Below are 420,204 nucleotides of genomic sequence, written 5' to 3'. Positions count from 1 at the left end.
ATTTTCAGGAAGGACAGTGTCAGGAAGCTTTGTCTGACTTATTTTTATTTCTTTTTTTACTATTTGACTGCATGTAAGTATTCATGAGACTTATCTTGACAATATAAAATGTGCTAATCATGATATTAACATTTGTATCTGTTAGACACATACATTCTGACCCCAAATGTCTTTTACCACAGGTGGGAGAAAATTGGGTGAGTAATATGGTTTTCAATTGTTCAAGTTTGCCATTCATGGATATTTAAAAATGGAATAATGGCAACATGGATTTCCTAGAAATGCAAGAAAAATCATCCATAGACTGTCATAAAGCATGAACCATGAGTGATATACATGGGACAGAAGAAATAGTTACGACTTTTTTCTCCCTTTAGGCCTAACAGAGCTGAAGAAGAGAAAGCAAAAAAGAAAAGACAAGACAAAATAAAAGAAGAGACAGAGAGAAAGAATGAATGAAAGAAAGAAAGAGGGAGGGAGGAAGGAAGGAAGGAAAGAAGGAGGGTAGGAAGGAAGGAAGGAGAGAAAAGAAAGAAGGAAAGAAAGAAGAGAGAAGAAAGAGAAAAGGAAGGAAGGAAAAGAAAAGAAACTCAATACATGAGAAGGGTCATAGATTCATTGAGGTAGGCAGGATATCACTATATATATTTTAAACAGGTAATAAATAGCAGAGATATTGCTGAGGGCAGGCAGAAAGAGGATAAACCCATAGAAAACTAGACAACATGCAATACTCTAGGAGTTAGACCTCAAAATTAAATCCTTCCAGTAACATTGAGCAAGTGCTTTAATATGTGTATAACCAGAGACCTGCTAGAACAGAAGTTGTAATGACTCCTGGAGGAGTGCAGGGAAGCTTCAGAGAGGAAATAACTCTTGAGCGGGCTTTCACAGCAGTTGGATATTTCCTCCACCAAAATCTCCATAAGGCAATGAAGTAATCTATTGCATTGCTGAACAGAAAATTTATGAAGGGAAATAAAATACATCTGAGAATGGACAGCCACTTGAATTACCTCTAAAGTTCACACAACTCCAAGGTAACAGTAACAACCACAACAATTACTACTATTGCTATTACTGACATTTATTCTCAGTATTTTATTTTAAATTATAATTTGTTGAATACTAAGAATCTACAGCACTTTAAGTTACAGAACAGAATCCATAAGTGGAAGGAAGCAGTATCTCTCACTGATCAAAAACGACTGAGGACATACATTGAACAATGAGATACAGTTTAATAATACGTCTATGTGAACCTGCATAATACAGAAAAAAAATCTTGCTCTTTAAATCCATTGAACAATGACAGAGAAATTGGTGTCAGAAAACTTAGATATGAGTATTCAGCTATATTAAATAAAACAAAGATGAAAAGAGCTGGAATAATCCTAATTAGATATTTATTCCAGTCAATATCTGTATCTAGTGTATATCATTTTAGACAGTTGTCTTTACTTTCAAAATCTTTCAGCTAGAATGCCTATGCCACTGTCACCTCCACTGCAGCCTTCAAGACCAAAGTATCCAGTTATTATGTTGATCAAGGAGGCAAGTTCAAACAAACATAATCAACTGAGTTATGGTAAAAATGATAGTTGGTTAAATAGTTTCCTGGTTAAATAGTTTACTGGCTCAACTTAAGCACAAAGAAAGTCTAATTTTGCCAGAATATCACAAAAGAATCTTCATGAAGGGTATTGGGGCTGAGTCTACAAAAATTTAGCCACACTAGATTGGAAAGGAAACAAAAATTCCAAACAAAGAAACAAAAAACTGTGTGTTTGATCAGTCATTGCTTGCCAGTATCTCCTCCAGCCAGTAGAACCCCAGAAGCATTTTCCTCTGCTGATCCCACACCATCTTCTCAAATCACTCTTCTTAAGAGGCCCCAGTGAAAGTCAGTTCTACTAGGTGTGTGCTGACTCAGTCAGGACAGGCAAGAGTGATTGAGAGCTCACCTGAATGCAGGAGCCATGAGCCAGTCAGTTCACCTCTGAAGTGAGAGAAAGAACAGCTCACATCTTTGCTAATTAGATACTAGCAAACTAAATGAGTAGATTCATAGGAGTAGGCTATCATTTTACCACCTGAATGAGAAAAGGAGAGGTGGCACAGATATGATTCTTCAGCAAATTGGCTACAGCTGCCAAATTGCACATTCAGACAGCCCAAGACAGCAACTATTTAACAGATTATCTGTGCTGGGCCTAAAATTTTCCTAAGTCATGTTTTTATATATCTTATCATCAGGTGGGTCAAGGTACAGACTAAGAAGTACAGATGAGACACTGGCTTACCTTTCTAACTGCATTAAGTTAGTGAAAGTGTACAAAAAAGATGCATTCATTTAACACTCATGACTTTGATTTATTTTGCCTCAGTGCATTTATCTACAAAATGAGACAGACCAATATCTGTTTAAAGGCACCTCCTAGTATTGAGTTGAAAGTAATATAAATAAGAAATACGTTTTTAAAGTTAAAAATGCAAGTGTAATTTTTATAGTGGATGATTTTTCTCTTTAAGCTCCCGATTTTTTAAAAGTCTTTTCTTTGTATTTTGTTTCTACCTTTGTAGCATGAGAATAGAAATGCATTTTAAAAATTAAAAATGCAAGTATAATTTTTATAGTTGAAGATTTTTCTCTTTAAGCTGCTGAGTTTTTTAAAGTCTTATTTTCTTTGTATTTTGTTTCTCCCTTTGTAGCATGAGAATACTTTTTTTTTTTTTTTGAGATGGAATCTCACTCTGTCACTCAGGCTGGAGTGCAGTGGCACAATCTTGGCTCACTGCAACCTCCACCACCCAAGTTCAAGCAATTCTTGTGCCTCAGTCTCCCAAGTAGCTGGAATTACAGTCGTCCACCAGAGCTTGACTAATTTTTGTATTTTTAGTAGAGACGGAGTTTCACCATGTTAGCCAGGCTGGTCTCAAACTCCTGACCTCAGGTGATCCTGCCACCTTGGCCTCCCAAAGTGCTGGGATTACAGGTGTGAGCCACTGTGTTCAGCTAAGAATACTTAATACTTAGAAATACAACGGAAAATTATTCAAATCTAACAGTAATAACATAATTAGATATTAATCTGTCAAAGTGCTTAACTCTACTAGGTCAGTAAGATTCTAAATAACAACCTGAAGGAGAACATGTCATTAATGAACAAACTTTCAAAAAGTAAATTGTACTTAAAAATTTCTTGAGAGTAGACATGTTAAACATTTACCACAATATAATAAAAGAAAAAATAATTTAAGTAAATAATTTGCAATTTTCTTCAGTTTACTATTTGTAAATGTCTTTGTGCACTTCAGGGAAAGGGTGCTGCATATGAAATTATTATTTTACAAATCACATGTTGATTTTAGGCTCCACTAAAGAATATGATTAGAGTTTGGCTCACAAACTGTTGACAGAAAAATTGTTTTCAAACTGTACTTGGTGACTTTCACTGAATGAAAAGTTTATGAAGGTAGAAAGATTGATGGTTTTTTGTCTTTTATATTATATTCCTTCCCATTCTGTCCTTGTATATGTGCATTGTGGGAGGATAGGGAGGTGACAGGAAAGATTTATTAAAGGAGGACTGTTTATTTTCTGGCCAATTTCTAATCTAAATCTAAATTCCTAAGAAAAAAAGACAAGTCTTCCATAGAAATGCTACTTAGCAGACATCAATTTCTGCTGTCATTTCCAGAAAAGCACAATGATAATGATTTAGTGTGGGACTCTAACATCAGACTTTTGGGTTGAGATCTCTGCTCTGTCATGCACTAGCATGACACGGAGGGCAAATTATTCAGCTGTTTTATCTCTACATTCTCATGTGTAGAATTAGAATGGGAATAATATACAGTTATTAAGATTCAATAAGTTAATACACATAAAGTGCCCAGAACATAGTAAATGCTCAATAAGTACTTACTACTTCCAGATATGTTACACATTTTAAAAAACATTTTTTTTATAAAAATTAATCTGCTCTGCTGTTAGAAAATAAGAGATGCTTAAGGTGAAATGAAAGAAAGAAAAGTAAAGAAAGAAAATTCTATTAGTTTACAAGTTGTGAAAAAAATGATATTTTATATCTGACTTAGAATTGAAATGGAAGACCTCAAGAAGAGAAGACTCAGTCAAGCCAGAAGAAAAAATTGACCATGAAACTTGAACTATTGTTAGCAGAGGTCACCATGTGAAAGCAGGAGTCTGCAAGCATTGTTGAACAATCTTTTTGGAGGACAGCCCAGGGACATGGGTCAAAACTATGCAACTTTCATTCTCTATTACTCAGTGAACGCTTCTTGGGAATAGAAGAGCTAAAAAATTAGTCAAAAGGGGAATAAACTCTACCATGTTTATAAAAATGACTATTTCAATATTATGCATAATCTTGAAAAACTACAAAATTACCTATCTCATAGGGAAATATCTAGTTGATGAAAATATTGTATCATTATTAAAAGTCTACATATAAAAATTAGCAACATGGAAAACAAAGGATTGGAAAGTGTATGGAGCTTATTACTGCATCTTTATGGAAATACATTCATAAATATTTAATGAAATTATATGATAAAAGGCAATAAGGGAGCTGAGAAAAAAAAATTTGGGTTTTGTGAGTATAACTTCTTTGTACTGTTCTACATTGATACTAAAATAATAAATACAAAATTGAAACATAAACACATATCTAAAGTATAATGCTAAAATCAGTCAAGTAACTCATGTTGTAACAAACCAATAGCTTAAATAACTGTTCAATTTCATCAATTAGTAGAGGATTTATTTTAGCTTTCTGCTGGTATTGATACTGTTACTAAAGCAGTGTTCACTTTACATGTGTAATAGGAAACCTATGTGTCATGACTTAGCAAGTTTGAAGTGAAGAAACATCTTATTCATTTTTTTCCCATTTAAAAAATAAATTTAAAATAGTTCATCGTTCAGAATTATGATTTTAAAAAAAATAGGTGGCACAGTGAAAACCAACATTTACCGAAAACATATTACGTGATATGTAGTGTTTTTAGAAGCATATGATTTCTCCTTTCAAACACTACAAGAAAATTACGATTGATAATACCAGAGTAAATAAAAAATCAAATGTCATTGTGGTCAGGCACCATGTTTCCCTTGAGGAGTTTCATGAACCACAAATATAGACTGAAAGAATGTGTGTCAAAGAAGTAGACCATGAGTTCCCTTACTGCTGACTTCAGCTCAGAAACATGACCCCACAAAGCCCACTGGAGATGAACAAGTTGCACCCAAGGATTGAACCCGCCACCCACGGTGGAAACCAGTGAAAGACCACAGGAGACCAGGTGACTCCTCCTCCACCCAGGATCAAGAAGATCACAAGGACAGACACCACCTTGGGAAGAAGTAAGAATTGAAAGGAAGAAACCATTATAATAAGGACTTGAATTTGGAATTCCTGGAATATTTACCTCAAAGAGAAATCTCATATCAAAATGGACTGTTTAAATCAGAGGAGGCAAAGAAACCATTGGCTAACATTATTTTTCTTTTTCCTTGCTATCCAGAGGGGTAAGGTAGAGATGGGGAGAAGAGAGCTTGAGTTTAAGGAACATTATATAGAATGTAGAAAAAGAAGATAACTTTGTTTATCTAAGCAGTATACGAATACCTTTCTATATTTTGGGCTCTCTGAAAGAAGAAATCACATTTTATTCTTCTACTTATCCCCCTTTAAAAATTAGTTATACAAGAAATGGCACTGAATAAATAAATCACAAGACTTGAAGGGCTGAGAGAGGTTTTCTAATTCATCATCTTTATTTCAGGTAGATCTACATAATTCAGCACAGAAACCTTTTTTCTGAGGAGCTGGAGTATTTATTGTGGGTTTGTTCTTGGCCTGTGCAGTATGCAGGCGGAACAGTCACTCTCCACCAGCCCTACCTTTCCTTTCCTGTCCTTTCTTCCTTTCATTACAACTTTCAGACTATTTTTCTTCACTTGCTGATTGTTAATAACTTTCTGCCCTTCCTCTCCCCACCTCTCATATCAGCTTACTTTTCAAACTAAGAAAACACCAGTCTTGTTGAACCATCTATAACAAACACTAGAGCAGAATAACAAAGGGATTTCTTAAGGAAAAACTTGAGAAGAGGTTAAATTATTACTATCTTGATTAGGTGGGTTGTTCAAAAGAACTTTATTTTTTTTCTCCAACGAGAAATTCCTCCAGATAACCTGTGGAGTATTTGAGTCCTCTGAGTCCTCCTGAGGCACTAACACACTCAATTATTTATATTGATCATATTATAAAACACACCATACATGCAATTCGTTAGCTTGACTAAGTTTTGTTTTGCTTTTGTTTTTTTTTTGTTTTATTTGTTGTTTTCCTGTTTCCTTTTTTTTTTTTTTTTTAAGGAAACCTTCTCTAGTTGTATCTACTTTAGGGACATTTATTTGGAATAAAATAAAAGTGACTTGTAATTATAGTTTAATGCCTCAAAATGGAAAAATGTGCCAAATTGCTTAACCAAATACGTATTTGGTTGGGATTCCAGAATTACTCCTGAGTCAAGGCCCTGGAAAGTCTAAACCACTGCTTATCTTTAATTTATGGTTCTCTGCTAATGGCAGCACAGAACTGATTGTTCATAAGGTTAAAATTTTGGCTTAGGAAGGTTGTGCATCGCAGAATAGACATTAAGACAAACTTCTATTGCATTCTTTTTCTTAGTTATGGCATCTGTTTCCCTCAGTTTAAGACTCCCTCATGGAGGTATATCCAATCCTGATTAACAGAGCTGTGCATAAAATGGCCTAACATAAAGGCAGTGTTCAATGAGCTCTTCCTGAGATTCCTGAGATCTTTCATTTCCTTCTTTCTGATTTTTTGGCCTCATCAAATATTGTTTGTGGTATCTCATCAGAAATGATCTGCTACACTTCAGCATTCTAACATGCACAGTTTAAAAAAAATGCATGTTATCTCCAAGTTTAGAGTAAGAGTAAGATGGAGAACTGTGCTTTTCTCCAGTGTTTGCAAATTTTCAAACCTTTGGCATTGTAAGTTGAGATCCTTACAAAATGGAGTTTTCCCTGACATGTCTGGATATGCATGTACCTGAACCAACTGAACTCAGTCTTTCACGGAAGCAGAAGATGACCAAGGTGACTATGCGGGCAGTGAGGGCCCGGTGGCTTCATTCCTAAAGTTCAACACAGTACTCCTCCAGCTGTGCAGCTTGGTTGATGTGTCAACAGGATCCTGGCAAGAAACAGATGGCACACTCAAATTGGGTGCTTTGAAGAGAGATAGTAGGGGGATAATTTATTAAGGTGAAGGTAAAGGGAGGAAGCTACAAGTACTTTGAGGCTAGTGAAAGCATGACTGGGAGGAGGGATTGGTGGTACCCTAGGCCAGAAGGGGCAAAAGGAGGAAGTAGTTACCAGAACCTAGAGACAAATAATGGGCATGGAAAGAGGAATGTGGAGACAACTGTTGGCAAGAGCCTGGCTTCCAGTGGGGATGTAGCTGGCCTAAAGTAGTTGGACACAGCCAACCCAGAATGAACTTGTCCTTGATCTCCAAAACTGGGATCACAGAATAAGGGAGGCTGTTGATGCAGGTCAGACTCTTGAGAAATAACAGGGTGAATTCTGGATCTGAAAGTGCAAATAGAAGAGATACAAAAACCAGTGAGAATGATCCCTGAACTCCAAGGTCATGGCTGCTACTAATTCATAGGTACCTCTTTGTGAACTAGAAAATAAAATGTCCTTTTTGAGTGACACAGACCCATTAGTGCACAGGATTTTGTACTACTGAACTCTGATTAATCTGAGCCAATTGAAGTAATTCTATTCCCCTTGCCAGAGTTATTGTTTTGGTGATGGGTGCAGACCCTAGTCCAAACCAATCAGCACCCTGACTATCCCCTGGTAAAAGCCAGTGATTCAAGGGCAGGAATGTGTCTGACATTAGCCTGATGGGAGTGAAGTTCAGAACATTTGATCCATGATTGTTCAAGAAGTTCTTTCTTCCTTCCCCAAATGAATGAGGGAGCTTGTGATCCTGAGAGATTCTAGCATTTACTATAACAGATACCAGACTAAGAATGAGCCCAGTGTATAAAGGGCAACAAAATGAAGAAATCCTCTACAGCTCTTTTTATACAGACACATACACTTTTTGTATTCTGAGACTTTGCTGAAGTTGCTTTTCAGCTTAAGGAGACTTTGGGCTTAGACGATGGAGTTTTCTAAATATACAGTCAGGTCATCTGCAAACAGAGACAATTTGACTTCCTCTCTTCCTATTTGAATATCCTTTATTTCTTTCTCTTGCCTGATTGCCCTGGCAAATTTCCAGTATTATGCTGAATAGTAGTGGTGAGAGGGGGCATCCTTGTCTTGTGCTGGTTTTCAAAGGGAATGCTTCCAGCTTTTGCCCATTCAGTACGATATTGGCTGTGGGTTTTTCATAAATAGCTCTTATTATTTTGAGATATGTTCCGTCAGTACTTAGTTTATTGTAAGTTTTTAGTATGAAGGGGTGTTGAATTTTATCAAAGGTCTTTTCTGCATCTATTCAGATAATCATGTGGTTTCTGTCATTGGTTCTGTTTATGTGATGGATTATGTTTATTGATTTGCATATGTTGAACCAGCCTTCCATCCAGGGATAAAGCCAACTTGATCGTGGTGGATAAGCTTTTTGATGTGCTGCTAGATTCAGTTTGCCAGTATTTTATTGAGGATTTTTGCCTTGATGTTCATCAGTGATATTGGTCTGAAATTTTTTGTTGTTGTGTCTCTGCCAGGTTTTGGTATGCCAGGTTTTGGTATCACGATGATGCTGCCCTCATAAAATGAGTTAGGGAGGAGTCCCTCTTTTTCTATTGTTTGAAATAGTTCAAGAAGGAATGGTACCAGCTCCTTTTTGTCCATTCCACAGCTCTTACATCATGAGTATCCAAGTTAAATTATACATGAAGTCTGCCCTGTCTCTATATTTTTCAATCACATTAGTCAATACATTTCCTTTAGTTTCTAAGTCAGTCAGAGTTGAATTTTCTGTTGCTTGCCAACAGGGATTTGTAGTTCTTATTGACCTTTCCATTGTGGACAACTTAAAGCTTTTTAGCTTCTTCATTATTCGAACCATATAGGACCAGGAAAATTCTTTTAAATTGATTCAACCCAAACTACATTTTCAACTAAAACCAGATTGATTTCAATCATTTCTGTATGTCTATCTTTATTGATGTTCACTTAGAAGTACCTGCAAAATTATTTAACACACTTCAGGTCATGGTTTCTTTCTGACACTTTCCTTAGCTTAATTGCAATAAAAGTATATTTTATCATCTACTCAAACAATTGTATTTGCATTTGTCAAAAATGTTCCCTCTGAATGGACATCTGCCCAAGATATACATTTCATACCCACAGTTGGATTTTCTTTTGGTAATTGACATATTTTGTATTTAACTTCCTTGCTCACAAATATGCAGGTCTAACTTAACCTTAGAGAAATTGCTGTAAGAAGAAATTAAGAAATGCAAACTAAAGTTTACTAACTCAGGAATTTGGTTAGGTTTAACTATCAGGAACTAGAGTTCAAAAGTAGACTAAAGTGTGGCTGCCCTAATCTCTGTAGTGATCAGAGCTTGTCTGAGCTCTTCTTTGTATATTTAGTTTATTTCAAGCTGACGAATAGAGATTTTTATATATTTAAGGTGTGCAACATTTTATGTATTTAAGGTGTGCAACATAAAACAGTCTTTTAACCAGCTTCCCCATAGGAAGCTAATCTTGACCTCTTGAAAAATCTGCATTTGTCCTACCCCTAAGAAGTTGATGGTCACTCTCCTGATTGGGAAGGGAATGCCACATAATAAAGCCTCAATAGACTTTTGTATGGTTTCTTGCTTCAGAGAATTTTGTTCAGGCCCCTCAACAAGAAAGACAAAGTCCTCAGTGTCTTGTTTGGTTTCCAATCTGGTTTCCTCCCTTTCTCTTCCATGCTTTTAACTTTAACTTAACCAGCATCTCCACTACACAATTCTGTTTTCTAGCTGTGTCTTTGCTCCATCTCTCCACCTGAAACATCTTCTCAGGCTCCCCTCCACAAGCTTCCCAGGCTTAACTGACCAACTCCTACTCTTGCTTGCCCCAGTTGGCACCTTCTCCAGGGCTTCTCTTTTCACACTCTGGCAGCTGTGCTTCCTTTGTGGTCTCGTGTTAGTTCTGTCCCTGCAATTCTATTCTCAGTGTTTCTTAATGTGTGGACTCACCCACTAGACTGAGCTCCATAAGCAGAGACAATGTCTTACTTCTCTTTTTATGCCCACTGACCATGGAAAGGGAGTCCTATACTTAATTCCACATACAAATGAATATTTTTATCTCTTTATCCAGGTAGGAACTCTCTCAAAAAATTAGATTTCATATAACAAAACATATAGTTGAGTCAATTGAGAAAACAATTAGTTTGCATTCAAGTTAGACATTGAATTGAAACTCCTTTTGATCTGTGAGTGGTGAAGATAAATTTAAATTCAAATAAAATTTTAAGTTAACAAAACTGTAAGTGATATTTTGTTTTTCTAGATATCATCCTAAGTATTTTTCCAATAGCTTTCTAATCAGTTTCCAAATACTTTCAGCGACTGATGGGATGATACCTTCAAAAAACAGCAACAAAGACAAAAACGAAAACAACTATTGCAGAGCATTCTTTGCAAATCCGTCATCCATATTGTGTAATACGTATAGAGTTTCAGTTTTACAATATAAAAACAATTCTGGAGATGAATGGCAGTGGCGCTTGTACAACATTATGAATGTATTTTATTCCATTGAACTGTACATTTAAAAGTGATTCCGATGGTAAATTTTATGATATGTAGTTACCACAAAAAACTGGGGAAAAATGTGTCAAACAAAAATTGCGGGTGAAAAAATATTAATTCTAAATTTCTGAAGGGCTTTATTCCACCTGCTTGGCTCTCATTTATAACACCCAGATATTTCAAGGAAAGTTAGAAAGTAGAATTAAAAGGTAGTCTGAGCCGGGAGCGGTGGCTCACGCCTGTAATCACAGCACTTTGGGAGGCTGAGGCAGGTGGATCACCTGAGGTCAAGAGATCAAGACCATCCTGGTCAACATGGTGAAACTCCGTCTCTACTAAAAATACAAAAATTAGCTGGGCATGGTGGCGCATGCCTATAGTCCCAGCTACTCGGGAGGCTGAGGCAGGAGAACTGCTTGAACCCAGGAGGCCGAAGTTGCAGTGAGCCGAGATAGCGCCGTTGCACTCCAGCTTGGGTAGCAAGAGCGAAACTCTGTCTCAAAAAAAAAAAAAAAGGTAGTCTGGTTCTTCTTAGGATAGAGCCTTTCTAGTTGAAGTCTTCTAGGAAACTCTATCTTCCTTTTTGAAATCATGAAGTGATTTCAAAATCTACCTTACTTGTCCAAGGATTGTGAACCAGTAAGGAGGGAGACTTCTTATCACCACAGATGGTAAGGGATGGTGAAGCAGGCTGGCATGGGAGCAAGTGTCCACTGAGGGGCCTGGTAAGCCAGTGACCACAGTAAGGAGTCAAAGCAATGCAGAGGACAGCCACAGCTGATCAGCTAGTCAAGAGAGATATGCCCAGGTGGGCTACTGACTGTGCAAGCAGGGTGGGGCTCCCTTCCTGGACCATGAAGGGGACCTTTAACTGACCATAGAGGGCTATGAGTACATTAAGAGCTCAGTATCTGACTGAGAGAAAGTAGTGTAACAGTATTAATAGCTGTTACAGGGAATATTTTAGGAGTAAAGACAGTCAACTCTATTTTTAAAATAAATAATTGGATACTGGGGCAAAGAGAGGCAGCCCAGCTCTGCCCTGGCAGAGACCAGCTTGAGAGTCAATAGGAGAACACTGAAGGTTGGACTATGGATGCAAAAGAATGCAGGGACTAGGAACTAGGATGGCCTGTGCTCACCATCAGTCACAGGATTCAGGGCAGAGATATTGAAGAGTAACCACCATCACATTACTCTCTGCCCACGTTCTTACCACATGGGTACTCAGGATCACTAAAGAAAGCCTGCATATAATTGCCTAGAATGCCACTTTGATCCTTTTCAGTTAATTATCCTTTTATTTCAAAAACCTCATATTGAAAGTATTAGAAACTTAAGTGCTGCCTCTACCATATCTCAGTTTCTCTATAAGTGTGGATGTAATTCTAGGTCCTCTATTATATTTCATATTGTTATATTTATCTTTCTATTTGTCACCACCATTATTTTATGGCTGCGGCTCTAGAATAAGTCTTTTCTCTGGTAGAACAAGTGATCCCCACCTTGTTCTCCCACACCAACTTCCTAGATCATCTGAAATGCATTTCTGTTTTTTTCTTTTCTTTTTTTTTTGAGATGGAGTCTTGCTGTTATCACCCAGGCTGGAGTGCAGTGGCTCAAGTTGGACTAACTGCTACAACCTCTGCCTCCAGGGTTCCAGCAATTCTGCCTCAGCTTCCTGAGTAGCTGAGATTACAGGAGCCCACCACCACACCCAGCTAATTTTTGTATTTTTAGTAGAAATGGGATTGTACCACGTTGGCCAGGCTAGTCTCGAACTCCTGACCTCAGGTGATCCTCCCACCTCGGCCTCCCAAAGTGCAGGGATTACAAGCATGAGCCACCATGCCTGCCTGAAATGCCTTTCTTTATGTACTTGAATTCTTACAAATCTTGATCTCACTGCTGGTTTTCGGCCTCCAAAGCAGCTTCAGGCATAATCAACAGTAGCCCTGGAAGTTGCTTAAACGTGAAAAGGAAGGAATGTGCACCTTCCAGAAAAACAAGGAGAGATAAAGAGTGAGAGAGAGAAATGAGAAATGGAAGGAGAATTGGTATGATTTGGATTTGTGTCTCCACCCAAATCTCCTGTCGAATTGTAATCCCCAATATTGTATCTGGGTCCTGGTGAGAATGATTGGACTATGGGGATGGAATCTTCATGAATGGTTTGGCACCATCTTCTTGGTGATGTTCTTGTAATAGTGAGTGAGTTATCCTGAGATTTGTCTGTTTAAAAGTGTGTAGCACCTCCCCCATCTCTTTCTTCCTCCTGCTCCCACCACTTAAGACACTTGCTCTGGCTTTGCCTTCTACCATAAGTAAAAGCTCCCCAGAAGCAGATGCTGCCATGCATCCTGTTCAGCCTGTGAAACCATCAGCCAATTAAACCTCTTTTTTAAAAAAATAAAAATAAATTACCTAGTCTCTGGTGTTTCTTTATAGCAATCCAAGAGTGGACTAATACAAAAAAATCTACATAAAATACATGCTGTTAATAAAGATTTAAATGCAGTCAAAGCAGACAAATGAGAAGTAATTGCAAAAAATAAAAAGATATAAGAAGATATATGAATTGGATTGTGGTTCTCCAAACAGCTATGTTGAAGTCCTAATTCTCAGTATCTCACTCAGAAGGGTCTTATTTGGAAATAGAGTCATGCAGATATAATCAGCTTTCGTACGGCAGTAGGGTGGGCCTTTAATCCAATATAACTCGTGTCCTTATAAGGAAGGGGAAGATAGACACCTGAGGGAGAAGGCCATGTGGTGATGGAGGCAGAGACTAAAGTGCTGCAGCTTCAAGCCAAGGAGTGCCAAGGATTGCTGTGAACCACCAGAAGCAAAAAGGACGAAAAGGATTCTCTCCTACAGATTCTATAGAGAGAGAGTATGTACCTGCTGACACCTTGATTTTGAACTTTTAGACTCCAGACCTGTGAGATAATAAATTTCCATTGTTTTAAGCCACCCACTTTGTGGTACTTTGTTACACAGGCTTAGGAAACTAATACAGAAAAAATGTCACACCAAACTCATAAACTGACACACCATTGATTGCAAGATGCCCTGTTATTTTATGTACCTTGAAGAGATTTTTAAAAGCTGCCAATTCAATTATGGCACATTGTCGGTTGTAAGATGCAAACTAATTTAAAGATGTTAAAAAACAGTATCTTAGAATCTATAAAATATGGTAGTTGATTTCTATCAGCTCAGTTAGACAGTAATATTTAGGTGAGAGTTAATCTGATGCATCATCTAAGATGTCGGGTATCTTGAAAGTAGTCCCTACTTGGTATCTAAACAGACTTCAACCCAAACTGGACATCTCAGATAAGTAAGATATGTAAAATGATGCCAAAGAGGCATAATCCGTTTTAAGGTAAATATGGGATGGATCACGTGGTGTTAATCTTTACTTCTGGGGAATATCAAGCCTGGGAAAAAAATAAACATTGAATGAGCTGCTTCTTCCTCTTTCATCATTTCTGTGTTATTTGTTACCACTATCATAATCACGGCTTTCATTTCGCATCCTCTTAGAATCCCTGAATATCTAGGCTAGTGGTTCTCGACCTGACTGCACATCAGAATTAGCTTGAGAACATATTTTGAGAATTTATTCCTACAATTCAGAATTTTGGTAACACACTCTATTGAAAAGATTATGGAAAAAGAGTTTCTCATACATTGCCGGTAGTAATAAAAAAAAAAATCAGACAATACTCATGGAGGACACTTTGATAATATCTATCAAAATGCCTTTCTACCTAGAAATCCCACTTTTAGGAATTTGCTCCCAAGCAATACACTGCAATAAGTACAAAAAGAAAACAATTATAGGTAAAAAGGTTACTCACTGTGGCATTATTTTTCATAAAAAAAATTGGAAATTATCTATGTCTATCTACATGAGGCTAACTGAAAAAGTTCTACTATATCCACACAATGGAGTACGCTTTACACTAGAGCTATCCAAAAAAAAAAGAAGAAGAAAAGAAGAAGAAGACTTCTGAGAGTGAATAAGGAGAGAAAAAAAGCAAGACACTGAAGAGTATGCTGCCATTTGTATATATCTATCTTACATAAATATACAATTGTTTATTTTATCAAAAGAAAATAGGAAGGATATACCAGAATTAAATATAAATGGTTCATTCTTTGGGGTCAGAGGAGAGAAAATTGGCGGTAACACAAATTGGGAGGGATATAAGGCTTCTTGGAGTACAAATTGTTAACAGTTTTGAGGGGTTTAGGACGTATAAATATTTTACATTTTCAAAATAAAATTGTATCAGCAAGGATGGAAAACAAACCCTAAAATTTAACTCAAACAGAAACAAGTGGACTCAACTGTATATTAAAATAATAACAACCACACAAGAAAAAAAAAAAAGAATGATTCAGATAACTCTTGAACACATTTTTCTTAATGTACACCTTTAGTGACATATTTTCTCAGGATAAAAAGAACAACATGACTTAGTAAGTTTGTTGATTATTAAAACTATTTTGTCTATCATAATATAAAGCAAATGAGCAAATTTGCTTTATATTATGATAGACAAAATAGTTTTAATGTGGTCAGGATTCAGAGTTCACACTGTGGAAGAAGCAGTGTATAAATATTGAATGGAAAGGTAAGTAAAAACCCAGAGGTATTGGATCTGAAATGGAGTCATCAGCATGAACTCACAATTTCAAAAATGTATATATTTTCTGCCCCCTGAAGGAACCCAGAAACAATGTCACCTTGAGGCATTGAGCATACTACTATCAAGATCTTGGTTTCTAAATACTACTCACTACTGACAGCAGACAATGTTTCCTGGAGAGATGGCTAATTCTAGATTACAGACAGATAGTGTACAAGGCGAACCCTGAATATTCTGTATCACAAAGCTAAGGAATTGCCTAGAGAATGATAAATACAAATCAAAAGAACAAATCGCAAGGATGGAAGGCCAAATCTGGGATAATTTGGGAATTTTAAAAACTAACATGATGGATTGTAACACATTGCATTTTTTTAAATCCATGAGTCTGTAGTGACACTGGAGGAGGGAGTCTTTTATTTACACAAGAATGCCAGAAAATAAATGTAAAAGGAATAATAAAATTAGGAAATAACTATTTTTCAATCTCTAATGTGGTTCAGACAAAGGTCATCAGTACATGCTATTACTACTGGATGAAAGTGTATCGGAGAACACGATACTCACATAGTATCAAAATGTCATCCCACAGATTACTTATCATAAAGAAAAAGCATAACTTCAAAATGAAAAAAAAAAAACTCGGTGGACACAATCTTAACCATGTAACCAAACATCACACAAAACACACAGAGGCCCCTGATGTGAATGCACACAATAGCATCTGTGCAGTTTTTCTGCCAAAGATATTCATCTTGAATCCAGCCATGGAACACAATCAGACAGATTCAGAGAAACTCTATAAGACAAGCCTGAACTCTTCAAAAATGGCAAGTTAATCAAAGGCAAAATATAGGTGGGAAACTGCTTGGAACTTAAGAAAGACAGTACAACTAATGCAAGGTGTGGGATCCTTGATTAGAGTCTAGATTTTTTAAATCAGCTAAAAAATACACTACTAAACAAACACATAACCAAATAAATCATTTTGGGACAACTGAGATAGTTTAAACATTGACTTGTTACGTTGTTCGCTGTAGTGCAGAACTTTTTCTTAAACCCTGTTTCAATCAGATGAAATTATTCGTATGCAATGGGTGTCAAAGTTTTAATGGCCAAATGTTAATAATATAATAAATCTAAGCATATCATGAAATATTTTTAAGACGGTTAGAGTTTTTATGTCATAAGAATACTGTTTCAAATGTAGAGATTGTTTTATATTTGGTAAAGATGAAGCCTGTGGTTTTTATAATTCCCCTTTTCTCTCTCTGCCAATCAACTGAAAATAATTGCTATACAGCTAGTCAACTCCATGGATACCTACCACAGAAAGCAAATTGAAAAGTTACAACAAATAAACCAAAGAAAAAGTAAATTAAAATAATTCATGCATATGGACAGATACTTTAGCTTTTTCATCTGTTCTCCTCTTGTAATAATTAGCACATGGCCTTTTATATGATAGATGCTTGTCACTTCTCAAGACCCAGCCAGCTAACTAACAATTACTAAGATTGACTCAGAAACAGGGCACAGCATGAAAATAAACTTTTTAGAACTTGAACTAAGACAGAAAAATTGGTGATCATTGAGCCACAGGACCAGTGTTTCCAATGACAGATGCCACATCCCAAAGTGTGGTTAAATGGTGGGGATGGTAAATACCTCAGTGGTCATGCTGTCTTTCCTTTTTCTACACCCACAACAGACACTATATTCTCTTTCATTGGCTTGCACCTTTACCTCATCATTTTCTTCAACCAGGTACTCAATGTCACCACCAATAGTCAGTTGAAATGCATTTACTATGAAATAAGAACTATAATTTTGAAATTCTTGTTTCAGATTAGGCTATAGTAGAAAGAAGATGAGGGGCTATATCACCACAGCTTTGAGAGGAATCTTGCCAGCTAGCAGCCATGCAGAGATAACTAATGCTCAATAGCTGTTAAATTAGAAAGTGAACTAGAACAGGGAAGAACGGCAAAAATAATTTTCTTCTACATTGCAGCTTGTATCATGACCTCAATATCCTAAGTGCTTACCTGGTTGCAAACTGAGCAAAAGCAAAAAAGCTGCCCCACTTCACAAAGGCAAGTTGCTGATTGAGATATCAGAAAGCAAGTCTGAACCAGATGGCTACAAAGGTGTTATTTGAAAGTCTTCGCAGAGCTGCTAGTATCTGCTAACCTGGGGTGTTTGGAATAAATTCAAAGGAATTCTTATTGTGGTTTCTCTATCTGACTCTTTTATAAGTAACACCTATGCTTCCTCACTCTTTGAAATTCTACCATTATTAATTTTTTTAATACTAGGCTTTTAGGCACTAAATATGGTACACCATGAAGCAGTTTGAAATTTTTTTGAAAATGACATATTTTTGAAAAACGTTTATGCAGCATTTTTTATTTGCAAAATATTTTTGTTACAAGCATCCCAGCTAATTATCTATCCTAGTTATTCAGGGACTAGATCACCCTTACATTACATATATGAAAAATTAGAGAGGTAAGTTGAACTTAGTGAAGTCAACTTTGCTTGCCTCCTGGCCAATGAAGATCAAAATAATTTGCCCTACATTATACAGTAAACCAATCGCCTGGCCAGGATTAAAACCCTCAGTCTCAGAAGCTCCTGCTCCGTTCCCTGAATAATTCAACCCTTTATATAAGGATTTTGTTGTTTCATAATATATCGATTTTTCTTGAAATATTAGTCTCCTATAGTAAATGCATAGTAGTCAAAACTATAATTGTTGACTACTCAGGAAATAAAAATGCAATTTATTTATTTTATATCTTCCATTTCTCATATTCCCAGCATTGTCATTTCTTTCTCCATAGCTTGTAAACATGCCCAAGAATCTGTAATTTTATGAACTCTCTAGACCTTATATCCGCATTAATATACTATTTTGCTGCTGCTTCTTTTTTAACATTTTTTTTTTTTTTTTTTTTTTTTTGAGACAGTCTAATTCTGTCGCCAGGCGCCAGGCTGGAGTGCAGAGGCGCGATCTCGGCTCACTGCAACCTCCACCTCCCGGGTTCAAGCAATTCTCCTGCCTCAGCCTCCCAAGTAGCTGGGACTACAGGCGCATGCCACTACGCCCAGCTAATTTTTGTATTGTTTTTTAGTAGAGATGGGGTTTCACCATGTTGGTCAGGACAGTCTTGATCTTTTGACCTTGTAATCTGCCCGCCTCGGCCTTCCAAAGTGCTGGGATTACAGATGTGAGCCACCGCGCCCGGCTCTTTTTAAACTTTTTGACAAAATAACCTATATTCACTATCTTCATTCTGGAACTACCCAATCACTCCTTAGCTCACAGAAATTTACTTTCTGTTCCAACCAATTAATTGACAGTTTCTATCAAAGTGCATTCACTAACTCAATTATTCTCAAGTCCAAAGGACATTTTGAGATCTTATTTATTGTTCTTGAGCTGATTGATGTATTTATTTTTGTTGAGGTCTGTTTCTCAACTTTCTATATTTATCTCTGTCCAGTCCTTCTCTATCTCTTTCATGAGCTACTCCTGGTTTTTCTCTATCTTAAATGTTCAGTTTCTGAGTTCCATTCTTCGGCCACTGCTTTTTTCATGGTGAAGGTTCTCTTTGGACTGTCATCCACTTTCAGGACTTTAACTACTTCCCCTCCAGATTTCAACTCACATGTACAAATAAATATCTGTTGGACACTTCTAATCATATGAGATCCATACCCTCCATCCTGCCCTTCCCATATTCCCTACATCATTTTAATAAATAAATATCTACCAAGCCTTAAATCTAAGAGCTTTGCTAGTTTTCTCTTTGTTCTCCCTCTCCATGTTCAATAACATATTCTGTCCATTGTAGCTCCTAAATGTTTATTAAATTAATCCTCTCTGCTCTGCTTCTACTATCTCCCATGTAGTTTTAGTTTCATAAGTTTAATTATGTTCTAATTGAGTTTCTTGTTTGTATTCTTGACTTCTCCAAACTCATTCATTGCACAAAAGCCCCCTGGGGTAAAGCCAAATCTGATGGTTATTCCCCTTCTTACAGTCCTCAAAGCTTCCCTATAGCTTATAGAATAAAGTCCAAGTTTGTAAGAGTGGGTACAAGGGCCTTTATAAACTGGCTTTAGTCTCCTGCTGCCAAAGACGCCTGATACTCCCTGCCTCACTATTTAATATTACCAAAATATTTATAGTTTCCCAGGCACATGGAACTTTATCAAGCCTCAGCTGTTGACTGTGTCTGGAACACTCTTCAAATCTCGCCACTGTGGGACTTATTAATAGCGTTTTCACTATTTCCGGATACTCTTCAGGGTACATGGTAGGTTAGCACTCCCCACCCCCTTGAAGATGGGCATGACCATATGACTTGCTTTGGCCAATGTTAAGTAAGTAAACATGATGTAAATTGCATCCAAGCAGAAGAATTTAGGAGTGATGTATGATTTTTTTTTTTTTGTCTTCCTTCTTCCTGTCATGGCAAAACAACATTCCAGAGGCAGTTTAATTTTTTTAAAGCTAATGCTGTAATTTACTTAACCATTTGTCTTGAAACCAACATTAAACTGAAATTAATTCAAAATAATCATAGTCACTAGATCTGTCACCACATTAGTTGGGTGACTGGGCAATTTAGCATCTCTGTGCCTCAGTTTCTTCAACTCTAATATGTAGATAATAACACTATCCACCTCATAGGACTGTTGTGGGATTTTTGAAAAACTCAATTCATAAAAAAAAAAATTGCTTAAAATGGTAGACAGCTAGATGTTTGCTTTATAAAATGTGCCTGTTGATGTGGTGGTTACTAGCATAATATAATGATGTCAATTGCCTCATGACTATCTCTTTCCCATAGGTTTTGCTTGTGCCTAATTCTTTGTCCTTCAGTAAAAATCAAGCTAGACAATCCTCACTCCAGATAGCGCTCTTTATCAAAATGCCAGTAGCAGAATTGCTTGTTTAGAGACTGGAAATGTCCAGAATAAAAAAGGAAAGAGTGCAGACATGTGGTCAGGTTTCAGCTACACTAAGTGGTCAGGATATGTTTGCAAGATTAATCTCTATGAGCGTCAGTTTCTTCCATTTTAATACATAAATAGTAATATGTAGAACGCTTGGGGGGATTGAAGGAAATAATATGCATAGAGAGTCAAGCATCATATCTAGCACATAGTAATTTCACAATACGTGATTTTCATTCCTAGTTACTGTTATCATGTTTACTATCATGAATCCTGAGGAAAGGCTGTCATTCTGGGACCATAAATAGGCTTTAACTTTGCTTTGCCTCCACTACAATTCACAAAGCTAAGGCCAGACATACCATCACATTTTATTTATCCAGAATGCCAAATACAGTGCCCAGTAAATATTTATTGGATTCAACTGAATTTTTAATCAAGTGTTTTGGATAGCTCAAATCAATCTGATGAATCTCTATGTCGAAGACAGAGTTAGGGCTACATTTGGAGATGGCACAAACCCCCGTCCTCTCCCAGCCAGGAGACAACTGCCATTGGCATGCCATGCCTCTGGTCTTGGGAACTGCCTCTCTATCTGAACTGTTAGAATTGCCACCTACAATGTTGGTGATTGTTCACAAACAATAAGCCCACATCTGTAGCAGCTTCAGCACTGTGCAGGTGCAGTAACACACACAGACTGCCTGAAAATATTTGTTGCTCTCTACAGAAGGGCAACCACTGACAATAATAATACTATAAATTGAGGAATTCTATCACTCACTGTAGGAAATCTCATAGAAACAATTAGCATCAAAGTTCGAGAATTTGGGACTCTGGTTATAAAAGTATAATATATTTTTTTCTTTATCTCATACTTTGACCAACTTTCAGCAGAGAATGAAAAGTATGGAAGCTTTAAAACAATCTATAGAAATGTGATAACCTGCTGAATAACCACAACTAGGAGGGGGAAGAAAAGAAAACTTCTTTTCTGATGGAAATAGAAATCCATCAATAGATTCTGACAAACTAGTATTAAGCTAAGAAAATTCATGATTCTTCTTTCCAGTAACTTGGTTCAGATAAAGAAATCCTAGGACTAAGGTCACATAAATAGCATGACAGTCAATTGGGAAGCAATCAATGTATCCTTGACCTGACATCTGACATTTAGTTCTCCCTTTGTATGCTGAAATAATTGCATGTATGTCAAATGACTACAAGAAGTGAAAACCAAAACAATCCTTCATCCTGCACAGGGAATATGAGCCATTTGGTAAGACACCAGCCTCCCAGGCCACGCCAGCATTTGAGACCGAGGACCATCAGTGATGATGCCATCAGCAACGAATGGCATCACCCAATCCAGACAAGTCCATGTAATCTTCATGTTCTGCTTTCCCGTGCAAAGGCATCCATCTTTTACCTACCCGATCAAACACTGAAGTTCTAATGAAAGTAGCTTCTATGAAGTCTTTGGATCTTAGGGAAATATCTTCATCAGCCAGAATAAATACATTCATACAGTATTTTTAAGGTACATTATTATTTGTCTAGTTTGCATTTTGCTTATTTTGTCAGGCACAAGAAAAATGCTTTCTGGCCAAAAAGGAGAAGTATTCAAAAAGAAAACATGGAAGAAAAAGAAACAGTTGCTAGAACATTTTATTCAGACCTCTTCCTGAAACTTTATCTGGCAAGCCATTTCAGAAAACATAACACATAATCTGCTAAAAATTTTAAAGTGACTGGGAATTTTTATTATCAATCCCAATGTTCTGACCAAAACTTTCTCTTCTAGCTCTAAGAGCCAAATCTGCATTGACATATGCTTTTCTTCCCACAGCCTCTCTGGATTTCATGGTGGATAAAGTTATTCCAAGATTTTAGAAATTGGATGACTTTTTGGTTCATAATGATTTTGTGAGAAATTATATTACTCTGGGAAGAGAGAAGTGAAGTCAGGTCCAATTTTTCCTGTGACTTTTTTTCTGGCCCAGACAATTCATTAAATTTGGTTCACACCATAGAAACATTTGTTTATTACCTGCATTGCTTAGTGTGGCAGAATGGAAGGGAAACACGTTTGGCTTTGAAATTTGAAATTAAACTGGGAATTAGGAATTGACTTCTAATTCTACCTCCTACTTGCTGCATGAATGTTATATAACAATTCTGAAATGTTGTTTTTATTCCTTCTTTCTCTCCTTCCTTCCTCTCTTCATCCTTCCCTCCCTTCTTTCCTTCTCTTTATTTCACTGTTTCTCATCTATTTGATTATTCAATAATCAAAGGATTATTGGGAGGATTAAACATATGAAAAGCAGACATTGCCTGGAATGTAATAAGTCCTCCATAAGCATTAGATTCTGTTTATTTTATTGATTTTCCATATGAGCAATTCCTGTTTTGTTAATGTGCCAAACATCTAAGTAGGCTTCTCACACTTTGGCATGCATCAGAATCACCTAGAAGGCTGGATAAATGTAGACTCCTGGGCCCCACACCCCAAAATTCTGATACAGTAGGTCTATGGATAGGCCTGAGAACTTGTACTAACAAATACCCAGATCATGTTGATGCTGCTGGTCCAGCAACACACTTTGAGTGTCACTGATCATCATAACCAACAGCAAACAAATTTCATCACTTGGGCCAACTTTAATTATTGTGTGCTCTTTTGGGAAAAATTCTGAGGCTGTGTCAGGCTAGGGGTGAGATTGTATGTTTGTAGTGCTGAGTATTTAACATCTCTATCATCCCTGCAGAAACCTTTTCCCTTTTTCTTACCAGTTGCTCCTTCCCCAATCAAAATGCTAAATCAACTTCAAATTTCAGCAGCTTCAAATCATATGGCCAGTCCTCACACAGGAGCAGGAAGGTGCAGAATTGTTCCATCCACTTCCTGGTACCAGACCTCCTTTCAACCCCAAAGACACCTATAGAACAGTCAGAAACAGATGCCCATACATGTCCATCAACTACAGAAAACCCGTGACATACAGAAAAATAAATGATAGCAACAACAGTGTCAAACCTTAGCATGCATATGTATTTTTTAAATTTTATATTTTATTTTATTATTCCAACAATTTTATGATATACGTATTATTTTCCCCCAGCTTAGAAATGAAGAAATGATGTTTGGAGAGTTTTCTCAAGTAGTTTTCCTGAAGTCATTCAGAAAGTATGCAAAATAATTCTAATCCCAAAGGCTGTGTTCTTAATCTCTACAGAAATAAGATACACAAATACACAAACACTTTCTCCATTGTTTGAAAGCAAAACACTGTTGTCCTTTGGGGGCTAAGATTTGTTTTAGTTTTATTAAATAGATGCAATCCATCATTCTCACATGTCACATTCAAGGGAAGTATTGAACACATCCAGTAGCCCTCTCCATCTGCAACTCCGCTTTCTGAAGTTTTAGTTACTTGCAGTCAACCATGGTCCAAAAATATTAAATAAAAAATTTCAGAAAGAAACAATTCATAATTTTTTAATTGTGGCTTGTTCTGAGTAGCATGATGAAATATTGTGCTATCCTCCTTTATCTTGCCTGGGATGCACATCATCCCTTGGCCCAGCATATCCACACTGTACGTGCTTTCTGCCTGTTACTTCATGGCCATCTCAATTATCAGACTAAAAAGAAAAAAAAAAACATCGTATTGTATATGTAGGATTTGGTATTATCCATGTTTTCAGGCATCCACTGGGGGTCTTGCAACATAGCCCCTGCAGATATGGGAGGGTTGCTGTATGTAAATGGAGTTCTGTGCAATTATAGAGTAATCTCTTCGAAATATAGATTAGGCATACATGCTCTGGCTTAGTATTCTTCAATATTTTGTAATCAACTATTCTTACTACAGAAGTACCTCATGTAAAAAGCAATATATCTTAACTCAAGTCTGATGATTCTTATTTATCCAAGGTTTTAAATTTAATGCATATTCAATGCTTTGCTAGGCTCCAATATTAGATGTCTTTACTTTTTACTTGAAAGCCACTAGGGTCATATTTTATTACTGATTTCTTGCTTTCTCGTGTTCACTATCAAATTAATTTAATTTATGGGTATCCATGCATGATTCATTCCTTATTTCTAAGAAAAAGCATATTTCAAAGCAGGTCAGACATTGGTAAATTACATGTATGCTGCAATAATTTAATATGGCTGCTTAATAAAGAGAGGACTGCTATAAACGACATTCTCTCAAAGCTCTGAAGAATTTAGGTTAGTGGTAAAAGCAGAAGTTTTTCCTTCCAGGTGCTGGTATATTTACGAAAATGGATAATCAAAGCCATTTTGAAATGTTATTTATTCCTTTTGTGTTTGGGAAATTTCTTTTTTTAAATAACGTGTGTATTGACAGAAATTAATTTGGCACTCATGAAACGTGCTTCAAGGATAGTACTATGAGTTGTTTTTAAGCGTTCTTATTCTCTTGGACAACTCATATTGTCATGAGCACCACAGAGGGAAATAGCCTGGTATTTGTTTTTCTCTGTACCTTACAGAGCTGTCTTTGAGATCAAAGAGATTCCTGTGTGAGAGGGAGTCTCAGGGAGTACAGGGTGAACAGGCAGCTGATGCCAAACAGGCAGGGGAGTCTGATTGCAAAGACCAACTTCCAAGTAACCAAAAATATCAGCAGCTGACATAGGGAAACAAGAATTACAGGATTATAGAGTTTTGAAGTCCAATCTCAGTTAGAGAAAACCTAGCCTGACATTTGTATTTCACAACTGATTATACTGAAAAGGAGAGAGCATCCAAGACCTCAAAGTCAATTGCAGAAAAAGAAAAGTTTATTAAAATAATGGCAAATAATGCCACCAGAAACCCTTAAGTTCTGGTCTAAGCCAGAACAAAAATTAGGTGACATATTCACCAGCAAGCAGCCAATTATAGGTGGGAAAGGGCTTCAAGATGCTAAGTAGAGGAAAACAGCCAAGAGTCAAGGATCTTTTGAAAAAAATAAAAAGAAATGAGATTCATCATCATACTATTTTTTATTTATGACTGCAAGGATATTAAGAATGAATTAGAGAAACAATCTCTGAAAACTTATAAAAACTTTTCTATTAGGACGTATTTTATCCTATTTAGGAACAATTTTGACCAAAGTGTGTCTGGTCTCTCTGGTGACTTCCAGGAACTCAGATTCAGCAAGAAATCTATGAAAAGATGACTCAGGTGAAAAGAACCATTAAGATAGGATCCTTTATGAGCAGGACACAAAATATATTTGCCACCTTTACACTTTAGTTCATGGTATGATACCCAGTATTAACTCTGGTACCATTTCTAGCTTAACCACAACACTTACAAAGTTGAGACTATAATTCTAAAATAGACTATGATTCTAAAATAGACCTTATCCAAGCAAATCTATTATAAATTTGAAGCTACAAATTAGAATAAATACTGTATTGTAGTATAAAACTACAAGTTACACAGACACAAGCAAATAAAGTCCCCAGAGTTATCTCAAAATTCAACGGACGGAAACTTAAACTGCCATATTTACCAGAATGAAGGTAAATATTTGCCTCCATTGCTAGTTGGTGCAAGTATTTAAACAGTATAGGTACCTGTTTACTTATAAGGCTGGTATTGATCCCCTTGTTACTATGGGAGTTAAAGTTGATTTCATGCTCTAACCAAAAACATTCATATCTCTACTATTGGGAGGAGTGGACAAATTCTACTACTGAAAGCTAGGGTGTTCTCTATGTGATCAGGCCCCATCAGTGTTTGTCTGAATCATTGCTAACAATGTTAGTGGTTACTCTAGGTAACCGGAATTTTTTAAAAAATATTGTACACATTTACACTGGCACACGCACCAAAATTCAAGGGAGAAAACAATATAAAATTAGCAACCGGGTGCTTTGGTATGTGTCCTAAGTGGACTAGTCACTATTTCCTAGAAATTCATACTAGTTTACACTTACGTTAATTGCACACTCTGTTCTGGATCCTTAGAACACCCTTTCTTTTCCCAATAATGCATTCCTGTTTACCTCCTGAAGACTCAATTTCCTCTATCTTTCCTTCAGTATTAGAGAAAACTATATGTAGCCTATATATATGTTAAATGGCAAACTGTTTTTGTCATTTAACAACATGTGGAAATTATCTCATATCCTATCATACTATATTAACATATACAGATGTATTTTTAATGTACTAACAAGTTTTCCATTGGATTACATAAACAATCTATTCAACCAATCTCTTATTGAAAGATATTAGTAGTGTCTAGTTTGTGCAGTAATAAAAAAGGCTGCAAAAGATTGTAAACTGGTGTATCTTTGTGTGTGTGTTTGTCTTTGAACCCATAAAATTATAGCCAGAAATCGCTGTGTCAAAGAGCATATTTATTTTAAATTTTGGTACCAATTTCCAAATTGCTCTATCAAGTGCTTACAACAACAGAAATAGGATTTATGGATGTTTGTTTGCCCACACCAGAGCCAACACTCTACTATCAAACTTTGTTTATCTTTGTACATCTGACTAGTGAAAAGTAGCATATTATTCTTACTTTAACGTTTTAAAGATATGAGTCATTTAGATTCATTTTGTAGACTTTCTAAGGCTTTGTGTTCTATTTTGAACTACTTCAACCCATTTTTGATAGTTCATGTACAATTTGAGAATATGAACTTTTTAAATAATCTAATCTACAATCAGGATTTTTATTTTACTTTATTATTTTCTCTCTCATACACTGTCTACATCTTTTGTATTCATCTTTGTTAAAGCGTCTCCTGTTTGTTCCAGCCATTCTGCCAGCCTGTTTAGTGATGCCGTCATCCACTGCATTAATCCCCCTCCCAGACTTGTGCCTGCATCCTTCCGTAAGTGCTACTGTCATTTTCTTCATGCAGATTTCTGGTCACATGTGCAGTGGCCAGAGCCTATCCAGTTTAGATCGTGTGGCTCTCAACTGAGGCCTTGTCCATCCTGACAGAATATCCCACGTGGCCTCTTCTGCCCACCTCTGAGTTCTGAAACATGCTTGGGAGAAATCTCCTGCATAGGAACCATAAACGGAGATGTTTCTGTAGTATTTAAGTGAGTGTTGTTTATCCCCACCTCTCACTACTCATCGTGCCTTCTCCTGGTTGTTTTTGTCAGCTGTATAATCAATCCTGATGAATCATATCTTCACTACTGAGGGAAAGGGAATGGGAGAAAAGCTGAGAGAAACAGCTCACTGATTTGGTTTATAAATCCACTGACTAAATGAACAGACACTCTCGGTTTGTTTTTCCACCAACTCACACTTGAATGTTATGGAGTCATCTGATTTATCAAATACATTCATATTTTTTTCTTTCCTTTAAAGTGCTAGCTTTACTTAATAAAAAATAAAAACCGATCATCAAGTGAATAAACCTAATTCAACCCTCCTTGCCATTTTCTTCCTGACTTCTTATGGTCATCTTATTTTTATCTGCAGATGATTCAAACTTACTCTGATTCCTTCATATCTTTCCAAATTTTTTACCCAAATCTTTTTAACTGGGGAGTTCTATCTAGACACACCCAGAGAGCTGGGTCTCAGGGCCCAAGAGATGTCCAAATCCCCTCTCCAGAGGGCAAAAGTATAGGGTAGGCAGGAAATGATCCACTTCTTTAAAATCACAGCATGTCTAGACTCATGCCCAAATACATCGGTTCATAATAAAGTAGTAAGTAGGACTTTTGTGGAAAAATATATGGTAGAGAAAACAACACAGAAGCTTACATCCTTTGAAAATTGGACATTGCATAGGGTTCAGGAATTGTCTAGCCACAGGTTGTTTACATGTGGTCTGAGCATTTTCTTAATGTGATCCTGTACTTAAGTGTATATAGGTTCAGCCAGAAAAGAGAAAGATGAACATCAAAGTTGTTGCAATGCCAGAAGAAAATTATAGGGTGTTTCCATGTTTGAAAGATCACTAGTTTCCATCATTGGTTTGGAGCAATGAATTATCCATAAATAAAAACCTTAGAGACCTCTGACCGAAAACATATACTTTGTTTACGAAAAGTGCAAGTTCAATGAGTAGCCGCTCCTATCAAAAAGATTAAGTGTACTTATTTTGAAAAAAAAAAAAGAAAGTAAAAGCATTGAAGTAGCTTTGAAATTTTCTGCCAACACATTCTAGAGTTTCCTTTCCAATGCTGACATTTCTATAACCAAAAAAAAAAAAAAGAAGAAGAAATTTTGTTTTTGTTTTTGCTTTGTTTCATTTTGAAACAGGGTCTTGCTCTGTTGTAACTTCAGGTTCCTGGGATAAAGCAATCTTTCCACCTCAGCCTCCCAAATAGCAAGTACTACAAGTATATGCTACCACTCTGGGCTAATACTTTTTCTGATTTGTAGAAACGGGGCTCTCACTATGTTGCCTAGGCTGCTCCAACTCCTGGCCTCAAGAGAGCTTCCTATCTCAGCCTCCCAAAGAGCTTGGCTTACAGGCATGTGCCACCTTGCCTGGACAGAAAAAGCTTTTAATAACTAATCTATTTAGGAAAGTCTGTAAATAATAATGGCTTTCATTTATGATTGCTTACTCTGTGTAAGGCACTATACTAAGAAGTTTACATGCATCATCTCATATTCCTGTGCATTGATCAACACTGACCCCACTAATCTATGACAAATAAACCCAGAAATTCAACACGAATGACAACACAAAAGTTTATTTCTGGCACACTAAAGTTTATTCTGATCCAGTATGGGTCAGATAAATTTCCAGGGTAGTCATCCTCAGATTTCACATCACTGCAATACAAAACAGCTAAACATTGCACTGCAGCTTTCAAATTCTTTGGACTAGAAGTGGCACACATCACTTTTATTAACAGCCAACTGGCCAGAATTACTTGTATGTCTAAATGTAACTGCAAAGCAGCTGGGCAATGTGAGGAAGCACATGGATATTTACTGAGCAGTGTATTTTCTATATTCTAGAGAGTAGGCATTATCTCTATTTTATAAAGAAACTGAAGCGTACCTATAAATATACAGCTACGGAGAAGTGGATCTCTAATTCAAACATTAAACTGCATCAGCTGTTGAAATATTGGAACCATCTTTGTTTTGCTAATAGTGGTAAGGCTGCCTTACTCATCTTTGCATCTTATAGAATAAACTGCATAACTAGCTGAGACCAGCAAATGAATTTAATGTAGATATAATATGACTTTTTTATGAATTGAATAATGTGATTATTCCTTAGACCCTCAATTATAAAAGAATATCATACTTGTTGTCTCTATAATCCCAAACACAGATCTCATACTAAGTGCTTAATTAGTAAGTATGTGCTCATTGACTGAAACAATTGTCAGCTTCCCATTAATACTTTCCATTTGGACTAGTTATTTGTATTTTCACCTTCTAATATCAGAGGTAAAATATCCTACATAAAGGCAAAGACTTTTCTGGAAAAAGGAGAGAGCTATTTATTTTAATTTTTCTGGGTTTACCTGATGATTTTCAACTTGGGTAAAGAAAAAAGCATTTTAAAGGTATTGAAAGCTGACACATACCATAGAGTAGCAGAAAAGAAAACATTGCTACCAGCTAGTCATTATGATTTCATATGATTTGGTTATTGTCTTCTGTTTAACACATTGTTATTTTCAGTTGCCAGGACAGCCATAATTTTGCATGAGTTTGTACCAGATTTCTTTCTCTGCCTTTATGTATTTTTTAAACTTTCTATTCTTTTTAATATTCTTCTATCCTCTTATTTTGTTTTAAAAAGTTGCTTCATCTCTGTTCTGGTATGTTATTTATCTCTTAAAATAATGTCTAATGTACTGTTATATGCAGTTTTCTTGGGTTTTTGATGTGGCTGTCAACTGTCTCTTTCTTCTCTATTGTCCAGATGTTTTCACTTTACAACTTTAACTGGACCTCCTTTTACCTCTAATATCCCTGACACTGTTTTTACCATAAATGCTTAAGCATCAAGTAATGCTTAAGTGGACTTGTAGAGTGGTAGCATCGAGTCTTTTTACAACCTCAGTCCTAATTTATGTTTATTTTCTTTATTTTTTCTTAGTTCCATTTTAATGTTTTTTGTCCTTTATTATTTTCTTCCAAAAAGATCACACATTTTCTCTAAATTCCCATTCTTAATTATGTAATGCATTTAACACCTAGTTTGTGATATATCTTTATCCCTGTTTCTGTGTAACTTCCATATAATTGTGTGTTGATGAAAAAGATGTTTTTCATTTCTTTTTCAATTATGTATCTTTATATAAATTCATCTATTGATAATTAAGCACTTTGAATAGAATGACCAGGTAATTAAATCTGTTAAGCAAAAGCTGTTTTGTTATTATTGTTTTTATATTCAAGACCAATTAAAGTTGAAGATATTAGTTATATCAGGATTAGTTTCTTTTTATCCAATGGAGTACTCTCTTAAAAATTGTCAAACTAATTACTGGGAACTTCAGCATTGGCAAAATGATTGTTACAAAAATAAGTTTTGGTGGCTGGCAAGAAGGCCGAATAGGAACAGCTTTGGTCTGTAGTTCCCAGCGAGATCAACACAGAAGGTGGGTGATTTCTGCATTTCCAACTGAGGTACCCAGCTCATCTCACTGGGACTGATAAGACAGTGGGTAGAGCCCACTGAGGGCGAGCAGAAACAAGGTGGGCCATTGCCTCACCTGGGAAGTGCAAGGGGTTGGGGAACTCCCTCCCCTAGCCAAGGGAAACCTTGAGGGACTGTGCCTTGAGGAACTATGCATTCTGGCCCAGACACTACGCTTTCCCCATGGTCTTCACAACTGGCAGACCAGGGAATTCCCTCGGGTGCCTACAGTACGAGAGCCCTGGGTTTCAAGCACAAAACTGGGTGACCATTTGGACAGACACAGAGCTAGCAGCAGGATGTTTTTTCATACCCCAGTGGCACCTGGAATGCCAGCAAGACAGAACCATTAACTTCTCTGGAAAGGGGGCTGAAGCCAGTGAGAAAAGTGGTCTAGCTCAGCGGATCCCACCACCACAGAGCCCAGCAAGCTAAGATCCACTGATTTGAAATTTTCACTGCTAGAACAGCAGTCTGAAGTCGACCTGGGACTCTTGAGCTTGGTGGGGGAGGGGCATCTGCCATTGCTGAGGCTGGAGTAGGTGGTTTTTCACTCACAGTGTAAACAAAGCCACTGGGAAGTTCTAATTGGGTGGAGCCCAGTAGCTCAGCAAAGCTGCTGTAGCCAAACTGCCTCTCTATATTCCTCCTCTCTGGCTAGGGCATCTCTAAAGGAAAGGCAGCAGCCCCAGTCAGGGGTCAAACTCCCATCTCCCTGGGACATAAGGGGAAGCTATACATGCAGCTTCAGCAAACTTAAACATTCCTGCCTGCTGGCTCTGAAGAGAGCAGTGGATCTCCCAGCACAGCACTCATGCTATGCTAAGGGACAAACTGACTCCTCAAGTGGGTCCCTGACCTCCATGTCTCCTGACTGGGAGATACCTCCCAGCAGGTGTGAAGAGACACCTCATACAGGAGAGCTCTGGCTGGCATCTGGTGGGTGCCCCTCTGGGAAGAAGCTTCCAGAGCAAAGAACAAGCAGCAATCTTTGCTGCTCTGCAGGCTCCGCTGGTGATACCCAGGCAAACAGGGTCTGGAGTAGACCTCCAGCAAACTCCTGCAGATCTGCAGCAGAGAGGCCTGACTGTTAGAAGGAAATCTAACAAACAGAAAGAAAGAGCATCAACACCAACAAAAAGGATATCCACACAAAAACCCCATCTGAAGGTCACCAGCATCAAAGACCAAAGGTAGATAAATCCATGAAGATAAGAAAAAATCAGCTCAAACAGGCCAAAAATTTCAAAAACCAGAATGCCTCTTTTCCTGCAAAGGATCAAAACTCCTCACCAGCAAGGAAATAAAAGTGGATGGAGAATGAATGTGAGAATTGACAGAAGTAGGCTTCAAAAGGTGGGTAATAACAAATTCCCTTGAGCTAAAGGAGCATGTTCTAACCCAATGCAAGGAAGCTAAGAAACTTGAAAAAAGGTTAGAGGAATTGCTAACTAGAATAACCAATTTAAAGAAGAAGATAAATAACCTGATGGAGCGGAGAAACACAGCACAAGAACTTTGTGAACCATACACAGGTATCAATAGCCAAATCAATCAAGCAGAAGAAAGGATATCTGAGATTGAAGATCAACTTAATGAAATAAAGTGTGAAGACAAGATTAGAGGAAAAAAGAATGAAAATGACTGAACAAAGTCTCCAAGAAATATGAGATTATTTGAAAATACCACACCTACATTTGATTGGTGTACCTGAAAGTGACGAGCAGAATGGAACCAAGCTGGAAAACACTCTTCAGGATATGATCCAGGAGCACTTCCCCAACCCAGCAAGACAGGCCAACATTCAAATTCAGGAAATACAGAGAACATCACAAAAATACTCCTTTAGAAGAGCAACCCCAAGACACATAATCATCCAACTCATTAAGAATGAAATGAAGGAGAAAATGTTAAGGACAGTCAGAGAGAAAGATCGGGTTACCCACAAAGGGAAGCCCATCAGACTAACAGTGGATCTCTCTGCAGAAACCCTATAAGCCAAAAGAGTGTGGGGCCAATACTCAACATTCTTAAAGAAAAAAGAACTTTCAACCTAAAATTTCATATCCAGCCAAACTAAGCTTCATAAGTGAAGGAGAAATAAAATCTTTACAGACAAGCAAATGCTGAGTGATTCTGTCACCACCAGGCCTGTCTTACAAGAGTTCCTGAAGGGAGCACTAAGTATGGAAAGGAAAAAACATAGACTGTCAAATTGAATAGAGTCAAGACCCATCCATGTGCTGTATTTGGGAGACCCATTTCACATGCAAAGACACACATAGGCTCAAAATAAAGAGATGGAGGAATATTTACCAAGCAGATGAAAAGAAGAAAAAAAACAGGGGTTGCAATCCTAGACACTGATAAAACAGACTTTAAACCAACAAAGATCATAAAAGATAAAGAAGGGCATTATATAATGGTAAAGGGATCAACATAACAAGAAGAGCTAACTTTCCCGAATATATATGCGTCCAATACAGGAGTACCCAGATTCATAAAGCAAGTCCTTAGAGACCTACAAAGAGACTTAGACTCATATACAATAATAGTGGGATATTTTAACACTTCACTATCAATATTAGATCAACAAGACAGAAAATTAACAAGGATATTCAGGACTTGAACCCAGTTCTGGACTAAGCAGACCTACTAGACATCTACAGAACTCTCTACTCCAAATCAACAGAATATACATTCTTCTCAGCACTACATCACACTTATTCTAAAACTGACCACCTAGTTGGAAGTAAAACACTCTTCAACAAATGCAAAAGAATGGAAATCATAACAAACAGTCCCTTAGACCACAATGGAATCAAATTAAAACTCAGGATTAAGAAACTCACTGAAAGCAGCACAACTACATGGAAACTGAACAACCTGCTCCTGAATGACTACTGGGTTAATAACTAAATTAAGGCAGAAATAAACAAGTTATTTGAAACCAATGAGAACAAAGACACAACATACCAGGATCTCTGGGACACAGCTAAAGCAATGTTTAGAGGGAAATTTATAGCACTAAATGTCCACAGGATAAATCAGAAAAGATCTAAAATCAATACCCTAACATCACAATTAAAAGAACTAAGGAAGCAAGAGCAAACAAATTTAAAAGCTAGCAGAAGACAAGAAATAACTAAGATCAGAGCAGAACTGAAGGAGATAGAGACATGAAAAAACCCTTTGAAAAATCAATAAATCCAGGAGATAGTTTTTGAAAACATTAATAAAATACATAGACCGCTAGCCAGACTAATAAAGAAGAAAAGATAGAAAAATCAAATAGACACAATAAAAAAGATAAAGGGGAGCTCATCACTGATCCCACAGAAATACAAACCACTATCAGAGAAAACTATGAACACCTCTATGCAAATAAATTAGAAAATCTAGAAGAAATGGATAAATTCCTGGGTATATACACCCTCCCAAGACTAAACCAGTAAGAAGTCGAATTCATGAATACATAAATAAAAAGTTCTGAAGTTGAGGCAGTTAATAATACCCTACCAACCAAAAAAAGCCCAGGACCAGACAGATCCACAGCTGAATTCTACCAGAGGTACAAACAAGACCTGGTACCATTCCTTCTGAAACTGTTCCAAACAATAGAAAATGAGGGACTTCTCCTGAAGTCATTTTATGAGGCCATCATTATCCTGATTCCAAAACCTGGCAGAGAAACAACAAAAAGGAAAATTTGAGGCCAACATCCCTGATAAATACTGATGCAAAAAACCTCAGTAAAATGCTGGCAAACGAAATCCAGCAGCACATCAAAAATTTTGCCCACCATGATCAAGTTGGCTTCATCCCTGGAATGCAAGGCTGGTCAACATAAGCAAATCAATAAACGTAATTCATCACATAAATATAACCAATGACAAAAACCGCGATTACCTCAGTAGATGCAGAAAATTCAACACTCCTTCATGCTAAAAACTCTAATAAACTAGGTATTGATGAAACGTATCTCAAAATAATAAGAGCTATTTATAACAAACCCACAGCCAATATCATACTGAATGGGAAAAAACTGGAAGCATTCCCTTTGAAAACCAGCACAAGACAAGCATGACCTCTCTCACCACTTCTATTCAACATAACATTGGAAGTTTTCCAGGCCAAACAGACAAGAGGACAAAATAAAGGATATTTAAATAGGAAGTCAAATTTTCTCTGTTTGCAGATGACATGATTGGATATTTAGAAAACCCTATTGTCTCAACCCCAAATTTCCTTAAGCTGATAAGCAACTTCAGCAAAGTCTCACGATACAAAATCAATGTGCAAAAATCACAAGCATTCCTATACACTGATAATAGACAAACAGGGAGCCAAATGATGAGTGAACTCCCATTCACAATTGCTACAAAGATAATTAAATACCTAGGAATACCACTTTCAAGGAATGTGAAGGATCTCTTCAAGAACTACAAATCACTGCTCAAGAAAATAAGAGAGGACGCAAACAAATGGAAAAACATTCCATGCTGATGGATAGAAAGAATCAGCATCGTGAAAATTGCCTTACAGCCCAAAGTAATTTATAGATTCAATGCTATCCCCATTAAGCTACCATTGATTTTCTTAACAGAATTAGAAAAATCTACTTTAAATTCTTATGGAATCAGAAAAGAACCCATTTATTCAAGACAATCCTAAGCAAAAAGAACAAAGCTGGTGGCATCACACTACCTGACTTCAAACTATACTACAATGTTACAGTAACCAAAACAGCATGGTACCAGTACCAAAGCAGAGATATAGACTAATGGAACAGAACAAGAGGCCTCAGAAATAATGTCATACATTTTTTCTGGTCTCATGTATGTCTTCTTTTGTAAAGTGTCTGTTCATCTCCTTCACCCACTTTTGAATGGGCTTGTTTGGTTTTTTTCTTGTAAATCTGTTTTAGTTCTTCATAAATTCTGGATATCAGCCCTTTGTCAGATGGGTAAACTGCAAAAATTTTTTCCCATTCTGTTGGTTGCTGATTCACTCTAATGACTGTTTCTTTTGTCATGCAGAAGCTGTGGAGTTTTATTAGGTCCCATTTATCTATTTTGGCTTTTGTTGCCAATGCTTTTGGTGTTTTGGTCATGAAGTCCTTGCTTATGCCTATGTCCTGAATGGTTTTGCCTAGATTTTCTTCTATGGTTTTTATGGTGTTAGGTCTTAGGTTTAAGTCTTTAATCCACCTGGAGTTAATTTTAGTGTAAGGTGTCAGGAAGTGGTCCAGTTTCTGCTTTCTGCACATGGCTAGCCAGTTTTCCCAACACCATTTATTAAACAGGGAATCTTTTTTCCCATTGCTTGTTTTCATCAGGTTTGTCAAAGATTGCATGGTTGTAGATATGTTGTGTTGCCTCTGAGGCCTCTATTCTGTTCCATTGGTCTATATCTCTGTTTTGGTACGAGTACCATGCTGTTTTGATTACGGTAGCCTTGTAGTATAGTTTGAAGTCCGGTAGTGTGATGCCTCCCGCTTTGTTCATTTTGCTTAGAATTGACTTGGCTATGCAGGCATACATATGAAAAAATGCTTATGATCACTGGTCATTAGAGAAATGCAAATCAAAACTACATTGAGATACCATCTCATGCCAGTTAGAATGGCGATCATTAAAAAATTTGGAGACAACAGATGTTGGAGAGGATGTGGAGAAATAGGAACACTTTTACACTGCTGGTGGGAGTGTAAATTAGTTCAACCATTGTGGAAGACAGTGGGGCAATTCCTCAAGGACCTAGAAATAGAAATTCCATTTGACCCAGCAATCCCATTACTGGGTATATATCCAAAGGATTATAAATCATTCTAATATAAAGACAAATGCACACACATATGCATTGCAGCACTGTTTACAATAGCCAAGACTTGGAACCAACCAAAATGCTCATCAATGAGAGACTGGACAAGGAAAATGTGGCACATATACACCATGGAAAGTGATGCAGCCATAAAAATGATGAGTTTGTGTCCTTTGTAGGGACCTGGATGAACCTGGAAACCATCATTCTCAGCAAACTGACACAAGAACAGAAAATCAAACACTGCATGTTCTTGCTCATAGGCGGGTGTTGAACAATGAGAACACATGGACACAGGTAGGGTAGCATCACACACTGGGGTCTATTGGGGGAAATAAGGGAGGGACAGTGGGGGGTGGGGAGTTGGGGAGAGATATCATGGGGAGAAATGCCAGATATAGGTGATGGGGAGGAAGGCAGCAAATCACACTACCATGTTTGTATCTATGCAACAATCTTGCATGTTCTTCACATGTACCCCAAAACCTAAAATGCAATAAAAAGAAGAAAAAAAAAAAAAGAAATAATGCCATCTGATCTTTGACAAACCTGACAAATACAAGCAAAGGGGAAAGGATTCCCTATTTAATGAATGGTTTTGACAAAACTAGCTAGCCATATGCAGAAAACTGAAACTGGACCTCTTCCTTACACTTTATACAAAAATTAACTCAAGATGGATTAAAGACTTAAGCATAAGACTTAAAACCATAAGAACCCTAGAAGAAAACATAGGCAATACTATTCAGGACATAGTCATGGGCATAGACTTCATGATTAAAACACCAAAAGCAATGGCAACAAAAGCCAAAATTCACAAATGGGAAACAAACTAAAGAGCTTCTGCACAGCAAGAGAAAACTATCATCAGTGTGAATAGGCAACCTACAAAATGGGAGAAAATTTTTGCAATCTATTCATCTGACAGAGGGCTAATAACCAGAATCTACAAGGAACTTAAAAATTTTTTTTTAAATCAAAATTGGGAGAAAGATATGAACAGACACTTCTCAAAAGAAAACATTTATGTGGCAAACAAACATGAAAAAAAAAAGCTCATCATCACTGATCATTGGAGAATCACAAATCAAAACCACAATGAGATACCATATGATGCCAGTTGAAATGGCAATCATTAAAAAGTCAGGAAACAACAAATGCTAGAGAGGATGTGGGGAAATAGTAATGGTTTTACACCGTTAATGGGAGTGTAAATTAGTTTAACCATTGTGGAAGACAGTGTGGCAATTCCTCAAGGATCTAGAACCAGAAATACCATTTGACCCAGCAATCCATAACTGGGTATATACCCAAAGGATTATAAATCATTCTATTGTAAAGACACATGCACATGTATGTTTACTACAACACTGTTCACAATACCAAAGACTTGTAACCAACCCAAATGTCCATCAATGATAGACTGGATAAAGAAAATGTGGCACATATGTACCATGGAATACTATGCAGCCATAAAAAAGAATGAATTCATGTCCTTTGTAGGGACATGGATGAATCTGGAAACCATCATTCTCTGTGAACTAACAGGGAGGGGAACATCACACGCCAGGACCTGTCAGTGGGTGGAGGGTTAGGGGAAGGATAGCATTAGGACAAATACCTAATGTAGATGACAGGTTGATGGATGCAGCAAACCATCATGACACGTGAATACCTATGTAACAAACCTGCATGTTCTGCACATGTACCCCAGAACTTAAAGTAAAATAATAATTTAAAAATTATATAATATGTATAATTAGAAATATTTATTACAAAAGTATAATTTTTTAAATGAACACAATTCTATTTAGTGAAGAATTAACTTTATCCAAAGACAGGAGTGATTGACCTTTGCAAAGTAACCTGTAAATACTTAGAATTTTCCAAATGATGGAAATCTCTCCCCTGTAAACACAACTGAAAGTCTATGCTAATGAGATGAGCCAGGGTCAGGGCTGGTAGTGCCAGAAAGACTAACCCATTGGTTAGAGTTGGAATTTGAGCCTCATGAAATAGCTTCTAAGGAAGGAGAGGCTCTAAGGAGGGAGAGGCTGGAGATTGAGCTCAACCACATGTGTAATAACTGAATCAATACTGCCTACATAATGAAGCCTCAATCAATACTCTAGACATTGATGTCTGGTCAAGCTTCTGGAGTTGGCAATACTCTTTGCGTTTCTACAGATCAATACCAGAAGGGTAACACATTCCTAAAACACACCTGTGCATTTGGGAACCTGCCAGCCCTACCTTGAACTCTCTGCATCTCTTTTTTATTTTTCTGGTTCTGAATTTTTATCCTTTTCCTATAATAAAACTATAATTGTAAGTACAGCAAAAAAAAAAAGTTTTAAAACCATTTTTTAACAAGTACTTATTGGGTACCTACTAAACTTCAGGCATTATGTTGGATACTGAAGTCACATTAGAGAAAAACAGACAAAATGCAGACTCTCAAAGAGCTCACACTTTGGTCAGGAAGAAAGAAAATAAAAAGCAAAGTAAACAGAATTATAAAAGATTGTATGTTGCAAATAATAAGATTTTTTAAAAACACAACTTGAGACAGCTGTACTCTCAATAGCAGAGTCAGGAACTATTTCTTTGAGGCAGTCATATTTACACCGCTGTCTAGTGGACAAGAAGGTTCCTAAAGTGGGGAAGAGCAGGGGTCTGCAAAGGCCCTGATGGGGAACAATTCAGTGTGTGTGTGCAGTAGAGATGGCTGCTGTGATATAGGGCCAAAGCAGGGGGTCAGGGATTAACCAGGGAGGAGGCAGAATTATATCAACTGTGAAACGTAGGCAAAGGCCAGATAATCCACAGCCTTGTGGTTTAAATTTTATTATGTTGGATATGGAAAGCCTTTAAAGGGATTTAAGCAGGAAAGTAGCATGATTCTACTCACATTTGCAACAATATATATTTATTAAGTTCCTCCTGTGTGCCAGGCATGGTTTTAGACACTGCAGATATAGCAGTGAACAAAACAGACACAAATATCTGGTGGCATGGAAATTTCATTATAGTGTTTTAAGAATATCCTAGTGATTGCTGAGTGGAAAAAGTATCAGGGCAGCCAACATTATGAAATAACCGCCAAGAAATTTATCACCAGATTCTAACAGACAGACAATGAATGCAGGACTCCAGTTGAACAACTCACCTAGCCTGGGATGATTTTATGAATAAGATGATTTGAATACACATTCCCTGTCTTTTAAAATCAAACCAATACAAACTGATATACAACAAAGAATGTACAGTAATTACTAAATCGAGATACATTATACACAAATACAAATTCCAGATGGATTAAAAATCTTAACATAGACAAATAAAACCAAAAAGGATAGAGGAATTTTTTTTTAATTCTGAGGTGCAGAAAGCCTTTCTAAGCATGGCCTGAAACCCAGAAACTATAAAGGAAAAGAATGCAAAATTTGACTTCATAAAAATAAAAAAATCTGGCCAGGCACAGTGGCTCACTTCTTCAACCCAGCACTTTAGGAAATCAAGACAAGAGAACTGCTTGAGGTCAGGAGTTTAAGACCAGCCTGGGCCACATAGTGAGACAGTGTCTCTGTGAAAAAAATTTTAAAATGAGCGAGGTGTAGTGGTGCATGCCTATGGTCCTAGCTATTCAGGAGGCTGAGGCAGGAGGATCACTTGAGTCAAGAAGTTCGAGGTTACATAAGCTGTAATTGTGCCACTGAACTTCAGCCTGAGCAACAGAGCAAGACTCCATTTCTAAAAAAATAACAAAAATAAAAAACTCTGAAAGGCAAAAATGCCATAAATATAGTTTAAAACATAGCAAAAAAAAAAAAAAAAAAAAACTGGGGGATGGGGAGAAGCTGGCAAAATACATCTAAGGCATTAATAGATACTACAGAAAGACCTCCAAGAAATCAAAACAAAACATCTTTAGAAGTCCATTTTAATTTCTGTAAACATTAGCAAGACACCTAACTTGAATGCCCAGTACTCTGTTCATTCAAGACAGTTCACTAAATATCTTTCTCATGCCTAACATGTGCTAAGGGTTAGAGAGAGCAATATAAACACACAGATGTGTACCATTCTCTCAGGTAACTTACAGTTTGGATTTAATTTTTATATGATACAAGCATTCCATTATAATCATAGATGCTATAGGATCATCTTTCTGTTCCCCCAGTACTAATAATTAATTCCAATGCTTTTGTTTTTTCATTTCTCCATAGTTCTATAACGCTTTCCATTGTTCTTTGGAAATACTATAATTCTCACTCTACAGAGTCCCATAATGGGGTAATGTATTTTTTAAGGAATATTTTATTTCTTAATTCATCATGCTTTTAACCAATTTACTGGGCTCACATTCTGCACTAGGCTGTTATATATACTAGGACTATAAAGGTGAATAAAGGTGATTCTTGTTCTCAGGGAATTTACAGCCTAAGGAGAACAAAGACTAATTTATCAACAAGCACAGAATGGTGGATGCATGCTCTCATAAAGGAACATATGGGCCTGGATAGAAACAGAAAGGGGCCAACCAAATCAGACTCAGGGCTAGGAAAGGTCATGGAGGCTTCCGGGTTGATGACGGTAAACTTTCTTCAAATCTCTGGGTTTCAGCCAAGTGGAGAAGGGGAGGGGCCTCCTCAACAGAGGGACTAGAAAGTGCCAGGGCAGGAATGAACTAACATGATATGCCTGGAAAACTGCTAAGGAGTAAAGTGTTTATGACAATGAGGGGCAGTACATAAGGTTTGAAGGCAGACAAGAAAGCTCCACTGAGGATTTAAAAATTATTATGAAAGCTATGGTAGAGGCAATGAAAAAATTTAAACAGGGGTTTAAATTCCTTTAAATTTAATGATGACTACTCTGGAAACAATGTAGAAAAATTAATTAGGTGATAATTGCATAAATCCATCTTAAAAGTGATGAGAACTGAATGAAAGCAGGCTGGATCTCCTGTTATGAATCCAGCAGAAACTTAAAACCTAGTTGATGGCCTATTGGATAGGAGGGATGGAAGGATAAATGAAAGAGATGGGTTCAAAATGACTCCAAGTTTTCTAACCTGGATCCTGCAGTAAATAATGGTTCCATGCATGAAGATAAGGCATGTAACAAGAGCAAGTTTGGAGATAAAGAAGATAAATTCCAGCTGGTCATATTGGATTTGAGATGACTTAACTATCTAACTGAGTATGTCCAGGTAGCTATTGAGTATTTGGGTCTGGAACTCAAGAAAGATGACTGCACTGAACATTAAGGTTTGTTACTAGCTGGGTGTGGTGGCTCACCCCTGTAATCCCAGCACTTTAAGATGTTGAGGCAGGCAGATCACAAGGTCAAGAGATCGAGACCATCCTGGCCAACATGTGAAACCCTGTCTCTACTAAAAATATAAAAATTAGCTGGGAGTGGTGGTGTAAGCCTTTAGTCCCAGCTACTCGGGAGACTGAGGCAGAAGAATCGCTTAAACCCAGGAGGCAGAGGTTTCAGTGAGCCGAGATTGTGCCACTGCACTCCAGCCTGGCAACAGAGCAAGACTCTGTCTCAAAAATAAATAAATATATAAATATATATATAAAATATATATATATATATATATGTTACCAAACAAGTTGTAACAGAAACCATGGGTTAAATGAGATCACTCAGGGAGAAGATGCAGAACGCAAAGAATGGATATATTAAAACGTATCCCTAAGAAGCCAGTTGAGAGGAAGTGGAGGAGAAGAAAATATAAAAGAGGAGTCAGAGGGAAATGAGAAGAATCAAACCTGCAATGACACAAATCCAATGAAAGTTTCACGATACGTCGCTGATACATTATAAGGTAAAGCTAAAATATAAATTTGTCTCTGAGAAATGTCTTTTAGTTCCACAGATTTAAGTAGATAAGTAACCAAACAACTAGAATAGAATGCATTTTAGGTGAGGTCACAATGGGGTAAGGTACATACCTATGTGAGCCCACAGAAAGACTGGAAAGTTGTTAATGTTGTGTATTGCTATTGCTGTTTTCTAAAGAAACTGATGCCCAAAACAGAGTTAGAGGAAAAATTGGAGTTATTTTAGTGAGGTGTCGATGGAAGAGAGAAAAAGGTAATCCAAGAAGAGAAAATATAATGAAAGACCCCAAGACATGAAAGGATGTGATTAGAGCAGAGTGACAAGGACATTAGCAGAGGCTAGATTGTGCAGGGTCTTGTGAACTTAGGTAACATATTACTTGTGTGTAGATGATTCCTAAGTGGTTATTTTAACTCTTTTCTAAACCTCTGTTTTGTATTCCAATTACCTTCTAAAATTGTCCATCTTTTACTCTCAAAATATCTAAAAGCAAATTACGTTTTAGTAATAATTCTGTGACCCCATGAACGAGGCTACCTTTATTTAATCCCTGTTCTTTCACTTAACACTATATTGAACTTAGAGCAGTTACTTAGCCTTTCTATGTACTGACCCCTCATCTATTTAGTGGTGATAATGATAAGAACTACTTCATAGGATTTTAATGAAGACTAAATGAGTTAATACATGCAAAGTGACTAAAACAGTGTCTGGCAGAGATTGAGCCACAATAATTATGTATAAAACTAAATACATCAACATTTCTCTGAAACTTTCTATTTCCATGTTTACTCTCTGTATCAATGGCTCACTATCTACCAGTCACTCAGATTGCAATCTTGATGTCACCCACTAGAATGTAAGCTCCATGAGGGTTGGGAGTATGCCTACCTTCTTATTGGTACCATCTAGAGTGAGCCTCACACAGGAAGCTCAGTGAAAATTTGTGGAATAAATAAATGACTCTTGATGAATCTCTCTCACTTACTCTTAAAATTTCACTGTCAAAACCTATTGATTCTACTTCTATAAGATCATTCACTTGTATGTCTTCATCTTTGTCCCCTGCTCCACTTTCATTATTTGTTTGAGTACTATAAAGCCTCTAACTGGCCTCTGTGTATCCATTTACCTTTTCTACCCAGGCTCCCCATCCTTCACTCACACACACATCTCCATGGACTCATTGCCACTAGATTCACATTTTCAAAACAGTTTTGATTCAAATACAAACATGTTATCCTAGAATTCTAGGCCTTTTATGATATCACTCTAATCTATTTTCCCAGTATTGGGCTCTGAATTAGATCATAGAGCTAAAAGGGAAACAAATACATAACACATATCCATTGCAATGTATGCTCAATTACAAACAATATAGTAAAGATGATATGTGCTACTTTATGAGAGAAATTCCTGTAACTCTCCCATAAGATTAGTGTAACTTAGGAATGTTTATAATAAAAGATAGTATTAGATGAACCTTGAGAGAAATGTAGAACTCGTATGATCAGAACAGTAAGGAAAGGGTATTCTAGGAAGGCAGAATAAAGATGTAAATACAGACATGCCTAAGGCATGTACATGCACAGTAGGTAAATTTGAGATATTCAAGGAAGACAGATAAGGAAGCATGGGGTCTGAGCTATGACCGTAAAGTTCAGACAGGAGATAACTGAGGAACCAAATAATGTGACAGGAAGAATTTATGTATCTTAGTGGTTTATCTGTTATCAATAAAAGGGAGAAAGAGAAATCTAAGATGACTAAAAGTGTGATAGATATGGGTCCATGTTGAGAGAAAGCTGTATGGAGGGAAGAAAAGATAAACACAGATTAAGATCGATTAAGTTCCAGGAGAAGAAGGTCCCAATAGAGATATTCAATGAGAAAAGGTTTGAACTTAAGTTAGTATTATGGGTTGGACAAGATTTGGGAGTCATCCAAACAAAGAAGGTTGTTGTAATCATAACAAAGGGTGTGCCCATATTGAGGACATAAAAGATGAAAGGAATTCATTGTGGAAGACAGATTGGTAGCAAAGAGAAAACCAATAAAGGGCAGTTTCATCTACATCAATGGAGAAAAAGAAATATTAAAGGAACAATCAACCGTGTTAAAATTATGGGGTAGAGGTGGAAGAGAATAAGGATTGGATAGTTCATTGATTTAAAGCCTATTGACAATCTCAAAAAAAAAAAAAAAAGAGGATACTCACAAACTAAATTGCATACATTCATTTCATAAACAACTATTGAGTATCTACTAAGTGCCAGCCACTGAAGTGGATACTAAAAATATAATAGGGAACAAAATAGATGGGATCCTTGACTTCAGAAATCTTAAGACTGTGAAACAGATGACCAGATAGTTAGAACAGAATGTATTCTAGGTTAGCATTAAGCTGAGGGAGGTTGATAACTACAAAAGCCAACAGAAAGGCTGGAAAGTTGTTAACGTTGTGTGCTGCTATTGTTATTTTCTGAAGAAAGGGATGCCCAAGCCAGACTTGGAGAATAAATTGGAGTTATTTGAGTGAGGTGTTGATGGAAGAGAGAACAAAAGGATTCCAGGAACAGGACAATATGTTCAGGGACACCCAAGGCATGAAAGAAGGTGATTAGAACAAAGAGTGGAGAGACAGGATGTTAGTAGAGGTCAGATTGTGGAGGGCCTTGTGAACTGAGTGTATTAGGGTTCTCTAGAGGGGCAGAACTAATAGGATAGATGTATATATGAAAGGGGATTTATTAAAGAAAATTGATTCACACAATCACAAGATAAAGTCCCACCACAGGCTGTTTGTAGGTTGAGGGGCAAGGAAGCTAGTAGTGAATCAGTCTGAGTCCCAAAACCTCAAAAGTAGGGAATCTGACAGTGTAGCCTTCAGTCTGTGACAAGGCCTGAGAGTCCATGGAAAAACCACTGGTATAAGTCCAAGAGTCCAAAAGCCAAAGAACTTGGAGTCTGATATTCAAGGGCAGGGAGCATCTAGCACAGGAGAAAGATGAAGTCCGGAAGACTCAGCAAGCCTGCTAATTCTACCTTCTGCCTGTTTTTTTCAGCTGCACCAGCAGCCGAGGAAATGGTGCCCACCCAAATTAAGGATGAGTCTTCCCCTTGCAGTCCACTGACTCAATGTTAATCTCCTCTAGCAACACCCTGACAGACACACCCAGAAGCAATTCTTCGATTCAATCAATCCTTCTATCCAATCAAGTTGACATTTAATATTAACCATCACTTGAGTTCGCATCCTTTGTAGGGACATGGATGAACCTGGAAACCATCATTCTCAGCAAACTGACACAAGAACAGAAAATCAAACACCACATGTTCTCACTCATAGGTGGGTGTTGAACAATGAGAACACATGGACACAGGGAGGGGAGCACTATACACTGGGGTCTGTTGGGGGGGAGAGGGGGGGATAGAGGGGGGTGGGGAGTTGGGGAGGGATAGCATGGGGAGAAATGCCAGATATAGGTGAAGGGGAGGAAGGCAGCAAATCACACTGCCACAAATGTACCTATGCAACAACCTTGCATGTTTTTCACATGTACCCCAAAACCTAAAATGCAATTAAAAAAAAAAAAAAAAAAATATTAACCATCACAAGTCCATCCCTTATCAACTTAAACCCATATACATCTCCAAATACAGATAATAACAATGTCATAATTATGCCTAACATAATACAGCTATCCTTCATACAGCCAGAAGTGCACTAATCCTTTACCTAAAGGTTATTACGTAAAGTTAACAATACTTCAATGTTGATATAGAGTCAATAAATCTTATGTCACATGATAAAGGAAAAAGAAAGGAAATAAAATGAAGATACTTTCTTAGTACAAGTGTATATATGCACAAACATATTCTTTAAAAAATAAGGAGGAAAAATTCATGACAATTACAATCCTCATTTCTGCAACTCGTCATGTGGTCATAGCTGGTATTGATGACTACTACCCATTCTGCATTCCCATTGCCTTCAGCAAGCACCTCAGCAGATCATGGTTTTTTTTTCCTTGTGGAGTGACCCAAACCTTCATTCCCAAAGGGTCTAGGCCATTTGCAGTCCTGTGTGGATTGGGTTGTTGTAGTTTCCCATTGCCCTAAATCACAGGGCATGGTAATACTAAGAGACGCCCTAAATGATCTACTGCATTCCATATATACTCTTCCTTACCTCCATTGTGGGGTAGTAGACTGATTTTATCTTGATAGTCTAAGGTTAATCACCCAACCAACACTCTAACTCCCTTCTTAGCCTGTTAACTTAGAGCTAGGAGGAGCCCAAAGTGGCCAGGGAGAAATCATAACTTCCAGTTTAATGGAATCATTGTTGTATCTCCTGGTGGCAGCATTCCTCTCTCTGGAGTTAAGACCTCTAGGCCAGCAGAATGTAGTGGAAAAAGAAAGCAAGGGTTTTGCTAACGAGTCACTGGGGGTGATGGTGAGTGGTGCCACTTCCACTTCCACCCCTTCATTTCTGGACCCATGAATCCTGGCTATGGGAGAAACAACACCATATATTGGATGTTAATTCAGAGTATACACAGCCTTCTAGAGAACTTTTACTCAGTGCTGAAAAGCACTGTCACCTACTTGGCATTGTAATTGTGACTTCAAAAGGTCATTCTACCCTTCTATCAATCCAGCTGCTTCAGGATGATGAGGAACATGGTAAGACCAGTTACTTCCATGAGCATGAGCCCACTGCCGTACTTCTTTAGCTACAAAGTGAATGCCTTTGTCAGAGGCAATACTGTGTGGAATACCATGATGGTGGATAAGGCTTTCCATTGAGTCCAGAGATGGTAGTCTTGACAGAAGCATTGAGTGCAGGATAGGCAAACCCATATCATGAGTAAATGTTTATTCCAGTGAGAACAGACTGCTGCCCTTTTCTTAATGAAAGAGGTCCAATATAATCAACCTGCCACCAAGTAGCTGCCTGATCAACCTGAAGAATGGTGTCATGACAAGGGCTCACTCTTGGTCTCTGCTGCTGGCAAATTGGACAGTCAGCAATGGCCATAGCTAGGTCAGCCTCTGTAAGTGGAAGTCCATGTTGCTGAGCCCATGGGTAACCTCTATCCCTGCCACCATGGCCACTTTGTTAATGGCCCCTTTGGGCAATGACACAGGTGGCTGGGGAGAGACACTGAGCAGTGTTCACAGAATGAATCAACCAATCCACTTGATTATTAAAATCCTCCTCTGCTGAGGTCATCCTTTGGTTAGCCCTCACATGGGATACAAATATCTTCAGTTTTCAACCACTTAGAGAGGTCCATCCACGTACCTCTTCCCCAAATTTCTTTATCACCAATTTTCCAATCATGCTTCTTCCAAGTCCCTGACCATCTAGCGAAACCATTGGCTACAGCCTATGAATCAGTATATAATCACACATCTGGCCATTTCTCTTTCCAAGCAAAGTGCACTGCTCGAAGGTCTGCCCACTGGGAAGATTTTCCTTGGCCACTGTTCTTCTGCAGTTGTCCACTTTTGGGTGGTGCCTGCATATCATGCACAGCCATCTGTAAACCAGGCCCTCATCTTCTCTTCCTCTGTCAACAGATTATAGGAAACTCCCAGTGAGGCCATCAGTGCAGGCCAGGGAGACAGGGCAGGGTGGCAGGAGTGGAGTCTATGGGCATTTGAGCTACTTCATCATGTAACTTACTTAAGCCTTCGGGAGCTACTCAAGCCCAATCACATATATGTCACTTCCATTTGACGATGGAAAGCTGCTGTGCATGGCCCACTTTATGGCTGTTGGGTCAGAAAGCACCCGGTTCATGATAGGCAGTTCCAGTCACATGGTGACTGGATGACTTGTAGTCATTCAGTTTCTATTAAAGCCCAGTAACAGGCCAAGAGCTGTCTCTCAAAAAGGAGAGTAGTTGTCTGCAGAAGATAGCAGTGCCTTGCTCCAAAATCCCAGAGGCCTTTGCTGTTACCTATGGGGGCCTGCCAAAGGCTCCAAACAGCATCCCCATCTGCCACTGACACCTTAAGCACCATTGGATCTGCTGAGTCATATGGCCCAAGTGACAGAGCAGCTTGCATAACAGACAGGACCTTTGGCAGAGCCTTCTCTTGCTTTGGACCCCACTCAAAACTGACAGCCTTTCAGGTTACTAGATAAATGTGCTGGAGTAACACACCTAAATGAGGAATGTGTTGTCTCCAAAATTTGAATAGGCCCGCTAAGCATTGTGCTTCTTTCTTGGTTGTAGGAGGGGTCAAATGCAGCAACTTATTCTTCACTTCAGAAGGACTATCGCAACCAGCCCCACACCACTGGACCCCTAGAAATTTTACTGAGGTAGAAGGTCCATGAATTTTAGTTAGATTAATTTCCCATGCTGTGGCACCCATATGTCTCACCAATAAGTCAAGTGTGTTTGCTACTTCTTGCTCACTGGATCCAATCAGCACAATGTCATCAATGTAATTGACCAGTGTAATATACTATGGAAGGTAAAAACAATCAGGATCTCTGCGAACGAGATTATGACACAAAGACACAGAGAGTTGGTATACTTCTGAGGTAGGACAGTGAAATTACATTGCTGGCCTTGCCAGCTGAAGGCAGATTGCTTCTGGTGGGCCTTATGGACAGGAGTGGAGAAAAAGGCATTTGCCAAATCCATGGCAAATGGCTACATACCAGGTGCCAGGAGATGTGTTAATATGCTCCAGCAATAAAACCACATCTGTACAGCAGCTGCAATTGCAGTCTCCACTTGGTTAAGCTTAAGATAATGCACGGTCATTCTTCAAGATCCATCTGTCTTCCGCATAGGTCAAAAAGGAGACTTGGCCAGGGATGTAGTATGAATCACCACCCCTGCGTCTTTCAAGTTCTTGATGGTTGCACCAATTTCCGCAATCCCTCCAGGGATATGATATTGGTTTTGATTTACATTTTTCTAGGTAGAGGCAGCCCTAATGACTTCCATTTGGCCTTTCCGATCATAATAGCCCGCATCCTACCAATCAGGGATCCAATGTAGAGATTGCTAAGAATGTCTATGCCAATTATGCATTCTGGTAATGGGGAAATGACCACAGGATGAGTTCAGGGACCTACAGGACCCATTGTAAGTCAGATCTGAACTAAAACTCCATTAATTACCTGACCTCCATAAGTCCCTAATTTAACTGGATGTATTAGTCCATTTTCAAGCTGCTGATAAAGACATACTGAGACTGGATAATTTATAAAGAAAAAGAGGTTTAATAGGTTCACAGTACTACATGGCTGGGGAGGCCTCAAAATCATAGTGGAAGGCAGAAGGCATGTCTTACATGGTGGCAGGCAAGAGAGAATGAGAACCAAGCAAAAGGGGTTTCCCTTTATAAAGCCATCAGATCTCATGGGACTTACTAACAATATCAATAAATGCAGCTTAATCTAACTTCAAGTTTCTTCTACAATTATCCCACACTCTTAATATTCATTTCCATGTCTGTTCTCCAGATTTCTGCTTATATAAATTAGAAAACTAAAACAGTTCTTTTGGAGTATAGCACACCTCCTCATGTAAGGTTCATACTCTGAACCTTACCTCTAGGGGCCTGCTGGGATTTGAGTCTAGTTACAGGTCTAGAAGCAAACGAGGGTATTGGGGGTGGGTCTTGAGGAGAATCAGCATTGTCTTGCCTGGCAACTGCCTCATGGGAGGCCATTATTGTTGCCTCAGGCAGTGCATGTTAAATCTCCTCAGACAAAGGTGGAAAGGCTAAGGGAAGCCTGGGCTGGGGAGGCGATGCTGCCAAGACTGGGGGTGGGGATGCTGTTTCCTCTGGCAAAAAAAGGTTCATCAGAATTTACAAGCTCAGTATCCCCAGCTTCATCAGGATCCTCCCACATGTCCCCATTCCAAATTGCAGGGTTCCATTCTTTTTCAATCAATGCCCTTACTTTAGCAGTAGACACCTGGTAAGACTAAATGTGTACCTTTTATTTCAGGTCAGCCATTCACATGATAAGAGCTTGTGTCTGATTTTCTGAAATTTCAGCCCTTTGTCTACAGATTAGACTCTCAGGGCAATCTTTGAAGACTTGAAGCTTAGTATGTGTGTCTATAGCAGGGAGTTAGAATCCTTGGGCTCATCTTTTTCTTTCATCATTGTGTCCAGCAAACTTAGGAGCAACCAACTGACTTCATTATATTCCTTGGTTCTCCACATACAGTCAAATGTATTATGTACAGAGTCACTAAACTCCTTGCCTCTCACAAGCAGTAAATCAGGAGTATCAAATGCATTTATTTTACATAACTCTCTAAACAGTTCACACCAAGGACTATCAGTGTTCTCCATACTACTAGAAGCAGAGTCTTAGCATTTTGGGGTCTAATCATATTAAGCAGCCAACTCCAGAAACCCTGAAACCAACTAAAGAAATTCATCCTTAAAAGTCTCTTCCTCTAGAACCACTCCCAGTACCAAAATCTGTATTAGTCAGGGTTCTCTAGAGGGACAGAAGTAACAGGAAAGATATACATATGAAACAGAGTTTATTAAGGAGAATTGACTCACACAATCACAACGTAAAGTCCCACGACAGACCATCTGCAAGCTGAGGGGCAAGGAAGCCAGTAGTGGATCAGTCTGAGTCCCAAAACTTCAAAAGTAGAAGAGCCGACAGTGCAGCCTTCAGTCTGTGGCTGAAGGCCTGAGAGCTCCAGGAAAAAACACTGGTGTACATCCAAGAGTCCAAAAGCCAAATAACATGGAGTCTAATGTTCAAGGGCAGGAAGCATCCAGCATGGGAAAAAGGTAAATGCTGGAAGACCCAGCAAGTCTGCTAATTCTACTTTCTGCCTGTTTTTTCCAGCCACACTGGCAGCAGAGGGGATGGTGCCCACCCAGTTTAAGGGTGGGTTTGCCTCTCCCAGTCCACTGACTCAAATGTGAATCTCCTCTAGCAACACCCTTGAAGACACACCCAGAAACCATACTTGGCATTCTTCAGTCCAATCAAATTGACACTTAATATTAACCATCACACTGAGTTATGGATTTTCAACTCTTTATTATAACAGAGAGATTGCCACAACAGAACTTCAGGTTCAGAAACATTCCTCTGGATTCTTTGCGGCAACAGGTTTGCAAAACACTCAGATGGGAGGTAGGGAGTGAGAAATGGTTGAAAGAGAGATCACTAACTGAGGACAAACATCAGGGTTGAATTGACATTAGAATCACACATCCTAAGGACTGAACGTTTCAAGTAGTGATGGTTGGAGAGACCAGTATGTTGTCAACAAAGAGGAACATGGATTTTGCTCTGCTCAGTAAGGGCCCAACTAATTTTAGGGAACCTGAATGTGCAGTTGCTTAAGTTAACAAATGCTATAAAACTATCCAGCAATGCAAAGTGACCTGGGAAGATTAAGGTCTTAAGCATGTCCTGGGGCTGGAGATTAGACAGTCAGAATGAATGTTTATGAATCCTCATAAATAAATAATCACATTGGAGCTGCCCATCTTAAACTTCCTTCATCCAAAGATGAATTATATAATAGCTTGACCTGGAATAAAGGTCAAAAGCTGATTTTATGGGAAGAAGAAGCATGGCAGAGTAGAGAAAGACACATGAGAGATATAGGAAAGAAACAGAGGTAAACAAATATTTCAGAACACTGACCATCAGGGGTTGATCAAGTTTAGTCTTGAATGCATAGAAGATCCTATGACATAAATTGAAATACCTAGAAATATCACAAAAATATGAAATATGATAATGCTGGCAGAGTACTTTGTTTTATTCACAGTTCTATCTCTAGAGCAGTGGTAGCGCCCAGCAAATTTAAATAAATATTTATTTAATTAATGATTGAATTTATTTGTAACATTTGACAGACATGTCCAGATGAAGGAGCAAAATTACTATTTAAAAAATCCAGAAGAAAGAATTATTTCTTTAGCTTTAATTTTCAAAGGTAATGTTATGGAACTTGCTTCAAAATGAAGATCTAGTGCAGGGAATGGGTCCAAAAGGAGAAGACTTTCTGAAATAATAATACACAGAATGTAAAAAACATCACACAGCCCACAGTTTATTGACGCGTCTTCCCTGGTCTGTTACGTCAGTGCATGGTACTGAGTGTATTTGATTTGAAAGGCATAAAAGAAACCAGAATATCTTCCTCTACAGTATAATTATGTCACACAGACTTTGGCTTTAACCCTTAGCTTTGTTTTTGAGCATATGAGACCTGTTAGGAGACATTCGACCACACAGTCAAACAATACCTTAACTGTTTCAATACTATCTAAATAATAGGCTTATCAACATAATAATAACCTACATTTCTTTAACCCATTACATTTACAAATATTCTTCACATCTGTTAACTTATTTTCTGGTTGGAACAACTCACTCTATAAAGGCAAGACAGAGATACTTCACAGATGAGTAACTGAAACTCGGAAAGCTGACAGGATTTACTGTGACCACCTGATTAGAGGCAGAGCTGGAACGAAAATTTACTGTGCTCAACCCAAACCAGGATTCTTTCCAGTACTCCATACAGACACATCTCAAACCACAGTTGAGTCACATTTGAGAACATGGCTGCAGCCCATGGTACATAAGCTTTCAGTCTGGTGGTTTAAACACCACTTGGCTTCAATACAGAGCTTCAGCCTAGTGACCCAGTGCCGAGTTTCAGAACACATTGTGAAAATCTGGGTAAGAATCCTAAGACAAACGTTGCCCTCTTCCAGAACAGTAGGCACTGGCATCTCTCAGTGTGCATTTTGTTCAGGGAAAGTAATTGCTCTGAGGTCAAGACAGAGCATTTTAGCTGTAGATTTCTACCAGCTTTCCTTCATGGCACTGATTCTGGGTGAGATCATTGGGAGACACCAAGACACCAAGCAATTCACCCTTCAGAGGAACAACATTTAAAAAAATACAAGTAGCCACTCCAGAATCACTTTATAAAGAACTTTAAAAAATACTATAAAACAAAATAAATCCATTGCTCCGTCTTTCTGTTACGTATTTCAGAAAATAAATTTGATGTGATTTTATGAAGGAAAGCACACTTTACCTGACACCAGAAAGTTTTTTCAACCTTTTTTGCCAGCTGTGAGACTTTGATCAAGTTACTTGCTTCTCCCAAACTTCAATTTTCTTATCAATTAAAAAAATTTTTTTTCAATTCTATGATATTATCATTTGGATATTTTAAATAGCATTGAGTTTTGATTGAGATATATTTTAAAACTTGAACCCCAGAAATATCTAAAACATAAAAAATGACAAAGATTGAATCATGTTAATATCTGTCAAAACTGAGGGTTAGTAGAAATATATTTGGAGTTACGAATTTTCATATATTTTTTTGTTTCCACTCTGAGGTTTCTTGAGTCCTTATTCATTTGCCCAAGAAAGCTTAATTTAGAATTGGCCTGACTCCGAGTCTTTAGGATTGGTTAGGATACTCCTAAGTGCTACTTAAATGCCACCTTCTATTTCCTGGGCAAGAGTGCCTGGGCTGGCACAATTCCACAGCCCAGCAGGGCAGCAGTGGTTGTGGTAGGAACTGCAGAGGGGTTGCTGTTTCAGCCCCTGAAATTAGTGCCTAGAGAGCTAGAAATTCCGGTAGTCTCTGATCAGAAGGTCCAGAACTGGAAATGACAGGAGTGAGAGGTTCATAAAAGAGAAGGCTACAATCCCAAGGGAAATTTGCACAAGAGCCCACCACTGCACACCACTTTCAGCAGAAAAGAATTCAACTCCGTTCCTCCCTGGCTTTCTTCCTTCAGACCTGTCTTCTCCTGACTGATATTAGTATTAAACAACATGGCACCTGGGTCTAGATCTACTCAGTGAGAACAACAAGGTCCTCACCCAACCCTGCACGCTTCTCTTCAATCCTCCGTTTCTACTTCTTTAACTTCTTTCTGGTTTTTTGTCATCTCTTCTTCTGACTATAATTCCTCTGCTCTACCAACTGCTCACATGGTTTTTGAAATGCCAAGCAGGGCAACAACACAAACAACATGGTCACACTGCATCTTTAGTGTTCACGTTGCCAGAGTAGAGAATATGAATTTGTATAGCAGTTGTTAGTGCTCCATTCCCAAAGAAGACTCCAGATACACCTACACCTAAGCAGGCAGAGGAGCCAGGCAGAGAGGTTCAACCTCTTAAAAGCCCCATGAGACTTCTCTCCAGGCTCCAGCATCTCATTGAATCACAATTAAATGACTTTTAACAGTGTAATTTTCAAATAAAAAGAAGAGAATATACGACCCATGGTATCTAATACATGTTAGTACCAATAGTTTTTTAAATACCCTTTTTTTTGGAAGTCAGATAAATATAAATCTCTAAATTGATATTAAAAACTGACATACCACCAACTGTGACTGGAAACTAGCAACTAGTGATTCCTGATAATGAGGCCAGAAGATGATATCCATACAGCAATGTGAAAGTCACTGCAAGTCTGATTACTCAGTCACTTAACTAACGAATAAGAGGAAGACCTTGAGTTATCTACATCGGGATAAAGAGCTCGGGGAAAAGATTAACCAGAGTCAGTGCTTGAGAAAAGGAACATCAGTTAACTGAGCTTCTTAACTGTTTTGAGAGTGTTACTACCAAGCAAAAAACAGTGACAGTCACAGTAGATATGTCCATTCTTACCAATCTTCAAGCAGTGCCTCTACCTTCATAAAGGAGGATAATCTGTAATTATTTCAATGGCGAAAAGAAGCTAGTTAAATATTCTGGAGTCCCCAGTCATACATCTTATACTCCAGCCATATCAAATGTCTTACTTTCTTTAAACCAGCCAGACCTATTTATTACCACTAAGAGTTTGAATGCTCTGTTACTAAAATGTTTTCTCCTCTCCAAGGTATGGAGCACTGTTACCCAGTCTTCAAAACCAGCTCAAGTGTCTTTTATTCCCCCCGCTCCCCCGCCGCCGCAGATATCCCTTAGCTGAGTTGGGAATTTTTTCATGGAGGAGGAGGTGTCTCAGAAAATTGACGTCTTTCCTCTTAGAGAATTCATCACATTATATCATAACTAAGTGTGTACATGTCACTTCTCCCCATTCCCCACCCCCTATTTCCTCCTAGAATTTAACTGTGGGGCAGAAGCCATGTGTTAGTTCTCTCTTTGTCCCTAGAGTAGGTCTGAAATGTAGTAAGCTCTCAATAGGTATTGAAGAGTAAGCCGAGAATGCAGCAGAAGGCAGGTTAGAGATGGGGTTGGAGACAGCAGAGGCCCTGTCACTAAATTCACCCAAATTCCCAGAGCAGGAAGGCCCTGGGAAAGTTCTCATCTCTTCATAGTATATTAAGTGATACCTAAGATGTAAGCAAGCTGTATGTTTGTGCTGTGAAATTTTGAAGACTACTGTTTTTGGCTTAACAGAAAGAACTTTCTATAATTTCTTAGAAAAACGCAGGCAAGGAAACAATTCCTGAACAAAGTAAGGAAAAGAAACAAGTTTACTGTGTGAAGTCTCAAATAAGAATGAATCTCCATTAGTGGATTCTGGATGAATCGAAACTTCCATGTTTTCAACATTCAGGAATGAAATATTTAGAAAACAAAAAAAGTTATAACTATAAAATGAAGTATGATAAGTATCTCACAAACATAAAATAACTGCAATCTCTATTTTCTGTCTTTTTAAACAAAGTGCACATATGCCTCTATCCTGCATAATTAATATCATGATATGAAAAGCTACCACTTCTAACTTCTCGTAGTTGACAAGATAAGGAGGCATCCAGAGGGCTGGGAAAAGCTCACAGTTACCTCACAGATTCTGGGAACAGATCTTTCTAATCTGCATGACTTCACACGCATTGGCCGTCAGTCTGAAGGGAAGCCCAAGACAATTTCATAAGAGATGAAATTTCAAATTTTTTACAGCAGGGAAAGTAAAACATTCACATCTGGGCAAGAATGCTGAGGCAGATTCAGCACGTGTTTATGAACACAGGAATGATGCCTTACGCATGTTTGCAGAAGGAAGAAATATATTTCTTTTTCTTTGCAATCATCTCTATGTATTTTTGAGATACAGGACACATTTGAGAGCCCTGACACAGAAGTGCAAAAAAGAAAGACAAGACGAGATATCAAAAAAAGGCAAAACTACACCGTGTTCTCCTTGGAGGTGTAAGATGTGAGAATCTGAAGGTGAAGAGACCAGTGGGCTGAGTTATCCACTGGGAGGCATGGGCTTTGCACTCCGTCTGGTTTAGTCATTCTAACTAGTACTGAGGCAGACAGAACTGGAGAGGAAAGACGGCAGGCCTTATATTCAGAAATCCACTCTGTGAAGACAGCCGCAAAGCCTGCTGGTTCATCAGAGGACACAGTAGGAGCAGGTTTGGCAGAAGTGGCATTTGTGCTGCTGACAGTTCTGTTTTGCTCTGTGCTTTGCAAGGCTCTGAGGGACGCAGGACAAAAGGGCATTGATGATCTCTTGGCATGGTTTGAATGACAGACAGTTGTGTGTGGGGCCAACAGGCGGGTAGAATGAATGGCATCATTTAAAGCCAGAAGTCAAGCAGAAAGGATAGGGAAGGAACATTTTCATTTCTGCGTTCCATCTACACTGTCCCTAAAATTGTTCCCAACACGCTTGGGAACTCAGTCAATATTAGTTAGGAAGAAGGAAGAAGCATACTTAGAAGCATGAAGTATCATTGAAAATGACTGAACGTGGGCAGAAAGAGATGGAAAATCCTTGTGAAGGTATACTTATTTTGAAAGGTGGGGTCAAATACGTAAGTTTTCAACTCATTTGTGAAGCATAAGCTGAGATGCTTAAATAAATTCTCTGTTTTAGGATATTAAACAGACAGCATTGAGTCAGTGGCTTCAGCAAATAACCTATTTTCTTTGCTTGTTTGTTTTCTAATGGAAGAAAAGATAAGGTCCAGAACTTCAGACATTGCTGAAATTCTGTTATTAGTGAATCAGTGGCTTGAAAGGCAAGAAGCTCATTAGTGGCTTCTGTGGATAAGTCTGGGGCACTCCATGCTAGAAGGAAATGGAAAAGCTGCCAGTTAACAGCAGGAACATCTAAATCATCACACTTAGGAGGAGAACTGGAAAAACTAGACAGTATTTTACCTTCCACAGAAAAATAATAGTAAAAGAAAGACTTCATTGAGTATATATAAAAAATGTCTTAAGTCAGGCTTCTAAGTTAACAGCTGCTGTTGATGAAGGCAAGAAGATAAACAGGCATTCTTAATGGTCAGAGAGCATTGGCTGTGGGGTAGAGGACACTTGCCATTCCCAATCACCAAGTGAAACATACCTCAGGCAATACTGATTCAGAAACCAGCATCTGGTTGCCCCTCATTCTTTGGCAAATACTAGGTTTGGTCTATTACAGTATCCCATAGCTTGGTGGCCTGTGGCCTGGGTCCTATCAACCAACCAACTAATATTTTTAAACATTGACCATGTGCAAAGTAGTATTCTTATCATTTTGGGGAGTGTGGCTGGGGGTGGGGCTGGGAGGGGATCACTGACACATCCTTCCTTTTTTTTTTTTTTTTTTTTTTTGGAGACAGAGTCACTCTGTCACCCAGAATGGAGTGCAGTGGCTCACTGCATCCTCCACCTCCCGGGTTCAAGCAATTCTCTGCTTCAGCCTCCTGAGTAGCTGAGATTACAGGTGCCTACCACCCTGCCCAGCTAATCTTTGTATTTTTAGTAGAGATGGGGTTTCACCAACTTGGCCAGGCTGGTCTTAAACTCCTGACCTCATGATCCACTGCCTCGGCCTCCCAAAGTGCTGGGACTACAGGCGTGAGCCACTGCACCCCGACACATCCTTCCTTTTTAAGCATGTCCCATGTACTTTTAGAAACAGGATCTAAACACACACAAAAAAGGATAATAACCATTGCAGTTCACAGAATAGCATGGAACGGTCAAATGATAATAAATATTCCAGGGGCTGAAAGGACAGCAAGATTGCCAGGATATGAGGAGTTTAATTGGACTGTTCAGAGACCAAAGTACATTTAGGCTGAAAGAGTGTCAAGAAAGCAATGCAGTCCAAAACTTTTCAAAAATGAGAAAACTGAAGGTACCTGAGAAGTGTCCATGGTATTACAGTGACTAATAGTTCTTCAGAGAGATTTAGTATTTGAATCACAGTTGTACCATGTATTTCCGGAAAGTTATTTAACCTCTCTGCACTCAGTTAGCTCATGAATGAAAGAGGGATAATAATAATAATCAGCACAAACTATCGTCAGAATTGAATTCTGTCATTAGCCAACCATGACGTTGTTTCCCTCAGATCCAGACTGCACCTCAGATCCCTCTCAACACAGAGCCCCAGGCAGCCAGCCATTCCTAACTGAATAGAATTTCCAGTGAGATTCAACATATAAACAATATTTAAACATAGTTAAACAACAGTAAACAAACATTTATTTTTTCAATAAATCAAGGGGATTTTTACTGCTATTGATGACAAATTCTGTAGACAAATTAAAAACCACTACTTTCTAAGTTGTAATCTAACTTCTTTCATAAACCTAAATTATTTCTTGGTTGGATTTGCAACTTCCAGGTCTCACTAGGTCATCGCCATTAGTTGAAACCAATTACACAGGAGGTCTTCGCAGTGCCTGATTGTTCTGATGGAGTCTGCTTCAAAATAAAATGTATGTTTTCAGTTTTAGGTATGACAGGCAGCATTCTGGTTTAACATTGCGATGGGGCATGTCATGAGGTGGAAGGTCATTAACTCGCTTGAATTGAATGACTGGAAGCTGAGCTTTTCCCACTTCAGTCTTTCTTTCAGACGAGGAGGCTGAGATCGATTATAGCCCCCCACACACCCTCTTGATGTAGATGCTCCCCCCAATCATGTGGCTGTTTTTCATTTAATCAGCAGAGTAAATCTAACAGCCATCAAAAGTGAAATGTGAGAAGAGATCTTAGAGGTGATTTAGCTCACTCTCCCATCTAACATACAGTTAGTTCCCTGTCACTGAAGACCATCTGCTCAGGCAAGTTAGAAGTACCCCAGCACCTTTGTTCAGCAACACCAAATTAAAGGCATATTAGTCACATGAAGAAAAGTTGAAGCAGCTGGAGCAGTGGCACCTGGGAAGGAAAGAGAACCCACCTATTCTGTAATCTTCCGTAGCGAGGTAATCAACTGCTTGCTTAAGTCAGTGCAATATTATGTTTGTATTCAATATTGTAGAACTTGCAGAGGCAGAATTAAAGAAACCCTAATTCTGACAGATCAACAACGTCCTATGTAAAAGGAAGAAGAAATGTAAAAACAGTTGAGACTAAACATGCCTGCCTTACATAGTTCAAAGGGCATGTTTGTGGTGCAGGAACACCCAACTCCAGAAATGGGAAGCTGTTGGGATGAAAGCCAGCATGGAGATGGCTCTCTCCTGACTGTCTAATGGGAAGATTATGTGTTGTGTCCAGCTGCATAATGGAGGGAATCTAAGGGGCTTGCCAATGAAATTCTGATGGAAGTACTGGCCTGCACACCATTATTTACCTCCTTTGATTTGCTAAAGTATAAATAATCAAAATGATACATAAATTTAATTGCTGGTGTCATGTAGTTATTTTTGAGGAACAGCCACACATCTGAGATCTGGTATTTAACAAACTCAGGCTACCTACTCAGACTAAACACATAGTGTGTTTTCCAGGCTGTAATTTTATAAAAACAAAATGTCTTTAGAGAGAGAACAAGCTAGTACTATTACTTTAAAAATCACTTTAGGAAAAGTTTCCTTACTAAACTAAAATAAAACATAGACAATGTAATCCATTTTGCTGGCTGGCCCTGACCCGCCCTGTTATGCCATGTTATTACCATCATTTCATTGACATCCCACATGAACGTCTTCTTGCTGACAGGCTCAGGGAGCAGATCATCTCCTCTCTCCTTTGGTGGGGCTTTGTTTCCCTAAGAGCAGAAGTTTGCAGACATTTCATTTCTGGACCTTTTTACACCCTTAAGAATTATTCAGACCCTACAGATCTTTTGTTATGTGTATTTTGCCTGTTAATGTTTACTGCAGGGAAAATTAAACATTTTATAAAAATAATGTCACCAAAAACAAAATGTAGTAAGAAGGGTGACATTATGTCATATATTTGCACATCTCTTTATTGTCTAGGTTAACAGAAGAGAACTGGGTTCTCATATCAACATCTGCATTTCATCTGTTAGGATGTGCTGTTCTAGTTGAAGTACAGTATATAAAGAACAGCTAGCCTTACACAGATTTGTAGAAAGAAAAGGGAAAACTATTCTAATAGTCTTTCAGAGAATTATAGATATTCATTCTACCCAAACTCAACAAGTAGTAATTTCTTAAAGATTAGTTGCAATGAGGAATCTGAAACATTACCAACAAACGTTTTGTACTCTATTACACTAAAATCCATTGGTCTATCTTGTATTTTAAATGAGTCTTTTATCCATGAATGATTTTTATAAGATCATTTTATAAGGTCGTTGACACTTGTAATTATAAAACATCCAAAAATCACATAGATCTGTGAGATTACAGTCTCATAGGAAAGTCTTAAAGTATTAGGAAGCTTTCAAGCTTATGGCGGTGGACACAAGTGTATTTTTTCTGTGAGTATTTGGTGGCAAAGACTACAACTGACCACTTGTATAATTCGAAGCCAAATTTGCCTTGATTTGTGCTAAGGCAATGGGAGTTGCACTCACCATAGCTTTTGCCCTATTAGTGTAAATTAACAAAGGGAAAAATGCAAATAATGTCTTAGTATTGCTATGAAAACAGTTTTAATTTCAGAGACAGACAGAAAGTGTCTCAGGGACCCATAGGGGTCCAGGGAAAACAGAGGACTCCTGTCTTGGAATAGTTCAACAAATTTCACAAGCCAAAATGATTAAGTATTAAAAGGAAGAAATTCCAAATGCATAACAGCCATTAAATTTTTTTTCGTAAGTACTTTATAATAAAGTCAGTAAAAATATCAAAATATAGGAATGTTATGTTCTCAAACTAGAGACTTGCTCCCTTTGCCCCCATAATTTTTGTCCATAATTCTTGATTACTTGCATTTCTCTGGGCCTCAGATCTTGCAACTGTAAAATGGAAATGATAAAAGCACCCACACACATTTCTTTTTTTTTCCACAATTACAAACTCTTTATTGAGGACATCTATGACTCATGAGTGTGAAGTTATTTATGATAAAAATATAACTGCACTTTTCCTTCTTATATATTCTGACATCACAATGCCCTTTAATAGTTTCTTCCTGAAAGATTTTTAAAAATAATACTGACAAGCCAAAATTTGAAATGAAATGTGAAGATCCTTAAAATTAATGCCTGCTACATGTTTATCTATAGCGAAAAGGACAAGGATAGCACTTGTCCCTTGTACAATATGATTTACTAAATTAGAATGATGAAAGTTATGGTGAAAAGGTTGTGAGTTTATTATGCAGCTTAAGATTTTAATGACTGAATGACATAAAATATTACTTTTGATGTGTCTTGACATTTTCCTTTATTAGAAAATATTTTCAAATAGCTAAGTAACAGCACCATTAGCAACCATATTGAATTTTGCAGAATATTACTGAGTGTCGCCTGGCATGGGATGAGACACACTACTCAGTGTGAATTCCTAAGACTGAATGAGGGCTTTGAATTTAAATAAAGGTTTGCTAACTTCACAGAAATGTTTCCTTCCTTCTGGCATGAATTTTGAAAAATACCTCTGCCAGTGTTTACACAGTTTTAGGAGGGCTTCATGGTTTATGATCAGATTAGTCTATTTTCCCCTAGCACATGGCTCCCGATTCCACATGTGGAAATGTTTCTCTGAGAGCAGTAATAAGTGAAGCCTGGGCTTCCAGAGCTCCTGCAGTCAAGAATAATCAAAGTCTAATAAAGGCAGTCAGTTTGAGAGATACTAGGTTGCAAATGTGGTCTTATTTGAGCAAGTTAGACAATAGGGAGAAGGACTTGGATCCCTATACTGTAACAATGCTTGAAAATAAACCCTTCCCACCTCACTCACCTGAAACACATCTACATCAGTTTCAGGCTGTAACTGCCATATTAAAATGAAAGCTAGATACAGGATAAAAAAGGAGAGCATGCAAAAAGTGACCACATCACCTTCTATGTTTCTGCTGCATACTTCTGAGCTGCCATTGGCCTTGAAATGGAGCAAAACTGAGCAACGGAAAGAACCCCAGGGGCTGAGAAGCTGTATCCATGTGGCCAAAAACGGTCATTATGAGCATGGATGATGGTGTGTTATCTAACCAGTTTATGGGTATTGAGCCAGTAAAAGTACATGGGGTATAACTTGGGCAGAATAATATAATGAAGAGCTTTGCATCATGAATATCAATGGTTAGAAAACAATGGTGGGAATGCATCTGTCTAAACACAGCCAATCAAACAAAAAGTCTTAGTACTCACTTACTATGTGCCTACTGCTGTGTTATGCTCTGATCATTGGATGACAATGTTTATTTCAACAATGTTCTATGTAGACCATGAGGCTAAGGAGGAGTCACCACAAGGGGCAGGCAACATTTCCTAAAAAGAAAGAGAGACCAGTGGGCAGGATACCCTTGGTCTTTGTAGGAAAGGATACCCCTGGACTATAGGAAAGCAAGAATATGAAGCTCTGCCATCCACCTTAGCAGTAGCAATAGCACATCTTCAGACATATACAGAAAGACAAGTAAGTAGGTGGGGAGTAAATCGAAGAGCAGACAAAGAGATCAAAAGTAATCTCTCTGTAGAATACCCAGGCATCTTCTGCAACTCGCATCAGTACTTTAATGGATAATTCCCTTTCTTACTTAGTTTCTGCAGCCCCTTGAGTTCAATTTAATCCTTGTATAAAGTGACAGCTGGAAGTAGTATTTCACTTTAAAACTTTCAGAACATTTCTTGCAGTCAAGTATTTGGTTTTGCGCCCATGTTTGTTTTTGCACCTCCTTGTGCTACACAGCAACCCTGCGTTCTGCAAGCCAAGGCCAGACAGAGCCTAGGAGGCAAGTTCCAAATGTCTGACAGTGCCAGATTCCAGATATAAGAAGGCATCTCTCCTCTCCTGTGTCTCTCTTTCTTTTCCTGATGACAAGGAGAGTGATTTCTATGCAATGTGACATTTGAAATTATGCCTAGCTTTCACTGAAGATAAGCAAGCTGCCAACCCTGGAGGAATTGTGAGGACACAGGATTCAAGAGCACAGAAAGTATTGGGAGGCTTATTGCTCACCCTCTTGTATAGTCCTAGAAGAAAAGGTGATTTGTGAGGGGTTGCCTCTTCATTTCCAGGACCTCTAAACATTACAGTGAGGCAAAAAAAGAAAAGAAAAAAAAATTAGAAGTAAAAGACAACAGTTCAGGGTAGTTGACAGAATGAGAGAAGCAATTAGACTTTCCAGTAAAGAGAGTGAGAAAGAAAACCAAGGGCTTTTTAGATACAGGTTAAGTATATTAGACCTTTTCATAAATGTCAAAATTAAGGCAACATTAATATTTTAAAAAAAACAACTGTGAAATACTTTGTTAAGATTAAAATGTGAGGTTTAAATATTTAATTCTTCAAATACATTGCTTCTCTCCTGTAGAATTTATGAAGTATTTAATAACTCTGGTTCTAACACTTTATACTAACTTTAAACATATTAAGTTACAGTGAGGATTGTTAAAAAATAGAAGTCTGGGAAATCAGATGCTCTAATTCTTCAGCTCCTTATTTTCTCCTCATTCTTACCATCTCTGAGAAATTTTAAATGCCTTTTCTCTTTTGTTCTAATCACCCTCTACAGCTATCATTTGGGTATTATCACCTTAAATGTCTGTAACAGCTCCCTAAATTCTTCAATTAAAAGTAAAAATCATGATCATGGCTTTCTAGACCCATTAGCTGTGAATTCATTCATCAAACATTTATTGCATACTGACTGCATGTCAGAAATTTGCTAGGTGTGGGAAATACAGAGATGAAAGATGGACTCAGTGTTGAACAACACACAGTTTTGGAGGAGAAACTGATCCATACGTGACCTTCTACCAATCAGTGCTATAAGTGCTATGGGACCATGGAGACAAGACCCTTAAAATTCAGTGTTGAAGAATTTGGAAGGCTCTCAGGAAGAGGTGATGATTAGGTTGATTTTTAAATAAAAAGTAGACATAAGCCAGATGAGGGAAGTTTATGTCCAGGGAACAGCATGTACAAAGGTGTGGAGGTGAAGCAATTTATAAATAAAATGCTATTTCTATCAAATTACTAAGATCATTTTTCACAGAACCAGAGAAAAACTATTCTAAAATACATATGGAACCAAAAAAGTGCCCAAACAGCCAAAGCAATCCTAAGCATATACAAAAAAAGCTGAAGACATCACATTACCTGACTTCAAACTATACTACAAGACTACAATAACCAAAACAGCATGGTATTTGAGCAAAAATAGACACATAGAAAAATGGAACAGAATAGAGCCCAAAAGTAATGCTGCACACCTACAACCATCTGATATTTGACAAAGTCAACAAAAACAAGCAATGGGGAAAGGCCTCCCTATTCAATAAATTATGCTGGGGTAACTGGCTAGCCATATGTAGAAGATTGAAACTAGACCCTTTCCTTACACCATGTACATAAATCAACTGAAGATGGATTAAAAACTTAAGTGTAAAACCTAAAACTATAAAAACTTGGAAGATAACCTAGAAAATGCCATCCTAGACATAGGACATGGCAAAGATTTTATGACAAATATGCCAGAAACAATTGCAACAAACACAAAAATTGACAAGTAGAACCTAACTAAACTAAAGAGCTTCTGCACAGCCAAAGAAACTATCAACAGAGTAAACAGACAACCTACAGAATGGGAGAAAATATTTGCAACTATGCATCTGACAAAGGTCTAAAATTCAAAACCTATCAGGAACTTAAATTATCAAGCAAAAACCAACCCCATTCAAAAGTGGGCAAAGGATATGAACAGACACTTTTCAAAAGAAAACATACACATGGCTAAAAACCATATGGAAAAAAAAGTTCCACATCATTAATCATTAGGGAAATGCAAATCAAAATCACAATGAGATACCATCTCACACCAGTCAGAGTGGCTATAAAAACTCAAAAAACAGCAGATGCTGGTGAGATTGTGGAGAAAAGGGAACATTTATATGCTGCTGGTGAGAATGTAAATTAGTGCAGTCATTGTGGAAAGCAGTCTGGTGATTTCTCAAAGAACTTAAAACAGAATTATGACTCAAGTCAATAATCCTATTACAGAATATATACCCAAGGGAATATAAGCAGTTCTACCTTAAAGACACATGATATTTGTTCATCACAGTATTACCGACAATAGCAAAGATGTAGAAATCAACCTAAATGCAAAGACATGGAATCAATCATCAATGGTAAACTGGATAAAGACAATATGGTACTCATATACCATGGAATACTACACAGCCATAAAAAAGAACAAGATCACTTTCTTTGCAACAACATGGATGGAGCTGAAGGCCATTATCTTAAGCAAACTAACACAGGAACAGAAAACCAAATACTGTACGTTCTCACTTATAAGCGGGAGCTAAACATTGAGTACATATGGTGGACACAAAGAAGAAAACAACAGGCACCAGGACCTACATGAGTGTGGAGGGAGGGAGAATCAAAAAACTACCTATTTGGTACTATACTTATCACCTGGATATGAAATAATTTGAACATCAAACCCCTGTGGCACACAATTTAACTATATGACAAACCTGCACATGTATACCTGAACCTAAAATAAGAGTTTAAAAAAAAAAACACACTAAAACAAAAGCAGCATGGCTGGGGTGTAAGGCAGCATGGCAATGACACCAGACTGCTATGTAAGGGACAGCTTATTAAGAGCCCTGCAAAGAGTTTGGATTTTAACTCCAATGTAATAAGTCTATATCAAAGATTTTAAGAGGACAGAAACATGACAATTTCTGTATTTTAGAAAGATTTTTCCAAAAGTCCCATGCAGAATGGATTAACATAGGAAGACCAATACAGAGGATACTAGAGGAAGCTGGAAGATCAACAATGAGGAGTAGGATTGTATAGAGAGAGGAGTGTGGAAAGAAAGACGTGGGCAGATGAGATTGATAAACAGTGTTGTAGCTTCTGATCACATATGGCATTGGAGACCTCTCGCTGAGGGAGAGGAGAAATCAAATAAGATTCCCAGTTAAGGATTTTATTACTTTAAAGAATAGTCAGGCCTGAGAACAGAGATAATCTTAATTGTGGACATGTTGCTTTTGAATGACCTGTCTCTCTATGATTCTATGTTATATATATATAGCCTGTACTGGAGCAGGAAGTAACACATTTATTCACCAGCATATTAGTCACATATATATTAGTGGAGAGTAAATGAGGTTATTTGGATCTTACATCTGAAACACATGATTGATAATCTAAGAGGTAAAACCAAAGACCAAGGGAAAAAGGAGTTTTAAGAAAAAAGTGGTCAAACAATGTTAAATGCAGCGAAGACATCCTGTAAGATAAAGCCAGAAACCATCACTGTGTTTGGCAACTGTGACCTTTCCACAATAGTTTCATTAGAGTGTTAGGGATAGAAATCGGAGTGTAGGCAGTTGAGGAATGAATGAAAGGACAGGTATGTAGAAAAATGTGACAACAACATTTGTATCATCCAGGATAGACTAAGTTAGACTGAAGGAACAAGTCTCAGATTGTAGCGGCTGACCGCAACAAAGGCTTATTTTTCACTGTGCTACATGTCCAATGCAGGTCATCAGGAGCACTCTGCTTATGGTAGTCACACAGAGACCCAGGCCAGTGAACGTTCCACCTTAGCACATGCATCCACTATTGCTGTAACAAGAAGAGAGAATTGCTGTACCTCACCTCGGCAATTAAGCTTTCACCTGGAAGCAAGAGCTGCCACTTCATTCTTATTTCACTGGTCAAGACAAGCCACATGGCCACACGAGGCAAAGAAGTAGAATGCTACCGTGCATCCAGAAGGAAGAGAAGTTGGGTATTTGTCTACAGTCCTCAGGAGTAGGTTAGAGCACTAGCTACAACAGGGATGTAAGTTGGAAGAGAGATTTGTTTGTCTGGTTTTTAAGGTAAGATAGACAATGACAGTAGTAGAATACATTTCTCATCATGTCCCAAGCTTGCACTTTGTGCTGCTGTTATGCAATCCACCAGGTAAACACCATTCGTGTCTAATCCTGTCTTTTGGATATCCTTCCTCCTGTCCTGTATTGGGTACATCTTGCTCTACCTCCAAACTCCGTTTAAGAATCACTTCATGCATGAAGCTGTCCCTTGACAAAGCTACTGTGCTACTTGCGTCCAATTATATTTAGATAAGTGTATTTTCTCATGTTTCTATTGTTCACTTTTGTCTTTTTCATATACTTTAAAATTCTCTTCCCTAACCTTCTAAAAGGCAAGAATGTCCCCATTTGTTTATTTTCTTTCCATGTGGTAACTGGCTATAAGGTATGTGCTCAATCCACTATGTCGGCTAAACAATTGGTTTCTCCAAGACCAGAGAAGATCCTTCAGCAGTTTATGGGGTGTTACCACCCCTGAGCACACAGAGTCATTTATACAATGGTTTATGAAGAAAACTGTAGATTCTGGTTTTTTTCCATGGTTGAAGAGGCAGGAAATTGAGTAGCAGCGGCAGCCTAACTCTTATGGAAACTACAGCCCATGAACTGGCACCATGGTAATTTTGCTTAGCCTGCTTTCTGGGACTAGCCCAAACCTGTCAAGTTCTCACTTTGAAAATTCGCAGATGCATCCACCACGTATTTATGCACTTGCTTTCATATGCAAAGAAGTGGCTACTGAAAAGCGACATCTCATCAAGAAGGCTTACAACTGAGTTGTTTTGATGATGACAGATTTATTCAGATTCACCTTCTTTTCTCCATCTGGCCCTCTAATACCAGTACCATGGCTATGCATGCGCAGAGTACCTCTGGGTTCAGAGTTCAGTCTATTCTGCAGGACATGTGTACTAACTGGCACCTAAGCATCAAAACCATAACCCAGGTCTCATTAGCACCACCTGATCTTCTGAGATAAACAACCACAGATATGCAAGTTGAGGAAGACTTTGGAAATGAAACAGGTGCACATGCGTTTTGGTAAGGATTTCCACTTCACTCAGAGCTAAAAATTTAGATTCAGCCATTAAATTTTAGGGCCAGGAGGAGTCACAAAAAACCACCCACACACAAAATAAATAGGTCAATATGTAACCCAGACAGACCAGAAGAGGCTTTTTGAAGAAAAGGGAAAATTTGTCAAGAAGTGTGCTTAATGAGAGGATAGATTAGGCAGCAAAGACAGTGTATGATTAGGGAAAAACTCAGCCACAGCTATGTGAACGTATCCTGAGGACAAGTATCTATTGTGATCCATTGAAGCTACTAAATAATCTTTTTACACAGGTGAGAAAATGCAGTTTTGGGTGCTGCTAATTTTAATTCATGATACAAGGTAGCGACAATACCAAAGAAGCCTTACAGCCAAATTGCAATGACAAATAATTTTCCTCTCGAGTGAGTTGGCTCCAATTGGCACTTATCAACTTACAGGTCAGCATAAATGTTTTTATAATAAACCATAAAAGGGGAAAATATAATCTGCACTGGCACTCAGAAAGCCTGCTTTCTCGCAGCAAAATGACTGAGTCTGACTCTGGGCTATTGGCCAAAATTAATAATATCAGCTCCTTGACAGGTTAGGTGGGGGCAGTTTCTTACCTTTGAAATGGTGTAAAATGTTTTAACAACAGGCAACAGGTACTCCAGGGGTAGGTGGGCTGGGCCACCGAGTGGCTCCTAACACAATTACTGGTGCCTTCTTCCTATCCCAGCCTCTATTCACTAAGCCCATATTTTTTTATCCATTTCTGCCTACTTCTATTATTCTCATTCTGTTTTTTTTTTTTTCTCATTCGGTATGTTTTAGTCCTGCTATTGGCACCTAGAGCTCCCATACCCACAGCTAAGCTTTGTGGAAGGATTGAGGATGCAACTGCCTCACAGCTACAATGAAGATGCTGCTGAAATGGAAGCTTCATGAGGGCAGAATCATGGCCTTGAACATAGTAAGCATTCAATAAATGTAGACATAAAGTGTTTAACATATTTTCAGTAGCTGAAACACATTTCTCCTAAGCTTTCGTATGAAAATATTTATTAACACTGTCACGGTACCATGTCTCATTTATATTCCCCAAATATCCTAACACAAGGAGCAGAAATTTGTTTCTGGACTATCAAGTCTCTAAATATTTCCAGCCAGCCTCTCCAATCAGTGGCTCTATTTCAGTAAAATCAAGAGAATGGAAGTGGAAATAGAACCAGGAAATAGTTTTGTGTATCCCAAACTCATTTAGAACCAGACTCCACAGTATTTTGCAATTCATGTTGTCACTGCTATATTTCTAACATTTTCACAGCAGCTAAAAATCTCATAAAGAAGGCAGAGAGTGGATGACTACAATACAAAATCTGTAGGAAATCTGCAGGAATGTAAGCCTTTTATCGGAGACGCACTGGGTTACAGCTAGCAGACTTGCTGAAAGAGGGCTGTAACAGAAGGAAGCAGGAGATGTTCAGCACTTCTGGCCTACAAAAAATAGATGTTTTTCAGTTTTGCTCTTCTACTGCCTGATGTCCCGACATCTTACTCTAAATTCCATTGACTGGTAACCAGCACAGACCAGCTAACAACTATTTACTAAACACCACCGTGGCTAATAAAGTCCTCCAAACCATTATTCAATGTGTTTGTTCCATGATGTATTTTGACTTTACAGAATAAAATACTAAAATCATCTGCATAAACTCAGACTGTTATTTTAAACTTGAGACGATCTTTGCCAAAGCCAACAGGAATTTTAGAGTAAATCATCATCAAGGCAACCAGCACGACACACTCCAAATCACCGTTAGGAAACCAGCAGTCTACAACATTGCTGTTCTTTAAAAACAGGAGCACATACTACTTTTACCCAGTAGAGTCTTTGCAAATATGCACTACTTCAACGATTTAAATCTAAGGAGAAAGAAATTACTTACAAAGTAGAAAGAATTGTAAGAGAGTCTCATCAGATGTAACAGTCTCACTCCATTTACAAGTAGGATGACAAAATATTTTAGCTTAATATAACTAGCTTAATATAACTTACTTAATATAACTAGCTTAATATAACTTACTAAAACTTGATTTTGTGCCATACTTCTCTGACTACTACCTATTAACACAAGTAGTCAAAGGGTGCTTTTCCTACTTCCTACATTAACCCAAGAATGCCCCACCCTTAGGAAGGGAAATTATTATTTTCCAAAGAAAGAGAGCCCAATAAATGATGTTGTGATTACGTCACCCAATGCCAACATGTCCCGTTTATCTTCAACATTAGATAAACCTTTAAAATCTAGACGTGCAATGCTCATCTCATACCTTAGCATATTTAGGAATCCCTAAATCCCAAGAACCAAAATTACAAAGCAAAAAGTAATCATTAGTACAATGATTAAGAAAAATAAATTTTATTTATCTCCTTTCAGTCACTGTAACTTAAAAAAAAAGAACCTTGAAAAGTAATGAAATACTCAAATCCGCGGATAAAACATCACCTGAATTATTATAATTTTCATAAACATAAAATATGTCCTAAGCAATATAACTAAAAAACATAAATTAATTATTTCTTTTTGGCATTTACTCTGACAAATAATATGAAATAGCTACTTTCTATTTTTTAAAAAGTAAGCTCTCTTGTTTTGGCAACTTGGAAAATCCCAGCTTTTTCTCTCATGCCTTTGTTTATTCTTTTTGAAGATTAAAAATTTAACATTTTCATTATTCAAAACACTTCTTTATTATCATTTAGTAAATAAAGTTAATTTGGTTTGAGAATTTTCAGAAAGAATTATATCTAAGTGGTATTATTTTTAATGAAAGGAGGCAAAATTTAAAACACTCTCAACACTGTTTGCTGGTTAAAAATAACCCCATTGAATTTTTTTAATTCTAAAAAATCATGACACCAAATTATTAATCAAAGTTAATCAACTGCCCAAATGTGGTACATGGAAACATGCTGGTTACCCTAGACAATCTTGTGGTTTCAAAATAATAAACAGCAGGGATCCTATTTGATCATGGTGGATAAGCTTTTTGATGTGCTGTTGCAATTGGCTTGCCAGTATTTTATTGAAGATTTTTGCATCTATGTTCATCATGGATATTGGCCTGTAGTTTTCTTTTCTTGTTGAGTCTCTGCCGGGTTTTGGTATTAGGATGATGTTGGTCTCATAAAATGATTTGGGAAGGATTCCTTCTTTTTGGATTATTTGAAATAGTTTCAGTAGGAATGGTACCAGTTCCTCTTTATGTCTGGTAGAATTCGGCTGTGAACCCATCTGGACCTGGGCTTTTTTTGGGTGGTAGGCTCTTAATTGCTGCCTCGACTTCAGACCTTGTTATTGGTCTATTTAGGGTTTCGACTTCTTCCTGGTTTAGGCTTGGGAGGAGGCAACTGTCCAGGAATTTATCCATTTCATCCCGGGGATGCAAGGCTGGTTCCATATACGCAAGTCTATAAATGGAATTCACCACATAAACAGAACCAAAGACAAAAACCACATGATTATCTCAATTGATGCAGAGAAGGCCTTCGACAAAATTCAACAGCCCTTTATGCTAAAAACTCTCAATAAACTAGGTATCGACGGAACGTATCTCAAAATAATAAAAGCTATTTATGACAAACCAACAGCCAATATCATACTGAATGGGCAAAAACTGGAAGCATTCCCTTTGAAATCGGGCACTAGACAAGGATGCCCTCTCTCACCACTCCTATTCAATATAGTACTGGAAGTTCTAGCCAGAGCAATCAGACAAGAAAAAGAAATAAAGGGTATTCAATTAGGAAAGGAGGAAGTCAAATTGTCTCTATTTGCAGACGACATGATTGTATATCTAGAAGACCCTATCATCTCAGCCCAAAATCTCCTGAAACTGATAAGCAACTTTAGCAAAGTCTCAGGATACAAAATCAATGTGCAAAAATCACAAGCATTCCTATACACCAATAACAGACTTAAAGAGAGCCAAATCAAGAACGAACTGCCATTCACAATTGCTACAAAGAGAATAAAATACCTAGGAATACAACTAACAAGGAACGTAAAGGACCTCTTCAAGGAGAACTACAAACCACTGCTCAACGAAATAAGAGAGGACACAAACAGATGGAGAAACATTCCATGTTCATGGTTAGGAAGAATTAATATCGTGAAAATGGCCATACTGCCCAAAGTAATTTACAGATTCAACGCTATCCCCATCAAGCTACCAATGACCTTCTTCACAGAACTGGAAAAAACCACCTTAAACTTCATATGGAACCAAAAGAGAGCCCGCATAGCCAAGTCAATTCTAAGCAAAAAGAACAAAGCAGGAGGCATCACACTACCGGACTTCAAACTCTACTACAAGGCTACGGTAATCAAAACAGCATGGTACTGGTACCAAAACAGAGATATAGACCAATGGAACAGAACAGAGGCGTCGGAGGCGACACAACATATCTACAACCACCCGATCTTTGACAAACCTGATAAAAACAAGCAATGGGGAAAGGATTCCCTGTTCAATAAGTGGTGTTGGGAAAACTGGCTAACCATATGCAGAAAGCAGAAACTCGACCCCTTCCTGACACCTTACACTAAAATTGACTCCAGATGGATTAAAGACTTAAACATAAGGCCTAACACCATAAAAACACTAGAAGGAAACCTAGGCAAAACCATTCAGGACATAGGCGTAGGCAAGGACTTTATGACCAAAACACCAAAAGCATTGGCAACAAAAGCCAAAATAGACAAATGGGACCTAATCAAACTCCACAGCTTCTGCATGGCAAAAGAAACAGTCAATAGAGTGAATCGGCAACCAACAGAATGGGAAAAAATTTTTGCAGCCTACCCATCTGACAAAGGGCTGATATCCAGAATTTACAACGAGCTAAAAAAGATTTACAAGAAAAAAACAAACAAGCCCATTCAAAAATGGGCGAAGGATATGAACAGATACTTTACAAAAGAAGACATACAAGAGGCCAACAAACATATGAAAAAATGCTCATCATCACTGGTCATTAGAGAAATGCAAATCAAAACTACATTGAGATACCATCTCACGCCAGTTAGAATGGCGATCATTAAAAAATCTGGAGAAAATAGATGCTGGAGAGGATGTGGAGAAATAGGAACACTTTTACACTGTTGGTAGGAGTGTAAATTAGTTCAACCACTGTGGAAAACAGTGTGGCGATTCCTCAAGGACCTAGAAATAGAAATTCCATTTGACCCAGCAATCCCATTACTGGGCATATATCCAAAGGATTATAAATCGTTCTACTATAAGGACACATGCACACGAATGTTCATTGCAGCACAGTTTACAATAGCAAAGACCTGGAACCAACCCAAATGCCCATCGATGATAGACTGGATGGGGAAAATGTGGCACATATACACCATGGAATATTATGCAGCCATTAAAAATGAGGAGTTCGCGTCCTTTGTAGGGACATGGATGAACCTGGAAACCATCATTCTCAGCAAACTGACCCAAGAACACAAAACCAAACACCACATGTTCTCACTCATAGGAGGGTGTTGAACAAGGAGAACACATGGACACAGGGAGGGGAGCACTATACACGGGGGTCTGTTGCGGGGGAGTGGGGGGGACAGCGGGGGGGGAGTTGGGGAGGGATAGCATGGGGAGAAATGCCAGATATGGGTGAGGGGGAGGGAGGCAGCAAATCACACTGCCATGAATGCACCTATGCAACAACTTTGCATGTTTTTCACATGTACCCCAAAACCTAAAATGCAATAAAAAAAATAAATAAATAAATAAATAAACAAACAGCAGGGAATGAAAAAGACTGGAATTGTCATTGACCACATTGAACACCAAGGAACTTTCATTCAAGTTAAGAGAAGGCACACATGAGGTTGGTGAAAACATACGAAGAAAATTAAAAATAGTAGGTTTAATGTGAGCTAAGAACACATTGAAAAGGTATCTCATTTAATCCCAACAACAAACTTTAAAATATGTATTATTATCCCCTCGAAAGCAAAGAGGTAACCAAATCATAAAGAAATAAAATAATTCGCTCAAGATCTACTAGCGAGGGATCAGTGGGACCTTCAGGTATGTGCTCTGTGAACTGTACTATGCAGCTTCACCATTGTAGTTCTACTTCTGTGTTTCAAGATCTCACTGTATCTTTTAGTCCACCCTGCAGACACTGATGGCCCTGTTAGCAGTAGTGGCATGCTGCAGAAGAGCTGAGTGAGTTTAAATCCAGATCCTGAGGCTCAGATTTGCATATGAGAGTACAAAGCTGGTGAGAGGCAAAACTGTAGTTGGCAGACAGGATCTTTACTGCCTCCACCCTACTTTCCCCTGAGGCACCCTGATGTGTTGCAGATGCCTGGCAACTTCAGCTGGCCCAAGTCCTGAAATAGAGCAGCCCTTCTAGCTCATCTCCTTCTGCAACACTGCAGACTGCCTTGAATCATAAGTACCTGTGTGGCCTCCTCGCCATGATTCTCCATTAGATTGCAGACTCCTTAAGGACAGTTTCCCATCCCCCACCACCTTTTTTTTTTTTTTTGGAGACGGAGTTTCACTCTTGTCACCCAGGCTGGAGTGCAATGGCGCGATCTCGGCTCACTGCAACCTCCACCTCCTTGGTTCAAACTATTCTCCTGCCTCAGCCTCCTAAGTAGTTGGGATTACAGGCATGTGCCACCATGCCTGGCTAATTTTGTAGTTTTAGTAGAAATGGGTTTTCACCATGTTGGCCGCTGGTCTCGAACTCCTCATCTCAGGCAATCCACCCACCTCGGCCTCCCAAAGTGCTGAGATTACAGGCATGAGCCTCTGCGTCCGGCCCCATTTCCCTATTTTGCTTAGCTTAAAGTGGTTTCTCAGTGAATATCTGTAGTATGAATTCATGAATGTGTGACTGGAACTCCCTCCCAACCCTAATCAAAATATTCAGATCCTGTATTTTCACTCTCCAGTTCTCTGATCTTTGCTCCTTAAGGTGGTGAACAACTAATACATGCTGTTAACATATCAAGAAGTCACTGACTGCTTAACTCTCTCAGGTCTTATGTATCAGTATCACTGTACATATTTGTTTTTGTTTTGAAGACTAAATACTCAATATTTGCAGTATATCCACTGGCTATTTGAATCTTGAGAATTTGGACACAGGTCATTAGAGAGGGCGATATCACAGTAAGATTGAATGTGGAGCAATAAAAATGCCTAGGGGGCAGAGCCAGTGTGACAATGCCTAGAGTGGCCTGGCTAACAACAGCAAACAACAGCAGGCAGAAAGCAGAGTGCATGCTAATACCTCACACTTGACAGATGGCATCTCATTTCATCCTCACAACCTTTGAAGCAGGTTCCAATTTTATTGAAGGAAAAAAAAGTTAGTCCTAGAAACATCATGCATTATGCCAAGACCAGACAGGGAGTAACGGTAGAGAAAGGATTCAGTTTGGGCCTGCCAATAATTCTTTTAATATGCCTGAATCCCTCAGGCCCTCAAAGTTATTGTCCACGCAACAGCTAGAGGACTGAAGACTTAATCTATTACAAGGAGGGTTTAGCATGAGGACTAGGGCTGTTAACTTTCTTAATGTGACTGGAGAAAGAAATCTTGGGATAGAAAAGAAACAGAACTCATTTGAGGCAGAGTTTCCTAGCCTTGGCTAGGAAAGGCTGATAACCCCACCTGATACCCCACCAAAAGTGCCACTTCTCCTGCCACAGACGCCCTTGCCTACGGTGACCATAAGGCTGTTTCTGAACCTGCACCAGCCACAGAAATAAAGGCCTGGATAGTTTCTGCTGCAAAACCTCAGTAAAGAACTCATTTGATAGGAAATGAATTTCATATCCCCACAAGATATTTTGATTTTATCTAAGAGGCAGAACATAAACATTTGAAACAATCATGTAGTTGATTATATGGATATAGTGGAAAAAGCACAAGACCGAAAGACGGGAGATGGTTGTGAGAATTATATGAGATAATGTATACAAAGCACATAGTAGAGGTTCAAATGAATTATGGTCATTATTATTATGCTGGGGACCCCTATATATTAACAGAGATTGTTATTTAAAAAGAACTTTATGAATAAGGACAACCAGTTCTAAGCTAAAATGACCTCAGTTGTTTCCTGGTAACCAAAATAAAGTTGGATTCTGTGGGGAATTCCACAAACTCTCTCTTGATTATGCCTTGATTATCCTGCAAGCATGATTTGTGCAGTCGGGGTGGCTCATGGCTGTTTAAGCACCACACTAAAGGTTATCATGTATCAGTCGAACAGTCAGTTTCTAGTGCTTTGCCATGGCCCCGCTCAATTTTTACAAATGTATTATTTCTTCTATGACTACAAAGAATATAAATTCTCTCTTGAGAATTTGAAAAATCTTAAAAATTACAAGAAAAAAATGAAAATCATCCCAAATTCCAATGATAACAATGGGTTTATATCTTTCCAGGCTGTCTCTTTTTCTTCAATTTCAAAGTGCATGTTTATATATGTATATACAAATACAGGCACTACCACAAGTTGGTTTTGTATTATATACAAACTTTTTAACATGTCATTCACACAAAATATTTTATGACTACTTAACATTCCTCTGAAACATGGATTCTAATGGTTGCCTCATGTTGCATCTTATGAATTTATTATAATTTATTTAACCAAATTTTACTTTTGTCATTAATATTTTATAATTTTAAGTATCAGTGATTAACATCACTGTACACATTTGTATATATTTCTTGAACTCCTGACCTCAGGTGATCCACTTGGCCTCCCAAATGTTAGGATTATAGGCGTGAGCCACTGTGCCCAGCCTTATTTGTGTATATTTCTAAAATAATTTTGTTTTTTACAATAAATTTGTGAATTTTCCGGAGAAAACAGAATGTGCATATATCATGGCTCTTAATACATTATCCTTCAATGTATCCATTTTGCTTAGGAAACTATTCGTTTAACTTAAATCCACAAACTCCAGATATTATCATAAAGAAGCCTACCACTTTGATAAGTTAAAAATGCTTTGATTTATTCTTCCTTTCTGACCTGTGAGTTAGAGTATTTTAAAATATTTATTGAACACTTGTTTTTCTTTGTTAAAGGATTGTCTATTCATAAATTTTTCCCATAATTCAATTGGCCTTTATCTATAATTTCAAATTATTTGAAAGAGCTCCTAAAAGATTAAGAGTGTAAATCTGTTGCCAGTACATATATTGTAAATATTTTTCCCAATTGATCACTTGTTTTTTATTTTTGTAATGTTTTGATTTTTGACATAAAGATATTTTTTTGTTTAGTCAACCTTATGCACCATTTCAAAAGAAAAGAAATAACAAGACCTATAAAAAACAGGTAATCTAAAATGGTGGTGGAAATAAAACAAACGGACTTAAATTATGACAAAAAACGTAAATTGTTTAAACATTCTTATTAGAATTAATAACTTCGAATTGAGTCAAAAAATCTAAATCCAACTTTATGGAAGACAACCATCAAAATACAATCTATTTAAGGTGAGAGGATAGTTTAAAAAAAATAGCATTAGTGAAGGGCAAATACCATTTGGAATATTGGAGTAAGAAATACTAGAATTCAAGACAAAAATAATAATAAAAGCCATAAGAAGACAAAGAAGCACATTTTAAATCAATTAATGAGGGAGCAATCTACAGGAAATAAACAATAGGTATGAAACTATGAGTTGAACTTTAGAAATTCAAGGAGAAATCATCAGAAACATAATGTTATTGGAATAACAGAATTTACCACTCACTCCTTGACAGTTCAAAGAAGAAGACAAAAAACTAAAGATAGAGATCTGAAGGAGCTCATTAATAAATGTAAGTAGATAAATACATCAAACTCTGTAGCCAAAAAAGTACATCTTTCTTTAATAATTCATTGACAACTTATAAAAATATCATCCTACACACAAAGAAAACATAACTTCTAAAAAATAAGTTACACTGTATACAATGTGATCACAAAGCAATAACACTAGAAACTGTTAACAAAGTGTAAACAAATAGAATAAAATGGGTTGGAGTTTTTTAAGTACAGTTGTTCCTCAATATCCATGGGATATTGGCTTCAAGATCTCCCTCCCAAGACCAAAATCTCTAATGCTCAAGTCTCTGATATAAAAAGTTATCATATTTGCATATAACCTATGCACATTCTTTTAAGTCATAATCTAAAATATGGAAAAAACCTAATACAGGATAAATGCTATGTAAATAGCTACACTATATTGTTTAGGGAATGATGACAAGAAAAAAATCTGTACATTTTCAGTACAGACACAATATTTTTTTAATACTTAAGATCAATGCTTGATGGACTCGATGGATGAAGAACCCACAGATACAGAAGACTGTACACACATTTCATCAACTCATACTAAATAAAAAATTAAAACTTTATTTACCAATTAGATCCAAATTATTGCCAGAGATAAATCCAAGACTTAAAATGTTTTAATTATTAACAAGCCATATTAAGAAAAAAGACAAAATTTTAACCTGAATTAGTGCTTCAAATGGCAATTGATACAGGTATAGAAAGGGGGTTTTTCATGGCAACAGCTCAATAAGAACCTACATTGTAAAAGAGAAGGCCAAGAAATCAACATCATCTTGGACTATGTTAATAGGCATTAAATGCTTAGATGAATGCAAACCATGATCTCTAGTCTACTACATACAATGCCTGCTCCACTCTTCTTGAAAAACTCATCTCAGGAATGTGGGTCTAGGTGGGGAGGAATTAGGAAATGCTAAAAAGATTGTACAGAATAAAGCAATCTCACGTGTTCTTTTTTTTTGTTTGTTTTCTTTTTTAACCCACTGTCAGGGTCAGAACAGCATAAGACATAGTGGGATGAGACAAGGATGATAAGCATCTTGTCTGAAAGCATAAAAAGATGGCCAATGCTTTCTTCATCTCTTATTTTCATTTCTCAAAGGGATGGCACTATTACAGAGATAGGTATTTGGGGTTAAGATATTTTTTTTAGGAAGCATCATTGACTTTAGGTGGAGAGGACCATTGGGATGGAGCCCAGAGAGAGAATGCAAGGAGGAATTGGTTACCTGGGGAAACCTCCTGAACCTGTCTTTCACAGGTGAAATGGTGTGCTCAAGTTTTCTTCTAACTAGTTTCTCATAGTAGAAAAGTTAGGAAGGGATTCAGAGTAGAAGCATAACCGAAGAAGAAAGAAAGTTTATTTGGCTAAGATGAGTTCCTTTGACAGTGCAGTAGGTAGCAGATGGCAGACAGATGCAGACCATAACACCCAGGTCACTGGTCAGGCCACGTCTAAGAACCATATTCAGGGTCGGGTGCTACATTTTAATTAGAGAATATGATAAATCAGAAAAGCAGGACAAGGAAAGATAAAGGGTCTGAAAATCACATTCTACGAGGAAAGGTTGATGTCTAGCCTACAAAAAAGGTAAATTGAATCGGGAGCTTCATGTCTATAAACATATAAGAGACATCCACATCTCTATTCTTTTAAAGGGTAAACAAGAAGGAAAACGGTGCAAATTATGGAGTATTCAAATTTGCTCCAAATGAGGAACATTATAACAATTCTAAAATGAAAGAGTTGACTTGTGGAGTTATTGAGAGCCCTAATCTGGATGTGTCTAAGCAGAGATTGGTAAAAATTGTCTTATTTTTCTTTAAAAATCCATATAATTTCTTCTCTTATTTATTCAATCATTCATTTGGTCTTTTTACTGGATACCTACTTGGATCAAGCCTATACTAGGGGCTGAGGAGACCAAGAAGAATAAAACACAATCTCACAAACAAGGAGCTGTCATCTTCTGAAGAAGATTGGTACAACATAAAAAGGGTGATAGGAAGGGGGACCTACCCAAACTGTCAAGGCCTGACTTCAGAAGTAATTCTAGGAGGATGGGTATAGGAAAAATGCATCAGTCCTCAGAACCAGAATTAGTCCACCTCCCCTCCCTCCGTATGTGGCGATGGCACAGGCAGTCCCTGAGGGGCTAAAACCCTGCTAGAGGGCAAGTTCCCACGTCCAGGAGGGTATTTTTTAAAGTTTTCAGGCCTGGAATCTTAACTGAGATCTTCTCCTGAGTCCTGATATTATCTTCATATAAATAACCAACTTAGGTAATTAAATGCTAATGGTCTTATTAGACGTTGAAACTGAAACATACTGCTGTAAATGTAACCTACATTTACCACACTAGACACTACACTAGATACTCATACGGTGTATACTCACGCGAGAGGCTGACTACCATCCTAATAACAGCATTGGCACGGGTGCAAATGAGAAAACAAAGCCCAAATTGATGTTTTACCTTGTAGTAGCATAAGGGGAGTACCCTGACAAATTGTGCCAGCATAAGCCTCATAAAAATAACTGGGCATGTAGAAAAGAAAAGAAAAAAAGTCGGCAGAGTGATAAAGAAACATAATGTTAGGTACATATAACCAGCACCTACTTTGATTCAGTATGCTACACCACAGTTGTTTTCCATTATGTAACATTTTCTTGTCAAATATTATTCTCAGAGCAAGATGGTAAGATCAACAATGTGAGTAGACAGAGTTAAGCCTCACACAGTGACAACACTCCAACTGAGTTCTCACTCACCCTTTTCTATCTCTACTCCCGCTGTCTATCTCTGTCTCTCTCCCTTTCCTCAGCAGGTAAGTAGATAGATTGATCAGACAGACAGACAGGCAGGCAGGCAGGCAGGCAGACAGACAGACAGACAGAGACAGACAGACAGACAGACAGATAGATAGATAGATAGATAGATAGATAGATAGATAAACAGACAGATAGATATTGCTCAGAGTTTGCAGCCTCAAACCTTCATGTCACCCTTTGGTCATTATCAAAATGAAAATCCTTTGGAAAAACAACATTACTCTATCAGATGTTGATACTCTCTTGGGCTGGGAGTGCTAACAGGGTACCACTGCACTTCAAAGCTTGACTTGAAGAATGCTGACAAAATAGGATGTGAATCTATGTAAACTATTGAGCAGGGTCCTGGCCACATAGCAAGTACTCAGTGAAGGCCTGTTTCCTCCTTTCACAATCCTCCCTCTTAAACCTTGCTTCTCCCCTCAATAGTTTAAAGAATCACATTGCTAGAGTCTTGGTAATTCTCCAAGGAAGTGGCCCAGGCTTGGAGGTGATGACGAGCACAAACTCCTTAGATGCCCCTATTCTTTGCCATAACACATCATTGTGCCAACTGTGTACTACACCCTTCCTCTTGTCACATAGTAGGTCTTCAAAAAATGGGAATGCTCCCCTTTCTTATTCCTTCAGAAGGAAATGACATTAGTTTCTCTTCCACTTCACTTCATTAAATCCAACTCAACAAACATTTAATGTCTTCGAAATACTCCTTGTTATTTAGTCCTGTGATGAGTTCAGCTACCTAAGGTTGCAATATGCTCAACTGTGGAGTTGCTGGACAACTAATAATTCTGAGAGATTCAAGCCAGGCTAAGTGGGGTTAGTGGGGCGTAAAGGGAGGGTCCTTATAGATTGGTCTTGCTGCACTCCTCACTGTGACCTCACTTTGTCCAGGAAGGACACTATGAGCCAGCCCTCACTCCCTGTGAGATCGTAGATGCTCACAGTATTTTTTTGTTTGTTTTATTAAAATTCTAGGTAACAATGAAACACAATATTACTGCCTTTGTAGTCCATATTAACCCAGTTTGCTGAGGCCATGACTAAGTTTATCTGATATCAAGGATTTGGCAATGGGGACATTAAAAATTTAAGTACATCTTTTCTTGTAAGCACAGGGTGTGGCTAAAGTAATAATCCTGCTTTATTTTCAAATAATTTAAACATGACTAGAATTTTGACAAATTAGCCTATTGTTACAAAATTACCAGCTCAAGAAAATTTATTGCAATTCAGGCACCCCTTCCACTGCTATAAACTACTATCCCAGATATAGTTTGATTTGTGCATCACCACACATCTCTCATTTTGTAATGATTTAAAACAATGACGGTGGGATTACAAGAAAGAGAGGCAAGACCTATTTTATGATACTCCAAGAGTTTCAAAAACATAAAGATGTATGTACTCTAATTCAACCTTTGAAGAAGTTAAGAGGTGACAGGTACACAGGCAGATGGACTTGGTCCACAAGCGAGATCACAAGCTTCTCTCATGTCATGCAAGGTTTCCAGCCATTTATCCCTACAGGGCACTTTTCCAGGATGACAATACAACACGGATGCCCTATCCACACAGCAACATATCTGTCCTTGTGAGGGGAACACCATCTTAGTAATTCAAAGACTAACTCTCCCTAACATTTACTAAGCCTGTGCCGTGTGTGTCAATATGCTGAGCATTTTACATGAATTATTACACCTGAGCTAGATAATATTACAATGTCTAATTAACAGATGAAGAAATTGAGGTTTAGAAAGTTACTGAAGCAACATTACCAGTAAAAGGCAGAGCAGGAATTTGACCCAGGCGTCACTGAACCTAGAGCCACACTCTTACTTCCTGCACTGGGCTTCCATGAACAAAAGCAACTCTTTCAAGTTGGAAACAGCCAGGGCCACTATGATCCCCTGAACAACCAATTTCTCTTCTTGTTCTCTAGGCTGAATTGTTTGAATCAAGCAGAATATAGTATGTCCATACCCCCCAACACCCATTTTTCACAAAGAAAGTCTTCATGAAGAGACACAGAAAGTAAAGATATTTACCAACAGTAACATGTTTGAAAAAACATTTTACACCACCACATAGGGTTTGACTTAAATGTGAATTATAAGGTAACTGCAATTTCTCATAATTCTTAGAATTCTGGGAAGTTCTTTCTTCTCTGAAAATATCCCATCCTGATGATGGAAAACATATTGTCTGAGGTCCTCTCTTTGACTGAACATTGCTCTTTGTGTGGTACCCCTCTTTTAAAATGCAAATGTTACTGGAAGTATGACTTAGTAAGTCATGAACAACTTTATGTAAGTAGTTTTATTATAACCCTTAGTTCCCATGAGCTAAGAGGGCATTCAGGGTGCTTAGACACACAATGGGTCTCAGCTAAAAACCAAAACAACAACAAAAAAAAATCTAGTAGGCATCTAGGGTTTGTCTCAAAACTAGTGAGCAGCTTTACAGAATGACCAACACACAAGAGAAGATGGTATGTCTTCTATTGTAGGGGAGAGCTAGAGATCTCTGTTTTAGAACAGAGCAGTAACTTTCCTAACAAGATTTTAATATCTAAATATGTCCAAATGTTATTTGGGCCTCTGGGCATTTTTGAAAACAACATCTCAGATTCTGTGCATAATGACTAATGACTAAGTTGCTTATAATAAAATACTCCAGGATATTTTCTAAAGTTTCCTATTGAATAAAAAGATGGATCTGGACTGCTGTTCCTGGGAAGATGGAGTAGATATGCTTTTCCCTCTTCCTCTCACTAAGTACAACTAAAAACCGTTAAGTATTAGATAGAAAATGAACATGAGAAGACTCTGAAGAGTGGATTGAAGGAGGAAGACTGGCTATGGAAATGAAGACCCGAGGAACAGCACAGTAGTGAGATCACTGGATTTTCTTTTTGTTTCACATATATCCCAGACTAGAAGCTGAAAATATCAACAACCAAGAAATGCCAATGGGTGCAGGAGAAAAAAAAAAATGTTTGCTCTCTGTAGCCAGGGGACCAAAAAGTCAGCTTAGAAAGAAAGAAAACTTTTTTTTACACAATGTCTGTTCTACTCCAGTCATACATCAGAGAAAAAAAAATAGCACCACTCTACCTATGCCAGAAAGGCCAAGTGGTAGCCTAGACTTCCACCCTCCTGAGGCCATACCAAGGCACCCCAATATCTCCATCAGGATGGAGTCAGAGAGGGTTAAATATGGAACTGGGCTTTCATCCCAACCAGCATGTAATGAGCTCCCAAACCCACATAGCATCCATGGAGACCACGTGTAAAGCCCAGACTGCCACTCCCACCTGATAGTAATGAATTGGTCTTTTCCTAATTGAGATGTTGTCAGAGGAGGTATAAGTGGAGAGTCAGGCCTTTCATCATTGTCCAGTGCTAACAAGGCCACCAACCCTGTGGGGAGTGGCAACTCCCATCTCTATCTGGCAATAATGAGGACCCCAATGCCAACAGAGGATAAAAGCAAAGTCAGAACTTCTACCGCCACCTGACAGTAATGAAGCATGATCTCTCTGTTGGAACAGTGTCTGAATTAAAAAAAGGAAAAACAGCTAAAACAGAAGATGTATATAAGATTGAGAATCTTATAACTGAATTCTGAAAATGTCCAGATTTCAATAAAAAAATCACTCTACAAATAACCAAAAAGTTCTCAAACTAAAAAAGACAATCTGTAGATTCCGCCACCAAGAAGACAGAGATGTTAGAATTTCCTGACATAGATTTTTAAAGCGACTTTTATGAAAATGCTCCAATGATCAATTACAAATGCGTTTCAAACAAATGATACATTAGAAAGCCTAGGCAAAGAAACAGAAGAGGTAAAAAAAAAAAAAATCAAATGTAAAAAAACTAAAAAAATAACAACTGAAATAAAAACTAAGTGGAGGGGCTTCAAAACAGAATGGAGCTGATAGAGAAAAGAACAAGAGAACAAGATAAAGCAATATAAATCACCCACTATGAAATGCCAAAAAAATAAAATACACTCAAAAAATAAACAGAGTCTCAGGAGCTTGTGAGACTACAACATAATATCTATATTTGTGTCACTGGAATTATGGAGGGGGAGGAGAGGAAAGTGTTGCTGAAAAGTACTTGAAGTAATGATGACTGAAAAGTTCTCAAATTTGACAAGAGGCATAAACTTACAAATGGCAAAGCTTAGCAAGTCATAAACAGAGTAAAGTCAAAAATATATGCTCTAAGACACACAATAATTAAATTTTTGAAAACAAAAGATAAAGAAAAAATCTTGAAAACAGTCCGAAAAAAACAACATTTTACCTATGGAGAAAATAATTAAAATGACAATTTTTTATTGGAAGCCATAGAGGCAGCAAAGGTGGAACAACATATAAAAAGTGCTGAAAGAAAATTGTCGTTAGAATCCCATAATCAGCAAAAATATTGTTCAGGAATGAAGGGAAAAACAAAGCATTTTCAAGTAAAAAAACAGAGTTTGTTACCATCAGATCTACTGTAAAATTATAATTAAATAGTTGCTTAAACAGAAACACTAAAATAAAGAACCTTGGAATATAAATGAGTGTAGAGAAAATATTAATATTTAAGACAATTGTATTATAAATGGGGAAGGATAAAGGCATTTAAAAGGAGGTGAGATTTCTATACTTCACCCAAACTGGTAAAATGACAATATCAATAGATTGTGATGCTATGAGTATATGCATAATAAAATAGCTAGAGTTATAAGAAGAGTTTTTTGAAGTTATACCAAGAGATACATTCAAAAACACTATTAATAAATCAAAGTGAAATTATAAAAAGTTTTCAAGTAACCTGCAGAAAGGCAGGAAAAAGAAAACATAAATGAAAAGCAGAACAAACCGAAAACAAAACCAAAATGACATAGTTAAGTTGTAACATATCAATAATTATTTTAAATATAAATGTACCAGTTAAAGGACAAAGAAACTAAATTCATAATTTAAAAAGTTCCCCCCAGAATCTCTATGCACAGGTGTTTTTACTGGAGAATTCTACCAAACTTATGTACAAGAATTAAAACCAGTTTTACACAGTCTCTTCTAGAAAACAGAAAATGAAGGAACACTTCCCAGTTCATGTTATGAGGTTGAGGTTAGCGTTACCCCGATACCAAAAACCATTCAAAGAGACGATACACAAGTTTTTTCAAAAAGAGCAATATTGTTCATAAATATATATGCAAAAACACTTTACAAAATATTAGCAAAAAAATTCAGCAACATGTAAGAAGAAATACATACTTTGACCAAGTGGAATTTATTCCAGGGATGAAAGTCTAGCTAAATTCAAAAATCAATCACTCCATCATAATAGGCTAAGGAAAAACATTGCATAATTATACCAACTTGACAAAATTCCATGCCCATTTATAATAAAAAGTCTAGAAAAATTGGAACAGAGGGGAAGTTTCACCAGCTTAAGAGCATCTACAAAAAATCGATAGCTAATACTATACTTCATAGTAAAAGACTGAATGCTTTCCCCTACTATCAAGAAAAAGATGGATACTCTCACTACTCGTATTTCAATATAATGCCAGAAGTTTTAGTCAATGCAGTAAGAAAAAGAAATAAAAGTTATACATATGAAGAAGGAAGAAATAACACTGCCTTTATCTGAACATAACATGATGATCTATATTGAAAATCTCAAGGAACTGAAAAAAAAAAAAACTACAAGAACTAATACTGAGTCCAGTAAGGTCACAGGATACAATACAAGGTAAACATATACAAATCAATTGTATTTCTATGTACTAGCAAAGGACATACAGACATCTAATTAAACACACAGTAACATTTACAATTGCTCAGAAAAATGAAATAGGTATAAATCTAACAATACATGTACAGCATTGATATGCTAAAAACTACACAACAGTGATAAGAGAAATTAAAGAAGATTTAAATAAATGGAGAAGTATTCCATGCTCATAGATCAGAAAAGTGAACATAGTTGTCAATTCTCTCTGAAACTGATACATGGTTAATATCATTCCTTTCAAAAGCCCAGTAACATTTTTATAGATATGGACAAAAGAATTGTAGGATTTATGTGGAAAGACATTGGCACTAGCACAGCTAAAATAACTTTGAAAAATAAGAACAAAAAGGAGGAACCAGTCTATCTGATTTCAAGACTTAAGGCCACAGTAGTCAATCCTGTTGTATTTGTGTAGTGCTAGACACACGGATCATTAAAACAGAAACTAGAAACAGACCTATACAAATATTTCCAGCTGATATTTAATGAAGTTACAAAAACAATTCAAAACAGGAAAAAATAGCCTTTCCAATCAATGGTGTCAGACAATTGGGCATCCATAGACAACTAGAAGACAAGGAGTCAAGGAGGTGGAGAAAGAGGAGGAGGAAAGGGAAGAGGAGGAGATCAACTTAGACTTAAGTCTGACACCTTATATAAAAATTAAATAAAATTGGATGACAGTCTTCACTGCAAAACATAAAACTATAAAATGTTTAGAAAAAAATTATAAGCAAATTTTCAGGATCTAGTTCTGGGCAAATAATTATTAGACCTGAGATCAAAGGCATATAAAACAAAATTGCTAAACTGAACATCAAAATTTCACATTTTTGCTTCACGTAAGACTCTGTTAAGAGACTGAAAAGACAAGCTACAGACTGGAAAAATTAATTGCACATCATATATCTGACAAAGGACTAATATTCAAAAGATATACTAACTTAAAAAAAAAGCTGAAAACTCAGCAACAAAAAATCTTGTTATAAAATGGATGAAAGACATGAAAAGACATTCTATTGAGGAGGATGTATAACATGTGCAATTAAGCACATGAAAAAATGTTCAATATCAATAACCATTAGAGAAATACAAGTAAAAACCACAATGAGCCACCAGTGCACACCTATCAGTATGGCTTAAATAAAAAATGTGACACCACCAAATGCTGGCAAGGATACAGAGAAACTGGACAGATCAACTGCTGGGGATTTAAACTGCTATGGCTGCTCTAAAAAACATTTTGGCAGTTTCTTTAAAAATTAAACATGCAATTACCATGTGACCTAGAGATTGTACTCCTGGGCACATTTCCCCGCCCAGAGAAACAAAGAGTTATGTTCACACCAAAGTCCTGTACCCAAATTTTTATAGTGGCTTTATTCATAATAGCCCAAACCCGGGGAAAAACTCAGATACCCTTCAACAGGTGAATGATTAAACAAACTCCAGTACATCTATACCATAGAATATACTCAGCAATAAAAAATAAACAAGCATATTTTCCTTGCAGAAAAATATGGATGAATCTCCAGAGAATTAAGGCTGAGTGAAAAAATCCAGTCAGAAAAAGTTACATATTGCATGATTCCATTTTTATAACATTCTCGAAATGACAAAATTATAGAAATAGAGAACAGAATAGTCTTTGCCGGGGGTTAAAGAGGAGAGGGGGCCAGGTAGGAAAAACTTGTGGCTATAACCAGGAATGTAAGAGATCCCCAGAGTGATGGAAATGTTCTATTTCTTGACTCTGTCAATGTCAACAGCTTGGTGGTAAAATGTGCTCTAATGCTGCAAAATATTAACATTGTGGGACACTGGGAAATAAATACATGGGGTATCTCTCTACTCTGTATTACTTCTTCTTCCTTTTTTTTTTTTCTTTTTTTCAGTAGAGATGGTTGAGGTGGAGGGTCCCAGGCTGATCTGGAACTCCTGGCTTCAAAAGATCCTCCACCTCAGCCTCCCAAAGTGCTGAGCCACCGTGCCTGGCCTATGTCTTATCATTGCATGTGAATTTACAATTTTCTTAAAACAAAAAGTTGAATTAAAAGCTAATACTCAGAAGCTATCCAAAACAAAATAAATATAGATTATTAACATACACACACACACACACACACACACACACGTGGAGTTATATCTATATGCTATTTGACATCTTCCCCCAGAAGTTTAAAAACTGAGAAATTGATCATGGAGATTAAATAATTTATATTAATTTTTTTTAGATTAAAGAACTGGAAAAGGGATGGCAAACAGATTAAATCTGATACATTCTTAGATGGAAAAGCATGCTATCAGGTAAGAGGAATGTCTCTTATGGGCCCTGGATTGGGGGATGTCGTGGCTTGTGTACCACATAATTGCCATTCCTGCCTTGGAATTTTAACCTAAAGGTTTGTCAGTAGGATCTCTGATAGCTTGGGAATTCCTGAGACCAGAAGTTTCAAAAACAGCACCCATTATAGTTTCGCTCAAACGCAAGCATTCAAAAGCTGCTAAATCCCCTGGGCTGTCACTCTGGCTGTGCCATGCAAAATGGTTGGGCTACAAAGTTGGCTGTTTAGCTGATGTTCCACAATGATCATTTGCTGGCCCACAAACACATTATGCAGTTCATTGCTCAGGAAAATTTCTTCTTTGTTTGAGTTACAGGGATTAAAAGCATTACAGCTTAATCCCTTTGATGCATCCAGGCCATTTTAAAATTGAATGTTTTCTTATTAACTCTCCTACTGGGAACCAATTCACTGACACTGTAACCACAGAGCCAGGCAATCCTGATTAATTACAGAATTTTTGCCCTTCTGCCTCTATGAGTCCCTCTAAAATATCTAATAACAAAAGCACTTAAATAAATCTACGGGGTTAATCAATGTTTCATGTAATTTGGAATAAGAAACCTCAAAGCCTTTCAAATAAATAGTGAGAGAAAGATGAGAACTAGCATATTAAAGAAATCCGTGTTTAAGAATTCATATGTATTAAAGGCTCAAGCCATGTTAATCCTCAAACTAACCAAAAAACTAATTCATGTTAGAAAATCAGCACACACTTCATTTGTTACAATTCTTTAAATGGAGAACATGAGTTTATAAATTAAATTATACATTCAATTCAGAGGCTGTAATGCTGCTGTCAGTTTTATAGCCTCCAATTTACAGAGATCAAGGCATAATAAACTATCAGGGAAGAAGGCTGTCTCCTCATCAGATCTGCTTTACATAGATGGGTTAGACTGAACGTTCTTCATATGGTAACCACAGGGATGAACAAGGGCTTCTACTTTTGTTAGTGGTGCATGTGGAGAAAACTAGATCAGAAATACCTGTCTGATGTTGAAAAATGAATATTATACTTCACTTTATATGCTACAGAAAATGGAAGAGATCAGTCCAGGAGAAGATTTAAGCATCTCAGTTGTAGACTAACACATATTGAGAAATTAATCTGCCCACTGAACAATGCAAGAAAATGTTGTGACCTCAGAAGAATTAGCATCACAGGAAGATCGCAGGGTGAAATGTATTTCTATCTTGAAAAAAAAACAAAACTTGTGCAAACTTAAACTTCACAACCTACTTTAAGATATTATTTCTCGTCAGCAACCTTGTAACTATTTAGCATAAAATTTATTTCATACATCAATGAGGATCAGCTTCACTCATGAATTTTTTTATATTAACTGATTTTCTTACACTCTAAGATCGTATTTATTTCCTGAGGCCTAATATATAGGCTTATTCCAAAGAAGAACAACAATGCTGAGGAATTGTTCATAGTTGCTTAGGGGCAAAGCACTATGCTAAATAATGTGGAATTATTATATGGACAGAATCCCTGGAAATTAACTTAGGCAGGGAAGAATTGGTTTCACTTTCATGTGTGCAACGAGACAAGCCTTTTTGAAATTTGAACGATAAAATTCCTTTAGAAGATGCCACTTGTCAGCCTAATAAGGAAATCGTCTGTATGTTTTCCTACCTATTTTCCTCAATGTTGAACTTTTTTATCAAGGCCATGTGAGCACTGAAGTGTTGTAAAGCTCAGTTCTCTTACTTAGGAAAGTCTATTCATCTGGGATATCATACACTATTCACAGTTTATGCATTTTTATTTTTTAATAAATATTTTCTTCTTCTTTTCTATATATGCTGTTTGCATTTTTGTAATTTGAAGCTAATCATTGCACCACTACTGTGGGCTCCTATGTCTGCATATGGCATCGTGTAGGAGGCTGGAAGAGACACACAGTTGTGAGTCCTGGTTTCAGCCTTCGAGATGGCTTGCGTTCTAGTTAAAGAAATGGATCCACACACCAGACGCAAAAACGGAGCGTGACAGGGCCCTTGCTGCTCAAAGGGCGTTTCTCAGACCGCATGGCTCACTTTGAGTTTGTGAGAAGTACAGTCTAAGCCCCGCCCCAGTCCTATTGAGTTAGAAGCTGCATGTTGAGAATATCCCCAGAGGGTTCATATTCCCAGTACAATATGAGGACTGAGCCATGGGGTTGATGTGGAAAGGGAGCTGAGGATGGAAATAAGAAGCCTCAAAGTTCCACACGGTAGCACTGGCAGAACAATTTGGAGGACATGGTTCACAGTCATTTCCTAGGTGTAGTTATATCTGGATTTTGAACCTTACCTGGTCTGAGGATAGTTGAGCAAGGTATATGGATGGGGACCCATCTAAAATAAATAATTTAAAGGCTTGGAGAAATCTCTGAAATTAAAGGATGCTCATTTCTGTTTGTATTTTTGTACATCAGATATGTTTAATGTAATACAGAATTCTCCTGATTTCATTAGCTTGTAAGTAAAAATAAGATCAGATTTGCTTTAATATTCAACATAGGTTTCTAGTTCCCATATGATCAGAGCAGCAATAAATGCAGTTATTCACCAATCTAACGTCTAACACCTTCTTTAAAACTTTTTTATTGTGGTAAAATATAGATTTTACCTATACTAAATGGCATTAAGTACATTCATACTGTTTCCAACCATCACCACTGTCTATTTCAATAACTTCATCATCACAAACAGAATCTCTGTTACCCATTAAACAATAATTCCCTATTCCCTTCTGGCCCCGGTTCCAGGTAACCACCACTCTACTTTCTGTTCCTATGAATCTGACTACTCTAGGTATCTTATGTAAGTGGAATAATACAGTATTTGTTCTTTTGTGATAGCTCATTTCGCATATGTCCTTTTGGTTTGTTCATGCTCTAGCATGTATCAGAATTTTATTTCTTTTTAAGGCTGAATAATATTCCATTGTATGTACATATGACATTTTTAAAAACATTTATTTTAGGTTTATTTAGGTTCAAGGTATTAAATTTGTGTGAAGGTTTGTTACATAGGTAAACTCACGTCACAAAGGTTTGTTGTACAAATTATTTCATTTACCAGGCTTTAAGCCCAGTAGCACATACTTATCTTTTTTGCTCCTCTCCTTCCTCACACCCTCCACCCTAAAGTAAACCCCAGTGTCTGTTGTTCCCTTCTTTGTGTTCCTTAGTTCTCTTCCTTTGCCACATTTTTAAATCCATTAATCTGCTGATGGACATTTGAGCTGTCTCTAGCTTTTGGCTATTATGAATAGTGCTGCTGTAAAACCTTACCTTTTCATGTTACTGAGTGTAAAGCTATTGAGAGCTACCTATGCCTTGTTCGGAAGCTGAGCAGTCTTGGCACCTTTCACAGAAGCTATGATCGTGTGCATGATGAAGCTGTTGGAGGCAGTATGTCCTATTTCACTTCATTTTTGCTGAAGTGCAGTTTGACTGCCAAAACCAAGACACTCTAATGTAAGTTCTACTCACTAGTGTGTTGAAACCTTATTAACATACAGAATTCCTGTGGGAAGGAGGACATACCCTTCCCTAGCAGTAAACTTACACTCAAAATTGGCCCAGCTGCCAAGTGTGCAGTGCTGAGTGTTAGCCATTGCCTGTCACTCAGAAGCAGCCACCTCCTCCAAAGCATGTGGTGGCACCCTAGAGATGAGTTAGAGGAGATCCCAGTACCATCCTGAACATCCCAGAGCCAGTCCCCACTCCCACAGTCTATGTCCTGGGTGTAATCTACAAAGCCAGTATGGATCCATTTCCCTCCAGCTTCCCTGGACTATCGCTTGGTGACTAATTTCAGAGGAGCTCATTAGTCTTTTCTTGCCATCTGTCTTCAATAGAGTTTACTGCCAGTCCCTTGGATGTGCTTTTTTTTTTTTTTTTTTGGCTGGGTGTGATGGTGAATGCCTGTTATCTCAGCCACTTGGGAGACCGAAGAAGGAGAATCACCCGAACCTGGGAGGTGGAGGTTATAGTGAGCCAAGATCACAAGATCACACCACTGCACCCCAACCTGTGTGTCAGAAGTGAGACTCCATCTCAAAGAAAAAAAAAAAAAAGAAATCTGAAAACACTTTGCATTCTATCCCTCTTTTAAAACTTTTAAAACTGTGCTTTTAAAACTGAATCACAAAGTGGAAGAATGGAACCTGAAGGGTTTCCACCCCACAAGCCCCTGTGCAGCAAGTTCTTTTTCAGAATATGTATCTTGTCATCTCTAATCTCTTTAGAGCACTGAGTTTCACAGAGGGGTATGGGGACTCTATCAACCTACAGAGCTGGATCCAGGCCCAGCTCAATTAAGTCCCATTATATGCTCTCCCAGAACTGGAGTATTAACTTTGCATGCAATACATAGCTAAAAGATGTCATTCAAGTGGTTCTTCTCAGACTGAGGGAACCCACCCAAAAGAGAATGAACAACTAGCTCATCTTTGAGGCACCAGAAAGTAGAGCTTATTTTAAATGACCTTCCATCCTATAAGAATATTTAAATTTGATTTCTTCTAATTATTCTGTTATACATATGTGCACTTACATTTGAGTATTCTGTTGTACATGTGTGCACTTACTGCCCTGGTGAGAAAGGACAAATAGAACTCTAATTAAAGAGTAGCCTCTGAAGGAAAAACTCATCCTGGGGGAAAGGAGAATCAGGCAAATGAACTTGACCAGCTAAACTTCAGGTATCTGAGGATCACTCAGTTCTGAGTGCTGTGTGGTGTCTATCTCTCGGGTCTGACATCACACACAAACAGCTAGGTGCTAGGGAGCAGAGGTGTTTTGAGAAAACCTAGAAGGACTTTCACTCTGTAAAGCACTGGAGCTTAGGAAATGCTCTGGTGATGCCTGTGCCAGCTGGTGACACAAATGTGGTTGTGGGAGGTGGTGATTACTCCATTTCTTGAGGAAGACAGTACAGTTTTGGTACCTGGACGAGTTGAGCACATTTATGGCCAAACATACAGGCTGCAGTATCCAGAGGAAATGTGGGGGCAGAGGTAATGTGCCTGGCAGGGAAGTGGCACTAGTGTATCCTGGAGTGGTTTCAGCATCTGCATGGGTATTGATGTCCCAAAGAGATGTTGATGTCAGCTGACAGTCATTGCATGTAGAAAAGGAAGCTTATGGAGGGAACAGGAGGAGGCTATTTCATGCAGCTTTGTTGGACATGACCTTTGTTTAAGGGCCCTGGGACAGGAAAGTAGAAAGTGACATATGCTATGATGTGTCATATAGGATCTGTGTCTAAGTACTTTTGAGACACTCTGAGGGACTCCTAGGAAAACCTAAAGGGAGACTCTCAATGCGAGTGAGGTGAAATTCGTTTTTTGTTTTTTTTTTTTTGCATTGAAAGTTTTATTCAACAAAATTTTTTCACTACTGTCAACTAAGTATTTAAGTCCATGACTTAAGGAGAATACAAGCATATATTTAAATCATTTAAAATCAGAGCAGAAGGCAAGCTTAAACTCTTGGACATAATATTTAGCTTACACCTTCAGAAATAGCAAATAAAGGAAAAACCTTGTTCCACAACTGATCTTAAAATAAAATAATAATTTAGCATTACAAAGTACAGTATAGGGACATAAGAAAACATCTGGCATCTGACAATGCTGAGAAATCATTGCTTATTAACGTTTATAAATGAAAATGTGAGGTGAAATTCTAACTCACACTATCCGAAGGCTCCATTCCTTTTGCCATGGATTTCCATGGACTCGGAACACACAAAATCCCTTAAAATAATACACATATGTGCAAATTTGAGAATGCTTCTTTAGCATGAGCTAATGACTAGGTTTTCACTTCTTACCTCATTTCCTAAATAGGACTTGTTTTTAACTCTGCTGTTTGTTAGGTTTTTAAGACTGAGGAACATTTAACCATTCACTGCTTTGAAATATCTTTACTATATCTCCTTATGATATATAGTATGGGGTCACAACTTCAAGGACAATGGGGTGGATGGATAGGTAAATATGTGTGAACATATAATATGATGGTTACAAGCCAATAGAGAGTGGCTGGAGAGAGCACTGGCCCTGTCTAAAGGCGTGCCGCTTCACTGAAAACAAAACTAGAACCAAAACCCTTGGCCACACAAAACATGTCCACGGCCCACATTAAGCCAAGAGGCTACCTGGATTCTCATTCCATCATTGTTGTAACTCTCACCACATAGATAGTTGACTTCTACCTCAACGTGACTGAGATTAACCCTCTCTTTCATGGTTGACATGAATGAAAACCAACAGAAGCCTATCATAGTATCACTCCCATTATCCCTGGAGCTGGCCAAAAGCAGGAACCCTACTGCTTCATCTTTGAATTCTGTGTACCAGTTCAGGTGCAAAGAATCAGCATTGTAATCTCATGGAGAAACCATGTCAGATAAAAGAGAATGATAATACCAAACAACTATTGAGAGCTCATTTCTTGCGAGGTCCTGTACTAAGGATTTTCCTTATCCCATTTCATTTACTCTTCCTAACTAACCTATTGCATAATAATGATCATTATCACAATTTTATGGATGAGAGAACTGAGACCAGAATCACACAATGGGTGAAGCAGCAATTTGGTGACTTCAAAGTCCACGATTTTAACCAAAATGTATATACTTATGTAAAGCAAGTGTGAGTCAGTGGTTCAAGGATCATGCAACAGGTTAGAAGGAAAGGGATTGAATGTAGGTAATATTTAACAGGGAATTACTGTTTCCAACAATAGACCTGAGAAGCACAAACAAGAGGAAGAGCAGTGGATCCAGGAGAGCTTGGCCAGAGGCTCGGTGGTGGGAGACTGAGGTCTGTGGTTAGGGTTGAAGTGCGATCTGACAGGAGGGTGAGTAGAGACAGTGCTGAGGCTGAGCTGCTCCTCCCCCACAATTTCTCTCTCTCCATCCCATCTCTACCCTTTGTCTGTCCAGTTACACAAGTTCCAACTAAGAAGAGATCATTGAAACTTAGAAAAACACTGTATTTCATGTATTTGAAGCATATGTGATTTCTCTCTACATCTCTCACCCTCCCCTTGGGTGTCTGGCCTCTATTAAGTTAGGAAAACAGAAACATGTCAACTTGAGTGATGTGGAGAAAAGGACAGACTTTCCCCCTTCATACCGCACCACAGTTGTGCTCCAAGGACTGGGTTTGGTGTGTTCTGGATGTTTCTCTCTGAGGGAAGGGCCTGAAGAGATCCGAGACAATGAACTCCAACCCCTACAGAAGCCTTGAGAGACAGAGCAAAGTGCTTGCTGTTCTGTCCCATCTGGTCTCTGTACTCTGTTTAGGAGTGACTTCCGGTACTATTTGTGACAACAAACAGACTTTCCCCACACTTCCTGATGTCACCCTGTGATGGTTAATTTTTTTTCTTTTTTTTTTTTTTAAGATGGAGTCTCCTTCTGCCACCAGGCTGGAGTGCAGTGGCATGAGCTCGGCTCACCACAACCTCCACAACCTCCATCTCCCAGGTTCAAGAAATTCTCCTTCCTCAGCCTCCTGAGTAACTGGCGCTACAGGCATGCATCACCTTGCCCAGCCAATTTTGTATTTTTAGTAGAGAGGGGATTTCACCATGTTGGCCAGGATGGTCTCAATCTCATGATCCATCCACCTGAGACTCCCAAAGTACTGGGATTATACATGTGAGCCATTGAGCCTGGACACGATGGTTAATTTTATGTCAGCTTGGCTAGACACTATATGCAGATATTTGTTCAAACATTATTCTGGATGTTTCTATGAAGATATTTTTAGATGACATTAACCTTTAAATCAGTTGACTTTGAGTAAAACCGATTACTCGTCGTGATGTGGGTGGATCTCATCCAATCAGCTGAAAGCCTTAAAAGAAAAAGCCTGACCTCCTCAGAGGAAGAGGGAATTCTGCCAGGAGACTGCCTTTGGACTCAAATTACAGCTCTTCCCTGGGTCTCCAGCCTACCAAACTACTCTGCAGATTTTGGATTTGCCAACCTCAGTGGTTACATGGGCTATTTCCTTAAAATAAATCTTTCTTTCTATAGAAATGTTTTGTTGGAGAACTTTATTGAATCTACACCCTACTTCACCAATTCTAAGATGTATATTTTTTCACATTTCTCTAAAATCACAAGGTATTTTAAATTAACATTGTTTCCAGTGAAGTATGATCATTCCCAGTATTTGACAGTATTTGCTATTCCCTCAACTAGGTATTATTTTGGGAATGCATGCTAATAGTTTGCTACATTGAGCTGACTGACTGTAGTGTAACCACCATCCATTTGTATAGCCATGTAGTGACTTTTCTCCAAGGATTACAAAGTTCTATGCAGTTGTAAATAATTATTTTCCATAACCCTGTCATCTAATTGTCATCTGTAAGCGCTGGAAAATATATTTTTCCAGGGGATGCAAACTATGAACCCAATAAGGGAGACAGAGCTTCAAAGCAATGCTTTGAAAGTGAAGAACAGGAAAATGGAATGCAATGTATTTATCCTCAATTAAGCCTCATTGTACTACTTAAGCTCCACTTTCCTTTCCACACAAGTTTATAGCATTTTAACTACCAACTATACCTTCTTTATTCTGTTGAAAGTGGCAGTTTGTTTTTCTACCTGGTATATTTTCAAAAGAATTAGATAATTGGCCAATACTATAACAATTTTTTGATATATCACTGTCCTGCATAAAACTAAGACTAAAAGGTAACAGTACATCTTAGGTATGTGTGTATGTCAGCATCTTTGTACATAGCACGTGCACAAAGTAGACGTGGATAGTTGTCAGTACATGCATGTCATTGAATAAAGAGACAAAAATGTGAAATGTTAGCAAATGTCTTTTTTTTTTTTGAGACAGGTCTTGTTCTGTAGCCCAGGCTCAAGTGCGGTGATGCAACCAAGGCTCATTGCATCTCATCCTCCCAGGCACAAACAATACTCCCACCTTAGCTTCTCAAGTAGCTGAGACTACAGGCATGTACTACCATGTCTGGCTAATTTTTAATTTTTTTGTAGAGACAGGATCTCACTATGCTGCCCAGGCTGGTCTCAAACTCCTGAGTTCAAGTGAGCCTCCTGCCTTGGCCTCCCAAAGTAATAAGTGAGTATTTGTCTCCCTTTTATTTATTTAAATATTACATCCTCCCTTATATTCTAGGGGGAAAGAGAGAGAGAGAGAGAGAGAGAGAGAGAGAGTGTGTGTGTGTGTGTGTGTGTGTGTGTGTGATTGAGAAGTTGAGCAAATAAATAAGAGAGAGAGATTGTCTCTTCTGGATTGTGAATATTTTGAAGGTGGCTTGGTCAAAATACCATAGGCTTAGTGCCACTGTTTTGAATACTACTTCTGCCACATACAGGCTATATGACTTTGGAATACTTAACTTTTCTCGTTTTCAGTTTTTGTACTTGGAAAGTAAACATAATATCTGCATTGAAAAGTTTAGTGAGGCTTTAAAATAATTTCTGAAAGAAACAGGCACATAGAAATGGTAGCTGTCATCATCCTGTCTCCCTCTCCTGCTATAGCCCTAGGCACAGCACTTTGGACTTGGAAGGTACTGTCATGTTTGTTGAATGAATCACAAAGAAGTGTGTTGACAAAAAACACACACTATTTTTGGCTTTCTATACAACATGCACTAAATTTTATGGCCTGACTCTTTTGAGTAAAGTAAAGAACCATTCATAATGCGATCCCTTTTTACCCCAAATGCTTAATATTTCAACCAGAGTCATCAGCTCCAATGTATTACTTATCTTCTAGCCTTACTGTCCTATATAAATATGATCTTCATTTAGATGAAAACAACCATAAAACAAACAACACCGCAGATATTTCGGTTAACCATGGAACATACTTCAAGTTTATGGTATTGCTAGTTTGAATTTTCACAGAAGAAACCAAGATGCTCATTTCTAGTTTTTAAGAGATAAAGTCACAAAACAGACATCTTCATGTCGACATTATTTCCCCTTTTGTTATTTTCTTTCCTTTCTTTTTCCACTGTCTTCTCCCCTACCCACCATCTGTTTGTTTGGAAGATCAATGAATGAATCATCCAACAGGCAAGCAAACTCTGGATGACACATTAGTTTAAGCCACATCTGAAATGAATTGAAAGTTTAAAAGGCCACATGATAAAATCAATCGGTATGCGTGCCTTTCTTGCTGAAAAATAATCAGATGCCTGAAGGGCCCTTCGCAACACACTGTCCCAGAGAGCATCAATTCCAACATCCACACATAAGTTCCCTCTACGAAGCATTGGCAGCCATTTTGTGTTTACTGATCATGCCTCTATAATTCTTCTTGAGATGAAGGATTCACCAGATTGTAGTAGCACTTAGTCAGAGAGTCACAACAGCTAAAAGCAAGTATCAAAACCAAGTGAATGAGAGAGTCTCTTCCCACTATTCTAGGTGGTAATGGGAAGAGTAAATTCTAAATAGACTGGAAGCTGAAAACAGACAGATGGAAGGAAGGTATGAAGATAAGAGGGAAGAAAGAAAGTGTTGGTGGATGGATTTAGGGCCAGATTAGTTCAGAAGCCTGAAATTTCTGCTCTAAGTTGTAGAAACTGAGTGGAAGCTAGAATTCAAACAAGTACTTCATTTATTCAGTGGAACTATTTAACCAACACTCGATGTCAGGAAATGTTCTAGATACTGCAAATATGCTATTAAACAAAACAGAAATCTGTAAACTCCTAGAAATTATTTTCCAGTGGGGGAAGACAACAACAAAAAATTAACGTAATCATCAATAAATTAATTATAAAGTATATTGAAAGAGAAAAAGAAGTGCTGTAGAGAAATTAAAAATCAGGATAAGGAGAATTGCAAATGCCAGCATGGAGGCTTCAGTTTAAATGCTGTGGACTTAGCATCAGGATTACTTAAATATCAATAATTCACCAGAAAATGGCAGAGTCACAAAACTAAAAGGAAACCATTACGTAACATAACACAAAGAGGAATTTCATGACAGTATATAAAACGACTAGTCACATTTTTCATCTAATTTAAATAAAATATTTACTATGCATGTAAATCCAGAGAAGCTCTGAAAATATTTCAGAGATAGTTGCTTGTCCACATGCTTCTTTAATAAAACACCTTGCTGCGAAAAGAACACAGATATGTGGATTTCACTTACAGGCAAGGTCAAAGTCCTCTAAAAGCAGTTTCATCTCATCACTGTCCATGTGACTGATACTATTGTCCCTGATTTACAGGTGGAGACATTAGAATGATTATGACTAAGCAACGTGAGTCAGTGGTAGGGTTTATGGACAACGCATGTCCTAGGCAGCATGCAAATGACTTCATCTTATGTGGGTTTGGCCATGTAAGAAGTTAAATTATCTCAGCAATTTTGTGAACTTGGCTTTCTTCGTAATTATCCTTCTTCCTGTCTGCTGTCCCAAAAGACCTGGTTACTGAAGAAAGCTCTGTGAGAGCTAAGGATGAGTGTAAATGCCATGAAAACACCATAAAAGTATGCAGAAGGTACCATGCCACAGAGTTCTTCTAATGAAGGAATTCAGGAAAAGCTTAAGTACTGCCAGAGAGTTTAAGTTCCCAAGTACTTTTTTTTCCTCCTCTTAGAAAAGTGCCTTTTTGGCTGGCATTTCATAGGAAAATGACAAAGGCTTTACAGTAAGTCCCTTAACTCCTTTCACTTTTTCAATCTTTAGAACATGGTTAATACTACGTACTTGTGGTTCGACTAGCAAACTCACTGATTACACTTGGCAAGTGACAGCAATAGCAGCAACCCCACAAAACTTAGGCAATAATGATGGTTTCTTTAAATTGGAATTCAAGATAAAATTGGGAAATTCATCAAGAAGGGATAAAGCTCTTTACGTTGTCTTATCACAGAATTTGAAATTTGTGGCCAAGACAATGAAGTTAAATGTTTATTTTATACTACTTGATCATTCTGAAAGTTTTCCAAGTTATTGCAGACTGAACTTAAAGCAGGATATTGTCTTAATCAACTCTTAAATATTAATGTGGCTCTGCCAAACTAGCTTCCTTGAAATCTCTTTCATTTCTGTTACCCTACCATTTTCTCATGTAAGAGATAAATATGCAATGCTATTAACCCATTTTGCTACTTGGATTACTAGGTTCACACATAAACACATAGAGAGAGCACCTCACTATTCAGGGCAAAGGCCACTTTTGCCCAAGGCTACCTAATTTATCTACCTATTAGTCTTTTAGTGAACATTTTCTTTCCCTTGAAAAGTATCAGGATTGAAAACCCCAGGAATTCCAAAACAAACCACTCCTTCCTCTGTCATTCTTGTCCTGCTGCTTCTGATCTTGGCCCTCAAACCCAATCAATGTCCTTATCAGAGCAGATCAAGCTGACTTAGGTTGGGATTATTTTGATGAGAGCTTGAGTGTGTGATCAAGTGTATGGATTTTTGCCCTCTCCCAGAAATAGGCCAAACATGTGGCTGCAGCCCTAAGGGGTAGCCTGGTCTGGTTTGAAAGAAAATAAATTGGCTTCATAATGGCCACTGTGACCTTTGGCAGTCTAATTTCTCAGCTGGATTACAACTGGATGCCCTACATACAGCTATTCTCAATAACTACACAAGTCTATAAGAGAGAGAAACTTTTAACTGGTGAGAATGTTGGAGCTACAACTGTCCAGGAAACTGGTAACACGGTTACATCACTGGGCTCCAGAAGTTTTGAGAACTTCCATTTGGCTTGGGGAAACGATTCAAGGTGTGAATTCTGACTTATAAAGCTGTCTGTGTTTTGGATGCTGGTTACCTTAGAAATGGCTTTAAGGCTTTAGCTAAAGAGTTCCCAGATTTACACTTCAAACACCCAAAAGCAACACCCTTCCATAAAGAGACAAGATGGCTAGAATTAAGGGCTCCTTCACTATAACAGAAGACTGCTTTGTAAAAAATACAACTTTTCCTTTTTGGCTTCCTTTACTGAGTAGAAATATGAATGCAGAAAAAGTACCACTGTGAAAACTTTACCATTCGCAGCTTAATGTTCTTGAGTGTTAAAACATTTAAGGTCCAATCTTAAAAGATTATAACAAATTCCAGTGTATATTTAAATAATGTTCCTGTTTATAACCCAATCTATACCACATATTTAGTTGCATGGGATCATATATTTAAACTATTATCCTCTCACTGGAAAGCACATATTCCCATGAGCAACAAGATTTTAATAAATTTGGTGTCATCATCTATAAATACCTTGTTTTAAAATGTGCCTTTCATTTATACTAGGCCTTTAAAAGAACTTGGCAGATTTTTTTCCTTAACCTCTTCATGAGATTTACTTAACCTGCATACACTTGTACCATTTTCACTATATCCTAATTATTCAACCATTGTTTTATTTGTCAAAAAAAATCTGAACATGGTTTGAATAATCCAGACAGTGAAGACCTGAATCTGTCTTGGGATTTAGAATAAACTTTCTCTGGAACTAGCAGCATCAATGCTCAGTGCTCCTCCTTCTAATATTCTAGTGTTTTAGGATCATCTGAACATTCCTTTCACCTGCAGGTTGTCTTTGTAATTTTTTTTTCACAGAGGAAAAGAACAGAAGCAGAATGGATTAAGAGGCTTACCCAAGGCCATTCAACATATTACTGATAAAGGTAGGATTGGTGCATTATATCTCTTCGAAGAAAGCTTTTTCTTTTGCGCATTTCTCTGCCAACTAAATTAACCTGTATCCTATCAGCAGGTGATGTCAATCTCAGAAGACAAACTGTTGTTGCTGTTCCTGTTAAAATATGCATATGGAGCACATGTATGACAACACCATATAAAAGAACAAGAAATCAGTAAACGAGAGTCAATTCAAGATTTAAGTGCAGAGAAAAGTCCGTAACTGTTCAAAATTGGATGGCAGCCTCAAGTACTCTTGCACTGGTATCAAAAGCAGAGAATTGCTGTGCCAAGACGCTGGGACAGTTCCTCATTCCCTCTTATACACTCACAATTATAGTCACCAGCATAAAAAGTCAAGATTGTGAGCAATGCCTAACCACCTAATTGCCCAAGTAACCGTCTTTTCTTTTACAGGCCTCATTGTCTTGAGCATGAAGGAAGTGGCAAACCAGCGGGACTGTAATCTATTATCTGTTACCACTAAGAGCAGGGATGGGTTGTGACACCAAGAGGGAAAAAAAGGCCAGAGAGACAGGCACAGGGGAGACTCATCCGAGTACAGCTGTACTAGACATTTCCTTCATCTTTCCTTCAAAAGACTCATGTGTAACTGTAGGTACACTTGGGAGGGGAGCCAGGAAGGGAGAAGAAAAAGAAAGCGATTTGATAGAAGAGCTTGAATAGGTTGGGCAAGGGGTGATTTTACATACAGGGTAGTTTCCTGATTCTTGCTCTGGTCTACATGCCTATGAATCAATTACACACACACACACGCACGCACACGCACGTGCTCTCTCTCTTTCATGAATTAATTATTCCTACACATTCTTGAATGAAGCCCATGCACAATGTGGCAGAACATGTGATGAATCCACCTGCCAGGACCCTTGGATGGTGCCTGTGGTGGAAGTTGGGCAGCACTTATCAAAGGCACGGCTGTCTTGTTCTCACCAGAAAGCACGTGAATAAAAGCCAATGCAAAATGAGCTACAATTGTGACACTGTTTTACTAAAGCTAATCTGGCTGCCAAGTATGGTCCAAATAGCTTTTTGTTTAATTGTTTTAAGCCCTAGAGAACTTGTGGCTGTTGGCTTTTATAACTGAGACATCAATTTTGAGAAAATCCTTTAATTGTTATGCCTTTTAAAACCTTAATGCCCTGACAGCACTCTAAAGGTTTCCTTGCCTTCCTCTGTCTGATACTCTGGAAAATGTCAGCTCCACAGTTCTTCCATGATCCACTGCAAAGCTAACTAGAAAGGTCATAAAACAATATGGCCAGAAATGTTAAAGTAGCTGTTTCTTTTCTCGTAAACTAGATTCTAGTGTAAACTTGTATGAAGTATAAGCTTAAACTTTAAAGCTTCATAATTTTAGAATGTGACCATAAAAAATATGGGAGTAATGACAGTGAATAAATTATGTTTTGATAAATGTTGGGTTCTGCAGAAAAAATTTTAAAAACATTCTGTAATGAAATGTTTTAAGAAGCTAAATTACAAAAAAGAGAAAGGTATTAAATATGAAGCCTGGCTAAAATATTTTTCTATAAATTAGAAATTAAATATAGATAGATATTAAGTACCAGATTATTAGATATCAATTAGACCTAAGATGGTGTGCCGAGTAAATCAATATATTCTTATTAGATCCTAGAAGATCCATAGATGGAATTCAGGCAATTAGCATATCCTTCAAAATTGTATGAAAAACCGTATACCTTTGTGAAGATGTGTTCCACTGGAGTCTGAGTTGGGTTCACAACGTAAATAAGAAAGTTTCAAAACCACTGACACAAAAGACATGTCTTACACAACTCAAACCTTTTCAGTATTCAATAATGCTGTGTTCTTTTTGATAGTTTTTCTAACTTAAGGTTGTTATACTTACTCAACTAGTAAGGCATTATCTCAGACTTTTGTAATATTTGGTCTATGCAATCATTGCAAAATGCAAATTTCTTTTTATCATTTTTTTTTCTGTACAGAAAAAAGGAAAGAAGTCCCTAATATGATAAGGACTATGTTATAAGTAATAACAATAAAATTAAAACGTTGGTAAATTTATTTTAAAATCAAAACAAAAATGTATATAGACTGCCCTATTATCCATAAATCAAAAAGCAGTTTTATTCTGTTCATTATTTTTCAGAGAAAGGAAGAAAATTCCTTTTCCCTTCATTTTAAATGTATTCATAGGCACTACGAGTATCTTATAGAAGGTTATTAGGCAATATGCTTAATGATTTGGATACTCAATAGTTATCTTTAAACCGTACAGACTTTCTTTACTTAAACAAGCAATTTTTCATTTCAAGAAGAATCTCATAAAAAATTGAACAGTGCCTCTACTTTACTGTCTGGAAGAGATGAGCAAAGGCCAGAATATTTTCATTTATCCAAATGAATGTATTTTTCTTCTTCTCCAGACTTCTATTTATCAACAGCTTCCTGACTATGGGGGATAAAAAGAATTTTCACAAAACCAATAGATAAAGTTCTCTACACAATTGTAAAGTTATCAACACAATTAGGAATAAACATTCATTTCTTGTCAATATGCATCATGAGGATGAAAGGAAAGTGTGGTACTTTAACATTTTTTTCAAACTGTTAACTTTATATAAATACAATTCAAGAAATGTTTTGAAGAAGCAGTAGATTCCTGGTGTTGAAGCCTTATCTTCATGTATATTCTGATCAAGTATCATCAAGTTTTGAAAGCTGACTACTGACTTTTCTAACTTATAAAACATTATCTCAAACTTTTTGTAATATTTGGTCTGTGCTCCCATTATGTCCCTGTTAGCCATAATAAACTCCACAGTCGAAAGGGAAAAGTTATCATAGGAGGAAAGGAAAGGGCATTTAGACATTTCACTTTTTGATCGAATTTTTAAGGGTTTTATTATTGGTGTTCTACTTAATATGGCCCTGGGCCGGGCGCCATGACTCATGCCCAGCACTTTGGGAGGCCAAAGCAGGTGGATCACTTGAGGTCAGGACTTCGAGACCAGCCTGGCCAACATGGTGAAACCCTGTCTCTACTAAAAATACAAAAATTAGCCAGGTGTGGGATGCACCTGTAATCCCAGCTACACGGGAGGCTAAGGCAGTAGAATCACTTGAACCTGAGAGGTAGAAGTTGCAGTAAGCCAAGATTGCACCCCTGCACTCCAGCCTGGGCAAAAGAGTGAGACTTTGTATTAAATATATATATATATGGCCCTGAGTAACAACATTCTAACTCTTTTGCTTGATACTCAAATTTTTTATAATTTTATCCCCAAAATTCCCAGCAAATTGTTAACCTTTGTTTCCCAGCAAATTGTTAACCTTAGCAATGTGCTTCAGGTTATGGGCTTCAGGAGCAGTCAAACCAGAATTCAAGCCCTAGTTCCACCGTCTACCAACCAAGTAACCTTGGCTACGTGGTTAATGTTTCACTTATGAAACACGCATTGTCTCATTTACTATTCCCAGCAACCTGACTGATTAGATTTCAGTGATGACCAAATCAGCCACTCTATATAAAGCTATGTACAGTGTCTGGCACAGAGTAACTGTCCAGTGACTATCAGTCACGGTTATTAAAATATGCCTACACAAATGCTCTGCCTAGTTCTTTACTCATGATTTTCTAAAAAGTCTTCTGTCCCATCTCCATATTTTCTCAGATATTGCCATGTATCCATATGCCACTTATACATCAAGTCTCTCCAATATACCTCCTCATAAAGTGTTCTCTCAGAAATTTTTAAGCTTCCATATCATAATTATTGACTTCGCGTATCATTTGGTAGTTAATTCTCTATTATCTATCTGTTATGTATGTATATTTTCCTAAACTATACTGTTTCAATATTTGAATTTATGTTTAGTATCCCAAATGAAACAGTAATTTAAGGACAAACATTATCTTACATATTTTTCTATTATCCCACATATTTTTCTATTATCCCTAATATCTAGCAGAATGTGTTGTCTTTCTATGTGCTACATAGAGATTAATTTTTAAGCCTATAGAAGACAGACAAAGACTATCTAAAATTGTCTCAAATCTACTTACTTCTATAAAACCCAGGCCTAACTGGATTGAGAAGCATGAGAAGTTGTTAGTTGTTATAGCCAGTGTTGTGCTGGAGTCACATGGAACTACTGTATCTTGCAGGAGTCAATTGTGTATGTATTTCCCCCTACTCTGCATGCAATGATGTCTCACTGGTAGCTTGAAATAGGCCATGTTGTACTTACACCACGAGAATTGGCAAACACTATAAATCAGGGCTTTTTATTTCCCTCCTTGCCTTTCTCCCTCCCTTTCCTTCTTTCTCTCTCTCTCTCTTTCTTTCATTTTCTTTTTTTGGAAAGCTGATTGTTATACATTTATCAGCACACCACAAAAATCAGTTTAAAGCTATCCAAAGGATCTATGTAGATTTAATTTATCTTAAACACTGAGAAAACTCAGATATCTATGCTTCCCTACCAGAGTCAGAGGGCATACTATGCACATAGAAACAGCATATTCACATTAGTGCAGAGATTCTACATTCATTATTTAAACTGTAATTTTCTTTGAAAATGATCTAGATATTTGGCAGATAGTCCATGTATTTGTGTAGTGAAACTATGGCTTTATTTTTCAAGAACTGATGTATGTATAACTTGTTCTTCTAAACTGTGAGCTCCTCAGAGGACTTTGCTGGATTAAAGACATGTATCAAGCCGAGACTGTATTAATGACTGTACTAGGCTTAGAGCAGTTGCTCAGAAAAATAAAAAAAAGATCCGTTCACTGTTTCTCAAGATGAGAGGAAATTTAAAAGAAAGAGAATATGTTCCACACACTAAACAATTACCAAAGCACAAGTATATTCTCAGCCTTGGAGATTGTAAATAGAGATTGCAGCAGCTATTTTTTTCTATGTGTCTCTTTTTTTCATTTGTTCTGTAATTCAAACAGGTTTTTAAAAGATGCCATCGTCTGTGTTAGGTCAGCAGTATAATCCCGGAGAAACTTATATTTGGTTGTTGTTGTTGCTGTTGTTGTTTTTAACCATGAGTTTGATTGGTGTTTTCCTTAAAGCACTTCCAATTCAGACCCTGGGGTCAACCCTAAGCTTCCCTGTGCTGCATCCAGAAGCAGCATTCTTAGGTTATTATGAAGAAAGAGCAGGACAGATGAAGGGCACATTAGTGAAATCTTGGTTTGCATGTGATAGATTTTTCTGCCATGAAAAGATTTCTTCTGAAGGCAGATATAAAACACCACCAATGATAAAAACATCGTGATACACCAAAATCACATACTGAAAGTCCAGTGATACATCAAACACACTCAGGACACACTTTTTATTGTATGTGAACATAGATATTTGTCTCCTATTTCAGGAAAAACAGAAATGATCTCTTAGCACTGAGGCACAGCAATAAACCACCTTAACCGAGAAATTCAAAGGAGAGCTGAATCTCCAGCATGCAAATGGAACCACCATAGAGTTCTAACTCCTTTGTAACGAACTAAACTTAATAATCGGATTTCCTCATTTTCACAACTTCCCTATTTTGCCAATTCAGGATTTTAGTTCTGGAAGCTCTCTGTGCTCCCTGACAGAGGCTGTGTGCCTTGGATTCCCCACCTTCTGCTGTTAAAAGTGGAGACTAGCAGATATTAAAAACGTGTTAGTATTTAGATGAATGTCTCACCCAGATGTTAACAGAAGGCATTAAAGAATATTTTTGGACATAAATTGTGCCTCTCTGGAATAGATTTTGTGACAGGAACAAACATTTCAAGCATTGGCCTTTTGTCGGCTCACTAGAACCTACCCGCTCACATTCTAAATGAGGAGAGTATCCACTATGGGACGTCTAAATAGAGACCCAAGATTATGGTGCTTACTAGGGCAAAGCAGCAAGGAAAAACATCCAGACTAAAAAAGCAGTTTACTCTGTAAACAGTAATTTTAAATTGACATTTGATTTCAGATAAGTTGAAACATCTGAGCCTGAATCCCATGCCAAATTAAAACATACATAAAAACCATCCTTTGGGGTTGTGAAGCTTTCAAAGATGGAGCGGTAATGTAAGTATATTCTTTACACAGAGCTATTCCCAATTGTATCTCTTCTGTGTTCAAAACACTTCAGTTGTTCCCTGTTACACTGTAGGATGAAGTCCAATGCCTCAGTATGGCACGCAAAGTCCTTAATCATCCCACGTCTCCTGCCTCATAGTTCACTCCTAGTCCCCTCCCTGGATGTTCTCTACACCACTAATAACTGCATTTCTTCCCAATTTCTTGTTTCCAGTTATTCACACCAGCTGTTCTGTGCCTGAAGCGCTGGCTAATTCCCATATATCTTTGGGGTCTCTGCTTGGACGTTTCTCCTTTCCTTTGCTGACTCCTGAAGGCATGGTTAGTTTCCCCTCACGTTTTCTCCAGACCACAAGGTACTTCACTCATATGACACTTAAAACATGGTATTTTAAGAGCTTATGTCCTTGTCTCCACCCACTAATAGGTAGTCAGCTTCATAAAGGTAGAGGCTCTGATTATTTTGTTGGTGCTGAGTCCTCAGTATATCCTCTGCATAGCAGGTTGACAATAATCATTTGCCTATTACATGAATAAATTAAGCTCCTGTAACTCTATTAACATCAATGACCGGCTGGGTCCAGCAGCTCAGGCCTGTAATCCTAGCACTTTGGGAGGCCAAGGCGAGTGGATCACCTGAGGTCAGGGGTTTGAGACCAGCCTGACCAACATGGTGAAACCCTGTGCCTACTAAAAGTTAAAAAAAAATTAGCAGGGCATGATTGCAGACACCTATAATCCCAGCTACTCAGGCGGCTGAGGCAGGAGAATCACATGAACCTGGGAGGTGGAGGTTGCAGTGAGCTGAGGTAGCTCCATTACATTCTAGCCTGGGCAACAAGAGCAAAACTGCATCTCAGCAAGGAAAAAAAAAAAGAAACATCAATGACCACACAATTACCTGAGCAGTGTCACTGCAGGGAAATTCATGAAAGCAGAGAACTTGTCCTGTCTACCCTTGTATCCCCAGCAGTACCATTGTCTCTGGCACACAGTAAGTAGATGCTCAACAAACATTTATTGAATTAAAAAAAATGAAATACTGAGTATCATTTAAATTACAATATATTGTCTTTAACATAGTGGCTAACACAATTTCATATCGATAGCTCTAATAGGAATATTAAGCATTTTCAGGTTTTTTTAAGTCATAATAGCTCGGGGGGAAATTATTATTCTTATTACAGCAACCATTACTACTGTCAACCTTAATACCTTTGCCTATTACAGATCAAGAACTTTTTTCTTCTCAAGGATTATACTCAATAAGTGTTTCCTCGTCTACTGAGTAGTGTTTTCAGATTTGCATCTTTGAGTTTCAATAATATCTAGTCTTCTTGAAATATGTTATTTTCCAACTACACAAATGTCCTCCCTGACCCTCTCAATAGAAACACACTTGGACTTCTATATTTCTCAAAGAGAAAAACAATAGAAACCAATAAACCCTTTGCAGCCACACAACCTCACATAGGAAAAAATCAAAACATCTAACTAAAAGGATATTTGAGAAATGATCTGGCTCAGCAGCATGCTCATGACTGAATGATTTATTCTTCCTTTAAAAGGAAGAGGATGGCTACAATTACAGTATTTTATTGATCTGCTCCAAATAGTTAAATATTTTTCTTTAAAAATAACACTAGTCTACACACATACATCATTCACAGAGTCATTATCTTTATACATTATGGAAACAATTTTCATAACTGATATAAATGATAAACACTCTTACCAACAAATATAATCAAGGAGAACCAAGTGGAATTCATAGATTTATGATAATCACATTACATAAATACAAATAGTACTCCCACCACTCCCCACCCCTATATTCCTATCGTTTCAGTGAAAATCTTTTTACAGTTCTAGGTGAAGAAAATATTGCATCAGAATGAATATTGTGCTATAAATTTTGTTACTATGAAAATAAACCTCTATTTTTAGTAAGGAAAAAGAACAACAATAAAAACTGAGGAGTCCAGTTCCCCTCTAGAGAAATGATTCAAGGTTGAGTTTCCTATGTTAAGAAAAATGAGCAAATTATAAAGTCGACAGTTTTTGGTTTTGTATTTCTCATCTATCTTTCATAAGATTGTCCCACACCCCTATAGGGCCTCATTTGGGCCTGACTTTTGGCAACTTTATTTTTACTGTTTGAATTCAGTAATCAGCAGACAAAGCCAGTAACATCAGAAGTGTCCTTTAAGTGGCTCAAATTTGAAAGAACCCTATTGTAGACAAAGTGACAGAGGAGCTGCATCTGGAGGCTCTCACATGGTAGGACTTGAATATGGCCTTTCCGTTCACAATCCAGCAGCAAGGAGAAGCAAGGTGACAGAATGATAGCTGGACATCTTAAGCAGGTGGTTTAAAAAAAAGTTTCAAGAAAAGAAGGGGGAGTGACTGTCTTAGTCCATCTGGGCTGCTGTAACACAATTCCACAAACTGGATAGCTTTTAAGCTACAGAAATTTACTGCTCACAGTTCTAGAGTTTGGAAAGTCCAAGATCAAGACACTGGCAGATCCAATGTCTGGTGAGGACCCACTTTCTGGTTCATATGTAGCACCTTCTAGCTGCGTCCTCACATGTTAGAAGAAACCAATAAACTCTTTGGAGCTTCTTTTATAGAAGACTAATTCCATTCATAAAGGCAGAGCCCTCATGATCTAATCATCTTCCAAGAGTCCTTCCTTCTACATTTGATCTTAGCCAAAAAGCCAAGAAGCGATGAGCCCTTCCTTCTAATACCATCAAACTAGCAACCAAGATGTTACGAACCTAACACCTCATGGGTAGGTTTCAACATGTGAATTTGGGGGAAACACAAGCATTCAGACAATAGCAGTGATACTGGCTATCCAAGTAAATTATATATCAGGTGATACATCAGGAACGGGGACACACATTCAGACTCACGGATCCAGGATAAGAATGAGGGATACCACCAGAAAGATTTACTAGTGTAGAACCTTGAAAATAACAATCAAAGTAGAAGTAGGTTATTAAGCTGAGCCTGGTACAATATTGGGTGCCTATTGACACAATACCAAGCCACCAAGTGTTGGTCTATGTGGCTCATGAAGATCCTGGACAAGGGTGTGCTGGACCTTTAAGTAGGTTAAAAAACACCAGATTTGCAGAGAAGGGTGGGGAGAGATGCTGGATATTGACTTCTAGACCTTCCTCTAAGCTCTTGCTATCCATCAGAATTTCCTGCTCTGGCCTCTGGGCTTTCCTTCTACACAAATTAACACTTTCTGTTTATATAATCTTAAATAAAGGATGCCCCTTTGCAGGTTAAGGCTGTCCTTTTCCTTAGCTTCAGAATATTCTCACCAGTCAAGGAGAAAGGAAATGCTCACCAAAATTAGCCCGGTGAACAGAGGAAAATGTGGAAGCTGCTTGGCCTCTGCTTCTCACACTTTTGATCTCATACCGGATGGCAGCTCCAGATTAGAAAACTACACTCAGAGGGAAAACATACTGCATTGATAAAAGGTAAAGAAAGGCTGACTAAATGTGCTTAGGGCAGAAATAACCATAGCTGACCATGAGTCAGCTATGCATCACATAACTAAAAATAATCTATCCTACAAATTCCTTCTTTCTCTCATCTGCCATTATCCTTAATCAAATTGTTATAACTAAGTTGGTTTTTTAGAGCTCTTCCTTAGTCCACCCCATAGCAAATGCTATTCTCTGCTCCAATCCCATCTATATTCCGAGGTCACTATGATTTTTCTCACTCTTCTATCTTAGCTATATTTCAATTTCATGTATATTTCGACATCACCTCCCTGCCAAATTAAATTCACATTTTTTATTCTGACCTAAACATTTTTCTACCATTACCTTCTACTATCCAGTCTATATCAAAGCAACTGTAAATTTTTATTGTTCCTAGTTTTCTGAATACGTTTATCCTTTTCTCACTTCTGGATATTTATCCTCACTGTTCCTTTATGGGAATGTCCTGTCTTAATCTCTACCTGACAAAACTCGATCTATTCCTCTGAAATCTAGATGCTGCTTAAATGCCTAAGGTATTCCCTAGTCCTTTCAACCATAGGGAGTTCTCACCTCACTGATTTTCTGTAGCTCTATCTCTCATGATAACTGTACTCATCACATTAGATGCTGGATTAAGAATTTTCTGGGTCCACTGTCATAATATCTGCTGCTAGTGAACTTTTAATAAATGTTTGTTGAATTTAAAAGAAGCAAGCATGATTCTTGTGGGTGGATGGATGGAAGGACAGATAGATAGACAGATAGATAGATAGATTAGATTAGATAGATAGAGATACATGAGCTACATTTAAGTATCTTAAAATAGAATATGATATCTAATTAAGAAAATCAGTAATCAACAAAATTATAATGGCCACAAAATAAGGTCATGATGTAAAGTATGTTTCAGCTCTCTAAAGTTTGCTGTTAACCACCACCTTCTTAAAACCCCAGAATCTTTATGAAAACCATCAAGTAAACAAAATGACCTAAAGAGAATCAAGGTGAGCATTGTCATATAAAATTCACACTTTGGCTATTTAGTCATTCTGGGGAAATCTATTGAAGTTGAAGATAGCAGCTAGGAGCTTCTAGCTTTTTCAAATCATGTAGTTAATTCAGAGGGAAATCTTTAAAGCAAGATTTGTTTTCCTGGTAGTGGTTTCAAAAATATTAATAACTTAGAACACTGAACCAGTATAGTGGATGAATGTTAAAGTCCTATTAATTTAGAAACTCTGACCTCTAGCTTCTTGGTATCTAAGTAGTACTATTAAAAAATATATATATAACATATTCTACATGGCTTTGAAAGTAAAAAAGATCAATTCTCTTAAACTCAATCTTGGCATGGCTTTTAATTTTAAATGAAATCATTATAATCTTTTATTTTAAAAAAATCATCTATGCTCCTCCCCCCATCCCAAAAAAGACCAACAAAATTCATACCAAACAATGTCACAGTAAAATAAGGTTTTTTAATGAAAAAGATGAATTCAGAGAATGAGATTTGGATTCCAACCCTGGACATGAATACTTGAGTGGAACACCGTACCATTACAATAATTCATCTCCAGACTATAAAAAAAGGGAATATACTGGTGCCTTACCTATTTCATGGTAAGGACTGAAACAAGTAAATCAAGGGAAAGCACTCTGTGAACTGTAGGAAAAGCACCAAAAGCTCTGATGACAGGAATGTCAGTTCCTATTAGCCCTCCACTAACGTAGATCCAGAAGCTCTGCTTGAACCAGTTACCTTCTCATCCACCTCACATGCAGTCCTCCAGAAAGATTCTGTGGTTTTCAAGTTGACCATACTTTTAAGAACCTCAAGTTCCTCCTGCCCATCAGTATGAGTCTTGTAATTTTCTCAGACACTTTAACCCCCACGAAACTTTCATTCCTGATCTACCCACTAGGATCTTTGCTGTCACATTTCTTTTCATACTAATATTCTCAACCTCAAATATGGCAGTAGTTTACACCTTTATATAAACTGATGCATTACAGCTTGCAAATTTTGTTAAAACTATACAGGAAATTTATTTAAAAGTTCACTAGGAGCAAGATTTATGCTCTCTGTGTATGAATACTACATCATCTACCTCTTTTGTATCACTCCAAGTGCCTAGCTCAGGGCTGGCTAGCACACAGCTTCTTAAAAAGAATGAATTATGTATTTTCTAACTTCCTTTTCCCAAGTTCGTGACTGAAGGACACCATGACTGCCTCACCCTTGACATGTAACATCATTAAGTCTCTACTTTACCTTCAAAATAAACTCTCACATCTGCCCACTTCTTTCTATGTCATCTGCAGCACTTCAAAAGCTTCTTTACTGCAATTCCACTTCATCAATGGCTTTCAAGTAATCCATTCGATTCACTCAGAGAGAAAAGAATGTATTTTTAAAAACCCAATTATGCCCGCTTTCTTTTTAGAACCGATAAATGGCTTTTCATTTCAGTTTGTATAAAATCCCAATACTGGAGAGTGGCCTCCAAGGCCATGTATGATCTGGCCCCCACCAACTCTTTAATCTTAGCATAGGGCACTCTCCTTTCTCTTTCTAATCCTGCCACGTGGGCCTCCTTTGAGCTTCACTTAGTGGCCATGATCATTTGCCTCAAGGCCTTTGCACATGTTGGCCCCTTCCCTGAAAGGCTCTTCATCAGCACTTTACATAATCATTTCCATCTCTCCTTCCAGTATAGAAGCATCATGCTTGCTTTTCCTCCCATTCTTCTTTAGACAGGAATGCTTAAGCAGTTCTGTCACTGTGCACTTTATCTTACTGATAATGGGTAATTATTAGTTTTTTTCTGGTTTACTTTTAAATTATTTCTCCTTTCTCTAGATTATAACATCCATAAAGGTAGGGACCGTCTATGTTTGTTGTTTTTGCTTTTATTTTCATCATTGTGTACCCAGCATCAAGCACGATTACCTGGCACATAGAAAGCACTTAGAAATATTTGTCATATAAGAATCTATGAGATGACACTTGAGCATTTAGTATATGCCAGGTGCAAGAAAGACAAAGTAAAATAATTCCAGGCCTCTATCCTTAACTAATATTTCTTCCTAACTTCCTGTTCGGTGATATCATCTTAGCTTGAATTTGGCCATGGTAGAATATTCATACAAGTGAAATTACCAATTCTGGAAATCAGTGCTTCCCTCCCTGCATGACAGCCAGTTTATAAACATATCATTTTAAATAGGAAAATTTATAATTATACATATATGTAAAAAATATTAAGGGAGTTTTCAATATACGGTGCTAGGAAAACTGGATATCCACAAGCCAAAGAATGAAGTTGAACCTCTAACTTATACCATATATAAAAATTAACTCAAAACAAATCAAAGACATAAACATAAAAGATACAACCATATAACTTCTATAAGAAAACATGGGAACATCTTCATAATGTGAGATCTATTAATGATTTAGATACGACACCAGAAGTACAGTTAACAAAAGATAAATAAACTATATAAAAATTAAAAACTTTTGTGCATCAAAGTGTGGATCAACCAAATAAAAAGTCAACTCATGGAACTGGAGAAAAATATTTGCAAATTATATATATAAATAAATATGCAAATAGATATATGACAATAGCCAGAATATATGAAGAACGCCTACCACTCCACAAAAACGACAAAAAAAAAAAAAAACTAATTGAAACACAGGAAAAGGACTTAAACAGCCATTTCTCTAAAAAAGGCATTTTTCCAAAGAGCCAATGAACACATGAAAAGATGTTCAACATTGCTGTTAATTAGGGAAATACAAATCAACACTATGAGATACCACTTCCCGTCTATTAGGATGGCTATTGTGAAGAAGAAGAAAAAGGAGGAGGAAGAGGAAGAGGAGGAGAAAGAAGAAAAAGTAGTAGTAGTGGAGGAAGAGGAGGAGGGAAGAGGAGGAGGAGAAGGACGGGGAGGGAGAGGAGGAAAAGGAGGAAGAAAGAAGAAAGAAAATAAGTATTGGTGAAGATATAGAGAAATCACAGTCCTTGTTCCCTGCTGGTAAGAATGTAAAATGGTGCAGCTGCTATGTAACAGTATGGTAGTTCTTCCAAAAATTAATTATAGAATATGATCCAGCAGTTCAATTCCTGGCTGTATACCCACAACAACTGAAAGCAGAAACTTGAACAGAACTTGCATACTAATGTTCGTAGCAGCCTTATTCACAATAGCTAAAAGGTGGAAGCAATCAAGTATCCATCAATGAATGACTGCATAAACAACAGGTGATACAATCATACAATGAAATATTGTTCAGCCTTAAAAATGAAGGAAATTCTGATACATGCTAAACATGGATGAATCTTCAAGACATCAAGCTAAGTGAAATATCCCAGTTACAAAGGGACAATTAGTGGAATGATTCCACTAATACAAGATATCTTGAGTAGTGAAATTCATACAGACAGAGAGTATAGTGGTGGTTGTCTGGGGCTAAAAGGAAGAACTATGGGGAGTTATTGTTTAATGGGGTATTGTTTAATGGGGTTTCAGCTTGGGGAGATGAAAAGAGTGCTGGAGATGGATGGTGGTGGGTGTCGCGCAACAGTGTCAGTGTACTTAATGCCACTCAACTGTACACTTAAAAATTGATAAAATGGTAAATTTTATGTTACGTATATTTTACCACTATGGAAAAGTTGCCAAAAAAAATGTTATGGGAGTATAAAAGACCAAGTAATTTAAATGGGGAGAGATTCCTGTGAAGGAACTAAGGGCTTTACAGCGGGGGTGACATCTCAACAGAAAGAAGAGAAAAAGTATTTCTGGGCAAAAGGAAGAGAATGTACCAAGGAAAGGGGCATGAGAGAGAGGGATCTGTTCAAGGAAGGGATGGCTGCTTGGTGAAGGCTAGTCACAGAAGTAAACATGAGCTGTAACTACCCAAAGATCCCAACAGTCTGATGAGAAAATGTTACATAACTTTCTACTAACTTGCAACCTGACAGCTCAAATATGTTTTGTTTGGTTATTCAACAGAGTAAGTAATTACCCAAAATATCCATTTCTTATTCCCCCAGATTTCAGACAGCTTATTCAATTTAACAATGTACTTAAAAGTGAGAATTTTGACCAAAATTAGAGAACCATATTTTAAAGGCTGTAGGCAAAAGCGATGCATCCTCTTTACATCAAGTATGAATCCAGATTTCAACATCCAAAGGCTAGAACAAAAAGATTGGACGCCAGTGCACTCCACAGCCAACACATGCAGCCTAAGCCTGGTAAGAAGTCTTAATTCTCAGCTTAAGGGACATTCAAGAATTACTAGTTACTACACTTTTTTCTCTGTAATATAAAAAAAATGAAAATGTTCTTTTTTCAGTCTAAGGTTAATGCTTTCTATTACATGATTAATTGTAAAGGCCCATTATAAAGTAGACAATAAATCTCACTTGTTATCACATATTATTGACTGTAAAGAGTCGACCACAGCCGGGAGTGGTGGCTCACACCTATTATCCCAGCACTTTAGGAGGCCGAGGCGGGTGGATCACGAGGTCAAGAGATCGAGACCATCCTGGTCAACATGGTGAAACCCCATCTCTACTAAAAATACAAAAATTAGCTGGGCATGGTGGCGCTTGCCTGTAGTCCCAGCTACTCAGGAGGCTGAGGCAGGAGAATTGCTTGAACCCAGGAGGCGGAGGTTGCGGTGAGCCGAGACCACGCCATTGCACTCCAGCCTGGGTAACAAGAGCGAAACTCCGTCTCAAAAAAAGAAAGAAAGAAAAAAAAAAGAGTCAACCACAGTGAGGAGAAGTAAAAATCATAACATTGTGTCACTGAGCACAGTCATGTCAATATCATAAGAGTGTAAAACAGTTACTAACACCAAAAGACAATTGGGTATTGAGGTCTAGGAAAACCTGCTTCTATTCATCTGTGGATCAGGATGGTTTACACGTCACTGAGAGACCTGCCCTAAGGTTTGAAGGTACTCCCATATAGAAACTTACCAGGATAAGTCTCATACACCAGTGGTCCTGAATGAAGAAAGAGATTAATTATCTAAGGAATGAATTTTAAACTAAAAGGAGTTTAAGAGGGCAGAGTTTCATTTGTTTTACTGCAATTAATATGGGCTAAATACCTTCTGAGAAGCTAATATTCAGGCTGTGGAGTGAAAGTAAAGGTATTTCTTCTTTACAAGACATGTCAGATTTGATCACTTTTCTTCCTTCTTATGTCATGTCTCTCTACCCTGCTTTGTTCTTTTATTCTCTACTCCATTATCATCTGCATGAGAACCTCATTTAGTTAAAGATCCTCCACCCAATGCCTTAGGAGAATGGAGGTTGCTTCCGTCTTTTGGGTTTGGTTTTTCCCGTAAGCATGTTGTTAAAAACTATATTCTTCCTTCGTATCAAAGCCCATGCAGTTTCTTTCTAATTTTAGTTTCCCTCTGTGCATAGCAACCTGCAATCAAAATTTTGGCATATAAACATATTATAGGGCTTTTCATTTTATGAGTGCCGCTGTTGAACTTGGGCACATAATATGGAAGGTTTTGGAACATTTTTTATACCAACCATTAATCTCCTCATCCTCTTTACACCCATACTGTAACTCCACCTCTATTACTGTATATACCAATTTCAGTGTGTTCTGCATTATATCACATGTTCCTTAAGGATAAGGTGAAATTTAATTTATTCTTTCATGCAACAAACATTTACAGAGTAGCAGCTGTGAACCAAGCATAAAACTGTTGGTTGGCAATATAAAGAGAAATAAAGAGAGTCCCTCTCCTCAAGGAGTTCACTTTAGCTTCTGTTCTTATTACATGCACTATATGTTTGTTAAATTAAACTAAAACACTAGATAATGCTTTATTTTGAAGATGCTGAGAGTCTTTTCCTAGTAAAATAATCAAGTGTTTCCATGGTACCCTCACAAGACTCATGTACTTGTTTTCTCTTGAGTCTCCAATTGCAAAGATTATAGGAGCTGTGGTTGCAAAGATGGCAGAGAAAGGGAAAGGGAAAAGCCCACCCAGGCTGACCTGAAGGTGAAGGAAGAGCCCAGGAGGAGGTGGACAGATTCCTTGCCCAGGTTATTTCACATCTGTGTCTGTGGTAAAGGGCTACCATGTCAACCTTGAATGGTCCCCTTTCATAACAAATTTTTCAATGTTATGAACTTAAAAAAATTCAGAATCCAAAAGTAGCTAAAGTTTAACTCATAATTTGAATGTTTCACAAAATTTATGCAAATTGTCAACTAAAATGCTTCTTTAATGCAATGACCTATGAGCAGACATACCAGAGACAAAGGTAGTATCTAGACAGAGATGAAGAAATAAGACTGTCTGACAATGTGGAAAGACCACTCTGGCCAATTGATGTCACAACAAATAATCTATGGATAAGGAGACTTACAGGCCCAACATGCCCCTTAAAGTTTACTTATATTGGTTATGTTACAGATTAAACCAAGTTCACTTTTTCATGAATTTCTATTTAAGAAGCCCTTTACAGAGATTAATAATTTCCTTCATTCACACAACAATATTTGAGTGTCGTTCTGTGCCAGGCTATAGGTTGGGTGCTGCCGACAAAAAGGTGAATATGACATCCTCTCAAGAAACTTTCTATCTGAAGGAACAAACAAATAAATATGCGGGTGGGGACCACATCTTTAAACTGCATTCAACTCACAATCTCTCGAATCATCTATAGGAGAGTATTTGCTGACTTGATTGCTTAAGATTTTGAGAAGCAAAATTAGAAAAAATAGGAAGAAAGAAGAGATAGGAAAAGGTAATTAGAAGAAAGGATGAAGAGGCTAAATCAGGCTACCTAAAGAGGAATGAAGTAGTAAGGTACCAAAAAGAAGTCACTTGGCACTAAAGCTGAAGAAAGCATTTTAGAAGCTAGTACATAAGCAACTCTGGAACATAAGAGTTTGTAAGGTGGAGGGTAAGAAAGTAGAAGAGTGGAGAAAACGATTTTAATAAGAGTTGTTCTGAGACAGAAGTTGAATCCCTCTGTTGTTTTGTTGAGAGATAAAAGGAAAGTTAAAATATACCATAAAGTCACTTTTGGCCTGTCAGACCATGCTTCTTTGTATGTGATTCTAGAGACTGAGCCACGTGGGGCTCTAAGATTTAGGGTGTATGTTGGAAATGCAGGCTCTGTTAGTGGAGTGTATAAAGGTTACTCTGAGGTTCACAATATGTAAATGCCAGTATTATTTAGCTAAGCAGAACTTTACTCTAGCTGAAGAGTCCTAATTTACTATTTCAGTTTATCAGGATCTTTTAATGTCAGGGAAGACTCCAGGAAGGATGTGATACGTGAATTGTTGGGCTGTGTGTTTGTTTTAAGTGGAAGGTATATATTCAAACTTCCATTTAAAGATGGAAAGGGATAGGGAAAAGATGGTAAAGGGATGAGAAAGAAAGAGGAGAGTGGAAATTCAACTGCTGAATAAGGTTGGATGAGGCAAGGAAGAACACAACATGGGGATGGGGCTATAAGGTGATATCTATCATGCTTAACTCTACAATTAAATACTGCAATCCTGGTGACACCCAGTCAACCTCTTCCAAGACAGAATGCTCACAGTTTTATTTCCTATTCTGATGAAGACTAGGTGAGTTTTACACTATTACATTTAAAAAAAAAATGACTTGCCTTTTACTATCGGCATAGTGAATTTTATATACATTGTATCTGTCATATCAGGGTTATTGGGGTTTTTCTTTTCTTCCTTTAGGGAGTGTGATGAGTGTCACATCGGGGTCCCTGTTCAGGCACCAGCTGTGACGAGTGTCATGTCAGGGTCACCACCTGAGACATTGATCACCACCTGTGCAGATCTGTCCTGAGGATCCTGACTTAATGACAGAAGAATAAAATGCACTTGCACACACCAGAATACAGTGAATCTTAGGGGGCTAGGGATGGTCGTCAGCTGCTTTCAAAGGGCAAATGCAGCTAAGACCACGACTCCTTGTACCTCCTCACACTTATTCAGTATAGATTTTATGACAGAGGTTCTAAGTCAACATGCTTGTGGATAATTAACATGGTTAAAAGAATGATTTTATGAATGAGAAAAACTTTTGGTTCTGGGGGCCCAGAGTAAACACCATTAACGTGTAATTCCCCTTTGACCTCCCCCTGAGAGGACCATCTAACACAAAGTTTACATGAGCAAATGAATTAGAGTAGAGACAAAGGAATGTGGAGTAAACAGACTTAACTGGGGAAGCTTTTATTGTCTCTATCTATTACCCTATGACTTAAAGTTCTAATGTAATGAACTGGCTGCATTCAGCCCACTCCATTTAAACCTTTGGTCCTCTAACTTTCCCTAATCTTTCCCTAATATTTTGCCAGCCACCCCAAGTGAATCTCAACAAGGGAAGTTATGGGAACATGTTTTTGCTTCTACTCCTTCTCCGGTGATACAATATTCTAGACCAAAGATAGATCTACATGAAATATCACGGTATGTACAAGAAATTGCAAGTTATTTCTTGGGGCTCTAACAGGAGTTGAATAAACACTCTTGAACATTCATTACAGGCCAGACACTAGGCTGAATCCTTTATTTATATCATTTCATAGTCTTAATAACAACCCTAAAGTCAATGCTATTACAAGACTTAATTTAATAAAATCAAAGAAGTTAAATAACTTGCCCAAGATCACACAACTAGTAAAGAACAGAGTCAGGATTCAAACAAAAAAATTAAATTCCAGAGCCCAGTTTCCTAACTACTTGGCTACACTTTCTCCTCATGAATGTTATGCATCAAGATCTGAGCTATATCCTTTAGGTCTCTACTTCTCTACTTCTCCAACTATAGCATATGAGTCAGAAATATATGAAGCCAGAGAATGTATGTAGCCATTTGACGAGTAAACCAATGGGACTGAAAGACCTATGAGGGAAAATTTTACTCAGATAGGTGAGAAGATGTTAAACAGTAAGAATTTTGAAACATCTTATAGGAAAAAGAAATAAAGATACATTGTAGATTCATATGCAAAACTTTATAAATTATAAAGGTAAATAATGAAATTTTGAAAAAATGCCATGGTTGTTGTCGTCATTTTAACCTATGATCTCTTTCCTCCAAGCTTACTCAGCTCTTGTGTTACTGCATTTCAAATATATTTTTTGAAATACGGCTTTAGGCATGAGAGCCATGGAATGTTACAACAGGGGTGCATTGTGGTCAGGTTTACATTTTGGAAAGCTTTTAACAGGTGAGAGAGGAACACAAGGAAACAATCACACTGCCCTAGTAAAACGAACACTGATTTCACTTATAAGACAGCGTGAGTTTCAGGAGCCTGTGGATCCTCCAAGTGGCCAAGGCTATGAATAAAAGTATGTGTGGATCTGGAACTCAGAGGAGAGGTTTTTCACCAAAACCTTGTATCTTCTTTGGTACAAACAGCATTCAAGATTATGTTTCCACCTATTTCACAGAACAATGTTTGGTGCAGAGTTGGTACTCCAAAACCATTTGTTGAATGAATGAAATGAGAAATAGAGAGCATACACTAACATGATTAAGAGAATCATTAATGCTGCACTGCAAACAAATGTTCTGAATTAAAGGACCTTTTGTATCTTTATATGTGCACATGAATTTTAAACATTTTATAAGGTTCACAGGGTATAGTGATATTTATCTATCCAAGAAAATGGCTTTTGAAGAGTAGAATGTTTCCATGTAGTCCTACTGCATTTTTAAAAAGCTTTAGATTTTAACATGCCAATCACTTATTATTTCTATAATGTAGAGGCATTACTAAAGTTAAATGATTATAAAGAGCTTTTAAATAAATCCTTCTGTCTTAGGAAAAGTACTGTCTCTTCACTAATTTCTGAGAAGATTTTTGGCTGCCACTGCCATGTACTTCTGCCAAAATTGTATTTGCATGTATGTGAATATATGTATATACTTACATATGCATATATTATACATATGTGTATATATGTCTGCATATATTACAGAAGATATAGATAGATAGATAGATAGATAGATATCACAGAATATGGTCTCCTTTTTTCCAATATGACCTCTGTAATATAACAAATCATTTAAATGTTTATTTTGCCTCAGTAATTTCTCCCAGTAGCTTCATTACTTTTTCAATTTTTTAAGACTTTATAGCTACATTTCCTAAGAGACTCTTATTTCTGTGTTTCCTAGTTATAGCTTTATAGATTACTAGGAGTTCTGAGTCACTGTGGAACTATGTAAGATTGAGTCCCAACTTTATGACTCATTTTCTGGATATCACTTATCTGAAGTCACTGTCCATTTAATTTCATTGGCCATGATAATTTTGAAATAAATGTATATATGCCTATAGGTGATACTTTAGAAACTATTATTGGCTTAGGTTTTATATTGAATTCCATTTTAATGTCCAAATTGTGTTTTATACGATTTACTTCCTTTAAATGTTTTTATTTAGAAAATAAAATTTTATTTTGCATTAAACTTACCATTAAAAAAAAGCATGTAAGTATGGTATGACTGGACACTGCTACTATTAAATCTTAGAGGGCTTAGTTTGCCTTTGCTTCTTTAACTAGCTATGCATGGTTAGAGAACAATGAACTAGCCTGTCATGATTCCCCTTCTAAGCAACAAAATTAGAAGTGTGCATTATGACAGTGTTCTGTGACTTCCTTCTCCTGACCCCAACTTCTAACCATCTTCCCATTCCTAGCACTTTTATTATATTTCCTGGAGCCCTCAATCCCTAGCCTTGCCACTTAACTCACTCCACCTTCTGCCTTAATTAAAGCTTTTCTCTATCTGAGGACGCTGCTTCTCCAGCAGTCTCACCAAGTGAAAACTGTGGCTGTCAACTTCCTTTGCTATCTCAGAATAAAGAAGCAGAGTCCAGATTGTTTTCACCTTGTAGTGCTTCAAACCAATCCTAATCACCACCAATATTCATGCAAAATCCCTCCATACTTGGAGGTTCAGGTTATCCAGATATACTATATTCCACCCTCCCTTGTACCCAGAGTATCTGCTGATTCCATAGACAATTTCTCCATATTCACTAAACACTTCTGCACATAACTGTAGTTTTTCTCTCCATGCAACTTCCTACCATCATTCAGGATGACATCCTGTCCATGCAATACCCAAGTTTCGTAATTCTTGACCTTCTCATCTTCAGTAACTTCTCCATTTTATATCAACCACCATGGCATCACTCCTCCACCTCTGAAAACCTAAGCTCAGCCATCTTATTCTCTGACCATAACTTCCTATCATTTCCTACCATATCCCTTACTTAGTGATTCCTCAATACATTTTCTTCATATTCATTGAGTTCTCTAACCACCTGATAACTCTACTTTCTCCCTCTCTAAACCTACCTATATTCATTTTCTTTCCTATTCATCTAGGAATCCATAATTCATTACATTAATTTTTTTTGCCAATATTCTCATAGCACTAGCCCATTGCCCTTCAAATTGCTATCGACCAGCAAAACCCCAATCCTAGACAAGTCCACACATCTACCCTGTCTACATTCTAAGTCTTCAAAACCTGGCCAAAGAATATCATGAAAACACATCAATTTGAGGGGCAGAACCAAGATGGACAACTAGAAACAGTGGCATTTGGAGGCTCTCATCAAAAATAATAATAATTATAATAAACATGAATTCTTCACCAGCAATCAAAGTATCCAGCTTCTTTCATCAAAATTGACTAGAAGTCTGGTGTGACCCACAGAGAGAAGGAAGAGCAGTGTGGTGTGGCAGCCCACCTGAGAGCCACACGGGGAAGGGGAATTTCCTCCCCACAGCCAAGGGAGGCAGCGAGCAAGTGCGCTACCCAGCCGGGGAAACTGTGCTTTTTCCACGGGACTGTACAACCCATGGATCAGAAGATCCCAATCGTGAATGCACCCGGCTGGCCTTTGCGTCCTAACCCTGAGATTCTTACAGCCTCTCAGCTGGAATCTGCTTAAGCCTACTGAACTCCTGGGGGGGTTGGGCCAACCAGCACTGGCTGTGGACGTCTGCTGTCTAAGCTGTTTCAGCTCCTTGAGGGGAGGGGCAGAAGCCAGCCCTGGGACTCACAACTGTCTAACATGCTAAGCTTCCTGGGCAGGGGAAAAGTGGCACCAATTTCTATAGCTCCAGGCTGAGCTTTTCTCCTGCTGGAGCCAGGGAGGCTGGATTGTTTGGTCCCAAGACTTGTTCCCACAGCCCAACACACCAGCTGTGGCAGGCTGTGGACAAAGTGCCTCTTCAGGCCTATACCTGACCCATCCTTCTTTAGCGGGTAGGGCTTCCCTGCAGGATCCCCACTGAGTCCAGCCACAGGCTCAGGGACAGAATTCAAATCTCCCTGGGCCTGAGTCCCTAGGGGGAGGGGTGGCTGCAGACCAGCAGACTTAGCTTCTCCTCCTGGTAGTTCTTACAAATCCAGCCAGTCTGGATGAGTGAGTTCCTCCCCAGTGAAACACATCCTCTCCACCAAGGAACAAAATGCTTCATTAAACGGGTCCTACTCCCCATGCCACCCAACTGGGTGAGATCCTCCAACACAGGCTGTCAGACACCCTATACAGGAGCGATCCTGCTGACATCAGGTTGGTGCCTCTTGAGGTCAGAGGTGCCAGAAGGAGGAGGAGGCACCCATCTTTGCTGCTTTCCAGCCTCCTTGAGTGACATCTCCAGGCACAGGAGTGAATCAGATCAATAGGGCCTGAAGTGAACCCCTAGTAAACTGAAGCAGCCCTACAGAAGAGGAACCTGACTATGGAAAGCAAAACAAGCAGAAACCGATAACAGCATCAACAACAACAATAAAAAGGCCTCCACAAAAACCCCATCCAAGGGTCAGCAGCCTCAAAGACTGAAACTAGGCAAACACAAGAAGATGAGAAAGAATCAATGAAAAAATGTTGAAGACCCCAAAGCCCAGAGTGTCTCTTCTCCTCCAAATGACTGCAACATCTTTCCACCAAGGGCACAGAACTGGATGAAGGAGCAGATGAATGAACTGACAGAAGTAGGTTTCAGAAGATGGGTAATAAAAAACTACAATGAGCTAAAACAGCTTGTTCTAACCCAATGCAAAGAAGCTAAGAACATTGATAAAATGTTAGAGGAATTGCTAACTAGAAGAGCCAGTTTAGAGAGGAACCTAAGTGACTTGATGGAGCTGAAAAACATAGCACAAGAACTTTGTGAAGCATACAAATGCATCAACAGTCAAACTGATCAAGCAGAAGAAAGGATATCAGAGTTTGAAGACCAACTTACTGAAATAAGACATGCTGACAAAAATAGAGGAAAAAAATGAAAAGGAAAGAACAAGGCCTCCAAGAAATATGGAACCTCACAAAAAGACCAAACCTACAATTAATTGGAATATGAGAAGGAGATGGGGAGAATGGAAACAAGCTAGAAAACACACTTCAGGATATTACCCAGGAGAACTTCCTACAGATCAACCACAAAGAGAAGCCCATCAGACTAATAGAGGACCTCTCAGCAGAAACTCTACAAGCCAGAAGAGATTGGGGGCCAATTTTTGACATTCTTAAAGAAAAGAATTTTCAACCCAGAATTTCATATCCAGCCAAACTAAGCTTCGTAAGCAAAGAAAAAATAAAATCCTCTCCAGACAAGCAAATGCTGAGGGATTTCATTACCACCAGGCCTGCCCTGCAAGAGCTCCTAAAAGAAGCACTAAATGTGAAAGGAAAAACTGACAGCAGCCACTGCAAAAACACCAACATATAAAGACCAATGACACTATGAAGAAACTGCATCAACTAGTGTACAAAATAACCAAATAGTTGCATGATGACAGGATCAAATTCACACATAACAACACTAACCTTAAATGTAAATGGGCTAAATGCCAAATTAACAGACACAGACTGATAAATTGGATAAGGAATCAAGACCCATAAGTGTGCTGTGTTCAGGAGATCCATCTTATGTGCAAAGACACACACAGGCTCAAAATAAAGGGATAGAGGAAAACTTACCAAGCAAATGGAAAGAAATAAAAAGCAGGGGTTGCAATCCTAGTCTCTGATCAAACAGACTTTAAACAAAAAAAGACAGAGAAGAGCATTACATAATGGTAAAGGGAACAATTCAACAAAAAGAGCTAATTATTCTAAATATATATGCACCTAATATAGGAGCACCCAGATTCATAAAATAAGTTATTAGAGACCACAAAGAGACTTAGACTATCATACAATAATAATGGGAGACTTTAACACCCCACTGTCAGTATTAGACATATCAACGAGACAGAAAATTAACAAGGATATTTAGGACTTTAATTCAGCTCTGGATCAAGTAGACCTAGTAGACACCACATAACTCTCTACCCCCAAATCAACAGAATATACGTTCTTCTGAGTGCTACATGACACTTATTCTAAAATCGACCACATAATTCAAAGTAAAACACTCTTCAGCAAATGCAAAATAACTGAAATCTTAACAAACAGTCTCTCAGACTACACTGCAATCAAATTAGAACTCAAGATTAAGAAACTCACTCAAAACCTCACAATTTCATGGAAATTGAACAACCTACTTCTGAATGACTCCTGAGTAAATAATAAAACTGAATCAGAAATAAAAAAGTTATTAGAAACCAATGAGAACAAAGAGACAACATACCAGAATCTCTGGGACACAGCTAAAGCAGTGTTAAGAGGGAAATTTACAGCACTAAATGCCCACATCAGAAAGCTAGAAAGATCTCAAACTGACACCCTAACATCATAATTAAAAGAGCTACAGAGGCAAAAACAAACTAATCCAAAAGCTAGCAGAAGATAAGAAACAACTAAAATCAGAGAAGAATAGGAGATAGAGACATGAAAAACCATCCAAAAAAATCAAGGAATCCAGGAGCTGGCTTTTTGAAAAAAATAACAAAATAGACTTCTAGCTAAACTAATGAAGAAGAGAGAGGAGGATTAAATAGACATTAAAAATGATAAAGGGGGTATCACCACTGAGCCCACAGAAATACAAACTACCATCAGAGAATACTATAAACACACCTATGCAAATAAACTAGAAAATCTAGAAGAAATGGATACATACACCCTACCAAGACTAAACCAGGAAGAAGTTGAATCCCTGAATAGATCAATAACAAAATGCAAAACTGAGGCAATAATTAATAGCCTATCAACAAAAAAAGCCCAGGACCAGATGGATTCACAGCTAAATTCTATCAGAAATACAAAGAGGAGCTGGTACCCTTCCTTCTGAAACTATTCCAAACAATTGAAAAGAAAGGACTCTTCCCTAATTCATTTTATGAAGCCAGCATCATCCTGATACCAAAAGTGGGAAGAGACACAACAATAAAAGAAAACTTCAGGCCAATATCTCTAATAAATATTGATGAGAAAATCCTCAATAAAATACTGGCAAACCAAATGCAGAAGAACATCAAAAACACTTATCCACCACGACCAAGTTGGCTTCATCCCCGGGATGCAAGGCTAGTTCAACATGTGCAAATCAATAAATGTAATTCATCACATAAACAGAACCAATGGCAAAAACCACATGATTATCTCAATAGAAGCAGAAAGGCATTTGAAAAAAATCAACATTCCTTCATGATAAAAATTCAATAAACTAGGTATCGATGGAAAGTATCTCAAAATAATAAGAGCTATTTACGAGAAACCCACAGCCAATATCACACTGAATGGGCAAAAGCTGGAAGCATTCACTTTGAAAATCAGTACAAGACAAGACTGCCCTCTCTCACCACTCCTATTCAACATAGTATTGAAAGTTCTGGCCAGGGCAATCAGGTGAGAAAAAGAAATAATATGTATTCAAATAGGAAGAGAGGAAGTCAAGTTGTCTATTTGCAGATACTGTATTTTGAAAACTTCACCAACTCAGTCCAAAACCTTCTTGAAATGATAAGCAACCTCAACAAATTCTCAGGATACAAAATCAATGTGCGAAAATCACAAGCATTCCTTTATACCAACAATGGGTAAGCAGACCACCAAATCATGAGTGAACTTTCATTCACAATTGCTACAGAGATAATAAAATACCTAGGAATACAGCTAGCAAGGGATGTGAAGGACCTCTTCAAGGAGAACTATAAACCACTGCTCAAAGAAATAAGAGAGGACATAAACAAATGGTAAAACATTCCATTCTCACGGATAGGAAAAATCAATATCATGAAAATGGCCATACTGCCCAAAGTAATTTATAGATTCAATGCTATTCCCATCAAACTACCATTAATATTCTTCACAGAATTAGAAAAATCTATTTTAAATTTCGTATGGAATCAAAGAAGATCCCTTATAGCCAAGACAGTCCTAAACAAAAAGAACAAAGCTAGAGGCATCATGCTACCTTACTTCAAACTATACTACAAGGCTATAGTAACCAAACAGCATGGTACTGGTACCAAAACAAATATACAGACCAACGAGGTAGAACAGAGACCTCAGAAATAACACCACACATCTACAACCATCTGATCTTCAACAAACTTGATAAAAACAATCAATAGGGAAAGGATATACTATTCAGTAAATGGTGCTAGGAAAACTGGCTGGCCATATTCAGAAAACTGAAACTGGACCCCTTCCTTATGCCTTATGCAAAAATTAACTCAAGATGGATTAAAGACTTAAATGCAAAATCCAAAACCATAAAAACCCTAGAAGAAAATCTAGGCAATATCATCCAGGACATAGGCATGGGCAAAGACTTCATGACAAAAATGCCAAAAGCAATTGCAACAAAAGCCAAAACTGACAAATGGGATAAAATTAAACTAAAGAGCTTCTGCAGAGCAAAAAAACCTATCATCAGAGTGAACAGACAACTTACAAAATGGGAGAAAATTTTTGCAATCTACCTATCTGCCAAAAGTCAAATTTCCAGAATTTACAAAGAACTTCAACATATTTACAAGAAAAAAACAACCCTATCAAAAAGTGGGCAAAGGATATGAATAGACACTTCAAAAAGAAAACATTTATGTGGTCAACAAACATATGAAAAAAAGCTCAACATCACTGATCATCAGAGAAATCCAAATAAAAACCATAATGAGATACCATCTCATGCCAGTCAGAATGGCAATTATTTAAAAAGTCAGGAAAAATACATGTGGGTGAGGCCGTGGAGAAATAGGAACATTTTTACGCTCCTAGTGGAAATGTAAATTGGTTCAACCATTGTGAATGACAGTATGGCAATTCCTCAAGGATCTAGAACCAGAAATACCATTTGATTTAGCAATCCCATTACCGGGTATACACCCAAAGGAATATAAATCGTTCTACTATAAAGACACATGCACACATATATTTACTGCAGTATTATTTACAATAGCAAAGACATGGAACCAACCCAAATGTCCATCAATGATAGACTGGATAAGGAAAATGTGGTACATATACACCATGGAATACTGTACAGCCTTAAAAAGGAATGAGATCATGTTCTTTGCAGGGACATGAATGAAGCTGGAAGCCATCATCCTCAGCAAACTAACCTAGGATCAGAAAACTAAATACCACATGTTCTCACTCATAAGTGGAAGCTGAACATTGAGAACACATGGACACAGGGAGGGGAACAACACACACCAGGGCCTGTTGAGGGTAGGGGGGCCGGGGAAGGAACTTAGAGGATGAGTCAAGAAGTGCAGCACACCACCATGGCACACGTACATCTATGTAACAAACCTGTGCATTCTGCATGTGTATCTCATTTTTATTTTTTTAGGAAAAAAAAAAGGGGAAAGAAAACAAAACACCAATTGGTGTCAATACATATCAATGACCTTCAATCTGAGTAAGAGCCATGTATTGCCTGGCAATCCTTTTATGATACTCCAATCAAGTCTCTCTCCCATCTTCCATAATGGATTTCAAACCTTCTATGCTCTCCTAAAACCTTGTATCCTACCACATCATTCTTGTCATTCTTAGCACATCACTTCCTCTACTTCCTGGAGAAAACAGAAACCATCATTCAAAAAGTCTTTGAGCTTCCTGCACAAACCCTATATTTATTTGTGTGGTCTCTGTTTTTTCCATCTTTCTTCTTGCCTCAACAGAGGAGTGATATACTTTGGCCAGGAGGCTTGTGTTAGTGTTATGCTTCCGTACAGCCTGCAGAACCAGGAGCCAATTAAACCTTTTTTCTTATAAATTACCAAGTCTCAGGTATGTCTTTATAGCAATGCAAGAACAGCCTAATACAAAGAGTTATTTATTCTCCCATTTAAGGCTAATACATTCACTTAAATGCAGGTTCCCATCCTTCTCAGACCCTCAGAAACCTGCTCCATACATTATCCCGTTTCTCTTACATTTTAATTAACAAATATAATCAACTAGTTTCTACCCACCAAAATCCAACATACTAAGCCTCTAAAATTAATTTTTTAAAATTTATTCACCTCACATTCTCCTCCAATTTAATACTGGAGGATTCTTCACCTTTCCTCATTCTATATTTGTCTGGAGAACTCTGGTTTTCTACAATAACAGCAATAGACTTAATCATGAGCATTATCTTACAATACAGTCATATATCACTTAAGGAGAAATTAGCTGTTAAGTGATTTCATCACTGTGTGAATGTCATAGAGTGTACTTATACAAACCTAGAGGATATAGCCTAGTATACACCTATGCTATCTGGCATAGCGTATTGCTCCTGCACTACAAACCTGTGCAGCATCTTAGTGCATATGCTACTGAATACTGTAGGCAACTGTAACAGACTAAATAAATCTAACACAGAAAAGTACAGTAAAAATACAATCTAAAAGATTTTTAAATGGTATTTCTGTATAGGGCACTTGCTATGGATGGAGCTTACAGGACTAGAATTTTCTCTGGTTGAGTCAGTGAATCAGTAGTAAGTAAATGTGACTTTACAACCCCTGCACACTTCAGCTACATTAAATTTATTTTAAAATATTTTCTTTCTTCAATAATAAATTAACTTTAGCTTACTGTAACATTTTTACTTTGTAAACTTTAAAGTTTTTCAACTTTTTGATCCATTTGTAGTAACACTTAGCTTAAAATACACACATTATACAAAAATATTTTCTTTTTATATTCTTATTCTATAACATTTTTACTAATTTTTTTTTGTGTGTGTTAAAAACTAAGACAAAAACACTCACATTAGCCTAAGCCTTCACAGTATCAGGATCATCAATATCACAGTCTTCCACCTCTACATCTTGTTTGGCTAGAAGGTTTTCAGAAGCAATTACATGCATGGAGCTGTCATCTATGATAATAATGCTTTCTTCTGGAATGCCTCCTATTGGACTTGCTTGAAGCTGTTTTACTGTTAACTTTTTTCTTATAAGTAGAAGAAATATACTCTAAAATAATGATAAAAATTATAGTATGGGGAATACATAAACAAGTAACATAACTGTTTATTATTATTATCAAGTATTATGTATTGTACATAATCCTACATGCTATACTTTTATATGACTGAGAGCACAGACTTGTTTACACAAGCATCACCACAAACATGAGTAATGCATTGAACTGTGACATTATAGTAGCTATGACATCATCTGGCAATAGAAATATTTCAGCTCCATTATAATCTTAGGGGATGACCGTCCCATATGCACAATGTCTGACCAAAACATTGTTATGTGGCACATCACTGAATATACAAATACTTTTAGATTATTAGTCTCATCACCAAAAATAAACCTACCATGTGAAGATTAACATTTCCTTATAACTCTTTTTGTCTTTAGAATATATTTAATTTAAAGCATACAGTCAGAGTACTGTGTTCCAACTTACTTGAACCCATTATTGTCATATGTATAGTAGTAGTATCACTTTGACAAAAAGACTCATTTATTTCTACTTGTATTAAGTTTTAGAGTTTTTCTTCATTTAAAAAATTTTTTTTTATATTTACAAACTTTTACATGATTCAAATATATATATAGGTAAGCTCAAAAATATTCTACTCTCACCCTAACAATCCTGTCCCATTTGCACCCAACCCCAATATATAATCATTTGCATTGGGTTCTAGGGCATTCTTCTTGAATTTCTTTTTTGGAAAAACTACATATTCTTTTTCACCTATATTTCTTCACAATGCTACCATACCATATACTCTTCTTATACCTTGATTTTTTGACTGTCAGTGTATCTTGGCTCAAGTCAATTTTATGTTATATTTCCTGTGTATATAAGTAATATTTACTGTTTCTTTCTCTTGGTATTTAGGAAGGTTTTGCTCTTCTTCCAGTGATTACCTTTTTCTAATGTCGTTTGTAATGTCCTCAGTCCACTTTTGCCTTTCTGAGGCTTCTACTATTTGGTTTGTCAACTCTAATTGATATATCTGGACTGCACATACTACCTATAAAGCAATAAATTTATTCTTTCGACCTTCTTTCTCTTCACCTTTCTACTTAGCTTATTTCTACTTTTTCAGATTGGGGGCTTGGCTTATTTCTACTTTTTCAGATTGTATAATGCTCATACACTCTTTCTCCACTGTTTGTTTTAATGCTAGGTCTACACTGAAATATATTCAATGTATACTATCGGTTCATTAGTTTCTCTAATCTTATTTTGGTTGGATAAAGCTTACCTTCTAGTTCTATTTGTGAATATACCACTCCTTCAGTCTTCACCCTTTATCTTCAAAACTGTTTTCATTATAGACTTGGTGGTTTAACACTGACTTGTCTAGATATAAAAGCTTTGACTCATGCTTCGTGTTCTTGCTTTTAAAAATTTTTGTTTCAAAGTTGTTTTACTTTGTATCTTGCCATCGAGAACTCTCTTGTAAATTATATGGTCTTTTTGTCTGGAAACCCTGAGATTATTTTTTATTCATTAAAGTCTAAGAGTTTTATTAGCACATATTTCTGACTTGATCATTCTAAGTCACTTTTAGTCCCACATATGTAGATTCAGGTTTTTAAATTTATAATAAAAATAGGGCCGGGCGCGGTGGCTCACGCCTGTAATCCCAGCACTTTGAGAGGCCGAGGCGGGTGGATCACGAGGTCAAGAGATCAAGACCATCCTGGTCAACATGGTGAAACCCCGACTCTACTAAAAATACAAAAAATTAGCTGGGCATGGTGGTGCGTGCCTGTAATCCCAGCTACTCAGGAGGCTGAGGCAGGAGAATTGCCTGAACCCAGGAGGCAGAGGTTGCGGTGAGCCGAGATTGCGCCATTGCACTCCAGTCTGAGTAACAAGACCGAAACTCTGTCTCAAAAAAAACAAAAAAAAATTTATAATAAAAATAATAATTTTTAATAACATTTCTGTTATTCCATTGCTTTGTTTTTCTGATTTAAGGACTCCAGTTGTATGTATGTGAGATCATCTTTGCCTATCTTCTATAGCTATCACTTGTTGATTGTTTCTCTTTCATGTTATTTTCATCTCTTGGCTATTTTAATTCTCTTCTTCAATATCCATTGTTATATTTATCATGGATTCTTTTCTCTCTTGGTTACCCTGTAGCTTAGTTTTTATTCTTAAAATCATTTTTCTCCCATTTCTTTCTGGATTTAGTTTAATTCCCATATTCTTTCACCCCCTTCTTCTGAATATTTAAGTTTCAACTGGGGTGGGCTTTTTAACATAGGAAAATGTTTATTTAATATTATTTAAGTCAGTTTTATTACTCTTCATGGATTTTTCTTAGAATTTTCATCAATAGAAATGTTTTTATTCTTATTTTCCAACTTCTTTATTTAGTAACATTTATAGTTGTTGTTTACAGTAAATATTCTTGCATTTTCTGGATTAACAATAAAAAATAATTTTATGTTGACAGATGTGAGACATTTGGTGGCTTGCTAGTTTTTTTTTTTTAGTTCAAGAGCACCCTCTTCTGTTAATATAATAAAATGTAATTTTATTAAATGGCGCCATTCGTTAAGAGAAGAATTGGTTTGACTGGTTTGACTTTTTTCTTTTCTTTCTTTTTTTTTAGGTGAATTTTTGCTCTTTTTGCCCAGGGTGGCATGCAATGGTACAACCTTGGCTCACCACAACCAGGTTCAAGCTATTATCCTGCCTCAGCCTCCTGAGTAGCTGAGATCACAGGAACGCGCCACCACACCTGGCTAAATTTCATATTTTTAGTAGAGACAGGGTTTCCTTCTCCATGTTGGTCAGGTTGGTCTCAAACTCCCAACCTCAGGGGATCTGCCCACCTCAGCTTCCCAATGTGCTGGGATTACAGACATGAGCCACCACACCTGGCCGGTTTGACTTTTCATTAAGTAATCTTGTTTATTTGGATCCTATTTTCCACTGATTTTTTTCTCTTATTTTCTTCACCACTAAGTCCTTTCAATTCCCCACAAATAGGGCTCTTCCAAGATTTCCATCTTAGATACCCTGCATTTTGAGCCCCTTCCTTTTGAATTCCTGCAGCCAGCATTCTGACATACAAGGTGATTTTTTAAAAATTCATTATTTTATCACCACTAAACACCACTGCCTTCCTTTTACCATGAAGTCTCCATTTGATTTCCATTTTGATGTGTGCTCCAGAGTTGTTTTGCTGGTTTGTTTATTTCCCCACTTTTATATAATTGAAATTTTTGGTATCTTTTATCTCCTCGTTATTTGGGGGGCATGGTTCTGTAGAGTTTTACTTGCTCTCATCTGTATAGTTTTGGCAAGATGTTTAGTATTGGACTTTGGTAGCTGTCATTTTTCTTAAGTTGTAATGTTTCACAGGGGTCTTTTCTAGAACTCTCTTTTCACTTTTCACTAACTCTAAGTGACCTCAACCACTTCTATTCCTTTAAAGCTTACACACTGATGACTAACGAACTTTATTTTGTTTCTGGGCTCCACAGTTTTTGCTAATAACAAACAAGATATCTCAATAGGACATAGTACAGTTGCCCCCACCTCACATAAACAAAACTAACTTAGGTTTTACTCTTTACCCTATCCCACACCTGCTCCTCCTCCTGTGTTCCTCATCTTAATAAATTGTGTCATTTCAGCCTCCCCAACAAGTTTTGTCATGGCTACCTAAGACAGAAAGCTTTCTATCACTCTGGCCCCAGTCAGTCTGTAAGTACTAATTATTCTACCTCCAAAATATCTCAAAACTGTCCTCCACCCTTCTCCAAATTAACAGTTTATGGCAGCCTTCACTTCTTGACTGGATTACTATGACAGACTTCTAATTGAAATTCTTGCTTTCACTTTTGCCTCTTTCATTCCACAGTCCACATAATTTTGATAAACGATTCATTTAATTATGTCATTCCCCTTCCAAATGTTACACTACCTTCTAGATATAGTCTAACTCTGTGAGAATGATCTAAGTGACCATACATAACCTGATGACTGCTTACCTCTTTAGAATTCTCTTTCACCAACCTCTGCCCTCACCTCTTCCCTTCCACTATGAAACACACAGAAACAGAAATAGAATCATCTCCAAAAATTGCCACAACAATATTTTTAGTTCCATATACTGTTCTAGAAACTTGCCATTTCCCCTCAAGAGATGAAATCTAGTTTCATTCCCCTTGAACATGATCCAGCCTTAGTGACTCACTTCTAATGAATGAAATGCCATGATAGCGATGCTATATAGCTTCCAAATTCACTCAGTACACCTCTGGCCTGGTGCACCTCCTCCTCCCTCCCTCTCTCTCTCTTACCCTTTCGCTCTCCCTCTCCTTCTTTCTTTCTCTCTGCATGTTTATGCAATGTCTGGTGTATGATAGGTAATCCATAAATTATATTTACTATCATTCTCATGTTTCAAATTAAGAAAGTGAGACAAGTTAGAAAGTTCAGTAATTTTCCCAAGATCACATGGCTAGCAACAGACAAAGCAGAAATCCTATCTCAAATCTGTCTGCTCAGCCCATGTACCAGTATGGCCTGATTCTCTACTCATCATTGTCTTATTTTATTCTTGGGCATTTATCCATTATATTCCCTGTTCTAGCAATTCATACTTTCAGATGAAAGCTTATTTGAAATTTAAGGAGATAACTGAGCAAAAAAAAATCACTGAATGAGAGATTATAAATGAAATATTATGTTATTATAGTGTACCTATTGGGAAAGCAATAAACAATATTTGCATGTTATAATATTTAAACACTGAAATGATCTAACCAAAATTCTATTATTATGTAGAGGGGGAAGATAGGGCTAAGGGGAGTGAGAGGTGTTTAAGAAGGATAAGGCTTCATTTACTATGGAGGGAAGTCAATAGATAATGTCTAAAATTAATAAGCCAAAACAGCTGTATAGCCATATTATGTAGAACAACAGGACTTGGAGGCTAGAATAGAGGTGGAGTAAAAGACTAATATTTCCATTACAAACTTTTAAGAAATATTTGAGTTCATAAAAATGAATGTGTATTTGATTAAATATAATTAAGATAGATTATTTCCCCATCTGGAATTTATATTGTGAGTGGGGTGAGAGAGACATCTAAACATCATGGTTTTCCAACTGCCTGTCCAGTTGTTATCTAGGCCAATTTTAATTAGTTCTTTCTTGCTTCTCACATATTTGTAATTTGAAAGAACACCAATAAACATGAAAATGTGGTGTCATACACACACTCAGTTCTTCTTTCTTTTTTTAAGGACAATGTCATGCTCTTAGATAATTCATGCCTGAATTTCTTCAAGTCACACATGAAATGATCAGAGAGGTCACAAACATCAGGTGAAATATGAGAACTGGATCTTTAGAGGATTTAGGTGATAAACATGCTGAGAACATTTGCTTCACATGAATGTTGCCTGTGCCCCCAGCTGCCCTCTACTTAATATGAATTAAAAGTCTGACATTAAAATTCTGGCCAATGAGTACATGCAAAAGTGTTTTATTAGGTTGGGGCAAAAGTAATTTTATTGGTAATAAGACAAATAATAGAAACAAAAAATTAATTTTGTTTCTACTAGTTTGATGCAAAAGTACTTTTAGTGACAAAAACCTCAATTACTTTTGCACCAACCTAATACATCGTTAGTCGTTGAGTGAAAATGCAAATTAAACCCACAATGAGATACCAGTATACATACATCCACCAAAATGAATAAAATTTTAAAAGACCTATAGAGATAAATGTTGCTAAGCATTTGGAGAAACTGAAATTCTCATAAACTGATAGTGAGAAACTTTCCACCACACTGAAAAATTTGGGAGAAGTTTAATGAAGTTAAATGAACATCTACTCCTATAACCAGTAATTCCACTTCTAGGTATTTAGCAAAAATAAATAAAAATATACATTGGCAAAAAGATTCGTAGCATAATGTTTAAGTCACTTTCTTCACAATAACCAAAAATTGGATATAGCCCAGGTGTCTGTTAAAATAACATGTAAACTTGGATATATTCATACAATAAACTACTACTCAGCAATAAAAAGAACAAGCTACCAATAAAACGAACACAGATAAATCTAAAAAAAATTCGATGATTGAAATAAGATTTTATGTGCTAAATTGTGTTGACAGAAATTCATATGTTGAAGTCCTAAACCCCCAGGACTTCAGAATATGTCCATATTTAGTGATAGAGCCTTTAAGAGAGGTTGTTAGGAAAAATAAGGTCTCATGGATAGGCCCTAATCCAACATGCTGATGCCATTAGAAGAAGATATGAGGACACAGACAAAATAGAAACTAAGGGGTGAATCTGAGGTCACGGCAAGAAGGCAGCCATCTGCAAACCAAGACGAAAGGCCTCAGAAGACACCACGTTGTTCTCAAACTTCCAGCCTCCAGAACAGTCAGAAAATAAATTTCTGTTGTTTAAATCACTCAATCTATGGTATTTTGTTATGGCAGCCCAGAAAACTAATACAGAACCCTTACACAAAAGAGTACATACTGAATTATTCCAATGATATGAAGTTCTAGAACAGGTGAACTATTCCATGGTGAAAAAAAGTAGAAAAGTGGTTACCTCTGAGGAGTGTGTAGGAGTTTAATTGGGAAGGGGCATTCCAGAACGTTTTGGGATAGTGGTTAAAAAAAAAAAGTTTGGAGGAGACGGATCCAAGATGGCTGATTAGGAGCAGCTCAGGATTGCAGCTTCCAGCGAAAGCACAGAGGGTAAGTGGACACCGCATTTCCAGACAGATTTTTATTGCCCACAGACCAGGATGTTCCCAGGCAGAGGAGCCCCACGGGTTGCCATCATGGCTGTTTCAGCCTGACTGGCTGTTTTGGCCGGCGCCCGGTGGTTCTCCATATGAAATACATGAGTCCAGGCACCATTTTAGCTGGTGACTGGAGCTTCAGGAAGACAGAGTTGCCCATTCAACTGATAGAAAAGGGGACTGAAACAGAGAGCCAGGCCAGGAGATTCCCGGGCAAAAAAGCACCACAAATCTCAGTGTGGCTGTTTCAGCCAGCACAGGCGCAGTGAGTTGCGACACAGGAAATCACACAGATCCTGGTGCCTTTTCAACAGGCGACTGGAACACCTGGGAGACAGTCGACCGTTCAACGAAAAAAGAAAAAAAAGGCACTGAAGCAGGGAGCCAGGTGATCAGGCTCAGCTGGTCCCACCCCCACAGAAAAACAGCAATATGAAAAGCTCTGGATTGAGAGTTTCACAGCAAGCACAGCTGAACCCGGGATGGTCCAGCTCTGTGGGGGAGGGGCGTCTGCCATTACCAAGGCACTCCACCACTACAGAGGTAGTCCACCATTGCTGAGGCAGCCCGCCGTTGCCAACGCAGCCCGCCATTACAGATAGAGTCTGCCACTACAGAGGTGGGCCACCAATGCAGAGACAGTTCTAACTACACCCATATAAACAGGACTGCAGGGAAGTTCACATGGCAGCTAGGAGGAGCCCACAGCAGCTCAGCAAAGCCTCTGCTGGCAGCCAGTGACTAGGCTGCCTCCTTGATGGGCAGGGCAGCCCTGAAAAAAGGCAGCAGCACAACAGAAACTCATAAATAAAGCCCTAACTCCCCAGGATAGAGCACTTGGGGAAAAAAAAGTGGGGGTGGTTTATGAGTTCTGCTGCAGCAGACTTAAACATACCTGCCCAGCAGCTCTAAATGAACAACGGAGCTCATAGCTCAGCACTTGAGCTCCTATAAAGGACAGGCTGTCTCCTCAAGCAGCTCTCTGACCCCCGTATATGAAGAGTCACCTCATAAAGGAGAGATCAGACTGACATCAGGCAGGTATCCTTCAGGGACAAAGATAGGAGAAGAAAAACTGTCAGCAACCCTTACTGTTCTGCAGCCACTGCAGGTGATCCCCAGGCAAGCAGGGCCTGGAGTGGACCTCAGCAGTCCTACAGCAGAGGGGCCTGACTGGTAGAAGGAAAACCAAGAAACAGAAATAACTTCATCATCAACAAACAGGACATCCACTCAGAGACCCAATCTGAAAGTCAACAACTACAAAGACGACAGGTGGATAAGTATACAAAGATGGGAAGAAACCAGCAAAAAAGGATGAAAACACCCGAAACCAGAACACCTCTCCTCCTACAAGGGATCACAACTCCATCAGCAAGGGAACAAGGCTGGATGGAGAATAAGTGTGATGAAATGACAGAATCAAGATTCAGAAGGTGGGTAATAAAATTCTGTGAGCTAAAAGAACATGTTCTAACCCAATGCAAAGAAATTAAGAACATTGAAAAAAGATTTGATGAAATGCTAATGAGAATAAACAACTTAGAGAGGAATATAAGTGAATTGATGGAGCTGAAAAACACAACACGACAACTTCACGAGGCATACACAAGTTTCAACAGTCAAACTGACCAAACAGAAGGAAGGATATCAGAGATCGAAGATCAACTCAATGAAAAAAAATGACAAGGCAAGAATAGAGAAAAAAGGGTAAAAAGGAATGAACAAAGTCTCCAAGAAATATGAGACTAGTGAAAAGACCTAATCTACATTTGATAGGTGTACCTGAATGTGACGGAGAGAATACATCCAAGCTGGAAAATACTCTTCAGGATATTATCCAGGAAAATGTCCCCAACCTAGCAAGGCAGGCCAATATTCAACTCCAGGAAATACAGAGAATATCAGAAAGATATGCCTGAAGAAGAGCAAACCCAAGGCACATAATTGTCAGATTCACCAGGGTTGAAATGAAGGAGAAAATGCTAAGGGCAGCCAGAGAGAAAGGTCAGGTTACGCACAAAGGGAAGCCCATCAGACTCACAGCAGATCTCTCAGCAGAAACCCTATAAGCCAGAAGAGAGTGGGGGCCAATATTCAACATCCTTAAAGAAAAGAACTTTCAACCCAGAATTTCATATTCAGCCAAACTAAGCTTCATAAGTGAAGGAAAAATAAAATCTTTTATGAACAAGCAAGTACTCAGAGATTTCATTACCACCAGGCCTGCTTTACAAGAGCTCTTGAAAGAGGCACTACACATAGAAAAGAACAACCAGTACCAGCCACTCCAAAAACATACCAAATGGTAAAGAGCATCAACACAGTGAAGAAACTGCAGCAACTAACAGGCAAAACAGCCAGCTAGCATCAAAATGGCAGGATCCAATTCACACATAACAATATTAACCCTAAATGTAAATGGGCTAAATGCCCCAATCAAAAGACACAGACTGGCAAATTGGATAAAAAGCCAAAACCCATTGGTGTGCTGCATCCAGGAAACCCATCTCACATGCAAGGATACACAAAGGCTCAAAATAAAGGGATGGAGGAAGACGTACCAAGCAAATGGAGAACAAAAAAAAGCAGGAGTTGCAATTCTCATTTCAGATAAAATAGACTTTAAACCAACAAAGATCAGAAGAGATGAAGAAGGACATTACATAATGGTAAAAGGATCAATGCAACAAGAAGAGCTAACAATCCTAAATATATAAGCACCCAACACAGCAGAACCCAGATACATAAAGCAAGTTCTTAATGACTTACAGAGACTTAGACCCCAACACAATGATAGTGGAAGACTTTAACACCCCATTGTCAAGATTAGACAGATCAACGAGACAGAAAATTAACAAGGATATCCAGGACTTGAACTCAGATCTGGACCAAGCAAACCTAATAGACATCTGCAGAACTCTCCACCCCAAATACACAGAATATACATTCTTCTCAGCATCACATCACACCTACTCTAAAATTGACCACATAATTGGAAGTAAATCACTCCTCAGCAAATGCAAAGGAATGGAAATCATAACAAACAGTCTCTCAGACCACAGTGCAATCAAGTTAGAACTCACAATTCAGAAACTAACTCAGAACCGCACAGCTTCATGGAAACTGAACAACTGGATCTTGAATATTGACTGGATAAACAATGAAATGAAGGCAGAAATGAAGATGTTCTTCAAAACCAATGAGAATGAAGACACCACATACCAGAATCTCTGGGACACATTTAAAGCAGTGTCTAGAGGAAAATATATAGCAATAAACGCCCACATGAGAAGCAAGGACAGATCTAAAATTGACACCCGATCATCAAAATTGAAAGAGCTAGAGGAGCAAGACCAAAAAAACTCAAATCCTAGCAGAAGGCAAGAAATAACTAAGATCAGAGCAGAACTGAAGGTGATAGAGACACAAAATACCCCTCAAAAAATCAATAAATCCAGGAGCTGGTTTTTTGAAAAGATCAACAAAATAGACAGACTACTAGCATGATTAATAAAAAAGAAAAGAGAGAATAATCAAATAGATGCAATAAAAAACGATAAAGGGGATATAACCACAGATTCCACAGAAATTCAATCCATCATCAGAGATTATTACAAACAACTCTATGCACATAAACTAGAAAACCTGGAAGAAATGGATAAATTCCTGGACACTTGCATCCTCCCAAGCCTAAACCAGGAGAGAGTCAAAACCCTGAATAAACCAATAACAAGATCTGAAGCTGAGGCAGCAATTAAGAGCCTACCACCCAAAAAAAGCCCAGGTCCAGATGGGTTCACAGCTGAATTCTACCAGACATACAAAGAGGAGCTGGTACCACTCCTTCTGAAACTATTCCAAACAATCCAAAAAGAGGGAATCCTTCCCAAATCATTTTATGAGACCAACACCATCCTGATACCAAAACCTGGCAGAGACCCAACAAAAAAAGAAAACTTCAGGCCAGTATCCATGATGAACATAGATGCAAAAATCTTCAATAAAATACTGGCAAACTGATTGCAACAGCACCTCAAAAAGCTTATCCATCACGATCAAGTAGGCTTCATCCTGGGGACACAAGGCTGGTTCAACATACACAACTCTATAAACATAATTCACCACATAAACAGAACCAAAGACAGAAACCACATGATTATCTCAATTGATGCATAGAAGGCCTTTGACAAAATTCAACAGCACTTTATGCTAAAAACCCTCAATAAACTAGGTATGGACAGAACGTATCTCAAAATAATAAAAGCTATTTACGACAAACCAACAGCCAATATCATACTGAATGGGCAAAAACTGGAAGCATTCCCTTTGAAATCGGGCACTAGACAAGGATGCCCTCTCTCACCACTCCTATTCAATATAGTATTGGAAGTTCTAGCCAGAGAAATCAGGCAAGAAAAAGAAATAAAGGGTATTCAAATAGGAAAGGAGGAAGTCAAATTGTCTCTATTTGCAGACGACATGATTGTATATCCAGAAGACCCCATCGTCTCACCCCAAAATCTCCTGAAACTAATAAGCAACTTCAGCAAAGTCTCAGGATACAAAATCAATGTGCAAAAATCACAAGCATTCCTATACAACAATAACAGACTCAAAGAGAGCCAAATGAAGAATGAACTGCCATTCACAATTGTTACAAAGAGAATAAAATACCTAGGAATACAACTAACAAGGAACGTAAAGGACCTCTTCAAGGAGAACTACAAACCACTGCTCAACGAAATAAGAGAGTACACAAACAGTTGGAGAAACATTCCATGTTCATGGTTAGAAAGAAACAATATCATGAAAATGGTCACACTGCCCAAAGTAAATTACAGATTCAATGCTAACCCTATCAAGCTACCAATGACCTTCTTCACAGAACTGGAAAAAAACACCTTAAACTTCATAGGGAACCAAAAGAGAGCCTGCATGGTCAAGTCAATTCTAAGCAAAAAAAAAAACAAAGCGGGAGGCATCATGCTACCTGACTTCAAACTATACTACAAGGCTACAGTAATCAAAACAGCACTGTACTTGTGCCAAAACAGAGATATAGACCAATGGAACAGAACAGAGTCCTCGGAGGCAACACCACACATCTACAACCATCTGATCTTTGACAAACCTGACAAAAATAAGCAATGGGGAAAGGAGTCCCTGTTTAATAAATGATGTTGGGAAAACTGGCTAGCCATGTGCAGAAAGTAGAAAATGGACCCCTTCCTGACACCTTACACTAAAATTAACTCCAGATGGATTAAAGACTTAAACATAAGCCCTAACACCATAAAAACCCTAGAAGAAAACTTAGGCAAAACCATTCAGGACATAGGCGTAGGCAAGGACTTCATGACCAAAACACCAAAAGCATTGGCAACAAAAGCCAAAATAGACAAATGGGACCTAATCAAACTCCATAGCTTCTGCACAGAAAAAGAAACAGTCATTAGAGTGAATCAGCAACCAACAGAATGGGAAAAAATTTTTGCAATCTACCCATCGGACAAAGGGCTGATATCCAGAATCTACAAAGAACTAAAACAGATTTACAAGAAAAAAACAAACAAGCCCATTCAAAAGTGAGCAAAGGACATGAACAGATGCTTTACAAAAGAAAACATACATGAGGCCAACAAACATGAAAAAATGCTCATCATCACTGGTCATTAGAGAAATGAAAATCAAAACTACATTGAGATACCATCTCACACCAGTTAGAATGGCGATCATTAAAAAATCTGCAGACAACAGATGCTGGAGAGGATGTGGAGAAATAGGAACACTTTTACACTGTTGGTGGGAGTGTAAATTAGTTCAACCATTGTGGAAGACGGAGTGGTGATTCCTCAAGGACCTAGAAATAGAAATTCTATTTGACCTAGCAATCACATTACTGGGTATATATTCAAAGGATTATAAATCGTTCTACTATAAGGACACATGCACACGAATGTTCATTGCAGCCCTGTTTACAATAGCAAAGACCTGGAACCAACCCAAATGCCCACTGATGATAGACTGGACAGGGAAAATGTGGCACATATACACCATGGAATACTATGCAGCCATCAAAAACGATGAGTTCGTGTCCTTTGTAGGAACATGGATGAACCTGGAAACCATCATTCTCAGCAAACTCACACAACAGAAAATCAAACACTGAATGTTCTCACTCATAGGTGGGCGTTGAACAGTGAGAACACATGGACCCAGGGAGGGGAGCATTACACACTGGGGTCTGTCGGGGGGACATAGGGGAGGGACAGCAGGGGGTGGGGAGTTGGGGAGAGATAGCATGGGGAGAAATGCCAGATATAGGTGATGGGGAGGAAGGCAGCACATCACACTGCCATGTGTGTACCTAGGCAACAATCTTGCATGTTCTTCACATGTACCCCAAAACCTAAAATGCAATAAAAAAAAGTTTGGGTTACACAAATATATATGTTGATCAAAACTTCTGAATGTCTACTTAAGATTTGTGCATTTCATTGTACATAAATGTTGTATGAAAAGACAAAAACTAAAAAAAATAATGGGCCCCACTTCTGACATTAGATGCTGTATGGTTCTCATTTCTTCTCTTTTCACTACAATCGTAAACCCAAGCACCAGCTGTGCTATTGATATTTTGCATTTTTCATTTGGATGTCTGCTAAAACTCAGCAAGGTGAAATTCAGTGGCTGAAATGCCTGGGTTGTGCTCATTAGCCAAGAGAGGTAAGTTGAAGAATGAAGCTGAATTGAGAGGAAACATTAACCTTTCATTCCCAGAAGGAAAAAAGAAAGCCCAATTGTAACACCAGCCAAAAGCATTTGATCTTCATGTGAAATAAATTTAGTAGATCAAAAATCTCAGCATATAAATCTATAATATTCAGGGGCCTGAGTTGAAAATTATTAAACTTAAAGGAGCTAATTCTCAGAATTATTTGAAGAGCAAGGAAATAGAAATTTACAAGAGACCAAATCATAGCAGCAGGACCTGTTTATGTAAGTAGTCTTCCTTCCTACAGTTATAATATGAGAAAGACTTTGACTCTCTGGTTCAAAGTTCAGACACATTTTGGTATAAAGAGAAGAAAAATTCAAAGGTTCTATCTATGTCTTCCTTCCTATAAGTTATCTAGCTTGCATTCTAGACAACAATATTCTACTTTTTGAGAAATGCTATGCTTTGTATCTTTCAAGAGTTTCAGCATTAATTTCTCAAATTGCCTTAGGACATCTGCTACATAATCTCCTCGGCATTTCGACACTTTTTGGCCTATGTATCAAGTTTCACTTGTCTCTGAGTGAGTCCAGTCTTTTTTTGCATCACTAAGAATTCTTATTTTACCCAAAGGAAATGGGTGGGAAGCCATGGCTCAGGATGACCCTCGGATTTATCGCTCCACTAGTCTGATCATAGAAGAGGAAGACAAACAGTGGTTGTGAATCTATGAGATTTGGGATGAGGCACAATATAGCATCTTTAAGTTTATTACTAGAGTCCTTCTCACAATACTCAATTTCTGAATAAACCTGAAAAAATTTACCAAGCTTTCAAAAATTTGAAGAAAAAATTCTCTAGCTTTCAACTTGATAGCATTTCTGAAGAAATCTCTTACTGTCTGAACTCCTCACTTTTCTCCTCTTTATTCCTTTGTGAATGAAAAGATGTTGCCTTGAATGGGCTAGAAGCTCGGCATGGTCCTTAAAATGAAGGCTGCTAGAAATCTGTGAGATTACTCCAATCTCCATCTGAAAGAGTCCAGCGTCAGCTGTGACAACCAACACTTAGTTATAATTCAGAGACTTTATGAGGTCTTCTAAAGATGCAAATCCTTATTCTTCTATGTCCTATCTTTCTATATAGAATATTACAGAGGGGAATATTCTGAATCTCTTTTACATCCTTCTAAGATTAATAATACATTTTTTTAAACCCTTAAAAATTTTTAAAAACCTTACAAAACTGACCAACATGTAGAATCTAAGTCAAAGAGCTGGTATGAATTATATTATTATTGCTCCCTGAAGTTTCTGATCACTATAATATCCTGTCTATTTTTGCTTTGCTCACATGCTAGAGAAGAAATTTGTCTCCATTTGTGAACTTGAAAGTGACAGCACTTCAAGGACAACATGTTCCTCCATATTTTTTTTCAATCAAGATTCCTTCTGGCTGGCCTTTACATTTCTGGTAGGTAATACTTCACAGAGACTTTTTTTTCCTTCAACTTTTAAGTTTGAGGTACATGTGTAGGATGTGCAAGTTTGTTATATAGGTAAACGTGTGTTGCAGTGGTTTGCTGCACAGATCATCCCATCACCTGGGTATTAAGCCCAGCATCCATCAGCTATTCTTCCTGATGCTCTCCCTCCCGCAGCCCTACCTCTGACAGGCCCCAGTGTGTGTTGTCTCCACCTTTATATGTTCATATATTCTCATCATTCAGCTCCCATTTATAAATGAGAACATGAAGTGTTTGGTTTTCTATTCCTGTGTTGGTTTGCTGAGGATAATGACTTCTAAGTCCATCCATGTCCCTACAAAGGGCATGATCTTGTTTCCTTTTATGGCTGCATAATATTCCATGGTATATATGTACCACATTTCTTTACCCAGTCTATCGTTGTTGGGAATCATTGTTGATTCCATATATTTGCTATTGTGAATAATGCTGCAATGAACATACACATGCATATATCTTTATAATAGAATGATTTATATTCCTTTGGGGATATACCCAGTGAAGAGACTTTCATCAAACACCACTCTCCCCTAGGACAGACCTTAATGAATGCCTCAGCTAACTTCTTTCTAAATCCTCCTATACCTTAGATTCCACTTAGTTCCCTTAATAAACTTGAAATCTAAAGCCCCTTAACTCCCTTAATAAAGTAACTTGACTGTTATACTTCATCTCAATTCATCCCAACTGGACCTGGCAAGTGTCAGGATAGTAATGACACAATCAATAACCCAACAACTGTGGGACTTTATAATCCAAATCCCCCATAAAAATAAATGGATATTATTTGACCCAAATTGTGTTTTTAACCACAGTGACTAAATATTGTTTCTCAGAATACAGAAATATGGAAAGTGGTGTGATTTGGCTGTGTCTCTACCCAAATCTTATCTTGAATTCCCACAGCTTGTGGGAGGGACTTGGTGGGAGGTAGCTGAATCATGGGGCAAGTCTTTCCTCTGCTGTTCTTGCAGTGGTAAATGAGTCTCGTAGGATCTGATGATTGTAAAAGGGGGAGTTTCCCTGCACAAGCTCTCTTATCTTGTCTGCTGCCATGTAAGACATGCCCTTCACCCTCCACCATGATTATGAAGCCTCCCTGGCCACATGGAACTGTAAGTCCATTAAAAGTCTTTCTTTTGTAAATTGCCCAGCCTCAGGTATGTCTTCATCAGCAGCATGAAAATTGACTAATACAGAAAGTAAATGAAAATATTTAAGTCTCTGAAGTATTCATGAAAATGATTTTGACATGTCCAAACTCTCAGGCCCTTTTAAAACCCAAGCTAACAGAAAAAATAATAATTCACACCAAAGTTCAGCCAACATCACAAAGGGAGTCTTCAGACAATTGAATTGATATAAGAAGATCATATTTCTTAAATACTTTTCCAGTTTCCAGAAGACAGTAGTATGATGTCTTAATTTCTATCTATTGATTGACAAGATACACTTTTGTGTATGAAATCAATGTAATAAATAACTGAATATTATATCCTCCAAATATTCATTGGGCAATAGCACAATACTGGTAGGTAATATACTTTGTCTTAGACTGTTCATCCAAGTTTAAATCTAAATTTATTAGATTATTCTACACATATTTTTTCCAGATCTTTCTCTGCAAAGTGGATAAAAAATGGATCATAATTTCTTTTTTTTTTTTTTTTTTTGAGACGGAGTCTCGCTCTTGTTACCCAGGCTGGAGTGCAATGGCGCGATCTCGGCTCACCGCAACCTCCACCTCCTGGGTTCAGGCAATTCTCCTGCCTCAGCCTCCTGAGTAGCTGGGATTACAGGCACGCGCCACCATGCCCAGCTAATTTTTTTTTTTGTATTAATAGAGACGGGGTTTCACAATGTTGACCAGGATGGTCTCGATCTCTCGACCTCGTGATCCACCCGCCTCGGCCTCCCAAAGTGCTGGGATTACAGGCTTGAGCCACCGTGCCCGGCCGGATCATAATTTCTTAAGCACATTCATCTTCATAACTTCACCATATTAAATGCAATCTCTGTGATAAAGTGAAATGTAATTTCACATTTATTTTTAAGGGGTCAGTATTATTAAATATTTAAACTCAGTTCATTGTAATATCTTCACCTGGAAATGCTAAAATGTGAAATGATTTCCTAAAACTTAATATGAACTTCATTGACACTGCTGGAAATATGTTGCCACATACTTGTTAAAGCAAGCAATATTATAGGCCTAAGCCAACTAGGGTAGAATGACAATTTCTACTACTATGACTGGAGATTAATAATGATGAAAAGAATTGATAGCTCTTTATTCAAAATCATCTGTGGGAAAAACAAATTATTTTAAATATATATATAAGATAAAAGATAGGCTGAAACCAATCTTGACTGTATCTGTTCTTAGAGAATAAAGTTGGCTATCCTATGTCTTGATTTGACAATACCTGTAGAAAAAACAGTCTCCTTTCTCCCCTTGAGCAAACTCCCTCGAGCTATCAAATTCATTTTAACTTAAATTACTCAATGACTCATAAAGTTCTTTTCTGTTTCAAAAAGATAGGTCTGAAAGGAAGGCTCAATAACAAGTAACAACAATAAGTAAAAATATTTTGAAATTGTTGCCCATGGTAAGTTTTTTTTAAAGAAATGATAAAAACATAAATATCCACTTAAAACTAGATAACTTTTGGGATATTTCACCTGAGCATCAGTGTAACAAACATGCCAAGCACCAAGAAAGCCCCCCCAAAAAAAGTTCCCACATACTTTATTGTTATTTGCTGGGTTATAAACCTATATGACTTATGTATAAACAAATACATAGCAATAGAAATCTCCCATTACCTCAGGTATCCAAAGACTACTGTGAGAAATATGATAAGCTGGTAATTTTAAGCACTGAAAAAAATATGTTGGGTAATTCGAGTAAATAAAAGTATTAAGGGGCTCGCTAGCATTTTGATTGCTTCACAGTATAGAATGAGTCCTTCATATTTTGTAGATTCCAAAAAACCTCAGAGGTGAGAGGGAAAAATCTACAACTATAATATGTGATTAATTTTTAATGTCCTCAAGAAAAGATCTTTTGTTATAGACTTATTTAGCATCTAACCAAGATGTGTAAGTATTCCAAATCCAGTTTAAGCAACTAATCCTAAAAGAGACTGTTAAGTATAACTTCCTGCCTGACAAAAAAAGAGAACTCCTTTATCTTCTCAAATTTAAGAACAGTGAATCTGTGAACTTTACTTTGAAATCCAATACTATAACTTTAATTTCATCACCTAATATACATTAAAACACATAAAGTAGAAAACATACACAAGATAAACTCTAAGATTGATAGTTAACCTGTTAGTTTCATAGAGGAGAAATTTTTACTAAGTACAAAGACAATGGAGTTGGTTTCAGAAACAAGCGTTCATCTACCCATGTTTTACTTCATTAAACAAAATGAACCTGCCATCCAGGAAGTAGGCCAAAAAAAAGGACTCTAAAGCACACCATTACCTATCTCCCAACTCGGAAAAGCACATTCTCCATCAACCTGAGAAATGAGGAAGGCTTGTTTATCAGTATTCTGCCAAATTTCTGAACCAACCAAAATAAAACTCCCATCCATCCCCACACTCTCATTCAATGTTTACAAAACTACTGAGAAATTATGATATGTATCAGAGAACCAGACTGCAAAACAGAAGTTTTCATCTCATGTCTACAGAGCCTCATTAGATAACTGAATTTGGCTTAGGAATTCATGTTGTCCTGTAGCTAGAGATCTGAAAACCCACAGATCCCAGGTAGACAGTAAGTAGCACACACAGTCTATTTTGTCCAAAAAAAGAAGAGAGAAAGAGAGAGAAGAGAGATCTTAAAGCTCAAATAGAGGCAATATCATCCTCCCAAATCCTAAAAGAACAAATAAGCTTTGGAAACTGGTATGATAAAATCTAGGAAAAAAATTATAAAATTTATTAGATTCCGGGATTGATCCAAGATGGCCGCTTAGGAGGAACTCGGGAATGCAGCTCCGAGAGAAAGCACAGAGGGTGAGTGGACGCCGTATTTCCAGACTGATTTTTACTGCCCACAGAACAGGAGATTCACACGCAGAGAAGCCACACGGGTCGCCAGCGCCGCTGGCGCCGCTGGCTTGAACGGCGCAGCCGCTGGGCCGGCACCCTGAGGCAACGGCTCACTGTATAAAGTGAGAGAGTCTGAGTCCCCTATAAGCCAGCAAGGGGAGCTGAAACGGGGAGCCAGGCCAGCGCCACGAATCTCAGAGCCGCGGCTTTAGCCAACGCAGCGGCTCCGGAGGCAGATCGGATGAGACGGTGTCCCCTCTTACCCAGCAAGAAGACCTGAAACACAACTGAAACCGGGACGGTCCAGCTCTGTGGAGGAGGGGCGTTCTCCATAGGCACCCTGCTGTTCTGTACCAAGGCAATCCGCCACTACAGAGACTCCGTCACTACAGGGGCGGGCCAACATAGCGGAAGCAGTTCTAACTACACCCAGAAGTTCACACGGAAGCTGGGTGGAGCCCACAGCAGCTTAGCGAAGCCTCTGCAACCTGAGTGTGACTAGGCTGCCACCTTGTGGGCAGGGAAAACAGCAACCGCACAGGGGAACATCAGAAAACAGTAACTCCCTGGGACAGAACACCTCGGGGGAAGAGCAGGGGGTTTATGAGTTCTGCCACAGCAGACTTAAAATTACCAAAATCAGAAAGACAACAACTACAAAGTCAGCAGGTGGAAAAATCCACAAAGATGGGAAGAAACCAGTGCAAAAAGGATGAAAACACCCAAAACCAGAACACTTCTCCTCCTACAAGGGATCACAACTCCCCACCAGCAAGGGAACAAGACTGGATGGAGAATGAGTGTGATGAAATGACAGAATCAGCTTTCAGAAAGTGGATAATAAGAAACTTCCGTGAGCTAAAAGAACATGTTCTAACCCAATGCAAAGAAACTAAGAACCTTGAAAAAAGACTTGACGAAATGCTAACAAGAATGGACAACTTAGAGAGGAATATGAGCGAATTGATGGAGCTGAAAAACACAACACGAGAACTTCGTGAAGCATGCACAAGTTTCAACAGCCGAATTGACCAAGCAGAAGAAAGGATATCAGAGGTCGAAGATCAACTCAATGAAATAAAACGAGAAGGCAAGATTAGAGAAAACAGGGTAAAAAGGAATGAACAAAGTCAACAAGAAATATGGGACTATGTGAAAAGACCTAATCTACGTTTGATAGGTGTACCTGAATGTGACGAAGAGAATGCATCCAAGCTGGAAAATACTCTTCAGGATATTATCCAGGAAAACTTCCCCAACCTAACAAGGCAGGCCGAGATTCAAGTCCAGGAAATACAGAGAACACCACAAAGATACTCCTCTAGAAGAGCAACCCCAAGACACATAATCATCAGATTCACCAGGGTTGAAATGAAGGAGAAAATACTAAGGGCAGCCAGAGAGAAAGGTCGGGTTACCCACAAAGGGAAGCCCATCAGACTCACTGCAGATCTCTCAGCAGAAACCCTACAGGCCAGAAGAGAGTGGGGGCCGATATTCAACATCCTTAAGGAAAAGAACTTTCAACCCAGAATTTCGTATCCAGCCAAACTAAGCTTCATAAGTGAAGGAAAAATAAAATCCTTTGTGAACAAGCAAGAACTCAGAGAGTTCATCACCACCAGACCAGCTCTACAAGAGCTCCTGAAGGAGGCACTACACATAGAAAAGAACAACCAGTACCAGCCACTCCAAAAACACACGAAAAGGTAAAGAGCATCAACACAATGAAGAATCTGCATCAACCAAAGGGCAAAACAGCCACCTAGCACCAAAATGACAGGATTGAATTCACACATAACAATATTAACCCTAAATGTAAACGGACTAAATGCCCCAATCAAAAGACACAGACTGGCAAATTGGATAAAAAGCCAAAACCCATCAGTGTGCTGTATCCAGGAAACCCATCTCGCATGCAAGGATACACAAAGGCTCAAAATAAAGGGATGGAGGAAGATTTACCAAGCAAATGGAGAGCAAAAAAAAGCAGGAGTTGCAATTCTCATCTCTGATAAAATAGACTTTAAAGCAACAAAGATCAAAAGAGACAAAGAAGGACATTACATAATGGTAAAAGGATCAATGCAGCAAGAAGAGCTAACGATCCTAAATATATATGCACCTAATACAGGAGCACCCAGATACATAAGGCAAGTTCTTAAAGACTTACAAAGAGACTTAGACTCCCACACAATAATAGTGGGAGACTTCAACACACCACTGTCAATATTAGACAGATCAACGAGACAGAAAATTAACAAGGATATCCAGGACTTGAACTCAGACCTGGAACAAGCAAACCTAATAGACATTTACAGAACTCTCCACCCCAAATCCACAGAATATACATTCTTCTCAGCACCACATCACACCTACTCTAAAATTGACCACATAATTGGAAGTAAATCACTCCTCAGCAAATGCAAAAGAACGGAAACCATAACAAACAGTCTCTCAGACCACAGTGCAATCAAGTTAGAACTCAGAATTCAGAAACCAACCCAGAACCGCACAGCTTCATGGAAAATGAACAACTTTCTCCTGAATGTTGACTGGATAAACAATGAAATGAAGGCAGAAATAAAGACGTTCTTCGAAACCAACGAGAATGAAGACACCACATACCAGAATCTCTGGGACACATTTAAAGCAGTCTCTAGAGGAAAATATATAGCAATAAGTGCCCACATGAGAAGAAAGGAGAGATCTAAAATTGACACCCTATCGTCAAAATTGAAAGAGCTAGAGGAGCAAGATCAAAAAAACTCAAAACCTAGCAGAAGACAAGAAATAACTAAGATCAAAGCAGAATTGAAGGAGATAGAGACACGAAAAACCCTTCAAAAAATCAATAAATCCAGGAGCTGGTTTTTTGAGAAGATCAACAAAATAGACAGACCACTAGCCAGACTAATAAAAAAGAAAAGAGAGAATAACCAAATAGATGCAATAAAAAATGACAAAGGCGATATCACCACAGATTCCACAGAAATTCAAACCATCATCAGAGATTATTACAAACAACTCTATGCACATAAATTAGAAAACCTGGAGGAAATGGATAAATTCCTGGACAGCTGCCTCCTGCCAAGCCTAAACCAGGAAGAAGTTGAAACCCTGAATAGACCAATAACAAGGTCTGAAGTCGAGGCAGCAATTAAGAGCCTACCACCCAAAAAAAGCCCAGGCCCAGATGGGTTCACAGCCGAATTCTACCAGACATACAAAGAGGAACTGATACCATTCCTACTGAAACTATTCCAAATAATCCAAAAAGAGGGAATCCTTCCCAAATCATTTTATGAGACCAACATCATCCTAATACCAAAACCTGGCAGAGACTCAACAAGAAAAGAAAACTACAGGCCAATATCCATGATGAACATAGATGCAAAAATCTTCAATAAAATAATGGCAAGCCGATTACAACAGCACATCAAAAAGCTTATCCACCATGATCAAGTAGGATTCATCCCGGGGATGCAAGGCTGGTTCAATATACGCAAGTCTATAAATGTAATTCACCACATAAACAGAACCAAAGACAAAAACCACATGATTATCTCAATTGATGCAGAGAAGGCCTTCGACAAAATTCAACAGCCCTTTATGCTAAAAACCCTCAATAAACTAGGTATCGATGGAACGTATCTCAAAATAATAAAAGCTATTTACGACAAACCCACAGCCAATATCATACTGAACGGGCAAAAACTGGAAGCATTCCCTTTGAAATCTGGCACTAGACAAGGATGCCCTCTCTCACCACTCCTATTCAATATAGTACTGGAAGTTCTAGCCAGAGCAATCAGGCAAGAAAAAGAAATAAAGGGTATTCAATTAGGAAAGGAGGAAGTCAAATTGTCTCTATTTGCAGACGACATGATTGTATATCTAGAAGACCCTATCACCTCAGCCCAAAAGCTCCTGAAACTGATAAGCAACTTCAGCAAAGTCTCAGGATACAAAATCAATGTGCAAAAATCACAAGCGTTCCTATACACCAATAACAGACTTAAAGAGAGCCAAATCAAGAACGAACTGCCATTCACAATCGCTACAAAGAGAATAAAATACCTAGGAATACAACTAACAAGGAATGTAAAGGACCTCTTCAAGGAGAACTACAAATCACTGCTCAACGAAATAAGAGAGGACACAAACAGATGGAGAAACATTCCATGTTCATGGTTAGGAAGAATTAATATCATGAAAATGGCCATACTGCCCAAAGTAATATACAGATTCAATGCTATCCCCATCAAGCTACCAATGACCTTCTTCACAGAACTGGAAAAAACCACCTTAAACTTCATATGGAACCAAAAGAGAGCCCGCATAGCCAAGTCAATTCTAAGCAAAAAGAACAAAGCAGGAGGCATCACACTACCAGACATCAAACTCTACTACAAGGCTACAGTAATCAAAACAGCATGGTACTGGTACCAAAACAGAGATATAGACCAATGGAACAGAACAGAGGCATCGGAGGCAACACAACATATCTACAACCACCTGATCTTTGACAAACCTGATAAAAACAAGCAATGGGGAAAGGATTCCCTGTTCAATAAGTGGTGTTGGGAAAACTGGCTAGCCATATGCAGAAAGCAGAAAATGGACCCCTTCCTGACACCTTACACTAAAATTGACTCCAGATGGATTAAAGACTTAAACATAAGACCTAACACCATAAAAACACTAGAAGGAAACCTAGGCAAAACCATTCAGGACATAGGCGTAGGCAAGGACTTCATGACCAAAACACCAAAAGCATTGGCAACAAAAGCCAAAATAGACAAATGGGACCTAATCAAACTCCACAGCTTCTGCACAGCAAAAGAAACAGTCAATAGAGTGAATCGGCAACCAACAGAATGGGAAAAAATTTTTGCAGCCTACCCATCTGACAAAGGGCTGATATCCAGAATTTACAACGAGCTAAAAAAGATTTACAAGAAAAAAACAAACAAGCCCATTCAAAAGTGGGCGAAGGACATGAACAGATACTTTACAAAAGAAGACATACATGAGGCCAACAAGCATATGAAAAAATGCTCATCATCACTGGCCATTAGAGAAATGCAAATCAAAACTACATTGAGATACCATCTCACACCAGTTAGAATGGCAATCATTAAAAAATCTGGAGACAACAGATGCTGGAGAGGATGTGGAGAAATAGGAACACTTTTACACTGTTGGTGGGAGTGTAAATTAGTTCAACCATTGTGGAAAACAGTGTGGCGATTCCTCAAGGACCTAGAAATAGAAATTCCATTTGACCCAGCAATCCCATTACTGGGCATATATCCAAAGGATTATAAAACGTTCTACTATAAGGTCACATGCACACGAATGTTCATAGCAGCACAGTTTACAATAGCAAAGACCTGGAACCAACCCAAATGCCCATCGATGATAGACTGGACAGGAAAAATGTGGCACATATACACCATGGAATATTATGCAGCCATTAAAAACGAGGAGTTCGCGTCCTTTGTAGGGACATGGATGAACCTGGAAACCATCATTCTCAGCAAACTGACACAAGAACACAAAATCAAACACCACATGTTCTCACTCATAGGCGGGTGTTGAACAAGGAGAACACATGGACACAGGGAGGGGAGCACTATACATGGGGGTCTGTTGTGGGGGAGTGGGGGGGACAGCGGGGGGGGTGGGGAATTGGGGAGGGATAGCATGGGGAGAAATGCCAGATATGGGTGAAGGGGAGGAAGGCAGCAAATCACACTGCCACGTATGCACCTAAGCAACAACCTTGCATGTTTTTCACATGTACCCCAAAACCTAAAATGCAATAAAAAAAAAAAAAAAAAAAAATTTATTAGATTCCTCAATAAAATAACAGACGACATAGTCTATATGAAAAAGTAGCATAAAGTAATAAGGAGTGAACAAACTGATATATAAACATAACAGTGAGATTAAAAAAAATAACAGGTTTAAGCATGAAAACTATGGTGCAGTAAATAAAAAGTAGAGGTAGAGAAAAATGGTATTTACAATTTAAATCCAGTAATTGATGAGAAAAACAGAATTGAGAAGCTATTTTACAGTGCAGAGGATAAGAGTAGATATTAACAGATTGAGTCTATAAAAGGCAAAAAAATATGTCCATCATAAGAAATCTAAACATTCACAAGAAATATACAAGAATAGGAAGAAAAAAGAAGTTGGAAACAAAGCAGTAAGCAAAAATACAATGAAATAGTCTTCCCAAGTTAAGACAAAATATTGTGTGAATATGCATTTATTTATTACACACATGTACAACTAATTATTTGGGTTCCATTATACAAAATACACTGAGGATAAACTTTTTTGAAGGAATATCTTTATCCCGTGAGTAATTAGGGAACACAGACAAATAATCACATGACTAAACATAAAATTACAACCAAGACAAGAGAGTATGAGACCATGTGTTGGGGATGTGAGCTAATCAGGAGGTCAGGAAAGGTTTCCCTGAGGAAATTATGTTTCATATGATGTTTGACAGTCAGTGGAAATTAACCAGGCAATAGGTGAGTCCCAGGTAGAGAGAATAGCATATGCAAAGACCTTTAATAAAAGTGAACATAGCATGGTTGAGGAATGGTAGGTTGAGGAAATGGCTGAGGAGCAGAAGGCCCATGAAACAGGTGAACCAAGAGGGCTAGAGTCAAGAGAAACATGAATCAGATGACAACTGGGTAGACAGGCAAAGGCTAGGTTATCCAGGGGACTGTAGGTTAGAGAATTCAACCATTTTTTTAATACTATGACTTAAAGTAAGAAATCCTTTCTATATCATAGCCTAGTACACAAACCTCTATGTACATATACAGAAATCAAATTGCTAGATCATGAGAACATTTAAAAATGAAAGAAAATAAAATAGAACATAGCAGAGTGCTTTTCTTATCGTAAAAGTTGGTAGCAGTTCATGAAATATTTTGTTTAGATTTGTTTATATTTTATATGTATATTCCATCCATATAATGATTTATTTAATGTTGTCATATTAACAAATGGATTTTGGCCAGGCACTGTGGCTCACGCCTGTAATCTCAGCACTTGGGAGGCCAAGGCTGATGGATCACTTTAGATCAGGAGTTCGAGACCAGCCTGGCTAACATGGTAAAACCCCGTCTCTACTAAAAATACAAAAATTAACTGGATGTGTAGCATGCACCTGTAATCTCAGCTACTCAGGAGGCAGAGGCAGGAGAATCACTTGAACCTAAGAGGCAGAGGTTGCAGTAAGCTGAGATTGTGCCACTGCACTCCAGCCTGGGTGAAAGAGCAAGACACCGTCTCAAAAAAAAAAAAAAAAAAGAGAGAGAAAAAAAATGGATTTCATGACACATCAATAGATCCCCACCTGCAGTTTTAAAAATTCTATAGTAAATCTATGTTAGAGACTTCACTCTTTATCTAAAAGCCATCAAATTTATTTTAGCAGTTATGTGATGTGAACAGATTTGAATTTGGAGATAAAATTATCTTTCTGACTACAATGTGTAGATTTGTAAAGAAGCAAGTCTAAGGCTCTTAGTGAGAGACCTGGTAAGAGATATCAGTTATCTTGGATGGTAACAGGAGATTAAGAAAGTGAATAGATTCCAGAATTGATGGAGGTAAAGAATCAACAGGACATTCTGATAAGATAAATATGGATACAATTTTCAAAGATGACTCCTATATTGAAAGGGGCTTAGTGTAAATTATTGAAAAGAAACCCAAGAGTGACAAAATATTGGACTTACGAGAATAAACAAACCATCTAACAAGCAACCCTCTAGAAAACACATGTTGATAACAGAGAAATCAAAACTGGGCTGGCTTCAGACTCTTCTTTTGTAATGTGAAATGCCTGCCAAGAGGTAATGAAAAAAGCAACCATAGAATTTTGAAGGAAAAACGGTGGTGAACTAAAATGTTATGCTAAGCCAGGTTGTCATTCAGAAATGAATGAAATAGAAAGTTATTATAAAGTACAGGCATATTGAGAAAAACATATCATCTACAGTCTTGAAAAAATATTACTTGACATGATTCTACCAAGAGATAAATCTGAATTTAAAAACTAAGAATAAAGAGGCCATTATTTTTTTTTAAAGATTAATAATTGATACTGAAACCAATTAATAATAGAATTGAGTTTAAGTGATTATTTAAAATAAGATAAAAATACAAAGAAGGAAGAAAATTCCCAAAATAAAACATACATAATATTAAAAATTATAAAATTAAAAAATTAGAGAATAAAACCAAAATTTATTAAAAGAGAAAATGATTAAAAGCATGCTAAATATCTCACACAAAATAATTTAGATGTATCCACATATACCAACTTAAATAATCCAAATGAATAAAATATAAGCGTAAGCGGTGAAAGTATAAAAGAACTAGAAGAAACTTTGGAAACACATTCATACCATTTTGGAGTGGGAAGACATTTCGAAGTATGGGAAAAAAGAAACATAAAGGAAACAGTCTTCCTAGTAAGACTTTGCACTTCATTCTTTTGGTCATATTTTTTCCTCTTCACTACTTAAATTATATTCTCCTGGCTGTGACTATTATATTTTTCATATTAAAAATCATAACTTGCCTAAGTCTAGGTTTTAGCAGACATAATCATCATCTAGCTAATTTTCAGCTTTCCAAAGCTGAAAAAATAACTGAACCAGAGGAGGAAGATTTTATGGAAAAGCAGCAGAAACAAAATTACAAAGGAAAAGACTAAATAAAAATGAATGTTTCTAATAATAAAAAATTAAATTAAAAGGCAAATCATAAACTAGGAAAATATTTGCAACAAATATCACAGAGATAATATCCTTAATAAAATATATATTTCCCAACAACTGAGAGTAAAATGAATTTTAAATTATATGCATAAAGAATTATTAATCATTAAAATGGTTTTCATGAGGAAATGGTTATGATTTTTTATTAAATGGAATACTAGTACAAAATTGTATATCCATATAGACATATAGATATAGATATGTCTGAATTCCAAGTGTTTATATGCACTATATGTTCTCATTCATATATATATCTGTATACCATATATAAATTTATATTCATAATTGTGGCAACAGAGCAAAATATTAACAGTGATGTTGAAATTATAAATGCATTTCTTTTTATCTTTGTTTTTAAATTTATCTACTTGAATTACTTTCATAATATAAAAGTCCATAAACAGTTTTGTTTTGTTTTTTATATATTTTATTGCACTTTGGGTTCTGGGGTACATGTGCAAAACATGCAAGATTATTGCATACGTACATACATGGCAATGTGGTTTGCTGCTTCCATCCCCTCATCACCTGTATCTGGCATTTCTCCCCGTTAGCTTTCCCCAACCTTCCTATCCCCCGCTGTCCCTCCCCTATTCCACCCCAGTGTGATGCTTCCCTCCCTGTGTCCTGAGTTCCTACTGTTCAACACTCGCCTATGAGTGAGAACATGCAGTGTTTGTTTTTCTGTTCTTGTGTCAGTTTGCTGAGAATGATGGTTTCCAGATTTATCCATGTCCCTACAAAGGACACAAACTCACCGTTTTTTATGGCTGCATAGCATTCCATAGTATATATGTGCCACATTTTCCTTGTCTAGTCTATCATCAATGGGCATTTGGGTTGGTTCCAGGTCTTTGCTATTGTAAGCAGTGCCACAGTGAACATACGTGTACATGTGTCTTTATAATAGAGTGATTTATAATCCTTTGGATATATACCCAGTAATGGAATTGCTGGGTCAAATGGAGTTTCTATTTCTAGGTCCTTGAGGAATCACCACATTGTCTTCCATAATGGTTGAACTAATGTACACTCCCACCAACAGTGTAAAAGTGTTCCTATTTCTCCACATCCTCTCCAGCATCTGTTGTTTCCAGATTTTTTAATGATCACCATTCTAACTGGCATGAGATGGTATCTCAATGTGGTTTTGATTTTCATTTCTCTAATGACCAGTGATGATGAGCATTTTTTCATATGTTTCTTGGCCTCAAAAATGTCTTCTTTTGAAAAGTGTCTGTTCATGTCCTTTGCCCACTTTTAAATGGGTTTGTTTTTTTCTTGTAAATCTGTTATAGTTCTTTGTATATTCTGGATATTAGCCCTTTGTCAGATGGGTAGATTGCATAAATTTTTTCCCATTCTGTTGATTGCCAGTTCACTATAATGATTGTTTCTTTTGCTGTACAGAAGCTTTGGAGTTTAATTAAATCCCATTTGTCCATTTTGGCTTTTGTTGCCAATGCTTTTGGTGTTTTAGTCGTGAAGTCCTTGCCTATGCCTATGCCCTGAATGGTTTTGCCTAGGTTTTCTTCTAGCATTTTTATGGTGTTAGGCCTTATGTTTAAGTCTTTAACCCATCCAGAGTTAATTTTAGTGTGAGGTGTCAGAAAGGGGTCCAGTTTCTGCTTTCTGCATATGGCTAGCCAGTTTTCCCAACACCATTTATTAAATAGGGAATCCTTTCCCCATTACTTGTTTTCGTCAGATTTGTCAAAGATCAGGTGGTTGTAGATGTGTGGTGTTGCCTCTGAGGCCTCTGTCCTATTCCATTGGTCTGTATCTCTGTTTTGGTACCACTACCATGCTGTTTTGACTACTGCAGGCTTGTAGTATAGTTTGAAGTCAGGTAGCGTGATGCCTCCAGCTTTGTTCATTTTGCTTAGAATTGGCTTGGCTATGCAGGCTCTCTTTTGGTTCCATATGAAGTTTAAGGTGTTTTTTTCCAGTTCTGTGAAGAAGGTCATAGGTAGCTTGATGGGGATAGCATTGAATCTATAAATTACTTTGGGCAGTATGGCCATTTTCGCAATATTGACTCTTCCTAACGATGAGCATGGAATGTTTCTCCAACTGTTTGTGTACTCTCTTATTTCGTTGAGCAGTGGTTTGTAGTTCTCCTTGAAGAGGTCCTTTATATCCTTTGTTAGTTGTATTCCTAGGTATTTTATTCTCTTTGTAACAATTGTGAATGGCAGTTTGTTCTTGATTTGGCTCTCTTTAAGTCTTATTGGTGTATAGGAATGCTTGTGATTTTTGCACATTGATTTTGTATCCTGAGACTTTGCTGAAGTTGCTTATCAGTTTCAGGAGATTTTGGGCTGAGATGATGGGGTCTTCTAAATATACAATCATGGCATCTGCAAATAGAGACATTTTGACTTCCTCCTTTCCTAACTGAATGCCCTTTCTTTCTTTTTCTTGCCTGATTGCTCTGGCTAGAACTTCCAATACTATATTGAATAGGAGTGGTGAGAGAGGGCATCCTTGTCTAGTGCCAGATTTCAAAGGGAATGCTTCCAGTTTTTGCCCGTTCAGTATGATATTGGCTGTTGGTTTGTCGTAAATAGCTTTTATTATTTTGAGATACGTTCCGTCAATATCTAGTTTATTGAGAGTTTTTAGCATAAAGGGCTGCCGAATTTTGTTGAAGGCTTTCTCTGCCTCTATTGAGATAATCATGTGGTTTTTGTCTTTGGTTCTGTTTATGTGGTAGATTACGTTTATAGACTTGCGTATGTTGAACCAGCCTTGCATCCCCAGGATGAAGCCTACTTGATCATGATGGATAAGCTTTTTGATGTGCTGTTGCAATCAGTTTGTCCGCATTTTATTGAAGATTTTTGCATCTATGTTCATCATGGGTATTGGCCTGAAGTTTTCTTTTTTTGTTGGGTCTCTGCTGCATTTTGGTATCAGGATGATGTTGGTCTCATAAAATGATTTGGGAAGGATTCCCTCTTTTTGGATTGTTTGGAATAGTTTCAGGAGTGGTACTAACTCCTCTTTGTATGTCTGGTAGAATTCAGCTGTGAACTCATCTGAACCTGGGCTTTTTTTGTGTGGTAGGCTATTAATTGCTGCCTCAACTTCAGCCCTTGTTATTGGTCTCTTCAGGGTTTCAACTTCTTCCTGGTTTAGGCTTGGAAGGGTACAACATGTCCAGGAATTTATCCATTTCTTCCAAGTTTATAGTTTGTGTGCATAGAGTTGTTTGTAGTATCCCCTTTATCATTTTTTATTGTATCCATTTTATCGTTCTCTCTTTTCTTTTTTATTAATATGGCTAGTGGTCTATTTTGTTGATCTTTTCAAAAAAAACCAGCTCCTGGATTTGATTTTTTGAAGGATTTTTTGTGTCTCTATCTCCTTCAGTTCTGCTCTGATCTTAGTTATTTCTCATCTTCTGCTAACTTTTGAGTTTTTTTGATGTTGCTCCTTTAGTTCTTTCCATTTTGATAATAGGGTGTTGATTTTAGATCTTTCCTTGCTTCTCATGTGGGCATTTATTGCTACAAATTTTCCTCTAGACAGTGCTTTAAATGTGTCCCAGAGATTCTAGTACCTTGTGTCTTCGTTCTTGTTGGTTTCGAAGAACATCTTTATTTCTGCCTTCATTTCATTGTTTATCCAGTCAACATTCAAGAGCCAGTTGTTCAGTTTCCATGGCGTTGTGCAATTCTGAATTAGTTTCTTAATCCAGAGTTCTAATTTGATTGCACTGTGGTCTGAGAGACTGTTTGTTATGATTTCCATTCCTTTACATTTGCTGAGGAGTGATTTACTTCCAATTATGTGGTCAGTTTTAGAGTAGGTTTGATGTGGTGCTGAAAAGAATGTATATTCTGTGTATTTGGGGTGGAGAGTTCTGCAGATGTCTATTAGGTTTGCTTGGTCCAGATCTGAGTTCAAGTCCTGGATATCCTTGTTAATTTTCTGTCTTGTTGATCTAACATTGACAGTGGAGTGTTAAAGTCTCCCACTATTATTGTGTGGGAGTCTAAGTCTCTTTGTAGGTTGTTAAGAACTTGCTTTATGTATCTGGGTGCTCCTGTATTGGATGCATAGATATTTAGGATTGTTAGCTCCTCTTGTTGCATTGATCCTTTTACCATTATGTAATGCCCTTCTTTGTCTCTTTTGATCTTTGTTGGTTTAAAGTCCATTTTATCAGAGACTAGGATTACAACTCCTGCTATTTTTTTTTTTCCTCTCCATTTGCTTGGTACATCTTCCTCCATCACTTTATTTTGAGCCTATGTGTGTCCTTGCAAGTGAGATAGGTTTCCTGGATACAGCACATCTATGGTTTTTTACTTTTTATCCAATTTGCCAGTCTGTGTCTTTTGACTGGGGCATTTAGCCCATTTACATTTAAGATTAATATTGTTATGTGTGAATTTGATCCTGTTATTTTGATGCTAGCTGGTTGTTTTGCCCATTACTAGATGCAGTTTCTTCATTGTGTCAAAGCTTTTTACCATTTGGTACATTTTTGGAGTGGCTGGTACTGGTTGTTCCTTTCTATGTTTAGTGCTTCTTTCAGGATCTCTTGTAAGGCAGACCTGGTTGTGATGAAATCTCTCAGCAATTGCTTGTTCATAAAGAATTTTATTTTTCCTTCACTTATGAAGCTTAGTTTGGCTGGATATGAAATTCTAGGTTGAAAGTTCTTTTCTTTAAGGATGTTGAATATTGGCCCTCACTCTCTTCTGACTTGTAGGGTTTCTGCTGAGAGATCCATTGTGAGTCTGATGGGCTTCCCTTTGTGGGTAACCCGACCTTTCTCTCTGGATGCCCTTAGCATTTTTTTCTTCCTTTCAACTCTGGTGAATCTGACAATTATGTGCCTTGGGGTTGCTCTTCTTGAGGAATATCTTTGTGGTGTTCTCTGTATTTCTTGGACTTGAATGGTGACCTGTCTTGCTAGGTTGGGGAAGTTCTCCTGGATAATATCTTGAAGAGTATTTTCCAGCTTGGATTCATTCTTTCTGTCATATTCAGGTACACCTATCAAACGTAGATGAGGTCTTTTCACATAATCCCATATTTCTTGGAGGCTTTGTTCATGTCTTTTCACTCTTTTTTCTCTAATCTTGCCTTTTCATTTTATTTCACTGAGTTGATCTTCAATCTCTGATATCCTTTCTTCTGCTTGGTCGATTCGGCTATTGAAACTTGCGTATGCATCACGAAGTTCTTGTGTTGTGTTTTTCACCTCTATTAAGTCATTTATATTCTTCTCTAAGTTGTTTATTTTTGTTAGCATTTCATCAAACCTTTTTTCGAGGTTGTTAGTTTCTTTGCATTGGGTTAGAACATGTTCTTTTAGCTCAGAGAAGTTTGTTATTACCCACCTTCTGAAGCCTGGTTCTGTCAATTCATCAGACTCATTCCCCATCCAGCTTTGTTCCCTTGCTGGTGAGGAGTTGTGATCCCTTGGAGGAGGAAAGGTGTTCTGATTTTGGATGTTTTCATCCATTTTGCACTGGTTTTGTCCCATCTTCATAGATTTATCTACCTGTGGTCTTTGTAGTTGGTGACTTTTGGATGGGGTCTCTGAGTGTTTTTGTTGATGATGAAGTTATTTCATTCTGTTTTTTAGTTTTTCTTCTAACAGTCAGGGCGCTCTGCTGTAGGACTGCTGGAGGTCCACTCCAGACTCTGCTTTTCTGGGGTTCACCTGTGGCACCTGCAGAACAGTAAAGGTTGCTGCCAGTTCCTTCTTCTGTTATCTTTGTCCTAGAAGGATACCCACCAGATGTCAGTCTGAGCTCTCCTTTATAAGGTGACTCTGGATATATGGGGGTCAAGGAGCTGCTTGAAAAGTCAGTCTGTCCCTTATAGGAGCTCAAGTGCTGAGCTGTAAGCTCTGTTGTTTCATTCAGAGCTGCTGGGCAGGTATGTTTAAGTCTGCTGTAGTGGAATTCATAGCCGCCTTTTTTCCCAGGTGCTCTGTCCTGGGAAGATGGGGCTTTATTTATACATTCCTGACATGCTGCTGCCTTTTTTCAGAGCTTCCCTGCCCAGCATTGAGGTAGGTTAGTCACAGTCTGCCAGCAGAGGTGTTGTTGAGCTGTCGTGGGCTCTGCTCAGCTGCTGTGTGAACTTCCTTGTGGTTTTGTTTATAGAGGTATAGTTAGAACTGCCTCAGTAATGGTGGTCTGCCTCAGTAATAGTGGACTGCCTCGGTAATGGCAGACTGCCTTCATAATGGCAGACTACATCCGTAATGGCAGACTGCCTCTGTAATGGCAGATGCCCTTCCCCCCAACAGAGCTGGACTGTCCAGGGTCCAGCTGCGCTTGCAGCAGAACTCTCAATCCAGAGCATTTCAGATTGCTGGTCTTTGTGGGGGAGGGACCTGCTGAGCCAGATCACCTGGATCCCTGTTTCAGCCCCCACTTTTTTTTTTTCAGTTGAATGGGGGCTCTGTCTCTCAGGTGTTTCAGGCGCCAGTTGAAAGAGCTGCCCAGATTTGTGTGTTTTTGTGCAGAGACCCACTGCACTGGCTGAAACAGCTATGCTGGAAACTCGTGGTGCTTTTCAGCCCAGGAATCTCCTGGTCTGTGGGCAGTAATAACTCATTTGGAATTGTGGTGTTCACTCACCCTCTGCATTGTTCTCGCTGGGAACTGCACTCCAGAGCTGTTCTTATTTGGCCATCTTGTTCCATCCCCGATAAACAGTTTTGTTTTGTTTTGTTTTTTTTGAGACAGAGTCTCGTTCTGTCACCAGGCTGGAGTGCAGTGGCACGATCTCAGCTCACTGCAACATCCGCCTCCCAGGTTCAAGCAATTCTCCTGCCTCAGCCTCCTGAGTAGCTGGGACTACAGGCACGCACCACCATCCCCAGCTAATTTTTGTATTTTTTAGTAGAGACGGGGTTTCACCATGTTGGCCAGGATGGTCTCAATCTCTTTACCTCGTGATCGGCCCGCCTCAGCCTCCCAAAGCCATCAACAGTTTTTTAAAAAGCAATTCACTATCTGGCAATGACCCTTTCCCATGCTCCAGTGGAAATATCTTCCCTGGGGTTCAATTTAATGTTACACCTTCAACCTTTATAGAGGGCAACATAGAAGGTAATTTGTTTAACGTTTTACCTGGGTATTGAGTGATTTTGTTCTTAAAACACGGTCTGTTGTGTTCCTCCAAACCACCTGTATAAGAAACTGCATGACAGATTCCTCCTAGAGCTTGGTTCCTGGGAAAGGTCTGATTCTAGAGAAACGTGATTGTTTTAACCAACAATAAAATTATATCCAAACTATTTCAGCTTTACCTGAGCTATTAGGAAACACAGAGAAGTCCTCTCTCTGTCCCTTATAGATGCTTGTTGCTCTTCTCTTCTTTCTAATCCTAATTGTAATTTTTACATTAATATATTTTTGAATGGCACATCAGACTGCTTTAGGAAGAGGTGAATGTAAACTGTAAATAAATTAAACATGACTTGGTCTTTCCAAGAGGAGTAACAGAAAATGTCCCATCTTCTTTGAGTCATGTTGATACATTACAGCATCATCTTAACTCTACTCACCTGAAAAATTTCCACATCTAAGCTCTAAAAACCTTTAAAAAGTTGGCAAATTAGAGAATAGCATAAAGCCACTAAATTCATGTAGTCTTTGTTTTTGTAGTGAGCTTATTAGTGATGGCCTTTTGGCGTCAACACTGCCTTCAAGCCTTTGATGCTGGATGCCACCAGGTAATTCATGCTTACAGAGTCCAAAAAGAAGTATGCACAGTAAAATCATTATCTCCACAATTAACACATCCACATTCCATCCAATAAATATTGTAAAGCACTTTCCATGGTGGGCAGTGGGAATGAATGGAGTCTACCAAAAGTACTGGACCTGCCATGGAAGAGCACAGTCTAGTATTTCTCTTCTCCCCAAGATCAGGGCATGATCTTTGTCGATTTTGTTCTTCCATGCCTTACTCTGTGTACAATGATGATGACTAAATTCTGAAATCTAATAGGAATCAGATTTCAGATAATTCCCTAAAGCAGTCTGCCAATGTTGCTGTAAGAGTAATTAAAGGAATCAGGAAAGTAGAATGCTGCTTTCATTTCATTAGCAGGGTAATATTAATCTAATCTTTGGACAAAGTGCAAAAACAGCATTGGATAATTATTTTTTAGTTGAAAGATTTCACACAAACTTTTAAACTCCCCCAGTTGAACAGTTTATATCCACTACTTTCATTCCTCCCTCTGCTCCCATCTCTTAAAGTAATCTGGTTTGGCTCCTCCTCCTTTACTGAACCTTCCCAACAACCACAAATCAGCATTTTGTTGCTATCCTCAAAGGCCCTTTTTCAGTTTCTGTTTTGACCTTCTTTCTCCTTGCATTCTTTGTAGCTTTTAACATGTTTCATCTCGAAGTAATGCTATCAACCTCTGGAATGTGGCAGTATTTCCTGATGTTCTTCCTTCTCCTTGTTGGTCTCTTTAATGACTGCTCTTGTCAATCCTTCCCCAACTCCCCAAACACAGACTTTTCACAAGGTTGAAACCTTTGCCCCCTTTCTCAAATATTCATACTCTTTCTTCTTGAAAAGTCATTGACTATTAATACTTCAATCATCCTTTCCATTTGGATGACACCTAGATCTTTAGCTATCAAAGATACAGGCCCACATTTCCAAAGATGAAGTAGATGGTTTGCATAGACACCCCATTATTGCTTTTAACTCAATACACAAAATAAAATTCCTCATCTCCCCTAAACACACAATCATCACTGACGTTTTGGTTTATAGGCCTCAAGCACTCAGACCTCAAACCTCTGTGTCATCTCTGAAAACTGTTATTCAAACCATCAGGTTTAACTCAAATACTCATTTGAATTAGTTAACTTGGTTTTTTGAGGACTGAGTCCTGATTTCCTCTCCTGTAAAATGAGGTTAAAGTAGAGCTCAAATGAGAAGGTGAGATCATAGATGCAGCTATAATTGATAACTTAGACTGCTGCATGCATATTGGATACCATGTTCATATTGTTCTTCTCACTCAGGCCAGGACATGACATATAATACACTCTCAATAAATATTTGCTGATCAAAAGAATGAACAACTGATTGAATTAATGTGACCTTTCCTTCTTTTGAATTCCTATTACATTTATTGCCTGCTGTATCATCCATTTGGCTCAGATTATATATTACTCAGTCTTTTATTAGCATTTTAACTATAAATGTCCTGACTTCTTGAACAGACATTCAGATTCCTCAAATTAGACACCTAACTTATTCTTCCTTGTGTTTCTCACAGGGCCCAACAAAGTTTTTAGACATAGTAGGTATGCACTGCTATTTAACTTTGTATCTCATTTGTAAGTCTTAAGTGTATATCAGCTAATTTTTTCCATTAAAGAAAATTGATACACATTATTTTGCAAGCACATATTGCACATATTCTTGAAGCTTTTTAAATTTGTGACTCATATCGTGGTTCAGAAACTAACACCAATGATTTTAGTGGTATGATGAAAGAGGGTTTAGTCAGGCCTCCTCACTTTTCAGATTTGCTTCAATTCAGTCATAAAATTCCTTCCCAGCTGTATATCAATAGCCAGGGGTATTTTCACCCTGACATAAAATGTAATCAAGCTTCTTCTAGCTATGTTAAAGTAATCTATACTGTGGAATTGCAACTACACCAGAAATAAGAAATAAGAGAATTTTAAATATTTTCTTATGTCATGATGGCATTTCTATACTCAAGCAAACAACTTTCCTGTCTTTCTTCCTCCTTTCTTAAAAAAAAAACTTGCTTCTCAAGGGGGAAAAAAAACAGTACCCACGCACTGGCCAGCAGAGCAATTATGATGAAAGGGGAAATATGTACGTGTCAAACAGCACAGCACAGCTTGGGTTATCTGGTCTCTATGGAGAGAACTTGTCAGTAAGATGTGAGTGGGTGAAATTGCTGTGTCACCCACAAAAGTATTTTCATTACCAATTTCCCAGCAGACTTTTACTCATAGCTATATCTTTATTACTCTGAATATCCTAAGATCTAATAAAATAGAAATGAATTAATGATGGGCATTTCCCAGTCGTATATGAGCCCAATAGGGTTCTATATCTCATAAGTTACAAGTAACTCCCATGGGCCAGACACATAAAAGACAGATTAGTGTAACTGGCCAACAGCTTCAGTACATTTACCAGCCTGAGTGACTCTTTAATTTCTGTTTCTGGAATAAACTCCTCCTAGGAGTGGTTTTGACAGTTTGCACTCCCTCAAAATTTTCTAATATAGAACTTTCAATATAGAGTGCTAAAATGGGGCAACCATGAAAAGTATGGATTCGTAAAGAATAGCCCTTTATTCATTGTCTAGTTCAGATTTAACAAAATACCACAAATCGAGTGGCTTAAACAACAGAAATTTATTGTTTCAGAGTTCTGGAGGTCAGAAACCTGAAATTAAGGTGTCAACAGGATGATGTTCATTCCAAAGGCATCTACCCTAGAAGGATGGTTCCAGGTCTGTCTCCTAGCTTCTGGGAGTTCCTTGGATTTTGGCAGCATAACTCCAATTTAGACATGACATTCTTTCTATGTGCATGTATCTCTGTGTCCAAACTTCTCTTTGTTATAAAGATGCAATCTTCACCATAACTTGATCATCTACAAAGACCCTGTTTCCAAATAAGGTCAAATTTAGAGATACAAGGAGGTAGGACTCTAATATTTTTAGAGGGGACAGATTTCAAACCATAACAATCCCCATTCAGTCAGTGTTGTTAATCCCAATACATGAGGCAGAGCAACAAAAATCAACTTTAGCAACACAAATAAGCAGGTAACAACTGGTATTTGAAGCCACAGAAATGATAATGTCTTTGACTCTTCTGAATCATAATTCGCATTTAGGTTAGATCAAATTTTGTTTTTTTTTTAAAGTGAGCAAAACTGTCCAAAATGAAGAAATGATGACTTATAAATAATCATGCAAACTAATTTTTCCCATATGAGTCACCGTGAGAATAAAAACTGCAGCATGATCAGCTCTACAAGAAGGTAACTGGACATCTTAAAACAATAATAACAACAACAAAAACAGGAAGGGATGTCAGCAAGATGATGCATTAGTAGATTCCAGATGTCATTCCCTGCCAAAACACCAATTCTGGTAGCCACTCATGGATGAGTATATCTTCGTGGGAATCACAGAGTCTGACTGATGTTTCAGTACTCCAGTGGTACACAAAATCCAAGAGTGGACAGACTGAAAAGACTAGGCAAAAATCCTGCTATTCAGTTTTCAGATTCCACCAAGAAGCTTACCACAGAATGATTCACCGGAGGACAATCACAATCAACTGACAAATGCCTCCAGGACCCCACGTTCCCCACCCCCATAAACAGTGCTCTGTGCATAGCCCACATAGAATCCCATTGTAAGGACACATATAGGACACATATCTCAACAGAAGGTGTGTATCTTAGTAGACAGCTCAACCCTGCTGACCTGGGAGAAGGCACATAACATTGAACATTGCCCTAGGAAAAATAAATGGGAGCCTCATAGCACCAAACCTGGCCTTGCAGAATCCAGAGAAAGCATACAGTCCCTTAAAATTTTTCCTATTATGAAGAACAAGAAGAGTAAAATTGATGCATCCAGAAAAAATCTGGGAGACTCCCAGAATCTCTAGCTGTGATTGCTGGTGAAGGTTTTTCTGTCTTGAAGCCAGTCAGTAAAGACTAGAGAAGATGATTCCTTCTTCGAATGAAATGAGAGCGACACAAGTCTCCAAGGAGCACAAAGAATCAAGGAAATATGGCAGCACTAACATAACAAAATAAAGCTCTAGTGGACTAACCCCAAAAAAATGGAGATCTACAAATTCAATGATAAGTAAAATAGTCATCCTAAAGCTCAGTGAACTACAAGAGACCATAGAAAACTAGACAAAATTAGGAAAACAATACATGAAAAAGAATGAGAAGTTCAATGAAGAGGTAGAAACCACAAAAAAATAGCCAAACAGAAATTCTGTAGCCCAAGAATACATCTAAAGTGAAAAACAGAATAGAGAGCTTCAGTCAATACACCAATAACAGACAAAAAGGGAACCAAATCATGAGCAAACTCCCATTCACAATTGCTACAAAGAGAATAAAATACCTACAAATACAACTAACAAAGGACGTAAAGGACCTCTTCAAGAACTACAAACCACTGCTCAAGGAAATAAGAGGACACAAACAGATGGAAAAACATTCCATGCTCATGGTTAGGAAGAATCAATATCATGAAAATGGCCATAATGCCCAAAGTAATTTACAGATTCAATGCTATCCCCATCAAGCTACCATTGAACTTCTACACAGAACTGGAAAAAAAAACACTTTAAACGTCATATGGAACCAAAAAAGAGCCCGCATAGCCAAGACAATCCTAAGCAAAAAGAACAAAGCTGGAGGCATCATGCTACCTGACTTCAAACTATATTACAAGGCTACAGTAGTCAAAATAGCATGGTACTGGTACCAAAACAGAGATATAGACCAATGGAACAGAACAGAGGCCTCAGAAATAACACCACACACCTACAACCATCTGATCTTTGACAAACTGGACAAAAACAAGCAATGGGGAAAGGATTCCCTGTTTAATAAATGGTGCTGGGAAAACTGGCTAGCCATGTGCAGAAAGCAGAAACTGGACCACTTCCTTACACCTTACATAAAAATAAACTCCAGATGGATTAAAGATTTAAATATAAGAACCAACATCATAAAAACCTAGAAGAAAACCTAGGCAATAGCATTCAGGGCATAGGCATAGGCAAGGACTTCACGACTAAAACACCAAAAGCGATGGCAACAAAAGCCAAAATAGAAAAATGGGATCTAATTAAACTTAAGAGCTTCTGCACAGCAAAAGAAACATGCATACACCTGTAAGCCAAGCACTTTGAGAGGCCAAGGATGGTGGATCACCTGAAGTCAAAAGTTTGAGACCAGCTTGACCAACATAGTGAAACCCTGTCCCTACTAAATACAAAAAATTAGCTGGGCATGGTGGTGCATTCCTGTAATCCCATCTACTTGGGAGGCTGTTGCAGAAGAATTGATTGAACCTGGGAGGCAGAGGTTGCAGTGAGCCAAGATCGTGCCATTGCACTCCAGCCTGGGCAACAAGAGTGAAACTCCATCTCAAACAAAAAACAAAACAAAACAAAAAAAGAAATGATGACACAAAACTTCCCAGATCTAGAGCAGGAAATGAACATATGAATACAAGAAACCCAGAGAACTCCAAATTGGTTGAGCATAAAGAGATCTTCATTGAGTCACAGCTTAATCAAATTATCAAAAATCAAAGTCAGAGAATTTTGAAATCAGCAAGAGAAAAGCAGCTTATCACTTATAAAGGAAGCTGCATAACACTATCAGTAAATTTCTCAGGAGAAACCCTGCAGGCAAGAGAGAATGGAATGAAGTGTCAAAGGAAAACAATGGCCAACCAAGAATATTGTATCCAGCAAGTTGTTATTCACTGGTCAAAGTAAATAGCAAATTCAGAATACTCTAATACTGTAATTATATTGCATAAATCATTTTTAGTCTAGTATTAAGGTTAAAAAGATACAAGTTTTAAAAACAACCATAGCTTCAATAACTTGTCAATGATTATACATTATAAAAAGATGTAAGTTGTGAAATCAATAGCATAAAATGGGGTGAATAAAAGCAAAGAGTTTTCATATGTAATTAAAATTAAGTTGTTATAAGTTTAAAATACTCTGTTATAAGACGTTTTATGTAAGCCACATGATCATCACAAAGAAAAAGTCTGTAGTAGATAAACAAAAGATAAAGGAATAAAAGCATACCACTACAGAAAAATCCAGTTCCAACTTCCTAATTCAAATAACAAGGAGAGACAGCAAGAGAGAAAGGAATAAAGGATCTACAACACACTAAGAAAACTATTAGCTGCCAGAAAAGTAGGCTCCAAATAAAAGAAAACAATTAGCAAAATGACAATATTAAGTTTTTACCTATCAATGGCCTCTTTAAATTAGTTTAAATTGATTACATTCTCCAACCAAAAAACAAAAACTAGCTGAATGGATTTAAAACAAAACAAAGGCTGGGTGCGGTGGCTGACGCCTATAATCCCAGCACTTTGGGAGGCTGAGGCGGGTGGATCACGAGGTCAAGAGATTGAGACCATCCTGGTCAACAAGGTGAAACCCCATCTCTACTAAAAAATACAAAAATTAGCTGGGCATGGTGGCACACACCTGTAGTCCCAGCTACTCAGGAGGCTGAGGCAGGAGAATTGCTTGAACCCAGGAGGCGGAGGTTGCGGGGAGGCAGAGGTTGTGGTGAGCCGAGATCGCGCCATTGCACTCCAGCCTGGGTAACAAGAGCAAAACTCCATCTCAAAAAAAAAAAAAATGGTTCATCTAGATGTTGCCTATAAGAGACATACTTTAGTTTTAAGGACGTACATAGGCTTAAAGTGAAGGCACTTTAAAAAGATATTTTATAAAAATGATAACCAAAAGAGAACAAGAGTAGCTATATTTATTTATTTATTTTATTTTATTTTATTTTTTTTTTGAGATGGAATCTCGCTCTGTAGCCAGACTGGAGTGCAGTAGTGCGATCTCGGCTCACTGCAACCTCCACCTCCTGGGTTCCAGCTATTCTCCAGCTAATTTTTGTATTTTTAGTAGAGACGGGGTTTCACCATGTTGACCAGGATGGGCTCTATCTCTTAACCTCGTGATCCGCCCACCTCAGCCTCCCAAAGTGCTGGGATTACAGGCGTGAGCCACCGAACCCAGCCAAGTAGCTATATTTATATCAGACAAATAGACTTTAAGTGAAAAACTGGCATGAGAGATAAAGAACATCATATAATTATAAAAGGATCAATTCCTCAAGAACATATAACAATTATAAACACAGTGGATCCTCTGTATGCACAGCTTTCACATCCACCAATTCCACAAATTAAAAATGTAGTTAGGCTTACAATGGTTACATCTGTACTGAACATGTGAGAACTTTTTTTCTTGTCATTATTCCCTAAACAATATAGCATAACAACTATTTAGGTCACATATATATGTATTAGATATTACAAATAATCTAGAAGTGATTTAAAGTATACAAGAATGTAAGTATATGTTATATGCAAATACTATGCCATTTTTTATGAGATGAGCATCTGTAAATGGGGTGCTCAAATCAATTTCCAAGGATACCATGGAATTACTGTATATATGAATTCAACATTAGAGAACTTAAATATATGAAGCAAATGTTAACAGAACTAAAGGGAGAAATACACAGCTTCACAATAATAGTAGGAAAATGTAGTATTTCACTTTCAACTATGAATTGATCATCCATGTAGAAAACCAGTACAGAAAGAGTGACTTGAACAACACGACAGAAAAATAGACCTAACAGGCATAAGCAGATCATTCCAACCAATAGCATTACAATATATATTCTTCTCAAAGGCACAAGGAACATTCTTCACGATAGATCACATGTTAAGCCACAAAACAAATCTTAACACATTTCAGTAGATTGAAATTATATCAAGTATATTTTCTAACAACAATGGTATGAAACTAAAAATCAATAACAGCAGGAAAATTTGAAATTTTATAAATATGCAAAATTAACAAATGCACTCCGAAAGAATGAATGAATTTAATAAGAAATCAAAAGGGAAATCACAAAATATCTTGAGACAAACAAAACTGGAAACACAATGTATAAAAACTTACAAAATACTGAGAAAAAAAGCTCAAAGAACAAAATTTGGTGTTATACATGTCTACATCAGTAAAAATAAATCACAAATAAACAACCTAACTGTATACCTCAAAAGAACTGAATTTTAAAGAAACAAATTAAGCACAAAATTAGCAGAAGAGAGAAAATAATGTTAGGGTGAAATAAATGAAATAGAAACTAGACAAACGATAGGAAACGTCAACAAAAAATAAGAGTTTTTTTCAAAGAATGAAATTGACAAACCTTTAGCTAGACTAAGAAAAAAAGAGAGAAAATCCAAATAAAAAATAAATTAAAGGGAAAGCATTTTAATTTATATCACATAAAAATAAAGAATCATAAAAGTCTACTGTTAAAAAATTATATTCTATCAAACTGGATATAAATACATTGAATCAACAGCACATTAAAATAATCATATGAAATAATCAAGTAGGATTTATCTCTGGGATGCAAAGATAGTTCAACAGACACAATAAGCATGAAGACATTAAAAGAATAAAAGAAAAAAATGTCAATAAATTCAGAAAAAAGCATTTGTTAAAATTCAACACCATTTTACAATTTTAAAAACCTCCCAACAAATTAAGAAAGAAGGAAAGCACCTCAACATAATAAAGACCATATAAGACAAGCCCACAGTTAAATTAGCACTTAGTGAAAAACTAAAAGCTTTTCTTCTAAGATCAGGAAGAAGTGTACCCCCACTCTCACCATTTCTATTCAACATCATCCTGGAAGTCCTAGCCAGAGCAAATATGAAAGAAAAAGAAATAAAAATCATCCAAATCAGAAAGGAAGAAGTGAAATTGTCTCTGTTTGCTCATGACATAATCTTATATGTAGAAAATCCTAATGTCTATACACACACACACACACAACTGTTAGAAATAATTATCAAATTCAGTAAAGTTACTGGATACAAAATCAACATATATCAGTTATGTTTTTATACACCAATAACAAACTATCTGATAAAGATATTATGAAAACAATGCCATTTATAATAACATAAAAACAACACAATACTTATGCATAAATTTAACAAGGAGAAGAAATCTATACTCAGAAAATTATAAAATATTTTTTCACAGTCTTTAGACACTACACAGTGAAAACTATAGAACACTGATGCTGACACCTATAATCTCAGCACTTTGGGAGGACAAGGCGGGCGGATCACCTGAGGTCAGGAGTTTGATACCAGCATGTCCAACATGTAGAGAAACTCCTTCTCTATTGAAAAATACAAAATTAGCCAGGCATGGTGGAACATGCCTGTAATCCCAGCTACACAGGAAGCTGAGGCAGGCGAAATGCCTGAACTCCAGAGGTAGAGGTTGCGGTGAGCCAAGATCACGCCATTGCACTCCAGTCTGGGTAACAAGAGTGAAACTCTGTCTCAAAAAAAAAAAAAATTGATTCAAGCAACTAAAGTAGATACAAATAAACAGAATGATATCCTATGTTCATAAATTGGAAGAATCAATATTGTTAAAATGTTTATACTACCATGGGAAACTACAGATTCAATGCAATTGCTATCAAAATTCCAGTGGTACTTTCGCAGAAATAGAAAAAATAATTCTAAAATTTGTATGGACCCACAAACAACCCTGAGGAGCCAAGGCAATCTTGAGAAAGAACAAAACTGAAAGTATTACACTTTCTGATTTCAAATTATTTTACAGAAGGAAAACAGAAATATTCCAGAATTGTGAAGGACGCTCCAGATCCCAGGGAGGAGAATGCTGGCAAACAGCCCCCATGATGGTATCTGGCTGATAAACATGAGTAGAACCCAGTCTGTGAAAGAAGCAGAGACACAGCCTCTGTGACTCACCGTTACACAGGGGATCTGAGCAACCCAAACCTAGGGAGAGCACTTTGTTTCTCCCAAACCCTGGAGCTAACTTGGTAAAAGGCTTGGAGACACTAAAGACACCAGGAGATGGTACAGAAATTTTCCCACACCTGGGAACTAGAAATGGACATTATTTTTAATTCAGGTCAGCCATTCTTTGGAGATTTGGCAACATGCTTACACAGGTATTTTGAACTCAGGCCAGAGATTGGAGAACTGCTCTGAAGCAGGGTAGGAGCCTATGCAGACAGATCTGTGGAAAGCACCTCAACTAGAATTGTGCTCTCCTCCATTCCATTGTAAGACTGGAACAGGAGGAGAGCTGCTATAGATGTGGCTTCTGCTGAACAGTGAGACGTACAATGAGAGCCATCTTGGCCACCTAGAACTGGTCTGCATGTGCCCTATTTGAGGCCCTAGCCTGTTTCCCTGAGATCATGGTGCAGCATGGCCCTCTCCACTGCACACCCAAGTGTATCTCCGGGCATCTGGAGCACCGACTTGTCTGGTTCAGCAGCCTTTATGGGTCCATACAAATTTTAGAATTATTTTTTCTATTTCTGCAAAAGTGCCACTGGAATTTTGATAGCAATTGCATTGAATCTGTAGTTTCCCATGGGTAGTATAAACATTTTAGCAATACTGATTCTTCCAATTTATGAACATAGGATATCATTCCATTTATTTGTATCTACTTGAGTTGCTTGAATCAATTTTTTTTGAGACAGAGTTTCACTCTTGTTGCCCAGAATTCAGTAAAGTTACTGGATACAAAATCAACATAAATCAGTTGTGTTTTCATACACCAATAACAAACTATCTGAAAAAGATATTATGAAAACAATGCTATTTATAATAACATAAAAACAACAAAATAATTATGCATAAATTTAACAAGGAGATGAGAAATCTATACTCACAAAATTATAAAATATATTTTCACAGTCTTTAGACACTATACAGTGAAAACTATAGAACACTGATGCTGACGCCTATAATCTCAGCACTTTGGGAGGCCAAGGCAGGTGGATCACTATCCTTTCTGGACATAGATTGTGGAGCAGCAAAGCTTTTTCTGCTCTGTGCCTAGGCAGAGCTCCAGGCATTCCAAGCACCTGCTTACCTGGATCAGCCACCAGAGCTACCCTATGCAGAGTGCCAGACCTCCTATGCAGAGTGCAGATATCTTGGTGCAGGGAACCCTCCTTGCTCCATACCCAGACAGATCTCCAGCCATCTGGAGTACCCATTCTCTTAGATTAGGAGTTTAGACCCCCCACCCTTCCCCCTGCCCCCAAAACACACACACCCATGCAGAGAAGTTGGGGCTGAGAAGGCTTCCCAGCTCCATGCTGAGACATACAAATCCTGGAGGCTACCCACTGGATTCTCCCACAGCGCAGGTGCTTCTGCCTGCCATCAGGAGACTACCCAGTTCTGTCCCACCAATTGTTGACCCTACCACCTCGGGGCTGAGTAGATAACTCACACCACTCAGCCCTCTGTGCATTCCATGAACCAGCCCATTGCCTCAAGCAACAAAGAACTTCTGCCAGTAAACAAGGATCAAGTATATACCCAGCCACGTTGGCCACAGCCAGCTCTTACCTATAAGTGTCATCTGCTGCCTCATTGGTCAAACTGTACAGCCCAATATAAAACCTGCCAAAAACAGTGTGTAAGACTACAGAGGTCAAGCCAAAAAGATGCTATCCAGCATTCTCTAAAGTTGCATCCCCTAGTGGGGTGAAGTGGGTGAGGGGGAAAAAAAGGAAAAACATTATATATTACAGGGAAATAAAGAAAAAGAAAAAATCCTTCCTGCACAAAAATAATTACAAAAATTTAAAGTGTCAGTATCTCCAGCATCCTTCTCCAGAGGAGAAGGAACCAGTGCAAAAATTCTGGCACCATGAAAAATCTGAATGTAATAACACCACCAAAAAATCATACTAGCCCTCCAGCAATGGTTCCTAACAAAATGAAAACTGAGAAATGACAGATAAAGCATTTAAAGCATGGATTGCAAGGAAGCTAAACAAGATCCAAGATAAAGTTGAAAATCAACATAAAGAAACTTTTAAAGCAATCTAGGAAATAAAGGAAGAGACAACCATCTTGAAAAGCAATCAGCAGAGCTTCTGGAATTTAAAAACTCACTTAAGGAATTTCATTATACAAGTGAAAGCTTTATCAACAGCCTGGACCAAGCAGAAGAAAGAATTTCAGAGCTTGAAGACTAGTCTTTCTAGCAAACCCAGACAAAAATCAAGAAAAATGAATTTTGTAAATGAACAAAGTCTTCAAAAACTATGGAATTATTTAAATTGACTAAACCTGCAAATTATTGGCATTCCTGAGAGAATAAAAACAGAAGGATAAAAACCTGAAAAACATACTTGAGGAAATAATTCAAAAAAATTCTCTAATCTTGCTAGACGTGTAGACATCTAGATACAAGAAATCCAAAGAACACTTATGAGATACTATACAAAATAAACATCACCAAGGAATATAGTTACCAAACTGTCCAAGATCAACACTAAAGAAAAACTCTTAAAGGCTGGTCGAGAAAAAGGTCAGGTGACATACAAAGGGAAGCCCATCAGGCTAACAGCAGAAATCTCACATGCAAGAAATGATAGGAGGCCTGTTTTCAGCGTTCTTAAAGACAAGAAATTCCAGCCAAGAATTTAATGTCCCACCAAACTAAGCTTCATAAGCAAAAAAGAAATGAAACTTTTTCCAGACAAGCAAGGAATAAGGAAATTCATTACCACTAGACAAACCATATGATCATCTCAATAGGTGTGGAAAGAGCTTTCAAGAAAGTTCAACAATTCAAAAATAAATAAATAAAACTCAAGAAACTATGTTCCTCAAGAAGGAACATACCTCAAAATCATAAGAGCCCTCTCCGACAAACCAGATCCAAAATCATAATGAATGGGCAAGAACTGGAAGCATTTCCCTGGAGAACTGGAGCAAGAAAAGAATGCCCACTCTTACCACTACTAACATAGTACTGGAAGTGCTAGCCAGAGCAATCAGGAAAGAGAAATAAATATAAGCATCCAAATAGGAAAAGAAGAAGTTAAACTATCTCTCTTTGCAAGTATGATTCTACACCTAGAAACCCCCTAAAAACTCCACAAAAAGCCTCCTGGAACTGAAAAACGACTTCAGTAAAGTTTCAGAATACAAAATCAATGTACAAAAATCACTCACATTTCTACACACCAATACATTCAAGCTGAGAGCCAAATCAAGAATGCAATCTCATTTACAATAGCCACGCAAAAAGAAAAGAAAAGAAAAGAAAAGTAATACCTAGGAATACATCTAACCAAGAAGATGAAAGATCTCTAAAAGAAAAACTACAAAACACTGCTAAAAGAAATCATAAATGACAGAAACAAATGAAAATCTTTCCATACTCATAGATTGGAAAAATCAATATTGTTAAATGGCCATACTACCCAAAGCAATCTACAGATTCAATGCTATTCCTATCAAACTACAAACATCATTTTTTCCTAGAACTAGAAAAAAAAATTCTAAAATGTATATGGAACTAAAAAAGAGCCCAAAATAACCAAGGAAATTCTAAACAAAAAGAACAAAGCCAGAGGCATCACCCTACCCAACTTCAAACTATACTATAAAGCTACAGTAACCAAAACAACATGGTACTAGTATAAAAACAGACACATAGACCAATGGAACAGATAGAGAATCCAGAAATAAAGCTGCATACCTATAGCTATCTTACCTTTGACAAAGCTGACAAAAATAAGCAATAAAGAAAGGATTCCCTATTCAAAAAATGGTGCTGGGATAACTGACTAGCCATATGCAAAAGAATGAAACTGGACCCCTACCTTTCACCACATACAAAAATTAACTCAAGATGGGTTAAAGATTTAAGTGTAAGACCTCAAAGTATAAGAATCCTAGAAGAAGTCTTGAAAAAAAAAGTTAAGTGGGACCTAATTAAACTAAAGAACTTCTGTACAGCAAAAGGAACTATCAACAGAGTAAACAGACAAGCTATATGGAATGAGAGAACATACTTGCAAACTACACATCAGACAAAGGTCTAATATCCAGAATCTATGAGGAACTTAAACAATTGTATAAGTAAAAAACAAACCCTTTTAAAAATGGGTGAAAGACTTGAAGAGACACTTCCTCAAAGAAGAGATACAAGTGGCCAACAAACATATTTTAAAATGCATCACTAATCATCAGAGAAATCACAAATCAAACCCACAATGGGGTATCATCTCACACCAGTCAGAATTACTATTATTAAAAAGTCAAAAACAACAGGTGCTGGCCAGACTGTGGAAAAAGAGAACACTTTTTACACTGTTGATGAGAATGTAAATTAGTTCAGCCACTATGAAAAGCAGTTTGGAGATTTCTCAAAGAACTTAGAAGGTGGGCTGGATAAAGAGCTTGTGGTACATATACACCATGGACTACTATGTAACCACAAAAAAGAATGAAATCATATCCTTTGTAGCAACATGGATATAGCTGAAGGCCATTATCTTAAGCAAATTAATGCAGGAACAAAAAACCAAATACCACATGTTCTCACTTATAAGTGGTAGCTAAACAGTAGATACTCATGAGCTTAAATACTCCAACAATAAAAACTAGGGACTTCTAGAGGAAGGAGAAAAAGAGTGGGGCAAAGGTTGCAAAATGAATATTGGGTACTATGCTTAGTAACTGGGTTGGATATTATTCATACCCCAAAACTCAGCATCATGCAGTATACCCAGGTAAAGAAAAACCTGCACATGTATCCAATGAATCTAAAGTAAAAGTTGAAAAAAAAAGTTATGAAGCTATGATAATCAAAACAGTATGGTGACTGCATAAACCAAAAGCATAAACCAATGAATAGAAAGCCCAGAAATAAACCTGCCCATTTGCAACTAATTTATTTTTAAATTTTACTTTAAGTTCTAGGATACATGTGCAGAACGTACAGGTTTGTTGCATAGGTGCATGTGCCATGGTGGTTTGCTGCACCTATCAACCCATCATCTAGGTTTTAAGCCCCACATGCATTAGGTATTTGTCCTAATGCTCTCCCCTTCCATTGCCCCTTCACCCTCTGACAAGCCCCAGTGTGTAATGCTCCCCTCCCTGTGTCCATGTGTTCTCATAATTCAACTCCCATTTACGAGTGAACACATGTGTTTGTTTTTCTATTCCTGTGTTAGTTTGCTGAAAATGATGGCTTCCAGCTTCATACATGTCCCTGAAAAGGACATGAACTCATTCTTTTTATGGCTGCATAGTATTCCATGGTGTATATGTGCCACATTTTCTTTATCCAGTCTATCACTGATGGGCATTTGGGTTGGTTCCAAGTCTTTGCTATTGTAAATAGTGCTGCAATAAACATACATGTGCATGTGTCTTTATAGTAGAATAATTTATTTTTGGGAGGATATATACCCACTAATGGGATTGCTAGATCAAATGGTATTTCTGTTTCTAGATCCTTGAAGAATCATCACACTGTCTTCCACAATTTACACCCCCACCAACAGTGTAAAAATGTTCCTATTTCTCCACAGCCTCACCAGCATCTATTGTTTCCTGACTTTTTAATAGTCACCATTTTAACTGGCATGAGATGGTATCTTATTGTGGTTTTGATTTACATTTCTCTAATGATGAGAATTGGTGAGCTTGTTTTCATGTTTGTTGGCCGCATAAATGGCTTCTTTTGAGAAGTGGCTGTTTATATCTTTGGTCCACTTTTTGATGGAGCTGCTTGCTTTTTTTCTTATAAATTTGTTTAAGCTCCTTGTAGATTCTGCACATTAGACTTCAGTTTTTCTCCCATTCTGTAGGTTGCCTGTTCACTATCATGATAGTTTCTTTTGCTGTGCAGAAGCTCTTTAGTTTCATTAGATCCCATTTGTCAATTTTGGCTTTTGCTGCAATTACTCTTCATGTTTTAGTCATGAAGTCTTTGCCCATCATTTGCAACTAATTTTTGACAAGGGCACCAGGAATACACAAGATGAAAAGATAATCTTTTAAATAAATATTGAATAGAAATCAGTATATCTACATGCAAAACAATGAAATTGGACTCTTACCTTATACCATGCACCAAAATCAACTCAAAATAGATTAAAGACTTAAAGAAGAAGACATGGGGGAAAGCCCCTTGAAGTTCATTATAGCAATATTTTTTTTAAAAAGCACTGACAACAAAGGCAAAAATAAACCAGTAGTATTGCATCAAACTAAAAAGCTTCTCTATAGCAAAAGAAATGATCAACAAAATGATAAAGCAACCTATGGAGTTGGGAGAAAATATTTGCAAATCATATGTCTGATAAGGGATTAATATCTAAAATAATAAGGAATTCATACAGCTGAAAAGCAAAAAATTAATAAATATTATTACAAAATGGGAAAAGAACTTGAAAAGAAATTTCTCAAAAAAAGACCAATAAGTATATGTAAATGTGCTCAACATCACTAATCATCAGAGAAATGCAAATAGAAATCTCTAGATATCACCTCACACCTATTAGGGTGGCTGTTATAGAAATAAATAAGTAAATAAATAGTAAGTATTGCCAAGGATGTGGAGAAAATGGAACCCTGTACTGTTGATGGGAATATCAATGTGTAAAGCCATTATAGAAAACAGTATGAAGGTTCCTTAAAAAACTAAAAACAGAACTAATACACGACCCAGCAATCCCACTTCTAGGTATATATCCAAAAGAATTGAAATAGGATCTTGAAGAGATAGACATATGCATTCCCACGTTCACTGCAGCATTATTCACAATAACCAAGATATGGAAACAACCTAATTGTCCATCAATGGATGAATGAATGAAAAAGTCATGGTAGATACATACAATGTAATATTATTCAGCCTCAAAAATTAAAAAATCCTACTATTTGTACAACATGGATGAACCTGAAGGCATTATTTGAATGGAATAAGCCAGACACAGAAAGATAAACCCTGCATAATTGCACTTGCATGTGGAATGTAAAATAGTCAGACTCACGGTAGCAGAAAGTAGAATGGTAGTTGTCAGTGAATAGGGATAGGAAGAAATGGGAAAAGAACAATTAAAAGGTACAAAGTTTCAGTTCCTTAAGGTAAGTTCTGGAGATCTATACATCATTGTACCTCTAACTAACAATACTGTATTATTACATACTCAAAATTCCTAAGAGGGTAGATCATATGTTATGTGTTTTTATAGAAAAACAATAACAACAACCACAACAGAGAGGGCAGGAGGACACTTTGGAAGGTGATGGATATCACCATGGCTTTGATGGTGGTGCTGGTTTTATGGATGTATACTTATCCCCAAACTCACCAAGATGTATACATTAAATGTATACAACTATTTATATGTCAATTACACCTAAATAAGTTGGTCTTTTTAAAAAAGAAATTAGTTAAACATAAAAGATATAGCCTCCACTTGATAAAATTGTGACATATTAAGTTTTAGGGCAAAGGGGGAAAAAACTCTTTAAGCTGATAGGATGCACACCAAGGTAACACAGAAAAACATTTTGAAAAATAAGATTTCGATAATTTTTTTACAAAAGGAGGCTTACCACTCAAACTTCTTTTGAGATACAAGGTAGACAATTTTTCTTATTCATTTGGATAGTTTCTAGGACATTATATTTAATACCATATCACGTTTTCAAATAGTTTTTCAGGCAATTAAGGCCTCCACAGAAGTAATTCAGATTAAATGAGGTCATAAACATAGAGCCCTGATCCAATAGGGTTAGTGTCCATGTAAGAGACACCAAGGAGCTCTCTCCCTCTTCACAAGCTCACAGAAAGGTTATGCAAGTACACAGCCAGAAAGCAGCCATCAAGAGAAGAGGCCTCAGGATGAAACCTCCCTTGCCAACATCCTGATCTTGGGCTCCTGAGACTCCCAAAACGTTAGGAATAAAATCTGTTGTTGAAGCCACCCAGGCTATGGTATTCTGTTATGACAGTTTAAGCAGACTAAAACAGGGCTATTCGTATCTCCACTCACCTATTCAGATTTTCTGTCCAAGGTTATATTTCCTAGATCACTAGATAAAGAGGATTCCAACACCACACTGGTTCTAATTCTAAATGTTTATCCCACAAATATAATCTCATTTTTATAATCTTATAAAGTTATAGGCCCATTATCTGTAAGAAAAACATATACATGTTACGGAAAGAAGATCAAATATCAAAGAGTTATTTCAGCAAGTAACTAACCTGCCATTTAATCCAACTTTGCCAGCATATGAGAAAGAAGGTTTAATTTGAGAGTAGAGGAACAGAGGCACTAGGAGGGACTGGATCAGGGCCTCTACTAGACACTGTGAAGAATCTTTGTGTGAATTGAAAAAAGCAGCCCTTCCTCAAGTTTAAAAAAAAAAAAAAAGGATAATTTATTATTATACAACCAGACCCAGGGCACATGGTGAGTCTGGTGTGGGTAGGAATGTAGGCAGCCACCCCACTTGGAATCATTAGGTAATCCCAGCCAAGGGGCATGATGAGTGGTTATCTCATGTCATTATTTCTCTTGGTCAAAATTAGTCTCATTTTGGGTTCATCATTGGGATTTCGAATGATGATTCGAAAAGACTCTGTGGAAAGAGAATCTGTTCTACTGCTCATGGAGAATACTATTCATCCTTTCTAGTTACTTCATGCCAAATCAATTCTGGTTCAAGACCAAAGCTAATATTAGAAGAAAAAAAGTTTTCAAGTGTTTGTTTATTTTAAAAGAACAGAATCTACTCTAGGGAATAGTGGAGAGTGTAATCCTTCTTCCCACAGGGGTGTGGTGGGGGGTGTTATATGAGGCCAGGCCTAAGAGAAAAGACAAGGAAAGGTTGTTTTTTTTCTCCCATTTTCAGACTAGCCATCAGTGACTTAAAAATAAAAAGTAGGAAAGAAAAAGTCTTGGAGAATCTTGGCTTCCCCTTTGCCAGTATCTTGAGTTCACTTTCTGTTCAAATGTGAAAGGGACATAATTATTTCCACATCTGACTAATATGCACTTGTTTGTGGAGGGCCATAATCCCATAACCCATCTGGATCAGGGTCTTGGTTGTATTGAAAGTCAAAAAATGAGGGCTGTTTTCATCCTGGCTTCTCTGCTGACTGAGTCACCATGTCCTTGGGCAAGTTATTTCCTCTCTGTGTACCCGCTATTAAAAACAGAGAGATAATAGTGTTCCTGACCTCCTTACCTCACTGGGATGTTGTCAGCATTAACAGGGAATAAACTCATATTTTTAGAGTAGACAGAAAGAAAATTGCTTAAATTTTAAAGTATTGTTTTTCCTTCCCATAGATCTATTTTGTAAATCTTAAAATTCCTAAATGGAACACAGTGGAAAAAAAGGGGATAAATCTTTGGAGTCTTTCCAGTTTTCTTAAAAAAAAAACATGAAGACCAATGACATTAATTTCTTTTGGAGGCATTTTTACACACAGTAAGTTACCAAAAAAACAAAAATCATGGGACTAACTATTAAGAAAAAAAAATCATCACAGTATAGTAAAAGTAGCACTAAACTGAGAGTTGAGAAAAAATTCTTGACTCTAGATTTTGATTACCAACTTATTTAAGTCAAGTTACACCTCTCAAGCCTCAGTCTACTGATTTGAAAAATGAGAGCCTATGATAATAATAGTTATTGGGTCTAGGGTACTGAATTTAACAAAATTCAAATAAAATAACATATGTAAATATTCCTTAAAATTATAAAAAAAAAACGGTGGAAATACTAGGTTGTGGTGCCACTGCTGAGCATACCAGCCCATCTCTCTGGTCACCATAGCATCACCTCATTTGCTTCAAGGACAGTGGTTACACCAATTAACTTGGACATGAAAAGAGTGTCCAGCATGTTCCATATAATTAGAGCTCCTACCCAGCCATTTTTCACTTTGACGGGGAAAAAAGGAAGGGAAGGGCTGTGTTCCGTGTTTAGGCCATCCTTTGATTCAGATATAAAATGAGAGCTTTGAGGCTGAGGTGATGGGTCTGTGCTGACTCAGGAAATGAACTGTCTTCTTCTAAGCAGCCTTAAGTTCTCCCTGTTTCAGGCTGTGTCAGCAGAGACACAGAAAGTCAATATTCCATACAGTAAGTTTGAAGCACTGCTGATCTACTCCAGGGCTGAAGGAAAGGACTGTGGAAGAAGGCTTTCAACATTTTCCAACATTGGTTGGCAAGAAAGCAGTTTTGCTAGATGAGAGCTACAATCTCCTCCAACCCTGCAGCTCAATCAGTGTGTGAATGAGCAAACCATAAACATAATTAAGGAAGCACACATATTCTTCTTGATTCCTTTGTCCTTTTATTGAGACACAGCCATTCTGAGTTAGTTCAGAAAATAACCTGGGTTTTCAGTTTACCAGAGTTTGTCAACCTTCCTCAGCCACTCCAGGGCATCCTTATAATTCTTTGTTCTTTATAGACCATTCCACCCAATTCTGCCCTTAATGATCTTCTTTCTTATATCACTGTCTACTGTTCTAACAGGCTCTGCCTTAACAACCAGATTGTAAAGTCTTCGGGTGCACAAAGGAATCACAATTCTGGCTTTTCATGTCACTTTGTTACCTTAATTCTCTGAGGTTCATACTTGTTGAAATCAGTCATTCCAGGATCACTCTGTGTGTTTTTGCCTTTGTTTCACTGGTCCTTGAACATCATGCCCCATATCACAGCATTTCCTTCTGATGCTTTGCTCTGAATTTCCCTTCCTCCTTGTAGTGCCACTCCAGAAAACTTAAGTACCATCCAGCAACCATGTTCACAAATGCCTAATGGGAAGTAAGCCATGAGATGCCAGCCACAGTGGGTCTACGTGCGACAGAGAGACTAAAATAGGACTCAGTGTAGGAAAAATTTCGCAACAACTATTCCATGGTGAAAAATAAATATTGGCAATAGGCATGAGAGGGAAAGAAGAAAGAGAGACTCATTTCTTAAAACTGAATGGCAAATGACGTCTGTGCGTTACTTGGACTGTGCAGTAATTCCAAGAGCAAATGTGGAAGAACTTTTAGAAGTTTAAATTCTACTCTCATATTTTTGCCCTACTTATTTCCACACTTGATTTACACTCTTCAGAGTAGAGAAGATCACCTAACTCAAAAAACATTCAGTAGGAGGCAGGAGATTGGGTGAAAATGAAGAGTGGAAAAGAAGGAAAGAGCAGAAGCTCTGACCTATTCAGAATACTACGTTCATCTTCTTTGTACCTACACTGGGAAAAGGGCTGTTAAAACACTAAAAGAAGGCAACAATTTCAGCACACTGAATGGAATATAGTGGATTAACAGCTTAGTTTTATGTTCCAGTTACTGAGTCAAGAATATTGGTGCCCAGGGCTAATGATTAATTTAGGACGATTGCATGGTAAACTAATGGCCCTGTGTGTTCACAACTCCCTGTATCCATGCCCTTTGCAATACGCCTTTGCAGATTTGTCCTTTGCTAGTTGAGGTCTATTTTCACACCTCATAAGCCTGGCTGGCTCTGTGACTTGCTTTGGTCAACAGAATGCAATACAATGGGATACCAATCAAGAAACCTTGCATGCGCTACCTCTCTCTCTCAGAACCCAATGTCTAGCATGAGAATAAGCCTAGGATAGCCTTCTGGATGAGAAGAAACACACAGTCCCATCTTCCACATCACCCGAACTGACAGCCAGCCATGTAAGTGAGACTATTCTAGATCAGCCTGTTCCTAACTGACCCAACAGCAGACATAAGAGTCATCAAGGAGCTTAGCAGAACTAAGCAAATATCAGATAAGAAAGACCCAAATCTACCTAGCTACCCAACAGTCTCATCATGAATAATAAATGCAACAAAAGATAATTGAGACAGTCATTCAATCAATAGTTCGACCAGACACTTTGCCTACTAAGAGAGGCATGTACATAAATCTGGAGATAGCCAGGAGGCTGAGCCAGTAGTTTTCACAGTTCATACTCCTTCCTACCAGAGCTGTTTGGAATCCGGAATAAGTGGTTCAGAAACAAATTTAAAGCTCCAGAGAACATTTTTAATAATAATGATCTTAGAAGCTAACATAGGTGAAATGGTTAGTACAAAGCCACAAACTCCTATAATTTCATCAGACCTAAGCTATTATTATCCTGGTTTATGGATGAGAAACTGAAAGTAAGAGAAGTTAGGTTGGTAACTAGAAAACCTTGATTGTGTATGATGCCAAACCCCAGGTTATAAACATTGCACAATAGTGCAAATGTTTATTTGCACTATTATTGTGCACATTGCACAATAGTGCAAATGCAGTATTGCCACAGCTGGCAGCCAAGGACCAAGCTTGGAGGCAACTCTCCTATCTACAGTAGAAATGATATTTGGAGTAACTGTCTAGGCTTATTCAATGGAACAGGACGAAAGGGGGCAGCTGAAGAGAAGGCAGTTGCTTAACACCTGACAGATGTTATGGCAGCAATAAACAAGCCCAGCAAATCCTGTTTCCCTCTTTAGAACATTTGTCTCCATGGTGAAATAATGCAAAACTGCGTAAGAATCAGTCATAACCTGGGAAAAGGGAGGGCTCAGGGTCACAGAGGCTTAGCAGAGTCCTCTCTGCGGACTCTGACTCATCAATCCCCGAGGAGTTAAACACTTGCTTAACAGCTCTCCCAGTCACTTCAATAGACAAGAGGAGAAGGGGACAGAGCAAGCAGGAATCCCATGGTATTGTAAAGTTTTTAGATTTGATTTGGGATTTTTCAGTCTCCTCTGTGAGCACAGCATAATATCTCTACTCATTCTGGGTATGATTAATCTACCCAATCCACATGAAAATTACCATACTGAGTGCCTGAAAAATATCCTGTTTTGAAGAATCAGGTTGTAAGTTAATCCCATTGTATAGAATTAATAAGAATTAATTCTACTCTCAAAGGCAACCCTATGATATAGGTATTAGTATTCTCCTTTTAACAGATGAAGGATTTAAAGTTTGGAGAGAGGATAAGCAACTTGCCAAAAACCACAAAGCTGGGCCTCCAGTTAAATCTAGTTTGGCAACCACCAGAATCCATGCTTTTAACCATTTGCTACTGTCTCTTACGGCTTCCATGCTAATAGAAATTTTATTATTTTTAGTATGCTAGTAATTTTCTGGATGTCAGGGTAAAGAACAAGGTTCAGTTGGAACTCTTGCCTATCTCCTCTTTAGCAACTCAGAAATGGCACTGAAGATAGAATTCCAAAGTTTTCAGCACCTTGACAGATAAGTCCTGAGCATTTTGAGACTTTGTTACCTTCCAACATTGTCACATTTCCAGACTCCTTACAGCTAATTTCAACTCCACTGAAACTCAACAGCAAACCATCAGACTTTTCTTTAGGTGTTTATAGTTTTTTGTTTGTTTCTTTAATTAACACTCAAGACATAGCTTGTAGCTCCTGAATCAACCATGCCAGTGTTTCTCCGAGCCACGCTAAAGGTTTGAGATATATTCTCACCCAACTAACCTGTTCTCATTTGGGACACAGAAAAAAAGCACATTCCAGGAATAAGGTTGGGTGCATTCAGCTGAAGGATTCAAGTGGGGTACCATCCAAGAGACTGAGCATGCTCTGTGGTTATTTTCTTAAACTTACCTGTGTTATGGTGAGTTTTTGTGTGTCAAATGCCTGAGTTACAGGTGGGCAATATGAATGCCAGATCTCTAGAAAACTCATTATTTTCTTACCATTTCCTTCTTCTTATACCTTTACCCTTTCAGACAGAGCGTGTTTGAAGCTCAAGTTTCCAGCCATCACAAGTCTCATTGCATACAACTATAGCAAAGTGTGGTGAAGGAAGTTATCAAAGTCCTCCAATCCACCCCTTCCCCCATGCATGGAGTCTAATGCACTCTTTTAAGGAGAAATCTAACTTCCGTTCAAATAGTTCTAATACAGACAACTCACGAGCTTGCAGGATGAATGATTAATTAATTACTTGAATGGTTCAATTTACTAGTATGACAGACAGATATCAAAAACCTTCTCTATATGTCAAGCATTGCCCAATGACAGAGTTAGAAAGATGATAAAACATTCTACTCTCAAGAAACTGACAGTCCAACATTAGAAACACAATCAGCCTCCCTTTAGCATCTCACCCTTCTTTCATGGTTCTGTTTTAAGGTATCACAGAGTAAGTTCAGTCCTTTCTCTACTTAACACCCTCACCTATCACACCCCCTTTAGGTATCATTTCATGTTTACAATCCTGGATCCTTCAAATTATAACATGGCTTAAGGTCTTATCCTTCAGTGGCTACTAGGTTTATCCTCATAGTTCTCCTCTAGCTCTACCCTAGGTCAACTGCCCTTCTAAAGTCAGGAGACAACTACTGAATTAAATATTTAAGGATGCTGGAAGACCATGGTCTCCCCATACCAATGGCCTCCAAATCAGATTTAAAGCCAAAATTTCAGTTTCAAACACCTATCTCTGGAAATAAATGATTCCGATGAAATGCCCCTAAAAGAAACACAATGTGAAGTTCCTATCAGTCAAAGATATTTTAAACAGTAAGCTGTTAGGTCTCTACTTTTGACAGATAAGAAGAGGAGAATAGTTTCTCACCAAAGAAAAATAGGAAAGAAAGTCCACTAGTGCTGGAAAATATTGATCTGTGTATTGACTTTATTGATGTAGCATCAGTACTGGCCATGCTAAAGAATGTGAAAAGAATGCAGGGTTTGTTATTACTATATTTCTAGATGTTAATGATCAACCTTTAGTCTTTCATGACTTCTATCAATTACCTTCTATTTCTTAATTTTTGTTTTTGCATCTATGATTGCCCCTTCTGTAATGGCTTCACTGGCTTTTTATTCTGTTTAGATATTTTAAACGCTAGCATTCTCTAGTATCTGACTTCATTTCCATATTAAATTACAAGCCTCCTCATGAGCTTCCCATGGTTTCCATCAGTCTAAAAGCTGGCAACTCTACTCAACCTGTATCTCCAACCTGGACCTCTCTCTTGGGTTCCACAAATATATCGTCAATTTCCTAACCCACTGTATTGCCTTCAAGCACATCAAATCAACTGTTCTCTTTTCCAACTACATTTCTCCTTCCATATTCATAATCTCTGTTCATTTTGTCACCATCCATCTTATCAACAGGCTAGTGAATCTTGTCTATTCTAACTCAGGACTATTCCCTGATTGCAGCCTTTCATTTATAGCTGCAGGTATTACAACTAGAAAATAGCTTGTTTTTCTGTTATTGTTTCTCTCCTGTTGATTCCATCTTCCACATTGCTCCCATGATTATGCTCCTAAAATAAATGAATGAATAAACAATGTCATCTGATCATACCAATCTCCTTCCTATAACTGTTCTTGGTACCTCTTACCTTTAGAAAAAGTAGTCTAAAATTATTATATAACAAAAATCTCCTTCACTACCTGTCACCAATTGTACCTCTTCTACCTAAACCCACTCCCAGACCATTCCCTGCACCTCAATACACTTACTCTATACACATCCAAACTCTGCGCCAGCCACCATGAACTTCATACTTAATCTTCTTCCTAAACATAGCCTATAATGATTTTGTCTCTGTGCTGGTCTGTTTTCCTGAATGCCTATCTTTTTTTCAAGCCGACAAGCTCATATTTGTCCTTCAAAATCCAATCCAAATCTTATCTCTTCTGGGAGACAATTTCTGACTCATCCAGACAGTTGTAAATTTCTTCCTATGCACTGGTGAATTGTTAAAAGTATTATTGTGCATCAGACACCAGACATGCTAGACACTGTGCTCAATAATGGGTATACCATGGTTAGTTAGGAAGACAGAAAAGTCCCTACTTTATGGGATGTTCAAACTCGTGGGCAAGATGGGGCAATGTAAGTAATTCAAGTACACCGATTATTATAAAAGAAGCTATGTTTTACAGAGATCTATAGTCAATGCTGTTCAATAGAATTTTCTATATCTGTAAAATGTTCTATATTTGTGCAGCCCAATATGATAGCCACTAGCCACATGTGGTTATTGAGTATTTGAAATATGGTTAATACAACTGAGGAATTAAAATTTTCATTTTATTAAATTAATTTAAAAACCCTGATGTGACCACTATGCAATCTATGCTTATAACACAATTGCATATGTACCTTATACATTTGTGCTAATTTTAAAAATAAATAAAAATAAAAACAGCCAAAAAAGATTTAAATAGCCAGCTAGTGTCATTTATATAAGATAGTAAAGTTCTAGATGCTAAAGAATTATCTGAAAAGAATGATATCTCTTGGATTTGAAGGATGAACAGATCTAACAGGCAAGTGAGGAGGGGAAAAGAATATTAGAATAGAGGATTGTGAAGGTCCAGATTTACAAGTTCACTCTTCTCTGCTAATCCTACACATCCTTCTGCTCTTGTGAACTTCAACAGTACCTGGGACATAGTAAGCACTCAACACATAGTCACTATTATTATGTAATTAAGTTTTTCTGGTTTATAGACTTCTCCATAAGCTTTATTAAATCAGTTACATATGACTGTACCTTCAGCCCCCATCAATTTCATAAAAATGGAAACTGTCAAAGCATTTTCTATTCTGACACAGTTTCCCAAAGAGTACTAAGCAGGAAGACTCACTCTCCACCTGAAACATTCTGCATTTTAAGAAATACAAATTAGTGAAGACATACGCAGCCAAGTGATGATTATCCCAGCACACCATGAGTCTAAATCTTGTAGTTCCAAGATCAGAACATAGAGTCAATCATATATGCTCTGAGGATTCTGGGTTAGTGTTTAAACTAAGTCATATACTTCCCATCCTCCTCAGTCCTGGAGTTATCCACACTAACTTTCCAGTAAGGATTTTGTCTCTCACCTAAAGTATAATCCCATCTAAAACCCAACTTCACATTGCTATCAATGGAAAGGCATTACCATCCCATTTTAGTAGTATAATTTTATCTTGTTGCAATATGGTTTTATATGTAACATGTAAAAAGTATGGGCAAAAAACAAGCTATTTTGGAATGCATGCTTATCAACACATAACAGGTGCGGAATAAAGACTGCAAAGAGCTGCTTTTAACATATATGATAAATCCCTGAGAGTATCTGGGAGAGCCAATAGCAAAGGTGGTTTGGCAATCTGAGCAGCAGACTGCAACCTCACCTCCAAACCTAAAGCGGACTTCTGGTTATTTTTAAGCATCCCCTGATATCTGCACTCATTCAGATATCTGTATAATATATGAGGAGCTATGGATTTATGGAGAGAAATTGGATGCGTAAAACTGAGAAAGGGAACTGTCAATGAACTGAAAGTTCACCAAAAAAGATGGAAGCAGAAAATAAGCAACAAAGCCAAAGCAAGTTCCCTTTTGCCAAGTCTGATGCTGCCCATTTTTTGTTGAGAGACTCTCCCAAATTTGATCCGATGTTCAAGACCCAATTCAAATTCCACTTGCCCTACGGATCTATGATGGCCTGTTACTGATAAAATCCTAGAGTATTTGTCGTTAATCGTCAGTTTGGGACATTATTATATACTCTTTTATATTATTTGTTAAGATTTCATGTCCTTGGGTCTTATCTCCTCAACCAGAATATAAGTTTCACAGAGTGAAACAGCTGTCACATAACCATCGTGAATTCCAGTGTCCCAGCATAGAGCAGGGCATCTCATAAAACCCCTGATAAATATCTTTTGATCTGTTCAATAACATGCTACCAGACAGACCATTGCCCAACAGTAAGAGGAAGAGAAGCAAGGGAAAATGAGAGCAGGGTGCAGGGGCTGTGCCCTCATGAAAGCAGCTAAGACTCCCTGAGGTGACTCATAGAACAGGAGTGCCAACACTGATGAGTAGAAGTGGCTACATGTCTTAGACACTTGAATTCTGATGTTCTCTTAGTATTGGCTGACTCCTGGATTACATCCTCTAACAGTGTGTAGGGGCAAATTCTTTGTTAAGAATCTTCCATCCTAGGTGTTAAGAAAAAGTCCACATAAAAGCATTTCCCCCTCCACAGCCCCATAAGAATTACTAATCAGATGAATCACCTGACCTGTGGTCCCAGAATGTTAAAACTGGAAGATGCCTCACATATCATCTGATCTCTGTTCCACAAACTGAGGCCCAAGGACATGAAATGACTTGTTCAAAGCAATGAAACTGGTGAGTAGCACAGCTGTGTCTAGAACGCAGGCTTCCTGGTTTCTAAGGCCCATGATCTTTCCATATCCGTTTCATGAGAAGTAGTAGAATTCCACCGGCTTAGCTGGTGGAACTGCCAATGACTAGTCTCTATTCCTCCTCACTGATTTCCTCTTCTCACCAGACTGGACCTTCATCACTTAAACTGTTCTCCCATCAAGGCTGGATTACCATTTCCTTGTCTATGTGTCCTACTACCCCTACACGAGAAGCCTTAAACAAGGAATGAATCCAATAATCTTCCTACATTCCTCTGCAGTATGCTAAACTCAAATGGAAAAAACCATACAATCACAACAAAAATGTATGATTCTCATTTTCTGTGCCCTTGACAATGAACAGCATTCCTTTGACTTATACTTCATCGGCTCCCTCTCCAGTCCCCTTAGTGACTATTTCAAACTCCAGTCCCTCTTCAGTTCCACATGACTCATTCTCGTTAATGGGCAAATCTGCTACTTCACAGAAGGAATAAGTGCTTTGAATGTAAACTTTGTCAGCCTTCCATCCCATCTACCAAGCTGCATTCACCCAACTGAACTTTACTTCCTTCCCTCTATTTCCCTATTTACTTCTTCAGGACCTTGTTCTATCACCTCTCTCTTTCTGCTGCATAACCAACCTCCCCCTTTTTGCTGGCTTCTCTTCAGCATATAAATGTGCCCAAATATATCTTCAAAAAACTCTTTCTTAACTCTGCATTATCCCTATACCTTTCACTCTATCTATCCTTCTCTTCACAACTGTTCTTGATGACTCTGTCTCCTTCCTTTCCATTTTCCCCATCATAGCACACTATAAATTTGTGATTCTGAAACTAACTAGGAAAGGTCAACTATAACATCTTAAGGCACATGGCCATTTTTTGTATTTTTAATTTTGTTCCTGTGGTAAATATATATATATGTAAAATTTACCATTTTGAACATTTTAAGTGTATAGGTCTGCGGCATTAAGTACTTTTATAGTGTTGTACAACAATCACCAACTCTCCATTTCCATTAAATTTTTCATCATCACAAACAGAAACTCTGTACCCCTTATACAATAATTTCCCAGTCCCCTTTTCCCTCAGCCTCTGGTAACCTCTATCTCCTTTTTGTCTCTATAAATTCAGCTATTCTATTAGTCACATAAGAGGATTCACAATAGTCGTCCTTTTTTTGCCTGGCTTATTTCACTTAAGATAATGTGTCCAAGATTCATCCATGTTAAGGAATATGTCAATTTCCCTCATTTAGGGCTGAGTAATATGCCATTGCATGTGTACACCACCTTTAGTTTATCTGTTTATCTGTTGATAGACATTTGTCTTCTTTCCATCTTTCTGCTACTGTTATCAGTGGTGCTATGAATATTGGTGCAAAAGTATCATACTGAGTTCCTACTTTCAATTTTTGGGGTATATGCCTAGATGTAAAATTGCTGGATCTTATGTTAACTCTATGTTTAATTTTTTAGGCACCATCTGACTGTTTCCACAGTGGCTGCACCATTTCACACTCTGACTAGCAGTACACACAAGTTCTAATTTCTCCACATCCTCATCAACATTAGTTATTTTCTATTTTTTGGATAACTACTATCCTAATGGGGGGAAAGTGGTATCTTGTTGAGGTTTTGATCTGCATCTCTCTAATGATTAGTGATGTTAAGTATTTTTTCATGTGTTTATTGGCCATTTAGTTACTGTCTTTAAAAAGGTGTCTATTCAAGTCCTTTGCCTATTTTTGAATTGGGTTGTTTGTAGCTTTTTCCTTGATGAAAATTGTTGTTTTTAGCTCTTATCTTATTTGATTACCTGTAGCATTTGCCCCATTCTGAGCCGATCATCTCACCTTCTGACTCCATGACTCCACTCTCTCCCATTTCGTCTTCCTACTCTGATCTTTCCTGAGTAATATTCTCACTAACTCCTGAAACATTTAATCCCTTTCCACTCTAACATATATTGAGTACTTTGCATGTGCCAGACATTACGCTAAGTGTTTTACACGCATTCTCTTCCTTTATGTTTAAAACCACATATTAGACAGATAGGGTTATTTAAAAAGCCATTCAATAGATATGAAAACTAATGCTCAAAGAAATAAAGTATTTTGCTTAAGTTTATTAAAGTAATTAATGATAGAATTAGCATTTAAACACAGGAAACTAATTCCAGAATTTATGCTTCTAAGACTATCCTATCTAGCTTGATGACATTAACCACTAAGTTAAGCTAATACAGCCTTGCATCAATAAGTTATATAATTGAATCATATAGTTGCATGCAATGAAAGCCAGCTTTGACAACTGAAGATGAAAAGGAATTTGTGGTAAGGATATGAGGTGCCGGGCACAGTGGCTCACACCTGTAATCCCAGCACTTTGGGAGGCCAAGGCGGGTGGATCACGAGGTTAGGAGTTCAAGACCAGCCTGGCCAAAATGTTGAAACCCCGTCTCTACTAAAAATACAAAAATTAGCTGGGCGTGGTAGCATGTACCTGTAATCCCAGCTGCTGAGGAGGCTGAGGCAAGAGAATTGCTTGAACCTGGGAGGCAGAGGTTGCAGTAAGCCAAGATTGTGCTATTGCACTCCAGCCTGGGTGAGAGAGTAAGACTCCGTCTCAAAAAAAAAAAAAAAAGGATATGAGGTAGCTCACATAACTGAAGGGGAAGCTCAAAAATTGGGCTTAAACATAGACCTAGATGGAGTGCAGCACCAAGCTTGTAGGAACTGTCAAAAGTCTCATAAGGACCCATCAACTTCAATAAATTGGCTGAAAATTATTTCAGCTACTTGGTCAAACTGAAATTTCAGAAAGTGAGTATCATATTGACCTAGCTGGGACACCTCACAATCCCATGGGTAGGGAAGACAGGAAGAGCATATGTCAATTACAAACCCAAACCTGGCTGTATCAAAGAGGGAAAGGCTTATGCCTCAAAGACAAAGGAAGAAATATTGAGTAAGTGGGTGCAAAACGACAAGTCTACTATGCTCCCAATTGTCTACTTTAGGCCAAACTTCTCCTCAGCTCCAATGACTGATCATTTTTACTTAAACTTCTTAGCACATTGATAACTACTTCCTCTTCTTTAATTGGGTAGAAGTCTACCTTACAGATATCTTTTCTGCTGCATTTCTCACTCTGGACTAAAAAGACGTGTCAGTCTCTGTCTCCTTCATGAGATTGTGAGCTCCCCCACTGTATCCCTTAGCACTAAGCACGGTGCCATGTATGCAACAGGGGCTCTCAGTAAATGTTTGCTGTCTGCTGAATGACCCAAAACTACAGACTTGAGGGGAAATCTCAAGTTACAAATTATATTGCTGTAAAGTAATATACAGTCACATAACAAGAGACTTGAACTAAAAGGACATTGAGGTACAGTACGAGCCAAGATATGTTTTATAAGCTGGTCAAAAAGTGAATGTTATCTTGGTTGTATTGATAAAAAATGGTGTCCACAAAATAAAGGAGGTCTATAGTACCTAACACTAAGCAGACCGCATCTTTAGTATTATCACTATTTCTGATCACCACATCATAAGGAGGAGACTGAAAAGTTTGAAATGTTTGAAAAGACATCCAGTGAAAAAAGTTAACTGAACAGGGAATGTTTACAATAGGAAAGCAGAGAATTAGGTTTGATCACCACAATTATTCAGGAGAACCATGCAAAACAGAAAGCAAGAGTTATTCTATGTGACTACAGATAAATATCAAGATGAAGGGATAGAGATAAGTTTATCTTGTCCTCTGGAAATGACAAATCATTTATCACACAACATGTCCAGATTTAGGGTCCATGTGATGTTTGGACAGTGAGATGAGTGAAGTTTAACAGGACTAGAGGTGTCAGAAGGGTCTGTATCAGTGTGCGTGTGAGAATGAGAATAGAACGCTAGTGCAAATGTTGAAAACTAATATTCTAGAATAGGAAATATACCTCTGACTAAAACTATTAGAAAACAGCTATAAATTGGCACAAATGCAAGTGAGAAGGAAACCTCTGTTGGTACAATTTATCAAGTCAAGAAATAACAACTAGGAAGATTATAGTTAATAACAATGTATTGCATTCTCTAAAATTGGTGAGAGAAAATTTTACATGGTTCTGTTTTAAGTGTAAATTTAGCTAATTAACATATGCATTACCTCACCACAAAAAATGAGGCAATGCCTATCTCAATTAGCTAAATTTAACCACTCCACAATGTATACATATTTTAAAACATGATGTTGTACACAATGAATCTATACAATTTTTATGTGACAATTTAAATAAATACATATTCTAAAAGAAATAATAACTAAACAAATAACGTTTGTGAATCTGTAGTAAACTGCCATTTTTCTTTATGAAATAGTAAGTCCCCTAGGCTGTAAGTCTACAGAAATGAAATTTTGAAGCTGCTGGTTTGGGTTTTTGAACAGAACAGTAAGTTTGAACAAAACAGAAGCACAGTGATATGAATGCATAATGGGAGAAGTCAGCTAATATTCTACATTGTATGTTTCCCGAAGTGGTATGGAGCTTCTCTGGTTGAAGTTTCCAATGTAACAGACAAAAAGGGAGCAATGGAGCCCAAAGCTGTGGGGAGGACCACAAGGACAGAGCTGGTACTAATCCAGATAGAGCAGAGTACAAATTAAAGAGAACACAAGACCCAAAGTTTGGGAGGTGAATGATATTTGGGAGTTCTGTTATCTCTAAAAACTAATTTTAGAGAAGAGGGTTCAGTAGGATGGAGGCTGTTGAGATGCACAGTGCAGCAGAGGGCATTTTCATTCACTTTAAGCTCCCTTGAGGCTGGAGAAGTACTTGCAATGACTTCAGCAATTCTCCTCTTTTTAGTTCAGTGATCTTTTGTGTCCATTTAGTGCTGATTAACGATGGGAGCATGAGGCCAGGCACGGTGGCTCACGCCTGTAATCCCAGCACTTTGGGAGGCCAAGGCAGGTAGATCATGAGGTCAGGAGATCGAGACCAACCTGGCCAACGTGGTGAAACCCCATCTCTAATAAAAATACAAAAATTAGTTCGGTGTCGTGGCATGCACCTGTAGTTCCAGCTACTTGGGAGGCTGAGGCAAGAGAATCGCTTGAACCCAGGAGGCAGAGATTGCAGTGAGCTGGGATCACACCACTGCACATTGCATTCCAGCCTGGCAACAGAGTGAGACTACGTCTCAAAAAAAAAAAAAAGAAGATGGGAGCATGACAAACACTCATTTTTCATGAATTATTGGTCAAGGACTATTTATCTTGGGTTTACACTGCATCTCCAGCTCTTATATTTGGCTAGTCTAATAATGATGATTAAGCATTGATAGTTAGCTGAACGTTCTTGAATCAGGACATCTGGTGGGTGGGGGGGGGTTATTGATTTTTGTGTTTTTGGTTGCTGTCAATCTCTTTTCTCCCTCAGCAGCTACAACTGGGTCCCCATTAGTAAGTTATATTCTGCTAAGACTATAGACATAACCTCTGCTCCACTGTCCATCTTAGTGCTGATCTGGCTAAGTCTTTGTCTCTAACATTCATTTCTAGAGATCACAGGGCTGATGTTAAGAAAACTTAAAATGAATGAATGAAAATGCTCCAACTGACAATAAATGAAGACGATGAGGTCTCAGAGTCAGAGAATTTCCTTGAATTGATCTAAATTTATGCAGTTGGAATGCTTTTAACAGTGCCATCCTACTGAAACTTCTAAAAGTATAATTTTTCTTTTTAATAGAAAATTCACATTTGATTGAAGGGATGGAACATAGCAATTTCAGTTTAATGTTTCTCAGAGAAGCTCGTCATTCACTGGATTATATGCTTAATATTAAGTTCAAAACACAGATTTTAGATAATTTATTTTCAGTAAAGAAGATGAATTTATGTAACTCAAAGAACAAACTAATAATGACAAGTTTTCTTTTGAAGCACACTTTAAGGTATTATTGAATAAACATTTATTGAAGACTTTCAGTGTGCAAAAGACTACCTTGAGAATTTAAAGAATATACAAATATGCTTATGATGTGGCTTCTTTCTTCAACAAGCTTACAGCCTGATAAGGGAGATGAACATACAAATATTGTGTTTTTTAATGTAGCAAACGTAAAAGAATATGTGAAAAATTATCATTAGAAATTTGGAGAAGGATGCGATTTTTCTGAATGATAAGATGAGGAGCATATTGGAGGAACTGGTCATTGGCTAATTTTTTAAAAAGAAAATGAATACAGGTAAGGGTGAAGGGGTGGGGGTGGGGCCATAGGAAGAGGAGGCACTGGAAAAGCAAGGAGAAAGGAAAATCCCATGAAGCATGTTCAAGAACTAACAAAAAAGACAGTTTGTTTGAAAATGCAACACCCAGGTGGGGAAAGTGTACCAATGAGGCTTAAAACATCAGATCGTTGGGAATTTTGAATGCTAGGAGTTACTGAAGGTGTTTTTAAAAGACAATGGCATTATTAGAACTATGCTTCCTCAGGATAAATCTGAAGTTAGAATGTATAATAGAATATGGAGGCAAAGAAAATAGGCTACTGAGATGGTTCAGGAGAACTAACAAGGGTCTCAATTCTCAAAATCTTCAGGTCCTATGTGGGTAACATCTCTTGATGCTGTATATTGACTGGGCATCTGTCCTCTCTCTGAATACCATGCTATGACTGCCTAGCTTGATTTTTTTTTCCCCATGATTTACTGCTGGATCTGTTCCTCTGAGCCTAGTGTTCAGTGAAAAGTCAAAGTCCCAACCTTTCTACATCTTTGTCTTTCTGCAGAGCCATGGCTGGCAATGTATCAAGATATTACAGATAGAAGCATAGGCAATGCCTGTATAAAAGGGGAAAAACCAGTGGAGGGTCCAACAGCCAGTAAGGGAGGCAGAGAAGAAGTGCTCTAAATGTAAGAACAAACCTAGATAGTACAATGCAATGGAATGTATAAGGCATTGCTTCAAGAGCAACATATTCAAAAACCATTTATTTCTGTAAAAATGTGTAAAAAGATTATGGTATTTGGGAACCACCATGTCTTGTAATGCCGTATTTGTACTAATAGTTATACTGCAGGGCAAATGTTCCCCAAAAGCATGGATTGAGGTCTTATTCCGAACCTATTATAGTGCCTGTCATAGGAAAGTAACCAAATAATTGTTTCTTAGATAAGTTAATGAATTAAAAAATGGGTAGTCACTCAACATCATCTTCAAAAGAAAAGATTTTTAATTTTGAAGTGAGGGAGGAGGATAAAAAGTGAGTGGTAAGAAATTAGAAGTAATCAACGTAGGTTGAAATGTTCTGAAATAAAATAGTGAGATAAATTAACAGCACAAGAAGTTAGCAGAGGTTTTTGGTTTTGTTAATGGTGGTTGACATTGCTGTTGTTTGCTTTAGACTTTTTTATTTTTCATTTTTATTTATTGATTGATTGATGGATGGATGGATTGATTAAGACAGAGTCTCACTCTGTTGCCAGGCTGATGGAGTGCAGTGGCGCGATCTCGGCTCACTGCAATCTCCACCTCCTGGGTTCAAGTGATTCTCCTGCCTCAGCCTCCCAAGTAGCTGGGACTACAGGCACGCACCACCATGCCTGGATAAATTTTTTGTATTTTCATAGAGACGAGATTTTGCCATGATGGCCAGGATGGTCTCAATCTCCTGACCTCATGATCCACCCACCTCGGTCTCCCAAAGTGCTGGGATTATAGGAGTGAGTGACCACACCCAGCCCTAGCCTTTTATTTTTATGTGTGAAGGAGACTTGGGCCCTTTTATACTTTGTGAAGAAAGAACAATGATGAGAGAGAGAAGGAAAAAGAGGAAAAAAAACATTGTTTATGGAACAAACAGCCAGAAAAGATAAGAGGACATGGGATAAAAAGAGCAAATCCTCAAAAAGGAAAAGTGGTACTTCTTATTCTAAGAGAGGAAAAAAGGAGAAATGCTGTTATGTAAGAATCAATAGATCATTTTGGGACATAAATCTTGAGCTAGATACAGAGAAATCCTGAGCTGAAGAGTCTTCTTAGCCTTAACCTTTTATGAAAGAAGAGAGAGATTGTGCAAGTTGAAGTTTTGTGATTAAGAAGAGTAGAAAAGTTATGAATAGCAATCTTGAAAATACATTCAAGAGACAAAATATAAAGTTAGTTCCGAGGGCCCCAGGTGATGGCAGAAGGCTGAATGAATTGTAGGAGGCTCAATCAGTTTGATTTATGGCTCCCTCTAGCCAGAAGTTCAGGGATTTGTTGGACAGGTACAAGCAAAGGTCACAGAATGAAAGACTTCAGATCACCAATGAAAGAAACCTCTTTCAATAAGCAAGAAGCAGTATTTCTCATAAATTATTTTTCATAATTAGTTGTTTAATGACTGTCTCTCCCACTTGAGTGTAAGCCCTGTGAGGGCAGAGTACAGTGCCCAACACAATCACCTAGTTGGCCCTTCATAAATAGTTGTTAACATATCAAAGAAATAAAAGGAATGAAAGAGGCAAGAAGACAGAAAGAGATTAAATGAAAGTAGTAGGACTTTAGAGCTTTTGTTTAGAATCAATCATTATGTTGTCCTTAAGAATATCTGAAACAATATTCACCTTTATTAGACACTTACTACACATTTACAGTGCCAAATAATGCGCTGTGGACTGTTTTCCAATCTCTCACTTACTTTTAAGAGAATGTTAAAAACATGCTGGTTGTATATAAACTAGAGCAAAATCATAAAAGGCAGTGAATACAGTATCCATGTAGTTTTTATGCTTAAGAAAAAGTGAAGTCTGTTTCTGATCAGATCAATCAAGAAGTCTGCTAGTGAAATTGATTTTAAAAAAGTGGCACAATTTGCTATCCTTATCAAGGATATGTTTAAAAAATAAACCCGTCTCACCAGATCTTTGAGAAATGTGTGACAGCAACTACAGCAATCTCAAGCATTAGATAAAATGTATTTCTGCCTAGCAAATATGTTCTCAAAAGCTATTCAAATGATGGACCATCCTACGTAAAGGGTCGGTTTAGTGATTATATACTTTGATATTTAAATAAATACTCTTTAGCCAAATGTGTGAGATAAAGGGAAACTTAAAAATCATCAGAAGTTCGCTGGGCATGGTGGCTCACGCCTGTAATCCCAGCACTTTGGGAAGCCAAGGTGGGTGGATCATGAAGTCAGGAGTTCAAGACCAGCCAGACCAACGTGGTAAAACACCGTCTCTACTAAAAATACAAAAATTAGCTGGACGTGGTGACACCTGCCTATAATTTCAGCTACTCAGGAGGATGAAGCAGGAGAATCACTTAAACCTGGGAGGCAGAGGTTGCAATGAGCCTAGATGGTGCCACTGCACTACAGCTTGGGCAACAGAGTGAGACTTTGTCTCAAAAAAATATAATAATCATAATAATCAGAAGTTATATCAATGTTCACAGTTTAGCAGGCCAAAAGGGATTCTGGTTAATAGGAAACCAGTCTAGAAATAATTATGACCACAGAATCAGGAACATTACAGGAGGAATTCAGAGTTTCACTGAATGCCTGCATTTTCCAAGGTTAATGTCTTCCTGAATTTTCTGAGGGCCAAATGTAATCATAGGCCCTCCCTGGCAAGATTTATGACATGCACAACTCTAATGAGTAGCTTTCAGCCATCTGCTCCACAATTTGATGTATAGATGCAAGAGAAATAGTGCAAACAATTAGTGGTGACTTAGAAAAAAACACCAACAGGCTCAATCTTACCCCAATTCCCAGATTAAGGAGTATGTAAACAAACTTGGCCTCCCTCATCTTCTTAGTCTTCCTACCCCACCATGCCTTATTCTACTCTCTACAGAATTAAAATGTGGCTGCTCTGCCCAAAACTCTAATCGCAGTCTAACTTGGGAGAAGTTTAACAAAAGGCTGACCCATGAGTGCCTGTCATGCTGTTTAAGACACATTTCTTCATGCCTAACAGATAACTCATTCTGATAACACTGCTCAGCTCCTGAGTTCCCCAACCCAAGGTCTCTCTTTGTGACTTCCTTAATAACATCTATTCTTATACCTTCCTGGGATCCTAGCTTCCCTGAAAAGCCCATTGTCCTGCCTTTATATTTCCAAGATAGCTTTGAAGAATGTGAAGATCTGACCCAAACCCAGCCCATTGCTTTATGTATTGCTTCCCAAACTGCCAACACTTCGCACAATTTCTGGCACATAGCAGCTACCTAAGAAATATTAGTCGAATTAAATTGAAAGATGACCTGCCCTAGTTCTCCAGCACCAACGCCAACCATGTGCCTGAAGAGTGTCTGAGGACTGCCACCTCCCACCCACACACTCTACTGTCCCTTGCTTGTGTGACTGCAGCTCAGCTGCCAATCAGGCTGTCATCCAGTGAGGATGACCTCATGTCAGGTCTTCATCCATCCACTGCCATGTCCTACTATAGGCAGGTCTGGTCAACAAGGACAATCTACTCTGCTTCCAATGCCTTTTACAAGTGTCCTACTATTGACAAAGAACCTATTTTAAACTTGATTTCCTAAAACAACTCAAATTTTATGTGATGCTCCTTAAACAGCTAAGTACTGAGTGTTTTGGCCTATTACATATGGAACTTATTTTCTCCAGTGTAATACAGTCTCATAAAAATATATACTACAGTACACATGACTTATATGTTGGTATTGGCTTATATTCTGCCACCTTCTAGAATTATCTAGTCAAAATGTGATAGACTATTTCAGGACATTCTGAAATTTTATCGAGTAAACAAGGGATAATTATAGCCAACACTGAGACAAAGGATGCTTAAAGAAATATTCAGTGATTGACCCTTATGTCAAGTAAAACTTAAAGCAAGAAAACATATGTGATAATGGTAGCTGCCCATCTAGAGAACTGAGTATGTGTCAGAAATGCTTTTATTATTTTACAATGTAAAAACTTTTAAGACATAATTATTATCATATGTTTCTACATGCATAAGACTTTAGTTTAAACTTGTGCTTTCATCTTCTTTGTCAAGAAGCACAATCTTGAGTGAGGAAAGGTCAGAAGAAATAATGATAAGATAGTCCCAAAACCCAAGAACAGTACAGAGATTCTAGGAATGGCTCTAAGATAACTTAAGTCTCATGATCTGAACAAAATACACATGAATAATTTGGGGTGGGGGAGGGTTCTCGGAAACAATTTTTGAGGAGCCAGAAAAAACTGAGAACGGGCCATTGTGGTGTAGATTTCCAAAGAGGAGAGACAAATTCCTCAAATCATAAACCAGAAGATTTGATGTTCATTTTGGTCAAGATTCTTGACTGGACTATTAAACCTCGCTTTTTAATACATGGAAAGAAAGTAGGGATGGTAAGAAATAAATCATCTGAGATTAAACTAATTGTTCGTAGAGTTACTAAGCTGACAAGAAATAATGATCTAAATATGGCATATCACGATTGCAGCAAGATGTTAGACAGAGTCTCTTAAAATATTTTGCTTTGTATTCAGGTCAGAGAATCATAAATTGAATAAAGGGGAGTTAGTTGACTTTAAAATGGGTTGAACAACTACGATGAAGAAATCAGTGTCAACCTAAAGGGATTTCCAACAGCATCTTTCCTATCCCATGCAATGTTTCTACCTGTGGTTTGAGCAAGGTTTCTCAACTCTGAAACTGCCAAAGCTGAGACAGATAGCAAATACCCACATGATGGAAACAGGACATAAAAGACCTCAAATGGCTTAAATAATGAGCCAAGTCAAACAAAAATTAAACATAAAAAAAAATAGAGCCTTTCACATGAGTTGAAAGAACCAGAGCATTATTACAAAAGAGGAGGAAGGAACTATTAGAGAATGGGGAACAAAAAACAGGGAATTTTAGTGAAAGCATAGTGTTTCTAGGGATGTCATAACAAAGTACCAAAGATTGGGTAGCTTAAAACAATGGAAATTTTATCTCACAGTTCTAAGGGCCAGAAGTCGAAAATCACGATACCACCAAAGCGGTGCTCTCTCTGGCAGCTGTCCCTTCCTTGCCTGTTCTAGCTTCTGTGTGCCAGCAATGCCTGGTGTTCCTTGGAGTGTAGATGCACCACTGCAGTCATAGGGTTATTGTCTCCCTGTGGGTTTACACCACCTTCCCTCTGTGCATGTTTGTCTCTATGTTCTAATTTCTCTTTTCCATAAGAGCCCCAGTCATACTGGATTAGGGCCCACCCCAATGACCTCATTTTACTTGATCACCTCCTCAAAGACCCTATTTCCAAATAAGGTCACATTCTGAGGTACTAGGGGTAACTTCAACATATCTCTTTGGAAGGGCACAATTCAGCCCATAACAAACAGCTCGGTGTGAATTAACAGTAATCTGCCAATCATGAAAGGTACGATTGCATAGATCAGTAAGAAAGGGACAGCTCTGCTTCTCTGGACAGAAAACACCTGGGGAATGGCAGTCAGTCCTGGGCCTTTGACAGACACATACAAGAGAAAGCAATCAGCATGAGGAGGGAACTTAAAACCAAACGATTGAAGCATGGTTTGGAGGAAATGGGAATGTTTAGCCTGAGGAAGAACAGTCATGGGGGAAATGAAAGCTGCCTTCAAATACACCATCAGCTGGCTGAAAGTAGAACAAGAATTGTTTTCTATGGCTCTGAGGTCAGAATTATATTACTAAAAGAGATTGATTCAACTGGATGAAAAGAAGATTCTAAAAGGTAGTGTGTCCAGAGGCAGTTGAGATTTTATGGGAAATACTGAATTCTCTATCTTTGGATGTCTTCAAGCAAAAGCTTAACACAAAGAGAGGAATCGAAGCACTGGAAATTAGCTTGGATCATAAATCTTGTGACCTTGATATTCAAGAATTCTATAAAGAAGATTTTCATTTAAGTCAAGAATGTTAATGCCCAGACAAAATAACACATGATATCTTATAAGGAAATGGAATGTGCTAACCAACATTTGGAATTCTTTTCTATTAAAGACAATGTGGAGGAAAGAAAAATGAGAGGAATCACATATTTTAACTCCACAAATAAAAAATAGATGGTCTAAGTAAACATAAAATACACTCAGTAAGAATATAGAAAAACCACAGAATCAAATAAAGGAAAGTGAATGCCTTATCCAAGTCACAGGAATTTTAAAACAAAAGCAGTGTTTCAACTTTTATAGAAGAAACATGAGAGATGAAATCTAGACTAAGAAATTGAAAATTCAATAAGTACCAACAGTTTTCCCCCAATACCCAGGAGCATAGAGGAAACAGGAAGCACAGATACTAATCTGGTAAAGTGAACTGATTGCTCTGAAAGAGGTTTGGAGAGCAGAAGAGATCCAATGAAGATGTCCAATAGACGGAGGCCATACGGCCAGGGGAAAGGGCACCAGCTTTGAAATAGGTCAGGAGACCAGCTGGGCTTGGCTCGGCCACCAAACAGCTGTACAAGGTTTTACAAAATACTTCTCTGCTTCTATTCGCTTTGTTATTTAAAAAAAAAAAATCAGATGACTTTTTAATAATTTCATCCAGATGCAAAATTGTAACACTGATGAATATCCATACGTAGGGAATGAGGAAATATTTTGACACCATACAGGCATAGGAATGTTCAACTTTAAAAGGTAACAAGCAAGAAACAGCCAATGTAACTGCTTAACAGACTGGAACCAAAAGCAGCTGATTAAAATATAATAATAGTTACTGTAAATGGGGATGTGCAAATATCTCTGCCAAATATCATAAGCCAAATGTACATATATAAAGATTTTTTTGACTTTCATGAAAAATAAAAGGGAAGTCAGTAATCAGTTAGCCTATTATTACATGTAAAATGTTAGCTTTATATTATGAATGAAATTATGAGTACCATGTAAGCAGCTGCTCACAACTATTTCTACAAGCCCACTCACACTCAAGACATTGGTTGGTATGATCTAAGATGTAATATATCCCTAAGCTTGAGGCTACTTGTTTGGCTCCCAGGTCCAAATAATGTCACCTTCTAGGGAATGTGATTTAGGATTAAGTTCTCAAGTACTTTTTCTGCAACAGCAATTTCATTAAAATTCTCCACTGTATTCATTTCAATACACATTTAATGACTACTATACATGGCAACAAATGATTTTTAAACCTAAAGAAAGATAAAGAAACTAAAATGTATTAATATTATGGAATAATACATACAATAAGCCATGAAGATTTAACATACAGAAAATAAATTCAAAGAGGCAGTAGTGACTGATTATGGTTCTAAAGGATAAGCAGGAGTTCATTCAACACAGGCACACAAAACATGGAGAAACATTCCAAGGGGAATCTTCACTGGCAGGAAAGCAAGAAATAAAATTGAGGATTTGGTAAACTACAGTGCATTAAATAGTTGTGAAACACAGTACCAGGAGTAGAGAATAGCAAGAGGTGAAGCAAGAAAAAGACAATTAGCTCCAAAGGGCTTTCTGGGACATCTTAATAGCAAAGGCTTTTTCTTATGGAAAATAAAAAGGCACTGAGGGAGTTTGAACATTTAAGTAATAGGCTCAGCTTGGCATTTCAGGAAGATGATTCTAGTTGCTAAGTGGAGAAAGGACGTGAGCTAGAGAAGAAGTGAGGAGTAGTGAAGGGAAAAAGGTAGGAAGGACCTGAATTAAAGCCATGACCCAGCAGGCAGAGCCATCACCTTGAAAGTGGAACAGGCGGGATTTTGGTAACCAATGAGACATTTCAGACCTGCGGCAGATCCAGTCTCAGAGAGGGACCACAGAAGGGAAAACAGGTTTAGGGGTCTAGGTTGGACCATTATTGTATTTGGGATACCCAGCAAACATGTACACCTACCTCTTTATCATCTTTTTCCTTTCTAACTCCTGCATATTTGAAAAGCCTATTTTTAGAGAATAAAAAGCCTAATACTGGTTTTCTTTTCATTAAAGGTCTCTTTAAGAAAATAAAACAGAATTATGTTTTCCCCCAGAGTAAAAATCAAGCACCACAAAATGCTCTTAAAAAACTGGTTTCCTCAAACAACACCTACTCTAAATGTTGTAAAAGATATTAACCAATCGGAGACCAGTTAATCAAATTTAATCAATAGAAAGTAACTGTGTATGCCATACTCAGATATCAAAGTTCAAAGAATGGGTTGCAAAGATACACTTAACAGCAAAACCAATTACAACACTATTTTCCAGGATTCAAAGACTCTCGTCACAGGTGTGCTCTTACACACCTCACTCAAAACTGCATGTATGTGTGGAAAGGCTCCTGCCTTTGCTGGATGCTAAGTGAACCATCCTGCTCTGTGTAATGGTCTGCACTTAGTTTGAACAGAGGAATCTGAGGGGATGACAGCATCTTTAAAAGGGCAGGGGACAGTGAGCCAAATTTGCATTCCCCCTTGGCAACACAGGGCCAGACTCATAGGAATTTGGTCAAGACAGAAAGTGAAGTTTAACTGATATTTGACAAGGTGTAGCTGAGAAGGCCAGGGTTGCTGCAGTGTATGTCAATAAGCCCAATGAGAAAAACAGACGGTGCAAGGACTACTTCCAAGACTCACACATTGGCAGGCTGACAGACACTAACACATTTGGGTAGCAACAGCCAATCCAAAGTTTTCTTGCATAATTAATAGATTTGGTAGTCTTGAGACAAAACGTCTTCCATGAAGAACTTGCTTTGAAGGCAGACCTTCACTGCCAGATCTCCTGGGAGACTCGTTTTTTTCTAGCTCTCGCTATCGCTGTCTCTGACTCATCCCTCAAGTTTAAGGGAAAACATTCTTGGATGAGGAGGGGGAAGTGGGGGTTGCAACAAAATATTTGAGTGTCTCCAAATGTCTCCTGTACTTAGAGAATCACATGACTTTGCTAAAGCTCAGATTTGATAACCCTAGCTCTGGGCTCCATCCCGAAGAGGAAGAGAATAGGTGAGTTGTAGGGGCAGCCTGTTGCTCAGAGAAAGTTCTTGAAATGACCCATCAATGGTCCCTGAGGTCAGGAAACATTGTTGTCTTTGAGAGGAAGTAATAATTTACCCTTGAGAGGAGCAGAGAAAAAGTTGTGAGCAATGTAGAGTGAGGAGTCAGGAATGAGATGAGAAGGGAAAGATTATCTCAACACTTTAGGAAATGACTAGAAAATACCAAACAAGCTTGGGTGGCCTTCCTAAGCCCCTGCAAAAATAACTCCCACTAAACTGGTTAACAATGGAAACAAATAATGTCCAGAAGAACAAGCTTTTATTGGTTTGGACTCTTGGGTGAAAAGCATTTTAGAGGAAACAAATCGACTCATGCTACAGTGATATAATATCATGATCTTTGACTTTTTCTAATTGGTTATTTTTTCTTTAAAATTTTAAATTACGTATTTAATTATTTAGAGACAGAGTCTCTCTCTGTCACCCAGACTAGAACTAGGTGGCACGATCACACCTCACTGCTCACCACCATGCCTGGCTGCTTTGTTGTTGCTGCTGCTGTTGAGACAGGGTCTTGCTATGTTGCTCATGCTGGCCTCAAACTCCTGGCCACAAGCAATCTTCCCACCTTAGTCTCCCAAAATGCTGAGATTACAGGCGTGAGCCACCACACCCGGCCAATTATTTTAATCTTTCGAGTTCTTTCTAACTCCTCAACCACTTCAATATTAAGTTGATCAAAGCTTGCGATGGGTGGGATAGTAACTCTTTTCTCCAGTTTGTTGAATATGACCCACACTGCTAACCCACAATCCTAACAGAGGATTCTGCTTCATACCACTGAGCAGCAGGATGTTCCTGGGATGCTGGTTAAATTTGTCAGTATCCTCTGCTGAGAATGAGTCTCTTCACCAAAGCACAGAGAGAATTCAAGCAATCTCTGCCAGGTGAAATGACAGAAGACTGGCTAAGAACGATGCAACATGCCTTGGTGCTGACAGTGCAGCCTGCCTCTGCCTCTGGAGACCCCATCACTAGGGTTGATGCAACTTCAACACTGGATAAATTATATAGAAGAAAAATAAATAGCTTCTCCTTTGGGTCTGAGATTTTCAGATTTTTTTTTTCCTGTAAAAACATTTCACTGTTCTATAAACAGTCTCCTATGGCCCCGGTTTCATTTTAATTACATATATCCATCTTTATTTTTTTCTTCTACGAAACCTGGGCCGTACACTATTGCACATTTAAAAGAAACCACATTCTTGGAATGAAACACCCTGAAATAGCATCTCCATGTTTCTTTGGACTGATACTCACAGCTTCCACATACATGAGTTTAGAATTGCTCTTGGCCATTGGGCAGCTTTGAGGAGATTGGGAGCAGAGCCCATCTTTCTTCTGTAGGTCTCTTAGGTTTTTGACCTACTTATTGCCCTTGAGTGAGACAAGGTGCCAGGAAAATTTTCTTGAAGTTCTGGTCTACTTCCCATGAAAATACAAAAGATTCTTATATTACATTTGTAAGTCGTAAGAAGATTCACATTGGGGGTCAAGATTCCAATTAGGAAATGAAAAGCTCTGTCCTCCTGAGTTTGATTTTATACATGAAAACTTCATATATACATATATATATATGCACACACATACATATATATAAGGATGTAATGATTATAACTTAACTCCTCAAAGGCAACTACAAGAAATGTTTGATGAATTCAACAAACACATTTTTCTTATGTAATCAGAAGATTCTCTGAGTGTGACAACTAGTGAATAGAGTAGTAATTGTACAGAAAAGGCTTTCAATGACAGCCCCTTAGTGAGGCAAAAACCTGGAGAACACATCACAGAGGGTTGCAGCAGTCAACGATGAGAACCCCTATGAAACACAGCACCGGTGGCATAGGTTAGCGTAAACCTTTACATTGCCAAATGGCTTTGGAAGAATGTACAACTTTGAGCTGTGATACTGTTGTACTTCTGGAAAGATGCCACTTCTAAGTGATAGCCATGGCCCTCCCACAGGAGACAGCCTGTGTCTCCCAGACCACCGCAATTATGCCTCGCCTCTCCTGGCCTCTGCCCATAGCATGGGTCACGATGCCACTACCCACTTAGAGCACTCTCTCCTTTAGTGTCCCAAGGGGATGTTCAATACCACATATGTGAATTTTGGTGAAATGCACTAGAAAAAAAGCAAGATAATTCAGAAATAGTAAAACAATAAAGCCCAAGGTACAGTCGGTCTTTTTCAGGGGTTCCATATATGTGAATATTTCAGAGAAAAATTAAGTTATTTAAGTATCAAAATGCTTTTAAACGTGATGAATTTGATGAAACAGAATCTAAAGTACTATTACACTCTTCCTTGCTTTCTCATTTCCTAAGCTTAAGTTTACCATTATTAATAAATTGGCATTATTATTTTCTACTGTTAAGAACACAATCTGGAGCCATGTTCATTTCCTACTAATCTCTTTGTCTTATCCTTATCCCAGTTCAGCCAAAACGAACCATTCCACAGTCCCCTTTACATTTCTCTCTCAGCACTTGCAGCCCTTATTCAGGCATATTTGTTGATTGAATCTCTCTGGTTCTCATTTTCACAAACCAAGCTCTTCCCATCTTTCCTGGACCAACTGTATTAGGAGGACTCCTTTGAAGCCCTTCTCTATTCAGCCTCTGAAAATAGCATTTTCCTAAATAGATGCTAATTTCTTTAATTTTTCATATTGACATTTATCACTCTTACTGATTGTTACTTATTAATGTGAGTATAAGCTGTTTAGAGCTGTAGCCATATTTTATATACTTTAATTTACCCAATTATGCCTAAAAACAGTGTCTGGCAAAAATAGACAATTTTATAAAAATACATTTAACACATTAGTAGAATGAATTTGTCATCAGGGTCCTGGCTAACCAAAACTAAAATCTGACACAGCTGGCAGGTGAACCTAAGTGAACCTCACCCTGCTCCTAGCCCAGACTCCTTCATATCTACTCTGCAATCATTGACATAAAGGTTGAAAGTCTCCTTGAAAAAAATGCTCAAACCATGTCCACAATTGGAATGTATGCCTTACTTCTGGTGCATGAAATAAAGAAGAAGTGAACAAACCAAGTTGGGTGAGAAATCAGGCCTAATCTGCCTTAATTCTGGTGCATTTTCACACAGCACATCATTTCATCTTAGAGTATCCTTTACTCCTCAGCCTCAGGAGTAAGGATATAGGTGATTGGAAAGATCAGCAAGGAGGTGAGTTCTGGAACCTAGGAGAGACAATGGCCACTGTGTCCTCTCAGCTCTCAGCTGCTGCAGCATCCTTACCCCTCAGGCTTCAGCTCAGGGGGAGATAAAGGCACTTGTGGAAACGAATTTTCAGCATGGTAGAGACAAGAGCAGGAATGCTGAAGCATCTCAGGCTCAATGCATTCCTAGACTGCCACAGGCAACTAGAAATGATCCATGCAGATCACAAACTCACAGAGGACACCTCTCAGCATTCCTGGAAACATATGAATGGGATTTTCAAGGGAATAGAGTTCCTATATGAAAAAAAATGGCTGCCATTGTCTGATAAATTTTTGTTTTATTGTTTAATCTGTCATCATTTTGTCCAAGAGTAAATGTGGAACCATTTGGGAAATGAATGAATGAATAATCATACATAGTAAAACTGAATTCTTAGAAATTAGGTATTTTTCCCCTAGAATATGTTAAATACTTTAGTAAAGTTTAATAGAAAGATATTTAAATTTAAAGAATAACAGAACCAGTGGGAGCTAAACTCACCAATCTAAACCCGTTGCTTTTCTGGTGAGAGAACTTTCCAATCCTATGGCTAGCTGTCAACCAGTGGGGTCAGGATCAGTAACAAGACCTGCCGACTTCCAGTAGTGTAACTTTCTCTATATGTACCAGAACAGACATTCCCTAAAGCATGATGTGAAAATCAGTTTCACTTGGAGTCAAACTGGAGCAATGAGATACATACATACTAATGGGAATCGGGTTCTGAGCCCCAATGGCCAAGTCAAGCCAATAAGCCTTAACGGCTCCTACTAATGGACAAGTCAAGTATTTTCCATTCCCACTAAAAGAAAGTTGGAACTATATAGTATCTCAAAAAATTTGATCTTTTCTTTAATAGAAGCCACAGCAAAAAGCATGCTGCCCTTAAATCATCACATCTCAGAGAAAAATGAGTTTGAATTGCATGGACTCTGAGAGGCTTTTATTTCTAGGTTTTCTTAAACTAAGGGGAAAAAGAAAAAACAGAAAAGGAAATCTGTGGATAGCAATAGCAAAAGGATAAATTTATCTGGAAATTTTCACTTGGCAGCTGAAATTCTGCTTGGAAATCAGAATAAATTTTTTTAATTGCAAAGGAAATTTAGTTTTAGTGATATTCAATCTTTCATCCATCCAATAAATATGTATTAAGGGCCAACATCCTTCCAAGAACTGTGCTAGAGATGGAAAAAAATCACAAGAACCTAATGGAGCTAAGCCCAGGCATATGGAGGTGGAGAGCATGGAGGCCTTCTCTGAGTTGCTGAGTCTTTAGGGACAACAATTGTTAACTACATGAAGTCTGGGATGAAGGCAATTACAGACAGAGGCAAAGAGAGGGCATTGTTCCAGGAACAGAAAGAAGCCCAGTGAGCCTGGAGTGCTGAGTGTGGGAAAGAGGTGGAGTGACAAAGGAGGCTGGAGGGTAAAGGAAAGACCACCGCAAGAATTGAGCTGTGTACAAGGGTAAGACATATCAGAAATATCAAGAAATTCTTATTTGATCAGATTTGTATTTTCAAAATAATCAACATTAAATGGCTCCTAGTCTAAGCACATAAGATGCTCAGTTAAACTTAGAGTTACTGTTTTTCACCTACCAGATTGGCAAAAAGCAAAAAGTTTGAGAGAGGTGAAGAAACAGGCATTTTCACACATTTCTGGCAGGAGTAATACCAATTTGGCAATACATATTAAAATTATAAACACACATACCTTTCACCTAGCAGTCCCAATTATCAAGCTCTATCTTGCAGTTATGTTCTCACTCATGTAGAGTGACATATATACAAATTTATTCATTTCAGCAATGTTTCTAATAGCAAAATATCAGAAACATTAAACACCCACTAAAAGCAGGTTGGCTACATTTTGTCAGCACGATACGATGTACTTGCACTTTAAAAACAAAAAAATCAAGCAAAATATAGACACTTAGGAAAAAAAAAAGAATTTTATATATGGAAAGGCAACCAAGATACATCATATAAAGTACAAAACTGTGTACAGCATGGTATCTTTATGTAAAAAGGGAAGATATTTTATTGGATATGTATATAATATTTCTGGAATAACACACACATACGAAATCCTCACCATCATTGTCTGTGTGGAAAAAAACTTGAGTGGCTAGGAGATGGGGTGCAGGGATCCTTTCTGGTGGACGCCATCTTTTGCAATCTTTGCCCAAAATATTTCTAGGAGTGATGTAAGCAGAGCCAAGGCAGAGTGGGTTGAGGACTGGACTGATTAGAAAGTGATGGCCATGAGACCACTTTCAGGAAGTCTGGTTGTGGAAAGGGAGAGCCTTAGGGCAGGGCTTGGGGTGAGGTGAAGGAACAATGTCATACTGAGAAAAGTCTCTTTTAAACTGAGAAACAGACATAAAATTATTTATAAATACAGACACAGAGAGAAACAAATGTGAAAGATAGAGGATAAAGGATAAAGAAGTCAATATTGAAATAAAGAAAAGGAGGAAATGGAAATACTATGAACTTCCAAACAAGATTTAAAACTGCAAGTCCAAGGATTATAGCTTTCCTTTTTCCTTTCATTTTTATCTGCCCTCCGTTGGGTTTAGAATCACGGTTTGCACCAAGTGGGACTCATGAAATGTTTTTTTTACCCCCTGATATTGTGCTGCCTGAGCTCATGCTTTGGGGTATCTTCCTTCATTGAGCTTTGGTTGCCATATGGCACATCCAAAAAGATATGCTATAGCAGACAGTGCATGCCTGTATCAAAGCAAGGTCCAGGTGGCATACACCTACCTGGATAGTGGATGCAAGAATTCTCCAAGCCCTACAGCCCTCACTGAACCCAGAGGGGCAGAGAATATCAGTCCTCCCTGTTCCTCCTTGGCCTCTTCTGACTGCCCTGTCTTGGCCTACACTCAGTATACAGGACTATACAGTACACAGGACTGAGCGTGGGTCTGGACCTGCTGGAAGCATAGCCCTTGGCAGCACACAGCCCCACTGTCTAAATTTTCCGTGTGTTTTATGCCCCAGCATAGAAATTCCTGTCTAAGTTTTCAGTGTTTTCTATACCCCAGCATTCCAACCCCCTTTCCGGCATTTTCTAAGTGAAAAATTTGTCTCACACTCCCCCTAGTGACTGCCTCAGGAAACCTTTCCATGGCCTAAAGCACAGCTCATTGATAGCAAAAAGAGCCAGCCCTGAATGTTGATGATCGTAGGAACATGCACCTCATTTCCCCACTCCCCACCTAACGCATAAACTGCTGCTTTTTTCTGTGATTAGAAAGAAATATTCAGCGAACCAAATATCTAGAAATTAACAGACTGAAGGGAATGAGTGTCCGTCACAGTGTAAATAAGCTCTTCCTCATTTGTGAGAAGAAAGGATTAGAAGCAGGAAGACTCTAGACATAAAAAGGAGAAAGGGGGGATGTGAAATATACTATATCTGTCCTAGTCTGCACGAGTGATCCCAAAGTCAAAGCAGTGAAATCACTGCCACACTTAAGGCTCAACTTAAGAAAACAAATCTCAAGGTCTTGTGAATAAGAAAGAGGAAATTTAAAAATTACCTGCGGAAATTTCCTCCTTTTCTTAGTCTGCAATACCCTTTATCCCAGTACCTCTGGAACAGACAGCTGAAGGATGCCACTACCGCAGCCAGTAAATGCTTGAAGAGCTAACATGCGGAAGATTACACTTCCTTTGTTCAGAGCAACTCCAAGTCAGTGGTTCTCAATTACCTGAGGGTCAGTTTGAGAAATGAGGAATCTATGGGCTTTTTCTACAGAAAAATGTACTTTCCTATTACATGGAGAGTCATGGGGAAAAATAAACATTAATATCTAATAAACATAAAAAGAGATGCCCAATTTCCCTTAGAAATTCAGGCAAAAGTAACAGGAATATACCATTTTTTAATCTGTCAATATAGAAAAGATTCAAAAATTTAACAATACAAAATACACTTAACCCTTGAACAACATGTGCTTAGACTGTGCACGTCTACTTACACGTGAATTTTCTCTGCCTCTGCCACCACTAAGATGGCAGGACCAATCTCTCCTCTTCCTTAGCCTACTCACCACGAAAAGGATGAGGATGAAGGCCTTTATGATGATCCACTTCTTAATGAATTGTTACTATATTTTCATTCGCTTATGATTTTCTTAATAACATTTTCTTTACTCTGGCTTACCTTACTGTAAGAATATAGTATATAATACATATAACATACAAAATTTGTGTTAATTGACTATGTTATCAGTAAGGCTTCTGGTCAACAGTAGGCTATTAATAAAGTTTTGAAGGAGTCAAAAGTTATAGGTAGATTTTCAACTGCATGTGGGTCAGCACCCCTAATCTTTGCATTGTTCAAGGACCAACTGTATTGTCAAGAGTGTGGAAAAACAGATACATTTATGCTATTGATGCATTATAAACCAGTGCCATCTTTTCAGAGAATGCTCCGTACATTAAGATCTCCCCCATGCCAGAGTTTTAGTTCATCTGTAGACTTATGGTTCTCCAATGTAAATCAGCCATCTAGCTCAGACCCATTTTTAATATTTAAACATAATCAACTGTCAACTTGACATCTTTACCTGACTATCTCAACGTTTCTGCAGATTCATCCATGTTCAAGACAGAACACAAGACTCCCACAAAATTGGTATCCTCATAGCATTCCATGGTGGTATGTAGCAACTCCATGCATCTAGTTGTCGTCGTGGGAAATCTCAGCACCTCTACGGCACTTCCCTCTGACTACTTCTCCCCACTTGCCACGTCTACACCATTTAAGCAATCACTTCTCATCTGGGTGACTGTAAAAATCTCCTAGCTTGTGTCCTAACACTCACTCTACCCCTCTGATGGCTATCCTCATTGCAGTCAGGGTGACCTTTTCAAAACTTAAATCCACGTTTACCAATCCATCTGCTTAAAGTCATGCCATTGCTTTTAAGATAAAGACAGAAATTCTAAACACAATCTACCAACCCTACACGGTCTCATTTCTAACTACCTTTTCAGGTTCCTCTACCCCTTCTTCTTCCTTCATTCTCACACTGTAGCACTCTAGCTTCTTTCTTTTTCTTGGAAGTTGTTTTTGTTTTTTCTGCTACAGGGCCTTTTTATATGTTTCTTTTGTCTGAAGTTATCTCCCTCTCCTCATCTAGTTTAGTCTTACTCAGGACATAATCTCAGATCCATGGAGAAGGCTTCTGTCACCCCAATTCAGCTCTAATTTCTTTTATTACTTGTATATGAAATCATGAAACTATGTCTTTTTCTTCATGGCACTTACAGCAATTTGTAATGATGCCTGATTTATGTGATTACATTAGTTCTATCTTTTCCATTACCAGACTATAATCTTCATGTCGCAGAGACCTTCTCTTTTCCAGTATATGCTACTTATCTTGAAATAGTCAGAGATGGGCCCTGTGTGTGCATGTGTTTGCATGCATGTGCATGAGCCAGAAAATACCCAAAAGTGTTAACAGTGGTTATCTCTAGGTGATACATGCTTAACTTTTTGTTTTTTCTGCATTTTGTATATGTTATGCAATAGGTCTGCATTTATTTATAACCAGACAAAAATCAATAATAATTATACTATTAAAATCCTTAATCAACTGAATTTCAGAGGAAATGCCTGCCAGCTACCTATACCAAGAATGAGTGGACCACAAAGGATTAACAGAAAAAGTAAGAAAACTTAATATCATGAAAGAGAATGTCTAAGATAAAATAACTAGCCATGGAGTGAACAACGATCAGAGAGTTTTTTTTTTTTAATATCTCAATTGGTACCCTCAGAGACATTTGAGGAATATCATTTTTATCATAACAATCATAACTGAAAAAGAAGGCAATCAGAAAACAAGATATTTATGTAATTAAAAATACATTTGAGGCCAGGCATAGTGGCTTACACCTGTAAGCTCAGTACTTTGGGTAGCCAAGACAGGCAGATCACCTGAGGACAGGAATTCGAGACCAGCCTGGCCAACATGGTAAAATCTCATCTCTACTAAAAAATAAAATTAAATTAAAAATACAAAAATTAGCCAGGCGAGGTGGTACTCGCCTGTAACTCTCACTACTCTGGAGGCTGAGGCTGGAGAATCGCTTGAACCCGGGAGGCAGAGGTTGCAGTGAGCCAAGATTGCACTGCTGCACTCCAGGTTGAGCAGCAAAGCTAGACTCTGTCTCAAAAAAATAAATTAACAAATAAAAATATACTTGCATAAAGGCAGTGAAAAAGCTGCATATATATATATATACATATATATATACACACACATATATACACATCTGAAGTTAGTGAGCAGAAAGAGAAATAAAGGCAATCTCCCAAAACAGAGAAAATTTAAAGAAATGGGAAATATGAGAATAAGTTTAAAGGCATAGAAAACAGTCCAGGTAATCTAAACTATGTCCAAAAAGTGTATAAGAAAGATGTTGTAGGCCAGGCGCGGTGGCTCAAATCTATAATCCCAGCACTTTGGGAGGCCGAGGTGCGTGGATCACGAGGTCAAGAGATCGAGACCATCCTGGTCAACATGGTGAAACCCGATCTCTACTAAAAATACAAAAAATTAGCTGGGCATGGTGGCGTGGCCTGTAATCCCAGCTACTCAGGAGGCTGAGGCAGGAGAATTGCTTGAACCCAGGAGCTGGAGGTTGTAGTGAGCCAAGATCACGCCATTGCACTCCAGCCTGGGTAACAAGAGCAAAACTCCATCTCAAAAAAAAAATAAAGAAATAAAGATGTTGTAGGAACTATATAGAAGAGGTGTCGGAGGAGAAAAAGAGAGAAACAGAGAGGACAGAAGGAAGGAAGGAAAGAATATAATAGAAATATAAATCTTGGCAAAGTAAAAACAGTACAATAAATAAAATAAGGTCGAGGGAAGTGAGAAGTTTAAGTCTACTAAAACTTTCATTTTTGTGCAGAGTTAATAGATGCTGTGAATCTATAAATCAAAACATAGTCCTTCAAATACCAGGAAAAAAAACTAAAAATAATAATGTAACCAACACATTTAGGAAATCAAGAAGGAAAAATAGAATTGGTTAAATTTCTTTAATCCTTCATCTTATAAATCACTGGGTTAATGCATATGGTCTAAAGTTGATAAACCAGGAACTTAAAATTATAATGTCAATTCCAGAAAAAGTAAAGGACAATGGGACTACTTCTGGGGAGTAGGACTAACTTAAGAGGAAGTAGTAGGGCAGAGATCTTTACATCTAATTTTATACATTTAAGTATCTTGTGATTTATCTGTGCGTATGTATACATGCATTATTTTCAAACTGTTTTTTAAAAGTTAAAGTAATTTGAGAGTCTATGAATACTGTCTTTGAGGCCAGCAATGCCTCTAAAATACTATATAATGAAGTAGTTGGTGAAGTCTAGCTCCTTCCAGAATTGACTTCACCAAGTGCTAACATTAATGTGCTAGCTTTTATCAAATACTGCTTTGAAAAACAACCATAAAAAATATTTTCTTGTTTACTGTAAAACTGTTGTTGAGGATATCATTTATGACATGAGTCATCATTCACTGTATAGGGGTCCTTGAGTGAACCTCTTCATGTCAGTTCCCAATGAATCTTGCTTCTGCTCAAGGACTGTTTTGCTCTCTCCTTGGTTATGTTCACCATTTTCACCAAAGTGAAACTTGAAGCCCTACCCCAGTGTATTAGTCTGTTCTCACACTGCTGGTAAAGACATACTGGAGACTTGGATAATCTACAAAGAAAAAGAGGTTTAGTGGACTTACAGTTCCATGTGGCTGGGGAGGCCTCACAATCATGGTGGCAGGCAAGAGAGAATCAGAGAGCCAACGTAAAAATGAAACCCCTTATCAAACCACGACATCTCGTGAGACTTACTTACTACCATAACACTATGGGGGAAACTGCCCCCATGATTCAATTATCTCACACTAGGTCCCACCCATAACACATGGGAATTATGGGATGAGATTTGGGTGGGGACACAGCCAAACCATATCACCCAGCAATTGTGTTACTTTATATAAAGAACAGAGTTGTATTTTCCTTCCCCTTGATCCTGGTTTTCTATCAATACTTTATCATTTACTTTTGTTCCCTGTGATGTAAATGTATAAAAAATTATCTGTAAATTCAAGTGGGAAATAAACAAGTGAAGTTTGTTACATAGTAAAATGTATTATTTATGATCATTAATAAAATACGTAATCCCTCTATGTTCTCAAGCTGTCAGATCTTACCCAACAATTCATTTTCCCATTACTTTTGGGATTATACTGGCTAAATTTAGATGCAGTTACATAAAACACAGAGCAAAATATCCTCAACATTTCTTGAACTTAGCAAAAGTTCCAAGCAGACATGCAAAAGAAAAGCTTGACTACAATAAATATAAATGCCAAATATAAAGAAAAAATTACCAATAGCTAGAGCAGTCTAAATATGGGAATGGGTTGCCCTGTCCCCAGGAATTTGCCCACTTGTGGGACGTTAGACTGCTTTCCGATGGAGGTGGGGAGACAGAACACACGTTAGGTACTCTTCACTAGCAAATGCTACCACAGTATGCCTGTCTCACCCCATCCTGTGGTGTGAAAATATCACAGGGTTATATTGCAAATGTTTGGGTGGTGGACCCAATGTCTAAATCTCTTTTTTACCCTCTTCATCTTCCCTATTTGAAAGTAAGCATTAGTCTCATTGGTTGTTGATCTGTCAGTCTCAGTCAGCACGGCGGAATATCTACTCTGTCTGCCAGGAGTTTATTTTTTGATCTTCATCCATTATATGGATTAGTAAGATTATATATAAGATTAGTAAGATTTCTACAAAGGACAAATAATGCTAAGTCAGCAGCCCTGTATGTAAAAATATCTTAGGACACTACCAAGAAGGTATATACAACATTAATATTGGCACATTATTCTGCTTGAGCTCACCTCAATGTCTGATTCAGCTGCAGATCAGAGACATAATACTGATTCCAGCTGCTTTGCAAGCAAGTTGTGGTCGTCATCTAATACTATGACCCCTCGTACAATTTACAACACTCTGTCTTCATGACTTGCTGAATTATATGCAGTACCATTTTTCTTTGTCTCCTATTTTAAAGGTTATACTTAGATAGACATGGTTACTCAGCATTACAGACCAAAATGGTTTCAAATGAATTGGGAAAGACTCAGGAAAGAAATTCCAGAGAAAGACTTGAATCCTTTAGAGTCATGCAGAGCAATGTCATATAAGGTCAAGGAACAGAGAGTCACTAGACCACCAGGAAAATTCTCTGACAATGGAAACTGTGATGACTCATTCAGACCAAAGGGGGCTGCAGTGCCTAATATCCATGCAATTCTCTCAGAGTGCAAATCACAACTTGTCCTGGGGTGGAGGAGCAGAAAGCCTAGGAGGGCAGAGAGAAGAGTCCCGAGTGTGGGTTGAAGTGCGGGAAAGAAACTGAGAACTGAACAACACATAAACTGCACCGCCAAACCCAGACACATATAGACCTGTGTTTGGAAACAATAACACCATTGTAAAACGTTATCTGTCTCCGAGGTTTTGCTATTTTTTATTTTTCCTTAGATCTATAGAGAGATTTCATAGTAAATAAAAAACCTCAAAAATTATAGATGCTTCATAAATGACAAATTAGGAAGTAATTCTCCACATTAACAAAAAGATATTTAGCTCCACAAAAGAAAAGGCCATAGCATTTTAAAAACGACTACATCCCTTTATACACCTACCTATATTGTGACATCATTTTGTATTAGCCAGGGTCCCAACAGGAAGCACCATGCTAAATTTATTATGCAAAATCTCTGTAGCCCAACATTAATTGACCATTAAATAAGTTTTTACCTAGAATATGCTCAATGCTGTGCTAGATGATGAGAAATGTTCAGAAGTATATGACATTTCTATCTTAAAGTGGGTTAAAGTTGAAAAAGCTTAACGTTGTGTTCAAAAAATACGATATGCATATGAAATTGCAACAAGCACTAAAAACAGAATTTGTTCTAAATGTTGAAGTGCATTATTCTTTCAGAGCTTTAGGAGACTACAGAAGCCATGAAGTCTAACTTGGTATGGGGAAACCTGATAGGAAAAATAGAAAGTGAAGAAGCAGGACCATACTATTACCGCAGATGAAGAGAAGAAATTGAATGTGTGCAAACTGAAAATAGTCTGCAGACTGAAAAGGTCACTTTCAGAATACAAGGTAGATCCTCAACACTGTGGCTCTTTTTAAACAATGGGCCATATTTTAGATTCTAAATAGACCTAAGCAATTTGAGATGGCAATCACTTCCACCTCTGCTCACTCACGTAGATCTTTCTCCAACAGTTCTGAAAACTGAAGACATATGATGAAGATCAGAATTAGAAAGAAGTTAACTGACAGCTACTGGTAGTAAACAAGACTTCAGCTATTAACTAGACAGATGCAAAAACAGTCTCAGTTTTTGCCAATTACATTATTCCCCTTTTTTCCACTAGCAGCCAAATCAACCTTGATAGCAGTTTGTAGCAAGTGTCTTTGTGACAGTTCACAAAGATTAACATTAGAGCTTTATTTAATTGTGTGTGGGTTGAAGAGATATTAGCTTTCAAAAATCCATAAAATTGTTCTTTCATTGCTTGCAACATCAATTTAGGGCTTGTCTGTGTTTGTCCCAGCCAAATACCGTTCCCTACTAGCTGAACTGAGTTCTCATTGACCAATGAATTGTAAAAATTGCATCACCAAAGTTGTTCCATTAAAAAAAAACCCTTTGATAAGCTTCTTTGCCCTCAGTGCTCTAGGTAAAAAAGTAAAGAGAACATTTTGACCTGGAAATAAAGATATAAAAGCCAAGCTGACATGCAGACAAATGGCAGGGTGACAGTGTCATCTAATCACTTCTTTCTGTCTCTCATGCTCCTTCCCCTTCCAACCCTCACGCATACAACTGTTATCTCAAAGTGGTCCCACCATTGCCAATAAAGGCAAGGATGACCCCGATGACCTAGGAAGTTGCTTTGTGGAAATCCCAGTTACTGACCTCACTGAAAGGACTGGCAGGGAATATTGTCTTAAAGGAGCACTCATCCTAAAAGGATTAGTCCTGTCCAAAACAAAATCATGTATAATTTACCAGTGTGAAGTTCAACCTCCATTTTCCTTTCCAAAGCAAATGTGGTCAAATAGGAAGCTGATTGGGACTAAGCACCCAGTTAGAATAAGGATTTTGATATTTTATGTAGCAAGGAAAAATCTCAAATATTAATGAATCCTTCAGCTTTTCTTTAAATTCAGAATCTCTACTCTTTGATTTCTGTAGTTTTCTACCTGGTTGTACAAAAGAATCATCTGGAAGGCTTTTTTAAAATGCTGTTGCCTGTACCCACTCCAGACCAATTAAATCAGGATCTCTGTGGGTGAGAGCCAGGCACTGTTAGGCCTGCAACTCTCCAGGTGATCCCAAGTTGTAATCAATGTTGACTACCAAAGTAGTCCAAGGTGCTCATCTGGCCCAAATAAGAACCACTTGGGCGGGGTTGAAGAGTGTAAAATCCCTGTCTGTGTTTTGTGCTTGGGGTAAAAGACGTGTTGAGAGGGGGTCTGGGGGTGTGCCTGGTCCCAGGAGATAATGCAGACGCCTATCAACCCAATTATGATCCCTGAACACCAGTGCAATTTGGGGATAAATGTACCACTATTCTTTTACTTTACTAGATGGCATTCTATTCTCACAAAGAGTTTTCTCTTCCCTATTTTACTTACCTATTTGTTAGCCATATAGACTCATGGATTCTTTATTTAATGAGTTACAATTTGCTGATGTTCACATTGTCTCAGATTTGGATCAAGCCAGCTCCTCTGTCCTTTGGACATGACCCCATCCTTTTATTCTGAGCACTTTCTTGCTTTCAGTTACCACAAGATGTTCTGGACTCAGCTTGTATACTCCCTGCACCAGCCGTGGATTCAGCCATTTCTTCAAATAGCCCAAGTTCCTTTTAGTAAGGAATGATATTTAGAAACCAACATGCAGTCTCTAGGTTTGTTCATTGCAACTAGTGTTACTGCTTCTAAGCAAGTAGTGTACTCAGAAGTTTCTCTCCCTCCAGTAACCCTTAAGCTCCCTTCCCTTATACCAAACCTCTTGCAGTTCAGCAATTTCATGAGTTTCTGGTTTATATTTCCTGGGTCCCTTTTTCAGAAAAGCAAACACATGTTTCAATTCTTCTTTTTAACAAAAAGTAGCATACTATACCTACTATTTTACACTTTTTAAAAATGGAACATTTTTGAAAGATCACACTATGCCATATGATAGAGATCTTTGCCTTTTATTTTTAAAGCTGCATAGTATTTAAATATGTATGTGCACTGCAGGGAAGGAAAGATTCTTTCCTCATCCAGTAGTAGGTTCATGGCTGAGGCCCCGTAACAAAAGACAGATTAAGAAAAAAGCATATCCATGTATTTAATACGTTTTACATAATACAGGAAACTGCATAAGGAAATGAAGACTCAAAGAAATAGGTAAACTTTTGTATTTTTACACTTAGGTTTGATGGAAAAGTGGATAGCCATGGAGAAGTATGACTGGGCAAAGGGGGTATGATCTAATGGTAATAAATCGAGGGGGGGACTTAGAAAGGCCTGTTTGAGATTCCTTTCTGCGTCCCTATGGCTTTGGAAATGAGGACGTCCCTTTTCTCCAGGTGTAAGAACAGCACCTCTCAAGTGAGGGTCTTATGACCTGCTTCAGAAGAGAATGGTGGGAGGTCAGAAAGTAACCTTCTTAGGATTTATGACCAGCTTCAGGAAGAGAGGAAAAATGAGCTTCCTATTTCTGCTGTTTCTCAAATGCCAAGGTGACATGTTTTGGGGTAGTTCATCAGTACCTTATTTATTTAACCAATTACCTATGTTTGGACATTTGTTTCCAATATTTTGTGAACATGTTTTCATTTCTCCTGGTTAAATACCTAAGAGTAGAATTGCTTAGTATTTTGTTTTATTGTTTATTTTAAAAATACCAGTTTTCTGAAGTGGTTGTACCATTTTATACTCTTATCAGGAATGTAAGATAGTCCGTAATGTTTCATACCATGGTAAACATATAATGCAGTCTTTTCAATTTTGATTATTCTAGTTGGTGTGGAATATTTTCTATGGTATTCTTTTGCAGGTAAATTTCACTTTCCCCAAGACAATGTTGAGAAACTATCCTTTGCATAATAGTTATTTGTCTTTTTTTTTTTATGAAATGTTGGCTCAAGTTTTGTTTATTTTTGAATGGATTATTTGACTTTTTGTTATTGATTTGTAGGAGTTTTTAGATTTACAGATTTCAAATATATATATTAAAAATATACTTTCCAAGCCTATGGATTGCCTTTTTATTATTTTTTGAGATCGAGTCTCTGTCGCCCAGGCTGGAGTGCAGGGAGTGATCTCGGCTCCTTGCAACCTCCTCCTCTTTATCTACAAACTGCTAATCTGTTATTCTTTGTAGTCATGATCATCTGACCTCTTTCCATGGAGATCATTAAAGTAGCATCCAAAACTCTGTAGTACACTGTTCTTCAAACAAATAAATCACCTCAAAGGTAGAATTCTGAGGATTCCAAATGCTCCAGCCCTTAGCCAAAGATTTGGCTCTCCCCAGAGGATAACAACTAACCAAAGGGTACCGAGGGAGAAAACTGGGGCCCAGAAGAGTTCAGAAGGTCACAATAACCTGTTTTCTGGGAGCTCACCTCCCACTTTTCTTCTTCCTTCTTATTTTTTTTCCTGACATTCTCTAACTTTGTAGTAAGACAAATGGCCACACTCTACCCTAAACTTATTAAGTCGGTATTATCTATCAGAATTTCAGTGGCAGGAGCCAATCCTAGACTTTTACTGACACCTGAAGTCCAGTCAATTACTGATTTTGCCACTTCCTTCTCACTCAGCTATGACAGGGGGACCAATTTAATTTTATCACATATGAGGGATGGTAAATAAACTAGATGATTCTAGATTCCGTCTTTTTTAGGGCAGCCCTTTAGTTCTACAGTAATGAAACCAGTCCAGAAAAAGAAATTGACCAGAGACTATGGGTGTGGATAACAGCACAACAGCAAGCATGAGCCTCTAATTCTTTCTTCTGGGTGACCCTCGAAAGTCAGCTGTCAACTCCACAGGAACTTTGTGCAGAGTAAGAGGTGTTCAGAAGACAGGAGCTTCACCCAACAGGTGTAACATCTGAGTTCTAACAAGTGTCCTTTCAGTTAAAAGTAAGAGTTTCCCTTCTGTCTTCCTGACAACTGGCCAGATCATTACTAAACTTTTGTTAAATCCGTGATATGTATAAGTCAGTCCCCAAGGTCTGGAAAAGAGAAGAAAGGACAAATACTAGGAATAGAAACTAATCAACTGCAGATCTGAAGTTCGAAGAGAACATCCGTGCTTTGGATTGAATACCATCTCTGAGCCATCCCCTCCCCTCCCTGCTTCCACTTTTCTCATCAGCATTTTCTTTTTGGAGAAAGCAAGGAAAGAGATCAGACAGCTGCACATCTGTAGTGACAGTAGTAAGAGAAATATCTTCAGCTGAAATCTAATGCCTCTCTTCGAATCAAACCTTTTCTTGGTTCTGGTATTTCCTCTCATCACCACGTCCAAGTTGAACTACCCCACTCATGAAGACATTCCATTTCCAACCCCAGATTATTTTAAAGCTGGCAAGTTAAAGTCAACGTTTTTATTATAGAAGGCATGTTATAGAGATCACTAAATCCAACCCATTTACAGGTTAAAATGTTAATGTCAAGAGACTGAACAATTTGCCTAGAGTTACAATTAGTGAAAAGTACAAGACAGATTTCTCACCCTGTGACAAAACTGTCATCTATCCATCACCCAGTCTCTAGCCTAGATATATGAACTGAGTAACAAAAATAAATTTTAATAGGCAATCTTAACAATGAGCTTATACCAAGGTACTGGGCTGTGCTGATATCATTCAAAATCATTCATTGCATATGAAGAAGCAATTAGAAAATTCAATTATAGAATTTCTATAATTGAACAGTACAATTCAATAAAGAAGAGTAAGAATAGAGGGAAACAGGCCAGAGGCCCCGGCGAGTATAGCTTTGTATTCTCTACTTTCTTCAGATTAAAAATCAGTGAATACGCATAGGCATTTGCTGAAAGCTAGATAGCATATTGCTAAGATGTGACCAAAAGATTCAATTCTATAAATAATAAGAATAAATATATGAATAAAGAGAATGCAATATACTTATTTTCGGAAGACTAAAACATTAACTGATAAGATTTTGCTACTTATCAAATACAAACACTAACTGTTATTTTGGCAGCTTTCAGTTTACTCCCCACAAGGCCACTCCAGAGAAATCCTCAAAAACTACTTTCTATGCTCTCTCTTCCTTTACCTTTACTATTCCCACTCCACCTGCAAGGACAGAAACAGAGTGTTGGAGGGTGATCATATGATTATGATTACATTGTAATGAGAGCTATTTGCGGGGAAAAGAACCTTCACCATTCTGTTTTTGTTTTCATGTTAACCACCTTTAAACTTGCTCCAAGTATAAATTCAATCAGACTGAAGCACGTATTGTTGCATAACTTAATTACCTGTTTCCTTATTATGGAAGTTTTTATAGTCATTTTATTTTCATGGTGAAAAAAATTTAAGGCACATAGACATGAAAGTAAAATTTTAGAAAAGCAACAAAGAACCCATTCATAATTCTCCCACCAAATCATAATCACTATTAATGCTTTGGAGTGTATACTTCCAAAGGGTGGAGTGTGTGTGTGTGTGTGTGTGTGTGTGTGTGTGTGTGTGTATGTGTTTTCAGATGTCCTTGTCAGAGTTGGTGCCTGTAAGGTCCTGGCTTCTTGGTCCTGCCTCAGCCTTATTCTGAACCCTTTGTGGTCAAGACTGGTAATATAATAATAGATCTCCCACCAGCTGGTAGGGTCTGGAATGTAATTCTTTGCACACCCTAGAGAATGCTACTGTGGTTCTGTGAGGGCCTTGGGCTTCTGTGAGTATCTGGAGTTACATCCTTCCCACCCAAGTTACAAAATGTGCCTTGGGCTTCTGTGAGTATCTGGAGTTACATCCTTCCCACCCATTTTGAGTTTGTGCAACCCATAGGACTGGGCAGCTGCCTTACTTTCCTGATTTGTACTTTTGCTCTCCACTCAAGGCCTGGAACTCTGCGTCTCTCAAGTTCCTTGGCTGGCGCCCAGCACATAGCCTCGCTCTTGCCCATGGCTCCCTTCTTTCTGGGTCACTAAACTCTACATCCTGAACCCTTGGCTGCTGTGTGCACCTGCCCATGAGCATTTCCTGGAAACTTAAACTGCAGCAAATCCACCCACCAAGTCAGATTCCCCCTGGATGCTGAAATCACCAGGCATCACTTTCATAGGAACAAACCCTAGGACAGCTTCCCCAGATTTCTTTATTTGCTGTCTAACGTTTTGAGCCATTTGTTTTCCTCTTTCATTTAAAACTCCTACCCTTTACTGAGCACTGGGTTATTTAAACTGTGGTAGGGCAATCAGTGACAACATTTTAATTAATTGCTTAGCAATGTTCTTTCAAAGCAATGAAAATTCAGGATTACACTCACACTTTCCTGTAAATGACTCAGTACCACCTGACACAAATTTGCCCTCACATTATAGCCATCTAATCCTTGTCAGCAGGCACAGCAGGAAGGAAAAGAAAATAAACAACCAAAGGAGATTTATTAATATCATGTTTTCTTCACTCAGAGAGGAGAGGGCAAACAAGTTGTATTCTCTCATCCACTAATGGTTAGATGTTGGCTTTGATATGTTTTCATCTGGATCTGAACAAGTGTTCTGGGTACATCTTGCTCCCTTCAAATATCAGATAACAACCCCTCTTTGTGGAACAGAATGGGAAAGCCTATCATGCTATTTTGCCCAAAGAGACACACACAGGGGATTATTTTAAAAGTAAAAAGGCACATTTGCCTAACAGAGACGCTTGGACAAGCTCAAGTGACAGAATAAAAATCCTCAGAAAGGTGTTTTGCGACATGCTGAGCCATTAGTCTCTAATGTCACTTTTTTCCCAGAAAAAAAACAAAACACAATTTTTGAGATTGTTTCACTAATGAGCACATTGTATTGAGGGATAGTGAAAGAATCACAAACCTTGTTTCAATCCCAGCTGTCAGCTCTCCACTGGAAGGAAGTCGTTTACTTATTCATGGACTGGATCCTAGATTTAAAGAAAAAAAAAAAGGAAAGAAAGAAAAAGCATGTGTAGCTACCAATCAGTGTGAATTGAACATTATTATCTACTAGCCTCTTCCCAGCAGTTTACAGCAGTATCAAATTCCTACCAGAGATGAAGATGAATGAAGAGCAGGGGCTGCATGCTCAGCTCGTTCAGGGGCTGAGCAGGAAAGTGAATGGGTGACAGTGGGTGACAGTGGGTAACAGTGGCAATGCCGGTGAGGAGGAGGGCAGGTGCCTCATCTGCTGGTCTGATGGGCTAGATGCTGCTGAACCCCAGCCTGCCCAGGCTACGTAGAAATGCCAGCCCGATGCTGACAAATACTCTGAGACTTTGCAAGAGAAGGTGGAAGGAAATTTAAATATTTATGAAAATTCTCCGGATTTTTAAATGTTGGCAATTGACTTAAAGAATTTTCAAATCCCCAGCAAGCCCAAAAAGACACATATGGGGGCCAGATGTAATTCTTAGACATCTAGTTTGTGAGCTGAGTTCTAGAGCATGAGGAAGAGGGATGAGAGAAAGCCATATGGCAGGCTGGATGAGTTCCTGCAGAGTTGACCTGCACATCCCAGAGAATGTCATCTACAGGGAGGTGGGGGTTACACAGCAGAGCAAAGACACTCTTTAATCAGGTCAAAACTGATCCTGTTGGGCATAGCCCTTTATTTAAGTTTATCTATAGAACAAATATATACTAAGTTTATATACAGTACATATTTAATACTCATATATTTACATATAAAAATATACCAGCCCTTTGTATCAGTGAATATATATGTATTTATGCATATCCAATGAAATGGTCTTTCATTCATTATTTATCTTTTTATGCAACACCACTCACATTGCCTTGCACATAAAAAGGAACCATTAAATGTGTGTTAAATTAATTTTTAAAAAAATATTTATTGAGCTAATATATGCCAAGAACTGTTCTAGGAATCTGAGATAAATTACTGAGCAAGGCAGGCAAAGCTTTTAGTCCTCAAGGGAGTAGAGTTCCAGCGGTGGACAGATACTCAATAATGAACATAATAAATAAGTAAATTATATTTTGTGACAGAAAGTAGTAAGTGCTACAGAAATAAAAGTAAAGTAGGGTAAAGAAAACTGAGATTACTGGGAGAGGTACATCTTATGGTATTAAATTGGGTGAAATTTTCTATTTAAAAAAGCTAAATATGCTAATAGCTAACATTAGTCCAATTTTAGTTTAATAGCTAATATGATAACTAAAGTGACTCCTAATTTCAAATCTTTTTATTTTTGGTGTTCATATACATACTAGTTGGCAATCAAATAATCAAAAGAAAATATTATTTGTTCATTTATTCAGCTTTTCTTTACTGAACATCTACTAGATGCAAAGTGCCAAGTCAAGCATCAGGTGCAGACAGAGGACATGGCAGAGACAGTGAGAGAAGACCTTGGTAACACAACCCTCAGAAACACAAACTTCTGTATAGAGATACTGGCCTTTTCTCTGCCCCATTCCCCAGGAATGAGATTCTTATAAGGACCAGCTTGGCTTTCATTATTCTTGAGAGTAGCTGAACTCAGGGAGGAAAGCAACCTTCCAGCCTTTCTTCCCACCAATTCTATGTCCATTGGGAGCCATGTCTATCCATCCCCATAAACTTGGGCTGCCTCCTGTGCAATTCACTCTGTCTCATCAGAAACACAAGACCATGGAAGTATTATGTCAATGTGGTCTCCCAGTGTGATCTCAGAAGCCAGGGCTCTCATATCTTTGTGATTCTCCCTCCTAACAGTATAATTTAATGTGCATATATTTTTACTACCCTCTAGAATGACAGACAGTGTGTGATGACAGAGACAGGGCAGTGACAAGACTAAAGACATATGTCCTTCACATTTGACAGGACTCTTGTGAGAATCAAATGAGTGATGGTATGGAAGAGCTCTCTGTAAACTTTAAAGTGCTATTATAATAATTATTTCAACAAGAGCTAACACTTACTGAGTTGTTACCACATGCCAACAGTGGTTCTACTTTACATGTATTAACTCAGTTAAGGCTCACAACACTCTAGGAGGTGGGCGGTATTATTAGTCCCATTTTCTAGATACGGAAGTCCAGACACAGGAGGTTCAATGACTTGCCCAAGTTCACACAGTTGTCAAGTGACATAGCCAGGAATCTACTCAAGCTATCTGACTCCAGAAACAAAGCATTTAACTCCACTTGTAAATGCTACCACATGATTTATACAAGCATGATCCATTCCACAATATTCATTATCTTCAATATGCAAAGCATGAGGCTAAATAGCTTGAGAAATATAAAGAGTAAAATAAGCCTTTAAGAAGCTAATGAATTCATAGACGATCATTAAAGTCATTAAAAGTGTGTGTGTACGTGGACACCATACATCCACTGTTGTGCTATTTCTTGACTCAAACTCCTTACGATCAGTAAAACATACAAGAGAGTTCTTAAATCAGAGGAGAAGAGTTCACATATGAGAGGGCAGAGCCAAGCTCAGTGGTCTAGGGGTTCTTGGAAACAGGGGGAGTGCTATAGGTATTAAACAACTAGATCCTAAATCCTCCACCACCAATGGCCACTCCAGAGATGGCTTTTGAATTGGTGTCAGAAATGGACAGAACATTTATGTGATATTTCTTCAATGTCACGTTTGAGATTAGATCAATATGACGATCTCCCAAGTGACGTCAAGGAATAGTACATATTCCAAGAGAGCTAGCTTCCTACAAAGAGGCAAGGGGAAGACGTAGGAAGATCCCCACAAATATGTGTTTGCCTCACTCCCACTCCCCAAACACTCTGGGCTTTCACTGGTCTTCGTGAGGTGAAAGAAAGTGCTTGTTGAAGCCCTTCAGGGATTCATTTAAAATTCATCCCCCACGAAACAATAAAAAACTGATTTCTAAAAAATATTCATTAAAGTATCAATGCACTTAATTTCATTATTTTACTTCTTAACATCCCCAATGAACATTCTATTATGGTTGGTCTCCTTCAGTGATCCACTGCTCAAGTCCTTCAACAATCCAAAAATTTTTAATTGCAAATTCTAATGTGTATCACTATCTGCATATCACAAGAAGAAAAAAAAATTATCTGCTTTAATTCTATAGATATTTGAAGACATGCCAAGTTAGGAAGTGGTTACAGAGGTGGCTACTTGTGCAACTCAGATTTGGATCTCTAAAAGCCACTGTTAAGAAGCTCCTAAGGATCTACTCTCATTCAGGACTCTTCCAGAAAGGCCAAGTCTGAAAATAAAGAAAATTTAGACGCCCCCCCAGAGTCTACCCTGATTCCTTATTTCTTTCTCAGATTGTGTGGGGGGTCAATCAACTTTAGCCTTCTTCAAACAAATAATTACAGAAAATAAAATGTCTCTTTTACAAAAACAGATTCAGATAAACTCCTCCATGGCAAACACAAACTGAACCTCCCAGATCTCTGGGCCACTATCTATAGATAAGAACAGGCAGCAAATGGGACAAGGCAACAGCAATGATCCAGAGGAACAGTGGGCTCTCCCAGGCGGGGGACACCAAGGCCTGGAGAGGCTGAGTTCATCCCCAAAATGCTTGGTTCCACCTAGCCTCAACCCACGGGAATCAGGGAAGCTAACAGAGTAAATAAGGATTTTTGTGCTGGTCAACCAGCATAGTTCAATTATTTCATTTAAAAATCTTAATAAGGTCTTCCTATAAAGAATCCTCAGATATTTATACCCAACTATTCTCCTCAAAAATCCCTGAACTCAAAAAGCAAATTTTAGTTTCTGAGAGCTCTCATGTAAATTACAAATAAATGGTTTCTCAGAGAAACTGTACATCACACCACCAACTCTCCCCACATCCTTATAGGGAGATAATACGCATCAAGTATTTTTTTTATCTGCCAAAAATATTCTGAGTCAACTTTAGATGCCTCAAAACATGTTTGCATTGACTGGTTTACATCTAGCAAACCTGAATTCTAACTAATGCTAAATTCTACTTGAAGCTAGCTATTTAAAGCTAGCAAACCACTAGTTTTATTGGGCCATGTGAGATTGATGGGGAATCTTTCAGTCTGGTATTCAAAAATATTTTACATTCATAAAGAAAAAAGGAAACCCTACCAAAATGCAATTGCCCTAATTTCAATATTTACCAAAAATGTCAATAGATGAAAAAAATGAATAAGGCTTTGTTTTCTTTATTATTACTATTATTATACTTGAAGTTCTGGGGTACATGTGCAGAACATGTAGGTTTGTTACATAGGTATACACATGCCTTGGTGGCTTGCTGCATCCACCCCCCCGTCATCTACATTAGGTATTTCTCCTAATGCAATACCTCCTCAATCCCCCCACCCCCTGCTATCCCTCCCCTAGATGCCCCCCAACCACAGGCCCTGGTGTGTGATGTTCCCCTCCCTATCTTACTCAGTTTTCTCAGTATGTCTGTATGCATGCTAAAAGTTTAGGTTATGAACCACAGTCTAAATTTTCTATTTGTCTCTTAATTCCAATCTTGAAATTCCTTACTATCCAATTTGCAAGTTGTGTCCTCCAGAATTAGGTAAGAAGCTGTATCCTGTATCTTTTTTGATGGCATGTAGGAAAGTGTAAAGCCTGTTATTACAGGTAATCTGATACTACTAAAATCAGATATATAAGAAAGGGAAAAAAGGCCGAATGCAGTGGCTCATGCCTGTGATCCCAGAATTTTGGGAGGCCGAGACAGGTGGATCACTTGAGGTCCAAATTTCAAGACCAGCCTGACCAGCATGGTGAAATCCTGTCTCTACCCAAAAAAATACAAAAATTAGCCTAGAGGGTGGCGTGCACCTGTAGTCCCAGCTACTCGAGAGGCTGAGGCATGAGAATTGCTTGAACTCGGGAGGCAGAGGTTGCAGCAAGCCAATATCTCACCACTGTATTCCAGCCTGAGCAACAGAGTAAGACCCTGTCTCAAAGGAAAAAAAAAGGGGAAAAAAAAAAAAAACCAAGACCGTTACTTCACCCTAAAAAACTGACATGACTGCTTGAAATGATTGATGACAAAGCTAAAGATTCATCTGTTCATGTTCACTGCTTAGTAAGTCATTTTTTTAATTGCATTTAAATAACTAAATTGAATATTTTTTCTGTTATATAGCTTTACTGTTGATACTGACTTCCAATTATTCAACGCTGTAGGTAGAATATCTTCATGACTACAAAGTAGAGCAAGAGTTATTAATCAGGAAAAAAACACTAAAATAAATTAATAAATGTTAATACATTAGAATAAGAATTTGTGTTCATCAAAAAGCATAATACTAGGGGGAACAGAAAAACTGCAAGTAGAAGAATTAGAATTTTTTTTCTTGAGACAGAGTCTTGCTCTGTCACCCAGACTGGAGTGCAGTGGCTCAATCTTCACCCACTGCAACCTCCACCTCCCCAGTTCAAGCAATTCTCCTGCCTCAGCCTCCCAAGTAGCTGGGATTACAGGCATGCGCCACAATACCCGGCTATTTTTTGTATTATCAGTAGAGCTGGGTTTCATCATGTTGGCCAGACTGGTCTCAAACTCCTGGCCTCAAATGATCTGCCCACCTTGGCCTCCCAAAGTGCTGGGATTACAGGCGTAAGCCACCGTGCCCGGTCTAGAATTTCATGAAGTATTTTTACACATCTTTAAGGAAAAGGACGTTCCAACAGAAGAATGGGTAAAAACCGAAACAGATCTTGCACAAAACATAATATCCAAAGGGGTAATTAATGATTGTGGAAGTCCTTAATCTCAGTGATCATCAGGAAAATACAAAATAAAACTACAATGAGACCTGATGAGACAAACAAAAATGACTAAAAAGCATACAAGGGAAACAGCAAGTGTTGTGAAAAGGTGGAGTCAGAGGAACTCACACCGTCGGTAGAAATGTTATTTGGGTGGAAAACTGGCAGTATTTACTAAGCTGAACATATGTGTATCTTATGATCAACACCTGTGCATGTGTTAACCAGAGACAGTACTAGAATGTTCATAAAATTTTGACAATAGCTGCAAATTGGAAACTACCCAAATGCCTACCAACAATGGAATGAATAAGCAAAATGATATATTCACACAACAAAATACCCTATAGCAATGAGAATAATCACCCTATAACTATATATAAAAATATGGATGACTCTCACAAGTTAAGTGAAACAAGCCAAATGCAAAATATATACTATGATTCCAGTAATATAAAGTATAAAATTAGCAAAACCAGTGTAATCTGTTAGAAGGAGTTACCCTTGGGAATGAGGAGGCAGGCAAAGGAGAGGGCTTCTGAGTGCTGATGATATCCTGGCTTTTGATGTGGGTGTTGCTTACTGGGAGTGATCATTTTATAGGTGAAACCATCAAGTAGCACACTTGTAATTAGAGTGCTTTCTATATTTATACTATTCTTCAACAGAGTTACTAACAAATAAGCAAGTTCGATATAACTAACTTGCATTTTCATAAAAACACTTTCAGTCCTCAGAGAACACTACACATTTTAATAGATAAAATTGGTATTTCTTTACCTGACCTCTTTGTAATTGAGAAAATATATTCTTTCAAACCCTTCTTCCTTTTTATTTTTTTCCAGATGAGATCTCACTCCGTCACCCAGGCTCAAGTGCAGTGGCACAGTCTCAGCTCACTGCAACCTCCGCCTCCTAGGCTCAAGTGATCCTCCCACCTCAGCCTCCCAAGTAGCTGGGACTGCAGGTGTACACCACCACACTTGCCTAATTGAAACACTTCCTTCTATCACAAAATAAAAGCAACAATTACCAAACATTTACAAATAATACATTTTCTTGAAGAGGTGCAATAATTTCTTTAAGTAAATTAACAAGTAATAAAATAAGTCTTTCGTGTTAATGATAATGTTTTGGTATACCCAATACTTTATGTTTTCTAAAATACTATTTCCACACACCGCATCTCTCCCCTGAGCCATAGTCGATAAATAAAGTATCATTGTTATTATTCTCATTTTATGGATAAGGAAAATGAAGTTCAAGGCTCAATGTATCCAGGATCACAAACTAAATAACTTGCATTGCCCAGATTCGAACTTTTTTAATGGAGAATTCACGATATTAATATTGTAATTTGAAATATTGTAAGCCTAAATATTTTAAGTTGAAAATACATTTATTATGTCTAAACTATCAAATATCATAGTTTAGCATAGCCTACTAGTAACATGACTGCTTAGTAAATCATTTAATTTTTTCTGTGTTTCTAATAATTTGCCTATGTGCAAACTCTCTTGAGTCTAGTTTTATTCCTCATCCATTTAACAAAAGTCAAAGTGCTTCTTTGTGAAGCAACCTAAAATATTAATTGATAAGGTTTTTTCTTGTTTGACTATTTTTATGTTTGATGCCAAGTTTTCTGTTTTTAATCTGACAAAACCTACCAAAAGCTCCTCAGTATGTTAAATCACTTAAGGTGGCTTATCTTTGCACCCAGGTAATTAAAATAACACCATAGGGCACGGTGGCTCACACCTGTAATCCCAGCACTTTGGGAGGCCAAGCCAGGTGGATCACCTGAGGTTGGTAGTTCGAGACCTGTCCAACCAACATGCAGAAGCCCCATTTCTACTATAAATACAAAATTAGCCGGGCGGGGTGGCACATGCCTGTAATCCCAGCTACTTGGGAGGCTGAGGCAAGAGAATCACTTGAACCCAGGAGGCGGAGGTTGCCGTGAACCAAGATCATACCATTGTACTCCAATGTGGGCAACAAGAGTGAAACTCCATCTCAAAAAATAAAAATAAAACAACACTATACGACCAGGGTAGCCTTTGACTTTGACTTGCATTCGATGTCTTCATCTTGAAAGTTAGGACGTTAAAAAAAAAAAGAGGAGGGGGATACATGATGGATGTGAGTTCACCTAAACTGTGGATTCAGAGCTGTGCTATAAAATCAAGCACAGTTTTCTTTAATAAGTAATATTTTAATAAAAGAACTAAGAAACTGAGACTCTACAACTTCTGAGTTTTCCAGAATGCCCCCACTAACTTCTACTCCCTGTTGTTGAGCATGACCTATCTATTCTCCCAACCCAGCTACTAATCTGACAGTGTTTCCCAGCTCAGACAGAAATACATCAAAAGTCATAGTTCAAAGTGATACAAGGATGTGCCTCGATTTATGATGGGATTATCTCCTAATAAACCCAGCATAAACTGAAAATATTGTAAGTCTAAATGATGGATTTATTACACATAACCTACCAAACATCGTACTTCAGCCTAGCCTACTTCAACGTGCTCAGAACACTTAGATACATTTGCCCACCCTATACAGTTGGGCAAAATCATCTAACACAAAGCCAATTTTATAATGAAATATCATATTTCACATAACTTATTAAATACTATAGTGGAAAGTGAAAAACAGAAGAGTTGAATATGTACTCAAAGGACAGTTTCTACTGAATAGATCTCACTTTTGCACCATCATAGAGCTGAAAAATCCTAGGTTGAACCATCTTAAATGAGGGATAATATGTAATTGCTTTCAAAGAACATAGGACTACAGTGATTGCAAAAATGTCTCTGATGTTCCTAGAACAGTTGCTAAAATAAGTGTCATCTATTCTCGTTGATTAGAAGAATCTGCCAGGTTTGGGTGACTTAGAATTTGGAAACTGAGGTCTTTAATTCATAACCAACAGTGTTAGGTTTTCTTGTGTGTGTGTGTGTGTGTGTGGGTGTGTGTGGTTTTTGCTTGTTTGTTTGCCATAAAAAATATAGCAAATTTAGTGGCTTAAAACAACACAAATGTATTTTCTTAGCATTCTGTGGACCAGAAGTCCAGTATGGGTCTTACTGAACTGAAATCATGGTATCAGCAGGCTGTGTGCCTTTCTGGAGGTTCTACAGGAAAACCCATTTCCTACTCATTAAGGCCGTTGGCAGAATTCAGTTTCTTTTGGTTATAGATTATAGGCAAGAGTAGTTGTTTCTTTTCTGACTGTCAGCTGAGGGCTATTCCCAGCTTCGAGAGGTCCCCCTTTCCTGCATCTTCAAAACCAACACTGGCAGATTGAGCCCTTCTAATGTTGCATCTCTCTGACCTTCTCAATCTCCTCCATTTTTAAGGGCTTGTATGATTAGATTGAACCCACCTATATAATTTCCCCACTCAATTTCTGTAGCCTTAATCACGTCTGCCAAGTGCCTTGTGCTCTGTAAGAAAACATGTTCACAAATTCTAGAAGTTAGGATGTGGACATCTTTGAAAAGCCATTAGTCTTTCTACTATACCAGTCTTACATATCTCTGGCTGAATAAGTTTACCAAAACATTTGTAATAAATAAAATTTTATGACTGGCATATGAATTTTACGGAACTTACATTAAAAATGTATTCTTTGCTTGATTCATCTGTTTTATTCTCATCTGCTACCAGTCGTCTACATAGAGAGATGAAAAAGTAAGTCAATGCTATGGTCTCACATTCACATGTTGAAGCCCTAAGCCCCAGTGAGATTATATTTGGAGATGGGGCCTTTGGGAGGTCTAGGTTTAGATGAAGTCATGCAAGTCAGTTCTCATGAGATTGGTGTCCTTTAGAAAAGAGATAACAGAAAGCAAGCACTTGCTGTCTCTCGTCCACTCTCTCTCTTTCTCTTTCTGTCTCTCTCTCTCCTTCTTCCCTTCTCTGCCATGGGGGGACACAGAGAGAAGGCAGCTGTCTGCAAGTGAGGAAACAGGCCCTCATCAGAACCCAACCACGCTGGCACTCTGATCTTAGAAATCTAGCTTCTGGAACTATAAGAAATAAATTGTTCTTGTTTAAATCACACAGTCTATAATATTTTGTTTGGCAGTCTGAGTAGACTAAAACAGTTAGAAAAGTAGATATAAGCAAAAGAGGTTCATCCCCTAAGTTCAATTTAAGAAAATGTAATTTCACAATGGAGGTGGCATAACCCCCTTCAAAAAGCAATAAACTTTAGCTTCCATTAGATATCCTCTTATTTAATCACTGGTTTTTACTAGCTAAGAGCAGAAAAATCCTACCTAACAATATTGAGATTTTCTAAAATCCACTATCATTAGAATGGTTTGAGACCTTTAAAATATTATTTATAATAAAGATTGCCTCTTCTATATGATTATAGATCAGGATCTGTCAAGTAGCAGTAATAATGTCAACGAGTAATTTCTTTGAATGTGTAACTAAGGCAACTATATAAAACTTGAACCAATTGTTAAGGCTTAACAATTGATTTCTCAGGCCAGGCATGGTGTCTCATGCCTGTAATCCCAGCACTTTGGAAGGCCAAGCTGGGTGGATCACTTGAGATCAGGAGTTTGAGACCAGTCTGGCCAACATGGTTTGGTCTCTACTGAAAATACAAAAATTAGCTGAACATGGTAACAGGCGCCTGTAATCTCGGGCTGTAATCTCAGCAACTTGGAAGCCTGTGGTAGACCTGCTTGAACCTGGGAGGTGGAGGTTGCAGTGAGCTGAGATGGTACCACTGCACTCCAGTCTGGGTGACAGAGCTAAGCTCTATTTAAAAAAAAAAAAAAAAGAATAAAAATTGATTTTTCTCCCTCCACTGCACACAGAATAATTTTCATAAGTTTCATGCCTGGAGCAGTGAGGATGGCTAATAAACTGATTTATCTATATGTTTCAAATTTTAAAATCTAAAAAATATTGCTTATTTATTTGCTTTTTAAATCAAGGCAGTCTCTCAACAACATGGTGGCAGGATAGAAAGAATAAACACAAAGATAAAGTATCCATTTTGTGAGCAGACACACTATGGCCTAATATCAGGGACCCAGGAAGGTCCTTTTGGTAGATAGCTCTAAAGATTATTACATCAGTTTCTGTCTTTCCTGTACAAGATGCCATTCCCTTAGCTGAAAGGTGGAGTTTATTTTTTCTCCCCTTGAATTTAGGCTGGTCTTGCAACTACTTTGACCAAAACAATACAGCAAAAGTAATATTCTGTGTATTTCCAAGTCCAGACCTTAAGAAGACTGGCAGCTTCTACTTCCTTCCTCTTAGAATATTCTTCCCTGGAACTCAGCCACCAATCAGTGAAGAAGCCCAAACAGCTACATGGAGAAGCCCACCTAGAGAAGAACCAGGGCCCTTAGCCAACAGCTCCAACTTAGCTCCCATATGGCAGCCAGAATCAACTGCCAGCCATATGTCTGAGACCATCTGGACCCTCAGGCCACCCTAGCACCCCAGGCAACACCACAGGAAGCAGAAGGATTGTCCTATTCAACTAAAATGGGAGACAAAATTAAAAATAAGAGCAAGGTAAGAAGGAAGGTGAGCATTACAGTTTTAAAGAGAATAGCCAGGGGAGACCTCATGAGAAAGATGAATGAGGGAGTGAGCCCTATCAATATCTAGAGGAAGAGTGTCTCAGGCTGTTCCCTCTGGAACAGCCAGTGTAAAGGTTCTCATCTATGAGCACGTGGCATGTTTGAGATAATCAATGAAACCAGTGTAAGGCAATCAACGGGAGGAGTGGTCCAAGAGGTAACATTGGCTCATAGAAGGTGGGGATCTAGAGTGGGATAAAGGTGGGGCCCCCAAAAGATATGTCCACATCCTAACTCCTGGAACCTGTAAATGTGACATTATTTGGAAAAGTCTTTACAAATGCAAATAATTTAATAATCTCAAAACGAGATCATCTTGGATTATCCAGGGGCTTAAATACAATAACAAGTGTCTTGAAAGAGAAAAGAGAAGGCCCTGTGAAGTGGGAGGCAGAGATCAGTTTCACTGCCACAAGCCAAGGAACACCTGAAGTCAAAAGAAGCTGAAAGAGGCAAGGAAGGATTCTCCCCTGTAACTTTCAGAGGGAGCATGCCCACACCTTGGCACTGTGCTTCCAGCCTCCAGCACTGTAAAAGAATATTTCCGTTGTTACAAGTTATCCAGTTTGTGATAACTTCTATCAACTCTAGGAAATTAATGTGGGCTCCCTAGGACATTATAAGGACTTTGTTTTTTAACTGGGAAAAATGGGAGCCTTTATAGGGTCAGAAAAGAGAAATTATATCATCTAACTTACAGTTTTAAAAGAGACTACGTTGAAACTCAAATGTAGGAATCAGGAGACTAATTGGAAATGACAGCACAGGCCAGTACTGCAGTGTTAGGGACAAGGAGTGGTTAGATTATGGATATATTTTCAAGGTAGAGAGAACAAAATTTCTTGATAGACTGGACATAGGGTATGAGGGGAAAGAAATAGTCAAGGGTGACTCCAAGGGTTTGGATGTAAGCAAATGGAAAAATGCAGTTGCCATTGACCAAGATAGCAAAGGTTGAAGGTAAAACAGATATGGGAGGAAAGATCAGGGAATCTCTATTTGGGGCATATTAAATTTTAGCGTTCTATTAAATATCTAACTAGCTATGTCAGGTATGCAGTTGCATATAAAAATCTGAAGGCCAGGAGAGGGTATGGCCTGGAGATGTTCGTTAGAGCACATCAGCACACAGATGACATTCAAATCATGGAACTGGGTGAGGTCAACAAGAAAATAACTATAGATAAAGAAGAAAAGAGATGTAAGAAAAGAACCCACAGTACTTTAGGAATAGAGAGAAATGGAGGAATGGAGAGCAGAACAAGCAGCAAAGGTGACCAAAAAGGAGTAACTGATGAGAAAGGAAGAAACCCAAGAAAATGTAGTATCCTCGAAGTAAGCGAGGAAAGACTGTCAAGGAGGGGGTGCTTCTACTTTATTAGATTCACGGGCAGGATAAGTAAGACAAGGACTGAGAATTATTCAGTAGATTCACCAACAAGTAGGTCACTGGTGGCTTTGACAAGCACCATCCTGGTGAAGCATTAGGATCATAAGCCGGACTGAAGTGGACTTTAGAGGGAATAAGGAAAGAGGATTTGGAGATAGTGAGCATAGAAATATTTTTAGGGGTTGTTTTAACACAAGAAGAACAATGAAATGAGATGGAGCCGGCAGGGGAAGGAGGTTTGAAAGAAAGCTTTCTGAAATTGAAGGTGACAGTGTATACGTACATGCTGATGGTGGCAACTGAGAAGAGCAGGAAAACATGGCAACATAGAAGAAAGGGAGGAGAATTGCTGGAGCTACGTCCTTGAGGAGACAAGATGAGATGAGGTCTATGCAAGGGTAAAGGGACTGACACATAGTTCCTACAGTGTGAACCAAAGGCAGACGAGGTGGATGCTGGCAAGCAGATGGGAGGGCGGTAGTAATCTGTGCAACTTCTATTCACCTCAACAAACTCATGAAGCAGGAATTGGAGTCCTCAGCTGAGAGTCAAGAAGGAAGAGGTGAGCTTATCCACCATGATCAAGTAGGATTCATCCCGGGGATGCAAGGCTGGTTCAATATACGCAAGTCTATAAATGTAATTCACCACATAAACAGAACCAAAGACAAAAACCACATGATTATCTCAATCGATGCAGAGAAGGCCTTCGACAAAATTCAACAGCCCTTTATGCTAAAAACTCTCAATAAACTAGGTATCGACGGAACGTATCTCAAAATAATAAAAGCTATTTACGACAAACCAACAGCCAATATCATACTGAACGGGCAAAAACTGGAAGCATTCCCTTTGAAATCTGGCACTAGACAAGGATGCCCTCTCTCACCACTCCTATTCAATATAGTACTGGAAGTTCTAGCCAGAGCAATCAGGCAAGAAAAAGAAATAAAGGGTATTCAATTAGGAAAGGAGGAAGTCAAATTGTCTCTATTTGCAGACGACATGATTGTATATCTAGAAGACCCCATCATCTCAGCCCAAAATCTCCTGAAACTGATAAGCAACTTCAGCAAAGTCTCAGGATACAAAATCAATGTGCAAAAATCACAAGCATTCCTATACACCAATAACAGACTTAAAGAGAGCCAAATCAAGAACGAACTGCCATTCACAATTGTTACAAAGAGAATAAAAAACCTAGGAATACAACTAACAAGGAACGTAAAGGACCTCTTCAAGGAGAACTACAAACCACTGCTCAACGAAATAAGAGAGGACACAAACAGATGGAGAAACATTCCATGTTCATGGTTAGGAAGAATCAATATCGTGAAAATGGCCATACTGCCCAAAGTAATTTACAGATTCAGCACTATCCCCATCAAGCTACCAATGACCTTCTTCACAGAACTGGAAAAAACCACCTTAAACTTCATATGGAACCAAAAGAGAGCCTGCATAGCCAAGTCAATTCTAAGCAAAAAGAACAAAGCAGGAGGCATCACACTACCGGACATCAAATTATACTACAAGGCTACAGTAATCAAAACAGCATGGTACTGGTACCAAAACAGAGATATAGACCAATGGAACAGAACAGAGGCGTCGGAGGTGACACAACATATCTACAACCACCCGATCTTTGACAAACCTGACAAAAACAAGCAATGGGGAAAGGAATCCCTGTTCAGTAAGTGGTGTTGGGAAAACTGGCTAGCCATATACAGAAAGCAGAAACTTGACCCCTTCCTGACACCTTACACTAAAATTGACTCCAGATGGATTAAAGACTTAAACATAAGACCTAACACCATAAAAACTCTAGAAGAAAACCTAGGCAAAACCATTCAGGACATAGGCGTAGGCAAGGACTTTATGACCAAAACACCAAAAGCATTGGCAACAAAAGCCAAAATAGACAAATGGGACCTGATCAAACTCCACAGCTTCTGCACGGCGAAAGAAACAGTCAATAGAGTGAATCGGCAACCAACACAATGGGAAAAGATTTTTGCAGCCTACCCGTCTGACAAAGGGCTGATATCCAGAATTTACAACGAGCTAAAAAAGATTTACAAGAAAAAAACAAACAAGCCCATTCAAAAGTGGGCGAAGGATATGAACAGGTACTTTACAAAAGAAGACATACATGAGGCCAACAAACATATGAAAAAATGCTCATCATCACTGGTCATTAGGGAAATGCAAATCAAAACTACGTTGAGATACCATCTCATGCCAGTTAGAATGGCAATCATTAAAAAATCTGGAGACAACAGATGCTGGAGAGGATGTGGAGAAATAGGAACACTTTTACACTGTTGGTGGGAGTGTAAATTAGTTCAACCATTGTGGAAGACAGTGTGGCGATTCCTCAAGGACCTAGAAATAGAAATTCCATTTGACCCAGCAATCCCATTACTGGGTATATATCCAAAGGATTATAAATCGTTCTACTATAAGGACACATGCACACGAATGTTCATTGCAGCACAGTTTACAATAGCAAAGACCTGGAACCAACCCAAATGCCCATCGATGATAGACTGGACAGGAAAAATGTGGCACATATACACCATGGAATATTATGCAGCCATCAAAAACGATGAGTTTGCGTCCTTTGTAGGGACATGGATGAACCTGGAAACCATCATTCTCAGCAAACTGACACAAGAACAGAAAATCAAACACCACATGTTCTCACTCATAGGTGGGTGTTGAACAATGAGAACACATGGACACAGGGAGGGGAGCACTATACACTGGGGTCTGTTGTGGGGGGGGGACAGAGGCGGGGTGGGGAGTTGGGGAGGGATAGCATGGGGAGAAATGCCACATATACGTGAAGGGGAGGAAGGCAGCAAATCACACTGCCACGTATGCACCTATGCAACAACCTTGCATGTTTTTCACATGTACCCCAAAACCTAAAATGCAATTAAAAAAAAAAAAGATGGAAGAGGTGGTGTCGGAGTTTGGAGAAAAGAAAGAAGTTGTGAAATACAGGTCCATGACCATGAGAGAGCAAATAGCTAGGAAAGTACAGAATAGCTGTCCAGCGGCTATCAAGGCCTGTTTAATGTTTGAGGTGATGAATTTAAAGTGGTTGAGTTGAGTGTTTTCTCCAGCCAAGCCCAGCTACACAGAATCAGGCACAGAGAAGGCTGACTCTTAGACTTAACCAGGGATCTAGGCTTTCTAAGAGACTTCTACAAAATGAGAGAAGCAAAAGGTAGCCCAGTGTGTACATAAGGCAACAACATGACAATTGGCCTCGGAATCAGGGATGATAGGGAAGGGAAAGAAGCCAACAAGGGGATGCAGGGTAGTAAAGGGGTGGTGGGACCAGTTGGTAGAAGGTTAGGGGTTGTGGGGAGCCAAGGACTGTCGTGGGAACCAGAAGGAATTAACACGTAGAAGAAACCCAAAACAAAGAATCTTAATGTTATGTTACTGAAAACCAGAACAGACCAGTGGGCAAAAGCCCTTCTACTTGATGTGCAAATCACGCTAGAAGAGAAGGGAATTTTTGAAATAGACAAAAAACAATTTCCTTATCCATTATTTCCTATACCAAAAATGCCATTTACTTCCAAAGTTATCTTATTCATTCAAGTTTGCAGTAAAACAGGAAGCCTAGATTATTTTCCAGGTTAATTTCTAACTGTCCTGTTTTAGAGGTATTCCCCTAAGATTCATAGTACATTTTCACTTTAAGTCACATGTTATAAGTGTACATGATCTTCTCCAAACCAATGACTGTGTTCTTTAACCCTCCTCCCTAAATTCTTTTTGGAATCTTTATTTTCATCCTCTTACTCTTCTCTATCATTAATCTCTCTCAAAATTAAAATAAAATGATTAAGCCAGAATTTGACGTAAGTACCTCACCAATGCCAAGAATAGCGAGAGGATCATCTTGCCATTCATGTATGTTATTTACTTGCCCAGTGTCATGTCACTATTGGGTTTAGTGTTTCTCAGGAAGTAGATGCCCACTTTCTAACTGAGTCAGAGCCAAGAGTAGGACAGGGTCTCACCAAGCCATCTTGCACCTGGAGATATCTCCTGGGGAAACATGCCAAAATAAAAAGCAGCCCCAGGGAACTAGACCTCATTATATTTTTATTAACACAGTAACTCTTTTAAACAAGCAATATCCTAAATTGGATAATTACCTCCCACATTGCTTTCCCCTTGACTTTGGAACACCAGGCTCTTTCTCAATTAGTGTTCTGAGCTTTGAGTCAAGTTCCTTATGTGCAGTTACCCAGCTGCTGCACAACTACTTAGATGTTGCATGAAGCCCTTCCTAAATATAGCTCTTTAAACACATTCAGAATTTTTCAGGAAAAAATAAATAACATTAGTATAAGATTTCACTGGCAAGAATCGAAATCCACCACTTAAAAGTTATTTTTAACAACCAATTATAAATAAGTCAAATAAGCAAAATTTTATTAAGACTAGATTTCAAGCTACTGACCTGGCCAAGGTAAAAGGATCATCAGGTAATAAAATCTGATCCAAGTTCATTATGCAGCATCTTTACCCAGGAATATCTTATTACTGAGTAAAGTTAATTTAGTAATAAAATGGTTAAGCATGAAATAAGGTACATTGGGGAAAAAATCTGCTTGTGTTTTGCATTTAAATATTTCAGCATTTAAATGGAAACCAAAAAAAAAAAGCATAAATATTCTGAAGTAAAAACAGAACTGGAATTTCCATTTCCCATCCACATCATAAATGAGATCATTCCACAGCCATGACTCCTTGCACACCACTTTGAAATCAGTGCACTCAGAATCTGTGGTCTAGGCCCAGGGCACTGAAAACCCATACTGGCTTCTGAAGGATTCATTACACACATAAGCACACATACACATAAAGGGTGGATTTACAGCTCTACCAGAAGTTGTATAACCTATGGCTAAGACTCTATAAAATTTATGAATAAACAACTAAAGTAGCCTCAGGCAAAAGTGGCAGAAAACATTGCTCTTTGTGTACCACTCTGGAAATAAACCCCATTCACTTGAAAAGTTAACATATGATGTTTTGACAACATCAGAAATAATACTTAATAACTTAGAAACCCTCTGGCATACAGTCCAATATCCCCAAAAGCATTCACATCTGAGTCCATTTCTTTAAATCTGAATTCAGAGGGCCCTCAAGCTACCCAGGTGGCTTCTGCCCAAGCGTGGAATTCACATTTGCACAGCTGTAACTCAAGGAGTCACCAGCCTGCTATAGCTGTTCTTCATTGGCCTGTCACTTACGAGCGATGTATTATCAAAGAATGTCAAACTACTTCCCCCTTCACGACAGTGTGCCAGCTTGCAGAGGAATTAGCCGATGGGAAGATGGGTTAGGATACAGAGGTAGATGACACTGCTGTGCAAATAGAAATATCAGACAGAGGAGACTCAACAGCAGATAAATAAAGGAGAAAAAAGGTCAGACTAATTCTTTCAGCGCTGTGAATAAGGAGCATAGCTTGCCGCATCGACTGAGCCCTGTGGGAGGCGAGTGCTCACATGGTAGAAGCATCCTCGTCCTGTCTAGCACCACCTGCACTGTCTTCTCCACGGTCGGTGGTGCCTGTAAGAGAAGCTGTAGTCCTCGGCCTCCTCATAGTGACCAGCTCCAGTCCACTGCCCTTGGCACAGCTAAAGCTACACACATTATATGGCTCATTTGCTGACTCCCAAACTCATCCAAAGTTTGAAAGAAAAGAAATATTGCCACAATATTTACACCATACAGTGATTGTTTCCTCCAGAATAATATTTTTAAAAAGATATTCCAAATAATCTATGGAGATGAGTCTGAGGAAGATTAAAGAAATAAAAAGAAGAGGGATCTCCCATCATTCCTCTTAAGTTGAGAGAAAGAGGGAGGAAATAGAAAGGAAAAAAGTTGTTAAGAGGGAAAAAGTAAAGTACATGAAAGCAGTGGCAGGTAACTTTGGAAATTATTTCTTCAAATTCTTAGGCTTCCTTCTAGCATTTCCCGTCAGCTGTCTGGCTCTCTATCAGGGAAAAGGAAAACCACCTAATTCTATTCTGGTGGGAATTCGAATTATAAGTATGAGAAATAACAATGGCCCACAGGCCAAAGAAGGAAATGGTAAAATTCCTAAATGACTATGGTTGAAAGATCAAAAACAGTGTAAAATATTTGTATTTTTCCAGTTTTCTGTGTGGTGATACACAAGATGCATCTATGCATGAAGTATTCATGATGAACTGATATGAGGGAGCATCACGCCACTCTGGCAACATTACTATCTATTAAGTCCTATTGCTAAACCACAGATACTGAACATGCAGTAGCATATGGGACTTTAGGGCTTCGTCCTCCTGCCAGCCAGACTACATTTAAACACAAGCTGTTCTCTTTCTACATTACCATGGAAACTGATTTAAGCACTGTCAGCCTCAGTTTCCTCATCTAGGAAATAGAAATAATAACAGTACTTACTTCATAAAGTTGTGTGGATTAAGTAAACTAGTATATTTAAAGTATTTGGAATAGCACCTGGCATATAGTAAGTATGCAATATATGCTAGCTATTATTATTATCACTGTCATTATACCAGTAATAGCTATGTTACTTTCAGGTGTAAAGAGGAATTTTTTATATTTTAAAATAAATTTTCATAAGCTCTATGGGAAATTAATCATCCAGATAAAGAATCATATATTTTACTTCCCTTTTTATTCCACAATTCACACATATACATTAAATTATATATTGGTCAATTATATAGGTATTTATTATAAAAATATCATGAAGTAGATAGTATATTTATATAATTTAATTATATGTATAGTTTTGATTTTATATTGTCAGGCTATAGATACTAGTAGAGTTGACTGAAAAAGATGGATGTAAATTGGTTGAAAAATGGCAATAAGCAGACAGTTGCTGAGCTGAGGTTAAGAATTGCTCCAGTTGACCAAGTGCGGTGGCTAACGCCTGTAATCCCAGCACTTTGGGAGGCCAAGGTGAGTGGATCACCTGAGGTCAGGAGTTCGAGACCAGCCTGGCCAACATGGCAAAATCCCATCTCTACTAAAAACAAATACATCAATAAATAAATACAAAATTTAGCTGGGCGTGGTGGCACGTGCCTGTAATTCCTGCTACTTGGAAGGCTGAGGCAGAAGAATCACTTGAACCAAAGAGGTAAAGGTTGCAGTGAGCCAAGATCACGCCATTTGCACTCCAGCCTGGGTGACAGAGCAAGACTCTGTCTCCAAAAACATAAAAATAAAAAGAATAGCTCCAGGTTTTAAAAAAGGGAACAAAACAAAAGTTAGTGGGATTTGTTACTTTGCCTGCAAGCATTAGGCAATTACATGGGTGAATGAATGAGTGAATGAATGAATGAATTAGTTGTCTCAGTTTGTTTTCAAGCTTTCCTACTGATATTATTTCCCTCCATTCTGTTCTTTAATTTTCCTTCTCAAATACTGAATCACACATTATCCTAAGCAAATTAATGCAAGAACAGAAAATCAAATACTACAGGTTCTCACTTATAAGTGGGAGCTAAACATTGAGAACACATGGAAACAAAGAAGGGAACAACAGACACCAGGGCCTACCTGAGGGTGGAGGTGGGGAGGAGGGAGAGGATCAAAAACCTACCTCTCAGGTACTACACTTACTACCTAGATGACAAAATAATCTGTACACCAAACCCCCATGACATGCAATTTACCTATATAACAAACCTGCGTATATATACCTGAACCTAAAAGTAAACCAAAAAATGGCTCACATATGAAAAGTAAAAGCTTTTGAACCGATCACAAAACAAATATGTAAGAAAAAAAATCTATGTTCACTTGTTTAATAAAATAACCCTGACTTTCCTCAAACTCACATTTTTTCCATGCCATACAATATGCTTGGCATAATTATCTCCCATACCTCTTTTTCTTTTCAATGATCACCTCAATTCTCTCATGAAACTTACCTTAAGTTAAAAGTATTTTCCTACCTAACAAAATCATCATCAGTACACTTTCCCCACCCTGGAATAAAGGATGAAATAAATGTGAAAAAAACAACATGTAATGATGACTCTGTTCATTTGTTTTCTTAGGATTTAGGCTCCAGCAGCTCTGAGACCAGGTCTTCTGAAATTACGAATGCCCAATAAACATGATTTGGAACAGTCTTGCTTTGAGGACTACAGCTCCCTGTGTGACTATCCTTACTCCAGGTTACCACTGTCTGGAAGAGGCTTACTCCTCATATTTCCACTTGTTTCTGTTTCTCTGTTTTCTTACAGACTATAGTCAGGGCCAGAAATATCCTCAGTCTACCCTTTACTCAGCTAAGGGTGTCTCCTCCTTTCTTCATTTTGCTTGCTATTAAACAGAGCTTTTTATAGTACCCAGAGGGTGTCAGCCTTCTCAGATGAATTACTTTTCCTGAAAAAGAAAAAAAGAGGAAATAAATAATAAAATGATTCATGATCTTGACCCCTGGGACTGGAAAGTAATGTCTCACTGAGTGCGAAGGCAGCACAAAACTCTAGAGAAACTGCATTTTATATTTCAGTTCATACCTGTTAACTTTCCAGCAGTTGGTGGAAATTATTGCGAAGGAACAAGAAAGAATTTGGCCATGGTGTATGGAAATAACAATAAAAAACTATTCTATATATAAAAATGTAAGGAAAGCAATTATTGCTAGTCCAGCTACTGGTAGCATTTAGTTATTGGTTCATTTATTCATTCAGGATATAATAATCTCTGAGAAAGGTTTATTCCAAAACATCACTCCTAATAACTCCGTTGTCATCGTATTTATGTGAAGTGGAATTACTAATCCTAGCATTAAAAGACAAAAATCTGAAAGTAAAAATAGAGTAAACCAGAGTGTAAGAATGAGCTCAAATTATTTTACCAATTTGAATATAAAAATTATTAAAGATTGGTCAGGGACAATGGCTCATGCCTGTAATCCCAGCACTTTGGGAGGCTGAGGTAGATGGACTGCTTGCAGTTCCTAGGACAGGAGTTTGAGACCAGCCTGAGCAACATGGCAAAACCACATCACTACTAAAAATAAAAAATTATCTGGGCATGGTGGCATGTGCCTGTAGTCCCAGCTATGGGAGGCTGAAGCATGAGAATCGCTGGAACCTAGGAGGCAGGGGTTGCAGTGAGCCAAGATTGCACCACTGCACTCCAGCCTGGGTGACAGAGTGAGACGCTGTCTCAAAAATACTTTAAAATATATATATATATATATAAAAGATTAATTGAATAGGGAATGAGAAAAATTGGAAAGACCAAGTCTAGTCACTCTTCTATTTTTTTCATTTTTAAAATTTGTCATACTATTTCAATTTAAAAAATTGTACTTATTATTTTAAATTCAGCTGACCTTTATATTGTATATTTAGAATTTTACACCTTTGTTCATTTACAGAAAAAAATATTTAATATTTATTAAATATCCACTCTGGGATAAGCAATGAAGTAAGTAAAACCAATTTCTCACTGCAATGAGCTCATATTTTAGAACAGAAACAAGTAAACAAAAATACAGTAAAATATGTAAAGTACAATAATAAAGACTTCACAAGATCACAGATGGCTCAAGAAAGGATTGGATAACTCTCTCAGGGGAGTTAATGGACAAAAATGAATAGAATCTATTAGTCAAGGTCAGTAGTGAAGAAAATTCTGGGAAGAAAATGAACCATATGCCTAAAGCCATGGACACACAAGCTAACATGAAGTGTCCTAAGAACTGCAAGCCATGTGAAATAGCTGGAGCATGTGGGAAGGAGGCAGACGATGAGGTTGCAGAGTGTGCCAGGGCCGTGGTCACAAATCGTTCAAATGCAGTGTTTGGAAACAGCCAGCTCCATGGGCATGGGACTTATGCAACTGCAACAAGCCCCACAGTTAGAAGCACTCTGTACTTGGTTTGCTTCTCTGCTGTTACTATCTTCAAGATTTTACTTTTGAACAAGAGTCTCTGCATTTTTATTTTGTACTGGGTTCCACAATCTATGGCCCCTCTCATGTTAAAGACCTTATTTTATTTTATTATTTTTTATTTGAGACAGAATCTCGCTTGTCACCCAGGCTGAAGTGCAGTGGTGCAATCTCTGTTCACTGCAACCTCCACCTCCCAGGTTAAAGTGATTCCTGTGCCTCAACCTCCCAAGTAGCTGGGATGTGTGCCACATCCCAGGATAATTTTTGTATTTTTAGTAGAGATTGGGTTTTGCCGTGTTGCTCAGGCTGGTCTTGAACTCCTGACCTCAAGTGATACACCCCCCTCAGCCTCCCAAAGTGCTGGGGTTACAAGCATGAGCCACCGTGCCCAGCCAAATATTTTGAATAGTAAGTATTTGTGGAAAAAAAAAAATGAAAAACAAAACCTAATCCTCCTTAGACTATTTGTGACTGTTTGACTTTAACCAGTGTCACTCACTACACATGAATGCCAATGATTCTCAAAAGAAGGAAGATAAATTTCCAAAAGATTGTTCCTGACCAAACTAATTGAGGAAATAAGCTAGTTGACTGTGTTTCTTGGCCTCCATGCTGATTCTTGCTCACACTCAGGTTTGAAAATATCCTCCAATTCAGTACTCTACAAACTTCTAAATATTCTCTGGGATTATCTTTATAAAAACACATCCATTAAACAGCACACAAAAATCATTTGACATCCATTTGAGAATAAAACATACATTTTCTTTCCAGCCTCCTAACTCAACCCACTTTCCACTTTCCACTTAGAATCTTAGGCAACACATAAGGTTATAGATGAACTTTGGTTTACAATGTTGTTGTACAATGGTTTATGTTATTGTTTATCTATGGAACAACAAGTTGTGCCCTTGCTGAAACTATTCATAGCTCATTTACCTTCTCCTATTTTAACAATGAAAGTCCTCAGTCCAAGAAACAATGCTTAGTTCACTCCAGATGTCATTTTGAAATGACTACAAAACATTGCTAAAAGAAACCAGATGACACAAATGGAAAAATATTCCATGTTCATGGACTGGAAGAATCAATACCATAATAATGGCCCTACTACCCAAAGCAATTTACAGATTCAATGCTATTCTTATCAAACTACCAACATCATTCTTCACAGAATTAGAAAAAAGTATCCTAAAATTTATATGGAACCAACAAAGAGCCCAAATAGCCAAAGCAATCCTCAACAAAAAGAACAAAGTCAGAGGCATCACACTGCTCAGCTTCAAACTATACTACAAAGCCACAGTAACCAAACCAGCATAATACTGGTACAAAAAGAGACATATAAGCCAATGGAACAGAATAGAAAACTCAGAAAAAAAAGCTGCACACCTAAAACCACCTGATCTTTGATAAGGCAAACAAAAACAAGCAATGGGGAAAGGACTCCCTATTCAATAAACGGTACAAGAATAACTGGCTAGTCATATTCGAAAAATGAAATTGGACCCCTTCCTTTCACCACATACAAAAATTAATTCAAAATGAATTAAAGGTTTGAACATAAGACCTCAAACCATAAAAATTCTGCGAGACAACATAGAAATAGTCTTGTTGACATAGACTTGGCAAAGAATTTTTGGCTAAATCCCCAAAAGAAATTGCAACAAAAACAAAAAACAGACAAGTTTTTTGTTTTTGTTGCAATTTCTTTTGGGGACACAGAAAAGCCTCTTTAGGTTTTTCTAAAAAAGAGCTTCCACACAGCAAAATAAACTATCAACAGAGTAAACAATCTACAGAATGGAAGAAGATGTTCACAAACTGTGCATCTGACAAAAGCCTAATATCCAGAATCTACGGGGAACTTAAACAATGCAACAAGCCAAAAAACAAATAACCCCATTAAAAAAATGGGCAAAGGACATGAACAGACACTTGTCAAAAGAAGACATATATACAAGTGGCCAACAAACATATGAAAAAGCATTTAGCATCACTTATCATCAGAGAAATGCAAATCAAAACCACAATGAGATACCATCTCACACTAGACAGAATGGCCATTATTAAAAAATCAAGAAAACAATAGGTGCTGGCCAGGCTGCTGAGATAAGGGAATGGTTATACCTTGTTGATGAGAATGTAAATTAGTCCAGCGACTGTGGAAAGCATCTGGAGATTTCTCAAAGAACTTAAAACGGAGCTAAGCAGCAATCCCATAACTAGGTATATATCTAAAAGAAACAAATCATTCTACCAAAAATATACATGCATTTGTATGTCCATCACTGCACTATTCACAATAGCAAAGACATGGAATCACCCAGGTGTCCATCAGTGGTAGATGGGATAAAGAAAATATACATTTTCTTATATACCATGGACTACTATATACCATGGAATACTATGCAGCTATAAAAAAAGAATGAAATTATGTCCTTTGCAGCAAACATGGATGGAGCTGAAGGCCAGAATCCTAAGCAAATCAATGCAAAAAACAGAAAACCAAATACTGATGTTCTCACTTATAAGTGGGAGCAAAGCATTGAGCACACATAGAGATAAATATGGGAACAATCGACGCAGGACTACCAGACTCTACTAAAGAGTAGAGTGGGGAGAGTGGGTTAAGGAATTACCTATGGGGTACTATGCTCACCACCAAGGTGATGGGATCCATACTCCAAACCTCAGCATCATACAATGTACCCAGGTAATAAATCTACTCATGTAACTCCTGTATCTAAAGTAAAAGTTAAAAATTTGTTTAAAATGAATGAATCCATTTCCAATACTTCCTTTTATTTGAAATATCACATTTATTCAACTCACCCTCTGAGTCAGTAAAAATACATCATTTCTCTATATGTACTATTCTCAGCAATTTTTCCACCACAACCCTAGATTAGCAAAGACAGTGTTTTAATTTTTCATTTTCTTTTGTTTTTGTTGAAATATAAAATGTATAAAGTGTACAAATCTTAAGTATACTTATCAGTATATATACATGTATACACACATACATACACTAATGCAATCACCATGCAGATCAAGATATAAAATATTTCTAACACCCCAGAAAGATGTTTCTTATCCCTTCTGAGTCAATACTTCCCCAGAGTTAACCACTTCTTCTGACTTCTTTTACCGTAGATTAATCTTTCCTATTCTTGAGCTTCATAAAAATGGAATTTCAATATATTTTATTCATTAGTCTGTCTTTGATGTTTCTCCCCGTTGTTGTATATAGTGGTAGTTTATTGTTTTTTGCTGTATAATTAATTTACTAATCCATCCATTGTGCTGTTAATGAATATTTGTGTTATTGAGCCTCACTGATAAGTTTTGAATACCCAGGCACTGTTTGAGACTATGCAGGTAAAATGAGCATAAGGCAAGGTTCTTGATGCCAGGAATTTATAATCTGGATAAAGCATAATGAATATACATACGAAAACCTGGGTACAACATAACAATGTACACAGTATGCTATCTTCATAATCTTGTGTCTTCACCTCTGAGGCATGCATGTATCTTGTCTAAAACATTCCAACATATCTTTCCCTGTTGTCTTTCTTCCTTCAATCCACTCCCCACTTCACCTCTCCAATGCACACACATGCATACACACATCTGAATATCAAATGTACTTTGAAATAAGATTCTTTTCAGAAGAGAATGTAGTATGTTCTTTAAAATATACTGTATGTCCCAAGGTTAGCGCTGTATACTTTAAAAGCTATTGATTGTTAAATACAGAATTAATCAATCTTCCAAAAGATTAATTTTCTGCTTTTAAAAAATAAACACATCACTTTGAACTAATAAACATAGGAACTATACACAGAAATCAGCAGAAATCTAGATGCTGTCAAGTTTAAACACAAAGGTCATATAACAAATATTTTCTAAATAGGTAATTTTCAATGTCTATAATTTAAACAACTTGGCATATGCAATGTGACCTAAATTGGATTACTTAAGCTAAACTGTAACCTGAGTGTTAATCCAGATTAAATGATATACTAGTGTTCTATTCAGGAAACCTATAATCCAAAGTTGGTGCTATAAGAGAGGGCTGTTCCTTGTATCTTGACCAGTAACCAATGCTTTGCTAATTTGAATATACAATATCAGAAGTAGATGTCTCTAAGGGGGTCTGTTAACTAATAAGTGGTCTAATAATTGCCTGATAATTAACAGGATAAAGTTAAGACATTGACTCTCTTGATGGAACTTTTAAAATGTAAATTAACTAAAATTAGTTTAGAGACATTCTCTACCCTTAAATGAACAAGATAAAGAACTCAAGGGATGGCCAGGCATGGTGGCTTGCGTCTGTAATCCCAGCACTTTGGAAGGCCAAAATGGGAGGATCACTTGAGGACAGCAGTTCAAGCCCAAGCCTGGTCAACATAGCAAGACCCCATCTCTATTGTAATTTATTTTAATTTATAAAAAAAGGACCCATGGAGGCCTGCACCCTGCACTTTTTATCCTTAGGGAAGAAAGTCAAATACTCTTGTGTCAAGCTGAGAATTCTGTTTCCTGATGAACCCATCAGAAACAAAAGACACAGAGACCACTGAGCAAATGTTTAAGAAATAAGTAATCTACAGGGATAGCAATCCTTCCTCTGAAATCTGGACACTAGTCTTGCGTGAACTCTCAATGAACCATAGTGTCAAAGTACCTTTTGAAGGAATGAGAACTGAGATGCTCCTGATTCTACAGAAAAGCCTGGATGAAGTGTTATATTGACACTTGGGCCCTTTTTCTTGACGTTAGCAATTAATTTAGAGAGCATGAGAGTATAATTTGATATGGTGTAATGTAGCGTAGTAAGGAATACTATTAATAATAGCTAGTACATACTTTAAAAGTATTCACTGTCTCAAAAAAACAAACAAACAAAACGCAGGCTGTTGGATGAATTTGGCTCATGGGCCATAGTTTGTTGATTCTGTTCTAAGAACTTTACATATATTAACTCATTTAATCTTTTCATCAACCTATCAAGTAAGTACTATTGAATCCCTATTTTCGAAATAAGGAAATTGAAGCCAGCAGTTAATAAATAAATAAAGAAATTTATTTACTTTCTGAGATCAGACAACTGTATCCTATTAGGATAAATAGTAGAGTCTAGATACAGGATATTATTTTCTCTATGTGCATTTCCTTTTGAAAGCCCATATATAATACAATTTTTTGTCCACAGTAAAAGACACATTGATTGGAATGTTCCTCTTGTTAGATAACCTCTCTTTCTGACATCGGAATGCTAGGTCTCTGGGAATCATGTTGGGGGCTACAGTACATAGAGGTATGGGAAAGAAATCTAGCCTTGCCTTTACGCTATTCCCAACCTTTCACAAGTCTCCTTTAACTTCTTAATTTTCTCAGCCAAGGTATAAACAGCCAAGGTCAGACATTTAGTGACAATCAGGCAGGAAGAAAAAAGTAAAGAGGACTCTATTCTCTTTAGAGCTGGCATTTCCTCTGTAAAATAATAAAGCTTTTATGAAGAGCCTCCCAATGCAAATAACAATACAATATTCATGTTCCCAGATGGCACATTGCAGTCGTTCATCTTTATGTAACTGATTAGTGTGGGTTAGCAACTGAAGCTGAATTATCTGTCAGTTTGTCTTTAGACCTTGCTGATAACATCAACCCAGTACTTGTAATAACTGATGACATGCACTTATGCATAGAAGAGAAGATTAAGCTTTACCGTCTCTAAAAAGGAAATGTCAAAGACAAAAATACCCAAAGATGCCTCTGGGTCCCAAGCCTCCGGCACCAATAAAAGGTTTTTTGCTTTTTCTGGCTAATGGTGCAATGATTCTAAGATGGGTGTCATTTTCTCTGCCTCTTTAATCAGGAGCAAAATCAAGTGGAAATAGCTTTGTTATGTGTAGCTTCAAGTCAGACAGCCCTTCACTAGGTAATCATCACTCTGGGCACATTTCAAAACATTACAGATTTGAACTTTCCAGTACTTGGAGCACCTTTATTTGGCAAGGCCATATAATAAGGGTCCTGGTCAAATTATGGTCAGTATTGTGGGTATAATAGTTAGTTACCACATATTCCCTGTGAGGATTTCACATTATAAATCATTCCAGTTCATCAATAACTAGTATGACTTGGAGGCAGACGGGTCAGGAGGTCAAAACCAGCCTGGGCAACATGGTGAAATCCATTTCTACCAAAAAAAAAAAAATTAATAGAAATAAAAACTAGTATGACTTAAATGTTTAGGACAAAAAAAGCACTAGGTGCCATAGTACAGTACAAAACTCAATGACACTTTCTGTCCAAAGACATATACTAAAATTATACCAAAACAAGGTGCACTTTAGGATTCAGCTGACGTGAAAGATTAGCAACACAAATTGTTATATGGAAAACATGTGCGACTATTACTTAATAGAATCATATTAATCTGCTACCTTTTAGATCAGAAACAGTTGAATCTTAGCAATTTTATACTTTCCAACCTACTATTAAATAACAGATTTCTAACATCATATATGGAATGATTGTTGTTTTTATTAAAATTAATTTACTATGAAAAGCTTTCTTTATTTTGAAACTTTGAAGTTAGAGCCTTAAGACCTAAAACTCCTCGTATCTTACCTAAAAGAAGCCACGCTGGCTTTCCAAGTTACTTTTGTGATTTCCCTGGTAAGCGGCAGCAGCTTACTCTGTAAGTTTGCAGCTTTTGCTTGCTGCTGTGTGGTAGGAGATGAATGGTGACTGGTGAGGAGGCACTGTGTGAGCTTTCTTGCTGAGCACCACTAGCAGCCACTGAGACTCCACAGTCATGTGGCTTCTGAAGAGCTAAGCTCTGTGACACACTCAGAAGACTGGACCTTACCAGTGGGAAATACCCATCTCCACTGTTGCTGCCTGTGGAAATTGTACACTAAATGACAAAATGGGAGTGTAGTACCCCTCCATTATGCATGCAATTAGATTCACTTACACAAATTATTACTTTAAATACAGCATCAATCATATTATAAAATAACATACATGCTTCTTTCATTCCGGTAGATAATAAGAATTGAAGAGAGGTTTTTAAAGCACACAAAATGAAAGTTACTTTAGCCAAGCACAGAAAAGTAAATACCATATTATCTCACTTTCATGTGGAATCTAAAAAACTTGAACTTACAGAAGCAGAGAGTAGAACAGTGATTTCTAGGTGCTGGAAGAAGGGAGGAGCAGGATTGAGAATATGTTGGTCAAAGGGTCAAAGGATACAAACTTTTAATTAGATAAGGAGGAATGAGTTCAAGAGAAGTATTGCCCAATACGGTACTACACACAGTAACAATGTGTAGTACACTTTAAAACTGCCAAGAGTAGATTTTAAGAGTTCTTACCACATGAAAAAGTGTGTGTAGTAATACATATGTTAATGAGTTTGATTTAGTCATTCTACAACGCATGTATATTTCAAACCATGATGCTGTTAACCATAAATACATACAATTTTTGTCAATTAAAAAATAAAAATTTTGAAATTATTTTAAAACACTTTAACAAATTTTATTAAATACCGACTTTGTCCCAGACTCTGCCAGTCCCTTTGTCATATGTCATCTCTTTTTCTTTCTACAACTTATCCACAACAGGGCAGGGGTTAAAACTCAGGTTTCTGAACCAAACATGGGATACCAAAGTGCCACACTGGTTTTGTGACCTTATTTGGAAATCCTTCTCTGGGCTGTTTGGTAGGCATTATGCAATATGTTTTGAATCAATCTGGTAAAACCGAGAACTAGAATAGTTTGCTTTTAATTTCTTTCAGAGACATTGTGTGGAATTAAAAGTTCCTGTATTGAGCACAGTGAGACTTTTCACAACCTCAATCAGAACTGTCCAAAGTGACTATTTTCTTTAGAAGGAGAAACAAGCCAAAGTTAATGATAACTCCCTCCTAAACAGAACTAAACTGAACCACCCAGCTTAACTTCCCTAGGGAGAACCTGCGTCACATTGAACACAAATATTTACCTAGATGGACTTGAAAAGGAACCCAAGACTCCTTCCGGGTGTGGATTACCAACCTACTTCAAAGAGCTGGGCACTCACAATGCAGCCGTAATGACCAGGCTGAAGACTAGTCACTGAAATGGCAATTCAATGTCCTGATGTGGCACTAAGTTATAGTTTATAAAAATATTACATAACTAGATAGAAAATAGGAAGAAAATGTATGTCAAAACAAGCCAGCAAGAATTTCACTAAACTTTCAGTCCTTTATTATAGTACTGGGAATTATCTAGGAATTCGACTTTACTGGGTAAATTCCACAAAGATATGTTTGCATCATCTCTGACTTTATAATGAGAAACAGTAATAGACAGGATGTGTATATCACATAATGTAATTCCATAATATGTGTGCAACAGGGAAGAAGAAGCTGGGTCCCAGGACTTTAAGAACCTAACCATGGATGACCTGCCACTTCACAGAGCTGTGGGAGACCTGGCCCTGCCACAGTCTCCAGAGGCCATGGAACCCCTGTCTAGTGCTCAAGTCTTGCTTATTAGGACAGGTATACCTGCAGTGTCATTACAGACTCTCTAAGATGTTAAATAAATAAATAAAAAACCCCTGCACCTCCTTAGAGGTACAACTCCTGTCGGATTGGCTACCCAAATAGCCAATTCAATGTTCTGATGTGTCACCAAGTTATAGTTTATATAAATATTATATAACTAAATAATAGAAACTAGGAAGAAAATATATGTAGAAACAAGCCAGCAAGACTTTCACTGAACTTTTCAGTACTGGGAATTATTAGCTACCCAATCCAGCAGGATTGGCTGCCCAGCGAAAATTGAAAATGTGGGGCTTCTCATTCCAAAAAAAAATTTTATTTCTTTTTTTCTGAAGTCTTTCAACCTGTCATGGTGTTTTATTTGTTTGTTTGTTTGTTTTTGCTATTTGATGTCCTGCTTCTTTAGGCACAGAGATACTCACTAGGCAGGTACAGATCCTCATAGGCATGAAGTTCCCACCTCTCTCCAACCTCCCCAGCTCAGCACATGGGATTTGCACATCTGCTCTGACTCTCCTCAAACCCGCACCCAGCCCACCATGGTGGGGATATAGGGCGACAGTGATCTTCAGGCAGAACCAGGGGAATGAGCAGCTGAGAACGTGTTCCAGGGAGGCAGTCTCATGACAAGAAGCAGGACCCAGTGTGAAGCAGGTTCCAAGACCCTGCTGCATGCTTTATGGTCCCATCGGACTCCACTTACAAAATACAAATTTAAAGATAAAATTATTAAGAATGTTAAGATGGTGAGTGCATTACATTAAAACTCAAGTGTAGAGTGAGCACAGAGCCCAGTGCAACCACATTGGCCATGCCCTGGAAGGCAGTCCTGAATATCTGGCTAAACTCTGAAGTTTCCTCAGAGCATTTACTTGCTGAAGATTAGCTATTCTGTCTAGAAATTGATTGGTCATTGATGGTAGTCTATCTAAAAGGACCAAAGAGACACTGTCCAAAAAAACTCCTAAAGCAAAAATGCCAGTCAATGTGTCCCAGAGCTACAGAGGTAACACTCCTAATTTTGAATTTACCAGTAGATAAAACGAGTTCAGGGATCTAGAATCTTAACCTCGGATGCCAGAATTTGTTAATGATTATTAGGATGAACTTGTAACTAGAAAACCTCTGAGTTTCTTGGTTGAGAAGCTAAAGTGAAGGAAGTTAATGAAAGAAAACTAGTCAGATAAACAGTACAGAAGCTACCAAATCATGGAAATTCGAACAGACAAACAGGAAGGTGTAATCTTATCAGCTGGGCCAAGAAACCAGAGTCAGAGAAGCAGCTCTGGATGCTCAGAAAATAAAATATTGGGGGGCACGCCAAGATGGCCAAGAGGAGGTAAACCAGAATGCAACTCCCAGCAAATGAGACACAGATGGCTAGAGGACTTCATGATTCCAAGCAAGGTGCAGGGTTCATTTCAGTGGGACTGGTAGGTCACTGAAAATAGCCCGGGGAAGGCAAGTCAAAGCTGAAGCAGGGTGAGAGTAGCCCAGGGAGGGCCAACCAAGACAGGGCGGGGCGCATCCCCACCTGGAATGTACAGCTGGCTCTGAGGGTCAGGGACTTTACCCCCTCAGGGCTCCAATTCAGATCCTGTGTTTACCTCATCCCTCCTGCAACCCACAGTCCACGAGAGCCCCACTAGACTGAGGGGTGCCATCGGTTGTTGATGCAAATCTGAGTGACGGCTCCCACCTGGTGCTGCAAATTGTTAGCAGGGACCTGGGCAGAAGTTTGGACTCGTGCCAGTGGGACAGAATAACCCATCCCACAGAGAGAGGCAGAGTTGAAAGCAGGCCATAAGGCCTAGTAGGCCCCATCTCACAAAATTCAAACTGAAACAGGCGTGCTAGAGAGCTTAGCAGCGAATATACCAGTTTGACCCTAACTGGGAAGATCGAGCTTGGGGAAGGAGAGACACCACTGGGAAGGCAGGCTAATCTCCTCTGCATAAACAAACTCCAGGAGAGACCATCCACCTGGCAACCTGAATGCATCTGAGGCAGCCCAGCAGCACCTCTACAGGCCAAAAAAGATACAGCTCCAACCTCAACAGAAAGGACATCCACTCAGAGATTCCTCCTAAAAATCACTAACTTCAAAGATCAAAGCAAGATAAATCCACCAAGATGGGAAGAAACCAGCACAAAAAAGATGAAACCATCAAAGACCAAAACACCTCTTCTCTTCCCAGGGATCACAACTCCTCACCATCAAGGGAACAAGACAAGAGAGAGAATAAGTTTGATGAATTTAAGAAGCAGGCTCAGAAGGTGGGTAATAACAAACTTCTCTCAGTTAAACAACCATGTTCTAACCCAATGCAAAGAAACTAAGAACCTTGAAAAAAGGTTAGATGAAATGCTAACTAGAATAACCAGCTTACAGAAGAACATAAGTGACTTGATGGAGCTGAAAAACACAGCATTAGAACTTCACGGGACATACATGAGTTTCAACAGCTGAATCAATCAAGCAGAAGAAAGGATATCAGAGATTGAAGATCAAATCAATGAAATAAAATGAGAAGGCAAGATTAGAGAAAAAAGTGAAAAGAAACAAACAAAGCCTCCAAGAACTAAGGGATTACATGAAAAGACCTAACCTATGCTTGATTGGTATAGCTCAATGTAACAAGGAGAATGAATCCGAGTTGAAAAACACTCTTCAGGATATTATCCAAGAGAACTTCCCCAACCTAACAAGGCAGGCCAACATTTAAATCCAGGAAGCACACAGAACACCACAAAGATACTTCTCAAGAAGAGCAACCCCAAGGCACAAAATCATCAGATTCACCAGGGTTGATATGAGGGAAAAATTCCTAAGGGCAGCCAGAGAAAAAGGTCAAGTCACCCACAAAGGAAAGACATCAGACTCACAGTGGATCTCTTGGCAGAAACCCTACAAGCTAGAAGGGAATGGGGGCCCATATTCAACATCCTTGTAGAAAAAAAACTTTCAACCCAGAATTTCAGATCTGGCCAAATAAGCTTCCTAAGTGAAGGAGAAATAAAATCCTTTACAGACAAGCAATTGCTGAAAGATTTTGTCGCTACAAGACCTGCTTTACAAGAGCTCCTAAAGGAAGTACTAAACATGGAAAGGAACAACCAGTACCAGCCACTGTAAGAACGTACCAAATGGTAAAGAACAATGATGCAATGAAGAAACTGCATCAACTAATAGGCAAAACAACCAGCCAGTAACAAAATGGCAGGATCAAATTCAAACATAACAATATTAACACTGCATGTAAATGGCCTAAATGCCCCAATCAAAAGACATAGACTGGCAAACTGGATAAAAATTCAAGACCCATCAGTGTGCTGTATTCAGGAGACCCAGCTCATGTGCAAAGACTCACACAGACTCAAAATAAAGGGATGGAAGAAGATTTACCAAGCAAATGGAAAGAACAAAGGCAGAGGTAGCAATTCTAGTCTCTGATAAAACGGACTTTAAATCAACAAAGATCAAAAGAGACAAAGAAGGGCATTACATAATAGTAAAAGGATCAATGCAACAAGAAGAGCTAACTATCCTAAATATATATGCACCCAATGCAGGTGGACCCAGATAAAATAAAGCTAGTTCTTAATGACCTACAAAGAGACTTAGACTCCCACACAATAATAGTGGGAGACTTTCACACTCCACTGACAATATACGACAGATCTAGGAGACAGAAAGTCAACAAGGATATCCAGGACTTGAACACAGATCTGGACCAAGCAGACCTAATAGACATTTACAGAACACTCCACCCCAAATCCACAGAATACACCTACTTCTAGCACCACATTGCACTTACTCTAACTTTGACCACATAATTGGAAGTAAATCACTCCTGAGCAAATGCAAAAGAACAGAAATCATAACAAACAGTCTCTCAGACCATAGTGCAATCAAATAAGAACTCAGGATTAAGAAAAGCACTCAAAACCACACAATCACATGGAAATCGAACAACTTGCCCCTGAATGATGAATGGATAAACAATGAAATGAAGGCACAAATAAAAATGATCTTCAAAACCAACGAGAATGAAGACATAATACACCAGAATCTATGGGACACTTTTAAAGCAGTGTCTAGAGGGAAATTTATAGCAATAAATACCCACATGAGAAACAAGGAAAGATCTAAAACGGACACCCTATGGTCAAAATTGAAAGAGCTAGAGGAGCAAGATGAAAAAAACTCAAAAGCAAGCAGAAGACAAGAAATAACTAAGATCAGAGCAGAACTGAAAGAGACAGAGACAGAAAAAAAGTTCAAAAAAATCAATAAATCCAGGAGCTGGTTTTTTGCAAAGATCAACAAAATAGACAGACTGCTAGCTAGACTAATAAAAAAAGAGAAGAATTGAATAGATACAATAAAAAAAGATAAAGGGGAGATCACCACCGATTCCTCAGAAATACAAACTATCATCAGAGATTACTACAAACAGCTCTATGCACAGAAACCAGTAAATCTGGAAGAAATGGATAAATTCATCTGGACACTTGCATACTCCCAAGACTAAGTCAGGAAGAAGTTGAAATCCTGAATAGAACAATAACAAGGTCTGAAGTCAAGGCAGCAATTATAGCCTACTAAACAAAAAAAGTCCAGGCCTAGACAGGTTCACAGCTGAATTCTACCAGATGTACAAAGAGGAGCTAGTACCATTCCTGTTGAAACTATTCCAAACAACACAGAGAGAGGGAATCCTCCCTAACTCTTTCTATGAGACCAACATCATCCTGATACCAAAACCTGGCAGACATACAACTAAAAAAGAAAACCACAGGCCAATATCCATGATGAACATTGATGCAAAAATCTTCAATAAAATACTGGCAAACCGAATGCAACAGCATATCAAAAAGCTTATCCACCACAGTCAAGTAGGCTTCATCCCAAGGATGCAAACCTGATTCAACATACACAAATCTATAAACATAATCCACCACATGAAAAGAACCAAAGACAAAAACCACATGATTATCTCAATAGATGCAGAGAAGGCCTTCGACAAAATTCAACAGCACTTTATGCTAAAAACTCTTAATAAACTAGGTATCGATGGAACATATCTCAAAATAATAAGAGCTATCTATGACAAACCCACAGCCAATATCATACTGAATGGGCAAAAATTGGAAGCATTCCCTTTGAAAACTGGCACTTAGACAAGGGTGCCCTCTCTCACCATTCCTATTCAACATAGTATTGGAAGTTCTAGCCAGAGCAATCAGGCAAGAAAAATAAATAAAGGGTATTCAATTAGGAAAAGGGGAAGTCAAATTGTCTCTATTTGCAGATGCTATGATTGTATATTTAGAAGACCTCATCATCTGAGCCCAAAATCTCCTTAAGATGATAAGCAACTTCAGCAAAGTCTCAGGATACAAAATCAATGTGGACAAATCACAAGCATTTCTATACACCAATAACAGACAGAGCCAAATCATGAGCAAACTCCCATTCACAATTGCTACAAAGAGAATAAAATACCTACAAATACAACTAACAAAGGACGTGAAGGACCTCTTCAAGGAGAGCTATAAACTACTGCTCAAGGAAATAAGAGAGGACACAAACAGATGGAGAAACATTCCATGCTCATGGTTAGAAAGAATCAATATCGTGAAAATGGCCATACTGCCCAAAGTAATTTATAGATTCAATTCTATCCCCATGAAGCTATCATTGACCTTCTTCACAGAACTGGAAAAAAACACCTTAAACTTCATATGGAACCAAAAAAAAGCCCACATAGCCAAGACAATCCTAAGTGAAAAGAACAAAGCTGGAGGTATCACGCTACCTGACTCTAAACTATACTACAAGGCTACAGTAATCAAAACAGCATGGTACTGGTACCAAAACAGAGATATAGACCAATAGAACAGAACAGAGGCCTCAGAAGTAATGCTACACATCTACAACCATCTGATCTTTGACAAACTGGACAAAAAACAAGCAATGGGGAAAGGATTCCCTGTTTAATAAATGGTGTTGGCACTGGGGTCTGTCGGGGGGAAATAAGGGAGAGACAGTGGGGGGTGGGGAGTTGGGGAGAGACAGCATGGGGAGAAATACCAGATACAGGTGATGGGGAGGAAGGCAGCACATCACACTGCCATGTGTGTACCTATGCAACAATCTTGCATGTTCTCCACATGTACCCCAAAACCTAAAATGCAATTTAAAAAAAGAAGTTCTTTACTGGCTTAAGATAAAAGACAGAAGTGCTCAACAAGGATTTAGCATCATACAAAAATTAAAAAATTAAAAATAAATAAATGATATTGGGAAAACAGGCTAGCCATATGCAGGAAGCTGAATCTGGATCCCTTCCTGACACCTTACACTAAAATTAACACCAGATGGATTAAAGACTTAAACATAAGGCCTAACACCATAAAAACCCTAGAAGAAAACCTAGGCAAAACCATTCAGGACATAGGCGTAGGCAAGGACTTCATGACTGAAACACCAAAAGCAATGGCAACAAAAGCCAAAATAGACAAATGGGAGCTAATTAAACTTAAGAGCTTCTGCACAGCAAAAGACACAATCATTAGAGTGAAATGGCAACCAACAGAATGGGAAAAAAATTTTGCAATCTACCCATCTGACAAAGGGCTAATATCAAGAATCTACAAAGAACTAAAGCAGGTTTACAGGAAAAAAACAAACCCATTCAAAATTAGGTGAAGGATATGAACAGACACTTTTCAAAAGAAGACATTTATGCGGCCAATAAACATGAAAAAATGCTCATCATCACTGGTCACTAGAGAAATGCAAATCAAAACTACATTGAGATACCATCTCACACCAGTTAGAATGGTGGTCATTAAAAAATCTGGAGACAACAGATGCTGGAAAGGATGTGGAGAAATAGGAACACTTTTACACTGTTGATGGGAGTGTAAATTAGTTCAACCATTGTGGAAGACAATGTGGTGATTCCTCAAGGATCTCAAAATAGAAATACCACTTGACCCAGCAATCCCATTACTGGGTACATGCCCAAAGGATTATAAATCGTTCTGTTATAAAGACACATGTACACGTATGTTCGTTGTGGTGCTGTTTACAGTAGCAAAGACCTGGAACCAACACAAATGCCCATCAATGATAGACTGGACAAAGAAAATGTGGCACATATATACCGTGGAATATTATGCAGCCACAAAAAACGGTGAGTTCATGTTCTTTGTAGAAACATGGATGAATCTAGAAACCATCATTCTCAGCAAACTGAAAAAAGAACAGAAAACCAAACACTGCATGTTTTCACTCATAGGCGGGTGATGAACAATGAGAATACTTGGGCACAGGGAAGGGAACACTCACTGGGCTAGGTCAGGGGGTGGAGGGAGGGACAGTGGCGGGCAGGAAGGATAGGGAGTGATAACACCAGGAGAAATGCCTGATGTTGACAGTGGGAGAGGGGGCGGGGGATAGAGACAGCAAACCACTATGGCAGGTATGTACCTATGCAACAATCCTGCAGGACGCAGGATGTGCACATGTACCCCAGAGCCCAATGTACAATAAATAAATAAATAAAACTATTTCAAGATTGGAGTATTAAAAAAATAAAATAAAATTTAAGAAATAATGATAAAAAGAAAAATAGAAACATCATAACAGCCTTGAATTCTGTGCTAGGAATGGAACAAAAATCCAAATCAGCTTAAAAAGAACAATCATGGGTCTTGCATTTTTAGAAACAGTTCACATGTCATCCTCAATGGGTTATAAAGCTCAAAAATAACCTGCAATTCTTTTGACACTGAAACTACATAACTAAGATATTAGGTTAAGTGTTTTATGTTGGATATCATGCCTAATTGTCAAAACCACCTGCTGAGGTTTGGGGACGGTCTGCTTACATCAAAATTCATGTTGAAATTTTACTCCCAATGTGATAGTGTTGGGAGGTAGGGCCTAGCTAGGAGGTGTTTGGCTCCCAGCAGTGGAACCTTCATGAATAGATTAATGGTCCTTTGGTAATGAGTTCTTGCTCTTGTGGACTGAATTAATTACCAGGATATCAAGTTGCTCCTGCACGTGTTTGATCTCTTTGCACTCACCCTGCTTCACCTTCTGCTTTCTGCCATGAGTAGAAACAGCTGAGGCCCTCACCAGATGGGCTGCCCGATCTTGGATTTCCTAGACTCTCCAGAATCTTGAGCCAAATAAACTTTTCTTGATAAATCACCCAGTCTCAGGTATTCTGTCACAACAACACTGAATGGACTAAGACACCGCCCTTCATTAACTAACTTCATTTTGCACATGGGAAGCCAGAGCTTAAAGTGGGTACCTTGCTCAGAGTCACACAAGTGGTACACAGTAACAGAGCCTAGTGCGACTCAGCCTGCGGCTATCTCCGCTCCCAGTCTCTACTCTTCCTCATACTCAGAGCACAGACTGCTTTATATTCCCTTAAGGGGCATAAGAAGCACTCGTTAAGCCATGTGTCCTGATTTTTGAATTGGTAATTGTAATCGCTGAAACAAACGAACTTAAACAATTAAGCTAATGAAAAGCAGTTATAGGGTACTAAAGAAATTTTACTTCTTTTCTCTCTTTCTATATTAACTATTCCTCTTAGCTTTTCTAAGCCCCTCTGTGTCCTATTTGTAAGATAAAAATAATAATGAAGTTTTCCTCTTAGCATTGTTGTGAGGATTAAAGCAGATAATATACATTGTTTAGCACAGCCCTCAATAAAATTTACCATTATTAATACACAATTAGTTTTAATATCACTGTTAGTAGTGATTTGGGCATGCAAAAAGACTGTTGAATGCTAAAAGTAAGAAAAAGCAGAGCAGAAAAAGTAAGCTGGCTCAAAGAAAATTATAAATTGTGGACTTAATGGTAATTAAAACCTGCATTGTGCTATAAATATACAAAGAAGCTGGCCACAGTGGCTCACGCCTATAATCCCAGTACTTTGGGAGGCTGAGACAGGTGGATTGCCTTAGCTCAGGAGTTTGAGACCGGCCTGGGTGACATGGTAAAATTCTGTCTCTACAAAAAAATACAAAAAGAGTAAGTCAGACATGGTGGGGCATTCCTAGAGTCCCAGCTACTTGAGCCTAGGAGGCAGAGGTTGTAGTAAGCCATGATCACACCACTAAACTCCAGCCTCAGTGAATGAGCAAGACCCAGTTTCAAACATTTATGTGTGTGTGTGTATATATATATATTATATATATATTATATATATATATAATAAAATATATGTATGAAGAAGCATACCGAATGTGTTTTATTTTCTAGTTTATATTTTCCTAATGCTTTCAGGGGCTCCTCTTATCCCATAAAGGACCAATTTATTAGTCATACAGAAAGGAATCCAGTGGAAGACCTCTGCCTCAGTGTACTAGGATCCAAATGTTGCCAATTTATCAGCTCTAAAATGTATTCATGAAAAATTTCACATCAATTGATTTATTTTATATTTTACTGCTTCACAATCTATAAATGGTTTAGGATTCAGTTCCTTTTTTTTTTTTTTTTGAGACAGAGTCTCATTCTGCCACCCAGGCTGGAGTGCAGTGGCATAGTCTCAGCTCACTGCAACCTCTGCCTCTCAGGTTCAAGAGATTCTTGCGCCTCAACCTCCTGAGTAGCTGGGATTACAGCCAAGAGTCACCACGCCCAGATAAGTTTTTGTTTTTTTAGTAGAAACAGGGTTTTGCTATGTTGGCAGGCTGGTCTGGAACTCCTGATTTCAAGTGATCCACCCGCCTCAGCCTCTCAAAGTGCTGGAATTACAGGCGTGAGCCACCGCACCTGGCCCCGTTCCATCATTCTTATGTTTTATTTATCATCTCACAGAGTAAAAGTTTGATACTTTCCAATTCCTAGCACAGTAAAACACAAAAGAGGATGTTTGAAAGAGGTTTAATTTATTAATTTAAGGCTACAAAACACTTCCTAACTTTCCCTTAGCGAACTTTTTTTCTGATCCCTACTAGTTTGACCTCTTTTAGTTTAGAAGTTTTGAGGAAACACATCAACCAAAAGACCTAGCAAGAATCCTACTGAATACTAAGCTACACCTGCTGTCCAACCACTACAGGCAACACGTGCTGAAAGACTAGCAGGTAAAAAGACCAATCATCATCTTGGCAGGGGTAATGGACCCTGATCATCAATCAGGAAGGATGCAAAACTGCTGTTACATCAAGAGCAGAAAGGAGTAAGCTTGGCACCCAGGTGATCCTCTTGAGCTTGTCTTAGTATTCTCTTGCCCAATTGTGATGCTGATGGTAATGCAGCAACCACTCCCGAAAAGGGAGGTTGAACTTCTTAGGGTTGAGGGTCTGAACCTCCCACCAAGTATGCCCCAAAGATCAGCCAAAGGTGAAGGGAATTTTGAACAGTTAGCAGAGGAGAGAGGTAATGAGTGTCATTTGTGGCCTTGAGGCTAACTGCAGTGGTGGGTCAATAACCAGGCTTTTTAAGTCTGCCTCAGGAAAAGAGGCCCACAAGAATCCTATAGGAACTGCCCCAGAATTCATTTTAAGTATATCCAAGCAGTACAAGGAATGAGCCATCATGAACGCAGTGCTGCAGTCTGATTCTCCCTGCAAAATTGAAAGCTGTATCACCCAGCTCAGGAGAAGGTTGTCGACCGTCAGCCCTCCTTGGGAATTGCATCAGCTAAAGAGGACCTCAGCTCAAAGTCATGCCTCCTTCCAGGCAGACCACACATAAGGACCACAATGCATTATAAAAGCCCAGACTTCTCGCCCCAAATCAGGACAACTCTCAAGGGCCATTCTAGTTTTAGAGCTGCCACAGTGTAGGTACAGCCTTGTTGTGACTGCCCCTCAACCCAACTTCTCCTTCTGCCCAATTTTTCTTCCCCTTTAACCTCCACTTTAATAGACTTTCTGTACACTAGCTTCATCTCAGAACATTCTTGCTGGGGAACCCAACTGGGACACAATTACTTAGACTAACAGTAAACTCTTTATCCGGATAATCATATCCCTTCATTTTCAGGCCCAACTTTATTTGATGGATCAAATGGACTTAAAGAGAGATGAGGCTTGATCTGTTTTGCCAATGCTACAGGAACGAGGGCCAGCCACTGGCAAAGGGACCTAGTAGCAAGAGGCTGAGAGTTTTTTTTCTACAGGTAAAGATGAGGAGGTAGAGCAGGAGCTTCTCCTATTCAGAGCTGTGATGCTGAGGACGTCTCAAAGGATACCCTCAAAAATCTCATTTATGTTCCCCTTAAGAGAGCTAACATTTTCATGCTTACCATACAGTATGCATTCACTAGCCAGGATGGGTCAACGATGATAGAAATATATACAACAGAGAACCGTAGGCAGGGGTTTGCTAGTAACAGTTTGACAACCAGAAATCAATGCAGAGGGGAAAAAGCACTGATATGTAATGTTTGCTTATTTCCATTGTATAAACACACCCACCATGTGTGATTTTAAGCTTTGAGTGTGATATAACTGATTGTGGAGTTGGAAGTCATGTGCAACAGCATCCAATTACTATTGTATTTCCACCATCTACAAGTGTAATACACGTAAATAACCTTAAGAATATAGATAATAATAAGAGTAAAATAATTAGGAAGTGACACACTGTAAGCATTTATTTCCCACTTTCAATATAATTTAATAATTTGATATAATTTAGTTTTAATAGCATTTAACAATTGGCACATAAAATTTCTGTAACTTTAATAATCAGCTGATTGAAGTAAAATCTAGGACATTACCTGACTGGCAGGACCAGTTCAGAAAAAATACTTGGCTTTTATTCCCTCATTCCTCTTACCAGTATCCAATACAAAAAGCTAAAAGCAGAAGAGGAAGGGAGAGAAAAAAAAATAATGTCCCTGGGCTAGATAAAAAAGTAAAGGGGATGTATTAGTCTGTTTTCATACTGTTCGTTCTGATACCCCTGAGACTGGCTAATTTATAAAGGCAAGACATTAATTGACTCACAGTTCAGCATAGCTGCGGAGGCCTCAGAAAACAATCACAGTGGAAGGTGAAGAGAAAGCAAGGCACTTTCTTCAAAAGGGGGCAGGAAGGAGAAATATTGAGCAAAAGGGAAGAGCCCCTTTTAAAAGCATCAGATCTCTTGAGAATTCTCTATCAAGAACAACATGGGTAAAACCGCCCCCATGATTCAATTACCTTCACCTGGTCTCTGCCTTGACACGTGGGGATTATGGGGATTATAATTCAAGATGAGATTTAGGTGGGGACATAAAGCATAACCATATTAGGGGAAGCATTCCAATGATCTATTGCTACATAATGAACTACCCCAAAAGGTAGTTGCTTTTCTCTCATGAGTATGAAGGTTGACTGGAATCAGCTGGGTAATTCTTCCGCCTCAGGTGAAGTTCACTGCAGCTACAATCATCTGGATTGACTAAGCTCTCATACCCAAGAGAGATACTCTCTCTCTCTATCTCTCTCTCTCTCTCTCTCTCTCTCTCTCTCTCTCTCTCTCTCTGTCTCTCTGTCTCCTTGAACGCTCAGGGCTTCTCCCTCTCCATGTGATCTCTCTATATGATATGTGGACGTGCCAGATTTCTTACATGGTGGCTCAGTGTTTCCAAAATCACAAAATAAGGTGTTTCCAGGCCTCCTGATGACAGGCACAGAACCAGCACAGCATCCTTTCCACTGCATCTATTTTTTAATGAGTCACAGGCCAAGGGCAGATTCAATGCAGGAGACATAGAAGGGAATGGTTCATTTAGGGCCAGCTTTGGAGACTAGCTACCGTGAGATGGGAAAGCATAGGTGGGAAGAAGGAGACAATGTTTGAATTGATTTTGAAATTAGAATTTTACATTTCATATTGGACAAGAGTGAATTTTTAAATAACTGAAAATGACAGGAAATAAAGTATTCTAGACAAATGTTATTGGGGTGGGAAAGGAATATTACACATAACAGGTTAGAGGGCATTTGGAATAACATAAAATAACTGGATATATATACCCCCATTTGGTTTAAATTATTCAACTACATAAAAATCATCAGTGTATAAATATTAGTGATGATTGTGAGTCATTAAACCACCATACAAAAATTGAGGTAAGTACAGATATTTTATTAATCTATGTTAACTCTTACTTTTAAGAATGAACATCTTAATTTCTATTTGATTAGTGTGATCTGATAAATGTTTTACTTTTTTTTTTTTTTTTTTGAGATGCAGTCTCACTCTATCACCCAGGCTGGAGTGCAGTGGCACAACCTCAGCTCACTGCAACCTCCGCCTCCCAGGTTCAACCAATTCTCCTGCCTCAGCCTCCTGAGTAGCTGGGATTACAGGTGTGCACCACCACGCCCTGCTAATTTTTGTATATTTAGTACAAATGGAGTTTCATCACATTGGCCAGGCTGGTCTCAAACTCTTGACCTCAGGTGATCCACCTGCCTCAGTCACTCAAAGTGCTGGGATTATAGCTGTGAGCCACCACAACTGGCCATTTATTACATTTTTATCATACATTTTAGTATAAAATTCAGCATGTAGCCCAGTATTCCATAAGTCTTTGCAGCTTTTTCAAATATGGAAATTATGAAAAAATAAAGTGTTATTTGGTACATACCCACATTTTGCTTAATTTTGAACAGGTTAAGAAACAATGCTTGGAATTCACAGTATAAATTAGGTACTTTCCTTGAACAATACATTGCAGTATATTTTTAAAGTATGATTGGGAATAATCGACCAATAAAATTTTTCTCTATAGTGGTAACATATTTTCTTAGTTTTTTAGTTTGAAAAACACCTTCAGATATAATATTTCATTCTAGCTTTGAACAACATTGAGAGGTATGGCTTATTGCCTCCATATTCCAGAAAAGGAAAACAAGGCCTCTATATCAGCCCTCTTTTTAACCTTCTTATCTATGCATATGCAATAATTCCTCCCACAAACATGTATTTAATTAGAAACTACTCTAAGAACATTAGAGTTTAAATGCTAAAGAATAAAGAAAGGCCAGGCACCGTGGCTCACACCTGTAATCCCAGCACTTTGGGAGGTTGAGGCAGGTGGATCACCTGAGGTTAGAAGTTCAATATCAGCCTGGCCAACAGGATGAAACCCCATCTCTACTAAAAATACAAAAATTATCTGGGCGTGGTGGCAGGTGCCTGTAATCCCAGCTACTCTGGAGGCTGAGGCAGGAGAATCACTTGAACCCAGGAGGCAGAGGTTGCAGTGAGCCGAGATCATGCCATTGCACTCCAGCCTGGGTGATAAGAGTAAAACTCCGTCTCAAAAGAAAAGAAAAGAATAAGAATAAATAGAAAAATAAGCATTATAGTGCAAATTTTCTAGATAAAATTGGTGTTGACATTTATGTCCCAGTAAGGAGATGCTTTATACTTTAAAAAATATAAAAGAATGAAAGAAAGCAAATAATAATCATAAAAAAACCCATAACTAGGTACTATTGAAGATTGTTTGGAACTAAAATCTCTTGTCCATTTTTATGAGTCATTCTCTCCGTGTAATGTCAGGTGAGTCATTCTTCTTTCCATGAATCATATTTGTTGTGCTGGTTCAATATGTACTGACTACTTATAACATGTAAAGCACAATCCCTGAAGGTGTGATAACACAGCCATCTGGGGGTTCATTCTCTCTCTACTTTTGTTAACTTACACAAGTTTCAAGAGACTAGGAGAAAATGACAGTACAATAGTAGTGTGAGAATAACACTGGATGAGGTGAACTTTGAAGTGAGTTGTGCAGGAAAGAAACCGTTGCCAACATGAGAATAGAGCTCTGTCCTACCAAAAGAAATTTAGGTTAGAATTCATAGGGTTAACCAAAGAGATTTAGTGTAAAAAGGGAAAAAATGGTGATTGGCTTTAAAAGAGAGCCCATAACTTCCCATTCTTTGCTACTGTCACTATACTCAGAGGTTATAGGGTCAGGCATTAATGGAGCCCTTTAGCAGAGGATGGACACTTGGCATGATCAGGGATGCATGTGTGTCCCTACAGAGTCTCTCTGACTCTTTTTTTTTTTTTTTTTTTTTGCTCTTCCACTCTTAACACTGACATTGTCTTTTTATTGCTTCTTTTTTTTTCTTTCTTGGAATGGCCCTACTGTGAGCAAGCTTGGGGCTAATAGCTTAGATTCATCTCTAGCTCTCAGAGAGAAATGTATGTCCTTCCCTTCTTCTTGTAGGTGTGTTATTTATTAGGTGCTTCTTTGTGCTCTCCCATGCTCCAGTTCCAGGAAACTGCAAAGCAAAGCTACACCTTCTCAAGACTGAACCAGGAAGAAATTGAACCCCTGAACAGACCAATAATAAGCTCTGAAAATGAGTCAGTAATAAATAGCCTACCAACAAAAAAAGCCAAGGAGCAGGTGGATCCACAGATGAATTTTCTACCAGATGTACAAGAAAAGCTGATATCATTCCTGCTGAAACTGTTCCCCAAAAAAATTGAGGAAGAGGGACTCCTCCCTAACAACTCATTATCTGAGACCAACTTATCCTGCCACCAAAACCTGGCAGAGACACAATGAACAAGGAAAACTTCATGCCAATACACCTTATGAATATCGATGTGAAAATCCTCAACAAAATACTGGCAAACCAAATCCCACAGCACATCAAAAAGTATACAGACGGATTAAAGACTTAAACATAAGACCTAACACCATAAAAACCATAGAAGAAAATCTAGGCAAAACCATTCAGGACATAGGCGTAGGCAAGGACTTCATGACCAAAACATCAAAAGCATTGACAACAAAAGCCAAAATAGACAAATGGGACCTAATCAAACTCCACAGCTTCTGCACGGCAAAAGAAACAGTCATTAGAGTGAATCGGCAACCAACAGAATGGAAAAAAATTTTTGCAGCTTACCCATCTGACAAAGGGCTGATATCCAGAATCTACAAAGAACTAAAACAGATTTACAAGAAAAAAATCAAACAAGCCCATTCAAAAGTGGGTGAAGGATATGAACAGATACTTTACAAAAGAAGACATACATGAGGCCAACAAACATGAAAAAATGCTCATCATCACTAGTCATTAGAGAAATGCAAATCAAAACTACATTGAGATACCATCTCACGCCAGTTAGAAGGGCGATCATTAAAAAATCTGGAGACAACAGATGCTGGAAAGGATGTGGAGAAATAGGAACACTTTTACACTGTTGGTGGGAGTGTTAATTAGTTCAACCATTGTGGAAGACAGTGTGGCGATTCCTCAAGGACCTAGAAATAGAAATTCCATTTGACCCAGCAATCCCATTACTGGGTATATATCCAAAGGATGATAAATCGTTCTACTATAAGGACACATGCACACGAATGTTCATTGCAGCACAGTTTACAATAGCACAGACCTGGAACCACCCCAAATGCCCATCGATGATAGACTGGACAGGGAAAATGTGGCACATATGCACCATGGAATATCATGTAGCCATCAAAAACGATGAGTTCGGGTCCTTTGCAGGGACATGGATGAACCTGGAAACCATCATTTTCAGCAAACTGCCACAAGAACACAAAATCAAACACTGCATGTTCTCGCTCATAGGTGGGTGTTGAACAATGAGAACACATGGACACAGGGAGGGAAGCACTACACACTGGGGTCTGTAGGGGGATATAGGGGAGGGAACAGCGGGGGGTGGGGAGTTGGGGAGAGATAGCATGGGGAGAAATGCCAGATATAGGTGAAGGGGAAGAAGGCAGGAAATCACACTGCCACGTGTGTACCTATGCAACAATCTTGCATGTTCTTCACATGTACCCCAAAACCTAAAATACAATAAAAAAAATAAGTTTAAAGAAAAAAGAAAAATGTAGCAAGAAGCCCTTTGCAGATGCCAGCACCTCCATCTTAGACATCCCAGCCTCCATAATTGTGAAAAATAAATTTGTTTATTACCAAAAAAAAAGAGTACGAATTCAACATTAAAAAATCAGTAGTATCTCTATACACCAATATTGAACTAGGTGAAAAAAATTAAAAAGGCAATCCTATTTACAATAGCTACAAAAAATAAAAATACCTAGGAGTAGATTTAACCGAGGAGGTAAAAGACCTCTACAAGGAAAAATGTAAAATACTGATGTCAACAATTTAAAAAGACACAACATATGGAAAAACATCTTATGCTTATAAATCAGAACAATATTGTTAAAATGATCTTACTACCCAATGCAATCTACAGATTTAATGCAATTCCTATTTAAATACTAATGATATTCTTTACAATCCTAAAATTTGTATGGAACCAAAAAAGAGCCTACATAACCAAAGCAATCCTGAGCAAAAAAAAAAAAAAAAAGCTGGAGGTATCACATTATCAGACTTCAAAATACATTACAAGGCTACAGACTAAAACAGACATTTCAAATATGATGAAAATCATATAAAAACAGACATGTAGACCAATGGAACAGAATAGAGATTCCAGAAATAAACCCATCTATTTGCAGATGACTAGTTTTCCAAAAAGAGGCCAAGAGTAAGCACTGAAGAAAGGACACTTCTTCAATAAATGGTGCTGGAAAATTTGAATATCCACATGCAAAAGAACAAAACAGGACCCCTATCTCTCACTATATAAAAAAAACCAGCTTTACGTGAATTTTAAATCAATCTATTGAGATCATCATATTTTTGTCCTTTATTGTGTTCATATGATGTATCATGTTTGTGGATTTGTGTATAATGAATCATCCTCACATCCTTGGGATAAATCCCACTTGATCATGTGTATGTGCTGCTGGATTCCATTTGCTAGTATTTTGTTCAGGATTTTTGTGCCTATCTCTATCTACCAGGGATATTGACCTGTTGTTTTCTTTTTTTGTTGGAAACTTGTAAATTCTTACTTCAATGTAAGACCTGAAACTGTAAAACTATTAAAAGATAACATAGGGGAAACACTTCAAAACATTAGGTGAAGATTTTATGGCTAAAACCTCCCTCAAAAGCACAGGTAACAAAATCAAAAACACGATTGCAACTATATTAAACTAAAAAGCATCCGCTCAGCAAAAGAAACAGCAGAGTGAAGAGACAACTTGCTGAATGAGAGAAAATATTTGCAAACTATATGTAGATAATTGGGACTCTATTAAATAAACTAAAAAGCTTCTGCACAACAAAGGAAATGGTCAGAAGAGGCAACCTGTCGAATGAGATAAAATATTTGCAAACTATTTACATGACAAAGGGCTAATATCTAGAATATACAAGGAACTCAAAGAACTCAAAAGTAGAAAAACAAATAACCCGATTAAAAAGTTGGCAAAGGACATGAAGAGATATTTCTCAAAAGAAAGACCTATAAATGGTCAAAAAATACGTGAAAAAATGCTCAATATTATTAATCATCAGAGAAATGCAAATCAAAACCACAATGAGATATCATCTTAACCCAATTAGAATGGCTAATATCAAAAAGGCCAAAAAAAAAAAAAAAAGATACTGGGGAGGATGAGGAGAAAAGAGAACTCTTATACACTACTGGTGAGAATGTAAATTAGTACAGCCATTATGAGGAAGAGTATGGAGGTATGGAGGATGGTGATTTATCAAAAAACTAAAAATGGGACTACCATACGATCCAGCAATCTCACTAATGGGTATTTATCCAAAGAACAGGAAAATTAGAACATCAGAGGGATAATGCTCTCACATACTTAGTTCAGCACTACTCATATAGCAATGATATGGAATCAACGTAAGCGCCCATCAACAGATGAATGAAGAAATGTGACATATATATACAATGAAATACTTTTCAGCCATTAAAAAAAGTGAAACCCTATCAATCATTTGTAGCAATGTGGATGGAACTGGAAGTCATTATATTAAGTGAAATAAGCCCAGGCATAGAAAGACAGATATCACAGGTTCTCGTACCTATATAAATGTGAGAGCTAATAAAAAGGTGATCTATGGAAGTAGAGAGTAGAATGATAGTTACCAAAACCTGGAAAGGGTTGCTAGAGCAGACAGGGGCATTGAAGAGAAGCTGGTTAATGTGTGCCAAATACAGTTGGATAAAAGAAATACATTCTAGTGTTTATAGCTAACTATAATCACAGTAGGGTGACTATAGTTAACAATGTAGTGTGTATTTCAAAATAGGTAGAAGAGAGTTCTTGAAACGTTCCCAACACATAGAAATGATAAATGCTTGAGGTGATAGACACCCTAAATACCCTGACTTAATCATTACATGTTCTGTGCATGTAACAAAATATGACATGTATCCCATTAATACTATGTATCCATAAAAAAAGAAATAAAAAGGAGCACTATTGTGTTGGTTTGAGAGCCAAACATTCTTGAAGTGACATGTAAAAGCCACTTGGCAAAGTACATTATTAACAATTAGATGCAAAATTTTGGAGCTGTGATGAAGAGTGGTTCTCTACAATTTCTCACTTGGAGTTTCATAGAGTCTGACAGCTGTCTTTGGAAAGAAGGCATAATATCACATTCCACTTGTAAGTTACTGTTGAAAACAGGCTGTGTGAAAATGACTCTCATCAGTGGCTAAAGAAACCTCAGGACAGCTGCTCTAGTGATAAAGCGGACATTACATCCCTGAGGCCCATCACCTTCCATTTCAGAGTTATAGAAGAACTAGCAGTAAGGATTGTCACCCTGAGGTCTGGGTACTCAGGAATGTTTATGAATTATTAAGAGTGAATGAATAAATGAGGCGCTCAGAAAATATATTCAAGTGGAACTATCCTCTACTTTGATTTTGTTGTTTACTTCCTGCTCAGGCTTTGGTGTAACTGAACAAAAACATTTTATTAATGGCTTATTTGACATTAATACACAGTCAAAGTCAAGCTTGTTTGAAAATAGACTTTATTTTCCATTTTCAAATTCTAATTAGCTTCATATTAAATGGCTGATTTTTATTCATAGAATACAGAAGTCAGACTGTCACATTCTAAATTGGAATTAAGATTTCCCAAAGGAGACGATTCCGAATAGAATGTGATGTGGTGCGTGCTTTCCTTCCTTCCCCTTCTCTCTTGTAAGTGTAATCATTTTAGAGGAATTTACTGTTAATCCTATAATGATGCCTGAAGGAAAATCAGTGAGGATAGAGTAGGTCTGATTGTTCTAACCATAAATACCATCAGTTAGAGCTAGAAATAACTCTGGGAAACCGTCACCACCAAAACTATGGTTAAACTAAAAATAACACAATACAATTTGAAGGGGGTGGATGACTGTGGTTCAGACAACAGTTTTCTCTTTATTGCAGGTTTACAGGCAGAGGTCACTACGGAGACCATCGTGGCTTCTGATGAGCCTTTTCCAGCTTTGCAGTCCGGAGATCCTGAACACGATTGTCTTCCCTTAAATAATTTTCCATCCCCTTAAAACTCCCTTGGATTCACTTCGCAGGGGTGGGGAGAGGGGGGTGTGCTTGGTATGTTTTCTTCACCTGCAGCCAAAAGATGGAGCATCAGGGTAGAAGGAGAAATTCTTAGAGGAAGCAGGAAAGAGGAGTCCAAGTTGACCACTGGATGTGATTTTTCTCCTAATAATGTTGCCCAAGCTTCTTTTTCACCATGGCTGACTGGCTGCCTGCAAAATCTCCAACCTAAGAGACGGTAGGATTCATCTACTTCCAGGCAAAACTGACTCCGTGAAAATACTGGAGTCACTGAGCAAATTCGCTCCAGCCTGTGCTGACCAGGGACTTACATGTTACAGTTAAGCAGTGTTTTGTCCTGTTTTACAAATCAGCAGTTTCCTTATTGATAACACAAATACGTCTTATCAAAAGGAAAAACAAAATCTTCATAAAATAATAAAACTATATAATGCTACTTGATGCTGCTCTGTCACACTTTGAGAATTGCAAACATGAATTGAGTAATCAACATTTACGGGAAAGGAGAAGTGATCTGAAATAGTGATATTGCCCGGCCCTTCGATCTGTAAAGTCACAATGTCAAAAGAAATGGCAAAAGACAGAAGGAAATTGAGTTACAGAGTAACCCAGGAGGTTGACAAGTAAAACCCAGAGGGTTCTGGGTTCTGTGCTGTGCCATGTCCTCAAGGGAACATGTCACTGTCACTGTAGCAGACACTGCTACACAGTATCCATTCTCCCCTTCTTTCTTACTTCACGGGAATCAATTGTGTCCAGGTTAAACACACATACACACCACCACTATTTTCTGGCTTTCCTTGTAACTCCAGATGTCCATGTGACATGTTTGCAATTTAATATGTAAGCTGTATGTGATAGGGTGAGCTTCTGGGAAACTTTGTTTAAAGGGAGAAACTGTGGCCAGCCCATGCCTCTTTCCCTTCATCTTTCTCCTCCTTTCCTGAAGTCGCCGTGTTTGGAGGTAAAGGAGCCATCTTACAACCATGAGGAACAGTATCTAAACTAATGGTGTCAGGCAAAAGAAAAAACCCTGTGTGTTTCAGCAGATGTCATTCTGATCATTTGAGACTGACACAATCTTTAACTGACACTCTCATCTCTGTAAATGAGGAGCCTCCTTGAAACTGACCAGAGTCACACACAATGTATAAAAGAGCCATATTTCAAGTCCATGTCTATTTCCCAGGAGCCTATTCTTTTTCTTCTTTGTCTCTGCTACTTGCCTCTGCCTCCCCAGATGAGACCTAGAACTTATGGTGTTTTCCAGTAGCTCATAACTCCTGGAAAAGTTCCTAAAAGTGATTCATGTCACAGTACTAAATGATGGATTTACCTCCTGTTTCACCTTGTCTGCCAAAGTGAGTTCAAAGGTATTCTTTGAACTATTCCTCATTGAAATTTTGAAGGAAATTCAGAGCAAGCTTCCTAAAGAACAGGGAATTAGAACTGGGCTGTGAAGGTTTCAGGGATTTCAACCGCTGAGGTCATGGAAGGAAAGGCATTTCGAGTAAAGAGGACACTTTGAGTGAAAGCATAAAGAAGGTCAACTCCAGTTTGGCAGGAGCAAAGGATATGTAAAGAGCTATCATTACTTTTCTAAAGTTTTTATGCACTAAATATTTCCAGAAATGATTTCTCGAATGGCATACAGTGAACAATGGAGATGCAACGAAACCACAAAACCAAAATAAAAATGGGATTTTTTTTTTAGTGCTGAATAATAAAGCTGGTAGAAGATACTAGTACCAGACAACCTAAACTAAGGAAATCTACGGTAGCTGAGTACAAAACTACACAACTTTCCAGCAGCAAAAGCAAAAGAACAAGAATGTAATGTGTTATATTGTGGTATCAATAAAGGGAAGAAACAGTTTTCCAAGAATTGAAAGCACTTACTATCAATTACATTGTAAGTTATTTTTAATCTATGTGCAGAATTGCAAGCCTGGGAATTTTGTCCCGTGCAGTGAGGCTAAATAGATAGGAAAGGCTGAGAACTACTGTACCAGGAGGTGGAGGTATAATGAAGAATAAGACATAGAACCTGCCTTCTAGAAATATCTAATCCTAGTTGAGGGAGATGAAGAAACGAAGTCTTATTGATTACAAACTATGTAATGGGCATTTTTAATCTTAAGTCTTACTAAATCCTCACTAAATCTCCTCAAGAATAGGTGTTATTTATTAATAGTCACATTGGCAGGTAGGGAAACTGAGTTGTTGAGAGATAGAGCGCATGGCCAATGGCACAAAGCTAGTAAGAGACGGAATCGAAAACAAATCTCAGAACTGTTTGATGCCATAAATCACATGCTCTCAACTCAGAGGTTTCCAAGTATAAGAATAGCAAATCAATCTTTTCCTTAAACAAAATCATGGAAAGACTGGTAAAAGTTTCTAAAAATGATTCATTTCACAATACTAAATGACAGACTTACCTCCTGTTTGACCTCGTCATGCCAAAAGTGAGTTCAAAGGTATTCTTTGAACTGTTCCTCACTGAAACATTTTTACAAAACAATCTACAAAACCCATGAGAGCAGAAGCTGCTCTGACTGAAGTGGAGGTAGGGATCCACACTCCTGTCTAATGTCTTCTCCCAAGCCTCTTTCCCTGGAGAGGGGCGATCCCTGGAGACCCCAGCTTGTGCGGTTTAGATCCATGGTGCCAAATGTCTCTCTCCAAAGTTAGACTTTCCCAGCTCTGATTGCTGAGGTGATACCATGCAGAACATCACAGTCAGAGGATTACAGATAACATGATGGGTTCCTCTTCAGCATCACTTTAATCAACAGTGTAGATTCCTTCTTTACATGGTCATTCTTTCACTGACACTCCTAAAGCCAAGGGCACACTGCTAAATTGTAAAGGTTTGAAACCATTTGTTTGGAGAGCTCAGGTTATGTAGGTTTAGGTAGTCTGGTGCAAACTGGAGGAAAGTTAGGCATATAATTAGCATGTTCTAGAATCTGTATTAATTTTTTGTTGAGTATGTATGTTTTCAGGATATGGAAAATGAAAATGTCGATATTAGAATCACTAAGAACAGCTGAAGGTATCCTATAGATGATTTAAAGTAGTTCCAAGCTAAAGATCCTAGGCTTGTAAGAAACAAGGCTGACACTTAGGAGGAAAACTCAGAGAATCTGATTTATTTTCCAGCTATATCACAGGTTTGCATGATTGAGCATGACTCAAGTGGTTTTCCAAATGTCTGAGCTATAATACATAAATAAGATGAACTGGGCCTGGAGATTTTGAGGCTAGAAGTTAACATTATGTCCCCCCACCAGCAAAGTTTCCTGGAATACATTGTGATTTTAGATGAATTAGTGTATTCCCAGGCTCTACTCCGATCCTGGGTCATGATGATGCTAAGAACTTCATGTAAAAGAGGAATCATAATACAGGTCCCTTATTTTTAAAATCTTTTGGGGGATTCACATAGCCCTAGATAAAAATTGGGAAGATTTTTTTGTTTGTTTGTTTTTGGGGTTTTTTTTTAATCAGGAGTTTTTAAAACCTGTACAAAGGGAGCAAGGCATTCTTCTTAGTCTCATTCTGACAGAACAAGAATCAAGTATTAATCAAGTATGACCAGAAGTTCAGCTGCACAAATCAAAATAAAGAATCACAAATCCTTGACTAGTATTGTATTCAAGCTTGTAGCACACAGCGCAGGAGAGTACGCTCCAGAAACTCCCACCTATTTGCTGCTCCTGAAGTTGCAGCCAACTAGCTAGGGATTGTGTTTGTTAGAGACCATGGTCTTTAGTTCTGAGATCTCCTGGTGGTTTAACTCATAGATGTCCTGAATTATTAAGACTGGTCATTTTTTATGTGGGGACTCTCAGTCTTTTTACCCATTAAGTATCTCTATTAGGAGAAATTACCTGATAAGATGGTGTACTAGGAGGTCTGAGTGTAAGACCTCAGACAGAGAGACTATGTAGGTAGCTATTGTAAGAATTCAAAGGAAAATAATCAGGAACTTACTTAGAGTTGGGAAATAAAAACAGGATGAGAAAGAGATAAAATAGAGTTATCGGTGGGTTTGGCATAAGAAAGGATCTTGGTGGAGAGAAATTCTTAAGAATTCATGAGACTCTTAGTATCTATACCAATTGTGAAAAACTGTTAAAATTCAACAGAATAAAAGACTTTATATACAAATATAGTCGTACTATTATTTTAAGCAGAAATTTAATAACCCAAATTTCCAATGACAGGGAAATAGGTAAGTAAACTATAGTGAGAATGAAGTGGAATATTTAATGATCCTATTATATGCCTGAAGTCAGGAAAAAGTAGAATCTGAGGGCCCCGCTCCTCCTGAGTTCACTTGACTGTCTTAACATGTCTGTTGTTGAAGCTGAAGTTACAGGCCAGGTAGGGAGTTCAGGAAGCTGGGAGGGATGTGAGCCTGCAGCATGATCTGAAAGGCTGGTCCGGAGCCTCCAAGCCAACGCATTACTCCAGGAAGTCCCAGCATGGAGAGAGAGGCAGGGCCTAAGGATGTCAGAGCAACTGAGCTCAGGGAGAAAGAAAAAGGCAAACCTTAAGAGGTTTTCAGGGAAAGCCGGCCTCACCTATGAGTGGAGAGGGGGAAATTAGAAGTTCATAATGAATATGAGCAGTCACGGTTTCTTGACCTAAGAAATGGAATAGGAAACGCACTATGCAACCATATGCTTTTCTCATATGTCTCCCACACAATGCAGTTCCAGTGGTCACATGACACCGGCAGAGCTGTGGAGAGGCACGGAGCTGAATGGAGCATAACTCTATCTCAAAGTTGTGCCAATCCCAGGGGCTCTGTTTTCCATGGCACTGAAAGACAAGTATTAACCAGGACCCAGAAAAACTGAAGTACTTTATGTAACCATACTTTTTTATAGTGTAGTCCAGATAACAAGCATATATGAAGAATGCATTTGGCAACAAAATAAGAACTTCCAGTGTGGCACTATGTGTGCCAAAAGTGTTGTGGTATAATGTTGTGGGGGTATTGTACCTTCGGGCTTTAAAACTCTTAAGGGATCCACATTTGCCTGCTACAGGAAGGAGGATGTGGATAGTTACGCAGTCAGTCACCGTAATGTAAGAGGCCCCACGGCGCACAGGAAAGAGTCCTGGGTTTGAAGTCAGACCAGGGTAACTTCACTAACTGTATGACCTCCAAAACGTCATTCAAAATCACTCTCCATTTCCTCTTATATAAAATGAGGCTAACGGTGCCTCTAACGTCTTTTGGGATTATTTTGACAATTGTGAAATATTAAAAATAAAAATATTTAAATCTCTATAAAAGTATCTATAAAGCGCTACATAAAATAATATTAAAATAATGTACTAAAGCCTGTTTCTACCTATTACAGAGACTCCCAACATCACAGATAGGTTCTAGGGTCAATATAACATTTAGATACCAATTATTCCCAAACCTAAGAATCTAGCCAACCTCTTTTCTAAGTTCAAAGCCTTATCTAAATATTCCACAAGGGTCACACTGAAAATGCCATAAACTCACCTCAAAGGCAGTCCCTCCTCCTGTTTCTCTTTCTTAATGAATCATGTAGCCATCTGCCCAAGGTCACAAATCAGAAACTTGGAAGTTCTGCTTCCCTCCTCTGTTTACTCCTCAATTCTGTTGATACAAATACCATTTGTACCTGTCTCCATCATCACTGCCTTAGTTCATTTCTTGCTTCTTACCTCTGTTTATCTTTCCTCTAGTCTCTTACCCTTGTTATAATTGATAGCTTTCTAAAGTTTAAGTCCAATTATGATAGTCTCCTAAAATTTTTTCATGGCTCGCCATGATGCTCAGTACAATCCCAATCCCTTTCACAAAGCGTACTTAGCCCTGCATGATGATCCCTGCACTCCTCCCAAGGGTCTCATTTACTTCTCTCTCCCTCTGCTCCAAGATCCAGACACACTGACCTTCAGTTCCCTGAATACGCTGTCTCTCCATCTGAATGTACCATTAATTCTGTTCCTGGAATAATATTCCCATTCAGCTTTCTTTAAGGTTCAGTTTCAATACCACCTCTTCTACCACTCCGGTACACACACACATACACATACTCATGTAGTCCTTGCATCTCCATAGCATAGTCACCATAACATTTCTCATATTGCAATTTTTGTTTCTTCTCTGTCTGTTTTCTTTACCAGATGAGCTCCTTGAGGGCAAGTACTGAGACTTTCATTGTTTTCTCTCCAACAACTTATTCTGTGTCTGGCATAAAAAAGAAAAGGTAACCCTGACCAGATGTTAAGCATTGAAGGGACTCATCCAAAGAGATGGATCTTTTTTTGGACCCCTGCTCAGACAGGCAAAGGGTCTCTTTAACTAGGCATGAACTTAAGAATGGCCAGCAGATGGACACAAAAAGTTCAATGGTTTAATCATAGGGCCGCTCTTAGACCTATGACATTTTAAAGGAAAGCATCTGGTCCTTCAGATTCACATCTGAAAAGCAGCCACAGCAAGCAGGGGAGGGTCCTTGATGTTAGACTAATGGCAGAAAGAGAAGTGAAGGGGAGAGTTTGTTCTCACGGCCTGGAGCACAGCTGGCCCTTCAAGTAGAAGTAGGTGAAAAGTTCAAAGGAGTCAGAAGGGCCAAAGAGAGACCCAACCCTTGTAGGATCAGGTTCTTAATCCCTTAACTTAGCACAGGAAAAAAAAACCTCCCAGCTCTGCAAGCTAACAAAATATCCTTGCTCTTGAGGGTAACACTATACTCTTTCCCTTGCCCTGGGGGAGAGAAAGAGGAAGAGAAGCACTGAACATTTCCTTAGAAATCTACTCCTTGCTTAACAAATTATGGAAACCTACTTCCTCAAAAACAACTCCAATCTTCATTAAAATAGTGATGAAAATAGTACTGATATCTCGATACACGCAGGCACTACATAGAAATCCCAGGAAATGTGCTCTGCCCACATTAGATTTAGCTGTCGAAGGAGCCATCCCTACCCCACAGTCGTTCTCTAACAGCCCTTTGATGGAGACACGTACATACAATCTACCACTCATGTGAGTGTCATGGTATCCAACACAGCACAAACATTATTCAGAAAGCCAGTGCCCATTCTCCCACTTATATTAGCAGAATGAAGAGGTAACTTGCTTAGACGAAGCAAGAAATAGGCAGTGAGGGAAAGTCGTTCAACTTTTTCTTTTATTGCTGTACTGTATTTTGTTTTCTGCTCCATCAAGTATATTTCAGGCAGGTGGAGGAATGGAGATGCATACCAGCGCATCGTCGTAAGTTCTGTGACCCCTGACATTCTCCTGACTGCCAAAGAAAGAAATCATAACCTGGGTCTGCTGTCAATATTTTAGCAAATTCTTAACAGACTGAAAATGCATAGTTCTGTCAGCGTTTCTGGTTTTCCTTGCTCTGGGCTTCATCCACATTTGTCTTAATGAGATGGCTCCAGGGAAAGAACAAAAAACCAAAGAAGGATAAAGAGGCTTATATTATTTGTTGAGAATAATCTTTAAGAGAACATTTTCATTTATAGTAATTTAGTTGGGAAATACCCAAAATAGTTCCAGTTATGTTAAGGGATTAAGAAAGGTATCTGGAGTGAAGAGAATATGAGAATCCTGGTGATTTGAGTTTCTTTCTTTTTGTATATTATAAATATTATATATTTTGTATGTTATATTAAAAAATTGTATAATTAGCATATATTCAGAATTGCTAAATTTTGCAAATAAAAATAGAAGATGTCCAGCTAAATTTAAATATCAAATAAACAATGAATACTTTTTTAGTGTATGTCCCAAAGATTGCATGGGACATATATATACCAAAAAATTATTCGTTATCTGAAATTCAAATTTAGCTAGACATCCTCCATTTAACCTGGCAATCCTACATGTAATTAGTGATAGCAGCTAAAAAGAAAACAGTAACATGCCAAACATAGAAAATGCTAGCAGCGGTTCTTTGCACATGATGGAATTTCTGTTGACTTTCATTTTCGATAAACTTTTCAGAAATTTCCAAATTTCTTGCCATAATTTTCATAATAAGAAATAAAATGCAAATTATAGTTTTTTCAAAAATCTGTGTCCAGTCAGTCTAATATTTAGATAAGTTGTATCCAAAGACAACCCAGTTATCTTTCAGGCAGGCAGAGTTTCCTCTAATCTGGGTTCCTCTTAGACAGTGAGCAGAAGGACTAAGCAGCTATAAGAATCTATAATTGACCACGCACAAGATGGAGAGCAAGCATTTGATTTAACCCAGGAATTCAAAATGTGAAGAAACTTTTTCTTCCATTAAGAAAAAACATACCAGCCTGGCCAACATGGTAAAACCCCGTCTCTACCAAAAAATACAAAAATTAGCCTGAAGTGGTGGCACATGCTTGGAGTCCCAGTACTCAGGAGGCTGAGGTGGGAGAATCACCTGAACCTGGGAGGCAGAGGTGGTAGTGAGCGGAGATCGCACCACTGCACTCCAGCCCGGGCAACAGGAGACCCTGTATTAAAAAAGAAAGAAAGAAAGAAAACAAAAAATACAGGTTGGGCACAGGCAGGAACACACCAACCTGTGTTTTTCACCAAAGTGTAATTCCAACACTTTGTGAGGCCAAGTCAGGAGGATTGCTTAAGCCCAGGATTGCTTGAGACCAGCCTAGGCAACATAGCAAACCCCCATCACTCTAAAACATACAAAAATTAGCCAGGCATAGTGGTGCATGCCTGAAGACCTGGCTACTCAGGAGGCTGAGGTGGGAGGCCTGCTTGAGCCCAGGAGGTCAAAGCTGCAGTGAACCATTATCACACTACAGCACTCCAGCACTCCAGCCCAGGTGACAGAGGAAAACCCCGTGTCTCAAAAGCATAAAAAAAAGAAAGAAACAAAAAATATATCTGTGCATCCTGGAGCATTCCTGTAAATTAAAGTCCTGGAGCGCGATGCATAGGAAAGCAGGAACTATCATTCAAAAGTGAAAAGGAGAATAGTAAGATTTTGAATTTTTTAATCATCAAAGCATGCAAATTAGAAAAGTATGCATTCAAATTTCCTAATATATGATCCATCAATGCTTGTGTTTGAACTTGCATTGAACTCAGACCTTTTCTTTAAATTCAGTCACTGTCCTATGTAAGCAGCCAGTTAAAAAACAAAAAAAACCTCATGGCTACAGGCAATGATCTTCCAATGTCAGCATTACAGACCACGAAACCACTGGGTGTTTGCAAGCAAGCTTTTCAGAATCATGAATATTTGAGTGAAATTGCCTTATTGCTAGTAATAAAAACCTCAAGTTATTTTTTCCATGACTTAACAAATAGCATCAAGGAACTTTCATTAATATTCCACTTAAGTCAAAATCAGACACCAAATTTGTTTTGATTTATATTCATTTTTAAATTACTTTCACTTCATGGAATGATTTGTTGAAATTTGATGGTCTCTGTGATTTTATAAATCACCCTAGGAAATGGTTCCTCACAAATTTGTTGGGATTCTTAATAAGTTTACATGATTAATGATGATTAAAGGTTATTAAGAACTTAACATGATAAATATTAAATATCCATTCTGGTAATTACTGGCTCTTATTCAGAGTCATTTTCACAGTGAAAGATGCTGTGAATGGTCTCGGGAGGGAAACAAAAATGTCAAACCCAGCCCTGCTTTTTAATAGTAGCCTTGAGCTTCAACTTCTAATTTTCACTGAATAGTTTTCTAAAGCTACCTCAATCCCCCCAGTAGGAGGATATGTATGCAGAAGAGTTTAGTACTGATAGGCAAGCTGTATCACCACTAGGTAGTAGTGACTGGGCCGAGCCCTGACAACCTCACCTCCTGAGCCTTTTCTTCTTTTAACCCTGATTCTACCACATAGAGGTGTGTGAATCAGGAAGGTTATTTTAACCCCTTTTTGGCTCAACTTCCTTGTCTTTAAAATAGAAATTTTCCAAACTTGTAGATTTATTATGAATGTTAAACTATACAAGTTACAGAAAATGCATGGTACACTTTAAAACAAAAAGAGCACTGAATAACTAGAAGCTGCTCGTTCTATTTGCCCTCCTCCCTAGAGGATGTCTTGGGAAAGAAAAAAATATGTGAGTCCTGCTTTCCTTGGGATTCTCAGAGGCTCTATGTTTCACAGTCTATTTTCCAGAGACTACAGTCACCTCTTCTTTGGATCCCAAGAGAGATGTGTACTTTATGAAATTACCAAGCAGGACTAGGTCCACAAGTGTCAAGATCATGATAACAGGAGATTTCACCAGATGATTTCTCCCTTTGACTGGGAATCTCTAGAATTTTTAACCTGTCCATAATTCCCTCTATTGCTATATGCCACCACTTCAGGTGATGCCTCTCGAAGGTGTCAGGCCACCTGGCCAGAGCCTGGGGCATAGCTCTCTGTTCTGGTGAACAGGGCCTGCAAGTATCTCTGGATTTGGGGGGATGGAGAAAGAGAAGAGATTTTACCAGAAGCAGCTGGTAGAAATGGTATTTCATCCTGTACTATTTAACACATGGAGCCAAGGCTGGGCCTTCACAATCATGTACAAGGCCAGGCTGTCACCTGGATAGATGCTGTCTCTGATGTCACTGCTGGAAAACTCTGCTCTTCCATATCTAAATCCACACATAAGTAGGATGAAGCTGTTAGAATGGAACAATATGTGATGACACTAGTTTGTGGAGTATTTTCCTCTCCCTGTATTTTCTCCTTTCCTTTCCCCACCTTCAAACCAGTAGTAGGCTCTGGTCTTATTGTCGTAGGATAGCAAGTTGGGCTCTTAGTGGGTTTTGGAGGATGGAGGAAGGGAAGAGCTTATATCAGAAACTGCCTGCAATTATCTCTGGATTTTGCTTTCTAAAAGTCTAAGAAAACATACAGGGGTTTTAAAGGAAGCAAAAGGAAGAGAGTATAAAGCCTGAGAGAAACAAAGAATCCCCTTTCTGACTTCCCCAAACTGGAAACAGAAAACTCAGGCAGAAGAGGAAAAAGAGTGAGCAAAGCCTTTGGTGCCTAGGCAGGAATTCATTTTCTGTCATTGCATAACAAATTACTACAAACTTAGCAGCTTAAAATACCATCTCTTAGATCCCAGTTCTATAGATCCTGCATGTTCTATGGACATGCAGTTCTATGGACCCAGTTCCGTAAGTGCAGCACAGTATGGCTGGGTTCTCTGTGCAGAGTATCACAAGGCTGAAATCAAGGTGTTAGCCAGGCAGGGTTCTTGTGTGGAGACCCTGGGGAGAAATCTGCTTCAAAGCTTTTCAGGTTGGCTGAACTCAGTTTCTTGAAGTTGTAGGGCCAAGGCCCACGTTTCCTTGCTGGCTGTCAGGAAGGGCTTCTCTCAGCTCCAGGAAGCCAACTGTATTCCTTGCCATATGGCCCATTCCATCTTCAAGCCAGCAATGATGTATCAAATCCTTCTCATGTTTTGAATCTTTGACTTGCTCTTCTGGAACAAATAGGAAAAAACACTCTACTTTTAAAGGACTTATATAATTAGGCCAGCTCATCTGAATAATCTCCCTAATTTAAGGTCTTCTGATTTGGGGACTTCAATTACATCTGTGAAATTCCTTTGCAGCAGTACCTAGATTATTGTTTGTTGAATAAAGAGGAGAAAAGTAGGTATACCACTGGCACCAGGGATCTTGGAAGCCGTCATAGAATTCTGCCTACTACAGTTCCTGAGCAAAGAACTAAGCCCTGCTTCTTGGCAGCACCACTGGGGTTATGGAGGTAATGGCTGGCTGATGTGCCCAAGAACAAAGGATTTCAAGGAGTCATTCAAAGATTCCCATGTGGCCCTAGTTTGGCATGAAACTAGCATGCCAATGTCAAAGCCTCCAGTTCTGAAGTAGAAGTGAGCAATAAACATCTGAGTATTGACCAGTGGGGACATCTGAGCAATAACCAGCAGTAATCATATTCCTGAAACTTCATACTATGTGAAAGCTTAGAAATGCAGTCAGAAATTGAGTTATGGAAATTAATGACAATGATATTTCTTGCACATCCCATAAGACAGTAGTGGGAGATCCTTGTATTCCCAGTACCAATTGCAGTACCTCGTGTATTTCTTTATTATTGAATGAATGAATGAAATAACAAAGGAATGAAGCTAGTAATTACTAGCTCGCAAAATTTCACAAAAGCCACCAGCTTCTTAAGCCAATCTCTTTTTCAGGTAAAAGAAAAAATAAAGCATTAAGGCCATTCTCAAAAAGAGTGTTCAGTAAAAAGTCACTTAAAAATAACTTTTTAATCAAGATAATTGGGAAAAAGCCACATTCACAATGGTAAAGAGTTCTTTTCTGCAGTATTTTTAACATCCTTTAGAATGCCAATGTACATTATTTCCTCTGAGTGGTATACCACACGCAGCCTTTCCAAAATTTACTTGACACAAAGAATCCCCTTTTCCCAGGAATGTATCTGTAATCCCATTTTTCTAGGAAAGTACCTGTAAGGATGCGTGAGTTGAGTAATGCTGCAGTAAAAAAGTCACACACACATAAAACTCAGCGGTTTCTACCAACACTGCTTTATTCTTGCTCACTTTACATGGCAGCTATTAGTTGGTGGCAGCTCTATTCGGCATTTTCTTTACCCTTGGATCAGGCCTAAACAAGCAGTTCTTACCTGGCTATTGCCAGTCTCATGTGATGGTCTTACGGCTTTTGCTGGAAGTAGCACCTAGCATCTTTCGTGCCATTTCATTGGCTGAAGCAAGTCATGTGGGTCAAGCGAGTCGTGAAGATCTGTAATCCTCCCACAGGAAGCATTCAGCACAACTGGTTCTAGAAACACACTTTGAGAAACCCCACATTAGGGACACAGAAGACGAAAATCTCTCTGGGCCTAGGGCATCCTGCGTCTCCATGGCAGAAGAAGGAACCAGAACCACAGGGCAGTGCAAAATTACACCACATACATCTTAGATTCTATCCCAAATCCATTACACTTGTAAATTAGACTTTTCTTTCAATTGGAGAAAAATAGTAAATAAAATAAAGATTGTATAATTGTCCAAAGTTTCACTTCTCTAGTTTAATATGCCTAAATATTTTTAAAAGAAGAGAAACATTAAATCTTCCATTATCTTCTGCCTAAAAATTCTGATTGTCAGATCTACTCAAGAGAAAATAGAAATCTGCCTGCATCTGGTAGAAGAGAACAGAGTTTGTTTAGTTTTCGTCTTTATGCTATTTTGGGGATTGAGCTCCATGCGTTGTAAGTGAACGTAAATCACCAATGCCCTGCCCTCTTCACAGCACTTGGCTTGTATTTTCTGACAGGGCTATGTGCACGTCCCCACTCGGCCCTGCCAATATGCCACTGCAGATAGCTCTGAATGACTTGATGAAAAGCAAACCATTTTGTCCAAATAACTACTTGACTCTGGGCTATATCTGAAGCAATAACAAAGCTGGTCAAAGGCTCCAAAATCCCAATGATAGAACATGGCATTCACTTATTGAAAAAAAGATTCAAGAGAAAGGGCACAAATCCAGGGTTAATCACTGAGACTTTATTGTCTTTTCCCATTCTTGCCCTTGCCTCCTTCATTCCTGTGTGCCAGGCAGGGGTCAGAGGTAACTTGTCCCAATTAAGAAAAACAAAATAAAATAATAGGTGTGTTAATTACTAATTGGCCAATTACTGAGCCTAAACTTCACTCTCCCGACTGCAAGCTGAAAGCACATTAAATTTTTTTACTAATAATCCCAAAACAACTCCAGCCCAACAAATCTATATCAAACATCTCAGGAATAAGGATCACTCACTGGGTTCCTCTTCTTTAAGGACTATTTTTATACTCATAACTTAGGGCTACTGACCCATTCAGCACAATAAGAAAAAGACTTTCAAAATCAGCTTTAAAAATATCAGTTATTTGGACTCTGCCTTATCTCTCACTCCCCCACCATTAAAAGTCTCTTCCTTAGAGCTGGGTGTGGTGGCTCATGCCTGTAATCCCAGGACTTTGGGAGCCCAAGGTGAGAGAATCACTTGAGGTCAGGAGTTTGAGACCAGCCTGGCCATGTAGTAGAGTCATGGAAAAATCCTGACTCTACTAAAAATACAAAAACCAAAAATAGGCAGGCATGGTGGCACACGCCTGTAATCCCAGCTACTAGGGAGGCTGAGGCATGAGAATCATTCAAACTCAGAAGGCGGAGGTTGCAACGAACTGAGATTGTGCCACTGCACTCCAGCCTGGGTAATGGAGTAAGACACTGTCTCATAAAAAAAAAAGAAAGATCCTTAATTAAAAGTTACAGCTCTCTCTTTCTTTGTGTGTGTGTGTGTGTGTATGTGTGTGTGTGTACACACACATATATATACATATACAGGTATGTATACACACACACATAGAGTGATATACATATATACACACACATATACATACAGTGTTTGGTTTTTTTCTTGATGCTATTTTGAGGATTGAGCTCCATGCATTGTATATATATGTGTGTGTGTATGTGTAGAGTATGTGTATATATGTATGTATGTATATATGTTTATGTGTGTATATACATACATATTTAATATAGATAAAACACTTGCTGCTATATAACCCAAAACTCACATATACGTGGACTTAAAATTATAAGTCATAGAATTTTACATAATGTACTATATGTAATTTTATATAATAGCTACACATTGATAACTAGAGACCATGATTGAAATCTTCTATTCAAATAAAACATCTTTAAAGTATCTTCAACTGGTGCCCTTTAAAAAGCCAGGAACTGGCCCAGTGACTGTGTTTTGTGAATGTGTTATTTTACTCTCTCCTGGGACACATGTTTTAAACAGCATAACTAATAAGTCTTGTATTTTCATCTCTGCCAAAAAGTTCTTTGGTTCATGAACAATGGGTTTGACCTAGATTTGATTTTACCTGAATGAAACTAGTCCTTGTTCCCAGCCATGTGTCATCAGGATTTAAAACCAATACTTCAGATAGATATGATGGATGTGCTGGCTCTTCAGAAACGCACAGCTAGAGAGGCTGGATACAAAAGAAGTACTTCTAGTCCCTTAAGTAGCTTTGTGCAACACAAGTTATTTCGTACTGCCTAAAATGAGCACAAACCCAGCAGTGTTCACAAAACAGTAACCCACACTCTCTCCTCCTCCACATGGTCTTCATAGAAGTCTAATTAACTTAAATTATTTTGTTAGCTAAAACCTATCATTGCAATATAATGAAAACTTCCTACTAACTTACAACTTAGAAGTCACAGCTAATCATCTTGAAACATGCAGTTTTGTCACTTAATGTTTATTATGAAACTGTCCAGAAAAATGGAATATGATATTTTAGTATTTATCTAGGCTATTAAGAATATACATTTTAGTTATAGCTTCGGTAAGTGTTATAAATTTTGTTTCTGACTTTTAACAAAGTTCTTCCAACCAAAGACCTGGAGGAAATATAAAGAAAGAAGAAAAGGCTAGGGCTGTGTTAACAAAGACCACAGACAGGAGCAAACTTGGCTGAGGCAAGTAGGGACTTCACGTTAAGAAAGAAAATAACTGGGTAGTGGTCTATCTATTTTGTTAATCTTTTCAAAAAACCAGCTCCTGGATTCATTGATTTTTTGAAGAGTTTTTTGTGTCTCTTTCTTCTTCAGTCCTGCTGTGATCTCAGTTAGTTCTTGTCTTCTGCTGGCTTTTGAATTTGTTTGCACTTGCTTCTCTAGTTCTTTAGATTGCGATGTTAGGGTGTCAATTTCCGATCTTTCCTGCTTTCCGATTTGGGCGTTTAGTGCTATAAATTTCCCTTTTAACATCACTTTAGCTATGTCCCAGAGATTCTAGTATGTTGACTTGTAACCAACTCTTTTCTATGTTTAGATATGTTTAGACACACAAATACTTAACACTGTGTGACAACTGCCTACAGCATAGCACAGTAACATGCTATACAGGTGTGTAGTCTAGGCTATGCCATACAGCCCAGATGTATAGGCTATACCATCTAGGTTTTTGTAAGTACACTCTATGATGTTCATACCATAAAAAAATTGCCTAATGATATGTTTCTCAGAATATATTTTCATCAAATGACACATGACTGTACTTGACATCTCTCACACGACCAAGCTAACCCTCTCTTACTACCATATGCACTCACTAAATCTGGTTTCTCCTCCAATATTCCCTTATCAGTAATTGGCATCACTATATATTACTTTGCTAAGACCAGAATACAGAGATTACCTTTGACTTTTTTATTTTCCTTACTGAATAATCTAATCTATCAATGAGTTCTATTGGTTCCATCTTCCAATTATATGCTAAAGCTATTCATTTCTCTGTCTTCCTCCATTATCACTCCTGGGTCCAAGCCACCATTATCTCTTAAGTAGCTTTGTGCAAGACAAGTTATTTCGTACTGCCTAACCTACTGCAATCACCTACTGTCATCCAGATTCCTTTCTTGCCCTACTATAATCCATTATCTACACAACCTCCAGAGTGGTCTTTAAAAAATATCAGATCATGTCATTGGCCTGCCTAAGTTTCTTCATTGGCTTCCTAGCTCCTTTAGATGAAAAACCTCAATTTCAGACATCAGATGGTGGCCCTCACAAACATTTGGCTTATGTCCACCTCTCCATTATTACCTCATTTCAATTCTCATTTATTCTTTGTATTCCAGACACACAGATTTTTTACCACACCCTATACATGGGCAGCTTGAACCTATTTTCATTGTTGAATGTTTATAACCCCCAACAGCCCACAGCCCATTCTGTGATTATAATTTCTTATCCCGCTAGTACCCTCACTGTATCACTCATTCATTATGTTCTCCACGCCTGTGACTACATGATTCATAAGTATATCCATTCTTCCACCCACACTTCCTTCTCAACCATCCTAGACAACATAGAGTAAATTATATAATTATACAAATTAATGCCATTGTCTCATGACCTTCAGCCTTGTCTGTGGCCACCATACTGTTTGGCAATCTTGGCTGGACATGGTGGCTCACACCCGTAATCCCAGCACTTTGGTAGGTGGATCACTTGAACTCAGAAATTCAAGGCTAGCCTAGGCAACATGGCAAAACCCCATCTCTATAAAAAAAAATACAAAAAGTTGGCCAAACGTGCTGGAGCATGCCTGTGGTCCCAGCTACTCAGGAGGCTGAGGTGGAAGGATCTCTGGAGCCCAGGAAGTTATAGCTTCAGTGAGCCATGATCATACCACTGCACTCCAGCTTGGGTGACAAAGTGAGACCCTATCACAAAGAAACAAATGACAATCTTATTGCATGTCTCCAGACAGATCCCCTCCCATTGCCTTCACCATTGTCATCGATCTTCAATGTCATCTCCTCTCTCACCATTTAGCTTCTTAAACCACAGAAAAAAAAAAATGGATGCTCTCTCAGTCTCCTGCCCATTTAGCACAATATAAGGTGTTTATCCATCCATTTTTAATTCTTTCCACAATATCTCACCAAAAAAGGCTTTTAGTTTAGATAAGTTCTGCTGTAAGTACCAGAATACTAAAATGAATGTGGTTAAATAGCATGAATATATAAACTCATAGAACAAGAAGCACGAAGTTTAAAGGTTGATGCAGTAGCAGATGGCATCAAGGTTCCAACTTCTTCCTATCATTCCACTCTGCAATCCTCACCACATTAGCCTTCATCCCAAGGCGTCACTTCCTCACGCGATGTAGTCCAAAGGCAAAAAGACTTGTAGTGGGATGTCTTCTTGTATATTTTATCAAATAGAACCCCCACTCCCAACAAGGAGAAACCATGCAGACTGTGCCCAGGGTCCATGGCCAAGACTGGATCACATGCAGTGTGGACTGTTAAATGTTTCATGGTCACCCTCCATGAATGCTCTCCACGAAAATGCAAATAATCCTCAATTATTTATTTCCAGGCAAGACTTATTTTTAGTTCCAGATCTATATATACAATTGTCTTTTATACATTTACACATTAATGACTTCTAAGCATCTCCAAACTATAATTCATTCTCTCTCCCCCAGAGCTACTGCACCTGTACTGCTGTTGTCCATGACTGACACACCCAGACTAGATTGCTGCGAGTCATATTACATTCATCTATTGCCTGTACCCCCTCTCTAATGAAAGCTCAGTATTGTGAGTCTCCCTTTTAAATTTCCCTAAATCCTTATTCACTCATTCAAGAACTATCATCTTTTTCCATACATTCAGTAACCCTGAATGTTCTCTTTGTCTCTAGATCCTCCTACACACCTTTAATCTATCTTCCCCGATTTTTGTGGAGAGATCTATTACACATGCTGGTTCAAAATTCTTTACTGGCTCTAATTGTCCAAAGGGTGAAACTGAATTCCTCTGACTTACACATGGACCTTTATATTATCTGAACTCTAACAACTGTTCACTCTCTTGTCTTTCTCACTTTCTTCTGTCTTTCATCTCTTGTCACTCTAATTTTGCCTTCTCACTATATTAAACTATTTGTACAGAACACATCATGCTCTTTTATGTTTCCGTTCCTTTGCACATTGTGTCTCTCTTTCAAGTGTACCTTCCTCCCTTATGTAACAAGAAAACTCTTCATCCTTAAAGTCTCAGTAAGCATCTTTGTCATTGTAAAGTCTTCTCTAAATATCTCAGAGAAAATAGGGGCTTCTGTGTTGACTGTACTTTGTATATATCTTCATAAATTTCTCACTGTATTATAATTCTTGATTTTTAAACTCTTCGAGGACAAGAACAGTTTCATCTCTATACCCAGAATAGTGACAGATGCGCAGTAAGTGTTTAAACAGGCTCAATGAATAACAAAATAAAGAAACATATTAATATTGACTCTCTAGAATAATAATTGGTGCTGTTCTAAAGACAAGAGAGACCAGTTTAGCAAAGCAGTGCTATGAGTCTCAGATCAAGAATGCCCATCTCATAAAGATCAGATAACTCTGCTTGTCTCATAGCAAGTCAGCCACCAACAATAGTAAGATGAGTATAAACGTGTCTACTGTACTGTTCAAAAAATAAACTATTGATAAGTAACATGGTCTATTGATAATGGGCGTATATATATAATGGACAACATATAAAAACATACATTTTGATAATAAAACAGATATACCAAGACTTCAAGAAGCTAATTGACTCATTTCCTTCCCCTATCTAGGTCAAACTTAGGACAATTACATTCAAATGTGTATCTTTTATTTTTAATCCTTTATGTGCCCCTGCAACTTTTCAGTACAAAATTTTCATATTTTAGGTTTTTGGACTGTGATCCTGAAGGGACTACAGGTTCTCTCTTATCATGTGGTGAGTTTTGTAACAAGGCATCAACTGGAGAGCAGGTTTAGCAAAAAATATTGTGATTTGAATTTGCTTATGTCTTGCTTGAGATATGGGGTTAAGATTGGTCCAGCCATTGCATATAGGTCTGGAGCTTAAATTTTCCATTTTCTATTGCTATTTAATAGTAAATAATGTCACTGAAAAAGTTCACAAATGGGTTTGGGTGAGTTTACATTTCTATCATGTAGACATTTCTCTTTCTCTTTGTGTCCTACAATTGCAAGACAAGTTTTCTAACTATAATCTGAGTCTTTTGTGCATAAACATTTATAATAACACAAAAAGATAATTGCATGTAAGGTAATAGACTTTTTACACAATTTTCTCAAAAAGTATACATCAAAAATTATATAGTTATTAAATTCAGCCCTAAGTAAATAGGAAAAAAAAGTATGTTCAAATTATTTTGAACTCAGAAAGAATGCAGGATGCAAGTACTGATGGAACGAATAAAGAACAAGCATCGAATCCCGGGCATTTTTGTGGAAGCTATGTTAATTTTGTAAAGCTGCATCAATTTATTTTCCTTCTTTACACTTTCTTTAACTTTTTTCTTTAAAATGCCTTTAGGAATCCGTTGAAATATCTTGGATTTCTCAGAAATGGGCTAATTTAGCAGTCAGGTTGTTTAAAAAATTCTTGACTGGAAATCTACTTGGTAAAAAGTGAAAAGCATGACTGGTTACCATTTGACTTTACCTGAGGCAGGGTTGCCTTAGAAAACAGTCTCCATGTCTATTAGAGCTGAAATTAAAATTAAATAGATCAAATGTGCTCTTATCAAAAGATTTTTTAAAATTGAAGATACTTTGAAATAAAATCTTAACAAAATTTTATTACAATCCAGTCATCCAAAGAAATAGGAGAAAAAAAAGTCTTTGACCCATCTTGTGTCTACCTTGAATTTCCCTGAGATTGAGAAGAAATGATTTAGTCTTCTTTCTGACAGAACTAATCCAAATGAATAGCCTACAATGGCAAATGGACATACCATAAGATTTGTGCTCTGAGATTCTCTTGTTAAGGGTAGGAGAGGGACTCATGAGAAGAATTTGGGCTGAGGAGGGATGGGAAAGAAAGGTGGGAAGGAGAAAAGGAGGGCACTCCTCTAGAAGCTCACAAAAATATAGACATAACCTCATAAACCCTACCACTACACATGGTAAAAAATTGTGCCCTCCCTAAAGTTACACCATGTCCTCTTGTGTCTTCTTTCTCCCCTGTCAAGGTGAGATCTCACATACATGATACTATTCATTTGTGACTCTTCAGCGGTATGGGGTTGGAAAAGAAGAGGGTATTAGACATTGTGATGTACCTGAGCCCCAAGGCTTCATAGCCTCACACTCTGACAGTAGTTTTCTGTTTTTGCTTTCAAAGAAGAAGAGAGAATTAAGATTATGCCATTAAAACACTATCGGGTTAACTTTCTGTGATAGGTCGACACATGATAGCAATGGAGATAGAGAGAAAGGCATGTCTTTGGGACATATTTTGGAAGTAGACCAACTTAATGCTATTGTTGAAAGAAAAGCAAATAAAAACAGAACCAGTAATTACCCTGAGGTTTTGATAGGGGGGTGCTATTTTCTGAGATAGAGAAAAAATAGTCGAGAAATAGGTTTAGGGGTGATGAATAGAAATTAAGAGTTTTGCTTTGGCTGTGTTAAGCTTGCAATGTCTTTAGCAGTCCCAGCAAATGCAGACTTCACAGGCTCCAGTGCTGCACTTAAGCTGATGTATTCTTCTCAGTTGAATGACACCACCATCGGCTCTGTCTCCCAGGATGAAAACCTAAATGTCAGCCCAGAGCAACCTTGCCTTCCTGCTAGTCATTCACCTCAAATCAATTCAACCTCTCTATATCTCATCTCCCTGTTATTACATCTAAATTCTCATACCCAACCAACTTCTTCAATCCAATTCCCGTAACATTGTGCCCCTTTCAGTCATTAGGACCAAAAAAGTATAGCTGTATAACTGCTACTGGATGATATCCATCACAACACAGGACACGACGCAACAAATGATAAAGATTTGATGATCTGCTGGGCATGGTGGCTCACACCTGTAATCTCAACACTTTGGGAAGACAAGGTACAAAGGATTGCTCGAGCCCAGGAGTTCAAGATAAGCCTGGGCAACATAATGAGAACCCATCTCTATAAAAAACAATTTAAATGAGATGGGCATGGTGGCATATGCCTGTAGTTCCAGCTATTTGAGAGGCTGAGGCAGGAAGATGGCTTGAGCCTGAGAGGTCAAGGCTGCAGTGAACTGTGATCATATCACTGCACTTCGGCTTGGGTGAGAGTGAGACCCTATCTGAAAAAAACATCATCTGAAGTATGGTCAAATTTTATGTTTCTTTTGTTTCCCTTTTGTATCCTTCCCACACAACCCTCATGTGGGTACTTCGAGCAGTACCCACATTATTGTCTGAACACCACCATAATTATTAGGTGGCATCTGCCTCACTGACATTTGGTTTTCCTGACCAGGGAAATGGGGGATGACACAGATAATGCTGCTGCAGCCCCAGCAGAAATCTGGTTAACCAGAGCTCCAGTCAAGACATCAAAACTCGTTCCAAGTCTAGAAAAACCCTAGCATCACTCAGTTAGCCCAGTGTTTCCAGCGCAGGTGTGCCCAGCTCAAGAACTTCACCTTTGCCTGGTATGTCTTCATTTCTTATCTCTTTCATGCAATGAGGCAGTAGAAAGAGAAGGAACGAAGAAGAAAGAGAAGAAATGCTACATATACGTCATTTCATTTCTACTCTCTCAACCATCATCATTCTAATATCGTATGATATTTGGTGCATTTTCCTGTTCCAATGGCCATCAGAATGGATCTCTAGGGAATGCCAATGGTCTACTGTAAATATAATCATTACAGAATGAAAAGAGAAGAGGTAAGCATAAATGATTAGAAATTGTTCAAATTTCTTCAGAAAATCTTCTTAGAATAAGAGAGTCTACTGGGGCCAGGTGGGGTGGTTCACGCCTATAATCCTGGCACGTGGGGACACCGGGGAGGGTGAATCACTTGACCTCATGAGTTCAAGACCAGCCTGGGCAACATGGTGAAACCCCACTTATACTAAAAATAGAAAAATTAGCCGAGCGTGGTGATGCACACCTGTAGTCCCAGCTACTTGGAAGGCGAAGACACGAGAATCACTTGAACCAGGGAAGCAGAGGTTGCAGTGAGGCAAGATCATGCCACTGCACTCCAGCCTGTGTGACAGAGTGAGACCCTGTTCCCCAAAATAAATAAATGGGTGTTGACAAGTGAAATGAAGACCCAGGATATGGCAGAAAGGAAGACAGAAATTAGTTAAAGAAAGTACCTTGAGTTGAGGCAAAACCAATCAGATAGAAGCAGCTCATGAAACAGTGTGCATCAAGAGATGAGGACACTTACGTGAGGCCGGTGCGGGCATTCCACGGAGGTCATTAGAGTTCATGGGCAGAAGTGTAAATTTTATTCCTGAAGTAACTAAGAAATCATTACAGCAAATGTGGCCAATTTTAATTAACCCTATTGGACCAGCCAGGATCAGAAATACACTTCCATTCTCTTTTCCAGACCTCAACTCCATAAGAAGTTAATTTGTGTTGCACAACCCAGTCTTCTGGCTTAGACAGAAACACTTCGTTTTTTGGAAATTACCAAAAATATTTATAGCTTGACTAAGCTAATTTAAAACACACAGAAAAAGCATGTCATTGCCTTACGTTCTCTGGGCCACAGCTGCAGGGGTGGCTGCATATCTCTAAGCCCACACGATGGCTCTGTCAGGAACACGCTATTAAAAGCAACACCCTCCATTCACCAGGACTGTTGCATAGATTACATGGGACCTTTTTTGTTCATTAGGTAACTAACTGTCTAGCATGGAGATGCCATTGTTTCCTGTCATGTTTTCTTCAGAACCTAAACTTTCGAGGCATTTGGGCCTTGAGCAAGAGCCTGAGCTCATCTCAGGGTGAGGTATTTTGTGTACTGACCCAGCAAAATATTTTACAATCTGTTTCCTAATCCAGGAAAAGCTGAGTCTTACCCTTGTATAAACCCAAAATTTGCCCTGAATAACAAATGTGATTAAATAAAACAATTGGGAAAAGATTTGCTTTGTTCTGCTGGGAAGATTCAACATGTGCCCAATGGCCACAGCCAGCCTAGCCATCAGGAATCATGGCCAAGGTATGCAGGCAGCCAAGCTCATCCCTTCACACCTGACACAGACACCAGACATTTCCACATCTGTTCCTGGCCCTTTAGGAGAAGCGGAAACTACTATTGGTTTCTTTACTGTCAAAGAGAGACACCAAAAGCTCCTCAAATCTCCAGAGAATGTGAATTTTATCATTTCTAAGTATACTGGCCAAACTCATTTTTTTCTGATTTAACTAGTCATGTGTCATCTGGAAAAGCTATTTTGTTGTAAATTAGAAACGACATCAAGAAGAAATAAAAATTCATTTGCTCCAATATGTACACGGAGAAAAGGTAAGTGGAGGAGTGAGGGGAAGGGAGGCCGTTAGGAAAGGCCACACTAGCTAAGGTTTGTCCTGAAAACATCTTTAAGCAGATGTCGATTTCACATGCTGCATTTGATACACACGTGTCTCCTGATAAAAGCAAAGGGAACGAAATTACAAAGTCCAACACTGTCATCACCACAAAGCAATATGCAAATTATGGTCTTAAAATAAGTGCCTGAGAAGACTGGGTAGTTCCACCCAGACCAAGGCAATCTCTTTGTCATCCTCTTACTGTTTACACTAATCTCCGGTGAAGCGAGCTTGGGATTCCTACAAAGTGCAATGCTGTGATCCATGACATTTAAGATCAGGAAGGGCCCTCCTAGAAATGAGCCACTGGGCTGAGCCTGGGCAGAAAATAGACCGAAATGAGTCACACAAAGTAAGACGGCACAAAAGATGATTCACCAGGTCTGAAGGAAAATAAATGGGAGTGAATGGCTAGTGTACCCAGTCCCAGTGGACAGAATTTATTGGTCTGCATCACTCTGAGTTCCGTCATGGAGCTGCTGGGATGAGGTGATGGTGCTGGAAATGCTGAAACGGGTGGGGGTGAGGAAGCAGCTCCTTTTGGGGCGGTAGCAGTGCAGTAGCTGCTTGTCTCTACTTAAGGAGCTCTGTGACAGGGGGATACATCTGCAGTGGATGCTCTGAAGTGTACGATGCGAAATGATTTATCCAGAAGGCTGCACAGCTGGCATCAGATAAAACATTTGGAACCACTTAACTGTGCATTACCTAGAGGCAGCATTCCCTCCTCGATGCTAAATTTAAACCATTCCTATCATTTCAGACTCTCTAATGAAATCTGTTTCTCATAGGATGTCTCTGTCTTGGAAATTGCACGTGATCTCCTTGCAAAATGAAAGGGAATTTAAAGCATATAAATCACTTATTTTTCTTTCTCTCCCTACTCACACGCGTGTGCATGCAGACACACACACACACACCCCCCCCTCTGTGAAAAAAATTTCAGAACAAAAGAAGCAATGCATGGAGGTGATAAAAGTGTGCTTCCCGGGACAGGGAATGGCTAGGAAGGGGTGGCTAGTGCCTGTCAATAGCTCACAAGCAGCAGTGCTGACTGCTGAATGACTCATGCAAAAGTCCCAGAGGGATCGGCTCCCTCAGTCGCCCTTTAGGAGAGAGAGACAGAAAACGTGATATAAATGTTCCCACAGAATCACAGCTTTATCAGATCCAAGGCTTATGCTGCTGCTCACGATGCTGGAGTGTAAATAAGTTGATGTGCCCTATCATAGCTAAAAACCTGACAGAAAACATTCAAAACACCACATACATACATGTACGTAATTCAGGCTCCAGTGGGAAAGTATAAACAGTCTGAGTCTATCCTGTTCTATGCTTGAATACTGAAGTAAGTTTTAAAGCCTTCCAATATTTCTTGATGCAATTTAAAAGCTAAATCTATATTGTGATATTTCTATCTTTATCTCAACTATAATTCCAAAACTATTTCAAGAAACTAAAAACCAAGTTTAAGCAGAACCCAGTAAGGACTGCGGTTTGAAGTCCAAATGCAAATGCTCTTTCCTATTGGTAAATAGGGGCCTTACTTACATTGATTATAAGCCACAGTTACAAGAACACCACATCTTTAACTTTTCCCATATGCCTTGGTTTTGCATGGTGATGATGCTACTGCTTACCACAGTTCTTCACCTCGCCTGGAATTAGCTAAAGAACTAGATGCTATTTGAAGGGTGCTAGGAAAGACGCTTAGGGCTCGGCCCAATTTGTAACAATGCAAAAAATGGTTAGTGAGCCTTGTTTGTCGGAGTAACCTCCTTCCTCCCATGATGTGGCTCAGAAACAGCAGGTAAGTGCAGCCTTCCATGCCCCTCTCTTAAGGTCAACAGATAGGCAGGACACCAGGAGCCCTTATCAACAATGGTTCAGTGAGAAATGGGAAGAGTTTGGTTGTTTCATGCCCAAAGAAGCGGACCTTCTGAATACCTGCCCAGAGAGTCCAAACCATCCAGGTTACTTGATCTCTTGAGTTGCCAGGGTTCTCTATCAAGGCCTTTTGCCAAAACTGCTGTGGTCACCATGCATTGTGAAATTACAGTGCTTAAACAGTTAATGTGGCCGAAAGCTTCCACTTGACATTTTATGGGAGGTGACACAAAACCACCGGGGAAGAAACTGGTTCTTCACAGGAAGTCCTAAAGCCCTGCAGCATAAATCACTTCTGGTGTCCAAACCTTTTCTTCTTAAGTCACATCATCAGTGTTTCTGGCTTTCATTAACACAAGTAAAACCACCTGCAGTCCTCACTAACAGAACTAAGAGGTTTAGTCTTCCTGAGGTTCTACCATGTTTCTTATCCATATTAATCATTGTAGAAACACCTCCTCCCTTCACTCATTTCTTAGTGTCAGACTTGCCTCCAAAAGGATGTTTTCGGAAATGTCAAGCAGTCTTTGACCACCTAATGTATGTCAGGGTATTCTGGTGGATACAAATTACTGTTTTGCATTACTTACCATATTATCTTGCAATAAAAAACCTGCAAACTCATCACAAGATCAACTGCAAAGTCATTTACAGAGTGTAACCATATCTATAATGACAAAGAAGACACTACCACTGCTATATTATCAAGTCAAAATATCCTACACGGGCGCTATCCTACACACTGTCCTGTCAATTATATTCCTGGTGGTTTTAGCCCAAGTAAAAGTTACCCTAATGTAGGTGTGTTAATGAAGTCCACTCCACTTCCTGCCTGGTTACTAAAACGTTTACTCAATGCTCAGAACAAAGTCTGATTAAGTCTTTGTTGACTTTCAGAATGCAAACAGTATTCGTATTTTCTCTTCTATGAAAACAAGCAGTGATTAGCAGAGCCTGGCAATACATACTCAGTCATTCAAATCTATTTAGAAGGTACTGGAAGATACTTTGTAGTAGGCAAGAGTCACGAAACAAAGATTTCAGGGTCAAATGTAAAACAGGCACAACTCTTAAGCACATTCATTTTCTAATAAAAAGTATTTTCAGATCTCTTCTATCAAAATAGAAAATAGTTTTGGTTGTTCTGGCAGCAGATTATCATAACGACTGAATCCTGAGGGTTTCTAGTGTGAGGGTCTGACCACGTCTGTGCTTTCTACAGAGGAGTCACAGTAACCTAATAACCATTGACAATGTGTGAAGGGGACTGTTAGCTATTTATTCCCTATGGCCTGGGCCCAGATCTGTGTCTTTCTTTCCTAAATTTATTTTCAAATAGAAAATGAAAAATAAGCCCCACTTATATCAAAGAGGTTCAAAGAGCTTTGTATTTAAAAAAAAAAAACTAACTTTGATGGCAACCCGCTGAACTAAGGAAAAGGTGTTAACAAGATTCTTATTGGAAGATTGCAATACTAGGCAGGGAAGGCCATGGTATGCCAACAAGCATGCTGCAGTACAACTGAACAATGACTTGTCCTAATTTCCAGTCCATCTGCCAAAAGCCACGCTTCCTGCTGAAGCATCACTTCATGCTTTCATGCAACACACTTATTCAATACGTGAAACTAAATTCAGAATCATCTTCCTGTTAATTTGTGTAAAGAACTTCTGCTAGTTGAAACCCTGGCCCTTATAACCTGTACTGTCATTGTTAAAATACAGCCATTGTGACAGCTGGTACCAGAGGATCATGGTCCATCAGATATACTTGTATAAAATAAACGTCACATTTAAAAGTTCTATTATGTTCAGTTGAGCAAGTGCATTTCTCACTAAAAGTATTATTCACAATTGCTTTGGGTTTTGTTATTACAAGTGTTTAGTTTAAGAACATTCATTTAAACAGGGTTCCAAACTAAATCACAATTTTGAAGCACTATTTGTTCAGTAGCCAGTGAAAACAGGTTGCTCCTCTGTGTGGAAAAATTGACAGTTAAATTGATTTTTATCTCTAGATATCATCTGGCTACTCTGCATAAGTTTTCATACCATCCAGATAGATGTTTTGTGGATGTGTGAGCAGAACTTTCCAGTAACACGGGAATAACACAATCAACTTTTCTTAGGTGAGGTGAAGTTTACTTTTGGATTTGTTTTCCAGGTAGGGATAAGAAACAGCCCAAGAATAACAGGACTGCATCAGGGCCATTGTGGGGAGCAGAATGTATTGTCTTAACCATTTGTCAGCTCTGGCAGCTATGACAGAACGACACTACTTCCATTCTCCTCCTGGTCCAGCTTATCAAGTCTCTTCTTCCACTCCCTCCTCTCCAAAAAGTAGAGTAAGGAGGATATGCATAGTTAAGTGTTTGGACACATTTCCTTCTCTAGACATGCTTCTTATTGACATATGTCCAGTGTAAAGAGCATGTGCCAAGTACTTGACATTTCTCACATTAACATGGGAATAGGGGTTTGAGTGGCAGTTCTATGGGGGTATGAAGAACATAGAGTTGGGCAACTGCAGGACTATGGAGTTACTTCTGTAGGAAACATTCTTCTCAAAGATGGAGTGGAAAGAAAGGGACTCAGAATAAGACAATCAGCATTTATTCACATAACCATCCACAATTACTGAAAACAATAACTCAACCTACTGGTCTACAGTATCCTGAGGTGCAGGGATGGACTGAAAATAAAAATTTTAAAAATTCACCATTTTAGTATTTTGGACAGTGAACAGAGAGCTACTATTTAGGAAAAAAATTTAAGCCCAAATGCTTAAATATATTGGCATAGCTTTGGGGGAGGATTACATTGCAATTATTTTAAATGCTCTTCTTTTTTCAAAGAAAAGGCAAAAACAGTGTCTATAAAGAACATTGCCATTCAGTAAACCCCCATCCTCAAAGAAGTTAGGTGACTTCAGTCACCATATGTGATTTGAGTCCATCTAAGTATAAACTTAACATTTCTTAGTAAAATAGTACCCTAGTTTTGTAAGAAGTACAGCTGCTCAATTATGATGAGGTTATGACATGATAAATACCTAAATCAGAAATGCATTTAATATACCTAACCTACTGAACATCATAGCTTAGCCTCGCCTACCTTAAAGGTGTTCAGAACTTACATTAGCCCACAGTTGTTCAAAATCATCTGGTACGGAGTATACTGTAGAGTACTGGATATTTACCCTCGTGATACCATGGCTGACTGGGAGCTGCAACTCACTGCTGCTTCCCAGCACCACAAGGAAGAAGATCATGCAGCATATTGCTAGCCCCAGAAGGGATCAAAATTCAAAATTTTAACTACAGTTTCAACTGAATGTGTATCACTTTTATACCATCACAAAGCCAATAAAATAGTGAGTCAATTGGCATACAGTCATAAGTCTGGGACAATCTGTATAGTACTTTGTAGTTTTTGTTTTTGTTTTTGAGACAGGATCTCACTCTGTCATCCAGACTGGAGTGTAGTGGCACAACCATGGCTCTCTACAGCCTTGACCTCCCCAGGCTCAGGTGATCCTCCCGCCTCAGCCTCCTGAGTAGCTGGGAAACAGTCATTTCTTAATTGAAAACACGTGCAAAAGATGCAATGGGGAAAAAAAAAAAGGACGTAAAACTTAGGATTGCTGGGGGAAAGGGAAGTGCTTATTTTCTCATTGTGCTTTGACCCTTGCTTGATTTCCACTTTGTGCATTCACTAGCCCTTTACCATCACATCTTCCGTGGGCTCAGGTCTGTTCCAATTTCAGAGATCTTTCAAGAGTCTGTGCATTTCACCTTCTTCTGAAGCCCACAATGTAGAGTTTGGTAAGAAGTCCCACTGACGTCAACACAGGATCCACTGGTTCAGATTACCCATGCTCAGATTACTCGGCACAAAAACTCCTTGACTCTTCCTAATCCCCACATTGCCCATTCCTTTCTCTAATTTGGTCTTGTTTTCAGGATTGGATCCCTGCCTAGGTTCCCCTTTAATTTTTGCCAGTTAGTTGCCCTATCTAGTACACTCTTTACCCTCAAAGACAGATGCTACATCCTGAGCCTGAGTTAATGGAGAAAGAGCCCTAACAGTTTTTGCCAACAAATATCTAGAGCTATGTAGGGCTTCTGTCCCTGTACTCTCAACCAAATAAAGGCATATCATTTGGGATCATGACTTGAGGTCCCTGGCTCAAGAGGCCCAAGTTCTAAGTCTCTCTACTACTATTACTCACTTAGCTGGAAGTCTGTGTAACTTTGTCTCTGAGGTGGTGGCAATAATCTTTCCCATCTTACGTGCGCCTTTTTTTAAAAAAAACTATTTTATTTTGAAATAATTGTAGTCTCACAGAAGGTTGTAAGAGTCCCATGTTGCCTTCAATCAACTTCCCTAACTGTTAATATAAAAAGTATAGCTATAGTATAATATCACAATTACAGAACAATATATAGTGATATAGTACAATGTCAAAACCAGGAAGTTGACATTAGTATATTACTGTTAACTAGAATACAGATCTTACTGTTTTGACTTTTTAACCTAGAGTCATTTGTATGTGTATGTGCATATAGTTCTGTGCAATTTTAGAATATGTATATATTCATGTAACAACCACTACAATCAAGATAAGAACTGTCCCATCATCAGAAAAGAATTCCTTTGTGCTACTTCTTTGTACTCGTGCCCCTTCTCCCAGTGACCCTCTCCCACCTCAGTCTCTTTCCCCTGCAAGCCACTAATTTATACTCTATCTCTATACTTTTGTTATTTTGAGAATGGTATGTAGATGGAATTATACAGTATATAATCTTTAAAGATTGACTTTTTTTACTAAGCAAAAATTTCTAAACTTACAGTTATTAAACCAGAAAAAAGTGAGATCAAGGTAGACAATCAGTTTCCCCATTACCTTGGGTTCCCTGGCAGAAGAACTGTCTCTGCCTCAACCCAGGAACACATCAAGAGTGCCTAAAGAGAGAAAAATTCGTAAGGACAGCCAGAGACAAAGAGCAGAGAGGTGGGACGAGCATCCCCAGACCAGGAAACTGTTCTCTGTATCTTGACCTTCTTCAACTGCAACATGCAACAGGAGGTACCCTGGGAATGAACCCCCAGCCTTCTCACACTGTCAGGATATCCCCTTAGGGACCTCCCCTGTCTGGAATGCACAATGCTCCAAAGTTGGCAACAGCTGAGGCAAACCTGGGCTTAAGATGCCATCTAGTGCTGAAAAGGAGACAGCAACCTAGTGTGAAGAAAAGTTCAACAGGTATATTATTAAAAAATCTCTAAGCAGGCCAAAGTGCAGTGATTCATGCCTGTAATCCCAGCACTTCGGGAGGCTGAGTGGGGTGGATCACTTGAAGTGAGGAGTTTGAGACCAGCCTGGTCAACATGGCAAAACCCTGTCTCTACTAAAAATACAAAAATCAGCTAGGCATGGTGGTTCACAGCTGTAATCCCAGCTACTCGAGAGGCTGAGGCAGAACCACTTGAACCCAGGAGGCAGAGGTTGCAGTAAGCTGAGATTGCACTACTGCTCTTCAGCCTTGGCCACAGAGTGAGACTCTTATCTCAAAAAGAAAAAAAAACACTCTAAGGAAACACATAAAATAAAAAACAAAAGACTAGAATAAATAGCCAGTTCTTCACTGTGAAGGCATTCATGTACATCCATAACAAGAGCAAACAGAAAAGCATGACTTCCCCGAAAAGACAATGCAAAGAGGCAGTGACTGACCTTAACAAGGTGGCAATAGGCAAGCTCTCTGAACAAGAATTATAAATTATCAATTTTGGGCCAAAAGCTTGGTGGCTCATGCCTACAATCCCAGCATTTTGGGAGGCCAGGGCAGGTGAATCACTTGAGCCCAGTTTGAGACCACCCTGGGTAACAGAGTGAGATTCTACCTCTATTTCTTTTAATTTAAAATAATAAATAAATATCAGTTTTGGCTGGGTGTGGTGGCTCATGCCTATAATCCCAGCACTTTTAGGGCCTAAGTGGGTGGATGGCTTGAGTTCAGGAGTTCAAGACCAACCTGGGCAACATAGTGAAACCCCATTTCTAACAAAAAATACAAAAATTAGTTAGGTGTGGTGGCATTCGCCTGTAGTCCCAGCTATTTGGGAAGCTGAAGTTGGAGGATAGCTTGACCCCAAGAGATGGAGGTTGCAGTAAGCCAAGATCATGCCACTACACTCCTGCCTGGGCAACAGAGCCAGACCATGTGTCAAAAAACAAACACTGGGAGGATGAGGTGGCTCATGTCTGTAATCCTAGCACTTTGGGAGATCGAGGCAGGTGGATCACTTGAGCTCAGGAATTTGAGACAAGCCTGGCCAATATGGTGAAACTCCATCTCTACTAAGAATACAAAAAAAAAAATTAGCCAAGCATGGTAACAGGCACCTGTAATCCCAGCTGCTTGGGAGGCTGAGGAGGAGAATTGCTTGAACCCAGGAGGTGATGGAAGTTGCAATGAGCCAACATCGTGCCATTGAACTCCAGCCTGGGTGTCATAGTGAGACTCCGTCTCAGAACAACAACAACAAACAGTTATTTGAAAATTTAGTGACCTTTAAAATAATACCAAAAAGCAAGTCAGAAATGTATTAGAGAAATTTAACAGAGATATTAAAATAATTTTTAAACATCAAGCAGAAATCTAGAAATGAGAAATATATTTGCTGAACTAAAAAATTCATTAGAGGCTCTTAACAGCAGAACAGATCAAGCAGAGAAAAGAATCTGTAGCTCAAAGACAGAATGTTGAAAAACTCATAGTCAGAGGAATAAAAGAATGATGAACACCTACAAGATATAGAAAATTACTTCAAAAGAGCAACTCTAAAAACTATTGGTGTTCAAGAGGGAAGTGAACAAGAGCAAGAGGTAGAAAGTTTATTTAAGGAAATAACGGGTGGGAGAAAGGAGAGGGAACTTAGAGGATGGGTCTATAGGTGCGGCAAACCACCATGGCACACATAAACCTATATAAAAAATCTGTACGTTCTGTACCTGTATCCTGGAACTTAAAGTAAAATTTTAAAAAATAATAATAAAAGAAAAACTAAAACTTGAGAAAGATATAAAATCTAGGGACGAGAAGGTCAGAGATCACCAAACAGATTAAACCCAAATAAATCTTTCCCCAGGCAGTTAATAATCAAATTCTCAAAGGTCAAAGAAAAAGAAAGGATCCTAAAAGCAACAAGAGAAAAAATAATAACTTATAAAGGAGCTCCAATTCATCAGGCAACAGAGTTCTCAATAGAAACCATGATCATACAAGCTAGGAGGGAGTGGGACAACATTTGCAAAGCGTTAAAAGAAAAAAGCTGCCATCCAGAATGCTATTTCCTGCCTGCAAAGCTATTCTTCAACTATAGAGGTGAAATCCTTCCAGACAAATAAAAGCTAAGAGAATTCACCACCACCAGATTTGTCTTACAAGAAATGATAAAACGTTGTTCTTCTATATGAAAGAAGAAACCACTAATGTTTAAAAAGTAAACATTTGAAGGTATAAAACTCACTGGTAAAATTATGTACACAAATTCAGAATACTCTAATATTGTAATTGCAGTATGCAATCAACTCATAACTTTCATATAACGACTAAAGGATAAATATATCAAAAACAATAGCTACAACAATCCATCAAGAGATAGGCAATATAAAAAGACTTCTATTGATATAACAAAAAGTCAGAATATAAGAGGGGATGAAATTACAGACTTTTTCTAGTTTTTCTGTTTATTTCTATTCTCTCTCTTTTTTTTTTTGAGACAGACTCTGTCGCCCAAGCTGAAGTGCAATGGCATAATCTTGGCTCACTGCAACCTGTGCCTCCCAGGTTCAAGCAATTCTTATGCCTCAACCTCTTGGCACTACTGCCACGTGGCACCATGCCTAGATAATTTTTGTACTTTTAGTAAAGACAGTTTTTCACCATGTTAGCCAGGCTAGTCTCAAACTCCTGGCCTCAAGTGATCTGCTCACCTCAGCCTCCCAAAGTGCTGGGATTACAGGCATGAGCCACCACGCCTGACCTATTTCTATTCTTTTCTTTGTAATCAAAGGTAGGTTGTCATCTGTTTAAAATAACTTGTTACACATCTGTAAGATGTTTTTTATAAGCCTCAAAGTAACCACAAAACCAAAAGCTACAATAAATACACTTTTTAAAAAAGCAACAAATTAAAACATACCACCAAAGAAAATCATTTAACCACAAAGGAAGACAGTAAGAAAGGAAGAAAGAAATAGAGAACCTACAAAACAACCAAAAACCAAATAACAAGTGTCAGTAGTTGAGTCTCTACCTGTCAATAATAACATTGAATGTAAATGGACTAAATTCACCAGTTAAAAGACATAGAAAGGCTGAATAGATTAAGAAATACAACACAGACAGGCTGAACAGATAAAGAAATAAGACACAGGCTGAACACATAACGAAATAATAAATATATGCTGCCTACAAGTGACCCACTTCACCTATAAAAATACACATAGTCTAAAAATGAAAAATGATATTCCATGCAAATGGAAACCAAAAAAGAACAGGAATTGCCATATTTTATTAGACAAAATAGACTGTAAGCCAAATATCATAAAAAGAGATAAAGAAGGTCACTCTGTAGTGATAAAAGGGTCAATCCAGCAAGAGGACATAATAAATATAAATATCTATACACCCAACACAGGAGCACACAACTATATAAAGGAAATATTAATCAGAGTTAATTTACACACTAGACCAAATGGGCCTGACAATTACAAAACATTTCACCCAGTTGCTACAAAATACACATTTTTCTCATAGTAAATAGAATATTCTCCAGGATAGACCATATGTTAGGCCATAAAGCAAGTCTCAATAAATTCAAAGCAAGTTGAAATCACATCAAGTATCATTTCTGACTACAATGGAGTAAAACTAGAAATTAGTTATTTCTAATTATTATTATAAGAGGAACCCTGGAACTTACACAAACACATGGAAATTAAATAACATGCTCCTGAATAATAAATAAGTCATAGAAGAAATTAAGAAAAACATATGAAATTTTCTTGAAACAAATGAAAATAGAAATATACAAAATTATATGGGATACCGCAAAAACAATGCTGAAAGGGAAGTTTACAGCAGTATATGTTTACATCAAAAATGTAGCAAGTCTTCAAATCATCAACCTAATGATGCATGTCAAAAAACTAGAAAAGCAAGAACCAAACCAAACTCAAATTTAGGAGAAGAACATAATAAAGATCAGAGCAGAAACAAAGGAAATTGAAACAACCAAAATCAACACAAATGATCAACAAAAGAAAAAGTCAGTTTTTTGAAAAGATAAATGAAATCAATGAATCTTTAGCTGGACTAAGAAAAGAAGTGAGAAGAGTCAAATAAATAGAATCAGAAACTAAAAAGGAGACATAACAATCAATACTACAGAAATACAAAGAATTATTAAAGACTTATGAATAATTATATGCCAATAAACTTGAAAATCTAGGAGAAATAAATAACTTCCTAGACACACACAACTCTCCAAGATTGAGTCTTGAAGAAATAAAAATCCTGAATAAACCAGTAAGTCATGAGAGTAAAGCAACAATTTAAAAAAATGTTCCATCAAAGAAAAGCTCAGGAACTAATCATGTCACCAATGAATCCTACCAAACATTTAAAGAACTAATATCAATTCTACTCAAACTCTTCAATCAAACTGAAGAGGAGGGAACACTTCCAAACCCATTCTATTAGCCCAACATTACCCTGATAACAAAATCAGGCAAGGACACCACATAAAAACTACAGGCCAATATTCCTGGTGAAGATAGACAGAAAAGTCCTCAACAAAATATCAGCAAACAGAATTCACCCACATATTAAAGATCATTTACCATGATTAAGTGGGATTTATCCCAAGGCTGCAAGGATGGCTCAACATATGCGAATAAAACAATGTGATACACTAGATTAATAGAACTAGGAACGAAAACCATATGGCCATTTCAATAGATGCTGAAAAAGCATTCGATAGAGTTTACGTCCCTTTATGATAAACAACCCCCCACCCCCCAAAAAAATATAAAATATAAAAGGAATACATGTCAAGACAATAAAGATCTATATGACAAATCCACAGCTAACATCATATTTAAAAGGAAAAAAATCCAAAGACTTTCCTCTGATATATGAAACAAGACAAGGATGACTACTTTCACCAATATTATTCAACATAATACTGGCAGTTGTGGCCAGAGCAATCAAGCAAGATAAAAAGGAAAAGGCATCCAAATTGAAAAGAAAGAAGTCGAATTATCCTTGTTCACAGAAGCCATACCTTGTATTTAGAAAACCCTAAAGACTCTACCAAAAAAACTGTTAGAACTAAAAAACAAACTCAGTAAAGCTACAAGATTAAAAAAAAAAAATGCAAAAAAATCAGTGGTATTTACATACACTAGCAGTGAACAATCTAAAAAAAAAAATCAAGAAAGCAATGCCGTTTAAAATGGGAGGAAGGCAGCAAACCGCATTGCCATGTATGTACCTATGCAACAGTCCTGCATGTTCTTCACATGTACCCTAAAACCTAAAACGCAATAAAATATATATTAAAAAATAAATAATAAAATGCCTAAAAAAAATAAAATACCTAAAAATAAATGTAACCAAAGAAGTAAAAGATCTCTACAAGGAAAAGTAAAACCTCTAATAAAAGAAATTGAAGAGGACAGAAAAATAAAATAAAAAGATATTCTGTGAACATGAATTGGAAGAATAAACATTAAAATGTCAACACAACCCAAATCAACAGATTCAATGCAATCCCTATCAAAATGCTAATGACATTTTTCATAGAAATAGAAAAAACAATCTTAAAGTAAGTACTGAGCAACAAAAGACCCTGAATAGCCAAAGCAATCCTGAGCAAAGAAAACAAAGCTGGAGGCATCACAACACTTGACTTTGAAATACAACACAAAGCTAAATTAACCAAAATAGCATGGTACTGGAACTAAATAGAGAGACTGGGAATAAATCCCTCCACTTATAGTTGACTCATTTTTTACAAAGTTGCCAAGAATACACATTAGGGAAAGTATAATCTCTTCAATAAATGGTGCTGGGAAAATTGGATAACCATATGCAGAAGAATGAAACTAGATCCCTATCTCCCATCAAATATAAAAGTGAAATTAAAATGGATTAAAATCTAAGACCTGAATCCATAAAAATTCTAGAAGATAACATCAAGAAAACTCTTCTAGACATTGGCTTAGGCAAAAAGTTCATGATCAAGAACCCATTCATAGGTGGGAACCAAGAAAAGTTAATACAGAGATAGAGCAAGAATAATAACTACCAGAGACTGGCCAGGGTGTGTGTGTGGATGGGGAAAGATGAAGAGAGAGTTTGGTTAGTGGTTACAAATGCAACAAAAGTAAAAATAAGTATTTGGGACTTAATTAAACTAAAAAGCTTCTGCACAGTAAAAGAAATAATCAGCAGAGTGAGAGAAAATTTTTGCAGCTATGCATCCAAAAAAGGACTAATATCCAGAATCTACAAGGTAGTCAAATCAGCAAGATAAAAATAAATAATCCCAACAAAAAGTGGGCTAAGGACATGAATAGACAATTATCAAAAGAAGATATAAAAATGACCAACAAACATATGAAAAATGCTCAACATCACTGATTATCAGGAAAATGCAAATCAAAACCACAATGTAATACCACCTTACTCCTACAAGAATGGCCATAATTTTTAAAAATTTTAAAAATAGATATTGGCATGGATGTGGTGAAAAGGGAACACTTATGTTGCTGGTGGAATGTAACCTAGTACGACCACTATGGAAAACAATGTGGAGATGCCTTAAATAACTAAAAATAGAACTACCATTTGATCCAGCAATCCCACTACTGTGGGTATCTACCAAGAGGAAAGGGAGTCATTATATGAAAAAGACACTTGCACACACATTTAAAGCAACACAACTAACAACTGCAAAAATATGAAACAGCCCAAATGCCCATCAATCAAGTGGTTAAAAATATCAGATATATATACATACATATATATGTATCACATTTTATATATGTAAATATGTGATATATTTTATATATGATATATATGTAATTATATAGTTATATATATATATGTTATACACACACACACACGCACACACACCATGGAATACTACTCAGCCGTATAAAGGAATGAAATAAGGGCGTTTGCAGCAACCTGGATGGAGTTGGAGACCATTATTCTCAGTGAAGTAACTCAGGAATGTAAAACCAAACATCATTCTTATAAGTGGGAGCTCATCTATGAGGATGCAAAGGTATAAGTATGACACAATGGACTTTGAGGACTCAGGGAGAAGGATGGGAGGGAGTTGAGGAATAAAAAGACTATACATTGGGCACAGTGTATACTGCTCCCCCAAAAACTATTGAAAAAAAAATCTGGAAAAATTTTTAAAAAGAATGAAATCCTGTAATTTGCAGTGACATGTACGAAACTTGAGGTCATTATGATAAGTGATATAAGCTAAGCACAGAAAGACAAATATTGCACATTCTCATTTATAGATGAGAACTCAACGAGTTAATATGGATGTAGAAAGTAGAACAGTAACTACCAGCGACTGGCCAGGATGTGTGTGTGGATGGGGAAAGATGAAGAGAGACGTTGGTTAATGGTTACAAATATACGGTTAAAGACTAGTGCAAATGTTCCCAGCATAAAGAAAAATTTTTAAGGTGATGGATATTCCAATTATCCTGGTTTGATTACAACACATTGTATGAATGTATCAAAACATAACATGTACCCCACAAATACATACATCTATTATATATCACAAAAATATGAATCACAAACCAAAGCAAAATTTGTATTTTAATATAAAATGGATCAAGTTTTTCCATTACATCACAGTTGTGTCTGGTGACACACTGCTCAGCTCATCTAGGCTTGTTACACTGTGTCAAGGAACTGTATCGGCTGCACTTGTGATCGCTGCTTCAGCAATTAATGCTGTTTTGATAAGTAAGCATCTTTTAGTGTTTATTATAAGTTATGTTGTAGAAATCTCTAATGAACTAGCAATCTGTAATACTCTCATTAGAAAGAAATTATTATTCCTAATATGCAGATAAGAACCTGGGACTCAAAAAGGTAAAATGACTTTCTAGTTTAATTCCAGAGTTTTTATATCTAATGCTGATGCCTCTATGATCCAGAAGAATTACCATAGAATTTCAGTCCCTAGAGATACAGCTCAACAAAAGCCTTCACTGGTTAAACGAATTTAGTATACATTTTAAAATAAAATATGTTGTAGAAGTCCCTTCTTGAGAGTTTTCAATGCATATTAGCATATTAAAGGCTCCAAGAAGTCCTGCTAAAAGAAGTAATTGTTTAACCCAGCATTTCCCAAATTGATTTAGCCATAGGGCTTTTTGAGAAAAACAGTCGGCACTCCTCATAGCCAGTATTCCATAGAACACATTTTAGGGAACCCTGTACTGAACATACATTCTGCCTTGTTTTAAAATACTTGATATTTCTATAAACTATGTAATCCTGTAAGCATGGCACCAAAGTGCTACTGTGTCACAAGAACTCAATGAACAGTTCACTTATATGGCATTATAGCATCTTACCAATAGAGGTAATAATCCCTATGGCAAAAAGTAGTAAAACGTGTGTGTGTGTGTGTGTGTGTGTGTGTGTGTGTGTGTGTTCTTTTGGTTTCAGAAGATCACCCTAGAGAATTAGCAAATTTACACCATCTGAAGGCAAGTGCTGTTAAAAGAACAAGTATCTCCTTAATAAGCTTGATTTTCACCTTGAATAGTGTACTATTGTGAAAAGTTTAAGAAAACAAAGTCATGGTGGGGAGGGTGTCTGTTTAACTAATGTAAAATAGGATTTAACATATACCATATAATTTACTTTCTTTAAATCTCAGTCCCTGGTTTTAATTTTAGTACCTATTGTCTGTGTCTCTACAAGGCTCATATAACATACTATATTATATTATTTCCTACGACTCTCAGCTCAGATGTGTTTCTAGACAGACCCTACAGTTTCTATTCCCTGTCCTTGAAGTCTACCCTCTGTCAACTAGATATTTAAACAAATGCTGGGTAACGAGTCCGAAGATGATGATGATGATGATGGTTTTAGATGCAAAGTTATGGACGTACAACTAACATAATATCATACTAAGTGCCTTTTTTTCTAAATGTTTTTGTATTAATCCCCTTTCATACTGCTATAAACAACTGCCCGAGAGTGGGTAATTTATAAAGTAAAGAGGTTTCATTGACTCACAGTTCAGCATGGCTGGGGAAGCCTCAGGAAACTTAACAGTCACGACGGAAGGCAAAGGGGGAGCAAGGCACCTTCTTCACAAGGTGGCAAGGAGACGTGCTGAGCGAAGCGGGAAGAGCCCCCTGTAAAACCGTCACATCTCATGAGAACTCACTCCCTATCACGAGAACTTTCTTATTACCTCCACCTGGTCTTTTATTACTTCTATTACTTTTTTATTACCTTCACCTGGTCCTTCCCTTGACACATGCATATTCTGGGGATTATAATTCAAGTTGAGGTTTGGGTGAAGACACAAAGCCTAATCATATCAGTTTTTCATTTTTAATACAATTGCAAAATTAGTCAAATACACTGTTCTATTTTATAGTCGCAGCATAGAGTAATGAGCAAACCTAAGCTAGTCACTGCTATGTTACTCTTACAAGGAAAAGGAAAATTCACCTTTCCATTCCAGCTTACTGGTATTTCCATTTCACTAGGCTATAAATAAAACGAATACTAGAATTACAACACTTGAATGTTTTTCTCTTTCTAGTGGTAAGTGTAATTAGTAATTTGTTTTAAAGATCTTTTTAAACCCCTTAAATGATTTGAGGTCAGTAACCTATGTAGCAAACAGCATGTTAGAGACACAACAATGGCTAAAACTCATTTTCTCTAAAAATTAATTAAAATTAATATTATTTTATCAAAATATAAGAAATGCCAAATTGAGCTACAATAACTAAGACAATACTTACTTTTAATAGAACTAGCTACAATTTCTACCTATAGAATACTTTTAAAGGGTCTAAACTAAGTCATTTAACAGTGTCAGACACAAATTTTTACTAATTGAACTAAATTAAGATGCTTTCATTTGCTATTATTAAAACTGTTTTCAATGAGTGAATTTTACTTCCGTTAAAGCACATAAAATACACTTTTTAATATACCAGAACTTACTGTTTCCCAGAATCTGAAGACTGGGTCATTAGAGTAAGCGGCACACTAGAGTGGAGAAAAATTTAGTCTAATTTGAAGTTCATGATTTGGCTTAAAAATAAACCAAATTTTACTTTGCCTTCTAATTTTGTAACATTTTAAAGCTTATTCAGGTCACAATGCAATGAAAATAAAAAACAATTGACAAATATACTTTGTGTTTTTCTATTTAAACACTTGTCCACCTAGCAACTTTAGAGGTTTTCATACAGAATACAAATATGCTATTACCTTTCCAATCTTAAGCTAATAATTATAATACAATTCACAACTTAAAATTCTAAACTAGCATGCCATCTGTTGCTATGAATCTAAAAATGTTGCCACATTTGGAAACTTTTAAACTTTTATTACATTAAAGCATGAAAGTTTGGATTTCTGAACAACCAGTAACTTGTAAAAAAAAAAAAAGCCCTAATTTCTACTTTCAGAATACGTTTAGGATTCATATGTTCTTGTGATTCCAACAATTTGAGGCCCAGTGGAACACAAAATTAAAACCAATTTTTAAACTATTTAACTTTAATAGAAATTGGCACAAGTATTCATAAATCTTAACTAATTTTGTTATCCTCCTTCAGATCAGTTTCTTTACTAATTGTCAGTCCAGTTAGTAAGTTGCTAAGTTACTAGTTGCTAAGTTCCTAAATTGCCGGTTAGTAAGTCCAGTTGCTAAGGCAACTCAGCAATTAATGTATATTAGAATTGATTTCTTCAAATGTGCTATAACTACATGGCATAAGTTGGTCATTTATCAGAATACACAACTTGTCTCTCCGCATTAATGCATCATAATGGATTCAAAGGTTTACCTTTAATAAATTTTAAAACTATGAAACAAGTTTAAATGCTGTAAAACAAGAGTTAAGCCCAGCGCAGTGGCTCGCACTGGTAATCCCAACACTTTGGAAGGCCGAGGTGGACGAATCACCTGAGGTCAGGAGTTTGAGACCAGCCTGCCCATTATGGTGAAACGCTGTCTCTACTAAAAATGCAAAAAAAAAAAAAATTAGCCAGGTGTAGTGGCAAGTAATTCTGGCTACTCGGGAGGCTGAGGCAGGAGAATGCCTTGAACCCAGGAGGCGAAGGTTGCAGTGAGCCCAGATCACGCCACTGCACTCCAGCCAGGGCAGCAGAGTAAGACTCTGTCTCAAACAACAACAACAAAAGTTAATATATGTAAATAACCCACACAGACTTTGAAAATATCTGGTAGTTATAAAACAGGGGTGAAGACAGATGCATTTTCAAAAACTGGGCTTATTTCATGAAGGAAATTTGGCTTAATAATTAGAGCTTTCATGTTAACCAAGTTCAAAGTAATTGCAGATAGTCTCAAATTTTAAAATATTAAAAACATAAAGTTAACATTTATATTAAGAGTTATGTCTGGTTCTCTTTACCATAAAGCCATCTATCTACTTACATTTTCGAGCTTATAAATTTTTTTAATTATAAAAGTAATATATTTGCATAGCTTGAAAAAATCAAACCTTGTAAAAGATTTAAACCAAAACAGTTGTCCCCTAACTTGAGCCCAGAGCCAAACAACTTCCGCTCATTTCATGGTCTCTTCTTTCTGCTCTGTTTTCTGCTGCCTCTAGATAATGTAACAGGTTGCTTTTTGTTGTTTTTAACTCTTTGGATAAAAGATTTAGCCAACCTTTGACAGCTCTGTAAAGCTTCTCTCAACATTTTTCCACCTGTTAAACCTGTCAGCTAATCCAACTGTCACTTTTTGAGTCACCTTCCTAAGGTCTGCCTTCCTCCCCACTTCACCAGAATAGGTTGCTCTCTGGGTCTGATGAACTTTCCCTTCTCCATTAACTGGAGATTTCCACTTGTCTCTCCCTCTTTCCATTGTTGGTTACCCTGTTTCCTGGATATCATGTCTTCCTATTTCTTCATTTAGCGAAGCACATTGTCCAGCAGCCTCTAAGAAAGGGTATATGGTAGGTTTACCAGAGACTTTGCTTATTTGAAAATACCTTTATCCTATCTTTATACTTAATAGAGAGCTCTGTGGCCGGGCGCAGTGGCTCACACCTGTAATCCTAGCACTTTGGGAGGCTGAGGTGAGTGGATAACCTGAGGTCGGCAGTTCAAGATCAGCCTGGCCAACATGGCAAAACCCTATCTCTACTAAAAAATACAAAGCATTAGCCAGGTTTGGTGGCAGACACCTGTAATCCCAGCTACTCAGGAGGCTGAGGCAGGAGAATCGCTTGAACCCAGGAGGCAGAGGTTGCAGTGAGCCGAGATCATGCCACTGCACTCCAGCCTGGAAGAGAGTGAGACTCTGTCTCAAAAGAAAAAAAAAAAGAAAGAAATCCTACTGCACGTTAAATTGTGCCTCAACGTCTCTACTAAAAGGAAAAAGGTATATCGCCTCCAAATGTTTCTTTCATCTTTTCACATGAAGATGAAGGGACTGGAGATTCCCTTAATTTTTTCAGCCTTTTAAAAGGGTATTATAGATATTTGCTATTTCAAATGCCTTTCTTTTTAAAATGAATATATTTATCAGATTTTATCTTTTAGGGCCTCCAAATACATCCTAAGTTGGCACCATAGCTGAAGTACATTATAAGTATTTTGAAAAACACTTGCAGTATAAATTTATATTCAAAACAAAAATTTTTAATGTATCCGGTTCTTAATTTCCTATGCAAATTAAACTAAAAATTAAAGATAATTATACCAGTGTAGGATCTAAAAAGCACATACACACATAATTAAATGTATAAAGAATGGGTGAGCTGAGAGAATGTAAAAAAGGTACTTGATTACTTGGCAACTGATCATTTATCTGAAAATGAATCTGCTCCTATAATTTCTTTCACATCTTCTTAGCCTGAGCCATTTAATTTTTATTTTCTAACAGACCATGTAGCTGGAAAAACGTTTGTTTTCTTCACAGAAGTTATAAATAATTAATATTGGTGAACTCTAGGGCACTCAGGGAAATCTCAAAATCTTTTCATATTGTACACAACGTTTGAGATTTTAAAAGTAAGCAATTTACAATTATCACTATCAATTAATCAAATTTCACTATCAATTAATGAAAAGCCTCCCATTCCCAATTTGGTAATGAACAAAATTTGAGGCTTTTAAATTTGTATAGCAAATGTTTTCCACTCCTTTCCAGTTACCAACCCTTGCTATGCAACAGAAAACATTTCTAGACTATCAAGCCTGTGCATATCTTCCCATCTCTTTTGCCTTAAAATACTTAATTTAGCACACATCAGAATCACCTGGAGGGCTTGTTAAAGCAGATTACTGGGCACCCTTCCTAAGTTTCCAATTCAGCAGAACTGGAGCGAAGCCCATGAATTTGTATTTATCACAAGTTCCCAGTAATGTTGATGTTGCTACTCTAGGAATCAGTAAAATTATCCTCAATTTCTTACCCTCAGTTTAAGAAAATTTAGTAGCACTTCTTTCCTCTCTCATAAGTTTTACTTTGTCTCAGCTCTATCTTCATTCTCCTTCTACCATTATTTCTGTATTTCCAGTATCTCCAATCTCTTTCTATATGCATTGACTCCTCCCTTTTGTTGTTGTTCAAACTTTCTTTTTAAAATATATACATATAAAACAAATGCACCATCTATTTAAAAGCTACCACCTATGCGTCTCATTAATCTGTTCACTGCCAAATTTCTAGATAAAATATCCTATAATCAAAATCACTGGAGGCCAGGAGTTCGAGACCAGCCTGGCCAACATGGTGAAACCCCATCTCTACTTAAAAAAAAAAAAAAAAGTCAGACATGGTGGCACATGCTTGTAATCCCAGCTACTTGGGAGGCTGAGGCAGGAGAATCCTTGAACCTGGAGGATGCAGTGAGCCGAGATTGCGCCACTGCACTCCAGCCTAGGTTACCAGGGCGAAAGTCCACCTCAAAAAAAAAACCCAAAACAACAACAAAAAAACCTTTACATTCTATTACTTCTCTCCATTACTCGGATCATCTTTCAATCAATTAGAGTCCAAGCAGGAAACACACAGCACTCTCAACTCAGGAGAATTATTATTAACTTCTTTATAAAAGTGTGGGCAGGATGTAGGAAAACCACAATGGACACTGCTGTTAATTGGGCTAGATACAATGCGAGATCCTTTGCCATTCTTAGGCCTGAGGGTGAGGGAAAGCAACATCCCCAGAAGCTGGAGAGACTGTTGCATGAAGAGAGCTGCCTGACAGGAGCTGTGACCTTCCCATGATTGTGGCTCAAAACAACATCATGAGGGAGGAAAAAAAAGTTTCATTCTCTTTCTCCAGCCAACATGCCAATGTTCTGATAGTGCTCCAAATGGCTATCAAGCCCGTGCATATCTTCCCTTCTCTTACGCGCCAAAATACCTACTTTAGTACAAATTAGAATCACCTGGAGGGTGATAACTGGATGTCAGAGAGAAAATAAGCTAGTTGGTAAAGTTCTAGAGGTTAATCTCACAAGATATAGTGTCGTAGAGAACAAAGAATGGATCTGCAAATAAGCAATGCCCCATACCATACGGTCCATCTTTTTTGTTCCTTAGCATCTTATCCTTTATTTAGGTAGATAAATTTACGTCCTCAACATAGGAAACATACGAAGTCCTACAAGCTACTATTTCATAAGACTGAGGTCAATTCAGTCATATTCTTCTGCTGTACACACGGGACATTTTCCAAGACTGACCATATACTCTATAGACCATAAAAGATATTTCGACAAAACTTAAGACTGAAACAAGGCAAAATATGTTCTCCAAATTTAACAAAATTAAATTAGAAATCAATAACAAATGGATATTTGGTAAGAATGCACAAATATTTGGAAATTAAACAATATACTTTTAAGTAATCCATAGTTCAAAGAAGAAATCAAGAGGAAATTAACAAATATTTTGAATTAAATGAAAATAAAAACACAACATAAATAAATTTATGGGATGCAGCTAAAGCAGTGCTTCAAAGGAAATCTATAGGTCTATGTGCCTGCATTTGAGGAAAAGAGAAATCTCTCTAAGTTTAAATATATAGAAAAAGAACAGCAAACTGAAGCTAAAGGAAGCAGAAAAATAATAATAATAAAGAGAACAGAACCAATGAAAAAGAAAAGAAAATAATAGAGAAAAAATGAACCTCAAGTTCCTTTTTGACTTCAATAATTTGACAATGTCAATGTTGACTGATATGATTAAGGAAAAAAAGAGAGTAAATTAAAAGGACTGTAAGGCATTACTATGAACAACTTTATGCCAACAAACTAGACAACGGAGATGAACTGGATACATTCCTAGAAAGACAAACTAATGAAACTGAATAAAAAACATATGGAAAATCTCAACAGGCCTGTAACATGTAAAGAAATAGAAAAAAAATTAATAATTTAAAATCTTTCCACAAAGAAAAGCCCATACCTGGATGATTCCACTAGTTAATTGTATCAAATATTTAAATAAGAAATAATACCAATCATTTACGAACACTTCCATAAAAGTGAATCCTTCCTAATGCACTCTGTAAGGCCAGTACTATAGTGATATCAAAGTGAGTAAAAGATAGAGGGAAAAAAGGAAAAGAAAAAGAAAATCACAGACCAATATCCCTCATGAATACAGATGCAAAAGTCTTCAATGAAATGTTAGCATATCAAATCCAGGTCCTCTTTCTGAAGTCCCGTCATGGTCCACTTCTTGACTTACTGGTAAATTACTTAGCTAATATTTTTGTCTTGTACACTTACCTCTTTATGATATGGTTCAAGATTTTAAAAGATTTAAACATATACATATACAAGAAAGAAAAGAATGCCTGGTCTATGTCCTCAAAGTAAAAGTAATTTAGTAAAAGACTAATAGAAAAACAAAAATAATGGCAGAATATGACAAGTACCCTAAAAGGTAAAGTGTTACAAGCAAATGAGAACATAGCTGATACATGTATATTACTGTTTTTATTTTATGTTGCTTTATGTTTGAGGGTGTATGGAGGGGAACCATAAAAACTAAAAAGAAAATTTTGATTGCCTTAATTATGGATATTGTATTGAAATTACTGTATCTGAAAAAGAAAGATAATTGTATCTGAAAAAGAAAGAAAAATTTAGGTAGAGATCTGCATGAGCAAAGCTTGAAGCACATTTGGGAGAAATATCAGGTCAAGTTTGGCTCCACCACTATATATACAATTTTTTTTTTTTTTTTGAGACGGAGTCTCACTCTGTCACCCAGGCTGGAGCACAGTAGCATGATGTTGGTTCACTGCCACCTCTGCCTCCCAGACTCAAGCAATCCTCCCACCTCAGCCTCCCAAGTAACTGGGATTACAGGCGCCCACTACCACACTCGGCTAATTTTTGTATTTTTAGTAAAGACGGAGTTTCACCATGTTGGCCAGGCTAGTCTTGACTGTTGGCCTCAAGTGATCCTCCAGCACTGGCCTCCCAATGTGCTGGAATTACAGGCTTGAGCATGACACCTGGCCATCTTTCTTCAATTTATAAAATGAAGAGAATATACATAAAGCTAATCAATAAGGCTTCAGATCTAAAATTTATGAAACAGCTATTTATTATACCTTATCATGAACAAATATATACACCCTGGCCTCCACAGGGAATCAACCCAGACATTAACTAGCAATACCTTTCTCAACTGACTGCATATTTGCTGCTAGATAAAGTCAGATTTTCTTAAATTTATTTTTAAAAATCATCTCTTAAGGACTTGAATAAAAGTCCTGAAACCCAGTATTTTATCAACAAATTTGACTTTACCTAATTAGCAGTCTTCTTCATTTTGCAATTTTAAGCATATTCTGCCTCTGACATGCCCTTATCCCAATGTCTTACCCAACCATCACTTTTTCAGGCTTAATAATTCTGCCAGGAGGTGAAGGTTGCAGCCAGCCAAGATTGTGCTACTGCACACCAGCCTGGGTGATGGAGTAAGGTTGTGCCTCAAGGAAAAAAAGAGTTCTATAATTGCTTTCATAAGTCTTAAAGATCTCTCTGCTCCACTGATCTTTTAAATTTGTCAATTTCTTCAATTCTATCAGGTTTTTCTTGAGGTTATAGAATTAGAGATGAACTGGAGCAGAATAATGTTATTTTGTTAGGGGAGAAAAAAAAAAAAACCTATCACTTTCTTGGGCTTTTTGACAGCAATGTGCCAGGTAGCTATCTTCATGGAATTACTGATGAAGAAATATAGTTTATAGCAGTGTTTAACTTTACTAGCAAAAGTACTCCCTATTTTTTCCAAATAAAATTATATATAATACCTCACTACATAAAACAGACCATAAAGTACAACTGCTCTGGTTGTGGTTTGTAAAGGCCTAAAGAACAACAGACTCGGTTCAGCTCGTGCCCCTCTTTCACAACCCATCTAACAAAGACCCCCCCACAAAGAGAGCTTCTCAGGCAGCATGGAGGACAGCAAAAAAATCATCACTTTGGCCAGGCACGGTGGTTCATGCCTATAATCCCAGAATTTTGGGAGGCTGAGATAGGTGGATCACCTGAGGTAAGGAGTTTGAGACCAGCCTGGCCAACGTGGTGAAACCCTATCTCTACTGAAAATACAAAATTAGCCGGACATGGTGGTGCATGCCTGTAGTCCCAGCTACATGGGAGGCTGAGGCAGGAGAATCGCCTGAACCCAGGAGGCAGAGGTTGGAATGAGCCAAGATAGTGCCACTACACTCCAGCCTGGGCAATAAGAGCAAAACTCTGTCTCAAAAAAAAAAAAAAAAGAAAGAAAAAGAAAAGAAAATCATCACTTTATAGCATCTGTAAGTATTAAAGATGTCAATACGTACAGAAGCATCAAAGCTTCAAATGAAAAATCAATTACTTCAAAAGGCTTCTTAACTGCAACATCAATAAAACATTTATAAAATTCATTTCTTCTCAATTTACTCAAACACACATATAAAAATCCACAAGGTCATATTTAGAAAACTGTCCCTTTTAAATCTGCCTTAGAATAAATACAGCATCAACTTAACCATATACTGGCTATTAGTGTAGCAATCAGGAGGAATAATTAATAATTATTTCCATAATAAATGACAATATAGTAAAAAATGTCAAACACACATCAGTGAAATGGGTCATGATCATTTTTTATTGCACATTTGCTTACATGTCTGCTGCTTTTGGGTAGAGCTAACCTTGAAATATTGAGTTAGTTTCTGTCATTTTACATCAACTAAATTATAGCGGTGAATTGCTTATGTCTCTCCCAGGCTTATCTTCCAGAAACTAGAACATTAACCTTTCCAATTTATCTAGGTACTGAAGCACAAAATTAACATTTGTTTTTTTAAAATTTAAACACTCAGAAACCAAACAACATCCTTTAAAGAAAAATATCTAGATGTACAACCGAGGTTCAAAGAACTTCTGATTATTCAATATTGTAAAGGTAATGATAATCCAAACCGTCTTTCAAACTATTCAATTCCTGTATGTGTAATTAAGCAGTTATTTTCAGAAACTGTAACACTTTTAGAAACTGATTTTGTCACAATCAGGCTTTTTTAAGATCCTCCATCCCACCAAAAATAACCCACAATGACTCCAAATCTTATATTTAAAAAAAAAAAAAAAACCTATTATCTTCAGACTAACTGTTCAGAATAATCAGTGTTCCTATTCCCTTTCCACTGTACTGCTTAATGCAAAATGGAGAACATGTGATCCAAACAGAAATGTGGCATTTGTGCAGGTAAAGTTTTGAATAGACATGGACCACATGCATAGCCTGATTTTTAAAAAGCAACAACAATGGTAACACAACTATTAGACCAAAACAAAATTCTGGCCATTAATGAATCAGAAGTAATAACTGATGCTCCTACTTTCAACTCATCAATGCCATATTTAAAAAGTCAAGCAACAACACATACTTGGCAAAATCTTCTAAATTCTCAAACAAAAAACTTATTTTTAATACTTCACCTCCGCTTATTTCTTACAATTCAATCACATATTTTCCTCTATTAGATTATTCAGGAGAAACAATTATATTTAACCTTAATCTATTAAGTTTTTGTCTCACACATTTTTATATAAAGTTACTATAATCACAATTCTGAGAAATTTCTTTTTAATCATACAAACATTATATGATTTAACTGCAGTAAAGAAATTAGATCCTTTCTTAATCTATGTAGAATGATATCACAAAATCTCTAAGAACTCTTTTCCACAGCTTTTCCTTATATGAACAAACTCATAATTAAGAAAAATACATGTCCACTCCACAGTGAACTAGCATCCATGCTTATTCCACATAGGTACTGCCAGTGGTCCCTGCGGCGTCCTTTCAACAATGACAAACTCTTCAGGGTTGCCAAATGCCTCATAGAAAACCAATAAATCTTGTATAGCATGCTCCTCAATCTGAAAGGAGGAAGAAAAAGAAGATTCTTTACTCTTTTAATTATAAACTAAGCGGGATGTATTTGCTTTCCAATTTCCTTTTGAGGAACTTTCCATGGATACAATACAGTGAAATTAAATCAGGTATCCTGCATTTTAAATCAGGCATCTTGCTATCTCTGTGGCAAGGAGAAAGCTTGAGACCTAAGGTAGAATAATGAGATACCCATGATCTCTTGAATTTGAATCTTGAGCAGAAGGAAAAAGAAACTGAAAAGGACTGCTAAAATTCATTCATTCCAGTAGCTTTATTCTGTGAGATACTTTCTGTTATTGTACAAGTCCTCTACATCTTGCTTCTGAGCTCTCTAGTGCTACTACGGGTCTTCTCTGTTTCCAACTTGTGTCTGGTCTTTCAGCTAAATCTCTGGAATCTTAATATCCCTCAAATAATTTCTCTTTTCCTTAAGTTAGCCGGAATGGGCTTCTGTTGCTTGCAATCTTAGAATCCTTACTGATACAGAAACCAAATGTAGCACTAGATAATACTACCAAATTCTTTGCTGATCGCTTTAAAAAACTAAATGTAATCCAAAGCATCACCAAAGCTAAACATATAAGCTTTATCATAACTTATTAGTCATAAATTTATTGCCCTGAATATCTACAACTAATACATAAACTGCTAGATGACTCAGTTGAATTATACCTGGCATTTACATTTTAACTTCATAGATACAAGCACCTGTCCAAAGCAAACAAATGTGATTTTCTTAAAACCTAAATATGAAATGTAGTTCTTCTCTAGATTAAACTCTACTAGGTAAGCCATTTACCTGAATCAGAGCCAAGGGTTTTTCTCGACTTCTAATAAGAGCTGCTTCCTGTTGCAGTTCTTCTTCTACAATAGATGCAAAAGTGACGGGGGCTACCATGGATGGAGCAGTCACTGAAGAAGATAACCAGGGACTGAAAGAATAGTAATAATGAGTTCCACTCACCTGCCTAAATTTTTGCATGCAAAATTTTCTCTGAAATACTCTTTAGCAATGCTACAACTTTTTCCAGTGACCTAAAATATGAACAAACCTGGAAGCTTCTGCAGAGATTACAGAATGATGAGGTGAGAAACAGAATAAGAGGAGAACTGTTTTATTTGGACCAGTGTTGCAAACTATGGAAGTACCAGGAAATGGGGAGGGAGCAGAAACAACATAACTGAACAGAAAGGTAACTCAAACTACACGACAGAGAAGATTCAAGTAATACATTCTACTCAACACCATACTATTCCCAATTTTTTAACATTCTCTCATTCTTTCTTTTTTTGAGATGGAGTCTCACTCTGTCGCCCAGGCTGGAGTGCAGTGGCATAATCTTGGCTCACTACAACCTCTGCCTCCCAGTTTCAAGTAATTCTCCTACGCCAGCCTCTGGAGTAGCTGGGATCATAGGCATGCACCACCACGCCAAGATAGTTTTTGTATTTTTAGTAGAGACAGGGTTTCGCCAGGTTGGCCAGGCTGGTCTCTAACTCCTGACCTCAGGTGATCCGCCCACCTTGGCCTCCCAAAGTGCTGGGATTACAGGTGTGAGCCACTGCACCTGGCCTTCACGTTCTCTTTCAATGCTAAGCAGCAATTTAGCTTTGGAGGCCCATAACTTATCAATTAACCTTACTTGGGACTGTCTAGAAGTGGTAAATCTGAAATATGGTTGCCTTCTGGTCCTGGGGTACCATGAGTAGAGCATCTGCAAAACAAATGCCAAAATTAGTCAAACTGCTTATTAATAGATAGGAAGAACTGTAAGCTCCTGACTCAGAAGGCAAATTAAATGAGTGCAGTAAGGCTTACCTTTAAAATTATAAGTAAACAAAATAATCTTTATTTATAAAATGTTGTGTATAAAATATCATAGAGCAAGACACTGCAAAAAATAGCCTATTTTTCTAATGATATTATATATATACCAGATAAACCAATAATCCCTAAATCAGATAATTAACAGTCAAATTTTGTGAGCAATTAATATACTACAGACTTACCTAATTGTGGAATTTTACAGCTAGAAAGGTCCCTAGTGTAGATTATCTAGATTAATCCAATGCCCTCTTTCAGCAATGAGCAAACTGAGGACTAGAGAGGTTTAACAACACAAACAGGACCTAAGATACTGACTTCTTCATTTACACACATTTATTGAGCATGTCAGGATTATTGTAGGTGCTGAAAATCAGGCTGAATAAAACTCAATCTCCTCCCCTCAAAAAATTCTGATGGGCAAGATTTAAAAATAAACCTAAGCAATGATAAAACAATGTATAAGAGCACTGTAATTAATCTACATTAATATGCATAAAAGACTCGATTTACAGAAGAAAAAATACAATATAAAAGATGGTATATGCTGATGGTTTCACTGAGGAAATGCCATGAAAGCTGAAGAGAGTAACAATTAGAATTTTGGTTGTACAAATACATGGACCTATAAAAGATTTTGGTGATTTAAGTAAAGGCAGGCTCTTCTCTTCAATAAACAAAAAAAATACCTGAATTCAGGGTAAGGAAGAAACTCAAAGAAAAATAAAGTTAAAAACAAACAGTAGGGTCAGAGTACAAAATGCACTTGAAGCTAAAATGTTTAGCCCTGATGTGTAGGCAAACAAATTTACTAAAAGCCTAACTACTTCATGTGTATTATCCCATTTAATCCTTGTAATACCCTGTGAAGAAAGCATATATTATTCATTATAGAGATTAAAAAACAAACTCAAAAATTATATAATTTGATTCACAAATTAGATAAGTAGCAGAGAAATAACAAAAATCTGGTCTTTTTAATTTAGCATACAGTGTTTTTAGAGTACGGTGTTTTTTCCATGATTACACAGCTGCCTTTATTTTTACTATTTCCCCTTATTCTGGAATACATTCCACTTCAAATGTCTTTTCATTCTTTCAGAATTGGCTCAAATGTCACCTTCTCTCTCCTCCTACAAAACTTCAATGATTATGATAAAGCATCATCACACACAGTAATTATTGTTTACATGTTCAATCTTTTTTTTTTTTGAGACACAGTCTCGCTCTGTCACCTAGGCTGGAGTGCAGTGACGCAATCTTGGCTCACTGCAACCTCAGCCTCCCAAGTTCAAGCAATTCTCTGCCTCAGCCTCCCGAATACCTGGGATTAAGGCAGCCACTGCCACACCTGGCTAATTCTTTTGTACTTTTAGTAGAAATGGGGTTTCATCATCTTGATCAGACTGGTCTTGAACTCCTGACCTCGTGATCTACCCACCTTGGCCTCCCAAAGTGCTGGGATTATAGGCATGAGCCATGGCGCCTGGCCTGTATGTTCAATCCTAACTGCTAGACTAGTCTCTTGGGGAACAGGACTGTGTTTCATTCATCTTTGTATCTCAATGTCCAGCGGAATACTTGGAAATAGTTGTTTATAAAAATTAACTCGAAAATTAATGACTGAAACAGAAATTCAAAAGGTATTTTTGTAGTTTGCAATAAAGAAAAGCAGAGTTTTTTTTAGGTTCTTTATTGCTTTAAATTACTGATAACTTTTCTTAGAGATATAGGTACTAAATTACAAACTGATACAAGCCTTATAGTAAACCTGTGTGACAAGCATTATCACTCTCATTTCCATATTAAGAAACTGAGGTACAGAAAAATTCAGAAAGAGCGGTATAGTTATATTGAAACTCAAATCTGTTTCCTAAGACTACAATTCCATAACTTTTTCTACTCACGATTTTTCAGTGTTTTCAATCCAAGCAACATGGAGTGTGTCAAAATTTCATCTTAAAATGAACCAAATTTGTCAAATAAAATAGAGCTATGATTAAACAAATATCAAAAACATTCTAAGCTTTCAAATAATAAATACAGCATTATTGTTTCAGATACTAGCAACACAGAAGTAGATATCCCAAGAGATGATCTGTATAAAATTTAATTTTCTGAAAATAAACTGCAACATAAAAAGGTTAACTGAAATTTTCCTTAAAAGATTTTTGTTGAGGCTGGGCACAGTGGCTCACGCCTGTAATCCCAGCACTTTGGGAGGCCAAGGCAGGCAGATCATCTAAGATTGGGAGTTCCAGATCAGCCTGACCAACATGGAGAAACCCTGCCTCTACTAAAAATACAAAATTAGCTGGGCGTTCCTCGAATAAAAAAAAATTTTGTTCAAACCAAAAAACATTAATATTGTAACATTTACACTTTAAAAGAACTAAATTATTCTTTGCTCATATAGTCAGCCTTAAAAAATTGTACTAGCTTAATTAGAAAGATTTTTATGTAAGATTAGAACTGATATAATCATAGAATAATTTTTTATCTCACAAGTAGTTTTTCTTTTGAGATGGAGCTTCGCTTTTGTTGCCCAGGCTGGAGTGCAATGGCACAATCTCGGCTCATCAAAACCTCTACCTCCCGGATTCAAGTGAAATTCTTCTACCTCAGCCTCCTAAGTAGCTGGGATTACAGGTATGTGCCACCACACCTGGCTAATTTTGTATTTTTAGCAGAGATGGGGTTTTCCATATTGGTCAGGCAGGTCTCGGACTCCTGACCTCAGGTGATCCGCCCGCCTCAGCCTCCCAAAATGCTGGGATTACAGGTGTGAGCCACTGTGCCCAGCCTCACAAGTAGTTTTCCTTACTAATTAGAAACACAAGCTCAGCCGGGGAAGGTGGCTCACACCTCTAATCCCAGCACTTCGGGAGGCTAAGGTTGGCAGATCACCTGAGGTCAGAAGTTCAAAACTAACCTAGCCAACATGGCGAAACCCCATCTCTACTAATACAAAAATTAGCCATGTGTGGTGGCAGGTCCCTGTAATCCCAGCTATTCTGGAGCCTGAATGCTAGGGAATCACTTGAACCCGGGAGGCGGAAGATACAGTAAGCAGAGATCACACTATCGTACTCCCGCCTGACTCCAACTTAAAAGAGCGAGACTCCAACTCAAAAAAACAAACCAACAAACACAAGCTTACATTTTCTTTCCATAATTACATAAGAAGGCATTTAAGTGAAAGGAAATGGGAAATAAAAACACATGAAATGAAAAAGAATACCTAAGTAACAATAAACAAATAAAAATTACACAAATTGCTCACTTTTAGATGCTAACACCCTCAAACAACATTGTCATTCTTGCCCTAACCTTGGAATAAACTCACATTTTCTACAACCAAAACAAGAATGTATAATTTGTGGAATTTCCTGAGATGAGTCCCCAACCCCTGCCACCCTAACTCCCCAAAGGACCATAAGCATTCCTGTCTTCTTAACGCCCACGATTTCCTCTATTTATACTGTCCCATCTTCTGTTATTTCTTCTTTTAAAAATCCTATCCTATTCAAAAGCTTATGACAATGAAAGGAACCAAAAATTAAGTGACCTCTTTTTTTCTAATATTATTCACATGCCTATAAATATAATAATGAAATATTTGGAAATGAACATAAAAAGTGCTTATGAACTAACACAGCTCAAGCCCTTCTTCTCCAGTGAATTCTTCCAGGCAACTCCAGCCCATGTTCATTTTTCCTTCTCAGAACCACTCATTTGGTACTTCATCATATTGTAATCTCTTTAATACTTCTATACTGTATCAGAGTTTCTTTTTTTTTAATAGATATGGGGTTTCACCATGTTGGCCAGGATGGTCTCAATCTCCTAATCTCATGATCTACCTGCCTCAGCCTCCCAAAATGCTAGCAATACAGGCTTTTTTTCTTTTCTTTTTTTTTTTTTTGAGACAGAGTCTCACTGGAGTGCAATGGTGTGATCCTGGCTCACTGCAACTTTCACCTCCTATGTTCAAGCAATTCTCCTGACTCAGCCTCCCTAGTAGCTGGAATTACAGACATGCACCACTACGCCTGGCTAATTTTTGTATTTTTAGTAGAGATGAGGTTTCCCCATGTTGGAGAGGCTTATGGCCTCACATGATCTGCCCCTCCTCAGCCTCCCAAAGTGCTGGGATAACAGGTGTGAGCCATAGCACCTGGCCTTTCTATCATAAGTTCATTCTTATTCTGTCACTTAACTTCCATGTATGTATATTTATATTTATCAACTAGATTTCAGATACATTAAAGGCTGGGCCTATACATTCTACTTTTACATATACCCAACAGAGGCCAGTACCAGGTAGACCATAATTTGCAAATTAATGAATATTCTGTCTGTAATGCTTTATATTTCCTTTTTTAAAAAGCATACTTATATTTCCCATGATGAAAAAAAACCCTGAAATTCAAGCTATATGTTTTCTTTCTCAGAATCACTATCAGTAACAGCCAGTTATTTAAAACATTAACTCCCATACCAAAAATACTGAAGTTATGGATATGTAATTCTATCATAAACTCCATTATGTCAAACTTCCAAAGCAGTAAGACAAGCCACACTTCTCATAATAAAGAGCCCTGATGTTACAGCACACTCTAGTGATCAACTATGAAACCACAGATCCATATTTTAAGTTTCATGACATAATGTTAGATATCCAAAAACATTTTTTTGTATCAATGAATATTTAAAATATAAAAGTACAAAAATGATCTTAATTTTCATACCTTTAACTTGATATATCTAAGACATGCAATATAACTAACTACATCAGAAACAAATACTACTTGAAGCAGAGCTACAATTTTAACTAATTTACTCATTCAGTCATTCACCAGATTCACTGAGCACCTAATACATGCCAGGAGACATTCTAAACACTGGTAGTAAAATAATGAACAAAGACAAACATCCTCCTTGCTCTCATTGAACATATAATTAAACAGACATGAAAATACTTAAGTGCACAAATATTAAAGAATCACACTAATAATAACTGTGGAATGTACCAGTAAAAAAGAAGTACTATGAGAACATACATAGGCAAACTGCCCCAGTAAGTCAGACTTCTCCAAAGAATATGACTGAATAGATAATTAAAAAAAGAGTCAGAGTCAGTCTGTCAAAGGGGAAGGAGATGGAAAGAAGCAAAGTACATCTGAGAACTAGAAAAGGCCAAGATGACTAGAATACAGAGAACAGGTTACAAAACCAAGTTAAAGACAGTGAGCTGTGATTGGACCACTGCACTCTAGCATGGATAACAGAGTGAGACCTGGTCTTTTAAATTATGGATAGATTTTGATGTTTCATGGAGGCATTTAAAATATAAAACTTTTTTTAAAATACACTGGACTTTCTAAAACAGTATCAAAAACAGCTAGGCCACGTATGGCGGATTATGCCTGTAATCCTAGCACTTTGGGAGGCAGAGGTGGGGGGATTACTTGGGGCTAGGAGTTCAAGACCAGCCTGGGCAACATAATGAGACCCCATCTCTAGTTTCATGGAAATTAAAATTAAAAAATAGCTAGAGGCCGGGCGCGGTGGCTCAAGCCTGTAATCCCAGCACTTTGGGAGGCCGAGGCAGGTGGATCACGAGGTCAAGAGATCGAGACCGTCCTGGTCAACATGGTGAAACCCCGTCTCTACTAATACAAAAAATTAGCTGGGCATGGTGGCGCATGCCTGTAATCCCAGCTACTCAGGAGGCTGAGGCAGGAGAATTGCCTGAACCCAGGAGGCGGAGGTTGCGGTGAGCCGTGATCGCGCCATTGCACTCCAGCCTGGGTAACAAGAGCGAAACTCCGCCTCAAAAAAAAAAAAAAATAGCTAGAGAAAAAACTGCAAATAACTAAAGGTCCATCAACAGGTGCATGGATATACTGACTGTGGTATACCCATACAATTAAATACTATTCAGCAATGAAAGAGAATCAATGGATACACATAACAGCTTAAATAAATCTCAAAACAATTATGCTGAGTAAAAGAAGACAGATTTTACAACACGTACATACTGCATGATCCCACTGGCATAAAACTCTTTTAAAACGTGCAAGCTAGTCTGTATTGACAGATTAGTAGCTGCTTGGGAGGGGGAACAAAAGGAAGAAAGGAATGGATTAGAAAGGGGCATGAGGAAACATCTGAAAATGATGCTTCTGTTCACTACCTTGAATGTTGTGGTGGTGTCATAGGATTATATATATGCTGAAACTACAGATTGTATACTTTAAATAGATGCAACTGATTTTAAGTCAATTATATCTCAATAACTATTTCAATGTTTTAAAGTGGGGAAGGAATTTAAACATGCTGATTTCATTCTGAATGTAAAAGAATGTACAAAAATCTGCCTCATAAAGTTTTAAAGATTATTTCAGAACATAAAACCACTATAGAATATCTTAAGGTAGAAAATGTGTTAGTTTTGTTTTATTACCTGACAATTTTTGATGCCTGAGAATTTTCAATTCCTTTAAAACAAACTTTTTTGACATGATCGCCTGAACTATGATTAGTAACAGACTTTTTTTCTTCTAGTAAGAAATCCCGGAATGACTTGGATGGAACTGAATGTAGAGGAGATGCCCTGCAAAAGAAAGCAAAGATCATGTTAAAACATCCATTTTGTTTGTTTCCTATGATTTATGTTAGAGGAAGAAAAAAGAAAAAAGAAGAAGAAAAAATGAAGAAAATTTTAAAAAGAAACATCCATTTTGTAAAAGGGCACTGCTGGAAGTTATAAGCGAACAATAAGAGAACATATACCAAAAATTTTACAATATATAATTATAGCTTTCAATGTCAAGTTGGATTCTTGCTGCCAATTGTGAAATATCCGAAACTATGCAATAAGAAAAAGCAATCAATGAAGACCAAGTCTAGAGATAACCCAGATGTTAAAATAAGTAATAATATTAAAATAGCTATTATAATTATGCATCAGATAACAACAACAATAACAACAACAAAAGCTCAGGATGAATTTAAAAATAGGTAAGCTCGGCAAAAGAAACTATTTAAAAAAATAACAAAATGAAAATTCAAGAATTTTTTATTTTTTAAAATTCACTGTATAGATTGAAGAGTCAGTAAACTTGAAGATAAACCAACTTGAATCTGAAAAACAAAAAGCAGAAGTTGAAGAAAATTATCCCATAGTGAGTTATAAGATAAAATAAAAAGGTCTGCCATATGTGTAACTGAAGTCATAGAAAGAAAGAAGAGAGATATGTGAGACAAAAAGAAACAATGGCTAAAATGTTCCCAAATTTGATAGAAGATATAAAGATTCCAGAATTTTGGCAAACCCCAAAAAAGATAAAACAAAGAAAACTATACTTAGGCACATAATAAATAAACAGCTGAAAATCAAAACTAAACAGAAAATCTTGAAAGCAGCCATAGAAACACAACAGAGAATGAAAATGAGTAGCAAATTATTTGAAACAATGAAGCCCAAAAGATAGTAGAAAGGAATTTTTAATATGATGAAAGAGGTAACATGTCAACCCAGAATTCTGTATCTATGTCATTAATTTTGAAAGTAGATCCTCTTCAAGTCATGCCTTGAAATGACTATAGCCCTGGCCAAACCTTGACTGTGTCACTGTGGAAGATCCTAAGTTAGAGGCATTCAGCTAAGATTCTGACCTAAAGGAATTATGTTAATAAATGTTGGTTGTTTTAAGCTGTCATTTAAGGATAATCTGTTATGAAGCAATAGATAACTAAAACAAGACAATACAGAAATTAAGAGGCTAACAAAGAAATCTTATAGGGCCAGGTACAATGGCTCATGCCTGTAATCCCAGCACTTTGGGAGACCCGGCAGGCAGATCACTTGAGCCCAGGAGTTTAAGACCAACCTGGCCAACATGGTGAAACTCTGTTTCTGCTAAAAATGCAAAAATTAGCTAGGTATGGTGGCACATGCCTGTAATCCCAGCTTCTCAGGAAGCTGAGGCAAGAGAATTGCTTGAACCTGGGAGGTAGAGGTTGCAGTGAGCCGAGACTGGGCCACTGCATTTCAGCCTGGGTGACAGAACAAGTTGGGAAAACTGGCTAGCCATGTGCCAAAAGCTGAAACTAGATCCCTTCCTTATACCTTATAAAAACATTAACTCCAGCTTCACTCATAGGTGGATGTTGAACAGTGAGAACACGTGGACTCGGGGAGAGGAGCATCACACACTGGGGGCAGTTGAGGGGGGTAGGGGAGAGACAGCAGGGGGTGGGGAGGGATAATGTGGGGAGAAATGCCAGATATAGTATGCACCTAAAGTTAAATAAATAAATTTTAAAAATAAATAAATAAATAAGACCTAACACCATAACAACCCTAGAAGAAAACCTATGCAATACCATTCAGGACATAGGCATAGGCAAGGACTTCATGACTAACACAACAAAAGCATTGGCAACAAAAGACAAAATAGACAAATGAGATCTAATTAAACTCAAGAGCTTCTGCACAGCAAAAGAAACAATCATTAGAGTGAACTGGCAACCAACAGAATGGGAAAAAATTTCTGCAATCTACCCATCTGACAAAGGGCTAATATCCAGAATCTACAAAGAACTTAAACAAATTTACAAGAAAAAAACAACTCTATCCAAAAGTGGGCGGAGGGTATGAATAGAAACTTTTCAAAAGAAGACATTTATGCGGCCAACAAACATGAAAAAATGCTCATCATTACTGGTCAATAGAGAAATACAAATCAAAACCACATTGAGATACCACCTCATGCCAGTTAGAATGGCAATCATTAAAAAATCTGGAGACAACAGATGCTGGAGAGGATGTGGAGAAATAAGAACACTTTTAGACTCTTGGTGGGAGTGTAAATTAGTTCAACCATTGTGGAAGACAGTGTGGCGATTCTTCAAGGATCTAGAAATAGAAATACCATTTGACCCAGCAATTCCATTACTGGGTACATACCCAAAGGATTATAAATCGTTCTATTATAAAGACACATACACACATATGTTCACTGCGGCACTGTTTACAATAGCAAAGACCTGGAACCAACCCAAATGCCCACTGATGACAGACTAGATAAAGACAATGTGGCACATATGTACCATGGGATACTATGCAGCCAAAAAAAGGATGAGTTCATGTCCTTTGCAGGGACATAAATGAAACTGGAAAACATTCTCAGCAAACTGACACAAGAACAGAAAACTAAACACCGCACGTTCTCACTCATAAGTGAGTGTTGAACAATGAGAACATATGAACACAGGGAGGGGAACATCATACACTGGGGTCTGCTGGGGGTTGGGGGGACTAGGGGAGGAATAGCAGAGAGTGGGGAGATTGGGGAGGGATAACATTAGGAGAAACACCTAATGTAGGTGATGGTGGATGGATGCAAACCACCATGGCATGTGTATACCTATGTAACAATCCTGCATGATCTGCACATGTACCCCAGAACTTAAAGTATAATAATAAAATAAAAAGAAAAAAATGAAAAAACAGAGAAAAAAGAAAAAGATGTTATAAGCAACACAAATAAATTTGGTAATTTACATGGAATAGACAAGTGTCTTTTTTAAAAAACCAAATTACTGAAGATAACAGAAAATCTATGTACACTGTATCTATTTTTAAAATTGATTTAATCTCACCCAGGTTTTTTTAATTGCAGAAATTGACAAACTGATTCTAAAATTTATATGAGAATAAAAAATCCCAGATTAGCCAAAGCATTCTTTAAAAAAAAAAAAACATAAAAAATTGGAAGAAGACAAAACCATTTATAGTAATCAGGATGGTGTATGTTAGGTCTGAACGTATTGCCTCCAAAACTCATGTTGAAATGTAATTGTCACTGTGATGGTATGGAGAGATAAGACCTTTAAGAGGTGTTTAAGTTATGAGAGTGCCTCACAAACTGACTAATGCCATTATCACTAACAGTGGTTAACCCTTTTGGCTCTCTGTCACCCTTCTGGCAGATGATACCTTCCACTATACTATGAAGCAGCAACAAGGCTCCTGCCAGATGCTGGCACCTTGATATTAGACATCCCAGCCTCTAGAACTGTGAGCCAATAAACATCTGTTCATTGTAAGTTCCCCAGTCTGTGGTACTCTGTTACAGCAGCACAAAATGAACTAAGACCATGTGATACTGGCATAAGGATTGACAAACAGATTTCTTCAAATATGTTCTATTGTTCTTTCCACTGACTATGCCATAATTTGAAAGTGTCTGATTTCCCACAATTTTACTTTCCTAACTCACAAGCTCCAGCTATTTTCCACCTTAACAGCCACAGAAAATTTACGGAGAAGGATTTTAGACATTTGTACCTACATAAAAATTAACTAGAATTTTGTTCCTCAGCTAAAGCAGCACTGTAATTTTGCTTTAAAGAATAATATTTTTAGCTTTAAAATGTTAACTAACTGAAATTGTTTAATATTGTATGTGTTAGCTCTAAATGGAATTTGAAAGAATTTACATTCAAACACCAAGCCAGGCCACAAAGACTATGTATTCTTCCACTGAAGATGACTAGTGAGAAATGTTCTATTATTTCTCCAAGTAAAACATTTAATTTTAGTCAAATCCCATAAATAATGTTTTCACATTACATTTAAAATTCTCCTGGTTAGAACTTCAATCTAATGCAAAAATCCAGTTATCTTTAATTCTTTCCATTGCCACACCTAACTGCCAGCAGCAGGACTACAACTATACACTGGGAATTGTACAGACGAGGTGAATGAATGTGTGAACAAAGTAGTGAAAATCCTACCACAACCACAAGTATATTTAGAGTGTTAACTTGTGATTTCCTAATGAACTGCACATTTACCTTAATATTAACATAAACATATTTTTAAAAATCTTTTGAAGAAATAAAATCTCATTAGATGATACTTCAGATGATGATGTATCTTTAAGAATGATTTTAAAAAGCAGATAAATCAGCCGGGCCCAGTGGCTCATGCCTGTAATCCCAGCACTTTGGGAGGCTGAGGTGGGTGGATCACGAGGTCAGGAGTTCAAGACCAGCCTGGCCAACGTGGTAAAACCCCACCTCTACCAAAAATACAAAAATTAGCCAGGCAGCCAGGCGCGGTGGCTCACACCTGTAATCCCAGCACTTTGGGAGGCCAAGGCGGGTGGATCACGAGGTCAAGAGATCGAGACCATCCTGGTCAACATGGTGAAACCCTGTCTCTACTAAAAATATAAAAAATTAGCTGGGCACGGTGGCGCGTGCCTGTAATCCCAGCTACTCAGGAGGCTGAGGGAGGAGAATTGCCTGAACCCAGGAGGCGGAGGTTGCGGTGAGCCGAGATCGCGCCATTGCACTCCAGCCTGGGTAACAAGAGCGAAATTCCATCTCAAAAAAAAAAAAAAAAAAAAAATTAGCCAGGCATGATGGTGTGCAGCTGTAACCTCAGCTACTCCGGAGGCTGCGGCAGGTTTCGAGACCAGCCTGGCCAACATAGTGAAACCCCATCTCTACTCAAAATACAAAAATTAGCCAGGCATGGTGGTGTATACCTATAATCCCAGCTACTCAGGAGGCTGTGGCAGGAGAATTGCCATTGCACCATGGCATTCCAGCCTGGGCGACAGAGCAAGACTCCATCTCAGAACAAACAAACCACAGATAAATTACCACAGTCATGAATACACTCTGTAAATCTGATTAAAATGTCAACTCTAGGCCGGGTGTACTGGCCCACCTCTGTGGTCCCAGCACTTTGGGAGGCCAAGGCGGGCAGATCACCTGAGGTCTGGGGTTCAAGACCAGCCTGACCAACATGGAGAAATCCCGTCTCTACTAAAAATACAAAATTAGCCAGGCATGGTGCCGCATGCCTGTAATCCCAGCTACTCGGGAGGCTGAGGCAGGAAAATCACTTGCCCGGGAGGCGGAGGTTGCAGTAAGCTGAGATTGTGCCATTGCACTCCAGCCTGGACAACAAGAGTGAAACTCCCTCTCAAAGAAAAAAAAATGTTAAAGTCAGCCATGAACAGTGACTCATGCCTGTAATCCCAACACTTTGGGAAGATAAGGCAAGAGGACTGCTTGAGCCCAGGAGTTCAAGACCAGCCAGGGATACACAGGAAGACCCATCTCTACAACAAATAAAAAAATTAGCTGAGCATGGTAATGCACACCTGTGATCCCAGCTACTCAGGAGGCTGAGGTGGGAGGATGGCTTGAGTCCAGGAGGTCAAGGATGCAGTGAGCCAAGAATGCACCACTGCACTCCAGCTGGAGCCACAGAGTGAGACCCTGTCTCAAAAACAAAAAAAGTTTCAATTTTTTAAAAAGCCAATGCATATGAGAGATGTTCTCAGGAAAACAATCTATTCCATTTTTATTTCAAGCATATATTATAAGTATTTACATTCTATGTGTATCTGATTAAAATTCAAGTGATATACTGAATTATGCAATCTCGTAATTTTGTAATCACATGAAAAATTACATCACATTGTATTCACTCAGTAATTAATGTTGTATCTAGAGTTTGAGTTAAAATACTTTGTAGCCTTGTAAGAATTCAAGAAAGAAAATTATTCAACAATTTAATAATAGTAATTTCAATTTACACTAACGTGTTTTGCTTTATTGTACTTCATAGTTTCTATGTTTTTAAACAGGATGAAGGTTTGTGGCAACCCTGCATGGAGCAAGTCTATCAGTGCCATTTTTCTAACAATACATGCTCACTTTTGTGTTTCTGTGTCACATTTTGGTAATTCTCCTGATATTTCAAACTTTTTCATTATTATCATATCTGTTATGGTGATCTTTGATGTTACTATTATAATTGTTCTGGAGCACCATGAGCCACATCCAGACAAGTTGGCAAGCTTAATTGATAAATGTCTGTTTTCTGTTACACCAACTGGCAGTTTTCCCATCTCTTTCCTTCTCCTCCTTAAGCCTCCCTATTTCCTAAGAAACAACAATATTGAAACTAGACCAACTGATAACCCTACAATGGCCTCTAAGTGTTCACATGTCTCTCACTTTAAATCAAAAGCTAGAAAGAATTAAGCTTAGTGACAAAAGTACCACCCTGATCAGTCATTAGTCATCAACATCAAGGCAAGATCCTCCACCATAAAAAGATTATGATTTGCTGAAGGCTCAGATGATCACCAGCATTTTTTAGCAATAAAGTATTTTTACATTAAGGTATGGTTTTTTTGTAAATATTATGCCATTGCACACTTAACAAACTACAGTATAGTATAAACATTACTTTACAGGCACCAGGAAACCAAAAATTTCCTGTGACTCACTTTATTGTGATGTTTGCTTTATTGAGGTAGTCTGGAATCGAACCTGCAATATCTCCAAAGTATGCCTGTACAGTTTTAAGAAGCCATAAAAAGAGCATAAATTACTAACTGTAGACAATTCAGACACCTCTCACCTTGATGATAACAATTCAGAATAGCTATAATTCTCAAAAATTCAGAATATCTATAATTATCTAAATTATGTATAATCGGTTAAATAAATTTTCTTGGTGTCCTAAGATACATAAACTCATTACTCAAGTTTGTACTTGAAGTTTTACAACCATGTTTTCATAAAACAAATGAATAACAAGTATCACTTACATTTGATTAATATCAAATTCTTTTTTTTTTTGGAGAAGGAGTCTTCCTCTGTCACCCAGGCTGGAGTATGGTGGCATGATCTCAGTTCACTGCAACTTCTACCTCCTAGGTTCAAGCAATTCTCTTGCCTCAGCCTCCCAAGTAGCTGGGATTACAGGCACGCATCACCACATCCAGATAATTTTTGTATTTTCAGTAGAGATGGGGTTTTGCCATATCAGCCAGGCTGGTCTCAAACTCCTGACCTCAGGTGATTTGCCTGCCTTGGCCTCCCAAAGTGCTTGGATTATAGGCATGAGCCATCATTCCCAGCCAGATAATTATCAAATTCTTTTCAAAGAAAAATACCCTATGTTTTTGGTCAAAATTTATGGTGTATTTCTTCCCATGTTTCTAAAATTCTCCTTAATATGTCATAATAGACTCCTTTTAAAATTTAGATAGTCCCTTCAACGTGGCACTCTAAGCTCATGTTGCTAATAATTACTAAGGAAAAATTTGTCCTATATTTGAAAGTTAGTCAGAAGTTTCAGAAAATGACTACCTGAATACATTCCTCTGAATTCCTAACGTGTAAAGCAAAATAATCAGAAAGGTATAAACCCACAAGAGCAAAAAGAGTAAGACATTAAGACAATGGCAGACTAAAAATAGCAACACATTTTTTAATGATAGCAAAAGAGATGGAACGATAAAACTGATGACGCAGAGCGGATACAAAGAAAACTTAACAGTCATCAGGTGGGTGGTGGCAGGGAGGGAGAACTCTGGAAACAGGCATATACTGGAGACAGAGTATGTATCAAATCCTGAAGTCGACATGAGGATGAAAATGTGAAAATTGCTGTAGTTTATTTAAGGAGGTGTTGAGAGTGCCAGATGTACTCCCTGTCTCCCTGTGATCACATGACTACATCTCCTTTACTTTTGCAGAAGGAAAATTTGATTCAAAGGCACTAGTAATAGAGGAAGGCAGGAGTGAACTGTTGTATACAAAGTCTATAAACTAAATGTGAAAACCTATTACAAATGGTGACAAGTTCAGTCCCAGCTCTAACCTCCCTACCCTGAGATAAGGTTCCAGAATGCTAGCACCAAATGTACACCTTACAAGCAAAAAAAATTAAAAGGCTGCTCTTTAGAAAAACTGAGACTAAAGAGACCAAGGAGAAAAGATATGGAGATAACCAACATATGGGAGGATTCAGGGGTCCCTAAGGAAACTGATAGGTTACCCTATAGTCACACCTATCAGTCTACTTGTCACACCTATAGTCACACCTATCAGTCTACTTGTCACACCTATAGTCACATCTATCAGTCTACACAGGCACACAGAGCTTCCAATCAGAACTTAAAAGCAATCAACCAATAAATTGACAAAATGAATTAAAATAAAACATATATAGAGAAGAATGAATAAAACATCGTTGTAAATCAATGGGTATTTTTAGCTTTCTTTCTTTTGGTTGACTGGTTTATTTTGTTCAATATCATATTAGTAAGATTCATCCACACTATTGTATTTAGTCATGATTTATTCTTTTTCATTACTGTGTAGTATTCTACTATAAAAATAAACTAATTTATCCATTTACTGCTAATAGACATCTAGATTGTTTTTGGTTTGGGCTACTACAAATAATAAATTATCAACATTCTTATACATGTTGTGCAGTACATAGCTGCATATATTTCTGTTGGGTATATACTAAAGAGTGAAAATGCCTACAGAGTACAGAGATCTTCAACATCAGAATGTTAAAGGGCATACTACAGAAAAAGGTATCAACAACAAATGAAACTCTTGATAAGGATTTTAATGGTTGAAACAAAGTCACGCAAATGTTCCAGAAAGTAGAATTGGAAGGCATATATGTGGGCAATAGAAAAGAAAAAGTGTAGTGCCTCATACCTGTAATTCCAGCACTTTGTGAGGCTGGGCAAGTAGATCACTTGAGGTCAGGAGTTCGAGACCAGCCTGGCTAACATGGTGAAACCATGTTTCTACTGAAAATACAAAAATTAGCCGGGTATGGTGGCGAGCACCTGTAATCCCAACTATTCAGGAGGCTGAGGCAGAAGAATCACTTGAACCTGGGATGCGGAGGTTGCAGTGAACCGAGATTGCACCACGGCACTCAAACGTGAATAACAGAGTGAGACTCCATCTCATAAATATAAAAAGTAAAAAATTTAAAGAAGCCCAGGAGGATCAGTATCTGACTAATGTGATTTGTAGAGAAAACAGTGAAGAGGAAAAGTATCAAAGTAATATTAGCATTACACAGGATTTTCCTAGAACTTAAAGACATGCTGTTGCCAATTAAAAGAGCCCAAGTATCCAGCATGTATCAAAAAACACCAGTATTATGATATATTACTGTAAAATCTCAGAACAGTAGAGATAAAGAAAAGACCTTATAAACTTTCAGGGAAAAAAAAAGGTGGAGAAGAAAACAAGAGGTAACATAAGAAGATTTAGGAATTAAATGACACTGAATAAATTCTCCAAATGATTTCCAATTTAGAATCCTGTTCTCATCTATCAGTCAATAATGAAGGCTAGAATAAAAACCTTTTCATGAATATACGAGCTCCAAAAAGATGTCCTATACATCCTTTATCAGAAACCTACTAGAATTGTGCTACATCAAAACAAGGAGTGTATCAAGAAAGAGAATGCCACAGGATCAAGAAAACTGGGGATCAAACACTGGAGAGAAGGGAAGAAAATCTGCAGGATGACAATTAAAGAAAATCTCAAGATGACAGATATTCAGCACGCCTGGAAAAGACCCAATTCAGATCACATAAGAACACAGGACTCTAAGGAATATGCCTCCAAAACACTAAATGAAACAACTTTGACTCATTTACTTTTTGCTTAAAGAAAGTGATTGATGCCATGATTACAGCTATATTACCATGCCCAAAGAAGCTTTATCATGAGCTAATTCTCTCAAACTTCAATTTAGTACTTGATAGTTGTTCCAATAACTTTTCCCCCTTTTTGGTCTTTCCATACTTTTGTTTAGAGAAAGCACAACTCAGTGTTGCAGCAGTCACACCATAAACCATACAAGGGTAATGGCCAAATCTGTCTTATTTATTGCCTTATCATCAGAAACTAGCACAGTCCCTAACATTTAGAAGGTAACAAGTACTGATAAATTTTAAAATTCTGCTAAGCTCATCTTCTCAAGTTTTACCCTCTTTTCTCTTTCCCTTGGGTGTTCCTACCTCTTATTTTACTTTCTTTTTCAGTGACCATGCTTTGGACCTATTAGTAGCCATAACAGGCACTGATTTAGTTCCATTGGCAACACTTAGAATAAAATTATTTGCCACTTTCTTCAAAATAATTAACATTTTAATTGAGAAAAATATTCCTTCTTACGAACAAAATAAGGTGGCCTTAGAAATACTGAAGGGCTTCCCCTAAACCATGGGTAGCTGCCAAGATCCTCCCCAAACGTTGTGAGAGAAAGAGAGTTCTACTGATCTTTTCATAAGGCTTCACACTCTTCGTGTACTTCTCCAGTATTGGTTTCCAGATATTTTAAAATACAAAGAAAAGGAAGGATGGAAGAAAAGCTGGAGTACAACCTATTCTACACATCTCAAAATTATATTCTGAATTCTTTGGAGAATATTCCGATTAATGTTACCTCTACATGTAAATTCTAACGGAGAAAATGTAAACACAACGTTAATAAGATGGGTGTTTTAAAAAGTGAAAAAGAACAAACTATGTTTATAACCATGCAAAGATATTTATGGAGCATGCAAAAGGACAAAAAAATTAGCATAGCATAAATAAAATTATCTTTTTATATGTGTCTGACATATTTAATTTCTTATAAAAAATGAAAAAATAAATTTTAAATCATTTTAGCAAGAAAATTTAATTAGAATATCAAGAAGAAACTGTATCTATATATGAAAAATATATCCACAGTTTGATGTGTATGATGATGTATGTCATCATGATGTGTATGTCAAAACACCCCAAATCAACAGAAAATAAACAACAACAAAAAAGTTTTTGTTTCCCAAGTTTCAATTTTTAACTTAAAAACAAAAGGGGAGGTGAAGTATTTGAAAAGACTTTAGAAATACTGGGGTTGGGAAGGAACTCAAAAGTCAATAACTACCTTAAAAGTGAATATACAGATCTATATTAATTTTAATAAAAATAAGAGCATACCATGCATTCACTGGTTTGGGGGCTTTTGAAGGAGTGGTTAACACTGTTTCCATGCTATTCATTCCTGAATTGTTTTCCTTGGAAGTCAATGCAATCATTTTTCGTTGCTTCTGAGAAAGTTTAACTCCATGAGAGACTGTTTTGCTAGAAATTAAATGAAACCAATTAGTTTCAGTGGTTTCTTCTGAGAAAGTTTAATTCCATGAGAAATCATTTTGCTAGAAATTAAGTCAATTAACATTAACTTCTGCTTTATAAAGGTTACTGGTAATAATAATGTTTTCTATTTATTTGATGTTATTTTACCATTATTGCATTAAAATGCTCACAAGTTTCAACAATGAAAATATCAGTTTATACTAACAATGATCAAGCAATAGCTACATATGAGACCTCCAACATATCATCAATTTCAAGAAGAATTTGCACCACAAGCCTTAACTCTTTGGCTTTCATAGCCAATAGTCTACAATAATCATTTTAGAGTCAGGTTTCTGGGATGTAATACTGCATTCTACAAGAGCTGGCCTATCAACTCTACTCCATCTTTAGAACATAATTAAGAAATAATATTATGGAGGCTAAATTGCTCAGAAAAGGATGTATAATTAACCATAACATCAAATGCAGAAAAAAAAAATAGGAAACATACAATAAGTCTTTCCAATTCTTAGGGTAAAAATATAACATGATATGATCTTTTTTAATTTTTTTAACCAACCCTAAATTTGACTTTGGTGTAGCTCCACATTTTTGTCTACTTTCTTCTATTTCCATGATGGTTCTGAGATCCACAACAGGAGGGCTGACAGGACTAAAAGACATAAAAGGTTACTTTGCAAAGTATTCATTTACCTATAAAGTCCAACCCCCAACTTCACTGAAACTACAAGTGGTATGTAAGATTAATTATAAGAGTATAGTTTAGATTTATCAGCTGTGGGCCAACTTCAAAAAGGATTTTTGAGTAAAAGCTACTTTAATATACATACATATAAATATCAACTAATATATATCCAAAGTCATAATGTTAAGTGATATAGCACATATAACAGCTAATATATATCCAAAGTCATAATGTTATGATATAACTGAAATTCCTATATTAAAGAAAACATTTTTTTAAGTGAAGCAATAGAAAGATTCTTAACTAAATCAGGTAGAACTCACCAAAGTTCTAACTAAATTTTTACCTTTAGGTTGAATAATAAGGCTTGAAAATTACATTCTTTCCTTTCTATTTTTAATGAACAAAACTCATACTGCTGTTTAATATTAACAAAAACAAACATTTAATAGAAAAATTGGGGGATACTAAACAATATTGGAGACACACCATAGGGAGTTATACCATAATAAGGAAAAAATTCTACAATCTTTAGAATTAGATGATTTCTGGCCAAGCATGGTGGCTCACACTTGTAATCCTAGCACTTTGGGAGGCCAAGGTGGGTGAATCACCTAAGGTCAGGAGTTCAAGACCAGCCTGGCAAACATAGTGAAACCCCACCACTACTAAAAATACAAAAATTAGTTGGGAGTGGTGGCAGGCGCCTGTAATCCCAGATACTTAGGAGGCTGAGGCAGGAGAATTGCTTCAACCTAGGAGGCAGAGATTGCAGTGAGCTGAGATTGCAACACTGCACTATAACGTGGGCAACAAGGGCAAAACTCCACCTTAAAAAAAAAAAAAAGAAATACATGATTTTTTACCTAAATGAAATCTACACTATGGATAAAAATAAGTCAGTCAGGTGCAGTGGCTCTTGCTGTAATCCCAGAACTTTGGTAGGTCGAGGCAGGTGGATCATGAGGTCAAGAGTTTCAAACCAGTCTGGCCAAGGAGTTCGAGACTAGTCTGGCCAACATGGTAAAACTCCGTCTCTACTAAAAATACAAAAATTTGCCAGGTACAGTTGCACGTGCCTATAGTCCCAGCTACTCGGGAGGTTGTGGCAGGAGAATCACTTGAACCCGGGAGGCGGAGATTGTAATGAGCCAAGATTGTGCCACTGCACTCCAGCCTGGGCAACAGAGAGTGACTCCATCTCAAAAAAACAACAAAAAAAAGTCATATTATTTCACATTAAAAGGTAACCTGTTTCCTGTACTTCTTTTTCATCAAAAAGAAATTCTACTTATTATTTATGCTAGGAAATACTTCAGAAGGAATGTAGAAATGTTTGTGTATATGTTAATATTGAGAATGTTTATTGCATATTGCTAAGCATTTTGTCAATAAGCATAATACCAAAATAGCCAGTCTATCTTTTGCTACCAAGCTATTTTTAAAATATGTTTAACAAAATATCCTAACATTAGCAATCAGAAGATGCTTCCAGATGTTCCCACATATTAAATATGCACCAATAAGGGTACTTAGGCAAAAAAAAATTGAAACAATTTCTGAACTAAACTTTAAACCATGAAGCACGTAAAATGGAACATCATAATCTTTGTTCCAACTCTGCAAAACGTGCCCTATTTCAAAAGAATTACATAAATAGTCCAGATGATAATATAATCCATAAGTCAATTAACAGTTTTAGACCTTATCAACCATAGCAGCATATAAACATGAAGCACAAGCTCAAATATTTTGAAAGAACACTACATTCTAATTATATCTACTCTTTCATTTGACTTTTCTTTTTTCTTTTTTTGAGATGGAGTCTTGCTCTGTCGCCCAGGCTGGAGTGCAGTGGCACAATCTGGGCTCACTGCAACCTCCGCCTCCTGGGTTCAAATGATTCTTCCACCTCAGCCTCCCGAGTAGCTGAGATTACAAGTGCACACCACCAGGCCTGGATAGTTTTTTGTACTTTAGTAGAGATGGGGTTTCACCATGTTGCCCAGGCTGGTCTCGAAGTCCTGAGCTCAGGCAATCTGCCCACCTTGGCCTCCCAAAGTGCTAGGATTACAGGTATGAGCTACCTCGCCCGGCCTTCAATTAACTTTTCTAAATAAAAGAAAAATATATATAAAACATAGGCAAGTTAAAAGGACTATATAACATCAAATTAATATCCTCTGAAAATTAACTGTGAATAGTTACATGTTTTTTGTGAAATTTTAAATACCCCTTCACATGCTATAAGAGATAAAGTCTATCACTGACAAAATGGTCTTCCTGTGTAGCATTTTTAACCAATATATATTATCTAGGAAATAACTGCTGATATTAAGTTTCTCTCTATATATATGTAAAATACGGTATTTGCTACTATTCACTGATGATAATACAAAGGCAACTAAATTTTGCCTGGGGTTGAGGGGGAAGCCTATTATAGCTGGTTAGCAATTTGTAGGCATTTAGGCAATTTTCTGTGCATGAGAAATTTATATTAATATTTCTTAAATGTTCACCATTGAAATTTTTAATTGGATTAAAAATGAACGATTATTTCTCAAATTAACAGTTACAGAATAAAATGAAAATCCTACCTGAAAGAACCAGCAACCCAACTGGCAGAGTTGGTAGTATCAATTCTGTTACTGGGAATGGGCTGTGCAGCAGATATTTTAAGTATTGGTGACTTTTCCCATGGTTTTAAATCTTCCCTAGAATACACAGATGATGTACCATTAACATATGGTTTGACTTTCGCCTGGGGAGAGAAAAAATAAATAGAAAAAGGTTAACAGGCACCTAGTACAGTAACTAACACATAGCTGGTACTTAATAAATGCTAGTTACATTACAGTGAAGAGTAAAATCTTATGACAATAAACCATCTAGTATTTCCAAATCATGTTCTTCTACAGTTTTGTGCCTTAGCCAACTCTCAAATCACATTACTGACTATAACTGAATTATTATGAGCTTTGAGAATAATTTTTAGGGAAACCAGTTTGTGTATTAAATCTCTACAGAAATAGTAAACATGTAATATATAGAAGTTGTACAATAAGACACAAAGCAGTAATTTTAAAATTAATATCCATGGCTTGAGTATGAAACAAAATGAAAGTTTTTTATAAAAGTCATATAATTCATTCTGATGTAAAGTACGGTGAATAAAACTAAAGTCAAATAATACTGACATCTCAAAAGGAACCCTAAAACTATTACTATTATAACAGGTCAAGGAAGTTATTAAAATGGTATTTCCACTGCCAGGATAGATTCTTCTATTATTGCAAATCATTCACAATAAGCCCTTAGCCTTCCTTTAAACCTCAATTGTCTTACAGACCAACTTAGTGTGAATATAAATTGCCCCCAAACTTCCATCCTACATTTAAAAAACAAAAAATAAATCCTGGCCAGTCACCGTTGCTCATGCCTATAATGCTGACACTCTAGGAGGCTGAGGTGGGTGGATTGCTTGAGCCCAGAAGTTTAAGACCAGCCTCAGCAACATAACAAAACCCCATCTCTACTAAAACTACAAAAAAATTAGCTGGACGTGGTGGTGCATGCCTGTAATCCTAGCTACTCTGGAGGCTGAGGTGAGAGAATCACTTGAGCCGGGAAATCAAAGCTGCAGTGAGCTGATACTATACCACTGTACTCCAGCCTGGGCAACTAGAGTAAGACTCTGTCTTAAAAAAAAAAGGAATCAAATCAATCCTTGATGACTAGAAGACTCTAAAAAGAAGGGGTAAATTTCTGTTGTCTCATGAATTCCTAGAAGTTCCAATATGTTTTGTGGATGGGTAGGAGTTATGGAAAAGTGACTCTATCTCTATTAAGTTACACATTTTTTAATTAAGTTAAATTTAATTTATTTTATTTATTTAAGTTATTTAATTTATTTAAGTGAAATTTAATTAATTAACAACTATGGAATCAAATTTTAAGGAGTGTCTAAGAAATGCCCTCCCCAGAGTTGATCAGCCTAGGAATCCTGCAGCTTATTGTGCTAGACTAGGAGAAGAACTCAATCATTTCCAAATTGTTTTGCTCCAGTTAATACCCTGAAGGAAAGAGTCTGGAAAATTTGAAAGTAGGCTTATTTTCAAAACCATTTTTAACTGATGCTAACTGACATTTCACAAGATAAATTTCAATAATTTAGCTACAAATTTTTTTTCAATGTCTGTACAGTTATATTTTATATCAACATTATATTTTAGTTGCAGAAAGATTAGAAATAACACTATAAAGGGCTCAAAATTGCCATTAAAATCTATAAAACTAGAAATGCTACGCAAATTTAAGAAAACTAACACTATATTGTGTGATTCTTATATACCAACCTGGAGACTGTTTTAAAACTAAAGCAAAAATAAGGAAATATTAAAGATAAGCTATCTATAAACCTAAGAACTGAAGATAAGGAGGTAGTGCTTTAAAAAACAAACCTCAATCTTATCTGAATGAAATCCTGCTGTAAAATCAGGAGACTGTAAATCTCTAGGACTACCCACTCCTGCATAGCTTCCTTCAGAGTCTGATGTCAGTAGCTCTGGAAGAGATTCCATAGAATTGGTCTTACCAGCCTTTAAGAATCCTAAAACATGAAATTAAAAGAAATGTAAACACACATGCATTAAACATATATGCATTACATTCAGTAAACCAAACAGAGCACTAAAAGCTTTCATCTACCTAGATTTAATAACATTCAAATTATATTGATGGTACAAAAATCTTAATAATTCAAATTACCTGGAGAAAGAAATCAGTTTAAGTGAAAAACTGAAATGGAGGAGATTTTAAAACAACAGTTTTATTCATTACAATCACATACTAATTGTGTAATGAACCTGAGAAAGATAGTTCTTTGGGATCTGCTTTAAAAAGTGATTGAAAACATTCTTGTCCTCAATTATTAAAGTCCAGACCTCTCCCCTTTCCCTTTCTCATCTGCCTCTTGGTACAGTGGTCCCTGCACCCATCATTCTGTGTGGGAGGAAATCTGTGGCCTTTCTGTCTCTCACTTAGCCGCTGACTGCTGGCTCCTGCAGAGGCTCCTGCAGAAGATGACTGTGGCTGGTTTGAGTGTTTTTCCCTGAAATCTCTGGTGACTGAGAGCTCACTTGAAGCAAGAGGGTTGTTGTGAAATCTATATATCATTTCTTCTCTTAGGCAAGCTAAATGCCTGTCCCCATGCCACACTTGGTATCCAGGTTCAAACTTTTGCTTAGAGTCAGGTGTTCATTTCCACACATTTCAAATTTATTAGAATCTAGATGAAGTACCAAAATAAGATAAAATAAAGATGTTATCTAAGTTGTAACTAAAAGGTGTATAACTGATTTAAAAATAAAACCTACCATCTCTTATACATTCAGGTAAGTGTTTTTCACTTTAAAGTAAATCACCTTAACAAGCTAAATGTTTCTTTTATTGTTATCACTGCGATTTGGAAAGAACATTAAAAAAATTTTTTTCCACACAATCTTTTTGAATATTTTTATATTTTTAAATATATTTTATACTTTTTTGGCAAATTTTCATCTAAGAGAATACATCTAATTTTAGAATACTCTCAAAAGTCAGTTAGGTTAGAAATAAATCCAGAAATAAAGAAGACGATTAATGTGGCCAACAATTACTTCTGGTCAAACACAGTTTCACAGAACGTTGTTTGTCTAACTTTAAGATCAACACAAATGTTAAGCTTTTATGCAACCCTCTTTGATGAAATTGGCCTCATACTCAAATTTTCTTCCTTAACAGGTCTTTTTGGAGTCCAGTTAAATTTAACCTTTCAGTTATCTTTGACTACAGATAACTTCACCATAAAAAGAACAGTACACCAGAAAAACATGGACCTGGAATTAGGAGAACACATTTTCACTACTTAAATCACTTATGTTTTCTGCATTTGTTTCCTTAGATTTAAAGTAAGGGACATAAATTATTTCATGTCTCTTCTAGCTCTGAAATTCCAAGATTCTAACGTATATGGTAACAATAACATTATTTAAAACAAACCAAGGCCGGGCGCGGTGGCTCAAGGCTGTAATCCCAGCACTTTGGGAGGCCGAGGCGGGCGGATCACGAGGTCAAGAGATCGAGACCGTCCTGGTCAACATGGTGAAACCCTGTCTCTACTAATACAAAAAATTAGCTGGGCATGGTGACGCGTGCCTGTAATCCCAGCTACTCAGGAGGCTGAGGCAGGAGAATTGCCTGAACCCAGGAGGCGGAGGTTGCGGTGAGCCGAGATCGCGCCATTGCACTCCAGCCTGGGTAACGAGCGAAACTCCGCCTCAAAAAAAAAAAAAAAAAAAAAAAAAAAAAAACCAAATATCTGCTTTTCCATAAGTCGTTTAGGTGACTGTCTTTCAAGACTGGCTATCCATTATTCATCCTTCATCAATCCACCCTTGCCTCCTTCTAAAGACTAAAGGTAATTCATACAACAGAGAAAACAAAATCACAGAATTTTAAATTTAGAAAAATCCTAAGATATGCCTCTAGGTCTCCTGATTGCCATTTCCAGTGCTTCATAAATAAATTTTAGGCATAGTATCTATCCTTTTTATATCGTTATGTTATCTAAAACTATTCTTCATATTATTCGTTTGAGTTTTAGTGAACATATCAAGCACTTCTGAAGCATCTCAGTAACACATATTAAAAAAAAAATCCTTCTTCTTTGCCCTCTAACAGCTTTTTTTTCCAAAGGGACACAAAACAATGTACTCTTCTACTTTTCAAAGTTGTTTGTATATCACTGATTGACTATGAAGTACTGTTAGTAGAAACTGTACTAGGTTATGTCTTAGTGCTACAGACAAGAGTAACCTACCATTTCTGAAAGCCATATTGTAGTCTCATTATTTTATAGTCATATTTCATGTTTTATCTAAAGAAACTATTTAAAATGTATATAGTTTAATCTAGATCAGATGAATCTAGAATGTGAGACAGTCTGTAACACAATTGACCTGACCTTTCGGAAAAGAGAAAGCAAGAAACAAAAACGTACAAGGATACTATACTAGCTAAAAAAAACTAAAGAGATACTAATAAGCAAAGATAATATGAACCTTTACAAAATACTAGCTTTTTTGTTAATGGTAAAACAAAATAGACCATAAAAACATTTGTAAACAATTAGGAAAATCTGGATATGGAGTGTAATACTAGTTAACCCTAATAATATCAACTGTCTTAGGTATGATAATGGTACTGTAGTTGTGGTTGTGTCGAAGAGTATTCCCATCTAAAAAGATTCATATTCAAGTATTCAGGGGAAAAGTATCATGTCTACAACTTATTCCAAGTGAAACAATTTTTTTTCAAGTCTCTGTATTAACGAGTGTGTGTGTTTGTGTATGTGTCTGTGTGTGTGTAACACACGGAAGAAAGAAGCAGCAGCAAGCAACAACGAGTCTGCAAGAAAACGCAAATATGATGAGAAGTTAACAATAAATCTGAATAAAATGTACATAGGTATTCATGGTATTTTTCTTTCATCTTTTCAGTAAGTTAAATATTTTCAAAACGAAAAAACTGGGGAAAAATATTTTAGCAAAACTATGTAACCTGGCCTTTACTTTCTAACAGGCTCACATAATGTCTAAATATATTTTATATTCTACTACCAGATTATAAACCCCTTATGCATATGAATGGCATCTTACTTGGAGCAATGACATATTTAAATTGAATCAACATGCTAATAGTTATCTCCGTCATATTCTGTCAACCTCTAAACCCTTATGCCGCCCAAGAAAGAGTGGTCTTTCTAAGAACAAATCTCATCCAGTCACACACCCTATTTTAAAAATTCAGCAGCAGCCACCCATGGCCTTTAGAATAAAAAACAAATTTCTCAGTTTGACAAATAAGACCCTCCAAAATATGACCCTATCCAACCTATCTCCTATACTGAACTGTATGCACAAGGAATGTGCAACTCTTTCTCTCGATACTAAGCTTGGGAATATGGCCCCCTTTGCTTAATACATTTATCTGCCTCCTTTTCTTAGATAACTTCATTCTTCAAGCCCCAGCTCAGCATTACTTTCCTCTAAGAGGACTTGTTTGGGTGCCTCTTTTGTGCTCCCAGAGCAAACTTCAATTGGAATGCTTATCATAATACACTATCACTTTTGGTACCTCCATAAGGACTGTTTTCTATTTCAGTACCCCCAGCACATGGCATATATGAATAGAGACATAGAAGATTAGAACTGGAAATATGTGCTCATTTTCCACGAACCTGTAGATGATGGACTCTGAATAATATCTGAAAGGTTATAACCTCCAGAACTATCTGAACGTTTTCGTGGCTTCTTTTTAGCTTTTGTTTTTGCCTTCTTGAACATAGTTTCCCTAGGAAAAAACAAACATAATTTCAGCAGAGTTTAGGGAGGTAACTAAGAGAAATGTACTTATTTAACCCAACGGCTACTTTGTTTTTTATCTTTATACTTTAAATTTGATAGTCCTACAGATATTAGTTACGTATTTACTTTCTATTATACTAAGGTTAAGAATAAACATAAATACCTATTTCTTATATCAGAATTTCTCAATTTCATCTTCCAATATCAATACAAAAGTGTCACATGTCCAAGATGGGAGTGAAGGAACACAATGGAGATAAGAAGGAAGAAAAGGAGGAAAAGAAAAAAAAAGAGAGAACAGAGCTTACGAATAATTTTGTTCCATATTTATTTCTTCTTTCAAAAAGGTATCTCCATCTTCTACTTCCAAATAGCTAATATCTGGTCCATCTTGATATGGTGTAATGACCCTTCTATCCATTGCTGGAATCTGCAGAATTGAAAATGTCACTTTTCAAATATAAAATCTATGAATTTTTCTTTTTTGGACAGATGGGGCTCTTGCCATGTTGGCCAGGCTAGTCTGGAACACCTGGTCTCAAGCAAACCTCCCGCCTTGGCCTCCCAAAATGCTGAGATTACAGGCATAAGTCACCACACCCAGCCTAAAGATGTTTTTGTAAGATATTCCATTTTTAATATGAAAATATTTTAGATTTTCTATTTATAGATTTCTATTAATATTTAACAGAAAAGCCTTGAATATTCAATAACTTCCTAAATTTACAAGAGGGGGTTGAATTTTGATTCAATTCAATAAAAACTTTATTCCATAAGTCTGGTAAAAAAAGAAACTTGAGAAAAAGTTTCACTTTATTATTAAACATAGATTAATCCATTTCTTAGGGATCATATGAGTTCCTGTTTTTGCACTGTCCTGACCTTTGGTAAATAACAAAAGACTCACTCTGAAGCTTTCAGTAACTTCACTTATAAAGAAATTAATAGGCTGGGCGCAGTGGCTCACACCTGTAATCCCAGCACTTTGGGAGGCCGAGATGGGTGGATCACAAGGTCAAGAGATCGAGACCATTCTGGTCAACATGGTGAAACCCCGTCTTTACTAAAAATACAAAAATTAGCTGGGCATGGTGGCACATGCCTGTAGTCTCGGCTACTCGGGAGGCTGAGGCAGGAGAATTGCTTGAACCCAGGAGGCGGAGGTTGCAGTGAGCCGAGATTGCGCCATTGCACTCCAGCCTGGGTAACAAGAGCGAAACTCCGTCTCAAAAAAAAAAAAAAAAAAAAAGAAATTAATAAATATTAACTTTATTATTAAGTATCTTTAATTTTGATTATCATACTTATCAGTGAGATCTGTAAAGGAATCCTATATCCTCAGTTATAAAAGATCCTAACGTCATTAGGAAATAAGTCACTAGAAAATTATTCCATTGATAAGTCTGATCTAATATACTGCTCATCTGCTAAAGCTGGTAATATACCCACAAAAATCTTAAAACATAAACCTTACCATTTTTCGGTAAAACTCAGAAAGATCCTTCAAAACACCATCACTTAAAACATCAAAAGACCTAAAATATAGGATACAAAATTCTATCTTAAAACTCAAGTGACTTAATACCTGTCAAGATGTTTACATATGTAGTTATTTCATATTGCCAAATAAGTAACAAAGTTATTTTTTAAGCATTATATATACCAGTTTTTTGGAAATAGATGTAGTTATACATTACATATTTCAAATACACAGCAAAGCAAACATATTACACAACTATCTTGAATAAAACTCAAGCAACTCGTTTTTGTGTGTGTATGTAATAGAGTCACTCTGTCACCCAGGCTTGAGTCCAATGGTGTAACCTCAGCTCACTGCAACCTCTGCCTCCCAAGTTCAAGTGATTCTCCTGCCTCAGCCTCCCAAGTAGCTGAGACTACAGGTATATACTACCACGCCCGGCTACTTTTTTTGTTTGTATTAGAGACAGGGTTTTGCCATGTTGGCCAGCCTGGTACCTACCTCAGCCTCCCAAAGTGTTGGGATTACAGGCATAAGCCACCACACCAAGCCTCAAGCAACTGTTATGAATAAATGTACAAAGAATCTTTTCTACTTCATAGAGTTTTCATAAAAATTAACTAAATTAACCTGTGTAATGCTTTTAGAATACTGTCTAGCACATAGTTAATAGTCATTACTATTGAAATAAAATGTAAAAATAAACTAGACAATGAAGCCTTAAAAGAAAACTGACACCAGGAACTCTAATCTCAAAATTTCTGGGTTTTCATGTTCTCATCAATGACTTTACAATAAGTATAAGATTTTGATCTTATATTTAAAAATATATAAATTCATTTCATTTAAAAGATCACTGTTAACATTTCAAAAGTTTTCAATAACTCTAATTTTAAAATGTATATAACTTCTAAATCATCAGCATTTATCAAGTTCTTTCCATCCACGTAAACATCATTATTCACATTTAAATCACTAATAATATCTGCTTTTATATATAAATATCCGATTTTGCAACAACGATACAACATATGCACCTCACCTACCTTGCTTCAAGTAAAGCTGCCATATTCAATCCTATAAATTGTAAACATGACAGTTTCAACTGTTTTGCATTATACATTGCTGCAAATTCCAGGAGCATAGCAGCATTTTTCAGGGTAACTACAAAGAAAGAAAAGATTTGCAAAATTAGATGAAAAGCATGTTACTATAGCAAACTAAAATACATTTATGCCTAAAGCTGTAAGATTTGAACATTTAGAACAAAGGAAAAAAATATGTTCTTGTCAAAAATAAGTTAATACTGGGGCAAATATATAACTCTTCTATCCCAGTATGCCAAAGTAATTTCAAAACATTGGCTATGAGGAAAAATAAGCTAACACACAAGAATATTCTAAGCAAAACAAAACACAGAAAGGGCATAGTGCCACCCAAAAGAAAAGATACAAAAACTGACAATCTTCCACCTAACATTTTCTGAATATTTTTAAAAAGCTTTCATTAATGAACAATTTTCCTTTTCATTTACATAGCAGTTATTCCTCTTCCATAAAACTAAAATATATAAAATTAAGAAAAACTGATGAGATAATTCTATAAAATATATTATCTATCAGAACGTATGTGGGTATTTATGTAAGTATATAAATATATACATATTTTGAAAATATGTACATCAAAGTCTTACAGTATTTTTCATGCCAGTGAAAAATCTGATACACTATGCAAAAGATTCTGGATTTAGTTACAATCCTAGTAACATTATATACAAAGTACTCATTTTCCTAGAGACTCTCCCAGAATATTCTACCTACATAATAGGTAACTTTCAGCTTCCTGTTCTCTCCACTATTTTTCTTACTTACTCTATCAGTACCAGCCAATAGAGGAACACAGCTGTTTTCTATATCTGGCTTCTTGCATTTCTTTTTCTTTCTCCCCTGTAATTCTGCGAAAAGTTGCAACTGCAGTCAATAATGGTCTCTGCCTCACTCCTGACTAACCTATATATTCAACTAATGATGAACACAGAAATGGAAGAAATAATAAAAATTAGATCATACAAAAACTTCTTTAGAGTTGTTCATTTGGGAACAAGTGTCCATATATTCCTAATAATCAGAAACCAAAAGAGGTGGCAGCCTCCTTTTCCTAGGTTCTAGGAACATCAAGGAATTAATAAAGGCAACTGTGCAGCCATGAAAGAACATCAAAGAAGAAGGCCAGGAAAGCCAACTGTACAAGTGTAAAATATCACCTACATGTATACCTTATACCTGTTGTATGCTGTATCCTTTATTTTAGAATATTTTTCTTTTCTTGCTTAAAAGATCAGGGCTGTTGTTCTCTTTTTAATAATCAAGAAGACGGTCTACAGTGCTCAAGAAAAGTAAAAACAAAAAAACAAAAAAAAGCTAAAGCCAAGACAAACTCCTAGCAAGTACGAATTAGAAAAAATTGTCAGGAATTCCCTTCACACTTCCTAAAGTAGCAATGAAGCAGAACACATATAAGATTTGAAAGCCAAAAAAGCTATCATGTGGAAGCTAAGGAAAGTTAACCTTTATTCTAGAGTAAGCAATAATAAATATGTAAACAGGGGAAGACATAATACCTCCTACAGAAAACATAAAGAAACAGAAGAAGACGGGAAAAAGAGCATTTAAAATACTACTGTGACACTACACAGAAGGAACAGATAACAGGGACCTCAACTGCATAGTGACAGTGAGAACCCAAAGGTAGGCAAAACATGGCCAACATAGTTAAGAGGAATCAGTTTTGACAGATGAATGAATTTGAGTGTCAGGGCCAAAATAACAAATAAAAACTAATTTTGGATTTCAAAGTAGAGTGTTCAGGAGGTCAGCCATGAAATTAACTAAAATAATGAAAGAGCAAGAAAGAAGAGTTCAAGAAAAAAAGAGATGTGCTTTGTTCAGATATGTAATAGGAAAGTTGCATTTAAAAAAATCACTGCAAATAATAGGCCAGGCACAGTGGCTCCTGCCTGCAATCCCAGCACTTTGGGAGCCCAAGGCAGGTGGATCACGAGGTCAGGAATTCAAGACAAGCCTGACCAACATGGTAAAACCCCATCTCTATTAAAAACATAAAAATTATTTGACACCATCTTTATTATTAAAGGTTTTATGACATTTCAATAAAAATATTACATTTTAATTCTAAGTCATATATATTTTCACATATTTCTAAAATAAGAATTCATTTCCAAATGATGGCATGTAATAATTTACATACTTTGGCAGGTTTTCTTGGTACCAAAAAAATGGTCTATTTTACCATAAGTGGAATCATAAAGTCAATAAAGTACAGTAATCCTTGATGAACCTGAAAACATAATTACTCACGTTTTTCAGTTAATGCTACTTCACAAATCTCTTTCAATCGCTTTATAAGAAGTTGGTCAGCCACCACAAGAACACTACAAATAAAATCTACATTTTGAGATTCTAAAAAAAGAAAACAAACATCAGTCTTTATTTCCTTGTAAACATTATACCTAGAAAAAAAATTTGAAGTAATTAAGACACTAGAAAAGAGATTTAAGATTATTTTTTAAATGTTGAAAGGGCAACTATAATAAAAAGTAAATATATCAAAATATATTTCTAATTTTTAAGTAGAAAGCTGACAAAATTACACCAAAATGTCTTGGCTCACACCAGGACCATAAAATGGCCAACTTAAATTGATTATTTCAGTCTAGAAGGCTACTAGAATGCCTGACTTGTTTATAATCTCTCATGTTGTTAGAAAAACACTTCTCAAACTAATACAAAGAGGGAAAAGTCACATCTCAGCATCACACTTCAACAACATATATAGGGTGGAGAAATAATATTCTCATGCTTTCTTATTTAAAACAAAATTTGTCATCTAAGGGTACTTTTTTGTAACTACAGGAGTTACTTAATTTAAAACAACTTTCTTGGTCCAGGCACGGTGGCTCATGCCTGTAATCCCAGCACTATGGGAGGCAAAGGCAGGAGGATCACTTGAGACCAAGAGTTAGAGACCAGCATGCCAACATGGAGAACATGTCTCTACTAAAAATACAAATATTAGCTGGGCATGGTGGCACATGCCTGTAGTCCTAGCTACTCGGGAGGCTGAGGCATGAGAATTGCTTGAACATGGGAGGCAGAGGTTGCAATGAGGCAAGATCTTGCCACTGCACTCTAGCCTGGGTGAAAGAGCGAGGCTCCATCTCAAAAAAATAAAAAATAAAACAACTTTCTGGGTCCTAAGTTCTGCCCCTGAGCCACTGCCAGAATAACAACATAAATTGAAAGAAAAAAATAACAACAGAGGACAAGAAAGGAAAAAACGATTAAGAAGAAAAAAATCTGAAATAGAAAACAGCTTTAAAATATGAAGAAAGGAAAAAGTCACTAGGAATGACAGACTAAGAGCTTTTAATACTCTCCTCTAAAAAAACAATGAGACAACTGTGGAAAATTGTCATAATCAACTTTTTCAGAATTCTGGAAATCAGCCAAAAGCTTGCAATAATCTAGGAAGTGTTTATGTAAGAAAAGTAGTTAAACTTCTGTAAGAACAGTGGAATTTGGGACACTGCAGCCTTTCCTATTCAGATACTCCTCTCCCCTTCTCCACAGCAGTACTGAAAATCAACAGCTCCACAATCACAGGGAATCACATTGACAGCTGAGTAGTCACAGAAGGAGACAGAACAGTTATAGAGCAACAGTATCCTTATTTGACCTGTCTGCTAGTTTCCTGAAAATCCCACTAGAATCCTTATCTTTATTTGACCTGACTCAAAGCTTGCCCAGTGAGAACGCCTTTTATCTGGGGGCAAACAATTAGCAATAGGTAAAGTAAAGATATCAAATTAGTGATCAAAAAAGTTCCTACAAAGAATAATCCAGGACCAGATGACTTAATTGGTTAATCCGACTGAATAAAGATGAATAATACAACTGATGAATTAATACAAGATGAATTAATATAATTCTCCACAAACTCTTCAAAAAGTAGAAGATAAAGAACACTTTCCAACTCAGATAAGGAGGCCAATATTATGCTGATGTTAAGAACAGACAGGGGCATCACCGGAAAACTAAACCTATACCCCTTACAATTAAAGATGCAAAAATCCTCAACAAAATGCTAAGAAACTGAATCCAGTGACATATAAAAAGAAATTATGCAACACGACCCAGCAGAATAAATCCAAAATGAAAGGATGATTCAATATACAAAAAATCAATCAATATAATACACAAAAATAAGTATAATAAACACGTGACCAAAAGGAAAGAAAACAAGCATCATTCTTTAGTTCTTTGAAACTTAAGAAACAGAAAAACATTTGACAAAAATTGCACACCCTTTTGTGATTAAAAACACTCAATAAACCAGGAATAGCAATACTCTTCCTCAACCTGATAAATGGCAACTACAAAAAACCCACAGGTAACATCCTAATTAATGGTAAAAGACTAAATGCTCGCTGGGCTTGGTGGCGCGTGCCTGTAGTCCCAGCTATTCGGGAGGCTGAGGCTGGAGGATCTCTTGAGTCCAGGAGTTCTGGGCTGTAGTGTGCTATGCCGATCAGGTGTCCGCACTAAGTTTGGCATCAATATGGAGGGGTGAACCGGCCCAGGTCAGAAACGGAGCAGGTCAAAACTCCTGTGCTAATCAGTAGTGGGATTGTGCCTGTGAATAGCCACTGCACTCCAGCCTGGGCAACATAGCGAGACCCTGTCTCTTAAAAAAAAAAAGAGAGAGAGACTAAATCCTTTTTCCTAAGATCAGAAACAAGGCAAGGATGACCACTGTTGCCACTTCTAGTCAACAAAGTACTAGAGATTCATCTAAACAGGGCAATTAAGCGAGAAAAAGAAATAAGGCACACCCAGATTGGAGAGGTGTAAGTAAAACCATTTCTATTTATAGAAGACATGACTTTGCATATAGAAAATCCTAAGGAATCCACTAAAAAAACTACTAGAATTAGTGAACAAGTTCAGCAAGGTTTCAGGATACAAGATCAATATACAAAAATCAATTGTAATTCTAAACACTAGCAAAGGACAATCCAAAAATAAAATTTTTTTTTAAATTTCCATTTAAAATAGTATTAAAAATTCTTAATAATTCTTAACTAAGAAAAAGCAAGGCTTAAACACTGAAAACTACAAAAATCATTGAAAGAAATTAAAGACTTAAATAGACGTAAATAAATGGAAAGACAGCTAGTGTTAATGGATTATAAGACTTAAATTTAAAATAGCAGTAATTCTCAAGTTGATCTACAAATTGAATGTGATTCACACTAAAATCCCAGCTGCCTTTATTGCAGAAATTGGCAAACTAATCTTAAACTTCACATGAAAATGCAAAAAATCCAAAATAGCCAATACAATCTTGAAATCACAGAAAATAGGAGAACTCCCATTTCTCAGTTTCACAACTTATAACACAGAAATGGTAATCATAAAGTGCTGTACTGGCATAAAGAGAGTTCAGTGAAACAGAATTGAAGAGTATAGAAATAAAACTTATTTGTCAGTTGATTTTTTACAAAGGTGCTAAAACAATTCAATGGGAAAATAAATGTCTTTTCAACAAATGGTGCTGAAAAAATAGGATATACAGATGTAAAAGAATAAACTTGGACCCATAACTCACAACAAATACAAAAATTAACTTAATGAGAATGGGTAGTTACTAGAGGTCAGGGGATTAGGGTAATGGGGAGATATTGGTCAAAGAGTCTAAGATGAATGAATAAGTTCTGGAAACCTTATAGACAGCATGGCAACTACACTTATAATAATGTACTGCACACTTGAGATATGCTGAAAGACTAGATCTTAAGTACACTCACCACAAAACAAAAAAGGTAATTATATGAGGTGATGGATATGTTAATTAGCTTGATTGTGGTAATCATCTCTCTCTCTATATATATAATATATATTTTATATATATTATATATATGAAGTGTATATATCAAAATTATATATAGTAACAATGTAAACGTGGTGCTTTGATATATATCTGATATATATATTTGACACATATTATATATCAAAGCACCACATTACACATTGTTACTATACATAATTTTTACTTATGAATTATACCTTAATAAGACTGGGGGAAATATTAACTCAAAATGGACCAAAGACCTACAAGTGAGAGACAGAACTATAAAACTCCTAGAAGAAAACATATAAGGTAATCATCATGACCTTGGATTTGACAACGAATTCCTAGATATGACTCTAAAAACATAAATAACAAATAAATATAGATAACTTGGACATCATCATAGGCCTGTAGTCCCAGGACTTTGGAAGCCTGAGGCAGTAGGATCACTTGAGCCCAGGAGTTCCAGACCAGTCCAGGCAATATAGGGAGGCTCTGTCTCTACAAAAAATTTTCATAAATTAACCAGGCATGACAGTGCACACCTGTAGTCCCAGCTACTTGGGAGGCTGAGGTGGAAGGGTCACTTGAGCCCAGGAGGCCAAGGCTGCAGTGAGCCATGACCACACCACTGCACTCCAGCTTGGCCAACAGAGCAAGACCCTATCTCAAAAATAAAATAAAAATAAAAGATTTTGTGTTTTAAAGACACTACCAAGAAAATGAAAACAGCTCCGAGAAGGAGAGAAAATTTTTGCAAATCATATATCCTATAAGGGACTAATATCCAGAATATATAAAGAACTCTTGCAACATCACAAAAAGACAAATAACTGAGAAAAAAAGTAACCAAATAATGTATTCATCCAAAGATGCATAAATGACCAAAAAGCATATGAAAAGATGTTCAACGTCATCAGTCATTAACAAAATACAAATCAAAACCACAACAGTGCATGACTTCACATCCATTAGGATGGCTATAATAAAAAAGGTTAATATTAATAAGTGTTGACAAGGATGTGGAGAAACTGGAAACCTCACACTGTTAGTGGTAAAGTTAAAAGGTACAGCCAGCCACTGTGCAGTTTGGCAGTTCCTAAAAAATTAAACATATGACCCAGCATTTCCACTTCTAGGTATACGACCAAGAGAAATGAAAACATAGGCCCACACTAAAATTTGAGCATGAGTATTCATAGCAGCATGATTCCTAATAGCTAAAAGGTAAAAACAACCCAAACATACATCAACTGATGAATAAATGTGTTATATCCACACAATAAATACTATTTGGCAATAAAAAATAATGAAGTGTTAGTGCCTGCTACAACATAGATAAATTTTAAAAACATTGTACTTAAGGAAAATAAGTTAAATACAAAAGGTCACATGTTGTTTGATTATATTTCTATGAATTGTCCAGAACAGGTAAATCCATAGAGACAGAAAACAGAAAAGGGGTATTCCAGGGACTGGAGATGAGACAGAGTGGGAACTGTCTGCTAATGAGTACAAGGTTTCTTTCTGCGGTGATGAAAATGTTCTAGAATTATATAGTGATGATAGTTGCACAAGTTTTTAAATATACTAAAAACTACTTATTGTATGCTTTAAAAGTTATGTTTTATGCTGCAAATAATTTCTCAATTTTTAAAAAGAAACAGAGAAAAACATATCAATGTCTCAGTTATCTTACTCTCAAGTACACAAATCTTCAGAAATCTTGTCCTCATTAAACTCTATCTCCTTTACAAGACTACCCAGATTTCCTAGGCAGACTCAGAGGCTAGCTTCTTAAAAATGCATCTGCTTTTTAGAGGATTACTCTGTTGGATTATATTTGTTTTCTTATATATTTGTCTTCTCCACTAGATTGAGTTTCTTGAAAACAGAAAGAGGTCTCTTCACTTTTTTAAAATCCCCAATATACAGCTGGGGTTAAAAAAACTAATGGAATATGACAGAACACCTAGTATCATTCCAATGACTAAACATGCCTTGTAACTAAAACTTAGCGTTTTGCCTAACAAAGTATATAAATGACCTCTCTTCATAAATTCTGGTACAATTTTTAATCTCCTTCACTCTCAAGATGTGTAACCATAAAGGGAAAAAATAGGTAAGAAAGAACTTATGTATAAGTATTTGTTGAAACCATCCCTGTTGTCAACTCATTCATCTCCAGCATAGAAGTAGCTGGAAACTGAACTACTAAATCTAATTTCAACCATTACATACAATTCTTTTTTTTTTTTTTTTTTTTAATGAAACGCTTCACAAATTTGTGTGTCATCCTTGCACAGGGGCCATGCTAATCTTCTCTGTATTGTTCCAATTTTAGTATACTTGCTGCCGAAGCAAGCACTAATTCTCCAAGAGTTCATTTTCACATGGATAATGAAAACTTTTTCTGCTCCTTTACTATTAGCAATCATTCCTATTGCTTATTCTAAATTAAGCTTTATTGGCCAGGCACAGTGGCTCACACTGTAATCCTAGCAGTTTGGAAGGCTGAGGCAGAATAATCACTTGAGCCCAGGAGTTTGAGACCAGCCTGGACAACATAATAAGACCCTGGTCTCCACAAATAATAAAAAATAAATATTTTTAAAATTAAATAAATTCAGCCTTCAATGATGGTTTTTTCTAGTAGAAGTAAAGATTCATGTTGATTTTACCATTATTCCATTATATCTGAAATATCTACAATGTCCTAACTCTTATTAATACCTTTTATCACCACAGCTTCATCAGTATAGAGGTAGTCCAAAATAACTTTTAATATATCAGAATGTATTGGCATTTCCAGAGCTGCACAACTGGAAGCCTAAATAAAATAAGACAAAATAAAGTAAAATAATTCATTCTAAACAATAAAATATTATTACATACTAATTTGGGTTATTGGTACAAAACATCCTGAACAGGAAATCACATCAAATGCAAAAGAACATAAAATTTAAATCACATCAAATGCAAAAGAACATAAAATTTACAAAACACATGGCTAAAATAAGATTAAATTTAATTTTAAAACATAATATGAAAAAGGAACAAAAAAACTCAGAAAATAAGAAACACAGTGGTATTCCGAATACATTTCTAATAACGGACAAATTTTTATTTAAGCAGCCTCTTGACAATAGTTTTAAATTCTAAATGTTGCTATTTTCCAGCAGCCTCAAGCATAAATAAACTTTAATATAAATGAAAAACTGAGCTAAAATATCAAGTTCTGATTCTGAATTTCTTTACTACATAATTTCCACTAAATATAAAGAAACATAGGCCGGGCACGGCGGCTCAAGCCTGTAATCCCAGCACTTTGGGAGGCCAAGGCGGGTGGATCACGAGGTCAAGAGATCGAGACCATCCTGGTCAACATGGTGAAACCCCGTCTCTACTAATACAAAAAATTAGCTGGGCATGGTGGCGCGTGCCTGTAATCCCAGCTACTCAGGAGGCTGAGGCAGGAGAATTGCCTGAACCCAGGAGGCGGAGGTTGCGGTGAGCCGAGATCGCGCCATTGCACTCCAGCCTGGGTAACAAGAGCGAAACTCCGTCTCAGAAAAAAAAAAAGAAACATCGGTACCAACCTAGGTGATTTTTACTTAAATCTTACCTCGATCCATGAGCTACTCAGCATACTATGAAAATATTCTAAAAGAAAAAAAAGTTTAATGCAGTAAGAACAGTGAAACAATACTACAGCAAATAAATTAACAGCTTAAAAAAGTGCACCTACCAAGTCTAGCACAAAGAACACATTTATGACAAGGAAACTCCTTTCCATCCACTGATTTCATGGTCACATCACACAAATATGAACTGCAAGAAAATTTTTAATTGAAGCAAGATAAATTTCTTTACATATTTAATGAAGAAGATTATAGGATTTGGCTTGACTTTCAATTTTCTCTTAAAGGTGGGAGAAAATAAATACCTTCAGGAATACATACAATAAAACATTTTATCTTCCTCCACCTCAGGGAAAATAATAAGGGCCTTACAGTAAAGACAATATTTGAAAAGAGAGCTGAATACAAATATTCAAAAAGTATTTTTTCTGATTTTCCTTTTTTTTTTATTTCAGACAAACTGTTACTAATATAATACTAAGTGATACCATATTTAAGTCTCTGTAATTCACTCATCTGTAATAGCTAATCTGGGCCAAACAGTTTAAATACCTCCACAGTTTATCCTTCTCCAAAACCTTTTCACTTACAGAGGAAGTATGAACACTAAAAACAAAACTTTTCTTTTTCTGAGATCAAGTCTTGCTTTGTCACCAAGGCTGGAGTGCAATGGCGCGATCTCGGCTCACTGCAACCTCCACCTCCCAGGTTCAAGCTATTCTCCTGCCTTAGCCTCCCGAGTAGCAGGGATTACAGGCACCCACCACTACGCCTGGTTAATTTTTATATTTTTTTAGTAGAGACAGGGTTTCACCATATTAGTCAGGCTGGTCCCAAACTCCTGACCTCAAGTGATCTGCCCACCTCGGCCCCACAAAGGGCTGGAATTACAGGCATGAGCCACCACGCCCGGCTCTAAAAACAAAACTTTTAACCATATATTTAAAACAGTATAAAATTTAAAACTTTCTTATACTAAAGGAAATAATCATCACCATGATGATGTATAATTTGGTATGGGGGCTATTAACATTGCCTAATCATAACAAGACACAAAATTCAGGCAAGAAAAAATAAAAATTAAAAATTCCTCTCTCTATTAGAAAGTTATCAGAAAGAATAAACTCCTTTGATGTCTTCAGCAGTTAATATTTTATCAATTTACCTCAACAGTTTCCCAACATTTCCAGAAATGCAGAAGACTAGAAAAGGTAAGAGTGTATCTACCTATACATTTTGCTTCATATGTGGGTAAACAGAGCTCTAGTTCCACACTTATGTGCTAAAATGTAGATAAAAAGTTAATCTTCCTTTCCTTACTTACCATTTTTTCTGACTTAGCTTCAGTTTATTACCAGTTTTCTTGGCAATAACATTAATTTTTTCATTTTCAAATCTGACTCCATCTAACCTATCAAGGATAGATAAAAATTAACAATTGACACATATATATATATTCCCCTACAAAAATATACAACAAAAAAAAATCCAACAAATTAGCTTACATCTAAATATAGTATCTCAAACTATCATACTTCTTCCATTCTAATTAGAATTCAAAATATATTAAATATTACTGATAACAAATCAAAGCCATAGCACAAAGTTTTTCACTTTTTTTTTTTTTTTTTTTTTGAGACAAAGTCTCACTCTTGTTGCCCAGGCTGGAGTGTAGTAGTATGATCTTCGCTTGCTGCAACCTCTGCCTCCCAGGTTCAAGGAGATTTGCCTGCCTCAGCCTCCCCAGTAGCTGGGACTACAGGCACCTACCATCATGCCTGGCTAATTTTTGTAATTTTTAGCAGAGACCAAGTTTTGCCATGTTGGCCAACCTGGTCTCAAACTCCTGACCTCAGGTGATCCACCCACCTCAGCCTCCCAAAGTGCTGGGATTACATGCGTGAGCTGCCACACCTGACCCCTTCATTGTTTTTAAACAGAAAGCATGGTACACACTCCTCTTCTGCTCCCACCCTAAAACTAAGGTTTAACTGCCAGGAGCAACATAAATGCCTTAAAAAAGGAGAGAATTTCAAATAATCTGATTCAGTATGATACTATGGTGTTAGGCACTTTACATATGACCAAACTATACCAACAATATGAGGTAAATATTTTCTTTTCCATTTCATATACTGACAAACTGAGGTAAAAGAAAGAAAATTGCCACAGCCAGGAATAGTAAAGCTAAGAGACATGTATGTCTTTCTAACCTGAAAGACCTTTCCAGCATACCACACTACCTGCCACTCCAGATCCCTGTTATATACACAAACCAGAGTTCAAACCCACCAACGGCTTTCCTGTCCATTAATGTAATCCAAGAAGTCCCACAGAGATAGCTCTGCCAGCAAATGGAGGAATGACACATCCATGTACCTCACCCAAAAAAGGAGGGGTAGGGAGAGAAGGAGGGGAAGGAGAAAGGGAAGGGGATGGACCAAGTGGGAGGAGACTGGGGAAGGGGAAAGCAAAGAAAAGTAAGGAAAAAAGGGTGGGAAATTTTTTCAAGTAGGACTGAATAAGGTACAAAAACAGATAAAAAGGAGCTATCATACCTACTGCTCAAATTACTGAAGCCAAATTTCTTTGCAACAGTTTGCAACATTCTTACGGGATCATCTTCCCCAACATTTTTTCCTTTTTTACAAGATTTAGGTTTGCTCTTCTGCCTTTCACTAATTGTTTGAGCTTGATTACTTTTGTAAACTTCAAATGCAGACTTCTGGTTATTATCTTCATGGAAATTCACTTTATTCAAGTGAGAATTCAGAGTTCCCTGATATTCTTCTGGGTTTTTGTTTAAGCGTATTCTTGGTTTGAAGCCATGAGTTAAAAAGTCACAAGTATCTGTGTATATAAATTGTAAAAGGTATTCAAACATGTCAGGATGAACCTTCTCTACCACAAAGAGATGGCACCCTGCAGAATCTTCATCTTTCCGGTAAATATCTGTACATTCTAATGTAGTACCATCTGAAAGAAACAATTTCTGAAAAAAATCAGAACGTGCTGCCAAAATATATTTATGTGCAGGAAAGATTCTATTGACAACTTGAAATGTCACATCATGAATGTTGTCCATTTCATCTGTTTCCCTCAACAGTTTGCCAAACTCTTCAAAAAATGATGATGAGGACACAGCTGGAATTTCATAAAGGCTAGAAACAAGACAAAAATAATTTATGCTTCAAAAAAATTAAGGAAATGCTTTTTCATACCTAGGCAATTTTCCTCTAAAATGCAATTTTTTTGTTGTGTTTTTGTTTTTGTTATTGAGCCGGAGTCTCACTCTTGTTGCCCAAGCTGGAGTGCAATGGCACAACACCGGCTCACTGCAACCTCCGCCTCCCGCGTTTAAGTGATTCTCCTGCCTCAGCCTCCCGAGTAGCTGGGATTACAGGCACATGCCACCATGCCCAGCTAATTTTTGTGTTTTTAGTAGAGGCGGGGTTTCACCATGCTGGCCAGGCTGGTCTTGAACTCCTGACCTCAGGTGATCCATCCGCCTTGGCCTCCCAAAGTGCTGGGATTACAGGCATAAGCCACCACGCCCAGACCAAAATGCAATTTTTTAAATAGAATTTAGAAAATTTTAAATTTGGTATTTCCTAAAATACAGTAATATGGCACAAAGTCCTAGATACTGTATCATCCTTTCATTTTTTTTCTATTCCTTTTTATATTTGTTTCTTCTCTCAAATTAAAATAAGAACTAAACTGTCCATAACCCTGGTTCTTACAGCACTGCAGGAATGCAATTACACCTTCTCAATCAACATTTCACCTTTCTCAGTAGGAAGACCAACCCTCCTGTGGTTTGCCTTGGATTGAGGAGTTTCAAAGGAGATGAGGCTTTCAATGTTAAAAAGGGGGCAGACCTGGGCAAACTAGGATGGATAATTACCCTACTTGTAGAATTTCTTCCCTCTTCAATAGTACCCTTGATGTTTATCCTAACCAGATACCTCTCTGCTCATGTGACTTAGAAGATATGCACTGGGATTTACAGATGGCTCCACACTTCTTTTGCCAATTCTCATATTCAAGGGTCAGAAATTTTTGCAAACTGCATAAGAAATATTTGTAATACTTTTTCAGAATCTGAGAACCTAGAGTACATCATAAAGTATGAAAGACAAATAAGGTGGGGTGTGGTCACTCACACCTGTAATCCTAGCACTTTGGGAGGCTGAGACAGGCAGATCACCTGAGGTCAGGAGTTTGAGACCAGCTTGACCAACATGATGAAACCCCATCTCTACTAAAAATACAAAAATTAGCTGGGCATGGTGGTGGGCACCTGTAATCCCAACTACCCAGGAAGCTGAGGCAGGAGAATCGCTTGAACCCAGTAGGTAGAGGTTGCAGTGAGCCAAGATTGTACCACTGCACTCTAGACTGGGCAACAGAGCGAGACTCTGTCTCAAAAAAAAGAAAGAAAGAAAGACAAATAAACTCTGTGAGTGCATGTACAAGTATTTTCAACAAATGTCAGTTTGCAAACTAAAGGAAACATTCGTCACTCCCGGTATAACAAATTCTACCTCTGGATTATCCTGTAAACATGATTATGTCTAAGGTATCTCTAGGTCTTGGCAACAGCTCTTCAATTAAATTTGCACCAGAAGCTACTGAAAACAAAAGAAAATTCAGTGATTGTTCCTTCTAAAAAATGAAATTTATTATACACAAGTATACCTTGTTTTAGGATCTGACTGCAGGATTGCAAAGTTGCATCCACTTGGATCTGTGCTGACACTAACAGCTCTATGTGCAAAGGTAAGTTTCTCAAGTCGAATTCTTTCATACAGACTATTTATATCAGAGACACAAGACACATCTGATGAGGAATTATGAAGGTTTGATAAAATTTCTGTTAAAAAAAAAAATAAACTACCATTAATCAAGGCTTTATTGACACTACTAAAATGACTGAGGAGTAAATGGAATAGAAAAGCAGTTAGGAAAATATGGAAATCTCTTTCATATAGATTCAATGTTTTTGAAGAACTATACCCTCTCTTCAACACATTTTGCACTGAATATATTGGTTGTATTATAAAGAAAATTTTTGGTGGATCAATCTCAATTATCTATGATTTCATCTCTTTCAACAAACACATCCTGCATACTGCAACCAAAGTTACCTGTCTAAAACCCAAATCTAGTAATTTATACTTCCTGTTGCCCAAAGGGAAAAAATTTCAACTTGGATTAAAAACATATAAATCTAGTATCTTCATAATCTGCTTGTTTATTTGCTTCCTTCCTTTCGTTCCCCTTTCTTGTATGTATTCAGAAAATATGTGAGTGACCACACTGGGCAACAGTGTTATCAACAGTCTGGTGATACAGTAGTAAAGAAGACAGATGTGTTCCTACCCTCATAGAGCACACAATCTAGCAGGGAAGACAGACATTACACAAATGATTATACCATTACAAGTAAAATCAAGACTAAAAAGGCAAAGGATATAGTGCTTTCCACAAAGATATGAAATTTACATGAAAAAAATTACTCTGGCTGTAGTGTGAAGAATGTTTAAGGTAAACAAAGAATAAAGAGGCCATTAAAGGAATTACTGTAAATCCAGGAAAAGAATTTTAAAATGATAAAAATTAGGTTATAGCAATGAATCTGGAAAAAAGTGGAAAGATGCAAGAAAGAATAACAAAATTTCATGACTGATTAATTCTACAGTAAAGGAATCTTGGTGTCAAAGATAGTAATTTACTGAAATAGAAAACACTAAAAAGCAGAAGTTAGAGCATGAGATCATGAACTCAGTTTCAGATCACTAAAAATGACTAAGACACAATTCTAAAGACTTCCATAAGTTGAACCTATGTTCTAGTTACTCTCTCAAATTCACTCTATTTTAGTCTTATGGGGCTTTACTAATCTTCCTCTGACACTCAGTTATTCCAATTTCTATCTTCTCAAGAAATTTATTATGTGGATATTAACAGTAGTCTCAGTGAACTGTAAATATTCACAAAATGTCTATTGCCCCTACAAGCTTCTGAGTGCCTCAGAATAGAGGCCCATTTTAAGTATTTTTGCATCATTAGAACTTTCCCCTATATCTGGCACATAGTAAATATACATTAAATGTTTACAGACTTGAATAATCTATAAAGAAGGAAATATAACTAAATCACTAAATTTTACAAAAGACATTTCTCTGTGGCTTTATGATTTTGAAGAATATGTTTATAATTTTCTGAGTAATCACAAACCTTCTTGATTTTGTTTTAGCACATAATAACTGAGTTATTCATACAACAGATGATTTAATGAGTGACTACAGATGATTTAATGAGTGCCAAGAAATATGCCAAAGGCTAAGGATATAGAAGAATATTCATGGCCCTTGCCATCACTAACCTTATACTTTAATAGGAAACAGGCATTAAGAAAACTAATCACAAAAGATAAATACATAAAGGTAAAACCTAATAATACTTGTCAACTGAAGCTAATACTTGTTAAATTAAAGGATAACTGAAAGGTACTTTTTATGTATTGTTCACATATATGAACTGACCTTTCTTTTCAGAACTCTTCCTTTTTTCCTCAAACCATCTCCCTCTAAATCCTTCTCCATCTTTCGTTACAAATAGAATTTCATTTCTATTTAAAGCAACATCAGAAATGAAGACCTGACGTGGATAGGCCCATCGACACTGCTTCAGAGAGCTGTTGACGGATCTCCAGCAAAACACCTAAAATAAAACCAAATCACATTGAAATATAAAGCAATGTAGCATATGAACAACCAAAACCTAAAATCGACATATCAAGAGACAAAACGGTTAAAATAAAAGCTCTCATTTGTATGTTTCAATGTTCATGCTTCCACAGAAATAGATAGATATTGTAAAAAACAAGGTGATTTTCAAGAAATATCTTTCAAAAAAGTATATTAAACAAACCTGAAGCATTAGAAATTATTTCAAACGCACTCCTCTTAAGAAGTAGCAATTTCTAGTATTACTTTTTTGTGGCAAAAAGATCTGCTACAATGCTAAAGAAAAACAAAATCTTAAAGCTACAACTTACAACTCAGGCTTGTTGTAATAATATCTCTTTACAAAAGAATGATCCCTCTATGAAAATCCAAACTTTATTCTCAAGAAAAAAAGTATACATAACTCAATTATATAGCTAAAACAAAATCTTAGAAAAATCATTACAGAATTCAATGGTTGTAAATGGGTTCTGCAAACTCCAGAGTTCCTGAGAAGTAGATCCAGGGGACTTTTGAAGGGATGGAGAATGGTGAGAAATGAGGTGTATTCAGGCTTCCCAATCCAGCTTTATTCAGAGCAGCAACTGTTTTATCTGTTTCATATACTGGTATTCCAAGTATAATTTCATTTGAAAAATTAGAACTTCTGATTTTTAAAAGTTTAGTTCCCTCATAATCAAGCTAAGCAAACTAGAATACAAAATGGTTATCTGACAAGGTCACTAAAAAGTTATTCACACAAAAAAAAGACTATACTGACAGAGACTGACTAATGCCTTCAGAGCTTGGTTTTCTTAGTGAGACTCTATTTTGCAGGAAGTAAATATCCAAAGGTATAAGCTATATCCATTTTAATGTGAGTGATACACATCCCAAAGTCAAATACAAGTTTTAATACTCAACTCTTTTATGTAACCTCATTTGTTTCCTTCCATTAGTACAAATTAGAGCTCTAATTCTTTTTTGTTCCTTAAACTCTTATTGTACGTTCAGGGGTACATGTGCAGGATGTGCAGGTTTGTTACTTAGGTAAACGTGTGCCATGGTGGTTGGCTGCACAGAGCATCACAGCACCTGAGTATTAAGCCCCATACCCAACAGCTATTCTTCCTCAGGTAGAACTCTAATTCTTAGTTACTACTATTACCATGTAGTTACTACTATTAAAATCATCTTCATTCTCCATCCCTTTAATGTATGCCTATAATGAACCAGTAGGTGGAGCTTTATGATTAATTCTTCAATTTCTAAAATGTCAAACTTTACAGCACATTACAAACCTCAGAAAACATTATTTTAATTTTGTAAATAAAACCAGAAAGTTATCTGTGTTTTTCTACCCACACTGTATATTTTTCAGTATCATTAGTGTATAATATATACTTTTAAAGATAATTTTTAAAATATAAATATATTAGAGATGGCTCCCACCCTCCCACCCTTCAAAAAAAATTTAGAGATGTATTTTATATAATATATATTAGCATACTAATTGAAGCATCTATCTAAGAAAGTAATTTTTTTAAATATTTTAAATTAAGGCCAGGCATGCTGGCTCATGCCTGTAATCCCAGCACTTTGGGAGGCCGAGGTGGGCAGATCACCCAAGGTCTGGAGTTCCCGACCAGCCTGACCAACATGGAGAAACCCCAACTCTACTAAAAATACAAAATTAGTAGGGTGTAGTGGCCCATGACTGTAATCCTAGCTACTCAGGAGGCTGAGGCAGGAAAATGGCTTGAACCCGGGGGACAGAGGTTGCAGTGAGCTGAGATGCACCACTGCACTCCAGCCTGAGCAACAAGAGCAAAACTCAGTCTCAAACAACAACAACAACAAAAATTTAAATTAATAATTTTATTAGAGAAATGTACTGATATGTTTGCATAAGGGACTAAAATTAGAACTTTTTCTTTAAGAGATAAGAAATTCCTTACATATGGCTGGGTGCAGTGGCTCATGCCTGTAATCCCAGCACTTTGGAAGGCCAAGATGGGTGAATCACCTGAGGTTGGGAATTCGACACCAACCTGACCAACATGGGGAAACCAGTCTCTACTAAAAATACAAAAAATTATCCGGGTATGGTTGCAGGTGCCTGTAATCCCAGCTACTTGGGAGGCTGAGGCAGAAGAATCGCTAGAACTTGGGGGTGGAGGTTGCAGTGAGCCGAGATCACACCACTGAACTCCAGCCTAGGCAACAGGAGACTCCATATCAAAAAAAAAAAAAAAGAAAAGAAAAGAAATCCCATACACACTAGTGATCCAGAAATCTTTTATATATAATGTGGATAGTTATATAACATGTACATATATTATAATGCATACATTTGTATAAAACTAAATCTGGAAAAAAAATTTCTAACTATGCACCAAATTTATCATACTGCCCTATCTTTACTTCTCTGAGAATAGTTACATGAGGCCAGGTGCAGTGGCTCACACCTGTAATTACAATACTTTGGGGGGCTAAGGTGGACAGATCACTTGAGGCCAGGAGTTTGAAACCAGCCTGACCAACATGGCGAAACCCTGTCTCTACAAAAAATACAAAAATCAGCCAGGCATGCTGGCACACACACTTGTAATCCCAGCTACTCAGGAGGCTGAGACATGAGAGTCACCTGCACCTAGGAGGTGGAGGTTGCAGTGAGCCAAGATCAAGACACTGCATTCTAGCTTAGCCAACAGATAGAGAATGTCTCAGAAAAACAAAATTACGATTACATTACATATCTCATATTTATGAAATTCAGCCTCATTTATCAGTATTCAGTGTACATACCAAATAACAGCAAAATCTCTTTTCATTTTAAGCATAATATATAAAATTTTTGATTACAGTTTAACAAATCAGTATTGTGCAACATTAGATTAAACAGTGTCTGTCATACTTTCTCTAAATAACCAGCTCCATACTAATTAGTAACGGACGACTAAAACATACTATTTTGGCACCCAATACTAATCATTAAAGTCAACAGGAATCATCACTAACACAGCAATACATTTTCATGTTACTAGGTCTGCTATAGCAGATAGTTATAGCTATCAATTGAGAGTAAGATTACACTTTTACATAAATATATACTTACCCTTCCAGCTCCATCCATGGCAAGAATGCAAATTTTTTGACCTCCATTTTCTTTCAAATGTTCAGGATCAACCTTGTATTCCATATGACCCCCAGACACAAGAACTTTTTTCAAGTTCAACTGTCTAGATGAAAGAAAAAAAGAATCCTAGATTAATATGTTCTCTAAAATACACATGCCTAAACTTCAAAGAAGTTACTATTCAAACAATAATCTACAGGCAATTATTGTGAAAGGTGAAGTAAAACGATGTGGTCTTTCGTATCCCTAGTCTTCCATTCTATAAATTTCCCCTACAAGGTGGCTGTTCCTTTCTATGGCAAGTCTTTTTCTCCTAAATGCCTTTACCCACACCAACATACACATTAAATACCTAAAGTTCCACTTGCAATTCAAACATTCACTCTGGAGTTTAAATAACTGGTATGGGCCAGGTGCAGTGGCTCACGCCTGTAATCCCAACACTTTGGGAAGCCAAGGCAAGGAGTTTGAGACCAGCCTGGCCAACATGGCGAAACCCCGCCTCTACTAAAAATACCAAAAAAATTAGCTGGGCGTTGTGATAGGCACCTGTAATCCCAGCTAATCAGGAGGCCGAGGCAGGAGAATCACTTGAACCTGGGAGGTAGAGGTTGCAGTGAGCGAAGGTCGCGCCACTGAACTCCAGCCTGGGCAACAGAGCAAGACAACATCTCTAAAACAAAGAAGGTAAGTTTTTACACAACAATGGACATTTTCTGCTCATGAATAATTTCATGGATGGTATCTGTTTTACATTATCAAAAGTATTTTGCTGCATTTAAATTTAGGCCCCTAATTGTTTTAAAAGTTGGACAGCTATTCTCTAGAATTCCTGTACACAACTCCTTCCACTAGTTGAGTTATCCTATTCTCTAGAACTCCGGCACAAAATTGCTTCCACTAGTTGAGCTATCCACTTCCAGGAATCATTTATATTTGTACAAAGACCTATTTCTGTACTTATACCTATTTAAACTAATAACATATATTTATAACGAATTTATCATAGTAAAATACTATGTAAATGGTAAAATATTAGTCTGAAACCTTTCTATAAAAGTTGTATATTTTGGAATGACACAATAAATATGAGCAGCAAAAAACTACTATCAATCAATTATAAAAGATTCAAAATGTATTAAAAATGTAGAAATCTGCACTTACATTACTTCACAATTGTTTTTAAGCACTGGCTCCTCAAAATGAAATGACAGGTGACATATTATGAATATGGTTTATATGAAAAGACAGGGAATTCCAGTTGGTGCACCCACCCATACTTAAAACTTTATGAGGCTAGGTGCATTGACTCACACCTATAATCCCAGCACTTTGGGAGGCTGAGGCAGGAGGGACGCCTGAACCCAGGAGTTCAATCCTAGACTGGGCAACACAGTGAGAACCTGTCTCAATTTAAAAAGAAATTATGATTCTCTGCTTTGACTTGACTAGTCAACCAACTGCTAGTTTACTGCATGTATAACATGCTTTTTAAAAAAATATATACTTATCAATTATAAACATTGAGCCTGGCTAGAGGTTCATGATACATGATTACTTTTTAAAGATAAATAAATGTATAATATAAAAAAGTCTATACAGGAACCAATGATAAGAGTGTCACAAATCAAGAATTATGATTAATCTATTTCTGTGTATCTAAAGCATTAATATATATATAGCTCATATTTAACTATATATTAAACATAATTCAGAAACACCGCTTTACAACTTACGCAGAAATTTTACATATATTCACTGGATCCATGCCAAAAGACAAAGATCAAAGACAAAAATTCCTGATGTTTCTCCTCATTCAATTTTTTCCATTTGACATTTATAGAACACAGCATAAAGCTGACACTTAGATATTTGCTGGAACAGTTGAATTATTTCTAAAGTTATGTTTCTTTCACAGAAATACACATACTTAGAAGCCATCTTCTTGCACTGATAGTCTGCAAGTAAGTAAACATCTCCCCTTGTGGTAACACAGACTGTGGCTCCATCACTTGCAGCAACCAAAGACACAGCGACGTCCTTATGGTGAAGGGCAGAGACCTGCCGAGGAGCAGTTACACACTTTTCTCCATTGGGATCTAGTAAATAACCTAAAAAATTACACAAATGAGCAAATCACAAAATAGCTCTTTTAAGAGTCCAATTTGGCCAAGGGTAGTGGCTCATGCCTGTAATCCCAGCACTTTAGGAGGCAGAGGTGGGCAGATTGTTTGAGGCCAGGAGCTCAAGACCAGCCTGTGTAACATGGTAAAACCCCATCACTAAAAAAAATAGCCCAGCATGGTGGTAGGCGCCTGTGGTCCCAGCTTCTTGGGGCACTGACATGGGAGGATCATTTGAGCCCAGGAGGTCAAGGCTTCAGTGAGCCGTGATCGCACCACTGAATTCCAGCTGGGATGACACAGTGAGACTTTGTCTCAAACAAACAAACAAAAAAATCATTCATAATCCCATTCTAACTGATAAAAATTAAAAAGGAAAATTTTTTAAGAGTCCAATTTAATTTCCAGATATTATTATCAACGATTTCTTACCTAGTTGTCCACCATTTAGTCCCATAGTGTAAACAGCTTCTCTAGCCCACAGGACTGTATGAAACCTGCCTGCTGCAACGCCAATGATTGTCCTTCCTTTCAGATATTTTGCCTGTATCTATTCAAAGACAAATAAAACTACAATTTACTATATGTCTATGATCTAGCACAATTTTTCAAAGATCCAGCAGACCAGCAAATATATGGTATAGTTGCTGTTGGTGCCCCCTCAAGTGCAAATGGCAGTTGTCACTAATATAGTTCAGCACTTATACTAAGAACTGAACCCTTCTCAAGACACAAAACATTGTAATGCAGACACTTTGGTCAGCAGTTTGAACTAATTTTTACACCATGTCTATTTTCTAATTTAACAGAAAATTTCTAATTTAATAGCAAATTGACATGGTACAAAAATCAAATTATTAAACTTTTAGCTATATTTTTTTCTAACAAGCAGTATGCAAAACAGCCAGTCTCATTCTTAATAGTAAACACAGTGCTTTTACATTTGATATTTCCATGGTCTCTCAACGTAGCATTATTGACATTTTGGGCTAGATGACTTTTGCGTGTGAGATTGTCCTGTGCACCACTGTGCACCTTCTGGAGAGGGCTGTACACATGAGAGTAAGAAAGCAGAATAAAGAACACTGGTTTTTGGACCCATGTCCCCTCATATCAACTTGTCACATGTGTTACCTGTGCAGGGGCAGATTTAATGATGCAAATAAAACTTAAGTCTCTGGGTTCCTCACTTGCATGAGCCCATTTTATATTGATAAATTTCATATTTTTTCTTAAGGATGGCCTAAAAAGTGTTTTAAGTTTCAAACCCAAAATATCTGGACCTCCCTTTGCTTACAAATCCTTAAAAGAGACAGTTTGGTGGCTAATCTCCCAAGTGCTGAATTTCCCAAGTGCTTTCTTTCTTACTCCAAACAAATGCTCATACGTACTATGCTTAATTTCTCCTGTTAAAAATAAAGATAACAGGCTGGGTACAGTGGCTCACACCTGTTATCCCAGCAATTTGGGAGGCCGAGGCAGGTGGATCACCTGAGGTCAGGAGTTTGAGATCAGCCTGGCCAACATGGTGAAACCCTGTCTCTACTAAAAATACAAAAAACTAGCTGGGAACGGTGGTGTGCACCTGTAATCCCAGCTACTTGGGTGGCTAAGGGAAGAGAAACCAAGAGGCAGCGGTTGCAGTCAGCAGAGATCACACCACTGCACTCCAGCCTGGATGACAGAACAGGACTCTGTCTCAAAAAATAATAATAACAATAAATAATAAAGATAATATATACCACTGAAGATAAAAGTTAAATAACAGAAATAAGGTGCTCTGTTGATAACTTACATTTTTTTGTCCATACAGGTTTTATTGCAAATGTAAAGCCTAATTATTTAAAAGAGTCAAGTTTACCTGTCTAGGTACATTACAACTGGAAGGAGGAGGAATAATTCCTAATTGATGAAAAACATTTAGGCCAAATGTATAAACACATCCATCTTCAGTTAATACAACAGTATGATCCTTAGCAGCTGCCACTTGGGAACAATTATGACCACTCAGTCCTTCCACAAGTCGAGGGATCTACAAAATAAAATTAACTTTAGTATACTGCATTAACCATTTATAGAGATATGCAAATAGAATTTGATGACACTACATCCAAAATGACATGACTGATATATAGTTATATCTATCATAGGTAAATTCTACATTTCAGCAAAGGGAAGATGAGTTTAAAAGGATATGGTTGCAAGTTTATGAACAAAATAGAAAAGCCCAGTAAAACATTTCAGTGAAATAACTCAATTCAACAAATGATTTTTTAGCCCTTACTATATAACAAGTACAAATTTGTTTGGTATGAATAAAGGGAGCTCATCAAAGTATTCACTGGTATATTGAAAAAAACAAAAACACAGAATCAATGCTTCCCTTCAGGGAGCAGCCAAACATATAATACCAGATTCCTTTGGAGTCATTTATCTGTCCTGGGTTCAAATCTTACTTCTGTCACTTACTACCTATTCGTTCTCAACCAAATTTTTTAACCTCTATGTTTTTATTTTCCTCATCTGAAAACATGATTGCTATTACTAGTACCATCATCATGCATAAAACGTAAATAATACCTGTACCTCACAGGGCTGTTGTGAGGCTTAAGTTAATGTAGTAATTATGTATGAAAAGCATAAACAATGCCTGGAACAAAATAAACCCTCAAAAATGGAAGCTATTATCATTGTAGCTTTCCCTCCTTTTTAAAGCACCATTTAATAGATAAGTATACCAGAAGTCCGCGCAAAAAAAAAAAAAAAAAAAACTTAAAATAACTTAGTGAACCAATTTTCTAAGAGGTAATGAAATAGATTTCTTCTAATTAGCACTAAGTTTCAGAAGCATAAATATCAACTTTGCAACCATACAATGCAAATACTGGCTCAATTTTAAGGCCACAGAAATCTTAATGGGAAGTTAAAAACAAAAACCAGAACTACTTCAGGAAAAGCATTTTACAATTAGTCTGCCTGCTTTCCTTTTTTTGTTGTTTTTGAGATGGAGTTTCGCTCTTGTTGCCCAGGTTGGAGCACAGTGGCACGATCTCTGCTCACTGCAACCTCTGCCTCCAGTGTTCAAGCGATTCTCCTGCCTCAGCCTCCTGAGTATCTGGGATTTACAGGCATGCGCCACCACACCCAGCTAATTTTGCATTTTTAGTAGAGACGGGGTTTCTCCATGTTGGTCAGGCTGGTCTCAAACTCCCAACCTCAGGTGATCCACCCGCCTCAGCCTCCCAAAGTGCTAGGATTATAGGTGTGAGCCACAGGCCTGGACTAGTATGCCTTCTTTTATTTCAACTCTGGAAACATTTTAAAGCTTACTTTATATACTCTCCAGACTCAGTATTTGCTATAAGCAAAGTATTATTTTTCTTTGATACTTTTGCATTGTATATAAATCCTTAATTTGAACATGATATACCAGGAAACAGATTATTTTAAATCTATTATCAATTGGTGTATAATTTCTTGCTTACAGTTGAAAAAAAATTTAGTTAACTGAATCCTCAAAATAAACCCTCAAAAATGGAAGCTATTATAATTGTAGCTTTCCCTCCTTTTTAAAGCACCATTTAATAGATAAGTATACCTGAAGTCCCCACAAAAAAAAATCTTAACCTAATGAACCAATTTTCTGATAGGTAATGAACTAGGTTATCAACATTTGGGCTTATGGTAACTATTTTTCTAAAGTTACCTAAACAGTGTAATGACATTTCAATTACCAAGCATGTCTGTTCATCTCCATGTCCTAATCGACCTCCAGGACCATGACCACAGGTATAAACCTGCCCTTTCTGAGACAGAAACACGGAGTGAAATTTACAAAGCACCACCTAAGAGAAAATAAGAGAATATTATTAAACTTCTCTGAATAAAATATCCTTTATTTTATTAAAAAAAAAAATAGAATGTTGCTAATTGTTTAAACTGGATAATGTATACAGGGGAATTCATAAGACTTCAATTTCCACCTTTTAAGTTTTCTGTAATAAAAAGAAAATATATATATGTGTCTTAAAATTATGTCTAAAAACATTGACATAAAAAAAAAGAACAAAGAATTAGGCATGTGTTACCTACTGAAGAGATTAGCCAAAGGAAAACATAATTTGAAATCTTCAACTACAAAAATTAGTAGCCAGTTGTTTTTCAATTTCATGAAATACCAAACAGCAAGAAATGAGGAGAGTGCAACAGGCAGCATAAAGACTACCAAAAAGTAATATATGGTATTAATAAAAGTAATAGAAACATCTTCAGAGTATTTTTAAAAAACAATAATGCCATTTATACATAGGGTGGGGGCAGACGTCCTTTTCTTTATCTCTAGTTTTATCAATGTGTCTTTAATATGATACATTTATATTTATTTTCAAGTTTTTCTCTTTCCCACTTCCTTTCTCCCTATCTGCCTCAATCTCAATACCCTCCCTTGCCCCTGATACACAGACTTACTATGCACATACTCCAGAAGACAAAAATACTGAAACAGTTGAACTGCATCAGCAGAACACAGGAACAGGAAACTATCAGCAGTTTAAAAAATATATATATATATATATATTTTTTTTTTTTTTAACATATCTAACCCCAGGCCACATATTGCCATTTTCCAAGCTCCGATATTCATTATACTCACTTTACCTTAACAGTATTTTTTAAATCTTCTCATTTTTAAAAATTGTTTGCATTTACATTTCTTATATCATCAGGAAATATTTCTAACATAGGATATAAAAAGACAAGTAAGAAATAAAGAAATCCTAAAATCATTTCCAGAAAGTCAAGGTCCTTTGGAAAACAAAAAAAATTATAAGCTAAACAAGCTCTAAATATTTACACATATCCTAGACCACTCAGAATTTTGTAAGCACAATATAGCTATCAAAAAAAATAATGAAAACATTATTATCTCACTTAGCTGTACCACAAATACCTAGAAAGTTTAAAAATAAAACACGAATTTGTATTTTAAATTTACAATTTGTCAGTGAAATTCATTTCATGAAATCAGAAAGAATACATTTCGTTCAATTTTATATTCAATATTAGAAGGCCATTCTACAATTGCTGACTTCTACTATTAAACAATCGTAGCAATACTAGACAGTTTTAAGTCCTCCAACTTTAAAACCCCCAAATTTTTAAACAGGAACTCAGCATGGCTTTTCACCTTAATTATCTGGAATATGTAATACTAACATTAATAATCTCTGTCTCGTGGTAGTTAACTCATCTGGTACTATATAAAACAGAATCGGCCCCTTTTCAATAACTAATGGTGCTCTCTATATAACTGGTACTCGGTTAATATTCCCATACTTGCTTTCTCTTCCCTGACTGAAATTTATACTGATTTCCTTCCTCTCAAACCTATCCACGGTGCTTGCTTCACTCTCATTCTGTGGTAAACAAAATCCCTTAGATCCTTAATACCTTCACAATATACTCCCACTGCCTTGCCTTCCCTGAAATGTGGCTTTCTCTTTGAGTACACTAGTTCACTCATAACCCTGGTAAGTGGAATATGCTGACATATTCCAAACTACATGTATCTTAAGATCAGACATTTCAATCACCCTGTGGTTTCCTAATGCCATTATGATTCCTTCACTCTTGTCTTTAAAATCCCTGCTCCATAACAGCTCATGAAATAAGGGTATATCACGTACTACCTCAGAAAAGGAAAAATAGATGTCTTTCTTGTGCCACAATTCCAATTAATCATTAGCGGCTGCTAATGGTTGAATTACCATTTTAAGGAGGAGTCTGAGGACCTGCTGAAGCTCAGCAATAAAAAAAAATTTTGACTAGTATGTCTGCAAAAAGCTTCAGTCTAGGTGTGAGCAGCTTGTATACTTGCTACCCCTGCTCTGATTTCTCACCATCTTGCTCACCCGTCTCACATCCACTACAGACTGGGACACCAAGCTTGATTCATGCCCATCACAAGTCCTTTCATTACCCTAAGTTCCTTCCAGGAACTTTTCTTTACTATATGGGCTTCTATTCCTATTCGCTCAAATTTTAATATTCTCTAGAGTTTAAGGATTCTGTTTCTTTTTTTATTCAATTGCTGGTTGTGATGCATAAGGTTGTGATATTTAGTTTAAAAGACAGTCCTCTATGGAGCCCTAAGCATAGTGGTCATGTAATTCATCATGCAAACATTTTTTAGAATGAAAGGGGATACTAACAATTACACTAGGAAAATAATCATAAACCAGAATTGTCCTGGGCAAGCTAAGAATATGTTGTCAAAGTAGCTCTAAAAACTGTCCGATAATTCAATCTCAGAATATAAATTTATGTATGATATATATGAATAATAAGTGAAAGTTGGGAAAAGCCAGTACTACAGTGATAAAAACAAGCTCATATTCTGGGTCAAAGAAGCTTTATCAACTTCAAAAGGCAGAAAGAATATAACTAGGAAGTTGTAGGAAATATAAGCTGACATGGTAATTTAGGAAGTCTTGAAAAAGTTCTCACATTCCAAGCCGCAGAGTTTGGACTTTATCCAAAGGTGACTTAGCAGATATAGACATAATTAGCTCTTTTTTAATACAATAATTCTGGAGAAGAATATTATCGGGGGTTGGAAATGAATGGAGCCAAGGAGTCAAATTAGGACACTGTTGTCACTGTCCAAAAAAAGAACTTGAAAAGGACATGGCACCTAGGTTCATGAGACAGAGAAGAACTAAATAGACATGCTCTGAGGTAGCATCTTCAGGATTTAGAAACTGAGATTTATAGCATTAAAAACTGAATAGAGTAGTTTAGGAGTGGCAAAAAACACTTCAGAAATTCTAAATTTAAATATTTTGAAAGAATATCCACAGTACAACTGAAATAAAGCTCAAGAGAAAAACTGGGGCTAGAGATACACATACATACATACATACGTACACACAATGTTATACAGAAAGATTTGTTAACAGTAGTAGAATCTAGGGAAGTAGAAGATATCATGCATTGTAAGGATATAAGATCACAGACCAAATCTTTACAATAATAGCAATTAAAATTTTACAAGTACTTACATTTAAGAACTCAGGTTCATAAAAAGCAGCACTCATGCCTAGAGCACTTACGGAGAACTTTTTGAATCCCACACTTCCAAAAAATGCTTATCTGTCTCCATGTGATGAAATTTTAGTTCTATCTATTATCCAATCTGAGAACCGAGACTTAGACATAATTATTTATTGTCAGTGTGAATATAAATAATTAAATAGAATGGCTGGCAGTTTACCAAACCCTCAGTTAAAAATTCTACAGCCTTTCCAGACTGCTGTTATCCGACTTCACTTCAGATTAAATATACTTTTCACGATAAACAGCTTGGAACCTAAAAACGTTATTTCGTCACAAAAAAATGCAAGAAGGGTGTTGTTTCTAAATTGAAATTGTTTTATGTTTTACCGCCACCGAAATAAAAAAAGAACTCTGGTTCACTTATCAAAGATAACAATGAGCTTCAACAACAAATTCACTTGAAAAACAACTTAATATTATAACATTTGTTAAACAGAAAAGCTAGAAAATCAAGAGGTCTACCTTCTTAAACTATATATATGTATAGCATTTTCTAATTTCTAACACTAATTGTACAAATATCTCATATTTTAGGTATTTTACACAATCTAAATATAATTAAGGCTAACTAAAATAAAATTAGCAAAGTTCTATTGATTGATTTCTTCATTAAAATATGTTATTGCACCTTAAAGTTATGTAATCCACATGAAAAGCTGAATAATCAAATACAGTAGTTCTTTCTAATCTCTACAAGTATGCAGACTGTACTTCAAAATACCTGCTTGATATAAATCCCACTCCTGGAGAACAGATCCACCAACTCTGGATGATGTTTGCTATTCTGACTTCCATGACCCAGGGTAAAATTTGTATTATCACCCCAAGTATAAACATCTGCAGGATCTAAAATGAAAATTAGTTTTTACACTTATTACATTTTAAAACAAATATAAGAACTAATTTAACTACAATATTTAGAATATGCCAACACTCTTCTGTAAATGATTCTATTAATATGATATTAGATAATTCCAGAAATAGAAAATCTAAATCATAGTACAGGTCTGTCTCAATGCAAGCAATAAAAATATTTGTTATTTGTTCCTTTTTTTTTTTTTTAACTGTTGAGACGAGGTCTCACTATGTTGCCCAGGCCAGTCTTGACCTCCTGGGCTCAAGTGATTCTCCTACTTTGGCGCCCCAAAGTGCCAGTATTACAGGCATGAGCCACTCAGCCCAGGCTGTTCCTTGTTTCTTTAGCAGCTAAAGTTTAACTGCCAAATGAGTAAAAATACCACTTGCCATATCTACTTAGTTTCCATAAAAATAATATATAGAACTCTATCAAATGTAAGATATTATTAATCCATACACACAAAGGTTCTAAATGTAGCAAATGTGATATTACTGTTTGTACAGGAACACTAACTTTCAATACTTTGTATTTCACAGACACAAAATCACACTAGTGATTAGGGTGATGCCCATTAAACTGGAATAAAAATCACAGCTAAGTTCACGACATAAATCTTCATTTTTATTTTAGAAGACAAATAAAGTCCTAGAATGGAATTATCACTGTTACCTGCAACGCAGTATTCAGGGTAGAAGTAAAAATACAGAATGTGCCCCTACTTAGCTTGCTTACTAGTTAAATGCAAACTATATAGTGCTCCAATTAAATCTTTTCTTTTCCGCCAAATCTCAAAGAGCAAACAAACTGGAGGGATAAGTGAAACTGAGAATGTGTGAATAAAAGAATAATTGGGGCCAGGCGTGGTGGCTCATGGCTGTAATCCCAGCACTTTGGGAGACTGATGCAGGCAGATTGAGAAGTCAGGAGTTCAAGACCAGCCTGGCCAATACAGTGAAAATTGTCTCTACCGATAATACAAAAAAATGTAGTCCCAGCTACTCAGGAGACTGAGGCAGAAAAATCACTGAATCCGGGAGTCAGGGGTTGTAGTGAACTGAAATCAAACCACTGCACTCCAGCCTGGGCTACAGAGTGAGATTCTGTCTTTAAAAAAAAAAAAAAAAATTGGCTGGGCATAGTGACTCACACCTGCATTCCCAGCACTTCGGGAGGCTGAGGCAGGAGGATCACTTGAGTCCAGGAGTTCCAGATCAGCCTGGTCAACATGGCAAAACCTCATCTCTATAAAAAATACAAAAATTAACTGGGCATGCTGGAATGTGTCTGTATTCCTAGCTTCTTGAGGGGCTGGAGCAAGAGGATGGCTTAAGCTAAGAAGGTTGAGGCTGCAATGAGCCATGTTTGAGCCACTGCATTCCTGCCTGACTGACAAAGCAAGATCCTATCTCAACAACAACAAAAATAATAATAATTTCCAGAGACCCTACTCAACAACAACAAAAAGAATACTAATTTCCATTCCTTTTTCCCTCTACCTCAAATGCTGATGTTACTTTCTGAATATACATCAATTACTTTATAGTAGTTACAATTTTAACAGTCTTCTCATTTTAGATTGTACTTTTCTAGACATAAATATGGACTGAAATTTTAAAATGCAAAATAAAAGTGTTCTGAATATGAAACAAAAAATATCCAACATAGACCAAAGTAAAATTTCTTGGCAGATATCCACACCAAACAACTCTTCCCCACAACTTTAATAAGAATAAAATTTCATTTATATTTTCTGAGCTAAGCTGTACCCTAATAGAATACCTCTGTAAAAACTTTTTTTTTTTTTTTTTTGAGACAGTCTTGCTCTGTCACCCAGGCTGGAGTGCAATGGCATGATCTTGGCTCACTGCAACCTCCGCCTCCTGGGTTCAAGCGATTTTCCTGCCTCAGTCTCCTAAGTAGCTAGGATTACAGGTGTCCACCACCACACCTGGCTAATTTTTGCATTTTCAGAAGAGAAGAGGTTTTACCATGTTGGTCAGGCTGGTCTCGAACTCATGACCTCAAGTGATCTGCCCGCCTCAGCCTACCAAAGTGCTGGGATTACAGGTGTGAGCCACCATGTCTGGCCCATTTGTCAAATTTTCTTACCAGTATTCTTGAATACTACATGAGTTGGTCTATCCTTCATTACAAGATCCAAAGCTGACAAGCCTTCTTTATCTTGAATATACAGACTAACACCATGCTAAAACAAAAAAAGAAAAACATACATAAATATATATATTTTACCAATTACCTATAATCAGTAACTTCCTATTCTTATGTATCAAAAAAGTCAGATGATCAAGCCCATAAATACACTGAAAAAAATTAATAACAATTATCTCTCATACTCACATACATTTTTCTTTCACATACTGAAGAGAATAAGAAAAATCAAATATCCAATTCTTGCTGGAATAAGGAAGGACCAGAAAATGTAAAGAAATAAAAAAGGTAAATTTTAAATAAAAACTAACTGCATGTGAACATTTTTGATGGTAATGCAGTTCTGATGCCTATAAGTCCCTAGCTCTGGGTCTGTGTCTATGTGGGAGTGCATATGTACATAAACATATAACTCTTTTCACATTTAAAGAGCCATACTCAGCTGGGCGCGGGGACTCAAGGCTGTAATCCCAGCACTTTGGGAGGCCAAGGTGGGAGGATAATGAGGTCAGGAGTTTGAGACCAGCCTAGTCAACACAGTAAAACCCCTTATCTACTAAAAATACAAAAAATTAGCTGTGCGTGGTAGCGGGCACCTGTAATGCCAGCTATTTGGGAGGCTGAGGCAAGAGAGTGACTTGAATCTGGGAAGTAGAGGTTGCAGTGAGCCAAGATCGCGCCACTACACTCCAGCCTGGGCGACAGTGCAAGACTCTTGTCTCAAAAAATAAATAAATACACAAAAGCAGAATCTAACTCCTTAAGTACAAATAGAAAATAAATAAATAAATAATAGAAAGCCATACTTTGCCAGTCATGGTGGCTCATGCTTGTAATCCCAGCACTTTGGGAGGTGGGCAGACAACCTGAGGTCAGGCGGTCCACACCAGCCTGGCCAACATGGTAAAACCCCGTCTCTAGTAAAACCATAAAAATTAGCTGGGTGTGGTGGCATACATTTGAAATCCTAGCTACTCAGGAGGCTCAGGCAGGAGAATCACCTGAACCCAGGAGGAGATTGCAGTGAGTTGAGATTGCGCCACTGCACTCCAGCCTAGGTGACAAAAGAGAACTCCACCTGAATGAATGAATGAACGAATAAATAAATAAATAAAATAAAGAGCCATACTCCATGTTTTTACACATAATAGCTATAAAGATTTCAAGGCAATGGCAGTATAATATTTACATTAGGATTTAATCTTTATAATGCAATCATCCACAGCTCATCTTTTTTCATCTTAAATTCTACTATATCTATTACCGATATTAAGATAATTATATTCTTTTATTTTTTTGTTTTTGAGACAGTCTCGCTCTGTCACCCAAGCTGGAATGCAGTGGTGCAATCTTGGCTCACTGCAATCTCTGCCTCCCAGGTTCAAGTGATTCTCCTGCATCAGCCTCCCAAGTAGCTGGGACTACAGGCGTGTACCACTACACCTGGCTAATTTTTTGCATTTTTGGTAGAGACAGGGTTTCACCACGTTAGCCAGGCAGATCTCAAACTCCTGACCTCAGGTGATCTGTCAGTCTCAGCCTCCCAAAGTACTGGGATTACAGGCGTGAGCCACCGCGCCTGGCCATATTCTTTTATTTCTATATGTGTAATATATATTTTCTTATCTGTCTACTTAAATTTTATATCACTGTTTAATTGTGGCCTCCTGTAATTCACATATAGTTAGACTGTATCTAAAATCGAATGAGTGTTTCTGTGTTTTATTTAATTGTTATGAGTACATAGTAGGTGTGTCCATGTATGTGTGTTTTAGGAGGAAATTTAAAGTAATTTGTAATTTGTAGTACTCACAATTCAAATTCAAACACAAAATGTTTTCTGTCTCACTTACGTAAGGTAGTTAGTACACCCCATCCCTATCAGCACACTTTTCTGTCTCTGTGTCTTTTTAAACATGATGTAAAAAGAGAGCAATGTTCAATTCAGATTATTGTTACTTCATGATAGTATAAAATGAACTTTTTCAAGAATAATTTTAATGTTTGCTTACAGTTTAAGTATTTCAACATTTATTTAGACTTACCCATTTTAACTAGTTTAAGTCATCACTGCCTATACACACATAGCTTACCTAGGTACTTATAGACTGCAATGAACAATGAAGGTTTTAAATTCTAATGGTAATATGTTGGAATGCCGTTTGGGTTACTTAAGACAAATCGGATGTGTCCGCCTCGCGCCATAGGGCTCCAGTCAGGAGGCGCATTCTGGCACCCTCCCTCAGCTGGGGGGCGTGGGAGGAGGCAGGGAACCAGGGAGGGGTGGGTGTCACCGGAGGGAAGGAGCGAATGAGCATACCGTAGAGCGTCGTCCAGAGAGGAGTGACAGCGGCAAAATGGTGGACCGCTTCTCCCACTTCTACGAGGACCGACACTTCCCAGGTAATCACTTTGATCAATATGAGGAAGGACACTTAGAAATTGAACAAGCATCACTTGACAAGCCTATAGAATCACATCCTGGGACCGACACTCACACACGCGCTCCAGCCTCCTCCTGCTCCCGGCCCAAAGATGGCAGCTCTCAAACTCCTCTCCTCCAGGCTTCGGCTCTGCGCCTCTGCCCGCGGATCAGCGGGAGCCTGGTACAAGGGATGTGTTTGCTCCTTTTCCACCAGTGCTCATTGCCATAACGTACTAAGTTTTATACAGATCCAGTGGAATCTGTAAAAGACATCGCTGATGGTGCAACCGTTCTGGTTGGTGGTTTTGGGCTATGTGGAATTCCAGAGAACCTTATAGGTGCCTTACTAAAAACTGGAGTAAAAGGACTAACTGCAGTCAGCAACAATGCAAGGGTTGATGACTTTGGTTTGGGCCTTTTGCTTCGGTCCAATCAGATAAAACGTATGATTTCTTCATATGTGGAAGAAAATGCGGAATTTGAACGACAGTACTTATCTGGTGAATTAGAAGTGGAGCTGACACCACAGGGCACACTTGCAGAGAGGATCCGTGAAGGTGGGGCTGGAGTTCCTGCATTTTATACCCTCACAGGGTATGGGATCTTAGTACAAGAAGGAGGATCGCCCATCAAACACAACAAAGATGGCAGTGTTGCCATTGCCAGTAAGCCAAGAGACGTGAGGGAGTTCAATGGTCAGCACTTTATTTTGGAAGAAGTAATTACAGGGGATTTTGCTTTGGTGAAAGCTTGGAAGGCAGACCGAGCAGGAAACGTGATTTTCAGGAAAAGTGCAAGGAATTTCAACTTGCCAATGTGGAAAGCTGCAGAAACTACGGTGGTAGAGGTTGAAGAAATTGTGGATATTGGAGCATTTGATCCAGAAGACATCCATACTCCACAGATTTATGTACATCGCCTTATAAAGGGAGAAAAATATGAGAAAAGAATTGAGCGTTTATCAATCCGGAAAGAGGGAGATGGAGAAGCCAAATCTGCTAAACCTGGAGATGACATAAGGGAACGAATCATCAAGAGGGCCACTCTTGAGTTTGAGGATGGCATGTATGCTAATTTGGGCATAGGAATCCCTCTCCTGGCCAGCAACTTTATCAGCCCAAATATGACTGTTCATCTTCAAAGTGAAAACGGAGTTCTGGGTTTGGGTCCATATCCACGACAACATGAAGCTGATGCAGATCTAATCAATGCAGGCAAGGAACAGTTACTATTCTTCCAGGAGCCTCTTTTTTCTCCAGCGACTAATCATTTGCAATGATTAGAGGGGGACATGTCGATCTGACAATGCTAGGAGCGATGCAACTTTCCAAATATGGTGACCTAGCCAACTGGATGATACCTGGGAAGATGGTGAAAGGAACGGGAGGTGCTATGGATTTACTGTCCAGTGCCAAAACCAAAGTGGTGGTCACCATGGAGCACTCTGCAAAGGGAAATGCACATAAAATCATGGAGAAATGTACATTACCATTGACTGGAAAGCAATGTGTCAACCAGATTACTACTGAAAAGGCTATGTTTGATGTGGACAAGAAGAAAGGGCTGACTCTGTGCTCTGGGAAGGCCTGACGGTGGATGACATACAGAAGTGTACTGGGTGTGATTTTGCAGTTTCACCAAAACTCATGCCAATGCAGCAGATCGCAAATTGAAATGTGGATATTTGTACCAGGCTGCGTGTTTTTCATTTTAAAAACACAGGATTTAATTGAAAGGACATCAGTAATTATAATTGTGTATTTAACCAGTGGTTTTTTATTAGTTTTCTTCTAGTGTTTCAGGCTTTATGCAGCCATATAAACTGTTCTCTAGGCATGCTGTGACATTTTAATAAAAAGAAAAAGGAGTATATAAAAAAAAAGCATCCTGGGTTCATGCCTGTAATCTCAGGACTTTGGGAGGCTGGGGAGGGAGGATTGCTTGAGCCCAGGAGTTCTAGATCATCCTGGGCAAATAGTGAAACCTTGTCTCTACAAAAAATAAAAAAATTATCCAGGCATAGTGGTGTGTGCCCATAGTCCCAGCTACCCGTGAGGCTGAGGTGGGAGGATCGCTTGAGCCCAGGAGGTCAAGGCTGCAGTTAGCTAAAATTTTACCACTTGCCTGGGCAACAGAGCAAGACCCTCTGTCAAAACAAAAAAAAAAATGTCTCCTGGTTTTCCCCCATCAATGAAATAATCAGCTCCTTAGCCCAGTTTTCCAGGTTGCATGCTGTCATGTTATAATCTCAGCTGCTCAAGAGACTGAGGCAGGAGAATTGCTTGAACCTGCAAGGCAGAGGTTGTAGTGAACCAAGATTGTGCCATTGCACTCCAGCCTGGGCAATACAGCAAGACTCCATTTCAAAAAAAAAAAGAAATTATGGGAATCATTGTATCTCTACATATGGTCATGCAGGAGCTTATCGTATAAGGGCATCTTCAGGGAGAAGTATGCTACTGTTGACTAATTATCCGAATTTTGGAAATGGATTTTCACAGTTTGAATGCCAGAGTCTGATCAATTCAAGTGTGTTGAGAGGAACACAGGGACAGGTATAGTGGTCATGCCTGTAATCCCAGAAATTTGGGAGGTAGAAGCTGGAGGATTGTTTGAGGCCAGGTGTTCAAGACCAGCCTGGGCAACACAGCAAGACCCTGTCTCAATTTTTTAAAAAAGAAAAAAATTAATTAATTAAAAAGAGAGAAACCAAGAGGACAGGGCTTGAAATAGGTAGGATGTTCAGTTATTAAAATCTTTACTTTTTAATTTATACTTCTACAAATTCTATTCATTGATGAGATGTGGGAGAGATGCTCGATAAATACATTTTAATGAAAAAAAAAAAAGACAAAAGGATCTCCTCCTGCCTCATAGCAACAGATTTCTAATAAACTCTATTCACCCCATAATAGTAGGTAAATTCATTTATAAGCTTATTTAAAGCATCTAAGTATAAAACAAGTTTATAAGCCTGAACATTTCATGCCAATGCTCTATAAGGAACAGATGGATTTTACCCAGATAGTCCAGTACAAAACAGTGGTAACCCTATTTGAGATGTCTATCAGGAAATATAGGAAAGTTGTGACTTTCTTCCACAAAAGCAGAGCATAAGATAAAGACTTGCATGCAGGTAATATCCTTGAGAAGAGATCCTAGGAAGTAGCAGCAAGTGACCAGGAGACTAAATTAAGGAAAGAGGGAAAATCAATACAATATGTTAACAAGTAGGCCACTAAGGACACTTGTGCATGATCTTGACAGGACATTCTAATAGCCTTATACAGTATGTCACAGAATAAATGTACAATTATTGCTCTACAGGGGCCTAACTTTTCTTGTACTTTCAGTTGGCTATGCATGAATGCAAGCACAGAAGCATAAAATAAGAAGCATATAGTACATGCCAGAAACACGTACAGGTTATACCTACACAATGCTGCTAACAGCCTATGCACAACTGGACACTACATCTGTGGTTAGAGTAAGAGATGAAGCCAAGGGGCCGGGTGTCATGGCTCACGCCTGTAATCCCAGCACTTTGGGAGGCTGAGGTGGGCAGATCATGAGGTCAGGAGATTGAGACCATCCTGGCCAACATGGTAAAACCCCATCTCTACTAAAAATAGAAAAATTAGCTGGGTGTGGTGGTGTGTGCCTGTAGTCCCAGCTACTCGGGAGGTTGAGGCAGGAGAATCGCTTGAACATGAAGGTGGAGATTGCAGCGAGCCAAAATTGCACCACTGCACTCCAGCCTGGTGACAGAGCGACACTCCGTCTCAAAAAACAAAAACAAAAAAGGGATGAAGCCAAGATGACATGAAGTAGTCATCTGATGCACCAATCTTTTCAAACTGGTTATGAGCTAAGGTGAATGAACTAAGGTGAATGTATCTCTCTGACTACTGTCACTCACATACTGCCAAGAAAGTTAGGATCAAAGTACCTTTGAAGTTCCAAGACACATGTGCAGGATATGCAGGTTTGTTAAACAGGTAAGTGTGTGCCATGGCTACACAGGTAAACGTGTGCACAGCTGCACCTATCAAACCATCACCTAGGTATTAAGCTCAGCATGTATGAGCTACTTTTCCTGATGCTTGCCCTCCCTTAAACCCTGTCCCCCCAAAATATCTTGAGACTACATAATTTCCAGGGGGACAGAAGAGGGTTGTATTCTCCTCTCCTTCTTTCATGTCATCTTTTTTTTAAGGCAGGGCTTTCCTCTTGTCATCCAGACTAGAGTGCAGTGGCACAATCTCAGCTCACTGCAACCTCCACCTCCCAGGTACAAGTGACTATCGTTTCTCAGCCTCTCGAGTAGCTGGGATTACAGGCGTATGCCACCACATCCAGCTAGTTTTTATATTTTCAGTAGAGATGGGGTCTCATCATGTTAGCCAGGCTGCTCTCGAACTCCTGACCTCAGGTGACTGGCCTACCTCTGTATCCCAAAGAGCTGGGATTACAGGCATGAGCCATCATGCCTGGCCTCAAGTCTATTATTTATAAAGGTTTGATCACACAGTACTCTAATAAACTGGCCAGATGCCCTCCTACCAGAGAAAAAAGAAAATTAAGCATTATTTGATATTCAAATGACACTGTTATAACATCATAAGCCAGGAATCATTTTAATAGACTACTAGTCCCGCTATTTAATTATCAGGGTTGGGGCCTGGGCACAGTGGCTCACACCTGTAATCGCAGAACTTTGAGAGGCCAAGGCAGGTGGATCACCTGAGGTCAGGGGTTTAAGACCAGCCTGACCAACATGGTAAAACCTAATGTCTATTAAAAATACAAAATTAGCCAGGCATGGTGGCACATGTCTGTAATCCCAGCTACTTGGGAGGCTGAGGCAGAATAATCACTTGAACCCGGGAGGCAGAGGTTGCAGTGAGCCAAGATCATGCCATTGCACTCCAGCCGGGGCAACAAGAATGAAATACCATCTCAAAAAAAAAAATTAAGTTATCCGGGGAAGTAGGGACACAAAATTTTAATTGTTTATTATATTTAGTTTATACTTACTCTATTTTAGTTTGAGGAATATTTTCTTACTTATAATTTACAGTTAATTGTTTATGGCCTGTTTCTCTATTCTGTGAGGTATCTGATACCCCTTCAATAGCTTTTGTTTATGTTACCATAGGTGGTTACCATGGCACGCAAAAAGAACTCTTAATACATCAACATTTATTAAGCATTTTCCTATTTGTTCATTACTTTTTTTTTTAAGACGGAGTCTTGTTCTGTTGCCCAGGCTGAAGTGCAGTGACACGACCTTGGCACTACAACCTCTACTTTCTGGGTTCAAGTAATTCTCCAGCCTCAGCCTCCCGAGTAACTGGGATTACAGGCATGTACCACTATACCCGGCTACGTTTTGTATTTTTAGTAGATATGAGGGTTTGCCATGTTAGCCAGGCTGGTCTCGAACTCCTGATCTCAGGTGATCTGCCCGCCTTGGCCTCCCAAAGTGCTAGAATTACAGGTGTGAGCCACTATTCCCAGCCATTGTGGTTTTGGTTTATCTCCCCCTCGTAGAATAAAAACTTAAACAAAGAAGGGATTCTGTCTTGTTCATTGCAACATCCGTAGCACCTGGATTACTGCCTGGCACATATCAGGCACTCAAAAAATATTTGGTCCAAATGCTTCAGAGACTAGGATTAGTATATCATCTAATCCATACAACCTAGGATTCTGTTAAGTCTTCTGTTTACATATGAGAAAAACTAAAGCAAGTTATTCCAGAATAATAAGTAAACTGCCAGTATAAAAGAGCAATGGTATAGCAACGACAGATACAGCAGGACCCACAAGCATAAACAGTCTTTAACACCCATGCATCCCGTCATGGAATCTAGAAGCCAAAAAAAAAAAAAGCTGCACAAGATAAAATGTCTCTATTCCAACTTTTTGTAGGCAACAAGTTTCTGTTAAGATTTTATATCTTTGACAATCAGGAACTGACAATTTTACTGTGCAATTTAGAAATGTCATAACTGTAAAGTTTTATCAAATGCGAATTCAGCTAAAACGTGTGTGGTTTCTTCTTGATAATCCATAATACCTGAAGTGCTACAGCTGGCATAAGAGATGGAACTGACATGAAAACACCTATCACTGCACCCCTTCCAATTCAAGAAGTGTTAGGTCAAAGGAAAAAAACTATGCTGAACAAAAACAGTCTACCAACATGAGAATGCTGAATGATCAAAAGAGGATTTAGGGGAAAACTATCAGTAGAATTCATCCACTGTTATATAGATATCACTGATCAGCAGATCTCTGATGCTAACCTGAGAGTCAAGCTAAGGGCAAGGTGGCCAAGGCACAATTCCCTGGCTTCTATGAGCCAAGGTGGTTAGAGTGATTGAGGATTTCCACAGGGCAATAAAATTCCAAAGGGAGGAAAGGACCAAAATTCAGTCCAGACCATAACTATTTCAAACTGTAGCCCTAAATGCTAACACCTGAATGGCAACCCCTAGGATGGCAGGAAACCCAAACCCAGGGACCTTCTCAAGCTCAACAGGGTTGGCAGTCATCCAACTTTCCAGCAGAAACTGAAAACAACAAAGCCAAGGTTTCACAGATGGAAAGGGGTAAGAATGGAGGTGACAGATGCTTTAACGCTTACTAACCTAGCTTTCCCTATAATTGCAATAAGGGAATTAAACAGATGCCGCAAGTTTTCAGATATAAGAGAAATCAACTCTACCATTAACAAACTTAGAAATGCTTTTCTTCATGGATAGTCCCTGGGGGAAAAAAGCAAGAAAAGTACTATTATTATTCTCTTTTTATAGATAAAACTGAGGTTCAAGATTCAATAATTTGTCCAACATGATTCAGTAAGTAGTAGTAGTAGATCAGTAGAGTTTAACTCCAAAAAAGAATATTTTACTATTACTATATAATAAAAATTCTTCTGATCAGTAAATGTTACCACATAAAAGCCTCTACAGAAATATTTTTTAAGTCAAAATTAAGTGTAGACACTGAAGGTAAGCTTCTTAACTTGACTACAAGTCCCTTAAGGACCGGAACTGTTTTGTTCTTTTCTGTGTCCTCCACAAACTTGTACGACAAAATGCCCATACAAAAAAATTGTTAAATTTAAGGATGGACACGGTGGTTCATGCCTATAATCCCTGCACTTTGGGAGGCTGAGGCGGGCATATCACTTGAGGTCAGGAGTTCAAGACCAGCCTGGCCAACATAGGGAAACCCCGTCTCTACTAAAAATACAAAAATAAGCCACGCACGGGCCTGTAATCCCAACTACTCGGAAGGCTGAGGCAGAAGAATAGCCTGAACCTGGGAGGCGGAGGATGCAGTGAGCTGAGATCGCACCTCTGCGCTCCAGCATGGGCGACAGAGCAAAAAAAAAAAACTGTCTCAAAAAAAAAAAAACTGTTAAATTTAAAACTCATGACTTCTGATAGTGAGTTTGTAATTTGCATTCATTAGTGAAATGACATTGGAGTGTATCTCAAAACACTTCATTATTTGCCTATTCAGTACAACACATGTAATCTACTAGAAAGAAAACTTTATATAAATTAAGCAATTTTAATGATCAATTTTGTTTTTTGAGACAGAGTCTTGCTCTGTCGCCCAAGCTGAAGAGTAGTGATGTAACCTCAGCTTACTGAAACCTCTGCCTCCCGGGTTCAAACAATTCTCCTGCCTCACCCTCCCAAGTAACTAGGATTACAGGCATGTGCCACCACACCCAGCTAATAATTTTTGTTTTTTGTTGTTTGTTTTTTATAAAGACGGGGTTTTACCATTTGGTCAGGCTGGTCTTGAACTCCCGACCTCAAGTGACCTACCCACCTTGGCCTCCAAAGTGCTTGGATTACAGGTGTGAGCCACCACGCCCGGCCCAATTTTTGTATTTTTAGTAGAGACAGGGCTTCATCATGTTGGCCTGGCTGATTTTGAATTCCTGACCTCAGGTGATTCACTTGCCTCAGCCTCCCAGAGTGCTGGGATTACAGGGAAGAGCCACCACACCCGGCCATCAATTTCTTTTTTTGAGACAGTCTCGCCCTGTCACCTAGGCTGGAGTGCGGTGGCACGATCCTGGCAAACTACAGCCTCCACCTCCTAGGCTCAAGGGATTCTTCATGCCTCAGCCTCCCAAGTAGCTGAGACTACAAGCACACACTATCACACCTGGCTAATTTTTGTATTTTTTTTTTTTTGAGACAGAGTTTCGCTCGTGTTGCCCAGGCTGGAGTGCAATGGCGCGATCTTGGCTCACCGCAACCTCCGCCTCCTGGGTTCAAGCAATTCTCCTGCCTCAGCCTCCCAAGTAGCTGGGATTATAGGCATGCGCCACCGTGCCCAGCTAATTTTTTGTATTTTTAGTAGAGATGGGGTTTCACCATGTTGACCAGAATGGTCTCGATCTCTTGACCTAGTGATCCACCCGCCTCAGCCTCCCAAAGTGCTGGGATTACAGGCGTGAGCCACCGTGCCTGGCTAATTTTTGTATTTTTAGTAAAGATGGGGTTTCACTATGTTGGTCAGTCTGGTCTTGAACTCATAACCTCAAGTGATTAACCCAACCTCGGCCTCCCAAAGTGCTAGGATTACAGCATAACCCACTACACCCGGCCTTATCAGTTTCTTTAGAACTATAAATACCATATGCTAACTAAACAAGAAATGAACATACTACTCAAAAACACAATTCCTAAATAATGTTCAACAACTAGTATCCTTTTAAAGTTAATAATATAGTTATTTAAGAATAAACCATATTTTTTTAAATACTAAAAGCTATTGTTATGAAAATTTCAACTGGGAAATTTTCAACTGGGAAATTAGACTGGGGCAGTTCACACGTAAGCAAATAGAAAGCCAGTAAACAGTAAAATGAAACTAGAGTCTTTACCAATCAGAAACCACCAACCAACCTCTAACTAGAGTCTTTCCACTCTAACCAATTAAATATATTTTCTTTGTCTTTCTTCTGCATTGGCCTATAAAAGCTCACTGCTCAGGCTGCAGCACAGCTTTCTGAGCCTCTTCTGGTTCTGAAGGTTGCCCGATTCATAAATTATTCTTTGCTCAAATAAATTTTCCTTATTTAATGTAAAGTTTTTCTTTTAATAATATATAAGGCTCATTAAATGATGTACGGAATTTAGTTCAAAATGATATGAGATGTATAAATAACACAAAATTGGCCAATAGTTCATTATACATAGTAAGCTTTGATAAACATTTTAAATTTTATATCACAAAAAGTTAAGTAAAAAGGATATATGAAATTTTAATTCCAAACATGAGTTATAATATTAAGAGATAGCAAACAAGTGAAAAAAAATGCAAATCTTTTCCAAAAAGTATGTAGGATGTATGAAAATGATTAAGAAAAACATATTCCAGACTAAATATGTTTAAAATAAGCAAATAACACTTACCTTCAGTAGAGACCAAACACAATCAATATGTCCATAAAAAATGCTCCTGTGTAGTGCTGTCCATCCTGACTCTTTGTCTTTCACCAACAGATCCACTCCTTTCTGAATAAGCCAATCTAACACTCCTTTCTTTCCACAGGAGGAAACAAGGTGGAGGGCATTCCTGCCAAAAACATCCTTGATAGTTGCAGCATTGCAACAATGACTGGAGAGAAAGGCCTTAATCTGGTTTTCACTCCCCTTTGTTACCACAGAAAGGATATCCAAAGCATGCTTCAGGGATCGACACTTTGATGTGCAGTCAGGCATGGGTGAATTCATCCTAATTGTTTTTATATTGCTTACTTTGGAATCGTTAGATAAAATTAGTTTTAAAAAATGAAAAAGCCAGGACACAAAGGTGCTAACTGAGGAAGAGTTACAGAGAATAAATGACCTTTTCAGGATAATTAAATCCTCCTGACAATAGTATAAAACTATATATCTTTATACAATTTTTTGGCACTTAAATGAAAAAAATTGTAAATAGCTCTATAAAGTTTATATCAAATACAAGTTTCTCATTTAAAAAAATTCCACAGTTTCAAAATTATTCCTGGAGGCAAGCACCAAGGGGGAGTGAGGAGGGGAACTCCCCCTCCACACTGTCTGATTCTTTTAAATATCCATAATTGCAAGGGTGACCTGTAAGAGAAGGAGAAAAGATAAAATAAAAATTCAAAATCTGTTTCTCACTCTCCTTAAGTACTTTAGAACACAACTACCTCCATATTTATTGGAATACAAAACTTGTGGGAATTATTTATATCCTACTACTCAAAGTCATCACCAAGGTCTGCTTTTTCACAAAAAAATTTGCAACCTCCGGCATAAATGCATTAATTCCCTTTTTTCCTTAAATCTGTCAATCTTTCATATTTACAGTACCTATATTTATGCCAGTCATCCTTACTCCATCTTCCACTATAATGTTTAAAGTTAATCTATATTTGTTGTGCTCTGGAGTTTCTCTCTTTCCTTCCAGTCCTTCATTCCTTCTATGCTGTATTTTTACACTCTAGTAGGTATGTCCCCACAAGCTATAAATATGCTCAAATCTACCATCTTTCTAAGAATCCCATCCCAAACCTATACCCCCTAAAACTATATCATTACCACCAACACAACAATAACCAAAACTCTAAAAGTAATGGCCATTACTTTTAATGGCAAAACCCACAATCGCTTTTGCACCAACCTAATAGCTCCAAATCTGTTTCTACTAGCCTATACATTCTGTAATCTGATATAGATATAGTCCTTATAAAAATCATTCCCCCCTTAAAATGTTGATTTGAACCAAAAAAAAAAAGGAACAAAATAAAACAAATAAAAATGGTAGCAAAGAGAAAAACAGGTACCAAACCTCAAGTAGTTTAAAAAGTTAAAAATGGAAAACATGATACAGTAGTTCCCATTATCCATTTGCTTTCCATGATTTCTATTAACCACAATCAACCTCAGCCACAAATATTAAATAAAAATTTTAGAAATAAGCAATTTATGTTTTAAATTGCATGCCATTCTGAGCAGAATGATGAAATCTCATATTGTCCCACTCCAAACCACTCCACCTTGCCTGAGACATGAATCATCCATTTGTCCAGCATTGCCATACTGTACATGCTACCAACCCTATAGTCACTGAGTAGCCCTCTTGGATATCAGATTGAAAAAACATAGCAAATATAGGGTCCAGTACTAGCTTCAATTTCAGGGATTCACTGGGGGTTTTAGAATGTGTCTTTGGATAAGTAGGGACTACTGTATGTGGTAAAATAGTCCATCCAGTTAATTTCATTTTTTTAGCTCTAAAACCCCACCATCTTTCTATTTTCAGTGTATGTATAATACCTGGAAGGAACTACTTTTTGGTGAATCACTCAAAGCTTAAATTAAAGAATTAAGAAACAACAGAAGAGAATTCCCTAATTCATTCGTATATATAATTTAAACATCTAAAGGGGAAAAAAGAATATTAAATATAAAAGGCATTCCATACTATCATATAGAGAAAGCAGCACCTACAGAATACTATGAACATAAATATGGAAGTGATCGAGCTAGGGTTTCTTAGAGTTTTACATATACAGATTCAAATATAGCAATGTCAGCTGTCATCAGTTATATAACTAAAAAATTACATGATCTCTCCAAGTCATTTCTTCATCTGAAAATAGAGACAATCCACCCACCTCACAGGGTTACTATAATGAAAAATGAAACTACCTAATATGGTACCTGGCACTAAAAACTACAAAAAATAATAGTTTTCATTACTACTGTATATTCAGTCACAAAAAGATAATAAATTTTAACTCCAAAATCCATGTTTGAGCTTCATTATCACTGTTACCACTTCTCCAAAGAAACCATTATCGCTAAAGTTACTAATGACCTCCAAATTATCAAATGCTTTTGGATATTTTCAATTTTTATCTTACTTACCTTCCTTGCTTTATGTCTTTAAAACCTCCTTCCCTTAAGGAGTCTAAAAGAGATCCTGAGCCAGGCGTGGTGTCTCATGCCTGTAAACCCAGCACTTTGGGAGGACCAGGCAGGCAGATCACCAGAGGTCAGGAGTTCAAGACCAGTCTGGCCAACATGATGAAACCTCATCTCTACTAAAAACACAAAAATTAGCTGGGCATGGTGGCAGGAGCCTGTAATCCCAGCACTTTGGGAGGCTGAGGCGAGTGAATCACCTGAGATCAGAAGTTTGAGACCAGCCTGGCCATCATGAGGAAACCCCGACTCTACTAAAAATATAAAAATTAGCTAGGCACGTTGGTGGGCACCTGTAATCCTAGCTATTTGGGAGGCTGAGGCAGTAGAATCACTTGAACCTGGGAGGCTGAGGTTGCAGTGAGCTGAGATCACACCATTGCATTCCAGCCTGGGCAACAAGAGTGAAACTCCATCTCAAAGAAAAAAAAAAAAAAAAAAAGAGAGAGAGAGAGAGAGAGATCCTGCAAGGGCAGGAAGTCACAGAGGCATTTAAGCATGGGCTCTCTCTCTCAACCACTTATTCCTAGGGCATTATCGCTTCCCCTGGCCTTCTAATGCTGGGTTTCTCTCAAATGTTCTATCCTCAGTCCTCTAACTTCATATTCTCCCTAGATAGTTTCAACCCTTTTCATGCTTTTAACTCTACCCTACACATGATTATAAATCCTCAAATCTGTCTTTTGCTCACATATTTCTCCCAAATTCCAGGCCCATATTTCTAATGCCTATTGTACTTCTTAGCTACGTATTCAAAAACTGCTTATTGAAAGGGAATAAAGCAAAAGAAATAAACATTTAAACACCTAATACATATGGAATGCTTTACAGCAGACAGGACAAGTAAACCACCCAAATCATACCACCAGTAAAAGAGGGAGTCAGACTTCAAACACAGATCTGTTTAATGAGGTCCATGCTATTTCTGCTACACTATACTGTCTTCTTCAGCGCATCCACAGTAGGATCACAAGGCATTGGAAATATAAAAATAATTAGGATCTAAATATCTTACATAAAATGAAATACAGGTTAATGGATAATACTCAGGTGGATGCATAGCTAGTTTAACGTATGTACTGACTGAACAAAACTTATCATCTATTACACGGTTCCCATCATCAAAGAGTAACAGTCTGGTAGAAGAGACTAATTTTATTTATGCAAGTAACTAAAACATATCATGATTATAAACCTACGGTCAAGATAAAACAAGTGACACAGGAATAGGGAAGACTCTCTATAGGAGATGTATAAACTATGCATAAACTAAGCCTTAAAAGGTGAGTACCAGCCAAGCACGGTGAATCATGCCTGCAGTCCCAACACTTTGGGAGGCTGAGGCAGGTAAATCACTTGAACCCAGGAGTCTGAAATCAGCCTGGGCAACATGGTGAAACCCGTCTCTACAAAAAAAAAAAAAATATATATATATGTATATATATAAAAAAATTAGTTGTAGTGGCACATCCCTGTAGTCTCACCTACTGTGGAGGCTGAGGTAGGAGGATCACTTGAGACTGGTTAGTCGAGGCTACAGAGAGCCAAGATCATGCCACTGCACTCTAGCCTGAATGACTGGGTGAGACTCTTTCTCAAAAAAAAAAAAAAGAGTACCATATGCATTCTGGGTGAGAGCACATTTGCGGCAGAGGGGATAGTAAATATAAAAGAACTAGAATCATCTTGGCCCATTCCAAAATTTCTAAATAATTCAGAAGACAGAATAGACAGGATTTTGAACAGCCTTATGTGCCTTTCCTTAGAGAGAAAAAAAAAAAGGTAGGCCATCCAAAGACATACTTAGGATCTTGAACTGACAAGATGTGGTTAGGTAATTCCCAGGTTTTTGAATCAGATAACAGACACGGAAACTAGGAAGAACAGTAAGGGGTCAATACTTTGGAAGTGAGAAAAGCAAAACAAACCTAAACAACAGAAGAAACAATAATTACAGATGAAATTTTCTTTTATACATTATACATAGTGCTCTACATAGATATAATCCCTATTTCAGCCTGATTAGTGCCCCTGTAAATATGATCACCTTCATTTTCTGATGAGGAAATTCACGTGAAAGTTTAAAAAGCCTACCTAAAATAATATCAACACAAAAGCATTGTTGATCCTACATATTCTACAATACCAAACTGCTCTCCCAAAAGGTAGTTAGAAAAATTTCAATGAGAAGTAGTATAGTGTAGGAGAAAAGAGTACTATGAAATTCAATTCAAAAGAACTGATTTTAAAAGCAGTTTGGTAGGGCAGCTGGAGACTCAGAAGCTGAAGATGCAAGCGATTCTGCCTCAGCCTTCCAAGTAGCTGGTATTACAGGCGCGAGCCACCACGCCCGGCTTACAAAATTTCTTGAAGTAAACTCTAGTTTTACTAAAGTTTCTGCAAATGTTTGCAAATGTAATTATTTTTAGAAAACAGTTCTGTCCTCATCTACCTTGCTTCAATTTCTAAAACAAATAAAAGTCAAGGAATTCAAAATACAAAAAGGAGAGAAATGATCAAGAAGGAGCTGGCAAGCCTGAGAATTTACACCACTTTATGGGCAATGAAACACTACTGCTCATAAAAATCATATCCTTTCAGTATTTCTGATAAATTTCAAATGGTCTACTTCGAGGCGTAAGTTAAAAGGTGCTACATGAATCTCTGGCTAACACACACCGAAGTTTTATAACTAAGTTGGAAAATAGGAGTCAAGGACGGCCTGTGTTACCTAATCCACAGCTACACTGAAACTCTTTGAGCCACGCAGCTCTGCCTATTACAAAAACAAAAGCCCTGTCTTCTCTGTCTCTCTCACCCCCACCCTCCAAAAAGAATCGGTTCTTTTTTACACAGCAATGACCACTTTAATTAGAGTTCACGATCTGCTTCTGGACAAAGTCAGTATCCCCAGGGTGGACTGAAACTTGTGACTCCAGGAAGGGGATAAGGAACATGAGTGCCCATAGGAACGGCTTCAAATCCAAGGCTCGAAGGAAAGTGACACCACACAACTATCACAACTAGGAATGCAATGTCGCTGGAGGGCGTGTCCGGCAGGACTGGAACGTAGCGCGCCACCGAGACAGGCCATTCATAGCTGAGGGGGGCGGTAGGGAGCAGCTGCAGGGACCCCGGCCACTCGACCCTCTCCGCGCAGCCTCGCGCGAAGCCCTGCGGCCTCGGGGCCGCAGAGTCCCCTCCCCACAGTCCCCCTGCGCCGGCGTCCGCAGCCACCCGCACTCTCCGGAAGGCGAATACTCTCCCCTTGCCCCCGGGGCTGAAGGGAAGCGGCTTCGCACGGTCCGGCAGTTCCGAGCCCACCCTCACCAGTCGCTAGATGAAACTGCGCCGGTGGATTCCGCAGGGTCCACATACAGCCACACAGGGACTCATCCTCAGTGAAGCCAATAAGAGAAACCGAAGGGCGCCAGAGGGGCCCGTCCCCAGACCCGGGTCAGTTCTGGAGGCGGCTGCAATACGGCCGCAACTACAGGAATCGGAAAGAGGGATGTGGAGGAGGGACCCGAGCAGGCGGTACTCAGTAATAAGGCGAGCGCTGATTGGCTGGGGCTCGTGTATGCCTCTTGATGATTGGCTGGTGCCTGCCCAGAAGGTTTCGCGTGGCAGAACCTCTGCCGTGGCCTTTTCTCTGGCGGCCCGAAGGAACTTGACCTCGCCGGCCTTGGGGCCGCTGGCTCACGCCAGGGGGCGGGGAAGGGAGAAAGACAGACCTCAACGGGAGACTCTAGGTCAACAGCGGTGATGGGAGTGTCCCTTTCAAGGCCAGCCATCTCTCAGTTAGAAACGTCTTTTCAGGCAGCTGGAGATTATGTAGAGGGGCTAAACCCCAGTGGAGAAGGAGACCTGACCAGATGCCTTGGATACCCGGTCACTACGCAGCAGAAGCCAAGTGCACAGACGTCTTGCAAAGAAGAGCTTCCTCCTATAGCCCTAATATAGGGTCACTGCAAAGCCAAAGGTGTCGTCTCCGTAGACCCAGCCTCACCCTTCTTTGGCTCGCTATCTACCCGGATTATCTGGCAGTCACTCCCTTGGTCGGAAGGCATCACTGCCCTCTTAGATCGCCACCGTGGGACTAGCTGCCAGCCCGGGTCACGCCACTCAGTGCCTGACACCAGGCTTGCACTGGGTTTTTTCCACTTGAACTCTGAATCTAAAGGCCATTTAAAAAGTGGCCGAGTGAAAAATAGGAGGGATAGTAGCCAATAATCAATACTAGGGTAGTGAATGGGAAACCTACTGCTGCTTGAATGCCTAATACAGTAAGCACTCGGTAAATGATTGTTCAAGGAGGAGTAGTGTGACTCAGAACAAACGACACTAGGAGTCACAAGTTGGCTGTACAGCTCTGCCACGTTGTGAATTTTTTTTTTTTTTTTTTTTTTTTTGAGACGGAATTTCGCTGTTTCCCAAGCTGGAGTGCGATGGCGCGATCTCGGCTCACCGCAACCTCTGCCTCCTGGGTTCAGGCAATTCTCCTGCCTCAGCCTCCTGAGTAGCTGGGATTACAGGCACGAGCCACCATGCCCAGCTAATTTTTTGTATTTTTAGTAGAGACGGGGTTTCACCATGTTGACCAGCACGTTGTGAATTTTACAAGCCACTGCGTCTACCTCATCTCTAAAAGAAAGGAGTTGCGCATGTCTTCTTAATGCACACTGAGCTATACTTGCTCTCATTTGAAGCCTTTTTTGTGGTAGAGTAGATTTCTAGCCCAAAGCCACACAGCTGCTTAGCCAAAGAGAAAGGGAGACTAGGACCCAGCCCTCCTGCTGCCCTTCCCAGTACAAAATTGTTTCTTTGCTCTTTATTCCAAATACCCTACTTCCTACAAAACAAAAACCGGTTTGTAATGTAAAAATCGAGTGATTTTGAAAATAAGCTCAAGTTGTATCTCCGGATGTTAGAAAAAAGAAAAGCTACATACGATGACTTTTATATTCATGAACAAAGAAGCCAATAATGGCAAATAAAGCTACTAGTATAAATAAATGCATTAACCTGTGTTAATAACTTTTCTGTCTCTTGTATCTGGGCAAGTTAATTCACTTTTCTGAAGCCTCAGTTTCCTCATTTGCAAAATGGGAGAAATAATGTATTTTGGGGTTGTGAAAATGTAATTGTAGAGATATATAACACTTAGCAGAGAGCCTTAGTAGCACATAATTATTCTTCATAAATAATGCTAATAAATAATTTCTTCAGTGGCTGAATTATTCCAAGCAGGCATTCATTAATTTAAAAATTATGACCAGGCAAGGTGACTCACACCTGTAATATCAGCACTTTGGGAGGCAGAGGCAGGTGGATCACTTGAGCCCAGGCAACGCCAGCCTGGGCAACATGGTGAAACCCTGTCTTTACTAAAAATACAAAACAATTAGCCAGGCATGGTGTCACATGCCTTTGGTCCCAGCTACTCAGGAAGCTGAGGTGGGAGAATACCCTGAGCCCTGGGAGGTCAAGGCTGCAGTGAGCCAACATCATGCCACTGCATTCCAGCCCAGGTAACCCGAGTGAGGCCCTGTCTCAAAAAATAATAATGAAATAAAAGTAAAAATTACCAGGTCTCAGGCAATTTGTGGTAAGCACTGGGGATCCAACAGTGAACAAAAATACATGTAGACCCAGATATTCCCAAACATATCAAATTGCAACGTTTAGAAGGATTACAAAGAATACTGTGATAGATTTAATCTGACTTCCTAAAGATGTGACACATGAACTAAAAAATGAGCAGGCGTTAACTCAGATAACTAGATAACTAGGAAATAAGTAGATGAAGCAGGAAAGAAATAACATTTCAAGCCAAGGGATGTAGAATTGCTCCCTTTTTCCCGGGAAAATTAGATGCTTTCAAAGCTACTGATTATTTGCAAAACAAACTATTAAAATAATTAGGAAATGTACAAATGAAATACAAGTAAATGAAAAATATGTTGTAGATGTGGTTAGGGAGGAAGAAATCAAAATTAGCCATTTGGTTTGATTTTTTAAAATATTTTGTGTTTACACAAAGAATAGGTCAAAATATATCTACAATGATTGTCTCTGTGATGGGATTATGGGTGATTCTTAATTTCTATCATTTTGACTTGTAATTTTCATTACAATAATTTAAATATTACTTAAATTATTAAAAAATCAAAGT

General features: G+C 37.7%; 1 protein-coding gene, 1 long non-coding RNA gene, 1 other non-coding gene and 1 pseudogene across 5 annotated transcripts; 1 reads left to right on the top strand and 3 right to left on the bottom strand.

Moving 5' to 3' along the window:
- Window positions 1-5,520: 5,520 nt before the first annotated feature.
- On the bottom strand, window positions 5,521-250,908 carry LOC135268306 (uncharacterized). Its single transcript, XR_010336563.1, has 3 exons — window positions 250,836-250,908; window positions 233,961-234,027; window positions 5,521-7,651 (listed from the first exon to the last, which is right to left on the bottom strand). It is a non-coding gene; the product is annotated as an uncharacterized LOC135268306 (long non-coding RNA).
- An 84,259-nt stretch (window positions 250,909-335,167) lies between these two features.
- Window positions 335,168-417,542, bottom strand: IBTK (inhibitor of Bruton tyrosine kinase). 3 transcript variants are annotated; one of them, XM_012468852.2, is made up of 29 exons: window positions 417,360-417,542; window positions 411,486-412,169; window positions 399,549-399,645; window positions 397,302-397,426; window positions 393,202-393,312; window positions 391,329-391,499; window positions 389,900-390,017; window positions 389,275-389,455; window positions 387,324-387,447; window positions 384,023-384,200; window positions 382,173-382,347; window positions 380,030-380,632; window positions 378,796-378,882; window positions 377,579-377,661; window positions 377,456-377,493; window positions 376,564-376,660; window positions 370,278-370,379; window positions 367,947-368,064; window positions 366,895-366,955; window positions 365,729-365,850; window positions 365,294-365,406; window positions 361,476-361,624; window positions 359,613-359,776; window positions 356,890-356,982; window positions 356,169-356,312; window positions 344,776-344,925; window positions 338,125-338,196; window positions 337,281-337,413; window positions 335,168-336,465 (listed from the first exon to the last, which is right to left on the bottom strand). In XM_012468852.2, exons 2-29 carry the CDS (start codon window positions 411,804-411,806, stop codon window positions 336,334-336,336), a joined length of 4,062 nt encoding a protein of 1,353 aa, XP_012324275.2. In that variant the 5' UTR covers window positions 411,807-412,169; window positions 417,360-417,542; the 3' UTR covers window positions 335,168-336,333. The 3 variants fall into 3 exon arrangements, with proteins under 3 accessions (XP_012324275.2, XP_012324276.2, XP_012324277.2); XM_012468854.2 differs by having other exon boundaries at window positions 336,380-336,465; window positions 337,281-337,393; window positions 417,360-417,517; XM_012468853.2 differs by lacking the exon at window positions 370,278-370,379 and having other exon boundaries at window positions 417,360-417,518.
- LOC135268494 (U6 spliceosomal RNA) lies at window positions 376,092-376,194 on the bottom strand. The gene has a single exon (XR_010336809.1). It is a non-coding gene; the product is annotated as a U6 spliceosomal RNA (small nuclear RNA).
- Window positions 402,144-403,898, top strand: LOC105728460 (succinyl-CoA:3-ketoacid coenzyme A transferase 1, mitochondrial-like; annotated as a pseudogene).
- Window positions 417,543-420,204: the final 2,662 nt, after the last annotated feature.

The sequence above is a fragment of the Aotus nancymaae genome, unplaced genomic scaffold (genome assembly GCF_030222135.1).
Source record: "Aotus nancymaae isolate 86718 unplaced genomic scaffold, 86718_ANA_hifiasm-v0.15.2.pri h1tg000040l, whole genome shotgun sequence".
In the NCBI taxonomy this organism is placed as follows: Eukaryota; Metazoa; Chordata; class Mammalia; order Primates; family Aotidae; genus Aotus; species Aotus nancymaae.
Note: the sequence above shows the minus strand (reverse complement) of the source record. Positions and strands in the feature narration are given on the sequence as shown.

Excerpts from the sequence above, each read along its gene's own strand:
- IBTK (XM_012468852.2), bottom strand. The coding sequence starts at position 411,806 with ATGAATTCACCCATGCCTGACTGCACATCAAAGTGTCGATCCCTGAAG. Across the intron at positions 377,494-377,578 it reads TGTTCTTTGTGCTAGACTTG|AATATTTTCATAGTATGCTG; the intron begins GTAGGTGCACTT and ends TTTTTCTTTTAG. Across the intron at positions 365,851-366,894 it reads CTGAGTTTTACCGAAAAATG|ATTCCAGCAATGGATAGAAG; the intron begins GTAAGGTTTATG and ends TCAATTCTGCAG.